This window comes from Ambystoma mexicanum, chromosome 6q, assembly GCF_040938575.1.
Source record: "Ambystoma mexicanum isolate Mex_15411 chromosome 6q, UKY_AmexF1_1, whole genome shotgun sequence".
In the NCBI taxonomy this organism is placed as follows: domain Eukaryota; kingdom Metazoa; phylum Chordata; class Amphibia; order Caudata; family Ambystomatidae; genus Ambystoma; species Ambystoma mexicanum.
The window spans coordinates 961,750,658-962,327,373 of record NC_090937.1 but is presented as its reverse complement, the minus strand read 5'-3'; positions in this window follow the sequence as shown (position 1 = coordinate 962,327,373).

Here is a 576,716-nt window from a genome sequence, read left to right as displayed (position 1 = left end):
AAAAAATATATATTCCATTGTTATAGATTGGCCTTTCAGATCTAAGCAGGGGGCACGTGCTAAATCCCCACTCATTCCCTTTGTTCTCATTTTCCCTTTATATCTTGCTTTATTGCTCTGCCCTTCCCCTTTCCTTGCTCCCTTTCTGGATTCTCTCAATGCAGGGAGATATTTTAATCAAAACGAAGGTTGAACTTGAGCATATCTGTATATGCATCCGTCGCCGAGCCTTTAATCCAGCATTTTCTCAACCTGGAATGCGCATGAGGTAATTTACTATTGTTAATTGAAAATCCTGACTGTTCTAAACCATCACTTTTATGATTCTGTGTATTAAAGTCTTTAATTAAAAACCATTCATCAGGAAATTGCTGTCCTGACCAAAAAGATTTCCATTCAGAAATGTACACATCTTTCTCTGCCTTGCCCGTGCCCGGGGTGCGCAGAAACCGGCCGATAATATTAATGTGCAGAAACAACTCGACGTCCTCGCGGCCCATCATGATTAACAAGTGGCCACGTTCGGGCACGTGCCAATCAAATCCTTAAAGCAGCCGCCTTCATGCGCAGGGAGAAGGGTCGTCGTTTGCATAGGGAGCACATATGACCAAGGACACTCCCGCATGGATTCCCATTGTTGGCTCAGCGGGAGGGGACGTGTCATTATCCGTGCTCATTGTCCCGCATAAACGGCTGGGATGCGCGGTGCCGGGCTTTTGCATTCCAAATAGGACGGGGTGCTTGATGTAGGCACAGGGCGTTGATTTTCAGTCAGCACACCCCATACGTGTGTACGAGACGAGGCAAAGAAATGAGCAGATGTACGCGGCCGATAGCTAAAGCGCAGCGGGAGCGCCATGAAGGTGATCTCCAAGTCTTCCAAGGAGTGGGAGCGCGCAAGGTCACCTTGCCTTTCAACTCGCAGAGCCCCCGTACACGCGTATTGTGTTCCATTATCTCCAGTCCATGTTACACACGAATTTTGACCTTCTCCTTTCATCGTGTTATCTTTTTGCCATGTTAATGTCTGCGTAATATCACACTGACAGGTGCGCAGCCGGACTCTCCTGTTACACAGGGAATCGTAGGTCATGTGACAAACTCACTCAAGAAACACTGAAGCATTTCTGTGAGCAGAGAGGGGAGCAGCACCCTGTATGGAGAAAAAAAAAACATCGCTGTTTTTTAATTCAAAAGCTTTACATTTTAATTCAACTTCACGTTATAGGCCTACATGGCAGAACACTGCGGTATAACCTATCGTTTTTCGGTTACAGTAACCTGTGACTGAGGGAGGTTGACAAGCAATCACGTGACCTTGTTTGACGAATCCATTATGTTATTTTCACCCATAGTCTGTTGTACGCTCATGCAAAGAAAGGACTTTTTCATTAAAAGTACAATGGACCGGTCATTAACATTTTTTAATATCGGCAGATAGACGATGCATGATTTCCTGCGTACAAGACTTCTTTATCTGAGCGACCGCAGTAGGTGGTACATTTATTACCCTCTCTCCCGCAAACACCAAGATGTCAAAAAAGAAACTAAATGCACCTCTCCATCTTGAAGCACTAAAAACATACTATGCTGCCCATGCTAAAAGTTTTGGACATAGCCAACATATCATGCATGCACTGTCCTGCAGCAGTCACCCAGTGCCATCCCCAATATGATGTTGAGTGCATGGGGGCATACTGTTCGGTACTTAAGCTTACACATGCTTGTACGGCCTTTGTGGTCAAAGTATTGGTAGCTTAGAGGTCTGAGCTTGCCCTCTGGAAAGGGAGAAGACGAGAAGCTGAGCTGAAATTGCACCTTCAGTGCCATTTTTAATGGCCTAAAACATCTGTAGTTAAAACCAAATGCTAATAATTAACTTTACCTTTTATTTAAGCAACTATCCTCCCAGCTTCAGAACCAAAGGGTCTGTTGTCTGTGTGCTTGGGAGTTTCAGGTTGTCTGTTACAGAAGCAAACATTTCTTCTCCTAGTTGTGAACCCGTTAGTGACCCGAGGCCGATTTTCTTTCTATTAATATGTGTTTTTTCTGTTAATGAACAATAATGAACAATAGCACACCTGTTTGGAGCAACTTTGTCTCTTATCATCTGATTAGTTTATGGCTAATAATGCAGAGAACCAAACACTGGACTGAATACTGGTTGATTACAATCCATCGTACTGTAAAAAAAAAATAGAATAAAAGAAAACGCATTCAAGTCATTAGCCCTGAGACGTGGGGGCATTACTGAGTCAGTTAATGCCCCAGGCCTTTCATTAAGGCCCTCGCGATGATAAATGGAACCCCAAATAATTTCCCTAAATGAAAATGATGCCAGACAAGCTGTTTTTTTAGGGGCAGAGTGGACAGCAGCCAACAAGAAACATGGAGATTGCCTCATCTTGAAGTGGAGAGGTGCCAAAACAATGCACCACTTTATTCATACATTTTGCGCATCAGTTATTTGCTTCCATGAGAGGCAACACACAACAAATGACACAGAGTTGCCAAATGTGAACAGTGTACAGAAAGCAAAAGCAAATTGGAGTCAGTTGCAAAACAGGAAAACGTTTTAATTTCACCAATAACAAAGCTCTAGCATTCACCTGTAATACTATAAATAAAAAAATGTTAGGATGCGTTTAAAATGTAGAACTTCAGTGCACCATCGTTTTCATATTTATTGACAGTGGCTAAATTGCAAAATGATTCTAATATGAACCTTTTAAGCACAAAATAATGAAGCCATTGAAATGTTATTTGAATATAATGGATTTACATGTCGACAATACAATAGAAGTTAACACACTTTTCATGAACATAGGATTAATAAAGAAATTGACATTTCCTTGACAGTGATTGTTTTGTTGACTACTTGTTCAACTCACCAAAAAGCTGCTTGAACTTCACTTCAGCCCTGCTTGCAGATTCCATTGGGGGTAGCGTTTGTTCCCATGAGATTGGGCCTGGGCTTCTTGGAGTGAAAAGATTCATGACTGGTTGTCAAGAGAACACATTAAGCAGGAGCTTAAGCAGGAGCAGGAGCTTAAGCAGGAGCTCCGGTTCGTAGCAGGAGCAGCTTGATCGTCACCCACCCGAAGCAAATGCCACAAGGAGGTATGATGCCCACTACCTCAATATTCAATATTGGCCATTCTTAGCGCTGTAACGTGCGGTAGCCACACAAATTTCCTTGTGCATGCGTGCCTCCCTCACTGAAGCAGCAGCCCAGCACACAACGCCTGCTAACCAGAATCTGGTTAATTTGCCTACTCTGCGCCATTGAAACACACGAGGTGTTTCACTTTCAAAGATGGCTGCCCGTGAACCAACCTGATGTGCCGCCCCCCCCCATCACAGCAGAGGATAGCCTCGTGCTGATTGGACCGTGCACAAACTAAGCAGGCCTATTGGAAGCCGGCAGGCATAGCCGGCCCTTCCTGGAAAGGCCCTGAGGGTAAGGCCAGCAACTGTCCAGAGACTGTCCCGAGCTGACCAGAGCACAGGGCCATACCCCTGCTCAAATTCCCCGAGACTGTAAGTAGCCTATGACAGCCTATATTTACTGCACTTGCAAAGCTACAATGCACAAACTCAACTTAGTTGCCCCATTACTTTAAGGCCAATACTGTGTGCCATTCAGTGAAAGCCTCTATCTCACAGCCTGACTCCTGATGCACCCTCAACTGTACACTCTGCATTCTGCTGTACATGTACTTTTACACTTTATTCATTCCTCATTGCCAATTCGAATCTAGGTGATCTATTGCTTGGGTACCTTGAACTACTGCCTTTCTGGCTCCTACTACAAACACTACCGTGGAATCTGTTTAGCCCCCACAGTATAGCACCTGTTTCCTATGCATCCGAGACTACCAAAATTGCTAGACTCACGTTGCCACATATGACAATCGCCAAGAGCTCTACACTACAGAACCCTAATGTTTGCACATGCGCTTTAAGCCCTACTGTGAATTCTGTATCTAGGTGAACCCTGTTTGCACATGCGTTTTAAGCCCTACTGTGAATTCTGTATCTAGGTGAACCCTGTTTGCACATGCATTTTAAGCCCTACTGTGAATTCTGTATCTAGGTGAACCCTGTTTGCACATGCGTTTTAAGCCCTACTGTGAATTCTGTATCTAGGTGAACCCTGTTTGCACATGCGTTTCAAGCCCTACTGTGAATTCTGTATCTAGGTGAACCCTGATTGCACATGCGTTTTTAGCCCTAGTGTGAATTCTGTATCTGGGTGAACCCTGTTTGCACATGCGTTTTTAGCCCTAGTGTGAACTTTGAATCTAGGCGAACCCTTTTGACTAATCGCCCATGTACCCGCTATTACTCACCCCTGCCTATTACAGTTACTGACTTGCAAGTGCCTGTATCTGTCCACTAGCCTCCAGCCCACCTACTCTTGCCTGAGCCTGACTGCTTATGATGAATAACCACTTGGCATCAGAGGTCAATACCGCCTGATAGCACCCTGCCTTAGACTATCCCAATTGCCACCTTTCAGCCTACTATCTGTCCTCATTCTGAACATAAATTCCTTTCCTACCACTAGCCCTCACATCCCTCCTAAGTGCCAGACCACCTACCTTAGGAATACACCCTGCTATAACTAACTAGCATGCCTCCCCTGCCCAGTAGTTGGCTTGCCTGCTCCCTGCTCCTCCTAATCATCATAGTACTGTCCAACATGTCGTCTCAATATCCAACTACCATGTGTGCGACCTTGCCCAACTCCAATTCAACTAACAGCTCACCGCTAATGATAATTGAGGCACCTCTAGTGCTACCGACTAGCGTCCCCTTCCCCACTATTGACAGGAACACAAGACTCAGAGATAGACTAGCCAAAATCCATGAGCCACTCGCTCGTTCCATGCCCACCACAAAGAGACCTAGACCCACTCCCTCCAGCCCAAACAATCTCAAACTTAAATTAGCTCTGAACCACCATAATAAATCTCTACTCTATCCCACTAACCAGAGAAGCACTAAATCCACACAGAAATTGTCGGCCTATACTACCACTACACCTATTGTGAGCCCCCAAATCAAGGGAGCTCTAATCAACGCCAGATCACCAGTAGCTCATGCAACCGAAATTGCAGACCTAATTATCAATGAAGACCTGGACCTCCTTGCTATCACAGAGACCTGGCTCCATCCGGCAGCAGGCCCCATGCTTATGTGAGCAGTCCCTGATAATTACACCATCCTGAGACAAGACCGACCTAACGCTAGAGAAGGTGGTGTTGCCATCATTCATAAATGTAGCCTTCCTATAAGAATAGCTACCACCATTAGTGTCCTATCATGCAAACTACTCTCAGTCAAAGTTCCCATTACCAATGCCCAAACCCTCAACATCCATGTGATCTATCGCCCTCCAGGCCCATTAGGCACATTCGATGAGGATCTTAACACTATCCTATCCACTAACCTAAAAAACGCCACACAGGTGCTCGCCCTTGGAGACTTTAACATGGGTTTCAACGACCCTGAAGACCAAGCCGCCATTACCACGCTTAACACACTCACCGAACTAGGATTTACTCAAAGAAGCCTGAAACCCACCCATGACAAGGGCAGAATACTTGACTGGGTGGCTGACTACAACTGCTTAGCTAACATCACTGACATCTCACCACTAGCCTGGACCGACCACCACCTAGTATCGTTCTCGCTGTCCACCACTAGACCTCCTCCTATGCAGTCCAGTAGGGCCCCACCCACACTCACGAGAAACAAAAAGAGCATCACGGTGGAGAGACATATCCCCAACCTACTCCCCACACTCAACACACTCCCTGACAACCTGGATCCTGAGACCCTGGTTGAGGAATACAATAAAATTATGTCTACTTCCCTGGACTTAATCGCCCCTCTCAAACTCAGGCCAAGCAAGCCCAAAACACACTTGAACAAATGGTACACACCATTCCTCAAAACCTAAGACAGCAAAAAAGAAATTGTGAAACCACCTGGAAAAGATACCCATCAGTAGCTAATAAAATCAAATTCACCAAACTAGCGGCCCTGTATAAAAAAGAAATCCTCCTAGCAAAACGTACCTCCTTTGACTCCCGTATCTCCCAAGCCAGTTCAAACATGAAAGAACTATTCTCTATTCTGAAAGAAGTAGAAACCCCCATAGCACCACCAGACACTTGCATTAAAGACAAGAACTGGTGCACTGAAATCCAAAATGCCTTAGCCAACAAAATCGCTACTCTACAAAATAAAATCTCTTGTAAAAAAGCATCTTTGAACAACCCTGTCTTGTCCAAACCACCCGAGAAGCAGACTACAAGCGAATATACCTGATTCAATTTCACCAAAGTGACCATACTCGAAGTTAAAAAAACTATCTTGTCCTTGCAGCCCTCTAACTGCCAGGGAGACCTGTGCCCAGCACAGCTCATAAAATACGCTGCCCGTGACCTCTCCCCATTTATCACAAAGCTAATCAATGCCTCCTTCACCACTGGATCTATCCCAACCAATCTAAAACAATCCTGGGTATTACCATTACTCAAAAAACCTACACTTGACCCAGCTACCCCTACTAATTACAGACCCATAACAACTGTACCATTCCTCCTAAAAATCCTGGACAAGGTCACCTATGTTCAAATACAGAAGCACTTGGAAGAACACCATCTGCTAGGAGCCAGACAATCAGGCTTCCGACCCCAACATGGGACTGAGACAGCTCTCATTGACCTTAAAACACAGATTGATCTGCTCAGAGACAATGGCTAAGCAGCCTTACTCCTCCTCCTCGACCTCTCTGCAGCATTTGACCTGGTCGACCACTCCGTCCTATGCACTCACCTACACACGGCCGGCCACTTCTCCCCCGAGGCCATTACATGGATTAGATCTTTCCTCGATGGCAGAACCATCAGGGTTTTCTCGCCTACTGATGCTGCAGACCCCATACCCATCACCTGTGGCGTACCTCAGGGCTCTTGAGTCTCCCCTACACTGTATAACATATTTACCAAGCCCCTTTTCGATGATCTGGATCATCTCGGTATCACCTACACTAATTTTGCTGATGATACCCAGATCCTCCTTCCGCTTTCTGGAGATTATGGAAAGGATTTGGCCTTGGTGAATAGGGTTTATATCATCATCCAGGCATGGATGACCACTCATGGACTATGCCTTAATGATGATAAGACTGAACTCATCACCTTGGGTACCACTGCAAGCCTAAAGAAACTAAGCCCAGCCTACTCATCCTTCATGATCGATGGCAACATTATCAGAGTGGGACACGAAGTCAAAACTTTGGGCTTCTACCTGGATTCCAACTTCTCCTTTAACAGACAGGTGAACTCACTAGCCTCCTCCACGGCGTAGACGTGTAAATTGATCCGTGCAGCCAAACCCTTTCTATCCGATAGCAGCTGCCTGACCCTGGCCAGAGCCCTCATACTATCCCGCTTAGACTACTGTAACGCGCTTTATCTTGGGTCCTCCAAAGCCACCACCAACAAATTACAAATCCTCCAGAATAATGCACCCAGAGCAGCCCTGGGCATCTCCAGAAGAGACCACATCACAGTACACAGTCAACAGAACAACTGGACCCCTATCACAGACAAAATCTCCCTAAAAACTGCTTCACTCACCCACAAGTCCCTCAATAACACGGCCCCTATCTACCTGATCGACATATTTTACAGACCGACATCCTTGCGACCAACAAGGACAGCATACAGAGGCTGCCTCTCCGTACCTAACTACAAACGCTCTACCATAGGAGGTAACAGCTTCCCAGTGAAAGTGGCTAAACTGTGGAACTCCCTACCACCCACTCTTAGAATGGACTTACCCTACCAAAACTTCCATTCCAAGATGATGTCTTGGCTGAAGGCAGCCATTGTATAACCATACTGAGCCATGATCTGCTTCTCCCTCGTGCCACTTGGATATACCATACACACAATTGGTAACTGTATATATGTATATACTCCTTGCTTTTCTTTTATTATTGTGTATATGCCATGTATATATTTTATTGTCTGCAACTAAGCTTTGCAAATTCCTGTATCTGCTGCGCCTTGTTACCCTAGGGTATTCTGGCGCATTACAAATAATAAACAAACAAACATTAAGTCCACCAGAAAGATGTACCATCTGAATTAGGCCTCTCCAACAAAAGACTAGCTTATGGATAAATATTTGAAAATATATCCTTTGTTAAACCATATTCGCAGAAATACTGCCTGATTATAAACATTGGCCTAAGCCGTTTCGCATTTGTATTAAAAACCTATGCTTAAATAGATCTCGACAGAATTGACTTTGCCGCCAGTTTGGAAAACATCAGTCATTTTGATTCTGACTTTTGCTTTCTGTTCAGAAATGATTAACCATGTTTTCAGCTGCCAGAGCAGCTGACCTTTGAGCCTATATCAACACTAGAGCTGCCAAGAGCAGACTATTTGTTCTGTGCAAAGAGACCTTGTAGTCAGAATGAACTCTCATTCAAAGTGTTATCTATGTCTACAGACTCATCCTCCCTCAAACAGTGACATACAATGCAAAGTAACTAATGCTGTGAGTTTTGGAAGAAATCCTTTGTCCTTTGGGCATTTCTTGGAGCAGGACTTATCCTAAAGCTCAAGAAACAACGAAAGATCTGCACAGCTGAAAAGAACAAAGTTTGCCAGTATCTTTAAGGAACCTTGGAGCCACAGTGAACCTCAATTCAAAGTGTTGTCTGCACCAATAGCATCAGCCATATACAATCATCAGAACTTAATGGTAGACAAATTAAAACTAGGGGCCTTAGCAATAAACTTTTGAATTTGTTTCTTGAAACTAGGATCAACCTAAACTGGAGAAACAACATCATCATTGAATCTTCACGGATAGGACAACATGTCAAAAGTTTATACTAATATTGTTATATGTGTTATGTGAACTGGGCACACACCCATATGTGTAACTTATTAGTTTAGAGAAGGGCTGAGCTATGACCAGGACTGTGTATAAATACTGCATGCTTTGAGATGACCAATACTCACTCCCCTCACAGTGTCTGCTGGTACACACTGCGAGGCACTTGGGAGCCAGATAGCTATCTGCTTTGATATTTGAATCGGTACAGAATAAAGGTATATTCATAACTTTGACTTAATGACTGGCGGATGCAATTTTTGGTTGTACTAAGCCTTGATATTCCTTGCTGATCTATCACCTTAATATTACTCAAAAATTAGATTTGTGGTGTCCGTGATGATAACTGTCAGGCCCGTTGTCTTCAGGCCTATCTTCAAACAGATTTTATTGCAATCAATGTGTCACACATTACATTATTGAAGGCAGTGATGTTTACTAGACAGAGCTTAATGGAAACTCCATACAAAAGAACCTGGCAGGCACCCTGATCACCATTTGACTAATGGCTGTACAGAAAGACCACTAAAACCATATTGCATAATTTATAATGAAAAACATAAGGTTCTTCAATTCACAGAAAAATTACATATTTCACATCAAAACCAAAATGCATTAAAAACAGGATCCCCTTAGGTTTCACAAGCGCAACACAAACAAGCCGAAGTGTGTGTTGCAATCTAAGCAGTCTAAATGATGATAAAGTATTAGAACTTGATGAAAAATTATTGCTCAAATTACTCCAGTGCTGAGACATGTGTCTAGGCTAGGGGATTATAGAAATCCATGTTTTATCAATTTGGTGTGTTGCCACAGAAAAACGTAAAGAAAAAACAATTTAGAATTAAAGTGAATTGGCCATCATTTTTTCAGACATATCAACGCTAAATGGAGATTGAGGAGACTGTTAGGGTGGCATTGTTGACATTTTGATAAGCTAATTGAAGAACTTGACCAATCAAATTGTGGCATAAGCATGGGAATAATGTGGATTAAAAAGAAAACAGCTGGTAGACAGACTGCAGGGGGCCTCATTACGTGTTTGGAGGAAGCCATGCCCTTAACAAGGGCATGTCTACCATCAAACTCGGGTCTGTGTCCCACAAAAGGGGACTTACTGGGCCATTCCGACCTTGGAGGGCCCAGTCATTCTCATGTGTGGGACCCGGACCCAGTACGTCCCCATTCCCATTTGAGCCCCCATATGGTTCAATGGGAATGGGGAGGATGGTAGCAGCGGTATCATTAATAATGGTACCGCTGCTACCATCCTGGGCTGCTCGCGGGTGCTGCTCTGCACAACTGGTCTGACCAGGTGTCCAGAGCGGCACCCGCGAGCAAACTCAGAATGTTGCGGCGAGGTAACAACGGCGCCGTTGTTGCCTTACCGCAACACTCCTAATGAGGCTCAGGGACTCTGGAATTAAAAGCTGCAGGAAAGAATAACACCCATTCCTATTGGAGTAGTGCTGAATATGGATATTATTTAGAGATTGCAAGAACATTTCCATGATGGAATTGGAACCTACTTAACCTGAGGCAAACCTGCTTTCCTAAAAAGGGAAGATGGACCTAAGAGAGACCTGCTGACTGGGAATGCCCAGGGAACACTGGAGGGTAATTCTGACTCTGCACCTCAAAAGCAATATTTCAAAGTGAGTATGAAAACACCCCTGCAATCATTATGCTAAGTTTCTGGAGTGGTAGGGAATTGAGAGGGCATTTCCACTAGGGGCGCTCATTCTAAATAGAAAACCTTTGTATTTTTGTGGCAAATGCAACATTTCTTCCTATTATATTGAAACCCAGACAGATTTAAGTGCATGTAGAAATTGTAACATGTCTGCGCACAATGCTCAGGTGTTGACAAACCCATACTCAGAGAAAGAGAATAGGATATAGATTTTGATTATTGCGCATTGAGTGGGCAACCTGATGTAATGCCCCTTAATATACAATCCACACCACAATTCTGGGGACAAGAAACAGGCACATTCTGAAATCAATATTTTGTTTTATGAAAATATAAATCAATTCTAGATTCATACAGGGGCAGTCACCACAATCACTGACTGTTTGTTGTCAAAAAACAAAATTGACCGACCTGCATTATCTCACTATTTCTCACCCATAAGCATTCATTTACCCAATCAACTCTGTATGCACATTGAGGTCTGAACATTATAATTGTAACTTCTCTGCTTATTGGTCATTGGGTTTAAACGTGCCACATAGCAATCAACACCACAGATGGGTTCTAACAGTAACAGGATTCATCAAAACATTTTAGTTTCTCTCATATGCTACTAGCATCTTTAAACTGCATATAAAGTTTTATTAGCACATAATACACATTAGTTTTTCTTTCCCCAATTATTACCAACAAATGCTGTTACAACAGAACTGCTGCATGCCATCCCCATCTTCCATGTAAACTTGGTGCTGAAGTTTTCTAGTATGTGTGTCACACTTAAAATATGCTCATGGGGAAGCAGAGTCACTGATTTAGAACACACAGAATTTCAGCTCACATACCCTACCTTGGAGAATGGTTTTCAGATTGTCTTGAACCCATAAGTACCCATCCTCTTTCATCCTCTTTCATTTCACATATGAATCTCACTGCACAATGTTAGACTGAGTGGTTTCTAGGGATTTACATTTGCACCAGGTTCATGGAAGTAGAAAGAACACAATTAAACATGCTCTCCTTTCTGATTCCTTATTAAATAGCTATGGCCTTCTCAGAACACACACGATCAAGAAAAACCTTAACTAAGCCATGCTATGGATGTCGCCATATCACAGTCCAATGTTACCTACTTCTTTGAAAACAATTTTGGTACAATTTAATGAGCTTATGATTTTTGAGTGGTGAGCGGAATGCACTGAAGGGCCATCTATATCACTGTGCCCAGAACTTGGAAATGGATTTCAAGTTGGATTGTAATCCCACTTAATTTTACATGCATTGACACTGCACAGTTTATTTTCCATTTAAGTAATTTTCCATTTTCATAACACCTTTCCAAACCACCTGCTTTGTGGAACTTAGAAGGAAAATACTTGTAGAGATCATATATATAATTTTTTTCTCCGGAAATCTCATACTCACTTTGAGTTGATGCTTGCAGTTTTAGGAGAAGCCTACATCATTGAGAAGGGAAATCTCCTAGTCAGTATGGCCCCTCCTGATATGCTTGTGTAAAGTTAGCACTGTTTCAGATTCCCTTCTCTGCTGGTTCCCTTGTGGGCAGGAAGATTCCTGGTCCAGGGGTTGTGTCCGGTCTGAAGACCTTATATTGGTCCCACTCAGTTTCATCCATGCATAATCCTATTCAAAGGTGGCATTTTTTCCTGCATCTTTTTTTCCATGTCAGAATCCTATCCACTCTGTGCTCACAAAGCTTTTAAACTTTCAAATAGTCCCAATGTTAAGTCATAATGATAACCCACTTTATTTCCTTTGGCCTGCCTCATAGTCAAGAAGTATATAAAGGGCGCCTGGCAAAGTCCTGATTCGCCCAAAGGGGTTACTGTATACAAAATGCTAGAAATCAGGGTGAGAGATCCATAAACAGCTATCTGATTTGGATGCTTTTTTATTTTGCCTCCAAAATGGTTTTGCACAGATAAAAAAATTAAATATTTACATAACTTTCGATAAGCACGAAATTGTACGGACAGACATTATTTAACACAGGAAATACAGGTGAGTATCGACCTCTCTCTCGAGGTGCAATTTCCAAAGTGATGCACAAGTATACAATACAGGTAAGTAAGAACATAGAAGTCTTTCACAGTGCGCCCCAAGACTACGTTAGGTCCGGGGATCTAAACAAGATGGTGTACACAACACTATCTATAAGCACGTAAACACAGGGTTGTGTAAATATATATTTTTTTTATCTGTGCAAAACCGTTTTGGAGGCAAAATAAAAAAGCATCCAAATCAGATAGCTGCCTCATAGTCAGACAATCCTATTGAATACCCGCCCCCCCAATCTGTGTTGGATAATTATAATTTCTATATTTGTAACCAATAAAACCTGGGGGCCCCACATCTGCTTTTAAGAGTTTAAATGCTAAATCATTTTTCGTTCATAATTTCCAGAAGAAACCTGCCATTTGGATGAAAGATAGATTTCTGATATCTGTCCTAGCAGACACATGCCTGCACATGCAACATTAATGTGTCCGATGAATGTGAATAGGTTGGTGTCAAATTGAAAAGGAGACTCTTATCCTCGAAAGACCCCTGGTCCCATATTCGTACCTGGAATGGTCCCAAAGTTATGAGCCAAACACATTGCAATATTTGACATGCAATTGCATGTCCATTTTATATGGTGCATGGTTTTCTGTAGATTCCCTGCCTTCTTTTCTTTTCTAGGGTAATACAACTCATGATGCTATCAGGCCTCTCAGCCAATGATTAATTTGGGTCCTGTGCAAGTCCCTTAGTTCTCATTACTTTAGAACAACCTTGTGGTCTATTTAATTGAAGGCATGGCCAAAAGGCGGAGACTGTAAATGCAATAATGAATTCTTTGAAGTCCAGACAAAGCCCTGATTTCCTGGTCACTTCATATTTCACTCTGGGCCTCATGACGACCCAGGCGGTAAGTTACCGCCTGGGTCGTACCCTTACCACCATGGTGTAAACATAGTTTATGGTGTAAACTATGTTTACACCATGGTGGATGGCGGATTTACCGCCCCATTCCAAGGTGAGTGGGGCGGTAAATCCCCATTTCCCATTTTACCCTTCCCCATTCCCATTTTTGGCCCATAGGGCATAATGGGAGTGGGGAAGGCGCTAATTATGCCACCGTAAATTACGGTGGCGTAATTAGCACCATGGTCCCTTAGCGCCATGGATTTTAACGCCTGCAAAAAGCAGGCGTTAAAATCACCATGGCGCTAAGGGACCTTGTAATCAGGCGTTAAGGGTCGGCGCCGTTTACGGCGCCGTTAACCCCTTAACGCCTGACTCGTAATGAGGCCCTCTGTGTGTTAGAACCCCCCCGCAACATCACAGCGACTGCTTCCTACCACTATCCTGACATGGCAGCTGGGAGCCTGGAGGAACTGCATTACCCGGCTTGCCCCGACACTGCCACGTCATGTCGGTAGGATGATGCGGAAGCAGGATGGCACGTCGACCTTCCGCGTTCCACAGTAGTACCGATAGATGGAATAAATGGCCAGGAACGGGCAGCATGGTGTGATACAATAGATTAGTAGCTGCCCAAAGTTCTGTTACTCTGGGTATTTGCCTGCTCTTTTTGAACCCCTCTTCTACTCCTCCTTTGCTCACATTTGTTCTTGCCCTGTCGTTTGTCGTTCTGGCCTTCTTTGCTTGCTCTTATGTCTGGCTTCTTGGGTTGGATTGTGACTGGTACTTGTTGTTGTGATACTTGGATTATCTTCACATTCTCTGGATTGTGAATTGTTGTAACCTGACTACTGCGAGAGTGGACCTGGTCAATGCTCACCTTGTAGGTCTTCAATCCCGTCCATTAGCTGCACAACCATGCTGGCAAGTCAGGTCCCTAGGTTGTAGTGTGTGATATTAGCCTTTGATTTAGAAATCTCTAAATATGTTTTCTAATGTTCTCATTTTCTGCGGCATCTCCTGCTTGTCTGAGCTATGGACACAGTATTCAGGGAGGACTACCTTTTACAAATAGGTTTGCCATCTACCTATTATATGCCCTATGTGGTGTGCCTGTGATCTCTTATGTTCTTTCTTTGCCTTTCTTGGACACTTGTTTAACACCACCCTCATTGTTGTTGATCGTGTACTGCTCACACATTTTTGACTTACTCTATGGTTATCCTGTTATAAAACAGGGTTCCTTCAGTGGGACAGAAGGTTGTGGATTGGGCAATCCTTGCAGATGCATGTTAAATCTGCAGATTTGGCACTGAAAACCATTAATGTATTTTTTGTTGGTATTTTAGTAGGTAATTATAAGAACATCTTGTCCTTAAATGGACTAGCAAAGGTGGGGGCTTCTCATTACTTGGAAGGCCTGTTCACAAGGCTATTTGTTCTGAGCATTTAACGGGTTCTTCATGAATAAAGCACTCATTAAATCTTTCACCCTAAAAGGCCCAGGCTAGTCGCATGAGAGCCTTAACCTCTGGCGCATGCAAAATTGTCTGGAAGGCTGAATTGGGGTGAGCCCCTCAGTGATTTCACTGGAACACTATTCCACATTGCCCCAAGCCAACTCAGTGGGCCTCATTACAACCCTGGCGTTGGACCATGGTGCTATTAGCACCATGGTCCATGCCGGATTCCACCATGGTGGATGGAGGATTTACCGCCCCATTCCAAGGTTGGCGGGGCGGTAAATCCCCATTCACCATGGCCCCTTCCCCATTCCCTTTTTTGGCCCATAGGGCTCAATGGGAATGGGGAAGGCGCTAATTACGGCACCGTAAATTACGGTGCCGTAATTAGCACCAGGGTCCCTTAGCGGGTTGGACTTTAACGCCTGCAAAAAGCAGGCGTTAAAGTGTGAATCTGGCGTTAAGGGTTTAACGGCGCCACAGCCTTTTACGGCGCCGTTAACCCCTTAACGCCAGGGTTGTAATGATTCCCATTGCATCATATGTTCCTAAAAGCCTACTTACTTCTATTGTGATGACAACATGTAAACAAATTCAAAGAACCATACTTCATTTACAGAACTGGGTATTTGTAATTCTAAATACATCTTCAATTGGCAATTTAAATAAAACAGATTTCCTCTGATAGATTGAAATCTGCGTTTAGAAAATTTCTTCCATGTACAGTAGATAGGTGATTCTTGTAAAAACATGGCAACATCCTTTAAAATCATAAGATTTACTTGCCTTTTCTCACTTTAAAGTTTATTTCTGTAACACAGGTTGTGTACACCCATAAACTGTATTACATTTCGCTCACATTCTGGCCTTGGTATTTCTCGATATGCAGTTCCCCGACAGGTAGGGGAAGGAAGCAGAGTATGTTGAAATGTAATGCTTCTTTTAGACTCCACATGTCTTCATTAGTATGATTACATACATTTTGTGGTCAATTCAAATTTCTTCAAGCCCAAATCTTTGGATGAAACATACTCAACAGCCAATATGGTTCTTGGGATGGTTTAGTTTGTGGTGAAACTCACACCATGTATCGGATGCTGTCTCTCAAGCAAGCAAATGACTGGTGAAAATGTTAATGAATAATACAATGCAATCTTTTGGCACCTCAAGCTTTACATTGAGGCAGTCGCCATGTCTTGTATCACGTGCTGTCCATTAAAGAAGGCAGCACCTATTCACTTGCATGGCACAATATTTTTCCCAACAGTTGAATCATGTATCACACTTGAAGATGCAGTGCAACGTTTCTGTGCCTCTCACTTTAGTTGATTGTTTTTAGGTTCGTTTTATGGTGACAGTTTGTTAGTGTGAATTAAACTGTGATTTTTCATTGTACTTAAAATTGACGGAGATTACATTTAAATAAATGCAAACATGCTTTATCTGGCCTGAGTAGGCTGTGTAAAACAGGGAACACTTCCCAGCACTGGCAGTGTAGCATTGTATAAGTAATATTTTAAAAGAATCATAAACAATTTCAAAGACATAGGGCCTCATTACCACCCAGGCGGTAAGTTACCGCCTGGGCCGTGACTTTACCACCATGGCGTAAACTACATTTACGCCATGGTGGTTGGCGGACTTACCGCCCCATTCTGACCTTGGCGGGGCGGTAAGTCCCCAATCCCCATTTACCCTTCCCCATTCCCATTTTTGCCCCATAGGGCATAATGGGAGTGGGGAAGGCGTTAATTACGCCACCGTAAATTACGGTGGCGTAATTAACTCCATGGTCCCTTAGCGCCATGGATTTTAACACCTGCTAAAAGCAGGTGTTAAGTCCGCCATGGCGCTAAGGGACCTCGTACTCAGGCGGTAAGGGTCGGCGCTGTTTACGCCGCCGTAAAACCCTTACCGCCTGAGTCGTAATGAGGCCCATAGACCACATTGGGCTGCGTTTCAAAGGCCTGGCATCATAGTCCAATAAAGAAATGCCTGATAGTTTGTGATCTGTTAAAACCATAGGAATCGGTAGGTGAAAAGGATTTAGCCATCCTAATGCCATTTCCATGGAAAATACTCCCAATTTAAAAATACCCTCTCCTCACTCTCGACGTTTCACAGTCATTTGCTTTGTGAAGTGTTAGGGGTACTTTGTATTAGAAAATCACAAAACCATGTTCCTATTTTGGGTGAACGGACTGTCACCCTGTGTATTCGAAATGGATAGTATTGCTTTTCACACGCAAACCTGCAGAATTCTCATCCAATTAATTTAAGCTTGTATTTAAATCACATACACAAATATTAGACATTCATAACCCCACATTCACAACGGGTCAAAGTGATGTAAATTTATCTATATAAAGGTCGGTTCACTATGCAAACCTTCTTTGGTACTGGAGATGATATATTGTGGCCTGGTTATTTATTAACGGACGTTGATTTGATAAAAGGTGAACTGAAAATAGCTTCATACTGGTCTGATAAGTGCCATTATGAACATAGAATTCTGCCTAGAGGTGGCCCGGTATTATTTAAGCAATAAGCCCCGAGCCGCAGAGCATTACATGACTCGGTGATGCCCTCGTGGCAAGTGGCTTATTGCTATTAGTACCCCAGTCCATAAGGCCGGGGGACTAATAGCATTCTTTTTCTGTTCCGAAACGGTGCAGTGTTTCGCAACAGAAAAAGAAAAAAAAAAGTAAAAAAAATGGCCACCGGGGAAGGGAAAACGAGTCCATTTTCCCTTTCCATGGTGGCCATCGGGAGTGGACGCGCGGGGGACAGAAGTGTTCCCAGCTCATTCACTCTTGCAAACAGAGCAAAAAAATGTAAGTGGGGTTGGGATGCATGGGAGCGAATTGTTTGGGGGATGAAAGGGTAGAAAACACTTACCTGAATCCTGGGCGGGGGAGGATGGCAGCCTCCAGCCGTGTGGTGGCTCGGAGCAAGGATTCCCGTGTTCTGAGCCTCCTCATTGGCTGAGGAGCTGCCACATGCCTGGGATGTGAAGGAAGGTTAAGCTTTGAGGAATTCTGCGTTGGGTAAAGACCCGGCAAGAGCCAATCAGATTGCGTATAACAATCAGATTTTCTCTTGCTGGGTAGTAATTAGAATGAGAATTTAGGAAACTAGTATTAAAGGTTCTGATGTGTGACTGAATGTGTGTATTATATTCAGTGGGATTGTCGCAGGCAGGTTAAGTTAAAGTGGGTAAATACGTCCATGTAATGTATATTGGATGTTTTCTGGTGATGTCCATTGCATAAAGTAAGGGGACCATTGTTGTAACACTGTAAACCAGCCTCTTCTTTGTCCCAGAATTGTGGCGTGAGACTGTATAGTATGGGTTGATAGATCAGTGGTGCCTACTTAGTGAGGAGACCACAAATGAACTCAGTGGTATTCAGATGTTTTATGCTGCCCCCCTTGAGTAAAAATATGTTTTCCACACCCCTTTTCCCCAGATGCCATATCTGCTACATTGTCTATTAAAAGCAGTCAATGTATTTTCTTTATGAAGAGCCTCGTGCCCCTTCCTCCGCCAGACATCCTTTGCCTCCCTCACGGGGGCCAAACCTACAGTTTGAAGACCACTTCATTAACCAATATATCTTACAACTGTGATGACTGTTAATGCTGTATTGGTGAGCACAGTCCGTGGACCATTGTCACAGACATCGGAGGGCTGGAAGAAAAGGAAGGCTGGGATACATGTCATGCTTATGAGTTTTTAATGTTGTGGGGTTTCTTGGACTATACACTTGATATCGAAGGAGGGCACATTTGCCAGTGGCCTCTGTGCTTCTACTTGACACTTGACCTGTGCAGCCAGCTCCTCTGGCCGCTTTTGTGTAGTCCCTAACAGACACACATTGGTTGTTAGGAGCAATGACACTAATGGCTGCAGCTGATTGTCATTGTACCTTGCAGGCTGCAAGTTACAGTGACAATCCTCTGCATCCAGAACAAGACAGGGGCAGCTCTGCAGGTTCTAGGAATTTTAGCTGGAACCCTAAAGTCCTTATTTATTATTTAAAGGACTTTCCTGCACTTCCTCGACCACAGCTTCATCGAAAATATTGCAGGTAGGCTCTGACACATGATCATTCCAGTCAGTCTCTAAGACTTGCTCCTTTCCCAACACAACTGTCTAATGTGTCATCTTATGGAACAATCATTGTGCCTCATTTTATCTCAACAATTTTGTAGGCATATCTTTCTGGCTCCTGCCTCCCCACTCCTCCCTCCATAGCATCACCCAGTGGCAATGTCTCCTCCAAAAAAATGTACAGTGGGTACAGCCATGGTATTGACACTAAAGGAAACAAACATTCATCATGTTCATGTGATGGACACTCACAAATGGGAAGAGAATAACACAAAGAACTGTACCCTCATGTCAAACCCTTCCTATGCCAATAGAAAATGAGTAACACCTTCACAATTCAAAGGACAGAGCACACAGTACTGTAGCTCGGTATCAAACTATTGAAACAACAAAAGAACATGGATGTTACCCACGTATGGGATGAAACCTCCCAGTGCTGAAACATTCTTGCCCTCTGCTGGGATAGTTTTGTTCGCCTGTCGAGGTGTTTTCTTGTACACTGCAGGCTCATCACACCCTGACATCATGTGTCTGTTACGGAAAATGATCTGTTTGTTTGGCAAGTTACATCGGTTGAAGAACCGTTAGTCTCCATGTAGGGATTGCAGCAGCTCAGGACCTGGTATATGAATCGCTGAGACTTGAACCAGAATTAACTGTGACACTTGGAAGCTCTCTCGTGTTTGTAAGTGCTCTATGGACCACTAACACATCAGCAGAAGTTACATTACGTGCATTTCTTACTTTCTTCTGTTTCAATTGACACCCTCCTAAGAGTCGTATGTGAATGAGTGGGACAGTGGAGCTTATGGTGGGCAGTGATTTTAAAGAAGTTCTATGGTCCTCCATCCAGTCATAGGGAGTTCAAAGTGTAAAAAACCTGGGGTAAGCCTACCATCACTCCTTGATTCTCGGGATTGCGCCCAAATTCTGTTTTTCAATGACAATAAATAGAATATACTGCACAATATGGGAATACATGGAAATATATTGTATACAGACTTATAGTCAAACTAGCAATAGCCAGGTATTGACCAGAATAAATCAACTATATTGAGGCAGATGCGCATTATATGGTGATACGAATTGTGTTATTTCCTGTCATCTGGCACAGGAAAAATCAGGTGAGGATCTCTAACAATAAAGGGGTGGAATTCTGCACTATAAATGTATGTTGACACATGGGAATTTCACAGGTGTTTTTAAAATCTAGAATTTGGCACGCATTGAAGTACACCATTGTTGGTGAAATCACAATAGCTTGAAGTACTCCACTAATTGGTCTCTCCCCATGTCCTGTTAGATAGACGCTACAACGCAATGTTCTGGAGACGGCATATGCTATATATAGTATGGATTATTGTACTTCTACTAGACCCGGGACATACAATCAATGTTAATAGATACACCTTGCACGCCATGCTGCACCATGACTTTCAAATTAAAATAGTGTCATGTCCACTTGAATAGGTCCACCATGGGGGTGCCCTTGCATGGCTTTCACCCTAAAATCCGCCAGCACATGGTCAAAGATCGTGGCCCTCAAGGTCAGGAGAAAGATCACAGATTGGGGGGAAACACACAGCCTTCTTGATAAAGATGACAAGCACTGTACCCTTTGCCCAACCCTTGAAATCCAGGATGCGTGCAATTAACAACCCACCCTGCACTCTACACAACATGCCACATATGAGTTGTGTCTGCCTCTGCAGCCTCTGGTAAATTAGAAGAAAAAGGAGCAAACAATTGTGAAAGAAGGATGCAAGATTAAATTAAGTGAAAAAGGATAGACAGAAAGTCAAGATGAGAGAGTAAGCCGTGAAAACGGGAAACCAATGGGAGGTAGAGAGAAAGGAGGGATAGAACTGGAGAAGAAGAGACAGGAAGATGGACAGCTGAAAAAGGAGAGAGAACTAAATGCAAACGTGAAGAAGAATAGGAGGGAGAGAGAAGAAACGTGAATGAGAAATACAGCTTGGAATCAGAGAGAAGGCAAAGGCAATTAGATCAAGAGACAGGCAAGATGAAAGAGTTGTAAAGGAAGAGATGACAGAGAGGTGATGGGTCAAGAGAGACAATGAAGCAGAAAGGGCACTGTAGTGAGCTAAGAAAAACAGGAGAGCTTAGAAAAACGGTAAGATGATAGTGAGGCAAGATGCAGACTGGGAGTATGAGAGGTGATAACATGTTACAGGAGTGAAAGAAAGGGGAGTGACAGAACGAGAGCAAGATAGTAGCTACTGGGACTAGGGGCGATACGAGAAGAGAGAATGGTAGGAATAGAAAAGTGACCAAGGGGAAAAGAGATAGGAGGCAGAACAGGCATTGTGATAATGGGTGTGAGAGAAGACTAAGAATAGTTGGGGGTGTATAAAAGGAAGATAGGGAGAGGGCAAAAACATGTAAGTGGAGTGAAAAGGAGCGATAAATTGCATAAAGGATACAGAGGAGGTACAAAAAAGGCGAGGAGGTAAGAGAAAGGGGGACAAAACAGATGTGGGAGAGTGAAAGAGCAAAAGCATGGGAGGGAGAGTGAAGATTGAATGAATAATGGGGAGAGCAGGGGACATTGAGTGTAGAAGAGGGATACAGATAAGACGACAGTAACAATAATGGATCCTAAACGAAATTAATAATATAATATTGAGAGCGAATCTGTGACTGCAGACATTTCTATCATTAATGAACTTCCCTTTGAAGATGTCAGGTTACTCATCCTGCTCCCAACCTCCCACATAACCATCCATCTCCAATCTAGCTTATGTGGAATCAATCAGTCGTCTCAGACCCAACTTCCTCTTGAAAACAAACCATGTAGCTCCCATTGACTTAAATGGGAACACCCTAGAACATCTTACTTGACTCCCTTTTGGAGACTCAATATTTTGAGAGGGATGACACTCCAATAATATGTATTTTGTTTCATTAAGCACCGCTCAACCACCTTCTGAAAAGAGGCATGTCTCAGGTGATTCAATTGTGTCGTGGGCCATATCACCCTTTGATCACCATCCTATCTGCAGTGGCCTCTACTGAGAAGACTGAATTTCAAAATATTTTCCAAAGTGGAAGTCAGTTTTAAAATGATCAAATGCCAGTGCTTTAGAGGAACAAGAGTCAATTCATGAGTTCCAAAAGGATAGATAATAAATATGTCAAAGAAAATCATTAAATATAAAATTAGTGAACACACGTGGGAGTGTGTAACAGACAACGAGGCGATGTTGCATGTGATATATGGAAACATATATTTATTTTATGATTGAGACAACAGGAGATAAGATTGCCCGAAATGCAAGCTTTAGAGTGGCTGTGAAGAAGCACGCAAACAGCATTTGTGGTCTGCAAATGTAGGAAACATGTGTTGGCCAATCCTAACAGTAATTTCATGAGAACATTTGGTAAAAGAAAAGAAAGTTTTTTGTGTTTAAATTAAGTATTGTTCATGCTGAGACAAATAAGTAACAAAGATTTGTAATCCGGAAACGCATTTGGTTCTTTGGAAGCTGTTGATAAAGAGATACTTGTCAAATGTGTGAACATTGTTTATGAAAAATGACTTTGGCCTGTAGTGAAATATTGTGCTACTACTGAATAGGAGATTGCTCTGGTTTTATGCATGGCGAAATAGTGATACATGAATCGCCCTCAAATTATCTCAAAATACGTGTTGTGTGCTGTTGTTGTCTGTTAGCTAAATAAAGCTCTGTTGGGTTGACAATAGATAATCCAAATTGAATACAAACAGTCAAAGCTGCAGGTACAGCTGTCGGAAGGACAGGAACTATATGTAGCAGGGAAAAGAGAGACCATTGGCATTATTCCCTACTCTTGACTCTTCAACACAACATCCCCATCAGATCATCTCCCAGAAAGAAAATCTCAATCTCCTGCATCAGACCACTTCTAACGAATCCCGGTCTCACCCAGACTACTACAGGTCTATTGACAATAGGCATGTCCTCACAGAAGTTACTGAGCGAGCAGCTGACTCGCCACCACTTTATTTCCGAATGATGCTGAAGCAGGATTCTGTCGATATCGCGGCAGAAAATCAGCATTTTATGCGGTCTCATGAATCAGCAGACATTGGTAGTGCATCAAGCACCATCCTGCTGGACTTCTTAGCCTTCTCTGAAACAGCTGACCATACAATCCACAACAGACATCTGACCTAGATGTTGGTCCAAGTTCGAGCTTGTTTCTAGTCTCATCGTTTTTCAGATATAGTAGAAACAATGGGGGTCATTACGAGTTTGGAGGTAGCCATGGTGCTATTAGCGCCATGGCTGCCTCCAAACTCGTGTCCGGGTCCTGGTTCTCGGAATGGGGACTTACCGGGTCATTCCATCCCTGGAGGACCCAGTAAATCCACATTCTGAAAACCATTCCCCATTCCCATTCGAGCCCCCATAGGGCTCAATGGGAATGGGGAAGGAGCTAAAAACGGGCCCGCAAATAGCGAGCCTGTTATTAGCTCCCTGGACCCTTAGCGGCTCCCGCTAAGGGCGGCTGGTAAAACCAGCCGGCCTTAGCGGGACCTGCTAAGGGACCTCGGAATGCAGCGGTAGGGGGTTAACGGCACCGACATCCTTACCGGTGCCATTAACCACCTATTCGTACTCGTAATGACCCCCAATGTCTCCTCGAAGCTTCCTGACTTGCACTGGTGATCTCCAGGGATCCACAAGCTCAGCATTCCTTCTCAGTATCATCTACTACTTATCAAGTATTTGGAATTCACTGGATACAACTACTCCAAGGACACACACATTAGCCTACTAAGCATTTCTCCAGCCTCAGATGCTGGCAGCCTTTGGAGATCCTGGAGAGTGGCTGCGAGGATTAAGTTCAAAACCCTCTGCATTGTCCACAAGGCCTTCTGGGGCCTGGGGCCTAAATACCTTCAACTCTCTCTTCCTAAATATCTTCCTTCCCGAGCCCTACGCTCATCCGTCTCCAACTCCCTCAGGGTCAGCCGCTTCTCGAAGCAACGAGCTGGGGGTAGTTCTCTCTCCGCGGCAGGGGCCTCCCTCTGGAACAGCCTTCCTGCCTCCCTGAAACTTGAGGAGAACCATCTCCGGTTCCGAAAGCACCTCAAAACCTTCCTCTTCACTTCTGCTTTCTCTCTCCCTCTCCCCTGCTAAATTCTTCACCTAAACTGCACTGATTCTGCAACTGGGCCACTCTCACCGACCTCGGTCCTGGGCCCAGTCACTCTTCACTTGCACTGCCTCCCTGGCAACCCCTGAACTGCGGGACTGTCTCTGTATCCCTACAGTCCCCCCCCCCCCCAGCACTTGTCTGCACTTACCTTGTACTTGCCACCAGCTGGCCCTATTTATTTATTATTTTATTTCTATTCTACTTATTTGTACTGCACTCCCCCTCCTTCCCCCTTTCCCTTGCACTTTTTCCCTTCCCCCTACCCCTGCACTTGCGCGGTGTGAATGACACCTGGCCTAGTAGGATCATTGTCTGTCTTCCCTTTGTTCCCCCCTCCCTGCCTCGTCGCGCCTTGAAACACTTGTGTATAGGCGCGTTACACATGCCATATCATATCATATCATATCCTTACTTGATATTGGATCCTTTCTGTTCCGTCAGAAATGGGCCCTCATTTGTACAGACTCTGTGTGGCTGTATAACTTGGACAAACCACCCATAAAAAAAAATCAAAGCAACAAAGCACCCGGGTGTCATCCTAGACGCAGATCACTCCTTAGCATTTTGCAGCTGGTATTATAATCAATTACATATATGAAATTGCAGTTTCTCTATAAGCAAATACATTTTGCACATACACAGAAAGGATAAGTACCAGCAGTAATACAGCTCAGATATATTAGTCTTGCTGCTAATGCCATTTAGGGGGCGCAAAATGTAACTGAGAATACATCATGTATTGCAATACTGCCCCAAATCAACTCAGCCATAACATCTTACTTTCCTCTGATAAATGTCAGGAGGCACATTTTTCCCATTCTTGATGTTGCCTCATGCAGTTCTGTTGGCGACTGGCTGCAATTACATGGAATGTTTCGCTAACTGGAATGCTATGAAACACTCAAAATAAGAGGTTAGCATTAACTACGAGGAGCACAACTCCTTTCCTAGCTAGGCCAGCATGCCCTAGATTAGTGACAGGAATGCAACAGTTTAAGGACACCTCGGTCCTTGTCGCATTACAGCTACTAAGGACAATCTACAATGACAGACACAGCAGTAGCAGATGTGCAGTATGTAAATGTCAATTATCCGAACAGATGATATTTTGCAGTAAAAGCATACTGCGAAGTCAGCAGAATACCAGCAAAGTCATCAAATGTACTTGTTAAATTCAAAGGCTTCTCAGTTTAGCAAGCATTAGTCATAATACCCTCGACATGCACAATTACTTAGCCTTCAGACTAAATTCTCTAAACCTAAATAACTTAAAAATCTACATCAAAACCATTGCACTCTTTCTCCCAAAGGTTACAGAAAGGGACTTTGCAACAAACGTCAAGACTACACATTTACAACTCCCTAAACCCACGTCACCAATTTTTTGTCTCAACTGTTGCAACCCAGAAAGAGTTAGTTCTCTGTAAACAGGTGACCACATTATGAGGTGACCTGGTTGCACCACAATGCATTACAGGCCACCGCTGGAACTTTGGTTATAGCCTTCTTCATGCCTCCCCAGCAGCTTGACGTATTCTCTTCTACCTGGCATTTTACAAAGGCATGTATGCCAGAGGGAGCTCCCAACACTGCGGGTCAAACACACCTTGTGTTGGGAGTTATAAAGGTAATTGCAGAAGCAATTTAGGTGTTCAATTACAGAACAGATATAGCACACCATCCCATATGTGCAATCCTGTACTAATGGAGCCTATACACCCAACGTGAGACTTGAATAGCTGAACCCAATAGTGTTAGGCCAGACAGATGTTCAACATGCTGTAGCCACTGGAAATAAATCAACAGGGGAAGGGAAAGCTGTGAAAAGGGCAAAAGGGCACAGCAGACTCCTGCAGTCCGCTCGTTGGTTTGCAGTAAACTTCAGAGAACCCTGGCAGAGGAGTGTTTAATAATGTATAAGTGGTAAACCAGATATAATTAAAAAGACAGCAATCTCATCAAACATCTTAGATGTCAATCTTTGTGCTCGTCTTCTTTTCCATTTCATTTGTTTCTATTGACTGCCGATTAAATATTGTTTCTTAACTACAAAAATGTGAATCTACTACTCCAACTTAATGGATTCCCACCTGACTCATGAAGGATTTCTCAGTCACAGTCAGAGCTAAATATGTTGTCAAGAACTTGAAAGGGATTATGGGACAGAAGTGTAGAACGTGGTATCCAGTTTTCATAATTAAATGTAGTCAATTGCAACCCTTGTCTAAGGCACACCGATTTGAAATAGGAGCATGGTGCATTCCCAAGCATAACCAAAATCTTTTTTTAAATTCCTCGATATTAAGTTAAGATTGCCTATGAAGTTCCTTGCGGTCTTGTTCTTTCAGGTCTTGGAGATCCCTTCATATTCCTTTCACCAGATTAAGATCCAGTTCTAGGGTCACATCAAAGTTCTTGGCTGCTAATAAATAGAGTTGTGATCCAGTGAAGTTATTTGTTATGGATGAATTTGGTTTGACTACTTTCATGATCTCTTGGCAGAATTTGATGTCATTGACCACCAAGCCCTTTTCAATGTTCTATCCACTCACGTGGACCTTGAAGTAATGGTTCTGCCTTGGATCAAATCGGCATTGTCAAACAATTGTCAACCAATTTTCAGTTAGGACAAATTTCAACCTATAAAACACGATCCATCCTATACCCTTAAACTTTATATGAAGCTGTCAAACAACTTATTCAAGTAGAGGGTGTCTTCCAACACAAATAATTTCTTTCACCAAATACAATCCAAGTCGTATGTAGGCTGAAGTTCGGATTGCCCTTCATTGAGCTATGTCAGGGGGGCGAAATCAAAAACACAATAATCCATGTGTCTTCCTATATTTTGCCAACTTACTTCTGTAACAGATATTGGGCCTCATTACGACCCTGGCGCTAATGGATTAACGGCGCCGTAAAAGGCTGAGGCGCCGTTAACCCATTAGCGCCTTACTACGAGGTCCCTTTGCGGGACCCAACCTTAACGGCTGCTCTACACCAGCCGTTAAAGTAGGGACCCGCAAAGGGACCTTGGTGCTAAGTACGGTACCGTAATTTGCAGTACCGTACTTAGCACCTTCCCCAGTCCCATTGAGCCCTATAGGGCGAAAATGGGAATGGGGAAGGGCCATGGTTCAATGGGGAATTACCGCCCGCCAACCTTGGAATGGGGTTGTAATTCCCCATTGAACCATGGCGGATCCGTTACAACACCGGCACCAACCAAGGTGCTAATAGCGCCATGGTTTAGCGCCGGTGTTGTAATGAGGGCCATTGTTTCAAACGGGATGGCAATTCCAATCTTTTCTGTTGAGGAGATCTTCTAGTCTGTGCTCTTAGATTGCACCACAGGGACCTGCAGTTACTTCTAAAAATATCCACTGCCAGCTCACACATCACAATGTTTGTAAAATTGCATGTCTCCTTCATCAGAATTAGTATCAGCTGTGGGTTGAAGATGGCAGGGATAATGCTGAAATATCCTCTGCAATCTTCAGATATTCAGCACATGCATCACTTAACTGCCGGAGTTGGTGGGGGCTACAATGATATATTATGGGAATTCAGGATGTACATACATGCCCTTAGCACTTAATGGGGTAATAGCATATCCAGTATTATTCTGTACATAAGTGCACTATACAGCATTGCATTCAAGTTTTCAAATATCTAATTGGTGCAATTGGCAAAACACATATACAGACCTTGTGGGCAGAAACACCATGCCCAATAATGGTTATTTTGTCTGTTAAAATGCCCATGCATCGCCCAGGAGCAGGAGAATCTTTCCACTTACCTCCGGTAAAGCCACAGACCAGTGGAGCCCAGTAATTCAACAATGCTGGCAAAATAGGCACAGCTCAGCCCCTGCTCCAAAAGTAGGTGAAAGGTAGCCCTTCTGTAGAAATGTAGTGAGAAGCGAGAAACATGTGCCCGCAGAAATGCAACTTACCTTCTGAGTTGCGGACCAGGACATTTAGCTGGCATCATCATTAACCTCACATAACCAGTCACAATTTTCCAATGCTAGTCTAAAAACACACACAAAATGTCAATGCTGATATGAACATTTAGAAATCCACTGAAACATGTTGTTTTTAATTGGGAAGAAACATAAATGGACTCTCAGGTCACCCTGCCTTATACATTTTCAAAGATGTGTTCACATCCTTTCAAACCTAAGTGCGCAATGTAGGTTTGGACTCAAGTTTCCAAACATACAAACGGCTAGACTTGTGATCACACTCTTTTGTGCCTTTACTGGAGGTAAGACACATGCTTCTGCTGGTCCTGGGAGATGTATAGCTTGATATGCGCATGGGTGAATGGGTGAATGTGGTAGGCAGTGAAAAAGTCGAAAACATTATGTCGAAAGACATAGGGCCTCATTACACGGATGGCGGTAAGGGTTTACCGGTACCAGTATTTTACCGGTACCGGTAAATCCTTACCGCCTTACTACGAGGTCACTTTGCGGGTTGGGGAATTTAACGCCTGCTTTTTGCAGGCGGTAAAAACCAACCCGCAAAGGGACCAAGGAGATAATTACGGTACCGCAATTTGCGGTACCGTAATTAGCGCTTCCCCATTCCCATAGAGCCCTATGGGGCAAAAATGGGAATGGGGAAGGGCAATGGTGGAAGGGGGAATTACCGCCCCGCCAACCTTGGAATAGGGCGGTAATTCCCCTTTCCACCAAGGCGGTGCCGGTATTTTACTGGCATGAACCATGGTGCTAATAACGCCATGGTTGACCGCTGTAATGAGGCCCATAATGTAAAAAAAAAATCAAATGTTTTATTTTTTTATTTACATGTTTTTTTTGGGTTCCGCGAACCCCCAATTTCGAACAAAAAGCAATTAAAAATAGACATTCGAATTATTTTTTTTCAAATTATTTTTTTCGACATTATGACTTTCGACATAATGTCATTCGAATTCATCACTATAAACCGGCGGATGTACAGATACAAGTCACACTCGTGGGCATAGTGTGTCCACCCATTGAGCCTGCATACGCTTTGTGCGAATTGCAGCCTTTTGTAATATTACCCTGTGATAATGAACGATGCACTCTTGAAAAATGCAAAAGATTGCACGATTGCATGCTATACTCAAACGCCTCAACTTTTGTAATGTAATTACTTTGAGTGGAGCAGCAGTTGTAGTCCCCATGTATGGGCAGTAGTTACATACATATATAATTCTGCAATAAACACTTCAGTCAGGATCACTAAAACGTGTGCGACCAGATCACTTGCCCTGTCGACATACTTCATGGGAAGAAAGAAGTGTTAAATGACTATTTATCAAGTGCTCAATGTACAGCTCCATTTTGCGATAGTGTACGTTTGGCTTTGATGACACAGTTGCAGACCATGATTGATAACATACGACTTATCAGAATTAGAAGACTTTCTTTTAAATAAAATGCCCCTAGAGCCCGGCAACCTTCCAGAAATGAAGATAGCATACATTCTTTTCATAGATCTCAAGCATACCATGCAGAAGTGCCTTTTATCTGTCTTGTATTTTTAGTAGGATATGCATGGAATTATACAGAAAAGCAGCAGAGCACTTTACACAGTATTCATAGTTATAGGGGTATAACAACAAACGTTGCATGCACTATCGAGCGAGCATTTACATTTGTGATCTTTCAGTAGGGGATTGATTAATTGTATTATGCAGTGAGGACAGTCATCATTTACGTTATATATCCAAAACTCAAAAAGCTATGGTGGGATAAAAAGGCATGGCAAAATCTCTGCCTCATGACAAGTGAAAGCAGAATTAGTTATTTCAGCCAAATCATAATCAGCACAATGCCAGCCAGCCAGAAGCCTGACCTCCAGTTCAGAGCCAGATGGAGAATACATTGTGAGCATGCAAATAATTTCAAATTCCAAGACTACGCTCGGTCCGGCGGTAACCGTGCTGGTAAAACTGGCAGGTAGCTGCCGGACCCATAATGAATTACCGGCGCCTGACTTCCCGGTGCCAACGGGCTAATCGAAAGTCGGGTGGCCGGGAAGTCAGGCACCAGTAATTTTGTTAGTCCCCATTCCCATGCATGGGAATGGGGACACAGAAGCACAGGCACCGTTAACAATGGTGCCGGTGCTCCCATGAGAACTCTGCGAGCGAGTGCAGTCCCTTCTGGCAGGTCTGACCCTGGTGGGAGCGACAGCACCCACCCGCAGAGTTGTACTGTGCCGGTCCGGAAACACCAGTGCTGCTGTTGTTTCCGGAACGGCGCAGTTGTAATGAGGCCCAATGGGCCTCATTACGAGGTTGGAGGTAGCCATTCCCTTAATAAGGGCATACCTACCACCAAACCTGGGTCTGGGTTCCCTGAATGGGGAAATACCGGGCCATTCCGACCTTAGAGGGCCCGGTATTTCCCCATTCAGGGAACCTAGACCCGGTCCATCCCCATTCCCATTTGAGTCCCCATAAGGCTCAATGGGAATGGGGAGCATGCGAACAACGGGCCCGTTAATGACGGGCCCGTTGTTAGCATGCTGGGCTGCTCCTGGGACCCGCTAAGGACGTCTGGTAAAACCAGGCATCCTGAGCGGGTCCCGCAAGCGTACCTCGCAATGGGGCAGTAAGGGGTTAACGGCTCCAGCACCATTACCGGTGCCATGAACCCCTTACCGCCCTGCTCGTATTTAGGCCTAATGACTTTCAGTGCAGTATACTCAGAATTCTTGTGGGTGGAGCATCGAGGCAAGTTGAACAAACACCAGCAAAACATGTATTTTTTTATTATTATTTATTTATTGTATATGGTTATCTCTTATCAATAGAACATATCATATAAAATCATGTTCAAATCATTAATACAATAATTTATACATCATAGAAAATTACATTCTTCATGAACATTAAAAAAAACTATTATTCTAATACAATTCATTTCTTGATAAGATATAATTAAGTCCTTAAAGATAAAAAGAGATACAAAATGTACCATAATTCACTCATAAAATGTATTTCACTCCTCTTCATCATATTTATTTATTTATAATGCGCTGAAATATCACTCTTAGGCATAGAAGCATGAGGACTGACAAACAACGAAAATACGAGAAGCAAAAAATCAGAATACAGAATCACCAGGGGTAACAAAAGAGAGTTCACTCAAAAAGAAGGGTCTTGAGTCTGCGTTTAAAGGAGGATAATGTACTGCATATTCTCAAATATGTGGCAGGGTATTCCACAGCCAAGAAGCTGCCACAGAAAATCATCCATCCTGGATCTGTGATAGCTTGGCTGTAGGTACTTCCAGCAGTCCTGTATTGTTAGACCATAGTGCTGCTCGCCTAACCGGCAGCTGTGCTAGTTGTTTTTTCAGATTCACAGGACTTTCCCCATTGACACAGTGTCCTGAATAGAATCCGTTTTGAAGGGGAAGCCATTGAAGTGACTGTCTAACCTCAGAGATGTGATCAGTTCTCCAATGACCAGTAACGCTGGAACTTCATTATTTTGGACCACCTGCAGCCGGTTGATCTCTACCTTGCCAATACCCTGCAAAAGACTAGCGCAGTAGTCCAAGCGAGAGTTGATATTTGCACGTGCAAGTGTGGCACTATCAGCTGCATCCAAAAAGGGCCACATTTGCACCAGTATAATTTCAGATGTCTCAATAAACCCACTGTAATAATAATTCTTTAATGTGATATAGATTGAAAATAAATTCAAACTTTACACATAATACAAATTGCATACATTAATATATATACTCATTAAAGGAAACAAATCAACAAATATCATATACAGAAGAAAATATGTATTGAAACAAAAAAAATTCTTTGAAGTATTTACAACCTAAAAGAAAACAAAAATACTCAGGTAAAAAACAATTGTGTATAGCTTATTATCTTTGCCTACACATTAGCACAGTCTTAGGCACATACACAAGAGTTAGACATCTCTGCAAGAGACACCATGCCTCAGAGTCAAATGAAAATGCAATAGATGTAAAACCTCTGCCTAGTCAGAGTGTCACATGCAATCTTTAACCCGCCATATTGAGATGTTTCAGATCAAGGAGCCCAGGTCTTTTTCAATCTGCTGCCACACATTATACAATGCAATGAACAAATGCATGTTGCAGGTGTTAGTGCAATAAAGCCAGAATGAAGTTTCACAAATGGTTAGAGGATCATGTACAAATTCCCCAAGATATTTGGAGATTGAAAGACCCAGTGTCGAACACTCAGTCAACAAGTCCTTGGCTGTCTCCAAACATTCAGGAGATTTGCATAGGCGACAAACTCGCTCATTGGCAGGGATCTTTTCCCTGGCTCCTACGTTATACAAGGTGGGTAATTGCTCCAGACGGAACAAAATAATGAAACGTCTGAGCCTTTTAGTGGGGCAGAGATACAAATATGCTTTTGGTTTCATAAAATTATAAAATCTATATTTTACGAAATGAAAGGTCTTTAGGCTGCTCAGATGTGGAACATTCTCTAACCAGTCCCATAGGTCCACCTTTTTACAAAGCGCTTTTAGGACATCCTTGGAGACAGTTAGCCCTCTGTGCGTCCAGCCTATGTCTATGAGAAATTTAGTCATGTCTTTCTGGAGGGGAGAAGTGGTGTATTTTTTGCTCACTTCTTGATGGATCACGGCCAATAATGGTTCGGAAGAGCTGCTCTTCATTTTGAGATGAAATCCTGCCCTCCTTTTGAGTACCAATGCTTTGAGTGAGGGAAGGCCCAATTCAAGCCTAATCAGGGCCACTGGGACACTCAGAGGTAATCCCAGTATCCAGTGCCACAATTTACCCTCCATCACTTGCAGCCAGGCCAAATCGAAAGAGAGAAGAGACTCAAGACCATAGGTAATCATGGGTGCAAACACTTGGATGTATAAGTGTCTTGTCCCCCACAAGGTAAAGCCGCCCTGTTTCTTAGTGAACGAATATATTAATGCTGTTACTTGCATCGTCCTGGTTATACGTCCTTGCCTGCACAGGGGATAGTCGCCCAACGGCTCAATTTCCACTCCAAGATACCGATATGATGGAGCATAAAGTATATGGTTATTATGTACCAACAGATCGACTCGGGATGCTCTTTTCCTAGTGAATCTGAGTACCTTTGTCTTGTCTAGGTTAACAGTCAAGCCATTGGTTTTAGCGTAATCCCATAGGGTGACAGCAGAGCGCCTAAGTACAGCTATGGTATTGTCAAATACGACCAGGTCGTCTGCATATGCTAAGACAGTGCATGGTGCCTCACCAATTTTTGGAGGGCAGTTGTTAGCCTCGGCAAGTGCTGCAGGGATGTCATATACATATAGATTGTAAATGAGGGGTGCACTTACACATTCTTGCTTTACCCCCCTATTCTGGATCACCTGTCTAGTCATACTGCCCTCCTGGTTTAATCTGAGGCACGCAGAGGTATTATGGTGCAACTGTCTTATATAGTATAGGAGACCTGGCGGGCAACCCATAGTTTCCAGCTTAGTCCATAACCTTGCTCTAGGGATGGAATCAAAGGCAGCCTTGAAATCAATATATAGAGTGTAAAGTGGGGGCAGCCCCTTGCTAAGCACCCGTGTGGAAAGCATATCTATCACCCAAACATTATGAGAGGTGGGAAAATCTTGCCGGAAACCACATTGGAATCTGCTGAGTATATTGGTCTGCTCTACCCACTTCTGCAGCTCACTAAGCAGTAATGCAGCAAAGAGTTTTCCAGTGATGTCAAGCATAGAAAGGAGCCTGTAGGGTCTATACATCTACCCTTTTTGAACACAGGGACGAGAATAGCCGTTTGCCAGGAACGGGGAATAGTCCCCTGAGCTAAGATCTTTCTAAAGAGACTAGAGAAGAGGTGTGCCCAAAATGCAGAGTAGTTCTTAATTACTGCATTGGCCAGCCCATTAGGGCCAGGGGCTCTAGAGGCCTTAAGGGTGGCTATTTTGTTGTGAATGGCCTCTGCTGAAACATCAAAAGGCGGGGGAAAGGGAGCCTTCACTTCAGATATACTAGGAGCCTCAGCCTCTCCAGAATTACGACCTAATAGAAATTTTACCCATACTTCCTCGCCAATAGGGTTGGCTAGTGGGCCATTGACCTTCTCTCTATTCTCATTTAAGAGTAGCCATATACTACAAGAATTTCTGGAGCAGATGGTTTGTACGAGCCTTTGATATCTGTTGTTCCTCTCTGATATTTTTATGCTCTTAATGCAGGCTCTTTATCTGTATTTGGCTTTTCTAACTTTCTCATAGTAGGCGGCTCCCACTAAGTTCATGTTCTTGAAACCCTGAATCTCTGCTCTTAGCCCTCTCTTGGCATCTCGGATTCCCTTATTATAGGGGAGTATTGTGCCCCCAAGCTTTAACATGTGCCTCGTTTTTATAGTGGCATGTAAGCCAGAGAATCCCAGAATCCAGTCTTCTATATCATTAACAGTCATAAGATCGAAGTGAGGAAGACCCCGAAAAGCGGCGGGTTTGAGAGCTTCGGTAGCCGCTCTTATGTTCTTCTCCGACCAGACTATTCTAGATCCTGAGAAATTGGTTTGAATACTACCAATATTCGAATGAGAGGTGGAGTGGGAAGGGAGGCGGAGTGAGCAAAGAAGCAACGCGTGGTCGCTCCATTTATTGGGAGTTACACTCATATCAGCAACTCTGGACTGCATCTCGGGGCACATAAATATGTAGTCCAGCGTGCTGAACCATATGCCATTAGTCCAAGTGTGTTTCCCAGGCCAATCACCCAGTGTACGACCAGTAATCATGGTAAGATCCCATGAGTCGAACAGTTGCAGCCAGCCTAACCCTTCAACCTCCCTTCTTCCATGTGTCATCAGGCATCTTGCACTGAGGTCGGTATTAGGAGATACAAGGAGGTCGCCTGTCATGTGGCAATTAAAATCCCCCTTAACCACTACCGCAATGTTACCAGGCCTCAGTGACCAAGAAGACAATAGATCCTGAATTGCTTCTTGTAATGGTTCTCTTATCACAGCACCAGGGGGGTTGTAGAGGTTAACCAATAGGAATCTACATAGACCACTTTCATTCAGATAATCGTCTACCGCCAAAAGATAGTCATCAGCTTTACACTGTATCTTTTGTGAGATGACCGTATTAACCACCCCTGTAAGTAAACCCCTAAAAGGGCGACCCTTGTCACCCGTTTTAGCAAGTGACTGATATATAACAAAACCATCAAGCAATAGAGGGTCCAATGACCATGTTTCTTGGAGACGGATGCAACTGTGTTTGGACAATAAGTCTACTGAGCCCTCTGGCCTCAAAAGATGTACAAAGCCTCGACAGTTCCAGGAAATTAGACAAAAACATTAATGGTTCTGTAGAACTCGCGGGAGGGCTTCCAGAAGTGATTTGAGAGCTTGTTGTATTTCAACCAACGCAGAGTTTTCCACTGCCACAGACTTGGGCTCATTGGCTGGAGGATCAGGTGTATCAATGATCTCAGGTTCGTCATGTGGATCCCTCTCCTGCGGATCTACGTTAATATCAATGTCGACTGCTCTCAATTCTTCTTTGGAATTTCTGATCAATTTCGCAGAGGCCAAAAAAGTGCAATGTATGGCAGAGACATGGGAATTAGGCACCTGCAGGGGTTCGATGAACAAGAAATCGTCAGATTTCAAAACTCGAAGTTGAGGAATGTAATGAAGTCTGGTTAAGAACTCAGAACATGACAGCCAGGGATTTTTTCCACTAGGATAGAGATTCTTAATAAAGCAAATACAGTTCACATTACAATCCTCCTCTAAGCTTTTTTGTCTGTGCCGTATAGGCTCTGGTGGTTCTCCTGCTGCCCCCATCCCTAGGGGTTCCTCAGGATATAAAGGAGTACTGAAATCAAGGTCTTGCTCAGAATCCACCAGCGAGGCTTCTTCTAGGTCCACCACAGTGGACTTCTCTCCCGGTACTAGCCAGTCTGAGAAAGGACCCTTTGTCATTGCCGCTCGACTCGCCGTTCGCGCAAGTCTTTTCCTGGCTTTTTTTGAGCGAGTTTCTGGGGCAGTCCGTGGGCCAGCGTTGGAAGTGGGGCACTCATTGTAAATTTCTTATTTTTAAGTGCCCTCTTAGCCAATCTGCGTTGTTTCTGTGTAGGGGGAGCCCGAGGACTTTGTGCTAGCTCCTGATCTTCTACACACACTGCTGGTACATCCCCCTCTTGGGTACTCCCGTTAGGTGTAGAATACTCAGCAGCTTCCTCGGGAGTAATTTCCTGCTCTTCCGTCTCTTCCACTATGTGCGCAGCGTCAGATAGGTTCACTTCCGCATCGTCTCGAGGGAAATCCTTAAGATCTAGCACCATGGTGATGGTGTTAGTATTTGTCAAAATGCGCCCTGACATTTCCAGAAGTATTTTAAGCGCAAATTGAAGGGAGGCCACCGACGATTGAAGCTCAGCTATCGCAGTTGAACTAGGATGCAAACTATTATCATCCTCGGCCTCATTTTCAGGTCAATCCTCCATGGAAGCCATCGCTAGATTTGGAGAAGCAGACAGGCGACCGCTGCTACCCTCGGTATTATGCACCCCCGAAGTAGTGCTCATGTTTTCCTTCGGGGATGTTAAGCTGCTAGATACCCTCTGAGAAATCTGTGGCGACATTCCTCTCTGTATGTTTAAGCAAAGGTCAAGCAGTGAATTATTGTCTATATCGTCAAAGTTCATGGTATTTAAAGAAATACTACCACTTAGGCCTGGGGCAGCCGTTTTCTCATTAATGGTAGAGTTTATTTCAGGGGGAGGATTCATGGCAAAGAAATCTGTGATAGCTCCTTGCGCCACCGGTATAGAGTTTTTTGCGTTCTTCTTACAATTGTTCCCTTTCTTGTTATTCTCCTTACATTCCTTCAGAGGTTGGGCCTTGATTTTCCGTAAGTTATAGATTGAATGGGGAGCTCTTTTTCCCCGCTGCATAACTGCAGAATGGCTACACTAGCCGTTGGAAGTTCCTTTATCTAGATCCTGCCTCACTGGCAAATGTGATAATCAGCACAGTAATTGGAGAGGAGAAGAAGTTGGTCCCAATAATCGCTCCCACGGCGGTTCTTCACACTAGGACGTCCTGATATTACATACACAGTGTTTACGTTCTATCAGCCCGGATCAAAGGCAAAAGCCCACAGTCTCTGGGCCGTAACACACTGTTCCGGTTCTCTACCGGTGCCCCCTGAGTGCGAAGGTGTGCTGGAGACGCTGTGGTATGATGGAATACGACCCTGGGTAAGTTCCTAGGTTGGACAATCGCCTAAGCGGTTACTGACACATCGGAGGGGCCGCCTCCAGATCCACAGCCAGAGACACAGGCAGTATATGCGGTACCCCACCCACAATACCCCGAAACCTGTGCCTCCAGTCCCAGCCTCTCGGGACCCCTCCTCCTCCCCACACTCCCCTTCTTCCGGTAGCCCGGACCCCAGGGGGAGCAAATGCCAGGGAATGCAGGCCAAGCTAAACCTGCCATCTGTACTTGGAGTCTGCACTCCAAGCCCCCACTCCTAGCGGACGCTCCTGTGCAACCCCACCTGTCCACCAGGGAGTATCCTCTCCCGGCAGGTTCCACGGGCAGATCAGCGGCCCTGTAGAGTGAGCTGATAAGATGCAGGGTACAGGATGCAAGGGGCTAGTGTGGAGGGCCGCCGAGCAGAATGCGGGTGCAATGCAGGAACACCATACTGGGTGCAATGTGCAGGGAGCCTCTGTTCAATGTTCGGGGAATGCTCCTCTGCCTCCTAGCTTCCTTGCTTCCCAGCTACCCCGCTTGCGCGTTCCTCGCTCGCTCGCCAAACACCAGACAGAGGATCAGAGGAAAGCACCTCCGTACGTGATCCTACGTGATCCGACGTGTCAAGCCACACCTCGCTCTTCCGATGCAATCAGAGGCCGCTACCGACACGAATCTGGATCTGGAACCCACGGTTGCTAATGCCACTGAAGTTCAATGTCCAACAAGAAGTCTATTCCAGAAAACATCAACGTTTCCATATGCCGGATCGCATTTTTAAAAAAAATGTTAATAATAGATCATTCTCTGGGCCAAGAGTGCTGAACATTCGAATATTATGTGTTTTAATATTTCCACTGTTTTAGAATCCATCAAAAACCTACAATGTGCATTTACTGGTAAAATCAGCTTCTAACGTATAAGTGTTAATCTGTTTTTTACAATATTAAACCTAAAACGCATATCTGATTGGGTATTGTTTTATTTCCCCATATAACCTAGCGCTTATGTTCTAATATCAAATGTGATAGCGACCTTTACAGAAGCATGCTCTCAATGGTGGCTAACCAGTCTTATACCTAAAACATAGACTTCACTCTCATAGGCCCCTTAGGATTGTCTCAAATAGGGAATCTACTTGGAGTTTTAAGATGTTCCTGTATAGTGACAAAGATTACCAACGTTTCCTTATTGTCAATGATTTAAGGCCCAGTTCATACCTTATTGCCAGTTGCGGTACACATCGGGGCAACCTAAGGACTCTGTGTCATATTAAGGATGTGCTTGCCTACAGGGCCTTGTGTACTTCTGCCTGCATTATCTCTGTCCCGTACATAATTTTAGGGACTACCTTTCCTTCATACAATTTGATTAAGGGATGCAAAGAAAGCCTACAATATTTCAGGTTCACCCTGGACATATGATCTGCTAAAATAATAGCTTTTTTGTTTTTAGAAAAAACTTGGTATTTTTGTTCATAGGTCTATACCAAATAAGGAATCCCCCATTAGTCAAGCTAGCTACTTTATCAAGTATCTTACCTTTTAAAGAATATATAGGGGTATGTTTCCCTCTTTGCTAACCCTTCATGGACACTTAGTATCTTGGATTTGTTGCCATTTATTTGGAGGCCATTTTCAACTGCATATTCAGCAAAGCAATGGAACATTCTTTGTAGACATACCCCTGCATAATCAATCAGTAGAAAGTCATACGCATATGCCAGATACATATGTCGTGTTTCCGTCATTTTCGTCGGAATGAAACTGGCTTTATTCAAATATTCATCCAGGTCAGACACATACAAATTAAAAAGACAAGGGGCTTTTATGTACCCCTGTTTAAGCCCAGGTGTGGTACATATACTTTTTGTTAAGGAACCATGGGCATTGTGGCGTACCTGGATCTTCGTACTTGCATATATTTTATAATAAGTGACAATAGACCTCTTGGCATTCCCCACTTAGCTAATTTGGATCATAACCTATCTCCATCGACCAGGTCAAATGCCAAAGACAAATCTAATGAGGCAATATCTATTGCTGTGTATTTATGACCCTTCATCATTTCATAGAGACTTTTCAAAACAAACCCATTAAGAGAGGTTCCCATTTGCTTCCTGAAACCTGCCTGGAACATGCTCGGTCTGCCAACACTTCCTTTCCATGCTGTTAGGTGAATCAAGACTGTGGATGCAGAAATCTTGCTATCAGAATTGCAAGGAAGGCATGGTATCAAACAGTAAGACAGACACAAGTGATCACAGTTCAAGGGTGTTTATAGAACTTCAATTGGGTTTGATAAATGCCTATCTAATCCTAAATCTAAAAATGGGCGCAAGCTACAACCATCAAATAATAATAACGCAGTCCTAGTCGGGTCTGTGAAAATATAAGGGCCTATACCAATAAACCTATTGCCAATCCTTACTTCTACATACAAATAGTGTGGCTAACAATGTTATGCAAAAGAAAGGTGTTCAAGAAATTATATGTCAGCATATCCAAGCCGTTGGTTATCCTTCCCCATGTTTTCAGCACAGGAAAAGGCAGCACACTTGAGCTTAGCACAATCTCTGGCTTCCCTAGCGCGAGGATGCAGTTCAAAACCTCAACCTCAGGCCCTTTGCCATTCAAAGTCTCTTATTTCAGAGGGCATGATTCAACGCGAAAAAACAAAAGTTCCTTTCTTCTTAGGATTTCACATATGCAACTTCTTGGGTGATTCGCTGTTTAGCCCAGGTCCCCCTCTGCTGAGCTCAGACCTACTTTAACACAAAACCTTCAATTGGTCTCCTTCCGCCGGGGTCAGACCAAATGTATCTACTTTTCCAAACTTTCAATACTTCATCAAAATCGAAGACTTTTGACTGTGAGCAGGGTTTTCCTTGATCCGTCGCAGGACTACTTCGATTCACAATTACTTGTTCTCTTCTTGATATAACCTTTTTCTCACCTTCACTTTTGCCACTTCTCAGCTGGGTACCTTACAGATACCTTCCATTGAGCACCCAAGCGGTGCTGGACCACTCTGTCAAAGGTATTGTATCTTGCTTTTAATGTTCAATCACTCATTAGCAGTTCAACTTTACTTGCATCTCTTATCAAAGGAGTTTTAACAATGTTCTTTCCAGCGCTCGCCATACAACGTTGCTGCTTGCCACCTTGGCTTCAACACAGACCGGTCTTGTATCAGTCTCCCCAACTCACTGGCTGTGTTGATTTCACTGACACGGCTTTGTTCTTGGAGCCAAGGACAGTAGCACGGTGGCTGGCACTTCTCCACACCAGGATTATTGACGCAGGAGGTCCCCGGGTATCTCTGACACACAATGCAGGATTCTTAAGCCTGGTTTCCTGGTCTTACGCTTTCTATGCTCAAGGTTTTTGTAAAGTAACGGTTCCTTGTCAAAAAGGAAAAGGGAACTTCCCTCCTTGCGATCCCCTTCTGTTTTGACGTCTTTCTTCTCTCGTTCAGCTGCTGTCTCGAAACTGCAGTTTCCTTGTGTGCTTTGCCTCACCCAGAGTGTGCTCTCATGCTCTGCCTTGTATCCTTGTGGGGAAGCTTACTGGAGGTCAGGTGTGTGTGATGGTCAGGCAATTGCCTGTCCTTGCCTGACCATTGTATTGGGACACGTCAGGTATACTGCTCGGGTGTTAGTTTGTTTGCTCTCATAATGGGCTGACTGTGTGAAAGTGTTTGTGTTATAAAGGGGGGGATAGAGTTCCTAAATATCCTACCTGGTAGGATGGGGTAAAGGTGTTATATGGAAGGGGATACCGCATCCCACTATCCAATGGCCCACTCCCACTCCCTGAAGACCCCTCACCCAGGCGATCCTCCCGCCCTGGTCCACCCACAGGAACTGAATCCAAAAGCAATGGCCATGTCCTGGCCACCTAGATGACAGATCCCCGGGGACAAGTGGGTGAGACACCTTCTGGTTTATGACACCAACCATCACCGCAATTTGGTGATAATTTAGAGGATCTGAACATAGCACCTTTTCAAATTGGAGCAATATACAAGGTCTCCCATGATTCTGGTAGTACTCTGGATTTTAAAATATCATTAAAATATAATTTAAAGATTGTGAGCCAAATCTCTGGTGAGGGTTTGAATAGACTATTTGCCAATCTATTCAGGTCCGGTGCTCTAGAACAACTTGCTTTCCTAATTATGTCACTAATCCAAGCCTAGTAGTGAAATATTGTAAGAGATCATGTGGGACATCACTCTTGTTTTCAATACCACCATGTACCACACACACTTTTTTTTCTAATACAAATATCCGAACGTAATCCCCGAGGTAATCTCATATATAGGGATTGCTTTGATTAAATCCAGTTATAAAATCAATGAGTTTATTATAGACCATAAATGTACATCTTGTTTATTAATCATAATGTGTAGCACTGCTTCTGCATCCCTTTGCAGTAATGTACTCTTGTAGGTCTTTATCGAGTTTCTATAGGTGTGTCTACATGTTTTATTTTCACAACCAGGATTTCCTGATCATGTACTCCATATTGCAGCTCTTAAGGTCTTCTTTTTTCACTTATGTCAGTATCAAATGTATGTCTGTTCAAATATTTTCTACCAATCTAGTCAAAAATATTTAATTGAAAAAAGAAAGCCCAACCGTACTAAAAGTCTTCACATTCCACTCATGAGTAGTGTCAGACCATATATCATTTAAGCACACATTCACCAGAGTCATACTCCTAACATTGCAGGAAAAGCGATTTTCTGCCGGTTTATTGTGCCTTACAATAGTGTGTTTTTTCCGGAATCCTTGTCACTATGGCAAATTCAGTCGTTATGATACTATGATCAGTTAAATCGGTCTGGACCATCCTGAATGAAGAAAATAAATTGAGGAAAAATTCAAATACGAATATATAGCCCAACAAGGAGGAATGACAGCGCCTATACCATGATGCATGCCAAGGGATGTCACCAATTATGTTCCCATTCAGCATGAGTAGACCAATTGATTTCATATGATTAACCCAGGCCATACCTCTAGATTTTATTTTACTCTTCCTATTCATTTGGACTTCTTTCACTTCAGACTCCTCATCAATACACAAGGAATTAAGATTACCAGCCAGAATAATGTGTCCTTCCGGCCTTCCAAGTAGCTACTCCTCTACAAATGTTACAATACTTGTCAAAAAGAGATAGAGCGGGGATATCCCTTTATGTCAATACATATTTATCATCAGTACATTTAAATCCAACTATCCTTTTATTCTGCGTAGTTCCACAGCTAAGGCCCATCTCATAATGTTCTGTTGTATTTTGTTAAATAGCCCACATTACTTTTTAATTGCAACCAACTGATGGGCGACCTTTAGCTTATTTGGAAGCTGCCTGAAAACCGTTCTCATAACTGTCCACCAGGGGTTTATCGGTTAACCATGTTTCCTGGAATAGAACAATGTCACATGCACACAATATCAATCCCAAGTCTTCACTTGTTTGTAGGTGACAGTGACCCCTAGTATTCCATGAAATAATTTTCAAATCTTTTTTTACTAATGTAAGAGGATTCAATTCAGCACTACAGCCAAGTTAACGCCTAGTCTAGAATACTGAATGAAAACCCTTATTGATATATCTTTAGGTCCAGTTCATGCGTTCTGGATGACTACCCTTGTATAACACCCCTCTCTTGGGATCCCCCTGACCCCACTGAGCCAAGAAGTAGTTCTGTTTTGCAAGTTTAAAAGGTTTTATTTGATAATTTAAAATAGATATATATATCACGCTTTATAATAAATTAATAATTGAATAGCACACTTAATCTGATATGATAAAGATGAACAACGGAGAACCTGGCACCAGCACACCCCTTATAATCACTAATGAGTTGAGATGAAATGGACAAGGTAGCACACTGGTAAATAGGTACAGAAGTACAATGTGGTAGAGGATGCTTTATGTAAGCTCAGGTGGATGCAATATTCAATGAATGCAGTACAGAAAATACGCAATATGATTTCAACCAAACAATGGAATCACTTTTCTCTGGCTATTCACTCCCCCCCTCTTTATGCAATGCAAGGAAATGGGAGGAAAGCACACAGTTCTCAGAAATGCAATCAATGTAATCAGTTCAATCCAGCAAGCTTACAGAAAACAGATAGGAGTTTTGAAAACACAGGCAATGCTTGGATATGTGCTGGCAATGAATGAGAAATATGCTAAATTTGCTTTTAATTCCCTTATAGAGGTTCAGGGTGAGTGGTATCTAGTTAATATTAGTCCAGGCTCACACTAGCAATGATGCAGGGATAGTTAGCAGGTTAAACGAATTTCTGGCCAATGGAAAGCAAACAGCAGCAGTTTTTACATGTGAAGAAATTGCAAATCGCGGTAAAATTCGCGGATGCGCCGAGCGCTATTACAAAGGAACCGCAAGGACTATCTCTACCGTTTTGGGGTCCTAGAAAAGCCTGGGATCTCAGCTTCCAAATGAAAGTTATTGCAAGTCTCTAGCCCAAACGGTTGCGGAGATATGAGTAATTTAGTAAAGGTCGTTTTTGGTTTTGTAAATTTTAAACGCACACTTTTTCAAAATGACAAGTGACAAATTTTTGCAGCTAGAATGACAGGTGACAGCTAGGAGGCAGTTCTACTTAGGTTAAATAGATTGAATTAGATGAATTTAAACTAAGAGATGTGTTCTGAGTTTTGCTAAGTACTCACAAGAGATTTTGAACAGGAAAGCGACTTGGTCACGGACTTCAGTCTGGTCAGGTCTTTCCGGGTTCTGCTCACAGCGCCTGGCCTCTGGAACTGCTCACAGGGGTCTGGTCTCTGCTAGGCACCGGTTCTTTGGGTCTCTCTGCTCTGGATAGATTGAAGTCTCTAGTTTGGCTTTCTGGAGTTTGATGGAGGTAAGTATGGATTTTTCCGGCAGAGCTTTCAGCGGCAGATGAAAAATGAATCCCCTATGTGTCCTGACTCTCTGCTTTTATCTGTTTCTTGAGAATGGGTGTGTGTGTTACATCACTAGACTCGCCCCTCTCAATCGTCATTGGTCCAGCTTTCATCCCTTACTTGATTGGGGGAATGAAATGAAGTGTCATCATGATGAGGTCTGTTTATGATACAGAGAACCCACCCCTGTCAACTTTACACACAATCTATATCTGACCTAAAAACATATTTGCACAGGTACACATTTGTTTAAAATTACATATACATGGTGTGGCTGAATTTAGCCATGTCTATGTCCAAATCTGCTCATTCTCGGAGCTTGCATTCAAAGAGTGTACATAATTGACTTTTTAACTGCTTTTCCAATTTCCGACATGGACCCAACTTTACATACATGTGTGCAGGGGGTAGGGACATTAACTGATGAAGTTTCAGATTTTTAACATGCACACATTTAGAGTAATATCCACTTTTCCGCTAAAACCCCCCTGAACATACCACCGGTTCCTACCACGTCTTAAACTGTGGGCAGAAAAATCACAAGAATTATGGTATCATTTATAAAATTTTCACATGTCCGCTCTATGAGTTATTCATCTTTTTAAAGTTATGTTCTGGCTCCAAAGGGGTGTGGTTTACCCTCAGCACAAGGTTGAATTTCTGGTTCTTTCCAGTTCTGCCAAGCCAGCTTGCTCTCACAGGCAGTGCTCCTCCCAGCTCCTGCCAAGAGGAAGCTACAATTTACGACTGCGGTAATAAAAACCTTTGCCTGAGTGAAGAGGGCTTTGTTCACCCTCTTGCAGAGCACAGATAATTCAATTATCAGATAGATGGCATATCCTTAGCCTGGGCAGCAAAAGGAAGGTTGGCCTGGGAACACAGTGGTGACTCAAGTTTCACTGCTGATGGGATCCGTTGCTAGGCAAAATCAAGTTCCTTAAGCCAGACCTTCAGCTAACTTTTTGTTGCTTTTAAAATAACTTGTAATTTTACACATGCAGCTAGAATGCTGATTCTAAGTGCAAAACTATGACATTTCAACAGTTACAAAGGCATGTGACACCAAACATAGGTCACTCATTTAATTTAACATTTTCGATTTTGGTGGTTTTAAATCCAGTTGCAGTTAGGCTTAAGCTGCTGACTCCATAGCATTTTTGTTATAAGCATTGTTTTTGGGCTCTTCATTTCCCAGATTTTGTAGGCACACAAAACTCCATTCTGCCAAATGTCTGCTGGTGTTCAGTGAATATTTTGCACATGTTGCAAGGTTTGAAATAGGCATTTTGCTTGCCTTCAGAAAAACACACAGAGTGGTTTTAAAACGCCGGCTTTTGGATAGTGGTGAGTACTGGTACTGCACCCATTTTTGGGATTTAAGAAATGAATTCCCCACAATTCTAGGTTGCATTTGGCAATCAGCATTGCCATTCCCAATGGTTTCAGACTACTGTGCGGGTAGTCCAATGGTGGTTTTAAAGCGCTTTGAAGCTAACCGGCGCTACTGTTTTTCCTTTGGCAACCCATTTCCCTCATGGCAACCCGGCCTTTCATTCTCGCACTGGTGGGTGGCAAGTGAGGCAACCATTTTGGTGGGCGCACAAACTGCGCAGCTTTCCTGGATTTCGGCGCACATGTGGGTTTTCTGCCATCTTGAATTTCCTAAGCCCACAGCACCAAATGTTGTAGCAGGATAGCTTAAACGTGGGTCAGGACACCCAACAAGTCCCCCCCACGCGACTGCACTTTGAATTTGAGTCGATGGGGAGTCGCGTGCACAAGGGTTTTGACCCATGCACCGGTCTGTCCGCATAATCTTCTTCCTCTTCTGTAGATGACACAGTTCAGCGTTTTCTTCTCCATCCGGTACTGATCGATCGGTTCTCCTCGCCGGTCCTGATGGGAAGATTGGGCGGTACCCCGGGCCCGTTGCGTCTCTGCTCCCGGTCTCCGGATCGTTCTTCTTGGTCATCCTTCATGGTTTCATCTCTCCTAGGATGATAAAGCAAAAGCGGCAATATCTACTCATAGACGTTTTTCCACCACTGTTGAGGTAGTGGGGCAGCATATGCATTTTATCATAACAAAACATTACATTCTTATTTTAATAAAAACAGTATGACTAAGAGACAGTTTCATACAATCACAATATTTTAGAGACTAGATGTGGTATGTTTTATGATTGGAACTGAATTAGTCTGAGACAGTACCCGCTAGGATTCCAGAGGATTCCTCCAGTTGTTGCAGAGTGTGCCTGGGATGGCAACATTTCAACTGGTTTATGTGGACCCACTTGTCTTCCCCCTCTGCCGAACCGCCTTTGGGGATGCGGATCTTGTAGGCCACAGGGGAGATCTTATCGACGATCTCAAAGGGTCCCTTCCATGTAGGCAAAAATTTGCGCTGCTTGGCCTGGTTCCTTTGGAAGTTGTATAGATAGACCCGGTCTCCCACCTGATATTCCTTCCTGGAAGTTTTCAGGTCATAATGGGTCTTCATGCTATCAGCCGATCTTTCTAGATTCCGCTGAGCATAAGCAAAAGCATGTTGAAGGTGTTTCCTTAAATTCTCTACATACTCATGAGTAGTGGAGGCATTTATCAGTGTCTGCTCTTGGGTCCTATAGAGCAAATGCTGAGGAAGCACCATCTTGCGCCCAGTCATCAACTCAAATGGTGACATTTTGGTTGCAGATGAAGGGGTAGATCTGATAGCCATTAGGACCAGAGGTAATCGGATATCCCAACTTGGCCCAGAATCTGCCACAAACTTCTTTAATATGCTCACAATTGTCCGGTTATATCTCTCTACTGCCCCAGAAGAAGCTGGTCTATAAGCAATATGCAACTTCCTTTTGACCCCCAGTATCTCCCACATCTTTGTCATTACTTCACTGGTGAAGTGGCTACCTCTGTCTGACTCAATCCTTTGAGGTAGACCAAAACGGGAAAAGATGTGGTTAATCATCAAGGCCGCTGCAGTTTCTGCCTTGCAATTTGGGGCTGGGAGACATTCCACCCACTTGGTAAACAAGCATGTCACAGTCAACATGTACTTATTCCCCCTAGCCGAGCGAATCACAGGGCCTACAAAGTCGATTTGTAAATCTGACCATGGCAGTGTCATTCCCCTCTTTTGTAAAGGCGCCCGGTGTGTGAGGGATGTCGGCTGAAATTGTGCACACACAAGACAACCCTTCAAATATTGGTTGAGGTCCTGGCCCATGTGTGGCCAGTATGCAACCTCTCTTAAGATTTCCAATGTTGTATGAAACCCCCTATGACCGGCAGTGGCCGCATCATGGGCGTGACTTAACATCAGGCTTCGGAATGAGGTAGGAACCACCCACTGATCGTGGCCAGCTTTGGATTTCCTTACCAACAAACCGTCTTGGATCCGGAACATTCTTGGACATTTCATCAACACTCTTAGGTCCTCTTTCCCAATGTAATCGGTATCCGTCAGGGGAAAGTTCTCAGGGTCCTCCAGGTGCTGGTAAAATTTACCAATAATTGGATCCCCCTTTTGAGCTGTAATCAATTCAGCATCAGGGGTCTCCTTACTCCATTGTGCAATTGAAAGGTCGTTGTGAGCATTTGTCTGGGACCTAGTGATGGCAGTGACCTGGATTTCCCCCAACAGGGACTCAATCTCAATTAGATCCCCTTGGATGGCTCCGGTTTTGGCCAGCTGATCAGCTAAGTCGTTTCCAGTTTTGTCTGGTCCCTCTACTTTGGAATGACCCTTGATCTTTTTCCAATAGATGGTCATCTCATTCGAGGTGACCAGATCATCAATGTTTTGGATCAACTTCCCATGTTTCAAGGGTTTGTTGTTAGCACATAACATGCCTCTGGTTTTCCAATTAACCAGGTGCTCCACAAACCCATTCCGTACATAATCCGAATCTGTGATTATGACCAGTTCGTGGAGTCGATGCTGGACAGCAGTGAGGATGGCCTGATGCACAGCCATCAATTCTGCCACCTGACTACTTCGGGGACCAATTTTGAATCCGGCGGAGGGTTCTGGGGACTCATTCACCCATGCATTCCCTACGCCAGCCACCAGTTCTTTCTCCCCATTGTTGTCAACATGGTAAGAGCATCCATCCACATAGACAGTGGGCATTCCCTCACACTTGTCTTCTTCAAAGACTTTGTGTGGGGAATTAAGGTATGCCTCCATGTTGTCCTTTATTTTTAGACTTTCGTCCTCGAGACAGTTTTCTCTGGCACAATCATGCAAGTCAGCCAGACCTTGCGCGAGGGGACTCTTCTTGTTTTGGCCATATCTGACCTCCACAGGAAAGCCTTGCATTGACAGAATCCAGGAAGTAATTCGGGAATTACTCACATTTCCGGCCCGGATTCTGTCACTTTGGAGATATTGCAGAGGCTGGTGTGGAGTCTCCACTATGATGTGTTCCCCCTGGATAAACGGGCGGTAATTCTTCAATGCCCACACCGTTGCCAGGAGTGCCTTCTCACAATCGTTGAATTTTTCCTCCACAGAGGATAAAGTTTTGCTCGCATAGGAGATTACTTTATTGACCTTGTCATGCTTTTGGTATAATACTGCCGTCAAGCACGTATTAGAGAACCCTGTCTCCAGGAAGAACTCCTTGTTTCTGACAGGGTAAGCTAGGCAAGGCGCTTGTGAGAGGCTTCTCTTGAGTTGTTTTACTGCCTCGGCTTGTTCTGGACCCCATTCCCACTTGACCCCCCCCTTCAGGAGATGAATCAGGGGTCTGGTGATCTCTGCATAGCCCTCAATGAACTTTCTGCTGTAATTAGTCAGTCCAAGGAGGCTCCTTAGTTCCCGCAGAGTTGTGGGGTCTTTCAGTTTCTGAAGTGCTTCCACTTTCTTTTCCTGGGGACAGAGGCCCTGAGGAGTAATCTCATGCCCCAAGAAATTAACACGGGTTCTACACCACTGTGCTTTCTGAAAGGAAAGTTTTGCTCCGGCGGCCCTCAACTGTGTCAGAACATAACGGATCTCCGCTATGTGTTCCTCCACAGATGAACTTTTGATGAGGACATCATCTACATAAGCCAGGTTACCCCTCGCACCCAGGTCGGGCATGGCCTTATGTAGGAAAATATTGAACTCATTACCGGAGTTAAGGTATCCGAAGGGAGTCCGGGTCCATGTGTACTGCTGGCCCCCAAAGGTAAAAGCCAGCTTGTATTGGTCCTCCCTACTGACAGGCACGGTCCAGTATCCATTGGTCAGGTCTATTGCAGTGAATACCTGTGACCCCTGAATCTGGGCCAGCCCTTGGTCAATGTAGGGAAGAGGCCATCGGGAAGTGTGGACCCGTTTGTTGAGCTCCCTGAGGTCAGCGCAGAGTCTCCACTGGCCGTTTGGCTTCAATATTCCCAGCACCGGATTATTGAAGGTGCTGTGGACTGGACGGATTATTCCCCGGGACTCAAGGTTCTTAATTATTTCAGTAAGGGACTCCATTGATGCGAGAGGCAAGCGATATTGCTTCACAAACACTGGAGTCATGCCAGGGTCCGTGGGGATTGTTGTGGTGTGGATGTCGGTGCGACCACAGTCATATGAGTCTACCGCAAAGAGATCTTGGAAATCCAAGAAAACTTGTTTCAACCTTTGCTTTTGTTCCAGAGTCACACAGGCATCAGCTAGGTTGACTCTCTCTTCCACCATTTGCCTGAAGCCTGGAAAGACTTCTGGTTTGGCTATCTCCGCGGCCTCCTCCAGCTGGGTGGAGAAGTCCCTGGTCAGAGTGCTGATTTGGACCGGAGGCTTCAGGTGGGAAAGGCAGCCCTCATGGACCTGGAAAATCACCTCATCCCTCCTGAAGTCACAGGTCACATCTTCCTTACCATAGGGGCAGGAAGTGTACACCAGGAAGTTCCCCCCATGCCGGGTAAAAATCCTGTCTGGTGTTGCGTTGTCATCACTGTCACTGTCAAAACAGTCCTTGGGGATGGGTCCTAACAGTTCATTTACAAGATCAATGGAGAAATGTCGGTCATCAACCGCCATTCCAATAATGGTGCCTGCGGCTAGAGTAATACTCTTTAAGTCGCTGTTATCCACCTCTATTAGAATGGGGTCATGTTCTATGTTGACTAACGGAGTCGGGTTTACCCCCAACCCTTGCTGTTGGAGAGAAGCATTTAGATGTATGTAAGCATCAGGGTTTTTCAACTCTTGTCCCCTTTTAACTTTCACTTCCAGGGAGAATTGTCGGGTCCTTTCTGGGATGGTGACTTCCTCTTTAACCTGAATTTCAACTGCATAAGGTAGCAATTGAGCTGACCTAAATGCTTTTTCTGGATCATCAAAGCCCATGGGATTATCCGCTAATCGGGACCAAGCTTTGAAGTTTATTAGGTCCAAACTAGTGGCAAAGCGATTGAGAATGTCACTGCCTAAGTAAAAGGCGGCAGTGACGTCTCGCACGACCCAACAGTTATGGACTATGCTCTTGTTGCCAATGGAGATTTTGAGCATACACCTGCTTGGCAGGAGATGTTTGGAGTCAGGTGCTTCCAGGTCCATTTCCCATTTGTCTATCAGTTTGAAGGTGGGAATGGCTGGATCTTTTGGGAGTTGGCGGAACATGGCTTCGCTGATGAAGCTCTTACCGTTGTTCACACACACTCGAGCGAGAACAGAGTCCTTCCCATCATTTAACTGAACAGGGATGAACAACTGCTCTCCAATTTGCTGAATATCAGCCAGGCTTTGAGCTGATTTCACATCTTTCTGGACTATAGGAGTGGGGTTTTCTGATTGTGGATTGGTATAGAATTTCAAAGTGTTTCCTTCCAGCGTGGAATACCACTTTAGACTGGAAGGAAGGTTGATTTTCAGAAATAGAGAGGACCCCCCATCACCAGTCTGTTGTCCTACTGCTATGACTGTCACGTCTGGAATTTGGTGGTTCTGGAAGTGAAATTCTACTTGGTCAGATTTTTGTTCAACCATGTGGCAGGTGCCGTTTAAACTAATATGGTTGACACTCTGTTTTAATTTTATTGGTCGGCTAGTCTGGGTCCAGAGGACCTTGTTTACGCAATCTATTAGGGGTGACAACCTTCTCAGGAGGTCATTCCCTAGTAAACAAGGGGTGCCCTCTGGGGTCACAACTATGACCGGGTGTTTCAACTTGTGTCGCCCGATCTTAAAGTCCAAGTCTGCAGTCCCCTCAACGGGAATTTCCTTCCCGTCAAAGTTCTGCAGTTGTCCAGGAAGAGAGGTGAGAGGAATTTGGTAATTCCCTCCCCTTCCTGCATTCAGTTCGTCAAAGGCCCTTCTTGACAGAAGGGTAGCTTGAGATCCAGTGTCCACCAGTGCTGAGATTGTACCCTGCCCCTGTACTTGTACCGGGGCATAATATCTTCCCTCCTTCTCCTCAAGGGGGCACAGATAATGTACATTTTTGGACAACTGGTGGGCTAATTTTCTGGTTTTGGACATCGCTAGCGAGGAGATTTGGGCAGAATTCTGTGGAGAGTCTTGGGAATCTGAAAGAAAAAATTTGCAACTGGAGATCAGAGCCATTGTGGGTTCCCCTGGCTCCGTTTCTGGGCCGCCCCCCCCTTTTTGGAGGCAGTCGCCAGGATGGGTTTGAACCAGGGGATTTTCTTGCTGTTGGTTCTGGGATGAGATGGTGGGCGGCGGTAGCTCAGTCTCCACATCTCCCCAGTCTGGATTTGCATCCCTAGGGACCCATTTTTCTTTGGGAGGAGTTCCCCCCTCTCTGAAGGAGAAGATCCTTTTCCCAGGATCCTCTGAGGATCCCTCTCCCTCAAATTGGAAGATCTGTACCTCCTCCTCAAACTGAGTCTGTTTGGGTCTTTTGTTTCTCCTACCCCCCCTCTGCTCCTTAGGAGGCAGACTTTCAGGGGCAAGAGATTTTGTTTCCGGTTCCTGGGTTTCCAGGGGCTGTTTACAAGTGAGGAAGGAAGCTTCCTCCAAGGCTTTACACCCCCCTTCCCTTTGTGCCTCCTCCCTGGGAACCGGTGATTTATCGGGGTGCTGCCCCCGTCATTGTTCTGGAGCACCAGGTCCAGAGTTGGGTGCGTTCTGCGCCGGCATGCTGATCTGAGGGTTCTGCTGTGCCCTCAGTATATGACCCATATCCCGCGCCATGTTTTGAACCTGGCGCTCTAACTGGGAAACCCGCTCAGGCTGATACGGGGCCCTGTTTTCTCCCCTGGGCTGATCCCGGGAAGGGTAGCTGTCCCTCCTCTGGTAGTACCCCTGGTTGGGAAGATTTTGGTACCCCTCCACCCTTGGCCTCCCCTCTCCCGGATTCAGTGGTCTGGGCTCAGGGAATTGAGGAAAGAAGGATGGATGATTTTGGGGTTGGAAGTCGGGTGGATATCTGGGGAAAAAGTTCTGCCCAGGGTTTGGTAAATTTCTGCCCTCCTGTGGGAAGTTTGGAGGGAAGTTCCCTGGGTTAGGTGCTTGTCTGGATCCCCCCCCTTGGGCTGGAGGAGTCCACACATAACCCAGGATGGGTCGATTACCTTTGTAGCGAGGACTTACATAGTCAGGAGAGCGAGGGACCCCATTTGTGGGGCTGCCTCCCTGGCTCCCTGTCTGCGACTGGCCCGAGGACCTTCTGGGCCTAGCATTATTAGGTGCAGGTAGGTTTTTAGGCCCCCCCATCTCCAAATCCAAAACGGGGGTGACCTTTACCTCTGCCACCTTGGCAGCAGCAGGGGTGCTGTTGGCTTTGGGGTTTTTCTGGGCATTGCTTTTATTTTCTATGGGCTTCTGCACCTCATAGATGCGGGTAGCCTGTTCAATGACCCAGTCTAAAGATCTTTTCTCGTGAAAATCCCTCACGAGCTGGGTCATGATATATTTGGGCAAGGCATGGAAAAACGTGTTTATAAATTCACGGCTATCCGTGCGCACCCTTCTTGTGGTCTGTGCAAAAGCCCGCTTTAACTCCTGCACAAATTCTTGTGGGGCCTGATCCTCCCCACATTGCAAATTGTAGGCTGCCTTGCGAGCCTCTTGAGGATTTCTGTGAACAGAAAAATGTTTCAGGATGGCCGCCTTATAGGTGGACCATCTTAAATGATTTTGGTCCTCCAGCCCCGCAAAGAAACTGGAGTATTCCGGGGAGAAGGTCCACTTTACATATTGAATGCAGCTTTGGCTGTCCTTCAAATGGAAAGTCTCCATCATTTGTTCAAACAACTCTAAGTGCTCCCAAACAGAATACTTAGCGTTCTTATGGTAAGGCGTGATGACGCTCCTGATCGCCTTAATCTGCTTTAAGGGGTCCTTGAGCAAGGCCCTTTTTGCCTTATTGGCCTTTTTGGTTCGGGTAACCCTTGTCCATTCTTCGTCGGACTCAGAGGCACTGCTCCCAGAGGTTCCCGTCTGTTCTTCCAGGTTTTCCCGGATTCTGCGAGCCTGGGAATGGCTGGCAGAATGTGGGGACCTGGTCTCCTGTGTCCTGCGCAGTTCAGAGGAGTCTTCAGATTCCTCCTTGCTGCCAGGATTTGATGGGTACCCCCTCCACTGACCTAACTGGGCAGAGGTTTTCAGGATGCCCTTAATGGGCCTACTCTCCTGGGGTTCCCCACTGAACTGTATTGTACTTGGGTGCCCATACCCGGATGCCCACCCCTCCATTCCTGGATGGTACTGGCCTATGAGCCCCATACTCTTAGCTGGATAGTAATCTGCCATCCCTGTGGCCCTGTGCTCATGTGCGCCAGGGGACACGGGGGTGGTAGAGTCCAGGGACTGGGGAAGATGAAGGCCCCTGGTGTTAGGGCTCCTGCGGTTATGCTCAGGAGTTTCTCTTTCCCAGCGGACCTCATCTCTATCCGCCCCTGCTCCCTGTTGCAATGCAAGAGCCTGCATTTGTGCTTTCAGTTCCTCTGTTAAGGCCTTACTCGACTCTATCAGTCTCTCCTGCATCGCTACCTGTTGCTGGAGCCTATCATTGTGTTGACAGAGGGCCTCATTCTCCCTCTGTGCTTCCTGGTTGGTCCTGGAGAACTGGGCCAGTCTTTGCTGCAGGAGGTTTACCTCCTGGGCAATGTCCCTATTGGCCTGCTCCTTTCTTGCTAGAGCATCTTCCACCCTTCTGGTGTGCTCTACCAAGTTCTGGTTTTCTTTTTGGAGGTCACCCAGCCCCTGGTGGGCCAGGTGATTTTCTTCCATTTTCCTTTTTAAATGGCAGACTTCCTGGCCTAAGGCGTCTCTTTCCTGACTAAGAGCCTGCATTTGTGCCGCCAGGTCGTCCCTTTGCCGTTGAAGGGCACCAGCTTTTTGGCGCTCCTCATCAAACTCTGCCTGGGCATCCAGGTCTTTCAAGATCAGCTTGTTGCTCTCTACCTTCACTCTATCTAGATGACTTTGCAGGGTGGCTACCTGCTCCGTGCATGCCCTGTTAAAGTCTAATTGTTGCTCCAGCTTTTTCTGGCTCTGCAGTAAGGAGTCCAAACTGTCTTGGTGCTCCTTCTGTAGGGCCAGAAATCTGGTATCCTGTTCTGACTTTTCCTTTTGCAGCACATCCATATCCTCCTTTATTTTAGTGATGTACCGTCTGCTGTCATTTTCTGACTCCTGGCTCCTCTGCAGCCTCTGCTCAGAAGAGTCCAGATCAGATTGGGCCTTCTGTAATGCCATCTGTTGCCTATTTGCCAGATTTTGGCTTTCCGCACATCTATCCTGCATGTCTCCAACGTATAGGTACAGGTATGCTGCTATCCTGGCAATCTTATTGTGTTCCTCTTTGGCTTTAGGAGCCATATATAGTTCACTCAGGGCCACATGTAAGGGACCCTGATCTCTATATATATCTGACCCTGTTTCAGTGACCTGTTGTGTGATGGCCTGCAACCAGACTGTTTGGTCCTGGTGAGTCCATTCACCTCTCACAAATAGTTTGTGTAAGAAGTGCTCTCTGGCTATTTTCATATCTACCAAGGTCGTCATTCTAGAGATTGGTCTCTGTCCTGACTTACGGAAGTTAGTATTTTAGTTTTGCAGAACAGAACTTTTCTTGGAGTGTCCCTTTTGAGGAATGCTTCACAGCGTAATGCAGCGTGGTGATCCGACTGGATGTATGTATCCCGTCAGTTAGCACACTGTATTAAGCTGCACAAGTGGTATTCTAACCCAGAATCCCGGATACGAGCCCCCACTTTGTAAGAGGATTCAATTCAGCACTACAGCCAAGTTAACGCCTAGTCTAGAATACTGAATGAAAACCCTTATTGATATATCTTTAGGTCCAGTTCATGCGTTCTGGATGACTACCCTTGTATAACACCCCTCTCTTGGGATCCCCCTGACCCCACTGAGCCAAGAAGTAGTTCTGTTTTGCAAGTTTAAAAGGTTTTATTTGATAATTTAAAATAGATATATATATCACGCTTTATAATAAATTAATAATTGAATAGCACACTTAATCTGATATGATAAAGATGAACAACGGAGAACCTGGCACCAGCACACCCCTTATAATCACTAATGAGTTGAGATGAAATGGACAAGGTAGCACACTGGTAAATAGGTACAGAAGTACAATGTGGTAGAGGATGCTTTATGTAAGCTCAGGTGGATGCAATATTCAATGAATGCAGTACAGAAAATACGCAATATGATTTCAACCAAACAATGGAATCACTTTTCTCTGGCTATTCACTCCCCCCCTCTTTATGCAATGCAAGGAAATGGGAGGAAAGCACACAGTTCTCAGAAATGCAATCAATGTAATCAGTTCAATCCAGCAAGCTTACAGAAAACAGATAGGAGTTTTGAAAACACAGGCAATGCTTGGATATGTGCTGGCAATGAATGAGAAATATGCTAAATTTGCTTTTAATTCCCTTATAGAGGTTCAGGGTGAGTGGTATCTAGTTAATATTAGTCCAGGCTCACACTAGCAATGATGCAGGGATAGTTAGCAGGTTAAACGAATTTCTGGCCAATGGAAAGCAAACAGCAGCAGTTTTTACATGTGAAGAAATTGCAAATCGCGGTAAAATTCGCGGATGCGCCGAGCGCTATTACAAAGGAACCGCAAGGACTATCTCTACCGTTTTGGGGTCCTAGAAAAGCCTGGGATCTCAGCTTCCAAATGAAAGTTATTGCAAGTCTCTAGCCCAAACGGTTGCGGAGATATGAGTAATTTAGTAAAGGTCGTTTTTGGTTTTGTAAATTTTAAACGCACACTTTTTCAAAATGACAAGTGACAAATTTTTGCAGCTAGAATGACAGGTGACAGCTAGGAGGCAGTTCTACTTAGGTTAAATAGATTGAATTAGATGAATTTAAACTAAGAGATGTGTTCTGAGTTTTGCTAAGTACTCACAAGAGATTTTGAACAGGAAAGCGACTTGGTCACGGACTTCAGTCTGGTCAGGTCTTTCCGGGTTCTGCTCACAGCGCCTGGCCTCTGGAACTGCTCACAGGGGTCTGGTCTCTGCTAGGCACCGGTTCTTTGGGTCTCTCTGCTCTGGATAGATTGAAGTCTCTAGTTTGGCTTTCTGGAGTTTGATGGAGGTAAGTATGGATTTTTCCGGCAGAGCTTTCAGCGGCAGATGAAAAATGAATCCCCTATGTGTCCTGACTCTCTGCTTTTATCTGTTTCTTGAGAATGGGTGTGTGTGTTACATCACTAGACTCGCCCCTCTCAATCGTCATTGGTCCAGCTTTCATCCCTTACTTGATTGGGGGAATGAAATGAAGTGTCATCATGATGAGGTCTGTTTATGATACAGAGAACCCACCCCTGTCAACTTTACACACAATCTATATCTGACCTAAAAACATATTTGCACAGGTACACATTTGTTTAAAATTACATATACATGGTGTGGCTGAATTTAGCCATGTCTATGTCCAAATCTGCTCATTCTCGGAGCTTGCATTCAAAGAGTGTACATAATTGACTTTTTAACTGCTTTTCCAATTTCCGACATGGACCCAACTTTACATACATGTGTGCAGGGGGTAGGGACATTAACTGATGAAGTTTCAGATTTTTAACATGCACACATTTAGAGTAATATCCACTTTTCCGCTAAAACCCCCCTGAACATACCACCGGTTCCTACCACGTCTTAAACTGTGGGCAGAAAAATCACAAGAATTATGGTATCATTTATAAAATTTTCACATGTCCGCTCTATGAGTTATTCATCTTTTTAAAGTTATGTTCTGGCTCCAAAGGGGTGTGGTTTACCCTCAGCACAAGGTTGAATTTCTGGTTCTTTCCAGTTCTGCCAAGCCAGCTTGCTCTCACAGGCAGTGCTCCTCCCAGCTCCTGCCAAGAGGAAGCTACAATTTACGACTGCGGTAATAAAAACCTTTGCCTGAGTGAAGAGGGCTTTGTTCACCCTCTTGCAGAGCACAGATAATTCAATTATCAGATAGATGGCATATCCTTAGCCTGGGCAGCAAAAGGAAGGTTGGCCTGGGAACACAGTGGTGACTCAAGTTTCACTGCTGATGGGATCCGTTGCTAGGCAAAATCAAGTTCCTTAAGCCAGACCTTCAGCTAACTTTTTGTTGCTTTTAAAATAACTTGTAATTTTACACATGCAGCTAGAATGCTGATTCTAAGTGCAAAACTATGACATTTCAACAGTTACAAAGGCATGTGACACCAAACATAGGTCACTCATTTAATTTAACATTTTCGATTTTGGTGGTTTTAAATCCAGTTGCAGTTAGGCTTAAGCTGCTGACTCCATAGCATTTTTGTTATAAGCATTGTTTTTGGGCTCTTCATTTCCCAGATTTTGTAGGCACACAAAACTCCATTCTGCCAAATGTCTGCTGGTGTTCAGTGAATATTTTGCACATGTTGCAAGGTTTGAAATAGGCATTTTGCTTGCCTTCAGAAAAACACACAGAGTGGTTTTAAAACGCCGGCTTTTGGATAGTGGTGAGTACTGGTACTGCACCCATTTTTGGGATTTAAGAAATGAATTCCCCACAATTCTAGGTTGCATTTGGCAATCAGCATTGCCATTCCCAATGGTTTCAGACTACTGTGCGGGTAGTCCAATGGTGGTTTTAAAGCGCTTTGAAGCTAACCGGCGCTACTGTTTTTCCTTTGGCAACCCATTTCCCTCATGGCAACCCGGCCTTTCATTCTCGCACTGGTGGGTGGCAAGTGAGGCAACCATTTTGGTGGGCGCACAAACTGCGCAGCTTTCCTGGATTTCGGCGCACATGTGGGTTTTCTGCCATCTTGAATTTCCTAAGCCCACAGCACCAAATGTTGTAGCAGGATAGCTTAAACGTGGGTCAGGACACCCAACACTAAAGACATTCTTGGAGGGCTTTGAAAATCTATCTTGTGATGACGCCAATGCTTTGGCTAACCAGGACCAATCTAGATTACCCTTACTCATCACATTGGCGACTGGAATTATTGCTACTTCCCTCGAAAGTGAGTCTGCTGACAGTAACTTTAAAGCCTTTCAAGTCAGACTCCATATACTGGGCTTCACTCCCACATGAACTTAACTGCTCATTGCCTATATACAGAAATATATCAAAACCCAGTTTCCTTAGTGGGCCAGCTTCCTTAAAGATGAGTTCATACACATCTCTGGAGCTAACAAATTTAAATCACAAAAGTGAGTTACGTGATCTATAAATGCTACACATTCAATATCGCATGACACTATGGCTCGCAAGTTAGGAATTTCATGAACAGGCCCAATACGAATGACTGATTAAGAATTAGTGGGTCGTCCTGCAGAAACAATGGCCCTCATTCTGAGTTTGGAAGTAAGGGAAAAATAATGCTGGTAAAGGATTACCGGCATTGCTTACCACTATGGGCTATTCCGACCAACCACACCGCTATTAACGTCATTGTAAAATACGATGCCGTAAATAGCAGTATGGGCACGCGCACGCGACACACCATGCCGGCATTAGCGGTATGCCGAAAACCAGAGATAATCACAAGTGAGGCGGACATGCAAATAACGGCCTCCTGAAGGCTGAAAAGGTGCATACCGGCATGGTGTAAATACCAGCATCGCCGACCAGGCGTAAAGAACCCTGAGCAGGGTTTCCAAGTGCCACAGGTGCACAAAAGCAGCAGAAGTGGAGGCAATGGAGTCAGGGCCAGTACAAAAGGAGCACACCCACACACCACACTCCCTCCCACACCAAGATGATACCCATAGTAGTAGCATTATACTAGAGCTGGAGGCCCTGCTTGCAATGCCTCAACAACAACAACAACAGCCGTCACCACAGAGGAGATGCAGGAGGAGAAGGAGGGTGAGACAGGCCCAGCATGCCCCAGCAGTGCAGCCCCCCTTACCACCCCTGGCAGCCCCCAATCCCTTGCATCAGAGCCAGACAATTCAACCTAACCCCCGTGCAGATCCACACCCTGTACTGGCTAGACCGGGACACCATCGCCGCCATAGTGGACCTGATACACGACAACATAGTGAGCCTCATAGAAATACGCACTGCCATCCCCCTCTACTGAACGTAGTGTCTGTGCTCCACTTCCTTGCCACAGGCACCTACCAGCACACATTGGGGCACATGCATGGCATATCACAACCCTTATTTTCCCGGATACTGAACCAAGTGCTGGATGCCCTCCTCAAGCACACCAGGGACTACATATCCCTACCACAGACTCCCCAGGAGATATTCGATACAAAAGTTGCCTTCCATGCACTGGCAGGCATGCCAAATTGTGTAGGTGCCCTCGACTGCACCCACGTAGAGTTGGTGGTCCTGCATAGCATGGAGGTGGTGTATCGCAACCGCAAGCAATACCACTCCATCAATCTGCAGATGGTATGCAACGCCAGCAAGATCATCACATATTGCTGTGCCAGATATCCCGGATAAACTCATGACTCTTTGTTTCTGAAGAACTCAACGCTACCACGCTACATGGAGCGACATGCTGGACGACGTGCCTGGCTGCTTGGTGAGTTGCCTGAATGGTCCATGGCAGTGCATCGGGGTTGTGGGGTGGGTGGCTGCATACTCCACCTGGGTGGGAATGGGGGGGATGCATACTACACCTGGGTGGGAATGTTGACATCAGTGCATGATGTGCACATCACCAAACACTGTACCCTAAAGCAATTCAAATGGTACATGACAACCAAATTCCATAGTGATGAAGTAGGCCGACACCTACCACTCCATGACTAACAGGTAACCAGCCCACATCTCACAACACATGCACCACTCATCAGCAAATTTACTCCAATACTGCTGTATGCATATATGATGCACGTGCAACAAGATGTCAGTGCAAACCGTGAACCATGTTGAAGATGCAACCCACACCATAAATCCATTGCACAGGACACATAGCGGGACCTGAAATGGGGTCAATGCATCCAGGGACATGTGCATGTGGGCACAAATTACCTGCAGCCATGTGAGAATAGTACAGTTATCCAACATGAATGTGCAAACATTTACCTACATTCCCCTCTCTTGCAGGTGATGGTGGCTATCCCTTGAAGTCGTGGCTCCTGACCCCTGTCCGACATCCACAGAACAGGCACGAGGAGGACTACAATCATTCCCATACCCGTACACGTGTGGTAATCGAGCAGACCTTTGGCCTGGTGAAGGCACAATTTCACTGCCTCAGTCGGTCGGGTGGGGCACTCCTCTACAGCCATGAGAAGGTGGCCAAGATCACCATGGCATGTGTAATGCTGCACAATATGTGCATTCGCCGGAACGTCCCCCTGCCCCCTGACATGGAATGCTACCACCTGATGATGATGAAGGGGAGGAGGAAGATATGGCAAGACCTCATCACGGTGCCGATGCACAGGAGGGACGTGCTGTGCAGCAGTCAGTGATCGCACAATATTTCTGACACACAAGTCAGCAGAGGGTGACATAATGTTAGGGCATAGGGCATTGGGTGTGGGGATACATGTACACTATGCACTGTGCTAGAATAAATGACACATGCGCAATGATGAATGTCCACTCTGGTTATTTTTTTGTAACACAACCGGTGTATTGAAAGTGAAAATATGAACATGAATAACAAACCCTCCACTAACCTCACCTCCTCACCCTCCCCCACAACTCCCCCACACACCCTACCCCCCTCCCCTCCCACCACAACTCCCCCACACACACTCATCCCCCTCCCCCTCCCACCACAACTCCCCCACACACCCTCACGCCCCTCCCGCTCCCAGCACAACAACCCCACACTAGTCCCATAGGGTACAGGTAGCCCGGATGAGGCTGCCAGTACAGTTACTCTGTGCTCCCGGAGCCAGGGGGAGGCATGTCCCGTCGACGCTGCGCACGGAGCGACCGATGGAGCGGGCTGGTCTGAGTTGAGTTGCTTGTGTATGGTGTGTCCTCATGCTGAGGCTGTTAGTGGGTAGGAGCAGCCTCCAAAGCATCCGCTATGCGACCGAGCACCTCGCAAAGGCGGTTTGTGTTTTAGGTTATGGTCTGGCCTAGTGCCCTCAAATCCGCACGTCACTCCTCCCTGGCCTGCCGATTGTTCTGCACAAACTCCAATATTAGGGCAGAGAGCTGGTCAGCCCGCTGTGCTGCTGCGGCTGAACCAGTGGCCCTGCTGGGGATCGGGTTGCCATGTCCTGCGGGCGCATCCTCCACGGGACTGTATACGGGACTGCCATGTCCCTGAGTCTGTTCTTGCCCAGACTTCTCTGGTGTATTATTATTACCAGAGTCACTGAAGGATACCTGGGTGGTTGACAAATCTGCAGGGGTGTGGACTACTTCCACAGGTTCATTCTCAATAGTGCCCCAGATGTCACTGGGGCTGTCCTCAACTGTGAGAGGGGCTGTGGCTGCCGCCTCCCCAGCCACACTGGACTCCTCCGACCGTGGTGTTGGGCAGGTGTCTGAAGGCAATGCAGGGAGGGCTGGGGGTGGAGTTGGTGCACCCGCCACGGGCCTTTCTGGTGGTATATGTACCAGTGGTGGCTTCCTCACTGGGACACGGCGGCCCCTGCCTTTTGCCCCTGGAAGTGGAGGGACGGTTGCTGTCCTGATCCTCACTGTCATGCTCACTGCCTGTGGGGATGAAAGAGAGGGACGGCATGAGTGATGTTTGGATAGCCAGCACACATACATTGGTACGATTGCACAGCCACACAATTGTGGGTAATCAGCATTTGTGTAGGGAACGGCACATCATTCCATACATGGGTGGTAAATGCAGGCATATGTCGGTGTCACTCAGGTTGGCCAGGTACTGTGCTGTCTAACATGCACACTGTTCACATCAAGGACCCTGTGTGTCTCATGGAATTTGCAACTTTGTGTGGTTTGTGTCATGTACGTTACAGCCCTGCACCAGGCACTGGCTTGGGTCTCACTTGCTTCGGCATAATTTACAGGGGGTGTGTGTGTGGCCGACCATGGCGTCAATCTCTGGCCAGACGTTAGCAGTGAATTTCATCACATTTGCCTCAACAGTATTTACTTTGGACACTCACCTCCATCAGCGGATGACGAGGTGCCACACTCCATTTCTCCGACCCCTTCAATGGTTTCTGGCCCTATCATGCTCGCACATGTCTCCTCCCACGGTGAGAGCTTTATTGGAGAACTTGGTCCTCCTCCGGTCTCCAAGGCCTGGGTTCAGTTTGCAGAAAGGATGCTCCGCACCCTCAGCCGCAGGTCATCCCACCTTTTGCAGCAATCCTTTACCGTGCAGGGTGTGTTGCCCACTGCGCTCACCTTCTGGCATACTAGTGCCCAGATTTCTTTTTTTTTCAACACTGCCTCTCTCCTCATGTTGCTGCTAAACACAGTCCCAGCATGCTGTAGGGTGTCTATGAGCATTTGAAGCTCATCTGGGTTGAACCGCTCCTTTCGGAGGCGGGCAGATCCCTTCTTTGGTGCTTTGGGCATTCCTGGGTGATTGTAGGAACTTTCTGGTCGATCACCAGTGTGCCAGGGGTCCTGTGTGGTGAGGCTAGCAATGGATTGTGTTTTTAAAGATGGCCGCCGTGCTCCTTCCCGTTCCTGTGTGATGACGCTATTTCTGGTTCTGCTTTTTAACGGTGACCGTAAATAGCGGTGACCGTTAATTACGGTGACCGCTATTTGCGGGCACCGCTGATGCCGTGTTGGACTATGGCGGTAGTGTTGTCTACGGTGTGATTCATGCTGGTAGGGGGTTTTTACGGGCCCTTTTGCAGCATGGCGCTAGGTCCCTTACCAGCATGGCACAAAGCTTGTGGCCGCGAACTCATAATAGTCTGCTTTTAGCGGGCTGCTGCCAGCTCGGACACGCTATTTGTGCCATGCTGATAAGGGACGGTACTTACCTCCAAACTCTGAATGAGGGCCAATGTCTCTGTTAACAGTTTGTATCTGTTTAGATTTGAGTTTTTGTGATTTTCTACAGTGTTCGGCAAATGAGAATTGCGCTCTGGTCTATCCTCTTCCTGAAAGCTGGTATCTACATCTCCCTTAAAGTTGTTGTTGCTTTGTTTGATGTTACCTTCAAGATGCTATAAGTCTAATTTATCGTTTCTTTTCCTTCAGTGTTGCTTCCTTCCTTATAATTCCATCACCTTCCTTCCTCTACTGGACACATCAGGTCTTTTACAAGCCTCTCGCTCACGTTAGAAGTCACATTTAATGAGACCACACACTATTTTTGCTAGAGGGCCCAGCCTCTCCCACTCAAGTTGTTTGTGAAGCTTACTTGCTTTTTTAGATCTATTTCATATCAGGATGCCAGGACACCTGATGTATTACATAGTTTTGTTGACTAGTGTAAAGGGGAGACAGAATCATCTATATGCTCTGTCAAAATATTAGGTTTAGTTCCTCAGGTTCTACTTCTAGAATGGTTTTAAGAAAATATGTATGTAATCGCTCCTTTCCCACTAGACTCTGGCACAATATTTTTATTATTGTCCTTTCACTTACTTCCTGTTTTATTTCCTGTCTCATGGGATTCCACATTATTAGAAGTATTTCTGTTAATCACAGGGTCCGGAGATGTGGACTGCATTTCCATCATATGTTTATTTATACGACATAGACACTTCCTTTAACATTTATTCTTCATTTTAGTTTTTCATTTTCATTCCATTTTGAGCATTTTAGCAAACACTAAGACTATTTTCAGCTGGCTGCAGATTGATTGATTTGATTCCTCAATTCTGCAATCTTGTGACTCATTTTCCTGTGTGGTATTAAAACCTTGCTCCATAACAGATGAGACTTCCAAGATAGTAACAAGAGTCTCCATATTCGTGAGCCCATTGCTTTTTTGAAAAACTTTTATTTTAGTTTAAACTATATACACAGTACCTCACAGTAAACAAAACACATAATACACAATTCAAAACGATTTTACAATAGAGGCCAATTTTATCCCCCTCCCCTTCCTCAGAGTTCACATTTGCAATCAAATTATTCAGTATAACGAAAGGAACTTCCCACAAAATTTTTCAAACAATACATCTTTTTTCTCTTTGCGATAAAGTACCTTCTCAATCTCTGACAAATCATGCATTCCATTAAACCACATAGCAATATTTACAGGTTATGCTTTCTTCCAACCCCTCAAAATCGTTCTTTTTACTACCATTGCACGCCTGAAGATTCATTTTTTCTGACATGTAGACAGTTCATCTAACATGAAATCACTACCCAATATCAATATTTCGAAATCGTATTTGAGCCTTTTGTCTATATTTTTTTCAGACATTATCAAACTCCAACCAAAAACCTCTTACACTTGTGCAATCCCATAACATATGTTCTAAAGTCCCACATTCCTGAACACAGGCCAAACACTCTGAATTGTCACTCATTTGTCTCCTCTCTAAACGTTCTGGTGTCCAATAGACATGATTCAAGATCTTAATTTGACACAATCTCTCTATTAATCCCAATGAGCATAATTTAACATTTTCACACGTACAAGACCACTCACTTTCATCAATCTCATATCCAATTCTCCTACTCCACTCCTCTCTCAGTAAATAATTTCCCTTGTAAGCGTTTACAATCATTCCATAAACTTTGCTGGCTAACTCCTTCTCTCCTGGCTTCAGAGTTTTATTGAACAATTCCAGATGTAATCCTTCTTTCATTTCAAGTTCACCAATTGCTTTCCTAGTCTGTTCCACTGAAATTTGGAATATTATAGGCGGATTGGATTTCTTTACCTGTCTTCCATCTTCCATCTTTAGAAAGGTCTCCAAGCCATTTTATACCACAAAAGAACCACTCATGCCAGAAAATTACCTTTTCCTCTATTTTGATTGACATATTCATCCAAATAGAAGCCCCTGGATCACTCAAAGCATCAAGACCAAGGGCACTATTCAATTTCTCCCATGTGTTCTTCAAGTACTTAGTTATCGTATCTTCCATGCCCTTTCTGGACTCAGAAGACACAGTTGTCAACATTGCTCTTGGTGTGAATTGACTGTGTAAACTGGTTTCTGCAAGCACCCAATTATCTGGTTTTGGTTCTAAAAATTCAACATGGAATTGTGATACAAAAGCCAAATGATACGTCATAAAGTTTGGAACACCCAAACCACCTTTCGACAAGGGTAATTGCAATTTGCTCAATTTCAGGCGTGGTGGCTTTTGATCCCAAAGGAAGTTCTGAATAATCCTATCCAGTTTGTTCCAATACTTTTTCCCAATTTCAGTGGAATCATGCCTAAAACATAATTTATTTTTGGGGTCGAGACCATTTTCAAGGCATTTACCTTCCTCCAAAGAGATAGGTGAAGCTGCCTCCACCTCTCAATGTCCAGTTTGAAGGCAGAACAAATCATGTTCATATTCTCTGCAATGAAGTATTTCATCTCTGGCATTATACAAATACCCAAATATAATATCCTGTTATCACACCATTTAAACCCTAACTGAGTGACCACATTCTTATTGTAGATGTGTGCCAGTGGTAAAATATCTGATTTGGTCAAGTTTATTTTATAACCTGAACAATGGGTAAAAGATTCCAAAATATTTATAACTTTTGGAAGAGACTGTTTTAGATTGCTTAGGACAAGCAGTAAATCGTCTGCATATAACCCAATTTTTTGCTGCAACCCCCAACAACTCACCCTTGGATGTCCATGTCTGAACGCAGGGCTATAACCAATGGTTCAATCACCATTGCAAATAACAAGGGCGATAGCGGGTATCCCTGTCTTGTGCCACGTTCCAAATTGAAAGGTTTTGACCGCTGCTTATTTGTGTTAACATCAGCAGTTGGACTGGTGTAAAGCAGTTTGACCCAGGATATAAATTTGACTCTGAACCCCATACTCTCTAAGATCTGAAATTGAAATTCCCAATTAACTCTGTCAAATGCTTTCTCGGCGACCAATGATAGGACCGCCGAATCCTCCTGACAGTCTGCCGCTTTCGATATGGTATGTAATAACTTCCTGATATTACTAGAAGTTTTACTCCCTTTCACAAACTCTGATTGATCTTGATGTATTAACCTCGGTAAATATGACTCCAATCTCATTGCTAGTATTTTTGCCAGGATCTTATTATCCACATTAATGAAACTTAGTGGCCTATAACTAGATGACAAATTTGTGTCCTTATCTTTTTTTAGCAGTATTAAAATCATGGCATGCCTTGTGGTACCTGCAGCAAACCCTTAGCTGGTGAAGTGAAAAACATATTTAACAAAAGGTTTAAGACAGAATTGGGGAGAACTTTATAAAATTCCACCAGCAAACCATCTGGATCAGGGGACTTTCCTGAGTTCAGCTTAGTAATTGCCTTCCTTATTTCATCCAGTGTTATGTACCTTTCCAGAACTCTAGCTTCATCCATTAAAATCTTTGGAATATCTATTTTTTTAGGAATTCCTCATCTGCCCCATTCACATTTGCCTCATTTTTGTATAAATCCAAATAGAACAATCTACAAACCTCATTTGTTTCCCTTGGTTTAAAAGAGATCTTACCATCTTTACCTTAGATTGAATTGATAGTACGTTCTGATTCTCTCTTTCTTAAACTAAAAGCTAACCACTTATCACATTTTTCCCCCTTCTCAAAAAATGTACATTTTTTTATTAAAGTTTCTTTTCTCCATATGCTCTAGCAATAATGTCTTTAATTCCTTTTTTAACTTCAATTGCTCTTGAATCAAACCATTGCATGCTGGATGCAGCAACAATTCCTTATTAATCTCTTTAATACCATATTCAAGTTTCTGTCTTTTCTGCACAGATATCTTTTTTTGTCCACTCGCCATCCCAATCAGAATTCCTCTCATCATACACTTAAAAGCCTCCCACACCATACATGCCCCAACCTCACCAGTACAATTCTCTACTACAAAAAATTCTGCTTCTTCCAAAAGCTTGTCCATTATTTCCTTATTGTCTAACAAAGTAGTATTCAAGCGCCAAGTATATTGCTTTTGCACAGTAGAGTCTCACTTCAGCCTTGTTATTACATTTGCATGGTCTGTCAATAGAATGTTTCCAATTTCACTTGTCACGTAACATTCCGACATCTTCCCGCTTGTGAACAGCATATCTAATCTTGAGTATACTGCATGTACCCCAGAGTAAAAACTATATTGTCTAAGTAAGGGACTCTCTGTCCTCCACATGTCACTCAGGTTATGTTCAAAAGATCTCCTAGAGCAATCGTTTGCAAATTTGCCCGGTCTCATTACACTTTTATCCAAAAATTGATTCAAAACTGTGTTGAAATCTCCATGCAATATAATATTCCAGCATTTTATATTCTGTATGACTTGGCCAATACTCCTAAAGAAAGTGCCATTATCAACTGAAGGAGCATATATATTGCACAAAATTATCTCTGTCCCCTGAATATTAACCAACAACGCAATCATTCTCCCATCCTTATCACTCACTTCTTTCAAAACTTTCATTGGAACAGTCTTCCTAATGAATATTGCAACTCCTCTTGATCTTGTATTGAATGATGACCCAAACACTCTTCCAATCCAACCCTTCTTCAGTTTATCTAGTTCTCCCTGTATGAGGTGCGTCTCTTGAATGAAACAGACATCACTCTTCAAATCATTTAAATATGTCATTATGTTTCTCCGTTTTGGAATGTTGTTCAATCCATTCACATTCCATGTGACCACATGAAGGTCATTATCCATTTTAGATTCTGAACTCAACCTATACACATACACTGAACCTATCCTGACTAGATAATATTCAAATGTGAACTCTGACCCACACATTTTTAAATAGATACAAAGCACAAGGAGCAACCTAAAAAATGAACTAATTTTACACATGTTCAACTGTCCAGTCCTGGACACCCCCCTTTATTATGTAACTCAAATCTCTATTAAATAGCTTCTATATCGGTTCTATTAATTAACCTGTCAAACTGTTTCAAATTATAATTTCCCTATTCCCAAGACCCTCAAACAACATATTGATTCCTGATCCAGTGAATCAGTCAATGTCAATTTCACCCCTTCAACATTTACAAATATGACACTGCATCCAAATATCCCCCATAAGCTAATTGTTAAAGTTACATAACAAACAGCTAAATATCATAATTAAAAATCAAGAGTATTAAAACTCAAAGTCACCATACTTTCGGTGCACTCTCACCTCCTTCGTGAGCCCATTGCTATCGGCTTGCAATCACTGACAGTATCTTTTTGATATTAGGCCATACCATTTTGTGTTTTAATCACTTGCTTATCTATTAGACTTGCTTCATGGGCAGATCTACCGGGTGAGAAATGAGGTGCAATTGCATTTAACTGCGAGCAGGTGTGTTGCTATGTCTGGAAAAGATCTGGGGCTATGCTAATGTCGGGTCTATCAAGACTATGGGTTGGCTAGCCTTTTGGTTGTAGCCCCTGAGCTTCAATCCGGGGGTACAACCAAAAGACCCAGGGCTATAGCCTCCTCAGCTCCCCCAAGCAACACCTCTGTCTGAGAGGCATGCTCTGTGTTGTATACGTTTGATGTGGCACAAATGAAGCCCTCTATGTAATTTATGTTTGAGAGTAATTCGACTAGTGTTGATGCCTGCTCTTTGAAGTCATGGAGCCTCATCACGAGTTTAGCAGTAGCCCTTAAATGCGGTGGTAACGCTATTACCGCTGCATTTAAGAATCTTACCACTAATGAGCCTGGCAGCATTTACCCCCAGCTCTATGCTTGGGGTAAATGCACCAATTTAAAGCCCATTTTAGGTGCAATTCGCACATGCTAATTGCGCCAAAATGCCACATTGGGTCCAATGAACCCTATGGGAATTGGGGAATACCCATTGCCCCCAACCTTTGATCTGGCGCTAATAGCGCCGGACCAGGTGGCGGTAACACTATTAGCCCAGGTGGTATCCCATGGTAATACTGCCGGGATACCGCCCCACTTGTGATGAGGACCATGATGTTAAAGCAAAATTGAGGGCATAAAACACAGGTTCCGCATCCTGGAGCTCCGGTGTCAGGAGAGTTATGTTGAAAGAAAGATACCCTCCGTCTAGACTGCGGAATGTAAGCGATATCTGTGGGAATGGGTCGGAAGAGACCGTCATCCTATGTTGCTCCAATGGGTCTGCCGAGTAGAAGAGCTGATTGCTGATGTTTGCCTCTGCAATATTAGGATCTGCAGTGCTGGTCATTGGGCCGGCTCTCGTCGGATCTGAAATCCGGCACTAGATGTGTAGCCAGATCTCGGGATCCGGCCTGAGTCAGTCGCCCCAAACCTCTGCTCTGGCTGGGGAGAAGCGGGGGAAAAAGCGCCCGCGAGCAAACTGTAATTTCCTCTGATGATCCCATGCAAGAGGTCACAAGAGGAAGTTACAGTCCTCATCCACGACCAGGTTTATTTATTTATTTATGCAATGTTTGTCGGATTCATGGACACAGATTATTTATTTATTTATGCAATGTCTGGCGGATATCTGTATCTGACAAACAGTGCATTAATAAATAAATATACAGGTATCTGACAAACATTGCATACATAAATACCCCTATTAAAACAATCACACACGATGCAGCCACGCAACTGCTTTCAGAGGGGAAAACGTTGCTTATGGCGAACAGAAATCACCCTGTTTGAATAGTACCCAAGTGGACGTTTTTAAAAAAAAATAAAATGGGATGCAAATTGCGCATTTTAAAGAATATTTACTCAGCAACACTGGTCAAAACTATTATCCTAGTCAAGTAACTCATCGCCAATGCCATGGAAGTGGTTTAAAGTGGAATTGATATATAGTTTGGAAAAGAAGCAGCATAAAAGAAATTGTGCCGTTTTTGGTGGGATCCCCCACCAATTTTTTTCCATTTCCCCCACTGAGGATCTCTGTGTTCCAAGAAGCTCTCCCCCTCCAGTCCAAGACCAACACTGTTCTTGTGGACGGTGATCATGAGAGATTCCTCTTGCAACACCTCCCCCCCAATCCCCACTCCATATAACCCCACCCCCCTCACTTTGTCCATTCAAATCGCTTTGTGAATTTCATTTGTGTCTCTGGGACGTGTTTTCATTAAATGGAGCGCCTCAAAGTTATGACCGTCGGCCTCTGAAAGCACCAAGGGAACACCCAGCGACTTACACTCCCCTGCACTTTGAACGTGTGGCGGTGAGAGGATTGGGAAGCATGAGGACATTACGCCTCCCAATCTCTCATTAACTTGTTCCATTTCTGCTAACTCTTGCCTCAAGCGACTTCGCAGTGCATTAACGTACATGTTATAAAATACGCAGTGTCCTCATTTAATTACCTCGTGCACAATTATTTTATAACAATATACCGAGCATACACAAGTAAGCTAAATGTACAAGGCTCTCACAATTCTTATGAATTCCGAGATCTGTTTTCTCGGCAACCTGGCGGTTACTTTTTTTGTGAGCACATGGCACTGATGCAAAGTCAAGTTTATACTTTCACAGAGTCAGACATCCGTATTCCAGACATACGTATTCAAGCTTCTTTTTGTTTGGAAACAGTGGTAGAAGTGTATCAGTAAAGTAGTGGAGCCGTAAACCCTGTAGGGGACAGAGTAGGCAGGAATGGAGCAACGTGCAACACATTTTTCAAGGGTTGTAACCATGCTGGTTGAAAGCCAATTGAGTTGAAACAGATCTAATGCTAACTGGATCTTCTATTGCATGTTGAAGTTGAGAAGGGTGAAAAAGGTAGTGTAACTGTTAACAGTAAAAAATGTTTTAAAAAAGCAGTTGAACCCCCGCTCCCGACCGTTCCCGCTCACTTCGACCACTGTTTGGAAATGTTTGTACTTTCGCAGAGTCAGACATCTGTATTCTAGCTACTTTTTGTTTGGAAGGTGTAACTCATCACTGACTTTCTTTGCTCCAGCAACATTATGGTGGGCTTAAAAAAGGCTTGAAAAGAAATGCTTCCACCTGAGATGTGAAAGCAGGTTCAGCCATTTCATCCAAGTGGCACACATCACAGTGCTACCCGGTAACCATCACTGGAAGTTCACCTCCAGTTCAGAGCCAGATAAGTAATGCATTGTGGGTATGCAAAATTGCTCAAATGGCTAGAATTTTCTCCAGAAAAAAACATCCGTCTATAGGGAAAGCTATTTAATACATAGCATTGTTCAATCCAAGACAGACAGCACTCAAGGATGCTGACAGCTTCATACACGTGTCATTGCTTATTGTGCTGGCATTTGCTGAACATGCCCCAATGGTACAAACACAATTATTCAGGATATGCTGTCATAATGAACCCCTCCACATCATCTAAAATATAATGACACTCACAATGTAGTACTACTAGACTGCTCACACAGTCAGCTTCTACTTGGTTTATTCCACCCCCTCTTTCAGGTCCACCCCTACCTCATATTCCAATAACAGATCCTGGCATTCACTGTCCTTGTATTTTCATGCTTAAAACTACATCAGCTCTTTATGCCGGTCTATACTCAGAGCGCTAAAATGTATCTGCCAGAGCGCTATCTGTGATCTACTGAACATACCTGCTCCACTCTAAATGTACTGCACTGGCTCCCAATCGACCAAAATATCAATGGCAAGGCCCATTAATCATTCACAGGGCAAACTATAACACTGGGCCTGAACTCGTCCAACTGTACCCACACATAGCCTAGGACTCTTATCAGAAGACACTACCGCCAGGCCCCACTGTACATATCTAACAGTGACTGCACATGCAAAGCTCCACCCAAAAATGTTCTTTCACGCAAAGGACAACCTCACCGACCAATCCTAGATGTTACTTACTCCCACCTGACTAGATGACCACTCAGAATGAATACTCTACTAATCACCCAATAACCTGCTCACATGTCCTGCCCCCCCCCTGCCCCGGAACCTCTCGGCATACCATTCAAAACCTATGTATCTAGAAAATATATTCGTACACCCCCAACACTATCTATGTTCCCCAGTTCTACATACCACTCACCTCCTTGGACTACTTACTGGCTCGCTCAACTAACAGCTTTGACCTCTGCTCAAAGGCAGAATACTCAGGGAACAGCATTGCTTACACTAACACAAATAGTCCAGTGCCGTCTGCACCCTACTTTTCCCCTTACCTTGCATTGGAAACGACCCACAGCTTCTTTTTCCAAACCATACTAGACGTCACCACCCATCAAACACATGTAACACCACCAAACTACATCCAGCTATATGCCCCCCATGTGATCCACTTCAGAGAGCCCCCCTCTAACACATTCTCCGCTTTACTGCATCCAAACAACCATTCCACAAAACCAAGGAAACACAAAAGAACATACCATTCAAAACCTCAGTGTGAAGAACAGCTTTTACTGCCAACAGCATCTCCTGGAAAGTGCTAGGACCCCTGACACTTAAAACATTCAATGTCAAGTATAACAATATTCACCCCACTGCTACTCCTTTGAATCTTGGCCACTTTCACACCCTCAGCACCTCAGCTCTCAAACAGATTATATCGCTCATGAGTCATCTCCTCTATGCCTCACAGCATGACCTCGAAATCTACATCACGGTGCTTCTCAAGATCTACTATGACCTGGTGTCAAGCGACGATTACAGTTATGCCCAAAAAAGATAAGCCGCTGGAAGAGTGCGCATCTTGGAGGCCCATATCATTCCTCAATATGGATTCTTAAATCCTGCCAACCAGAGTGCTTGTGATTTTTCCGCCACTAATCCACCCAGACCAGAATCAGTTTTTACCCAAAAGTGCAAAGCACATGAACATCAGGTGACTTCATATGCCTTGAACATGGCTGACAGTAGCCCTGAACCACTAGCACTAGTGGCTATAGATTTTGAAAAAGCCTTTGATAAGATCTATTGGGGCTTTCTCTGGTAGACTGCGGTACACACAGGCCTCGAACCAAACTTTCTTACATGGGTGAAGCAGTAATACGCTAGCCAGAGTGTGGCAGTTCAGGTTAATGGGGTATTGTCTGAACATTTCCCGTTGGAAAGAGGCACACGCCAGAGCTAACCCTTCTCCCTGGCCCCATTTATCCTGGCCATGGAACCATTGGCAATCTGGCTGAGAGGGGACTCTCTTATTAAGGTTTTGCATGGCCGTCGCATCAGGAAGATTGTCTCTCCTTATATGCAGATGATCTGCAACCTGCACACCTGCACTGCCTCCCTGGTAACCCCCACACTTGGGGACTGTTTTCTGTATCCCTACAGTCCCCTACCAGCACTTGACACCTGATGTCTGCACTTACTCTTGCACTTGCCACTATCTGACCACACTTTTTACTTATTGTTTTATTTATTCTATTTATTTTTACTGTTGATCTCATGTACTGCACTGCCCCCTCCCTCCCACACTTTTGCCTTTCCCCATTCCCCTCCATCTGCGTGATCTCAATGTCACCTGGCCTAGTAAGATCGTTGTCTCTGTCTTCACTCTGTTCCCCCTCTCTTGCCTCGTCGCGCCTTGAAACACTTGTGTATAGGTGCGTTATATATGCCATATCATATCATATGTTGGAGAACCACAGAAATCGATCTCGAGGACAGAGGAAATCGTGGTGATCTATAAAAGACACAGTGGCCTTGGGGGTCAAAGTTGGTCCTGCTCCCGGTAAAGTGCAGACAAGCAGCAATTCCGGATTGTGACACCTTTCGGATAGTGTCACAGTCTTTTAAATACCTGGGGGTTCAAGTAGGACTGGAGCCTGTCACATTTCCTGAGCAGAACCTGCAACCAGTGATCGCAAGGATTTTGACAGATTCACGATTTTGGTCGGCCCTCCCTTTATCCATGCGGGGTAGAACTGCAATGTTCAAGATAATGGCACTGTCTAGATTCCTTTATATTTTGCTTTATAGCAGATCGATAATTTGTGTGGTAGATGTTGTGGAGGCACTCTCAACCAAGGATGGCCTTGCGAAACGCATGCAACTCGATGTGGGACGGTGTGATAAGGCTCCCAGAATTTAAGAAATATTATTGGGCTTCACAACTGGCAGTGGCAAATGGGTGGCTGCATGGAGACAGGCACAGTCCACATATTGGGCTGGAATGTGCTACTATGACTTACCACGACCTATGGAGACGCTTCATGGGTGGGCGACCAGGGCTCTCAATATCGCAAGTGGTGAGGATTTGGGATAAGGCCAAGAAGGAAATGGAATGGGATCAGAACACTACAAGTTCCGTTATGGCATAACCTCGATCTGTCTGATCTGGCAAAACTATCTTTTTCCTCTCAATGGTATGGCAAAGGGATTCAGGTGATTGCAGATATATGGGTTGAGGGTCATGTCGGATCATTTCAGAAGATGAGACAGAACTCTCAGATAACAATGCAGAACCTTTACCAGTATGTCCAGTTTTGGTATGCCATGTGAGCACAATTCCATGTGAATATGAACTACCCAGCGCAGTTCCATCTGGAAGCGAATGCAACTGCTGATCCTGCGGCCGGGCAGGCCATCTACACATTATACCAAACACTGCAGCTTTACTAGGCAGCCTCTGATGAGCCTTAAAGCCAGGTGAGAAACAGACAATGGCCCCCTAGAAGCAGAGGCGTGGAAAGACACCCACATGACACCCGTGAAGTGGCTATACCATCCAAATTTAGATTGGTGCAATTAAAGGTCCTGTACAGAATCTATCACTTGAGGGAAGCTCTGTCTAATTGTGGCTGCACAGACGGCCCTATCTGCCACCGCTGTCGTACGGAATAGGGGTCGTTTTACCATATTATTTGGGCATGTTTACATGGCATAGGATCGTGGAGAAGGTGTCGGATGTAATGTCAGAACCAGTCCCATTGGTGTCAAAATGTCTATTGCTAGGGGGGATGCAGCCTATTCAAGGTATGAAAAATGATTAATCTCAAATGCCCTTATAATTGCGAAACAGAATATTGCCATCTTTTGGGGTCCGAAGGAAACCCCTTAAGTGTCCAGGTGGGTCTTGGATATGGACAGTTACATGGCCATGGAGGAAAGAGTGTACAGAGACATGGGTGGTAAAATCTGGACTGCGGTTTGACCGTGTTACTGTTGCAATGAGCGATCTCTATGACATACTACTTTGTGTAATGTGCCATTGTACATGTTCTAATCTTATTGCTGGTGGAACCTGCCTTAGTCCCCTGCATATGAACACCTTATTATGTTGCTATGTTAAGTTGTGATATTGTCCAGATTGGCTGTTTATTTTATTTTTTTAAAACCAATAAAAATTGTTTTTATTAAAAAAAGAAAAGACCTACTATGACCACACTCCCACAGTTACCTCTGTACCTTTAGGTTCACATAAATCCCTCCTGCAGTACACACTCTCTTTCACAGCAAACACACCACCTTATCAACTGCACAAGACACCCTCACCAAGCCCCACCATCAAACACCACCAGCTCTCATCTAAAGAGATCACACTCCCATATCGTAACCCCCAGATTCTTCTTGCCCACAACACAGTTTCCATCCTCCTCACACCTCTTCCACCTTTCTCATGGAGCCCATGTGCCACTTAAAGTCAAAACCTCACTATTAAGAATATCAATTCTTGCCTCCAACATCTACATCTCTCAGGAACCACAATGAAGTACCTCATGAACAAGGATGCTCAACAACATCCATCTACCTCATCAACCAATACAACCAACAGCTCTGACTTCCTCCCCCACAGAATAACATGATATGCAATCATGCTTAACACTCTTTCACAGCAGCTGTTCTCTCAGCACCTCGGACCTCTTAATATCACAACCCATCTTTACTTTGTTGGGACAGGTTTCAAGAACCAGACCCCTCACATCAACCCCCTTAGCGACACGCATAACCAACCAAGTAATTTCTGCAAACAAATAGGTTCTGAAGGAAGCTCGTAGATCACACCATGCATAGGACACTCCCATGCCACACTAGTCTGTCACTCCTCCAGACAACTCTTTACTTCAAGCCAAGCAGCTGTGAAAATGATGTCTTTTGCATTTTGTAAATGCTGCCTGACATAATATGCCCTCTTGTCTTCCACGTGCATGCCAAATCATGTCTGTCTCCTCATTCCATGAATGATACGATATGATAGTTTATTTATATAGTGCCTATACACGATGTGTTCCAAAGCGCTTCACAGCAAGGAAGAGGACAAGAGAAGGGCCTCATTACGACCCATGCGGAATGGGTTTAACGGCACCGGTAAAGGTGCCGGCGCCATTCAACCCATTCTGCCCTATTACGAGGTTCCCTCGTGGGACCCGCTCTAGACATCTGGTCAGACCAGATGTCCTTTGTGGGTCTTGCGAGGGAACTAGCATGCTAACAACGGGCCTGTTTGTTAGCATGCTCCCCATTCCCATTGAGCCCCATGGGGGTTCAAATGGGAATGGGCATGGCTACCTCCAAACTCGTAATGAGGCCCAAAGACATTGTTATATGGCCATGAACAACAAGAATGTGAAATTAACTATCGTACTCGGCCTGGCGACATTTCAGTGCAAGTTCTAAAATACAGATAAGGAAGGATGGTGATGGGAGGGGCGAAGGAAACAGACAGGCATCTACTGACTAGGCCTGACAACATTTACGATAGTGCTGGAGGAGGGGGGGTGGAAAGAGTAAGGGAAGGGGGAGAAGACAGACAGTTGTTGCTATCATGCTGGTCCGGGGCAATTCAGATAGAATAAGTGCATAGAAAAAAGAAGGGAGGGGTGGAGGGAGCAGAGAATAGAAACAGTGAAAGGGGAAAGCAGAGTGGAGAGAGAAAAACTGTTGCAGAGGTCAAGACACAATGTTACAGATGAGATATATAAGCAAGGATTCAAGATGGTGATGGACACAACATGAAACCGGGTCACCATGCGTACGAGTTGTGAAGGCAAAGCAAAGGTACAAAGTGTCCAGAAGTCAAATGTCTAGAGACGAATCCAAGCATTTGCAACAGTTTGGTGAAGGCTGAACTGATGGTGAGCCAAGACAACATCTGCAGCAGTAATGAGGTGCATAAAAGAGGGGGGATTCAGAGGGGTGGAGAAAGAAGAGAGCAGGAAGCAGTGGGAGGTGAGGGGGCATAGTAGACACAGGAGGAGGGGGTGGGGGGGGCTCAGAAAATCACTGGGGTTGAGGGAGGGATGGGGGCTCACAGGGCATAACGGGGACAAGGGAGGGAAGCGGGGTTACACAAGACATCACAGGGGACGAGGGAGGGAAGGGGTTTCACAGGACATAATGGGGGAAAGGGAGGGAAGGGGGTAAACAAGACATCAGGGGTGATGACGGAGAGAAGGGGCCACGCAAGACATAAAGGGGGACACAGGAGGGGTGGGAAGGTAAAAACACATCAAGGGGGACAAGAGAGGGTACGGGGGATAACAAAAAATCATAGGGGACGAGGGAGGAGTGGAGGGGCTAACAAAACATCAAGGGGATGAGGGAGGGGTTGGGGTAACAAAACATAACAGGAGATGAGGAAGGGGTGGGGGGCTAACAAAACATCAAGGGGGACAAGGGAGGGGAGGGGGGCAAATAAAACATCTCAGGGGAGGCATGACAGGGGTGGGGGGATAACAACGTGGGAGGGGTGGGGGTAAAAAAACATCACTGGGGAAGAGGGAGTGGTTGGGGCTAACAAAACAAAACAGGGGATGCAGGAGAGGTGGGGGATAACACAACATCAAGAGGGACAAGAGAGGGTACGGGGGATAACAAAAAATCATAGGGGACGAGGTAGGAGTGGAGGGGCTAACAAAACATCAAGGGGATGAGGGAGGGGTTGGGGTAACAAAACATAACAGGAGATGCGGAAGGGGTGGGGGATAACAAAACAGCAAGGGGGAAGCGGGAGGGGTGGGGGGCTTACAAAACATCACCAGGGAAGAGGGAGGGTTGGAGGCTAACAAAATATCACGGGGATGCAGGAGGTGTGGGGGCAGACAAGACATAACAGGGAATGAGGGAGGGGTGGGGAGCTAACAAAACATTACTGGGGAAGACGGAGGGGTGGGGGGCTAACAAAACATCACAAGGGACACGGGAGGGTTGGGGGGCACACAAGACATAAGAGGGGAGGAGGGAGGGGTAGGAGCTAACAAAACATCACCGGGGAAGAAGGAGGGGTGGGGGCTAACAAAACATCACGAGGAATGCAGAAGGGGTGGGGGGGCTAACAAAACATCACAGGGGACGCGGCAGGGGTGGGGCACATGTACGACCATGGAACAAGGTTAGGGGGACATCACAATCTAGAAACAAGCAGGAAACAAACAGGGGCCTTAGAAGGTGGGCCTTGGGGTGGGGGGCCGGCATTCATCTGACAGCGTTCCGATTGGCCGTGATAGGCAATCCGAGAGCCAACCATGCAACAGCATCAGCTGTTGTAGGGAGGATGTTGCAGGCCCCTATCTTGTAAGTTGGTGAGCCCAAGACAAAGGAATGGCCGGGCCGCAAGAGCGGAAGAAGTCCAGGCAGCGCACTCACTGTGCTGGATGGAAAAAGCAGGTCGATTTGTGCAGTGTGCTCACTGCTGTGCAATGAAGCCCGCGTCATCATTCGGCGGGTAGCAAGCTCCAAGTGGAGCCTGCCCAGTTCCAAGAGTAGGCAGCAGTCCCAGGTGATCAGCACAGCCTGACGCTGTGAAGGCAGGTCTAAGTGAGGAAGACAGAGCAGGTCAGACGCAGAATACAAGAGGAAAACAAACACAGGCCTGAGAAGATGGGCCTTGGGGGGAGGGAACGGCATTCACCTGCCGGTGTTGAGATTGGCCGTGATAGGCGATCCGAGAGCCAATCACGCAACAGCATCAGCTGTTGTAGGGAGGATGTTGCGGGCCACCATCGTGCAAGGTGGTGAGCCCAAGACAAAGGAATGGTCAGGCAGCAAGAGCGGAAGAAGTCCAGGCCACGCTCTCGACATGCCGGATAAAAAAGCAGGTAGATTTGTGCAGTGCGCGCACTGCTGTGCAATGAAGCCGGTGCTATCATCCGGCAGGCAGCGAGCTCCAAGTGGAGCCTGCCCAGTTCCAAGAGTAGGCAGCAGTCCCAGGTGATCAGCACAGCATCGCGCTGTGAAGGTAGGTCCAAATGAGGAGAATGCATGCTTAAGGTCAAAGACACACCCGATTATTCAATATATATTTGAAGTCATGAAAAGAAAGAGAAGTCTTACCAATCAGGAGGGCGAATGTAGCTTTTGTGATGGTCATTGCAAAGGATATTTTGGTGTAAAATGAAGCATGGAATGTGATGTCAGGGTAATTACAAATTTGACATTATTTGCAGTACAGTTGCATCTTCAAAACCAATCCTAATTCAAGATTTGTGTTTATTGTATATATATATATATATAAGTATTTAATTGTTCTTTTATAACGCACTTAACACCAGAGATGGTTTCTAAGTGCGAGAACAGGATTCGAACCTGTGTTGTTTTGCTTCCAAGACAAACTCGTTTCCCCTGAGCTACTCCCTACCCATTGTTCAACTATATGCTTTGATGTAAAACCTCAATGATATATTTCATGTATGGAAACATATGGGTAAAAGAGGATGCTTTCTGGGCCTGTTCTACCACAGTAAAATGGCAATCATTAATCCATGTTTTCCAAATGTTACACTTCCCACACTAGGGGGGTACTGAATAGCATATTTAACATTTGGCCGTATACAAAATAGTTTGTCAAGTTATGTTATTTGATATTTTTACAGCGCTTACTGCCATTGATTTGGCCTCAAAGTGCTGTGGTGGATGAATACCCTTCGGAAGACCGTGGTCGGAACAAACATGTAAAGGACAATAGCTGTACAAGGCGTGCAAATGTTTATCACCAAATTGGTGATAAGCAGGGATGACTATGATAAAGTAATATTTCATGCAGTGCATAATGCCAAGGCAAGAGCGGAATGTTTTGTCATTGACTATGTAACAGCTGACCCCCATTTTTCGTGGGACTATGAGTTGCAACACACAGGTAGGAGAGGGTGAGGACATAAGCCTGTCAAACCACTAGGGCAACTGTCTACAGTTCAAGGCACTGCTGTTAATTGTGTGCAGGAAACCTGCCTTGATTGCTAACATTCATTTGATGTGCAGTTTACATGCAGAATGGTGAGATAGGACAGATATACCACCCTTAGTGAGTTCTTTTATCTGTTCCATCTTTGTAGAGTTGAGATACTGAGTTGACTTCGGGCGTGGTGGAGATAATGCATAGTCATCTTTGGAAATCCAGCTCGTCGTCGGTTGCATTGGTGCTCTGCTGCAGTGCCAAGACGTCCATGGAGACACCACTCGCTTATTCCCTTGATCACTAGCCTATCTGACTCCCCTTAGAGTTAGATTCCCAGCTTGGGAGAGTGCTGACCCCCTAGTCCATATTGCTAGGTGCTGTGGGTAGGCTGACGGATGGGTTGTGTCATTTGTGTAAGAGGGGATGAAGATGGGCCATTAGAGATAGTGGGCATAGGTACTGACAATGCTGTCTGTCCAGTTAGTCAGGTGGCTTAAATTACATGTGCATGGATGCAGGTGGGAAGATCCAGTTGTTGAGTGTTCTCCTGATGCCAAAGTGGTCCACTATGAGGCAGATGGATACAGGGAGAGAGTTCCAAATTGTGGGTGCTTGTACTAAGAAGGAGGTGCCTCGGTACGAGTTGATTTGGGGTCTGGGATTACCAGTATAAGAGCTGTGCCGGATCTGAGGTTTCCGTTTGGTATGTAGAAAGTGAATTTTTGCTGCAGGTATTCTGGTCCTCCTTTGCAGAAGGCTGGATGCATGATACACATCGCCTTGAAGGAAGCTCACTGACTGACCCGGAGCCATTGGGTGACTTAGAGGGCAGGATTGAAGTGTTTTCTAGGGCCTGAGCTAAAAAGAGTCTTGCAGCAGCATTTTGCACGCATTGGAGTTTTCTTAGCTGCGAGGTGGGAGCTCCTAAGTATAGTGTGTTGTCATAATCTAGGCATGAAAAGATGATAGCAGAAATAGCAGTGTGGCAAAATCATGCATTGACGGATCCCTATGTGTAGGAAACCGTTTTTTACCACTGAGTTGATGTGATGAGACAGAGTCAGGTCTGAGTCCATAATGCAACCAATATTTTGTACTGTCTTGGCAGTCAGAAGGTGGGCCTAGATAGGAGGCCATGGGGTGGGTTGGGGTCACAAGTGCAGTTTTCACACATAGCATGTTCTCAGTTTTGTCTAGCTTGAATAGAAGGTGATTGGTCATCATCCAGCGTTCGATTTCGGAGAGGCAGGATGCGAGATCGGGAGCGATAGTGGAAGGCCTACTTGGGATTTTGATGATGAGTTGAGTGTCATTGGTGCAGTTGTAGCAAGATAAACCATGAGCTCCAATGAGGGCAGGAAGCTTGCTCAGGTAGAGGTTAAATACAAGATAGAGGCACCTTGTGGTACCCTGTGGAGAACTGGCTGGGGAGAGGAGGAGAATGGAGGCACATAAAGGATTTGTTATCTGTTTGACAGGATGGAGGATATGCATTTTAGAGCTAAGTCCCTGATGCCTAGAGTGTGTAGCCTCTCGGTTAGGGTGAAGTGGTCTATGGTATTGACTGCTACCGAGAGGATGAGCAGGATTAGGACACTGCATCCATCTGAGTGTGTGTGTCTATTTAGACCATCACAGATGGAAACAAGCAGGATTCCATTCCTTTAAATGGTCTGAAGCCTGATTGAGCATCATCTAGTATCTTGTTGGGTTCTGAGAAGAGGCACAGTTGTGAGTAAACCACTCTGTCCACTAATGTGGCTATAAACCAGTCATTTGAGATGAGTCTGTAGTTGAAAATGACAAGAGGGTCTAGGGAAGCCTTTTTAAGGAAGGAGGAGCTTGATGAAAGAGATTTTGAATTCTGCTGGGAAGATGCCAGAAGTCAGTAAAGAGTTGCTGATACACAGGTGGATGTCAAGAAATCTTTTAGCAGGGTGGGGGGTGTCAGAGGTCTCTTGGTAGCTTTATGGACAGTTAAGTGATAGTAGTTTGAGGAATTCTGGGTGTGAGAGCAGAGAGAAGGAGGAGAAGCGTGGAAATGCCAGTGGAGTTTCCGTGACCCGGGAGAGGTTTGAGTTTTTAGATAGGACAGTTGTGTGTCTCTCTAGAGCGTTGTTGTGGAAGAGGTCTGAGAGAGAGTGATAAGCATTGATAAGTATTGAACCAAAGCCAAATATGAAGCCGAATAGTTGTTTTATTAAATAAATCATGTTCTAAGATTGAAAAATACACTTTACAAAAACCCAAATGAAAGCACTTATTTAATTTAAGTGGACAAACAGCCATATGCCTATGGCTTTTTTATGCAAATTAAACTGCATATTCATATTAAATACAGCAATTCTAAAACAGGAAATTAATTACAACATCTGCATTATTAATATGATTTTTGTAGCGACACATTAATCTCATGTCATTAGAGCGCAGTAGTATGTATAGTATATGGATCATCTCCTATCATTATCAGGTTCCATATCTTAGTTTTATTTTCTTCAGGCATGTGTGGAAAGATGTTCATTCTCAATACAGGAGTTCCTATGCATGATAACATCAGATGTGTAAGCGCTGTGCACAACTGACAGCATCTGTCACTTGCAGGAACTTTATTTCGAGTACCCAGGATATCAGGTTTGAGCAATCTGCTGAATTTAAAATATTAGAGAATCTCCTTTAGTGTTCAGGTTTGGATAATCCTTCACGTATTTGGGAATAGTAAAAATAGCAGGTATGTATGATAGATATTCCCCTGAAGAGGATTTGGTTGCTAGGGCAACGTTATTCTGTTCATATGCAAGTTGAGCAATTTGCAATACAATATTAGATGTCTTTTCCATTTTGATCCAGATGTTAATCTTAAAAAAGTTAGCCCAATGTGCTGCTTCTTGGTTTAAATATGCACATTATTATGCCATCTTAAGACTATATTAGAGGTTGGAGGGGTATCTTCATAATGTTTGTATCTGAATGATCTAAAAGCAGTTTGTCATTGTGTAATGGTGTATTTTAACAAATTCAATTGATCTTTCCAAGTCGTCTTATTGTCAATAAAGATGCCTATTTGAAGTGTGTTCCTATTTTGCATTTATTTCTCTTTATTTTGATCAGCAGCTCCTCTATTTATGGACACAAACCTGAAAATAAGAGATGAATAAAAAACAGGGACCATATAATAAGGTAGAATGCTGCATGGGCAAAAACAGTGCCACCAGCACTACTCAGAATGGCAGGCTTCAAGAATGCAACGTGCTAGGTTTCAATAAACAAAGTGTATACTACAATGTGCAGCTCCCATTGCAAATCACACAGATTACAATCTCTTGGAGTGTCAAGGTAACATGGCCGATACTAAATTTCAAACCTTCCTTCCACCTCTCACAGAAATGTCACAATGATTTCAGTTCACACATTAAGGACACACTCCAGGGTACATGTGAGGTGATGCACTTCATCTCCTTATTATTTTTACAGAGGGTATTTCCTCCACCATACTCCAAACAAGGGAGAGGATTCTCCCAGAGAGGCCAATAGGATGATCATGTGTCAGAAGGTCTGACAAGTGACTGAATCTGGCCAATCCCGGCAAGCTTTAAGAAATCACTTGCCTGTGGGGCTGCTGGTCAATTCCCCAAATCTCAATCCACGGCCACTTACCTGCCTTCCTACCACACAAAATGATGCAAGTCTCTATTGTGTTTTCTTTATCCCCCACACTCTGCAACCCTCACAACAGCAGTAGATCCACAAAACCTCTAATTTCTCACACCTTTCATGTTTGGACAGATTCGGCAATCTCTGGAAAAATGTTGCAGGTCAATGAGCAAGTTCTCCTAAGAGGCTAAAGTGGTTTGGGAAATATTGGATGCATCTTGAGCTGTCTGACATGTAATTGATTTGCTCCCAGCCCTATTGTCCTAGAAGAGATAGGCCACCTGTTGGGAAGTCTTCTAATTTCCAAAAATCCTCTGCTCCTACCAATTTCATCAACAGAGCACAGCTCTTTGACTATGTATGATGCACAGTCCTCACACCTATTTCTCTATACTCCCTCTGGCAGACAGGCCCACAGGGAAACTGGAGAGATTTCCCAACATGAAATCCCTCTGAGATACCTCTTAGTTGGGGGCATGTCACTCTGCCAGACATAACCGACTACACCACCTCTACTTCTCTCCATCACCCATTAACAATTAAAATTTCAACACAGGCCTATCTCATAGGGGCAAACCAAGCTTACCTCTGACTGAACTCTAACCACTGCTATTCTCAAATACACAAACATATGTACCTTATGCTTAAATTTAAGCAGAAAAGTTTTCAGACAATGTTTAATTCCTTTTACAATCTGCACTCCATATGTTCTTTTCTAAGATGTTACATTGCATTGCGTTAAGAATGCAAATTATTCGGCTTGGGGTCAAATAGCAAAACATTAGTCAGATGGAGCCAATTAACCTTTTTTTGCAGAATTCGTCTGAATACTTGCTCAAAGTTGAATTTCAGTACATCCACTAATGGTTTATTAAGAGGTCACCCTCAACACAGGAAGCTACTTCCCGCCCCAATCTAGGTGTCACACAATAAACAGTTTAATGTCAGTTCTTTATTCAGCCCTATTTCTGAGCCATCTAATACCGCTTGGATCCTTCCCCCTGAGCTACCAAAGAGCCAAGAACCAGGCCAGTGCACAGGAAAGATAGTTGTATTTATTTGAATACTAAATAAGGGAAATCGCACCAAAACTACACATGTGATCTTCTTTGTAGTTCACAATTAAACTTCTTTTTACATAAATAAATCACACAAGTTGATTGGGAAAACACAAATCACAGAACTTTACTTTATCACCAATTTCAATTCTAGAAATAATTCAAAAAAGGGAGCAGGCGCTCCTCTCCAGAAAGAACATGGCATGATAACCTGTTCTGAGATGAGAGTTTGCAGCACACGCTTTTTGCTCACTGTGAAATAACCAAAACTAATCAATGAACGAAATCAATTTACACATGCAGTGCTATGTAATTTTGATTTTGCTGCATGCTTAAAAAGCTAGTTGTTGGGTTTACAAATGTTTAGGAATGCATATGGCAATTATTATTTCACCCACACTTTTGCTCTGAATTAAACCCAGGATGATTTGGGATGATTGTGGAATTTGGGATGTTAGACCCTCCTTCACTTAAAGGCCTGTGTTGGGGAAGCTGAACAGAAATATTGGGATGATTTTAGGAATTCTGGATCTCAGATCCCCTCCACTTAAAGACCTGTGTTGGGGAAGCTGGGGATTACCCAATTAACTTACAGTCTATAGTTTTCAACGCACACTGGGAATGAGCTTTGTTAATTTTCGAATTTTAACAACATTACCTTGTGTTGTTCTGCCAAGGGGAATTAATTACATTAATATTTTTAGTTAAATAGGTTAAGGTTCTGCACAGTCCCCCCACCCCACCCACTATAATGGGAAAGGATTTAAGGCAAACAGACTCCCCCACCTTTGCTCTCAATTGGCTCAATTCTACTCACATTGAATGCTGTTGTTTAAAGTTCAGGAAAGCCAGCTGCATTTCAGGACACTCTTGGTGGCCAGGGAAGGGGTCTGATCACTTCCCCCCCCGAGAAATAGACAGCTTCCCCTAGATACAATTTCAGCAATCTCCTCTGGTTTTTCCTTTGCGTCTGTCAGATGGTAATTTTCAGCGGCTCTGTCCTTTCTCCCATAGTGCATCCACTTTATGCAAGAATTCCTGCATCCATGACTGGACAGTCACCCTTCTCTCTCGTCCTAAATCCAGCCTCTCTCTAAGGATTGGTTTAGGAGTCTGGAGCAGACATATGGCAATTCCCATTTGAAATCTCCTTTTGTTTTCATGTCAACCTTTGGCAACAATCTAGTTATGTGTCAAAAATGTTGTGAGATACTAGTAACTTCCATACATATTTTCCGATTCAGCTAATAATGGGGAATTTAATAAAAACAACAACCAGGTATACACCATGTTGCACTGCCGTTTGTCAATTTTTCACCATTTTTTACAAAAAGCTTAACAGTTAAGACCATGTAATTTACTCCGCAGATTCCTAATTTTACTCTCCACCAGCTCGCCAGTTCGCAAATTCGGGACATGCACACCGCAGCCAGTAACACCTTTTAGCTGCCCATTACAATTCTCTAAGTCGCAGGTGGATGAATTTTATTTAAACAAAATCACCTGGAAATTATCTAAAATAATGACACAATAATAAAGGCAGTACGGCTTATAGTTGGTGAGAAAAATGTCTAAATGATAACATTCCTTTTGTATTATAGGAAATCTTCATGTTATGCAAATTGTAGTTCTCTGGTCTTCACGTCCAATTTGCATAGACATGCATAATAGCCCAGCAGTTAAGATTCTACCAGAGGCAGAACTGTTCAAAGGTCATGGGATGGGCTTTAATGTAGTGCCCAGTAGGTTCTCAGAACCATTTCACAAGTAAGATAATTGTTTGGGCAAAGCTTTGAGAACCCTTGCCCACTTTACCCATAGGATAAGTATCGAGTAGGGCCTAAAGTACCCCCTCATCTTGAGTTCGAATCACATGAGGCATTTACAGCCTGGGCTACCTTTGCTTGCTATAAATAGCCCACATGTGTACCATGCAGTACTTTATATGTACCCCAATGCCGTGGATATCCCATGCAAGCCCCCTCATATTACAAAAGTATTTTTTTTTAATATGGTATTGAAACAGTCCATGTTTTTAGCATTCCCACCATACTCTTCATGAAGCCCTACTTTTTTTGGAAAACATTTTTTAAATCTAGAAACATGTCTTCGGACTGCTAGAACTTCTACATTTTAGGGGAGAGCCTGCATCTGGGGTTGGCATTCTTCCCCTATTCCTAGGCTGTAACGCAGGGCAGACTGCACTGTGGTGCCAGGCGGACATGGTAGAGAGGGTTGCCAAGGAGGCAGAGTGTAATGGTGGGTCAGGGCCGAAAGACAGAGGTGAGGAGGAAAGGGGTGCTGACAGCAGAGGGATTGGGGGATCTCCCACACACACACACACTGAAGGGGATGGAGATGTCAGGGCTGAAGCCGGCCGAGGGCGGTTTCTGGGCAATCACACCTATTTTAAAGAAGCCATTGTGGGTAAGACAAGTGGGAAAAATGCAAGTAGGATCCGGGGCAGCCCTGGCACACAGGGTGCATTGTGTGAAAAGCAGGCCCAGCAAATCAGGACTTCAGGGAAAGTGGGTGATGGAAAAATAATATATTAAATCAATTTTTGTTGGGGGGAAGGGGTTGCCGGCACATTTATGCGTCATCTGGTTTTTGCGTATGCCTACTTATAAGCATGGAAAACGATAGTACATAACGACCGCCTGACCTATCCAGTCAGTTGGTAACCCCCATTTATCTTACTGCTCAGCCTTGACTTCACCTAAAGCATCACACTTGATTGTCCAGCAAATATCTCCCTTGCGTCTATGCCTGCCATTTTGAAGTCCCTCCTCTTAAGAAGTGTCCCTTCATTCGTAAAGCATGAAGCTCAATGTTGCCTTTTTATTTTTTTATTTTTTTTGTCAATGCTCCTGGAGATACAGCCGCCAGAAGGACTCACAACATTTAGCAGGAGTCCTTTGCAGTGGTGTGGACAGTGACATCGTTGCCCTTTCCTGCCCAGGTCAAATGCAAGGACACTTGATATCATAGGTAAAGGTAACAGCATAGTACAGAACGCCCATTCCCCTCTGCGGCTTCTGCATTCAATGAGATGCAGCGCCATCGGTAACATGCTACATGGCCACCTGTTCGCTCCTCCCCACATACCTCAGCTGATTTTATGGTCCTACCTATCCCTGTGTATTCCCATTTCATTTCCATTAGCACCGGCCTGGAAGCCCTCCGATCACCTTCTGCGGAATGCAGGCTGAATCGCCTAGTTTAAAGTCTGTGCCTCAAGCTGATGGCTGGCTGCGTCCCCTCGATTTCTGCTGTTTCCCCTTGACCAATGGTCTCTCCCTGCCACCTGCACTACCCCCTTCTTCTCGGGTGGCCTTGACCAGCATTTTATGCAGTACCCCAAGCTATTATGCAAGTCTATGCAAAAAGGACGAGCAGACTCGTCCTTGGCGTTTAAGGGGATACAGGTGATGTACGCCTGCACATCTCATTTAGGGATGTATTCTAAGCCTCTAGGTTCCATCATCCCAGTTCTGTTTCCTGAAGGATAAAGCCAAAGAATCCAGTAAAGCGACCACACAGCACCCACATCATATACATCCCTCCGTACAGATCACACAAGAGCTCATTGAAGTAGTCCTGTGTAAGGCAGACAATACTCTCTCAGAAACCTCTCTCCTGCCTTAACTATGATGAACATGCTTTCAGTGGTACTCTGCATTTGGGAGGAACCAGAGCACAAACATATTATTTGTCATCGCCAAAATATGCTCCTCCACCTGTTTTGGAACAGTCTGAACTCCAGAAACACCTGCAAGAGGCAAGAGCTCAATGGAAGGCCAATAAACCCGAACCCTAGACATCATGGGTAGGGCCACATTTAGCACAACATTGCACACTTCTACAGACACTGGCTACATGACCACACCTCTGACACTTAAAACTCCTCAACAGTGTGGCACTTACTTTGCCACCGGAAACCCTTCATAACCAAGCCGCAGATACCTTGTTGCCGTCATAGTTTAAAATGTCACCCATATTCTGGTAGACTGCACTACACCCCTGGTCAGTTCTTTGACCCAATCGCCTTACTTCTGCAACATTGTCACGCTTACGTTCCAAAATGAAGAATAACAAATATATACCAACTAGCCGACCATATGGCACCCCTTTACCTCTTTTCATATTAACTGTTGGCTCAGAACACACCACAGGGATATCCACCAACTTTCGCAAATAATGTAACTTTTCCTTTTGCAGCAGACCACACGTTTTCTCCTTCAATCTTACATTTGAACCAAGAAAACTGTAAACCCTCACTTGGATAGAATCTGCGATTTCAATTAGGTTCACATTTCTAAAATCCTGACTGTCCACAGCACTTGCCATGATCACCAAAAGATCTAGCAGAGTCAATTTCACAGTAGGGTCAATATTACTCACAGCTTTCCCAGGAAACGCCTCTATATCTTGAGCTGCATCTCTGTGGAGAGGCAGTGCCTCCCCATGCTCCAATACTGCATTTCTCAAGGGCACCGCAATCTCATGTCAACCCTCCAACGGAGACCTGACCCTAGCATTATTCTGTCTCCCACACTTTGTATTAAAGGAACTATGTTCCACTCAGAGTCATAGGCACTAGTCCTGAGGAGCACCTGCATTTACACAGTTCTCAGAAGTTCCACTGACCTCACAGTGTGTAACCAACCAGTAGTCCCCCCTCATTCTACCCATGTTCTGTGAAAGCAACATACTCTCCTTGATGAGGGATAGCCACTTGGCACTCTGCCCCACCACACCCTGGACCACTCAGCTGGCTACCTCCATTCACCGAGCCCCACCGGCCCCTCTCTGCCTCTAGCACCTGCCCATCATCTCTCCAAAGGCCCCTCTTCACAAGTTCAGCCCTGATGCTGCTTCCTAGAACCTGTTCTGTGTCCTCACCATTGCCCCCTCAGACAGGCTCCAACTTCATGCACCATCTCCTTCCCTCCTCCTACCTTTTGGGACCCAAAACTTTCCTGGGCCACCCTCATTATGCCTGGCTGCCTCTTTTCTCAACATTACAGCCACATGTCATTCCAGACATGGACGAGGAAGAGGGATTCTCCTTGGAGCTCCATGTTACTTCTCCATGGCGGCCATGTATCTATGTTCTACACTGGCACTGTGTGGCCCATGTTTTTTAAAATGTCTTCATTGCTTTTAGCAACCTAGGGGTTTGACCCAGGGTGCCATGTCCATAAGGCCTATATCACGTGTTAGCGACTTGCTGCCCTATTAACTCGGTGCTTTGGCCATTATGACATGGTACATCCCTCGGAACAGTATATCATGGCTTAAGCAAATTGACACGGTCACACCAGCAGGATGCCAGATAAAATACCCCAATAGCCTCCTTCAGCTGCAGGACTCTTCACTGCAACCTGATCCCTAGGATGTCAGTTCTCTGAAAGATTACCCTGCACCTGATTGCTTTGACTACTCATCCTCCCTAGTTTATGCCAATAACTCTCTGCTGTGATTCAGATGACAGACCATTGTACCATATGCAAATAGGCACGCCTTCCCTTACCAAATTTGAATGCTACATTTAGTATTTAACTTGTCTTTTTACAGTATTCAAAGACTATAGCTAGTCTGTTTTAGTATTCCATAGTATTTGTTTTAAGCAGCATACTATATGAAGACTATTCAGCGTGCTGAATACTAGTCGATTACTATTACAATACTAAACAAATTCTTGTTTCAAGTCTTTTAGTCTTCATTTAGTATTGAATAATAAATTACCAATATTGACCACTACTGAGAAGATGAAAATCAGATCTTCCATTTTCGGTGAGGGTTACCTCAGCGATGGCGTTCATAAATGTATTGCAGATCACATGACATAGGCCTGATCCACGTGGCACTGCACTGGTCATCTCTCCCCACTTGCAACGCATGCCATTTTCCAGCGCATGCATATATTCTCTAGATGTGCTACAGTTTGCAAAGCCCAGAAAACAACATCCAATTGGCTTGTGTGTCTGGAAATTCAGAGTAGCATGATGGATCTAAAACAAATAAATAAATAAACCCTTTTACTTGTGTATTCTCAAATCAATCTAAATGCAAGAATTACTTATGAAGAAATTCGCAACTAATGACAGCCAGCTTTCCTCCTCACGAGCCAGAACAGCTTAATGGGATTGCACAGGTCCAGACCATTTGCTGCAGCAATGGCTGCTATCCCGCTTGCTGGGGTGATGGCTCTTTAAATGGGTTAAGTGAGTAGGTTCATGCTGCCTGACGGGCGAGCTTATCTTTACCACCTGTGAGAATGCGCTGAGAGAGAGGGCTCAGGTGATGTTGAGCAAGAGTAATGGGCTGGGTTTGCATTTGCTCCACGCCTAATGCGACCTCTGATAAGGCATTGATTTCTTCCTAATGAGGTATGGGGTTTAAGTTGAACACATTAGTATAAAGCTGTTAAGTGCCTGATAATCCTGAATAGCAAATGGCGAAATATAATAAATGCTGACATTTAGAAGCCTCTTAGCGGCAATCCAATTCCTGTGCACTGGAGGCGAGGCGTTCTAATGCCCACCCCTGCCCGCTGCACAAACATCCTGCCACTTACTGTGAAGGGAGCACCCTACTGTGATCCCAGTCAAGTCCAGGTGTGGGTTCTCAGGAGGCGGGCGGGAGGATACCTGCCGTGTGTATGCTGGCCTGCAGGGGTGTTCCTAGGTCTGGAAAAGACCCGAGCTATGCTAATGCTGGGACAGTCGGGACTGGGGGCTAGCTAGCCTTTTGGTTGTTGGTCCTGAGATTCTATCCGGGGCTACAGCCAAAAGACCAAAGGCTATAGCCCACTTAGCCCCCCCCCCACCCTAGCAACGCCTTTGCCGGCCTGAGTCAATCAGAACTGGCATGCCCAGCACACTGCTTAAAGTAAGTGGTATTCTGACAGAAATGTGCATTCCATCCTTATAATCTCTCACTGAGGTCATAACGACGGAAATAGCCCGTCGTGTTCCCAGGAGCTCTCAAGTTCGAGAAAGCCACCAAGGACTATTTTTGATTGGAATTCTTTAAAAGTGTACTTTGCCTAAATTTTGAACGTCCCAAAGAGAAACAAAAAACAGGACTGCGTGTCCTTCTCACACATGACCACAGGAAACCTAATTGCAGGACTACCTAACACAATCGGAGAAAATGGTCTTTTGATCAGGTTGACATTTTTATCCAGGATCCAGAGCAGAGCCAACAATGCAGGATTTGCAATACATTGAAAACTGTTTCTAGATTACCCATAAGACATTGCAAGGTATTAGTGTGCTGTTGACCACAATGTCCTCCCACTGATCCAATCAGAAAAGCTGAGAAATCCGGTGAATGTACCAGCCTGCTTGAAGGTGAATGTGTCTGCTTTTTTGTTCTCTTTGAGACTAACATTTTTCTTTGCTTTTCTCACACTCAACATGTAAAACTGCTTTCGGTTTGAAAATAATATATACAATGCAAGTGCACAGTGGGCACGGCATCTCAATGAAATGAATGCAGCGTCCCGCAGTGATGACATCACTATTTCAGAAGCCGTGTGGGAACATGCCCGCTGCTGTGATTAATTTGCATTAAGTGTGGCGAAGCATCACGATTTGCAATATATTGGGAGTTTTGGAAGTGTAAATCAAACTCCTCAAAGGAACGTGTGCAAGCCGTTCGCAGACAAATTAGGTGAAAATAGGTGTTATGCATCGAGCCTCTTTGTTCACACACAACTAGGGGTGCACCAAATAACATTTTAATTCGGCTGAATATTGAAAGGGTGGCAGAGTGCTCAGAAAACTTGACCAACACACTTTATAAAAGCCTTTCCTCCCATGTCTCTTTAACTCCTCTTACACAATCCTCATTACGACCCTGGCGCTAAGCGTAAAACGATGGCGGTAAACGATTACCGCCATCGTTTTCCGCTAGGGCCGATTACGACCCCTGACCGTTAACTACGATGCCATTAGCGGCACGCGACCTCCCACACCGTAACTAGCGCCATGGCGGTAAGGTACGCGAATGCCGACCCAAGCGGACATGCACCTTACGCCATCACCCAGCCCGTAAAGTACCTTACCGCCATGGCGCTAACAACGCCATCGCGAATCAACCGCAAAGGGACAAGTCAAGTGAATGCAGCTGCCACAGGTGCACAGAAACAGCACAGGTGAAGGCAATACAGACACAGGAAGCACAAAAAGAGCACACCCCACCCCTGCCCACACCCAGTCACACACCACAATGCTACCGATAGGACGAGCAATGTTGGGGCTGGAGGACCTGATAGCAATGTGAGTGCTACAACAGCAACTACAACAACAACAACAACATCTACAACAACAACAACAACAACTACAACAACAACAACAGGCTGCACAGAGGAGACGCAGGAGGAGAAGGAGGGCAAGGCAGGCCCAGCATGCCCCACCAGCACAGCCAGTGCTACCACGCAGGCAGCCCCCAATCCCACGCGTCAGACCCAACCCATTCAACCTCACCGCTGAGCAGATCCACACCCTGTATCGACTGGACCGGGACACCATCACCACCATCGTGGACATGATACACAACGACATCGCCAGCATGATTGAAACACCCACCGCCACCCCCCCCCTACTGAAGGTAGTGTCCGTGCTCCACTTCCTGGCCACAGGCACCTACCAGCACACAGTAGGGCACTTGCATGGCATATCACAACCATTGGTTTCGCGTACACTGACGCAAGTGCTGGATGCACTCCTCAAGCACACAGATGACCACATCTCACTACCACGGACTGCCCAGGAGATTGCCAACACCAAAGTGGGTTTCCAGGCACTAGCTGGCATACCTGGTTGCATTGGTGCCATCGACTGCACCCATGTGGAATTGACGGTCCCACGTGCCCAGGAGGTACCGTACCGGAACCGCAAACAATTTCACTCAATCAACGTGCAAATGGTCTGTGACTCCAACCGTATCTTCACACATTGTTGTGCCCGATTCCCCGGATCAACCCATGATTCATTGGTCCTGAGGAACTCAACATTACCACGCTACATGGAGCAACAGGCAGGGCCCAGAACCTGGCTACTCGGTGAGTCCAATGTCATGGGCATTGAAATGTGAAGTGGGTGTGTAATTGACATACCAATGCAGGGGGGGGAATGATGCATACTCCAACTGGCGGGAAGGGGGGGGGGGAATGATGCATGCTCCATCTGGCTGCGACTAGCATTAGCCACAACACACCCTGAGGCAGCACTCACGTCACCTGACACCTGCATACATGAGGCCTGACCTAAGAAGACCTGACATGTCAATGAAGGTGTCACCCAACCCTGACACAACCACCTACAAGTGCATTGACCATACCGTGACCACATACACTCCAAAGAAATGTACGTCCATGCACGTCACCAACAGCTCCTACTGAAAGGCCTGTTCCCCATGACTGTGCCCAAAGGAGGCACATGATGGACTGGAAGAACAATGCACCAAAACACAGACAGCAAGGCCCACAGACTGTCCCCTTGGGCAACAGTCTTGTTCACTGGGGTAATGATGAGCCAGACTGCATTCCCGCTATCATGTGAATGCAACCCTCACGGGACACGTGCCAGGTCACCTACAGAAACAGCCTGAACGGACACAGTGGATCGGCACTCACAAGGCACATGTCACCCCTGCATACCTCGTGCCTTGGAATTCAGAAGCGGCACATGTGAGACATGTGGCACACTCTGTGAAAGTCGATTATAGAGGTATATCCAATAGACGCTCCATAAAGTTGCACCTAGAAATGTACCCAATAGCCTCTAGATAACTGAATTTAGAAGTGTGCCCAATAGCCTCTCTATGGAAAATAGTATTTAGAAAACCGCCCATTAGCCTCTCGTGGGAAAATGATTTTTGTAGTTTGCCCGGTACCCTCTCTGGGAAAAGTTGCATTAATAAATGTGCACATTGAAAGAGCATATAACCCATCAAATCACACCACCACGCTTACTCTCTCCTTTACATCACCACTCAACTAGAACACAGAGATACTATGACACCATTCGGTATAACTGTTCCCATACTAACATCGCTTAGTCCACATCAATCTATGTAAACACTGCTGGTTTCACACCCCCAGCCAGGCGTTTTCCTCAGGCCTAACGCAGCCACATCCGTCCTGGATAAATCCTGCCTGAACGAACACATTATCCTGATCTCTCAACCACCACATCTGCCGCTAAGAAGCAGCTATTACACAAGTACCGCACGAGCTGCACACATACCCGGTGCTCACACGCACCTTTTGACTCTCCCTACTCTCTCTACTGATCTGAACTTCGGTTCCCAAGGACGTTCAACCTACCAGCGCCTTCAGACCATACCAATGGTATATAAGGCGCTATATAAGTGCAAAATAACAATAACAATAACAATATAGCGGTTGCACGGTGTGAAACCAGTAGCACAGAAGAAACTGCTGCAGAATCAATGTTCAATGCAATTCATGGTGGCATTTCATGTACATCACTCAAGCTCATCCCTGACGCATACATTCTTGCCCACATACAGGTGATGCAGGCTATCCCCTGAAGAGGTGGCTCCTTACACCAGTCCGAAACCCACAGAACCAGCATGAGGAGGACTTCAACCGTGCCCATTCCCGTACTCGTGTAGTGATCGAGCAAGCTTTTGGCCTACTGAAGGCACGTTTCCGCTGCATCAGCAGGTCTGGCGGGGCACTCCTGTACCGGCATGAGAAGGTTGCAATGGTCGTCATGGCATGTGTCATGCTACACAATATGTGCGTCAGAAGAAATGTGCCCCTGCCCCCTGACGTAGAATTGCTACCACCTGACGATGAGGATGATGAGGGTGGGGATGGGGCACCACCTCAAGGAGGCAGCGATGCACAGGAGGGGCGTGTCATGCGTCAGACTCTCATTGACCAATGCTTCTAGCACACACAGCGTATGCGTGTCACATGGAGACGGCACTCGGCGCACTGTGTGTGTGTGGGACATGCACACTGTGGACTCTACAACAATGTAGCACATGGACGCAATAAAGATGTCAACACATTTGGTTTGTGGTAATGATAAATGTGTATTGCAACAGTGAAATCTTGTGACACACCCCCTCCCCCTCCCACCTCCCCCCTGCACACCCCAACACACCCCCTCCCCCTCCCACCTCCCCCCTGAACACCCCAACAATGGTGCAGTAGTGTCCGTGCTACAAGGTGCGGAGTAGTCCTGCTGAACAGGCAAGTCAAGGATGTGTATCCCCTCCCATGGCCCCTGGGGCATCCCTGGCCGTGCTGCGGAGAGTGCGCCCAGATCTACGGACGGGGCTGCTCTGTGCTGAGCTGGTGGTTGATGAGGCTCCACGCCCCACATCCGGTCGCATGTCCCTGATGGTGTGCACAAGTTCACTGAGTTCATTGCGCACAGACGCTAGCTCAGTGCATATACTCCTTGTGGAGTTCTCTATGGCAGCTGTGACACGGTCAGCTGACCGCTCCATGGCATCCCTTGGCCCACCACACTGTGCCACATGTGCATTGAGGAGGTCAGTCAGTTGTTGCTGCCGTGTTGCAATGTCCTGTAGTGCCTGCTGGTTCTGCTGGCCTATGGCCAGTGCCATTTGCATCTCCGGTGCGATGCCCACCTCAGGCTGGGGGGATGGGGTGGCTGGCCATTCGTCGGAGTCGGACTGCCCCTGTGTGGCATCCGCCTGCAGGGGGCTTAGGGAAATTGCGGGGGAATGTGGATGGGCAGTGGGCCCTTCAACATCAATGTCCTCAATGCTGGCTGGCCCGCTGTCAGAGTCTGCCGCTATGGCTGCACTCTCCCCAAGGGTGCTGCTTGCGGCAGAGGCTGTCCCCTCAGTGGCCACAACTAGTGGCATGTCTGCTGCTGCTGCTGTGTCTGTGTCAGCAGTAGTGGGGGCTGGCACTTGCCTGTCCTCTACCCCAGGCAGGGTTGGTGGCTGCCTGTGGGTTCCCTTCCGGACGGCTGGGGTGGATGCCTGCGGGCTGGCCATTCTGGAGGAACAGGATGCGGTGTTGCCCTCTTCCTGGGGCTCTGTGTCGGAATCTGTGGTGGAGCAAAGGAGGGATGTGTTATTGATGGGTCCGCGGACATTGGACGTGCATTAGGGGATGACATCTATACAGTCGGTGCATGCAGCGCATTTCATACAGGTTTGGTGGCTTTTGTGTGGAGGTAGCATGGTGCTATATGTGTTCCAGCAGTTAGGGTGTGCATGCTGCTTGTTTGCAGGGTGGTGTTGGGATGTGTCTGTGCACGTTCACCTGTCGATGTGTTGCATGTGCACTATGGGGCAACTGGGTACTTCGCACAGTGGGGCTTTGTTGAGTGTGGCATGCATAGCTCTGGCCACCTACCTGCGTCTCCTGGGGTCGGCACTCCTCTCTCCATGGCTCCGACACCTTCAATGCTCTCCATCCCTATGGTGGATGCGCATATTTCCTCCCACGCCTGGAGCTTGATAGGTGATTCTGAGTATCCGCCAGTTGACATGGCTAGGTTGCGGTTAGCCGAAATGATGCTACGGACACGGAGCCTCAGATCATCCCAGCGCTTGCGGCACTGCTGGGCTGTGCGGGGTGCGGCCCCCACTGCACTCACTCTCTGTGCCACTAGGGCCCATATCGCCTTCTTCTTCATGATAGCCGCCCTTGTCATCTGTGTCGAGAATACGACTTACGCATTCTCTTGCAGGGTCTCTGCCAGCATGTTAAGTTCCTCCTTGGTGAAGCGGTCTTGGCGCTGCCTGTCACATGCCTTTTTTACAACTTTGGGCATGTTGGATGTGGTTTTGGGGTGGGTGATGGGTGTGGATGGTTATGGGGGCCGGATGAGGTATGGTAGTGTAGGATGGCGATGGATTGTGTTTTTAAAGATGGCCGCCATGCCATTTCCCGTTCCTGCGCGATGGCGCTATTTCCGCTTCCGCCTATTTACGGTGACCGCTAACTGCGGTGACCGCTAAGTACGGTGACCGCTATGGTGTGCGTGGCGGTAGTGCTCCATGGACGGTGTGCGATGGCGGTAAGGGCCGTTTTTGGCCCATTAGCGCCATGGCGTACTTTACATTACCGCCATGGCGTAAAGCACGTGCCCGATGGGTCGGAATTAGGTGCTATTTACGTCTTCGCTACTCGGCGTTAACGTAATTTACGCCATGGCGGTAATTTACGGAACTTACCGCCAGGGTCGTAATGAGGCCCAATCTATACAATCAAATTGTTGAATTGGCGGTCTTCAATTTCTGGCCTTCGTACCTCACGGTGGGGGTCTTAAAGGGAGGGGGCTAGTTGAACCCAGTTACTACTACTGTGCCTGAGCAGGCTGCATTGCGTCAAGAGAAGTACTTTAGCACGAGACACCCACATGGGTGCAATGGCTGCTTACCCACAACGCTCTGCTCTGTGGCTCTGAACTTGTCTGGGAGCCGTTAAAACCAAGATCGCCAAATCATCGTGAAAACAGTTCGCTTGCACTTTTCCTCCTCCTTAACATTCGAGACAAATAGCCAATGCATAGTAACTTGCACAACACTCACGTGCACTGTATACGCTCGTCACCAGCCTCCCCTCGGCATCACTGAAATAAAAAAAAAGACATTTGGATGTAATTTGTATTTCACTGCATAGAAGTCTGTAATCAATTACATTTTGTTTTTATGTAACCGGCAACTAAGGCCCCGGGAGGCACCCCAGTGTAACGTAATACGCTCATTGCATCATCACGCCCGACACCTGCAAGCAATCACATGATCCATATTAAAAGGTGGTTATGAACATGGCGGCCTTGCATGGCTTTACTCTAAATGGGGAGTTGCTGTAAAAAAAAAAATAAAAAAAAATCATGAACTTTTACATGTTGTCCCCCACTTTCCTTTCTGCTTAACTTCACTTTTAATGAACCCGCTCGAAATCTCTGGGCACCACAATATACATTGTCCTTTCAAACATGCGAAATATTTTCCTTTGCAGATGCAAAATGGTGGTGTTTGCTGGGTATTTGCAGCAGCATTCTGCCTGCATTAGTAGGGCTGCAGGGTCACGACGGTGCTAGCCCATTCCTTTTCACTAATGAGACGTGCATTTCCTTTCTATCAAATTTGGGCAGGAGTGGCGCACCTACGGGTATCCAGCATGGTACATGCAGGGCAACAAGCAGGCCTTGATGTTCAGGATGACCAAAACGATTCTTATTATCAGTGGCACTGGTAAATGAGCCGGGACTAATCAAGGGGACATGGGCTAACGGTGGGGATGGGAGGGTCGCCTGCCCGCTCATTAGGCCACATCCCCTTGACAAACCCTGCCGCAATTGGCAACAGACACCCCGCCAGACAATCTTTTGTTGAGATCAGCACTGCACCCTCTCCAGTGCTGATCTTGCAGTTATTTGCCAAAGGCTTGCCTGGCAGGGGACAGCGCCTCGCCTTTTCAGCCTTAGTGATGGCACTGCCCCGCAGGGGAGGGGCAGGTTCACCATTCGTGCTGAATACTGGAGGCTGCTGAAATCCAAGGCCTTTTTTTCCTAAAGCCTGAAACTTACCTGAATCACAGGAGCTTCAGGCTTTAGAAAAAAAATCCTCTGCTTGCAGCAGCCTCTCCCTTCTTCCATAATTGTGCCGCTGGCCCACGGGCATCACTTGCTTGAAGGGATGCCTCGCAGGTGCGGTGCCACCATTCAGGATTAAAGGATTTTTTTTTTTCCTGAAGCCTGAAACTCTCGCACACATGAGCGAGTGCTTCAGGCTTTAGAAAAAAAAAGGTTTGGACTGTAGCGGCCAGGGCTGCCAGGGGAGATTAGTGAGCTCCAGCAGGGGCCTGCCTCTCATGAGATTTCTGAGCATGCAGGGGCTCAGCCCACTTAAAGCCCTGATTATTATTCACGTTCAATCAAATAAAAGCAGGGAACATGCCACAGGTGTAACCTTGTACCACTATATCTTCTTTTCTTTAATTCAAACAATATTGATGGCAGAGCAGGTGTCAATTACGGATCGTTTTTGTATTTTCAAAGTTAGAAATTGTTCATGTGATAACATTTTAATTGTGCAGCTGCACCTTTCACTTAAATGAATACAAAGTGTGCATTCGGCTAACTGGTAATTTAATTGAGGAGCACAGACAGGTGCTCAGGATACTGTCGTCTGAAGCCTCCACGATCAGGCACAAAAAGCTCAAATATCAACTTTCGTTTTTTTGTTTGGCTCTGTCTGAAAAACTTACACGGACTGAGGTTTAGCGTCATTTCATATACTTATGTTCATTTTGGTTGTGCATGTGCACATACATTCTCTAATTATACCCGATGGAAACTGCAATTTTGCTACCATATCAGAAAGGTGTTTGATAAATATTAATTAGGTGTGTGGAAATAACTGCATGTGATTTGTGTTTCGCACCTTCTCACACTCTAACTGTTGTAATAAAAAAAGTCCTGAAGAGTGATGCAAGAATAAAACATTATTTTGCTTGGAGAGAATCCCACTGCTACAATACACAATGTGTAAATAAATAGAGTATACACATATATATGTGTGTATATATATATATATATATATATATATATATATATATATATATATATATATATATATATATTCAATGAAAAAAAACTTTGTTAAAGGGACGTTATGGTTAAGTTGCACTACTAAAAACCGATGCAATTCACTAAAAAAACTGTGATGTCATCTTTGCTGTCCTGGGTGTTAGTCTTAGCAGTGCATGGTGGTGGTGCAAGTTATGGTTGCTTAGCTTACCATAACTGGCAAATTTCAGAGGTTTCGCGGTTTTACTTGGAACCATAACGTTCCTTCAACAAAGTTTTTTTTAGTGAATTGCATAGGTTTTTAGTAGCGCAACTTAACCATAACGTCCCTTTAACAAAGTTGTTTCTCATTGAATTTCACAGGAATTTATTAGGGCAACTTAACCATAATGTCCATTTAACAAAGTTTTTTTTACTGAATTTCACAGGTTTTTATTAGGGCAACTTAACCATAATGTCCCTTTAACAAAGTTTTTTTTACTGAATTTCACAGGTTTTTATTAGGGCAACTTAACCATAATGTCCATTTAACAAAGTTTTTTTTACTGAATTTCACAGGTTTTTATTAGGGCAACTTAACCATAATGTCCCTTTAACAAAGTTTTTTTTTACTGAAGTTCACAGGTTTTTAGTAGTGCAACTTAACCATAACATCCTTTTACACAGATGAAGACCATTAGCACTCTAGGTTCCCAAAGCGGGAACCCGGGGTGCTAAAAAAAGATTTTTCTTCCCAAACCGGTATGCCTGCGGCGTTCTGGTGTAGGAAGGAAAATCTTTTACCAAGATGGGCACCATGGAAAGGGAAGGCGGGGTTCCATACAGGGCCCCTCTTCACTTCACAACACGGGTGCGCTGTCTTCGTAGCTATGTGTTTTCTACAGCGCGTGTGCGTGTTCAGATGAAGCGCGTGTGAGCTCGGATTCATCTAATTTCTGCGTGTTTTTCTTCAAAGCGTGTGCGTGTTTGTATAAGGCGCATGTGAGCTCGTGTCCGTGGTCTTTGCAGCTACGTGTTTTCTACAACAGGTGTGCGTGCTCTTCGCAGCTACGTGTTTTGTACAGCGTGTGTGCATGTTCAGATGAGGCACGTAGGAGGAAATGCGTGTGCGTGGTCTTTGCAGCTACTTGTTATCTAGAGCGTGTGCATGGTCTTCACAGCTACGTGTTATCTACAGCGCGTGTGTGTGGTCTTTGCAGCTACGTGTTATCTGCAGCGCGTGTGCGTGGTCTTCGCAACTATGTGTTATCTACATCGCATGTGTGCAGTCTTTTCAGCTACGTGTTTTCTACAGCAAATGTGCGTGGTTTTCACTGCTACATGTTTTCTAAAGCATGTGTGCACGCTCTTTGCAGCCATGTGTTTTCTACAGCGCGTGTGCGTGTTCAGATGAGGTGTGTGTGAGCTCGGATTCATCTCGTTTCTGCGTATTTTTCTTCAACGCGTGTGCCCGGTTTTTGCAACTACTTGTTATCTAGAGTGTGTGCATGGTCTTCACAGCTACGTGTTATCTACAGCGCGTGTGTGTGGTCTTTGCAGCTACGTGTTATCTGCAGCGCGTGTGCGTGGTCTTTGCAACAATGTGTTATCTACATCGCATGTGTGCAGTCTTTTCAGCTACGAGTTTTCTACAGCAAATGTGCGCGGTTTTCACTGCTACATGTTTTCTAAAGCATGTGTGCGCGCTCTTCGCAGCTATGTGTTTTCTACAGCGCGTGTGCATGTTCAGATGAGGCGTGTGTGAGCTTGGATTCATCTAATTTCTACATGTTTTTCTTCAACGCGTGTGCGTGGTCTTCATAGCTACATGTTATCTATAGTGCGTTTGCATGGTCTTCGCAGCTACGTGTTATCTGCAGCGCGTGTGCATGGTGTCCGCAGCTACATGTTTTCTACAGCACGTTTGCGTGGTATTCGCAGATACGTGTTTTCTGCAACGCGTGTGCATGGTCTTTGCAGCTATGCGTTATCTACAGTGCATGTGTGCAGTTTTCGCAGATACATGGTTTCTACAACACGTGTGTGCGGTTTTCCCTGCTATGTGTTTCCCATTAAGTCCTGTGCTCGGTCATCATTTCTGCATGTTTTCTTCAACGCGTGCCCGTACGTGTTTTGTATAGCGCGTGTCCGTGTTCGGATGAGGTGCACGTGCAAGTTTGAGAAATAAAGTGTGTGCGTATTTAGAGTGGCGCAGTGTATGTCAAGAGCGGGTGAAGTAGTTGTGCGCGTGCGCTTTACTGCGTGAGCGTGGTGTACACCGCTACGTGCTTCCTTCGTGTTTGGATGTTTTTAAGTTCACACGTTTTTTTGCTTCTGGCAGCCATCTTCCATCCCATCCTCATCACCCTTCACCTCCCCAAACATTATTTCATAAGTGTGCTAAGTGTAATGTTGTGTTTTTTGTTATGTTTGCCACGATGTCCGTGGACACTTGCAGAGAATCCAAGGTGGCGGGCGTCTCTAAAAATCTGACGCACTTCATGCTGCACCCCAGCCAATCGGAGAGCATGTCCGCGGACATCACGCAAACTCCTTGGCCAATCCGTGTCCTGTCCGCGGAGCGAAGAGGGAAGTGTGATCGCGGAGCGGACAGAGATATCACTAATTTGTGTGCCTTACGTTATGGTTATTTTAAAAAAAGTACTGGATGGATTTTCACCAAATTTACAAAAGCATGCTTTCGGGAACAAGCCGCTGCTCCTGCATCAAATTTGGTGAAAATCCGTCCAGCGGTTTGGGCTGCAGGCATGAGAAAAGTATTTTCCCCTATGTCTATGGGAAAAACTGAAGTTTTGGGACCCCCCCTATAACTTTGCCCCCCCAGACCAAACCTCACCAAACTTTGCAATAAAATTCAGAGTGGCCCAAATACTTTTATTGCAAAGTTTGGTGAGGATTCGTCCAGGGGGAGCGAAGTTATAAGCCGCCCGAAAAGTACTCTCCCTACGGAAACAGCAACTTAACATAAATACACGGCCACTACCGTGGCCTTGTAATATATATATATATATATATATATATATATATATATCATTTTCACTTGTAGCCCACCTATTTCTTGGGATGTACATATGTGCCTGGGATTCTTCTTGCATCCGTGCTTGACAATCAACACCAAAAAGCTCTATATAAACACACACTGAGCCTCATTACGATGTGGGTGGGCGGTAAGTGATTACCAGCACTGGTAAGGGCACCAGTCAGTGCCAGTAATCCCTTACCGCCCTACTGTGGGTTCCCTTTGTGGGTCATTCCTTAACGCCTGGTTTTACTGAGGATTTAATGTCTTTCCGCAAACTGCTGAAAACCTGGCTCTTCCCCTAAAACCAGCCGGTACCAAAACTAACCAAACAGACTAACAGCATCTCTTTGACACCAATCCAACAAACTACCTGATGCGAGAAATTAACAGCTAATAACCCCGACTATAAACTAGAAGGACAAACAGAATTAAATGAGTAAGGAATAAATCATAGGGACACAGTAAAGAGATTTAAACAGCTGAAATGGACATAATCCATGAGGAGCGAACAAAGTGAATGGCGTGGATGAAATAGTTAGAATGGATGAAGCGTGCTGAACAGATGAAGAACAGATGACTATATTGATCAAATGAGTATGAAAATCGAATGAGTATGTAGATCGGATGAGTGTATAGAATGGATGAACATGTTAAGCAGATGAGTGTGCAGAGCGGTTGCGTGTGTAGAGCGGACGAGCGTGTAGAGCGGATGAGTGCATAAATACAGAGAAGCAAGTAGAACGCATGAGTATGTATAACAGATGAATGTACAGAACAGATGAGCGTAAACTAGAAGAGTATGTACAGTGGACAAATATGTAGAGCGGATGAGTACGTAGAGCGGACAAGTACGTAGAGCGGACGAGAAGGTAGAGCGGACGAGTAAGTAGAGAGGATGAGTATGTAGAGTGGATGAGTATATAGAGCGGTTGAGTGTGGATAGCAGATGAGTACAGAAGTGCGGGGAGTGTGTGGCTCGCTGGAGCAGATTAATGTGCAGACCTGACGAACGTATAGAGCGAATGAGTGTATAAAGCGGATGAGTGTGCAGAGCGGAAGAGTGTACAGAGTGGAGGAGTGTACAGAGCGGAGGAGTGTACAGAGTGGAGGAGTGTACAGAACAGATGAATATATAGAACAGGATTACTAAGTATTAGCAAATGACTTTATAGGGCTGATGAGCGCATATTGCTGTTGAATGTGTGGAAAGCACAAGTGCCTAGAGCGGATGAGTGCCTAGAGCAGATGAGTGCCTAGAGCGGATGAGTGCGGGGAGCAGATGAGTTGAATGCATGGGAAGCACGAACGCATATAGCGGATGAGTACATAGAGCAGATGAGTGAGGGGAGCGGATGAGTACGGGAAGCAGATGAGTGAGGCAAGCGGATGACTGAGGGGAGCGGTTGAGGGCTGGGAGCGGGCGAGCGCATATAGGGGACGAGTGCGTAGAGGGGACGAGTGCATAGAGGGGACGAGTGTATAGAGGGGATGAGTGCATAGAGGGGACGAGTGCGTAGGGGGGACGAGTGCGTAAAACAGGTGAATGCATAGTGCATGTGAGGGCATAAAACAAACAAGTGCCTAGAGTGAAAGAGTGCCTAGAGCGGAGTGAACGAGTGCCTAGGAAGAAATTCAGGGCCTTTGGAGGAAAGACTGGATGATGACCTCCTTCACATGCCCCTATGCAATGATTCCCTGCCTACCGCAGAGAGGTAAGACATGCCATTTTGTTGTTCTTTTTCAAGCGCACCTATGTGGAAAATAACAATAGTAACCTTTTCAAAAATATATATTCTTGGAGTCCTGCTGTGGAGAGGCATTAGAGTGCAAGGGGGCTGAGTGGGGGTAAGGGGTGCTCTTCAGGTTCCAGTGCTGCTGGTTCAAACCTACAAAAGTGACTCATGAATATTCACAGGTCTCTACAATTTTGGTTCACTTGTCATGGATTTAAAGACACGGCACATTCCAGACCAGGACTCTTTCCACTGGCCAGGGATATGGAACTCAACAAAAACACTTTCAAGTTTATTAATTTCAGATTAAGCTTTGAGAAGGCAGCCAACCCGTCTCACACCCCCCTTGGCGTACACCCCGTGTGTCGCAATGGACCATGAACCAGGTCCGTGTGTGATAATGAGTATTTATTTATTTTTAAATTACAGACAGGTGCTCAGGATACTGTCGTCTGAAGCCTCCACGATCAGGCACAGAAAGCTCAAATATCAATTTTCGTTTTCTTTGTTTTGTGCTGGCTGAAAAACGTACACAGATTGAGGTTTTGCGTTATTTCATATACTTAGTTCATTTTGGTTGTGCATGTGCATATAAGTTCTCTACTTTTACCAGATGGAAACTGCAATTTTGGTACCATATCAGAAAGGTGTTTGATAAATATTCATTAGGTGTGTGGAAATAACTGCATGTGATTCGTGTTTCGCACCTTCTCAACTGTCTACTTAAAAAAAAAAGTCCTGAAGTGTAAAGTAAGAATAGAACATTATTTTGCTTGGAGAGCATGCTACTGCTACAACACACAATGTGTAAATAAAAATAGAATATACACATATATTATTATCACTTGTAGCCCACCTATTTCTTGCGATGTACATATGTACCCGGGATTCTTCTTGCATCGGTGCTTGATAATCAACACCAAAAAGCTCTATATGTACACACACTGTGTTCTCTATAGCCATGAATAATATAGAAACACTTGAGAACTTTACATGGGTGGGTCTCCTCTAAAGCTGTGAGGTCAAATCTGCTGATTGAACAAACCACCCACATTTGGGGTGATTTGACATACTGCAGCCATGTCTACATTGTCCAGAGATTCATCCAGAAAAGTTCAAAGTAATCCAAGGGAAGAAATTGAGAGCCTTGCCAGGAAAGACTGGATGCTGACCTCCTTCACATGCCCCTGTGTAATGATTTCGTGCCTACCGCAGAGAGGTAAGACATGCCATATTGTTTTTCTTTTTCTAGCGCACCTATGTTGAAAATAACAACAGTAACCTTTTCAAAAATATATATTCTTGGGGTCCTGCTTTGGAGCGGCCATGGGGTCCAGGGGGAGGGGGGCTGAGTGGAGGGTAGGGGTGCTCTTAAGGTTCCAGTAGGCTGGTTCAAACCTACAAAAGTGACTCATGAATATTCACAGGTCTCTTCAGTTCTGGTTTACTTGTCATGGATTTAAAGATACGGCACACTCCAGACCAGGGTCTTTCCATTGGCCAGGGATGTAGCGCACAATAAAACTCTTTCAAGTGTATTCATTTCAGATTCAGTTTTGAGAAGGCAGCCGACTAAACTCACACCCCCCTTGACATACACCCTGTGTCACAATGGATCATGAACCAGGCCAGTGTGTGATAATGAGTATTTCATTGTTTTTAAATTCAAATGAAAAATCAAACATATTCAATATAGGGCAGCAATCACCAATAAGGTGATAATTACACAGCAAAACGATAGAATGCACTTCATTTGACTTTCTAACATCAGACACATCAATGCAAAAATGAATGAAATGTGATCACTTTTGGGTAATACTTTTAAATGGCACAACTGTCATGCATTCCCCCCTGCAACACGCCCTCAACCCTCTGTTAACCAAGCTTTGTGTGGGTGGAGAGGAGTAGCAAGGAGTCAGGTATAATAGGCAAAAATCAGATTTCAAATCCAACCTACCACCCCGGATTGAAAACCCTTCAAAAATGAGCAAAATGGCTTTCGGAATTACTGAATAGTTATTTTACATGTGCGGTTGAATGGATAAGACAGGAACTACAAGGCAAGGTACTGAAAAACATGCATACAGGTAAGAACATTGACTTTGGGAAGGAAACAGTGCAGCAAAAATCACACGTGGCAGAATTGCAATTTCTTAGTTTTCACAGGTTTAAAACAAGTAAACAGTTTAAGAAATGAGCTAAACAGTCAAAATCAGAAATCGGTTTTATTGATGAGGTACAAAGGCACATAACAGGGATGATAATGAAGTGAAAGGATAACTCTTCCTGGGTGACAGTGTGGGATTCTTTATGGGAAAGGAAAATTGGATTTTAAAAGGGAAACACTTTCATGGGCAAACTCGGTTTTATTATCAAAATTATTTGTTCTACTGCAACAATATTTTAGTGGCTTGATTATTAAAGAAAGACATGGTACACAAGGAGGTTAATTTGCAAGGTTAACCTATTCACGCCGTGTTTATCTCTATGGGAAATTCATTAATATATTCAAAATAGTACTAAGGACTTACGCAAAGAACTGAAATGATTGGAAAAGAATTACGCTAACACATGGAGACTAACATGGATTCTTCTATGGAAACGATACACAAAGGATTCTGACAATAGAAGAAGTCACTAGGGTACTTATAGGATTTCTTATAGGGTTGGACAGAATGCAAGTTAATAGGACGTGTGTGCAGCTTTTTGATTCTAGGGAGGGTGATACTTTCAAAATGCACTTGAGTTGGGTTGTTTGGACAGCTAACAGGGTCTCTGGACAGTGGGACAAAGATCTGGTCACTGCACAGCAGCTGGGCTCTCCTTAAAGGGAACAGCGGGACAACTGGGGTCTGGTCACAGTGGAAAACGGGGTGCATCAGCTGGGCAAGGAGACGTCTGGTTACTGGATTCTCCCACAGGGGTCAGCAGCCTTTCCCCCTTTCTCCCTGAATTAATGGGATTTGTGTAGGGTTTAGTTCTGGATAGTGGTTCTGCCTGGATAGGAAATTCTGCCTGGATCAGCTACCTCTGGCCTGGCCCTGGAGGCTGGAGTCTTACAGGGTGAATGTGGAATCTTGAATGTCTGGGTCTCTGGATTTTGGATGTCCTGAATTTTGAATGCCTTGACTCTCTCTATGCTTCCTCTTTTTATAAGCAGGATGACATCAGAGGATTTTTACTATTTGGCCAGAAATAACCTGGACGTACCTCTAAAATGGGATAGGTCGGGCTGTGGATGTTGCCACCTACCTCCAAGCTGATTGGACTGAAGGAAGCGACTTAAGTGTATGCATTTTATGACCCCTTTTGTTCCACAAGCCACATTTTTCACAAAAGGAGTTATGGAATACAACTGCATATTTTCAATAGTCACCCTTATACAAATCAGATAGTCAAATCCCATATTTCACAAGGAATATGCCTGTTCAAATGCCAAGTCTGTGCGATATTGCTTTGCCCTTCTAGCACTCTTTCGCTATTTCTATGGAAACCATTTTATCAAACTTCCTACATTATACATAAGCCAAACAGTGTTGGGCATATTTCCATCAAGGTTCATAACTTTACATTGTACGCTTCTCCCAGAAATGCCTTTTTACTGTCGTTCACACCCACCACATGTCAGGGAAACCCACATGGTCTTATTTTAATGGTGCAAAAATTACATTGAAGCTGTCATAATTTCACATTACTGTTTCTTTAGATTACTGCAATAAATGTCTTAATATAAAAAGTTCTTTCAAGTCTTACAGATGGCATTTGTCACTGTAGGGTGGTCCTTCACATCTCCACAGCCAGTCTGCCCCCTCTGTATCAGTTCTGAACAGCAGGGTTACCATAGTGCCCTTTGAGTCTCACAGATGAAGCTGAAGAGAGGTGTCAAAAGGAATTTACACTTCTCTGTGAAAGTGCTGCTTCCCCTTGGTCCATTATCCCTTGCTGGGGAAACGCCAGCCTGTGTGGCGAGGTTGCACATTTTGACACTTTAGCCCTTTCATGGGTTGTGGAGGGGATTCTTTTCCAAAGAAGGTTTGGTACCTTTCAACAGAGACAACTTTATGGGAGCCCAAAAGGGGCACTTGCCCCACCTTGGAGGGGACCCCACAAGGCTGCCTACTCTAAATAAATCAGTTCACATTGTTTATCCGACTTAAATAGCACATTTCAGGATATTTAAAGGCTTGTTGCTGAGACTCCAATCCTGTTGCCGGACTGTCGTTGAAAACAAATTCTGCTTTGATCAATTAATCATGTATTCCTTTGTGTTCACTGTGATATTCATAGTTTGTGTGTTCGCTAAGACACAATTCTTGTACCATTCTCAACTTTCTGTTGTGATTATATTGATCATGTGCAGTAGCCAAAGTTCAAATGCGTATTGATAAATGTGAGTGCTTCAATAGTTCCGAATATAGCTTAGTGTGTTAAGCACTCATTGCAGAGGTCTGTGCTCATATGCAAGATTACAGTAACAAATCACAGCAACGTCAACTCAGCATTTCCATATAGTGGTTGCTGTAAAAGCAAACAAAGCATCAAGATTGTGAAGGTCTATAAGTTGGTTTGTTCAGATGGGGTTTTGTAAAACCTAGGCAGCAACCACAAATGATGAACATAAAGTGTTAGTTTTGAGAGGTGATAAGGTATCCTTATTTAAAAATGTGGAACCAAATTGTTCATGCTTGTATCCTGGCTATGCCAGCACACGGTACAGTGATCTTGGACAAATAATTTATATCACTGACATTAGTGTGGTGTCTTCTGTGAAAATGAATGCCTTTCCAAATGCTGCTGGCATTGTTTAGCCCATTGCCTGATCATTATTATTAGATCACTTGTGTGGAAGGGCTTCTAGACAGAGGCGAGAGGACCAGATATTAAAGGTGTGTCTGCTCATTTATGAATAACAATTTCACAAGCCTGTGTGTTCTGTGAATTTAAAACATTAAAATAGAAAAGAGAAACCCAGAGAAAAGTATTTTAAGATCATGTCAATACTTTCCTTGTTGATTGAGACAATGAAGCAACAATCATGACCATTTTGCATGATACGCTTCTATATCATTTTGTTTTTCAAAGTTGACATGTTGGGTTATACAATTTGTCTACTTTTAAGTCAATTCTATACAATGTGATTATTTTAGCTCATTGTGCTGAAAAAGAAAGTGGTGAATTGCAGAAATTGCAGAGTGAGTAAAAATCCCAGATTCATATCTTAACTAATGTGTGATCCTAGGCATCCCATTCAATCTTGCATTGCCTAACCTATCAAAATTGACAGTCTCTTAAAGCTTTCAAAATTGTCAGCATTTATAGTTATTTCATTCTCATAGTTTCACTGGCTTTAGTGCTGCTTCCTCTTTAAAAATAGTAGGTATTGACATACTGCACATCAAATCCATGTGTTTCTTTGCTATATAATGGTAATTCTGCTGCTTGAAAATCATGTCCCTTTTATAATCTCAATCTGTCTGGATAAAGACACCTCTCTGGTAGCTTCTAATCTCCATCCACTATCTACTATATGGTATGTGTAGCTTACTCCTTGCATCCAATTTGTCTCCTGTAGCCATGCCTGAGCACTTTGCATTCTGTGAGGCAGTTAATCTGAGACGTGTGTCTATTCTGGATTATGTGCACATTTTTCATATGATCTGTCCTGCATTTATACTATGGCAGGTATACCTTCCTCTTGACAGCTATTGATGAAAAGCGTACTGTACTTATGTTAGACCATACGTACCGTCATGATGGACTGCTAATGTTGGCCTTGAAATACTACTTGTTTATCATTCTGATTACAGACAGCATGAAGAAGGTAAGAGGACTGAAAGGTACCCTTGCCTATTTTGGACGCTGCAGGGCAGCTTATCAACCTATCTGTTGCCATCACAATGTTGGGGGCACAACCAGGTACTCTGGACCCCTTCATTTCTTGGGTTCAGGGAGGGGGTCCTAAAGGTGCCTGTGCCTCAGGCCCCAAAAGTGCTCAAGATGGCCCTGCCTTTGAACTGCCTGCCTAAGCCAACATATTCTGCTGGTTTCAAACACACTTATTTTTCTTTTCCTTCTTTTACAGAAACCAAGTCTTTTGGTAAATAAATATAATATACACTTAAATCACCCCATTTCCACACATAAAATACTGTTTCTGTGCGAGTATTTGGGATGATTTCATATATTAGCTTTCAAAGTGTCATTTCACTGATTTTCCAAAAACAAATTTACACATGTTCATTTTACATGTGGATTTCACAAGATGTGGTTTATTTGGCATACATTTTCTGAAAGGCCTTGACAGATCAGATCAGTTTCAGAGCACAGACAGATGCTGGAAATAGTTTTCTTTGTAATTGACGCATATCCAGGGAGAAAGAGCTTTCTTTTGAAGTGCTCTGCGTGGGTTAATTTGTTGCAAAAGTGAACGCTGGCCGTGTGGACTGAAATACATTTCCCTGTTCTTCACAGATTTTACTTGATAAACAATGCTGTTCTGGGCAGGAAAGCTTTATTTGATTATGTTAAATTTAAATATATGGACAGGACTGTGTTGAATTAGAATAAAACTGTGTGAGGTTTGCAATGAAAGTAGCAACAGTGCGATGCCATTTTAAATGCAGGTCCTTTCTGGGTGCAGCCTTGAGTTTTCATGGTGACAGCACAGCAGCGCAGAGCCAGTCTGCATTTAATTTATTTTCTTTGGATTGACATGAAGAAAACACAGTGCAGCCATTCTTGGGGGGCTATGTTCAATCTCGCCCCATATGTGCTCAGCCAACACAGCACAGCCATTATTCTTATAACTGCTGAAAATGCAGTTTTGTGATGCAAGCGAATGTGCTCAGCAAACACAGTGCAGCCATTATTTTTGTAACTGCTAAAATGCAGTATTGTGATGCAGGGATTTCTGTTGGGCTGGTAAATGCACCCCACACGCTGCACTGTTAATATGTGCAGGTCACTTTTGGTTACATTTGCCATCCTTCGTTTATGGGAGAGGAAGTCAATTTCTGAGAACTCTCGGTATTAGAGTGAATGTGATATTTATCTATACATTTATATTAATACAGTCTACAGAGTAACAATTGTTCAAAATCAAACTAAAAGCCTTCCTCCTCGCCTCATATTTTCCCTCTTAAGCTACCTCTCATCTGCCTGCTAGCTAACATGTTTCCCTAGCTTCTAACTTGCCTCTTTCTCTCATTTCCTCTGCCTCCACTGTAGCACTTCACCCATCAGTGTCAAATCACGAGCACAGCTAAACCTACCACGTACCTGCACTTAAAAATGTCCAATGTTCATTGACCTTAATCTATGTATGTTCACTTATGTATTGCTCACTGTGGCTGTCTCAATTACTGCACTCCACAACCTGCTCACAATGTCCCTCAAACTCACCCCTTTGCAGGAAGCTCACTGCTTCCCATCAAATACGACTTCTTATATATTGTGCATTCTTTAGCGATCAAAAGAGCATTTTTCCTCCTGTATATAAATAAGTAAATGATTGCTGTTATGATATCAATGTTTACATTACTATGTTTGCATTTAATGGACGTTATTTAGCTATTCTGTTTGAAATTGTACGAACAAAACTGTATGTATAAATAGCCATATTTGGCTGTATTATACTAATAATAACAATCAATGTTTAAATACGAACAGCAACACAATTTAAAATCATAATATCAAAAACCCATCAAAGGTGACACATTGTTGACTCCTCAAAGCCCTCAGTCATCACCTATTAATATAAACCTTAATGGTGTAGCAAAGCCTCAGCTGCACTCTACATTTAAGTGAGTTAAGGAATTGACTTCTGTGGTTGAAAAGAATGACAGTACAGAGGGAACACCCGATATGAAGTTCACAGGTAAACCTATCACTGTATAAACAGTCATCTGTTGATGTCTATGATCAAATATGGATGCCAAAAGAAACCTGGGTAGATATGTGATATATTTATATGAATATGTGAGCCTTAAATAAAAATATTATTCATTGTCTATATGTTGTATACAAATTGTGGGTTGCAGCAGTGGGATGCTCCGTGAGAACCAGAATATATTCTTAGATTACTGTGTAAATAACTTTTTTCATCAGGAAATGTTATTCAGTCAAACATTTCAGTCAGCCAAACACATATTACATGATTAAATGCATACTGTTGGAGATATTTATATGAAAACCATTGATGCAGGGAATTCCTTCCCTCCACAATCAAAAGCACCATATCGATATTCCTTTCTGTTTATTCCTGTCTGGGATTCATATAGTACCATCTAGATCCTCATCCCCGTGCCACAGATAAGTCAAGAATCAGGCCTGTGTATAGAACGAATACATGTGTATTGCAGTAATTGGAAATGTATATTTGTACAAAATCACAAATCACTCCACCTCATTATGTGGCCCAAATGCTTTTCCTTCCTATCAATCACTTTTACACCAATTGAAAACACTAGTGGGTTCAGTGTAATACAGATCACAAAATCTTTATCCCCACAACATGCACAGTCAAGACAGTTTTTCTGGGCTTCACTTTTAATAGCATGTGGCACCTTGAAACATTAAAAAACCATAAGCTTGGCACTCTATTTTATATGAAGATTAATTTAAATAATATGCATCACTTTCCTATTAGTAAAATACAAATTCACACATGCAGCACTCTGTCCTTTTATTCTCCCTGCACATGTGTAAATGCTTTACAGTATTGTTTAACTTACAATTTGTGACTGGTGCTGCATTCTTAGCAATGCTGGCAGTGTTATAGCACAATAAAGGCTTCAAAACAAACACTTTTTATTTATGTTTGGAAAACGTTCATCCTTCACCACTATGCATTGCACAATCTCCCTTCCCTCAGGAGCCACTTTCTCAATTTAAGTAGAAGGTATGCTTTTATGTCAGTGACTCCACTTTGTTTAACTTTGGGAAGACACTATTCTGTACCAGCATACAAACCCAGGTATTCAGTTGATCATTTGGAACCCCTCTGCTTTAAGGCAGGGTTCAGGACAATGGGGATCAGTAGAGAATAATATTTTTAATGCACCCTTCCCTTTAGGGAATTTTTGTATTTGCAGAAATAAATAGGAGTACCTAATTACTTTACTGATGATATTTTTATCCACACTGGAATCTATGTTGTTAGTTTTGAATTTCAACAAAATCACCCTGTGTAATTTGGCTATGTGAGAATTAATTAAATTATTATTTAATACAAATGCTAAGAATTTATTTTAACCAGCCACCCAATCCAAAAAGAGAAAATTAAATCACACAGATCCCCAAAAGACTTGGTTTGGTTGGAAAAGTTAACGTCCATAAATATATCTGGGTTTGCGCTCTGGAACAAGGACATCAAGGCTCAGGTCATCTCTCAGGTACAGGACAGAGACCATCAGAATACAACATCACTCATGGATTTTCTATAGGCTCAATCCTCTATTGTGCCTCTCCTTGATCATAGATCCCAGCCTCTGTACCCGCTCCTGGTTTCCTCCATCAGTCTTATCAGCAGTTCAAACCCACGCAATTTCAGGCAGTCTCTGCAATTTCCATTGTGTTTCCCCTTGTCAATCTTTCACCACTCTGACAAAAATGTCTAAATGATGACATGCCAGCTCATTGATCATTAGTTTTGATTAAACAACTATCCTCCATCCCCTAATTCAAGGCTGACCTCTTTTCTTTGATGCCCTTTCAGTTTACAAGCTTAAATTCAGGAGGGGCAAGTCCTCCCACTTGAAATTAACTTTGCTATGCATTTCAATGTTGCTCTTAAAACTACAATCTAATGACATTTTGTAATTTATAGTTGAGCATAACTGCCCATGTCGGGCGTAATGGAACATATCTCGTCTCTGCACGATGTTGTAGGTTCAAATGCATTTTTTTTGTGAATTCCGCAAAGATAAAAGTCAGTTTCACAAATGTTTACACATTTCTTTACTTCCATAAGCTGCTATATTCCAAAATGTCTGCATCATGATATTCTCTAGGAATCTACCATCACATTTCAGATTATAACTTTAGGTTGAATTTTGAAGGGAGGAATCTCAGCAGATTGAGCTATTCATAGGTTTTTACAATGAAATGTGGGTTATTTTTCTGTGATGTCATACCTCAAAAAAATTGACAAATATGATCCTAAATGTAACTCTATGGCAAAATAATTACATGCATATAATGATTATAATCAAACAGCACAACTCTCTTCCTATGAGCCATATGCAGGCCTGGACTCTGGCCTTGTTGCCGCAAGCCTGCAATAAAGTCCATCAACTTTATTTCAAAAGCTGAGCTAATGCATGATCTGTTTGCTTATCTTGAAAACCAGATACGATTGCCCCATCTCCATGTTCATGGTGTGAAAACAGAAACAAAATATCGAGGCTGAGTACCCCAAAAGGAAATACACCGAACATGGGTTACAAAGGAAAATACAAAGTACTTTATTCTCTACTGAATTCAGTTACAAAAACAGTGCAAAGTCAGATAGCTATCGGCCCTCAGTACAACACAATGAACTCCAGCGTGTTCAGTGAAAGACGCTGTACATTAGAAGGCATTCGCCTTTTATACATTTTGTGGGCACTATGTCCAGCCCCACTTCGGGTTAATATTCCACTTTATACATCACCAATCCTAGGATTCGTTGCCGAATCCCAAATAACCGCATCTAACTGGTTTGTTTTTATTACATGTAACAATAAGCATATGCATTAACTGTGTATTCTAAAGTTTTGCATTGCAGGTCTTCTTAAACATTAATACAATGTAGTAAAACAGATGTTCTTCGTACAATATGTAAATACATTATCATAATATATACTCATGGATTGGTTTCATTGTGCGAGTGGTCGTTTTACACATAGGTCAACGTAGGACGAGGTCTCAGTTCATGACCTCAACAAGTAGCCTGCAGGCAGATTACACATTAGCGATGTACAGAGGTCAAGACGGCCATGTTGTATTTTGCAATGACATCGTCCACCATTTTAGCTCACAGGGTGACTTTTCCACACAAATCCTAAGATGGTGGTTTGACCTAAAATGGCGACCTACATGGATTAAATGTCGGGACCTTGCAACGCCGATTTTCTCGCAAGCGACTTTCAAGCAGCTTGGCATAAGCCAAAATTAAATATATTTTCCATAATAGGAGGCACGATATATTTTCTATTCCGATAAACCCTCCTTTTGGCCTATGCCAAGTGCTAAAAACTCCTTTGGGTCTCCTTGCGAATAATTCCTTGCATCAGTATCCATATACCCTAAATCTTTATCTGAAATATCTATTGCCATTAGGTCCTTTACTAAAACCTCTTTTAACACATATTCTTTGGAAGTCTTATCTGAGGCATACACCTTATGTCCTATTGAATCTATTGCTTGTGCGCAACATCCCCCTAGCATCAAACACATACCAGACAGACACTGAATACAGCAACAAAGGAACAACATAATTCCTAAAATAGTTAATAAGACTGAAAGTACCTTCCAACCCCAAGATCGCAAGAAGTCCCAGAACCAAGCGCTGGGAACCCAATTTCACTCGGGAACGTGCACTTTGGAACTAAGAATGTGCAGATTCTGTATTGCCTTGAAGATAGTTGGGGAGGAATCCGGTACGAAAACACAGCAAGCGGACCCCACTAATTTGCATACTCCACCACGCTCAGCTAAAATGACATCTAATGCCATACGATTTTGGAGTGCTACTAATCGTATTGCTTTCTGCTCTAATGTCATAGTGTAGAGTATATCCGTGGTCTGGTTGATGGTTCTCTCCAGTACTCTCGCTAGTCTCCTGATAACCTCTGAATTCGCTATCTGCCCCCAAAATGGCACAATTGATTTTGCTATATCTCCCAAAACTTGTGCTGGGGTGTCACAATTCTCGTCCCGTCGTGGACAAGCTTTTTAAATTCCTACAGTACTTGCTATGAACACCCCAGGTAACAGGATCCCTAAATAAAAGGTTGCCTGCCAATCCCTGGGCAACCATGGAAACGCTACATTACCGCAAACAATATAGACAGGTTCGCCTACATACAAAGGTCTGTCTTCCCCAGTCAAATTTTCAACGTTGGCACAATATTTAAAAATTCCCATTGACCGAGTGCCATTCCTCTGTATGCAGAAAGAAAGTGAATCGGGGCTATGGTTAACAGTGTAAGAAGGAGGCATGGCATCCTTATTGCCTATCAGAGCCATTTTAACCCTTTAAGTGCCAAGGACGAGGTATCTCGTCCTTGGAAGTGCACACGCAGTGCCAAGGACGAGATAGCTCGTCCTTTTCGGCACCTTGTTTTGAGCGATCCCTGCAAAATCGCTCAAAACTGTAATCCAACCCCCGGGCTATGTGAGGGGGAGGTCCCCCCTCACTGCCATGGGGCTGGATTACCTTCAGTTTCACGTCGGCGTGAAACGGAAAGTAATTCCACCGCAGCAGCCATTTTCGGCTGCTGCGTTGGAGAGAGAAGGTGAGTGCCCTTCTTGTTACGCCTCGATCTCCGGCTGTATTTCAAGCCGGAGATCGAGGCGGGTATCATTGGAAAGGGGAGATCTTCCCCTTTCCAACGATACCCATTGTGTGGCTTTGCTGCCCGCGTGACTCCGGGAACGGTGCATGTGCTGGGATCCTCAACAGCAGCCTGGAGCAGATGATTTAATCGCTATATGGTAAGATCCTCCTGCACGCGACTACAAACATTATCCTTCTTTTGTGTACCCACTGGGGGTAGCTACTTGGGGCACCTTGCACCTAGATATGCTAGCACACGTCCCCGTACCATAGCCGGCTGGTGTCACTGGAATGTTCCACCACGTATCCTGTATTGCTGACACTTGTGCTGGACTCACAAGCAGCCTTCTACCCCTCAAGTATCTCTACGATTGGTGCCCTATACCCGAAGCAGACGGCGAAGGTGAGGAACACACTGCATAGCCTTGCATGGTGAGCAGGGGATCCCCCCGGACCCAGAATGAGACACCAGCCTCCACTCACTGCTCTCCCGGGACACGCCGCTGTGAGACACCCCAAAGGCCATGCTACAGCACAATAGGACAAGGTGATATACCCGAGGACCCCTGGTGCATGGGGAGCGCCCTGACTGGTCTGCTGCACATTTCCTAGGAGTGCTGGGCCAACATGACCCGTGGGATCCGCTCCCCTGGGCTCTGTCTCTGCACGACGCAGTGGGGTGGTTGTGGTAGAAACCAGCCCTGCAGAAGAGTTATTGCAGGTAACACAAAACAAATTGGATTCAGACTACCTCTGGCGACAGTGACACTATAAAACTCTGATTGACTAAATAACAGGGGTCTGGTGGTCAGTTTAGTCAGAGCCAAGATTTAGGCACTAAGGAAGCCTGCAACCTGGAGAGCGAGCCGCACTTGACAATCATACACCCCCACGCAATCAACAGTGCAGTGACTCTGGTTGGTGGGAATTGCCAAGGAGAACCCGTACTTCATAGTGCACTATATATTCACCTATCTCGCCCGGCACGCCAATCCCTCTATGGGCAGGATCGGAGTCTCTACTGTGACAAATCAACCTGTGAAGGACAGCACCATGGTTAACCCCAAGAACCAAGCCAGGATGGACCAATTTGCATGCCCTGATCAACCCCAATTTCCGCCATCATCCTCCCCAAGCCAATAGAGATCCCAGATAGACGTTGCTGCCCTGAATCAAACTAGCCTTAAAGAGCAGCACAGACAATTTGGGGGCAAAGATAGATGCTTTGACATGCAAAGTGGACGTCTCCGCTATACAGATCAACAAATTGTGCGGATGCATGGCAGAAGCTCAACAGCATATAAGAGAGGGCGAGGATAAAGTGACTGTTCTACAATGAGAAATGGTGGAATTACAACAAATGTAAAAAAGTAGTAGCTAAAAACGAGGACCTGGAAGGTCGATCCAGGTGAAATAATGTACAGATTCTTGGCATTTCTGAATCAACCGATATTGACAATAAGTTTGTGGAGACTCTACTGGTGGAGATCCTGGGCAACCTCCCGCTCACTCCGATGTTCATGGTGGAGAGGGTCCATCGGTTGCTGGCTGCGAAACCCACTCTGGGTGCCCCGGTGCGCCCGGACATAGCCAAGATCTTCAGCTACAGAGACCGAGACATCATCCTTCGCATTGCCAGAGAAAAAGGGGATCTGCTTTGGGGCCTCTCCACTATCTGTTCCCAGAATTCAGCCTTGGGGTGCAGGACCAGTGCAAAACATTTCAAACAGCCAAAATCACCTACCGCAAAAAAGGAATTAAATACGCAATGTTATACCCTGCCAAACTTTGACTACAACATAATGGATCTACTGATTTCTTCACCTCTCCGGAGGCCGCAGAATGCTTTGCCTCAAACCTTCCCAAACCTGGTGGCTCCCCAGTCGCTCTCCACACCATCCTTGAGCAACCACGGTGTCGGGATGGCTTCCTCTTCGTACTCCAAACTATGGCCCGATAGCGGCTCCAGAGTGCTTTGATCGGGGCCCAGAGGTGGTGCAATATGGCCTCTGCCATTAGAGCGCACTAGCTCCCCTTAGCGCACCATTACCCACAGGCACTGCAGGACTGTTCTATTGATTGGAAGGGAGTAGTTATGAATAGGGCGGAGGTATGGGAGCCAGTAGGTTATTGTTTCTGGTGTGGGTGGGATCAGGGTGAGGGTTCACAGCACGCGCTGATTTCATTAATGTTAATGGTTATTAAGGTATTTAGAAGGTTTTTGGGGAATCATGCAACTCACAAGGGTATAGTATATGCTGCTGAATTAGACATTATAACACATATACACACTGCTCGAATAACCACATCATATGCTAAGGCTGTGCATGTAACATGGCTATGCTTACAATAGGGGACAAGCTGGGGGCAACACTATCAATTCTGTATTGGAATTTAAGGGAACTTACTAATCAAAAGAAACTATGACTGACAGTAAATTACAGCAGGTACCATGGGGCAAACATATTGTGTCTACAAGAGTCGCACCTTACCTGTGGTGCTCCTCTCCCCAAACTAATGGGTTGGGGTATTCATAGATATGATTCAACCTATACCTTGTACTCTAGAGGAGTGGCTACCTATATACATGGGACCCTACAATATAGATTGCACGAGCAGATCAAGGGCACAGAAGGACGGTACATAATACTTGCTGAGGTGCTATAGCACACAAAACTCCTCCATATTAACGCCCCCAATTTGGACTTCCCCAAGTTCTTTCACGTGTGCACCAAGCACATTCATAGGTTCCCAGGCTATGAGACCGTGTGGGTGGGCAATTTTAATGTAGCCCTTATGCTAGAATTGGATAGGTCCGCAATGGCACAACTAACCCTCCCGTAAGCTGTTGGGGCATGGTCATCTATTGCCCAATATCACAACCCACATGACGTATGGCGTAACATACACCCAGATGACAGGGAGTACACGTTATTCTCCGGGGCACACAGTAGTTCATCCAGGATCAATTATATAATGGCCACCACCCCTGTTCTGAGATGTTATTGAGGCGACCATTCTCCCCCGAACCCTATCCGATCACTCACCAGTATTAGTCTGCATCACAGCTACCACACGCCCCCCTAGTCTACTCCGGTGGCAATTCAGAGCTGCCGCCCTAGAGGACGTGGCATTCAGATCTGAGATAGACCAGGACATTCAGACTTACTTCCAGGCTAATGAAAGGTCAATACCCGATCAAGGTATAATATGGGAAGCCTTTAAAGTTTATATAAGGGGTTGCTGCATCTCAAAAGAGGGTGGGTATTGAAAGCCTTGTAGAGGTTGATGCAGGTATTGGAGGATAACATTTGAGTGGGATAACATTTGAGTGGGGGAGAACAGACAGGGTACCTCGGACACGGCCAAGCTCTGCCGTGAGCTACAGGCACACAGGGAAGAACTCTTGAAGCTGGGAGTCAGTGAAGAGAGATTCATTGGAGACGGTGAGGGTGATCGGCTGAGTAAAATCCTGGCCTGGGCCATTAGAAAGGAACAGCAGTCTACCAATATAGTAGAGGTTGAAAACCAGAACATGGTCCTTATTAAAGACCTACAGGGTATCAATAAAGAATTTAGGGAATAGTATAATCAATTATATAGATCACACCCTAACCCTGGGCATGATGAGTTGACACAATACCTTGATAAGGTTGTGTTAGGATGGTTGGACCAGGACCAAGGAGGTTCTCTCAATAACCCATTACTGAAGAAGAGATTCACAATGCAATAAAGTAACTTCCTAATGGTAAGGCCCCTGGACTAGATGGATTAACTGCAGAATTCTATAAGGCATATTCAGATCAGGTGATTCCTCACTTGATGGCCATGTATGAAAGTGCATTGTCCAGTGGCACCCTTCCAGAATCCACTAGATCTTCCTTAGTAACAGTGCTTCTGAAACCCAAAATAAACCCTTGACAACTCTCTTCATACAGGCCGTTATCACTAATCAACACGGACAATAAAATTCTATGAAAGATACTCACAGACTGCATAATCCCACATATGCCAGGTTTGGTCGTTTCAGACCAAGCAGGATTCATCCCTGGTCGATCCACTCAAAATAATTTACGACACCTGTTCACCCTTATGCATAATGTTGATCCTGAGGTGCCGATGGTGATTGCCGCTCTAGATGCCGAAAAGGCATTCGACTCTGTTGAGTGGACTTTTCTCTTTGAAGTACTTTGGCATTCCGGTTTCAGGTTAACATACATCAGCTGGGTTAAATTACTGTACACAGCCCCCAGAGCATCTATATACACGAACGGCATAACGTCGACGCACATATTTCCATTGCATGGCACCCGCCAGGGTTGCCTCTTCTCCCCGGGTCCTGTTTTCCCTTGCGATGGTGCCCCTGGCTTGCCACGTATGGGAAATGCATGCACAACAAGGAATTTGTGTAGACACGCACCTGTCCACCATTTCTCTATACGCTGAAGACATCCTGCTTTACGTGAAGCACCCGCGTCAAAACTTAACCCAGACAACGCAAGAAGTGGTTAGAATTGCAAAATTCTCCGGGCTCAGGATTAATTGGATTAAGTCTGTGGTCCTTCCCTTGACCCCAGCAGTACAGCAGGCAAATGTGGGCAACAATTTCCGATGGTGTCTCCAGGGGATACGGTATCTAGGCATAAGAGTCTCCACCACACGCGACAATCTGTACAGAGACAACTATACAACACCATTGGGATTTTAGAACACATATTAGAAGCTTGGATATTACTCCCTATCTTGCAGGCTGCCAGCAAAGCGCTAGCAAAGATGGTGATACTCCCTAAATTGCTGTATATCTTCAATAATGTATCAATATGGCCCGCCGCCTGCTACTTGACCTGCATTAGGAAACTGATGGCAAGACTGTTTTGGGCTGGTAGACACCCCAGGATAGCCAATGACATGCTAAAACACCCATGTGAACACGGCGGCCTCGAGTACCCTGATATGTGCCTATATTACCTTACGGCCCAAGTCAAATATATAGCTGGATGGAACCCCCCCTAGCCTACCCTCCACAATTCCAGCTGGCAAAAGCAGTTGCCTATCCAGGCGCCCTAATAGGTTTGATTTGGGGCAATAGAGTTGCGACCCCGAGACGTGAAGTTCCACCCATAGCTGTTACCTGCAGAGCCTGGGACCGGATAAACCAGCTAATTGGGACCAACCCCTACTACCTACCTGGGCTACCAATATACAATGTAATAGGAATCCCGCTTACACAAGAAAGATCCTTCAGAGATATTTTTCAAACATTGCGTGTACAGACACTAGGTGATCTGGTACAAGATGGTTGTTTTGTGCTCTGGGAAGAGCTAAGATCTAGGGGGAACCTAATGTCGTGGCCTTGCTTCATTATTACAGACTGGGGGATTTTGAGGAACAAATGGGCCGATTTTCCCTAAGCCTCACCCCCACAGCCGAACCAAAGCTATATTATCAAACCTTCATCCACCAGTAAACTAGTTTCTACCATATATAGATTAATCAGAAGTGGGAGAAGGGTACAGAAACCAACATACAAAACCACATGGGAAGCATCAGTAGGGGAACCACTGAGTGAAGATCAATGGAAACTGGTCAGTATGCAAACTCGGTATATATCTTTAAATTGTGGGTACAGCTTGATCATTTACAAATTCGTCCATCAGGTTTATTACTCCCCTCTCAACCTTAGTAGGTTCCTCCCCGATAGGCCCTCTACCTGTAAGCGATGTGGTGCAGAACTAGCAGACCTTTACCATGTTGCTTGGCACTGCCCCTCCATTAGAACATTTTGGGTAAATATTGAAGAGGCAATGCCTGAAATGCTATCCCAGCCGAGGCAATACTCACCGAAACTCTGGCTACTGGCTTTGATTGAAGGAGGTATGCGTACCGAAAAGAAACTTTTAGGCATGGACTCAGCACCAGCCAGGTACCTGGTGGCAAGAACCTGGGGGAAGGCCAACGCCCCCACATTTACAAAGTGGTTAGTGAGTATGAACCTTTGTGAACAAAGGGAAACCAGGTATGTCTCAACTCTTCCAGCCACCAGCCGCCCATTTGACCATTGGTCACCCTTCAGACAATAGCAATCTGATGCTGACCAGCTAACACGGCCCCCTGGACCTACCCCAGGACAATGATGTTGGGTCAAACGTATGATGATCCCAGCAGTGACCGTAAGGCGTAATGGAACATCGTATGGAGACGGTTGAATTCCCTCTTTGTGTAATAGCTGCAAACTTAATATACAAAGGCATGTACTTGTCGGTACCTTTGTGAGTTGGGAGGGAAAGGAGGAGTGGTTATGGGGCAATGTTGGCACTGTTTTTTTTCTTGTTAATTGTAAAACAATAAAGAAAGTTTAAACGAAAATGTTTATTTTTACCTTCTGGTAAATACATTTCACATAATTCTGACAATGGAGATTCGCTTTCCCATGTGTTTATTGTTCTAACCTGCACAATGCACACCTTTCTCCATGGAATCTTTCTTTTGGGAAAAGTGCACTCTGGGGCCTCAGTCACTTGTATTCAGAAGTAAGCATTTAGTTTTGGACTTGGTCAAATGCATGCAGGGCCCATTTACTTCTCTGGAAAAGAAATGCTGCCTTTTCTGTGTGGCAGTCATCTCTGTGCGTTTTTAATGCTCTGCTTTTTAGGCCCAATATAGCCCAACACAGTTTCCTTTTTGTCTGTGGCATGAACCCTAAAGTCGGTTGCAACAAGAATTTCATAATATTTCTGTAGTAGGGCAACTCAGAAGAAAATGCATCAGGTCCTCTTCAGCCGTCTGGTCACTTGGACAAAGGGCAGTAAAGAGACCCATCTGGAAGTAAAATTAACAAGTAGCAGGATGCCCAGTCTCATCTTGATGTAGGCAATCTTGTCAAAAAAAGGTTCCATCCAGTCCAGATAAGATTTGATCCAATCACTGGGCTTTACTTCAAGTTAGTGACTAAGATTATTGCTGTTCTGAAAGGCCTTAAGAATTGGGAAGTTAATCAATCCCTGTACACATTCTTGAGGACTAGTTTGGTAGATAATGTAAGTAGCTTGGCAGCATCCCAGAGGGAAGGAATAAGCCAAGAGTTTAATGTACCTCATCCAAGTTATCCTGTGTTCCCGGATGAGCCAAGAAGTCATAGGAAGACCGTCATGCAGAAGAACATATTTCAGCCCATTACAGCTGTGCTCTCTGTCTTGCTGCATATCTAGCACCCATTACACCCAGCTTAATTGTCAATGGGATGTCTGGAGAGCTCTATGGTAAAGATAAGAGGAACCAAAGACTCTGGTTCTCAATGTGTTCCATTTGGAATAGTTCCCCGTTGCAATGGTATCACTTGGACTGGATGGCACAGTCTCCAAAGTTCAATCAGGAATTACTGATGGCTGGAAAGTATGAAGGAATTTTCAGTTACTGCTGCTACAACTTGCCAGTGCTGCTACTACAGACTTAGAAATAGTCTAAAATCTCATTGTTTTCACCTGACATGTGCATCTCTAGATTTAAGTATTTCCTGTTGTGGCAGGCCATCCATTTCAATGGTTCCCCAAGGTAATAATGAACTCCTTTAAATGACACGGTATGGAAGCGTTGTAGATGCTTTTACAACCCAGCAGGGGACTTGGATATTCAAATCGCATCACCTGGAAAAACTAAAAGGCCTAATTTTCCACCACCCAAACAGAGCTCTTCAACATCAAGATTATTAACTTTCAGAATAATAGAGTTATTGTAAAATAATAATAGCAGGGTGCTATAATGTACTGCTGTTGAACACCCACCTGGACAGTAAATGTCCTCATGCAGTCCCTCCAGTGCCAAACCTAACCTAAGCAAAATAATGATTGCTGTATCAACTCCTGGCAGTTAGCCGGGGAGCAACTCAGCAAGTCTGCTTCCATGATAATGGCTAAGAACCAGAACCATGGCAAAAAATAGCGTCAGATCCATCATACTTCAGGGGAGAGCAGCTACTTGACATCTGACGACACCTGCGAAAGGTATCACTTGTTGCAATAATCTCCCTCTCATCTATCTGGACCACAGGAGTTATCACTATCCAAGCAAATGTCAATGCAATCACCAATGAATGGGTAGACCTTCAGTCAGAATTATATTATCCAATAGCACCCAAACAATGAAACTATCTTTCCCAGTGAATGACAGAGAAAATCATTTTGGCAAGATGTGCTGTTTCATGATCGCCCACCTCAGTTGGATCAAAGGGGTTTGTTTTTATCTTGTGATGTCTGTATGCCACCAGTTATGGTTATCCAATGGGTGCACTAACACCTATAAAATATGTGTATGTTGCTCTCCTTATTAACCTATGCCGTCCCACGTTAGGTTTTTGGGGATGTAACTGCATTTTGCAATGCCACTAATGAACAAAACCAGCTGACAACCGCCTAGACACTGATAGTGGAGAATGTGTTTCTGTTCATGCTGCAACCCCTGTCATTTGAATGCATAATAAAGACAGTTGCACTTTGCTCTATGACTGGGTCTTCCATTCTTGGTGCATGGGATTTCCAGGGCACATTTCCTCTTGCCTGTACATCGGGAGGCTGCTAATAGTACCCTGACCACTTTTACAGGACCTTTCTCCTTGCTTGAGCGATCATAGCTTCTGCAACATTCTCTTTGTTCTGATAGTAGTTGCATGGCAAATGGGTCTATGATTGCAAGAGTTTCAACAACCTCTCTTCAATTAACACTTAAACGCACATAAGAAAGGCGAGTGAGTGTGGCAGCCACCATCACTAATATTTAATAATTTGTATAGAAGCAGGACCTTCTGCATGGTGGCCTCCCCACGTACCAATAGGTCAAATCACAATTGAAAATTGTTTGTCTGCTGTACAAAGTGGGGCCTTGCGCTTAGCCAAAGACTTTCTAATTGAGTTCAATGCATTAGCAACTTATCTTACATCACTGTTATTACAGTTCATGCAAGCATTTGTTTCTCTTAGAGCATGCTATCTCCAGGATTTGCATGTGAAAAGAAAGCACATGTTACATAGAGTTCAATGTTCCTGTGAACAGAACAAGTGCAATTCTAGCCACTTAGTGTAACATGAAGAAACACATATCACAAAAACACCTGATTTGCTAAGATAAAACACTACCACCTACTCTACTGCATCCCGAAATTCTTAATAGTGTTGTCCGAAAACAAATTACCTTGCCAATCAAGCTATATAGGTTCTTACATTTTTCATTCATGTTCCCATTCAGCGCCAGTTCCGTTTTGCATAATCATTATGACTCATATTTTAGCTAAGTAGGTTTAACAGGTACTGTGAGATGCATGAGGAGGCAATCAAAGCTTTCATGAACATGTAGGGGACGGAGAGGGATTTATTGCTCACCACATATGAGGCTTTCACATATAGTTTGATTATAGTTCGGTAGTGATTGTTCACATGCTTCTTTTATAACTAAAGATAAACTGCGAGTACACCAACATTGTTAATGTGACAAATTGACTTATGCCCTGCAGGAATAAAGGGAAGAGTAGAGTCTAAAGAGCCCATTCACCCTGACACAAACCTAATCATAAAGGTACGTCCTTTGCCTTTTGTGAAAACCTGGGCTGAGAAAAGGCTATACTCTCAAGCGGGATGTGAATGTGAAATAGTAGCATTCAAGGTGGCATAGCTTGGAACACCTGACAAATTTCAGGTGTTTTGCTGCAGTAAAATAGGCACCTTGGTGTCACTTCAACTGGTTGTTTTCACTGAATTTTAAGGGTTGTCTTATGCTATATCTCCCATCATCTGTAATTCTGTTTTTATTTTTAATTCTGACATCATAACTGATGTCATATCATTTGTTATCAATATGCATTCTTCAGCCACACAACATGGGGCTTATCAAGTATTTTTATTGGTCACTGGATAAGAATGGATTACTATTGGCGTACTGGGTTGAGAAAGAGATAGGTGTGGGCAATGCAACAACTTATTATTAGGGTTCTTTGACAAGGAAAAGGTGTGTGGGGAAATGACATAGATTACCATTGGAATACTGGGATGAGGAAGAGGGATGTGTGGTAGTGACATGGATTTTTATTGGGGTAATGGGACGTGGAAGAGGGATGTGGGGTAATGACATGGATAAATAATGGATACCGGGATGAAGAAGATGGATGTGGTTGCATGGCTATTGATTACTATTGTATTTTTGTATTGTTTATTTATTTATATGGCACTCCAAACCCTCAGGTATCTGGGCGCAGTACAAATTACATAGGTTGCAGCATTTAGAGATTGAATCATTTTACATCATATGTACATCATATACAGTTTCTTGGTATACATTATTTATAGTTTCGTAGTGCACAGATACACACAGGAATATGACAGTTATAGTGTACAGTGTGCGGACAGAAAATGACTGTAATGCAATAAAGAGAATAACACCAAGGCATCATTTCAATATGGCGTAGATGTTATATGTATGTTGGATGCTATGCGACTGGGTAGAGTAATCCTGTGAGGGTGTCTTGTTTCAGTGGTGAAGGGAGTGCAACCATAGTGGGCACTATTCTTAAAGGTAGGAAAGGAAGGTATGGCTCTTAAGGAGTCAAGGGTAGAGTTCCATAATTGGGCAGCCATGACTGGAAAACTGGTCCCTCCTGCTTTTTTGAGTTTAAATTCAGGGATTCTGAGACTGTTAGTTTGCGCCTTTCGGATGGGGCGTTCTGAGGTATGTCTAGTGATTTAAACTTTATTCTATATTTTATGGCGTGGGAGATATGATGAGTTTTCGGGATGCCTAAGGCAGTTCTCAAGGCATTATTTTGGAGTATTTGCAGTTTATTGGTGTTATGTTTACTGGTACTCAGATAGAGGGCATTACTATAGTCCAGCTTTGACAGGATGAGGGCACGTGTAATCATAATGCAGCTTTCAGTGCAAAGGAATGGTTTGCATGCATGGATCAATTTGCACGTGTAGCTGGTGGCAGAGGCTGTGGCCTTAACTTGTTTATTGAGGTTCAGTGCGGAATCCAGGTAAAAACCTACGGATTTTACCTCCTTGGCAACTTTGATGTTTATTCCATCAATGATGGAGGAATTATATTAGGGAGAGAATTTGTTAGTTGACTCAATTAGTAAGAGCTCAGTCTTATCATCATTGAGGCACAGGCCATGGGTGGCCATCCAGGTTTATTCGATTACGTAGATTTTGTTGATCAAGGCTACATCTGTGTCATAGTCCCCTTGGATGGGGATGAGAATCTGGGTGTCATCAGCATAGTTGCTTTATGAGACAACCAGACTATCGAGTATATCGAAGAGCGACTTAGTTAATATATTATACATGGTTGGAGAGACACAAGATCCCTGTGGTACTCCACAGGTGATTGGTTCTGGATCCGCTGCAGAGGAGGGTGAAAACACTCTCATGGATCTGTTATCTAGGAATTAATTGATCCACGTGGTGTCTTCCTTCGATAAATGGACGGCTAATTTAAGATGGTTGCACAGAACTGTATGGTCAACCAAATCTAAAGCGGCGGATAGGTCCAGAAGGAGAAGAATGGCAGCATCTCCTTTGTCCTTTGGCTCATCCATTTGGTTCTTTAGGTCGATGAGGGTGGTCGCTGTCCCATGTCTTTGTCTGAATCCCGATTGATGGGTGCCTAGTAAGTTGTTAGTCTCCAGATAAGATTGAATCTGAAGGTATGCAACATTATCAAGGATGTTTAGGAGAAACAATACAGTTGTAATTAGCCTATAGTTTGTAGGAACGCTTGGGTCTAGATTTGGCTTTTGTAAGAGGGGTAGTAACCAGGCATCTTTCAGATTTGTGGGAAATGAACAGATGCTGGGCAGGTGTCCCAGAGGTGTCTGGAGGGTTTAAGTGAGGTGATGATATTATCCACCTCTGGTATTGAGATAGGTTTGATTTTAAATTGATTACAGGTTTTAGTTTGTTTGGTGGCGACTTATTGAAGTATGGTTTCTTGTGTCACTAATACATTCTTATGTAGCGTTGTTTTTTTTGGCTGCAATTTTCTCTTGGAGCATGGTTATTTTGTTGCAAAGGGCATTTTGGATGTCCGTACAGAAAGTTTTATTTTTGATGCACATGTAATAAGGAGCGGTAGGAGATTCTAATTCTCTTAGGATAGAGAACAGTTCCCTTGTGCTCAAGTTACCTTTTTTAATTCTTTCGTTAAATGTGTCTTTTATTCATTTAAATGATTTCATTGTTATACCTGTCTGCAAGAGAGGTAACATTTTTCTTATTCTGTTCAGACGGGTTGTTTTTCCATCTAGCTTCGGCATGTCTTTTCTCATTGCATTAGGCTTTCAGGCTAGCAGTAAACCAGGAGTTCAAGTGAGCTCTAGGTTTCTCTTTACTAAGTTTAAGCGGGGCAATTGAGTCGATAGCTAGGTTGATAGTACTGTTATAAAAGTCAACAAGTGCCGTAGGGTCTGAGGTGAGGTTAGCTGAGTTAGTGATAGGTTGGATGAGGGGCAAGAGGTAATTGACTGCTATATTCTGTTTATGTCTTGTTAATGCTGGTAGGGCCATCATCTTGGCTGAATTGTTTTGTGGGATGTCTTGTATGGTGAACAAAATCAAGTAGTGATCTGTCTAGGCGCAAGGTTCAGTTATGGTTATGGAGGTTTTAATAATACTATTAATTTGACATTTATATAGCGTACGGACCCTCAGGCATCTGAGCGCTGCTTATTATTACCCACAAAGTGTGGTGCTCATTTATCAACCTCAGAAAGATGAAAGGCTGAGTTTGGCCCTGCTGGGAATTGAACAGATGTCAAAGTGAGCGCTCTACTTGCTGTGCTATTGGAAAGACAGTTTGCAGTTGATATCTGCAATGCAGTCCAAAGTGCGACCTTTTGTGTGCATAGGTGCATTACTCCTGAGCGTAAGGCCTGCTTCCGTGATTGCGTTTGCTAAAATAGTTGCATTGGCATTGTTTGGATCGTTAAGCCTAAATTGAAGTCCCTGAGTATTATAGTTTGAGACCCAGGTTTAGTATTAGTATTAAGAATGGCCGTTATGTCTTCTTCAAATGTCCTGATAGAGCCAGGGGGTCCATAAACAAGGCGCATAGTAATGGTACGTGGGGCTGATAGTGGTGATTTAACTGACAGGAGTTCAGCAGAGAGTAGTGGCATGTGCTGAGTAACTCTCAGGCCCAAATTAGATTTGGAGATGAAGGTGATGCCCACCCCCCTTTGGAGGTTTCTCTATATAACCTGAGGATGGTGTAGTTCTCAGGGACAGCTAGAGAAAGGGCCGGTCCAGCTGCTCTGTGGAGCTAAGTCTCTGTGACTGCGAAGAAATCTAACTATTGGCCATGACAATGTCAGCGATGTCAGTAGCATGGGCTGCTAAGGAGCTGGCATTAATAAGTGCTCCTTTAATTTAGTGTGTTTTCCTAACCATGTTCTTGTCTGAGCAGTTGAGGTGGGGGGATGGGGTGCCAGGCTCAGCATTCGGATTAGGTGTAGCGTTCATTATGCGCGGCTTGAGGGGAGTCTTGGTGTTCCATATGGTGAAGGTGGAGGAAAAATGAGTGAGTCTAGAGCCTAATCTGAGATTTCTCAAACATGTGGTACAGGGATGGTTGGGTTTCGGTCTACTTGCGAAACACTGTACCGATTAGGCTGGCTTTATTATGTCAGGTAAGGGTTTGATAGCTTCTGAGACCAAAGGTGTTTGATCCTGTGTGGGAAAGAGAGGTGGCAGAAAGTAAGTGGGCCTGGTTTGGTTGGAGTGCAGTCGAAGTTTTCTAATCAAGGAAGACCTGAGGTTCATGTTAGCAGTAGTTTTAATTCCACCCTGAAGTGGGAAGAGTAATGCAGAAATGTGCTCCCTAGGAATAGGATGAGATAGAGTACTTATAAGGAAGAGTAACAGTATGTTGGCAACAGCCTTTACAAAAGCATAATTCATGACTGTAGGTCACAAGCGAAGAGAGAGCCAATTCGGTATTGATGTAAGTTTCTTAGTATGTGGGGATACTATTGATTAAATTGGCAATCTAGCCCAATGAAAGATGTGGACACTCAGGATGGCTAGCCTAGTAGAATGCCTAGTGTGGTGAGCGTCCGGTTTGTATGCTACTGAGAACGTTCTGCTCAAGGCATGGTACAGTGAGAAACATGAGAAACATGGGGCACGAGTACAGTTATATGGCTATGAGGCATAGCAACTATACAACGAAAGATATGTTTCCTAGTTCAATCACAGTAGGTCTATGGGAGGTGCTTGTGTTAAAGTAGGAATGAGCAAGTGCTCGCCAAGTTAATAAGTACTATTAGGTTGCTTCAATGCAAGATAGTGTGAATAGACATAGACAGCAGAATGGTCAATATTATACATAAAATGGCAAAGGCATGTAAGTAAAAAGACATGCGTATCGAGACATGTTCGAGTACAAAGCACAGATCTTACAGGCACAGTCTATGATAGTCTGATAATGTTTAGGAAGGGGGAAAAGAAGGAGCTTTGGAAGGTTGTTGTTGGAAGTCTTGCATGCAGATGTGCTGCTGTTGCCCTTCCGACCCGGACAGGCACAGACAGGCCCTTAGGAGCGGCCGTTGGAGGCAGGACGGCTTCCGCCTGACAGTTCTGGTGATTGGCTCTAGAGCAGATGGGCAGCCAATCATCAAACAGTAGGCTGCAACATGGTGAAGGCCACTACAATGGCACGGTGAGGGAGACGGCTATCTTAGAAGGTGTGGGTTTTTTAATTTGCCTTTGCTACGATTACGCCGTATCACAATGAGTCCATAATCCAGCTAAGAATCTGGGAATAGTCCTGCTGCAGCCCGATAAGATATTGCTTAGGGCACACAGCACACACTAAACGCTGTAGGTGGCAAAATTAAACAAAATGGATCGCCAAAATAATTACCAGCAGTATAGCCGGATGTCTCACAGAGATGAAGGGGGTCCTTTCAATCCAGCGCCGATGCGCAGATCCCAAGGGGAGAGGGTTCCTGCCCTCTTCCACTCCACAGATGCAGGAAATTAGGCTTGATGGCACACACAGCACCTTAGGAGGGGCCCTTTAGAGGCAGGCCGGCTTCTTCCTGATGGTTCAGGCAATTGGCTCTAGAGCAGATGGGTAGCCAATCATCAAACAATAGGGTGCAATGTGTTGAAGGCCACTACAATGGCACACTGAGGGAGACAGCCATCTTAGAAGGTGCAGGTTTTTTAATATGCCTTTGCTAGGATTATGCTGTATCACAATGAGTCCATAATGCAGCTAAGAATCTCGGAATAGTGCTGCAGTAGGCAGATGAGATATTTCTCAAGGCACACTGCGCACACTAAACGCTGTAGGTGGTGAAATTAAACAAAACGGATCACAGAAGTAAATTACCAGCAGTATAGTTGGCTGGCTCACAGAGATGAAGAGGGTCCTTTCAATCCAGCGCCAATGTGCAGATCCTGAGGGGAAAGGGCTCCTGCCCTCTTCCACTCCACAGATGCAGGAAATGGAGTACTATTGTGGTACTGATGTGAGGAAGAAGGATGGATTTGGATTTCCATTGGGTACTGGGATTAGGAAGGGAGATGTGGGGGTGATGAAATGTATTGCCACTGGGTACTGGGGCGAGGAAGAAGAATGTGGGGGCAATGATACAGACTACTATTGGGGAACTGGAATGAAGAAAGGGGATGTTGCAGTAATAACATGATTACTATTCAGTACTAGGAGGAGAACATTTGATGTTGTTATGACATAGCTTGCTATTGACTGGGAAGAGGGATGTGGAGGTAACGACATGAATTACCGTTGGATACTATAACACAGAAGAGGGATGTGGGGGTAATGACATGGATTACTATTTGGGTACTGGGATGAGGAAGAGGGATGTGGGAGTACTGGCATGAATTACTATCGGGGTACTGGGGTGAAGAAGAGGGATTTGGGGGTAATGGCATAGATTTCTGCTGGGATACTGTAGTGAGGAAGGGGGATGTTGGGGTAAAATCATGATTACTATTGAGTACTGGGACGAGGAAGAGGGTTGTTATTGTAATCACATGAATTGTTGTTGACTAGGAAGGGGGAAATGTAGGTAATGACTTGGATTACCATTTGATACACTGATGAGGAAGAGCGCTCTGGGGGCAATGACATGTATTACTGCATGGGTACTGGGACAAGGAAGAGGGATGTTGGGGTAATGGATTTCTATTGGGATATTGGGACATGGAAGAGGGATGTGGGGTTAATGGTCTGGATTACAATTGGGGTACTGGGATGAGGAAGAGGGTGGTGGGGGTATTATGGATTACTTTTCGATACTTGGACGAGGAAGAGATATGTGGTGGTAATAATATATATTACAATTGGGGTATTAGGATGGGGTAGGAAGAGGTGCAGTAATGTAAATATCTTCACAGTTGACTTCAGGAAAGAATCGAGATCTTCACTGTTAAATCACATGTCAAGCTGGTCCAATCAAAACAAAGGCTACTGAAAACTTGCATCGGCACCATTCGATCTTTTGCTGCACACTTTTTATTTAATACTAGTGCACAGGCTCATGTACACGGACCAAAGTGCAGGTTTTCATTGACACAATAGGACCACTATCCTAAACCAACAGCTCCCTCTAACGGTGACAACAAGGAAAGCTGTGCAAATTGTCATTGTCTCTATATAGCCTAAGGCAACAGCTCCCTCTAGGGATGACAACAGGCAAAGCTACTGCATCAGACAAAACATACAGGGACAAACATGCATCTGGCCTTTTATTATATTGTTAGATAGAATAGAGAATTGTTGGCATCTGTCCCCCAGTATACATGTAGGTGCAACACATTTCTTTCCACAATTCAGTACAATGACAAACTATGAGGCGTTTCACAATGGCTGACTATGGAGGGTAGCACAATTCAACTCAGAGGTCAACTATGTCAGCAAAGTTTACAGAGTAGTAGTAGTGTAAGACTGAATGGGTTAATGGAGCACAGTAATGGTTGTGCTTCCCACTCGTATTCCCTTACGATGGCTAGTGGCAGGGCATGGTAGCATTCAGCACAAATTAGCCACGGTGTGGAACCTAATGACTGACTATGCTGGGGGATATAACGAAGCTACAGCAACAGTTCAGGTGTGAAGTATCTAATTTAAGCTCCATCTAGAGTATAGCTATTTTACATACTTAGACTGATTGCCAAAATGGCTACCCATACACAATTAGGCTTGATAACAGGTAATACGAGTAGTGAGGGGTTTCTGTAGTAGACTAATGGCTGTACTTCTCACCCACACCACACTTACCTTATTGTTGCTGTAGGTTGTCTGTGTCAGGCGTCCCAAGCAAACCTGAGCTAGCACGGAATGGAGCTGCTTCTGCAGGAGCTGCCCTTTGCCTCCGGCCCTTAGCTGAGAGCTGCCCGGGCAAGGTTGCCCTGGGAGGGCAGGTGAAGAAGGGTGTTTCCTGGTCATGTGACTGAGTGAAAGCATGCTGGGGTCTATGGATTACTCACTGCAAGCCAGGGAAGCTACTGGCAGTAGACAGGCACCCCAGCAGAAAAAAAGGATTTCTAAATTCCACGTAAAACACAGAAACAACCCCCCCCCCAAAAGACATCAAACAGGCTGGAAGCATCTGACCACGTGCTTGCTGTACAGGATGCCTACGGATTACTAACTGCAAGCCAAGGAAAACTACTTACAATGGATAGGCACCCCTGACTCCCTCAGCCAAGTGCTATCAACATGGGAGGAAAAAGGAACAGAAACAAACAAAGGACTACACCCCCTAAGGCAGTCCTCTCTAGAAGTTGAACCAGCAGAAAAATAGCGATTTGTAAAATCCACTTAAAACACAGATAAAACCCTCCAAAAAGAATCCATACAGGATGGAAACTTACTACCAGGTGCTTGCTGTACAGGATGCCTATGCATTACTAACTGTAAATCCGTGAAACTACTGACAATAGTCAGGCAGCCCAGAAGAATAAACGATTTGTAAATTCCACTTACAACACAGATATAAAAAAGACCCCAAACAGGCTGGAAACATCTTACCAGGTGCTTGCTGTACAGGATGTGTATCTTTAATAATTTAAACTGTACACATTTCTGCATCAGTCACTCAACCAAATATGCTTCTTTACCACATAAGGGACCTGTGATTAAACAATGATCTCTTCCACTGGTACCTTAATGTGCTGCACCATTTTACTGCGACTGAGTTCATGACATGTAAGCTATGCCAAGGTCATGTCTGCAGGTGCATTTACTCCCCGAGCTATCCTACAGGCATTATAAACTTAAACCAGCAGGAATTTATAGGGGCACTTCAGTAGATACAATACACCACTGAGTCATCAGTTGAAATTTTAACTTTGAACTCTGTTACTGAAGAAAATCTTATGCATTTTAAAGCTATTATTTTAAGCTCGATCTAAAGAACCTCCACAACAGCCACACTGCAACGCCATCGGATATTTCTTTCAGTTGACAGTGCATGCAAGAGTGCAGAGAAAGCATTCTAGATGAGCAACACCATGCTACCAACCCTATAGAAACAAGCTATTTTGAAGCCTCTCCTCCACATCCCAGGGGTGCTCTGCTAGAGAAGGATGTGCCTTTTCAGACATAAAATCATGGATCCTCCAATGAAAAAAAAACAACATTTCTAATATACCACTGCCCAGTGCCATGCACAGAATGCAAGACCCATGAAAGTTCTTCCTGGGAGAGGAAGCTGCACGTCGGCTGCATGTACCACATGTGCAATCACACTGGAATAGCTGATGAGCACATCTGGCCTACATATTACACAAAGACCTATGTACCATGTGCTCAATTCACATCATCTATTGTGGCACGAAACTTATTTACATAGGCCACACATCCTAAATTAGACTCCATAGGCATTAGCCATACATAAGTAACATCAGGGGAATTTGAGGGACTCTACTGTTTCCATCCCAATTACAGAGCTGGTGCTCTCCATGCACGTTGCTCGTATTGGAATGCGTCCTGCTTGCTCTTGCCCCCTCCCATGCATAGCACAATCTGGTCTTTGTGTCGCAAGACTCATTGTGTATTTGGTTTTGTTTTTTTAAGCCATCCCTCCATGTGTTCAAAGTGGCCTGGGGTCCAAGGACCTGTTCTATCCTGGGGGACCTTTTAAAAATCAGTATGCTTTTTGAGGGAATGATAGGGGTTTAAGTGGTATTAGCCAGTTTTGATACTCTGGACAGGATGCAGATGGGGAGGACTCTCTGTCGCCACCCCCACCTCTCTGCCAGACTATTCCCATCGATTACAGGGGCACTTATGGCAGTGCCCATGAAAGAGAAGGGCTGAAAATATGGCGCAGCAGAGAAAACAGCTGAAAATCGAGGAAGGACCGAGAAGGCTGTCTGGCCTGGTGTCAATGCTTGGCAAAGCCAAGAACTGGTTATCTATTCAAGGTGATACAAGGAACATGATAAGCGAGGCAAGCTCTTGTTAAGGTGTGAGGAAAGAGACTATGAGTGCCACATTTTTTTCATTCAATATCATTAAATGAGAAGAAGGAGCTAAAACAAGGGCTCCTGTCACATGGGGTTGACGGAAATAGAACACGGGAAAGCAACACCGAGACTTGTAGATAAGAACATGCTTGCACTCCCTTCTATTTTCAGGAGCAGTGATACTTTGCAAGGCCAAGTTCAAAGACAATTCAAATGGCAGAAGGTATGAGTGATGATGAATGATCAGCTAATTGGGTGGGGAGGCATGCCCAAGTCCACCCACCAGCAACTGGGGTACCAGCTTGAGTGCTGCTAGCGAGTTGATGTAACGCTCACCTGATTCCCACGGAGGCGCAGGTCTGGCTTCGAGTGCTGATGCTTCTTCAATGGTGAAGCGCAGGACTCTGAAGATGGACAGGAAGGGCCCTCTGCTCTGGCTTCTCCGGCTCGCAGGAATATTCCCCTGTGCGTGAAAAGGGAGTATTACCTACTGACTGGGTTATGCTCAAGCCTCCCACTCTCTTCCAACCCTCCACGCTACCCTTCCACGATTCCCCGTGAAGTCTCACCTTAGGGTCAGGATGGATGAGCTCTCCATCCTGCTTCTGATGCAGGGGCGCGTTGAAACCCAGTTACTTCACTGAATTGAGGATTGATGGGAGTTCAGGTAAGCTTGACTATTCAGGTAAGGCTCTGTAAAAGTTCTGTTGCAAGTTCAAAAGTCCAAGCTTAATAATAATGTTCATTGTCTTATTGCAGCAAGCGCTAATGCTTATGTCTTTTTTCCCCTTATGGGCCGGGGTTCGGAATGCCAGAGATATGGCGCTGACCCGAAGTGAAACGTGCAGTTCCAGTTCCAGTAAATGGCAGGTAAGTTCTGGATGAGCGCTCGGGAACTGTCTTTGCATACGCTCATTCAATGTCTTTGTCTTTTTTCCCCATAGGGGCTGGGGTCCGGAAAATGCCTGGAAGCGGCAAGACCCGAAATGAAATTGGAATGACCCACCTGTAAGTCTTATTCCCTTCCTTCTCTCACCTTTTGTTCTTGTCTTTTTCTCTAGGCTCTGGGAAGTGGCTGTGTATCCGGATGATCGCTGCTGAAGATGGAGGCACCCAGGAAAGGTGAGTGAAATGCAGCGCTGCAGCGATCGTAACGAAATGCTTTTAAAAATGATGTCTTCCTTTTCAGGATCGTCGGTGTGATGTCTCAGTGGTGCAGATTTAGCTGGTAAGGTCTCTTGTCTCCCTTTGCAGGTGACCCAGGATGCTGACAGGCGTGGCTGAAGTCCAGATGCAGGAGCTGACACGGTGAGCGTCCAGCTGCGAGGAGCAGAACAACTCGAAGCGTGAGTTGCTGATCGGGTGCAGTTTAAATAGCTTTGGAAGAAGTTCCAAGTGTGTATCCTTCCTCCGATCATGTATGTATCCTTCCCCGACCACACCCGGGTGGAAAGTAGTCCAACAGGTAAAGTAGTTCCATTGAGGCCTCAAGAGGGCCTGGATGTGGCAGCATGGTCTGCATCAGGTAAGTGCACATTAAAACACTTGAACACATGTCTAGCTTTATGAGCCTGGCGCCTACGGCGCCAGGACAGAGGTCCAACATGAGCCGCTGGCACTCCCCTGGGGGAAATGATGCCTGCCTCTGGAGTTGCTGGGTCGGACCTGGCTCCTTGGAGGTAGGCATCATGACAGTTGAATATTCCAGAAGGGTACATGCGTGCCAAACAATAATAGAGGGACATATATTGAAGAGCCCTATAGTTTGAGAGCCAATGTGTGTTGTGTATCTATCAAATATTGAGGATGACTTGCACAAGGGATGGGCAAAAGTTGGCCATCTGACTATGGAGACCCAATTCAAATCCAATCCCCTACAGAAAGTATACTTAAATGTTCCCCATAGGCCAACCACAATTTTAAATACATTTTCTTAGTTTGCCATATAGTATGACATCATGTATGACGAGTTTTCGCTATAAAAGTGTTATTTTTTATGTGAAGCATTGAGATTATGCTGTGAGACGTCTGTTGATGTCCGTTGTACTCCCTGTTTTAGATAATTGAGAATAAAGCAGTTTACTTTTGCCAACTTCCTGAGTCATTCTTATTATTGGTGTAAGCGTTATTCTGCATCCCCATCCATCTAATGATGTGCTACCTCATTTAAATGTGCCTAAAGGTTCAGCACTTTGTGCCCAACTTGTACCTTATTTGGTGAAAATCCATTCATCAGTTTTCACTGTGCACGAAAGCAAATAATTTGTCATTTCTCTAAGGAAAAATCAATGCAAAAAGTGAGAAACACACCCTTTTATGACCTTTTGCAATTTTTGACCTTTTACACAGATTTGCACAAAATGTTCCAATTTTGGGGGGCTGGGCCAGGCATCTTGTTTATAGCATTTCATGCTGATCCATACTACGGCTCAAAAGTTATTATACATGGAATACTCGCATTTCCTTTGGCTGAAGACTTTCACCTTATCTTCAGAGAGAATGGCTGGGACAATAGCTCAGGACCAACATGCTTGTTTTGGAAGCAAGACACCACTGAGCAGCCGCGGTTTGAAAGCTGGTTCTGCGATTAGAGGCCGGAATCCAGCGTGACATGCAATATAAGAATCTGATTTAATTTTCATAATTTTTATATATTTATATATATCTATTCAGTGACCAGACTTTAGTTGAAGCTTTATTAAGGTGAAACAACCTGTTTGAGAACTTTGGCAGACACTCTGGTATATGTATTAACTGTGCCAAATAATCTGTTATCTCATTGCATGAAAGTAACCTTGAGCGGCCCTCTGGTCTGATTGGCCATGAATTGCAGTGGTGCTCTGATACTTTCGCTATTTGGGGGTCAACATATATGATGATATCCAAGATACGCATAATAATAACACAGAGCGAGCACTCACTTCGCGGGATGGCTCAATCGAATTTTGGAATACTCACTCGCTTTCATCGCTAGGCAAGGTAACCATAATGAAATCGATAACCCTGCTGCGCTTCCTGTATTACTTTGCCAACATCCCATATTGGAAACCATCACAGTTTTTGGCTGTTTTGAACACCAAACATACTAGATTGTTATAGGGACATAAGAGACGCAGCATTGCCCTGTGGACACTATGTAGACCCATGACTGGGGGCGTATTAAGGATGCCTGACTTAGAAATACTATATGGCTGCACAGCTACACTATGTTCCCATGTGGCTTTCTGATGATGTGAATTCTGAAATAAAGCATCTGCATGGCTTGATTGCTCCACTCACGATGAAGATGGCACAATGGTTGAATTGGATGGCAAAATCGTTTTCCTGATTATAATGGGTACTCACATTTGGAAATGCCAAATTGTGATTCGGAAACTTGTGCAACCCAGAGATGCTCTGAGCATGGGGGTGGAGGGGACAATCTACAACCTTGGGAAAAAACGTACGTTTGCAATGGGAATCACAGGGCTTAGCAACAGGGGGACTTGTTCACAGAGGTATCGCTTGTGCCATTCAGGGACTTGGGGAGTCACCAGGAGATCCTTGTGGGAGAGTTCCATACTTATTTCACGTTAACGGCAAATGCCAGGTGATACTGGTTGGGACCATGGGAAGAGCCACAACAGGGCCCAATATTGGATGCACTATATGATTGTAGTGATGGGGGAAAGAGGGTATAAACTATACATGAGACAATACTAGAGAAAGCTTCCCAGACAGAGCTGAAGAATATTATTATTGTTATTATTATTATTATGGTATTATTGAGAACTGACCTAGCTTTGAGTAACAACGGAGCACTTCACAGAGGTATACAACAATACAGATACATAACAGAGCACCTTAGAGAGACATACACCAGTACAGATGCATAACGGAGTGTTTTTCAGCAGTAACATAACAGATATACAGTGGGGGGAATATAGGGGGCACAGAGGAGGAGTACAGCTAAACCAGGTGGCAGGGAGGAGAGGGACGGGCGTCATCTAGTGAGTCAGGTGGCGCGAGGGGTGATGTGATGGCCTAGGTGTTGAGAAGGAGGAGGTTGGGGGGAACTGTGAGGAAGCATCACATGGTGGTAGGGGATACAGTGATGAGGAAGAGTGGTGTGTTGGTAGTGGGGGCTGTGAAGTGGAACAGTAAGTTGGTGGTATTGGGTTCTGTGATGAAGAAGAGTGACATGATGTTAGTGAGGGACTGTGATGAGGTAGAGGTAGATGATGGTAGTGGGGGATGTGAAGAAGAAGAGTGGCATGGTTGTAGTGGGGGATGTGAAGAAGAAGAGTGACATTGTGGTAGTGTGGCACTGTGATGATGAAAAGTGACATAGTGGTATTGGGGGACTCTGATGAGGAAGAGTGAGGTAGTGGTAGTGGGGGACTGATGAGGACTAGTGAACTGGTGGAAGTGGGATACTGTGATGAGGATGAGGGACATGATGATAGTGGAGGACCCTGTTGAGGAAATGTGATGTGGTGTAGTGGGCTACTGTGACTAGGAAGAATGAGGTAAGGAAGTGGTGGACTGTGATGAGGAAGAGGAATGTGAGGCTAAGTGTAAGATTACCATTGTGTTATACCGGGGACCTCTGCCAAAAGTAATCCTGGGGAAGAAAAGGTAATAAAGAAACAGACCATACACCAATCAAGAAGTAAAACAAATGTATTGAACTCAAACAGCTGAGAAGCATGGTTCAGACAGCCCTGTGAAACTGATCTGAATGTAATTACCTCTCGACGTCGACGCCGCCCAATGCAGCTACACATTTTATACAAAAATGGCAAAATGATCATACAACATTTTTGTTACATTTTTAAGGCAGGTCACAGGAGATGATTGGTAGAACTACGTCAGTACACTATAAGAATATTTACATTATGTGACCATGGGGGTCATTACGAGTTTGGAGGTAGCCATGGTGCTATTAGCACCATGTCTGCCTCCAAAGTCGTGTCTGGGTTCCCTGAATGGGGACTTACCGGGTCATTCCAACCTTGGAAGACCCCGTAAGTCCCCATTAAAAAAAAACATCCCCATTCCCATTTGAGCCCCCATAGGGCTCAATGGGAACGGGGAGGGAGCTAATAACGGGCCTGTTAACAACAAGCCCGTTATTACCTCCCTGGTCCCTTAACGGCTCCCGCTAAGGACGGCTGGTTTTACCAGCAGGCCTTAGTGGGACCCGCTAAGGGACCTCGGAATGCGGAGGTAAGGGGTTAACGGCACCGGCATCCTTACTTGTGCTGTTAACCCCTTACTGCCAGCCTTGTAATGAGGTCCCATGATTGGATAAACAATTTATTGGCCAAAATTACATTAACACCCCTTGTGACGTCACAAACCTTCCAACACCACTCCACAATTATGTAATTGTGCTGATTTATCAAAAACACTTGTTTGCCATTTAGTTGGCATTGCCCAATATATAAATGGATTACTTGCTGCATACTGATTGGACATAGCATCCTGAGATGGCAAGGGGTGAGATATTCACACCAAGTCTGACCAATGATGATCCCCATGGAAATCAGCGTGCACACTTCACAATGTTGAACCCTAGGGACACTGAAACCTCTCTCTGCTGATTGGCTCCCTGTTGCACGCCCCATTAACCCTACCCCATTGATCTGGCTCCTCAGCTCCCTTCTCACGCCTTGATGCCAAATGTAGTCTGAAATACCGCACTGTGTCTGGGTTTTAATTACCCGTATTTGTTTTACATCTCTCCGCCAATTCTCCTCATGCACCCAGGTGGCTAGCTCTTTGGCATTGAAAGTATGACTTAAAGTGACTATGATGGACTACGTTTTCCTGGGAAACTAGTCTTGCAACATTTCTGTGCACTGTTTCTGCTGAGTATTCAAATAAGCACACTGCTGTCACCATAGCCTGCAGCCCTTTATTATGAGCTTTGTGCGACAATGCTTTCCTAACGTGGGCCTACAGGAAACTGTCTTCTCTACTGTTCACATATTGCACGAATGCCCCCTATCACATTACCCCCTAAGGCACACTGCACCCCCTCTGTGTGAACTATCCCACTGCTACAATGAATCACCCACCCTTCACTGTGTTCCCCCATGGGACTTCTTGTGCTGTGCCTGCTCCTGGGTCTCCCTATGCAAGCTTTTCCGCGTTTAATGGCGTCCCTTCTCCCAATATCAACACCCACATAACTCACAATGTCTCCAAACCACTTGCACATTTGATACGTATGCCCCCCCTTGGCAGCGTTGAACCTAGACCTTTACAACATTTTACTGGGACGAGGAAGAGGGATGTAGGGGTTCAGGTTGGATTACTTATGGGGTACTGTGATGAAGAAGATGGGGTGCAATACTGTAGATATCTTCCCCACTGACGTCACGCATGAATCGAGAACTTTAGTGTTAAGGCATGTGATGAGAGGTAGGTTAAGAGGGTAAATCGGAGGAGAAGAAATTGTCACATTTTCCTTGAAAATGACCAGTTAGCTTAGGAAGTGCTGGTTCTCAAGGGGGATATCCCCATCTCGACCACAGGAAGCATCTAGCACCCTATTTCTAAAGCAACATGCTGCACAGGTTATGCCATAGACACTGGCAGACGCCTCTGTCTGCAACTACAAATATTTATATAAGTGAGTTTGTTAGTGCAGTTAGCATTTCATCTCATAGCACTCCTTGTAAGTATGTTACCTTTCTCCCACATGTGAGACACAGTAACCAGTCCCTGAGGATCTGTCATCCAGGTGGCCAAGCCACAGCCATCGCTATTGGATCCAGTTCCTGGGGTGGACCAGAGAGGGAGGATCACCTGGATGGGGGATCCTCGAGGAGTGGAAATGGGACATGGATGGGTGAGACGTGGATCCCCCTACCTTTAACACCTTAAAACCAACACCCACTGACACGTGAAGGTAGCAGACCAAGAGATTTGAATACAAGCCCGAGTGAACGCGACAGAGGGAGGCTGATTTCCGAGAGGGGTCTGAGCAAAGAAGAGGGGTAACCAGGGTTGAAGAATCATCGCCCTTAGTGCAACCCGAGAGGAACTTTTGTTTGTTAGGTTGACTCTATCAGGCCCTCCGAAGCAAGAGAGTTAACCACCGAAGGTGCTGATACCACTAGGAACTGTTTATAGATCTGAGCCCAGAAAGGGGGGGGGGGTTACCCAACATCCATTTAAAAAGGAACTTTGATTTGTTATTTTGAATATATCAGGTCCTCGAAGGAAACAGACTTGGCCATTGACGCTCCTGATAGCTGAGAACGAAACTGTTGTCTTGTGCTGGGAAACTCGAGAGTGTGCTATGCTCTCTTTCTTTCTCTCGTGTAGAACCACCAACCTTATGCTACCACCAACCTTATCCTACACTCCTTTTGGTATTTAGTACTAAGGAATGCCAAAAGGCATTTTCTCTTAGTATAGGCCCTTTCATTTGACAAGACACCACTAGGACTGCCTTATTTTTCATTTGATGTTGCAGCTTGCTCCCATCGTAGCTTTAGGTTTAGATTCAGCATTTTTCTAACCTGCATATCTAGTTTAATAAACACCCTTTAACTGTGATCACTTGTGTCTTTCTTTGCTGTTCCTTAGACACCTTTACGCACTTCCGACCATAAATGGGCACTGTCAATCGCTAATGTTTTACCTTCAATATTGTGAATGTCATGAGCAAAACAAAGCAATAATGAAACAGAATTGACATGTCAATATGTCATTTTAGCATAGGATTTTCGACAACTGAATATGGACTCAAATTAATGCACTGACGGATAATATGAACTACAATATTTTATTATAAAAACAACAACAAAACAGTCACTCAGCTTACTCCTTAAATGGCACAATACAATAAATCTTAATCCCTTTTTTCACAGCATATTATTCACAATGCACATTTCATTCTGAGCAGGTGCTGAGAATGCAACATCTCTTCATAATATCAACACTCAATAACTGCTCCTTTAATCAGGGCCCCATTGAGAAAGGCACAATCTCCTGGAAATGCAGAGATCAGACCATAGTACATTCAAAACCCCAGCATGTCTGCAAAATGCTGTTTGCTACTGTTGGGATTCAAGTTCAAGTTCCATGTCCTACCAAACGATCTAGATTGAGGAAAATATAATAGTGTGGAAGGAAAATGCTTGTGCGCATCTATACGGGTCGGAGCACTCAACGTGGGTCTAAAAAATGTGATACTAAAGAAAAAAGGTAAAATATAGTGTATAACAATGTAAACATAGGACTGGGTCCCCTTTGTGAAAACTACTGAGGTGCCGCCATATTTAAAATGAGACCTAGTCTGCCACAGACCATGCTGAAAGTAGCAGCATAACATGGCAATGAGTTCAGAATCACTTCACTATCCCAAGCGCCAGCAGGGAAAACAAACGTAGTGGCCTCTGGGCCTGATAGGTAAAATATGATTGTCTTGTGTTGCAGGCCTGCAAAACCAGAAATAAATGTGAATGGCCGAGCATGGGCAGGGCTGCGCCCATCCCGAAGGACAAACCAATGGGAGCCAGGGCAGAACTTTGAAGCTGCCAAAGACTTGGTCTAGATTTAGGGCACTAGTTCCCCCAGAATACTGACTGCCCCTTCTGAACTTGTAGTGGAGCAGGTGGACACATTAGCCTTGTCTCCCGCAACTCACTGCTCTCATACTGGAACAATAGGAGAAGGGACTATATGGAACTCAATGCATTATGCATATAGCACATCGAGTATACGAGAGACAATGGGGGTAATTCATAGAATTTGGCGCACAAGTGTGCATGCGGCAGTCTGCGCCAGCCGCGTGCGCCAAAACCCATTTCAACGCACAGCGTATTCATGGATTTCAACATCCATAACCAGCCATGGCGCAGAGCGGCGCAGCGACCCTGCAGCAATGCCTGTAACACCCCTAACCCCGCCCCATGCGCCAAAAAACATTGCACAAATCCCTACATGGCGCAAAGGCCAGTGGACCAGCATACAGCCACCCAACCATGAAAACGCGTGGAAAACTCCACGTGCACCCCTCGGAATACACGTACCCCGCTCGCACTAGCGAAAATGCATGTAAACCTCCACGCTCACCCCTCGGAATATGCATACCCCGCTCGCGCTATCGAAAACGCGTGTAAAAGTCCACGCGCACCCCTCAGAACACACGTACTCCGCTCGCGCCAGCGAAAATGTGTGGAAAAGTCCACGTGAACCCCCAGAATACATGTATCCTGCTTGCGCTATCGAAAACACATGTAAAAGTCCACGCACACCCCTCAAAATACACATACCCTGCCCGCGCTATCAAAAACACATGTAAAAGTCCACGCGCACCCCTCGGAATACACGTACCTCACTCGCGCCAGAGAAAACGTGTGGAAAAGACCATGTGCACCCAAGAATACACGTACTGCATCCCACGAAGAGCACATACAGAGCAATGGAAACCCACTTGGGACCTTCAACCCGTGGCGAGGGAAACTCCCACGCGTGTTGTTTCACAGACACGCTTACGCACTAAGGGTCTTTCCTTGAATTACACGCTGACATGCTGTTTTTTCACGTGCCAAATTGCTCCGTATCAAGCTGGTCACGCGACAACACACGGAAGACCAAGCTCCTGCCCAGAAAGCCGAATTACTGCCCAACCTGAGCCCCGAGCAGCATCCCATGAGCCATCTGCTGCTGCCTGCATGCCTGCTGCCACTGTGCCCTGCCATTTGATGCCTGCACATCTGCCATCTGCAGGGGTCCAGTTGCAGTGACCACCCCTGCTGGAACAGAAGACTCCCGACTGAAATACCATCACTCCACAGTACAGCCCCAGGACCCAGTTGCCCACCCACACCTGCCTCGGGGGTTGCCATGTCCGACACAACACCTTCCGGCACCAGTGGCAACCCCCAGCCAGAGAGGCAGAGGGCTACCAGCTTTAGTGAAAAGGAAGTTGGTATCCTGGTGCAGCAAGTTCTGGGGCATTATGATGCCCTCTTCACACCATCGCGTGCCAACAAGGAAGGACGGAAGAGGATCTGGAAGGACATAGTGGGTGCCATCAACGCAGAGGGGGTGGCACCCCGCAACATCAAACACGTCCAGAAGCGCTGGGAGGACTACAAGTCCAGGACCCTCAAGAAGGCCTGCGCCTCTTGGAAGCAGCGGATGCAGTGGGGCTCCGGGGCCAGTTTACCACCCAGCAGATGAGGGTCCTGGAGCGCATTCGCCCAGTGCTTCACCACCAGATCCTCAGGAGGCAGGCCCATCTGGAGTCGAGCGGTAAGTGCGGCAAATGGCCATGCACTCACGTTGAAAAAAGGGCATGTTGCAGTGTGCTGGTAGTTAGCTACTTGGCTGCATGTGTGACATGGGTTATGTTTGGATGTGTTTGTGCGGGGACATGATGGTGCCGCATGTGAGTCCAGTCAGGCGTGACCCACAAGGATGGTGCCAGGCGTGACCCACAAGGATGGTGCATGTGTTACAATGCATCATGCCGAGCAGCATGCGGAACGCACACATGTATGCATGCCTGTGTCTGACTTTGAGTCCAAAATCATTTTTTCTGACATTAATCCATATCGCCAATATATTGAGAGCTGGAGGCGCTATATAGACGACATAATCTTCATCTGGCACGGCACCTCACAGGGACTTGACTCCTTTCTTCTCTGGTTGAACTCTTGCCACCGGACGATTAAATTTACTCATGATATGAGCAATATCGAAATCCCTTTTCTTGATTTACTCATTCAACATAAAGCCAACCAACTGGTCTGTTCTCTTTTTACCAAGCCCACAGATGGTAATACATTACTGCATTACGACAGCTACCACCCACGCACCCTGAAAGAAAATTTACCCTATTCACAGTTTCTACGCATTAGACAGAAGTGTACATCCATAGCAGATTATGTCCAACATGCTACTAACCTGACCACTAAGTTCCGCCAGCGAGGGTACCCCAAAAAATTGATTACCAATTCCAATAAACGAGCAAGATTCACCCCTCGGGACACCCTGCTACTACCTAAAAATGTGGAGCCACAGGTCAAACTAGTATGTGCCCTTACCTATAGTCCCCATTCCTTTCTCATCAAAAAAGCAATTAAGAAGCATTGGTCAGTGGCACAATTAGCTTTACCAGCTAAACCATTGCCGATCTTCGCCATGAAGAGACAAAAGAATCTCAAGGACCAACTAGTCCATGCCTCCTCTTTACTAAAATCTTCTAGATCCACTACGACCAGTTGGGACCTTCGCCCACTGACGGGTAACTTTCCCTGCGGGTCCTGCTCTATTTGTAAATTTGCGATGAAGACAAAAACAGTCCTGGTGCATGGCAAACTTTGGGAACTGAGACACTATTCAAATTGCAAGACTGCCTGGGCTATCTATTGCATTGAATGCCCTTGTGGGCTTAAATATATTAGAAAATCTACCCGGCCAGTACACACTAGAATCACGGAGCACCGCTCCAGGATTCGATGTAAGTCAATTAACTCACCACTAGTGAGCCATTACATGGAATACGGCCACTCTACAGAGGATCTGCGCTGGTGCGTGATTGATGTTGTCAAAAACTCTTCCAACCCCTCTCAAACTCTGTCCACAAAGGAGGCTTGTTGGATTTTCCAATTGGACACCATTTCCAATGGTCTTAATGAGCTATCTCCGCTTTGGTACTAAGGCAATATTTATTTAATTAATATTTTAACTAGACCTCTTCAAAAAAACTTTTTTACAATTTTTTCATAATTTTTGCATTCATGCATTTCTATATGTTTCTTTTTACCAATGTTTATTATTGGTTGGTTTTCAATTTTCTTTCATGCGGTTTAGAATTTGGTTGAATTAACACTCCATATGCTTTGGTGTGTGCTGCCCCTTTTCGCTTTTTAATGTTTTTTTTCCCTAGGATTAGTACCCTTTGCATATAGTACATAACGCCTGGCTTCCCTAAAGTTTCAGCAAGCCTGCAATGTTAGTGTTAGTCCCTTGTCTATGTCCGGTCATTCATTCATAGGATCATTACCCTTTGCATATAGTAAATAATGCCTGGCTTCACTAACGTCTCAGCAAGCCTGCAATGTTAGTGTTAGTCCCTTGTTTGTGTCCGGTCATTCATGGAAGGGCTCCATTTTGCTTTCCATTCACTTTGTTAGTCCAAGTCCCCTTTCTTTGTCTGCCTTTTTCATTCAGTGTTACCAATTCACTTTGTTAGTCCCAGTCCTCTTTCTTTGTCTACCTTTTCCATTCAGTGTTACATGCCTTCCAGTTGAGTGCTACTACACCCCACTGGCTGCCTTTTTCTTCACTATGAAGAATAGCGGATACATGCAGCATTTTCCAGAAGCAAGCCGCAGCTTTCTTTAGAAGCAAGTCATTTGCTGCTTCTACGTGGTAGAAGTCAACAGTAAGTTCCACTTTACTTACTTTTCTCACTAAGCCATGACTGACCCACGCGCTGGGCGTTTTATTTACACTGCCTAACTCACATGTTGGGCTTGTCATTTTTTACTATTATGCAGCACTGCCATACTCATCAACCCATAGCCTTATACCACCAGCCCCAGGCTAGGAGTTTTCGTGTCCTGCGCAAAATACGAAGCGCTCCATGGGCATCCACATATTCATATGGTGAGTTTTTGTTACCTCTACCATACCGGCACACCAGCCGTATTAAATTACCGCTGTACATAAACTATCGCCACCTTTATGTCTTTGTTCTCCTCCTCTTTCACTTTAGGTGAAAATTCCAGATTCAGTTAGTTTTCTAATTGCTAAACCCAAATAATGTGCTGAATGCACGACATCTTGCATGGTGAGCACATGATGTGCCCTCTGAGGTACGTTCCGCCATGTTTTGATTTATGTGCCTTTCTTTTGCACAGCATTTTTTGTATTCTATCACACACATTTTTCACTATATGATCACATCTTTCACTTATTTTTCTCACGAGGTGACTTAGTTTTTGGGCACGCTCTTTACACTTTAAGGGCGCCTTTCTGGTAACCTTCAAGTTTTCTGTCTGGGGGGACTGCCAACTTGGTTCTCGGGCACTGAGGCCTGATGCCTGCACCATATATTGGTATATTCTCTAGTTCTCTTCCCATTTAAAGTTAAACCTTTTGAGTTTACAAAATGTCCCCTGTTACTACCTTTTCAGGAGGACCCCCTACATTAAGGCTGTCTGTATTAAGGCTGAATGTGAAGATCCCAGTACCTGAGGAAGGTGGTTGCTACCCATCAATATACCACCGAAACGCCAACTAGTCCTATGTAATGGTCACAGGAACTACATTCTCCTGCGGTTTGGCATCATGGACATACACGCTTTATAGCGGTAGGCGTAGTACACCCCCTTTCAGCCTGTGACAACACAGCAGATAAATGACTGTTTGGGTGACATTGTATATATCAAAAAAAATGTTCAGCCAAAATTGGGCTTAACACACAGCACTGTGCGACATTGTTTACATGGTTAGACAAAATTAGGCTTAGCAAATAATATTCTGTGTGATATATATATATATATATATATTTTTTTTTTGTTGTAGCCATAATCAGGCTCTGGTTGGCGCATGTACTGTGCCATTTTCACTAAATTGTTTAATCTGAGCCTTTAGACAAGTAAGGGTCAGCTAGGGATAGTTTAAGTTTTATTAGCTATCTCTGAAAACTCTTATGATTTAAAATGTATTCACTGTTTTGCTAACACCAAATCATTTTTTGTAAGTTCCCATATATTGGGTTCCCATGTTTATTTCCTAGTGGGGTTGTACCCCTACTTCTGTGAACCTTTGCATAAATTCTGCTCGCATTGATTGTATGGACTAAATAGTCCTGTTTTTTTCTCTTTGTAAATAGCATTGCTTTTGTATGTTTTTCATGTTGTATGTACTTATTAAATTGATACATTGTCTTGTTACAAACTAACAATTAAAGCAAGTTTATAATTTTTTTATGCCAATGTATTTTTTCCCCTTTTTTCTCATAAATGTTACTTTGACTGGTGAGAGACCAGTAAATTAAAATATTGAATTTGATTTAATCTATTGTTTAGGCTACCAGGAGAATAATACTGTCAGCTCCACAAATGATATTTTTTGACTTTGTATGTCCAGGCACACTCTTGTGTTTATAGATGTCTGTTTGCTCCATTTGAGTGCCTGTACGTTTTGGAGTCCCTCTTTTGTTTATATTGTGTCTGTACTTTGACATGTTTGGGGTGTGAGAGATGTGTGCTGCTGTCATGGACATGCATGATGTACATGTCCGTGTCTCTGAGTAGTGTGTGCGCCATGGATGCATGACACATGCCCGTGATGATGTGTTCATTCACTGATACAGCCTAGTCACCCTTGTATCGACTGTGTCTGGGGGTATACCGGGCGAAAAGCATGACCCTCCAGTGATGTGTGTGCATGTGACCAGCATGTCCCATGGTGCATGTGAGAATCACCATTGGATGCAACTACGGTGCCTTGGACATGGATGCCAATATATGTTGCATGTGCCATGCCTGTTCCTGCATGTGTGTTGCCTGCACTGACCCATGTGTTGAGGAGGGACATGATGGAAGTGACATTTGACAGTGCCACTCATGTGCTATTGCTTTGTGACTAGGGGACTATAGTTCAGTACCCTGATGCTTGTGTTCAATGTCTCCCTTTACACAGCGGCGAGTGAAGAAGAGGGTGGAGATGGCGCTGTAGAGGAAAGTGGCAGGGATGCCTCCATGGCAGGCGACGCTAGTCCCAGTCACCCTCCCAGGAAATTCCATCATCCGGGGAGCGAGGGGACTGGTGCCATGTCTGCCACTATGGCTGCAGCGGAACGGGTGGATGAGCCCCACAGGGGCTTGCAACGGCGGAAGACGGTGCAGAACCATCCAGGTTGGTGGTGGGTATAGAGGAGGAGGAGGCCACTACAGAGCCACACTTGGGGCCTGGTGGGGTGGTACCACTGGTGAAAGTGGTGCAGTCCAGGGGCAGGGGCAGGAGACAGCACAGGTTGCCACGGAGGTACCTGTGCATGTCTCTGTCCCTGTCACTGTGACTGCATCACCATGCACTAGCAGGGATGCCCTGTCCCAGGCCCGTCCACAGGTAGGGGGGAGATCCACGTCATCTGGCACTCCTCTACCTGCGGACGAGTGGACCCATGACCGGATGGAGTCTGTCCTGATTGGTGTCACGTTGCGCACACGTGACATTTGTGATGATGTGTGTGCCTCCTGGGGAGATCACGCACGTCATCACGAAGAGCTGTGTGCCAACGTGGCCCATTTGGGAGGGTCCATGGTTAGGGGTTTCCTCCATGTGTCGGCCAGTCTTGCGGCCCTCTCCTCCTCTGTGCACACCATACGCCAGTCGTTCTCCATGCCATATTCTGACCCAGATGCCACCAGGGCCCCCTGTGGATCTGTCTCAACCAACACAGTCAGTCTGGTGGAGATCCCATCACTGCCACAGTCGTAGGTCCAGCCGGAGTGGACACCCCACCAACTGGATCCCAGTGGATGGGGGATGTGCCGGCATCATCAGGAGGGGCATGTGCATGACGGCGCCGGTGGTTTCCATCATCCTGGATGCCGTCATGGTGGCAGAGGCAGTTGTGTCGGAGGCAGCGGCAGGCTCAGGGTGGAAAGGCATCATGGCTCGGGTCATCAACATCGCAGGGGCAGGCATCGGCCAGAGGGCAGGAGGACTCTGGATTGGGAGTGTCTTCCGTGTGGCAGCGGTTGGGCCAGAAAATAGATGCGGAGCGGCAGCGGGCAGAGGAGGCACGGCTCACTATGGTCAGGGTGGAGAACTCCATGCGCAGGGCATTGAGGCAGGCTGAGTGCCTCGAGGCAACTGGGAGGGAGTTGGAGGACACCATAGCTGCATCCCTGCGAGACCTCGGGACCAGGGAAGAAGCCTGCCTCCGGGACGTTGAAGAGGAGTTCGATGATGCCCTGGCCCAGTCCATAAAAGAGTGAGCTGTAGGACTTGCCCGCCGCCATTGCACATAGTTCATTAGTGTTAAGTTTCCTTTGTTTTGTATTTTATTTTGGAGTTAGTGGACATTGCTCCACTTCATGTATAAAGTTTTTTCTTCATAGGACTTTTTTTTAGGTTTCATTTGCTTTGGGGATCATGCACCCTTTGGACTTGTACATATTTTCTTTTTCAATTTACCCATGGATCAATGGTTTTCTTTTATTTGGATTATTTATTTCTTATTGACATTGGCAATGGACCAATTTGTTTTATTCAACATGACGTTCATTGTCTTTTTCATTGGATTACCATTTTTTTTTGGGTTATATCTGTCATTGTATATTGATTTTCAATTTTGATGTCGTCTATGTTAGTTCGTTAAGTTTTTAATACATTTTTGCTAACTTCATGATTGGTGTTGTATTCTATTATTGGTTTTGTGCATGTCTCAATGAACATTGCCTCAGTCATGTGTTGCCACTGTGTGGCTCCATTGTGCACTTATGCATGGGCATGGTGGTTCTTTTAAGACTGTCATGGCATGGGTAATTTGGGAGTGGGCACAGTGGATGGTTGCGTGCTTGTACTCGGGGGCAGGGTGGGATTGTGGATCCCTGCCTCCCTGCCTCTGTGCTCCAGAGCACCGTCTCCGCCCTCTTCATCAGTCAATGCTGCAGACAGGGAGACACAGAGCACAGGCATCAGGGCACTGTACAATGGTCATCAAACTCCCCAACACTCATATCATTTGAACCACACACATGCAGAATTTGACAGGAATCGTGCAGCAGGCAGCAACATCCATACGCACACACCAGCAACATGCGGAGTGCCGAACACATGCACACACGCCAACAGACAGACATGCATCTGTACATCTCCACTACCTGTCACAGTGCAATCATCGGCAACTATGTCACATCTGCCATTCGGGTTCATACATGTCTGTGTCGCATGCATCCATGTCATATCACTGTCACACACATGCAACCTAGATATGCACATGTATGCTGTGCACATACATGAAGATGGAACCAGCATCCATGTGTCACACCCCAACCATGCCGTAGTACATACACGGAAATGCAAACATGTGCGCATCTCCACATGCAGCTGTGCATCATGCTTTCAAACACATACACCATTGATGTGCATCACACATGACAGGACTCACATGCAGCACGGTCATGTCCCTGCACATACACATCCATACGTGGGCCTTTTCAGACATATATCCAAGCTGCGAACTCGTGGCACACCTTAACATGCACTGCGTCCAATAAGTACGCATGGACACTTACCGCTCAACTCCGGACTGCTCTGCCTCTCGAGGATCTGGCAGTGAAGCACTGGGTTAATGCGTTCCAGGATCCTCATGTTGTCGGTGGTAAGGTGGACCCGGTGCCTCACTGCATGCGCTGCCTCCAAGAGGCACCAGGCCTTCCTGAGGGTCCTGGACCTGAAGTCCTCACAGCACTCCAGACATGTTGTATGTCGCGGACTGCCACCCCCTCCACGTTTATGGCAGCCACGATGTCCTTCCAGATCCCCTCATGTCCATCCTTGTCAGCGCATCTTCTTCCGTAGAGGGCATCATAATGCCCCAGGACTTGCTCCACCAGGATACCAACTTCTGCGGCACTGAAGCTGGTAGCCCTCTGCCTCTTTGGCTGGGTGTTGCCAGTGGTGTCTTATAGTGTTTTCCCCGACATGGCAACCCCCGAGGGAGGCAACTGGTTTCTGGGGCTCGGCTGTGGTGTGTTGGAACTTCAGTCGGGAGTCTTCTGTTCCAGCAGGGGTGGTCACAGCAACTGGAACCCTGCAGATGGCTGACTTTCAGGCACCAAATGGCAGGGCACGTGGCCAGCAGGCAGGCAGGCAGCAGCAGATGACAGGTGGGAGTCTGCTCAGGGCAATGGGGGGCAGGTAAATGGCCTTCTGGGAAGGAGCATGGTCTTCCGTGTGTTGTCGCGTGGCCAGCTTCATACAGAGTGCTTTGGCACATTAAAAAACAGCACTTCAGCGTGTAATTCGAGGAAAGGCCCTTAGCGCATAATCGTGTATGTGACGTGAAACGCACGGGCGTTTCCCTCGTCACGGGTGCATGGTGATTCGGCACATGCAAAAAAATCACGTCCGTGTGTGGAGGCGTAAGTGACGTTACGCGCACGGGTGTTGCCTTCACATGGGTTAAAGGTGAGCGCGGGCCAGCAAAACACTGTACGTGCTGTTCGTGGAGCTCAGGGTCACCTTTGACTCAACACGTCACCTTTACACTCACATTTGTGACGTATCTTGAGATGGATTAACTTCTTGCTCCACCTCCTCAAGGGTGCTGTGCATTTCCTAACATCCTCCTACATGCCCACAGTCTGTCAAGCTCTGCTTTACTCAAGGTTGGGGTACTGTGACAGTCTCTTTCAATATTCAACCTGCCTCCACACTCCACCCTCGACCACTAATCCAATACAGGACTGCAAGACTTGTCCTTGGCCTCAAGCCCTGGGATCCTATCTTTCCAGCTCTGTGACCCCTTCATTGGATACCAGTGGATGCAAGAATGTTACCTCAGACCCTCTGAATTTTGCACAAGATTTCTTTGGGACTGGGTAGAAAATACCTTCAACAATCCCTCTACCTATTTCTCCCATCTTGAGTCATTTGCTCCTCTACCCCACACTCCCTCAAAGTCAGTTGTTAATTGAATAAATAAGGTAGGAGCATATCTGTGTGTACAGCTGGCAGCTCACTTTTGAACAGCCAACTGGCCACGTTGAATCTTGAGGCGAAATATATCTGCTTCTGGAAGCACCTCAACACCTTCCTACTTGCTCATGCATTAGCCCCTCTTCTACCCAGCTGAACAGTTTCCTCTGTTGGCACTGTGCCCCTGCACACACTTTGTCCATCGGATCAGGTACCTGCTCACCCTGCCTCCCTGCTGCACTGCCTACAGGCCCATCCCATATCAATGGGTCCAGTGCGTGTCCCCATACAGTCCAGCACTCTTTGTCTGCACTCATCAGATTTGCCCTGTCCAAATCATCTTGCACCTGCCACTTGCTGGCTGCACTACCACGTTTTGAATAGACATTCTATCATTGGACTTCATTTTCCTTCTTTGGTCTCCTCTGTTTGGCACGTTCCGCTTCTCCCCCTTCCTGGGTCTTCAACCCTTTATCACTTCTCCATGCACTAGCGTGTTCTGAATGTCACTGTACCCAGTATGATAGTTGTTTTGAATTCCTTTTCTCCCTTGTTCCCCTTCCTTTGCTTGTTTGCGCTCTGAGCCACTTGCGAATGAGTGCAGGCTTCATGAGATGTCACATAATGGCATACGTATCCTTTGTCCTTGGTGCAGTGTGGCTCACTCTGAGTGTGCTGATGGCAGTGGCTCCCCAGGCACATATGTCCAGGATCATGTTACATGTGTATTCCATGTATGCCCCTAGGTGTCCTTGACCAGCTGCTCATTGTTGTATTTGTCCAGGATGATCCAAGTGTCATCTAATTAGGACAGCCATGTCATGCTCACTGTAGGTCTGTGTGTCATCACGCACAACTTTAGGCTTTGCACGTCTGTATCATGGCCATGGCTCCCCATGTTACAGGCCCACGACCACTTTTCAACTGGTGTTGTCTTCTACATGCATGGATGTACTATGCATGGTTCAGCACCTCTCCTCCATCATGTCCACTTCTCATCAGCTGTCGTGACATTTCAATGATGGAATGCAATAAACGCACGCCTACACTGTCTGGCAATGCACAGTTCTGCGTGGAACATGTCATAGTCATGCAGTGCCTCCCTTCTATTGGCCAGAGGGCGGGTGTTTCACATAAACCATGCTACATGGTGCATGCCATTTGCACATGATGGCTGCAATTGCCGTTACACTGCCATAATGTTTGAATATTGTCATCACTATGTACGTCTTGATGTTGTAAGTTGAGAGGCTATACATGCACTGCAACGCACACACCCACTCCTGTGCCAAGTTAAGCCCTTCAATGTGCAATCATGATGGTGCTGTGTGATGTTGACCTTTTCAGTCTAGAAAAATGGATACCTCTACTGTGTGTCCGCAAACGTATGTTGATGGCCGTGGGCCAACCGTCTCATGCACGATATGACAGAACATAGGTTTTCGAGTTTGCCAATGAACGGCCATTTTGATGTAGCAAGAATCGCCATTTTGTTTTCTAACCATTGCTCATTGCTTTCTGTTCTTATTGCTTCGCAGTACAATTTCCGCTTACACTGCTCGACTGTAAAACATTGTTGTCCGCACGTAAAAGGACAAGGCCGCAGGGCCGCGAGGATAACAAGAGTTCGTTGAAACACAACGTAGGCAGCGCCAGGAAGAATGCTCGGCTCCCTCCCGAATGTAGCCTTGAAGCAGAGCTGTAGGGCATTTGATCATTTCGCAGCTGCCAGCCAGTCTCGTTATTTGGTAGAATATGTTAGAATAATGCAGCTAAAGGCTTGAATTATGCTTTTCTTATGGCCCCCCCTTTGCTGAGCCCCATTAGAGCGTGTCGGCTCCCAGGACACGATTAGCACCTCATAGATAGCAAGGTCTGGAATGCAACTCAACTCTCCCCCCGTATGTAGCTCGCTTCCAAGAACAGAAGCGCTGTGTTCTGTTCAACAACTGAAAGATGCCTCCGCACTCAAATTGCAAATTGTTACTGAAAAATAGATGTTTGAAATTGTCATAGTTGTCTAAAATGTCTATCATCACACCAAGTTCAAAGAAACCCAATAAAGGGGGGTGTTAAACATGTCATAGCTGATTGTTTGATATGCATTTTGTATATATGTAACTGATGTACGTAATTCACTCTCTTGCGTCCCTCGAGGTCTAGAGATACACGTCGCGGGGCGTGAGACCGAGTTGGCCAACTGAGACTTTTGCTTTGCAATAAACCCTAGCTTTGGGAATACAACATCGTGTCTGGCGTATCTATTGTGTCTGGTGACTGGCCTTGTTTCCATAGACCTTACGGACCCCTAGTGGCCCCTTTCAAGATGGTGCCCAAATAGGGACCCTCCCCCACTTGTTTCATCGCATAACATTGTAATTGAGTAAGGTGGAGCACAGCGAGGGCGGGACGATCGAGCCGGGATGAAGAGGTGTTCGGGCGCCCTGTAGAAGTGATGAGAAACTCCTTTGCAGATCTGCACACATCTGATCCCTGATCGACGTGCCTGGCTAGAGAACAAGGAGGCGAGGGTCCCGAAATGAGGCGGAAGCCAAGAAACGCAGACACAACGTCATTTGGTGCGTCAGTATACGGACGACTTGATTTATCAGGTGAGTCATTCCCCGATTCAAAGTAATCCTGATATTGGTTGAGAGTTGACTTTGCAAAATCAAACCCCCTAGGTAAGGTTGATTAACCAGGGGGAAGGTTGAAACATGCCTGGGGTATTGTCCACCCTAGCGGGGTTTTTCCGCTGTGGTAGACAATCTTTGGAAGATGGCCAAATTGTACCACCTGGGGGAACGCCGGCGTATGAGATGTATGTGAAGTATGGAGTGGGTGCGATAATATTCTGTGAGACCTGGCATAGGCAAACCAGAAAGCAACAAGACCATCAGTGGCCGATTAATGGTAGTTTTAAGATGGCGAGAATAGATACCTTGGAAAGGGTGTTGATAAGAAAGAAAGCGCGTCCTGCAGCATTTGAGACTATTAAAGACTGGAGAAGAGAAGCAATGCTCCGATTTAGAAGTAGAGCGAAGCATGCACGCAGGCATAAATCGAAAGGTGAAGTAGCAGAAGAGAAAGAAGAGGAGGAGTGGACTGAGAGTTTAAGAAGGGCAGGTAGGCGTGACCAGTTGAATATAGAAAAAATATATACCCACAACGAGAGTTACACATAGCAGATGAATTGATAGAAAACCTATTGACCCATACAAAACAAGGCCCAAGATCAGAAGTGAGGCCAGACACGTCAGTAACTATTGCCCAAACCACGCCCATAGCCCAAGCTCTCCCTCCAGTAGCTCAAGCCCTCCCACAGCCACAGATCGCGCATGTAACACTTCCTATTAGCCAACCAGGACCACAACAGACAATCCCTATTCCCATTGTCCCATCCGCACCTCCCGCCTTAGACACAGACTCGGTACCGTCTGTTCCTCCCGGGGTTGAAGTTGAAACCACAGGGGCAAGCGGCGGGACTGAACAACGGGGATGCACGAGGGTAACTCGCAGCGCGATCAGCAAAGAAAGGAAGGTGGAATTGCAGCAACAGGCAGAGATGTATATAGACGGGAATGATGGGACGGCAGCATTGACCTCGATGTATGACTTCCGAAGAAGCAACGAAAGACAGGTAGTGTTGGAATGCATGGGTGAATATTTAGTGGAGAAATGGAAACAATTAATTGGGAAATTCCCACCGCAGCGATTGTTAGATTTGAATGCATTAGCACGCTGTAGGGAGAGGGATGAAGAAGTGAGAGAACATGTATATGGACTTTTCGAACTTAAAAATGTATTAGATAATGATTATGCCGAAATGTTTACTACACCTGGGTACAGGATTAGGGATATCGGGAGACATAGGAAGGAAACTGTAGAGCCGTACATACAACGACAACATTCAATGTCATCGGTACAGAGGGGCGACAAGTTAAAAGTATGTATACGAGAAGTGTTTAGATGGATGTCGGATCCCAGTATCCCCACAATGGAGATATTTGATGAATATTCCATGCCCATGAAAAGAAAAGCACTGCAGTCGATGGCTGAACATTTATTAGACAAAGATATAAAAAAACGATAAGGCCAGCCCACCCGTAATAATGGCAGTATATAGATGAGCACTAGAGCGAGTGACAGGAGAAACAGCCCTATCGCTAGATCTGGGAATATTGTTACACTTGAGAGAAGGGGGAGGGACAGTGAGTGGGGCATTTCCAATGGGAGAGGTCCCACCTACCGTTGTGCCCAGAGTAGAGGTTCCCGCAGCGGGCAATGTAGCGGCGCAGGTAACACCAGCCCATTATACCGCCCAATATGTGCATGTCCCCTTTTCCAGACAGGAGGTGAACAACATAAAGCAGACGATTCCTGATATAAGAAAGAATCCTGCAAGGTTTTACAAGGAAGTAGAGTCCTGCCTGCAATCATCCGTGCTTACCATGGGTGACATAGACCTAATATTCCCAGTGATCCTGCCAGCAGACATATGGAAACAAATAAGAAAGGTGGATGACGCAACGATCTTTGGCGGCACATGGGTGGACTTGATAATAGAAGACAGGAATAAAGCGGTTGGAGGAACACCGGGACCGAACCTGGTAGCACTACCAGCATGTACAGTGCAGAAATTAAAAGAAATTGTCCCAGAGAAAAGAATTTAATGGGGCAAATTGACTGCATGTGTACAAGGCAAGGATGAGTCAGCTACAGATTATTTGAACAGATTTGAAGAAGTATTCACAGACTTCAGTGGGCAGGATGTGGGCTTGGAAGCGGGAAAAAGGTTATTTGTTGACAAATATGTGAGGGGGTTAAAACTTCCAATCCAGGATCTAATAATGACATCAGAGAGTGCATGGCAAGCAAAAACGCTGGGCGAAGTATTGCACATGGCCCAATATTATGAGCACAGAGTGACTGCGGCGAAAGAAAAAGAGGAAAAGGATAGGGTAAATCTGAAAACACGGGTACTACTGCAGCAAGTAGTAGGACACAATAGAGGGAGAGGGAATGCACAAGGAAGAAGTAATTTGAGTATGCATGGGGGTACAGTGGGACCAAATCAGTGTGCGTATTTTAAGGAAGAAGGACATTGGTGAGCGCAATGTCCGCATCTGCAGAATAGAAATGGGTCTGGTCAGAGGAGACAGCATAGAGGACACCCAGGAGCGAATGGACCAAATAGGAATAGTATGCAGCAGCACCACAATAACGGGGGTAATCAAAACCAAGGCCAAAACCAAAATGCCCCTAACCAGAGCCAGGGACAGCAAAACCAACAGTATGGAAACCAGAGTGGGGGAAATAGAGGAAAGAGTGGGAACGTTTTCTCTACACCGCCAGTAACAGCAATGATTACACATCAGATAATGTGTTATTTCCCCAATAGGACAGCACAGGACAGCACAGGACAGGGGTCGGAACCAGTGTCTATTCCCGTGAATCAGAGAGGACCCTACGTAGAAATGAGAGTCGGGAATGAGGAGCACCGCTTTCTTGTAGACACAGGAGCGCAGAAATGTTCAATAGACCACCACTTGGTTCCGGATATACCACTGTCAGGGCAAAAGAATGTTTCCGTAGGGTTCGCAGGTACACCAGTCATAAACCCAGTGTCCAAAGCAGTCCCAGTCACTATAGGACCATTTACTGAACATTGTCCTTTCCTCTTAACAGACAATTGTGGGGAGAACTTGTTGGGATTAAATTTGTTGAAAAAATTAGGTTCCGTTATACATTGCACGGCAGACGGGGTGTTCCTAACGATTTGGCCACACGATGCACCTGTGTCACAATTCATGTCCGAAACTTTACCAGGAGAACTAACTAAAGTGCCAACCTGTATATGGGTAATGCATGACTACGATGTAGGATGCTTGAAAATAGAGCCAGTAAAGATTATTTTGAAAGAAGGTGTTACCCTACCGCGAATTCCCCAATATAGAATTTCGGCTGAAGGTGAGAAAGGATTGAAGAGTATTGTTACAGATTTGGTGAAATTAGGGGTAATTGAAGAAATTTAAATATAATCGAAAGGAGGTTGCCTATTTAGGCTACCTACTTTCGAAAGAAGGGAGAAGGCTAACACCAGACCGCATAGAAAGTATTTCTTGTATGCCTATTCCAAAGACACAAAAAGGAGTCAGAGCCATAATAGGCATGGCTTCACATTGCCGACAATGGATTGGTAATTTTGCGTTAATTGTGAAACCGATGGTGAATTTGACTAAAAAAGATGCGGTTATGCCGTTACAGTGGGATGAGGAACGTCAGAAAGCATTTGATCAATTGAAAACTGCATTATGCTCGGCTCCAGTTTTGGGCACGCCAAATTATGAGAAGGTTTTTAGACTGTTTGTGTGTGAAAGTGAAGGATGTGCATTGGCGGTTTTGACACAGGAACAAGGTGGAAGAAATAGGCCATGCGGCTATTTTTGTTCTGCGCTGGACCCTGTAGCGCGCACTATCATGATGTTTGCGATCTGTCGCTGCGGCTGCTGCGTCAGTGAAACAAACGGAAGGGATGGTATTGGGGCACACTTTAATTCTGATGGTGCCACATGCCATAGACGTTCTATTGAATAGGACACAGACGCAACACCTCACCTCTGCTAGACTGACAAGATATGAGTTTATCTTGTTCGCGCCCCATATCCAAATTAAGAGGTGTAGCGCTTTGAATCCTGTAGAATTAATGCCACTAACCATAAAAGAAATTGGGGAGAATGAATCACCCCACCACGATTGCTTAATGGTCACTGAGGAAGAAACCAAGGGGAGGGTTGATTTAAGTGATACCCCACAGAAAGAGCCAGATGGAGAGTTATTTTGTGACGGCTCATGTTTTAAATTACCAGATGGCACGACAACTGCTGCTTATGCTATCACTACCCTAGAGAGCGTTGTAGAAAGCAAAAGAATCCCCTACAACTTGGCACAAGCCGCAGAGATAATAGGGTTAACCAGAGCCTGCGAGATTTCTGAAAATTTGAATGTGAATATATATACTGATAGCCACTATGCTTTTGGGGTGGTTCATAACTTTGGTCGACTCTGGGCTGAGAGAGGGTTTTTGACATCACATGGTGCCTGAATTCAACATGGCCCTTTGATTGTATGATGACTGTCTGCACTCACGCTTCCAAAACGCCTAGCAATAGTGAAATGCGAGCCACACAAAAAGGTAACATGCAAAGTAGGAGAGGAAAACGCGTTTGCAGACAGAATTGCGAAACAAACTGCCACTGATTTAAATACCAAAATGATGACGGTTCAGACTGAGGAAGTACCCTGTATAATAGAAAATGGAGTTGCCACTGTCAAAGAAATGCAGGCTGAAGCTACGGCCGATGAAATACAAGGGTGGGCAGAGGGCTCTGATGAGTTAGATCTGGAAGGTTGTTGGGTGGACAAGGGAACTAGAAACTGGATGTTGCCAAATTCCTATGTGACTGCAATGGTCACAATGGCCCACAGCCTTACCCACATCTGTGGAAAAAAATAATACAGCACCTATCTACAGTATGGCAAACATAAAAAAGAATGAAGAGAGGTTGGTGCAGAACTGTATCATGTGTTTGCAACATAATGTAGGAAAGGGAACAATGACTCCAATAGGCAGTTTTGGCCATTTATGCCATTTGAGGTGATCCATTTTGATTTCATAGAGATGGAGGGATGCCAAAATTTAAAATACGTCTTAGTGGTGATCTGTGCATTCAGTAAGTGGGTGGAGGCATATCCCTTGAAGGACTGCACAGCAATGAGCACGGCAAAAGTAATGCTTAAGGAATACTTTTCCAGATTTGGCTTGCCCCGTGTCTTATGGTCAGATAATGGACCACATTTTGTGGGCGCAGTGGTGTTACAGATATGTGCGGGTCTTCAGATTGATAAGAGATTCCATAGTTCAAGGCAACCGAGTTCAGCCGGTCTTGTGGAGAGGCACAACGGGATTCTTAAATAAAAAATCAGTAAGATATTCACAGGAAGCAAGTTGAGTTGGGTGGATGCATTACCAATAGCACTATTATGCATGCGTACTTCTGTACAGGCTAAAACTGGGCTCTCCCCGTACGAGATCGTAAAGGGGAGGCCGGCAAATGTATGGTGCGCACCACAGCCAAAACGACTTAGTGAGGTAGAACATCCAGTGCTTAGTACTTATTGTGGCCTTTTAATGCAGAAATTGTGTTTGATTCATCAGCAGGTGCAGGAGGCATTACCAGTGATATACACCGGTTCGGGGCATGGGATGAAGCCAGGAGACGGTGCTGCTAAAGAATTTTGAAAGAAAGTCATTGTTAGCACCCAGGTGGCGCAAGCCCTATCAAGTACTCTTGGCAACGCAGACGGCGATACGGGTGGATGGGAGGAAGTCGTGGATCCATGCCACCCATGCCAAAAAGATTCCAACTTCACTGAAAGACTTGCCTGATCCAGATGACCGGAAAGAGACAGCGGTCCCAGAAACGGAAGAAACTGTTGCCAGTAGGCAGCCACCAAATCTGCCAAAACGAGAAGTGAAACTCGAAACAAAGCCTGAGATGATTGTCAAAGAGGGGGAAGGGCAAAGAGTGCCCCAACGTTGCCCAGCAGAATCGACATCACTGTTGGCCGACACGAAATCTGCCTTGCAAATACCAGTAGGAACAAACCGTGTATCCCTTTGGCGCCCACCAGCACTTGCCAGCACACCAAAGACTGAATTTGCATCATTGGTGCGGCGCACACCAGCACCTGCAGTAGCGCCACAGGCTGACTTTGAGCCTGAATCTGGAAGTGCACCGGCACTGTTCACGGATCACACGATACCAGGAGTGAGGCCATACAACTTGCGGCCTCAAAAGACAAAGTGATCCACAGTTCTTTGGTGTTTATATCAACCTCTGGTTCAGCTCATGGCGGAGAAGGAACTAGAGGTGTAGAGGAGAGAAGCGTGAGAATTGTGCAAGTCGGACAATTCAAGACTCGCGGCTCCTCGGTGCGATCATAAAAAGTACATGTGTCAGGAACCAGAGCAGACAAGCTGGGCGCACATGGTACTAAGGCAATAAGATAACTGAACAAAGGTCCTCTGAGCAGTATGAGAAAGGACAAGTGATCTTGCCTAAAAACAAATAAACAAATCCAGGCTATAAAGGACTGGCAGAACTGAACTGTGACAATTCAGTTGAACTTATTGCCATCAGAGCAAGCGCAACGAAGAGAGATATCCACAACGAACTGTAATAGGGAAGAAGAAGGACGATGAGAAACATGTCGGGACCGGCTCCAGCCTCCTCCTGCACCACTGCTGAGAATGAGTCAATTATAAAGTCTGTAAGCTTATGAAAAACGCATGGTAAAACTAATTGTATGCTGGCAATGACAATAATTATGTGCTTTATGAGCGTGGTAGCACCGATAACGACAGCCTTAATATTATGGTATGTGGAATCGATACACCCGTTAGAAATGTTTTTACCAATACTTAATATATCCACTACTGAAAGCCAGGTTCAGGTGATTACTTATACCCTGCCCCCAATGGAAGAAAGACACAGGGAAGGTTTCGGGAATAACACGTTGTTATTAATCATGAACATGACACATGCAATTCTGAAGAAAACAAATTGCTGGGTATGTGCCCATTTACCACAGCATGCTGGGAAAGGAATAGGTTGGTATGTACAGCCATTACCATTAAGTTCTGCATGTAGTGCATCTTTAGGTGCAATGTTCTATGGGAAATGGAATGAGAGTAGTATGTGTAAATTAGAGAGAACCAACATGAATAAGTTTGAGGAAGTAATAATAAAACCTGTGGGTTGTTCCATATTCCATAAAGCACAAGTAATGGCCCCAGAGCCCACGAGAAGTACACGAAAGATAACACGACAAAATAGACAAGATAGATTGTCCCCACCAGAAAAAACATCTGTAATGAAGTTTCTTGTAAGAACAGAAGGGGACAAAGATGCAATCCCCCCATCTTACATGGTGAATTATAGCCCAAAAACTGTCCCTTTTTGTCTAAAAAAGAAAGGCTCTTTTTCAGTCGGAACATATACTGGGTGCATGAATACAGTGGTATTGAAATGGGAAATAGAACCAGTATATGTGGGAGATCCAGTTTATTTTATATGTGGAGAGAAAGCATATCCTTGGTTGCCCAGAAACTGGGGAGGTACATGTTACCTAGGTGTACTGTTCCCAGTAGTATTCATCTTAGAAACAGCAGACATGGCCAGACTATCCCGAACTAGAGTCAAAAGGACTGACAAGGGTGTTTTGATAGCAACTGATGCAGCAAAATCATTAATTCCAGGCTTAGGGCAGATAGTGAACTCCTATAACATAAGGCAGCTGTCCAGAATACTAAAAAATACCATAAACACAGTGACAGATATACTATTTAATATGACATTGGAAGAAAGAGGAATCAGGTTAATGACACTGCAAATAGAATGGCTCTCGATGTAATCCTGGTTGATCGTGGGGGAATTTGCAAAATAGTGGGATCAGAGTGTTGTGTTTATGTCGATGACTATTCCCCTACGATCTTTGAAGTGATAAAAAAAATGCATGTCCTAAGCTCCGAACTCCCTACTGAAGAAGGAAGCTGGGGGATAGGGTCTTGGTTTTGGGGAATACTGCGTTCTTGGGGATGGAAGTTGATTTCGATATTAGTAGTGGTGTTTGGAATATTCCTAACGTGCTGTTGTTGCATACATTGCCTTCCAATAGTTTGCGCTGAGGTAACTGAGGGATGTACGGAGTGATGTATGCATATGATCACAAAGAAAAAACAACCTCATGGTCGAGCTGACCAAGACACAAATGAGATGAAAACAGTAAAAGAGATGATGGCAATAGATATTGATGAAGACGATGATGTTTACGATAGCATGAAACATTCAGACATAAGTACTTCAGACTCATCATAACTAGAGGAGGTTTCAATAAATAGATGAGACGTTTGGCATACGGCCAAAGGAGGGTTTGTCAGTCTAGAAAAATGGATACCTCTACTGCGTGACCGCAAACGTATGTTGATGGCCGTGGGCCAACCGTCTCATACACGATATGACACAATATAGGTTTTCGAGTTTGCCAATGAACGGCCATTTTGATGTAACAAGATTCGCCATTTTGTTTTCGAACCATTGCTCATTGCTTTCTGTTCTTATTGCTTCGCAGTACATTTTCCACTTACACTGCTCGACTGTAAAACATTGTTGTCCACACGTAAAAGGACAAGGCCGCAGGGCCACGAGGATAACAAGAGTTTGTTGAAACACAACGTAGGTGCGCCAGAAAGAATGCCCTGCTCCCTCCCAAATGTAGCCTTGAAGCAGAGCTGCAGGGCATTTAATCATTTTGCAGCTGCCAGCCAGTCTCGTTATATGGTAGAATATGTTAGAATAATGCAGCTAAAGGCTTGAATTATGCTTTTCTTATGGCCCCCTTTGCTGAGCCCCGTTAGAGCGTGTCGGCTCCCAGGACACAAATAGCACCTCATAGATAGCAAGGTCTGGAATGCAACTCTCCCCCCGTATGTAGCTCGCTTCCAAGAACAGAAGCGCTGTGTTCTGTTCAACAACTGAAAGATGCCTCCGCACTCACAAATTGCAAATTGTTACTAAAATAGATGTTTGAAGGTGTCATAGTTGTCGGGAATGTCTATCATCACACCAAGTTCAAAGAAACACAATAAAGGGGGGTGTTAAACATGTCATAGCTGATTGCTTGATATGCATTTTGTATATATGTAACTGATGTACGTAATTCACTCTCTTGCGTCCCTCGAGGTCTAGAGATACACGTCGCAGGGCTTGAGACCGAGTTGGCCAACTGAGACTTGCTTTGCAATAAACCCTAGATTTTGGAATAGAACCTCGTGTCTGGCGTATCTATTGTGTGTGGTGACTCGCCTTCTTTCCATAGACGTTAGGGACCCCTAGGGGCCCCTTTCAACCTGACATGTATCTACCCATGTCCCTCCTCTCACAGTGTGGAAATGCACTAGTGTAGGTGCCTCCTATGACACATGTACTGTGCATAGTTGATTGTAGTTGAGTGCTGCACATGAACATGCATGTTACATGTATCATTGTGTGCTTGGTTACATTTCTAGCTGTGTCTATTTATGTGTTTACACATGCTTATGCTAGGTGCCGACTATTTGTTCCCATCTCTCATTTTGGCATTGGATATATGCCTTCTAGAGGTTGTGTGCGATGCAGGTGATCTGCAACATGCAATACATGTGTTGTATTCACATTTTGCACATATCCTTTTTCTGCTTTTGGGATGGCCCTGCATTGCAATGCCACTGGATGCATGTTGGAGTTTGAGTTGCCTGTGACATGGCTGTTTTATTATTTGGCTGTCAATGTTGTGAACTGTATGTGTGTGGTGTGTGCTACTGACATGCGTGTTCTTGTTTCTTTTCTTTATGTTGCAGGTGATGACGCACTGGCGGCAGAGGATGAAGATGTCATCCCAGACACGGTGGTCAGTTCACACGACCAACCAGGCACCAGTGGTGGTCGTGGGGTGGCAGCCCACGAGAACCCACAAATGCTCCAGGCCATCGTGTCCATAGCTGACTCTGAGTCAGGCTCTGATGTATCCTCTGACCACTATGTTGAGCCGGATCTGCATCAGGACGTGTCATCGCCGGTAAGTGATCCTGTGTTGGATGGTCTTCTGTCTGCAACACCTGCAGTAGGGGGCTAGGCAGGGTTGTAATATCTGCCTGTGGTGGTTACGGGTGCACAGTCACACTCGACACCAGTTGGCCATGTTCCTGGGGCATCATGTCGACAGAGGGATGCAGTTCTGCAGCCACGGGCAGCACCAACCCGGCAAGGACCACGGCTCCTTGGGCCCAGCAGGTTTGGTGTACGGAAACGGGGTGGCCGTGTGCCACCGCGGTCAACTGAGTGGGAATGTTCTATGATGCCCATTGCACAGCAACAAGGGGGAGCAGTTGAGATGATTGCTCAAGGTAAGGAAGGTGTTGCCCATTCCATCCTCCCGTCTGTAAGGCAAATGGTGCTCCATCAGCGGGATACGGAGTCCATGTGCTGCTCACTCAGGTTGGGCATGGCGGTGTATGACAGGGCACGCCGGGCTGCAATGGTGGCTCTGTGTGAAACACTTAATGCTCAAGCAGAGGCACACCATGAGGCCCTGAGGGTCGAACAACAAGCCCTCCGATCTACTCTAGCTGACCTCATGATGGATGAGAGTAGGCGGACAGAAGAGAAGATGGTACAGCTTGAAAGAACCATCTCAGCTGAACTCCATACAACCCGGGAGTCACACCGTTTGTCATTTGAGGCCATGCAAGCACAACTCCACCTCACACGTCAGTCCCTGCAGGAGGAAGCACATGTAACACGTGAGGTAATGCATGCTGACCTCAGTCTCATTGCCCGCCAGGACCTGGCTTACCAGGCCGGCATACTTGCTGCCATTGAGGGGCAAGGCACGGCTACGCGTGGTGAGTAAACTGCACCACATCCACCTTCTAATTCAGATCCAGAGGGTGATGATGACAACCTCCCACATAGGTCAGGCTGTGCAGGCGCTGTGCCAGTGAGTTTTTTTTTACCTCGACATCTATACATGTGGGTGTTGAGGTGCACCCTGTACCACCCCCTCCTGGCTGCCCCCCAACCCCTGTGTCATATATGGCCATTTATGATTATTTATTTTCTGCAAATTTATGATTTTTTTCCAGCAGTTTTTTTCTACTTTTTTTGGGAATTTTTCATCCAAATTGTATGCTTTTTGGTAAGTATGTTATATTTTTATTTTCATTTTTCCTTTTATTTATTTTTTACTTTAGTTTGTTGTTCTTTTTCAATGATTTCACTTTGCTTTTAATTTGTTATGTTTTTTTCAGTTTTTCTTCAATTTTATAGATTTTGCTTTTCTTTCTTTCATTACTCTTTTCATTTTTTTTATTTCAATTGATTATTTGATTTAATTATTTTTTTCTTTAGAATTCTTTTGTTTCTATTTTATTTTGTCTATTCTGCATACATGTGACAGTGTGATGCTTTGTGGCATTGAAAGGCATCCACTGTGTGTTCCAGCTGGGCCCATTTAGGCTTGTCTTGTGTATTTGTTTTGCTTGGGGTCCTGAGACATATGCTACTCATGCTTCCCTTTTCCATGGGCTCGCAAGGATGGCTTGGTGTAACAGCATATCACACATGGGCATTGGGCTTCCATCATATCTGTGGCCAGCCTGCAGTTCTACTTGTGTGTACACCCCTAATGGGTATTCCAGATGGTTCTCCAATGCATGTCTGCACTTCACTTTGGTGAGTATTATTCTGACTGTGCACTGTCTATGTTGATGCACTTCTTGCTGTAGCTGGTACCATGCACCCTTTAGCTGCATACAACACACTGATGGTGGGAGGGGTCCATGTGCTGAGAATGTTGAATTGGGACAGTTTCCCCACAGTGATTTTGATATGCCACATGGAGGCTGCACGCTGAGTTACCCCTGTCACCACGCATTTCAACAACCACCCATTCCTTGCTAGCACCACTTTGGCCATTTCCCAGCCTTGGCTGGTGTTTGGATGTGACATCTGAGTTATGACTACATTGTTCATGATTTAAATTTCCTGTTTGTGTCCTGGATCTGCTCCCTCCTCCCACTGTTTGTACTTGGCCCTTGTGACAATCCGGCCAACCAGGATGCTTGAGCCTGCCACCATAACCAAAGTCCCACAAAGGTGGTCCTATCTAGACCTGTCAACATGCCTTCTCAGTCACGTGAATGCCCCCCTGTCTTTCCTGTCCCTATCAGTGTCCCTCTGTCTCCCCCCCTTCATCATCACATCCCCTACTCTCCTGCACCGTCAGGTTTCCCTCTGCCCCCTGTGTGTGCACTCTTTTGCCATCTTCCCCATTAGTCATTTAGAGCTTGCCCCTCTGCTCCCTTCTCTCCTCACTCTCCCTCTCCACCACCCTTTAGCCTCCTCCTTGTACTCTGGCTGTCATTTTCAACCACTACCCCAATTGCCATCGGACATGGTGATACATAGGCGCTTGTTCTTTGCAGACATTTGCCCTTCTGCCTCCATTCTTCCACACCCCACCTTCGACATTTTAAGTATAGTTTTGCCAGTTAATTTGATCATTAGTCCCTCCACCACTGATTACAGGTCATCTCTTCCCCCTTTCCCTTCTGTCTTTCTTCTCCCCTCCTCAGCACTATCTTGATTCTTTGTAGACCTACCACAGTTTGTCACTTGTTCTGTTACTGTCCTCACCTCTTCCCTCCTCTTCCCTCACTCACCTCTTTATGTGACTCCTGCACTGCGACTATTGCCGTCAGGCATAGGAATGTTGATGCTAGTTATGTCATCCAACATTCCCTCCCTAGACTCTCCCTTATTGTTCCAGGCACTTGTAATATATACTTTGCTCTTCCAGTTCATTATCACACTGTGGACTGTTTGAAGGACATGTAGGAATGTACTGTTCTTCTCCCTTGTTCCCTCCCTCATTGATGTACTTTGATGAACTTTGTGTGTAGGTCATATAATGGATTTCTATGATTCAGTAATGGGTCACTGTCTGCCATTGCCGATGTGGGGGACTCTGTACATGATATGTTCTGCTGGTCAATGGCTGATGCAATGTAGTGCTCTATTTTGAGGTGTCAGGGGATGGGTGTGGTTTGACACACAAGGGGGTCCTTGGTGCTATGTTCACATGTGCTGTGAATGGGACACTGGCACTCACTTCATTTCACATGCATGTATTCTAGGCATGCCCATACGGACAAATACACTTAGGCAACACCCCCCCCCAACTACATTGACACCATGCAAATGTGTGCACCAAGATTGCCTTCTCAAGCATGCTGTGTCATGACAATCCATGTTCACTTCCGAGTCATTGATCATGTACATGCATGACAGAGTACTATTTGGTTGAATGCCATTTTTTGAAATGATGCAGAAGGGTTTTCACCAATGCAATGCACACTCGCTGTGCTGTGCAGTGTGCAGTGTGCAGTGTTTGATATGGCAATTTGCAATTGTCCAATGTGCATGGCAACAGGTATTCTGACTTTTGTTGGTTGCACCACTGGTGGCATGCATTTGTGCCACCCTTTTCAGGGTGGGAGGTTTTGGTCACTCCTTTCTTCCGATTCCATGTCAGGTATAATTGTCTGGTGCGTAGTAACATTTCTCACGTGGCACTTCATGAATAGTGTGTCATGTGGTGTGCATATGGTTGGGTGTTTTGCCGTTGCATACCATGGAATGGTGTGCCAGTCGGGGTTCAGGAGTGCTGGGAGGGTTTGGGTGGCATACCAGTATTTTCATGCCCTGTTTAGCAAGGGCTGGGGTGGGGCGAAATGCCGTGCATGTGTTCCCTTTGGTCACATGGGATTGGTTGTGTTTAATTAGCTAGGGATGCACACAATGTGGCACTTCCGTGGACACATTCTCAGGGTGGTAAGGTAGTTACAGTTAACTGTCCTTTTCTCATCATCGATTGTGACCTGGTATGTGCCAGGCCTGTGTGCACTCTGCAGGGGTTGGAGTTTAGGTGCAAATGTGGCCACAAGCTGGGTACGAGCTGCCTCGCCACATGCCCTTTCCCCTTCAATGCGCAGCGGCCGTGCGTGTGGTTGGGGATGTGGGGGCACCACCATGTCCACCGGTACGACATACCGTGTTGCAACGTTGTGCAGGACACATGCTGCCACAATGATCCTGCACACTACTGGGGGTGCATATAGTAGCTGTCCACCAGAGCGGTCAAGGGGGCGGAAGCGTGACTTGAGCACTCCGAATGTGCGCTCCAATATGGCCCTGGTTGCAATATGAGCTGCGTTGTATCTTACCTGGGGTGGTATGGTGGGGTTCCATATGGGCGTCATCATGTAGGTGCTCAGAGGGTAGGCACTGTCCCCTGGTAAGGTGATAATAGTTGTCATTAGTTGGGCTGGAGTATTTGTCTGTGTGTGACATGTATGCATGTGCACAGGCATTTGTACTCACCTAGGATCCATGTGTCGCCATGCTTCCCAGCTTCCAGGGCCCGGCTCAGGGTGGACATTCTGAATATGAAACTATCATGGGTGGACCCGGGATAGTTTGCATAGACAGAGGTGATTATTCCATGGGCATCACATACAACCTGTATGTTGATGGAATGTCATTGCTTGCGGTTTTGATAGATGTGCTCAGTGGTCCTAGGTGGACATAGGGCCACATGGGTGCAATCTATGGCACCAAGCACTTTGGGGTAGTGTGCCACCCTGTAGAAGTCCAGAACCACAGCCTGCCTTTCTGCAGGTGTTCTGGGCATGTATATGTGCCAGCGGACTGAGGGGCGCGCACTGATGATTGCCAAAACCTGGTGTAGGCAACGTGAATGCGTGGCCTGTGAGACACCCCCCACTATGGCAGTTTCCGCTGAAATGGCCCAGTGGCCAAATAATGCAGTAAATTGAGCACCTTCTCCAAGGGGCTCAATGCTTGGGAGCACAGGGTGGGTGATGTGAGTTCATCCTCCTACTCCCTGACCAGCTCTAGGATGATACGAGGTGGAAACCGATACCTGCCATAGACCTGGTCATCAGGCATCCCAAAAAGGCTGGTCCTGGGCAAAACAAATGTGGGGCCTGGCTATTCTCCTCGTCCTGTGGTGTCCCACGATCACTGCTGCGAGGAACGGGACATTCATCGTAGCTGTAGATGCTTGTTTGTTGTTTGCGCGCACTTTTATGCTGCGTGAGGGCGCTTCCGCCTGCTTTCGTGTGGCTGACGTAATTGTGCGTGTGCGTGTGTTTTGACGTGCGTGGGTTTTCCCTATTCTATTCCATGAATACGTGCATTTTGCGTGCGTGTGGGCGTTCCGTGTACTTCCCAGTGGTACTTCCCCAGTTACACCCTTATTTTCACATGTTGTTCCCCATTCTGTGTGTTCTGCCTCTTGTTCCGCCCCCTTTTTGATGTGTGCGCTGACGTTGTGTGCTTTCACTGTGCGCACGGCGTTCGGGATGTGGTAGTGACGTGTGCGCCCGTTTGCGCCACTAGCAGGTTTGGCACACATCCCGGAAAATACACGCGCAGGGCCTTCCATGTATTGCACGCTTGCCATTCGCACACATGTGCCGTTTTTTTCACGCTTGCACCAGCTTGAGCCACTGATTTCGGTGCACATTTATTCCATGAATTACCCCCATATGCACTCAGACAACTGTATCAAATTTATCCTCATACTGAAGAAGGGGAAGGAAGTCGTGTGGTGGTATGTCTAAATGCACCACTGGATATCATGTAGGGCAGAGTGATGTCAAATAGAAGCTATACAAGGACATACTGAAATTATATTAAAATACTGAAGAGAAACAATGTAACTGAAGTGTTAAGAGAAACATTTACGAAATGATAAAGTAATCATATATACAAAAAAGAATGAAGTAACTTGTTGACCAATAAGTGTAAATATGCAGAAATGCAAGGTAGATGAGACAAAAAGAAGCTGGCTTTAGAGGAAAACATAATGTGGCAAGAACGGCCATGATAGGGAAATGGACATCGGCTCATGCAAAGATTCAATTCAGCAATCTTAGAAGTAGAACAGGGTTGCAGAGTCACGAGACGGTGGAGAATTAGCTTTGTGTGCAAAATGAAGAGAAGTCTATGTTGGCCTGGGATTAAGGATGTTATTTCAAGGAATAGCTGCAAAGCACAAAGGGAGGCAAACGGATAAACCATGGGCATGAGTTATATTTCTCTTAGATTACAGAAGAAGAAAACATTTGCAAGAGCCAAAGTATTGGACAATTAACAATGATTAAGGCTCCTACAAGATGTAGTGAGCAAGTCTCTAGAGATTCTACAAGTCAATCCCTCGCCTCAATAGGTTTTAGAGTTTGCCATGTAGGATGACATCATAAATGATGCATATTGGGTTATAAAACCTCTGTGTAATTAGGTTTGTGTGTGAGTGTGCATGCATCGGTTTGATGGCTGCCAGTTGACCCAACTTTATTAAATTGAGAATAACGTAGTACTTTGCCATATTCTTTGAGTCTGTCTGGTTATTTGCTCTGAGATCTTTATTGGTGATCACATCTAGCACAAGGGAAGATTCAAGGTGCTAGAGCACATTTTGCTTCAGTGCAGATGGTTCAGGTCTAATTGACCTAGGCCCAGATCCAGACCTCCGGATGCTCGACTGCTCCCACAATTAGCCATAGAACCTCAAAGCTTCCTCTGGAGAATGGTGCACAACGAAATACGTGTCAGAAGATATGGTTGGCAGGTCCCCCTTTGACGAAATTCCTGTCCGGTCCCTGAAGGTGCACCGTGGCCAGAAGGCAAACTGGTTGGTTGAGGGAGAGTCAATGCCGAGGGAATGAAGCTGAGCCACAGATGGAAGAAGAACATTGAAGGTGGCATAAAAAGGGACTGTGTTGTAAATAATACATATAAATGTGACAGGATTTTGGTGGATTATAAAGAAGAGAAGTACCTTGATTCCTGGTTCCAAGGGGATGGAAGGATATGCACTAAAATACTCAAAATAGGATGTTAAGGATTCCTGAGGCAAGGCCAACAAGAAAGTGCGTATCAAGCTCCAAGATGGAGTAAAAATGAGATGAGAGGCATTTACTAGAGATGGTAAAGGAAAGCAGACGCAGAAAATTTAAAAACGTGAACATGAGTGGGGTTATGACTATGTCAGTAAAAAGCTTTTGTTGTATTTGAACTAATAGATATAAAACAATAGTACAAAATTAAGGTGATTGTTAGATTTTTTTTAATCAATCAGGAGGCTAAAAATCAAAGGAAACAAGTAAAAAAAGAAGTGACTGATCAATGATGATCAAAATCAATGATAAAACGAGATACTAAAACTGATAGAAACTGCAAACGAAGGAACAAAAAGAACATTGTTGCATAGATTTTAAAAGTGGTTATAAAAACATATATACATAGTTGCTTTCTCAGATAAATAAGCACTGATTGATGGCGCCCGCCCAAATTAAACAATGTGGTATATTTGATAGAACAACGAAAATAATAAAAGGTCAGAGGTTAATAGACAGTCAAGATCAACTCGTCATCATGGGATACATTCCTCATTTACACTTATGCATAACATTGCCAAAATACCCAGCTAAGAAAAGGAAGCATCGTTTGGAGTGGGTTTGTGGCACGACTATTAAGACACTTACGCCATGGCCTCAGGAGGGTTCATTGTCAAAAACAATAGTACGACATAGGACCGCATATTTGAATGCCACATATAAGGGAAAGAAGTTACAGAAAAGGTTGGCTATTTTAGAGTTATGGAAAATGTATCAGAGCGAGAAAGAAGAACCAGCTGAGGAGGAGAGGATGCTTAATCAGCAGAAAGGGGAGGTTGTAGCACCTTCGACTACCCTTTCCCCTCCTAAAAGTAAGAGCGTAGATACAGAGGAGAAGGGATTTTATCCCTTAAAGGAATTGAAAACAGCGGTGGGGAACATTAATCCGACATATGAGGCCCCTGCTTATAACAGTGAGGACACAGTGGAACAGAGTAAAAACAGATAACGCAAATATATCTCAAAACACAATGAAAGTAAACAGCGTGATGAGAGGAAGGAAAGGTAAGACAGACAGATAGAGATAGAGGAGGAAGCAAAGAAACAGAAAGATATAAAGGGCAAAGCTAACGGAATGAAAATAGTACAGAATTAATGCAAGGGAGGACAAATATTACTCAAGCTGAATGATAGGGTCATTGATGGGGTTCAAGAAAGAGAAGAGAGAGAAGAGCCGGAAAAGAAAGAAAAGGAAGAACAGAGGGCTTTTAAAGAAGAGATAGAAAGAGAATGCAAGCAAAGGGAAAAACTAAGAAGGAAAGAAAAGGAGAGGTTAGAAGAGAAGAGACAAGAAGAGGTAGCAGGGCAAAGAATGAAAGAACGTAGGTAGCAGAAAAGGTGAGAATTAGATGAATTAAGGAATTCACTTGACCGAAACTAAAAAGATCGATTTAGAATGACCACTCTGTGACCTGATAGAGTGGTCATTCTAAATTGAACTATCAGCCCCTGCCACACACGAGTGCGCACAGGGGATGACTGGTCAGTTTATGTGTGTGTGTGTCGGTGCAAGTGTTTGTCTGCATGAGTGTTTGCGTGTACGGATGTGTGTAGACTTGGTGTGTTTTATGCTGGGAAGGGTGGTGGGTGGGAAAGGAGGGCAGGGGGTGATAGCCCTTCTGTTTTACATAACCAGTGGGAGAGGGTGAGGGTGCGGAAGGGATCACCTTGGTGGTGGAGGGGCCAGATCATGTCATGTTGCTGCATTTTAAAGCTGACACAAAAAAAGTTAGAAATAATCAGTCTTTTTTGTGTTCACTTTAAAATACAGTAATATCACAGAACTGAATTAAGAGAGATAAGGAGAGGGGAAGAAGAAAATAAGAGAAGAAGGGGACTCAAAAATGACAAAATAGCATATATTTGTCAAAGAGGCTTAATGCCAATCGAAACACAAAAATAACTTGAGGAAGAAAGAGGGTCACAAAAGCCCCGTAGGGAGCTGCAAGGGGCACCAAAAATTGGAACATGGGCTGATGTGCGAGATACAGTAGGCGTAGAGAAACGACTTGTGGATTTATGTAGGCAAATTAGGGATAAAGAAGGGCATACAACACAAGAGAATATAGAAGGATATCTATCAAGGGAAACAGGAGGAAGGCCAGGTTGTGTCATGACAGATAAGCACAGAACGATGTCTTCATGTAGACTGGATCTTGATGACGCAAAAAAGATAATAGTGATACAAGCTGGGGCATAATGATGTCAGATGAAGAAAGGGAAGAAAACGAGAGAGCGTGAAGGGAGGGTGCCTGAGGATTTTAAAAAGAATTGAGTGAAGAAAAATGGGTTAAAGGTCAGATTTTGAGACCGGCATCCTTGTTTCCAGACCGGCAAACTTATAATGAGGCCCCATGTCACTTACATTTAAGACATTCCAGAGAAATGGTGCATTGAGATGTGTGAACCATGGGAAAAAACAGTGGCATTATTTTACACATTATTTGTCACGGATTGCCCGAGCTAGTGCAACAGCAGATGAATAAACAGGTGGGAATGGTAGCAAAGCCATGACCAGAAATACAATTGACGATCGTGCACCATTGTCGATTGATGCAGGACAAAAATAAGAAAGACAAGAGTAGAAAGCAGGAGGACGCAAAGTTAGTCCAGAAAAGGTTGTTGCAAATAGCCATAGAGGGAGTGATAATGACGAGTAATGAAGGTGGGGTGACACAGGAGATGCAATCAGTGCAGCAAAACAACATAGTGTATCCAACAGATCAGAGTAAGTATATTGTTTGACCAAGCGGAAGAGGAAATGGGCATAGAGGAGGAGGACAAGGGGGATTGCAAAACCCTCATGTAAGCGAAGGATTTAATGGTAGAAAGCCACAACAATGTTGGAATTGCGGAAGAATAGGACACATAGCCAGAACGTGTAGAAGCAGAGGAGGAATGCAACAAGCTCCAAGAGGGAGGATGGGCCATGTTCTTCAAATGCGGAAGATCACACGTAAGGTGCAAGCAACATTACAAATGCAATCGCCATAAGGACAATCACAGCAAGAACCCATGCTGACACAACCGGTATAAACTCAGCAAGCACAGACACACCAGGCTATGGTGCCACAATGGAATATGACTAGAGGAGCTCAGCAAGCACCTGCACCTAATTGGGGAGTGTGACTGTGGTAGGAGGACATCCTTTCACAGGTACAGGAATTAACTTATATCCACAACAGTACAGCCCACAGAGTGACCTGATGTGTTCAGTGCTATCTGTGACACCAGACCCCCATGACGAACCAAGGGTCAAGGTGATAATAGCAGGCAAGACATTTACAATTCTTAGGGGCACTGGAGCAACTTGTTCCTGTGTCCATGAGGGAAAATATCCATCTAAGGTATTGCAATGAATGTCCAGGGATTCTCTGGGGAGATGAGTTTAGTTCCTTTTACAGACAAATGACCAATCTCTATAGGGGAATATGACATGTCAATGCCATTATTATATTCGAGGCAAAGGCCTGTTAATATTTTGGGGCCTGACTTAATGTCAAAACATAACATGATGATATCTTTTACTCCTCAACGCTGCCTTACTGGAACAGTAAGAGAAGTAAGAGAAGGGCCCTATGTGGGTCTCCATGTGTTATGCCTATACTGCATTGAGTGCACAAGAGACGATATGCACTCAAACAACTGTATCAAATGTATCCTTGTTCCGAAGGAGAGGAATGATGTTGTGTGGCTGGATGTCAGCACGCACAACTAGATATCATGTAGTGGTGAGTGAAATCTCACAAGGGCAGAGTGATGTCATAAAGAAGCAATACGAGAACATACTGAAATGATATGAAAATACTGAAGAGCGCCAATGTAACTGAAGTGATAAGAGAAACATGTACAAAACGATAAAGTAATCCAGTTAGCCACTTGGCACATGAGTGAACAACGGGCCACCCCACCCTGCAGCACTGTGCCATCCACTGAAAATAAGGTTATACAGACAGGCCCGAAGGTATGATGCCATCACAAGCCCTTCCACCTAGTCTACGGTCACATGGACACACACCCATGGCAGATGTGGCAGACTGCAATGTTCAGACAAGTTAATTGAGTGGGTCATCATTACATGTCCAGGAGTCCCTCTCTCACCCTGAGTGTTTTGCAATGTCCACAATGCACACTGCTAGTTTCACATCCAATAGTGAAAACTGGGAATTTGGCATAATGTGACACACATTACAGCAACGCTCAAGGGTTACTAGCCTTTTTGATTAAGCTGACCCCCAGTCAGTGTTATGCCACTAGCAGACACTGTCATAGTGTTAGTGGCTCCAAGCAGGAACCGGGATGTGTCATCATAGGTGGCCCAGACTAATGGCCCCACATCAATCTGTTGCTTCAGCCAGTCCTTCAGCCAGGCCCAACTGAACTTGTAGCTGGGCGTGGCTTCTCAGCAGGAGTGGGATAGGGTACTACCATGCAGTGCCACTTAAGGTGGAGTGCTATCTCAGGGATTTTGGAGAATGGGGGTGGATTCTGTGAAGGAGGCCATTGCAAGCCAGCCCACAGTGTCAGGTGGGGCATCATAGAGGGTGGTCAGGCTGCCCCCCTGGCCCGGAGACATGTCTATTTGCAGTCCACCATGGAGGTTTGTGCGGCAGTGACCAACTTCCATGATGCCTCCACCCAGACCGCGCCCCCACCGGGGGCCGATAACGCCATCTGAAATGAAGTGCTGCCCCTTCATACAGGCATTGTCAGGTGGACAGCCGCTATTTGGGATGCTGTTCAGGTTTTGAGCAGAGATCTTGTACAACATCACAAGTAGGTATCTGTCTTCCTGGCACAGTTGACGACTGCACTCCTCTCGGGTGGTCTCTGTAGACTGACCAATGCAATGGCCCCCTCTACCACTTGCTCCTCTGTGGCCCAGTTGCCATGCACTGCCTCCTCCATGCCACCTCCCACCATGGCTCCCTATTCACCAGTCCCACCACCACCCTGTCTGGATGCGCCCATGTCACTGGCTGAGGCGGAAGTCCCTACATCGGCAGTAGAGGTGGTTTCTGAGCCAGTCCAGGAGCCCACACAAAAACAGGTAATGAAGTTCTAGCAGGCGCTTGAGGGCAGTGCAGTTGCCGTACTCTCCCGACAACCACTGAGTCCAGACATAGGGCACTCACTCCCAGGCAGCAGCAGATGGTGGCTGTGTGAAGGCGCATTCGGCAGGGCATTGCCACCCAGAGGAGACAAAGTGGCATCTCGGTGCTTGAACATAGGCAGAGCATCAGGATCCATCTGGAGACCCGGGTGCCAGCCAGGGTGTGGTATACAAGGCAGTAGGCATGGGATGCAGCCATTCGGAGGACCAGGACTGAGGCAGATGAGCGATGGGCATGGGGGCACGCAGCCATCATGGCGAGTCCTGCAGGGCAGCAGAGTAGGCAGGGGCAGACTTTTTGGACACCCTGCAAGCCCTCCAGGAACATACGGAATCCCACCTACACAAGGAGGAAGTTGTGGTGGAGTCGGCCTTGGTGGGTGCTCTGGCCAACCACCCATCCGACTAGCCCGCTGCCATTGTACATAGTTTACTAATGTTAGGTTTCATTTTTTACTTTAATTTTATTTCATCCGTGGGCATTTCTGCCTTCCCATTTTTTAAGTGTACATAGTTTTAATGCAAGTTTTAATGTTGTTCATACCAAATTTGTTGCAGTCTCTTTGTCCATGTGCACATTTACTTTTTCCATGTCCTCAGAGTGCATGGGTACAATGGCAGTCATGTCGGTTGGCACCTGAATATGTGTGTCAGGTTGTTGCTGTGATATCTGCTGTGGGACATGTGTGCATGCTCCTTGTGTGTGATGGATGTGGCTTCCGTGCTCGATGTACATGGGTGGGCTCCTGTAGATGGGCGGAGGTGCTGTGCTTTGGGATATCATATTTTTGACAGGTTTGTCATGCCATGTGTCACTTGCCTACTTGTGTGCTTTGAAATTCATGCAGGTTGTTATTTTCGGTACATGGTGTGGATGTGTGTTTGCTAGTGTTATGGCATGGTTGGGTTTGTGCTCCATTGGTAAATGTGTTCATATGTGTTTGTTTATGTGTGTTTTGTCAGTCCTTGACATTGTGACATTCTTTTGATTGACTTGGACATATGCACATGCATTTCACTTGTAGGAATGGGGCCATCAGATGGCTTGAGGTGGACATAGCTGTTTATCTTTTCCCATTCCTTGTGCAGGCTCACTGTGTGTTTAGTGTTGGTGTGTTGGTATTGTTGTAGTTAGGTTTTTTGGTGTGTGTGTAATGGTGCACCTACAGGGTTAGTTGTGTTGATGTGTGAGATATATGGTGTATGCGTTTTGGCTCTCTCATTGTGGGTATATACTCACTTGTTCATGTGTCTTGCTACATGTTCCACTATATTTATTTTTGTGTTGATTCTGGTGACGGATAATTCACCTCTGCACATTGGCTACTGAAGCTATAATTTATTGTATGTTGCATTAATTTCAGGTCCACTGATGTTTTGGTGTTCCTTTGGCACTTGCTTGTCAATGTGGAAGTGTCAACACTTCTTTCACTGTTATGGGTATGTTCACTGTGTTTTATTGGGCTACAATCATCATGTATGCACTCAATGGGAGATTGCTGTATCCCTCAAAAGGTACGGTAACCCACCCACCCACGTCTTGAGTCAGTCAATAACTGCTCTCATATCATGCATTACCTCTGTCACTACCTGCTCTGGTTCAGTCTAGCTGCAACAATTTGTTTTCTCCCTAAGTCGCACACTCTCTGATATGCTTCCCATCACCCCGACACAGGCCTGTTCTGTTTTGGTCACTGGCATGGACTTTGCCACCCCTACTTACCTGCCTACTTTTACACAGGCTGAAATGCACCTAGTCATTCTTCATGATTAGGCCCATTCTGTGATTCGTTGGAATTCTGTTCTCCAAGGGCATCAACTTGCATCAACATGCAGTAATGTGAGGCCATTGCAATGGCATAAAGACACCATACATATGCCACGTTGCATTGCATTACCATGTCACAGGTACATTGAGTAGTGACTCTGTAGGTGGTGCAACGGTGTGCTATCCTGTTGATGTGCAGATGAGTGTGGTCCGCCAGGGAGTAATAGAAGATTCTCCAGGCTGGATATAACAGCAGTGCTCCCAGTTGGCCGTGTTGGAGGATGATGTGTGGCAGGTACACTTTATGGCAGAGGCAGGTCAGATGAGATGAGGAAAGATGAAGATCCACATTGGGCTGGTATGGGGGCAGATTAGGAAGGGACTGCTTAGGGGTTGTGATGGAGGTCAGTGTGGTGGTAGGTGGTATCAGGACTTGGTGGGGCTTACCTGGGGGTTGTGGCAGAGGTCAGGGGGTTGAAGGGATGGAGGTGTATTAACTTGGGGGGTACTTTGGAGTTGTGGTGGAGGTCCATGTTGTGGTGGGTGGTTTCAGGACTTAAGTGGGCTGCTTGGGGATTGTGGCAGAGGTCAGTGGGGGTATTGGGGGTGTCAGGACTTAAGGGGTATGCCTGGGGGTTGTGGCAGAGGTCAGTGGGGGTGGTGGGTGGTGTCAGGACTTCAGGGGCTGCTTGGGGGTTGTGGCATAGGTCAGTGGGGGTGTGTGTCAGGACTTGGGGGGGCTTTCTGGAGGAAGTGGCAGAAGTCAGTGGGGTGGTAGGGAGTGGGTGAATTAGCAGGGGACTTCCTGGGGATTGTCGCAGAGGTCAGTGGGGGTGGTGGGTGGTGTCAGCACTTGAAGGTGCTGCCTAGGGTCTGTGGTAGAGATCAGTGATGGGTAGTGGGTGGTGTCAAGACTTGAGGGGGCTGCCTGGGGGTTGTGGTGGTGGTAAGTGGGGTTGGTGGGTGGTGTCAGGACCTGAGGGGGCTGCTTGGGGCAGTGACGGAGGTCAGTGGGGGTGCCGGGTGGTGTCAGGACTTGAGGGAGCTGCCTAGAGGTTGCTGTAGAGGTCAGTGGAGGTGGAGGTGGTGTCAGGACTTGAAGGGGCTGCCTGCGGTTGTGGCAGAGGTCAGTCGGGGTGGTGAGTGGTATCAGGACTTGAGGGGGCTGCCTGGGGGGTTTGGTAGAGGTCATTGGGGGTGGTGGGTGGTGTCATGACTTGATGGGGTTGCCTGGGGGTTGTGCCGGAGCTCAGTGGGGTAGTGGGTGGTGCCAGCAATTCAGGGAGCTGCCTTGGGGTCAGATGGAGGTCAGGGGGTGTTGGCAGCGTGTTTATTATCTGTGGGCTGCCCAGGGGTTGTGGCAGATGTCAGTGTGGGTGGATCAGGACTTGAGAGGGATGCCTGGGGGTTAAGGCAGAGGTCAGGGGAGTGAGAGGAGGGGTGTGTACTAGCAGGGGCCTGCGTGGGGGTTGTGGCGGAGGTCAGTGGGGATGGTGGGTGGTTCAGTACTTAAGGGGGCTGTGACTTAGGGTTGTAAGCCAGCAGTTTAGTTACCTTGAAACTATGGATGATGGCACACAGCTTTGCTGGGTGCTGCTTTGAGTCATGGGTTAACGGTCGCATTTTTGCAGGGAGGAGGGTTCTTTGAGTTATGGGTTGACGGTCTGCAGTTTAGCTGGGGTGCTGCTTTGAGTTACAGGTTGAAGGTCCGCAGTTTCGCACAGGTGCTGCCTTGAGTTGTGGGGGGAAGGCATACAGTTTCACCGGGGTGCTGCCTTGAGTTGCGAGGGATGGCACTACTTTTGCCGGGGTGCTGCTTTGATTTCCGGTTGACCGTCTGCAGTTTTACCAGGGTTCTACCTTAAGTTTCATGAGGACGGCACACAGTTTCACCAGGGTGCTGCCTTGAGTTACGGGTTAACAGTCTGAAGTTTCACCAGGGTGCTGCTGAGAGATAATAATAATAATAATAATAATAATAATTAGGCTTTTATATAGCGCTACAAACCCTCAGGTATCCGAGCGCTGCTTATTATTACCCACGGTGTGTGGTGCTCATTTATCGACCTCGGAAGGATGAAAGGCTGAGTTTGGCCCCGCCGGGATTCGAACCTGCGTTAACAGGCTCTGCACGGGTGTCAAAGCGAGCGCTCTACTCGCTGTGCCACTTGACTGGGGGACGTGTGGGAAAGGCATGGTATTACAAGTATTGTATCACGCTCTGAAGATCCCTCCCGTACTTCTTCCAAGTCCTTCTTCTCCCAAGGTTTCCGAGGTTCCTCACTGAGACATGGTTCACAGCCAGCTCTTTCACTAGCTTTGACACACTCCTGCCTGATGGTTACATGATCCTCTCCGTGCCCAGGCCTAACCGTGCTGGGGGCGGTGTTGTCCTTATCTTCCCTGAGTGGATTCCTGCCACTGTCATTCCTACGCAGACCTACTCCTCTTTTGAATGTCTTGTCTGCCAACTCTCTCTCTCTCCCAGCCATTCACTTACCGTGGCTACTATCTATCGGCCACCTGGTCAAATTTCCTCCTTCCTCTCTGAGTGGGCTGACCTCTCCTCCTCACTCCTGTCCGCTACCACTCAACTCCTCTTTCTTGGTGACTTCAACATCCACCTCGATGCCTCCTGTCCCCCCACTGGACTCTTTCGTGACCTCTGCCACTCTCTCTCACTCTCTATTCTCCCGTCTGGGCCTACTCATTCTGCAGGGCACACCCTTGATGCTCTGATCTCTTCTGACCTTCCCCTCTCCGTCCCTCTCTCCATTCCTCTCTCCTGGAGTGCTCACTTTCTCCTATCCTCCCACCTCACCCTCCCTACCCCTCAGGCAAAGCCACCCTCATTATCGCCACCAACCTTCTCGGCCATCCGACCCATGAAGCGCGTGTCAGTTGAGGCTTTCGCTGCCACCTTCTCGCCCCCCCCCTTTGGCTGACTCCCACCCTGACACAGCCCTCTCCATGCTCCACTCTGCTATATCGGATACTCTTGATATCCTTGCCCCTGTCATGAGAATCCGCCTGAAGCCCAAAGCCAAATGTAACTCCTGGTATGACTCGGATCTCGTCACCCTTAAACTGCAGGGTGGCAGAGTGGAAATGGCATGCTTCGTATACATCCTCTGACAAACTGGCCTGCCGCCTGCTCCAAAAGCAATACCGTCTCTCCGTTCTCATCAAGAAGAGAGCCCTTATCCAAGCCTGCATCTCTGCGGCATATAACAACTCGGCTGAACTCTTTAAAATCTGCAAGGAGCTTGCCAACCCTGCTGCAGTCTCTACCTCTCCTGTCCCCTCCCAGGCCCTCTGCACGGCCCTAGCCTCTCACTTCATCTCTAAAACTCAGGACATCCTGTCCTCCCTCCTATCACCTCCCTCCCTCTCTTCCTGGCCCTTCTGCAGCCACCCCTTCTCCCTCCTTCTCTGCCTTTCCCCTTTTTTCTGCTGACGAGGTTTCCAGACAAGTCCAATCTATGAAAGTCTTGTCTAAACAGGTTCACCCCTGTTCCTCCAAAACTATCGAGGACCACATCGACTCCCTGGCTCCCGCCCTGGCTGACTTTTGCAACCACTCCTTCGCCTCTGGAGTCTTCCCATCCCCCCTCAATCACTCCCTTGTGCACCCTCTTCTTAAGAAACCCTCTTCCGACCCCTCCTGCACGGCTAACTATCGCCCAATCTCCATCACTCCCTTCCTGGGCAAGCTCCTGGAGAAACTGGCCATCTCCCAGCTTAACCTCCATGCAGAATCTTTTGGTAGCCTTCATGACCATCAGTCTGGCTTCAGAGCTGCCAGAAGCACGGAAACTGCTCTCCTGAACATCCGTGAAGACTTGCTCTCCAACCTTGACTCTAACACTCCTTGTGTTCTCATTTTGCTCGATCTCTCTTCTGCCTTTGATACTGTCAACCATGCCATCCTGCTCAACCGTCTCGGTGATAACCTGGGTATCACTGGTCAGGCTCTGGCATGGCTGACTTCTTTCCTTTCCAATCGACCCTCCCTGGTCCAACTTGGGTCCTTCCTCTCTGACGTCTTCTTCTCCACCTGTGGTGTTCCCCAGGGATCTAATATCTCTCCCTGGCTTTTCAACCAGTATCTGTCACTCCTTGCCCACTGCATCGCCGCCCTCTGCCCCAACTTTCAGTTCTATGCGGACGATACCCAGCTCATTTTCAGGCTACCCCCGGCCTCCTCCTCTCATTCCCTCCTCTCTGACTGTCTGTCTGCTATCCAGGAATGGTGTGCCGCCAATGACCTCTGCCTTAATGCCAGTAAGACTGAGATTCTACTCATCGGCACACCCACTCCATCCTTCGCTGCAGCTCTCTGGCCGGCCTCTCTTGGCCCACTTCCTGCTCCTACCTGCAAGGCTAAAAACCTCGGGGTCATCTTCGACTCTACACTCTCCTTCTCTCCTCACATATCTGACGTCTCTAAGAAGTCACACTACCAGCTGCACCTCCTCAGAGGTATTCTTCCCTTCCTCTCCTTCCCCCAGAGGCTCACTGTCTCCCGAGCCCTGGTTCTCTCGAAGCTGGACTACTGTAACAGCCTCTATCTTAATCTGCCTGCCTCCACTCTCCGCCCTCTGCAACTCATCCAGAACAGAACTGCGAGACTTGTCCTTGGCCTCAAGCCTGGGGACCGTATCTCTCCAGGACTGAAATCTCTACACTGGCTCCCAGTGGCTGCAGTGATTAAGTTCAAAACCCTCTGCATTGTCCACAAGGCCTTCTGGGGCCTGGGGCCAAAATACCTTCAACTCTCTCTTCCTAAATATCTTCCTTCCCGAGCCCTTCGCTCATCCGTCTCCAACTCCCTCAGGGTCAGCCGCTTCTCAAAGCAATGAGCTGGGGGTAGATCTCCCTCCGCGGCACGGGCCTCCCTCTGGAACAGCCTTGCTTCCTCCCTGAAACTTGAGGAGAACCATCTCCGGTTCCGGAAGCACCTCAAAACCTTCCTCTTTGCTTCTGCTTTCTCTGTCCCTCTCCCCTGCTAAATTCTACACTGAAATTGCACTGAATCTGCAACTGGGCCACTCTCACCGACCTCGGTCCTGGGCCCAGCCACTTTCCACTTGCACTGCCTCCCTGGCATCCCCTGCACTGCGGCACTGTCTCTAAATCCCTACAGCCCCCCCTTCCCAGCACTTGTCTGCACTTACCTTGCACTTGCCACCAGCTAGCCCTATTTATTTATTTATTTTTATTCTACTTTTTATTCTACTTACTTGTACTGCACTTCCCCCTCCCCTTCCTCTTGCACTTTTCCCTTCCCTTACCCCTGCACTTGCGCAGTCTGAATGATACCTGGCCTAGTAACATCGTTGTCTGTCTTCCCCTTGTTCCCCCCTCCCTGCCTCGTCGCGCCTTGAAACACTTGTGTACAGGCGCGTTACAAATGCCATATCGTATCATATCTTGTTTTCCTTCTTCTGATGCAAATAAGGGCGAGCTTAGTCGGAATCCACCTTTGCCTGAAATAGACTCAGGCCCAGTGGGACCACGACGGGCAAGCCCCCAGAATAATAGGGAAAAAGCCTTCTCGGCAGAAAGAACCCTGAAGATGGAGTTAGCAGCTACAGTTGGATGGAATCCTTGTTCACAAAGAGCGTGCAGTACTGGTATTGCAGACAGGAACTGAGTACCACAGTTCCAATACCCAATGTTCACAAATAAGTATGCGCAATTAAGTTCCTCCAACACACATGGGGAGTCCTGTTGCAAGAGAAATTCAAGTGGACCCTAAGAAGTTTGGAGAAGTAACTTGCGCCAACAAAAGTAGTAAAATTGAATTTAAAGTTGACCCCCAGCATAGATAAACACGCAAAGAATGGAAAAAGTATACCAAGAGAGAAAAGTCTCACTGTAAGCTCATCTAGAAGGTATAGACCGGAGCTTCACAGCGAGAAAGAATAACAGAACGGACAGAATCAGAAACTGCAGAATGAACCGAGTGGTGAGAGAGGAGACGTGTTACAGCAAGAGTGCTGTAAACACTACAGAGTGAACGCCGCAAGTGCGTTGCAACAGGTAACAGAAAGAATAGTTAAAAAGCCGTCCGAAGCTAGATGCAGGGGCAAAAACACCAAAGAATGCTGAGATGGCAAAAGACGTGAACAAAGGCAGAAAGAAAGAATAAGCAGGCCCTCTAAGATAGAAAGCGTGGAAACAGAAGGACACAAGACAAAACCAGCAAAACTAAAGAAAGAACACAGAATAATAAACAGTCACACAGGGAAGCGGTCTGGAGACCCGAGCTAAATTAGGCAATGTAAGGCAAGAAAAAGGCTAGGGTAGAGAGCAGAAACTCGAACACAGAGATATTCTGCAGCATCTTCCTAAGAGTAACGGATACAACGCAAGGAACAAATGGCTCTGCCCACCCTTATAGAGGTAGCGGCCATCTTGGGAGAAGACTAGACTGCTGAATGAGATACTGAACCTAAATGTATTTCCATCATTTCTAGCACTTCCAGGGCCAGCGCATGACACACTGACATAATGGATACAATTTGTAAAACCTTTATTGAAAATGCAGGGTTGGAGAAATTCCTATTTTGCCCTATAACAAAGATGGGAGTAGTCTCGACCATCAAACGATAATGAAAATAGTCGTAGCGAAGTCCGTCAAATCAAAATGGCCTATGCTAACAAAACCTAATGCCTACCCCATCTCCTGTACAAAAGTGCTAAAAGGAGAAATGTATGCAAAAGGAAAAATCAGTGTTCAAATGATAACATGGCTCAACAAGCCCTCTTCCCCACCCACGTTAGGCCTCACAGAGGAAGCCATTCCTTGTAGGCAGGATGATACACTCTGGCTTGGTTTCCAACACAGTACACAGTTCAAAACCGTGTTTTGAGACTCGTTTGGCCTTCCACGTTAAAGTTTCTTTCTCTGATTAATTTAAATTTTCAACCAAAATGTTCACAAAGGTCCCGCTCTGCCAGGCTCGGACCTCTCACGATAAAGTTCAACACAAAATTGCAAGGGGGACACCCTTCCCCAAGCTTAGTAAACTTCGGATCTTCCTCAATCGGAATTAGACCCCTTTTGTATGTCGAAGTCTTTCAAATGTGCGTGGCTTTCATACTGACCACCGCAGGATGACTTTGACTCAATGATCACTATTTTACTTTCACTCTTGCTGTTTATTTGCCTTTTTTCTTCAAACAATGTACCTTTCACAGAGACTTTTGAATGGACTACTTCCTTTCACCGGACCACTCTGTTACTTAGTATCGCTGATCTTGCAGCTGCATTTTACTTTAAAATTCATTTATGGGTCTGCCTTTCTTCGCGTCTCATCCACATGTGTGCAGCCTTCACTTGTGATATGATGTAGCTACTTGATTCACTTCAACACACACCCGTCTTTCAGGTTGCTTGCCAACTCACCGGCTGTGTACTTCTTTCTTGTTTTGCGGTTTCCAATTTTCAAGTCAAGGTTAGTACCACAAGCTTGGCCTCACCTCCCCAACTCTGCTGTTTACCTGGGAAGGTCACTTGTGCCCTTGAAACACAATGCAATCTTCACTTTTGGGATCTGTCCTTCTCCACGTCTCTTTCGTGGTCTGTCAGAGTGTGGGATGTATTGACCCACTCTGCTATACTATGCAGCCTCACTCTGTTATCTATGGTGCGAGAAACAGCAAAATGGTGCCAATACCCTTTGTGCGTGCCGAAACCTTCAAAACTGCATTTCAGCACACATAAAGAAGGCTACACAACCTGCCCCCCATGGTGCATGTGCGGTGGAACAGAGCACAAGCTGCAGAAAAAGTGCCAGTGGGCTCCATGACAAGTAAACATGGGATACTGAGGGAGCAGCAGCGCTTTGCAGTTAAACTCCAAAATTCGCCTGTAAATGACATTTACTTTGCTGCTGAAACTCCAGAATGCCTGTAAAAAACACTGTCCAACACGCAAAATCTTGGTTGGCGCTAAAATCCATTTAATCTAATGAAGCACTGTGAATGTACAATGTCCTGAAATGTTAAAAGCAAAACTTTTACTCAGCAAAACTGGATTGCCTGTGAATGACAGTTCCTGTCAAAAATCTGTGTGCAGTCACACTGGGCTACCTGTGAGTGACAGTGCCTGTCAAATGGGCTCTGATGATTAAACATAAAAGTTGTCTAAAACTAAAGATCTGCCGGATTAGCAAATATAAAAGGACTGTTGCTGAAAGGAACACTGATCTCAGTTGTTTTGATCCCACAGGTTTAAGTCTAAGAATGTAATTTATCTATGTCATCTGATACCACACGTTTGTGTTGTGCTGATTTTTAAGTCAAGAAATTAAAAATGTAGCTTAGGCTGGCTGGGCCTGCAAAAAGTTGAAAACGCAGGTTCCCATTTAAGTGGAGGGCATTCCTCTCAGTAGATGCTCACTGACATATGATAACTGTGGGGTAGGACAGACTTTTATCTGCTGCCTGGACTGAACAATGGGAGATTCTCCAGGCCAGGAAACGGACGTGTGAAAAGGTCATAAAATAGGCTTGCTGAAGGAAATCCCAAAAAAGTGGGGGCTACTCCTTGACTCTAGAGACAGACAGAAGGCGGACCATTTGCTTCTAAGAATCTATAATGAACAATTTTTAGAGACTTATAACTTGCTATCAGATATGGTGAAAAATATAAAAAGGGCAAATTTGTTACTTTTAATTTTGGCCCTACATTTCAAAACATGATGGAACAGTGTAGCATATTATGAACAGGAATGGCAATATATGTGGTTTTAGGGGAACTGTATTTATGCTAGAATTGGTAAACTTTGCACACACATTCCTATGGTGAACATGCATATTTGTGTAAATTCGAAGAAAGTTTGGAAAATGTTTTCATGGAGAAATGGACAACATGCTGCAAAAAGGCGAAACAAGGTCTCATAGCTGTGGGATTTTGAGGAACAAATACTCCATAAAATATGAATCCTTGTATGTGATTTTCATGGAGGTTACAAATGTATAAATATGTATTTAGGACAAAATTCGATTTTGATACTAGTGGCTAGGGGAGGTTTCTAAGGATTGTAAAAACCAAACCATAAATTTGACATCATCTGCCCTTGATCCAATCACTTGCATGCAAGGCGAGATGAGGCTCTGATCCAATCCCTGTTCACAGGGGCAAGCTTAGTTAAGCCGGCCCATACACCCATTTTTGTGATGTCATTTGAAAGGATAATTAGAAACATCTGACAACACAGAGAGACACTCTCTTCTGATTCCAGCGAAGCACTTTGTTCCAGCATTCAACTTCCTGCCTTTAACATCCTTCCAGATGCCAAGGACTAAGCTAAGAAGTAGCTGAACCATATCCTTACAACCCATTGAAGTGCTGTGGTGTGGGGAAGCATCCAGAAACTATCTGATTTGCTGTCTTTCAATGTTAGACCTGATTCATAGACCAGAATCTTGACGGGCCTAAAATCTTAAATCCCAGTGGATTGTGAGTATTAATAGGATGCTAGAGAGCTATTGTCTACCTTGCATTATCTTGCCCCACCTATATTTCTGAACTATCCTGACTTTCATAACCAGTAACAGTGTCAATCTTATTCTGTCTATTTGCTAAATCGTCATTTCTATAGTCATTTCTATTTTGTGTAATTCTGATTCATAATCCCACTTCGAGCGTGTGGATTGGTTCCGCTGGGGAAGGCACTGGGGATCTGTTACTGAAGTCATGAATCAGCTCAGAGCTTACTGTGTCCCATCTTGGTTGTCTAGCCTGCATGCTCTAATCTTGAGTAAGAGCATAACCCATATTTTCTGATTTCAAACTGAAGTTCTTGTCAAAACTTGTGTCTTTATTTCCGAAAAAGACCTCTCACTAAAATGTCCATAACTCCCAGTTTTCATGATAGAAACAAAATCACTTCCTACTGATACCTAACATCCTTAGCTAGCTCCACAACCCAAAACCACATTGCAAAACAGTGCGGTTGACCCGTTTTAATCAAAAATCGCATAGTAAAGGTTTGTCGCGATTTTCCATTTAGCAAAAGTTTTACATGTGTGAATTACCTTTAAATTATTTCCCACCATGCCTTTGAGATTTCAAATGTTTTCTTTTGGTTAAATAATTGCTTGTGATTGCTTGCATCTGTTCAAAGAGGCTCCCGTAGAATTTTATAATAAATTAAGCATTTTTGACCCCATTTTGTGTTTTTGCTCAGCCTATTTCTAAGCCATACTCACAGCTGAAAGGTCAAATCTGTTTTTCTCTTGTGTTTAAAGGGGGAAGGTGGGAGTTATATTCTGTTTGATTTGTTTTATCCCGAGTACCTGCTCTCTCCTCACATCTATTTTAAATTATCCATTGGTGGGTTGAGGGGTGTTGCAGGGGGAACCTCTAACCTTAGCGCTATCTGTTCAAAACCAACCTAAAAGTATTCTTTTCTCTGCTGCATTCTTTTTGTGTTAATTACCTGATTCCCAGTGCATTAAATAGATTATTTAGTGTTCTATCACCCCATTGGTGCTTGTTGTTACCTATTAAAATATATTGTGATTTTTTTAATAAATATTTACCTTTGCAAACTAGCCTGATTCCTGGTTCAGTGTGACCGGGGGGGTTGGAGGGTATCAGGAGAAGGGTGTGATATGAGTGATATATCGTTCGGAATATTGAATTTATAGATAAAAATAAATAAGAGTTTCATTTGCGCACTACATGCTGGGCGAGATTTGGGTGTGTGCCTGATTGAAATCCCTTTACAGCTGGCAACGACCTCCAGTACGGAAGCCTTGGGGTTTTCGGCCCACTGCTCTTGTCCCTTGGTCCATTGCTCTGCTCCAGTAGGTGTACCTTTGTCCCGGAAGTTCAGCTTGTTCTTGTGTTCCACCTTGCTCAGAGTGTGTCTTTAGGTGTTGCCTTTTATTCGTATGAGGAGAGCTAACTGGTATCATGTGTACGCACTTAGGGTAAAGTGCCTGACTTTGCCTGACCCAATTAAGGGGACATGTCCAGTATGATGTGAGAGAGAGTTAGTCTGGTTATTCTCAGTCACTGTCTTCTTTGGCTCAGAGATTGTCTAAAAAGGGGGGTGAGTTGGGACTTCGGAAAATCCAAAATAATAGGATGGGGTAGATGAACAAAAGATGGGGGGAATACCGCATCTCTCCATCAGCTATCTCATCCCCACTCCCTGAAGACCCGCCACCCAGGTGATCCTTCCGCACTGGTCCACCCCCAGGATCTGGATCAAAAGGCGATAGCCGTGCACTGGCCACCTGAGAGAGAGATTCCCGTAAACTTGCAGGTGAGACACCCTCTGCTTTCTCACAGACGGCACACAGATTCACCATACACCTTGAGTTATGAGGTGATGGTTTACAGTTTCACTAGAGTGCTGGATGGTGGGGCAATGGTAGGTGCAAAGGGTGTTAGTTTCCGCTGATTTTTGTTTTTGTGTGGGCGTGTTGTGGGCGTTCCGGACGCAACTCGATTTCCTTTATGCCTCGGGTTGCTTTGTGCTTTTGAATCCATGAATACACAGAACGTACAAATAAACTCATACGTGCAAGTAGGCACAAATTAATTTATGGTACAAAGTAGGACTTTGCACTTTTTCTATGAATCGGCCCCTTAGTCCACTAGTAGCACTGACTTAGTACTTTTTTAGAAATTAGGCTCATTTAGTGCAGTGCAATGATTACTTTTGCAGTGCAGAGTCCCTTTGCTCCGCTTTAAACATTTTGTAAAGTTGTCCCTTAGCGCTTTCACTGTGTGACAGCTCCTCCCACTATAACCAGATGTGTCCTTTTTTGTGATGCACAACATTCAGAAATATCACCTTTTTAGCAAGACATTATTCTGCAGGAAAGCTGCATCACACAAGGCAGTATTTCCCACATAAAGGTTTGGCAGCTGCTACTCTGTAGCGTTGGGTTTGTGACAGTTGACACCCATTAAAATCTGTCTGTGAATGGATGTTATTACTGCAGTGGTGTGGCTCTAAGTGGCAGGTCAATGCTTTGAATATTAACAGGTTCAATTAGCTATTTCGTGAACATTCTGAAAATGCGTCACCATAGTCGCTGTTAGAGTCACTCAAAGTGTATACTGATATGCTGTGATATTTATAATGCGCTTAATACCCAGAGGTTTCTAAGCGCGGACCCGGGGACCCAACCTGTGATGCTCTGTGTCGTCTTGCTTCCAAGCTTGTGTGGCTGCTATATTACGACTTTCGTTGTTATGTAATGGTGATAAAAATCATAATACAATCATTTATAATTATTACATTCAAGTGATATGTGTTATTGTTATTTTAACGAGTATTCAGATTACTATAACTATTACTTAGTGGTTATTGGCAATACTAATAATACCAGTTAAATATAAATAACAATAAAATACAAACAAAGTAACTGAGGTATGCCAGGAAATGGAAGCGCTTGAGCATATAGATCATAAACAGACTACTTGATATAGTACTACGACTAGCTGCAGCCCTGTGGTGAAAAAGGTAAGCACCTCAGTACCTACTAACACAGAGAAAAGACAGTAATAGTTCCACAAATGAAAGCGCAGCCAGTAATCTAGCAGTTCAAGACTTTAAATGATAGAATTCAAAGTTGCAAGATCCTTAATAAAGCTGCTCATAAAGGTCTCGAATGTATAATTTAATATTTAATAATGTCCACATTCAAGGAGTCAGAGTTCTGTGCCAACACGTGTTTCGACCTCCACAGGTCTTTCTCAAGGCAAAGCTCTGCTCATTATACGTGATAAAAAACATTTAGACATATACATTAACCATAATGCATATCGCAAAACCCCCAAACAAGGAAAAGGTGAAGTATTACTGGACAGAAAGAAAATGAATTCAAAATAACAAGTGGAAAATACAATGAAATGCACACAGAAAAAATCATCCATAGAATATACATTACCAAAGGCAGATAAACGACAAATAAACAGGAATCACATCACCAACGGTACATGTAGAGAAAAGAAAAATGACAGGCGAGAACTTATACTCAAAAAACAACACTTTAGAACAATAATGTTATGATTAGGGTTAGCATAGAAACTGTTAGTATGAATCACATCGGTCACCACCAAAAGTCCAATTTAAAACAGTAATATATTTTAGGGTAAGCATGAGAACTATTAGTTTGAAGCACATCGGTCACCACTCGAAGTCCAGTATCTCCAAAAGTCGTAACTATTACCACGCCCGCAAGCGAAAAGAATCCAGCACTCAAATACAGATCGTGTAGCAACTGTACTTTCTACATGGGCAGCAAAACGTGGCTTTGAGGTACTCGTCAATTTTTATTATGAGTTATTTTTTGATTTAGCAGATTGTTCTTCAATGGCTATTTCTAGGAGACTAATCTTTCATCATATCACATATAGGATGCCATTTCTGAAGTGGAAATATACCAGAGTATATTTAGAAGCAATTAGTATATGAGAAGAACCGACAATTGGGGTAATTGACCCTTTGTTTCATACACCTGAGGCACTGCATGTCCTCCAGACTAATGTGACACATAAATTAAGTGCATTCTACGAGTATTCACTAGGTTATTCTTAGCCTTCACACGTTGAGTGCTGGATTCTTTTTGCTTGCGGGCGTGGTGATAGTCACGACTTTTGGAGGTACTGGACTTCGGGTGGTGACTAATGTGCTTCAAACTAATAGTTCTCATGCTTACCCTAAAATATATTACTGTTTTAAATTGGACTTTTGGTGGTGACCGATGTGATTCATACTAACAGTTTCTATGCTAACCCTAATCATAACATTATTGTTCTAAAGTGTTGTTTTTTGAGTATAAGTTCTCGCCTGTCATTTTTCTTTTCTCTACATGTACCGTTGGTGATGTGATTCCTGTTTATTTGTCGTTTATCTGGCTTTGGTAATGTATATTCTATGGATGATTTTTTCTGTGTGCATTTCATTGTATTTTCCACTTGTTATTTTGAATTAATTTTCTTTCTGTCCTGTAATACTTCGCCTTTTCCTTGTTTGGGGGTTTTGCGATATGCATTATGGTTAATGTATATGTCTAAATGTTTTTTATCACGTATAATGAGCGGAGCTTTGCCTTGAGAAAGACCTGTGGAGGTCGAAACACGTGTTGGCACAGAACTCTGACTCCTTGAATTTTGACATTATTAAATATTAAATTATACATTTGAGACCTTTATGAGCAGCTTTATTAAGGATCTTGCAACTTTGAATTCTATCATTTAAAGTCTTGAACTGCTAGATAAATAACAATAACACTGTTGTTATTATTGAACCTGTCATTAGTATTAGAAATACACGTGCGAGCTTCACTTTGGCCGCCCATTACAGTTAAATGATCACTGTGCAGTGAAAAGCAAATACGCCTTGAACGCATTTATTATCTGCGTCAATGTTGCTTTCCTGTGGCTTGAAGGCGCGCGGACACTGGCCCGCCCCTTCCTGGAGATTGCTGTCCCTGATTGTAAATGTGACATCCCGTGCTCCGGGCTAATGTGCGCCTTTTGATTCATGCATCCCCCGCGCAAATACATCTCTGTTTAGTAGGGAAGATTGATTCTCCCAGGCGCTACTGTTATTTCTTCCAGATTCCAGAAAAGAAAACGTTCCTAATTGATGTCATCTCAGGTGGCTCCGACTTCAGAAAGGAACACAGATCATCAATAAAGCGGCATATTATTTGCAGCGGGCGCCTGCTTTTAGCGCTTCTGTTGCGGCCCCAACTCTGCATCGTGTAATTTCGGGTCTCCTTTCGTGATGTGCCTACCCTTCCTACCTGCCACATTCCTCCCATGCGGGCGCGGGCCTGATTGCCCTAACCTGCCCCTGAAGAGCAGCCCCCCTCCCCCCCTAGAGACAGCCTGAATCAATCCGGAAAGTGGAGATGGACAAAGGTACCCACAAGTAATTTGGTTGGTCAGCACACTGCCGCGCTTGCCAGCTTGTGGCTGCTGAGAGGCTGACCAGCCCCCGTAGGGGGCGCTAGAGGGACAGCCTACATAGTGGTCTGTCTCCTCTGGCCACCCCCTTCCGGGGATTGGTCTAGCCTCTACTCTTTCTCCTTCTAGTCGGAGGAGGCGTCCCCAGGGACCTGGCTTCCGGTCGGGTTTTACTGGGGACCCAGTACATATGGGCTCTTGCAGGCGTTCGTGCTTTCAGCCTGGTTGAACGAGGTTGGGTGTTTTAATGCGCTGCCGGTCACGGTATCGTCCGAGGCACCTTTAGACATGCAGCATTTCCATTTTGGTTTGCCTTGATTTTGTTTCACTGCACAGCCCCAGTGGCTCAAATGGTAGGTGCTCGGTCTCCCAATGCTGGAGACCTGAGTTCTAACACAATGTAAATGTCCGGTATGTCCTGGGGATTTAAAAAACAAAAACATAAATGTTTTGCAAAATGTGGCACTGCCTTTCCCAGTAGTGCATCTGCCGAGCGGCTTGTTTCTCGCCCACTGGCGTTTTTCACCGTTTGGGGGCACCTAATTTGGGGAGTGCACGGTCTCAGGGCCAGCAGGGAGTGGTACGGCCGCCGTGCTGACACAGTATATTGGGGAGTAGGCTCATTGTGTTTGCCGATACATTAGAGGGGCCGAGGCTCGTACACCCGGGCCCACCCGGATGGGAGGCCCGGGGCCATGAGCTGGGAGGTGGGGGGTTTGTGCTAACTCCGGTGGAGCAGTGCCTTTTGGCGCTGCCCCACTTAGCATGCATATGGTGGGGTCGGGCTGCTGGGTCCCTTAACAATGGGAACCCAGACAGCGCGTCGCCAAGACAGGAGGGTGAGGTGAGAGGGGCAGGTGACAACCGGCAGTCGCTGCCCCCTGTCACCTTGCCCTCCATACTTCAAAGGCCCCCCTTCCCATCCTGCGGATGCTGAGCGGGGGCCTTTTGAAGTTCAAAGAAAGGGCCGCCTTGCCCCTATGCCGAATTTTGCCTTTATCTGTTGGGGGCAAGGTGGCCCTTCTCATCCTTCCTCCCCATCAGCCACGAACAGCAGCAGGACGGCTGCAGGTCTAAAAAACCATCCCTCCCACCCTGCAAATAACTGTAAGGTAAAGCTATGGCGAGGGCCAGGTAGAAGATGGAACACAATCATATAATTAGGGGAGGCTAAAACGCCTCACTTCAAAAAATAAACAAAAAAATTCAACTCCAAGAAGGGCCTTCTTAAAATACCAGGGGGTCTTTTTGTCTATTAGTTAATATTCCAGGAAAATACAGTTATAGAAGACCCAGGCGCTCAGAATCCACCAGAGAACATCAATACAGGTGGGAGCCCTAGGGGTATAACAAAAGTGAAAAGGAGAGAGGAACTTGAGCAGAAACATGTACTAGTAAGCCTCAAGTATCCACCTCCATGCATGCAGAAGAGGGGGTCTCACAACAAGTGGATCCGGAGCAGGGTAAGTTCCTAGTAAGGCTCTGGAACCCACCCCCTCACAATTTTGTTTATGCAAGATAAGCGCACTGGGGTACGCAAGTGGATCGTGGGCGGGGGAAGTTCCCAGCTAAGCCCTTAGAACCCACCCCAGCAGCGAAATAGTACAACACAAGCACTGAAGGGGTCTCACAACACAACTGGTCCGGGAGCAGGGAACATGCTAGTAAGGCTCTCCTTTTGAACCCATTCCAGCTGTAAAAACAGGCAGCCTTAAGCGCTGAGGGGGTCTCACAACGCAAGTGGATCAGGAGCAGGGTAAAAACCTAGTAAGGCTCTTTGAACCCACCCCGGCTGTAAAAACAAGCAGCTTCAAGCGCTGAGGGGGTTTCATAATGCAGGTGGATCGGGAGCTGGGTAAAAACCCAGTAAGGCTCTTTGAACCCAACCCTGCTGTAAAAACAAGCAGCGCTAAGCGCTGAGGGGGTCTCACAAGGCAAGTGGATTGGGAGCAGGGTAATAAACCTAGTAAGGCTCTTTGAACCCACCCCGGCGGTAAAAACAAGCAGCTTTAAGCGCTGAGGGGGTTTCACAATGCAAGTGGATCGGGAGCTGGGTAAAAACCCAGTGAGGCTCTTTGAACCCACCCCGGCTGTAAAAACAAGCAGCTTTAAGCGCTGAGGGGTCTCACAATGCAAGTGGAGCGGGAGCAGGGAAACAACCCAGTAAGGCTCGTTGAACCCATCCCGGCAGTAAAAACAAGCAGCGCTAAGTGCTGAGGGGGTCTCACAATGCAAGTGGATTGGGAGCTGGGAAAAAACCCAGTAAGGCTCTTTGAACCCACCCCGGCTGTAAAACAAGCAGCCTAATGCGCAGAAGGGGTCTCGTAGCACAAGTGGATCTGGAGCAGGGAAGACCCTAGTAAGGCTCCTAGAACCCGCCCCCGAGGAAACAACTAGCCCGCGAACGGAGCGTGGGGGCTTCAAAAACTCAAGTGGATCATGTGTGGAGAAAGTGCCAAATTCATCTCCAGAGAGTGGACCAAGAGGCTAAAACGCCTCCATCCGTGGAAAAGTACAAAACACATGACCAAAAAATCAAAATGGCTCCAAGAACACATCCCGCGGAGGATCAGGTGAAAGGCTTCACAACGCGGGGTTTTGTTCTATCAAGAAATACGGATCAAGAGCCATAACTTCAGCGAAAATCACCCTGTGAGCAAGAGAGGGCGCAAGTGCTAAACCTGGTCAGGTTGGACATCAGTAAAAGGCACACAAGCGCACACCTCCCCACCTCACTTGGAAAGGACAAGAGAAAGCAGGGTGAACCTGCTCCAAAGACAAGCAATTATGAACATGTCACAGCTCACACGCTGTGGCCAAATAATTGTCACAAGCTTTCATATGAATGGCGGCGGGGATCAGCCTCGAGCGGGCCCCTAATTGGGATTAGGGCCCCCCGCTCACCTGTTCCCTCTGTCCCCAAAATATAGTATTGTTATCCTTATGTGATGTTATGGCTGGTTTTTCTTTTGCACCATAGCTGGTAATAAAATAAAGCTTGTGGCCAAAGTTTTTTCCACCTAACATCCTGGTCGTCAGTCTCCACATTCCTGCAAATTGACATTCTGTATTGCCTGTCTTGTAACACTTGTCATCCATCCGTGTCACCCGCATGCCACTCCCCAGCACAAAAACACTTCCAGGCTTATTACGTTTAATTTAACTGCATCGTGCGTGGTGTGCGCCCCGGAGACAGGCTACTGATGTTTCTGGTATCGGTAAACCACTAACCAAAGCGCCCTTAGTGACTCAGTGCCCTAGTATTAAATAAGCACTACACAAGGTTCCGCACACTATTGCACGTCTCCAATTGATCTTTCATTGGCAATTTGTAGAGCTGTGCGCACCCGCAAAATGTTCCACACCCTCGCACATTCAAAACGTATACTGCATGCCTCCGACTGTTGTGGGGGGGGGGTGTTGTGCGAGGAACCATTTTGGTGCCTCGGCTGGTGGCCGGTACCGCGTGGGGCCTTCTTTGATGACTGTAATGTAGCCGTTGTGCCACAGATGTCTGTTACTTACGTTAATATGCAGGCACGCTTTGCATTCTGGGATATGTAGTTTTTGTATAAGCCTCAGGATTGTGGGCCTAGAGCACCCAGCAAGTAATGCTTTTAACTCAAGCCAATCAAGTGGCACAGCGAGTAGAGCGCTCGTTTTGACATCGGTGCAGAGCCTGCTGACGCAGGTTCGAATCGTAGCGCTGTATAAATGCCAAATTATTATTATTTGCAGGGTTAGCTGCTTGCCGTCCAGGTCCCACAGCAGCTGGTGAACTCCGACGGTGAACGAGCATGTTCTATTTTAATGCACGGCATATATTCCTGGGGTTTGCTGGTGCGGTACCACGAGGGGAATGGTTGTGGCACTTTCGCAGCATTTCATAAGGAGAGGGGGGCACGTTTTGATAAGGAAGCTAGCTCCCGTTCACATTGTAGTGCTTCATCAGTCGGTGTGGCTCGAACTGGTATCACCGTAGGGCGGCTACTTAAAGGTGGGGGTTGAAGCCTGCAAAGTTTGAAAAGATTTATTCGTCAGACGTAGTGGCGTAGAGCTTAATGAGCTAGGCCCGAAAACAAGAGGTCTTGAGTTCGATTCCTCTGTAGTACGACGCTGATGTTAACGTGCTTTGCCGCGTTGGGATTTGGGTTAGAAGATGATTACATGTACTGAATTTGTGTTTTTGCATGGCACACTTTTGGGCGGTAGAAAATGCTTGATGAGGTACGATAAGGGGCAACCACGCGCGCCACACTTTTGTTTCTTTTGTTTGAAAAACAATTTTTTGAATTAGGCAAGGGGACATGCACCGTGCATCGGTATATTTCAACCACTTTCCCCTCGTACATGCGGCTTGTGGGGCCTCAGCCGGGAAGAAGGTGCGGGGCCACAGCTTGTGTTGGGGTGAATTACGATCGTATGGTTAAATTGTCTTTTTGGCACGGGGCTCACTCAATGGGCCTTTGCCACGCACGTTCTTCTTTATGGTTCAATGCAGGCACCAATTTTTAAGAAAACATTGGCCATTCCAGCGTGTTGTTCGTGGCCTCTGTGCCATGCGTTTCTGTGCATAGTTTGATGCTTTGTGTTAAGGACAGGTTTTCTTGTTTTGAACGAGGGTGTGGCGCGGTTGCTTAGTTGGTTAAAGCACCTGTCTAATAAACGGGGGATCCTGAGTTCGATCTCAGCAGCGCCTGCTCTTTAGCTCGAGTGGGTCATGAGCGTGTGCCGCAGCGGTCATTTCGGCATATAGTGTGTATAATGAATAGGTCGTACGCGCAACACAATTTTCTTTTATTATGACACAATAGTTCAGCCGGTCAAGTGGCACAGTGAGTAAAGCGCTCTTTAACATCAGTGCGGAGCTTGCTAAAACAGGTTTGAATCCCTGCAGGGCCCAACTCAGCCTTTCACCCTTCCGAGGTCAATAAATGAGCACCACACACCGTGGGTAATAATAAGCAGCGCTATAAAATGCAAAATTATTATTACATTTTTCAGAATGGTTGTATTTACGGGGCATCACAGACTGATGGTTTATGACCCTGGCTGAACAGGCTCCCACTAATGACAAGGCTATTAAAGTACAGCGCGCAATTAAGGTATATGGGTTTCTGTATGTTCGTTGAGCCACACAGCAAGTGACACTGTGCCTCTTTCTGGGTCTGCCATGGGCGTGTTTTTAAGGTTCTGTTCAAGGTTGAAGATCAGATAACTTTTTGTGGGATAATACTGTTGCAGGCCTAAAAGGCTGAAATACGTTTCAGGGACTAAAAACCGGCCCCGTATGTCATGGCTGCCTTGCTATGGGCTTACAATTTTACTTTGGTGATTTGGGACGACGGGGCACACGTTTGTTTTCTGGTAGATAAGGAACAAAAATTGGAAGTATGCCATTGACAAGACATGGCAATTTTACATCCTAAGCACGTAGGGCTGGGGTCTGAAGTGTGGCTTTCCGCGGGCAACATACTACAGTTATGCGGGCAATGTCCAATATTTCAGCGTAATTTCCTTGTACGGTCAGGATTAGGGAGGTATTGCTAACTATGTCCCCCCCAACCTCCACCCCTACCCCCCCAGACAAGGTAACAAGGTAATGGCCTTCTTTCGGGCGGGCATAAGTTTACCCTGTTGCCGCTGTGGTTCCCCAGTCTCCTTGTAATGCTTCATTGATCGGTGTGGCTTTAACTGGTATTACTGTAGGGTGGCTACTTAAAGGACGCCGCATGGGCATGGGTGTGGCACGTTTGCTTACCTTTCCTTCCTTTGTTTTTACTTGCTGCCAGAGCCTCGGCTTTCAAAAGAGATGGAAGTGGATTTTGGAATGTAAAGTCGGCCTTTTCATCCTTCCTAGGTCATAAAAATGGGCACCACACACTGGTCAATGAGAGTTTCAGGGCCACTTGGTGCAGCACCGAGGTTCACAACCTTGTCCGGCATTTGCTGTCAATTTGTTTTGTATATGGTCATGAGGCGATGGTTCTGTTAGGTTGAAAGGGACCAGGCAGCAGCTCTGTCGCCTAGGACACCATTTTAGGGCAGCATCCTCTTAAGGGTCTTTGTAAATTCAATGGGTTTTCGATTTCAATTTGGCTGGCCGCCGAGCTGCCAGTTGTTAGGGCTGAGCAATGTCGTTAAGGCAGGCTGGTCGCCTTATTTGTCAGCTGGTGGGAATAGACAGAGATGGTATTAGGGGTTCATGAAGGGAGTTGCATACCGTAGTTGACACACTACTTGCCGAACAAATTTATGATTTGAAAAGTGTTTTGGGCACTGCAGAGCAGTGGTAATTTCTGCACGGCTTTGAATCATACAGCCCGGGCTGCTGGCATGCTTTATCTACTGACAGGGACCCAGTAGTCACAACATGCCAGGTGGTCAGTAGGTTAATGTGCAATGCTGGTTAGCTGCAGATGTTTGCATGCTTCCTGCACCATAGGTCCGCAGCATCTTTTGGGAGGTGTGATGTCCCTTGGGCGCTGGCGGTGCCGCAAGTGGCCAATATGGCACCAGCTTCAGGTATTCAGCTAACTTTTTATCTTTTTCTGCCTAATTGGAGCACAGGTTGCACCCATGCAGTGCAGTCCTTAGCGAGGGTGTTTTATACAAAACGGGGGGATTTTTCAACAGGTTAGGGTAGGGTCGGTGAAACACAGCATTAATATAGGTTGTTATGACGGGTGACCCATGTAGGAAGTGGGGGTATTAACTGGTAATAACTGCTTGTGATTATGTATTATCATAGGGAACAGAGACAATTGAGGATGTCAAGGAACACCTTGGTCTAGCCCCAGGAGTATGGGCAGGAACGTGGCAGAATGAGACCGACAGGTTGGTAAGTTGTGGAACACTCCCACAAGGTACATGCCGCGGTAAGACTTGATAGTGGCATACGTTCCCTGATAATGGGACATTCTGGTTTATGTGCAGGTTACGGTCTGGCCATTAACACGGCTCTCAGGGACCTTGAAAGGTTCGGTGAGCTGTGGAACTTGGTAAGCCTGTGGGACTCCCACAAAATTTATGGCTATGGTAAGACTTGGATGGGGCATTCATGCACTTATATTACAGACAATGATAAGTAAAGTGTGGTGAAGTACAACCTGAATGTCCTGCCGGCAACATAGCACTATGACCACGTAAGGTGGACAAGCTGGTGACACTGCCACAAGGTACATGCAAACGGTAACACCGGAGGATGGCACAGGCGCACCTATCGTGCCCGCACGGATCTCCAGAGGCAACCGAGTGAAATCAGGTTAAAGGGGTGGGCCCAGTATGGCTCCAGTCAGAGCGCCCCCCCCCCAAGTATGGGGGGTTCATAACAAAGTGATCTTTGGACTCAGAAGTGGAGCATGGGCACTTCTGTGGCCCACACTGATCTCCAAGTGTCACCTAGGCGGAATGTTGGTACAACTTTAGGAAACAGCAGTCTCGGGACTGGTTGCCATGGAAGTTGGGATAAATTAGAGGAAAGGTTTAAGGTATGAGTAAAGGTGGTAGGGCAGAGTTAGAACAAAAGGAGCAAAGGTATGGGGGCATTGTGGGCAGCGAAAGCCACCCCCAAAGCGTGGCAGAGTATCGGGGCGGTCCTAGCCAATGAGGGACGTTCACGCTGCAGCTTCGGCGGCAGCGGCTCAGGATTGGCCGGGCTCGAGCCAAATCCTTCGACAGGCACTGACTTCCTTAGGGCTCTAGGCCAGCAACCTCCTTATCAGTGCCCATAAGTGTCCTACTGGTAGTAACCAGTGTTCTCCTGGTAGTAACCAGAAGCGTTGTCAGCTTGTGCCAGTGACATATATGGGACAGTGTCCTACTGGTAGTAACCAGTGCTCTCCTGGGAGTAACCAGAAGCGTTGTCAGCTTGTGGCAGTGGCATATATGGGACAGTGTCCTACTGGTAGTAACCAGTGTTCTCCTGGGAATAACCAGAAGCGTTGTCAGCTTGTGCCAGTGGCAAAACATGGTGACACGGTTCACCCTTGCCTGACTGTATGTAATATGTGGCTGGGACCGTCCCAAGTTTATTGTTTGCTCCAAATAAACCTGTGACCTTCTATATTCCAAAAAACCTTACAACAGTTGTCTGTGGTTATTTCATCATATGTGTATGTTATACTGGCTACAGGAGGTGGGGGTGTCCAATGGGCTATGCGCACTGTACTTTCCCCTCTCCTTGATCCCTCTGCTGCAGTCAACTTGAATTCAAAGCAGCCCGCAGCGTGCAACCAATACAGAGGTCCGGCGGGCGCTCTTCCCAGCATCATTGCTCACAGCAAATAACATTGTCTCACCTCGTGGCTCGCATGATTCCACGCAGCACCCGTCATCCGTCAGCAAAACAACCAACTTCACTAGCCCATTCCTTCATGGCCAGTGCTTTTAAGTAGGGTGAGGAAATGCGAGGGGGCGTGGGCATTTGGGGGCGTAGCTTCCATGATGGGCGTAGCCCGAAAAGTACACAAACCATAGGAAGGTATGCAAACACATATATACATGTACGTAAGCATTTATATATGTGTATGCGTACCTTACTATGGTTTGTGTACTTCTCAAGCCAACTTTTATAAACATAAACATGTTACATATTCCTATGTTTATAAAAGATGGCTCACGAAGTACACACACCAGAGCTTACATTTATGTTTGTTTGCGTACCTTACTACATACCTGCGTACATTTGAAAATCAAAAACCCTGAGATGTATGGCCCGCCCACAGCCACACAAGACTCCGCCCCTTTGCACACGGCTCTGCACAGACGCCCACATGTCAACATTTGCAGTTTGTACTTCAGAGTGGAATGCAATACATTTCATTAAATTGGCTGTTCATAACCACCGAAATTGCATAGGACGAATGGCATATGCCTTCCATCAAATCAATACACACACAGAACTAAGAGAGGATATTTTCCTCAAATAGTATTTTTGAAAACGTTAAAATGTGTGCATGTTTTAAACTCTAAGCACCAATACAAAAATAAGAAACACGGAATACCGCACGGAAGTGCACAAACTATAGTAAGTTACGCACACAAATATACACATGTTGTAAGCATTTATATATGTGGATGCGGATTTACTATGGTGTGTGTACTTCTCAAGCCATCTTTTATAAACATAAAAATAGGTTATATATTTCTATGTTTATTAAAGATGGTTTGAGAAGTACACAAACTATAGTAAGACACACACACGAATATATAAATGCTTACATGTATATATTTGTTTGCGTACCTTACTATGGTTTGTGTACTTCAAGGTGGCGTAAAAGTACACAAATCCTAATAAGTTACGCACACAAATGTATACATGCTTATATTTATGTATAGGACACAAACCAATGCTGACCCAAATCATAACTTTATGCATGCGATTCTCAATAAGTCAAGCTGTGACATTCCAGCTTTACTGGGGACAGGGGTGGCACTGACCAGCAGCAAGCACAAGTGTCACTTTGTTGCTGAAAACAATAGCTCAGCCAATTAAGCGCTTGCCCATACACCTGCTTTCAGAACGAAGGGCACATATTTGTATCCTATCAGAGCCGACTCAGCCCTTCATTCGTCCGAGGTCAATACATTGCAAACCATTTCAGTGGTCAATATTAGAATCTATTTGCACAGTCCTTAGGAGCAGGAGGAATCTGTCATGAAGCACTACATACACATATATAATTTGATCTCAGTGGTGAGTAGAACAAACAGTATTAATTAGGTGTGAAAGTGGATTTAAAATGACCGCATCATACACATTTGCTAAAATCTGCTGGCAGAAGCCCTTTGCGATGCCACATTTGCCCAATCCGTACGCGCCCATCTGTTTGCTGAAAACACTTTAGGAATGTGAAACACGAGTGGCTATTTTAACAACATTTGCTCATCCCTGCTGCCCGGCGCAGTGCCCTCTCCGACCCTCTAGATATACTTGTTCCTTCTGGAAATTCCATCTGTCTCTTTCGGCATCAGGTAAAGGTAGCAACGCTGGACTTGTAGCCGAATTTTCACGGTTTCAGGATCTGGCAAAAAATATTTCACTGGATCTCAAATCCGAAAAAAAAACCAGTTACAGCATTCAACTGCTTTAGTATGCCGTGACTTTAAACCGTGCCGAAGCCGGGATTCAAGCCCACGTTGTTAGGAACAGGGGGCGAGATATTTCAAAGTCTCAACAGCAGGTCTTGGAAATCAGTTATTAGGATTATACACTGCAAGAAATATATAAATACAGCTTTTTAATTTTAAAAGGTGTGCACCTTTTATACTTTGCCAGCAACATTATATTTGTCAGGTGTTCATTATTAATTATTCTGCTGAGAGGCAAATGTTTTTTAGGGAGTGAGGGTGTTGATAACAAACCAACCATCCCAACCGAGCTGGTGAGATCCCACAGTAATCATTTCCAGCACTGAAAGGTAGCCACATGTGTTAGCAGGCCCAGCGCTGTCCATAACTTCAATTTGTGATGAACAACGTTTTGTTCTATATCAATGTCCTCAGAAACAGTAAATGAAAGATACACAGGCCCATTTCTCCTGTCAACTACATCCCAAGCAATAACTAACTTGCTTACCCAATGCCATCACTAGCAAAAACTAACTAGCTCACCCAATCAAATCATAAGCAGTAACTAGCTTACCCAATGACATCACAAGCAGTAACTAACTTGCTCACCCAATCAAATCATAAGCAGTAACTAGCTTACCCAATGACATCACAAGCAGTAACTAACTAGCTCACCCAATCAAATCATAAGCAGTAACTAGCTTACCCAATGACATCACAAGCAGTAACTAACTAGCTCACCCAATGTCATCACAAGCATTAACGTCTATGGAAATAACTCACATCGTTCTCACACAATAATATTTAAGGAGCTTGGCACATCTTCAAACCAAAGGACATTATTTGGGAATCTTCTACATAAGCACCCCGGGAGGTCACTTCAATCAGGTTTTTTTCAATGCTGACTAATTATACCGGTATATCCCTGTGCTCCGATCAAACTGTTGGCTGCTCCCTCTTACACAAACCATAGTAAGGTACGCACACAAATATATAAATGTAAACATTTATATATTTGTGTGCGTACCACACTATGGTTTGTGTCCTTTTCAAGCCATCTTTTATGAACATAGAATTCTTAACACATGTCTGTGTTTATAAAAGATGGCTTGAAAAGTACACAATTCAAGCCATATTTTATAAGACTTTGCCAACAAACAAAGACGCCTCGGGCTCAGTGATCTGCGCGCTGCAGAGCAGACTAGATCCCTGAGCCCGAGGCAACTTTTGACTCAGAACCTGGCAGCTCCACGATATAATCTGAGCAGATTAGAACACAGACCCCCCAAATTTGCCGATGGTCAAAGATACCTCAGTGACCTGGGGAGGGGAATCAAAGGGATCGTAACTTCCTCTCATGACACCTGGCACGAGAGGAGCAATAGGAAGTTACAGTGACTAAAAGAAGTTCCAGCCATCCGCAGCATTGCTGAAACTGCAACTTCCAGTTTGAGCGATGCTGTGGCTGAGGCAGCGGGATAATGTGTCCTGCCGTGGCATGATGGGACCGGGGGACTCGGCAGGGCCCTGGCTTAGCCCCACATATATGTAGACTGTCGGGGCCCAGCCCAACTGCCCCAGCTGGCCTGGCCAACGCAGACCACTTAAATCACTGCTCGTGGCCCTTAGGAGATCAGGTACTGGTCGAGGTGTTTCCAGAACGGTAATACACAAAGGGATAGCAAAGTCCTTTGCAAATGTGTTCATAATGAGATGGATCGGCAGACATTTGCACTGGCACAAGTTAGATGGCCAGGGGCATCATCGATTTGCACCTGCTCCTTTAAGCCTGATTTACAAAGCCTAATGGCAGAGTAAACCTGAAGGTCCCCAGAAGAGCATCTGTGAAATGCTGATGTGCAGAGGCAATTCACAAAGATCTGCACTGGAGCACACTAGGAGGTGTCTGCAGTCATCTCAGATTTGGGCCTGCTACATTAAGCCTGATTCATAAAACTTATAACTGGAGCAACGCTGCAGACGCCTGGGAAATCGTTAGGACTGTTGGGTGTCCTGAACTGCGTTTGAGCTATCATGCTGCAACAATTGGTGCTGTGGGCTTAGAAAATCCAAGATGGGCAAAAAGCCCACATGTGCGCCAGAATCCAGGAGAACCACGCAGTTTGTGCGCACACCAAGATGGTCACCCAAGGTGACACCCATTTTTGCCTATGTTGTTAGCACAGAAGGGCACAGAGCCTAAAACCATTGTTAAAGGGGCAATGCTGATTGCCAAAAGCAACCCATAACTGTTGGGAATTTGTTTTCTTCAGGTCAAACATGGCTAATTTATGGGCACAAAATTATTTTACTGCAGAACTACACCAATGCCATTTGTTGAACCTGGACAATATACTTCCATGTAATATCTCTTGTTTGAAATGCTTGAATTCAAGACTGATCCAAAAAAAATGCATGCAGTACCCGCTTTTGACTGAGGGCGGCGCTAGCGGTCTAAACTCTGACAGGGAAACTGCATGTCAGGAGTTGCAGGAGAGGCCTTTAAATCAAAGGCTGGGAGTTAATTAAAATCTTAACCACATGCTGTTCCCAGAAGACAATCTGATTTAATTAACAGGCCAAAGGCTGGGAAACCTCTCACCTCCAGAGATTCACACCAGGAGTCAGAATCTCACATGACCTCTTGATTGATAGAAGGCAGACTGGCTGGCAGCCTCCTGGAGACCACACAATAGGCTCTTGCACTTGAATAAAATATGCTGATGTTGACTGTTGACTGTACACAAAGAGCTCCCAGCAGAAGACACATGTGATCACTGACACACCCAAGTCTTGGAGGCGGACTCCAACACTTTGAGAACTGAATTGAAAGCAAAATATATATTTTACAGAAACACTGATAACTCTTTGTAATCAAATGACAGGAATGTATAACTTTGAGAGCCTTAATTTAAAAAATGTACCTTCGATTCAAGCCCAAACTCCAATTTGTGTGATGTTCTGGGGCAAAACCCTGCTTTTTATGGATACTACAGTCTCTGTGTTTAAGCTAGAGACATGGGAATTTACTGGAGTATGTATGGACAGGCCGTGTATATGTGTATAATTTTTAATGAAAAACCAATATTGCAAAACCAGTTAAAAAAACGCAAAATGTTGCCGTTTCTGAATGCAAGCTCTTAGAAACATCAGAGTTTGAACAGAGTATACCTCATGTGATACGTGATGGGTGCATGTAATTTCAAACCACTGTGTATCTATGAAATATGTCTTTAGGTCAAATATAGATTTGTGGGCAAACTGACCAGGGGAGGATCCTCTGACCCATAAAACCTACAGCATCACTCTGACTCACATTTCCTTCCCCCAATCATGGGAGAGGGGAGAATTGGGCCAATGACAAGTAGAAAGGGGCAGGCTTAGCTAGGCCGAGGCACACACCCACTTTCAAAACACATAAAAAGAGACTGCTGGGACAGGTAGAGACATTCAATTCCATTTGCTGCGGAGCATGCTGACCGACGACTTCACATCCAGAGATCTCCAGAACCTGTAGCAGTACCCAGAAAGCAGAGCAGTATCCAGAATCCAGAGAGGCTAGACCAGCAGAGCAGAGCTGACCCAGACCGCTGTTCGCAGAACCAGAGAGCTGACCCAGATCACTGTGAAGTGCCGAGACCAGAACCGGAGGCCAGCCAAAACCTGACCAGATCCGTGGCGAGGCCTATTTCAAAAATATATTGTGAGTACCTAGCAGAACTGTGCAGAACCAATCTCTTAGTTAAAATAATCTAATCCAAACTATTTTAATCTAACCAGAACTGCCTCCTAGAAGTTGTCACTTGTTATTTTGCAAAGCTGTCACCTGTCATTTTCTAGCTGCAAGCTGTAACCTGTCGCTTTGAACTTTTAAAATTTAAAATCCGAAAAACAACCTTCACAAAATCGTTCATAACTCCATAACCGTTTGGGCTAGGAACTTGGTTTAACTTTCCTCTGAAAGCTTAGAATCTTACCTTTCAAACAAGCCTAGAACCGACTTCCTACGCCTTATTTCTCCGCAATCACGATTCACGCATTCGCGAATTTTGCCACGATTTGCGATTTGGACCGATTTCTTTACTGTAAAAATCAGCAGCTTTTGCCTGAACTGCTCAAATTTCGTTTGCCTCTTAAGAACCATCCCTGAATCATTGCTAGAGTGAGCCTGAACTCATATTAACTAGATACCACTCACCCTGAACCTCCTGAAGGGAATTAAAAACATTTTCAGCATATTTCTCACTGCATTGTCACCATATTCAAAGCATTTTGCCTGTGTTTCAAAACTCCTATTGTTGTATAAGCTGCTGAGGGGTAATTGAACTGAATTCTATTTGATTGCATTTCTAAGAACTGTGTGCTCTCCTCTTCATTTCCTTACATTGCATAAGGGGGGGGGGGGGGGTGGATTGCCAGAGAAAAGTGATTACATTGTTTTGTTGAAATCATATTGAGTATTTTCTGTATTGCATTTTCATTCAACATTGCATCCATCTGAAACTAGATAAAGCATTCTCTACCACCTTATTCTTCTGTTCCTATTCCCAAGCGTGCTACCTCATCTTTTATACTACTCCTGGGTAATCAAATCAGTTTATTAGTAGAAACTTACCCATTGTTGTTAACTGCTCATGTTCTGAAGTGTGATCTTAATTATTAATTTATTATAAAGTGTGATATATATATATTGTTTACATTCTCAAATAAACCGTTTAAACTTGCAAAACAGAACTACTTCTTGGCTCAGTGGGGTCAGGGGGGTTCCATGAGAGGGGTGTTATATAGGGGTAGTCATCCAGAACTCATGAACTGGACATAAAGATATATCAATAAGGGTTTCCATTCAGTATCCCAGACTAGGCATTGACTTAGCTGTAGTGCTGGATTGAATCCTCTTACAGGACGCTCATAGGCAAAAGCAATCTCAAAGACATGCTCGTGTTCTTCTCAGAGTTGAGAATTAAGTTTAAACAAAGCAGCTGCACATTTGAGATGCACACAGACATCTTCTTATTTTCTCCAATGGAAAACTTTGGACATCATCCCGTGTGCTATTATAAGTGAATTGTGTCACATTGAGCTTGTAGCAGCAACACTGTGTTCAGGAGGAGAGGAATTCACTGATGTGCCCATAGGTCAGTGCTCACCCTCTAGAACTTGTAAGACAAGATAGCTGCACCATGTGAGGACAGGGGGTGCAGGATTCATTTACTCCAACACGACTCAATAATGTGGACTCAGTAAGTTGGCAAAGGGAAGTCCTTTTAATGACAGAGAAACAAATGGAAATCAGCAGCATTGTGATCACCTGTCTCGCTCCGACTTCCCCGAACTTCTGTTGAACAGCAATTCTTATAGGCAATATTCGTCATCATTGACGTCTAACTCTATAAAAACTTGACATGCAATATAATTGGTTAGGAAAGGTAACCTAAGTATAGGTGCTATATCTGTATATGATAATAGGGCATGCAAATTAGATAATTCTTATCTGGTGGGCGTCTACACCCATCCCACTACACCACACGTGATTTATGTCACTACAAGTATGACGTCTTATTGGTTCTACCATCTATAGGACTCCAGATAAAATGGTCCATTATGATTGGGCATAAATCCCCATTTTAATTAGCAGCATGCAGAATGGACACCCATGTGCCTGGTGTCCCAAGTTTCACCCTGCCTCCCTTCCATCAATCAATATCTTAGGGCTATGTGTCAATTAGTTGGCTGGGTATGGCCTCAAAACTGTAGCCTCTTATCAGGAAAAGTTATGGCATCCTCAGGTCCTGGATGACATCGGGCGGTGGTACTTCTTCGCGCCTGGCTGGTCACGTGTTAGTTCACCATGAATCTGCTTCAGTTTCCAGCTTTTAGTGCATTTAATTCTGTTTCAGCCTCACCACCTGCATGGGGCCCCCTTATCTTGACCTTCATGAGGCAGGCCGGTATGCTCTGAAGTTTGAGTCTTGTTAGCTGACGCTCTCCTCCCTTTCTCTGGTTGACCTCGATTTCCTAGGCATGAGCCGCTCTTTGTTGAGTTTCGATTCTGCTCCTTCTCTTGCCTTTGGCTGGGTTACGAAACTTGGCGTGTCAGGCCTCTGGCAGCCTGGGTACATTTCTGCTTTTACAAAATGGAGTCGCACTTGTATAATGTGCCTTATTGAGCTAGATATATGGTTGGCGCTTGCCGACTAATCTTCTACTAAGCATTGCAAGCAGTATCGTTTCTTTTGCCTCTTGCGTTCCAAGCCTATTTACACACGTTTGACAGGTCGGTTGCTCCCATCTTGTCTCGTAGCAACGTCTCCTCATGTTTTAACATCGTCTCTTCACTGTATCCATTACATCTATTTTCGTAGTTACTCGCACTGGCGTGCTATCTTCGATAGCTGCTTTTGGTCATTCACGAGTCTGTTCAGGCCCTTAAGTCATTTCCACTGGCCTTCCATTAGGGCTCTTTGGGTCTCTTCATGGACCGTCTGTAGGTACTCTTTGTTTCGTATCAGCGGCTGGTACGGCTGTCTGATAGGGTACTGTGCTGCCCAGGGTTGTCTGGTTATGGGCGCTTCAACAGGTATGGATCTTCTGATGTATACTGGGCAGAGTCCCAGTGCAGCTCTTTGTTGGTTCATTTGCTCTTCATACGTCACATACCTTGGCGAGTACGCTCCTGGTACCTCGAAATAAGGGGAAGGGGTGCAGGCCATGTCTGGGACCTCCTCTACAACCGTATCATTAGTTTCTGAATTATCTTTAACAGCTGGGTTGTGATGTCATAAAAACATAATCTGCAAGGTAACAGGTTCACTGTAACCAAGAACCAATGTAAAAACACTGTATCATACCATGCACAACGTAACCAAACAATATCTCCTGGTTATCCTCATGTAACCAAGTAAGCATTGCCGTAAAAGTGCCAAGATGCCCCAGGGCCGATTTGTGCGCTATAGAAATGTACTAAATAAATAAATAAATAAACAAATATATAAATAAAGGAAAGTGCAGAACTCCAACAATCAGCACCAAGTTAATCATGGAAGATGGTACTTGTCCAGAGGCTCCATTGTTTGGGCCAAGGGAGGCGGTAACCTCTGGTAAGATAAGAGATGAAAGATAAGGGTGAATTACAGGGAAGGGCGAGAGCTTGAAAACAGTGATGGAAAAAGGCAGAAAAGAAACCACATGAAACAGTCAATATTTCAAAAGTCAAATAGACCGCTGTGCAAATGATAAGAGACTAAATGCAGAACAAATAGGGGAAAAAGGAGTAGAATACTGGTAAAGAAAAGGAAAGAAATGATGCGAGAAGGATAGTGCAGCAACAATAAAGGTGCAGAAAATAAAAATAAATGGTGGCAATACATACTGCAGCGACCAATTAATGGAATGGGAAAGACAACAGTGGAAAGCGATGAAAAGATAATATGGAGCAAACAGTGTTGCAAAGAGGAAGAATGCAGGAAAACAAGAGAAACAAGCATCGCCAAAGCCAAGGGCTTTAGTGTAGGCATTTTGCAGACACTGCCATAACAAAGCCTGGGCATAAAATGGCAACGGCTGGAAAATGGTGTGATTACCTGGGCATTTGTCGGCGGGGCCAGGCAAATGCCTATCGATTTACGCATAAGCCAAAGCTGTTGTCTTTGCCAATGGACTTTCGGTGCAAGGAAAAGATCTAAATAAAGTGGATAAAGGCACACTTGGTTAAGACTTTTTTTATTATAGCACTAGCACATTTACAACTGCAATTAATCCTTTGAACTCTCAGCAGATTCCTTAGAAATAACAAGGGTAGAACAAAGTCTGATATTACTGATTGTTAGCGCTAGCTCAAAGAGAGCCCTGGAGTATGTGTTTTGTCTGGGGAGGGCCAGGTAATGTGTGGAACGGCCATAGGAATGGTGCTGGGCTCCGTGGGCAGTCAATATGTGTGAGAAACCAAACAATACCCAAAGGCTGTGTTCATCCTCACAGGCCATTGCTCTTCCAGCTGTATTCCAATGCAATAGGTTTGGTTTATAGGTGGCACATTAGTGCCTCCAAATATCCACAATTAAAAAGAGCCAACAAAGAACCTACACTGTAGAAAATGAGAAAAGGAAAAGAAAATGACGGATATAATCTCGTGGTGACATGCACATGTTGGGAATAACGCACACTGAAATGTACTTCACATTGATATAAAACCCTCGCATATTTCTGTAATCTAAGGAAGGCACCCAGATTGCTGGCATGTGCCTCCATATTCTAATAGACCGGTTCAGTTTTTCACCCCCCCAATCAGGTCCTCCCCAGCCCTGCCATTTTCAGCGCCTGTCTCTAGTCTCACCTTCTTTCCACTATTTGTTACTAAGAATTGTAGCTACCTTTTCCTACAATTTTCCTGTAATCGTTTATGTTGTCATCATTGCATACATTTGTACTGTTATCTTCGATTAACACCCTGCAGGGGGCGCCAGCCAATCAGGAGGCTAGGAACGTGGGCTGTACTTTATGGTACAAGCCCGCGTTCTGAGCTGCCTGTGCATCCAGCGCTCCCTTCACCATTGCACCCATGTAGTTTCCCACACGGGTGTTAATGGTTTAGAAAAAAAAAAGAAAAAAGACAAAACCTACCTTTCTTGCACGGCCTTCTGCGGGCAGTGCTGCTGTCCTCGCAGTCCGTTTTCCATGTTGATGACATGCAAGTCATCAACATGGAAAATTAACTGATGCTTTCAGCAGCACTGCGCCACCCGGTCAGGGCTGCGCAGTAAAGGTACGTTTCTTTTTTTGCATTCAATAACAAAAAAAACATTAGCACCCGTGTAGGCAACTACACTGCGCTTATGGCGATATGCCCCTCTGTGGTGGGTCGACCCTGTAGGTAATGGCCCGCTCTCTCGTTAAGGGACCCTACTGCGCTGGCGGGCCGTTAGCTAAAGGGTCGGCCTACCACCTCGGCCATATTGCCTCAATAAAATACAAATATAAGCATATGACGTAATTGAAGCGGGAATTCGATCATTGGTAATTTCAAGAACAGATACCATTGAGTAGGTTGGTTTCTATTAAAGAGCATTTTTAAGGTCCTCATTTTAAATTAAATAATGGAAAACGATTTATTATTTTAATTTAATCTCATTTGAAATTTAAGTCCTCCTCTTACTGCACGAAATTGTCCATTTGTTTCTGTGAACCTCCCAAAAATGTCCTTAGTTCTTTTATTTTAAAATAATACCTTCTTCCAAGGACATTGAAAAGGATTTACTCCAGTCCAAAGCTGTGAGCGGCATGGAGGGCCAAGAATGTATGGAGCATTGTCTGTGGGAATCTTTCTTTTTATTACACAAGGGAAGAGATGGGGGTCATTCGGCTACCGTGGGAGTCAGCCACTGGGACCTGAGCAGTATCAATCTTCCGCTGCTTTTTCTCCCCGGGGTTTAAGTGAGCAGGGATTTGTGCGCTTGAAGAAGCCTTACCTGTTGCAGTTGGCAGCTGGCCCGGAAGGTCCTGGACCTGCTGTTCTGTCCAAGAAGTAATTTCATTTTTTAAGTCTGCACCAGCTTTAAATAAAATTTGTTTGTAACTACAGTTACCACCTTTTTTGAAAACTAAAGTTTCTTCAGTTCTTCTGGTATACTTCACATTCATTTTTGAAGAATGATATCATAAAACAAGACAATGTTGTATTCAGTGAACTCTGACACCATTAGTACATAATTAAAAAGGAAATATGCTTCATTTGGAATTGGCATATGTGCGTAGTCAAATCAGTTTGAGCCGTAGAAGTGTGCAGGCGGGGAGGGAGCAGAGTTTCAGCGGGCATCGGGATAATTTGTGTTGCGAAACTGGAAGTATATTGGAATTGTGCAGACTGGGAATGTACAGGAGGTGGAGCGAGCCCTTGGGCTTTCAGGACCTTGATGCAACCGGCCCTTTTACCGGTAAGATCAAACTCTCCCACCCTGTGAGAAACCTGAGAGTATCCACACATCTACTCCCCTTGGATTGTTTTCTCAGGTGGCCAGGGAAAAGCCATCACTTTTGGATCCTGACACTGGGGGTGGACAAGAGAGGGAGGCACACCTGAGTGTAAGGTCCTTGGAGATTGAGGAGAGGATATTCATAGACAAGACATTGTATCCCCATTTCCCTATTTAATACCAGCCTAACCCCACCCCCCGTCCTTTATGGGCTTTTGTCCACACCCACTATCCTTTGCATTGCCTCCTGGCATACCGTGTACTTAAGAGCTGTAACTCTAACCCCTACAGCCCCCCTCCCTACTTGCACTTACCCAGAGCCGCATTGCCCTGGCTGCACTTAATCAAAGTCTTGTCCTGATTGCATTTCTACTCTCCTCTTCCTTGCACTTTCCCCTCTCTTTCCCCCTGCGCTGCTCGTTGTCGCACATGCATAAACTGAATAACACAAGACCTAGTAGGATTGTTTGTCTTGTCCACCCTATGTCTTACCTCCCTTGTCTTGTGGTGCCTAGAAACGCATGTGTACAGGTGCGTTATTGAATGTGTAAAACAATATAAATATCTAGGGGTGACCATTGATTACACACTAACCTGTAGAGTAACATTTCTCTTGACCTTGTTATACCCCAAGCAAAAGGAGGACAATTGGTCCAACAGGGTGCAGTGCCGGAATTACAAAAAAATAGAAAGGACTCACTTAGAGCAATGCATGATCGAAATCAGGATTGAACACAAGGAAGATGATGCTTGTGACACCATAATGACAAGTGTGTCCTACCATGTTAAGAAGTTGATGGACTTGAAGGTGCCATTATTTCCTAAATTAATCAGACCCAACAGTAACCACCAAAAGTGTTTTAATTCCAAACTCACAGTGAAGAAGAAGGAAAACAAGAGATGATAAAACAGATGGCTAAAGAACCCCTCAGTAAATAATCAGGAATATTGGAGGGAAAGTAAGAAATCCTACAAAAGGAGCATCAGAGAGGCAAAGAAAAACAATTTTAACGAGCAAATCTCGTCTGCTGCTAATGTGACCAGCAAACTGTTTGACATCCTGCAATCGATCGAAAAGACCTTAGCACTTGCGCCGACATTCGTACCTTCCCAGGATGAGTGTGATAAGGGTCAGGCAGCTTTTTCCAACAAGATCCTAAGAGCTGGGGAGTTGATAATGAGGGCACAAACCAAGAAGGCCAAATTTGATCAGCGCATTGAAACAAATGCCAAAAGTATGGAAGCATTCAGTTTTAAGGAGATCACTACGGAAGATCTGTTAAAATTGTTATCCTCAATGAAGCCCACTTCGTGTTTGGAGAACATATTGCCCCCCCAGAATAATCTTGGAGAATGCTGATATTTTGGCTTTTCTACTCACGAAAATAGTCAACGCCTCTTTTCGTGATGAAGTAGTGCCTAACTGCATAAAAAAGGTAACTATTACCCCACCGGTGAAGAAGCCTAACCTTGACCAAAGAGACCCTCGCAACCTAAGGACGATAACCAACTGTAATTGTATCCTGAAGGTCATGGACAAAGTAGCCAGAGCACAACTACAGGCATATGTGAAGGCCAATGAGATACTCCATCAACAACAACCTGGCTTCCGTGCAGCTCACGGTACGGAGAAGGCCATGCTCGATCTTCAGACTCAAATGTTGAGCATAATACATAAGGGAAATACTGGTTTACTCATGCTCCTTAATCTAAGTGCCGCCTTTGACCTCTTGGATCATGATTTACTTTAGAAAGCACTGGAGAAACTATCTAACTGTACCAAGTAGGCAACTAGCTGGATAACCTCATTCCTAACAGATATTAAATCAAAAGTGCATTGGGGAGACAAATCTTCTTACGAAAATTATATTTTCTGTGGCGTTCCGCAAGGAGCAAGCATATCACTGCTGCTATTCAATCTGTACCTGTGATTCCTGTGCCTAGTCCTGGATAACATCAATGCCTATTTCACCAACTATGCTGACGATACTCAGCTGGTGGTGGAGTTAAGCGGGGACTATCTATGTGAAGGATAGCGACACAGTAACAACATTATACAATGTAATTGAATACTGGATGGATCAAAATGGAATGTGCTTGAATGGCAAGAAAACTGAGTTGATCGTTTCGGGTCTGATTAAGCCAGGACTAAACAAACCCCTCAATATGAGTCCTTCCTTATCAAATACACTCACATCCAGGTAGTGGGTAAGGAAAAAACATTGGCGATGATGCTGGAAGCCTCCATGAGAGCTGATGCCCAAGCACTATACGTAAGTAAAAATTGCTCCTACTACCTTAGGCTGCTGAGTGCTATCAAACCCTTCTTGAGCTAAGAAAATTGCGCTACTATAGCAAGAGCAACCATACCTTCGCGCTTGGATTATGGAAATGAACTAATGTTAGGTGCAAACAAACAGTGCATCGCCAAATATCAACAAATCCAGAATAATGCAATTGGGATAGACAAACAAAAATCCAAGTCCAAGCACATCAGCAGTGCCAGAGGGAGTTGCACTGGTTGAAAGTGGAAGATAAGAGTAAAATTCAATGCTTTGACTTTGGTCCACAAATGTCTTTAAGAGAAAGCTGGAGCTTATCTGAAATCTATGATCAACCGCTACGTACCAGGGCGAGCATTAAGATCATCAGCCTTGGGCACTATTGCGGTTGCACCACACAAGCGATCCATTGGACTGGGCAAATCTTTCTTGATAGCCGTGGCAGCTAAATGGAATAAACTACCATTAAACCTGAGACTTCAGTCCAAATACCTATTATTTCGAGAAAAAAATGAAAACCTACTTGTTTAAGTAAATCCAACTTGTTAGTTAGCTAGGCAGTCAGTTGTTTCCTGTTTGGTCTTACCAAGTGTCCTGTGTAAGTGTCTCGAGTTCTGTCCATATCAAAGTCTAGTGTCTTTCCATTGCGGCCAGCTGCTCACAAGCTTTTGGGGCATTACAAATAAGAAAATAATAATAAATAAAATAATAACCTGGAAATGCCACTGGATTGAAACCTAAAACAAATGCATGAGACTTATCCATGCCCTAAGTGCTTTTATTGATCGGCAAGGTGAGATTTCAATCCAAACAGTTATGTTGTTATATACTGCAAATATCATCCCTGTTCTCATGTATGGTGTTGAAATGTGGGGTCATGATTTAACATCGGAAATTAAGGGTTTTGAAGTTGTAAGGAAACTATTTCGAATACCAAAGAATTTGCCAGTTGAATATCTTAGACTTCAATATAAAAGGTACCATGGTGATATACATATCTAGAGTTACTTTATGGTATGAAAAACTACTGATGCTAGATAATCATACCATCATAGTGAGCTACCCAAAAGCATATGCATCGATTGAAGCGTACATTCACATGTGTACCATTGCTAAAATCAGGAAGACCCATGATAGCTGGCTCACAGTTCTCATGAGGGATAGTAGTACGAATCACCTTTAGCCATGCAAAGGTGGCTGATACTGATATTGGCCTCCCATAACTACGAAGCAGACCTTGTAAAATTAGCAAAAAATGTGATTAGTAGTCAATTCATAGCTTATATAATGCAGCATGTCTCAATGCCAAACTACATAATGGCGTTCCCAAGTAGTTGGATGGTCAGGCAATATCTGCTGATAAAATGTAATATTTGTCCTGCATTAGAAAATATGGGAGCGAACTTACACATAAAGAGAACAGATTGATTGAGTAGATTATGCGGTACCAACATAATAGAGTCTGCAGAGCATCTCCTAGTTGAGTGCGAAAGCTTGAATACTCTGCGAGCCAAATGGATCAAATCCTACAATAACAAATGTGACAGCACTATGTGTGGGATGTTTTAACCCACTTTTGCTCTGCTATGCTGTGCTGCTGTGTTATGATGGTGCCAGAAAATAGCAAAATAGCCGCAAAACCCTTGTACGCACCAAAACCGAAATCGCGATTTGCAATGCACAAAAAGATGGCTGCCCAATATGCCACGCATGTTGTCAGTGGTGGAACAGAGCTCTCACTCCTGAAATGTGTCACTGGGCTCCACAACAAGTGAAAATGGAGTACAGAAGGAAAAAGCAGTGCTTTGCTAAATGAAACCCCAAAATCATGCTTAAAATCCCTTTTTCTTTGTTGCTGTAACTGCAGAATGCCGGTACAGAACACCCTCAAACATCCAAAATTCTTACTGGGTGGTATAATTCACTTAGTTTAAGAAATCATTGTGAACTTGCAAGGTCCTGAAAAGCTGAAAGCATAAAGAGATTTCCACAGCAAAAGTGGCCTGTCTGTGGATCTGTCAAAAATGTGGGTGCAGTGTCCTGGGCCGCCTGAATGACAGCTGTCAGGAGCCTGTCTGATTAAACTTTAAACATGTATAAACTGAAATCAAATGTTTGCAATCTAAGAGGCCTGTTACTGAGAGTAACCCATATTGTAATTGTTTTGATCCCATGGTTTAAAATCTAGAATAAGTATTCTAGCTGTGATTTAATACAACAAGTTTGTTTTAAGCTAAGGAAACATTCAACAGAAGGAACAGTTAAAGTAAACCTGGCTGAAGCTACCAAACTGGAATAACAGGTGGTCTCACAGAAGGAAGGTCTTTCCCCCCAGCAGGAAATCACACAAAAGCTCTAATTATGGGGTTGTGAAAGAATCTGGTCTACAGATGAACAATGATTATGGGGTTGGGAAAGAATCTGGTCTAGAGAGGAACAATGACCAACTGCAAAAGAAATTTGAGTTGTGAAGACATTCGTAAATGCCTCTGCCAGGAGCAAACAGGGAGGAGAATGCTACTGGACTGCAGGGAGACAGAAAGAGGCGGACCCAAACAACCATCTGTGGCTGAACATTAACAAAGAACACATTTTAAATAGTCAGGTAACTTACTGTTTAGAATTGTGAAAAATATAAAAGTAACAGATTTTTTAATCTAAATTTTGGCTGCACGTTTCAAGAGGCGACAAAATCGTGTGACATGTTCTGGAAAGAAACGGCGAGCAATGTGATTTTATGCAAAATGTATTTCCGCTAGAATTATGAAACTTTATACACTTATGCCCACGTTAAACGCGCACACTTGTAGAAATTGCTTAAAAATTGGGCATTGTGTTCCTGATGCAAAGGGCAAAATTCTGTGAAAAGCGGGGACAAGATCCCACAGCTACGGTGTTTTGAGGAGTAGCTGCTATGGAAAATATGTAATCTGTATATGTGATTGTTATAAAGGTTGCACATGTGTAAATATGTATTGTGCCAAAAGTCGATTTTGTGTTCCAGGGGCTAGGGGTGGATTCTCAGCTTCATAAAATCACACCATAAAAGTGACACTCTGTTTCTCTCCTCCTATCAAGGCAGAGAGTAGACTCTAACCCAATCACTTGTCAAGAGGGGCAAGCTTAGGCTAAACCAGCCCACACACCCCCTTTATGACATCTGTTCATAGCATAAATAGAGACAGTTCACCACTCGAAAACAGAGACAGATTCACTCACTATCCGGATGCTGGCGCAGCACCCTGCAGCTGAACTCTGCAGCTTCATTGCTCCAGACTCCAGAAACTTGACAAACCAGAAAGGGCCTATTGCATAGCTGAACCATTCTCAGCTAGGCCTCAAATTCCAGAACCAGAACCCCAGAAACCTAAGGGGAAGCATCATTTAAAGCCGGGCTGTGTTGTACTGTTTGCCTGCTAAAAATAAATATCATCAAAACCTAGAAGGGCAGATCCAGTCCAATCATATGCCTTGCTGTGGCCAGAGTGCATTGCAGATCCAGTCCAGTCCTAGGCCGTTCCGTGACCAGAGAAACCTTACTGACGCTGCCCAGTCCTATGAGCCCAGCTGTCTGTCTTAAACCAGATCCAATCCCCTGACCAGAATCCTGATGGTTCCATTTAAAAACATATCCAGTGAGTATCTATAGGAAGAATTGTGTCACTGGCGTATGTATTTTGCATAGTCAATCCCTATCTTAAACCCATCCTTTCTTGTATTCAGAACCTGTATTGTTAGGAGTATTTTTGAGTTGTCTGAACTCTCTATCCAAACCATCCTATCTTCCTCCACTACTGGTATTGCTAAAACTATCTGTGCGCTGATCTTTTCTCATCTGAAGAAGGCGAGTTTCCTCTGCAGGCAGTCATTCTTATCAAGTGACTGTGTTCCTGTGTGGTATTTGTTTTTTCATAGTCATCCTCTATTGTAAGAAACCCTTTTGTCATTTTAAAAGCGCATTCTTGTTTTCCATTCTTGCGCCTACCTTGAAAAAACGACTTCTACTAAAACATCTATAACTCCCTCAGTATTTATGCTAGAATCAAAAACCTTTGCTTGTAGCTAACATCCACAGCTCTAAATCGCATATAACACCGCATTCCAAATCAATACGGTTCACCCGTTATCGCAAATATTGTGCAGTGAAAAGTTTGACGCAAATTTTCATTTTGGGAAATTCTTACATGTGTAAAACAGATTTTGATTGCTTCTGACATGAATTTTAAGATTTCAAATTGTTTCTTGGTATTAAATCATTGCTTGTGGTTGTGTGCAACTATCCAAAGCAGCTCCCATAAGAATTTAGTAAAAATGTCAGCAATTTTGTCCATATTTGGTGTTTTTGCCCAGTCCATTCTAAGGATAACTTTAAAAGCCATTCTGACAGCTTTACAGTCAATTCTGTTTTCTCTTTTGTTTGAAAGGGGGAAAGTGGGGTTGATATTCTGTTTGAATTCTGCCATTCCTGAATACCTGCTCTCTCCTCCTATCTCTTTACATTGACTATTGGGGGGTTGAGGGGTGTGCAGGGGGAACATCTAACCACACTGCTATCAGATTTGAACCAACTCAAAGGTATTATTTCTGTGCTGAATTGTTTTGCTCACTATTTACTCCTTGTGTATTAAAGAGATTATTCAGTGTTACCCCACCCTATTGGTGATTGTTGTGTACCTATTAAAACCTATTGTGATACAATACCTGCTATCTCCTCCTATCTCTTTACATTGACTATTGGGGGGTTGAGGGGTGTGCAGGGGGAACATCTAACCACACTGCTATCAGATCTGAACCAACTCAAAGGTATTATTTCTGTGCTGAATTGTTTTGCTCATTATTTACTCCTCGTGTATTAAAGAGATTATTCAGTGTTACCCCACCCTATTGGTGATTGTTGTGTACCTATTAAAACCTATTGTGATACAATTTGAAATACATAAATAAATATTTACCTTTGCAAACCATCCTGATTCCTGGTTCAGTGTGACCGGGGGGTTCCAGGAGAAGGGCGTGATATGAGTGGTATATCATTCAGAATAAAGAACTTTTAGACAAAAATAAATAAGGATTTTAGCTGTGCATTACACGCTAGGCATTGACTTGGGTGTGTGCCGGATTCAAATCACTTACAGCTGACAGTAGAAATGTGGTGTAAACTAATGGAAGGGAATGATATAAACTATATCTATTTTAAGGTGAATTGTTTTATGAAGTGTATAGATATTTTAAATGAATTATCACGCAATGTGTTTTAACTTTTAATTGATTAATTATTTTTATAGTGGAAAGTACGATCTAGGCTGGGAACGAGTGGCGGTTATACTTTAATGATAACTTGTTCTGGCTGTTAAGGTGCAACGTCACTTGCTTTTATTTTGTCAGTCCTGTTGTATGGTATTGGCTGATGACTTTTTAATGATGTATTGTTAAGTAATGTTGCACATATACAAAGCCGATTTGGCAAAAACTATATTAATAAACAAACAAACATATCATATCATATCATATAATTGTAACAGCTTTCCCCACATTTTCCATCATTAAACACACTATGGTAATGGGACGAGGGAGAGGCAACTCCAAGTGTTGAACACTTGTAGGTCATTTCACCACTCTAGCACTGAGACGAGGAAGAGGCCTGCAAAGTATTGTAAAGACCACCACCTGTGGCCACTTAGAAAGTCCAATGGAAATAGAAATGCAGGCTTTTCAGGTGGAAGAGTTTGTCATCGCACAGCAGGCTGCAACATGCAGCCAGCTGGAGCTGGAAGCTGGTGAGCCGTAGGGTCTGGAGCGTGAGTCGCGAGAACGGGAAGAAGTGTCAGGCGAGGACCAGCGACGCTGGGGCCGAGGTAGGCTCAGAGAAGATTGGGAAGTCCTTTACACCCTCCGTGTCAGCAGGAGCTTTGGGGCACCAAAGAACTCTGGTTGTCGTGGACCTTAGGGATAGCACGCAGCACTCTCCCCCAAGCTCTGCAAGAGAGGAGCGGAGGCCGTGGAAGCAGGAAAGATACTGCAGAGGAGGGGACAAATCCAGCGGGAGCTGATATCTGAAGCCGATGAGTATGGATGGGAGACATTCAGACCGGGGCACTCCGAAAAACAGCAATAAGCTGTTCTTGAAAGTCGAACATTGTGAAAAGCAAGTTAAGTACTTTTAAATGTTGAAGCAAGTACTATAATCTTGAAAAAGAAGTAAAGATAGGTTTAAGGTTGAAACAGATAACCTTGTGAATACCGACCAAACTGAAAGCATTATTGAATACCATAAAGAAATACAGCAACATGAAAGTATTATTGAAATGAGCATTTGTGAATGCTGCAAAGAGATAAAGCAAATAATGAGAATGTTTGTAATGAAACAAAAGCAATGTGTTTACAAGTGACAAATACCACAGAGCAAGAGGATTGAAATACAAGTGTTGGCAAAACAAATAAGATCCCGAGAAGAGTGTGAGAAGAGAAGTTCCAAGTGGTCAAGGTACTGGAGGTTGAATGAAAACCTGTATTGGCAAGGGCCAGAGAAGTTCCACGGCATAACCAAGTGAATGGTGAATCAAGCTAACCACGATACAGGGTTGGAAGAGGATAATTCTGATACAAGAAGTACTTTTCACTGTCAAGGGAAAGTAGTGTAAAATAGTAAAATAGTGTACAATTGCTGCAAAAGATGATGAAGATGGGTATTGGTTGTGTGACTTGTGATGGGTGGACTGTGTGGTCCGATAACTGTGCCTAGACCGAGGGATCCCCTGCATGAAAAGCACGTAAAAAAAGACTTTGCAGAACTGTTTTAAACTTGGGAAAGGGAACCCTATGAGGTTTGTGAACCGTCGAACTTGAAAGGGGAGCTGAAGAGTAAGCCTGGAGCTGGAAGAAGCTCTGAACTTTGTTTGGAACACTGTTTCTTTATTGCTGACATCCCTACAAATTGATTAGCTTTAGTTGTGATGGCAAGTATAGGTTTTGGGCAGAGACAGACTTTTAAGTTGAACTCTTTGACTCAGACTGCCCTTACTTTCTTTAGTTAGGGAAATCCAACTTTAGCATAAGGCAAGTAAGGCACGTTTAAATTAAAATAAATACGTTGTTTGAACTTTGAACCTGTTGTCTCTGTGTTGCTTCATGATGGCTTCACAACCCACTCATTGGGCTATACTAAGGCTCTGTCCTCTTTCACTTACGTAAAGTTAGGAAGTGTAACAGAGGTTGAGTATATAAAGGCTATGGCTATCAACCCTCTTCTCCGTTTCCGACAACTTTTTGTATTCCAATCATTAGCCCCAGAAAGTAGTAGAAGTATACTGGTTCCCTCAGGATTGCTGGCCAAAGCACACACAGCTCAAGATCATGGCCCACAAACCTCTTAGACACTAAACGACTGAGCACTTTCCTGTGCCTTTCAGAGCACATTATGAACCAGTGCTTATCCCAAATTAGAAGACGTAGTACTCTCTGCTCGAATCAGAACTCCTGGCACTGCAAAGACACACAGGAGGGTAAGGGGACCACTCCAAATGAGGTGGCTGTTATGATATGGCCGCCTAATTCCAAATTCTCAGCAGGGCACCCATAGCCTTGGGCCACAAGTATGTGTGCTAATAAATGAAAATGTAGGGGTTCTGTAGCTGCAAAAGTGTTTGGGTTGAGTCAAATGAGACAAACCCATCCTGAAGCCCGATTCTGACATCCCTTCAGGTTCACCAGCTCATGTTCTCAAGAAACTTAAGCGTCCGCTTCCACAAGTATAAACAGGCACCGACTCAAGAGTGTGAGGCAGAAGAGAGAAAGGGGCAGAGAAAGAAAAAAGCTGGAGGAAAGAGGGAAGATAGGAGAGCAGGGACATTATTTGAGGGTTGCAGCCATGATCACAGTGGTCCCAGGTGCGACCCCTGTGGTCTCCCTTGCGACCACTGCCCAGGTACTGAAATTATTTTCTTTTAAAACAGTCCGTGATTTTTTGAAGGAACCTTGACCTTTAGTGCAGGCGAAACATTGTTTCTCTCACACACCGCGAGTAGAGCTGGTGTGTCCATGTTACTGTCATTGCTGGAGAGCCCTCACGCTGTCCTTTCCTAAACGGAAGCCATCAAGTGAATAGCGTGATGCTTAGTCGCTTGCCAAGGATTCAACCATCGTTTCCTGTGGAGTTCCCATCATGTGTCAGGTACTGCTGTTATAGGAAAGCTACTGCCATCAACTGACTCTGTTGCCAGTGATTGCTGTCTAATGCCCAGCAACTCCGCCATAATGGGCGGCTGAGATGAGGAGAAAGAAGGGTAAAAACAGAGCTGGGTCATGAAAGAACTGAAGGGAATAAAGACATGTGCCGCTGGGTAGAGCGGGTACAGTTGAGGGGTGAGAAGAGAGCAGGGGCGAAAGCAGAAGAGTGGAGTTGGGCATGACTGATCCGTGGAATTCGTAGTGGGATAACATCTACAGGGTTTATGTGACAGCAGGCGTTTGGTTGAAAGACAGAGAGAAGGCACATCTGTGAAGGAGATTGAGGAATTAAGGTCAAGGGTGAGTCGAGCTGGGTGAATGAGTGGGGTTTGCTGTCCGAAGGAAAGCTGGGTGAAGGAGTGGGATTGGCAGTCTGAATGAACTGTCCGTGATGCAGATGGGTACGCCCAGTAAACGAGGGGCACTGGCATGGAAGTTGAGAGAGTATTGTGCAAAAGTTGAGGGTGGAACAAATAATGGGGCAGTGCTTGTGTACCCATCTGTTGAGTTGGGTGTATGCCAGCCCACAAGCTGAAGCTATGGGTTCAGAGCACATTCTCCCATAAAATGGGACTGAAGGGGGAGAAGGCAATAAGGATTTGGAAGTGGGCGCATATCATGAGGGGGTGGGGGTACACATCATTCATGACTGTGCTTGCAATTCTTGGTAACCGTTTTGATGAGTGGATGGCAATGTGCTGCTGTATAGGGTAGACTGATTGGAGTATTTCTTTGTGGTGTTTCTTTGTTTAGTAGGCATGTATTCATGGTTTGCAGGCATAGTTAGGCGTTACAGTTGTCAAGTGATATTCAACTGCGTATTCCAGTAGGACTCTTTGCTAATACCAGATTTAAAAAATAAACAGCAACTCATGGTGAAATCCCTTGAAATTACAGTTCATTTGCTGCAGGCTGGTAGTTGTCTGGCTCAGTACCACTCGTGCCAGAGGTCACTCAACACACTTGTCTCGTTCGCAAAACAGGTGTTTTAAATATCTGATAATTGTGCAAAGTAAAACGTGCACATCAAAAATACATGCAGTCACTCTTTGATCCCCTGCATTCATAATAACTTGCTTTGAGTGCTATTAACAGTTTCTATTACCCTTCATGAAATATCTTCACCTCCATTCAGAACATGTTAGGCAGTTGGTGGACTCCTGGATTAGAACATTGCAATTAAGACCGCCTGACCGCCAGCATCACGCTTGCTCGCCTGCTTTTAAGTACACATGGTGTTTATTCTTGCATTCGCTGTCAAGGACCTTCGTATTGGCTATAGAAATAGAATATTGTTTGTCTCAATGTTCCCAAATTCTCCTTGGCCTACACATTAGTATGCTAACTTTACGAACACCCAGTGAAAGCTCACATAATACCAGTGTTTTTTAACATAGTGTGCTACAAGAGCAACACTACAAAATGGTGTTATTAAAAGTTTTTGCGAATATCACGCATGCGCACCCTCGTGTGCTGGAGGTATGTTTCTGAGTGCGTTTAGTAGCGATCTACAGGTAACCGTTTTGAATGCTGACTTCATGGTGGATAAAGCAAGTATCAATGTGCAGGGCAGTAACTCATTTTGTGCCTTCTATAAATGCATCTGAACACGGAACCACTAAACAGCGCACAGATAATTTATTTCACTTTTCATTCAGAGGGAAATGGTGTTCAAGTGATGTTGCCGCGAGTAAGCGAAGAGAAAGATGACTTTGTGTCATGCAGTATAGGAATGTTTATTATTATTATTATGTATGGAGTGGCACTATATGAAACTACAAAGGCCCCCTTTTTGATGAATAATGTTCACTGAGTACTAAATCACGTTCAGGAGTTTGCAGTTTTGAAAGAAAAGACAGTGATTTTCCCAGGATCATACACTTTAACTGGCAAAGCTGGGAGTTGAACAAAGCCTGCTATTTCGTCTCTAGGCCGCCTTGTTTCCAGGTCTATTTGCACAGCAAGCTGGATTTGTTTTGCGACAGTTTGACGTTTCATAGAACTCACTTGCAAAGTAATGGTCATTGACTTTTCTAGGCACATGCTTTGACTTTCCCTTGTCAGCATTTTCGTTAGAGTCTTTGTCCTGATCTTTAGGATGAGGCAACAGCCTCACACTGCTATCCGAGAAATCCCTAAAGAAGACACCTCTTGCCCTAGGGGTATCTGCTGCCTTGGATTGGTAGGTATTGGTAGGTGGCTTGTCTGGATTCACCCATGATGATGCATACATAAATACCCAGAGTTACCCCTTAGCTCTTTATCAGGCTCTGGCACTCAACATGACCCTGATGAGAAATGACATTGATTAGTGGTTGCAAATGCATCTGATGAGTACACATGGGCATACCTTCTTTCCCGTAACCCGGTTTGCCACATTTGAAAAAGACTTCTTTATTTTCGGGAGATGGACTCACAACTCCCACCAAGGTCCAGGCTAGAGCCCCCAGATGGCTGTACTCCAGATAATACTTTCAGGGTTGGCTCTTCTATTTGTTGGGCCATTGTTCTTAGCAGGCCTTCAATGCTAGCCTGACTTATTAACCTGGCTTGCCTCCTACTCTGGCCTAACTGGCCCAGCCACTGTCATCCCTCTCCAGGCTATTGTTTCGCCTTTTGGTTTAGCACATTCAGCTTATGTTTCCCACATCTACAGCATGGCCCCAAGGCATTGAGGCAGACCCCCTTTCCTGCTGCATTCCCCTCTTTATAAGGAAGATGTGAAATAGCTGGAGTAACTCCACCCAGAGCCCATGCATCACATTTGCTGGTTCAAAGTTTCCATGATGCATGAAATATTCATAGCTGATGTTTAGTCTTGGCACAGTAAGAGGTGCAGAGATTAACCAACTGTTAATTTGATGTGGTGCCATTTGCTCTGTTAGCCACAGTCTACCAATCTTAATTGCAGAACCATTTTGTATGAATTTAGGAACCTTTAATGTGACTCACCCACTGACTGATATTTGATTAATAATGAGTGTGGCCTGTGTGGTCGTTTTATATCTGTGTTTTGCATGAATTTGTTGTTTACCACACCATACCGTTTTTATGTTGAGGTTTTTTGTTGTGGGTTTCTAACCCAAAATTGCTAAGGATGGAAGGCTTGATTAACTGAGCTGTAATCCCAGGGCACGTCTTCATTCCTTTATTCCATGCCAGAACCTGGTGCCCGGTTCCCCTCTGTAAATGGCAACATTTTCACTTAAAGAAGTCTGAAAAATCCCAGGATTTAAAATAAAAGACCCGAGTAACAGACACACGTCACAGCACCATCTAGTAGCCATCTCTGGAAGTTCAGCTGAATTTCAGAGCAAACACTGAGTTTGCAAATTAACTAAATAGCTTGCAATAATAATATCTTTAATGTGATTTAGTTTAAATAATACACTTTCCACATATACATCATCATAATATACAACCTAAAATAAACAATACAATACAATATAAGAAAAGAAAAGTTTTCCAAAACAATATATAAAAATCTTCAAATAAAACAATACAATATAATTACACTCAGATATAAATCATTCATTGTCTCTTATATTATCATCAATTTGAGATACACATACTATTCTTCCTTATCCCATGATCATAGCAAATTATATTGCAGGGTCTAGCCTCCTTGACAATGACTCCATTTCCATATATAACCAGGGCCTAGCCAAAAACTAGCTTTCCTCATATAGATATGTCCAGCTTGTCTTCCACTCTTAACCAAATAGTGTATAATGCGGTTAACAAGTGCATACTATTGGTATTAACACAATAGTTCCAAAACAACATGTTCCCTATGGTCTCCAAATTATGCACATACTTTCCCAAATGTATTTTTATATCGTCAATCATTACCTGGCATTCTGTAAGAACATGCTTAGCTGTCTCGGGAAATTCCTGGTTCTTACAAAGACGACAATAGCAGTGTTCTCTCGGTATCTTATCTATCACACCCGTAGTCATCTTTATGGGGAGGTATTCTATTCTCAGTAATAATATGAACCTCCTGAGTCTATGGGACGGGCATATCATCAAATATTTCTGTGGTTTCTTGAATATGTATAACCTGTTTTGCACAAAGTTATACCTTTTTAGTTTACGAAGATGTTCGTAGTTCTCAAGCCAGTCCCATAGCTCTACCCGTCTCCCCATACAAGACTGCATAGCCTCCGTGTAGGTCCCTTCTCGATGTTTCCAACAAATATCACTAAGCAACTGTTCCATTTGATTTTTGAATTCGCTAATGGTGCTTTCTTCATTATTATTCAGGGCAAATGTCATTAGTAAGGCATTGCCCATACCATTCACCATTTTTAAATAAAACCCTGCTCTCTTCTTCAGTATCTGTGCTTTTAACGATATTAATCCCAGCTCTAGTCTTAGCAGAGACATAGGGATACATGCCGGAAGTCCCAATATCTTCCTCCAGAATTTTCCCTCTATGATTTGTAACCAGTTTAAATCCATATTAATCGGGGATTCCAGGCCATATACCATCATGGGCGCTAGTACTTGTATATAGAGGTGACGAGATCCCCATAAGGTAAAGCCTCCCTGTTTGGTTGTAAAGCTTTTAAATAGGGCAGTAATTTGTGCTGCTCTTATTTTTCGATTACGTTTACATATGTAGTAATCACCTCTGGGTTCAAATTCTATCCCGAGATATTTATATTCCGGGACATAGGAGATTTCAACACTATCCATGCGAAGCAAGACACATGCAGATCTCTTACTTGTAAACCTCATCACGTGTGTTTTCTCAACATTGATAGTGAGCCCATTTTGTTCAGAATATTCCCAGAGGGCTGTAGCTGATCGACGTAAGCCACTAATTGTGTGATCAAAAATCACCAAATCGTCAGCATATGCAAGTACCAAACAGGGGGTTTTACCAATACTGGGAGGGCAGTTCTTTGCCAGGACTATAGTCGCAGGGATGTCATGTACATATAAGTTATATACTAGGGGGCAGTCACGCATCCCTGTTTAACGCCTCTATTCTGTGTAACTTCTTCCGACATGTGGCCTCCCTGATCTAATTTTAGTTTCACCTTGGTGTTCTGATGTAGCAGCCTAAGATAGTATAGCAAATCATCTGGGCAGCGGAGTTTTTGTAAGTTCAACCAAAGTTTTTCTCGGGGAATGGAGTCAAATGCTGCTTTGAAATCTATATATAGTGCATAAAGGGGAGGTTGTCCACTTTGTAGAGCTCTAGTGCACATATAAACCATAACCAAAAGGTTATGGGTAGTAGAGTAGTCTTGCCTAAAGCCACATTGGAATTTACATAAGATGTTAGCCCGATCAACCCATTGCTGAAGTTTTTTCAATAAAAGTAAAGCAAATATTTTACTTGTACTATCCATCATGGACAGTAATCTATAATTATTGGGATCCATTTGATTGCCTTTTTTATATATAGGTATTAAGATGGCCGATTGCCAAGAGCTCGGGACTTTTCCTACCCTCAAAATCTTCGAGAACAATATGTTCATTAGGGTGGCCCAAAAGTCCGGATTGCTCTTTATTACGATGTTGGCCAGCCCATTTGGTCCAGGTGCCCTGGAGGATTTCAGTGATTTAATCATGGAAAGAATGGAATCGTAGGAGATATCCATCGTGGGATCAGTTGGTATGTTGCCCATTGGAATGATCTCCTCGTTTCTAAACACTACATTACGATTCACCAGAAACCTGGTCCATTCATCACTGGAAAAAGGGTTAGTCTTGTTCCCTCTGGCTTCATTAAGAAGTGCCCATATGCTACGAGTTTTGCGAGAGCAGATAGTCTGCACTAACCTTTGCCGGGAATAATTTCTGTCAGAGCTTCTTTTTGCCTTAATAATTACCCTGTATCTATTCTTTAATTTCTTAGAAATAGTATTATATTTGTCCCAGGTTGTGCTAGTTTTCTTAGCTCTTCTTAATTCCGCCCTCAATGTTCTTTTAGCATGACAGATGAATCTATCATAGATGGGAAATTTTTCCTCTTCACTGAACATAGATCTAACCAAAGTAGAAGCATATTTGTCAGAGAACAGGTGAATCCAATTCTCAACTCCATCAATGGACATCTTCTTAAATTCTTCCAGACTGGGGTAACAGTTTTTATATAGGGCTTCATCAGCACGTAACACATTCTTATCAGACCATCGAATACACGTCCCTGCATGATTGATTTTTAAGTCCCCTATAGTACACAATTGAGTATGGGCTTCAGAGATATCAAACGAACATGCCAAGATAGCATGGTCGCTACAATTGTTTGGCATTACTATCATATCATCCACCAGAAGCATCATACTAGGTGATACACAAATATAATCCAGGGTACTGCTCACAGATCCATTTTTCCATGTTTGTCTACCAGGATGATCGCTTTTAGTACGTCCATTTACCATCTCAAATTCCCAATTACGAAAAAAGTGCACCCAGTCTAGACCTTCACCCTCTACTTTATGATGCTCCATTACACATTTTGATTGCAGCTTTTGATTAGCCGTTCTCCATTCTCCCCCTGACATGTGGGTGTTAAAATCTCCAACTACACAGACATCAGCATTCCCTTCAATAGTTAACCAACTGGCCAATAACTCATGTAGCGCTTCCTGTAGGGACTCTCTGAACGCGGCCCCCGGTGGATTATATAAGCACACAACCAAGAGTTTCTCAATAGGCTTCTTATCTTTATATACTATCTCAATAGCCACCATTTGATCGTCTTGCCTCCCATCAATCCTCATCGACCAAAACCTATTGGATACCCCAATCCATAGCCCCACAAAGGGCCGTCCCCTTTCGCCTCGTTTGGCATATACCTGGTGTCCCTTATAACCGTCCAAAAATGAGGAGTTCATTGCTAAAGTTTCTTGTAAACAGATACAGTTATAGCAAGATAATTGAGCAATTGGCCTCGCATTATTTAAGAGATGGGCAAAGCCCCTGCAGTTCCATAATTTTCAATGGCTGGTTTCAACCTTAGATAAAGCCTCCGTCAGCCATTTCAATACAAATTGTATCTCAATCTTATCCATCTTTTTTCCAATTTGCAAATTAGGACAAGCGTTTACAAGACTGTCTGTTGCAGTTTCCGACTCTGAACAGCAGGGCTCATTATATTTCAATTCAGCATCTATCTTGATATCTACCGTTTTCAACTCTTTTTTGTATGTCCTTAATAATTGGGCAGTAGATATGAATTTGCAATGCAGGGCTGACACCTTAGAATATGATCCTGACAAGCGCTCAAGAAATTGAAAATCTTCGGATTGCAAAACTCTCAATTGAGGAACAGAAAACAGTCTCTTCAAAAATTCAGAACGAGAGAGCAAAGCGCTTTTATCAGTTTGATATGAATTTTTGATGATGCAAGTACGATTTCCACAAACTGCATCATTCTCTTTTATAGTATCTGATGCAATAAGAACTGAGTTGTGGGGACTACCATATTCACTCGCTATCTTAAACGGCTTCTCTGAGATATCGTCGTCTTCAGGTATGGTCTCAATCATTGAATTCTCAAGTTCCGCTGCCCCCTCTGGGACTTCTGCGTTCTCTGCAATCAGCCAGCTCGTTAAACAGCCATTTCCTAAAGCCCTTCGTTTCTTCGCCCGAGCAGCTCTTTTTTTTGCTTTTTTACAGCGATGGATGGACTTCCCCATCGCTGATGGGGAAGGCCCATGGCTACTAGATCTAGCCCCACCAGATACTTGCTTAGCCATCCTACGCTGCTTGCGAGTAGGTGGTGTATTTGGTGTATTTGGATGTGCTATTATAGCAATGTTAGAATCAGGGAGTTGTTGTTCATGCATCTCATTTGCTATTAAGATAGCTTCAGATAAATTACCATCCGCCTCTTCAGCCAAATTCCGTCTTCGCTCATTGACACTAATCAATGTGTTTGTATTTGCCAATATGCGCCCCGACATCTGCAGTAATATCTTTAGTGCAAACTGATGGGATGCCACAGAAGCTTGTAATTCGGCAATTTCTGGTGTACCCGGGTAATTATTGCTAGCTTTGTCTGTTTCCCTAACCGAGGATGTATCAATGACTAGATTATGTGATGTAGATAGTCTCTCCAATGTCCCAACTTGGTGGGATATTTTACCGCAGTCTTTAGCCTGACTCTCCATCATAGAAAGATCAATATTCTCCGAGGGGACTACTGTCTGAGGGGTCATACCTAATTATTGTCGATATCTTCGAAATTCAGCGAGCTACCCAGATTAGAAGTATTGATCACTGATTCCATGGGTGTCTCCAGGGCAGTAGAATTGATTTCAGTTGGTATATTTAAGGGAAAAAAAAACATAATCTTTCCTTGGTCTGCAGGAATTACCTTCTTAACTTTATTCCTCTTGCTTTTAGATTCTTCTATTATAGGCACCATGACTGGTTCCTGTTGCTTTTTCCTTAGATTGTATTTGGATATAGCAGATTTTTTAGGGGGAGCCATCCGCTCTGATCTATATACGCTGTCTAAAGCCAACGAGGCTAAATTTCAGGATCAATGGGAAAATCCCCACCGTCTCCTATTAAATCGGTATTTTAGATCAGAAATATATCTCCAACGTCCAACATCAAAACTGTATTTAGTATTTATAGGGAGAAGGTCATAGAAGGTGAAAGTGACAATGGCAACAAGTGAGCGTGGTGTGCCCAAATTTATTATTATCAGGCTAGCCACCCCAGCCACAGAGATCAGAGATAGCAGCAAAAAGCAGTTAAGGAGGCACCCAATTCGCCCACCAGCACCACCTGCTCCCGGGTCAACCCAGAAGCACCCCCTGTGATCGCGGTGGGAGTGCACCAGAAATCGTCTCAATGAGCCCCCAATAATTAATAGCCAGATTCACCAGCGGCTCCTTATAGTTAACACCGCTCACCGGCGGCCACCGGGCACCTTCACAGCACACAGTGCACTGTCGCTCCTTCGCTACCCACTCACCAATAACCACAGCGAGACTGCATAGCGCGACTGCGGGGCTTTGCCGCAGCAGGCCTTGCTTACAAGATCGAGGACCAGCAGGGTCACCTCTCACAGGCACTAAGCCGCTCGTGACCGCGCCGCACCAACAGGTGCTACATACTGCCAGCAGCAAGACCTGGATCAATAGGCCGCTTCTTCTCCCTCGAACTCTCAGCGGTCACCCGCTCCTGCTCCACGCCGAGCCACGGCACACCCTATATGTCCCGCAACGGGATCTCTCGGCTCTACTCCAGGCATCACACAGCCCGCATCCGCGTCCGAGTCGAGGTATCAGAGTAAAGGACCTTGCCTCAAGCCGCACCTCACGTGAGACGTGGAACGTACTGTACGACTCCTAAGAGAGGCCGCTTCCGAAGCTTGCAATGTATTATAGGAGCAGTGATATGATCTACATAGCCAACCTGATGCAGTGTATTCACCCTTTTTCTTCTTCTTATTTCCTAGAAGGCATGCTGCTTTGCATCTTTTTTTTCCTTAGGTGCATGTTGCTTTAGTTTAAGTGTAATTGCACACCCTGACCATGCGTTGCCATTTTCTTCTATTCCAAGTTTCTGCATCCTGTGGCACAGGACTGCGAGCAGGACGGCCGGAGCACCAACTCCAAGCAGGAGCAGCATGTATTGCCTTGTCCGGAACCTCGAGGTGACCATAACTGCCAGCAAGCCAAGGTAAGTGCAAATGCTTACATTCACAGTCATTTGGAAATTTGGGCCTATAAACACTGATATTAATGCTACATATGGTGATTCATTCTTGTATGAAATGTATGTCATATTACAGTGATATCGTAACCATATTTTGCTTAGTCTACTGATGAACAATGCAATGTGATGCCACTTCCTGTTTTGTCAAGGGGTGAAAGGTTGTGCGCCATCAATTTCTATGATGTCACTTGGGGGTGGGGTCAAATTACACCACTTCCTGCAATGTCATCATCGTTCAAGGGTCATGTGATGTCACTTCCTCTACCCCAAGCATTTTGGTGAAATGATGTCCCTGGGTGAGAGAGGGAGATGATGAGGAGTACCAAGAGGGAAATGTATATACAATGATTAAGGAGAGCAAGGTATTAGAGCAGGGAAAGATCAGATGTAGGAAGGCAGTCAGTTGAGGAGATGAGAAGTGCCCAGATGAAGAGAAGATCATCAGTGGTTGCGGAGAGGAGATCGACAGGGGGACAGGGAGTACCCAAATAACAAGCCGACATTGGCAAATTCATGAAGGCCGAGAGAGGGAGAAGCAAGAGAGAAAGAGAGAGACACACATCTGAGATGGAAGACACAGCCAGTGATATCGTCTCTAAAGAAAGTGGAAGGCTGGCAGGCTCTGACAGTTTGAAGCCTGTTTACCCTGGGGCTGAGACCTATTGAGGGCCCTACCAAAACAATCTTCAATGTTTGAATCCTGCACCATCCCACCAGTAAACCTAACAGGTGACCACTCTACACGAAATGTTATCTTGTACCTGCAGGCACCTGTATGAGGTGAGACACTATATCACATGGGAACCTGGATCCAGAAGAGGGCACGCGTGTGTTAACTTTAGGGCCACAGCGTGTGCAGAAGAGGACATGCTGTGGCTCAAAATCCTGACCTCATTGGATTGGAGCTGTAGGAGCTGCAGGGGAGCAAAGAAATGGTAAATGAAAACAAAAAATAAATTTTGGTTGGTGTTTTTATGAGAATGTGTGTGCGAACATTGTGAACCTGGGTTACAGGTCAATTTGGCACACAATTAATTAATGTCAACTGTGACAAAGTTCCATGTTTTAAACTGGGTGATGAGATTGGGGTTACCATGGGGACATTGGGCCACCATCTGCCTCAAGAGGAAGAGCCTGGGGGAAGCAGATACAAGCTCCTCTCTGATTTCCAGTCCATCACAAGCCTAAAGAAAGCCACACATCGAATAAACTGTATGGCTCCCTGAGACAGGGTAATTCGGAACCCCTCAAGGGAGCTAGGGACACTGGACATAGTAGTGCAAAGAACCAAAGTTCATCAGAGATAGACCATTTATTAGTGAAAAAGGGCAAGCTAACCCTGTCAGGGAGACCTCGTCATGGGCACAGAAAGCTATTTATTTAGCTCTTACTAAAACGCCGCGATACCCTCCACAACAACGTCACTGGAGAGAATCTGTCCCATCAATCTGCTGCTACAGTGTGCATGGTTCATTTTCTCGACCTTTTATGCAGTTTGATAGACTCAGAGCTGGAAAAAGATGCCTTTAGCCTAGAAGACAATGGAATGCCTCTACCACAACACACAGCTGCTCTACCCCATGAGACACAAACCTGCATCCAAAACTGTGTACAGGAAATTGTCAGGGGGTCACAACTCGGCGACAAAGACAATGGCCACAAGATTGTCGTGGGGCACAGGCAAGCCAAGCACTAGAGGTTTAGGAGTTTGGGAGAATATTTGTTTTTGTTTTGCTTTATTCTAGTCACATCATTATTCTGTCTTCAACCCATTCAAAAATTCCATGCACAAGCCACATTAACCTTTTCTTTTAGCTAATATCCATGGACTCTATCATGTGGAGTGATTATGTTTCGTTTAATCACATTTTCCTATTTATCAATAGCTCCTGAGTTCATTGATACTATGCAATTAGACCGTGAACGTTATTAAAATGAGTTTTGTATGAGGTTCTCTTCTGTGTTCACGGCATGTGGACTGTAATGGACTGTGGAGTTTAAGATGGAAACATGGAAAAGTGCAGCCATGTGAAGAAAGAAAAGATGGTGATTCTGGTCCTCATTCAGTAGGAGCTTTCTAGGAAGTGCTGTTCAGGTGATTTATCTGTAAGAGACAACTGCATTGATGCCCGAGTTGTCTACTCCTCTTTATGAAGTGGAAAGTGTAGGAGACCTCCTCCCTAATTGTAGTTGTTGAGTTTCATTTCTGGAAGGTTCTTGGGTGGTTTCAATGATTGTGTCATGAGGGTTTGGCCTATAAAGGTAGTTGTCTGGTGGCTGGTGAGGATGTTGCAGGTTTATTCTGGTAAAGTTAAAAAGATTTGATTGTGATTACATTGCAAGAAAATAATGTTGTCTCTGACTCTGCTGGTATCTAAGAATAATTTTGTGAGTTTGAATTCTCCAGCAGTGTGTGAAGTAGCGAGAGTCAGGTCTTGCTGCCTTGGAAACAGTTTAAGTAGAAATTGGGTTTTATCTGTGGAATTGTCAAGTTATGACTGCCAAATGCACATTCACACCTGCACACCTGAAGAATGAAGGACCACAGACGCTAGATGGGACCCACATTCCAGCATACCTGCCTGCAGGACATCAGAACCAAAGCAACATTGACAAGCAAGTTTGCTGACTGCCGTTATGAGATGGGATCACATAACTTGAACCAGTAAACGCTGACCATAGCCCTGACTCGCCCAGATACCTATATCCATGTTCCCTCTTTCCAGGATAGTGACGGTATTGGCCAAACACTGGGATCACGTTTCTCAAAAGGCCCTGTAGCCTGACTCAGGTATAAGCCCCCCATCCCAAAGCCCAGCATTTGTCTAGTTCCTACGAGAGGGAGAAGACAGCAGGACACCCAGAGAAGATTTAACAGTACTCGTTTTGGTCTGCTCCAAGATGTATCCAACGCGGAAAGCAAGGGGGCACAACCTTAGTGTATCTCTACATATTTCTGAATGGTAAAACCAACTCTTCAGTGAAACTGCAGTGGTTTGTGATGAAGTTCCATATTTCTGGCTGGTTCACAGGACCGGGGTCACCATCGATGCCAGGTGCCACTACCTGCTGTATAATATAGGTCTCAGAGGATGCCCCAAGCTCCCAGGTCCACCACCTGCCTGTACGAAAGCCACCCATCCAATACACTATATAGTACCCTGAGATAGGGTCTGACAGCACAATACAAAAAGAGGGGAACCCCTGAACAAGGGACACTTGCAGTAGGAACAAGGGACCCTGAGGTTCAGCAGATGAGGACCATCTCGTTAATGCAAAGAGGTTGCTAACCATTGTCCTAGGGAAGGATAGACATTACTGTGCTCTGGTGTCTGCCCCTAACCCATCTCTTCTACTCTTCCTCAGCCCCCGTGCTGCCCCTCGTCATTTTCGTTCTTTTGCTTTGCTGGCCCCTACATTCTGGAATTCCCTTCCTCTCTGCTACACTCTAGATCTTGCTTTCCTCTCTTTAAAACTCGACTCAACACTTATCTTCTCTGTCACTGACCTGTTGGTTTAATGTGTGGGAACAAAAGACAACAGCCTCTAGATAAATATGTCAAGTCCTAGCCCCTTTAACAGCGCCTCTGGGGAGAATCTGGTGCACCTTGTGAAACATTACATAGACATGTTATGCATTTACACAAATTCTATATCTGAGACAATCATCAGACAATATAAAGGATAAAGGTTCTACACTCCACGTGGGTACAGTAACCACAGGACACAAGCCAGCATAGAAGACTATACCAAAGACCTTGGTGGCAGACCACAACTCTGCATCAGAAACTCTGCTGAGAAGATTGTGAGTGGGGCACAGATCGATACCCCATACTTGTGGTGGCAAATGGTTGCAACAGGACCTGAATGGGAAGCATTGAGCACATGGTTTCCTTAGACTTCAAAATGATGACATTCAACATGAGTTCTATCTGCGAATTGTCAACTGGCACCCGCCAAGCACACTGCACATGGCAATGAGCGTGAAGACTAAAATCCCATAGATACTAGAAGAGACCAGCATCCCAGGAAATCTTCTGGCAAGATCAGGAGCCACAGTTGTGGCATGCGGCTAAACAAATGCAGGTTTGACAAGCAAGGCAGCAGACTGCCCTTGGTCTGAAACCCTCATTTCCACTGAGAATATTTACTCCAAACAGCTGAACAGATGCATTTGATTTTGCAATGGATATTCCCGTGCTCGACTCCAGGACACAGCTGAGTGTGATTTGGGAAGGACATGCCCCATGGGGAGCCTTTGTTGGAATCAGACGTCTTGACATTGTACACTGTATGTGGTTATTAGCAGATGGAGGTGGAGTGAGAAAGAGGTGGTGATCTATAACAGTGAGGAGGTGTTAGAGGTGAGTGAGGAAGAGGGCAAATAGGAGGACAGAAGAGTAAGTGAAGCACGTTGCAGAAGAACTATTGGAGCAGGTGGAAGAGGAGGAGGGGAGAGAAGAGATAGAGAAAGAGCAGATGTGGTTGTTGAAGAGTGAGTGTTTGGAGCACAAGGAGCAATGGCACTGAAGAGAAAAGAGCGCATGATGGAGGAAATAAGAGAGGAAGCTGTGGAAGGAGTAGCCAGGGGATGGAAGCCGAGAAGGAGGTTGAAGAGGGCCCAGTCATTGTGGGGCACCAAGGAGGAGTTAAGTGAAGACATAGCCATGGAGAAGGGAAAGTGCAAAGGAGGTCAGGAGAAGGAAGAAATACCCACACCAACAGGCACCCAACTTGTAGGGTATCTACATCCTCTTCCGATGGCACCTGCGGGGCATGAACCTTGCCATTCACAAGCCAAGAGAGGTCTGCTGCTCCATCATAAAAGCTTGGAGCCTTGGCTCCTGAGTCAGGAGTCACTTGATGACCAGCTTGTGGAATTCGCTACCAAGGACGACGATATACTTACTGAAGCAACAAAGAAGCAACCACTCAGTCAAGCCACGAAATAAGTGGTAAGACACTTATGCACCAGGCATTTGTGACAAAGGGAGGCTAAATGTAGTCTTATGGACTTTCTTCCTTAAGCAAGTTGAAATTGCTCATTGCTTGGTTCTTAAAACACCACCCACTCTTACTGTCAGCGCACCCTAAACTCTTGACACATTTACTATGTAGAATAATTCTCTTCAACTACACTTTATGTGTGTGTGGACACAATGTAGACTTTAGTTTGCCTAGCATTGGGTATCACTCATAAACCCCAATCTTTGTCTGGTTATCTCTGTTCAGATTAATTCATTGCACTTACATTCAAAATTAACCTCAGTAATATACGTTTTAAACAATGCTATGCCCTTTTCAGGCCTTCTTTAGAATGAGACTGAATCTGTTGGTCACCAGCATACTGCAGGCCATGCCTCTGAATAATTTTGCCCAGTGATCTCAAATATACAATGAACAATAAAGGACAGATGACCTATGCCAGATATACATCATATTTATTTATTTATTTATTTATTTATTTATTTATTTTTAGCAAGTATTTAACGCACAGACCCAGGGGTATCATAGCATTTGTTCAGAAGAAACAGTAAGGCATCAAGTAGCAGCAAGAACATGGTGAACATTATTTATATTTGTCAAAAATTCAGGTTTTCCCAAGACTCTTGAAGGCTGGGTAGGAGGGTTAATTTCTGATGTTAGGAGGTAAAGAGCTCCAGTGGGTAGGGGCTGAGACGGAGAAGCCAACACCTCCTGCTCTGGCTTGTTTGAATCGAGAAGTGAACAGCGAGATATTGTTAGATGAGCAAAGAGTGCACTTACTGTCTCTTTATGAAGCTGTTGTTCAGGTAAAGCTGGGCTTCTTTGTAGATGCAACGGTGAGTGATAGACAAGGTTTTAATGGGCAGCCAATGGGCTTCACTACATGTTACAGTTATGTGGTCAGAGTGACGAAGCCCCAGTGTTGCGTGCAGAGCTTTATTTTGGAGTAGTTGAAGCTTGCCAAGGTTAGATGCCAATGTGCCCTTAAGGCAAGCCTTACAGTAATTTGTTGAGTATAATGGCTATTGCGAGTGTAAGGCAGTTGCTTTTGCGTGGAATTGTCTACTCAAGGCAATGAGTTTAGAGGAGTAGGTTGTGGATAAAGCAAGGGCATAAATGTGCTTAGTCATTGATGTCTCCAGGTAGACCCCTAAAGTTATGTCCTGCTTAAGGACCGTTATTGCAGTGCCATCAATGAGAAAGAAAGATAGTTGTGTCAAGGTTTTTGAGGCAGTGGGGTGAAGCTACAATGAGAAGCTCTGTTTTGTCATCATTGAGGCAGAGGTTATGCCTGGCCATGCAATTGCAAATGAAGCTGTACACGCTATTTATGGTAGCAGTGTCTTTAGGGCATTTGCCTGTGATAGAGATAAGGATTTGGGTGTCATCAGCAAAGTTGGTATAGCTAATACCAAGCAAATGAAGTATGCCGAAGATGTTTGGTGTAAGTGTTGTATAGGCTGGGTGGCAGGCAGCAGGAGCCTTGGGGGACACTGATGGGAACTGGGATGGGGTCAGCTGCAGAGTTTACAATAAATACTCTTGAGGTATGTTCACTAAGGAATGATTTGATCCAGGTGACAGCATCTATAGAGAAATGGAAGTGATATCTAAGGTGCTGGCATAGAATGTCATGGTCCACAAGGTCAAATGTTGCTGAGTCACAGATACTGTCAAGCTGCATTTTGAGGTCAAGTAGGGCTGTTTCTGTGTTGTGTTTGGGGTAGAAGCTGACTGTCTAGATCCTAGGAGATGGGGGTGTTTAAGAAATTGTTGTACTTGGGATCAGGCAATGTGGTCTAGAATTTTAAGCAAGATTGGAACAGTGGTGATGGGACAGTAATTGGTAGGCAGGGAAGGGTCAAGGAATCGTTCTTGCAATTGGAGGGCTTTAAAGTCTGGATAGTATCTAAAACCGTTTCCTGGGTTATTTGGGAGAAGGATAATGAGGATGGCAAGGTGGGAATAGGGGAGTCCTAGGGGCTCCAGGGTGGCCAGAAGTAGGAATTTAGTGACTAGTTGTATTTTCTTAGCATAGATTGTATTCCGTTGCAGGCCAATTTTATTGACAAGGGCGTCTTGGATAGTGGCACACCATACTTTGTCAGACCTAGAATGGGTGTTTGAGGAGACAGGGTTTTCAGTTCTCTTAAAATAGAGATTCATTCAACGTTAGCACTGCATTTGAAATTCTGGTGTTTGTTTGTTTGTTTGTTTTTTTTATTCACTTATAATGCGCACCAAACCCGAAGGTAGCCGGGCGCAGCAGTACAGAAAAATGCGAAGCTTAGGTTGCAGGGTGGGGTCATGGGATACATACACTGTATAAATACAAAATACAAATTATAGAATGCAAAATATCACAGGAAGGCAGCAGTTGCGGTTTACATGCCGAATGGATACAAAATATGATAAGATAATCTATGTACAAGAGAGTGGGACCATAAAGATCATGATGAAATGTATGTTCTAGGGTAGGGTGAAGGATAAGTGGGCGCCAATAGGCTATTCATTAGCAGTCCTTAGCAGATTGATGTAGTTAGTTCTGAATTTAGGGAAGGGCTGTGCCTTGCGTAGAGGATTAGGCAATGAATTCCATAATTGAGCTGCTTGCACCGGGAAGCTACTATCCCCCGCCTTAGATAACCTGAATCTGGGAATGATGAGGCTATTGGCATTTGCAGTTCTGGCAGGGCGCGAGTGATTTCTTTTTGTGAGTTTATTGCAGAGATAGCTTGGTGCTGCATTGTTCAAGGCTTTGTGAACCAGGGATGCTACTTTGAGGTGGATTTTGTTTTGGGAGGATAACCAGTTGTTTTGACACCTGATGTTTGAAATATGTGATCTTTTGGGTACACCAAGGGCGGCTCGTAGGGCATTGTTTTGAAGAATTTGAAGTCGGTGGGTAATGGATTTGTTTGCTCCGATGTAGAGGGCATTACAATAGTCAAGCCTCGAAAGGATTAATGCTCTCGCTAGGATAAGGCAGTTGTTATCGGAGAGAAAATGCTTGCCTGCTCTAATGAGCTTGCATGTGTAGGCGGTGGCAGATGCCAATGACTTCACCTGCTTATCAAAAGAGAGGGTGGCATCCAGATAGAAGCCAAGTGTCTTCACATCTTTGGAAACCTTGATAATGTTCCCGTCAATTTCAAATGAGGTATAATCCTGACTAAGTTTCTTCATGTTAGAATGTGTCCCTAGGATGAGCAACTCTGTTTTGTCATCGTTCAGGCATAGACCGTGGGTTGCCATCCATGCCTGGACGATGATATACACCCTGTTCACCAAGGCCAAATCCTTGTTGTAGTCCCCGGAAAGTGGGAGGAGAATCTGGGTATCATCTGCATAGTTGGTGTAGGTGATACCAAGATGGTCCAGATCATCAAAAAGGGGCTTAGTGAATATGTTGTAGAGAGTCGGGGAGACGCATGAGCCCTGAGGGACTCCACATCGGATGGGGATTGGGTCCGCCGCTGCCGAAGGGGAGAACACCCTCATGGTCCTATCACTGAGGAAGGATTCAATCCAAGATATGGCCTCCTTGGAAAAATGTGCGGCAGAGTCTAAATGGCTGCAAAGTACTCCATGGTCTACAAGGTCGAATGCTGCCGAGAGGTCCAGCAACAAGAGGAGAGCCATTTTACCTTTATCTCTTATTTCATCTATTTGTGCCTTTAGGTCGATCAGGGCAGTCTCTGTACCATGTTGTGGACGGAATCCTGATTGGCGCTCTCCTAAGAGTTTATGTTGTTCCAGGAAACTTTGGATTTGATTGTAGGCGATCTTATCCAGGATTTTGAGCAGGAAGGGGACAGTTGTAATGGGGCGGTAGTTTGTGGGTATACGAGGGTCTAGCGTTTGCTTTTTAAGCAATGGTAGTACCCAGGATTGTTTTAAATTGGTGGGTACCGTGCCGGACGTGAATGAAGAGTTGACAAGTTTGGCAATAAACGGGGAAAGATCTCTAGCTGCGTCTTTTATAAGCTGGGCAGGGCAAGAATCACCCTGGCAGTTAGACGGCTTAAGAGAGAGGATGACTTTCTCCACCTCGAGAATCGATGTTTTGGAAAACATGAACCGTGTGACTGTGTCCTGGGTCTTTGGGGTAGGGTCTGTAGTGAGGTTGTTAGGCTTGGAATGATGAGTAAGGGAGGCTTTCTTTTTAGTTATTTTCGTTTGGAGTAGAGAGATTTTATTGGATAAGGCTAGCTGAATGTTGGAGCACCAAGTTTTGTCTTTGGTGCATGTATCCGGGATGGGTGACTCTAGTTCTTTGAGGATGGTGAATAGTTCCCTCATGCTTGAATTGGCGTTGGAGATCCGCTTATTAAAGGAGTTCTGTTTGGCCAGATGGATTTCTTTTTTATATTGGGAGGAGATTTCTGTTAGTTTCATTTTATGGTCTACTGAAGGGGTGAGCCTCCATGCTGTTTCGCAGCTCCTCTTAAGTAGTTGCAAATCCTTTAGTTTGGGGGTAAACCATTTATTTAGGTGAGATTTGGGTTTACTTTTTCTGAGTTTCAAGGGTGCGATGTTATCAAGGGTAGTTAGCATGATTTTGTTGTACACGTTGACTAGTGTTTCTGGGTCTAGATGATCTGCTAGTCCGTTAAGTGTAGGTAGAATGGCCGGGATTACTTTATCTCTGGTGATGCTCTTTTTGTTTCTTGTTGGGCAAGGCGGGGCCATGATGGAGGCTGGTGGAGGTGGTCTGGAGGTAGATAGTTCAAATGACAGGAAGAAATGGTCTGTCCAAGGTTGAGGGATAATAGCTTTGATATTGGCAGTGCAATTATAGTCTACTAGCCAATCAAGGATTCTTCCCTTATTATGTGTAGGTTCAAGAGTTTTTTGCGTCATGCCCAGATTAGAGAGGGCATTGGCAATGATGGTGGCATTTTTATCTGAAGGGTCATTGAAGCCCAGATTGAAATCCCCTAGGACAAGTAGTTGTGAAGAGGTTTTGAGGTTGTTGGAGAGTGAATTATGGAGATCCTCCTCGAAGGTCCCTAAGGGAGCAGGAGGTCTGTAGATGAGGTGGATCGTCAAAGTTTGGGAGCTAGCTAGTGGAAGTTTGATAGTAAGTGATTCACATGAGTCATAGGAGCTTACGGTATGCAGTAATACAATTCCAGCAAAAATATTGCCTTTACACAAAATCACAGCAAAAATGCTGTGGTTTGACCCGGTAAAGGTGTACCATATTATACCATTTAAGCGGAGTGGGGGTGGGGAATGGTGGTTGCGGGGGTGTCCCCCACTCCCCTTAAATGGTATAATGGATTGCGGTTGCAGAACCATGGACATTTTGCTACAATGTTTTGTGTACCACACATGGAACCAAAGCTTACTTTGTGGGAGATACCCTCTTTCTTGTATGATTTTGGTGGCATTGGAAAGGTTTGTGCAGTTAACATGGGCAGGGATTTTCCTGCAGAGATGTTCTAATGCTTTCTTACTTCTGCAGAGGGCAACAAGCTCATCTGCGAACCAGATACTAGCAGGCTTGTGGGGTTTGAGAATTTTAGATTTGAAAGGGGAATGAAGCTCTATAGTGTGTTTGCGGCTCTGCTGGTAGCGTTCTGCGAGGCCTTCTGAATCTTTGATTCTTGGGCTAGGGGAGGTGAGCATCATCAGGAGGTTGGGCCTGAAAATGTCATGCTTAAGATTCCTGGTGTTTCTGACCAAAATGGGGTTGAGTAAAGGTGGAGGGGTCGGGATGTATTTGACTTGAAGGAAGTCAAATTCTATTAGGTAATGATCCAACAAGGTTACTGGGCTGATGAGAGAGATGTTAATATTGGTGTTGGTGGTCTCGCTCCAGTCTAGTAAACATCCTTTGGTGTAAGTAGGGAAGGAAACAGGATGAATGAAATTCATGTCCGTGAGTGTGCTAGTGTAGCTGCTTTAGGGTTAGTAGGATCATTGAAGTCCAGATTGAAGTCACCTCATATAATGCATTTAGTAGTTGTTTTGATGAAGGGTGTGATCAAGAGGGGGATGCCAGACTCTGGGTTACTGAAGGAGTTGGGTTGGCAGTAGAGTGAAAGGATATTGTATGTGATCTGAGGATTTATCGAGAGTTTGAGGAGCAATGTTTCATAACCCAGGATGGGAGGAGTAGGGGTGCTTCTGATGAGAAGGGAGGATTTCGTAATGAGGGTGATGCCACCTCCTTAGGTATTACTGTGGTCAGCCCTAAAAATCATAGAGTTAGGTGGAATGGCTAGCGAAAGCAGTGGGCCAGGTGCACTGTGGAGCCAGGATTCTGTGGTGGCAAGCAAATCTAGGTGGTGGTCAACAATGAGGTCATGGATCTTGACTCTGTGTGCTCCAATGAAGCGTGCATTATAAGTGCACAATTAAGGAATACTTCCTGGTCAACTGGTGGAAGGGGTGCTCTACTGCCTTTAGGAGGGGTGACCATATTAAGGGTGGCGGAGAGATCAGGGGGACTAGTTCGGGAGGTGAGCCATGATCTCCTAAACTGTCCCACAATAGGGCATGTGAGATCTGATGGCGATGATCTTGCAGTTCAAGTTCGGGTAGGTAGTTTCAGTAGCCTTTAAATACCAAACTAAAGGGCGGGAGAGGCTTGGAGTGTTTTTGAGTCATAGGACAAATGTTACGTGGGTAGTGGCGACATACTTAAGTGGAGGTGGGGGTGAGAGGTGTCCTCAGGAGTAAGCTGGCCACTCTGTTTGCAACAAATTCCTGTTTGTATGCTGCAAAGGTGCTGCTGAGTTTGGCAAGGAAGGTGGCAGGTCTGGTAGGATATGGGAGTATGTATGGGGAGGAAGTGGAGATTCACCAGATGATGTAAGAAGTGCATGATTCTGCCACTGGGTGTTAATTTGAGGTGGAGTGGGCAATGATGGCAGCAGAAATGGAGTAGGGTTGGGTAGTGTGAGGTGGCGGTGAGAGGTGTGCAGGGCAATGGGAGTGTAAGAGACCCTTGCTGAGTATTGGTTCTAAGAGCAGAACTGATTTTAACTCAGTCTCAGCTGAGGGGGATCTGCTGTCCACGGTAGAGGTATTGCAGGAGGCAGGAATGGGGTGGGTGGAGGGAGATGGTCACTCAGAGTCTCAGTGGGGATGGGCATCCTAAGTTGTGGGGTGTCATAGCTGAATTTCTGAACGTGGACCAATGAAGTTGATTCCAGTACCATACGAGGGTGAAACCACATAGGAGGGAACCCAGGGTAGGACTAGTTAATAGTATTGACTGCTGGATGAAACCTGAGATCAGTAGCAAGGGTCTTACCTCGAGGGAGAGTTGCAGAGACTCCCTGGGAGCCTGGACTAATCAGACATCCGTCAAAGTTGCCGGGAGGCTTGTTCAAGGAAGGGATCAAGTTGTGCTTAGGGATCGAGGTGCAGATCGGTGCACCAGCCAGGCTGAGACAGGGCCAGACAGGGATCATTGGCCTTGTCTGCAAGCCTTTGCTCACAGCTGGCTCCGCTGGAGGCAGAGCATGGAGGCAGGTAAAATGTACTGGCTGGGCCAATCAGTTTCTCCGTTGCTGGGGGCTTGGCCATAGCCTGCAACTCAGCCCTGATATACAGATCCTTTGGGTTGGCCGATGGCATTGGCCATCATTAAAGCACTGATGTAAGCAGGAGGCTCGCAGTGCATCCTTGCACTCTGTGACTTTGGGTAGGTATCTTCTGCTGCGGGTGCTGATACAGAGGCTCCAGTGATGATAGGAGCTCCTTGTGGGTAAATCCGGGGCCAGGCAGGGATCAGTGGCCTTGTCTGCAGGCCTTTGCTTGCAGCCAGCTCCGCCTGCCAGCAGAACATAGAGACAGGTAACATAGACTTTAGAAACACATGGCCACCTGTTGGGCCCTGCACTGCAGGACATGGACTATTTCATTATGAAGATTTACTTGATTTCTTCAGGTCCCCAAAGATAAATCAACAACTTACCAGAACAGCACCCACACATGAAATATATCCCCTTCCAATGGCCATCAGGATATTCCATCACACAGAGTTGTGGGGATTCTTTCTTGACTGGCTCAAAAGGCAGGTTGTGAGATATCAAAGATGTCAGCCTCTTCCAAATGTTTTTCAAGCTGGGTGAATGCTACTCTCTCCCTACTCTTCTTTGAGCTGACAAAATTGAGGACTGATAATAACTTGTAAATATATAATCCATTATGTATATTGGTGCGAACCAAGAATATGTATGAGAATAATCGTTGCAACCGCACCATTGAGCTCACATTCTGCTTTGGAGAGTCAACTTTTTCTGTATCTTTACAAGGACAACATATGCAAGGGAGGGGCTCTATTTTATTTTCCACCCTGCTCCAATAATTTCCTAGATCAAGATTGCATTGCATCTCATTCTTAAATATTGTGGCTATTTCCTCACACATGGAAATGTATTAATGAATTTTTGACTAATTACAAACTGTGAAAAACGTGTAGATATTCCCTAGCATTAGTCAGTTTTTAAGTATTCTAGGTCGTAATAAATCTTGTTACATGGTCCAATATTCAATTCTTCCTAAAGTACAGGACCAGATCATCCAAAATCAGGAGTAAGCGGAGGGCATGCTTGCTCCAAAAGAGTTGAATAGCTTGCCCAATTGAAAAAAAGTATTATATTAAGTTCTGTACTCATAATTTTAATATGGACCTTCAGGGCCTGTTCCGAACGTGACATCCCCCTAAGATACTCCTGCATTTGTTCTGTCATAGTTGCTCATGCAATGCCTAGTGCTCTTTTGCAGCATAAGCTTTCTAGTATTTTACACCAAAGGTTCTCATTGAAGGCCCAGAGTTTATCACCATGGTGGGCTGTAAGCATCTGTCTCAGAGTAAATTGCCAATGGACTTTATCAAATCGATGTAAGGCAGGCATGCACTCAGTATTTTTATTACGTACTTGTGACTTGTGTTCAGTCCGGGATTGTAAGTTATTTATAATTAGACAGAAATAGTTATAGCTCTTGCCAATGTCTGTCGGGTACACGTCCATTATCCATGTAAAACCAGAGAGGTTCTTTATTAAGTGAAACATAATTACTTTTATCTTTGAATGATTACTCTTTATCTCATTGATTTTCAGAAAGCTGCACAGGCCCTCTGGAGACATATGGTCAATGACGTCTGTGTTTTCAAACCAGTGGACATGGCAGGTGGCCAGGTTGGTGGGAAAGGTGCACTTTTGGGCAAAGGCAATTGATAGATCTGCCAAATTAAGGTCAAACAAGTACAACGCTAAATGGCGTCCTGTTTAAGGCCTTTAAAAGTTCAACATCATCAGTCAAATTGTCAAATTCATCTAGCCCAACCTAACCACTAGTGTCCTCATGTAAATCAAACAGAAATTTTAGAAAGCTCCTAAGAAACCCACAAAATATTAACTTTTCCCAAATGTTAGTATGGGTAAGGGGATAATGTTGTTGAAGGCAGCAGAATAGTCAATGAAGGCTGCATACCGTAATTCTACTTACTCTTTCCTTGTAGAACTATCAGCAATGCCGTCATTTACGATAAGCGACTGACCAGCTCTAAGACTTGTTTGAAAACTCAGCAACTCTACTTTCTGTTTCAGAGAATGAAGACAGTTCACAAAATGTATCCAGACTGTGTAAGGAGAATGCTTACAAACATGTAATCAATAACAGTAAATCCTGTGATATAAAGAACAAAAGAATCATAATTTTGAGAAAAAAAAATATATATCCCCATTAATTCCTTCATGTATCTATTGGTGAGCTTTGGAAGAACCAAAGAACAGTTCCCTTACCCTGCCACCACCAAGAAGGATCTGCCCTGTTATATAGGGTTCACAGATAGAGGACAAGAACAGTACACTTGTACTTTACATGTTGCTTGTATTTCGATGCCTCTGGAGAATGCTAACTAAGGCGTCAACTAATGGTAGTAATGTAATGTAGATGTTTAAAGATGTGAAACCTTGACCTTTCATATTAAACAACCAAGAGCGGGTCAATGCGTTTGTCCCACAATGATAGCCTCAGATAGGTATCAGGTAATATTATCCCCATATATATGGTCGCCGTAAATAATATCGCCGGGAAAAGGCTGTGGCAATATTATATGGGTGACCATATATATGGGGACAGGGGCAAAACAAATTTTAAAAAAAAATAAAAAATAAAAATAAAAAATTAAAATTGGGGTTGCGGGGTGTCCCCCGCATGTTCCATGCAATAATGTCACCACAAGAAACGGCAATTTTTCGGCAAGATTTTTGCATGGTGAGATTTTTGTGGCAACATTATTACATGGAACCCTCAGGGAGCGCATGTCAATTGGCAAAAGCGAAATGTGTGCCTCAGTAAATCAAAGAAAAAGCAAATGCGTCTTGCACCTTTATTGACATGAAAAATGGCAGAAATCCAGAGCCATTTGTCATTTTATATTTAGATGGAAGCAAATAGGGGGCAAAATCCAGGGGCAGCGTTATTTTATTAATTTATTTTGGGGTTTGTATAGAGATCTACTCACACAGTGACAACCTTACAGTGCTAATGGGGGTTGGAAAATCACAGGTGGTATACAGTGGTGTAATAAGAGCTGAAAAGGGCCCCTGAGAAAATGCATTGATAGAGCTTTGAAATTCCTGACAACTGAGACATACACAGTGCTTGGGTTGATCTCGGTGAAGCCACCCTGAGAAAAAATGGGCTGCATGGTTGCCTGTTGCATCCCTGGTGGTAGGGTGAAATCAGATAGCCTCTGCTTCCCTCTTGGTATATAATGGAAGAGCAGACAATGACAGCCCACTCATGAAGATGCATCTTCAGAGCCTGCCTTCGGCTACTGACTACTACAAATGATATAATCAGTGATGGAACAATGTCAAGGTTGGCAAGTAGTAGAAAGTGTATGTCCATGTCCAGAAGGGTTATTTTACAGAAAAGAAGATTCTTCACACCCTTTCTGACTTTGAGGTAGTCAGGCTCAGCTTGCATGTGTGGCAGGAAAATATTGCATAGGAAAGGAACTTAATAATATAAAGTTCTGCCTCCACATATCCTGGATATCATGCAGTGATTTTTGAATGTGTTCAGATTTAGAGATCATACGTGTCTAGATGGCTGATAGTGGTGGGGAATCCTGGAAAGGTATCAACAGGAAGAGCCCTGGAGAGTGTTATCTCCAAGGTGCTAATGTGTGGTCTTTCTTTTATTTGCAGCCCGTATGAGGCCTTTGGAGCTCGTGAGATGAAGTCTCAATGTCCAAATACTAGACTGGCAGCAAAACATATTTTCTTAGCGAGACCCATGTTGCATCAGTGTGGTCTATAGGTGATAACTGCAATGATTACGGTAATCTTAGGGAGGATCTGCATCAAGGGAAAGATCAATGAAGATGAAACCATTTTTTCTGACAGCAAGGGTGAGGTAGAACATTACTCTCATGTTGTAAACCCTTTCTGTGGATATTGTGGGTGACATCGTGGGTGTGGGCTAGCGGGAAGGTAGTGGGGGGATGGTGGCTAATCCTAGAAGCAAGTTAGCAAATATTGGCCATTGAGACTCAGTCAGTTTTACTGAATTCAGATTTGTACTTTATCCAGTTTAAAATAAAGTGTCCTCAATGAAACAGATGAAAGTATATGTTGTATACTTGGCATTTTTGGACTAGTGGCATGATGAAGATATTGAAGAGGACCATCAAGAGAACTGATCCTTGTTGACCACTGAATTTGTTATTAGCAGGCCTGGGGAAATGGGGGTCCAGATTGAGTTGATGATTGTGGTATTAGAGAATGGAGACAACCCAGGTGAAGGCCATGTATCCACATTCCATGCACAATGGAAGGTGCTCCAACAACACCTCATAATCAATGATGCAGAATGCTGCGGAGAGCATTCAAGAAGTGATAATGTGCCACTCTTCCCTTTGCTATTGACAGGCAGCGAGGCATGTTCTCTTATGTTTAATATGCTGTTAGTAACACAACAAGGTCTGAACTGGTAATCAAGCTGTTCAAGAGCTGATGTGCCTACTGATGGGAAGAAGGTTTTTGCTCAGCATCATTTCCAATATTCAATGACTTTAGAGATGGATGAGAGGTTGGGTTTGAGGTGGTAGTTTGCGAGAATACCTGCATCCACTGTTGGTGTGGTGATGGTCTGTCAAGGATTCAGAAATGCTCATTGGTGCAGGGGAGTCATTAAAAAAGGATGTGATAATGGGTGAGAGGACACGAGGGCTGATGCTCATGGATTGTGCTTCACATATGTCTGTGGAAGGAGACTATATTCTATAGGCATTCAGGTGATATTGAATATTGAATTTCAGATCAAATCATAGGGGTGATGTTTAGAATTGATACTTGATGAATCAGCTGTATGGCCCTTAAGGGTCAATCTTGTTTTTCAAGAATGCCATCAGGTTGCCATAGAAGGCAGAGCTAGAAGCAGGTGAGTGGTCATCGATTTTGGTCCTGCTAGTTCTGTTTACAGTAGGTGCAGAAGAGCTCTTTGGCAGAGTTACCAACATCCCTGATGCATTTCCGATAGTTTTTCTAATGTGCTTGTTTGCAGGTGGCATTGTAGCTGTTTTAAATAATTCTGCAATAAGTAAGGTCATTGAGACATTGCGATAGGGATCATCAACATTCCAATAACATTCCAATACACATCTCTTGTGTTTGATAAGTCTAAGGACACAAAAAGAACTGTTAATACATTTTTAGTGCTAGGTTTGTTTGTTTGTTTGTTTGTTTGTTTGTTTATTTTATTTATATAGCGCTCCAGACCTGGAGGTAGAAGGGCGCTTAAGGAAGCGGTTACAAAGAGGGATATATACATTTCCATAATACAACCAAGTGGGATATATACATTTCCATAATACAACAATTTATACAATTTACAAGCATGATTAAAACAGTCGGCCAAATTCTTAGATATTTACGACAGGAAGTAAGTGCTACATTTTGTTCAGTAGCCAATCAATAACATGTTTCCTAAAAATCTGAAAGGACTCAATAGATTTAATGTTGAGTGGTAGGGTGTTCCAGAGTTGGGAGGCAAGCACTGAGAAGCTGGTACCACCTGCTCTTTTTAAGGTAAATCTAGGCACTGTTAGGCATAGGGTATTGGAGGATGTGGTGGTTCTGGTGGCCGATTTCAATGTAAATTTATTGGTGAGATACGGCGGGGCTACGTGGTTTATGGTCTTGTAAGTAAGGCAGTTGATTTTCAAGTCCACGTTTTGTTTTATGGAGAGCCATTTGCATGACTTTCTGACTGCGGAGATGTGCTCTCGCCTGGGGATGTTGAGTGCTGCACGTAGTGCATTGTTTTGGAGCACCTGAAGTTTGTTGATTATAGATTGGTTGGCGCCTAGACAGGCTATTGCAATAGTCCAGTTTGGACTGTATGAGGGCCCTGGCGAGTGTGAGGCATCTATTGGGGGATAGGAAGGGTCTACTGGCCCTGATCAGCTTGCCCGTGTAGGCAGTGGCTCAGGCAGTCATATTGATTTGTTTGGAGAGATTGGTGTTAGCATCAAGGTAAAAGCCAACGGTTTTTACGATTTTAACAATGGGGAGGGTTTCGACATTGATGATGATGTTGTTGTAGCTGGGGCTCAGTTTTGAAAAGTTACTGGGAGACCGGCAAAGAGAAGCTCTGTCCTCTCATCGTTCAGGCATAGGCCGTGTGTATCCATCCATGCCTGGATGATGGAGAAGATTTTGTTAATCCGGTTGACATCTGCGTTGTAGTTGCCTGAGATGGTAAGGAGTATCTGGGTGTTGTCTGCATAGTTGGTGTAGGTGACACCCAAACGGTCCAGTTTGTTGAATAGTGGCTTTGTAAATATGTTATACAAAGTGGGGGAGACACAGGAGCCCTGTAGAACTCCGCATGTGAAGGGGATAGGGTCTGCTGCTGCTATTGTGGAGAAAACCCTCATAGTTCTGTTCACCAGAAAGGATTGTATCCAAGTGGTGGAGGAGGAGGAGAAATGCCCTGCGTTAGATAGGTGGCTGCATAGTATTTCGTGATCAACTAAATTTGAATGCTGATGAGAGCTCTAAGAGGAGTAGGATGGCGGTATTACCTTTGTATTTGATTTCATCAATCTGACTTTTGAGGTCAACAAGGGCAGTTTCTGTTCCATGTTGAGGTCCAAAGCCAGATTGACATATACCAAGCAGTTGGTTGGATTCCAGGTACTCTTGAATTTGGAGGTAAGCGACTCTGTCCAGGATTTTTAACAGGAATGGGACAGTGGTGATGGGTCTATAATTGGTGGGTATGGCTGGGTCTAGTGATTGTTTTTTTAAGGGTGGGAGAACCCAGGTTTGTTTAAGGTTATTGGGGACTGAGTTGTTGGTGAAGGATAGGTTAATTAGTTTGGTGATAAAAGGGGATAGATCTCTGGCTGCGTCTTTTATGATCTGGGCGGGACAGCTGTCCCCTTTGCAGTTGGATGGTTTTAAGGAGATGATGATTTTTTGAACTTCTAACATAGTTACCTTTTTAAATGTGAAGTCTGCATTGGCTTCGATAGGTGTTGGTGAGCTTGGACTGGTAGATTTGCTGCTAGAGAGTTGTTGGAGCTTGTCCTCAATTTTAGTTTGGACTCCTGTGATTTTATTATGGAGGGCGTTTTGGATGCTGGTGCACCAGGGTTTGTCTTTCGTGCAGGTATCTAGAGGTGGATTGGGATTTTCAAGTTCCTTTAGTATTTTAAAAAGTTCTTTGGTACATGAGCCTGCCTGATCTATCCGGATGTTATAGGCATCTTTTTTAGTGTGAATTATCTCCCTTTTTTACAGTGAAGATATTTTTTTAAGATTGGGTTTATTTTCAATAATAATAATAATAATAATAATAATTTGGCATTTATATAGCGCTACGAACCCTCAGGTATCTGAGCGCTGCTTATTATTACCCACGGTGTGTGGTTTTGTTTTCCATAGGAGTTCTAGCTTGGCTTTCTTTTTTCTGAGTAGTTTAAGTTCAGGGGTGTACCAAGAGTTCAGATGAGCTCTTGGTTTACCTTTGCGTAGTTTCAGTGGGGCGATGGTATCAATGGCATTGGCCATGGATTCGTTGAAGGTGTTGATCATAAGGTTTAGATTAGCATTGGCTGGTAGTGCGTTTAGGGTGGGTAGGACCAGGGGTAATAAGGCTTTGGCCGTAATGTTACGTTTATTTCTGGTCGGACAAGCTGGTGCCATTAAGGCACTTTTTTGATGCTACATGTTTGATGTTAACTTCAATAGGGATGAGGTAGTGATCCGTCTATGCGAGAGGTTGGGGGGCCTTACAGGTGGTATTGCAGTTGAGGACCGCTACCCAATCGATGGTTCTGCCTTTCTGGTGAGTGGGTGAGACACTAAGTTGAGCAAAGCCGTGATCAGTTAGGGCGTTGGCTAGTGATATAGCTGGGGCATCATTGGGGTCATTGTAACCGAGGTTGAAGTCTCCGGAGATAATAGTTTGTGCTAGGGGCTTGCAATTTTCAGCAATGAGCGAGGTGATATCTTCTTCGAAGACTCCTGTGGGCTCTGGGGGTCTGTATATAAGGTGAAAGGAGATCGTACTTTTGGGAGCGTTTTGTAGCTTGACTGTGAGTAGCTCGCAGGATTTGAGTGATAAGGAGGAGACTGATCTACAGTCTAGTGATGATTTAGATATGATCGCTATGCCTCCTCCCCTAGCATTAGGTCTATCCGCTCTCAGGATCGAATAGTTGTCAGGGATACCTAGCGATAGATAGAGTCCTGACGCTTCATGTAGCCAGGTTTCAGTTAAGGCGAGGAAGTCAAGCTCATTGGTTAGAATGATGTCTGCGATTTCTGTGGGGTGAGCGGCAAGGGATCTGACATTAAGTAAGGCACCTTTTAGTGAGGGTGGTTCGGGTTTGTTGGGGTCCTCAGGTTTCTTGTTCGTTTAGTTGTAGAATGTGGCAGAGATCCTGCTAGCAGTGAGGGGGATCCTACTGCCTAGTCTAATGTTGCGGACTGCAAGGTTGGGGTTAACTGAGCATATAGGTTCTGGAGGCTTAGGTGAGGTGAACTTGGTGTTGCATTTGGTGTAGTTGAGCTTAGTGGCAGGAGGGGGCCTGCCTGGATCGCTAGGTCCGAGGTGATCGGGAGTTGTGTTAAGGATGGTGTTGGCTGGGTGGCCGTTGTCTTTGGAGGTGGTATGGTGGGGGTGGTAGCTAGGTGGGAAGGGAGTCAGGGAAGATAGGAAAGGCGTTGGGCAGGGGATAGGGTAGTGTCTTGGACATCCAAGTTTGGCTAGGACATCCTTGAAGGCTACAAAACTGTTGCCGCTGCAAGGTACATTGTCCTGCATGATGCAAAAGGGGAACATGGTGAGAGTGAGCCAGGTGTTGCATTGGCTGAACGTGTTAGTAGTATCTAAGACCTCAAATGTTGAAGCTCTTTTGGAGATTGTCTAGTTGAAATTAAGCTAAGCTAAGGGTGTGAGCGGGGATAGGCATATGTGATTTGTGTTGGCTATGGCAGGCAATGGCACAATGAATTGAGTTAGATAGGCTATTGATGACCTAATCAGGAAGTATATGGAGGAACCAAAGTCTGGGCAATTAAGCTCCTTACATGATAAGGCTTCTGATTATATGAAGGATACCCCACTGTTAGGAACCTCCCCATCATCTCTATGCACTTTAACCACGCATCCTCCAAGTAATTATCTTCTTCTCCCAGAATGACTCCTCCGTGATTAGAACAAAGGCACACCTCTTACTATCTTCTATTCCGCCAGCTCTGGCCACCATTCTAAAAGAGGCACTTCAGTTATGGGTCTGTGTGAATCAGAACTGTAGGGTTGTTTGTGGGTAAATGCCACCCACAGTGGTGTCCTCTGCATCTGAACGCCGACAAAATAATCCATTGCCGATCCATGCCCGTTTCAAGGTGGAGTGTCTTTGTCATGGCATGTACCATCATACAATATAATTTTGCCATGGAGTTTGCTGAGAGGGTGGCCTGTTTAGAAGGCAACCCTTTCTGAGATTGAATAGGACATATGAGTTACTTAATCAAAATCAAAAAAGTCAGGGCTTCTACAGCCTTGGCAGATGACAATTCCTCACAGACCACGTTAGGGAAAAGGGACTGGGGTTAAGGGGGCTATGTAAAGTTTTTCCTGTATGTAACACCTGCCAGGTGGGAGAGACAGGCCAGATTGGCCAAGGAAAGTTGACCAATCATAAGACAAGCAGATGGTTAAAAGCAACTCCAGGAAACAATAGGTTGTGGGTTGTTCAGGTGTGTCCAGATGAGGTGAAGTTAGTATAAACCAGCAGGAGGAAAGACTGTGTAGTGGAGTGTGTAGGGGATTTTTAGTAGCGGGTGAGGCACTGGTTATTGAGTCCAAGAGGTACAGACAGCACTGTGAGTGCCAGAAAGAGTGATGAGTGAATGTGAAGTGCTTGTGTGAGTGAAAGGAGAGTGTTTGCATGGAAGGTGGGTTTAGTAGAAGTAGTTGTGTGGAGGACCAATCAATCATGCGGAGGAGAGAGCAGTAGTTTGGAGGGGGAGAAGTAGGTTGAAGAAGGGAGCAGTAGTTCAGAAGAAGGCATGTCATGGAGAGAGAGAGTAGTAACTTCAAAGGGTGCAGGTGATGCTTCGAAAGTGTGAAAGACATTGGAGGGACAGAAGAAGATGTAGAAAGTAAGAAAAGAAGAGAGGGGTGAAATTGAAGGAAGGAGTAAGGGGAACCTCAGGAGAGTATTGCATGGGCATGATAGGAAGGATAATGAAACAGGTAGAGTGTCTGAAAGAAACAATCCAATACCCATTTATTTAGATCACTAGCCACTGGATAGTATAGGGTCAGTCTAGGTCGACCACCCTGAGGGTGGTTAGACAGATAAGACAGTCTGCCTTCAGGTCTTCACCTCCAGTAAAAGCTATTATATAGACAGTATGAGTCAATAATCAGTGTATAAATATATATATATATATATTTTAACCTGGGAAATAAATAGGAGCACCCTGGTTAGGGAGGAATGGTGCTTTCTATATGAGAGAGCGAGACAGAGAGAGAGAGAGGGACAGCCCTAGGGCCCTGCAAAAGGCCATGAAAAACCTTGAATTGTTGCTGACACATAGTATTACTTGGTCCCCCTGTGACACACTTCGAGTTGCAAACAAATCCCAGATCTGCTCAGATATTGATGTATTATTTACACTTTGTAATACAATCATTTAAAATAGCAAGGAGACGACTTCTTAAATGTATTGGTCACATGAGCGTTTTTTTCTATGTGCAACTGTAGAAACATCTCCCCTGCTGTCACCTACAATTGTGTTATTACGCGCCAGCCCTGCCTCAGTTCCATATCACTAGGTTTGACAGAAGGATATATAGTCCCAACTGCCATTCAGAGCACCAGAGATTCTTATATAGCAGACTGACTACAGCAAAACACATTCATCTCCTCTCCTGAAGCTTCCAGTCACCAAAGTTGCTTGGGCCCGGCAGAGTTCTCCCCACGAAGAATGAGGGAAACTCTTTGCTATCCTATTATTTATTTTTCAATTACTATTTTACTTTCACTTAAAGTTGTGTTAGTCACGTGTGTCTAGTGTCCTTTGAGCAGTCCTTCTTGATAGAGATACCAGTTATGAGCTTAATACAGCAGGAATACGCAGCATTACAACCTTAAACATCAGATGTTATATAGATGTTGCTACTTCATTTTCCAAGTTAAAATATTCCTGCAAGAAGATATGATCATTAAGAATGCCATATAGGTATTGAGGCATGCAACGTGATGATGCGAGAAGTTAGTAAACTAGCGCATCAATGGTGAATTGCGATTAGGGATTTGATTTATCCAGATAATATCTGTAATGAATATCAAGCCAATATGTATTTATAAAATCTGCCTTGAGAAAGTCTGAATGGTCGAAAAACGTGTCAGCAGTGGAAGTTCATAGATAATGTTTTTCTAGTAGTCATTCGTGTCTGTACAGCTAGCCCAATGTTCCTCCTCGCACATCACACCTTTGCAGTTTAGTGGAAGGCACGGTTTCACTCCACACACCAGCACACACATAGAACACAAACATCTTTGCACATCCCCTCGGTCATAAGAATGAAGCTACTTTTAACGATAAACATTTGAACTGTAGCTTCCCACATAAATCTTTATCGCCTTATTCACAATCCATAGTATTCCTGTGCTGCACCCATACACACTCCCTTTAGACTTGACTACCAGGGTCTTGGACACCGCCGCATAACTTTAATGGCTGAAATGCACACACTCATACTATCTCCTCTTAAATATTCCCACATTTTGGACTGCGGCCCCTCCTAGAGCATTCAACCGAGAGCGCTTTGGGACCAGAATTATAGTAACAGGCGCTATAACAAATGACAAATTGAATGAATTAATGTATTAGTAACAGAAGCACGATTAATAGAGTACAAAATTCATAGTATCCTATACTCTATGGTGTCAATGTATGCGCAGCAATACACAGTTCTAAACAAATATTTGTGAGATGTTATCGCATTTGCAGTGTGCCATATCCTTGTGAACGAGAGCAGCTATTAATAGCAAATTTGGAGTGCTTTCAATGGATGTACCTTACAATAACCTAGGACGAAAAGATCGAATTGCAAAAAGCCGAGGCCCACTGTGACGCATTTTGCAATTCGATCTTGTCATTTCTTTTCTAAAGAAAGGAAATCAAAGAGGTTGATTTCATGTTTGTTTGCATCCTGGGTGGGGTCAGATGGTGTTGACCACTACGTAGGGATGGGAATAGGATTAATCCATCTATCAATGTGGATAGAGTGTTAAGAAATATCACTCAAGCACGTTGACCTAATGATTACTGTTTAGAATCATATGTCCATATTTAATGTGTTAAAAAATAAGAGGGAATAGCCATAACATTTACAGTTGAGTATGTGTATGATATGTTTTAGAATTGTGATATTGTGTACTATTTTTTAGGTGGTGTAACTCACCCTACTCTTTGTTAATGGGAACAAGGAAACGCTCCATATTGGTCCTGACGAAGGTTGCGTTAATAAGTGGTCGAAGATTGTTGACGTCCTGAAAGACAACCAAAACACGTGTAGACAGATATATCAGTGTGACTAGGGGCACACAGATAGAACCATCAGATCACTTGGTGGAGGACTTTTTTCATAGTGCAAGAAGAATTTGTGACCGACTAGTAGTGGGTCAGAAAAATATATGTTATTGGTTTGTTATAGAAATGAATAGTGAATGAATGGTAGGAGTGGATCAGTATGAGTTGAATATGAAGATATTTGTTTGTTTAAATGTTTTAAAAAAGGTATTTTATATTTTGATATGAGAACACAAGATTTTGAATTCAATATTTGGTATTTATTGGTATATGTAAAAAGATAAATGGGTTGCGTTGACTATTTCCTGTCCCAGCTGTCCAATTTCTGTTGATTGCTAATTCTCTGCATTATTTACATTCCAACCGTCATCACCTCCCCAGTGAAATGAAGGGGAAGATATGAAAAGATGAATTTGAACATTGAGTTTTTGTGAGAGTCACTCACCCCAGAGGGCAGACCAGAGGGTAGAGTACATGGAGATACTAGAGCGGCTTCACAATGCTAAAAGCCCATTATCATCAGAATGAAGAAATGTCAAGGCAACTACCTATAGTCATGGGTGCCAGGCAGTGGTGTGTGCTAGGTCCCTACTCTAGTTAGTCTGTTCCCAAATGATTAAGAGGAGTAACCGGTTGGCAAGCAACTGAATGTGCATAGGGTATGAGGCCAGGTCTTTCCACTCCTGCTACTTCCAGACAATGCCTTGCTACTCACTCACTCACACACTCACTCACTTTTTGTAATGACTTCATTTCAATGAAGCTGGTTATCAACAAGAGCAAAACAAAAGTCAGTGGTCTTCAGCCCAGCTAAAAGGCCCAGGAGGAGCTTTTGTGAATGTGGTAGATGATAAGCGGAAGTACCTCACTTTGGTTACTTGGGCAACTGCTTCCACAATAAAACAGGATGGGAGCCCCAGCTGAAAATGAGTAGGAATACCTTTCTGGCATGTTATTGCGCTTTAGTAGGAGGTCGGGTGGCAATTCTCCTGCCTGCACAAGCCCTTGATCGCCATCAACAGGAGCCTGTCCCTGTTGCTATAAATGGCTTTGATGTCTAGGACTATGCACCATGTGACAGAAACTGACAATTCCTTGCTTAGAATTTGATTTTCATTTTCAAAGTGATCTCTGTTAAAGGGAACTATAACCGGAAACCTAGACCAGGGTCTGTACTATCACATATTGGATAAGGCTATCGGGTAACCTGGAGGCTGGAGTATACCAAGTGCCATTGAAAGATATCTTAGGCTTGGATGCATGCATGAAGATCCCATGGCTCGCATCGGTGAACAATCTTTGTATCCATTGGGCTTTGGAACCCTGCGGGACTCTCCAACTATAATTACTAGAGATTGATTTACTAGGGAAGTTCAGGAGAGATTTTGGGATGTGTGACCGGAGGCAATGTTTGGTAAGGTGGACAAAGGCCCCATGGTTTCCTTATACTTCAAGCATAAGGATATCTGTGGATGATAGCTTATGTGGCCTTAAGTGTACAAAAGAAGGCCAGCAAGCTTGCTATGCAGATTGGGATATTTCTCTGTGAGCTTTGCCTTGATTCATGTCATAGGATACTTTGGGCCGGCCTCTGTGAATGTGATAATAAAACCACTGTGACCATGGTACACTTTTTACTATTATGTCCATGTTATCAATGATGAAGGTACATGGGTCTCTTTAGGTCAAACAGTATAACCATGTGTAAGGTGACCATGGAATACTATGCATCTGCTAAAGATGAGAGGGGGAATTAAGCAGGTTCGTGCTACCTTAGGAGCACCCTTGCTCCCTTTTTCTTTGAATCCCTTCCACATACACAGGGAAAGATGTGGGAAAATTATGTGGGAATTGGTTTATGGAGTTTGTAATTTTTATTGCATGTATCTTTGTATGGTTATGTCTTATTTTATACATTGTAATCTACCCATTATAACTTTATCATATATTTCTAATATGTTTTGCGTTATATTGTAATGGCTTTTGCTACACAAAAAAGTGATCATGGTGATGGGAGTAAGAAAGGGGAACCACGAGAGAAAAAGAGTCGGAGAGTGACACAGATGAAGAAGTATACATAGAGGGGAAAAGAAGAAATGATAGATGAATTGATACAGAAAGTGGGCCAGAGAGAGGAAGATTGTGACTGACTGCGAGCCAGTGTCTTGGATGGTTAGGGTAGGATGGAGACGCACCATTACACAGGAGAAGGACAGCGACAAAGCAGAACAATGATAACAGAAACAATCTAAGGTATACAGAATAATTATGATGAAGGACTGTGATGAAGGAGAAGGACTTGACAAAGAGAGGTATTGTGACAAAAGACTGGAGAAAGTGGAAGGACTGCAATAAAGGAGAAGGACTATGAAAGAGGAGATGTATTGTGATGAGGGAAGGGGAGCAGTTCACTTTTTCCCACAGACATGTATCAGCAGTAATGGATTTTTACATCAAATTTAAAAACTATATGGAGGTCACAGGGGTGTACCCATGGAATGGGACAAAGTGGAGCCGAAAAAGGGGGTTTGCACAAATATACCTGTGAAATATTGACCCACAATCTGAAAGGAAGACAGCGTCTCAGGAGAAGGACATGCGATTAAAGGGAAGGACTGAGACAACGGTTTGGAATGCATGAGGCAAAAGACTGATGAAGGAGAAGGCCTGTGATGAAAGGCCAAAAAAGATGGATCGTGATGAGAACGCAGGAGGAGTGTGACCAACTGAGATGAAAGAAGTAGACAGTGAAGTACAACTGTGACAAAGGAGAAGCACTATTATGAATGACTGTCACAGAAGTATGATGATAAAGTAGGATGGTGACAAAACAGAAGGATTGTGAAAAAGGAGAGCCTATGTGGAAGAAATGTGGCAAAGGAAAAGGACTATGGAGATGGTGGAATCTGAAGGATGGTGATGGAAAAGCACTGTGATGAGGATGGACTGTGATGTAGAACAGCTGTGTTGTAGAAGGTAATATATGATGATTGTGAAAGTATGTATTCAAGTAATTTGAATAAGGATAAGGACTTGTCAAAGGATAAGGGCAAACAAAGATGAAGGGCTATGATTGAAGGAGGAGCACTGTGATGAAGGACTGTGATAAAGGAGAAGCACTGTGAGGAAGGGCTGTGATGAAGTAGAACTGTGACAAAGGACTAGCACTGTAGGTGGTTGCCCAGGGTAATCCAGTTGTGGACCCCTTTCTCACTGTGCTTTGAGAGGAACAGCTTCACCTCACGGATGAGGCCCAACAAGGCCGCCGAAACATTTGTCTGGGGTTGCTGTTGGTACTCTTGTTCAGAGGAGAATTGCCTAGCATTTCAGTGCTGGACTGCCCTTGCAGGTGGGACCAGCCATTTATCCAAATGGATATTTCTCCTTTGTGAAAGGTACAGTGAGTTAACATGTGGTTGTTGACCCTCCTTAGTGAGAACCTACCCATGGAACAAGTTATTTGGCCATGTTCATTCTCAGTAGAGGGATTCCCAGACTTTTTGCATATATAATTAGGGACTTGGGGTTTCACCATAAGTAACCCGGGGTAATCCAGATGTGTACCCCTTGCTCACAGTGCTTAGAGAGGCACAGTGGCATATCAATGATGGGGTCCAACAAGGCCAAAACATGTGTCAGGGGTTGCTGTTGTTACTCTTTTTTTAGAGGAGAATTGACCAGCATTTCGGTGCTGGAGTACCCTGGTGGGTGGGACCAGACTGATATGCGAATGGCTATTTGTCCTCTGTGAAAGGTACAGTGATCATATGTGTAACTAGCTGTCCTCGGCCACACGTTGCTTTGGCTCAGTCTGGCGGTTCTCCAAGTTGAGGCAGTTTAATTTTCCCAGCAGCGCAACACATTCCTTTTGTTTCTCCATTAAATTTCAGAGCCTTGCAATAAGGACACATTTCAGTCATGGTGCTGATGAGAACATGCTTGCTCAAACTATAATCATCAGCTGGGTTGTACCGGAATGCAAGGTGATTGTAGTCACGTGATTGCTGAGCACAGATTCGTGTTTGACACTGATCTGCTGTTTCTCTCTGACATCTTTTAGCCACTCCCAGCCTGTCACGTTCATTCTGTTGAGAATGAAGCAGATCTGAAGCTGCAGAACGCGAACGACGTGCTCGCAACCGTGCATCCTAAAGTCTGGCTGCACGTCGCTCTGCTGCTTCCTCGCACATATTTGCGCCATTCTAAATCGGAAACATTGAAATGGAATAGTAAAATAGCATGTGTTGCTTTTACGTCCAACAGATGTCGCTGTTTTGCAGTGAAATGTTCAGTTTAGCGTGTGTTGCTTTTACGTCCAACAGATGGCGCTGTTTTTCAGAAAAATCAGGTGTGACATCTATGTATAGTTGGCATATAAAAACATGCACCTATTCTAATGCAATGTTGTGTCAAAATTTCAAAGCAATCGGTGAAGAACTTTCGGAGATTTGAGATTTTGAATAAACAAACATTTACATTTTTATTTATATATAGATAGATAGATAGATAGATAGATAGATAGATAGATAGATAGATAGATAGATAGATAGATAGATAGATAGAAGACCATTCTCAGTGGAAACCTATCCATTGAACAGGGTATTTGGCCATGATCGTTCTGAAGTAAGACTATGATGAAAAACGCGACAATGGGGAAGGACGTACACCAAGAAGCTTTAGTGACTAAGGAGAAGGAAGGACTGTGGTGAAGGACATGGCCAGTTTGTCAACATGCATTCTCTTCTCTCTCTTTTCGGCATCATTGTTTTGGCCACAAGGTTATTCCTTACATGTGCCAAAACCAAAACCGACCAGTCAAAATGCAAATACTACTCTTGGATCCCTGCACACCAGGAAGCTAAAAAGAAAATTGAGAATTACGTTTGCCTACACCAATCTGAAGGCCCCTATACACAGCAATTCAGAAAATGTTGGAAAAATTTGGCTTTGGCAACTTCCAACTAAAACTGCATAGTAGTATACGTTTATTGAAGTTACTCCATGTTTATGTCTGCTATCTTTCAGGAGCACACAGGTCTTTTGTGACTACAGTTTTTTATGTTAGATATGTTACAAGGTTTTCATACTCTACCAGTCGCCATTTTAGGCTTCACCAAGGAGTGGCAAAATCTGGCCTGGAACGCTAGCGAGCCATCATACGGAATAGCCCAATAAAGCTGTTCTGGTCATCTCTGCAATATCAAGGTGTTTTCATTTTGTTACCTTTTTAATTAAAAAAATTGAACAACCTGCACTATTCCCATGGCTAGCACCGTACACCAATCTGATGTAGGAGGCCACGTGGCTCCCTTCAATTAAACACACACCAGGCATGCGGTGCTCATTTTATTCCTTTGTTCAATACATATGGGTCTAAAAGGTACATTTAAACAAATAATGCCATGCTTTGAAGATCATGGTTGTCTTGGGCCATTTATAAAATGTATGCCAGTAAGGCCTGGATGATTGATTCATATTTTATTTCTATCGCGCTTGTACACAAGTGTTTCAGAGCGCGACAAGGCAAGGGAGGGGATTAGGGGAGAACAAAACAGCTATCTTACTAGGCCCAGTGACATTGAGAACGCGCAAGTGCATGGGAGAGGGGGAGGGGAAAAGTACATGGACCTAGGAAGTCATAAGCAAATGCACTGTCAGTGGCTTGTACCGAAAGAAACATGTCCAACCAAGATGCTCTAATATGCGCTCAATGTGGGATTTGCCAACACGCGCCCATCAAAATGAAAGGCATTTAATAAACATTCCACATGTGTGACACTGTAAAAAAAAAAAAAAAAAACTCCAGTGAGAAGGCAGCCTGTTGACATTACCTCAAGCCATTCGTGCTAGCTCCACTGCCCCAGAAAATACGAGTGACCTGCGCGTCCACTGAAACGTGTTCACGTGCTGTGCAGCAGCTCTCGCTGTGCTTGGAATGGCAGCATACACTGTTTCCCGCGTAAATATGATGCGCCACCTCCAACCATATTCTACAGCAAATAACATCAACCAGCTCGCAGGAAGCCTGCTTCCTGAAAGCGGCTGCATCATAGTTACAAGGACAGGCTGCCACGTGTGAAGGAAACACGACCAAAATTACATTGCGTCACAGCAGACATAATCCAAATGTTCAAACCTCAAACTTTGGCTTGTGCATGCTTTTTTCTCCTTGTATTTATTTATTTATTGGATATTTGCAACACACCTATGGTTTTTCTCAGTTTACTAATATCATTACAGTGCTTTCACCACTCACCAACGTGCTTTTTAGCATTTTTTATTTTAATTTACCAATAAAATGGACAAAAGCAATATAGTAAAAATGTAAACAGTAGACTCAGTGCTGGTGAGCAATAGGAAAAGCAGGTTATATTAGGTAGGACAGATATGACGCCGGGGTATAAGAGAAAGAAAAAAAATTAAGATACAGAACATATCATATGTTGTAAAATCATGCACATAGCCAATACAGTAGGTACAGTATGATCCAAATTGAAGAGCAACAGTGCAAGTAAAGTTACATGGATGAGAACGTATCAGGAAGCACATCTCAAAAGCATATCAGCTGTATAGATCTGGGAATAGCCCCATATCTCCGTGAATGTATCAGTGTCTCCAGACTGCTTGAAAATGGCCCTCTCATGTATGGAAACGGCCAAGAACTCCTCCACCCAATCAGTGATACAGAAGGAATTGGATGATTTCCAAGCACATAGGATCATCCTCTTTGCAAGCATGCAAGTCCAGAGCAACCGGATTTTCTTACACAATGGCAGATCTACTAATGAAGACACATCCCAAGAATTAAAAGGGAAGCCTTCCTTGGAAGAGTACAGTCCAGCACCAGACTCAGGCTCTCACAGACCCCTTCCCAAAAGTCTCTGGTCTTGCTGCAAAACCAAAGTTAGTGTCTCAATGTACCCCTTGCCTGCTTACACTTCCAGCATTGGTCACTCTTTGATAGGTGTCTCACCTTAACGAAATGAAAGAAGATGTAGCATTACCTTTCAGATTCATTAAAATCATGTCTCGCCACACCTTTTCTAGGGAGTTACAGAACACTGAATTAAATTAAAAGAAGCCAACATAAATGTAAAATCCACATTATTTGGGAGCCTGTTCAGTAGATCACTGCTGCTCATACAAAAGAAGTTACTTGTACATTTAATGCTGAAAATGGCAGGAGCTGTCAGCGTCTTATTATACATGCACTTCTTTGTATGACAGATAGCAGAAACTTGAACTGCTCTGCATTATCCTTTACTTTGCATGGGGTCCGAACATGGCTTTAAACCCGAACAGTATTTTCAGCGTGGCAATGTGGGACCCTGGCATCAAGCTCATATATCAGACTAGAAATGCTTTAACAGTGGGCGGTTGAAATTTGTGAAATGTAAGGGACATACAATTCATAGTAACAAACACATAGATCTGAGGAACAGCGTGAAGTTTAACATGCACTGGAACAATTCCTTCCCAAACTTCTTTTTTAAGATAGTCATTGATATTGACAAATGCTTACACATGTTTCGCTCAGTCGTGCTTGTCATGGCCATGTTGATCTATTGCAGTTTTCATGGAGTAAGTTGTTTCTGGTATATTGTGGTGCCACCATTGTCAATGCTTTCTTGAAACATGGTGAATCAAGTATTAGGCAGCTGAAGGACAAATTCTGATGGGATGTGATAACAAATGCCAAAGCCTGGTTGAGGGCATGTATGAGAATCTGCTCACCTCACTCATCGAGATGACAGTGAAGATATTTTGTTAAAATATGTTGTTGTTTTGTAAAGTGGCAACTAACAAAACTGTTTCAAGGTGCTGATGGGAGGCTAGATGGAGGGGATAGCACATGTGCAGAGTTAACCTGCGGAGCAGGGGAGAAGTGCAGTTACGCAATCACAGTAAGTTAAAGAGGAGAGGACATTCCTTATTAACAATATCTAAAAATATAGCACAACTTAATCCAAGACAGTGTACCACAATTACATTTAAGTATGCATGGAGTGTTATTTAAGAAGGGAAAGGGAGGAATGGGTAGAGGTGAGTGTAGATAGTATTCCCCATACAGTACAAGCACAGAACATGTCTCATTCACAACATCCAGAAGGTAACAGGGGGAAATTAGTGAAGACCGCAGTACAGTCTATTTGCTTAGCCTGAACTGAAACCCTGCCGAATGATTCTATTCCACAGGGCAAGTACAAAGCCAGAGTGCCAGGTGCCGGCTTCTGGCTATGGAATGGGTCGGCACAATTATTGTGCCACTCCCTGCAGTTCAGGGATTGGACTTTATAAGCACAAACATCTTCAAGGCCAATATAAATCGCACATAATGACATTCATTTTAGGTAGTTCATTTCAGATTTTGGGATAATTTACTTCATATAATTTCCCACCATGGAATAGATTCTTAAATCTAGGAGTCATCTGGGGGTTAGTACTGTGGCTTTAAGGTTCTTTTAAGGTTGGTATGGATTGAGATGGAACAAGATGCATTTTAGCCCCTTTTTCATGGAGACAGCAATGTCAGACAGAGCACTTTTAGGGGGTGCAATGCTTAATTGGTCACCGACAGAGGGCCTACATCCTGGGGTTGGACAAACCCCACACTTTGAGAGCTGGTATCAACCTGGCTGAGCTGTATTGGATGAGAATGTGCTGATGTATTTATTTAGTTCTCTTTAGACATTGTTACAGTAACCTTATATAGAGACGACCAAGGTTCTGCTTAGGTCTACATTCTGAGCCAACTCCAAATGCAGGGTAATCATACATTGATTTTAAGTCCACATTGCGGGAGATCCTGTCTATCTGGGGAGTCAAATACATGCCATTCTGGAAAGTGATGCCTATGGTTTTCACAGTTTTAGTAATGGAAGGAAGGGTGCTAGGGATACAGGCCAATTGAAGGAGGTAATTGAGGGAAAGGGTGAGTAGAAAAAGAGGATTTCCGTTTTGCTCTGATTTAGAATGAGATTAACAGCTGTCCTCCATGCCTGGGCTGCTTGGAGACGGCGGTAAAGGTATTGTGGGGTGAGCAATTCTTGTTCAAGTTTGATGCAGTTTGCACGTCATTTTTATAAATTAGAAATGAGAACTGATTAAGCAGAAGGATTAATGGTTTGATGTAACTATCAAACAGCAAACAGATATAGTTGACCAACGAGGGACCCCTATATTGGAAAGAATGGGATGAGATCTGAATTTGCCAATCCTTAGTAGAGTGGTAAATCCGTAGAGTAATGTGTCGAACCGTCTAGGAACTAGCCCTTCAATACCCATGGTAGAATGAAGTACCTAAATGAACAGGGCATGGTCGACCATTCCAAAGGCAGTTGACAGATCCGGGAGGATAAGGACTGGTGAGAGGTTCTTGTCATGGAATTCCAGGATTATTTGCTCATGAAAATATTAGTAGATTCAGTGCTCCGAAGCACATGCAGCCTGGTTGTTGTGATGTAATATCTTGTTTCACTGTGATCTGTCAATTGTGAGGATGTAATCTTCTCCAGAACTGGACCCATGAATGGAACACTGTATTCCATATTTTGCAGTTGGTTTACCCGTTTTGGGGGTTTAGAGACAGTTTATTAAGGAGATTGTTGTTGGAGGCTTCTTTGGGAGAATGGGCCTTTGTGAGTGGTCTCATTGGAGCATTGTAGATAATGGATACATAGGTCGAATGAGCAGATGGACGCTTTCAGCAAGGGGAAGCAGGAGACTTCTTGTTCCCCTAAATCTTCCATGGTCTTAACAAGTTTGGCAATGTGAATAGGGGAGAATGAATTAAGGCTTTTGGGGTTAGGTTGGCACCTGATGGTTGCCTGCATCTGATGGAATTTGTTTGCAAAGTCCTAAACTAGGTTACCTGTGAGGGTGCAATATGGGGGAAGAGTAGTTGAATACTGAAAAGGTGTGTTAGCTCTCTCAACATTTTGAATATTTCTAAGGAGCTGTTCAGAGCTGAAAACACACAACCGTGAATAATGGGTATCTTTTTCCTTTCCATGGCAAAGTACTCTCTAGATTGCAATCTGAAGGCAAGTTTTTCCTCCATGGATTGGGATTCTCTCCATTCCTTTTCTAGTTTTCTAGTGATTCTCTTCTTTTTGTGAAGGGTTGATTTTTTCTTAGTGAGTACGGTCAGGGTATGTAGAGTATATAATATTTTATGGTTGAAATACTCCACTAAGGTGTTAGGATCGAAAGCAGGTGTTTGGTAAATAGAGACGGGCTTAAAGGTCTGGTGGATGTTAAACTGGTTGACTCTTTTCATGGGTCTTAAGTGGCCAGAGAGGGTCTCTGCTTGGCTTCAAAGTTTGGTTTTGGGATGGTGTAGCCAGGCGCCAAGGACATGTTTGTGGTTGGACCACGGTACTGAGATAGGAGTTGCTGGTGCCGAAAGGGATGTTGTAAGACATCATGATATCCAGAAAATGTCTGCCCACACATGTGGGAATTACCCAGTTATCCAAGTATAGATTGTTCATGTCAGATAACTCTTGAAAAGGATCAGCCAAATTATATATTCCATTAGAGAATCTGTACCCATGTCCATGAACTGAGGAATGATGGCTGTCCCCAAGTCACAGCATTAGAATGAGACGCTCCATGCCACAACAGCATGTATGTGCATGTGCTTACTAAATCAAACTCAAAGAGATCTACAAACCAGCTGTTACTTTCTACCAAATGTACATGAAACCAGACACTCATCACACCAGCACTGCATTCCGTGGCCCGATGGTAGTCAATCTGGCACCCCTCACCACTGTGCACATGATCGTTTTGACTCCCAAAGCTCTCACTATAGAGAAACACAATTCTGCACTTCCAGTGAATGAGGCCGCTGACCAAGAGTAACCAAAACTCATTTACCAAATAGTACTGTATTGTGTGCGATGGTGATGCTTCACTGGGAACACATTTCTCTGGCCAAAGTATTCAACTGTTCTTATAACTTTGGAAAGGGTGCTCTTTCGATTGTGTCTATTAATTATATGCCTATCCTCTAGCTAATTTCTGACGTTGTCTCTCGCCTGATTACTGGCACTCCTCTTCATTCTATGTTGTTAAAAGGGAGGGACGCCAGGGACAACTATTTTTAAAATGTGAATTGTTCATTTGGTTGAAAATCTTCCAGGGTATTGTGTATCGTATTTTGTAGAAGATTCTAAAAAATTCTGAAAAATACCAATGTTGTATTTATTTGCAATTACTCATTTATATAATGCCCACGCCAAAGCACTGCACAAAGAATGAATGACAGATTAGACAATAGAAACATTTAAAATAAACAGTAATCAATACATACAAATTATGGTGAAGGAGACAGAAGATGCATTTTGAGATGAGGCTGGAATACAGAAAGAGAAAGGGAAGGATTTCCAATGATTGGGCTGAAAGAGTGAGAAAGAGCGAGAGCCGGACTGAGCACTGGGGTCTTAGGACTAACAAGGAGAAATTGTGTTTGAGAACATAAAGAGCAAGAAGGGCTGTATATTGAGACTAGAGATGATAAATAGGGAGGGGAAAGGCCATGAATGCATATGATAATAATACAAAGAAATTAAGGGGGATACAGGAGTCAAAAGAGAACCAATGAAGTGACAAAACAGAAAAAGGAAATTGAAGTGCTAAGGCCAAAGAGAATACGAATAGCAGATTTAATGGTAAGGCATAAGGGAGGGCATAATTACGGCTCCCGGCTATATGGTAATTATTTTTCAGTTGTTTGTGTGTGTATTTATTCATCTTTATTTTTTGCCAATTTTTCTGAACTTATTTACATTTAATATGTGTCCTAAAAAAGGATTACTTGACAACTGTATTTTTCTAAATTTATTCGAATGAAAAATGCATTTATTAAAACACACATATAAACAGCCACACAGAACACAAATTGCACTGGGTTATTCAAAATCATTGTCAGGTCAATGTTTACCGTAGTAACAAATGGTTGCTTCCGCAATTGCTGCTGACCTAGGATACATGTTGTCAGAAATTGGAAGAACATTAGTGCTGTTTTACATGCGATGTTTACACTCTCGATGCTGCCAGTCTGCGATGTGATTGGCTGGCATGCAATCACATCGCAGACTGATCATGATCATGCATGATCAACAGTGCAGGGAACCAGAAGAAAGACTTGCTTTTCTGTTATTTTTTCCATTTTTATAAAAAAATACTTACCTAAAGCAGATTGATTTCTGTCTGTATTTATGTGTGCACATCAGTGAAAATGGAGAACAGGATGCCTTAACCATAATCAAGACGAGAAAGGACAAGAGATGAAATAAGTAATTTAGTAACATAAGAGGAGAAAGAGCAAACCACAGGCTGAAGAGTACCTTGGTGTTCATCCCGTGTGCCTTAGAATTCCATCTTGTATTAATCTTTTCCTTGAGATAGACCTTTTGGAGAATATTGATATATTTTAAGTGTGTATGAACTTGTACGAATTGTGTTTAAGAAATGTGTAAGACCACAAGACACTTAATAAATAATAAATAAAATGAAACATACAAATAAGGCGACCGAGGACCTCTTTTCATTGAACCCCCTCTACTGCTGTAACAAACTGATGGTGCAGTCTGGAGGAACGCAGCTATATAGTACGTTGGATTTTGAAAACAAATAAATAAATGGCATCCAGCACCTGCTATGCAATAGTCATCATTTCAGCTACATAGAATATTAGTGAATCAGAGGAGCTTTCATTAGAACACACAGTTTAGTAGCAGTTTGAAAGTGCAAAACGCTGTGCTGAACCATACCTACTACCCCTTTTCCTATTCATAGAGTTCCCTGGAGGAGTTCAACACCATCCACCTTAGGGGAATTAGGATACATGAATACATGCATACCTACACATATATATAGATCATAACTCAAATCTTTCTTGCATATTTCACGGGTCACATATAGACTTAATAAATCACAGAGACTTGGGGAGAGTTTCAAGTGATTTCATTGTTTTGTTCGGTTATCAATCAAAGTTTTATGTAAGGAGGTTTTCAGAAGGTTCGACAATGCAATACAGGCTCTTTAATGTAGCACAGTGGGCTGGAAAATGGGCTTCGGGAAGTGGTGCTAGGGATGCCAATTTCTCGCTCATCTTCTGTAGAATTCCCACCTCATCCATAACCCCCGGTTAGTGCCACAAAACCCTATCTCCCATTGTTACGGTCTGGTTCTAGAGGTGTCTATCTAAAAGATGGCTGTCCGAATTCCTTTAGGGGCTTCCTGACTGTCCCTACTTCATCCTGGAAATAATTGTTCTAACAGGGATTGGAGTCATGCCGTCGCTGACTCCACTCACGCCCACTGTCGCCTTATCCTTTATACCCCATCTACTTCTTCTTCCTTAACAGCATCCACACCTACCTTCTGTCCCTCCAATGTTTCACTCCTCCTGTCTCCTGACTCAACCCTTTGGGATTAACTCTTCTCTCACTTCTACACATCTCACACTGTACAACTCCTCCTCCTCCTACCAATCCTACTTTTCCTCCTCCTCCTCCTCCTGCTTTCTTCCTCCTTCCACTCCCCCTACTACTGCTACTGCTACACTCCTTTCACTACTACTACTCACCTCTTATCAGTACTACACTCCTCTTACCATTACTATTCTCCATCACTGCTACTACTCCTCCCCACTGCTACTACTCTCCTCCCTACTGCTGTTACTCTCGTCCCACTACCACTGCTCCTTCTCATACTGCACAATTACGTTTACCACTCCACCCACTCTCTCTACCACACGCTTCTTTCAGTCTCACAGCCACTTCAGATACTCCTTACACTAACTAGCTGAACTGCACTGGCTCCACAAACACGCTCAGTCACAAAGTAGTATGTTTACACTAACCAAACCAATACTTCGCCTACTCCAACAATAGTCTTCACGCTGTACTGCTTCCTCCTTCCTTCTGCCTGCTTCTGGCCTCTTGTTCTGACTCCCCCTGCTCCTACCTCACCCCCTGCTTTCTCTTTTCGGTTTGCATATCCCTTCCCTGTCCTCATTGTGCACTCCACCTCCCGCTTCCAAATAGAGCCTGTGTTCCCCTTCTTCCTAGGGATTGGTCCTCTTTCTCCGTCCAATGCTTCCCTGCCTTTTCCCCCAAGGGATGATCATGTGCAAGGGAAAAGCATAACGCAGGAGTGAAGCCCTGCCACTTCAGCGTGTTGCAGAACTGCCATGGTGACCCAAACGGGCTAGAGTCCAAGGTCGCATAGGGGGATCCACTTCTGCAGGCCTTACAGGTAAGTCTCTGAGATAGCAATGCCCATACGTCCTGTCCTTATCCCTGGTGGTCTAGGGCTGACCCAACGTCTCTGGTGGCATACTACTGAGGGCGTGTTAGTGAACTGCTGTGAGTTGCCTGAATGCATATGTCCTGCGGCACCTCTCTCTTCTTTCTGGCCTCCTCTTGTGGTTGCCATGGGATGCTGGGTTTGCTGCATCATGGAGGGTTCTTTCTCTTTTTGAGCATCTCAGGCTCAAATAATGTGGCGCAGCGGTGGGGCGCAATTTGGTCTCTTGCATTCATCAGGTTGTCTTCTGTCAGTGCTCTTCAAGGATCAGAAAAAAAACAGGGAGCATAATTTGGAAAGAGTCATGGTGTGAGACAAAGGCATACTACTATAAAGCATGCAGGTACAACGGAAGGTGTCAAAACAATGTTTCTCCCAACTGCCACCTTCTCCCTCAGATCCAAGTCTGACTCTGGATTGTTTGTGGCAGACATTTCCCTCCTCCTCTTGGCACGTCCAGGGTACTGATCCTGTCACACACCCCTGATGACATGTTTGCTCTCATTGTTGATCGCTGCTGTGATCTCATATATGTGCACATGGGCTGAGCAAATAGGAGTTGGCTTATGAGTTAAGATTGCTGTCACTTTCCACACCCACCAAATTTCATGGGTTTTGTTGCTATAAATTGGCTTACCTTAACTGCTTATTAACAATAGATTTTTCTGTGAATGTCAAGGGTTTTGTTATTTATTTAAAGTATTTATTTTGATTTATTACATTTGATTATAAGCCCAAACCCGGCGGTATCATGGCGTAGGTTACAAGGTTCCTGTAAAGCTTTCTGGTTGCAAGGGAGGAAGATGTCAGGTGATAATAATGACAGTTACATGGTAGTTACAGAACAAGTATAAATTACAACAGCGCAGTTCAGCAACATGTGGTGATAAACAGGGTTAATGAGGGCAAGTTAGAATGTGTTGAATAGCCAGGTTTTTAGCAGTTTCTTAAAGTGAGTGTGGGAAGGCTGATTACTTATGTTCGACGGGAGAGAATTCCATATTCTAGGAGCTGCTGCGGGGAAGCTGGAAGCTCCTGTTCTTGAGTTATTGAAATGGGAGATGAGTAGGTGGGTGCTAGAGTTAGATCTGAGAGATCTAGCTGATGTTTTGCGAGTGCTGCATTGACTAAGGTGGGGGGGCGTTTCGAGAGATGCATTTCTGTGCGGTAGTTAGTGTTTTGTGTCATATTCTAGCTTGTATAAGTAGCCGTGTACCTCAATCCTAGTTTGTGAGATGTGGGACCTTTTTTCTAATTCCAACTGCTGCTCTTAGTGCTTTATTTTGCAATAATTGCAATTTGGCTACATTTTTCTTAATGGTACCTTGCAAGAGTATGTTGCAATAGTCTAATTTAGACAGAATAAGGGCTCTTTATAGGGTTTTGTGTCTGACCCAGGGACACCTACTGCCGATGGGTCTTTGTCTCTTTCTGGGTTCTTCAGTCTGTACCGGTATCTAGGGTTGCTCCCGGCATCTTTTTCCCTCTCTGGCCCTTAGGAGTCCTGCGCTCCAGCTTGTGCAACGTTGTTGCAGTATTGTCCCCACCCGGGTAGTTCTGTTCCTGTGTTTAGAATCCTTTCTGTGCTCGTCAGCATGGCTGTGTTTTCCGCCTCAGGGGTATGGCTCCCCTTCCGAGGTTGCTTCCTCCTCACCTTAGGCTTTCTCTGCTGCCGCCGTCTGGACTCTCAGTAGCACCCTCTGGAAGGTATTCTCCGCCAGTACCTCATCAACCGTCATCTTGTTCGCACTGCACACACTTCTGGGGCACCGGCTGCTCACGATCCTTTTCACCTCGCCTCAGTGTCGCAGTACAGTCGTGGGACTGCCACTGCTCCTCCTCTTGTGCCTTGTTCGTTTTCAGGAGATCAGCCACTGCATGTGGCAGCCCGACAGCACGATCACCAGCCTACAGAGTGCGTAATCCCCTGCAGCTTCCTACGACCCTTCTTCAGTGCAACTGTAGTCGGGTTCGCCGTTTGTTCTCATGCACCCACCATCTTGTTTTCTTTTCTTCCTCGCTGGATACAAACTTGCCAGCGCCACGCCACTAAGAAGGCCTTTGTATAAGGATCCCAGCTTTCTCCTGTGCATGCACTGTCATTTCGCCCATCTGGCATATCTTTTCAGCAAACAAATGCTCGTCGTGAGTATAGCTTCTACACCGGATCGTTACGGGTCAATAGGAGCTCTTTCGGAGACACGTCCTACTCCATGGCTTCCTAGCCATGCCCCCCCCGCTCTTGCTAGGGTGATGCAGTTCTGTGTAGTGAGAAATTGGCGACTAAGAGCAATGAGTTTAGCTGTGTACACGGTGGATGAGGCGAGTGAGTTGACATGTTTACTCATGGTGAGACTACAGTCTAAGTATACACCTAAAGTTTTGACTTGGTTAGAAATAGGGATAGAAGTACCATCTATAACAATAGATGTTTAGTCCTGGTGTAACTTTTTCAATCGGGATGGAGAGTTTACAGTGAGGATCTTGGTATTTTCGCCATTGAGGCATACACTGTTTGTTGCCATTCAATTTTGGATGAGAAAGTAGATTTTATTAATGAGAATAAAATCCTGTTCTTGATTGCCAGTGATTGGGATGAGTATCTAAGTATCATCCGCAAAGTTGGTATAGATTACTCTGATGTCATCTAATGCTTCAAAAAGAAGATTTTTGTAGGCATTGTAGATAGGGGGGGAGAGGCATGATCCTTGCAGTACGTCTAGAGGTACTGGTATAGGGTTGGCCGCCTCCTCGCTGATGGCTACTCTGGACGTGCATTCTGATAGGAATGATTTAACTCATGTGGTGCCATCGATAGAGAAGTGAAAGTTTTGTGATAATGCTAGACATAATTTGTCATGGTCACTAAGTCGAATTCGGCAGACAGGTCGAGTAATAGTGGGATGCATAGGTTCCCTGAGTCTCTGATGGCATCCATCTGATTTCTTTCAGTCAAGTAATGCTGTCTCTGTATTATATTTGGGTCGAAAACCAGATTGTCTATCGCCTAGCAGGTGATTGTTTTTAAATGTGTTTGTACTTGGGTATATGCTATTTTGTTGATTATTTTGAGAAGGAAGGTACTGTGGTGATGGGTCTGTTGTTAGTGGGAATAGTAGGATCCAGAGTGTTTTTTTTTTAGTAATGGCGTGACCCAGGCTTCTTTAATGTCGGGGGGGATGGAGTTGGTGCTGAAGGACGAGTTTATGAATTTGGTGATAATGGGTGCTAGAGTGGGGGCGCAGGCACTCCTCATACTTTGAGTCAGCCAGCGGTGTAGGAGGAGGAGAGAACATGGAGGTGAAAGCCTCAACCGACACACGCTTCATGGGTCGAATGACTGAGAAGGTGGGTGGCAGTGTGGGTTTGGCTCTGCCTGAGGGGTAGAGAAAGAGAAATGAGAGAGAAAAACGAGAGGAGAGGAGAATGTGGTCTCTCCTGGAGAGAGGAGTGGTGAGTGGGTTAGAGAGGAGGAGGTCTGAGGAGATCACAACATCCAGAGTGTGCCCTGCAGAGAGAGTTGGGCCAGAGGGAAGAATAGAGAGAGATAGAGTCACAGAGGTTGTGAAAGAGTCCAGAGGAGGGACAGGAAGCATCCAGGTGGATGCTGAGGTCTCCAAGTAGGAGGAGTTGAGTGATCGAGGCCAGGAGGGAAGAGGAGACATCCGCCCACTCAGAGAGGAAGGAGATTATCTGACCAGGTGGCCGGTAAATAGTAGCCACAGTGAGAGAATGGCCAGGAGAGAGAGAGCGCCTGAAGGCAAGGCATTTAAAGGAGCCGTAGGGCTGCATAGGAATGATAGAGGCAGGAATCCACTCCGGGAAGATGAAAGCTACACCCCCACCACACCGGCTGGGTCTGAACACGGAGAGGAAATTGTAGCATTCAGGGAGGAGAGTGTCAAAACTTGTGACAGAGTTGGCTGTGAACCATGTCTCGATGAGACCAAGAACATCAAGGTCAAGTTCTTCCAGAAGATGGAAGATATGAGAGGACTGTTTGACAGCTGAGCAAGAGTTGACAGTGGCAAGATGGAGAAGGATGCCAACCTTGAAAGACCACCATAGAGGGGTACATATCTGAGGTACTCCCTGTAGAAGTGCAGAAGGAGCCCAAGGGCGGGCAGAAGAGGAAGGAGGAGAGGGCAAGGTAGCCAAGTAAAAGGATGAATGCACCAGAGAGGTAGCAGAAAGCGGAGGCAAGGGAGCCGAAGAAGGTAGAGAAGGGATAGCAGGAGAGGAAAGGAAATTGACAAGGCATGGGAAGCATCTATCAAAGAGCAGGAGGTTGGCCTGAGGACCTTGGACCAAGACGGTGCCATTCAGGTAAATATTAATGATGACTTTAGAGGAGTGGAAGACGGACAGGAGGGCCCCCCACTAGGTGCCACCATTAATGGGAGAGGAAGAAAAAGGAGAGATTACAGAGAACATATGAGGAATTCATAGGTCTGGCGAAGGAACGACAAAGAGGATGTCGGTGAGGGTCTGTCTGTAGGAAGCACGTGTATAGGTATCAGCAATAGGGAGGCCTGGGTCGGAGACCAGAATATCTTTTTTGAACTTCTTCCTACCAGACCTAGTGAGAAGAGCAGGATAGTCAATAGAAAAGCAGATAGAGAAGATTGAAGAAAAAAAAGGCCCCAAAGAGGATGCAGAGGTGGGGGAAAGAAGAGAGACAAAGAGGTGGGGAGGCGAGGAGAGGAAAAACAGAAAGGGGTAAACACTGGGGGAGGACACAAGGAGGGTGCAAGCAGATGAGACAGAATCAGACAAGAACAAGTAATAAATCATATGCTGTCTAGATGAAGGGTTCAAGGGGACAAATAGAAGAGTAATCAAATGTAAGTGAAAAACAAACCACTTAACAGAGTAAGAGTGAGGGCACCTAAAGGAAAAGGGACAAAGCAGAGGAACAACCAGGCAGAGCAGAGGCTGGAATGCGAAGATCAAGGGACCCTAAGGAGAAGTGTGAGAAAACATACAGAAGTAGACAGTGCTGTATATGACTAGGATGAGGGCACCTGGAAGAGAAGGACACAGCAAGGAAGAACCAGGCAAAGCTAGGACTAGTTAAATGACCAGTGATCAAAGGAAACCTAAAGAGAAGAATGAGAGAAACATCTGTATTTTTTGGAAAATACTTAGTACATCAATGCCCCATGTGGGATACATACCACTTTTTGGCCAAGGGTTTCCCCTCTTTTCCTACAAATTAAAACAAGCATTGGCAATGCCCACAGTTTGGGATGTTGTGCAGGCATGGAAAGGCACTTGTCAGGCAATGCAGTAGTGGTATTAACTGGCCATTGATGGTAGCAGGCAAAAAAAGGCGCAGGTACCGGAGCATGTCATAGCAGTGCCTGGAAAATGCCTAATACGTATAGACAAGCCAAAACCGTTGGCTCTGCCAATGCTTGTTTGTAGCAGACTTCAATAAAGGGTACACATAGTGCTTATTAATCGAGTGGCTGAGGCCAGACCTGTTTCAACTAAACTGCCTCTTAACTAAAGTTCTTTCACTAAATTAATATATATATACAACAGGATGAGAGTGCGAGCGGTATAGAAATAGTATTTTATATACCACTCGAATCCTTGTTTTAATCACTTATTACCCAAGCCGCACTCATCCTTGTCATGATCCATCATTACCCATACATTCCCTTTCCGCTTCACAATCCATCATTCTCATCATGCTCCCGCCTTACACTTGTAACCCTCATCCTCATTGCAGCCCCTCATTACCCTGGCAACCCTCATCGTCCCTCATCGTCCCTCATTACTCTCACTACCCTCATTATCATCACCATCCCTCATTACCCCCACATTCCTAATCCTTGTCATGCTCCCTCATCACCCCACATCCCCCATCCTCATTACAGTCCCTTTTAGCCCCTCCAACACCATCCTAGCCATGGTTCATGATGAACCCTGCTACCATTATCCTATATACAGAACACCACTGCCTCCATAACCCTCCTCATGGTCTCTCATTAACCCACATACCTCATTCTGGTCACAGTCCCTCACTCTGGCGTCCCTCATCCTACTTACAGTCCATCATTAACCCGACAACCCTCATCCTTCTCAAAGTCCCTCATTGCTCCTGCAAACTTCACTTTCATCACAGCCCCTCATAAGTGATGTCATCAGTGAGCTATGGGTGGTTTCTGTGTTAAGGTGGCGTAGTTTCCAAAACATGCCATATTTCAAGGGTTGTGCACCATGAGAGCATCGCAGAAACTTAAGTGCGGAGTCATCGCACTATAGTTGGGTATCAAGGGCCATAGGAAACCCGAAAATTGAATTGCTTATAACCTTTCATTTTTATCAAACATTTAGCTGATACTTTGCAAACAAGGTTTGTCACGAGCACCCCTAGACTGAAAATTATGGGAAAGATTCGAAAGAATTGAAAAGGTTATAAAGAAAGCAAAAAAACACAGTTTTTGGCCAACTCCCATTCATTTCCCCACATAGAAAAAATCCAGATTTCTGCGCAGTGTACAGCAAAAACTGCTGGACGGAATTGGACAAGGTATGAAACAACTTGGGCATGAAGCGTTGACTCTATTTCTGGGAGGGATCTGGGGTTATATCGTCCAGAAGTTGTTAAAATATTTGACGGAGAAAGGGGTGCCACGTTCTCTGAAAATTATAGATATACATGTGTCCCATAATGCATCAGCCAGGGATTTCAGAAATAAAAAATTGTCCCATTCTTTTTTGCTCGATGCAAGTGATTACAACAGTAACAATTGGGGAAATGCGTAAACAGAACGTGGAAAAAAAGCTATTTGGAAGAGGAAAGAGGATTAAATGACATCAGGCTAGAGGTGGGACAGTGGAAAGAGGACAACATGTGAAATTGCAGAGTTGGAGTTGGCCTGGGGAGTCAGTTGAAATGTGCACATTTGTTGCATTTTTGGGGCAATACCCCAATTACCGCAGTAATTATCAAGGTAAAGAAAACCGGGGAAAAAAATAAAAGGGGGTACATCTGTTGTGATCACATTTACTAAGCAGGGGGAAATGGGTCTTTGTGCCAGTGGCCCTGGTCAATGGGACCCAAAAAAACAAGCAACAAGCTATGGCCACTGTCCACGGGCAAACACTGTGGCTCGTTGACGCCAAGGAAACGTATAGGTGGATTATGGACAATGGTGGTTAGACGGCCCCAAAGAAATCTATAGGTGGAACATGTACAGTGGCAACAGCCAAACGACATGGCTAGTGGGCCCCAACGAAATCTATAGGTGGATGGTGTGGCCACTGTCCATGCCTGAAGGCCATGGCTAGTGGGCCCTAAAGAGATCCTATTGGTGAAACATGTACAGTGGCCATGGCCATCATATATGACACCCCTCAGTGATGTCATATGATGTAATTAGTGATGTCACCAGTGATGTAAGTAGTGGTGTAATCTCTAATGCCATCATTGTGGCCGTAAGGTGTGCAACAAGGGGCAAGTACTTAAGGAGGCTTTGCCTCGATTGTCTGCCAAAATTCAAAGGTTTTGCTACATTACATTTTCTTTAACTAAGGATTTTTTCAATAATTTGAAAGGTTGTGTTGCAATGTATTTGAAAGGTTGTGTTGCAATGTATTGTTCATATTAACAGTTTTTTCAGTACATGTAATACATGCATGCATTACAGAGACGTCAAAGAGTGTTTTATGTTGGTGCCATTCGTCAAATCCACACAAAACCTTGTGACAATAATAAAGACCTAACCTTGAATATGTTTGCTGTGTTTGACATAGTTTCGTCACTGTCAAAGTTGTAGGGTGGTCAGGGTAGGCGAAGAACAGTTTTTGGGAGGCTTATAACTTTGGTGACGAGTTCATGAATTTGCACGAATCCTGTCAAAAACAACATACACCTGACTTAGAATGATTTTTTAAAGTTTGTTCTGGTTTTATCAACGGGGGGAGTGGTAGAGGGGTCAGTGTTGGTGAAGAGCAGTTTTTTGTGTGGCTTATCATTTTGGCACTGTTTGAAAAACCACAAAAATCTTCGCAAAAACAATATAGCGCTAACTTTGAATTTTCTTGCAAAGTTTGGTGCGGTTACGTCAAGGGTGGAAAAAGTTGTAGGGGGGGTTCAAATATTTTTGAAATCTCCATAAGACTTCCAGGGAACCCACATTTTGCTTGTGGCTGCAGCCCGAACTGCAGGATGAATATGAACCAAACCTGCGCAAGGATGTTTGGTCAGGTCCAGAAAGCGTGCATTTGCTCATTTTGTGTTAATTCGTCCAGTGTTTTATTTTTTCAAAAGTCCCAAAATGTAGGTGCAAAAAAAAGAGATATATCTTTGGGGCCTGAGACTGACCCTTATTATTTGAGTTTTATTCTTTTCTGGACAGGTGTAAAGCATAATTGGAGTAATAAAATGTCTTCTTTGCATAGAGACTCATGTTAGAACAGAGTATCTAATCATAGCCAATATTCAATCAATATAGAGTAACTCTGATGTGTAAGAACAACATTTTTAAATGCAAACTATAACCAAGTCTTGCACCTGAATCCACCTATACATGCAGAAACACGCTTTTTAAATGTTGCATCTCTCTTTCATGCACGTGTCATCTGCTGTACCAGTGATAACACTCATGATGCCATAAGTGATGTCATATGTGATGTCATATGTGATATCATCAGTGATGAGATTTGTGATATCATCAGTGTGCTTAGGGGCTACAGAATGGGGGGCTCATAATTAAGGTGGCATAGCTTCCAGCTCCCATCGAATTTCAGGGGTTTTGTGGCATTAAAGAGCACATTAATGTCACACCCCCGAACATTTTTTCACTGAATAATGTCTTACTAATACATCAAATTCAAATTGTTTATATAGCGTTGCACATTGAATTTTATCCATTGATAAGTACTAAAATAAATGCTCTACACATAATCAATGATACTTCTGTATCAGTGTATTGTTCCATGTCATGTTTAAATTATTGTTAAGTGTAATGAAATAAAATATCTATCAAACGAGGTGAACAAAGATATTCTAACTTATATAATCAATAATGACATTTATGATGTAATTATTGATCTCATCAATGATGCCATCTATGATGTCATTAGTGACTCTATCAGTGATGTCATGTATGATTTAATTAGTGGAATTGCCAGTGTTGTCATCTGTGATATCATCATTGTGGTCATACACAGCGCAACAGGGGGAGTATAGTTAAGGTGAACTTCATTGTAAGGCGAGTGCTGAACCCTTCACCCCCTGCCCAGTAGATGTAGGCACTGCAGACGTTAATCCTTTTTTTTTCTAACTCCTTATTCCCATCATTTCACAGTCATCATTTCCAATAACATAAATTGCTGTGAGCATGAACATGTGAGAATAGCAATATCTATAAATGTAATACCTTTTGAAAGTTTAGTTTCTGACTGTCAGTAAATAAAACCACCTGGCCTCGATATGGCAGTGAACAAAAAAGAAGGGGCTAGTCATCAGTGATGTCATCAATGATATTTGTGATGTCATCTTTGATGTCCTGGGTGTTAGTATTAGCAGCGCACGGTGGTGGCACGAGTTATGGTTCCTTAGTTTACCATAATTGGCAAATTTCAGGGCTTATTTGATTTTACTTGTTACCATAACGTCCTTTTAACAACAATTTTTTACTGAATTTCATAGGTTTTGTGAAGAGGTAGCAAAATTAGAGGGGGGTTCCAAAATATTGTAAAGGCTTATAAATGTGGTGCCATTTGACAAATCTACACAAAGGTTTGCAAAAAGATTATAGATCTAGATATAGATGTTTTCGTAAAGTCTGAATGGATTTTGTCAAGTTGGGGCTAGGTTATATGACAATTGTATGTGCAAACATTGGACACTTTTGAAAAAATAAAACATGGGTGGATTTCCAGCAAACTTGCATAAGGAGCATTGGCAAGTACCTACAGCATGGTTTTGCAAATGTGCCAGTGTTTTATTATTTGAAAAGTGTCATAATGTAGCTACAAAAAATAGCGATATACCTTGAGTGACCGAGGGGTAGCCTGTTGCCATGGGCAGTAGCCAGATTGTCCGGGTCATGGAATAAGGTCATGATCCGAACAATCTGGCTACTGGCCATGACCACACGGGAAAAAACATAGGAATAAAGTGGTCATGTCCACCTGGGACTGGCTTTGTGGTAAAGTTATTCGAAGTTAGGATAGATCTGAAAGGGAAGAAAAATATGCTCATGGTAATATGGTCATAGGGTTCTCTTTTTGCCTTCTGCAGGCTGCCATAGAAAGTGAAGAGGGGCCCTGTATGGAACCCTCGCCTTCCCTTTCCATGGGGGCCATCTTGGAAAAGGATTTTCCAGGCGTCCCATTGTAGGAAGAAAAATCCTTTTTTTTAGCACCCCGGGTTCCTGCTTTGGGAACCTAGGATGCTAATGGCCTTGATCCCCCATTTCAGGGGCTGGAATGGGAGGATAATGGTCCAGAGACCTCGTTCTCCACCCTTGCTTCTCTTGGGCTGATGACTTGGGCTGCTGGTCCAGTATCCACCGTTCCAGTCCCTGGAACGGAGGATGAACGCCACAATATTCCCATTAGCATAACACAAAATGCCAATGGAAATGTTGGAAAATCTTATTGAGTCTATGTACTTTACTGAGAAATATAAAGTAGATGGAGTCTATACATGTTTTTTTTAGTTCTATTTTTTTAACTGTGAAAGGTGGTTCCTAAAGGAATATGTCTTTTGTTGTTTTTGGATGTATTATTTTTGGCCGGAGAGCTGAGAACGAAAGGTGGTGAGGGAAATGAGGGAAGAGGAACCAAACAGTAATATGGAGGGGTAGGTTTACAAGGGAAAATGTTGTGCGTGTGTTATTTCTAAGGTAGGGAGCATGTTTCTCATGCTCCTTGATTACAGCAGTGTTGGTGGCTCTTGTGGAGGAAGGATGGCATTAGCTGATGCCATTTTAAGATAAATAGCAGTTTTGCTAAAAGTATGTTGTACTGTGTACTAGATTGTTAATGGATAATGAGTGGGGATAGGTCTTGGAGCTGTGCAAGGGAAATTTTGAAGTTGAAAGTTCCTAGATCAGTAGAAAATGCAGTTTGAACTGTCCGCGAAGCAGATATCTTATTGTGAAGTGCGGACGGGTTCTCGGGCACGTCATCATGCCGCACGCCAGCGCATGGTCATGTGGCACTGTCCGTAAGGTCCGCTATGAAGTCAGATGTTCGTAGACGTCTATGGATGCAAAACTAGTTGAAATAGTTGCAAAAAGTATAGGGAGGTGTTAAAAATGATTCTGGAAGGTGGGAAATGGCAGAGTTTTAAGGTGACACTTTGTAAATTGGACACAAACATTGCTATATTGGGTATGATATTAGTAAGTTGTAGTAAAATAGCATGAACTGGTAAAAACCTATGAAATTCACTGAAAAACTTTGTTAAAGGAGCATTATGGTTAAGTTGGACTAATAAAAACCTATGAAATTCAATAAAAAAACTTTGTTAAAGGGACATTATGGTTAAGTTGCACTAATAAAAACCTTTGAAATTTACTGAAAAAACTTTGTTAAAGGGATGTTATGGTTATTTTGGACTAATAAAAACCTATGAATTTCAAAGAAAAAACTTTGTTAAAGGGACATTATGGTTTCAAGTAAAATCGAAAAACCCCAGAAATTCTCCAGTTATGTTAAGCTAAACAACCATAACTCGCACCACCACCGTGCACTGCTAAGAGTAACACCCAGGACATCAAAGATGACATCACAAATGTCATTGATGACATCACTGATGACATCACATATCTGGGCCACTTGTTTTTGTTTATTGACATATATTGGCCAGGTGATTTTGTTCACTGGCAGTCAGAATAATATAATTGAAAAAGGTGCTATATATCTAGACATTAACCTTGTCATATGTTCTTTGAATCCTTAGGGTTTGGTCTCAGCTCATGGTGCACATACATGGGGAAATGAGCAGGCCTCAATCACACAATTCATTTGTATACATGAAGATAAACTTTAATGTCATTAACATTTTCTGAGGATGCTGTTTCTTTCTTCCTTACTTTAGCTTCCCTGTATGTGCCTCTGACTTGTATGCATTGTGGTTCTTCATATATATTGTTTGTACCAGCACAAGTGCTGTAAGTCTTGAATTGTTAGCAAGTTGTTACATGTTTAACATTACTCAAAACTCTGATAAGGTAGCTTTCATTATTGTACTATCCAAAGTTCCAAGATTATAAATAGTGTACTTCAGCGGTGCATGCTGTAGTCATTGCCTATGTTTATATATGATTAGGTTTCTGTATTAACGACAACACTCCAATACAATGATATTAGATGAGTACATTCTTTAATAGATTAAGTAGTTTGTGATAGATATCCCGATCATCCCTGACATCTTGTTACCAACAATATAAACACATCTTTTCATCAAAATGTATTTCGCATGTGATGTCATCTTTGATGTCCTGGGTGTAAGTCTTAGCAGTGCATGGTGGTGGCACGAGTTATGGTTGTTTTGCTTCCATAACTGGGGAATTTCTGGGGTTTTTCAATTTTACTTGAAACCATAACATCCCTTTAACAAAGTTTTTTTCTTCGAATTTCATAGGTTTTTATTAGTCCAACATAACCATAACGTCCCTTTAACAAAGTTTTTTCAGTGAATATATATATATATATATATATATATATATATATATATATATATATATATATATATATATATATTTTTTAAGGAGCAGAGGGGCACCGATATATCTATGTCAAGTTTTTAAAAACTACTGGATGGATTTACCGCAAATCAGTCAAGGAAATGAAGTCAATGCTTTGTGCCCAAATTGTTTCTTATTTGGTTCAAATCTGGCAAGTGATTTCCAGGCTACAACGGTTCAAAAGCTGCACTTATTCTAGATTGCAAAATGAATGGAGTACAATGAAAACGGCATTGTTATGTTTCTTAATATATTTTTCACTATTTAACACATTGTTCCCAAGATTTCCAAGTTTGGGGGCCTTGACAACCTTCTTGCTTTGAATATTTAGTCTAAATCCTTCCAGCAAGTCAAATGTTATTAGCCTTGCACAGCATCTCTGCTCAAAGCACAAATGCCGAAATAAATGTTTTAAGGAGCAGGGGGCACACCCTTCTCTGTTGAATATTTTCAAAAATTGTGGATGAATTTAAAAATGTCATGGAAATTAAGTCAATGCTTTGTGCCCAAGTTGTCCCTTATTTGTTCCAAATCTGCACAGCGGTTTTCTCGCTATGGTTGTTCACAAATTGCATCCTTTCATTGCAGGCAAATGAATGGTCCAAAAATAGTTGTGTTTTGTTTTCTTGATAGCTTTTTGATGTCTAGCGTATTGTTCCCAAAATGCTCAGTTCAGGGAGGCCCATGAAAAACTTTCAGTTTAGAAAATGTTATCCAAATCCATCGAATTTTGGGAAATAATTTCTGCTTTTCCCTTTCTGAATGCCTCTCAGTCTCTCTGATGCATAATGGGACACATATATAGCTATAATTTTGGGCGAAGGGGCACTACCTTCCGCATCAAATAGTCAAAAAATGACTGGATGGAATAACAACAGACCCCTCCCAGAAATCGTGTCAACGCTTCGTGCTCAAGTTGTTTCTTATTTGGTCATATTCGTCGAGTGGTTTTTGCCCTGCGCTGCACAGAAATGCATACTTTTTCACTAAGGCAAAATTAATGGAAGTAGACCGAAAGAAAACCTTTTGTTTGCAAAATTTCAGCCATATCTGTCATGCAAGTCAAAATGATTTGCAATTCAATTGTAGGGATTCCTATGGAACGTAATACTCACCTTATCTATTAATATATATATAGTCCCCTCTGCGTAGTGAAAGGGTTAAAGTGGATGATGACAAATATAAAGTCTGCAGATCCCTGACAATCATCTCGCACACCTGCAGAGAAATCGATCAATCAGTGGGTCTTTTAAGTTATGCTAAATAATTGCCCAAAGTGAAAACATTCTGATGAAAATCTGAATTTCACAGTAACACTAAATGTTAAAAGCGCTATCTAAAACACCTTCTCGAGAAGCAGCATTGACGTTTGCATAGAGAGCTTTGGAATTCCTAGAGACATGTTCAGACCATTCATAAGGATAGAAAATAGAGGAGTCGCGAAGGAAAGTTCATCAATTAATTAAGCAAAGTGCATATTGACTTTGCAGCAATAACGTGTAAAAATGAGTAGATTGCAGCAGGGAAAAGGGGAGGATGCAACACTTGTCAGTGTCCTGAAGGGGCCATTTATTCTGCTAAGCTTCCAGATCACATATTCTTTAAGACTAATTAGTCCTTGATAAGATTGACATTTCAATATGGATGTTTACTAAATGCAAAAACAAATAGCCCCGGGAATTTCTCAACTCGCCTCACTGTGTGCAGCACATGACGCAGATTTCTGCCGCGCCAGTCTTAATGCCATGCACACACGTAGCAGCCACAGCTGTCCCTTATTGCATTTTTGCAGTCTCTCCCTCCCTCCCTGTCTGAAATCATATACCCTTCTGAGAACATAATAATCTCTTCATTTTTTAATGATTATCTTTATGAAAGCTGGTTCTTATGGCAGGTCCCAGAGGCCTACCCTGCATTAGCCGTAACTCCCTTATTATTAGATATTAAAATAAATCACATATTTTTCTGCAGCGAACAATGTAACTAAGTATTCCACGTTGAATACAGAGAAAAACAAATGAATCCTTGCACGAGGCACTGGGCACTCACTGCCCATCATTTCTCACTCAGGATGTCATTGTTCCAGCTGCCTCTTCTGCCTCAGTATTTCCTCTTCTCTTTCTAACACTTCTTATAATGGCATTTCAAATCGAGCATCCGTTACATTCCCAACACAAGCACACGCGCACACATGTTCATTCACACAACATGTACACGCTCATTCACACATGCCATTCACAAACACACTCATACATCATACACTCACTCATGCACTCAATAATCGTAATGAATTAAAATGTTAAAATCTTACCTGCAGGTAGCTTTGGTCCGAATCTGCTCCACCGCGGCCTCCAGTATCCCTCCTGGCTTCCACGAAGCACATACAGCAGCTAGGAAGCAAAGCTAACTTCCTTGTTACTGCACATGCATGCAGGAGCCTGCGCACTTCTGATGCGGCGCCCATTCTGTTTGTAGGTGCGGGGAGGCGGAGGAGTGCCCATTTACACATACAAACGTGGAGTTCCCTAGCCTGCATCACCAATAGGCCATGTAAGGCTTGGGAAGCAAAACGCCCCAGCCTTGCATGGTCCAATGAACATGCTCCTGGGGAACTAAACTGTCAAAGGGAAAACAAGTTTCCCTTTGACAGCGTAAGGCAGCCCATGAGCACTCCCTTAGTTGCAACAAGCAGCTGAGGGAGCACTCTGTTTCCACCGAGCTGGCGTGGCTTCGCCTTAATGGCCAAGAATTCCGGCGGGGTGGCGCCCCCTCACCCATTATGGACAGGCCTCCCTTGCCCATTAACATAGGGTAGAAGGCATTGCACTTATATTAATGCTGGACCAAGTGAAAAGGTATTGGTATGAGCCATTTTGATTTGTATTTTAGAATACACCTAGGGACTGCTGAAGTGGTTGGAAAAGCATGCCATTCACAGGAAACAACTGTCCTTCTAAATGAACCCCCTCCAAATCTATGGTACAAAGAGGGAACCTACATTAGTTTTGTGTACAGTACATCTGTGACGTATATTGTAGCTTAATGCACTGTAGCTAAAAAGGCTTACTCTATATAGGTTTGCTGGATAACTATTTGAGGTATGCTATTGGTCTTTAAATATGTTATGAAATAAAATGAAAGTTTGTAACCTTACCACTGTGTGCACCATATGGTACACCCCAATAATAATTGTTAATATCAAGTATACCAGCACATATCCCTCCCTATAGCAGATCACAGGAGCATAGTCAGCACATTAAGCAACAGTGGGCTGTACTCTGGTGATATTAATGATCCCAGCAACAATTTGTAGTTCTATATATTAGTACTGAACAGGGCATTTTTGTAACGTTCACCTGCCCTGTCATGCAGTACAATGTGCAGCTGTCAAATGGCCTCAGGCCAAAAGTCACCACATCCTGGATGTGGTTATCATGCTTATGGATGTGGGAGCGGCTCTCACACAATGGATGTGGGAGCGGCTCTCACACAATGAATGTGTGCCATGACAAGTGACTATACATAAACAGACATTAGCTCTTTGATAAAATTTTACAATTGGGCTCAAACTCACAATGCATACCGGGTAGACATAAATTGTCCTTGGCAAAGGTGTGCATCTACACTTTTTCAAGAGACAACAGGGCTGAGGGCACAGCACTTCAGGTACAGTGTGCATTGGTGATCTGTTGTTTGTTGTATTGTAACATGCACACTTCAGCATGAACTGTTTGATACATGTCTCAAGAGGAGATTGTGACTATTAACACTGAGGTTAAAGGAGAAATCACAGTGACTTCTGTGAGAAGAATCAGGTCAGCATCCCACCTCCTCCTCCTAATTCAGTCCTAAGTCCTAAGGTTTTTAGCAAAGTTCTAATTGACTTAGTTAGGCCCCTCAGCCCACTGGGATGAGGCACCTCCTCTTTACTCTTCTTTAAAGGAGGCATACTCACACAACACATCCTGATATTTCCTTTGACTCATAGGATTGACCAAAACAGCAGACCTCTGCTTGGTTGGCACCTGCTACAACTGTGGACTCTGCAGTGTTCCTTCTTTATGGGCATTGGGGGAATAGTGTAGCTATCATGTTGTCCAGGGGGGCTTTGATGGACTGCTGGATACTAAGGAAAACACTAACCGAGATGGTTCCCCTATCAAGGCAAAGAGGAATCCTGCCTATGATTCTGACACGGACCCCAAGGGAAATATTTGGATAGAAACCAGTGACGAGGGATATTGACCATGATCAAAAAGAATCCGAACCTCCCAGAGTATGGTGCACAAGAATATCCTTCCATTTCTAGGCATAAGCAGTACCCATCCATTCAACCGGTGGACAAGGATGAGATGCTAAGAAAATGAATCAGAAAATGGGCTCCATTTAGGCCTATGTCTCTGATATATATGCTGGTGGGATTCTAGGAGAGGTTCTAGAGTACTGTAGAGGGTGACTCATTCTGACTAAAGCTTGATTGGATAGCCTTCTGTCGCACGAGAGGAAGCAGCAGTCAATGACAATATGGATAAAATGGTGAAAACTGCAGTCAAGCAGCATTTGGGGAGTATTTCCCAATTTCTCCTATGCAGTGTGCATATCTGAGTCCCCTATGGTTTATTTCTTAACTCATTTGCTTGCCATTTAATCTGGGGCAGAGACAGCAAACATTTTGGAGCCTGGAAAGCAACAGGCCAAATTAATGTCTGACCTTAGTTGGTGGTTCTGCTATCTTGGCAAGAAGGCACGCTCATTTGGGATTCTCATGCAGGTTTCACCAAAACCTCTGCGATTCCCATTCTAGTATGGATTCCGCTTGGTGAAAAACGATCTTCCAAAGTACACACATTTTTCCGTGCACCACAGCACAGTCAGCCTCTCAGTGATAAACCCATGAATTCACACTCACTGTGCATACGAACATTCGTCTGCATCTCTCTGTGACCCAGGGGAATACCCTAAAAGAGCAGTATACCATTGTAAACGTCAGGGGGATTCCACCAGAAGGCTTGGAAATACATGTAGAAATCCTGACCATGGTGAGGTAGGGGTTGTGGGTAGACCAGTTCTTCAGTTCTTTACGGTGCTTGAGCACTCTGTCTCAGAGAAATGGGAAAAGAAAATAGCTGCCAGTGGATATCATTTGGTATTCACCATTTTTTCCTCCCAGTGGTATTGTTCAGTGACACTGACAGAGAAACAAATTCAAACAGAAAGCTTTGCTACATGAGTTTTAACTACTGTGGACAAGAGTGTGATCTCCTTTTCCTCATAGTTCCACAGAAGCAGTGCATACAGTAACCTTTCTGGTGCCAAATGCATTGGGAGTGGTTTCAACTGGACCTCAGCCTCAAAGTGCTAAACAGGTATATCACATCAATACTTCAAAATGTTGCAGAGGGTAAATTGTCACGTAGCCAAAGGCGACAGTTATTTAGCATCATTAGATTTGGCCAAAACATATATTTATGTTCTGAATCATCCTTCTTGCCACAAGGAGTCTGTTCCGATGGCGAGGAACATCAAGGAGGATCTTCAATGGTGGGTGTGAAAGGGCAATTTAAAGAAGAGCATGACCTTTTCAGAACCTATCATAGGCTGGTAACAACAGATTCATGTCCCTATTGTTGTTGAGCAGTCGCTGGCTCCAACATGATTCAGGGACTATGGTCTCCTTCTGAAAGGGCCAATTGATCAAACTGGAAATCCACTAAAATAATGTTTCAGGTTTCTTCAGAAACAGCCAGTTCTAAGCAGAACGAACAATCCAATGATCATATCCTCTACCAACAAGCAGGGGTGTTCTTGCTCTAGTCCCCTTTCAGGATTGGCACGCAGCTTTACCTCAGGGCCCATGGTGAATGGCCCCTGAATTTGGCATTGCAATTCCCTTCAAGTTTGGATGTAGCTCAGCACACACTCTAGTTATCTTCTTTCTCAGAGTCCCCAGGTTTGGAATGCTTTTAGAATGTTTGCTTCCAGTTTTCTCTAGAGTACCCTTGACTTCTTCCAAAATATGTTCCTCCTGCAAGACTTCTCTTCAGCAGTCTCTCCATGTGTGAAGTGAGCACGGGTAGGCATATATGCCTCCTTTGGAGTGGCTCTCCATTTGAATTGCCTAGTCTCCCTGGATGGGGGCATGGCTTCTAATCTCACCCTGGATATTGTATTCCTCATTGGTATTTAAATTCTCAAAGTTGATTGGTTATTCTCATGCTAGGCTCTAATATCTCGCATTATAATACAGTCTCTGTATTGGATAATTGTTCACTGGTCTTTAGGGCTGTTTACATCAGCCTTTAAAGCTTTAAAAGACGTTTGTGACTTGCAGCACCATTTTGTAATTCTCACTGATGTGGAGAGACGTTCTGTGTTACTCTACAGTTCTTCTGCAGTTCCTCCACTTAGCTCTGACTCTGCAAATGTTGGTCACCTCAGTACTCCTAGACTGCATGGAATCATCCACTTGCTTGAATCGTAAGATGTTCTTCTATTTGTCTGTGACTCATACGTTTTGGGAGTTCACAGGACAGCTGCTCTTTGTCCATTGTTGGTTGTTTGTCCAGCCCCTGGTCTATCGCTGTGTATTATAATGCTCCTTGTGAGATATAGTCCTGTAGATCATACATCTACCGTGGGACATACATTGAGGCATCACTGCATCTCTGAGATGATATTAAGCAAGTGGGATTCCTCCTCATCAACACTATGGCAGGCACATTCTATAGGTTCCTGACCAGCCGAGTCCTTGCTGATTTGCTACCCCCACATGCAAAGATGGGGGGGTGTTCATACAATTCATCACAGCTAGCATTTATTGTACAGCAGTGGTCTGGTAACTCCAAGAAAAGTAGGGCTATATTTGAGCATAACAAACTGCTGCAGGAGGAGATACTGGAGATGTGTAGGGAAAGATACTGGAGATGTTGGGATACTGTGCATGAGGGGTAGTAAGTGGGACATGACATTATATTCAGAGGAGGCAATAAACTGAATACAAAAATACAGACAGCAAATGGAAATGCATATTAAGCATATTTTAAAATGATTCACTTCAGGGTGAATAGGTCATCTGTCAAGTTTGCACTGAGAACTGGATGGACCCCAGTTGGCCCATGAGACTGGGGGTCTCCAAACAGCCCTTTAAGTTGAGCAGCAGCACCCTCGAGATGGATGGGGATGCAGATTCGTACACGTGCATCAAATAATAATGACAACTCAATAGTTTGGCAAAGGGAGTCATCGTTGACAAGTAATCTTAAAAACCTAACATGCAACTTGATTGGTTATAGGAAGGTAACTTTAACATATAAAAAAAGAGAGGTGAGGCGGTCACTCCAATTCCTGGCCAATATACTACCTGAAAAAAGAAAAAGAATAAATGGGTTAAATCCCAAAGTGTCCAATTCACTGGGTTAGATCCCAATTGTTGCAATAATATTCACAGGGTTAGATCCCAATTGTTGCAAAAATATTCACAGGGTTAGATGCCTTATGCTGCATTGGTACTGCTGTTCTCCTCCTTCAAATATTCACAGGGCTGGATCCCTTATGCTGCATTTGGGCTGCTGCTCTCCTCCTCCTAGCGCTTTCGTGTCCCAACACTCTTCAGAGAAGCTGTGTTGCCTTTCACTTCAGGTGAATCCAATTAAATTGCTAATGCAGTCTCTAAGAACTATGGGAGCTGTAGTGAAATCACCTGAATTGTATAAATGGATTCACTTCATTGACCATAATTCCTAGATACTGCAACTCCAATTATATTGATTTCACCTGAATTGAATGGCAACTCAGCGTCACTCCGATCTCTCATGACATCACCAGTCATCTTCTTTTAGTATCTTCTTGGCTTGTTCAGGTATTCCATTCTAACAACCGTCCTTTTGTCGTGTCTATAGATATGGATTTCTCAGTGGGTACCTTATTGTCCAGGTTTGCTTAGGTGTCAGTACTTCAGTGGGTACTGTTATTCTGATAGGCACTGGGCAGAGCCCAACTGCGGTTCTCTGCTGGTTTATCTGTACTCCATACATCACATATTTTGGCGTGAAAATTCCTGGCACTTTGAAGGGGGTGGTTGGAGTGCAGATGATGCCTGGCACTTCCTCTTCAACTGTATACATATATTAACCCAAATTAACCAACTAACACTTTTCCATTAACTGATAATTTACCTTTAACAAAGCAGTGCAAAATGCTTCAGATGAAATGTTAAAAGTAATGTGTTGTTTTACACTAGAATTATAACGTGCATGCAGTTTGTTAGCTGTGATTTCAGTACACAAGCTGCAAAGGAAAATATGCAAGTGCAGAAGGCGCTTTTGTGTGCTGCAGGAAACAATTTATACAAACATCCTTGGGAGGGGGTTCTCTGAGGGAAGAAATGCCAAACAGCTCAGGTGATGTGCATGCGTCAGGAAAAATCAGATTTAGGAAGATTGACAGGGTTAGACTATGAATTCTGGAGACAAAAGGGGTGAAGGGGGTTCTGCCGACAGATGACCGAGTGACTGGCTGGGATCGTGCAGTGCAGAGAGGCAAGATTCTCAAAGGCAGCAGACAAAGAAGACAAGCTGTAGCCAGAGAGAGGTTGTGGCCGTCTATCTGGATTGCCTGAGTGCGGGAGTTGCAATACCGCTGCATGCTGGCAGGACAACAAAGGAGGGTTGCCTGTGATAACACCGCAGAAACCTTGCTCATATTTGATGTGAGTATATCAGTGATAAGTGAGGCGCATGTGTGCGAATGTATTCTGAGACAGACAGGGAAGTTTTATTTTTATGTAAAAGATTTTAGCACATTTGTCATTTGGAGAAATTGCATTTTATAATTAGCGTGGTTCTTGCCAAATATTCACAACCAAAGTTCGAAGTGGGTGAAACTCACATTGTGTCATAGAGCTGAGTTCATATTGAAATTTCTCTCTTGCTGCTTATTTTTAATGAATTATATTCACATGACCATTTGTATTGCTATTCAATGTTGTTGTTTTATAATCAATAAGTTCATTTATAAATGCATGTCTTGATACATTATTCATGGTGCTCAGGTTGTGTCATTTGATTTACTGTGGGTTTTATAGATAGACAGATTGTGTGAGTGCGGTGTCTCGGCTGTGCATGCTGACAGCTGAGCAGATCTGTCAAAAACAGTATTACAGCCTCGTAAATAAGTTGCTGGAGAGACAGTTAGCTCTGACAACATTTCAAGTGTGTAAGGCCCAGAAGCCAGTAGTTAGAGTTGAACCCAAGTAGAATACAGGTACCAGAGGGAAGTATTATCACATCATAGAGGGTATCATAAGAATAACGTAACACCACTATACTACCATCAGAAAATATCACAAGATTATGTAATAGAAATCTGACAAAATCCCTAATACTGTCTAACAGCCATCCAACACTGGATATCTCTATGCTGCCTCCTGCTAAATTCTTCAAAGATGGAAATCAACTTTTGTCTGCCTTCAATGCCAACCCTACTCTCTCATTTCCCATCTCATGGTTGCTAACCTTGAGGCTCTTTTAGACATTGACCCAAAATTCTCCCAGTTCAACACAGCCACGTCTAATGAAGCCAGTGTCAACCTTCTGAACAATAGAAAAATAGGGCCAAACCTCATGCAAAATATAACTAAAACCATTATATCAATTCCTGCGTTCAGCAAAAAGTACTATTGGATGAGCCAACTTCTTGGTCTATCATGCTACGCTTCTGCTTCCCTCCACAAAGTCCACAACGTTATGCTACTTATCTGTTTCAAACTACCCAGGCCTCTGTCTGCCATCACTGTGCTGGTTGGCTCTCAATGTAAAACTGTTCTCTCTTTAAATTCATGCTACTCATCAATAAAACATGCATAGTCTTGCCCCCAATACCTTTCTGAATTCTTCTCACTGGGTTCTCCCTCTTCAACTCACCAGTACTTGACACTTTCCCACATTTTAATGAAATAAAATCCCAAACTTTATTTCAGAAAAATAAAATTTGCCATAAAAGCAATGCCAAACATAAGAAATTGGACGCTTAAAAACAATGTAGAAAACATATACATCAAAGTTAAGAATTTCAAGAACGCAATAAGATCAATAAGTTATATTTCAAACCGTAAAACCATCAGTTTTGTCAGCAACACTTTTTGCCATTATTTTAAAAACATGCACTAAATACTGTTTCACAAGGCAACAAACTAATGTGTATTATCCCTGGCTAAAGACATTAGGGTCATATGGCGAAGAGTAGCGGGCGAAGAGACATATTACACAGAGTCTTATATGTAGGACAAAATATCATAAAGTTCATAGTATCCTCTAAAACGTCTAGCTCACCAGGACATACACCGTCAGCAAAAGTCACTTTTTTCCACTTTGTTGTAACTGCTTTCATAGAAAGTAGGCCAAACCTGAATTTCATGATTATAGAGCAAGAATATTGGTTCCTGATTCATGCTAGATTACAGTTTGCTAAGGACCTTGGACTTCCAAGCTCACAGGTTTCTGTAAGTGAGTTATGATGATCAAATTAGAGCTTCATCAGAGGGGCTTGGTCTATAAGAGTGGGGACAGTGAACCAAGAGACTAAGCCCATATTTATTAGCTCGCTCTTTACATATGAAAGCTATTCTACTCCCATCCCAATGTCACTCTTAAGTAAGTCAGTTAGCAGGCATGTGTGTCGATGGCAGGGCACACTGTTGTGTTTTTTCTCTAGTATGAGTTTTTGAAAAGTCTAGTCATTCCTCATGATTAACTTGTGGCCAAAGACATCAAAATGTAGATGACAGAATCCAAGTACATGCCAAAAGCAGCAGCACACATTGTTTTGCACATTGCAGTCTGGTTCCTTCCAATGTTGTCAGGCCCAAGCTGCCTGGCAATTAGATGTGGCTAATGTTGGCCAGCGATGGCCAGCAATGTCAAAAATTGTGCTCTTTATGTCCAGGAACTACCATTTCCTAGACGTGAAAGTTCCTGGTTTTCCTTTGATTTAGGTCTTCGTCGTGGATAGGGTCCTTTTAGGCCGACCCCATCATGAGGTCATTGTAAAAGGTCTTGGCAACGGTTTTGGAGGGCTATGTTGAGCCGCTCAATCTTGTTGGGTTACAGCGCAGCCTCTATGATCTGTACAAATGGTTACACTGATAATATCCTGCATTATAATGCAGTAAGGAATTGTAGATCTACAGTGAGCTGCATCTTGTAGCACATGGTGCTTTAGATTATAGAAGTGATGGTGGCATTGTCCTATGATGCACTTGCAGGCTCAACCCTTGTTTGCCATTGGAACTGTTGTTGGGTCTCTGACTCAAACATCAGCTGCTGTGTTGGGTGCCAGAGTTCTTCTCCTGGTAGTAGTATAACAGCCTGGACTGGGGTGGCAAGCAAGAGAAGAGGTGGCTATATATAATTCATTTTAGCTGATTCCACTGAGAAAAAATATATGAACACTGAACCTGGCCTCACACTGGATGGTAGCAAATCGGTCTCCACTAAAGTGCAAAGCAGAACTTTGCCTTCAGAAGCTCTTGGAGGGACTTGAAGGGCTCTTATCAAGTACTAGCTGGGGTACCCGGTGTTGCCCGTGTCCTGATAGAGTGGTGTCTCATGTGCCCTGGAGGATGTTGCTCTTGTCCTCATTTCAGCAAGTCTTGCTTCTGTTTGCTCTGGCAACTCATTTGCCCTGGAGAAAGTTGCTCTTGACCTCTGGTCGGAAAGCCATGCTGCTGTTTGTTGTTGTGTTCCAGAAGCTCTTGATATTGATTTTCGCTTTGCATTAGATGGAGCTTTTTCAAGTGATGTACATTTTTTGTGAGGCATGTTTCAGTCACTCAATGGCTTCAACACATTTGAGAAAATGTCCAAGAAAGATTGATTGTGCTCTCTTCTTGTGAATGAACTTAAGTAAACTGTAACCTTGCCATTTCCCATATTTGGAGTGGCATGGCCCTTTAAAAATACTTAAATAAACACTTTCAAATTGTATACCGTAGTAATAAATGTCAAAGGAATAACCAACACATCAAATATTTAGCTGAATTGTGTGAGCATCAGTAAATTAAGTCTACAGAGTGATTTTTTTGCATCCAAACATAGACTACAATCTTGCCCAAGACAAATGAGGAATCCATGTAAAATATGGTAGCAGTGGTTTTAACGGTGTGGATTTGTGTAGCCGGATAAACATACAGACACAGATACATTCAGCTTTATACATAAAGATTCCACACTCCAGCATCTGCTTATGCCTCTTCTTCCATAAATCAGTTGGAGCATACCATTGATATTTATGGAGAACTGTGCTGGGGCTAAGGGTCCCAAACCTCAATCACAAACGTGTATCGATTGAACCATTTTGGTAGTATGTAATCGGTGGCTGTTGCCAAATTCAACTAACACAGGCTTCTTCTTTGTTAAACCTTCAACATGTTAAGATTGCAGACATCCCAATACCTTAGCAAGAAATGATCCTACAACACCCTACTTCTAGATATCCCAGGCTGAGGAGAAATTACCATATTTGGCCACATATGTTGATCCCCACACACATTAATAGAAATAATTACCAGCTGCAGGATCAAATTACAAACTTTTAGTAAGGGTGTCCTGTTATTGCACAATGTGACTCCAGCGTGCTGTGCTCACTGACCAGGTGGGACCATCACAGCCAGCAAGGTGAAGTTATTCATTTGGTGAGAAATGATACCTCCTGCACTCTGAAACCTTGTATTCCTGAGGAATTGCATACATGGCTGGCTCTAGAATTCAGATCCTCACAGGTTTAACCTAATGCCCCCAGTGTTACACCAATGGCACTGCACACCTGTCAAGCTCTAGGGATTGCCAATCATCAAGGCTAAGTTTACAATCATGATAACATTCTGAATGACCCACTGGGCATGGCTTTATCTAATTCGATACCTTTACTGAATTATTTCCCTAGCAAACCCCCGACCACTGTTGATTTTAAGTTTAGTGTTTAAGACAAGGTTAATACTTGCCGATGGCATTCTGGCATTTATGCACTTTAAGTTTTTATAGTTAGTGGCCTTAATTTAAATACAATATCCAGATTGATTTCCTCTATTTTTAGTGTATTGTTTTACAGGTATTGTTTAACGTGTGTGTGTGCGTGCGTGTGTGTTTTTTTGTATTTATATTTATATGACGGTATCCAAGTACTGAAGAAAGTCCAAACATACAATACATTTAGAGAAGAAGAAGAGCAAACAATACATATAAAATACAGTGCAGGCCTGTATTAAAAAGTTAATAAGGTAACACACAAGAAAAACATAAAATATGTGCTGAAATGGGCATATAGGAAGGTGTATACTACAAACAGAATTTATAACAGTCATCTTGGAAAGAAATATATGAAGGAGTGTAGTTTTCCAGAGAAAGGCCCTCATTACAACCCTGGCGTTAAGGGGTTAACTGCGCCGTAAAAGGTGGCGGCGCCGTTAACCCCTTAACGCCTGATTACGAGGGCCCTTTGCGGGGTGGAGATTTTAACGCCTGCTTTTTGCAGGCGTTAAAAACCAACCCGCAAAGGGACCAGGGAGCTAAGTACGGTGACGCAATTTGCGGCACCGTACTTAGTGCCTTCCCCATTCCCATTGAGCCCTATGGGACAAAAATGGGACTGGGGAAGGGCCATGGCGGCATGGGGAATTACCGCCCCGCCAACCTCGGAATGGGGCGGTAATTCCCCATGCCGCCATGGCGGAGTCGGTAAGTTACCGGCATGGACCATGGTGCTATTAGAACCATGGTCCAACGCCAGGGTCGTAATGAGGGCCAAAGTCAGGTAAATGGCCTCTCCTAAATATGTTTCCTTTTTATTGACTTCAGGTCGTGTTTCATGTTAACAGATAAACCATGTTTACTTCTTAAACACGCAATTTTGATATTGATGTTTTATTTATATCGTGCTCATACACATGTGTTTCAGAGCACGACGAGGCAAGGGAGGGGAGCAAGGGAGGACAAAAACAACGATCTTACTAGGCCCAGTGACATTGAGAATGCACAAGTGCATGCGAGAGGAGAAAAGGGAAAATGGAAGGGAGGAGGCGAGAGGTGGAAATTGCTGAACAAAGGAATACAGATAAATAAATAGATAAATAAATACATAAATAGTAAAACGCAATAGACAGTGATAGTGCAGCCAGCAAATGGCAAGTGCTATGTATAAGGCAAAAGACATGGTGTGTCTGATAAGTGCAGAAATGGGGGACTGTATGGTTACAGATACAGACCCCAGTGCACGGGATCACCAGGAGGCAGTGCAGGTGGGTGGCAGGGTGAGCAGGTACCTGGGCCCGGAGTCAGAGGGTAAGCCAGGTGCATGGTGTCAAGACAGAGCAGACCAGCAGGGCAGAGGAGGAGCGAAGGCAAAAGAAAAGAGGAAGGACTTGAGGTGCTTCCGGAACCGGAAATGGTTCTCCTCAAGTTTCAGAGTGGCAGGGAGGCTGTTCCAGAGGGAGGCCCCAGCCAAAGACTAAGATCTACCCCCAGCTCGTTTCTGTGAGAAACGACTGACCCTGAGGGAGTTAGAGGTAGAGGAGCAAAGTGCTCGGGGGGGAGGTATTTACGGAGGGACAGCTGAAGGTGTTTTGGTCCCAGGCCCCAGAAAGCCTTGTGGACAATGCAAAGGGTTTTGAATTTAATCCTTGCAGCCACTGGGAGCCAATGGAGAGATTTCAGGGCAGGAGACATATGATCCCAGGGCTGGAGGCCAAGGACAACTCTTGCAGTCCTGTTCTGGATGGGTTGAAGAGGACGTAGAACCAGGTACATTTAGAAAGAGGCTGTTACAATAATCAAGCCTAGAGAGGACCAGGGCTCGAGGGACAGTGACCTTCTGGGGGAAGGCAAGAAAGGGCAGAATACCTCTGAGGAGGTGCAGTAGGGAGTTTGGTTATTTTGAGACATCAGAGATGTGGGCACAGAAGGAGAGTGTGGAATCAAAGATGATCCCGAGGTTCTTAGCCTCACAGGTTGGAATAGGAGGAGGGCCGAGGGAGGCCAGCCAGAGAGAGACGGGAAATGAGGTAGAAGGTGTGCCGATGTGGAGAATCTCTGTCTTGCTGGCATTCAGGCAGAGATCATTGGCAGCACACCAATCCTGAATGGCAGATAGGCAGCCAGAGATGAGAGAATGAGAGGAGGTGGCTGAGGGGAGCCTGAAAATGAAAAGAACATTTGACTTCTTAACTTACTCTGTAGCGCGCTGCTCCATGTACTTGCGTTTTACAGTCATTCCTGAGCTTGCACCTCAGAAACTACCCACACATCTTTAGCTTCAGTATTCACAAGGTAAGGCTTCTAAAGGCTCCTTTCAATGAATTCTATATTTTAAAAAATCTACCTGAGCACAAATTAAACCAGATGTTATTCACAACTTTAATCCACCATGGGGTCGAAATGGTCAACAAATGCTGGCATCAATAAATGCTGGGTAGACATGGGTGAGAGCGCCTCCAGTGAGAAATAAAAAGGCCCACAAACCTGTTACACAGGATGTTGGACGTTTACAAGGTCCTGCAATCATATTTTACCTCTGTGCCATTCCAGAATGGAGGCATTTATGTTCATATCAGTGTTGTGCCAACAAGGGCTGCCTAGTATGGAGATGCCTGGCAATCCTTTGAGTGAGAGTACCAATGGCAATCTCAGCCTGGTGCTCTGCCTTGTTGGACATCATCAGTGAGGTGTCGCTGAGGTGCAGTCTCTCTAGGTAAAGAGAGAAAGGGGTCCATGTGTGGATTACCACCCACAGTAACTTAATTTGAAACCCCAAGTCTTTAAACAGAGCCCCTCTAGTGAGAAAGGACATGGGCAGAGTATGATGACATACTGTTTGGTTCCCTCTAGTATTTCCCAAAAAAGTAGAACAGTTCCTTAATTCTGTTAGGAGTGTGAGACTCTCCAGGAACAATGAGACCTTCTAGAAATGGATGTCAAATTTAAGGAAGTCATAAAAACAAGTACATTCTTGCACTTGGGTAAAGACCAAGTATTGGGTGGCTTGTCCAATGACTTTCTCAACACTTATCAAAATGAGCCTGCTCCATTACTCTCTGAAGCCTTTTAAAAATACCCAAAAAGCAGACTTTCCAAGCACCATGAAGGCACTAACGTTATGACTAAGAACCCAAAGACTTTTCTAATTCACCTCCTCATTCGTTTTTAAACTGCAACTGCAAGATTCTGACCAAACCGTTGACAGAAGGAACATGTGATCATATCTATAATTCACAGATAAAAGTCTGTTTTTTTTACAAGTCAAATTATCTATCGCACACACATATGAAGGTCCTCGAAAGCTCAATGCGGCAGGTCAGGCGTTTTAATCCAAGTGGTTGCTGGTGTTCATTTCCATGTACAGCTGAACCTTAACGGCCTGTTGCTTACCCACATATCTTAATTGTATTATGTATTTTTTTCTTTTTTGCTCACTTTTTAAATAATTGTCTTTCACAGCGTGCCTTGGTTTGGGTCTTCTCTTCTTTGTTGCCAGTGTATTGTTCTTGCAGGGTTTCAGGACTAGGAGTGTCCTTCCCGGGATCTCTGTTGTTCCGTACTTGTTACCAGGCCCCATCTGACACAAATGTCTGCACTGAGAGATGTTTGGAAATGTGCTTACACCATTGCAGAAGGCGAGGCTTTATCCGCCCATGAGCTCCGTTGTAAATTGCTTTCTACAGTTGGGTCTGCAAGCATTGTTACTTCCACTGGTATTTTAATTGTATTAATTAATTTCCAGTTGTGGTCACGCTTTTTACATGTTCTTTACTTTTATGGAAATGCACGGGCTTTTCTGTTTTTTAATAGCGGTTTATTTTCCTTGTAGGGCCATTGGCCCAGGATTGGCTGAGCTCAGCTAACCGGAGTAGCTGTGCTCCCAGCCTGCATTCAAACTGAGACCTGCATGCCCTTTGGAGGGGTGCTACAGGTGCATGTAGTTGACAGAGGTGGCCCAGTGGCAAGCCTGTGTGTTCTCCTCTATGCCAGGGCCATTGAAGGATTCCCGAATGCTGCTACATGGGGGCCAGTTACCTAGGAAACATATAGTACCATGTTATTATGCTCCACGGGAGTTAATTGCTGGTAACTTTTCTTCTTTAGTTAATCTTAATCTGACCCCTGTTCTGTTTGTAGCGTTCACCACTAATTTGGCTCCTCATTTGATGCTAGGGGACCAAATTGTGCCATCTCTAATACCCGACCCAATAGTTCATCACCACTATCAATGGGCATATGACCATCCATTTTCTCAAAGTGACCTGAGCTAAAATAGAGGTCCTCAAAGTTGGGGTGCTAACAAACTCTGTACTGTTTCCTATTGGTCCCCTCTCTTTAGGTAATGAAAAACTCCTTAGAAAAATATAAGGAACTCTCAATTAAAGCTATGGTGAGCTATTGTTCTCCCATTTTAAGGTTCTATGAAAGATGTTTCTTTTCCTATTGGCACCTGCTTCAGTCTCCACCTGCTTGGATCCATACCCCAAGGAGCTTTTCACAGATGGGCGGTAGAAAACTCAAAGTACATGAGGATACTTTCACATTTGCTGTTCATTCAATTTTTAAGAAACCGACCTCCGAGATTGAGGATATTAGCTAATTTCAAGTTTCTCTCCTTCTTTGGTTGATGGTAAACAACAGAGATATAAATCATTTGCTTTAAATGTGGGTGAGAGTTATTAATAAGCCGAATCCCAGGTTGTTGACAGTTTTCTACGTCCAAAATTATTAGTAAGCCATTTCAGAGAATACCCTTTGTGTTGCGTGAAAGAGAGCAATCACACTCTCTTGATCCCACACGCATGTCAAGATTTTGTGTCAGTCATTATGAACTTGGCCATAGATACGGCTATACCTATATTGCACGGTGCTGTAAACTTATCCAGGATGAAAGACATTGCTTGGACCATTGCACAATTTATATTGTTAGAAGGACCATCGGATCTGTAGCTGGTGAATAAGTGCTATATTGTTATTAAAGTAATTTCTGACGCTAAATCTTGGTTATTTTATTTGCTAAAGACATTTGAAATGTCTTTATGATCACTCCATTTTGTTGGTATGAAGCATTCAATGACACTGTGATGCCTGCCACATCAATTGTGAAATATACTGATTGCTGTTACTTGTTCCTGGTAATAGCTTAGAGTGATTTATATCTTATTGGATTTTGAGGGTGCTATTATAAAAATGTTTTCATTTAAAAGCATTTTGATATGTTTTTGGGATGTTCACTATATTTCATGGGATGACGAAAAAGGATTTTACAGGCATTGAGCACTTGCCAAGTGTGTATGGTGACCATCTTATCGTAGCTACATATATCCATGGTTTCACGCTTTCACTACGATTTCCCTTGTATGTGGGAGACTCTTTAATAGATTGGACATGCGTGGTAAATTATACAGTCATCTGAGAGTGTTTTCATTCTGATTACATTATTACAAAATATAAAATATGTTCTACAAATTCAGATGTCCATTTTCATGTGCTCTGAAATAGAGTTAAAGGTATGTTGTGCTATGGATTAACCTTCAGACATCTTTATAAGTTATTAGAGTAAACCCACACTACTATGTGAGCCAATGCAAACACAAATAAAACAAATAAACAAACAGAAGTGTGTACATGTCCAGACAATCTGTGTATTTTTGAGAATATGGCCTTCATCTCACTGGAAAAGGTGGCCTACTTACCTATCATGGATTATGGCCGGATCAAGGAGGCCTGGCTTCACTCTAATGGGAGCAACCTGAGACCAATATGACTAGCAAGTGTGTAATGTATAAATGAGTAGACATGGGGCCTCATTACGACCTTGGCGGAGGACCATGGCGCTATTAGCACCATGGTCCATGCAGCTAAGCTCCCAACTCCGCCATGGTGGATGGCGGACTTACCGCCCCATTCCGACCTTGGCGGGGCGGTAAGTCCCCAATCCCCATTTACCCTTCCCCATTCCCATTTTTGCCCCATAGGGCATAATGGGAGTGGGGAAGGCGTTAATTACGCCACCGTAAATTACGGTGGCGTAATTAACTCCATGGTCCCTTAGCGCCATGGATTTTAACACCTGCTAAAAGCAGGTGTTAAATCCGCCATGGCGCTAAGGGATCTCGTACTCAGGCGGTAAGGGTCGGCGCTGTTTACGCTGCCGTAAACCCCTTACCGCCTGGGTCGTAATGAGGCCCATGGTGTCATAATAGATCCACTGGCAGCAAAGCAAAGCCTCTTAATGTGGGCCAAGAAAAACAAATCTAGAGTAAACGAGTGAGTCAATGGTTGGTGATTCGGAGTGGATATCCATCCTACTTTCTGTGCACCCTTGGAATGCTCCTTAAATGTTAGAGCTTAAATATAGTGCTTGGATAGGACCTGATAAAGTGCAAGATGATATCTTCAAGAACAATGATCCAATACTCCTGCTGTCTGCTCTATAAGACACACATGGATTTTATTTTGTTGATGGTTTGTAATGTGTTTCTTTCTCTTCAAAGCAATTTCAGAATCCATTGAAACTGCTAGGGAAGGTTTATCTAGTACAGACCTCTGTGCTGCAGTTCACTTAAGACAATTATGCCACACAGGGCATCAGTGGCAGTCACAAGGTAAGAATTGAGTCTTATGTGGAATTTCAGGAAGATTTCTCTAAACCTGAAATGATTGGGTTGGTGTCCCAGAGGCTGCGACCTGGTTATTAAAGTCCTCTCCAGCTGGCCCACTTATATTAAGCCAGATGAACTAGTTGACAGAGGGTCATCATAGCTCTTTTGGTGGCTTGCATGGAGGAACGTCTTTGGAATGGCATCCCATGGGCCAGTTAGTCAGTTTCTTAGTGTGGGTTCCTTGATAGTGAGCCATTTCAAAAGCTGTTCTTTACTTGATAGCAACCCATTGAAAAGCTATTCCGGTGGTCGAAGGGGTTGAGTTGGAAATGATGCAGGCAGACTTATTATGTGTGCTACAGAGGTTGCTCTGTTTTTCCCAGGGCTACAATAAAGATGTTATTTCTGTGGTTAATGCGAGATGTTGCCATAGCAAGGACCCATGCTTTCCAGTCTGTTGTTGGCAGAGGTGGAGTCTGGGTGCTGGCATGCTAGAATGGCACAAGATGTCACAAAAGTAAGCAATGACATTTGGCTTCAATGTGGGATTTTACATAAATCTCTAGAGGAGTTTTCTATGACTCAAAATGTGCAGACTAAAATGGCTCAACTCATGGCCTAGTTATATTTTCCTTTGCAATTAATCAAAGAGACATTGCAAAATAAAGGTGCTAGTCTCTTACAAGCCCAACAATCACTCGCACAGCTAGAAGATAAATCACAACAGAGCCACATTTTTTAATTAAAACAAGAAAACTTCTTTGATCAACTTCAAAATGAGGTAAACACCTACCTACAGGCCAGGGCAGAGGGAGAAATGGAATTTGCTGCACTGCAGGACACACATAAAACCACCTTCAATGGAAATTGAATGATAAGAATATTCACTATAGGGCGTTGTTTGAGGAAAGCATGGCTTTTAAACAGTCCATAAAGGAGCTTAAACAAGAAAACAGTCAGCTAATTATAAAAGGGGTTGACCCCCTAAACAACTTTGATCAGATGCACCATGATTGAAATATTCTGAAACAACAGAAAAGGCAACCCATTTAGGAAAAGATACCTCTTGAACCAGGATAACAGTGTCCTATTACAAAACATGAATATTTTGAAAATGGATGTAGAAATTGATCAACCTGATTCTCTGGGGCCGACTGGAATCAGGGAAGGAAATATAGAGCTTATGGAGCATTTGAGAAAAGCAGAAGCTGACCTTTCACTGGAAGCACATGCTAGGGATACTTTAGAGAGAGAACTGGTCAGTTTAAAAGAAACACACCCTGAAAATGGACGCATAAAATAAGACTTTCAGAGAGAATATGAAATCCTTCAAGACAAAGTACTGAAAATAAAGGTGTCTCAGGGTAGTGTGCTTGAAGCCAGCCAGGCCTCAGTGTCAGAGTTAAAAAGCCCAATTCTCTGAATACAAGCAGGAAATCCTGGCTGAAAGAAACACCAGTGAAAATGAAATAATGAAATGCAAAAATATAAACATGCATTGAGACACCCTAATCAATCAAGGTATGGGATAGGGCCCTATGCCAAAGTAGAGATGAATCTCCCATCAAGGACTTATGCCCGTTACCTATAAACTCCCAGGCACAGACTTGAACTGACCTCATCCATACCACTTATAGAGTATGGGGAAACAAAAAGCAGGGGGCATTGCCTGTTCCTAGCAACTTGATCAGGAAGACCAGTCCTTATCTGACATTGATGAATATTCACCTCTACCAAACAGAAAGGAAGGTGGCTGAACCAGTGTGTCATGGGAGACCAAAAATAGTCCTGTGAGTACTTCCGATCGTGAAAATTCATATGACGAGAAAATCAGAGAGTCTGATATACAGAAAATTATATTGCAAAGACAACACCTAGCCAGCTTTGCTGAAAGTGAAAAGCTAAACCTTCAACCTAGGAAGGGCATTTTAAAAACCTCCACATATTCAGGTGTGTGTTTGTGGATTCCACACCCTACCTGGAAGGAGGGGATGTACACATTGGCAACAGTCTGAAGAAGAGACTGTGTTGTAGCCTGTGCCAAAAAGTGAAGGCAGGGAAAGTGACTCTGAGAGCTCACAGTGGCACAGTCAAAAGGAGTCCAGATCCCATGATTCTGAAAGAAATTGCCAATCTCTGAGAGATAGAGAGCCCCTAGAAGATGGGAACTGGAGTTCAAATGGCAGCACTGATTCAGAGGGTGAATGGACTCAGGTTCAGAGGCGAAAAAGAAATAAACCACATAGAAAGGATTTTGTTAAAGACCCAACTGGGCAGATTAAGGTCATAAAGAGCTTCATGACCCTATACCACAAGTTATCGGTGTGGGAACATTTAGAACTCTAAGAACAAATGATGTCATCATTTGAAATGAAACATTATGTGAATTGCATGAAGTTTGTGAAAGGGACATTTTTCCTGGACATTTCCCTAGAACACTTCTCCACTTACAGGCACCCACAAGAGGCACATAAGGCTGCATATAATTCACAATGTGGGGAAAATTAGGCACCTAGAGAGTTTGCACAAGAATTAAAACGTGCATGTGCGCAGACTTCCAGGTGGTTGAATATGAATAGCAGGGAATTGTACATTAAATGAATAATTACCCAACTAGTTCACAATTTCCATGAGTGCAAGACACTGGATTGGATAATAGTGAAAGCCACAAGGATAAATGAAGTCCAGAAACCCACTGACAATAAAATCAACCCTAAAACAACAAAGCCATCTGCCACACCTGCTGCTGTGAAGGTGGCAGAGCGTAAAACTACCCCTCACTTGGACTTTGAGGGAGGCATGGTATCACATGTAGACACTGGCCCTCATTGCGACCCTGGCTGAGAACCATGGTGCAATTTGCACCATGGTCCATGGCGCTAAGCTGCCGACTCCGCCATGGTGGTTGGCGGACTTACCGCCCCATTCCGACCTTGGCGGGGCGGTAAGTCCCCAATCCCCATTTACCCTTCCCCATTCCCATTTTTGCCCCATAGGGTATAATGGGAGTGGGGAAGGCGTTAATTACGCCACCGTAAATTACGGTGGCGTAATTAACAACAAGTCCCGTAGCGCCATGGATTTTTCCGCCTGCAAAAAGCAGGCGTAAAAATCACCATGGCGCTACGGGAACTCGTACTCAGGCGGAAAGGTGCGCCATGGTTTACGCCGGCGTAAACCCCTTTCCGCCAGGGTCGTAATGAGGGCCACTGACAGAAGAGCTGCAAGTTTCAAAACCTTTATTGATGGTTTAAAAGGGGTTGGAAAACTACATTGCCCTGTAACTAAGATAGATAGGAGTATTCTCGATCAACACACAAAACGAAAATACAGTCATAGTCAGTCATTAGTCAAAATAAAATGGCCTATACTAATAAACCTAATGCCTGCCCTCTTTCTAATACAATAAATGTATAAAGGGAATGTGTAATGCAAAAAGGAAAATCAGTGTTCAAAAGAAATGTCAATATTACTGAATAAACTCCCTTCCCCACGTTTTGTATCACAGGGTGAGGCGGCACACTTGGACCTTGCAACACACTCTGTCTTTGGACAAAAGGATGCAGTTTGTTTCATGGACCAGGGTGCACTTGGCCCACCACAACAAGTCACTAATTTATCCGCTGGAACTCTCAGCTTACTCTCACTCCAGCCAAGGTGACCTTTAAGCTTGTAGTACAGTTCAAGTTGAAGTTAGTTTCCTTCTGGTTACCGCAATTAAGTAAAGGTTTCCATCCGCCGGGCTCAAACCTCTCAATCACAATTTGTGGGGGTTTCTTTCCCCAAGCTTCAATCACACTTTTATAGGCTTCCCTCTGTCGGGCTCAAGCCTCCTTTCACTTTCTTTCTGCTATCGAAGACTTTTGAAACTGCAAGGCTTTTTCTCTTACCTCAGTATGACCACTTAGACCTTCTTTCCTCAAATATCACTTTTTCTCTCCTACACCAGGGCCTCTTGGTAAATGTAGCTTTGAGAACAATACTTATTTTAAAGTTCAAAGATATTGCTCACATCCAGGTTTCACTCTACCGGGATCAAACCTAACAGTTCAAAGACATCTCTCACATCCAGGGTTCCCTCTGCCGGGATCAAACCTAACAGTTCAAATCTTGCATCCCAGTATCTTTCTCATCCTGCCACTTCTACGGCATCAGACATTTCACAGAGACTTTCGATCGGTACACCCCCTTTTGGCGTGGCTGTTTCGCCGCGGGCCGGTTCGACGCGGGCAGTTGGCCACAGCGGCCAGTTCGCAGCGCCCAGTTCGCTGTGCCCATTTCGGCGCGGGTGCCTTTCTGGTGCCGCCGATTTGGCGCGAGGGACGTTTGGACGTGGCTGACATTGCAGCCACATCTAAACTCCCTCACGCCAAATTTAAAAGCATAATTAGTTTCAAATGCAGCACGTTGACAGGAACTGTGCCTGACAACGTGTTGCATTTGAAAATAATTTTGGGTCAAGTGACTGGCGTGAAGTGTAGTATTTATTATTGTGAATTGCCCAAATGCTTTATTATTATTATTTTTTTATTAGACTGTTCAATTATATGAGTTAAATATGCAACTTTTGCTGCCCCAGGCACAAGGCCAGTTTGGTCTTGTGGTTAACTTCCAAGCCTCACAATCTTGCAGGCCATGGTTCGTAGCTGGGCTTAAGCTTTTCATTTTATTCTATTTAAAAAAAAAAAATGTGATATTTTGCAAATAGAATAAAATTAAAAGCTTTAGCCCAGCCACGAACCATGGCCTGCAAGATTGTGAGGCTTGGAACTTATCCACAAGACCAAACTGGACTTCTGCCTGGGGCTGCAAAAGTTACATATTGAACAGTCTAATAAAAAAAAATAATAATAAAGCATTTGGGCAATTCACAATAAAAAAAGAACCCTCTGCCCACTACCACCCCTCTCCTCCCACCACCTGCCCACTACCACCTCCCACCACCTGTCAGCTACCACCTCTCCTCCACCCCCTGCCCAATACCACCTCCCACCACCTGCCAGCTACCACCTCGCTCCTCCACCCCCTGACCAGTACCACCTCCCCCCTCCAACTCCCTGCCCACTACCACCTCCCCCCTCCCACCACCTGCCAGCTACCACCTCGCTCCTCCACCACCTCCCCACTACCACCTCCCCCCTCCCACCCCCTGCCCACTACCACCTCCCCCCTCCCACCACCTGCCCACTACCACCTCCCCCTCCCACCACCTGCCAGCTACCATCTCTAACCCCCTGCCAGCTACCACCTCTCTCCTCCACCCCCTGCCCACTACCACCTCCTAGCTAGCACCTCGAAGGTAGTGGCCTTGCGTTAAGTTCTCTACCCCAGAGTCTTGCAGGCCATGGTTTGTGGATAAACAGAACCTTTCGTTAATTCCCGCTTTTAAATAAAAATAATGTGATATTTTGCAAATAGAATAAAATTAAAAGCTTTAGCCCAGCCACGAACCATGGCCTGCAAGATTGTGAGGCTTTGAACTTAACCACAAGACCAAACTGGCCTTGTACTAGGGTAGCAAAAGTTTGATATTTAAGTCCCATGATTGAACAATTGATAAAGAAAAAAAATAACAAAGTATTCGGGCAATTCACAATAAAAAATACTCTAAAGCATGTGCTTTAAAATAAATACTGTAAAAAAAATACTGTAACCCCCTCCCCGCGCCAAAACATCATTTGCGCAAATCACATAAAAAAATACTGTAACCCCCACCCCGCGTCAAAACATCCCCGCGGCCAAACGTCGCAAAATGGGCGCGCCCAATTGGCTCCAGCGCTGAATCGGTCGCGGCGAATCGGCCCGCGCCGAACTGGCCGCGCCTAATTGTCCTACTCTGACTTTCGATGGGGCAATCTTCTTTCGTTGGGGCCATCTTTTACTTTGTATCTTTAGTTTACAGTTCTTTACAATGCTTTGCTTTCGCTCAAGTCTTATCGGCACATGCACAACCTTAATTCGTCAAATACTGTTGCCATCAAGTTTCATTTAACACAGACCAGACTTTCATTGCTTTCATAAACTCACCAACTAAGTTAATTCTTTTTCATCTTCTGCGGCTTTGATCAAGTCAAGGTCAAGGCTGATACCAGAACTGCTGCAGTATCTCCCCAACTCTGCTGTTCACCCGGGAGGGTGGCTGGTATCATTGAAACAAAAAGAAGTTTGTCTCTTCTCTCTGGCTGGGTTTCCTTGCATAACCATCAAAGCCCTTCAGAGGAAACCATCTCTCACTGGGGTGTCTAAGGTTTCTCCATACCTCAGTTCAATCCCAGAGCCTGTCACTCTGTTCTGCCTGGTTCGCTGTCACCCTGGAAGAACTGCTCATTCTCATGCATTGCCTTGCTCAGAGTGCGTCTCAGTGTTCTACCTTTTAACCATGTGGGGAGTGCTAATAGGTACCAGGTGTATATACTTAAGATAAAGTGTCTGATCCTGCCTGATCATATTAATAATTAGTGGGACATGTCCAGTGTATTGCATGGGTGGCATTCTTTTTAGCCTCAGAACTCCTTTAACTCAGCTCAGTGTTTGTGTAGGAAAGGGGGGGTCTGGGAAGTTGGAATATCCTATACAATAGGATGTGACAGGGGTATTTGGAATGGGATACCATGTTACGTCATCAGGCGTTCCTCCCTCTCTCCCCAAGGAACTCTCACCAGTTAATCCTCCCGCACTTGTCCACCCTGAGAGTTTGGATCCAATGGCGATGGCTGTGCACTGGCCACCTGAGTAAGGGACCCACAGGGACGAGGCAGTGAAACACCCACTGGTTTTCCACAGGTCCTTGAAACAGAAGGGCCTAAAAATACTCCTCCGGCTGATAAGCAGAATGAGAGGCAGAGGAGACCATGTGCCCAAGTCCAATCAAATGGTAGCCAGGTAGGGTATCAGCAGAATTACCCCTCTGACCCTGCCACCTACCTAACTCCTCGATACAAGGGTACAAGATCAGTCCCAGGGAAAGTGTACACTCTTCCAGCGCAAAGGGGGGGGGGGAATCCAGATAAGAACTTCCCCAGGAATCTTCACTCCTTATTTCCCTCAGGAAAGAAGTACCACTCCACCTCCAAACCTGAATTATACCCAAAAACAATCCTCCTCCTTCTCGCTGAATCCAGGACAATAGATCCCTGAACCAAGGAGAAGGCAGAACCAGGACTGAAAATTATGGGGGACATTTCCAATACCCAGGCTACTTAGCTATGGGGACAGTTACGCTTTTAGGGAGCCACAGAGGTATGAGCAGGGGCCTGCTACAACCCTGAAAAAATTATACAACTGGAGCAACACGTCCAATAAATGACCCAAGACATGGGGGGCACATTCTGAGGGCAACCTAACCATGATTCCCAGAAACCCCCAACATGATGGCTTGGGGTGAAATGACTAAGGAAAGGCGTGACAAGATGAGGGTGGGACCCTGGTCGAATGGAGATGCCAAGCTTTTGATGAAGCTTCCTTTCTTACCAGAACAGAACTCCTGGAAACTGATCAGCCTGATAGTGACTCTTCTACTACCGGGAAGCTAGAACCCAAAGAAAAGATGGTAAGTAGGAGAGGTCAAAGGAAAACTCACTTTGTGGAGAATGAAAACAAGATCATTCCCTTTGAAAGAGAAGAATTCCCAGAGTATCCAGGTAAAGAAATATTTTCCTTCAGTAATTGGGGAATGCCTCCGAAAGACAAATTGATCCCAAGAGATCCTGAGTCAGACAGGGTAGGTATGGAGACCGACCTAGATCAAGAAGTTCCTAGATATCAACCATGTGATCCAGATCATGCAAAAACCAAAGAGGTAGCCTCCCCACAAACAGGTTCAGAGAACTGTCTTCAAATACCCATGCACAACCATGAATCTGGGGAGAAAGAGGATCTCCCTACTACACACACAATTTCAAAATGTAATTTCCTTCCTACAGATTCCCGATCTCTGACATGGAAAATCACTCAAGATCAAACTGTGAGTGACAGAGTTCAATATTAAGAAAATGACTGCCAAGCTGCCATATAACTCACACTTTCTTTGTACTCTTGAGGAAAATCTAGACAGATGTTATGCTCCGGTCAAGGTAGAGTGTCAGTGTGAATTATTGACTGTTGTAGATACTAATCCCAACCTACTCTCCTGTCCACAAAGGCTTTTCACCATCTGAATTTAGGAAGGGGGAGAGTCACCAGATTCCCTAATAACTCTTCTCCGACAACTGAAAAATTTCGATGGGAATGATATTTCTGTCGAAGGGACTGCGGATCTAGAAATAAAAGTTTGGCGACCATGTTGAAAACACCCAGTTATCGTGACTCCAGAGGGCACTCCTTGTTTACTGGGGAACAATTTATTTTGGAGGCAATTACCTCTGATCGACTGCATGAACCTGGTCCTGTGGACCCAGACGAACCAACCTATCAAACTAAAGAGAAGTACACATTATGTCAGTCTGAATGGCACCTGCCATCTTATTGACCAGTGTATCGATCAATTGGAATTTCACTTTCAGTACAATCAAGTCCCAAAAATCACCATCTCTTCTGTAGGAGAATCAACTGATGATGGGGACTCTTCTCAACTCTTGAAAATCAACCTTTCTTCCAGTTGAAAGTGGCATTCCACACTGGAAAGGAACACTGAATCACTTGAAAGAGGAAGATAAACAAACAGCCCAAAGTCTGACTGACATTCAGCTAAAAATGAAGGGTAGGAGCCAGTACTCACTAGAGTATGCCTGAATAATGGAAAACGCCTAATCTGTGAAGGATTATTGAGGAAACTCCAAAAAGATAAACCATTCTCACATTTAGATTGATACATAGGAAGTGGGTCTGGAAACACAACATTCCAAGAATGTCCTGCCTAGCATGTGTATACTAAACATTTCCATTGGCAACAAAGTTTTAGAACACAATTGTCGGGTCATTAGAGATGTCCCTTTTGAGTTTTCGATTTGGATACTGTCATTCTAAATTGATTTACAATTAGTCTAGATTAGATCAACAACAAAGTATGGTAACAACTGGGGGGTAAACCCACAGACTTTGACAACTCTGACAGAGCATTTCAGTCAGCTAAATTGCTGCCTTATGCAGTTGATGATCAGATGGTTAGAAGAGGTCACCATCCAAGGTCAGGTACAACAGTTCACCATTCCCCTCAAAATTAAGTGAGGACAGAACCTCAAATAGAAGGATGCCTTTAGAAAAGTGAACTCTTACCTCCAAAAGCAATGTTTCAATTTATATCCAACCATTTCAGTGGATCTAGAACACGCCACCACTCGAATATTGGTGCATAAAAGTAACCCTCAAAGTATCACTTCGGTGCGCGGACACCTCTATTGGAATGGCTGTTGATGTCCAACACTATTCTGTTGATTTAGGTAATGAAATAATTGGGCCAATTCCTCACTACTGTTTCGACATCACTGATGACATTCCTCGAGAACTGATCTTTATCCGACATGGGAGGGAATTTCTTGGTGTATTCTTTGTGTCATAATGGGGTGGAACAGGTAACCTCTTACATCAGGAAGGACGAGGTTCTAATTGGAGTCAACAGCAACTACCTCTAATCCAAGGAACCTCATGTCCAGGTAAACATTATCAAATGAGATCTCTCCACATAACTGGAGGATATCACTGAAATTGCCACGCCTGAAGTATTTCCAGGTTTCAGGCAGATGGACGAGGAATGGATCAATCTTGCTGATACCTGTGAGACTGAGGAACGAAGATAGAAGCTGAAACAGGTGGTCCTCGATTTCAGGAGATCTTCTCAGTATATTCATATGACGATGGACGTACATATATACATTCAACCACCATACTCACAGACCCAGAGATGGCTGCAGTATTTTTTAAACAATACCGTTACCTTTGGCATCCATGGAGTCACTCACAGATATTATTATGAATTTGGAATCCCATGGGATAACTCGTCCAATTCACAGTACCTTCAACAACCCGGTACTGGAAATACTAAATCCCTATGGACAATGGAGACTATGTGCAGACCTAACAGAGTTAAACAAACAGGTCCACATGTCAAGTTGGCCACTTCCCTACATTGATCAAAGGCTGGCACACAGTTTACACAGCCATTGATTTGATCAACAGTCACTGAACGGTACCCGTGAGTAGGGAAGACCAATACAAACATGCCTTTAACTTTGGGGGGCAGCAGTACACGTAGACCTGTACACCCTTTTGGTACACAAAATCCAGAATTTTATTTTATTTTTTACATTTGTAGAGCGCACTACAGCCCAAGGGCGCCAAGGTGCTTTAAAACGGAGCGTAAGAAGGCTTATTTAAGGGAACAAGAAGCCACCCAACAAGTGGTCTTAGAAATACAGGTTACATACAAGTCGGTACATAAATTAGCGAAGATAACATACAGATCATTTAAGATGTACACGTGGGGCCTGCAGGTTTACACGAAGAGCTTGGTTTTGATGGCCTTACGAAAGGCACCATGGGATTCAATTTGCCTAAGGTATGGTGGTAGGGCGTTCCAATGGGTGGCAGCCATGGTGGGGAAGCTGGTGCCTCCAGCACATCCTTTGTTAGTTTTGGGAACAGTAATCATGTTAGCATATGCTGTTCTGGCTGGCCTGATGATGCAGGGTTTGGAGATCCTTTGGACAAGGTAAGGTGGGGCCATGTCATGGAGGCACTTGTACATCAGGGCAAGGGTTTTGAAGATGATTCTTTCCTTGACTGGGAGCCAGTGGACTTGTCTTCTGAGACCAGAGATATGGTCCCTGCGTGAGATGCCGGTGGTGGCCCTAAGGGCATTGTTTTGAACCAATTGTAGTTTAGCAAGGTTTTTTCCTGATGTTCCTATGAGTAAGGCATTGCAGTAATCAAACCTTGAGCCAATTATTGCCCTGGCGATAGTGAGGCAGTTCTGTTTGGAGAGTTAGGGCCTCATAGCATTGAGCAATTTAGAGTGGTAGGCTGAGGAGGATGCTATGGCATTGACCTGCCTGTCCATAGTCAGGTTTGGATCCAGGTAGACACCGAGGGTTTTGACTGTTTGAGAGACTAAGATGAGGATGTTGTCAATGGTGAAGAAACTGTATTGCTTGTCCAGCCTGCCCAAGGTGGACGGGGATCCAGTAAGCAGAAATTCGGTTTTCTCAGTATTGAGGCATAACCAGTTTTTTGCCATCCAGGATTGGATTGTGGCATATATAGAGTTAAGGGTGTCAAGGTCAGACATGTAAATACCCGAATGGGGGATGAGCACCTGAGTGTCATCAGCACAGTTGCTATATGAGATGCCCAGGGCGTACAGGATTTTGAAGAGGGGCCGCATGAAGAGATTGTAGAGGGTGGGGGCAATGCAGGACCCCTGTTGGATGCCACACTGGATGAGGCTGGGATTGGCAGAGCTGTGTCGGAAAAAACCTTCATTACTCTTTCCTGCAGAAAGGAGGTTATCCATTTACAGGCCCTGGGGGAGAAATTGGCTGCGGTGGCGAGATGGTGGCAAAGGGTTTTATGGTCAAGAAGGTCAAAGGCAGCAGATAGGTCCAGAAGGAGAAGTAGTGTCGGTGTGCCTGCATCTCTAAGACCATCCATCTTATTTTTGAGGTCAAGGAGGGCCGTTCCGGTACCATGTCGCGGCCAGAAGCCGGATTGACGAAGCCCAAGTAGGTGGTTGTCCTCCAGGAACTTTTGCACTTGCAGGTAAGCTGCCTGGTCCAAAATGTTTAGTAAGAATGGGACAGTGGTGATAGGTCGTTAATTCCCTGGGGCCGATGGGTCTAGGGCAGATTTCTTACGGAGTGGTCGGGCCCACGCTTCCTTAAATCCAGCTGGGATGTGGTCAGACTGGAAAGAGGCGTTGATGAAGGCGGTGATAAAAGGTGCAAGGGGGGTTGCACAGTCCTTGATGACCTGTGCAGGGCAGGCATCCCCTTTGCAGTTAGACGGTTTGATTGACCTAAGGAGGGCAATGACTTCAGATTCAGTCATGTCCTTAAATTCAATTGGTGTCAGTGGCTGGTGAAGGTGAGCTGTGGCTCTTTGCTATGATATTGATAAGAGCCCTTTGGTGGGCCAGGATCTTGGAGTGCAAGGTGTCCAGTTTCTCGAGCATGGGCGATTGAATTTTGTTGTACCAAGCCTCGTCTTTAACAAGAGTGGGAGGAGGGGAGGTGGGGGTCTCAAGCTCTCTGAAAATGGCAAAAATGTCTTTAGTAGTCGATTTGGCATTAGCTATCCTTGTGTTGAAAGATAGGGCTTTGGCCTTGATAATGGCTGTCTTATATTCAGTAGACAGGACCTTGAAAGGAGCTTTAGTAGAGTCTTTGGGGTTGTTCTTCCAAGAAGTATGTGCAGCTCTCTTCTTTGAGCAAAACTGTAGGAGCTCGTGGGTAAACCAGATGTTAGCATGTTTAACTTTCTATGCTTTTTTGAGGGTGAGTGGAGCTACAATGTCTATGGCTTGAGTGATGCTCTTTTTAAAGTCATTAGCAAGTACAGTGGGGTCATTGCTAAAGGCCGGGGGGGAGCAGTGCAGGCACCAGAAGGTGTTGAGTGAGGTTTTCCCTAGTGAGCAATTTGGAACTTCTCGAGAGTGCGTCAGGAAGAGGAGCACCTGACATGGGGTGTCCTTTGGAGGTGTTAATGTCAAATTTAATGCAGTGGTGGTCAGACCAGGGAATGGGAGCGATCTCTTTGACATTTAGTGAGCAGTTGTGGTGGGAGACCCAATCTAATTTACGGTCTTTGGCATGGGTGGGGTGGTAATCGCCTGGGAGAATCCAAGAGTGGAGAGGGCCTTGTGTAATGCAGTGGTGTTGGGATCACTGGGGTTGTTTAGGCCAAGGTTGAGGTCTCCTAGGAGGATGAATTTAGAGGTCTTCTTTAGGTTGTCCGAAAGTGAGTGGATTAGGGCTTCTTGGAAGTCTGAGCTGGGCCCCGGAGGGTGGTAGACAATGTGGAAGGCAATATGGCAGTTAGGTGAGAGATTGAGCTTGAGCAGAAGGTAATCACAGCTCGAGCCCAAGTCCCTTTGGACTCTCCTGATCGAGAGTGTCTCCCTTTCAATGGCAGCAACTCCACAACCTCTATGGGAGGTACGATCCTGTCTATAGATGGAGAATCCCTCAGGAATGGCAAGGGATAGGGCAGGGCCTGATGCTTCATTTAGCCAGGTTTCACTAAGGAAGAGGATATCCAATTTGTTTTTGCCAATGAGGTTGTGCACGTCCAGGGCATGTGCTGGTAAGGACCGGGTGTTGACTAGGGCACATAGAAGTGGAGAGTCAGTAATGTGCCGAGTATCACAGATATTGGTGATGCTATGCAATGTAGGCACGGAAGCAGTACAGAGTGCATTCACATTTAAGGCAGCAGTGGCAAGGGTGCAGTCACATTTAAGGCAGCAGTGTCACAGGGTGCAGTCACATTGGAGGCAGCAGTGGCACAGGGTGCAAACATATTTAAGGCAGCAGTGTCACAGGGTGCAGTCACATTTGAGGCAGCAGTGGCACAGGGTGAAGTCACATTTGAGGCAGCAGTGTCACAGGGTGCAGTCACATTTGAGGCAGCAGAGTCACAGGGTGCAGTCACATTTAAGGCAGCAGTGTCACAGGGTGCAATCACATTTAAGGCAGCAGTGTCACAGGGTGCAATCATATTTAAGGCAGCAGTGTCACACGGTGCAGTCACATTTGAGGCAGCAGTGGCATAGGGTGCAGTCACATTTAAGAAAGCAGTGTCACAGGGTGCAGTCACATTTGAAGCAGCAGTAGCACAGGTTGCAGTCACATTTGAGGCAACAGTGGCACAGGGTGCAGTCACATTTAAGGCAGCAGTGTCACAGGGTGCAATCACATTTAAGGCAGTGTTATGCATGGCACACCATATGTCTGGCATGACAGTGCATGGGTTGCAGCCATGGGTGGTAGTGCAAGGAGGATGCGAAGTGAGAGGGACATGTGATGTTTTAGATGGTCTGGGGCGGTGCCTCCAGGCTCGGGTCCAGCCGCGTGTGTCATTAGGAGGTAGGGCAGGTGTGAACGGAAGCTTAGCAGGCACTGAGTGCGGCCAGGGATGCACTCACAAGCTCGGCGGACTCCTGACTCGTGATGGGCGGTGGGCAGAAAGAGGCTTGCACGTGACGTGTGCATGAGTGCCCGCAGCTTCACTAGTCAGGTTAGCGAGGTGAGCCAGGGAGGTGGTGAGAGGGGGGAGGAGTTGTGGAGTTGGCCGGATACTGAGGGAGGAAGTGCGGTGGATCCTAGCCCCATGGCGGGATGAACTGGCATTGAGAGTTGGGCAGGACATTGACGATGGGAGGGTGGGTATACGGGAGCATAACCTCATATTCCTGAGCTCAATGCCGCTCACAATAGATGGCTTAGGGTTGCAACTAGAGCCTTGACTCTTACCTTGAGGGAGATTTCCTGTGGCCATGGTTGACGCTGTTGAGCAGCAGAGAGCCGCAGAGAGTGTGCTCGGCCTTAGCTCCTGGCCTTCGTTCTCCTGCGGCTTTGCCTGTCTATGCGCCTTCCATCAGATAAAGGGGCAAGGGGAGGGCCGAGGCATGGTGGTGCGCCAATCACGGGTGGCGTTGGCAGGTTGTTGAGGGGTTGCCATGGGAGCAGGTGCGGCGGCCATCTTAGGATTCCCGATCTCGGCTCCATGGCCCTCATGGTTGCTGGTGGGGGCAGTGCATCAACATGAAATGAGTTCAATATCTTCCTGCATAAGGCCATGCCCGATTTGGGCAAACGGGAAAACCTGGCCTATGTAGATGATCAAGAGCTCAACTGTGGAAGAACATATTGCAAATATTCGTTATGTCCTGGCCCAGTTGAATAAGGCCAGAGCAAAACTGTCCTTTCAGAAGGCACAGTGGTGTAAGACCAAAGTGAAATTTCTAGGGCACGAACACACTGCTAACGGTGTGTCACCCACCAGGCACAGAAAGTGGAAGCCTTATTGAAATTAAAAGACCGTACTACTCTTCAAGAATTGAGAAGCCTTCTTGAACTCACTAGTCATAGTTGAATGTTCATTGGAGACTATGTAGGGGTCACTCAACCATTGGTCTATGTATTAAAGGCCAGGGTCAAGTGGGAGTGGGATCTAGAACAATCTGAGGCAGTTAAACAACTGAAAAGCCTTTCTCAAGCTCTGTGTTTGGCTTACCCCATTAAGCATAAGGAGGCGGGGCTTTCAAATATCTGCTTCACAGCAGTATTGTACCAAAAGCACGACAAGGTCAACATAGTTATACCTTACGTGAGCAAAACATTGTCCTATGTGGAGGGAAAATTCAATGACTGCAAAAAGGCACTCCTGGCAGCAGTATGGGCATTGAAAAACTACCACCTGTTCATCCATGGGAGCACATAATCATAGAGACTCCTCACCAGCCCTTGCAGTACTTCCAAAGTGACAGGAAACAGGTGGGGAATGTAAGTAATTCCAGAACAACTTCCTGGATCCTGTCCAAGGCCAGATATGGAAAAAACAAGAAGAGTCCTCCAGTGCAAGGATTGTCTGACTTGCAGGATTGTGCTCAAGAAAACTGCATCGAGGAAGAAAGTCTAGTAACCAAAGACAATATGGATGCATTCCTAACCTCCACACACAAGGTCTATGAAGAAGACACTTGCCAGGTGATACCCACAGTTTATGTGGAAGGGTGCTCCCACCATGCTGGCGATAATGGGGGAAAAGAGCTAGTGGCTGGCATTGGGAATACCCTGGAAGCCTCTGCTGGTTACAAAATAGAACCACAAAGTAGCCAGGTGGAAGATTTGATGATCGTACATCCAGATAAGACTGGGAATGATCTAGCGGACAGTTGGCTAAAACTGGGGCCCTGCAGGGGCATTTCATAAATATAGAATCCAAGCAGGGTGAAATCAAAGTCACAGCCATAGCCAGGTCTCAAACTTGGGCCAACAGTAAACTCTCAACTGCTCAGTGGAGTAATGATTCCGTGAATGCAGATTTCATCACTGCACAAATCGAGGACCCTGTTAATGGAAATTTCTTTCGACACATTGAGGACCCCGTGAATTTTTCTCAAACAGAATCAGAGAATACTGGTAAAGAGGACCTCTGGGTGTTGATGCCCTTTTCCCAATTCTTTGGAATCCAAGACAGTTTATTGCTACAGTGATCCCTATCTTGATGTGACCAATGGGTGGTAACTACCTCATTCCGGAACCTGATGTTGAATCACGCCCATGACATGGCCACTGCTGGTCATAGGGGTTTTCACACGACATTGGAAATCTTGTGAGATGTTGCATACTGGCCACACATGGGTCAGGACCTTAATATGTATATAAAGGCGTATCTCGGTTGTGCACAATTTAATCCAAATTCTCCCACACACAGAGCTCCCCAACATAAAATGGGAATGACAATACCTAGGTCAGATCTGCAAGTCGATTTCATAGTGTCAATGAGTTGCTCCTCTAGAGGAAACAAGTACATGTTAAGTGGAACATGCGTGTTTACAAAGTGGGTAGAATGTCTTCATGCCTCGAATTGTAAGGCGGAGACAGGTGCCCAGCTAATGATCAACCACTTCATTTTGTGTTTCAGCCTTTCGCAAAGAATTGCGTCGGACCAAGGAATTAATTTTACAGGTGAGGTGATGACCAACATGTGGGAGATACTAGGGTTAAAGAGAAAATTCCACTTTGCGTACCGCCAAGCAAAGAGTGGAGGGGTTGAGAGATATAAATCGGCAATTGTAAGCATAACTGAAGAAATTGTGGAAGACTCTGCACCCAAGTTGGGACATGTAATTACTTCTTGTCCTGATGGCCAGTAGTCTACACGATCTTCTGCAACTAAAAGTTCTACATTTGAGTTTATGAATGGATGAAAAATTGTGCTAACTCAGCTCCTGCTCTCTAGAATTCAGGAGTAATACTATTCAATGCTTCCACTACTCATGAGTACTTTGAGAACCTAACGAAGCACCTCCAGCGCACTTTTGCTTATGCTCAGAGCAACTTAGAGGGATTGGCTGAAGGAATGAAATTGTACTACGACCTAAACACCATGAAAAAGGAGTACAAGGTAGGTGACCAGGTTTACCTGTACAATTTCCATAGAAAGCAGACCAAGGAACTGACATTTCTTCAGTGTTCATTTGCTAGTTTGAAAATGTGGTCAAAATATCACCTGTTGCATTAAAGATCTGCATCCCAAAAGGAGAACAGACAGAACAGAAATGGGTCCATATCAATCAGTTAAAAAGCATGAAGAGTGATTAAGGAGCCCACTGATGTTAGAGCTGAGGAATCATCTGAGGAATGAAAGGTAAGATCAGAACCACAGATGGAAACTAAAATATATAACAGGTGAGTAATGAAATTTAAATGATAATTTACGAATCATGATTGTCAGTGAATATTGTCTGTGATTGAAAAGTAATGTCTTGTTCTTAAATGTTATCCGGGGAAATCAGGATCAAACAAAAAATTTTAACAAATGTTTTTACTCCTCTCTTTAGATTCATACTGCTTTCCCTTCCAGCCTGGGGACTGGAAGAAGAGGAGTCCTGGGTGGACCCCTTTCACCCAGGAGAGGAACTAAGGAAATAAAATAGAACAAAAGAGGGGGAGTCCTTTCCATACGCCTGGAATGCAAAATCAGGAGGTGGAGACCAGATCACCCACTCCCAGAGGAAGAACTCCACACTTCCCTGCTATTTCACAGGAGTGAAATCATAAAAAAAGCAGGGGGGAATATGTGGGGTAGATTCCACTCCAAGACAAAAGTGAACTGCCCTTGGCCACATTGGGCCTAAAAGTGTGCATTGAACACTGCATTCTGTAGGTAGAGAAAACACCAGCAATTCATTTCCATAATGCAAAACAGGAAATTGCTGTTTCCTTTTATGAAACAGAGAGACCATGGAAATGTGTATATTCTGCAGCTTGAGACCAGGAACATGGAAAATGAAACTACACTGCAGAAGTAAATTTAAAGGCATATATTCAAGAAATTGATGGCTTATCAAAACTGTTTTAAAAGAAACTGTGAGAGTGGCGTGGTTAGCAGCACAGACGATGCACCTGCTGCACTAATGGCTTCCACATGAAGCCCAGAAATAATGAAGCATGTGTTGGCTCTGACGTTCGTTTGTGGTCCTTAGCGGGTGTGTGGCAGCACCTGCTGCACAAACGGAGCGAGTGACAAAGCCTGACAATAGCTGGCAGCTGAGTTAAATACAGTGGTAGCTCCATCATGTCCACGTCATAGCTCCAAAAAAATGGTGGCCGCCTAATACGGAGGCCCAGTGCACAGCTCAGTTGCTCCCACCCCAAGCCCATTGTTCCTGGCACGTGGACCATGAATGCCAGGGAGAGGGCTCCCTGGGCAGTGAGACCGGTAGAGCCCCGACAGCCTTGACGGCCTATGTAGCAAGAAGCAAACTCTCTGCTCGCTGCAACCAACAGAATCACAGCAGCAGAGCTGCATGACAACACCTAACTTTGTCCTGCCTAGGCCCTGATCAGGAGGAGGTAGAGGTGTCTGGGGAAGCTACATAACTATCAGCCTGAGCCTGGGGTCAGATTGCATACACTCCAACAGGTGAGGTGCAACAGGAAAACACATTTCGAGTGAGCTGCTGAACGCCGTCTGTGTGGCGCTTAGTGGGGGAGTAAGACTGGGAGCCCCCAGGGAGCACTTCTATGTTAACGCTGCTCAGGAGGAGAAGTAGCCCATAACTCCTGGTGCATGATGAAAGAGACAGCCTCCCATACGGCACTCCATAATACTTACCCTGCTGGCCTACCCTAAAAGCCCACCAGGTGCTATCGGAACTGCATATCAACTATGGCAAAGAAGGGTAAACCCCCAAAAAATGTAGACATTGCAGCACTGCTAAAGCCTACAGACCAGGGTAAGAACCTGGAAATAGGGAGGACCCAGCCCACTTCTCTGCTTCATCCCGGCGGACAACTGGCCACGAAAAAGGACATATAATCCAAAAATGTCCTAAATGAAATTGGAGTTCCACAATTGTATGACAGAGATCTAATAAAAGGTGAACAGACTGGACCAACCAGTGATTGAGATGGAGCAGAGGTTGGGTGAGGTGGAAGACCAAACAACAGACCAGGCAGCAACAGTATCAGAATAACACCATAAGATTCAAACTCTGGAGGGTAGGAGCGATACCATGGAGTACATGCAGGAAGACATGGAAAATAGAGGCCTCAGAAACAACCTGCCGGTCAGAGGGGATCTCTCATCTTTTTTGGATCAAGACCTGAACAAATATATCGGGGACCTCTTCCAAACTTTCCTCCAACATGTGGACATGTCTATAATGCTCCTAGACTGCACCCAAAGTGTGTGCACCTACAGATGATCAGCCTCGGACCTTCCACCAGACTTGATCGCAAGGATCCACTTCTTGTCAAAGTCAAAGAAGAAATCCAAGCAGTGAGCTGAACACGTGGGCAGTTAACCTTCCAGGGGGCATCACTACAAATCTTCCAGTACCTTACAACAGTCATGGTACAGCAGAGGAAGTTTCTCAGACCGCTAACCACCCTTCTGCAGGATCAGAAGGGCAATACCATTGGTTCTTCATGCCACTCTACAGTTTGTCCTAGATGATACTATTTGCACCATAATTGTGTTGGAGGAAGCAGAGGGTATCTGCCAGACACCCCCCACATACAGGTGGATGTTCCCCCTCCAATCCCCTTACATCACTGAAGAGAGACGCTCCCCTGCCAAAACACAACACCTGGGCGAAAGTAGCCAGAGGACAGAAACCCAAAATTTCCTTGCTGTAATCCTGAATAACTTCCGGCTGATCATTAGCAAAAGTACTTTGGCACATGACCACCCTGCAGCTGAGCCATCACAACCCATCAATGAAGATTATCTGGGTACGTATTAGACGTGGGTAAGTTCACAAACAGAATCCAACAGGGCTCTATGTCCAATTATATTGTTGTTCTACTGTTACAGTTTACCAGTTGGAGTTATAAGTTAAAAACCCTGTTGCTAAATGGAGTTGGGGCAGTGACAAAACTATATGGTAGATGAAATCTACCTGGTTCCCCCTTCCAACAGCAGAATTGATCTCTTTTCTGATGCCTCCACCCAACCAGAAGCTGAATTTCATATGGCTCAATATTCAGGGCCTAATTGCTCCTGCTACGTGCAGATTCACGTGTCAACGCCTGCAGGACCTCAACATCTCGATGGTATTTTTTCAGAAGACTCACCTTCCTGCACCTGATTGTGTCCACCTCCGAAACAGACACTTTCCAACTAAATATCTGGCCTCCAGTGGGTCAAAGAATGGTGGCACCGCAATTCTTTTGGCAAGAGGTGTCTCGTTTGCAGAACTAGAGACGTTGTACAGCTCAGAGGGCCGTTACACAGGGGTCAAAGGTATGTTATTTGGCCAACTATAAACATTGATCTCGGTTTAAGCCCCCAATGATTGGCAAGAAGCCTTTCTCCTAGAACTGCAATCTAAGCTTCTTCCCTTTCTCGAAGGTCAGGTGATCATCTGCGGAAACTTTAATGGCATTCCGGACCCCCTGATAGACAAAACACACCCACCCACATCAAAAGACTTCAAAATTGGTATGGGTCTCCTTCACATATTTAAAGCTCTGTGAGGTGGATGATACTTGGACAGTGTTACACCCGGGAGAGAATGATTTCTCCTTCTTTTCACCTGTGCATCAAACTTCCCCCCGAATAGACTTGCTCCTGGCATCCCCCCAACTCATGTCCTATGTCGATGAGGTAATCATAAAACCAAGGATATTATCTAATCACGTGCCAGTCCTCTTGACATCCCGATTTCATGACTCAAATCCTCTGCCTAGACCTCAATGGTACCTTTATGGGCCAATCCTGAATGGCATTTCGGTAAGGGATGCAATCACCAAAGCTATTCGGGCCTACTTTCAAGAGAACCCCACGGAACTTACCGCACCTGCAACTACATGGGACCCAATGAAGGCTGTGCCTATGCTGCAGCCTATCGGAAGCGCAGGCTGGAGGTCCAAACCCGGCTAGAAAGGGAAATATTAGAAGCAGAAGGGAAACATAAAAAGGGGTGGTCTCCAAAAGCCCATCGCTCCCTGCAGGTTGCCCAAAACAAATTGGAATCCCACTATGCCAGAAGAAACTACCCATTCCCTACTTCAAACCAAACAAGGATATTATGCAAAAAATAACAAAGCTAATAAATTCTGGGTTAAAAAATTTGCAAAAATAAAACTGTGAAATATAATAGTAGGCATGGGGGACCCGCAGGGTAGTATCCAACATGCAGAAGAGGCCAAACTACAGCTAGCAGCAGCCCACCTAACCGAAACCATGACAGCGTCTCCTCACAATCCAGCTGAACAAACACGATATATATCGAAGGCACCTCCCTCCCACACCTCACACAGATAGACAGAGAAGCCCTGGACTCCCCGATCACCAGTGAGGAAGTGGACTCAGTGATCAAATCATTTAAACAAGGGCTTCTGACCCCGACAGGGTATCAACTAGATTCTTAAAGCTCTTTAGCCCTCAACTACTAGCCTCTCTTAGGCACCTCTTTAACTCCTTTGGTCAATCTGGCTCCACAAGCCCTTCAATACAGATCTCCTCGACTATCCTTCTGTTGAAACCCCATAAAGACCCTAGGTATTGTGCATCATATCGGCCTATCTCTTTACTCAGTATATCTATTCTAAAGTGGTGGCTAACCTCTTAGCTTTGGTCCTACCTAAAAGGATTGACTCCGACCAAACTGGCTTTATATTGTGCAGAACGACAGGGGATAACATTCAGTGAACCTTGAACTTGGTGGAGGTAGCATCCTCGGACCATCGCAAAGTGACGCTATTGGCTTTGGACACAACCAAGGCCTCCAACAGAGTTGATTGGTCCTTCCTGCAATTAACCCTCGAGGCCTTTCAGTTTGGCCCACTCTTTTGCAAGATGGTCCTAGACAATTACAGCTCACCAAAAACTGTTCCACGGGGTAACCATAGACAATTGGTGCCCATACGGCTAAACTGTGGGACCAGGCAGGGGTTCCCTCTATCCCCCTTATTCTTCCCCCTAGTAATGGAGCCCTTAGCCCAGCAAATTCGGAACAACTATGCCATCGAAGTGGTCCAGGTAGGACATAATCACCATGAGCTCTCACTTTATGGGGATATGTGCTGCTCACCTTAACAAATAATCAGTCCTCTCTTCAACATTCCCTTCTGGAACTACATAGGTTTGGCAGGGTTGCAGGGTTCACTATTAATTATCATAAATCGTCAGGCTTGGGGGTGGGCCTGAACTCAGAAGAAATAGTTGCCCTCTGACCCTCCTGCCCTATTCACTGGAATGAGAAATCTATAGATTACTTAGGGGTGCACATTCAAGCTCTCCTGGGAGAGGTATATGTAGCAAACCCCTCCCCCTCTTTAAAGAACTGGAGACCAACCTTAAAAGGTGGGCTACCCAAGAGATCTCGCTAATGGGGCGGATTGCGGCCTGTAAAATGAACCTAAGCATGTGGTTTCTGTACTTCTGCTCCACTCTTCCCGTGGTAGTCCCACCACCCTGCCCCCTCCTTCACCTACAACAGAAAATGTTACAGTTTATATGAAGGGGTAAGAAAGCCAGGATCCCTAAAAGGGTAATTGTGGAATCGCGCATTTAAATGGGTTGGGGTTCCTAATTTATGCAAATATTATGTAGCTGCAAAACTGGAATGCCTCCAGGTGTGGCTATTCCCGGTAGATCACCCGAAATGGGTGGATATTGAACAGTCAAGACTGATGTGTTGGTAGGGAAGGGGATATTTACCTTTGTACTGTTGATTGAATGACTTGTGCCAAATGGTACTGTACTGCTCACCCCATGACTGCAACCGAAGAAAATAAAGTTGCTAAAAAACGAATTTAATAAAGAAACTGTGAGAATGAAGATGGAAAAAATAAATATATTTTGGATTTCAAGACCTTGGTACAAGTCCCATGAAGAAAAGGTTAGCATTTAAACACCTCATTATTTTGCTGTTCATAGGAACTGAATGAAGAGCTGTGCTGAGCTTAGAGATTTTTCCACAGCAAACCAAAAGGCCCAGCCCTGCATCTGCTCTTTAGCTGAAATAACATCTCCTTCAAGCTCGCACAGCCAGACAGGGTGTGTGGTTTGTGCTGGAATAAGGGGTTGATGAAGTTAACAGATGACCACTTAGATAAACAGAAGAATAAGCTAATGGAAGAAAAACCTTTAAAAAACATGGATTAAAATGTGATTCCTGGTGAAGTTCAGGACCTGACTGAGAAGTGACAGGTTACTAAGAGAATGCAACATGATGCTTATGGTTGGAGTTAGACCCATCTGGCAAATACGAAAAAGATCACTTCTGCAGGCCTTTGACTTCACAGGAATGATAAGAGATTTGCAGCAGGCCAAACTAACAAAGAAGTAAATGGCATGAATTGCATGTGATGTTCTTAATGAAATATAATGTGAAATTCAAGTTAAGAGTTATGCAGATGCTTTGAAATTACTGTAGGTGCTATGGGGAAATCATGATTGTTGATTATCTTTTTTTTTTTATTTTTTATTTTTTTATTGCATCAATTAGTTACCAAAGGAAACTTTAAATGAATTGTGAAGGTAAGAAAAAAAGAATTAAAAAAAAGAAAGAATAAACACAATTACATCAATTATATATATAGGGGAGAAACAGTATAGCTCAAGTAAAATAACTAAATGTCGAGAATTGTAAAAATTTCTCTCATAAAGTTCAACAAAGCCAAGGTCATAGATACTTTTTCCCCCCTTCTCAGGATTAGCCACCTGTCCTGCAAGGTTAAAGTACTTAAATTTGAAAGGTGCGTCCCCAACCATTTCTCTCTGGGCTTAGTTAAGGGAACACAGTTCATCACTAGATGCTGTAAGGTTTCAGCCTCTTGCCCACAACCTCGACACAGCAAACTGGGTTTTTCCTCTTTTTTGTTTCTTCTCCCTAGAACTTCTCTTGTGTGGAAGAGGTTTAGTCTGAATTTTAAGAACCGCTGCCTTTCCGTATTTGAGGGAAATTTATCCAAGTACGGGTGAACGGTGCCTCTGCAATAGTGCTCGTCCATACCTTGGGTTATTGATGGCAAAACACTAAGCCTGTCCAGGGTGGCTATCCAGTCCCAATCCAAGAGTTTCCTCTTTACCATGAGCGGATTTGACATAAGATTGTCTAGTTTTAGTGCTATTGTATTCAGGATTTCTGAACAGATTATTTGCCACTTGGTTAGGACCGGAATCAGTTTTCTTTTGATTGCTTCATTAATTGCCACAAATCCACTTCTTTCCGGGGGGTGCAGACATTTGCCAAGGATTGTCAAGGATTTCCAGACCGTAGATATATAAAGGGAGGATAGGCCCAGTTCCTTACGCACACTTTCCATTGGAATTGATGTCGGTAAGCCCAATACTCTTTTCCAGAATAGGCCCCCCAACAGTTTCCAAACGTCTGAATTGATGAAGAAGTTCGCCTCCGCTGCGTAAGTGAGAATTGGCACAACTTTCAGTTTATAGAAATCTATCAGAGGACGAAGGGAAAAAGAACAGTATCGTCGCTTGATTAACAAAGTTCATAACTTTACTTCTAAGCCTGCTGATACCTGGACCATCTTGGATGCTGTTGTTTAAGGTTACTCCAAGGTGTATCATGGACGGGACCACTGGTACTTCTTCCCCGGATAGGTACCACCTTAGATTTTTCATGCCGATGATAGGTCCTAGCCTCAAGATCTTTGATTTTTTCGTATTTATACGGAGGCCGTTTCCTTGTGTGTATAACTCGAGTGCCTTTAGTTGCCGCTGAAGTCCGACGGCCATCTGGTCTAGCAACAGAAGATCGTCTGCAAATAACAGCCTTCCCACGGCGGTCTCTGCGATTTTTGGGGGGAAACACCTCACTGCTTCGAAAGCTTCCTGCATATCGGATATAAAAAGGCAAAAAACAGCAGGAGCCAAACGACAGCCCTGTTTCAGACCATTCATGGCCACCACATTGTTTGAGAGGTTGCCCTGTCTGTCCAACCTTACTTTGAGGGTTGTCCCCGTGTGTAGTGCTTCCAGAGGTTCTCTCAGGTTGGTCGGACATCCCCATTTCCTCAATTTATGCCATAGCATTCCACGGTCAACAGAATCGAATGCCTGTTCCAAGTCTATTAACGCGATATAGATGTTCTTGTATTTCTTGTCCTTGACCATACATTTGATTATATTTATGAGTAGCACATTTAAGGATGTTCCAATGCCCTTTCGAAAGCCTGATTGCCAAGGGTCCAAATGGTCTGCCAACCGACTCCAATCATTTAGATGCTTCAAAATTAGTGCTGCAAATATTTTGCCGACGACATCCAAAAGGGCAATCGGTCTGTAGTTTGTGGGCACGGACCTGTCTCCCTTCTTAAAGATCGGCACAATTATGGACGTCGTCCAAGATTTAGGTAACTTTTTTAGTCTTGTTATGTTCTTGTACAAAACCAACATGAACAAAGCCCATTTTTCCGGGTCCCTTTTGAGGATGTCGTTAGTAAGTCCATCTGGTCCTGCGGCCCTCGAAGAATTGGACTGTTTAATGAGGTCTAGAATATCTTGTTTTCCAAATTTGAAGTCCCAAGGCTCATTCGATGGTAAGAATGAGGCAGGACCACAGATTTTCCCCGTAGAGTAAAGGTTCCGAAAGTGAGTTTCCCAAACTTCTGAGGCTATTGGATTTACCATTTTTGAGTCAGAAGGGATGTTTATTTCATTGATTAACTTCCAAATACCAGTGATGTTTTTAGTAGATAGTAGGTGAAGCATCTTCTCACTGTCTTGTTGCATTATTTGATGTTTGTGTTGCTTAAGCCAATTCCTGTAGGTATTTCTAGCTTTAGTATACAGGACTAAGTCAGCTGGTGCACTGGTTTTAACATATAACCTCCTGGCTTTTTTTACCAATTTTTTTTTTGTCACTACTTGATGATCATAGTAGTGCTGCTTGCATTGGTGAATTTCCTTGGCGACTACTTTTGGGCGAAAGATCTTCAGTGTTTCAGCATATTCTGTCAAATTGGGACCTTGGTCCTTGATTAAGGAATCCAGCACCAGGGCCATCTCTTTTCTTCCCATACGTAGTCTATTGCCCCCAGGAGTTAACTCAAGAAACTGTTTTGGTAGATGTTTGCCTGGTGCAGACGGGAACTTATTCCAGGCCTCAGATTTGAGTTTCAGGCTGTTGTGATCACTCTGGATCGTGGGGATCACTTCCAACGATATTAATTTGCCAAAGAGGTTTTCTGATGAAAAATATAGTCCAATGTGCTTGTTTGGGCACCCCGTTTCCATGTAGGGGTAGCCGGTTTGTCGCCCGCCAAGTTCCCGTTTACCATGTGTATGTTCCTGGCTATTAGTTCCTTCTCCATGACCACGCCTCTCGTTATATTTTTTGAGGCGTTCAAAGGCAGGAACTCCATTTTCCTCTGCTTCTTGTCGTAACATTCCATGTTCAAGTCACCACATAGCAGAATTTCGAGTGACGGGCATTCAATCCTGGCGTCGTCTATGGCTTCCAGTAGAACTTCCATGAGGTTGTCCTCATCTCGGGCTATCGGGCCCCAGTATACGTTGCATATGAGCAACTGCCAGTCTGGAATAAGTAAATCTGGTTCTGACATGGATGAAATCCTAGTGAGTTGGATCCAAGGGTTTCTGTTTAGAGAAGAGAGCACTTTTATGCCACTAGTGCGCTTTACCCCCAACAGTAAACCCGAACTCGGTCTACCTTTCAAGCCCTTTATTGCGGGGTTTAAATATAGCTCGAACCTGTCCAGAAGAGGTAGATCACACAACCAGGTTTCTTGCAAGCAAAATAGGTCGTAGGAGGACAGGTGTGTTGCTGAATTGCCAAGTAAATGCACATAACCCCTTGTATTCCAACTCATGATCTTTATCCCTTTTGATTTGGAGTTGGAGTGGGCACTCGTAGATAGGTGTTGGCGTTATGACTTAGCAGATAGAGCCCCTGCCAGCCAACTCCAGTCGTCTTGACTGTTCACCAAGTTTAGTCCTGCTTTTTCTGATTGAATATGCACTTGGTCTCCTCTACCATCAACCTCTCGGGTCCCTCTACCACTATTTCCTACTTTCATCAGTTGTTCCTTATTGGGTTTGGTAGTGGTACTTCGGTGGTTATGTAGTAGATATTTCGGGTCCTTTGTAACTACAAGGTCGGATCTGTTTTCCTCCTCCAACTCCCTAAGCACAAATCCACATAAGTTAAGTTTTGGGCCCAGCTCTAAGAGTGAGTTTTTAGTGTTTTGATCACTTGTGTGAAGAATCACACTGTCGTGTCGCTGTTCATTATGGAATTCGATCCAGTCTAAATCCCTCGATTTTAATTTCTCAGGATGATCCAGGGATTGTAAGAGCCTCATAACGTTAGCCCGATTCATAATTAAGTTGTCTTCGTAACCTAGAGTTCTTTCCAGTAGTATTCTATAGTGTTCCTTAGCATTTTTTGCCCCCGGTCCTTTGTGGGCATTCTGATTGTTAGGCCCACATGCCGGCTTTTTCTCAGTCGTTTCTGCCCATGACACTGTTATTTTAATTTCCTTTGTCGCGTCAGGGCTGACTCCTTTATTACTGGTAGTTTCCAGGGATCTCTGGACAAGAAAGTTCCTTCTGTCTTCCAGTGTTGTGTAAACCAAGGCATTAGATGTATGTATGTCTGCCCTTTCTTTTTCTGTGGGGCTGGCTGATTTTTCTCTACCGGAATGCACTCTGGTTTTCCACTTGAGTTTTTTGTCGAAGTCCGAATTCGGAATCGACAACGTGGGCATTGAGGGCTTTTTGAAGGACACTAGCCGCACCACCCTGTCTTTGATCATCTGAACCTTCGTCTCCCCTTTAGAGTCGACTTATTTTATCTTGCTATATATTTCCGGGTCTTCGTCCTCGGTACCACTTTCCTTTCCGGAGGTGTTCGATCCCGACTCCCCCTCCCATGAGGTGTTTATGTCTGAGTAAACAGATAAGTCCATGAGAGAAATGTCCATGTTGTCATTTGTCAACGTGATGTCCAGTGGGCGAGGGGACTCATCAGGACTCACTTTTGGGCGGGCAGCAGAAGCAGTTTCTGTTTTTTTTACTGGTCTCTCATGAATTGGCGGTTTGCAGGGAAGTGCCAAGTTCCTTGGAAGGGATAGACCAGTGGCAATTTTAGATCTCAATATGGGTTTCCTTATAGGCAAAGGTCTCTGTCCTATAGGTTTATCCGTTGATATAACCATTTTCCCATAGTTTTTGTCGCCTTTCTTGTTTACTTTAAGTAAACCTTCCTTCAATGGGGATAAACCTGATTTTGGTTTCCTAAATAAGTCAAACAATTTGATGTTGCTAGTTGGCACTGGGGCTTCGAGCTGATCCCATGTATCCTGGGGCAGAGTATTAGTTGCAATGGAAGACGCTGAACATCCTTCTTTCGGTGCTCGCCTACCCTCCTTCGTTGCTGGGCTAATTGCCCGCACAGAAGGGTCTGTGTTGGTAGAACTGTCCTTGTATTTAGTAGTGGAAAATTCCTCAAGAGTACTCTTTGTAGGCAAAACCACCTGCTGGTTTTAAGTCTGCTCTAGGGATGACAGAACACTCTCCAGGCCACCTACACTCCCTAACCGAAGACTTGTCCTTTCCGATCTTCTTATTTCTTTTTCTTTTATGATAGGCTCGATGATGCTTTTCAAAATGTCTGTCGTGTGTTCGTCATTTTTTTCAAGTTTCGACTGAATTGCAGAGACGAAACCTTCTATAAAAATCATTTTAGAAAACATCATTGCAATTGTTGTCGTATGGTCCCGAAGCTGATCATTTTGCAACTATATAAGTTTCATAAAGGCGGCCATTACAAGAGCAAAAGCTGTGATCATTCCAGGATCGATTTGGGGATCCTTTTTAGAAGGGGCATCTCCTTGGGTTGATTCCAAGATGGACAAGAGATCCTCGTCTGTGGGAGAGGGTTGTCTTCTTTGCCGTTTGCTTGGAAACGGCGCTTGCTGAGGGAATACTCCTTTGTGGAATCTTTGTGGGGGTCCCTGAGGTAGAATTTTGTTGACTGAGGCAAAAGGCCCCCCCCATTTATTTGGTGATGACCCCTTTCGCTCAGGGATAAATGTGTATGACCCTGAAGTGATCATTTGATGGGATCTAGGCCGTGGCGTAGAGGGATCCACAAGACACTCTCGAGTAGTCACCCTGTTTTGCTGGTTCGTACTTGAGTAGTTTGTGTGGAAATCGGTGTTCAGTAAGGAAATCCCGAAGGGTTTCCAGCCGTTATCCGTTTTTTTTGCTGGGGGCTGATCTCTTTTGTTCCCATTTAAAGAACCGAAGACAAAGGGGTTCACAACAGGAGATGCGGTTGGCCTTAGAGAACCTGTCTCATCATCATAAGTTGCGCCACAATCATTTGGGGAGGAGAGAGTAGAATTTAAGGGAATCGAATTGGGGGAGACCTCCCGCACTGTGTCCTTAGGGGACGGTCCTGTTTGTGGTTCCGTGCTCTGACCCATATCGTCAGTAGCCACCGTGCTATTAAAAAGTCCACGATTTTCAATTTCTATGGGTAGCACTGATATATCTGAGATCTTGGAAGACTGTTGGGGCTGTAAGTGAAGCTGTGTGAGGGAGCCTTCCCCTTCTCCTGAACTTGATCCTTTCACCACCTCCTCAGCCGTTTCCAGATTTATTTGTAAAATATTTTCAAATGAGGCAGTACTGCATGTAATGGCGACCTCGGGGTAGCAACCCGCCCCTGTCCTGTGTGGCGAGGGCTTTGTGACCAGGGAGTCAACCATTGTAAGCAGTTAGTCAGTAAGACCTGGCCAAATTTACTAGGATTTCGGAGGTACCAGGTTTATATACAAGTCTTTCAGAATGAAAAATCTCGAAATGACCTTGCTGCCTTCGTGTCTCCCTGCCGCAGACTGCACTTAGACGCACTTCCCGACTGTGTGTAGCACCACCAGCGCCTAACAGCCGCACAACAGCCACCGCCCTCTACACCTTCCGAGCTCAACGCTGCAAGGGTGAAAGCGGGTGTGTTTTGTTTCCGCTTCTTGTCAAGTGACTCCTCACGTGACCACCAAGAGAGCTCCGCCCCTCCTGTGACCGGAGCTACGAGCTGCGAGCGGGGAGTACAGCTGATGATGAGTGATGATGAGTTTCTGTAAGCAAAAGTCCTCTGTGCTGTTGATTATCTTAGGAACCATAAGTCGTAAAATAATGAGACCAACATCATAAAAACACACATGAACGGACCTGTTCAATTAAACCATTCCCGTAAGAATTTGACCTTGGGAACGAAGGTTATGAACTGAAATGGGATGATAGCTTCCCAGAAGAAGTCACGAAGCAGAGATTCAGGGAGATGATATGTATAGAAAATGTCATGTTGATAACTGTTATAATTTTTGAATAAATCATGAAACTCTTTCATTTGAACCTGCAACACCATGCTGAAAAGAGACACTTTTCATTACATCTGGAATGATTAGGCCATTTTAGAAACATATAGTCAAGAATTTCACCACATAATTGTTTAAGTGCAAAAGCTGAAATGTGTGAAAATGCTTCCCAGATGGGTGGAGTCCGAAATTCACAGGGATGATGCCTTGTAACTTCACAAACCAATCATTGCAATGGGAATAACAATAGAGGTCCAATCCAACTCAAGAGCCAATAAGCTGGCGCATCTTAATTTTAATAATTTGGGGTGTGATTATTGGTTCATAAGGGGATACACAATGGAAATAGGGGGAAGGCTGGCTGAAGTCAAATGAGTTGGAATGGGTGACCAGCTTGCTGGAGGAAACCAGAGAAGGACTAAAAAGCTGGGATTCATACAGGAAGAGGCAGATCAAGGGAATTGATGCTGGCGGCTACCCATGACTTAGGCCATTTGGCCAGATAACTCTCCTTTTCCCATGGGAGGATCCTGAGGCTGTGTCATTTCATGGCACAAAAGCCAGAGATAGTCTATTAATAAACTTGTCCAACCAAACCAAATCTTGTGGGGGTCTGTCTGATTTAATATTTTCCCTTATTGATTGCATGGGCAGGCTAAATAAATCCTTAGGGCCTAATTCACAGAAGCTTTTTATAATGGCAAAGCCCATTGGAAAATGCTCTGTGAATTTGGCCCTTAGTATTTTTTTACTAAATAAGAATTTAATTAACTCCCCAATAGCTAAATAACATGTGAAATATTAAAAGAATATTGAGGCTTAACACCACATAATAAAAATACGCCAGTCACGAGTATTAAGGTACAAGTACACTTTATTTGAGCAGAACAGCTGTCTGGCTCTCAACACCCCGCAATGTGTGCAAACAGACACCATGAGATGAGAGAGTGCTGGACGTTTCAAAAACATGAGTATTTATACATTTCTCTCACAATCCCGGACACATCGTCCAGCCCCTCTTCGTGTAACACATTTACCTAGGGTACATAGCCTTTCCACATAACAAATGCATATTTAAACATTCTTTGAATAGTTTGTTGTTTTCTGTTAAACACTTCATATGTTTTGCAAACATTGGACACAAAGGTAACAGTCCTCATTTCATTTGCTTATATTTGTCTACCATTTGTTCTTAAGTTTCAAGTCAGCTTAGTTTCAAGGAGCGAAAACAAAGATTTCTGCAAAAGCACATGTTCAGCTATTCATTATTCTGTTTCGCTATTTGAACGGGGAAGACACTGTTGTTACAGATGGCATTTAAATTACTGATTAGCACGGCTCTTAGTTTAGCTCCAAGGTTAACTTAGTGCAGGACAAACAATCCACATTAGCAGCTTCAGCATGCTTATCTACGTTGACACAGTACAAAGTTAATTTTGCTCTGCCGGAGCCGAAAACACAATTTCTAAAATGGGACACAAAGCAGTTAATTTGAGTTAATCAAAATGGTAGATAACTTAAAATCGCGGTGTAGGCAGCCTATTCCAGGTTCATTAAAATGTAATTTACAGTACGATGCGAATGTGCTTAGGCCAATGCTCACTATCAGACGGTACTCATGCAAAATATACTTTTACACATGAGGTGGTTTTGTTGAAATTCGAAATCAACAATATTGCTTCCATGCGAATACAAATATGGTCTATTAAAGTAATTGGGCACTCCTGTTTCTCATTGCGAACCCCAGCATTCCATAAAGGAAAGGGGTGCACTTGTCATAACGAAATTCTTAACTCTTCATGATACCTCAGAACCTGCCTTAAAGCAGATGGGTGCTGAAGGTAAATAGAATCATATCTGGATTTTTGTGCTGGAGCAGATAAGTGTCTTGCTAAAATTAAATAAAGTGAAGTCCCTGATTGAAAAGCTTACTCTCTACTGAGAGTGGGAAAGTAACTCCTGATAGAAGAGAGACTCTTCAAGGCATTGTGGTGAAGGAAGAAGGGTTCTATATAGTACAGGGCCTGTGGTAGCTGCCCTGTAGTTATGGTTAAGTTGCTCAACCCATAGGAAGAACACTTTTTGGGCGGCTTATAGATTTGCCCCCCTGAACGAATCCCCATGAAACTTTGCAAAAAGAGTATATGGCCCAGTCATATTTGTTCTGCAATGTTTGGTGATGTTTCATGAAGGGGGGAATAGTTATAGGGAGGGTCCTAAAATGTGTGGTTTGTCCCATAGATGCAATGGAAAAAAAATGTGCTCACGCCTACAGCCCAAACTGCTGGACACATTTTCATCAAATTTGCGGCATGAGCAGCAGCCTGGTTCTGAAAGTGTGCTTTTGTAAATTTGGTGTAAATCCGTCCAGTAGTTTTTTATTAAAAAGGCCAAAAAGTAGGTTAACAAAAATAATGATATCTGGTTCAGTTTGCTGACTTACTTCCGGCTTCGGTCCACGGACCGGCATTCAATTGTCCTGGAGGGCGACATGATGTCTGCCGGCATAAGGCGTAAGGCGTGCCCACTGTTTGGTCATTAAAAACCGTGAGGTGTGTCCAATTTTGTTAAACTCCTGGCATGTCGGATTGTGTGAACATAGCGGTAAAAACATATTAAAAAACACAACATTGCACTTGTCGAACTAATGAAACAACTCTGGGGAGGTGAGGGGTGATGAGGATGAGACAGGATATGGCCTTAAAAAGCCCAAAAATCAGATGCCTTTTCAACTCTGACGCCTGTGAACAGTCCTGATGTCCAGGCAGTCCTGTGATGTTAGCGAACACCTGGGATGTTCGGGGGTATCTATGCCTATTTCTGCATTACAGGGTTGGTGAAAAGCAGTTTTTTGATGGCTTATAACTTTGGCACCACTTAATGAAACTGTATGAAATGTTTGAATTTCATCATAGACCTGTCTCTAAATGGTTCTTCAAAGTACGGTGCTGTTTTGCAAACAGGGAAAAAAATTAGATGGGAGTCCCAAAATATTTTAGAGCTTATAAATCTGGTGCCATTCCATGAATCTGGACAAAAATCAGCAAAACGATTTTAGAGCTAGATATTAATGTTTTTGCAAAGGTTTGTGGAATTTGTTCAAGAGGTGGCCAATTTAGAGTATGGTCTCAACATTCTTAAATGGCTTATAACTTTGTTGCTGTTTGATGAATGTGGAGAAAGGTTTTCAGAAAGATTATAGACCCAACCTTGAATGTTTGTGCAAAGTCTTAATGGATTTTGTCAGGTGGGGGCTAAGTTATATGACTATTTTATGTACATACAGTTTGACACTTTAAAAAACATAAAACATAGGCAGATTTGCAGTAAACTCGTGCAAGGATCATTGGCAAGGACCTGAAAGCATGGTTTTGCAAATGTGTCTCCGTTTTATTTTTTGAAAAGTGTCATAATGTAGGTACAAAAAAGTGATGTACCTTTGGTGACTTATGTATAGCCTGTGGCCATGGGCAGTGGCCAGATTGTACGGGTCATGGCCTTGCTTTTGGGGAACACAGCATGGCCAAAGCCCATGCCCCATGGATTTGGAGACTGGCCATGGCTGCAAGTCATGAGCACTGGCCATTGGTTATATAATTATTGTATAGTGGACACTGAGCTAGGATGCAGGGTAGGTGCAGTGAATAAGTGGTTTGGTTGGTCTGGGGTTATTGTTGAGCCTTATGGCGTAGGCAATTGAATGATGATTTGCATCCCCAGCATGTGTTTCTGATAACAACAGATATAAGTATGTGTTGCAAAAAATATGTTTCTTAAAGGAGGTTTATAGTTTAATATATATGAAAAGCTGAATTATTAATAACTTATATAAAGTGATGGAACACCAAGTAAAATGTTCACTCATAAAAACCTATTAAAATTTACAGAAAAAACTTTGTTAAGGGGATGTTACAGGTAAAATGCATCCCATCCTTGGGACTCCTCTGCTTCAGTAGTTAGCCAGTGGTGTCCCACCTTGACTTTTCCCTCCTGGTTCCTCATGAGCATTTGGCCATCCATACTGCCCCTTCAATGTATGCACTTCTCTCACTGCACAATGCATATGTGCATTTATAGGAGCACTGTGTACAATGTATTAATGGAAATGCAGATGCAAAAGATTTGTAGAATATTGTTGAGTGGCAGTTGGTGAGTGGAAGCTTAATATGGTCATGGGGCTATATGTACAGTTTTTGGACGTGATTGGTGGATGGATGTGTGACTGAAAGCAGGCATTGAGGGAGTGTTACACATATAAAATTAAAAAGGGTAGAAGAGCTACCCTGTGTGATGGTGTGCATGTGCCATCCGGGTATTTTAATGATCCATGGCCTAGAAAATGGACTGTGGAGACAGCAGATAGTTAGAAAGGTCCATCGATTATGGTGATTGTATGCTAGACAAAAATACTTGGGACAGAACATTGTTTCTGTCCTTTTATATTTTTCTCTTGTATACAATTGTCCATTATTCCCATTTGCATAACACAAAATGCTAATGGAAATGTTGGAGAATCGGTATCAGCTAATATTATCCCCACCAAAAATATTGCTGTATATAAGGAATTCGGGAACGGCCATAGACGATAGTTTTATTGAGGATATATTTGGGGTTTTTGGTAGTGGGGGGTGCCCCCGCTTCCTTTAAAATAATATGGGGGTTGCAGGCGTGTCCCCCACAGGTGCCTTAATATTGGTGCAAAAATATGGCAATATTTTTGTATGGCAATATTTTTGTGGGAATATTAACACATGGAACCAGAGAATATTATTGAGTCTGTAGAGGAGGAGCCAAGTACCCCCGCCTAAACCAAATCACCTATATTGCCTAAATGTTGGGAGCCCGGATGTGAAAATCACATACATATATATATATATATATATAAATATATATATATATATATTTATATATATATATATATATATATGCATAAAGAGTAAAGGATGGATGTTTCCACTATGTGTTATAACAGAGTTGGGCTAAAAAAGAAAGTCCTCTTCCCAGTGTGTCACAGTAAGAAAGCACATGAATTAAAAGTGAATCTTGAAAAGGCCAGGCTGGATAAGCCATGAAGCCAAGCCAAGAAGCCAAGGTCTTATCAGGCTGGAGTGAGTGGACAATTGGATACAAAATCGTGCAAAAGTACAAGCTCCTGTTCAGAAGACATGAACAAAACAAGGAAGAAGTCAGAGGTCTGTTAAAAATTTGAAAGACAGTGAAAGCTCGAAATCATGGTCAACAGTCACGGTGAAGGATGAAGATGGATGAGCAAGATGCTGACACCTACGCATGAGGGCAGAGCGTGCCTTCTGTCCCTTGATTCTCCACAGTACAGAATAAACTCAAGGCCGAGCTTCAAAGCCTAATTGACTACGCTGACCACTGAGGTGATGATAGATTGATATGCTAATTGGTGGGATGTTGGGATATGACGAGCTCACCAGCATCTGGAAGTCCAATCTGCGTGCTGCTAGGCGTAGGTGGAAAAGTACTGACAAAGGTTAGAGTGCCAACCAATTGTAGGGTACTGCGTAATTAAGGGTCCTATAGTTTGTGTAACCAAAGGGACATTGTGTATTTAGTGACGTTCATAGTGGCCATTTTGAAGGGAGGGCTTAGTTGCCTCACCTGATGTTCAGAAACCTATCACTTTTCTTCACTGTTCCATATCAGTATAGAACATATACTTAGAGGTTTACTAAGAGCCTATCACAGTTGCCACTAGGTTTTTGTAGTTTGCCACATAGGATGACGTTGGTAGTGACGTAGGTCAATGTCGATGATGACGGGTTTTTGATATATAAACTCAGTTTTTTATGAAACTACTTGAGTAAGAGGATCGAGCAAATTCGTTGATGTTCATTATGCTCCCTGTTTTAGACAATTGAAAATAAAACAGTTATCCTTTTTGCAAACTAACTGGGTCATTTTGATTATTGATGTATGAAAAAAATCTGCAGCCCCATCCATCTCCAGGGTAATTACTACTCATCTTAAAGAGCCGAGGTTATTCAGTTCAAGTCTAACTACTTTACTGAGAAATGTCAAGTAGATGAAGTCTATAAGATTATTGTTTTTAGTTCTATTTTTTTAACTGTGAAAGGTGGTTCCTAAAGGAGCCTTTTTTTTTTTTTTTTTTTATTTTTTGTATTTTATGTGTTACAGGAGAGGTCAGAAAGTAAGGTGGGGAGGGAAATAAGGGAAGGGGTATCAACCACAAACAGAGGGGCAGGTGGACAGCGGAAGATGTTGTGTGTGTGTGTTACATCTAAGGTAGGGGGCAGTGCTTCTCATGCTCCTCAATTACAGCTTTAAAAGCACTTTGAAATTGCTTCTTCCAGCATATACAAAGTACTGTTGTCTCCGAAAGAAATGGATCAACAGCCTCTTGTATCGCTTTCAAGGTAGCTGGTGGGATTTTGTGACCCACAGAAGTAGTCTGTGTGGTTACAGTATTGGTTGAGGAAGATGAGGTGGAGGAAGACAGCCTTCTACTTCTTAAGAAAGGAATAACCTTTCTGAGGGCATTGCTGTGGTTGGATTTGGTGTGCAGGTGCATGGAGGTGGTACCATAGGAGTACTTTCCAGGTAATACAACGTTGCACTCAGTGCATTTCACTTTGCTAGCGTTAGCCTTTTGTAAATTCCCAACAGTGGTAAATAACTGCCACACCCATGTTTCTTTCTGGGTACTAGAGGTAGGCACTCCCTCTACCTCATCTTCTTGGTCCTCTTTATTGTTTTTTTAAGAACTACACTTCTTTTGTTGTGTCCAGCTGGTGGTGGTGGTGGCTCTTGGGGAGGAGGGATGGCAATAGCTGATGCCATTTTAAAGATAAATAGCAGTTTTGCTAATAGTCTTCCAAGTATGTGCTATGTGCTTGATTGTTAATGGATAATAAGTAAGAATAGATGTAGGAGCTGTGCAAGGGTAAATTCTTAGCTTCAAAGTTCCTAGATTAGCTGAAAATGCAGTTTCAAACTGTTTGTGAAGCAGGGACCCATTTGCGAAGTGTGGACGCCTTCGCGAACATGTCTTCATGCCGCACATGAGGGCGTGGTCACATGACACTGTTCGGAAAGTCTGCAATTACGTCAGACGTCCGCAAACGTCGACGAACACAAAAACAGTGGAAAAAGTTGCAAAAAGTGTATGTGGGTAATGACAGAGTTTTAAGGCAAAACTTTGTCAACTGGACAAAAATTGTGCTAATTGGGGTAAGTATGATATTAGTACATTGTGGGAAATCAGCGTGCACTGGAAAAAGCCATGCAATTCAATGAAAAAACTTTGTTAAAGGGATGTTATGGTTAAATGTTAAACCGAAAAACCCAGAAATTTGCCAGTTATGGTAAGCTAAGCAACCATAACTCGTGCCACCACTGTGCACTGCTAAGAATAACACCCAGGACATAAAAGATGATAGCAAAAATGTCATTGATGGCATCACTGATGACATCACATAACTGGGCCACTTGCTTGGGGGAGTGCAAGTAGTTTGCTCTATTTGTTTAGACAGTTTTAAGATCTGCTTTGGGTCGACTTATATTTGATCACTTCTTTTACTGATTTGGGTGGCAATATTTATAGAATGAAAACGACAATGTAACCTTATATTTTATCACCAGTCTTATTTTTTAGCATTATTTCATTTCATTCCTGCTGTCCCATTTTGGCAGTAACTCGGCAGATAAGCATCTGCTGTGGGTAACTTACTTTTCAAATTGTTGCCACTTAACGATAGCTATAGTGTTGCCACACGTTCTGCTTTGTGGCCCTACTTGTTTTCCTGAAATTATTAGTTTGGAACATCCCACAATGATTATATCCCAAACACTTCTAAATCAAGTTTGGATTCAACAGGCAGCTGATTTAATACTCTTTGGCTTGCCGATCAATAGTAAACATTTGACCATGAGCAAATGTGCACAAGTTGCAGAATATTGTACTGTGTTCTGTTGCTTTGCAGATCAATTAGTACAAGCAGCACTTGTCTAGAATTTCACACCGATTATCCATTGGCACAAATGAACTAAACATATGCTTGACCATGCTTGGCATTGGTGTGTACAGGCAGTTTCCAACAGGCCCATATGTTGAGTTGTCTAGAGATGACGCATTTTAAGAATATCAGGCTAACATCAGGTAGTTTCGTCGCTCATGTTGGTTTATATCTACATTTAATAAATCCGGAATTTAATAACATTTGAAAACTCTGATTAAACCACCGTTTATCGTATCTTATTTTATATATTTGCTACCCTATGTCTAAGGTAGTAATAGTCCACATCGTCTTAGCTAAACTATTACAAGTAATACTCGTCCGTATAAATGTCCAAGAGGCCGTTATTTATTTAAATTCCCAATGAAATTGGCAGTTTAAACTTTTGTTTGAAAGATCACTTATATTTTTTGGGACGAAATTCGCCGCAGAAAGCAGAACGTAAACCAGGCTGTTTCTTCCACAGACCTCGTACAAAAAAAGTGAGCTTCCCTGTGAGAATCCTGACAGGCCCTTAACTATAAATACACCACAACAGGAGCAGCAAGCCTACTGAGGCATGTTAGAGAGCCTGTTAGCCAAAGCGCCTTTGCATAACAAGAATTCTTCATGTGAATGTTACCACAGCGTGTACATTTCAATTCGCTGCTTAAAAGCTGACATTTGTGATTGATTTGGGCACCGTGCCAATGCTTAATTTACTCTCGGTGTGTGTTTCCGCCTCTGTCCTGATTGCCTCTTCTCTCCCGAGACAGAAAGTCGTAGTTAACCATTTGGGAGGAAGATGGAGGTGGTTTTGTTTAACTGCAGTCGCTTAACTCTACAAAGTGTGACTGGACAATACGAAATGGCGCTCCACAAAAAATGAGCAGTGACATCTATTATACCGTTAACAAAACGGCTTGAACTTGAGAAACGCAATTGTAAAACCACATTCCACTACTCACAAATCCCTTTAACAAAGTTTTGTCATTGAATTTCATGGGTTTTTAATAGTCCAACTTAACCATAACATCCCTTTAACAAAGAAGTTTCAGTGAATTTCATGGGTTTTTACCAGTGCATGCTATTTTCCTACAACTTACTAATATCATACTTACCCAGTATAGAAATATGTGTGTCCAATTTACAAAGTGTCACCTTAAAACTCTGCCATTTCCCACCTTCTAGAATCATTTTTAACACTTCTATACACTTTTTGCAACTATTTCAACTAGTTTTGCATCCGTAGACTCTACGAACATGTAACTTCAATGCGGCCCTTCCGGACAGTGCCACATGACCATACGCTGGCACGCAGCATGATGACGTGTCCGAGAACCATCCGCATTTCACAATAAGATCCGTGCTTCACGGGCAGTTCCAAACTGCATTTTCTACTGATCTAGGAACTTTCAACTTCAAAATGTCCATTGCACAGCTCGAACACCTATTCCTACTCATTATCCATTAACAATCTAGTACACAGTAGATACTTTTAGCAAAACTGCTATTTATCTTAAAATGGCATCAGCTAATGCCATCCTTCCTCCACAAGAGCCACCACCACTGCTGTAATCAAGGATCAGGAGAAACACTGCCCGTAGTGCACAACATTTTCCCCTGTCCACCTACACCCTATTAGTGTTTGGTGCCTCTTCCCTCATTTCCCTCCCCACCTTTCGTTCTTAGCTCTCCTGCCAACAACAAAAATAAATACACCCAAAAACAATAAAAGACATGTTCCTTTAGGAACCACCTTTCACAGTTAAAAAATAGAACAAAAAAAAACATATAGACTCCATCTACTTTATATTTCTCAGTAAAGTACATAGACTCAATAAGATTTTCCAACATTTCCATTTGTATTTTGTGTTATGCTATTGGGAATATTGTGGCATTCATCCTCCGTTCCAGGGACTGGAACAGTGGATACCGGCCCAGCAGCCCAAGTTATCAGCCGAAGCGAAGCGGGGGTGGATAACAAGGTCTCTGGACCATTATCCCCCCATTCCAGCCCCTGAAAGTGGTAATCTGGGGTGATAAAAAAAAAGATTTTTCTTCCTATACCGGAACGCCTCCCGTGTCCCAGTGTAGGAAGAAAAATCCTCTTCCAAGATGGCCACCATGGATAGGGAGGGTTCCATACAGGGCCCCTCTTCGCTTTCCATGGCAGCCTGCAGAAGGCAAAAAGAGAACTCTATGACCATATTACCACAAGCACATTTTTCTTCCTTTTCAAATCTATCCCAATTTCGAATAACTGTACCACAAAGCCAGTCCCAGGTGGACATGGCCAATTTTACCCCATGTTTTGTCCCTCATGGTCATGGACAGTAGCCAGATTGTGCGGATTATGACCTTATTCCATGACCCGCACAATCTGGCCACTGGCCATGGCCACAGGCTACACCTCAGTCACCAAAGGTATATCACTATTTTTTGTACCTACATTATGACACTTGTTAAAAAATAAAACACAGGCACATTTGCAAAACCATGCTTTCAGGTCCTTCTCAATGCTCCTTACACAAGTTTGCTGGAAATCCACCCATGTTTTATTTTTTTCAAAAGTGTCAAATATATGCACATACAATCGTCATATAACCTAGCCCCCACATTACAAAATTCATTCAGACTTTACGAAAACATTTGTATCTAGATCTATAATCATTTTGCAAACCTTTGTATAGATTTGTCAAAAGGTACCACATTTATAAGCCTTTACAATATTTTGGGACTCCCCTCTAATTCTGCCCCCTATTGATAAAATCCCACCAAACTTTGCAAAAACATTTATATCTAGATCTATTATCAGTTTGCCTAATTACTTGTAGATTCATCAAATTGCACCTCATTTATAAGCCTTTACATTATTTTGACACCCCCCCTCTAATTTTGCCCCCTCGTGACAGAATCCCACCAAGCCATCCAAGAATTGCTTTCCACCAACCCTGTAATGCAGAGGTGTCCGCGAACTTCACAAGACTGTTCGCGAGCATCCGAACTGTTTGCGGACTTTCGCAGCGAAAACCACCAATTGTTTTGCTTCTTGCAGCCTATCTCATCCCATCCTGATCATCCCTCACCTCCCCTGAGATTATTTGATAAATTCGAAAAGTGCATTGTTGCGTTTTTTAATATGTTTTTACCACGATGTCCGCAGACACAGATCGCTGTCATCGAATCCAAGATGGTGGGCATTTCCGAAAATCTGACACACTTCACGCTTTTCAGCATTCAATCATCAGGTGCGTCTGATGTCTGCGGCACCACATTGCCCTGCAAACCAATCGGTGTCCTGTCCGCGAAGCGACCAGGGAAGTGTGTCTGTGGAGCGGACATAGATATCACACATTTTTTTAGACCTACTTTTTGGTCATTTAAAAAAAATGACTGGACGGATTTTCACCAAATTTACAAAAGCACGCTTTTGGGACCAAGCTGCTGCTCCTACCGCAAATTTGGTGAAAATCCATCCAGTGGTTTGGGCTGTAGGCGCGACAGACATTTTTTCTCCATTCAGTCTATGGGAAAAAAATACATTTTGGGACCCCCCCATGACTTTTTCACCCCTTGACTAAACCTCACCAATCGTCAGAGTGGGCCATATACTTTTTTTGCAAAGTTTGGTGAGGATACGTCCAGGGGGAGCAAAGTTATAAGCTGCCCAAAAAGTGCTCTCTCCAACTCTCACAGGGTCACGCGCTTCTGCAAAAAAACATTTGTTGCTAGATGTGCTTTTTCATCTGCGACCTCCCTCTGCAACAGGCTCCGTGCCTCCCTGACATTTGAGGGCAAACAACGCCGGTTCGGAAGCACCTCAAAATCTTTCTCTTTGCGTCTGCTGTTTCTGCTCATCTCTCCTGCTAACTGCACGACGTAAACTTAATCTGCACTACTTACCTGACGACTCTGTGATGTTGGACCCATGTCACCTTCCCCTGCCAGGCAAACCCCTACACTGGCTTTCTAGTAAACCCTGTACTTGAGGACTGTTTCCTGTATGCCTAACAGTGCATCCACCACCTTGTGTGTACACTTATATGTCTGCTTGGCACAATTGGCCCGTATTTTTGCTTATTGTCATTTCTTCTTCTTCCCATGTACTGTACCTTCCCCTCCCTAAGTCACACCTGTCCTACTAGATTCTTTGTCTCTGTCTCCCCTCTGTTTGCCCTCCTTTGCCTTTGGGGGTGGGTTGGGGTGGTAAATGTAAAACAGGATAAGGAGTTGGGTCTGTAGTACTGTCTCAGAAAAGAAAAGGTTTTTTGGAGATTTTCTTGTCCAGTTTTTATTATGCACATGCTTGCTTACACATTCTTTTTTTGTTTTTTTATGTCTTTAGAGGTGTTTCTGTTCCCTTCTCCTCCTCCTCACATTTGTACGGACTGAAAGTCAACGCTTCTCTTACAGCTCTATAGGATTGTATTCAATGCTGTGTGCATACTGGCAAACAAAACAGCATTGCCAATGGAGGTCAAACAAATTCCATTTCCTTGGACCCACTGGAAATCTTGCTCCTTAATGCTGTCATAGTCGGTGCTGAACATCCCAGCACTGCACATAAAGGCACACATGCTTCTGTTTATAAAACACCTCCCGACCTCTAGCTGTGGGCAAATGACACCCTAGTGTGCAACACATGCAATCACCTAAACCATGTGCTCAGGAACGAATAGCACCTCACTTTGGTTGTTCCACCAAGTGTACAATGCTCTCTGCACCCATTATTCAAAGGTCACCATCGTCGGCGAGAAACAGATGCAACTCTACATGGCTGCAGTATGGTGTGCTGGCTGTCATCAAAAGATAGGCTCTTGGGTGCATAACCAATGGCCTAAGGCCCTTGGCCATGTACCCAATACTGTAGGCCTTACCTACAGCCAGCACAACACAATAGCCTCATGAAAGGGAACATTTCCCACATACCACAATCCACAAATGTAACATATGATAGGTGGTGCAAAGAGCAACTCTTGACAACCGCAAATAGCGCCATGTGGCTCCCTAATGTTCAAGGCATAATGGGTACCCTATGGTACCGGACGCATATGAGGTCACTTGTGCTGTTCACCCACGTCGACAAGGTCCTGCACAACCATTTTTGTGACGTCACCACCATCGGAGACATGCATACTTAAAAGTGCATGTCTGTGTTATGGTTGTGTGCTATGAAGCAGGCCTAGCCTCTTCGGTCACTGGCCTACGGTCTACAGGCTTTTGCCATACACCCAACAGTATAGCACTTGGCCACATTCAGCTCAACATAACAGAGTTATGCAGGTGAACAAGTGGCCAGGTACAAGCATGTAACCCCTAGCCACTTCTAAGCATCCTGTACTTCACCACCTCTCCCAAAGGACACACTGGAGAAGTCGTCGCTCCATCAGGTCCAGGCATATACTACACAGTGTAAGAATTGCAACCAATACCCACAACCATAAAAGCAACCTTTTAGCACACGCAACACACCGTACTGCAGTGTACGTTGCAAGTTTCATATGTTCTCCATTTTTCTACCGTTCTGCCATTGCTCTATCATCACTGCCCACTGGGCCTCAGCACACACTGCACACCCTAGTACAACCTACGTTTTACTTCTCATGTCATATGTAATGCAGGCCCCATCTGCAAATGCACCTGCCAACTTTCACCCTGGACACATCTTTACATACATGGCTCAGTTACATTGTGTTGTCTGTGCAGAAGGGTATGTGAGTGGCTGTGTACATTTTCCATATTGCAAATATCTAATGCTGATGACTTCCTTTCAAGGCGCAATATGCTAAAACATTTCCACAAGGAAGTGTTTTATAAGGGCCTACCCATGGCAAATGCACATGGTGACATGTGGCTCCCTATTGTGCAAAGGGGCAATGATGTGCAACATCTGGTAATGAACACATAGGCGCTCACTTGTGCTGTTCCACCAAGTGCACAAAGTCCTCTGCAACCATTGTGTGCTACTCACCAACTCCAAATGCATGTACATTAACAACTGCATCACTGCATTGTATTGTGGAGGCTATGGCTAGGTTGTTGGGTGCATGGCTTACGGCCTTCGGCCATGCACCCAACAGTCTAGGCCTAGTCCACACTCACCACAACATAACGGAGCATTCAGGCGAGAAGGTACACATGTACCATGAATCACAAAGGCAACAAACGCACCAGCAATTGCACCCAACCGCCACACCATAAAGCAGGGACACAAGAACACATGTTCCACTTACCGTAATGCAGAAACATCTTGCTGTGTTTGGCACTGCTACCCACTTCCAATCACAAAGCATTATAAGCATGCCAACCAAACAAGACAATCTTCACAACATTGAGCCTGCTCTCACCACTCTAGAACATGCATAGAACCAATGGTGCGTACTGCACTGCAACACTTACTAATCTGCGCAATAGACACTACGCAAGCACATAGAAAAAACATTTGCACCAGGACATCTTCCATATGTACACTATTCCGTTAATACACCCATTGGACACACTGCACGACTGGTGACTGCACCATCTCCATTCATACACCGACAACTGTAGGTTGAACTACCAATCACCACACACATGCAACCACCATTGTGTGCACTGAAGCCAAGTCGTACACAATAAGCAACACTGTGGCACCTACGTTCAACCAGTGGATATACCTTTTCAACCAGTGCACATAATTATCTGTGGTAGGGCTGCAACCATACATCCAACGGGCTAGGGACTTAACTCACACATCACACCATAGTACACACAATGTTTACATCCTCATGTGTCGTGGAATGCAGTCCCGTTCTGCACATGTGCCTGCCACCACTCATGACAGAAAGACATTTCCGCTGTAGCTTGCATGCCATAACGCAGGCTGCCTACAATGACCACACAAGATAGATGCCTGTTGAGGTATCAGCGCTTTGGCGGTGCATGCACAGATAGCACAGATAGCACTAGCAGACCTCTGTCTTGTTGTATAATGATACATATCACGTGAAGCTCTTCTCACTCCCACATCCTTTCCATCCCTTCTTCCCACCACCATATGCCGTACGCTATGTTTTTCAGATCCTTTTCCCGCCGCAATGTCCTCGATACAATATACTGCCGTCATGGAACACTTTTCGCACATCCCGTCACTGCACACTGCAGTTCAAGCAAAGTTTTGACATTGCTGCGAACAGGGAAATGGGACGCTGCAGCGGAGCCAGATATGACTAATTTTAGTATGCAAACTGCTACGTACAAGAGACCCAGCCATGCACACAATAGCTTAGAGCCTTGCTACACACACTGCAACACTATCCTCTGATACACCATGGCAGCGTTTCCCAAAACCTTTGACGCATAGCACCCTTCCCTCCAGCCAACCACCGGCCGCGTCCACTGTTCTCCGACAGCATGGCATGCCGCAACCCAATGAGACTTTGGTCCGCGGAGTGAACAGGGAAATGGGTCTGCGCATTCATTTTTTGGGACGTACATTTCAGTATTTTTAAAAGTAATTACTGGTTGAATTTCCACCAAACACACAAAAGCACACTTTCTGACCCAAGTTCCTGCTCCTGCCGCATATTTGGTGAAAATCCATCAAGCAGTTCGACCTTTAGATGTGCCCAAAGTTTTTCCCCATTCAGTCTATGGGAAAAAAAAATGTGGGCCCCCCCCCTATGACTTTGCCCCCCGCCCACGCACGAAACCTCACCAAACCTGGCGAAATGATTCAGAGCCGGCCATATACTTTTTTGCAAAGTTTGGTGAGGATTCCTCCAGGCGGAGCGAAGTTGTAAGCCGGCGAGAAAGTGGTCTTCCTATGGGTTTAGCAACTTAACCATAACTACATGTCTGCTACCACGGGCTGTGTAACATGTGTGTGTATATATATATCAAGCGCTCAGTGTAGCGCAAAACGTGTTGTCTGCAGGCTGCTACACCTCGGCGTCCTGCTGTTGTTTTGTTTCTATGTGCTGTTTATGTATTGTGCATTGTTTTTGCATGATGCATCTTTTAAACTTTTTGTAAACATTAAAGACACTAGTAATTCTATACTGTGTCCGGTGTGTTTTGTCCAACCTTTTTTGAAACATGACATTTGTGCATGTGCCTGCGGGAGTGCGGTTTGCCTTTTCCTCCTTTTTTTGAATATATATAATACACATATTTATAGAACCTTGATTGGACATTGCTTTATTTTGGACTGGCGTCATTTGGTTTGCTTCTCTTTCACATTCACACCCCTATTAATAGTATGGCCTGCCCTCGGTCCACGTTACCACACATGCCGAAGGAGGTATATCTCTTACATGAACCTGTTTCACCTATATGATTGAGATCACACTTGGTTTGAGAAAGTGTGAGGTCAGAATAGGCATTTTCGTTACTACTCATCCTTGCACTCCTGTGGAGCAAAAGTCATTTAGTCACAGGGCCAGCGGCTAAAGTCATGGTTCCATGATGGTTCAAAGTGCTATTGGTCTCACCCAGCTACACATTTCAATAGTTTGCAACGCTACTGTAAAATGATGCATTTGTTTTGTATTACAGTCCACAAAGTGATGAGAACATGGTTCTAACGATTGTATTATCACGTCAACAGTCCATTGCCATTTGCTGCTTTCCTCAATTTGCCGAATGCATGAGAGGAGGTCTCACCCTAGAATGCAACCAAAGAATAATGACTTTCATTCTTTTCTGCTTTCAAAAAATAATTACAACCAGAAAATTACGGAATGCTCAGAATATTTCTGAGAATGTTACAAATCATGACCTTGATGCACTTGATTTGGCAGGGAGCAGAAGACACAGGGTGTTACTTGCTTTTACAATGCTTTGTTGAAGTGCAGGAGAGCTTTATCTTGATCAGAGCACAATCTGTAGCGTTAAAATCAGCTCAGGCAAATCACAAATTGTGAAAAGCAATACAAATGGGGTTCTTCTTTAAATCAAAAGAATGGGGACTTTATGCATGCATGTGAAGCATGCAGAGCTGTTAATTTCATGAGAAAGAAAACACTTGCACATTTCAATGAAAGATACAATGTTGTAAAACAGATGTAAGAAACAGGGATGTGGTAAGAGGAAAACTACAACAGACAATTCTTAACTATCATTCACATTCCAGTGTTGATATCTTTCCAATGATTTTTCCGGTGAATGTACGCATAAGAACAGCTGTGCACTGTGACCAGAGTTCTTGGTGGATGCTGTGGTGCAGCAACGCTCTGTGTAGCATGATTATTGCACCTAAAACCTGGATGACTGAATGCTGATGGGGACTGAAGCCCACATTATTTTTTATTTTATTTAGTGGATATTTATGAAGCGCCCATTATTTTTTATTATTATTTATTTATTTGACTTATATTCAGGAAAAAGCCTGTAATTTTGTCAAAGAGTGTGGCACAGTTTTGTCCTGCAATTTGTTCCTCTTGGTTTCATCGAAAATGATTTCCTCGAGAATGGCTTTTCACAGATCCGACTTGTTAGAGCGCTTGTGGGAGACCTCCGAAGTCATCTGACTAATGGTCCCCTAGCCATGCTCTGCTTCAGTGGGTTCCGTGGGCAGGGCCTCGTTTTTCTGTTTGAAAGCCATTTCGAGTAAATTTGTCATGGCCATTGTCCACCTAGTGGCTTCACCGGCGATGAGTCTGTTCCACAAAGTTTCTTCTTGAATCATCCAATGATTCGTGATCAGCGGTGATAGGTAGGTGATTCTATTCTGTTTCGTGCAGGGGCAGTTTAGAATTAAGTGTCTGATCGTTTCCACAGTGTCTGAGTTTTTACATAGTCGACATACTTGGTTTTCCACCATATTTCGAATGGCGAGCATTTGTTTAGTTTGTAGTAAATTTAGTCTTGCTTTCATAAACAAATATCTTTTTTTCTTGTCCGGGAATTTGCTCACGTATTTCATTGGAACCTTTGGTTTGTTGAACGTTGGTGGGAGATGTTGTAATAGTTTGTTTTCTGTTGCTGCCTCTATTGTTTTAATCCAATCCCTTTCTTCGAGTTTCCGTTTGATTTTATCTGGATTTTCTTTTAGGTCTGTTTCCGTGCACAGTATTTCAGACAACCTTTCCTTTCTAAATTCTGCCCACTTCTTGAATAAGATGCAGTTTCCATTGTCAAGTTCTTCTTTAATCAATGCGTAGATTGGCAGGGAGTCGGCAAGGATGATTTTTCTGAATAGTCTCATTGCGCTGACGTCGACTATCGAGGCCAAGGATATTAACCCAAGCTCCCTTCTGATAGCCGTTATTGCGGTTGATTTGGGAAGCCCCAGAACGGTTCTCCAAACCATGCCTTCTATTTTGTTCCAGATGTTCTCCGGGATACACAGTGATGCTTCCGTTCCACATGTCAGCGAGGGCACCAATTTCATTTTATAGAAATGTATTGCCGGGGTTAGCGTAAATTTACCAAATTTCTTATCCAACGTTCTCATTTGCGCTGTCAGTCTCTTCGCTTTATCCCAGAGCACTACTTGCATTGCTTTATCTGTTGGTGTGTTATCTAGTTCAAATCCCAGGTATCTGATGTTGTTTACTTTTTCGATTTTTGTATCGTCTAAGAACCATGACTCCATTGTTGTAGTAGTTTTCCGTTGTTTCTCAAGTGTCATCATTTTTGTTTTATTTTTGTTTATCTCCAAGTGATTTTCCTCTAAGTATTTTGTCAGATTTGTCAATTTCCGCTGCAGGCCCACTTTAGTCTGGTCAATCAGAATCACGTCGTCTGCGTATAGGAGACGAGGAATTGTGGTTTTTCCTAATTTAGGTGGAAACGTTCTGATCTTGTTTTCTGAGTACTGCAGGTCCCCCAGAAAGTCGATAAAGAGTGCGGTAGCAAGTTGGCAACCCTTTTTTACACCCCTTTCAACTTGTATTTCTTCTGATAAGGTTCCCTGTTGGTTAAGCTTTACTCTCACTGTTGTGTTTGAGTGGAGCGCAATTAGTGGGTTGAGTAATGATCTGGGGCATTTCCAGGCTTCCAATTTTTTCCATAGCATGTTTCTGTCCACTTTATCGAATGCTTTTGACAGATCTACAAACGCTAAGTAGATTTTTGGCGCCCCTTCTTTGACTTTTGCTTTAAAGATGTTTATTATCAAGATGTTAATTGCTATTGTTCCATTTTTTTGGAAGCCCGTTTGCAAGATGTCTTTGCACTCTGCCGATTTTTCCCATATCCTCAGATGGTCCAAGATGAGAGAGGAAAAGATCTTTCCTAGGATATCTAGCAACGCGATCGGTCTGTAGTTCATGGGGTCCTCCCGGCAGCCCCTTTTATAGATCGGGACGATGATTGCTTTAGACCAAGACTCCGGAATTTCGTGGGTTTGTTCACAAATGCTAAATATCATTCCAATTAGTTCTGACCATTCCTTCGGGAATTGCTTTAGCATTATATTTGTGAGTCCATCGAGACCTGGTGCTCTAGATGTTTTGAGGTTTCTTATTTTTGCTTCAATGTCTTCTGCGTTCGATGTCGTCACCCATGTTGTGTTTTTTGTTATTTCCAGGGGCTCTACCGATATCTGGGGTTTGTCAAACTCTCTCGATAGGTATTCCATCCATTTTTCTTCTGAGACTGCATTTGTCGGTGCTAGATTGGATGCCCAATTGCTCTCTTTGATTAGGGACCAGAAGTCACTTGATTTATTGGTTGATAATTTTCTCATCATTTCTTCTGCGTCCAACTGGTATTGTGTTGCTTTAGATTGTTTTCGCCAGGTTGTATATCTTTTATTTTCACATTTCCAATTTGCCCAGTCTTGTTCAGCTTTTGATTTCCTTGCCTTCCTTTTTAGTTGTCGGCCTAATTTCCTTTGTTCAACCAGCTCTTTGTTGTATGCATGGCTGGGTTGAGAGGCCCCTGGGTTTCTAGTTCCTATTGGTTTTTGGTAGGGTGCAAGGAGAGGAAGGTAGTTTGGTTTCTCGCTTAATTTAGAACGATGGTTTGCTGTTACTTTTTCTTCCCAAGCTGATTTTATTTGTTGGATATTGGCTTCCGTTATTCGTAACCGAGTTTGTTGAACGTTAGTTTCAACCCTGGTTTTGTATACAAGTTTCGTTGGTCTCCGACCGCCCCACGTACACGTGAGTAAGTTATGGTCACTGTTGGTCGTTTTTACAACTTTAAAGCTGACTATGTTTGCTGCCAAGGCGGACGAGGTGAAAATGTAATCTAAGGTTGCTTTTGATGCTCCCCTTTCCGAAGTAGGTAAATTCTGTTGACTTGGAAACAAAGGCGCTATATTTTGTAGGTTTCTGTAGCTGATTACTTCCAACCAGGCTTTTCCACGTTCCAGTGTTGAGGTCTTCCACGTTCTCTCGGTTACTTTATTACAGTTGGCGTTGAAGTCGCCGCATATCATAATCTCAATTTCGTCAAACTCTTCATAAAGCTGATCAATGGTTGCACTCATTGAGGAACAGAAGACTTTCGCTGGCGTACGCTGCGGGTTCCAATAGCAATTTATGATTGCCAAGGTGTTCCTTTTGGCCCTCATGCTTTTCCCCGTGGCTGGGGACCATGTGGACAGGGTCACCAGCATTTCGTATGATTCTCTCCATTTCTTTGGTGGGTCTAGACCTAGGCCGTTTTTGATGGCTGTTAACAGGCCAGATGATGGTCTTCCTAAAGGAACCCTAGTTGCAGCAGAGATTTCCAGACAAAATCCATCCAGCATTGGTTTCTCCAGTAACCGCGTCTCTTGCGGACATAGAATATCAAAGGCCCCCAGATTCACGTCTCCAGGCGTTGTTAAGTGGTTATGTCCTCTGGTGTTCCAGGATCCTACAATATACTGGTCTTTGTCAGGCCGTTTCTTAGAGGGCGTCGCTGCATTCTCTCCCTCAAGGCTCGGCCCTTTTTGTTGCTATTTGACAGCTTTCTTTGACCAGGTAGATGTGAGCCAGTCCCACGGGCCTCTCATTGGACGAGTGTCCTTTGTTTTGTCAGCTGAATTCCTCTCTGGTGTTTCTACACTGTCAAACCTGTTTGATTTTGATGATTCAACCTTTTTCCCACTGTTTCTGTTTGATCTCGTTTCGTACGGTCGCTTGGTATATTCCGAGGCCCTTCGTGGGTGCGAGCTTGGTCTCTCGCACTTCAAGGTTCCTTCCAGGTCAAACGGTGCTGGTCTTCGGCTGTGTTTCAGGTCGTCTCGAGAAATCTCATCCTCCTTCCTTCTATTCCACCGATTCTGACAATACCGTTTTTCTGTTATGGAATGGTAATGTATTCTGTGTTTGTTGACTGTTGTTGTTTTTTGGACTTGCTCCTCCTGCTGCGGCTTTGTTAGTTCGGTCAGCCGAAATCCCATCGAAGAAAGGTCTTCGAACACCGATTTGTCCATGTGAGTGGTACTCTCAGCTTTTACGTGTAAGTAAGATTTCGCAATCTTGCCCTTATGGTATGGTTCGACCAATACCAGGTCTTTTGTTCTCACGCCCTTGAGAGTCTTAGATTTTTTCAAGATCTGCAAGATGGTTGGCCGGTTTAGGATTAGATTGATTTTTTTGAGGTCTTGTTGCTCTAGCTTAAATAGGCGAGTTGCGCCCTTTTCTGCTGGTTCCGTTTTCTCCGTTACTCTTGTGGGCATTTGTTTTCTCGGGCTGCTTCTACTTCTTGAGGTTTGGCTCTGCGGCGTGTATTTGTTGTCCTTCTGAGTTTTACTGGTTTGCACGTTGGCTACTCCTTTGTTGGATGAGTTCTCTCTATCTTTTACTACTTCCCATTTATCCTCTTCATCGCTCAGAGCTCTTATTTCTTCTGTGTTGCTTTTTTCTTCCCTCCTTATTTTGATTACCGGCAAGGCGGTAGCCACCTGTAATCTACTGGCTGTTTGAGTTTGTTCCTCATGCAATGAGGCGTTCATCAACGACGAGTCCAACAAAAAATCTTCTGCCGTCCTCGGTGACCTCTGAGCGGGGGACTTTGACGGGGACAGACTCATCTGTCTTCACCTCTGCTTTTTGTTTTAAGGTTGGCACCCGAGGTCCCAGTTGCACAATGCTATCCCAGGAAAGTGTGCGTGGTGCACTCGATGTTGCTAATTTGTTTTTGATCAATGGCTGATTTGCCGTGTTCTTTTCTGTATTGGCCACCTGCGTATTTAGTCCTATACACAGGTTCTGTGGTTTGACTGTCGCGTGCTTACCCGCTGCTAAATCTTAGGTTACTACGGAGCCGATGTTTTGTTTCTCCAAGTGTTCTATTTTTCTTTCCAGAATCTCGATTTTGTTTTCCCAGAGCGTTTCCTGAATACCTTTTTGTGCTTCTACTGCTGTTATGTAACTTTTCACATGTGACAGTTTTGCTATCATGTTGGTAAGGATTACTGTGTTGTCCTGCATCTCTTCTTTTAGTGCTTCATATAGTTTACAGAAGGGCGCTAAGACAATGGACATTGCCGACACAATTGTTACCATATCAGGATTCTTGTTTGAAGAGTCTTTGTGAATTGCCATGGCAATGTCGCTTAGCCGGCGATTTTTTGATGATAATTGGGCTTTTTCCGTCCTTTTTGATGTGCCTGGGGTTTGTAGGCCTGGGTAGTCTGGAACTATTGTCCTGGTCTATTAGCTGTCGATCCATCCTGGTATCACTCGGAGTGCGTGTCGGCTCTTCGTTCCTTGTTATTAATTCCGCCGTGTTTTGCAGACCCTTAGTCAGGTGCGGTTTCGTCCATGTTAACCGCTGATCTTTATCATTCATTTCTTCGAGTGGTCTTTGTGTTGCCTTCGAAAACGGGCGTGAGGTACGGTTTTCTTTTGTCATCACTGCCTCACCCCCCTTGTTGACTTCCGAGGATGGTTGTGGCTTGTTATTTTGTTCCGAGCTGGCCTTATCAGGGTCCCATGTGGGTTTCGTGTGCATTGACTCTATGTCTCTGATCTGAGGTTGGTTCTCCCCCTAGATCGTAGTCTGCGTTTCATTAGCTCTCTCGTTGCTGTTTTTTGCATTTTCTAAGGATTTCAGTTGAGGTTCTGGCCTCACGGTCTTTGAGGGGTTTTCATCTGTTTTTCTTAGGTTCGACCCTGACGTCGAGTCTTGCATCACTTCCAGCATCTCTGCATCTGATACCTCTGAGTCCACTGTCAGTTTTCGTTTGTGTTGCTGGGTGAAGAACGCTTTTAAAGGGCAGGATAATGCAGGTAAGGATAGCTTAGTGGTAGAAAGTCTTTTTTTTTGGATGGTCTTTCTTTCCTCTATGATTCTGTAATTTACGTCTTTCGTATTTTTTTTTGTTTATTTGCGGTACAGGTATCTTCCTAGGGGTTTGGTTTTTCTTGGATTTCACTTTTTTCTTTCTTTGTTGAGTTCGACCTGTCTTTGTTTGCTCGTCTTCTGTTTCCTTGGTAGAGTCCTCCTGTTCACTTAGACTAGGCGATTTTTCTGATGTATAGCACTCTACGTAGACTTCGTCACTCTCCCTATCTGGGGGTGATTCACCGGAGTTAATCTCAATAGGTCTCTTATTGATATTTGTTGAAGAACGGCCCGGTTGTGTCGATTTTGATCCATTGGGCTTGATGTTCTGGTCAGTGTCCTGAACTGTATTTGAAGAATGTATCATTGCTTTGATGATAGAAGACGTCTGCATAGTATCCGTTTTGGGTTCTAAGTCCAAAGGTGCGGATGATAAATTTGCTTTTCTTTGATCCATAGTAGTCTGATTTTGAAGGTTGCTTGCCTGTAGTGGTTCCGCATGTTGGCTGCAGTGGTTATGTAGTCCTTGCAACACCGGGGGATTAGATCCCAGTGAGATCTTCCTTTTGCTAGTTGAGGTTAGGCCTCTCTCGTCTTGGGTGCTGAGACTTTTTACGGCTCCCTTTTGTCTCGGGACCCTGTGTTCCACTGGTCTCTTCAACATCTCCAGTTCCTCGAATCCGGGCTCTGATTGTTTTGCGCCACTTTCCCGCGGGACTGTCCCGCACGCGGTTACACCGACTCCGTCCTCCCCCACACACCGACCCCCCCCTCCCGCCCCGCAGTCAGGGCCCCGTGAAGCCTGTTTGTAAAAGTTTCTGCTGTGTTTTTAGTAGAGGCTTACCTCTGGGGTTTCTTGGCTTTGTTGGATGTACGTCCTCTGATGTCTTACAGGCGGCAGCCGTCAATGCCTTTTCTTTGGTGGTCCGAATTAACGGCAACAGTTCTTCCACCTCTGGCGTTTCCGGTTGGCCCCCTGATACCCCTGATACCGGGGCTGTTCCGGAGGTTTCTGTAATCACTAAGAGCAGCCGCACTTCTGTCTCCATTGCCCGCTTGCTACGCGTCTGCAGCGGACTGCTGCAGACTGGCTCCACCTCGGCTCACCGCTCCGCGGTGTACTGGCTGTGATAAGGACTTCCTTGCACAACGATGTGGTCGGTATGCACGACTGCTGCAGACTGGCTCCACCTCGGCTCACAACTCCGCTCACCGCTCCGCGGTGTACTGGCTGTGATAAGGACTTCCTTGCACAACGATGTGGTCGGTATGCACGACTGCTGCAGACTGGCTCCACCTCGGCTCACAACTCCGCTCACCGCTCCGCGGTGTACTGGCTGTGATAAGGACTTCCTTGCACAACGATGTGGTCGGTATGCACGACTGCTGCAGACTGGCTCCACCTCGGCTCACAACTCCGCTCACCGCTCCGCAGTGTACTGGCTGTGATAAGGACTTCCTTGCATAACGATGTGGTCGGAAGCGCCTATACAGCACAAGGTGTTTCAAGGTGCATCAAGACAAGGGAGAGGGGGGCAGGGAAGAAATAAAAAACAATAACGTTCCTACTAGAGCTTGAGACATTCTGATCATGCAAGTGCAGTAACATTAATGCAGGGGAGGGAGAAGGGGAAGTGTACATTTGGAAGGAACAGGGAAGAAAGACAAAAACAATAACGTTCCTACTAGGTCAAGAGACAATTCGGAGCATGCAAGTGCAGTAACAAGAATGCAGGGGAGAGGGAGAGGAAGGGAAATGTAAGAGGGGATTGACAGGGGAAAGAGACAAACAATATTGTTCCTACTATGTCAGGAGACAATACAGAGCATGCAAGTGCAGTAAAAAGAGGGGAGGGGTATGGGGGAAGAGCAGGATGGAGAGGAATGATTAAAGTTCATGAGAGAGGGTAAATAAAGTGCAAGTGAACAGGTCCAAACACAGCATAAGGCTGGAGATGAAGAAGCGACATTGGAATGGGTGCACAATTTGGGAAAACTTCACCCTATGGTACAGGGGGCTACATCAAGTATGCAGATACAAGTAGGTAAAAATGCTGCAACAATGGAAAGCCACACTTTATGGTGCAGAGGGCTACATCGCACATGCAGGTGCTGGTAGGTAAGGTGCACATTATGACTGCCTCACCTCATGGTGAGGGGGCTACATCAACAAAGCAGGAACAATTGGGTAACAGGTAGGTTAAGTACCAAGTGTAGTACAGGGTTGAGAAAGCCTCATCACATGGTGATAAGGGCAACAACAATAGGCTGGTACAATGGATAGTTCAGCGCAGGCAGAGAGTGCCAACTGGAGACATCAGGCCGGTTGAGTACAAAAATGCTGCGCAGGGCTACGAGTGTCAATCCAGTGGTCACAAGTAGGTCAATACAAAGTTCAGCACAGGGCTCCAAATGTCAATCCGGTAGTCAATCTAGGCCAGATAAAAAGTTCAGCGCAAGGCTGCAAATGGCAATACCGTGGTTAAGATGATTAAGGAACAGAGTGCAGGAGGTACAGAGAGGAAAAGTAGCAGTAACATCTTGAGTGCTTAGATTGGAAAGGCCGCACCACGTGGTGCGTGGGGCAGGCAAGCCCGAGAAATAGGTGTAGCACGAAGATAAGTGGACACAACCAGCAGAGCCTTACTATGTGGTGGAGGGGGGATGCGTTGATGACAAAACTAGTGCACGAGGGAAAGAAGAGATGCTCAATGGTAGACATGTGTTTGGAAACGGGGAAATGAGGGCTCACAATGGGCCACCACATGACCTTACCATACCACTAAAGCAGCTTGTGGGATGTGGGCCAAACCATGTCACCTACTGACACCAGCATATGCACGGGTTTCCCCATTTCGATACTACCAAAGTAATATGTGTTGAGAATTGACCATAGACATGCAGGTCTCCAACATAGTTAAAGATACTTTGATGGAGTAAAGAAATTTAATTTTTAAATTTAAGGAAGGAAGGAAGATCAATCATTGCAATATGGGCAATATGGGCATATAATATTTTCTTAAGAATAAAACACACCTTCAACACACCTTCAACATCTCGCCCGTACAAAAGTTGTAATATCCATGCAGGAATTGAAACAATGGGATAACGTAGTATGCAGGCCAAAAACCCACTGAATTGGTGAGGTTTCAATAGAAATAGGAGTGCATAAGTTAGGGCATGAAGAAAGAAAACAATTATTGATTGTTAACTTGGAAATCTTTGATGGGAGTGCTGCATTTCCCTACATAAGAAATCTGTGGCCACACTGGAAATAAGACGGTGAACCTTTGGGGTATGCTGCCACGTGCAGCAGTGTGTAATGAAATGTTTATGGAACATCTGCTTTCTTTTTCAGAGGTACATATGTGACAGATACTTGGCACTGATCTAATGCCCCCACTGCATCCGCCCCACCCAACAATATGGAACAATAACCAGGTTGTTTTAATCAAAATATGTTTGATTTATTTCAAGTAATAGATCAGTGAAATGCAGGTTGTACCCTAACGCAGAATGCCAGGGAAGCTTTGTCAAAATATGAAAAGTTAATTCCAATTACAATGATCACAAATACTCTGGAGCCTGCCTGTGTTTGTTGCAATAACTTTTATTAAACTTACATTCACTTAAACATCCATATATAGAAAACACATATGAATGACTAGACAGGACAATATACTCAGGTATTTTGTTACCTAATTCACATCCGAATACTGCTTTTCTCCATCCATGGCCACACAACATGACATTAATGTTTAAAAAAAAAAAATCAAACAACTTACAGTAGATAATTATGTCTACTTTGAACTCTCCCTCACTTAAACCAACTAGTTCTCAGAACACAGTTTAAAACAAAACATCTTTCTGCAGTTATCATTAAAATATGTTTCTCCACTATCCAATTTGATTAAAAATAAATATATTGTACACTATATGAGACAAATTATTGGATTTTAGCTAGGACATAGCCACCACTTGACTGCATCATGTATTAAGTTGAATTTGTTGTAAATAATGATAAAGGTTTATGTTTCTCAACATTCTTGTTGCTCTTGGACTACTGGGACAGGGGGAACTAACTCTCTCACTATATTCACGGCACCACAGTTACTCTCACAACGCTCCAGATCAAATTATTCCTGAAGAAAGAGATTGCATTTGCTTTGTTTACTATGGCAGCCACCAATCAGAGAATTTGTTATTCTGCATTTTAATTTGAAAGCTTCCAGAGATCCCAAATTGCAGTAGAAAAGCCCTATGATGTCATGTTACCAAGGTATTCAATGTGAATTAAGAATCACAAAGCTCATACACTTTTTACTAAATTCCTTTTTTTTTAATACTAATATAGCTTTTAAACAGGGATCTCAAAATATGTTTAAATGTTTACAGGAATCTAATTAATTCTTAGGAAAAATTTCAAAATAATATTGGGTCCTATGAACTCACTTTTGTGTTGGTCTTTCAAAGGCCCAGGAGAGGTAGGGACACTGACTGGGTTTGGGCATCTCTGGCAAGTAATCGCGCCTTCCAGTCTGTATCTCTATTCCAAAATCCTTCTCAAGTAATCTGTTCCTGCTTGGGGAAAAGGCCTCTGCATTCAGTCCAATCTGGAAAAGGCCCTTTTAATAAGATTTCCTGAGCAGCTACTTCCAGTAAATATCCAAACTGCTTCTATCCTGCTAGAATAGCAGGCAATAATACGCATGATCTGCATGCTCTTTCAGCCACCTGAGGCCCTTCCCCGTCTGGCGCCATCTTCTTTTTTTAAATGTGGGTAGACGGGGAGCTCCTATTGCCTCCCCACCACCCTCACCCCTCCAAATACAACTAAAACCCTTCAAACACCCCTCCATTACTCTCCCCTCCCCACTTACCTGCTGGACTGAAGTTTTGTGCACCGGTCCCGCGGTTGCTCCCATCTCCCGGATGCTCCTCAGGAGAATCACCAGAGAAAAAAAAAGAAACCATTCGCTCCCCGGATAACCGGTCCTAGTGTTGCTTCCATCTCCCAGCTGCCGGAACAGACATGGAAAAGGGACTTACTCCCCTTTCCCTTTGGAGGCAACCATCTTGTTTTTTTTTGTTTTTTCTCAGCAGAATCACCAGAGAAAAAAAAAGAAACCATTTGCTCCCTGGATAAACCACAGGGTGCAAATGGCTTTCATCCTTGCTGTTGGGAGCAGACATGGCCTGTAACGGCCCCCAGCCCTCACCAAGGCTATTGCTTCACTCTAGCCTGCCTTGGCTCATGCTGGGTGGCTGTTAAAGGCCATGTCTGCCCCCCACAGCAGGAGTGAAATCCATATTTTACAATTTCTTTATGGTATGCATTGGATTCATGATTTTTTTCTGCTGAATCCGGATTTGTAGTTGTAGTTTCAGTAAAGAAAATGGTGCAGAAATTATAACTGATAATGTATTTCCAAGTGCCACCTGTCCTGCACCATTTAAAGTCAATTTCATGCTGTACGTTAAGCTACATTGCATCTGTGTGTGACTTCACCATTATCAGTAGAAATCAACTGCTGCTTATACAAATTTAATTTAACTTGACCAAAGCACAGATTGGCAATCTCATCTTCATTGGTGAGGCCGAAAGGAAAAGAAATTGACTTTCTTAAAATTAATGCTTTTCAATTAACCCCTCTAGGCATTAGATTGTTTTAAATAAACGTTATGGTTTTAAGAGACATCCAATAATCAGTGGACTGGTTGTCTTTCCAGGTAGCTGACAAATATAAGGCCATAGTTTTTTGTTGGATTCCCAATACAATGCTTACATATGATGTTATTTTTGAAGTTTAAGACTGTGGCGTATTGAGTGGCTAAACACAGCTGGTACAACCAAAGCATCATTGATAATATGTGTTGAACATTGAGCATGGACATGCCTCTCTCTAACATAGTTAAAGCCACTTGGATGAAGTAAAGGAATGTCATTTTTAAATTTAAGGAAGGAAGATCAATTATTGCAATATAGGCCTATGTTTTCTTAAGAATACAACAAGCCTTCAACATCTCACCCATGGGAGGGTATCAAATGCCTCAAAAATTTCAATGTGCATGCAGGAACTGAGACAATGGGAATAACGCAGCACACAGTCCAAAAACCCACTAAATTGGTAATTCTTCATTAGAGATAGGAGTGCATGTGTTAGGGCAAGAAGAAAGAATACAATGCATGATTATTAGCTTGGATCTCTTTGATGGGCCTGGAGATTCTCACAATTCTGAAAACTACTAATGGTTGTTTCTGCATGAACACATGGTTTCAGGTGAACTAAGCTCAGTGCTTATACATTTAATATTTTACATATGACCCTCATTACAACCCCGGTGCTAAACCATGGCGCTATTAGCACCATGGTTGGTGCCGGTGTTGTAACGAGTCCGCCATGATGGAATGGGAAAATACTGCCCCATTTCAAGGTTGGCGGGGCGGTATTTCCCCATTTCACCATGGCCCTTCCCCATTCCCATTTTCGCCCCATAGGGCTCAATGGGACTGGGGAAGGCGCTAAGTACGGTACCGCAAATTGCGGTACCGTAATTAGCACCGAGGTCCCTTTGCGGCACCCTACTTTAACGACTGGTAAAACCAGCCTTTAAGGTCGGGTCCCGCAAAGGGACCTCGTAATCAGGCGTTAAGGGTTTAACGGCGCAGACACCTTATACGGCGCGATTAAACCCTTAACGCCAGGGTCGTAATGACCCCCTATATATTTATCAAGCAGAATTAACGTTCTGTCAAAGAAATATTTTCAATCTATGAAGCAATGTTTACTTATAATTGTAATCTAAAAATATGTGGGTCAATCAACATATACTACAATTATGCTTTGATTTATAATGAATATTCTAACCTTATGAACAACATGGAGTAAGCGTAAGTGACTTGTCCTCCATTAAGCATTATTAAAATCAAACGTCTTTATTTCCATTAAACCCTACAATTATTAAAGTGCCTTTTAGCAGTTTCAGCCTTAAAGTAATAATCTTCAAAAGATGCAGCTTTATTTTTAGGCATAAGACTTGGTGAAAGATCGACATACGAATAGGTATGTATCAGACCTTTGATTACATTTAGGGAGCCAGGAAGTCTATTCTGCTGACTTTGCCAGTGCCTTCACACACTCCAATAGACTGTATTGTAGGCCAACATGTGGCCTCCTTGACTTTGCAAATATGGATGCATTCTCAAAATGAAGTCTGAGGGGAAGATATTTTGTACGGTGCCACAACTCAAGCTTTCACAAAGAATAGGCATTAATAGAATACATGATGCAAGCTTGAAGGACCATGTTTGAAATAACAATTACCCCCTTCACTGGTGGTTTTATAAGGATGGACTCTAGCAGTCTGTTATGTCACATACACATTTTCATCAAGGTCTGTAAGGAGTCTAGCCACATGGTCTCAAGAAAACTCACAAAACTGATTGATGGGTTTTTATGAACAACTCTCTTGGGTCGGTACTTTTTCGTGGGTTTGGCTGCTGAGAAAGGTAACTAAAGGGTTATTCTAGTTATTCTAGAGTAACCTTCAGTCCCCCCATGTGCTCCCTACTCACAAGCATCTCTAATATCCAAGTATGGCTTGAACACTAAGGATCAACAACCCCTATTATCTAGAGTAGCCTCTCCACCATAATAGTGCCCAAAGGCCAGGACCTTATCTTATTATTCTTTCTAAGGATTCCTAAGGGGAACCATACTCTAGTGTTTCCCAAATAATGGACTGCATAAATTAATAGTTCCTGTATTCCCTCAGATACTCTCCCATTCAGTATCTCCCTCTGCCCTTCCTTGCATTCTTCACCCTGATCTTATGCCTCCGGAGTCTCGGCTTCCTCTTCTCATTCTAATCTCTCTGGTCTGCCTTCCCTCCTGCTCTCGCACCTTCTCCTATCACCTGCTACTCCCTCTGGGCTTGCCTCTCCTACAAAGCCTTCTTCCTCTCTCTCCCATCCTGTCCATCTCTCTATTTCTCTCTCTCTTTCTCTCTCTCTCTCTCTCTCTCTCTCTCTCTCTCTCTCTCTCTCTTTCTCACTCTCTCTCTCTCTCTTTCTCTCTCTCTCTCTCTCTCTCGCTATCGCTCGCCTCCCAACACTTTACTCCTTTATCCATCTGGTCTGTTCACACTGTTATTCCACCTACTTCTATCACCTATTACCACCTACTGTTAACCTTTCATTTTCCACCCTCCACTTCATTACTCTGCTCATTCTTTCAATCTCAAACTTCCATGCGACTCTCACCCTCTCTCTCTCTCTCCACCTACTCTCACAGACTCTCTTCCTATGTAGCCACACTCTTACACTCCCTCTCCTCCACTACCATTCACTATCAGAAGCACAGCTGCACTTTTTCCACTAAGTACCATTATCTCTAATACACAATACCTCACCTATATTCCTACTCAACTGCTCCACAGACACCTCAGTCCCCTATTCTCACTTCCGTCCTTCTCCTGGTCTCTCGATCAACCTCCACACCACCTGTCCTCACCTGAGCACCCCACACACTCTGCATCGCCCACAGGCATTTCATAACCATGTCTTTCTGGTGTTTCTCTTCCTCCATCCCAAACTGGCTATGCTTTTCACCAGGCCCAATCTGTGGCTGTCCTTTCCCCTAGAGGTTGGTCACTGCATGGAAAAGGTACAAAAACTCCTTAGTTCAATTCCTTTTTTGTTCACAACATTTTTTACAGTCTTTGTCAGGGTCGTCTTTGGATGTGTGGTCTGCATTCCGTTGATTTCAGGCAGCGATTAGCTCTGCCTTTATTCTGTATCAGGCTTATAGTGTCCTTCTGGAGGTTGTCAGTTGTATTCTTGCATCCACTGGAATTGCTCCGTCTGGCAATGGTTCATGGTCTTGGTGGCTACGATGAATCTAGTGAGATCATCACTAAAGCCCTGGTATGGGCCTCCTCTCATGTTGCCAGAAAAAGGCAGTCGCTACCTCATCCTGACCCTTGGGGGGCTATTATGAGGGATGATCACATGGGAGGGCACTCAAATATGGGGAAATTGGTGACATCTTTACCTCCTGATCCCCCTATTCTTCCTAAAGCATTGATAGCTTATTGTAAAATAGAAGAAAACAATGTTTCTGCAGTACAATCCACTATGGACTGTGAAAATTGCTGTTAAGCAGAATGTGCGGTCTAGTTGTTACAGGCCAAGACACATGAGTGGGACATTTAAACTCAGGATTTTGTGTTTCACCTGAAGGAAAGAGAAGGGGAAGAAGTTGATGAGCAGATGCCATCTGAGATGCTGGGAATGCCGTAGAAAGAAGAGGGGGAAGAACGCCAGCTGATCCTGACTTGAGGGGTGAAGGCAAGCAGCAGTGCATAATACATGGAGTGGGAAGCAGCGTGTGGAAAAGAAGCACAACTGAGAGTGAGAAGTGCTCCCAACTAAGCATATGGCGTTCTGGTGTGCGACAATCTGCACAAGATTGTTGGAGCTGTCAGAGCTGCAGGGAAGAACCGCACCACCCACAAAGATATGCAGGAGCTGAAGACAGCCAGGCAAAAAGCAGGAGGTCCGCTGCTGTACATTAACTTGAGAAGGAGACCCCGTAGAAAACTGATGAGTTGGCTGGATGCTAACGCTGACCTCGCAGTACTCCGAAAGAGAAAACTGCTAAACAATTACAGTGTTGAATGCCGAACAAGTAAAGAGACATTAAAGTGGCAAGGACATCATTTTCCCTACAGAGGATACCAACCGGGGGGAAACCCATAACCGCATTGCCAACAGCCAATAGGCTGCAAAAAAACATTGGGGAAAAAGTCTCCTATCTTGAGTTTCCAGTTTGGGGAAAACTGGAACCCACATTGCCAAGAGCCAAGACACTATTAGAAGAGGCAGTCATTATTCAGTCCACCTTACAAGAAATACTGGTCTGGGGAATCTTGGAACAAGCATTGCCACTAAGATTGTTTGTAGTTGTGGGAGTTTTCTTCCTGGCAGGCGAGTACACCAGGACAGGGAACATAGTAATTAGCTCTGGCAGGCGTGTTTACCAGGAAAGAAGTTCTAGCAGCATTTTGTCAAACTGTTGCCTCATAAAAAGTAGTTGCTGTGCTCTCCTGACAAAAGTATGTTATTTGAAGAAATGTCTATCAGCCTTTGTGAAAAACTGTTGCATTATCAAAAGTAGTTGTGGTGCTCTATTGACAAAAGTGTTTCATTTGAAGAAGGTGTGATATGCTGATAATTGTTTGGGATTCTGTAAAGAACAATCATTTTGGTTTATGAAGCTGTGTTTTGGAGAGAGAGAGATGTTTGCCTCATTAAGAAAGACACTGTTGAAACCAACAGTTGGTTTGGGATTTGTGAACAAACATTGGTGAAAGAGACATTTGCTTTACAAACTGTTTATGTTTATTGAGTTTATATAGCGCTTTAAGCCAAATCGCTTTGCAGCATAACAACAGGTACAAAAGTGAGAGAAGCATATTTACAAACATGAAACAAGTCATTAGAACAATTTACAGGAGGGGAGAGTGGGGGAAGTGGAGCAGAGAGGGGTTAGGTAATGAAGGTTACAATGTATGTTTTGAGTTCAGTGGAGTGGGAGAAAGGGGGAACGGTGTGGAGAAGGGAAGGGGGAGTGATCTGGTGTCCTCAATGCCCCTACGTGGTTTCAGAGACAATTTGAGGTCATAGGGAAAGTGGAAAAGACATAGTAGATGAAAAATACTTTGAAGAGAATCGTGTTGAATCAGAACTTTGTTCAAGGTGGCCCTGAATTGATCCAGGGCAAGGGAGTTGGACCCTGGTCACAAAGAGTACTTTTTGAAACCTTTAAGTTTAAATTGGTAAATGATTTTGTTGATCTGAGAACAGCCGAATATCACTTTTAAAATGTTGTTTCATATATTAGTATGAGGATCAGAAACATTTTAGACAGCAGGTCTTTTAGCTTTAGTTTGCTAAGCAGGGACATCCTTGTTAGTTTAGGGAAAGATAGGCGTTCATCTCACCCTTTGTATTTAATAAAATGACAAAACTTGAGGAATCTATACTTGCATGTCGGTCTTGTATTTCTGACTGCTCCCATATATTTGTGAAGAAACAGAGAGAAATCAGGGCAGATGAAAGGGTGCTTGGTGGATGATCATAAGTGAAACTGGTCAACACATTTAAGGCACAGTCAGAGGGGGTTTCAGGCACCCTCCCCTCCCAATCACCACACCTCAACTCTGGGATAGTGAAGGCTCTGGAATTCACCCTGGCAAGACTCTTACCCCAGGATGGGAGGAGTCACTGTTCCCCCTGACAGGGTAAAGCCCCTGACACTGTCACAACCTTAAGGCTGATCCTTATAAACACAATGCTGAGAAGCAGCCCAAAATTATTGTTGCAACTTTAACAATAGCTTCTTTTATAACTACACAAATGGCTGGCAGCTATACTGCAAAGAAGCCCAAGGATCCAATATATTCTTACTCCCTGGCACTTTACTGGCTTCCAGTGATCAGGTTTTTGTGATTCTGATTTTATTATTAACATAAAAAACTGCAAATCACTCTCTCTCCGTCCATTTCTAAAAAAATGACCATTCAAGAGATTGCTATTGTTTCATTAGGATGGATGGCATTTTAGTGCAAATAACCATCTTGAATCAGTATTTTTTCACTATGGTTATGTTGAACAACATTTTCTGAAATGTCGGGTAAATACTGTAAATGCTACGGTGACACGTGTGCTATTTTGGCTACATAAACTACACGGAAGAATCTCTTGCCCTAAATAGAATCTGCCTAGCTATGCAAGCTTGGATGGCAGCCAACGGCCTCTGTTTGAATGATGAAAAAACAGGGATTCTGATGGTCAGGCCTCCACCAGTCATCAACAATCTCAGCCCCCCAATATGCAAACTTCAGTATAGATGGGCTCTTGATACCTGTCTCAACATCGGTTAAGACCCTAAGCATTTACCTTGTCTCTTCACTTTCCCTGCCACGCAGGTCAATACCATCAATACCACTGCCACCTACACAACAACGATTATCAATGCCGCCAGACCATTGCTAGCCCCAGTCAATTGCCTCACCATTGCTAGAGCCGTTATCGGAATCAGGTTTGATTATTGCAATGCCCTCTTTTGCCGGTACACCTTCACACAACATTCACAGACTACAAGTGATCAAGAAAAATGCTATCAGAGTAGCCCTCAACATCGCTAAAATAGAGCACATATCAGAGGCAAGAAGAAACGCAAACTGGCGGTCAAGAAAAGAATCATCTTCAAAACATTATCGATCACACACCGATGACTAGCCAACTCTGCCCAGCCTTACCTAACTCAAGGTTTTGTGAAAGTTCAGTCCAACAGGCCTGTCAGGAGGGCTTACATCCACAGACTTATCGTGCCCAAATATAAGCAAGCCAAAGGTGGAGGGGCCAGCTTCCCTTCCGTTGCTGATTCTCAATAGAATGCTCTCCCTCCACACCTAAGAGTGGAACAATCTTACTGGTCCTTCAGAAAGGCACTGAAAACAAACTTGGTGTTACAAACTTCCTCCGACACTATGATAAGTAGAGTCACGTATCTTTATTCAGAGACCCCGCAGCCTCTTGCCACAGCTCCCTCAGCTCCAACGGCCACCGTGGAATGTTGATTACCAAACACGCATCAACATTCCACCAGTGTGCCTATGCACGAGCCCGTGCATATTACAACATATCCTCTTCCCTTGGATGAAACTGTTAATATCAATTTGAACAATGGAACATAAACAAAATATTACATGACTTGTCATCAATACAACTTCCATCTAGATACAGACAAAGTAAGATGGGTGCAATTAAATGTACTTTTACTTTTAACAAATGTAATCTCTAAATCTTATGGGAGGCCCACATCTCCTACTCACACGACCCCTGTGTTGTCCTTCATCATGTTGTTGATCAATATCATTCTGACATCCCACATCTACCTCTGGACCCACAGGAATTGGAATTGGAACAATCTCTTCCTGTTCAATCCTTATTCTTTGTGAATCCACAGGATCCTAATCCAGTACTGTTTCTTGCGATTCTACATTAGATGCCACACCTGGCTTAACCATACTTTTGCAACCCTTGACCACCACCCTTCTCTTGCTCCACACAGAGCCATCCTCCAAGTGCACATGCCCCTTTCCAACCTTAACAACTCTCCTTGAAGGCATGAAAGAGCTGTAACCTTTGTGAACCATCCTAGGATTCTTTATGTAAACTTTATCCCCAGGCTTAACATTCAACTCCTTCCTAGCCTTTTGTGAAGACATTGTGTTCTGCTGGCGCTCCAAAACACTACGATGAATAGCTCGCAAATCCATATTACATGGCCCACCACCCCCCATGGCCAAAGTTCTCAACGTTGTACCTGCCTTCCTACCCCTCATGAGTTCAAAAGGAGATCTTCCCGTAAGCATGGTAGGGGTTCTCCGATATGCAGCCAGATATTGTGTCAACACTTCCTGCCAATCCAAACCATTGGCCAAAGCCAATTGTATTGCTGACTTAATGGTAGCGTTTGCTCTCTCTACTAATCCATTCGCAGAAGGATTATATAAAGCTGTCCTACAATGAGAAATGGCATGCTGCTCCAAAAATTCTCGCATTGTACTAGAGGTGAACTGCACCCCATTATCAGTAACTAAAGTTTCAGGTAATCCTTCACGATCAAATACTTTCCTCAAAAAATCAATAACAGAATTTGTTGTAATACTAGAACATGCCGCCACCTCAATCCACCTGGACGTATAGTCCACCAATACCAACATATATCTGAACTCATGCTCTAAACAGTAAAATGGACCCATGATATCCAAAGCCACTTTCGACCATACCTGCTCTGGAACCTCTACAGGATGTGTAGGCTGTGGGTGCAGTACTTTGCTCTTATCGCTGACAGAACATGCCATACAATCTTTCACTACTGGCTCAACATCCTTGTCCATAGACGGCCACCAGTACTCCTCTCTCAGTCTCCTTTTGGTTAACGATCGGCCCAAATGACCAACATGTGCCAATTCCACTATTCTTTCCCTCAAGCTTACAGGAGGTATTAACCTAGATCCCCTAGACACACCCCAGGGACCCTCGGCTAATTCATCAATAACCTGAACATAAGCTTTCCCTTCCAACCTGTCCTTAACAGTGTGCCACCCCTTAAGCAGACCTTCCCTAATCCACTTCAACTCAAGATCCGTCTCAGACTCCCGATCCCACACCGACTTCTCCACAGCTGAGGTCACCAAAGCAACCTGACACTCCTGCGAATCATCCTCTTGTACTATTCCTGCCTCACTATTACCCTGTGCCACTGGCAAGCGGGACAAACAGTCCGCAACAACATTCAACCTTCCTGGAAAATACTGCAAGGAAAAATTGTAATCCTGAAACTGTACTGACCACTTTGCAATCCTCGGGGACACTGCCAAAACTCCCTTGGTAGAAAATACCTGCACCAACGGTTTATGGTCCGTTCTGACAATATAAGGTATGCCCCATAAAAATGTCCTGAAGTGTTTTGAAGCCCATAAGATTGCCAAAGTCTCTCTCTCAATAACAGAGTACCTTGTTTCCACCTCTCTCAAGGTTCTCGAAGCAAAAGCCACTGGTACCCATTCACCATTTATCCATTGCTCTAGTACTGCCCCCAGACCTACCTCACTTGCATCCACCGTCAAAGCAGTTTTATTTTTTAGGTCAAATGACTTCAATGAAGGAGCATTCTCCACTTCCTTCTTGACCAACTCAAATTCTGCCGCACACTCCGCAGACCATACAAACCTTACACATTTCCTCATGAGAGCTCTCATGGCCACCGTTTTTTCAGCATAATTTGACACAAATTTAACATAGTACTCCGCCAGACCCAGAAAAGCCCTTAGCTGATCCTTATTGCCTGGAGCTGGCGTATCCCTCAACACTTGTACTAACTCCTTTTTTGGGCTCACCCCTCGTGAACTCAATGTGTGTCCCAAATATGTGACCTCCTGCACACCCACCTGACACTTAGTCAACTTTACCGTCAATCCTCTCTCTTTAAGAATCTGCATGACCTTCCTTACCCTGACATCATGTTGCTCCTTGCTGCTGCCCCAAACTAAAATGTCATCTTGAAAATAGCTGACACCCTTCACACCCCCAAACAACTGCTGCATCAACCGCTGAAACACAGCCGAAGCCGAAGCCAGGCCAAAAGGCATGCGACAAAACCTGAAAGCCCCAAACGGAGTCACAAATGATGTAAGGGGTCTAGAATCCACATGCAAGTCAATTTGATGGTACGCCGTTGACAAATCAAATGTTGAAAAGTATTTAGCTTCTCCCAGAGTCAACAACAACTCATTGATATTTGGCAAAGGATGCCGATCCACCCATATGCTGGAATTTAGTTCCCGGAGGTCTACACACATTCTGATGCTGCCATCACTCTTCTTAACTAAATCCACAGGAAACAACCACTCTGAACACTCAATAGGCTCAATTATTCCTGCTGACTGTAACTTAGTCAATTCTGCTTTGAATGCCTCCCTGGCTGCAACTGGCACTCCCCTCACTTTATGAACTCTCGGAATCGCACCCTTCTTCAAGACAATGCGATGTGTAAAACCTTTAAGCATGCCAAGGGTGTCTGAAAATACCTCCGGAAACTCACTCATGAGCACTGTGGGAGTAACCGTTATGTCATTCTCTTCCCCTCCCTTCATGACACTTAGAACTGGTTCCTTTTCACCTGGATGTATTTGTATTTTTAGTGCAGCCTGCTCATCCCAACCAAGTACACTTGTGCCCTTTGAAGCCACATACAATTTACCCGCAGTTTGCCTCCCCTTGAAAGAGAAATTCGACCAATTATAACCAAGCAGGTCAATGGAATGCTGCCCATAAGCATATGGTCTGATGTCCGGAGGCAACAGAGTAGACATCTCTTTACCCAGCACTTCATGATAGACTTCCGGAGACACCAGAGTGTAAGGTGACCCCGAATCCACCAACATATCCACAGGATGCTGGTCCACCAATACCGACACCCATGGACCCTTCCGCCCACCTCCCTCAACATGTAAAATGACACTCTGATTAGAGCCACCTCCCAATGCCCCTTCTAGTCCCATGGTAGTATCTTCTGTAGCTACACTAGCAACCACCTGCCCCTTACACATGCGTGCAAAATGACCCACACGTTTACATTTCCTGCATTCAACATTGTTAGCAGGACAGGATTTCGAGTCCACATTGTGACTCGACCAGCCACAATTTTTGCATGACTCCTTAGCCTTGGATGCTCTATTACCTTGTGCCACAACTTTATCCCCTGCTTTTTTGCTCCTTGACACCACAGCATGTACCATCTCCCTACTCCCGTCCCTTTCAGTAACCACTTGTACACTCGCCTTTGAGGCTTCAATTGCTCTGGCAATCTCCAAAACCTTATCCAGAGAAGGATTGTTCTCAATCCACAACCTCTCTCTAATTTTTTGATTTGACGTCTTCATCATAATCTGATCCCTTATATGTTCCTCTCCATTCCCCGGGAACCCACACGTAGCCATGAGTGCACGTAAGGCTGTAACATATGAATCTATGCTTTCCAATGAACCTTGTGCCCTAGAGAAAAATTTATACCGCTCTAAAACCACATTAACTCTTTTCCCAAAACGTATTTGCAATTTTTTCAAAGCAGTCTCATAGGCACTTACCACCATTTCCCCTTCACCTCCCCCTTGAACCATCACATTCTCTCCAGGCAAATGACGAAAAACCCTCAACCCCTCAGTACCAATGCAATTCAGTAAAGCAGCCTCCTTTTCATCATCATTGAACTTTGCCCCACCTGCAGCCCTCAAATACACCTTAAAAGCATCTACCCACTGCTCCCAAGGAGCAACCGGCTCTCCGGGATTCGGCAAAAAAGCAGGTGGAGGCCTAGAAGCTGTATGCAACATATTTGAATGTACTCGCCTGTTCCTTATGTCCCCAATAATAACTTGCCGACCTTTGTGCAATGCTGAAAACTCTTAGTTCCCTAGCAGCAGACCATTACCTCACTGTTACTTTGTACACCTGCCCCCAAAATACATACAATATAGTATTTGTCACTTGTGGATGACAACCCAACCAATGCAAAAGCAGATAGATATCTCCCACTGTTGCCTTGGGCACGTGCACCCACACGTAAATGCAGTACAGCCAGGTTCTGGCACTGGGTGAGTCTCAACTGCTGCCTTGAGCACGTGCACCCCCACGTAATTGCAGTACAACCAAGTTCTGGCACCGGGTGAGTCTCAACTGCTGATACCAAACACCTTGGCAGCCAACCTAGCCCAAGCAAATCCACTAATCTCCAGTTGGCAGCACTCCAAGCAGTTTGTATGCCCCAACCTTACCGCCAACCGCCTTTAGGAGTAATTTGCCGCCTTTAGAAGTAATTCGCCGCCCTTTCCACTTGCCTGAGTTGTGTTATGCTGCTGCCCTGCCTTCTCACCCAATTTGCAGCTATCAACGCCACCGCAGCCCCTCCTCCTTCCTTAAGGCAACCCAGTCCACGGAGACAGCCTTGAATAAGGACGCTGTCAGAGGCGGGGCAGCGGCCAGCCACGTGATTGCCAAGCGCCACCTCATCCACGAAGAACAGCGTTGAATACGGACGCTGCCGAAAGGCGGGGCCAGCTGCCGACACTCTGCTCTTTGCGCAGATGCTATCGTGCGCCCGCCTCCATGCAGCCCAACGGCCCGGCCACTCTTGCTGGCAGCCCCAACTTGATCCAAGCAGCCGAGGACTCCTTAGAGAATGGAGCCCTCCCTCCTCTGTCGCTATCACCGGCGACTGAAACTCCAACTGTTGACCCGCGAACTCCCTGGGTCTTCCGCTGCCAACCGCGAACCGACCACAAACCAGCCTACGCGGTACCCCGATTGAGCAACGAGGCAGCTCCTCCGCTACCCCGACTGGGCATCCGGACCGCTCCTCCCTGCTCACGGCGAGCCGGCGTGGACTGGCCCGCAATGGTACCCCGACTGGGCACCCGGACCGCACCTCTGCCACCCCAACCGGGCACCCGAACAGCTCCTCCCTGCACACGGCGAGCCGGCGCGGCTTTGCCCACAGCAGTACCCCGACTGGGCACCCGGACTGCTCCTCCACTTCACCTCCCAAACGGACACCCACACCCGCCAGGGGGGGTCCCTTTCTCTCCCGGTTCGTCCTCGCCAACCACCGGGGATGGGCTCGAAGCCCAGACAGCTGCTCCACGCACACGTGGGACGGGGTCTCGCACAATCCTCGTCGCCAATGTTACAAACTTCCTCCGACACTATGATAAGTAGAGTCACGTATCTTTATTCAGAGACCCCGCAGCCTCTTGCCACAGCTCCCTCAGCTCCAGCGGCCACCGTGGAATGTTGATTACCAAACACGCATCAACATTCCACCAGTGTGCCTATGCACGAGCCCGTGCATATTACAACACTTGGCTCTTTACCTAGAGCCTTCTTATACTGTATGCTGTCTCTGTTCCTCTTTTTGTCCACTTCCCTTCCCTGCTACTTCTTCTCCCCCTTCCTCTCCACAAATAAAGTATAGATGGTTGTAACCACGCCTTGATGCCCGAAGGCTTTATGTGCTTAATACACATATAAATAAATGACTAAATACATACATTATTTTGCTGTCGCAAAGCAGGACAAGCGTGATCTTGATGTTTTTGAGTCAATTAAATATTTAGCTAACGTGTCTGCCATATTTCCATATCAATGTGGAGAACAGTGAATGTGATTGTGAATGAGGATTAGATTGTTTTTTGAAAAATTGAGCACAGTACCAGCAAGGCAGACCACATGATGACTCAGCTATGCAAGTACGGCAGTTGAAGAGGAGGAGAAAGGCATTGAGAACCGAGAGGGTGACAAGGAGAGAAGCAACCTTGCCCATTCCAAACCAAGCCCGCAAAGCCTCTGTGGAAGGAATCATAAGACCACAAATAATAGCCAGCGTGTGTTGCAGCAGTTGTCAATGGTACACAGGGCCCTCCTCCACTGATAACCAAGCCAAGGGGAGACACTGGCACTGTGGTACCACCCACGGTGGCCACCCACGAGACAAGAAAAGCCAAGAGGTTCATCACAGCCAGTGAGTAGAAGGGAGAGCCGATAAGAAACCAAACTGAGTTGAACAAAGGTAGCAAACGGCTAATTGAACAAAAGTACAAAGAACTGTTAATATGAAACTACCATTACCAGAAGGCCTTGGGAACGGGATGAGAAAGGAGTCAAAGTGGTCATACAAGGGTCTAGCAAACTCCTCCGTACAGTCAAAAGTCTTTGACTGGCAGAAAGCTACGGGAAGTGAATCCCGATCATAAGAAAGTAGAAGAAATTGTGTGTAATTGGCAAGATAGAACACTATGGAAGGATGCCAATGGAAAGGGACAAACTCTAAAGTTTGATAAACATTGGGTTGACACGAGTGAACCCGGCAGAGGGAAGTCCACAGTGAGCTGCAAAAAAACACATTGAGACTCGTGAATGTAAGGAAAGCCATAGTGAACCCGACGAAGGGAGTCTGACGTTCAAGAGGGGTCTGTGCCCATAAGAGGTGGATACAGGGGTGAAAAGTCATCACCATTTAAAAGGGAACTTTGTTTTTTTATTTGGAATATGTCAGGTCCTCGAAGGAAAGAGACTATTAAGAGAAAAGAGACTTGACCGACGATGGTCCAAATAGCTAAGAATGGAAATGTCATCTTCGGCTGGAAAAGCTCGAGAGTGTGCTGTGCTCAGGAGTCCCACCTTGACCCATGTTCAAAATGTGGGGAAGGGAGACTCCTGGTTTCCCCATCCTGACTTATCATTTGTGAACACTTCTTTTCTTTCTTGTGAATCCTATCCCACACTCTTTCATATTGTCATGATGCCTACCCCCAGGCATCCGGACCAAGCCCATCAGCCCCGGGAGCAGGCATCTAGACATTTAGTAAAACCTCAGTAGCCCCGGCTAGGGGCTATCTGGGTTCAGTATTGGCACCTTAGGCGCCAGGCTCATAGTAGGAATCAGTCCTGACGCCTAAGGCGCCAGGCTCATAGTCATTACTTACCTCAGGCAGACCATGCTGCAAATGACTCCAATCCAACATGAAGCCTGAAAGAGACTATTTTTCTACAGGGACTATTTTTTACTCGGGTGTGGTTCTAGGGACTTCTTACCTGGGACTACTTTTGAGGCTATTTAAACCACACCTGACCAGCAACACACGCTTCGTGTTATTCTGCATCCAGCAGCGTAACACTCACCGTGCCTGCAGCCTGCATCCAGTCTTCTGCCACGCCCGCCTTGAATCCGGAGCTCCTTAAACAAAGAGGAAAGAAAGGGACAAGGTTAGAAAACAAACTTATTTCTGTTCCCCACCTGATTCTGGATCCATCTTGTGTCCGGACATGGAAAGAACATCATTTCTGGACGCGCCGCACCTCCAGCTGCAGTGGCGCGCCATACTCACCTGTCTTCACAGCATCCTTCGAGTCGGCGCTGCCTCCATCATTTCTTTGCCGAACTTCGGCACCTAGGAGACAAAAGAAAACCACAAGGTGAGCCGAGGGAACCAACAAATATAATTGTTACCACCATAGACTTACCTGATTTACCACCGGAGGCATACTTTTGTGACTCTCCATATTTTCACATGCTGCATCTGTAAAGAAAGACAAAACAACACGTTTTCCTCGTGCAGCATTTACCGGACAGCGCTGGGTAATACAGACTCTTACCTGAGCGCCACCAGCTGCCGCAAGAGCATCTTTTCACGAGCCAGCTGCAAGACAAGAAAGGAAGGGGGGAACAAGAGTGAACATCGGACATATTGAACTATATGAACTTAATACTTACTGGTCCTCACCAGGAACCTCAGAGTCAATACTCTCCGGAACTCTCCCGAGCCTTCAAACCAGTGAAGTAACTGGAATCGACGCGCCCCTGCATATCCACGCAGGATGGAGAGCTCATCTTTCAAGAATATAAGGTGAGATTGCTGTGAGGGCATTTCGGAGGTGATTAGTTGGGGAGGACTGTGGGGGTGCCATCACTTGAATCCACAAGTGGCTAAATCCATTTCAACACTTGCAGGAGAATATTTCTACGGGTTAAGCAGACAAGATTAGGAGGGCAGATCCAGTCAGTCATCGCTGCACTATGCATCACGTGGGTGGAGACCGCAGCTGTCCGGGTCCGACCGACGCTCCTGTGGGAGCCAGGTGAGCGTAACAGAACGCGAAGCCTATCTACAAATCCCCACCCGGGCATTATGGAAACCTCAGAAACCGACCAACTAGCCCTATTGTTAGGGGAACTTAGGGCAGAAGTGCACTCCGCGCGCCAAGAGACTAATGCCCTCAGGAGAGAACTGATTGTGTCAAAGGAGCGCACTGATGATCTTGCTAGACAATTACTGCAAAACCAAGCTGGGCAAACCCCATTACCTGGACTCGGGGGAATCCAACTCCTGTTTCATCGAGCAATCCTGTGCAAATGGTTCTACCAGGGAGCATTCCTTTAGCTCCACCTGAATGTTTTGCTGCGGACCCAAAAAAGTTTGCCGTGTTTATGAACCAATGCCGCTTGCACTTTTTATGCAGACCTGGAGCTTTTCCGAACGACCAAACCAAAGTAGCCTTTGTACTATCATATCTTCGTGGCAGCGCAGCAGATTGGTCAATTCCATTTGTTAACCAGGATGACCCTCTTCTTCAGGATTTTCAAGGTTTTCAATTGAGCATGGAAAGACTATTTGCCAGACATTCACAGGGACAGGCCCTGGATAACGAACTTTTATCATTACGACAAGGTAATCAGGATCTACTAACCTATATCACCACTTTCAATAGGTTAGTGGTGGAAACTGGATGGCCAGAGGTAAAACGAATTACATTTTTTCATTGTGGACTTCGGAGTGAACTCAAAGACTTTTTGGCCCAAGTTGTGAACCCACCTCAGGATTGTGCAGAATATATAGACTTAGTGGTTCAGTTAGACCACCGACTTCAGAATAGAAAGGCTGATCGAGCTAGGTTCGAGAATCGGGTATTGGTTAAACCCAATGTTACCCTCAAAGGAACAGATGTATCAGAACCGATGCAGATCGGGGGGGTCAAGGGACCCTTAACCCAAAAGGAAAGAGAAAGAAGACGGCAAATGCAATTGTGTCTGTACTGTGGGATTGCCCTATAAAAACATTTAAAAAAGTAGTTGGAGTTGCTGATAAAAATCAAACAGAGCCTGATTCTGGAAACGACCACGCCCGACAAGCGTAGAGGTCTGCTTGCCGAGCTTGAAGAAGGATACTCAGACCTCGCACTTCATCATGCCAATGGTCCTTATAGATCCAAGGCAGCCATCACGTATGCACGCAGTGAGGGGATACATTGATAGCGGGGTCATAGGAAACTATGTGGACCACGAGTTGGCTTCTAGGATGAATCTATCTCTCTGCAAAAGGACCACTTCGGATGTCATCACCACAGTTGATGGAACTGAAATTGCCTCTGGGCCTGTAACTCATTCCACCGCAGAGATGACACTATTGGGTCAGGATGGGCATCGAGAGACTATTATGTTTGATTTAATCAAAGCCCCGCAGTTCCAAATAATACTGGGGATACCTTGGTTGGAAACACATAAACCTTGTATTGATTGGCGAGAGAAGAGAATAACCTTCCCGGATTGTGCACATACTTGTTACTCGAAAAAACCCTTGAACCAAGGCCTGGCCACAGTCGCTACTCGTGCCGTTACCTCAGGAATATCAAGAATTCCAGGATGTTTTTCAAAAGGAACAGGCAAACACCCTACCACCTCACAGATCATACGATTGTCAAATCGATCTCATACCCGGTGCACAACCTCCATGTAGTAGGATCTACACCCTTACGGAACCCGAAAACCTTCACCTACGACAATACTTGGACCAATACCTTGCTAATGGCTTCATTCGTCCATCCAAGTCCCCTGTATCTTCAGCTTTGTTCTCCGTGCCTAAAAAGGAAGGTGACTTCAGAACGTGCATAGACTACCGCGCATTAAATCAGATCACAGTTAAGAACCGATACCCATTGCCTCTGATCCCCGAATTACTAGTCCAAGTAAAGGACGCTTGCATCTACACTAAATTAGATCTCCGAGGGGCATACCATCTGGTACGTGTAAAGAAAGGTGACGAATGGAAGACTGCTTTTCGCACTAACTACGGGTTATTCGAATACTAGGTGATGCCCTTCGGGTTGTGCAATGCACCAGCAGCCTTCCAGTATTTTATGAACGATGTCCTTCGTGAACTCATTGACGTCTGTGTTGTTGCATACATAGACGATATTCTAGTGTACTCCTCTTCAGAATCAGACCATGTGAAGCTCGTTTGTGCAGTCCTTGAGAAACTACGCCAGCACAAGTTTATTTTTCATGCTACGGAAGTTGAATTCCTTGGATTTATCCTGACTCCAAAAGGAGTCCGAATGGACTCTCGAAAGATGGACGCAATCCTCAAGTGGCCATCACCCAGTTCAGTTAAAGGGGTACAAAGCATGCTCGGATTTGCTAATTTCTACCGCAGATTCCTTCCGGATTTCTCACATGTTGTACACCCTATCACAGCACTTTTGCGAAAAAACAAACACTTCTTGTGGACCGAAGAATCTGAAAAGGCCTTCCAAGAGCTGAAAGCGGAATTCACGTCTGCACCTGTCTTAAAGCTTCCACGCCCCGAACTCCCATACATAGTTGAAACTGATGCATCCAGTTTAGCCATGTGAGCTGTCCTGTCCCAGAAGGATCCTGAAACCGGTCAACTTCACCCAGTAGCATTTTGGTCCAGAATGTTCTCGGCACCCGAGTTAAACTATGCGGTTACCGATAAAGAATTATCAGCCATCAAATCCGCCTTCAAGGCTTTGCGGCATTAACTTCTCGGTGCCAGGCATACCATTACGGTAATCACCGATCACCAGAACTTGCAGTATTTAAAAACAGCCAAGGCCCAATCGACGCGTCAACTACAATGAGCATTGTTCTTTGCCGAGTTCGATTTCGTGATCACTTATCGACCAGGTTGTAAAAACGGCAAGGCAGATGCCTTATCCCGAATACGGATGGGAGAAGCATATGCGAACCCGGAAACCGGTGCCTATAATTTCAGAACAAAGAATTCTTGGCATAACCACTCTACAGACACTAGAGGATATTCAAGTAAAGATCCAACAACTCTTTGATCCAACAGGCCTGCAGGACTGGGTGAAGAAAGGCCCGGACTACTCAGTCATCAATGACCTACCTTATTATCAAGGGCGACTATTTCTACCACACAAGGAACTAGTCATCTCCAATTATCATGACACCCTGATGGAAGGACACCCAGGTATTGCAAAAACTGAAGCTAAAATTAAGAGACAATTCTGGTGGCCCACCTGGTGAAAAGACGTAAAGTCATTTGTAATGTCTTGTGGCATTTGCGCCCAAAACAAAAGTCAGAAGAAAAAACCAGCTGGCCTCTTACAACCTTTGGATATTCCACCTACACCATGGCACACCTTATCGTTAGACTTTATTACAGATCTACCTCCATGTAATGGATTTAACACCATTCTAGTTATTGTGGATCTTTTTTCCAAGATGGCCCACTTTATTCCTCTAAAGGGATTACCTTCTGCTTCAATTCTGTCCAAGGAGTTCCTCGAAAACATTGTTCGAATACACGGATTTCCTTCCGTATTGGTCTCTGACCGAGGTAGTCAATTCATTTAATATTTTTGGAAGAAATGTTGTCAACTGGCGCAAATCGACGTGAGATTATCAACAAGTCAACATCCCCAGACCGATGGTCAGACGGAGAGGACCACCCAGACCCTTGAACAGTACCTACGTTGCATGCTACACCAGACCGAAAGTAATTGGAAAGATATTTTATGGATTTCCGAGAATGCATACAATAACTCTGTACATTCAGGAACCGGACAAAGCGCCTTTTATACCATATATGGACATCACCCTCGAACCTCAGAACTAGATTTGCCTCAGCATTTAGAAATGCCTGCAGTTAGTCATTTGCATTCTTCTATTACACAAGCCTTCAAAGAGGCAACAGAACATTTGAAACAAGCAAAAGAGAAATATAAGAAAAATGCTGATCAACATAGAAGTGAAACTCCACAATACCAGATTGGGGATCAAGTTTGGCTGGCTACAAAACACATACCTCTGAAGGGAACTCGGACATTTAACCCTAGATATTTGGGACCTTACACTATTAAGGCCATTATCAACCCGGCAGCCATCAAATTGGAATTACCCTCTAATATGCGCATTCATTCTGTCTTTCATGTTTCACTTTTAAAACCAGTTCAACCAGGAACAAGATTAACCAAACCACCCAACTCCATCTTGATAGATGGAGAACCTGAATTCGAGGTAAACAATATCCTGGACTCCAAGATGGCTAAATCAAAACTTTTTTATTTAATCAATTGGAAGGGCTACGGACCACAAGAAAGGTCATGGGAACCTAGTGACCACGTCCATGCACCTCGGTTGGTAAAAAGATTCCATCGGAACTTCCCAGACAAACCAGGGCCCAGGGGAAGAACAACTTTAGGAGGGGCCTTGGGGGGGGAGTGCTGTCATGATACCCACCCCCAGGCATCCGGACCAAGCCCATCAGCCCCGGGAGCAGGCATCTAGACATTTAGTAAAACCTCAGCAGCCACGGCTAGGGGCTATCTGGGTTCAGTCCTGGCACCTTAGGCCCCAGGCTCATAGTAGGAATCAGTCCTGGCGCCTAAAGCGCCAGGCTCATAGTCATTACTTACCTCAGGCAGACCATGCTGCAAATGACTCCAATCCAACATGAAGCCTGACGAGGACTATTTTTCTACAGGGAATATTTTTTACTCGGGTGTGGTTCTAGGGACTTCTTACCTGGGACTACTTTTGAGGCTATTTAAACCACACCCGACCAGCAACACACGCTTTGCGTTATTCTGCATCCAGCAGCGTAACACTCACCGTGCCTGCAGCCTGCATCCAGTCTTCTGCCACGCCTGCCTCGAATCCGGAGCTCCTAAAACAAAGAGGAAAGAAAGGGACAAGGTTGGAAAACAAACTTATTTCTATTCCACACCTGATTCTGGATCCATCTTGTCTCCGGGCCTGTAAAGAACATCATTTCTGCACGCTCCGCACCTCCAGCTGCAGCGCCGTGCCATACATAACAGTCTTCACAGCATCCTTCGGGTCGGCGCTGCCTCCATCATTTCTTCGCTGAACTTCGGCACAAGGAGAGAAAAGAAAACCACAAGGTGAGCCGAGGGAACCAACAAATATAATTCTTACCACCATAGACTTACCTGATTTACCACCGGAGGCATCCTTTTGTGACTCTCCATATTTTCACGTGCTGCATCTGTAAAGAGAGAAAAACAACACGTTTTCCTCGTGCAACATTTACCGGACAGCCCCGGGTAATACAGACTCTTACCTGAGCGCCACCAGCTGCCGCAAGAGCATCTTTTCACGAGCCAGCTGCAAGACAAGAAAGGAAGGAGGGAACAAGAGTGAACATCGGACATATTGAACTCTATGAACTTAATACTTACTGGTCCTCACCAGGAACCTCAGAGTCAATACTCTCCGGAACGCTCCCGAGCCTTCAAACCAGTGAAGTAACTGGAATCAATGCGCCCCTGCATATCCACGCAGGATGGAGAGCTCATCTTTCAAGAATATAAGGTGAGATTGCTGTGAGGGCATTTCGGAGGTGATTAGTTGGGGAGGACTGTGGGGGTGCCATCACTTGAATCCACAAGTGGCTAAATCCATCTCTCCACTTGCAGGAGAATATTTCTACGGGTTAAGCAGATAAGATTAGGAGGGCAGATCCAGTCCGTCATCGCTGCACTACGCATCACATGGGTGGAGACCGCAGCTGTCCGGGTCCGTCCAACGCCCCTGTGGGAGCCAGGTGAGCGTAACACATATTTAGTAGTAGACTAGTAATAGGTTTATTTAGTTTATTTGACAAGACGCCACTAGGACTGCCTTATTCTTCATTTGATGGTCATAGTTTGCTCCCATCTTATCTTTAGGTTTAGATTAGGCATTATTCCAACCTGCACATCCTTGAACTGTGATCACTTGTGTCTGTCTTTACTGTTGCCACCATGAGTTCCTTACATGTGTGAGAAATTAGGTAATGATGGGATGTTTGTTGATTGTTACAAGGATTTGAGTATTTTCCATATAAGAGTAAAACATTGATGATAATTAATTGATGCTTCTCACCATAGTTTAAAGATAGCTATTGGACATTTTTCTGGAAAAATCCACACAATGAGCAAACTCTGTAAGGGATCTACTGGCAGACGCATCAGGAGGTACCTGGAATGCAACTCCTCCCAGCAACACTGTAACAACTTTGCAATACTGTTTAACACAATGGATGCAGAACATCAAGTAGAGCAGAGGGAGAGCGTCTCAGCCATGCAATGGATTGCAAGAACATTTATGAAAAGAGTTCTGGTCATTTGTCTTGCATCATCCCTTAGGGAAAAGACACAGAGCACAAACGGTTGCCATCCACATGTCAATCTCATAACATAATAACAAGCATTGTATTCTTGGTATTAGAGCCGGTATGTGCATATCAGCTCTAATCTGATTCAAGTCTTTATAAACAATGGAGGTTTTCGAAACAGTGCAGATGATTCAAACTCTTTATTGCTGAACATTCTAACTCTGATTTAAAGCACGTGGATACGTATGAATGCGTGTTGGATCAGCCCTGTTCAAACCTTGCCACGTGTTTGTTTTTTCATTTAATTTATTTTATACTGATTTAAGATTTGTTTCCCAAGTGCTATGATTCTGATAGTAACCATTTTTCAGACCATATCAATGTATCAATTAGAATTTGATTTCACCCAATATGTGTCTCTGCTTCAAGCTAATCAATTCTAATCACAAACAAGACAAATTGTGTATTTTCAAGCTCAGTTTGAATAATCTAGCAATTGTCATGATAGGATTCAACTGATTCAAACCAGTATTTTAATACCTTAAATGGCTCACCTCTACCAAATAAGAATATACACACATACTCTGAGACTTTTCCTGCTCCCTGACAGGCCTGCTTTTTCTTTAATGTGCAATGGGTGCAAGCACTATTTTGGAATGTCTTCCTCTTTAGCCGAGCTATTATGCTCCTAATTTTTGGCTTAACCACCTGATTTGGAAGCATATTCAACTGTTTGAACTGTAAGTTCATATTTATGTTCCTACATTAATTGATTTCAGCACAGCATCCCTCCTGCAGGGGAAAATGTTTCATTATGTCCCTTCTACCTGGACACCAAAGGGCAGTTTCATACTTTTGGATTAGCTAATTTATGCTAAAGATAAGCTATCTGGATACAGTGATGTGGCAAACCAGAAGAAGAAGTCGGACTAGGACTTAGCATGTACAGTGAGATTTTTTTTTAATAGTAACAAAATACCTATCCAACCCTATCGCTATGAGGGTAATTGCCTTCCTAATAAACTAAACTAAGGGCGCTTGTCAAATGTCCAAAACAAGATAGTCCTCAGTCCAGAATCGTCTTGCTAACTGGCCCTACTATTTTAGAAAAAAGTGACAACACAATAGGCCAGAGCACTAGCCTTTCCCTCGGGTTTTGCTTGGTCAAACTACGTGGGATCCTCCCAAATAATGTTCTTCAAATGGTCAAAGTTTGTAAATTTTTTACAATACGGTTCTCCATCCTCTTTTCGGATTCTGAAGGACAAGTCTGGAATTTCCACACATATCCAATCCTTTCCGTTCTTTAAAGAGAAAAATGATTTTCCTAGTGTGGTTCCACCACTTTTATTCTTGTCTTTGATAGTGTACTTGGTTTTGGCTTAAGTAGTGCAACCCTGCACGTTCTCTTTGTTCCCAGTCTTTCCCAATACTATTTCTAGGGCTCCTATAAGCCCCCTGGTATCCAGGTGTGCTTTTTTCAGCGAGGTTTATCTGGGGTGTCTGACCATATCCTGTGGTCAGTTTTCTCTGGTTCCCAATACTCTTTTGGCTTGTCCAGTCTCGTAAATCAATGTCACTTGATTTTCTAGGGCTTCCTGAGGCCCTGTGCCCCTCTGATATGCTTAATTCAGCAGGATCTAGATTGGATGCTTGCCCGTGTCTAGCGTTTCAGTTTCTTGGGCTCCTGTAAACCTTATGGCATCCCCAGCATTGTGTATCAATATAACTTGGTTTTCTAGGGCTCCCCAAAACCCTCTGGCGCTCTTTTATGCTTAATTCAGCAGGGTATTCATTGGGTGCCTGCCTGTGTCCAGCATCCAGATGTTTCCGACGCTGCAACCCTCTAGACCTCTCCAGCACTCAGGGATACACCGTTCAGCCCTTTCCCCAGAGTTACCTTCTCAGAAGCGTTAGCTTCCCTTTCTCTGCCTGGCTTGGCAGTTGTTCCACTTCTAATTCCGAAGTCAGTGATTCTATCGCTACACTGTGGTCTGGCCTCAGCAACAGTTAACTGGCTTCCAGCCGACCACAGCTTCAGTGTGGTCACACCACCTGGCAAGACGGTCCTTCCACTGCCACTTCTTGTTCTCTGCTTTGACTTTGTTGCAGCCTTCAGGTGTCTCTCTTGTGACCAGCTCAGCTCGTCCTCCATGCTACCGCTGGCTCTGTGGTCTAGCGCGGTTCTGCCTCTCCAGGACGTCTTCCTGTCAGAGGCTTGCCTCTGCGTAGGAGTCTTTCTCCTCCACTCAATGTTCTTCGTCTTTTTATGTTTGCCATAACAAACTAAAGGGGTGTGTCTTTCCATTTTGACTGTTGAGCTCAGGGGGAATCCAGCATTACCTGAACCCAAAGGGATTGAAGCAATGTCACTATTTGTTGAATCCAAAGCAGAAGTAACATTAGTCTTTTCGATTTCCATATAGGCAGTCAATGTATTCTTGATAGGGAGTTCCTCATAAGAATGGAAGTACTTGTCCACTAGAGGGGAATCACTTTCATCTCCCTAGCCTCAAAGGGGGTGGCTCCCCTCTGGGGAGAAGGAACAAATAGTCCAGATTCATCACACAAGCCTTTCCATTTAGCAACACCCTTCCCTAGGATGTTTACTTTTTTTCCAGTAGGGGGAGTTCAAGAGTTGAAATGCACTATTTGTTAAGGATTCCAATCAGGTGTCACACACTGGACCAGGGCACTTGGTCTTAGCCTGGGATGTGGTGCTCAATAGGAATGCATTTTCTTTAATTTCAATGAATTCAAATTGAGCCGGTACCCGACCCGTCTCATACCCCCTTTTACAAATACCCCGAGTCACAATGGACCATGAACCAGGCCGGTTGGTGGAAATACAATATTTATTTATTTTTAGAATTCACAAAAATCACGCAAATTTGAATATTGGGTAGAAATCACCAATGGGGTGATAGTGACATTGGAAATGGAAGTAGTGCACTTGGTTAACCTTCTAGTAGAACATATCCAAAGCACAAGTGAATAGGAGCACGTTTTGAATTAGGATGGATAGCACCCAAGGTAAGGTTTCCCCATTCAATGTTCCCTCAACCCACAAATAATCGACAACTGAGTGGATAGAAAGAATCAGCAGGTAGTCAGGGATAAGAGGCAGCAAACAGAATCAAAATCTGGATTTTAAACCCTTTGCAAAGGCCTAAAATGACACTTGGATTTTGATTAATAATTAAGTATATGTGTGCTGAGATAATGATATGCATATGTTTTATTACATTATTAGGGGTGTTATATCGCTATCAACCATAAGGTAAGGTATCACAAAAGAATACAGTTCACATAACAGATTGAAATTGAAAACGCAGTGCAGCTGAATTCACACATAGAAAAGTTGCATTTTTCTAGTTTGCAGTTTTAAATGCCAAAATGTTTTTTTCAAAAAACAGGTGAAAAAGACTGAATCGGAATGCGGTTTTTCAGTAGGGTGATAGATGCACTACACAGGGACAATACAGAAGTGAAAGGAGGGCTATAGTTGGTGAATTGAGAAAGATTTGGAAGGTAGAATGAGGTTTGTTTTTAGGAAAATAGAGCAATCAAAAAGAGAAAATCGTTTATTTAAAAATGAAAGGCAAATTTTGCTTAAACTAAATTATCTAGACTATATTGTTAAAGAAAGCCACGGTACTTTCAAAGATTGGTTTGCGATGTCAACCTTTTCCCGCCGAGTTCTGGTCTATGTGGGAATTAATTTAAATTACTCCAAATATTACTAATGTGTTACAAGATAAGGTGAAGGAAAGAATTGTGCTAATACTAGAAACAGGAACAGGGTGCACAGAGAATTGGAACAGTCTATACAGGTTATCAGGGTATGGATAGGGTTGCTTAGAGAGTCAAACAAAGACAAAAATCAAGATGGGGTAGACTATGTGTTATGGGATGGGGGATACTCACAGTCTGCTCTTAAATATGGGATTAGGCAGTCAACCGGGTTTTTGACTCCAGGGCTCGGGTCACCAGGAATCGGCGGACTCTCCTATCAGAACAACAACTGGGCCTGTCTGGTCACCAGATAATCGGGACAGCTGGATGGCATGGTTGCAGCGGGCATGCAGTTAGTGGGCAAAAAGCCAGGCTGGTCTCAGGATGCTTCCCAAAAGAATACCATAACTTTTCCCTTTGGTTATTGGGATTTTTAGTGGGTTTTTCTGGATTCAGGCCTTACTGGGATGGTTAGCAATGCTTTGGCCTTGCTGGGATAGGATCAGCTATGCTTTGACTTTGCAGTGGAATCTGGAATCTGGCAAGATGAAGGTAGAAGATCAGGAACGCGGGTGCAGGAAATTCAGGAAAGAGTGCGTGTCCAGAGTTCTGTCAGTCACCCTTTTTATAGAGCATGGGGACATCATAGATTTATATGGTAGGGCAGGCTTAGCTCAGCACACCTATAACCAACTGGATTGGTCAGGGATGATAGTTACTGCCTTCCTCTCAGCTGGTTGGGTTTCAAGGGCATGATGTCAGATTTATGATGTGAGTTTTGAAATGTCCAGAACCTCTCACAGTTACTTTAGCTAAAATCCAGTTTTGCCATAAATGGCACATTTGTACAGTTGTGGCCTTTTAACAAATTACATAGCAGGTTACATATTTTATGCAGAACATACCAGTCCAACTCTACAATTTGTAAGACATTGTTTCACCCTTCTAATACATTTTAGTCATTTTTAGTGTGAAGTATTTGGCCTACAATTTTATAAATTTACACGTGTGTATGGATTATCATCAGGCATTTCAGTATTGAATTTTACATTGGCATCATGTACACTTTCCTCGGAATACCCAATTCTCTGCCATTTCTGTTCCCACGGTGGCAGTGAAGGCTACAACGTCTTAAATTAAAACCCACAAAATTACATGAAAACTGTTAACTTTTTACATTCCTGCAAATTTCTGTTGCAAAAATAACCGTCTTCAAAATTTCTTAATAAAATAGTCTTTTGAAACAAATGGGCATCGTTTGTCCTTCATTGGGACCATTTTATTTCTCTTTAGCTACAACCAACTGTCAATTCAGTGTGGGGAGGGGGTTTCCCAGTTTGATTGAAGGTTTATGGGCCCCTTCACAGGTTGGTGTCCCAGAAGTTCCATTGTAAGAGGCCTCAGCCCAGACAAAAGTCTGCCAATGTAGCAATTATCACTTGTGTGTTCGAGCATCTACTGTGAGAGGCCTTCTGTTGCTGGAAACCCCCAAGCAGAAACCTGTTTGGGGATGATTTCCCCCATGTAGCCAATGCAATTTAATTCCTTATTTTTTTATTTTTATAAATCAGAATAAAACCTGTTGAATAAGGTGTCCCATACATGTTTCACAGCACAAACCCCTTCATATTGCTAGATAATGGCAGGGCCTTATCCAACATACACTTTAAAAAAATATATTTTTCTTTATTTGCAAAAGTACATTAAACATGTGGGGACTGCTGACATCTTCCTTGCAAATTCGTTTTTTCTCTTCCATCTGAATTCCCACATTGTTTTGAGGCCAGAGTTAGTTTCTTGTATGCAACACTTTGTGTGATATAGATGCACTGAAATTGACATAGGCCCAGAGATCCAGGGTGTTTTTAACACATTGACCATTGCCATTTTGTAGCCCAAAAGTAATTGTGTCCCGTGTAGCTGAAGGAAAGCTTCTTTTGATTTCTTCAGATCTGAACAACAGCCTGTCACTCAGGGATACTGCTCTTGTCTGCTGGAGCACAATGTGAATGTGGGTGGGCATGGCAGTGTCTCATTGATAAATGTATTGTGATGAGGAACAGAGGAAAAGGAGCATCAGAGCAGCATCATTTTTAAATGTAAATATTTCCCTTTGGGCTTGCAGCAAAGCAGCGCTGCTTTTTAACTCCCCTTCTTTTGTACATGTAAGAACACACTGGCAGGCTTTCTCAGTGTGCCCCCTTGCTCCATCTTGCCCAATATGTGCTTGGCAAGATGGTGCAGCCATCTTTTTGTAGTTGCAAAATGCAGTTACCCATAAGGGAGTGATACCCACAGGAGCCAGGGCAGCCATTTTGATGCTTCTGCTGAAGTGCAGCTCCGTTATGGATGGGAGTACTGCTGAGTGGGTAAATAGATCCCACAAATTACATGATGTAGTCCTATCAGCTGATGCAAGGAACTGAACTTAGAACATCTCAAGAGAGTTAGTGGGTGAATAGTATTTGATCCCCTGTCTCACTCTTCATTCCACATAACTCATTTCTTTGAAGGGTTGAAGTGTGCACCAGTAGCCGTGCTCCATATATGTTTACAATTTGTGCCCCAACACCCGAAGTTATCTTGGTAGCTCTAGATCACATTCGTAAAACTACCATTCTTCCTGTAGTTAAGATTCCAAGACAAGTTTGCTTGTGCATGGCAAGACCCCACTCCAAAATATGAGCCTCCCTGAAGCTTTACTGACTCTTTGCTAGCTGTTACTCTACATTACTGATACATTCTAATTTAGAGGCAAGAATGTTGAATGACTAGTTGGATGAGCACCCTTCCTGGTTGTCATATCTTGAGCAGTTGTGTTGGCAAAAGTTCAAGGTATGGTCAATGCATAGGTCTGTCAAAAGGCCCTTCTCTGCAACTCCATGAAGACATTTGCCAATTAATGTCAACTGCTGTACGGGATATATAAAATAGCAACTCTTTTACCAACTATATATTTTGCTCCGTAGCATCTCCAAATACCAGATTATATTGTGCTTATCCGAGTTGCTGCTTATTGTTTTTGGGCGCATTGCATGTGTCACCCACTTCAGCTTCCTAAACTAATTCTGCCTTTGATCTTGGAATACGTGTGTGTCAAAAAAGCACTGCATGTTTTAAGTCCAGCCAGCAGTCACTGAAAAGCTCTTACACTCATAAAGAAAACAGAAGGTATTTCAATGATCTAACTTATCTAAATAAAAGTTATCTTATAATTTCTTAATTAATCACTGCTACTCAAGCATGGTACAAGGTTTTGACCCAAGATCTTGCCTCAGGGAATTCTCTTTAAAGATACTTTGACATTGCAAGAAACACTTCTAAAACTAGCCATCAATTTCTGTTCCAATTTCCTTACTGTAGTCCAAGCACACCTTTTAAATTTAATCCTACCTCCACTCATGCCAAAAGCTTCTTGAGTGGCTACATGATGGGCATCTCACTGCAACAACTTTCTGTTAGCTGGCAACAGAGCATGATTCACTCTTATGTGCACCCTGGTCTTTGCTGTGTGTTAATAAAACAAAATGTGCATGACTTTGAAGTGGCACATGGGAGCAATGGGTTGTTGCTCTGTTCCATCACATCTGACTCGGAACTTTCCATGCTGCCTCAAACTACTCAATGCAAGCAACATCTGCCTTCTTTCAATATATGCATGAAGTGCATCTAAAAGCAGCAACTCACCATGATTCCCCGTGTAATCAAACTCTGATATCCAATCCGCTCATCACAAATTAACTGACATCACCTGTATCATCAGCTCTGAAGTACACAGCTGTTAGAGGATGGGGATTCCTTGTACAATGCTTGATTACACGTAGATGCCTGTGGAGTCAATGCACTACTGCTAGGTCTTTTCCAGGCCATCCAGAGCAGCCGTTCCTGTATCAGAAAGGAGCTGACACAGTTAGGGACCCAAACTCAGTTTGTAAGGATTGCCCACTGATTGCGCCATTGATTTTGTTAACTAGTGTTTTTTAGTCTTCCTAAATCCCATGATAGTGAAGCTATGTTTTTGTGAAAGGACTTTGATTCCAAAGAAAAAGTTATAATGTTCTGTTTTAAATGACAATTGCAATGAAGAATGGAAGGTAAGACTGCATTACGGACTAAAGCAGCTTCTGCAAAATGGTATTCCTTCCCCCAATCCACAACCCCCAGCAACACAACAACAGCACAACTAGGGGAGTGGCTTGCTTTCCCATGAGAAAAAGAGTGAACATTTAAAGCTGGGCCATAAAAGCTGATGGGCCTCATTACGAGTCAGGCGTTAAGGGTTTACGCCGTCGTTAACCCTTAACGCCTGATTCCAATTTTAACGGCTGCTTTTAGCAGGCGTTAAAATCCATGGCGCTAAACCGCCTTGGTGCTAATTACGGCACCGTAATTTACGGTGCCGTAATTAGCGCCTTCCCCACTCCCATTATGCCCTATGGGGCAAATATGGGAATGGGGAAGGGTAAATGGGAAATGGGGATTTACCGCCCCACTCACCTTGGAATGGGGCGGTAAATCCGCCATCCACCATGGTGTAAACATAGTTTACACCATGGTGGTAAAGTTGGTGTACTTACCGCCTGGGTCGTAATGACCTCCGATGACTGCTTGCTGTTGATTCCCAGGAAGCCAGGGCCCTGCAGAGCAAAACCAAAGGGTGCATCTTCCATCTGCCACAGGCTCTGTGCTATAGACCTTAAATATACAAGAAATACCCTTCTGCAGGGGTACCCTCTCAACTAATCTAATCCTTCAATCAGATAAGCCTCTATTGATAGAAAATTCACACCTGGGAAAACCTAGAATCCATTACAAGAGGCAGATGCTGGAATTACTCAATGGGGAGCAACTGTCTCATGGATGGCCTTTAACTGCCAGCTCTCTACCTCAAGTTACTTTTACCTTGGTGACCAGCCTTCTGTTTGTAACAAATGCCTGAGTCCTGAGCTTAAAGGATCTAACAGTATATGAGACCATTAGGCTGTTCTAGCCAGAAACTGAAGATGTCATTTGATATTGTATAAAGTGGAAGAGAGAAAAAAAATGCCTTTTGAATTCCACATTTGGATTCACTTCATCACTTATAACTTTTGAATGTAAGGCCCTAGAGACCTCAATTATTTAAAAGAATGTTCTGTTTGAAAGGCTCTAATGAATGGATATAAACATGTTTATCATATATGTTAATTATTTAAATTAGGTGAATATGGATAAAAACAGCAGGCAGTGGTGCTTCATATATCCTAGCATCCGTACCGAAGACCATGTTATTCTGAAATGGAAATGGAATATGTGTGTAAAAGTATTAGAGTGAAAAAGACTAAAATATATTGCACACACATCCCATGTTGTACCTAGAACAGACTAGCATCATTTAATTTGCCCGGGTGAAAGTAATCTGTTTTCCTGTGTGGAATATGCCGTTTTAGAAGGTTACAATTGTTCAATGTCCAAGGGCCTCATTACAACCCAGGCGGTAAGTTCCCTACTTTACCACCATGGTGTAAACTCTGTTTACACCATGGTGGATGGCGGATTTACCGCCCCATTCCAAGGTGAGTGGGGCGGTAAATCCCCATTCCCCATTTACCCTTCCCCATTCCCATTTTTGCCCCATAGGGCGTAATGGGAGTGGGGAAGGCGCTAATTACGGCACCGTAAATTACGGTGGCGTAATTAGCACCAAGGCGGGTTAGCGCCTTGCATTTTAACGCCTGCTAAAAGCAGGCGTTAAAATGGTAATCAGGCGTTAATGGTTAACGGCGCCGACGGCGCCGTTAAACCCTTAACGCCTGGGTTGTAATGAGGCCCCAAATCTCCAAGATGACATCACATCAAATGGGAGGGAAACTGTGTTTAGAAATCTCCCCCATTGGACTGCCCTATTCATTAATATGCCCAGTGACAATGGAGGGATTGGTTTAGTGTGATGTCAGTTTTGGATCACTGTCCAATCACATACACTGACCAATTTGATTAGAGAAATTATACACACCTCTGAAGGGAATGGTTTCTTCTCTATACAAGTTCAAACCCATATATTCTGGGACATATACTCACTCACTGGTGGAGGGGAAGAGGGAGAGAAAGAAGCATTGCTAATAACAGAAAGGAGAATGGAATAGATTGCTTAGTTTATGGACCTAATATGGATCAACACAAGCACACTGTAAGGGAGGCCTGCCTGGAGTTAAGTCGTATGCCTTCTTCAGTGGGAAAGACAGCAGCCCAGCCCAAATACAGAAAGAAGGCAACTAGACAGTGTAGGGAAGCTTACATCAACTTGCCGATGCCCACCTATTCCAGAGAAGAGGAATTCAACCAGTCCTTAAGGGTGTGAGACAGCCAAAATAAATTCCTATGGGAGTATAATGCTAAGGGGAAATATAATTCTGAGAAGAAAAATACTATAACGAGGAATAGATAAAATCCAGGTGCCTTTCATTTATAAGCACTGTGGGTTGGGAGTATATAAATTGGCTGTACACCCTGGGAAGATACCCTCCCTAAGGTTAGAGGCAAGTGGGACCTCAAAAATAGAGTCTGCACCCAAAAGGGTCCCATATTAGTGAGGAACTCCCATCCCACCTCATTAAACAACCCACCAATATCAAGCTTGTTGCAAGACAACAGGAAGAATCTTCATGCATCTGCTATTGTGATGTTTTTAGATGAAGATAATTACCTACCTGATACTGAGATGAAGAAGACCCATAGAGTTATAAAGAACAAGCACATGTTAGGTACTGTGATGAAGAAACCCAAAGGAGTCATAACAAGTATGACTCAGACATTGAGAAAGGACTTCCACGAGAGGCAGCATCATAAAAATGGGAGGAGAGCAAGACTATCAGAGCGAAATTGGGGAGTGTCAGATGAGCTGTGTGAGGGACGCTGGTGAACATGGGGAAAACTACTTCCCAAGCTGGGCAGGAGCACAGAGAACAGACATCCGAGTTGCCCTATTCGACGAGCAAGCTAGAGAGAGCTTGCAAATCTTACTCTAGTACGAGGAGGTGTATACAAGGCAGCTTTAGGGGCCAGGCTGGAGAAAGAGAGAAGAAACTTCTACCAATGCCGATACCACTCGCCTAGAAGCACAATGGAAGGTGCTGGAAGAGAAATCTTAACCAAGTGCAAGAGGCATCCTGACAAGGAGGAGAGAAAAGGGAGAAGGAAAATGATGACCCAGTGAAGCAGCCCCATTACAAGGAAGGCAATGGGGAAAGCGGGAGACCTGGGTAGAGAGGCGTTTATAACAATTGGCATATTCATAATCATCACAGTGAGAAAAACGAACATAACAATTGGAGTAGTCACACTCGTCCCAGTGGGATACACGTTTTCATGGAGAGTGAGAGACATACCGGGGCAACATATACTAGTGCCATTGAGATACACATAGAGAAGGAGAGTGGAGATAATGACTGGACTCATCATACTCCTCGCAGTAAGATACAGTCTGAGAAACGGAGTACAAATCATTACTGGGCTCATTGTACTCGTCCCAGTAAGAGCACAAGTAACCCAGAGAGTGAGAATCATTACGGGGCTCATCATACTTATCTCAGTAAGAGAGCAAGTGACCAAGAGAGTAAAAATCATTACAGGGGCCATCCTACTCATCCAATTGAGAGAGTGAAAAGTGAAGAGACTGTGAATCATTACTGGAGTCATCCAATTCATCCCACTGAGAGTGTAAACATGCAAGAGACTGTGAATAATCAATGGGGTCTTCCTATTCGTCCAAGTGAGAGAGGAAAAAGTCAAGAGACTGAGAACTTTTACTGGGTTCACTATACTTGTCCCAGTGAAAAAACAATAATAAGAGTGAACATAGTCACTGGCTACATCATACGCAATCCAGTGTAAAGCAAGGTGATCAGAGGATTAGAATTGGTACAAGAGACTGTGAATCATCTCTGGGCTCAGCATACTCAGCTAAGTGAGAGACTAAATCCTACGAAGAGTGAGAATCTTTACTGGGTTCATCATACTTGTCCCATTGAAAGGCCAAGTAATAAGAAGAGTGGACATACTCACTGACTACACCATACAAAATACAGTGAAAAGGCCAGGTAATCAGAGGATTAAAATGAGTAGTGATCAGAAGAGTGTTTATAATCCTCAAGCCATAGGTTTGAAGTCAGAGAGAGAATTTTAACTACACTTAAGAAGGAAAGAGTGAAATGCCCTTCCAATATTGGAGCATCCATACAGCAGAACGTGAAAAGCTAAAAGAAAGGGAATCAAGGGACAGGGGAAAGTCCCTTAAGTGAATTGAATGAACTGATACAAGAGATATCCAAGAACTATCTCGAGATTCTATATTGAAAGAGACTGGCTGAGAGAGCACCCCAGGAGTAGGGAGTGATTCTCCTGTACGTCAGTTATTTAGTATTAGTTGTGGGGTTAGCACAGATTAGTTTTGGACAGAGGACAGACCTTTTGCTTTGGACTTCTGAACTGATCATGAGCACCCTAGTTAGTTGTGTAAGGTAGGGAAACCCATAGTTTAGGGAAAGATATGCTTTGCTTATTTTGATACAAGTTTACTAAGAATGGCAGCTTCTAGTCTGCCTCCTCCTTCTGACACTCCACAGCACCTCAGGAGTCCGAAGCGCACAGGTTTTTTTTGCACACGAAGTGGGGTGATGGGTGCACTCTTGTTCGCAGCATATTCAGCCTCCTATAGTCTAGGTGGTGTTCTGCCCCAAGCACTTTTTCACTAATCAAGGAGGGAGAGTGGGTTCCTGGCTGCCTTTATGAACTACATCTACCCGAGGGATGAAAGCGCTTGGAGGAAAACACCACCTGGACAGTAAGAGGCTGAATTTTCTGGGGACGTCCAGATGCCAGAAGCATACGTTCAGAAAACGCTTGCACTACAGTAAAACATGTTTTACAACACCGTTCTCAGACACACTCCTACATATTCGACATAGCCCCTCATGAGTTGCCAGTTCTTCCCATGCTCCAATAATTCTCCAGGTTGGTAATAGGTAACTTTTCAGTCTCATATAATCTCAGGCTTGCAATACTCAGGTAAAACAGGTTTGGAGCAACCACGAGTATTCTGAAGTGCTATATTTAGTGAACAGTTAACTATGAGGCTGTCAATATGAGGCTGTACCTAAATTATGATAGCTAGATCTGGTCATATGAGTTGGTAGATGGAATGTGGGAGTGCACTTTCTCATATGGGTCTATACCTAGGCATTTGGGACTCCCATTGAACATATGAAGATATGCATGGATAGATGAGCCTACACCTGGCATATGATGGCCGTACCTGGCATGTCATGGCTGTACCTGATGATGACGTTATGCCTAATGTATGAGTTCTACCCGGGTATATAAGCACAATATCTGCATAGGAGTGTGTGATTGGTGTATACATGCATTTAATTTAGTGGTAGCCAGCAATTGGAGGCGCTACCCCATGCCAACCTTTGCAAAGGCACTGATCCTGCTATCCCTGATCACAGAGAAAGGCCAGCTGTACATCAAAGCCATTCGATCATTGTATCTATCAGGGATGTACAATTGACTTCCACGTTTCTTTGTTAACTTGTCATGATGATTGACTTAGTTGAATTGACGATTCTCAAAATCATCGCTTGGGATCTTACTTCCGAAGATCCGTTGTTGAATGGTGCAAATCTTGCAGTGGACGCTGGCCTGGGCTGTCATGCAGGAGCAGAGTTCAAATGAAAAGGTTCAACAGCAGCTGCATGGCTAACAGCTGGCTGCTGTCTGCTCAGTAGGAGAGCTTTACTTTTCCTTGATGGGAAACGCATCTACGTCAGAAGGGCTGAGGACATTTCGAACAACTCTGCTGGCTTTGTGAATCCCAGCCTTTTTGTAGGCTATTTGAAATGTGTACCTGTGTCCTCATGTGCAAGGGGATCCTTATGTTTAGAATGCATTGTTTTTTTTTAGTACATCATCACAATGCTCACATGTAGCCGGAAAACGCTGTAAACATCTGTTTTAAAGGTCTGGACATAGTGTGTCAATGAGTGAGTGTTATGGGCTGACATTTTCTAAGACTACTAAAATGCCAGCTTTTTGCACTGACCACCCTCCTTTTCTCACATTTAAAGTGACAGTCAAATTTGCAATGATCCGTGTCCCCATTCCTCGGATGTTGCTTCTCCTTATCAGTGCCTTATTAGGACTGTTTCTGTATCTCTGGGCGAAGGCCAGCTACAGGTCAAAAGTCCGAGGACATCTGAGCACAGCTTTCTTGGTCCGCAGCTTTTTCCTGCTACTTCCGTGAATGTTTCGTTTCTCCATTGGCCGAGCTATGAAGACGGCCTCTGCATTTCCAAAGGGCCTTCATGTCATCTCTCTGCTGCGAACATGTCCTCATTTATGACATGAGGGGAGTGAGGGCACTTATAGAGTGGAGTGCCACCGCAGGTCAGAGGTGAGGGAAGGCACGGGAGAGAGGCTGAGAAGCAGGCGATGGGTTGGGCAGAGATAAGAGAGTGTTGTAGTGGTGAGAAGGTCAAGAATGGCGCGCTACTGATATCAGCATGACACAGAGGAGTGGGCTGCTGTGGGTAAGAGAAGCAAAGTGAGAATGAAGAGGTGCATGAGAGCAGGGCAGGACTGAGAGGACAAAAGACAGAGGTATGTAGGAGCTGCAAGAGGTGTGACCAGGGAGAAGGGCGGCTATAAGAGTAGGTCGGGACAGAGAAGGCAATGGAGGAGATGAGAGAAGAACAGAAATTGAGGCTGTGATGCAGAAGGAGGTAAGGATCAAAAAGGCAAGGAATGGGGAACGGCAGTCAGTGAGTGGGCATTAAAGAGATGCAGGAGCTGAACAGGGAAGGATAAGGGACGAGTGTGGGATGTATTAGGTGACATAGAAATGCATGCTAGGAAGTTGTACACAATGGTTGCTGTTGGTAGTGAGGCGTAATTTCAAGTTCTGCTAGATGCAGAAAATTATTGAAAGTTTCCGAAGGGGAGAATGAAGGGCTGTGGAGTTGAGGGTGAGAAAAGGGTAGCAGGAAACACGAAGGCTGCTGGATTTGACAGAATGAGATAAAAGGGAATTCTATAAGAAGTGAGGGGTCAAACTTGGGACTAACCGAGGCAAACGTGGAATAGATAAGGATAAGCTACAGCAGGTGAGGGAGGGATGAAGTCAGGAACTGTTGGAGAAAGGAGTAAAGCATGCTGTGGGACGATCAGCTGAGGGAAGGGAAAGGCGGAGATACACGATGGATTTGTGTAGAATTATGGGAGCCTGCAGCAGTTGATGAATGTGGTATGAAGGTCAGGAGATGCATTAGACCAGGGTTGACCAACCCCAGGCCTTGAGGGCCGGAATCCTGACAGGTTATCAGGATATCCTGCATTAATATTCATGAGAAACAAATGTGCATGCATTTATAATTATTATATACAAATTTATCTCATGAATATTAATGCAGGGTATCCTGAAAACCCGATATGGATCCGGACCACAAGGCCTGGAGTTTGCCAACCCTGCATTAGACGATCTTCAAGAGGTGATAGAAGATCAGGCAGAAGCAACAATCGCAGGGTGGAGACCTGCAGGAAAAGGTGGAGCTATCTGGGAAAATAGGCAGATGAAAGTAGAGAAGAAAGAGAACTTAAGGAGGAGAGGGAGATGGACACCCAAGAACGGAAACTGTAGGTGGACATGTGGGAAATTAAGGCCTAAGAAATGGCTTTATGATTGAAGTCAGAGCTGCTGAAGGGCATGGATGGATCAGGGGATGGTGAAAACAATGAATATCTTAGCTAATCCCAGACCCGCAGTCAGACGTGAAAGTGAGATTCAACCAATTAACGCATGGGTGCCTTCTTGCATGTCCTGAGCCGCTACTCGGGAATCCAGGTGTGATGTGTCCTTTAGTACCGTGGCAATGAGGTGTGCAGCTAAGGCACTTCCAATGTATCATGTGATCTGTTTGACTGTGAACGAGTACTCCTGAATCCGTCAGCTTTGATCTTTGGCTATTGGAGTAATTGCACCTAACATTTGACGTTTCAATGCTTAAGCGGAAGGGATGTGTGATTGCTAATTGCGTGAGGTCTACACATGGGATATCTAGTATATGTATTCTCATCCATTTTTCAACTGTTCATTTTCACTTAGTCTCAAAATCCTTCTTGGCCAATTACATATGTATATAGTTCAATAATGAATGTGGCTGAATATTGATCCTGGTGCTCTAACTCTATCCCAGCACCGGGGAAATTATATCTGTGACCGCCCAATGAGCATGTTTTACATATGCCCCACACAGAATTGAAACTGTAGTGTTTGGGGTAATGTTTTTCAGTGAAATGCTCGGTATGCACCCACTACAGAGAGATGTGTTTTATATTGTCTATTTCAGCGGTATTTTGAGGTTTTACATCAGTATTATAGTTACTTAGGAAACATTATTGATTTGACTGATGTGACTTCTGTGATGGTTTAACGTTTAACTGTTTTCTAATATAACTTCTTATGATGTCAACAGGTCAAAGGTTGTATGTCACTTCCCTTTATATAATTGCGGTCAAATGTCATGTGATGTCACTTCCGCTACCCCATGCATTTTGGTGAATTGACACACCTGGGTATATGATGTCTGCCCCTGTTTGTATGGCAGTGGATGAGCCATATAATGAATATGGCTGAGCATACCAGGAAGCACTTCATATACGATGGCAGTATCAGGGCAAATCATGATGGATATGTCACTGTACTGGGCATATCAACTGTCCTTCAAACACCAATGTAGTCAAGAATACCCGTACAGACTTTCCAAAGCCACGTAACACCGCCTAGCCATTAGTCATACCCAACTTGGATCATTACCGGATGACCTCATCAACATCACCTTGGCTTCTCTGAAGATAGTACTGTGCACAGCTGGAAGGCATTTCAAAAGGACTCCAAATATCTGACCATATCAAAAGCTCCATTAGGGACTGACATTGACTATCCCCTGACGCCCCCATCAACTTCAAAACCTGTCCCCACGTCGCAGCCAAGTCACCACCCTTCATGGAGCAAACACTCATTATCCTTGGTGGTCAATGCAATATCATAAGACCCCAAGACAGAGCCAGGCTAGAAATGAACATCTGGAAAAAGTAGAACAACGAACCGTATGTCATGTTAATCCACACGTATTGGGTGTCACAACTGCCCTGGGGCTTTTCTGAACTTCTCTTAAATGTAGCATTATATTCATGTTATGTATGCATAACACAGTTGTTTGGAGAATAGGAACTTCATCCAAGACTTCCTAAAGACCAGTGAAGAAAACAGTTTTATAAGGCTGCGGCCTGTGCCGTGAACCTGCTCCCACCCGGCCTATATTCTTTTTGTATTGCTTCAGCTGTAACATGTCTGCAGATTAGTTCCATAATGGGATAAGAGTGCTGCTCTACTTCACTGAGGTTAATCTGGCCTGAACCTTAGAAAGCCCTGTGCATCAGGCATATTTAATGGGTATGCACTGATGCACAGGTAACCTATTGAAGGGCTAATTTTGAAGATTATTTTAGGTTCCATTGTAGTAGTGTTCCACCAACAGTGTTCATCAAGCGCTGCAAGCAGGAGGCTCTGCAGAGAGGGAACCCCCAATATATGCATGTGCATATTGTATCCATGAGATTACCAATATTGTGTGACTTGCAGCTTATATCGAAAGGTCAACAGCAGGAAATATTTTTGAGCAAATCGAGTTTAAAACAGCTAAAGCCTCAGTCACTGCTGGGATATGTGTCCAGATTTAGTTTAGCTTTCACCCCTACTGCCAGGTTTCTGAATTGTGCTGGTGGTCTTTGACATGGCCCCTGGTATGGGTTACTACTACTATACATGTTTTCATTGCAAGCCCTCCACTTATCAACAGCCAGGAGGCATCTGGTAAACTATATTTTAGAGTCTGCTGATGCAGGATGTAATTTAACATGCAGTTGCTTATCATCTGCATAGTTCTAATATTGCATATCAAAAGATACCAATATATGTATAAGGGGACGGATGCACATATTCAAATATAGTGCTATTAATGGTGAACCCTTAGGGACTTCACAGGTAATCCTAGTAAAATAAAGTATGACTGATAGGGGACTAGCGAGTGGTGTATGAGAACAGCCCAGACCCATTTCTCAGCTAGATGATGTACTTCTAATACCTGTTCCAATCATGACAGGGAATATGGTGATCGACTGTGTCAAAGGCTGCCAATATGTCCAACAAAACCCTGAAAAGGGGGCATTTAGTGCAAGATGCATGTGCTTTGTTCTTTATAATTCAAATCGAGAACCCTAGGGAACATCAATAAATTAGGGCTTTTCTCCTGAAACATGCCATCTCTGGAGGCCTTGAGTGTTGTGAGGGTGAAACAGAGTTCTTGAAAATGATTCAGGCCTTACTGTCCCAGCATTCCAAAAGCAACAGCATTCATGGAAAACTCAAGCCTTTATAATAATCAACACAAATTCAACATTCTAAAAAAATGTCATGAAATATGGTCTATGAACTCATAGTGCGTCAGAGATAGTGTCCAACATTTTAGATTCAAAGCAGTCCGAGAATGCATGACCTGTATTGCAAAGAACACATTCCCATGATATCAGAGTTTGTAAATTATTTTGTTTCAAACTGTGTGTCTGAGAATGGCTTCACCTTTTGTTTTCAGGGGTAGATGAGTTTCACGAAAGTTAAATCAAACAAGGTCAATGCCTCTACTAAAATATCTGTGCCAATTGCCTAGAATAGTAATTCATGTGTTTTCCTATGTAGAGATGTTCGCGTGATTATGAAAAATAAGATGGATATTATATTTGGAGGAATAAACCTTAGTGAGACAACAGCTGACAATGATGTTTCTTTCGGTAGGGAATCTGCATGTATTCATTGATTTGCGATATTGTGGGTTACTTTAAATAAAACAAACTATTCAGATTATAACAGCCTGCTTCTTGTCTCAGATTGTGGGGGTAGGTTGTTCTGGTGGGGGTTTTGATCAGTGCCATTTCTCTGTCATTTATCAACAAAACGAACACTGCATTTACATGATGTATCGCAAGATAGTGTGAGCAAGCATTTATTTCATGAGATTGTGGTGCAACACCATCTGTTCCCTCTTGCCTTTGCGGGGTGGCATGCTGTGTGTGTCCGATGTTGTAGTATGTGTTGAGGAAAGTAGCCTATGGAATGATTCAACTAGACCCTAAGTATTGGCTCGCTAAAAATTTGATATTTCCGTGCTGGAAATTGAGGCCACCATCTGACCTTTGCAATAGGCCTGGCATTGTGTTTGCTAGAAAAATTGTACTTCGTCACCATTCTGCAATAGAGATACAATGAACGATAACTGAGGTAATTTGGTAGTAATAATTCAGTCTTTTGGTTTGCTCAAAGATGGGATATCAATTGAAAACCATTCCATAACATCTGTAATCTTAGTGGTATATAATTCAGCATTAGATACAACACAAACAAACCAGCTTTGCAGTACAAGCAACATCAGAGAAATGGTAATAACAAATGCTACACAAAAGCGAAAAACAATTCTTCTGCAATTTTTCGCTACGAGCTGGAACAATGGCCCAACACAAATGAGGACTGCCTCTCCACTGCTGCAATTCAAAACCGAACTGAACATGTGTCCCTTTAGGCAACACCTTTTTACAGATAACATATCACACATAAAAAAGCCCTTCCCTACACAACCTGATTTCACCTCTCGTCAACTGAAACTTCCCTGAAAATATGTGCATGATCTAGAATCTTCCATAACCCGCAGTTTCCTTCTGCATGAATGTGCAGTAACCTTTGTTGTGCTCCATTTCTCAACAGCTAGCTTCAAGCTTAACACACATGAATATAAAATTGCAAACATAAATATAAACCCTGATGATAGAGTCAAGGAGGCATGTTATCGAACACTAAAACAGACACAAGTGACCACAGTTCAAGTGTGTTTATTGAACTTCAACAACTGTTTGATAAACACCTATTTAATACTAAATCTACAGATGGGAGCAAGCTACAACCATCAAATAATAATAATGCAGTCATAGAGGAGTTTTGTCAAAATAAAGGGCCAGTACTAAAAATAAACTATTGCCAATCCTTACCTTTAAGTAGAAATAGTGTGGGGTAGTATTTATGAAAGAGAAGACATGTTCGCAAAAATAATATGTCAGGATGTTCAGGCCGTTGGCCTCCCTTCCCCACGTTTTCAGCATGGGACAAGGAGGTTCACTCGAGCATAGCGCACTCTCTTACTTCTTCGGCATGAGGATACAGTTCCATTACCAGCATCAGGGTCTTCTGTGTCCAAGTCTATTTACTTATCTAAGTCTCTAGATTCAGAGGGCCTGATGCACCAAAACAAACAAACAGTTCCTTTCCTCTTACAAGCACTCAATTCTGATAATTCAATCTTCACCCTGGATCCCTCTCAGCTGGGCTCAGATCCCTTTTATACAATGATCGTTACTTTGGATCCCCCTCTTCTGGCCTAAGATTCCTTATTCCAATGTTCAGAGAATTTCTTTATTGGATGACTCCCGGTTCACCCCGGATCCCCCACAGCTGGGCTCAGATCCTTCCTCTTACAAAATTAGTCTCCGTCAGCTGGGCTGGGACCAATTTCAGTTTGTATTAACTATCGAAGACTTTCGAATGCGCACAGGGTTTAGCTTGACCCGTTGCAGGATCACTACGATTTCACAATTCCTTTTTACATTTGCCACCTCTCAGTTGGATACCCAACAGAGACCTTCGAATGAGCACCCATGTGGCGCTGGACCACTCTCTATACTGTATATATCTTGGTTTCAAAAGTTCAGTCACTTCTTTGATGTTCAATTATATTCGTGTCTCTTGTCACATACGATTCACACACTGTTCGCTTCAGATTACTCCATAAAGTGTTGCTGCTTGCAACCTTGGTTCTAACACAGACTGGTCTACTATCACGCCTCACTGGCTATGCTGAATTTTACTGATGCTGCTTTGTTGCTGGAGTCACGGACAGTACTATGGCGGCAAACGTTCCTCCACACCTTTGCACACCTTTGCTATCAATGCGGGAGAGCCCCGGTACCTCCGACACACATTGCAGGTTTCCTCAGCTTTAATTCCAGGTCTTATGTTTCTTATTCTCGAAGGCTTATGAAAGTAATGGTTTTCCTCTGAAGAGGTCAAGGGCACTTCCCTCCTTGTAACCCTCTCTGGTCTCGCCGTGTTTCTCCTCATATTAAACTGCCATCTTGGAACTGCTGCTTCCTTGTGTGCTTTGCCTTGCTCAAAGTGTGCTTTCGTGCTCCACCTTTTATCCATGTGGAAAGTCTGATGGAAGTCAGGTGTGTGTAATGATCAGTAATTGCCTGACTCTGCATGACCATTGTATCGGGACATGTCAGGTATACGGCTCGAGTGTTAGTCCATTTTCTCTCACAGTGAGCTTTCCGTGAGAAAGTGTTCGGGTTGGGATAGGTGGGGTGTTGAGTTCCTAAGTATACAACCTGGTAGGATGGGGAAAAGGTGCTACAGGGAAGAGGATACCGCATCTCACTATCCAGTGTCTCACACCCATTTCCCGAAGATCCTCCCGCACTGGCCCACCCCCAGGAACTGGATCCAAAAGCGATGGCCGTGTCCTGGCCACCTGGATGACAGATTGCCGGGGACACACAGGTGAGACACCTTCAGGTTTCTCACACTCCACCTGGTATTTGATCGAATTAGCTATGCATATTAAGATGTACTTTTGCATATGCTTGGTGCAAACCTGCTTGCTAGACAGCTAATTGAATGAAATGGGGAGGACTGGGGCATATGAGGGAGAAGCTAACATATGATGGCTGTACAACCAAAATAATGTGTTGTTGTTCTTGGGCACCTGAGGCTCTACTTGGTTTAGCGTCACTGGTTTTGTCCTCTACCAGCTGACACAATTCCTTGGCAGCAGATTGGTCCATCCCCCCCCGCCCTGTCCACTGCTTGGTTGTGAAGCACCTGGAGGATCCTTTATATTCCTTCTTCTTTTAAAGCCTTTAATGTTCCAGCTGGTCAATATCATCAAAACATTTAACCTAGAGATTAAGATATGCACACATTACTCTCATTTCATGGTGTAAGCCAGGGAAGATAAGATTCATTAAATTGGCAAGTCTTTGTCCATTCTCATACACTATTAAATCCATAACCAAGATCCAACTTATTTCCCAAATTGCATCAAAATCTATGGGCTGCAAAGTTTCAAAAGACCATCGGGTGCTTCACAGGTTGTTGCATACAGTTTCATAAAGTGATGAACTAGGGGTTTGTTCACCTGCTGTGGGGCAAGATGAGACATTAAAGGCAAGTCAGGCCAATTTATTTTTAACTCTATCAGCAACGTCAAGCCAGTACAGTGACTGAAGAGCTTCCGAGATGTGATCCCGCAGATGGAGACTCTGGATGTGTCTGATGGCCGCATTCTGGACCCGCTGCAGTTTATCAATACAACAAGAGGGGAGGTTGGCATATAAAGTGTTTGTATAGTCTGAGGGGAAGTTCACTCTAGCTCCAAAAATAAATGGGGCTTACGGTGTAAGGTCAATAGGGGCATCACTTTCTCTAATAATTTTATTTGAAAACCTATTACAAACCACAGTGCTGATCTGCGGTTTGATTGACTTTGCAGAATTTAAAGTGATTCATTTTTACGTTAGGCCTTAATCACAGCAAGTGACCAAACAACGAGTCACCAGGATGTTCTGGGGTAATTTCCGCTTCCCATCACTGAATAGGAAACTTTGGTTTTGGACCCCTTAAATTCCAGATGGATTTTCTTGTCTGGTTTTGCATATTAAGAGGGTCCCAAAGAGATGGAAAATCCCCCTCTCTCCCAGAGACCTCTACAAACAATTGAGTGTCATCAGCATATGTGTGTATCATGACTTGAAAAGATTTGAAATTTTTAAAAAACTGCATTTAATACACGTTGAAAAGAACCGGGGAGAGAGAGGAACCCTGAAGCACCCCGTGGATCAGATGAAAGCAGCCATATGGACACATTAGTCCTCATTACGGCCCAGGCAGTAGAGGGTTAATGGCGCCGGTAGAGCTGCCGGTGCCGTTAACCCTCTACCGCCTCATTACGAGGTCTGCTTGTGGGTCCCGCTAAGGATGTCTGGTAAAACCAGGCGTCCTTAGCGGGACCCGCTAGCAGACCAGGATGCTAACAACGGGCCGGTCATTAACGGGCCCGTTGTTAGCATCATCCCCCTTCCCATTGAGCCCTGTGGGGTCTCAAATGGGAATGGGGATGTACTGGGTCCGGGTCCCGGGAAAGGGAATTACCGGGCCCTCCATGGTCAGAATGGCCCGGTAATTCCCCATTCCAGGAACCCGGATCCGGTACCTGGTATGGGGGTAGCCATGCCGCTAATAGCAACATGGCTACCTCCATACTCGTAACGAGGCCCCTATATCAGTTATAAAGGATATGAACCAATCATAGGTGGGATTAGGGGTGTTGAAAGTGGTTGATAGGTTGTCAAGAAAAGCAGCGTGGTTGTCCCGGAATCCCAGAATGAAGGTCCATGTTCCATGAGCTGTACGAAAGCCAGACTGAATGGGAGAGAGAAATTGATGTTGGTCCAAATAGGATTGAACAGCAAGAAATGGCCGTGGCTCTCATGAACAGGTTTTTTTTTAGTGCTCTGGGGGACCCAGAGCTGTAACAGTCTGAAGATGGGTCACTACTGCATTCTCCATACATCTGGACACCACGGCTAGATTAGTGATAGGTATACGATTGGCTAGTACTGATGGGTTCAGTGAAGGTTTCTTCAACACAAGGGACATAATGCCATAATTCTGAGGCCAGGGAATCACACTTTCTGAAATACTCAGGTTGATCAGGAGTTCAGTATGTCTAGGGATTGGCAAGGTTATTATTCAGGCTAGACAGAGTATGAATTTTGTTGGTGGCAGTTCAATTTTGCCCGAACAAAATGTTTTTACTTCCCATGTAAAAATATTGTTTTAAATGTTGAATGTAAATCATTTTATTTTCATTTGTTTTACGTTTAAGGCAATGATCGTCAGTCCTTTAATAGCCTGCTTAAGCTTTTTATATACTAAATTGAACCAGAGGCCAGCATCTATTTTAGACCATCAATTTCCTCTTGGATACCATATTCACATTCCTCGTATTGCTGAAATACTTTGTCACAATGTGTTAGCAAAGATGTAGATGCCAAGGCAGAGGCGGTAAAGGCATGAATCACTGGTCTAAAGCTGGTTTCTGGGACCAACACCTTACATCTAAAAAAGGTGACTTACTTCGGTTTAGGGAGAGCAGGAGTAACTGCTGGTAGAGAAAGGAAAAAAAGAAACAAAGAAAGGATGAGGCCAAACCACTTGAGAGCATATACACTAATTGTAGGAAGATGACATCAAGGGCATGACCGCTTGCATGAGTTGGGTGACAGATGACAGAGAATTGACCTAAGGCGCTTGCAGAATCCAGAAAGTTGCCTGCAGGTCACTGGGGTCATCAATCCACAAATTAAAACTGCACAAAATTGTGAGGTGGGAAAAGTGTAGGCGAATGTCAGTCAACAGATCAAGAAACTATTTTCCATTTTTTGGTGCCATGGCCTGATGGTCAGTAAATAATCGACCAGCCAACTTTTAACTCCCATCTTTGGGCATAGACGTTAACAACTTTCATAGGAACAACAATTAATCTAATCCAGTCACCATAGATGACAGCCACTCCACCCCTAAAACATTTGGGGCAATTACTATGAGAATAATGGATCCTTTTTGGACTAGACTGGTCATGATGGGCCTTGATGCATTCATAGGCCAGGTATCAGTAGTCCACAATATGTCAAAATAACTGTCAGTTATGATATTCTGTCTTATGTTTTACAACTAGCCTGGATTAATGAGCCCACAAATAAATAGATCTTGTTTGCCTTCCTCCTTGGATCCCAGAAACCGATGGCGGTATGGGCAGAGGGGCGCATAAGATGTTTGTACACTAAGGTTAGATAAAACTGTGGTTGAGATGGGATAAGGCTCCCACAAGGAGCAAAACAGGGAGTGGACAATAGCCTTTGTAAATGTCGATTTGTAGGGCCAGAGCAGCAAATAAACACTGTGCACTTCCCGTGTGAAATGTCTAGTGTTTTCACATAAGGGCTAATTTTTCAAGGTCCTGTGTAATTTGGCAGTGGGGACCAGTTTATTTTATTTATTTATTTTAATTTTTATAAAGCGCCACTCACCCGTGGGTCTCATGGGGCACACAGAAGAGACAAACAGAACATAGGATCAGAAGTACAGTAAAGAAAGCCATGGGTCTAGGTTAAAGCATTATGCTGTGTTGAAGAGATGTGTCTTGATATTTCTTTCTTAAAATCTTTGAAAGTATTTATCTTTCTCAGGTCAAGAGGGAGTGTATTCCATGCCTGAGGAGCCTGAACATCGAATGGGGTACCCCTAAACCCTCTCAGTTTGAATTTAGGTTGCTGGAGGCTGGCCTTGTCTACCGAGTGGAGTAAGTGGCCGGGTTGGTATACCTTGGTGCGTTTGCATAGATATGCAGGTGCTTGACGGTTCAGTCATTTATGGCTCAGTGTCAGGGCCTTGTGAGTAATCCGATATTTTACCAGGAACCAGTGAAGCTCCCTCCTTGCTTGGGTGATGTGATCACGTCTGGCTAGATGTTTAGTAGCCCGGACTGCCCCATTTTGAATCAGCTGGAGTGCTTCTAGGTTTGCCTGGGAAGTGCCCAGAAATAAACTATTACAGTAGTCTAGGCATGAGTTACCAACTGCTGAGGCAAGGAGGGCCATGTTATCAAGCGACAGGATCAGGCGAATGTGACTTAGTAGTTTATTAATGTAGCCACAAGATGCTCGTAAGAGGGCTATGTGGAGCTTCATGGATAGTTCAGAGTCAAACATGACCACTAAGGTCTTAACACGTTTAGCAACTGGGATAGTAGATCCTGCTATGCTAAAGTTCTCATAGTCTGAAGACATTTTTTTTGCCGATGACATGTGGCAATTATCATAAGCTCTGTTTTGTCTTTATTCAAGACTAATGCATTGGTTGCCATCCAGGCCTGGATGGCACCATAGACCATATTGATGGTTTCAGTGTCTTGCATGTAGATGCCTGACAACTTAAATACCACCTGGGTGTTGTCGCATAGTTAGCATATTGCACACTCAGGTTGTCGAGGTGTGTTAGGAAAGGAAGGATGTAAATGTTAAAAAAGGGTTGGCAAAATGCATGCCCCCTGTGGAACCCCACAAGTGATGGCCGTCAGGAGTAGAAGCTGCATTATCCCCGGCAACTCTAGCCTTGGGTGGTCCAAAGAAGGACGTGATCCACCGAGCCGCAGCTTTTGAGCAGCCTGCCACATCCTGCAGCCAATTGACCAGAAGGGAGTGATCCACAAGGTCAAAGGCCATGGAGAGGTTGAGCAACATCAGTAGGGAGGGGATGCCCATCGTCCACTATAAGAAAGAGATTGGATTTCAGGTCGATAAGAGCTGTCTCCGTACCATGTCTGGCTCGAAAGCCAGACTGGTTGGTGCCAACAATGTTGTGTTCCTCAATGTGGCCCTAGAGTTGTAGTGCTGCTGCACAATCCAACGCTTTCAACAGAAAGGGGACGTTTGTGATAGGGCAATAATTCCCAGTTTTAAAGGGGTCAAGGCTGCTTTTTTGGAGAAGTGGTGTGATCCATTCCTCCTTCAGAAATTGGAATATCAGGCCTTCGGCAAAGGATAGATTCACACGCTTGGTGACCAAAGGAACTAGAATACCTGAGTTACATCGACACTTTAAAGTACATGGGTCCCCGTCACTGAATTTTCCTGATTTGCACAGAAGGGTGCAAACGTTGAGGGTAAAAATTCAGTGTAATGCCTGTACGCCACCCTTTTGCACTCAGCTGTGCAAATGAAGTAAACGTTGCCTGCCATGGATGCATGGCAGGCAGCAGTTACAATGGATTCCTATGGAGCCTGCCTGCTTTTTGACAGTGAAAGCAGGCAAACTCCATATGAATACACAGAAATTGCGGCGGCATGATTTTCATGCTGGCGCAAATACTCTCGTATTTGTAGGACAGAGAAGAAGGGGGAGATAGAAACGTGAGTTACATTCCACCCCTCTTCTCCGCTATAGGAATGCACAAAAATGAGACGTGACATGAATTAATGGGGTATAAGACTTACGCAAACATTTTTCACCCTTCATTTACATTACGGGATCATTGAAAATGAGATCCATAGAGTTTCTGTACATGCACAATATTGGCAGATAGGAGAACGATATCAGAGAGAGAGCGATTTTGCTAGATCCCAGGCTCTTCATGCATGCCTTCTGGTAGACTTAAGGACAGTTTAGGAATTCTGCGCTGCCAGGTATACTGCAGGAGATGCTGGAAGATTGACTCTATGCCCCCACACATCTCGCTGTGGTACTTGTGATTTCAGAAATTGTAACGCACACCATGCGCTTCCACCATGTCGAAGTGGTCGTACTACCTGATCTCTACTTCAGGCAGGTGAGCCCATGCCCTTTCAGAGTGGGCAAACCCCAAAGATGAAGAAGTAGGCATGCCCTGTTGAAGATCATGGCTGTGTGACCCTACCTATACTGTCTGGCTCTACATTAGGGCACACTGCCTGTCAGAAATCCAGGGTGACCAGAGGTTGTAGTTTACACATACACACACCTGAGTGGTGGAGCAGTTTTTGGGACCTTTCCTACCTGCCAACAATGTCCGCACCCAACTATATCTTTGGTGGTCTATATTTTCTCCATCCATCGAGTGCCTGTTTGGACCCACAAATTGATTGCTAATTGGAGCAAGCGCCAGACCCCAGTACATAGGCCATAGGTGTCAATTTTGATGGGACATGGCCACTGTGCCACTATTCAAGTATTGGAGCACGCCCACATTCAGTAGCACAAAAGGAGCCTCTTCAGGCATATCAAAGTGCCCCCGCCTCTGTGCTTAAAATTGGGGAACCACAATTTTCCAAATGGCCGCACAAATCCTACCCTGTCGTGCTCTACAAACGCACCGCACACGATGCTCGCGTATCAGATTTTTGAGGGTAAAAGTCCTCAATTCCATCTATGCGGTGAGCGATTGCACATGTGCAGTTTCCACATGCAGCATTTCATGGTTATCCTTTTTAGGGTCCGCGACCAAAAGACAGACTAAAAAATGATAAGCGGCTCACAGAAGCCCTCAGGAGGTGGCCTCATTCGTCTCACGCTGCAGGGAGACATTTTTCCAAGCTCTCTGGCTACAGATCGCATGATATTTATTTATTCAGCTGGTTTCAGAGAGTTGGGCAATATCTCCAGACACACATGTCTTTGACTCGCTTAATAAAATGTATACTCAAAGGTATAGTGGTAGCATTTGATCTGGAAAGAGGACTTTCAAAATCTCAGCATGGTATGACATACATTACAATACCAAATTAAAAGGAAATTGTACGAGGAAGGAAAGCAACGCATCTTAACATCGCCATGCCCGTTCTCGTTGCTGTGAGGAGGTCAGCAACCGTGTCACCTTTTCCACAGCACATTAGCTTAAACGGTTTTATATTTTCAGCCCATTGTATGCAAAGACCACACTGTGCGAATGTGATTATCCACATCAGATGAGAGCTCCCGAGCCCCCGCCGCCCCCCGACGTTCATATAACAAGAGTTTAATGTTTTGCAGCGTGTTATTTTTGTTCAAGGCTATTAATAGCACTTTAAGTCATGAGCGTCAAATAATTTTCTTGAAGGAAAGACGGATGAATATTTTATGGTTGCAGCTTTTTAGGAACATCCCATCGCTCCAATCTAAAACGCGCCTTTCAACAGCCGTGTCAATCAGAGGTCTTTAACAGATGTAAAATGCACCGCGTCTCCTTGTCATTGAAAAATGCTCGGTTCGCGAGGTGCATCTAAAATATTCATCGTGTAGACAAAAGTCTGCGTGCGCGTGATAGGAAATTGCTGATCCCCACAGTCAGGTCTGAGGGCCGCATTTCTTTTTCTCGTGAGTTCCTTGTCAGTGGGCATCGTGCCTCTTAACTCTGCAAAGTGCAGAGAGGTTACTCCTCAATATTACTGCCACCGAACCCATCTTAATTGGGATACGAACCTCAGGATTGACGGATTCGGTTCTCTTGCTGTATTATCTCCTATACAGTTGTTGATAATGCCATATTGCTGTCAGACGGAGCCAGGTCTCCTTCTGTCTGTTTCTTGTATTGCTGTACCTCAGTTCTCGCGGTACCATGACCACTACGTGACCTGTGACCTCCTGCGTCGAATCCTGCTTGCCGTTTCATCACTTGATTTGTCTTCCCTGTCCCTTTGGAATCTATTAACTTCTATGTTGTTTTTGAAAACCGCTCCGCGTTTTGGGCAGAGGGAGAAGGTTGCAGTGGTGAAAAGGTGGTGAAATGCAACGACATTATTTTAACTGTCTGTCTGCATGGGGTCAGTGGGAGTCTTAGAAGGGGTTCAAAGCAGAATTGGCATTTATGCTGTACGCTGGAAAGATGTCAAACTAGTGTGGCCAGGAAGAGACTAGGCTTTCGTTTTAAGGCAGAATTGTGCAGATAGTTTGAAAAGGAGAAATGTCCATAATGTAGATAGCTGGTGGCAGAGACAGCTTTTCTTTAATGTGGGGCGTTGGGGGGCTGGCACAGAGGGGAGAGTGTAGAGGGGTCCCCAGTGACAACTTTAAAGGGTGTTTGACCACTCAAAGCCACATAGAAGTTTTCACAAACACCAGAAAAAGGTTTATTTTAAGTACTCGCATGCACTTGTCTGCATTCCCTTGGATCACCATCATCATGCATGCATGGGTAACCTCAATGAGTCCGGTCAACATATATGCCGGGAACACCTTCATATGCCCAGGTTCAGCCTTTTACGTTCCCAATGTATGCACATCTTATGCCAGGGACATCGTCATTTCATTAAAATCTTAAGCAATAAGCCCCGAGTTGGGGAGGGGGGTGGGGTTATTACCACTTCAGATAATGCCCCAGGGCACATTTTTAACCAGTGCCTTAAGTGGCATGGGAAAATGAACCGGGGCTCATCAAGCGGGCATGGCCTAAAGGTGGGGGGTCGCCTGCCGGCTTGTTAGACCATGCCTCCTTGACGAGCCCCGGCTTAATGAGCCACAGGCACCTCGCCAGGCAGCCCCTTGTAGAGATAAGCACCCTCTCCCCCGTGCTGATCTCTGCATTTATTACTTAAAGAAATGTCTTGTGTGGGACAGCAGCCACTTGTTTTCAGCCTTAATGGTAGTGCTGCCCATCGCCAGGCGCTCCGTGTCATGCTGATGTAAATGCTATCACATTTGTAAGGCATAGAGGATGGGGGGCGGAAACGGACATTCTGTTCTGTGCATGCGTGAGGAATTACCATCTGGCAAGGGTGTACAAGCCTTAACATTTTTGATCAATTAATAGAATTATGTGAGTAATTTCATCTCTGAAAGAGAAATCTGCTGATCAGTCTCCCCTTTCATAAGTTCCATGCCAAAAGCATAGTCTAGTCTGTACCTGCACCTTGCTTCATCAGTACCCTGATATGCATCATGTGACGATTCACAAAATCTCGTCACTTGTCCCTGGGGGCAACCCTTCCCTGTGAGGCAATGCAGGTGATACCACTACTTAATAGTCCCCCTAGGGATGGTAGGAAATGGGAACTCACAGGGAGATACTCTCCTCCTGGGGATGAGGACTCCCGTTCCACGAAGGAACTAACCCCTTTCCCTTGGTACCAAGTCCTTTTCCGAAATCACTGATAACACAACTGTCTTGTTATGGTAATGTCTCCTCAGTTTTTGATTCACCACTGAATGTAACCCAGATGAAGAAGAGAAAAAAAGAGGCCTGCAGAGTAATACCAGGTTGCCTGGCTACACCACTGAGAAGAGCTAGCTCCATAAAGATCAGCCATAAAGATTTCAGCAAAAACAGTAAAAAAGGACTATGACTTTATGCTGGGAAGGATCCAGCTACAGGAAATAAAGAGTGAGAAAGGACAGGCAAATGGATAAAGCAGCTGGGGTGAAGCCAGCCCCCCCTGGGAAGTTCAAACCTGGGAACAAAACACAAAGCTGCAAGTATTCTGATCCCAGTGGCAGGGACATGCAGGAACAGTCGGTAGAGCTCTATGTTGGAGGCCAAGCTCCTGACCAGTGAAAGAAGAGTGGAGAAGAAGTCAGCAGTGGAATGACCTCAGGGAGGTGGACCATGTGGTCCTACAACTTCGCTGGAGCCGTTTGCCCCAAGCCTCAGCTGAGCCGCAAGGACGAAGCACGGAGCGGAGTGAAGGAAACAGAAAATGCAGAAGCAACGTGAGTCAGCCCAGCACCCCAGGTAGAACCGGTGATGCTGTTCCAACACGCTACATGTAATGGCAATAGTGGGAGACCCGGGAAGGGGTTTGGGTAGCTCAAGAATCACAAAAGCCTCATGAGTAATCTCCCTCGTCACAGTAGTAACACCCAGAGGATTGCAAACCAAGCAAGCCTCAGGAGTATTCGCCCTCATGATACTAGTGACATCCAGAGAATTGCGAACCTAACAAGTCTCAGGAGTAATCTCTCTCATCACATTAGTGACACTCAGAGAACCAGGAGCCAAGAAGTCTTCGGAATAATCTTCGAAGTAATCTTACCAAAGAAGTACAGAGAGCGGAAGTTGCCTCAGGAGTAATCTTCCTCGTCACAGTACAAATACCCAGAGAATTAAGAGTTAAGAAAGCCTTGGGAGTAATCTCCCTCATCATAGTAGTGATATCCCGAGACTCAATAGACAAGAGTGCATAGGGAGGAATCTCCCTCATCACAGTAGTAATCTAGTTAAGATTAAAGAGAACCCGAGACAATAAGAGCTTTCTGAAAATAATCTTCAGAATGCCAGAGGATAGGGAAGAAATATTGGCATTGTAAAGAATGCTTTCAGAATCCCTTGGCAAGACGTGAAGAGACATTTGAGTACTACTGCTAAAGAATATCCACAGACAGCACTCAAGGCAGTGCGAGGTGGGTCAAAAGAAGGCAGTTATTCTCCTGAACATATAAACTTTGTTGAATCAGAAGCTAGTGAAAACGATTGTTGGAAAAGAGATAAAGACTGAGTCAGTTCACCCTGAGAACGGAGTCATTTTCCAGTTCCATTTTCATTTGGAGGTTGAACCCTTTTTTAAACTAGTGGTAGGGTTAGAGTAGGTCTTTGGACAGAGGACAGACACTTTTCATTCAGACAAACATCCTAACGACGGGCTCCCGAGTTGATATTTGTTTGGGTAGAGATTACCCTTTAGAGATAAGGAGAGGTAGGACCTTTTCTATATTTCTAAGGATAAAACTTGTTGAAACATGCCACCTGTCTGTCCGACTCCTTATTACAACTGTTATGTTATGTTACTCACCACAATTACCTGCTCTACCAGTGGCACAGAGCAGGTTCAGAGCACACAAGAACTCATTTGACAGCTGCATTGACAGCCACGTTTCTGCAAAAAGCACAGGGCAACCAACCATCCACTTCCCTAGGAAAGGGCATATGTGATGGCATTTGGAGCTGAGAGATGGTCAGGCTCATTGATTATCATTAAAGGGGTTCTGTTTCAGTCAAAGTGGGGTTGGAGTGGGGATTTCCAGTATATATATTTGGGCTTATTGACAAGGATTTGCACTGGGCCAAGGCTTTACATCCCCATAAGCATCTCAGATCACAAAGATAAAATGGAAGTAACACTGGAGCCCATGAGCCCCCTTGCCTCCTGTACTCATAGTCCATATGCTCCCTTTATTCATAATCCATATACCAGTTATTCCCTGATTTATAATCCTTGAGTCCCATGATTCCTCCACTCTTATTCAATGAGTTTCTATGCCTCCTCTACTTATAGTCCAGGAGACTTGATGCTTCCTCTGATCATAGTCCATATTTATTTTATTTTCTGTTATTGGTCATTTGTAAGGTGCTTATACATCAAGAAATTGTATGTCAAAGCGCCCACAGAGCAAAGGGAAGGGAATACGGAACAAGGGAGCAGCGGAAAAATGTATTACCATAACTGGGATGAGCAAAACATAGAAGCGGTCCTACTATGCATTGTGAACATTTGGATCATGAAAGTGCAGAGAGCGAGAAGGGAAAGGAGAAGGGGGTAAGTGCTAGAGGTTCCACAGAGGGGTGAAGTGCCAGAGAGCCAGCTGCAAAGGCAACAGGTAAGTGCCAGGCAGTGACCACTAGATGGATGAGGGGTCACAAGCCCATAAAATAAGTGCAGGCCTGTGAGACAACACAGGCTAAGTGGTGCCCAAAGGCAAGTTCAGGGGGGGGGGGGTGTTACGGGTGATCGGACAAGAGAGCAGGCCACCAATCACACTAACTGAGGGGTTTAACACGGGAGGGAGAGAGGAAAGGAGGAGGAGAAGAGGAAAGTCTTGAGGTGCTTGCAGAACTTGAGGAGATCCAGCTCAAGATAGAGAGAAAGAGGGAGGCTGTTCCAGAGGAGTGAGCCAGCCGAGGAAACACAATGGCCACCCGCTTTCGGTTTAGGGAAGCACTTGACAAGCAGAGAGTTGGAGCGGGAGGATTAAAGGGAAATTGAAGGAGAGTGTTTGGTGAGAGCGAGTTGCAGAGCTTGGCCCCCGGCTCCAGACAGCCTTATGGATGATGCAGAGCGATTTGAATGTGATCCTTGCGGTTAAATGTGATTTTAACAAATTTAAGTATAAAGAATGCATTTCTTTTAATGAATCCAAAACAACGAAAACATTATTCTTGCAGCCCTATTCTGGAGTAGCTGGAGAAGGCAATAGTCCAGCCTGGAGAGTACCAGAGCTTTGGAAACATTACATTTCTGGGAAAAAGGGAAGAAAGGGAGGGTGCCCCTGAAGAGCTACAGTTGGAAATGGGCCTTCTTGGCAAAGTCCAAGATGTGAGGAATCAAAGAGAGGGAGGAGTCGAAGATAACTCAGAGGTTTCTGGTATCAGAGGAAAGAGAGGGGGGAGATCCCCTCAAGGACGGCCAGAGTGAAGGGAGAAAAGAGGGAACAGTAGTCCCAATAGCAACAATCTCAATGTTGTTGGCATTGAGACAGAAATCGTTGTTGGTACACCAAGACTGGATGGCAGACAAGCAATTAGGAATGACATAGGAAGTCCAAAGAGATGCAGATGGGAGTCTGAAAAAGAGTTGGATCTCATCTGCATAACACTGGCAGTGCGGGGAGAAAGTGGACATAAGCTGATCAAGAGGGGCGAGATAGAAGTTAAAGAGCCAAGGCGAAAGGATGGAGCCCTGGGGAATGCCACAAGTGGAGATAGAGGGGTGAGGAGAAAGAACCCAGGATAATGTGGGAGGGATGGTCAGTGATAAAGTAGGTCAGGCAGTCCAGTACCTGCTCCTAGATACTAAGGGTTTTATGGAGCTGTTTTATGAGGATGTAGTGGTTAACCGTGTCAAAAGCAGAGGAGAGATCGAGTAGAATGAGAACAGCAGGCGAGTTGAAGTCAAGAGATGCAAGCAATTCTTTATCGGTGTTCAGCGGAGCAGTTTCTGTTCCTCTGGATGCTCGGAATCCAGAGTGATGGTCATGCAGGCAACCAACAAGCTCAGTGTGCTGGGTCAGTTGGGGGAAGACCAACTTCTACAGAGGTTTCCCAAGGAAGGGAGTGAGAGAGATGGGTCAGTACTTAGCCGGTCATCGAGGGTTGGCAGTAGGCTTTTTCAGGAGGGTGCACACAATGGAGTGCTTGAGGGAAGAGGGGATAGACCCAGTGGCAAGAGAGTGATTATAGAAGTGTAGAGGAGCAACTGCATGCCTCTGCAGGAAACCCTGCCCCCCTTCCTCCCATATGTTGGAGACCTGAAATCGTGCCGTGTTTGACACCAGCAGCTGTGCCAATACCGCAACGTGTGTTAAAAAGGAGATACCCGTTGAGACAACCCTATTAAATGTATCCTCAAAGTGATGACAACCTGAGGGAGGCACTGCCTGAAAGAATATGAGAAAGAGCAAAGAAAAGAAGTTAGTGACATCACAAAAGAGTATGTTCGACAACTCGAGATACTGAGTGAAGACAATGCATAGATCCTGAAGAGACTAATGATGAAGTAAGGAATCAAGTGAACTTTCAATATATGAAAAAGTAGAATACACGTGGACTAAGTGCTTCAGAAAATCAACCGTTCAATAATTGTACAGATGCTGAAACGCAAGGTATACTAAGTCATCATAGAAACTGGCTATACAGAGTAAATAGAGGGCAGGCAAAGCTGCTGTTATATAGAAGCTGGACATCGGTGTCATGAATTTAGTAAAACAGTATGCATGAAGCAGGAAGAGAACGCTGTTTTGCAGCAAGAATAAGCAGAATCATCAAGCTGCAGGACAAGGTTGTCTGGCCTGAAGTCAAGACTGAAGCAGCCAAGATCAGCTATCTATTCTGGAAATGGGCAAACGTGCAAAGGATGAATCATCCCTTCTGAAGGTGCAAAGACAGAACACCAAGAGTGCCAAATTTAATTCATTTAGAGCATTTAAACCTGCAAAACGGACCAAATCATGGTCTCCTGTCACATGAGCCAAGGATGAAAATAGAGTTCAAACTTGGAGTCCCAGAACATGATAGTGAGTGCTCTCACTCCAATGTATTCTAAAGACAAGGATACTTTGCAAGGCCAAGTTCAAAGACAATCTTCATGGTAGGAGGCATGGGCGATGAGAGATGCTGGGCTAATTGGGTGGGGAGGTAGTGTCATGCCCCATCTCCTTGCACCTGGGTCTGAGCTTATGTGCTGCTAAGTGAACCGAATGTTCCAGACATGGCACAAACATGCCAACCAATTATAGTGGTCCATATAACGAAGCACCTCATAGTTTGAAAGCCAACGATAAACTGTGTATTTAAGGTTTCTGAAGATTACATGTTTTAGAGGTGGGCATATTTTGTCCACCTGATAATGGGCAGCCAATCACAATCCTAATTCCTATAGAAAGTATACTTAGATGTTCCCCTTAAACCAATCCCGACCCTTGGTAGGTTTTCATTATTCCCACGTAGTATGATGTTGTCTCTGAAGTATTTTTGATATAAAGTCTATGTTTTGTGAAAGTTTCGCAGAGAGTACCTGAGCTTATGTCCGTTGATGTTCGTTGCAAACTCCCTGTTTTAGATAATTGCTAATGAAACCGTGCTTTGCCATCTGCCTGAGTTGGTTCTGTTATTTGGACTTGAGGTTATTCTGTGTGATCCCATCCATTACATATGCACATTCATAACGGGCCCTAAGCTCAGAAATCCATAAGTGCAGGGGCAAGGAAGCCGATGTTGTCCTTGATAGTTCTGGAAGGACAGGGGGAGACCTGTTTGGCGGAGACCTTCGTAGAGCTGACAACTCAAGCGACCACATCCAATGTGATGGGAGAGAAGGAGGAAAGAGTGGGTGGGGGAGGAGGAGGGGTTGAGGGTGGCAGGGGGAGGGTAGAAGGAGGAAGAAAGTGAACTCAGAATGTCATGAGTTTTAGCAGTGAAGTGGGTGGCCAGTGCAGTGCAGCGGGCATGGGAGGGTAGAGGTGAGGTAGAGACTGCAGATGGATTGCCATATGTCAATATGCTCCTTCTCATGTATTCTGTGCATTCCCTGCTCCCTCTTCCTGATAGATTATGAATCCATGTCATCCCTCCCCTTATAGTCTGAGCCTCTTTTCTCCTTCCACTCCTAGTCCATCAGGCCATTTTCCCCCTCCACTAACAGATCACCAATTCATGTGCTCCCTCCATTCATAGTCCATGAGTCTCTGTGCTTCCTCTACATATAGTTCTTGAGTCCCCATATGTTATCCATGCTTTCATTAGTTATGAGTTCCATAATCCTTGCATATCCATGTTTCTTCCCTCTAGCGTCTATGCATCCCCCTCCTCTTATCATTGTTGAGTTCTCAATGCCTCCTCCACTCATAGTCCAAAATTCATTAGTCTCCATGCTCCCTCCTCATATGGTCCCATAACATAAAGAGATGGGCCCATATATTTTCAAGAGACTAGGGACCTACCGGGATTCGAAACACAACAAAACAGACATTAGTCCAACTTGTCTACATTGCCTTAGATGAAATACACAACAAATCCTTCTTACACATGTTCAAGACAATGCCCTGTGTTCAATTTTGAATGATCTAAAAATATCTTTAAGAGATTATGCTGCCACTACCTCATTTCCAAACAATACAGTAATAAATGCATACATATATTTTGCATATACACCTGTTTATATATTCAATACATCATAATAAGCCATTTGTTTTTCTTTCTCATGCTGTCTCTTTAGTACATCAGCAACAACACCCAACATGTTTCAGGCAACAGGCAGCACTCCTGGGTTTTACTCAGGGGTATGCACTGGCTATAGAGTGATCAGCAGGTTGCTGTGTGCACAAGGGACACAGAGGAAAGTAGATTAGGTTTGTATATAAGGACAGCAACATGGTGGTCTGGGCACCACTTTTGTTAAATTACGTCAGGTCAAGATTATACGGTTGATTCTTGACGTGTTCATCTCTTGAATTGCCATGCCTTCTTAATTTGGTGCTGACCTGTAGGCAACACAGACCACTGAACACATTTTTGGACTTGTAAGAAAAAGTGTATGTAAGAGGAGCAGTACTCTTACAGTGCATATTTCTTTTACTGTGTGAAAAGTCTAAACCTAAGAGATTTATTCTCTGATGTCCATGGAAATATATTAGTGCAGTATGATTCCACATTCTTTTTCCACATAAAATTCCAGAAGGACCCATACTCCTCCCATAATCAATGCGTCCACATGCTCCCTCCCTTCATAGGTTCATAGGCTTTGTCCACATGCTCCATGTGTCTCCATGATTCCTCCACTCATCAAAGTTAGCCCACAGGTCAAACCATGTAGTTGTGTTGTTTTTGGAACCAGACTCGAATATATGCAAACACAATTCTGATACTCTCCCCAGAAATTATAAGAACATTTGCAAAAGTCATAATATTAGGCAGAAGTTGGGCAGGACATGACATTTCAAGGACAAGCTCCTTTCCCAGTAGTAGGTCAAAAGACCTTTTTCATTTTCCTGAAAGGAAAAAGGCTGATTCAGAAAGACTGCTCCGTGACCGCATGGAGCGGCCTTTCTAAATCAAACTGTCACGCCCCTGCATCACACGAGTGTGCGCAGGGGCTGACAGGCTCTGTGAGCTCCAGCAGACTCGTCGCGTGAGCGAGAGGTAAGTCTTGGACTGTATGTGTGTATGCGTGTATGTGTCTGTGTGTGTGTGTGTGTGTGTGTGTGTGTGGGGTAGAGTGTGTGTTTAGAGACGGGAAGGGGGTTATGGGTGGGGAAATGGGGGTTCAGGGAGGTTAAACTTCACTGATTAATGAGAGAATGAGCGGGAGAGGGTAGGGGTGAGGAAGGAGAGGGGCCAGTATGTAATAATTCCACATTTTAAATCCCTGCATTGTGCCAGGTATCCCGATGTGTGACCGCCGTTTAATCTTCCTGTTGCGTAGACCTCTGTTGGGATGGGGGTGCGGATGATGGAGCATGGTGCCTGGAGCGCTAGAGCAGCGCAGTCATCTTTTCGCTGAAAACTCCTTTGAATCCTGGAGGGGGCCTCCAGCTTCTACCCAGTGCTTCCACATCTCAGAACACGTGGAGCACTCTACCCTCAGCGGACCTACTACTTGCAGCCCACAGGCTTGCAGGCTCTTTTACAGGGGGGGTGCACAAAGGGTGCTGACTGCCCTTCTACACTACACTCCTAACTCCTACCAACAGCATTAACTGCACTCCCCTTTGGGCTGTACACAGGGAAGAACTACTCATTCTGCTGCACTCCTGTGCACCTCGACCATCACAACTACTGACCTCTGCCTATACTTCACGGATCTAGGTTGTGTGCCAATTCATCAGAATACAGCACAGAATAGCGCATGTGAGTTGGGCATCCCCCTGCCTTCCTGGCGGTGGAAGCAGAAAAGCCCCCCCCCCCCTGGGATCTTGGAGGTGGATTGAGGCAAGCCACATTACAAATGGACTGGCGAGACTGGTGGCGCCCTCAGTAAGAATTCCACTGCCGCTGACCACGAAGACCCTGAACACACCTGACCCCGATACTCAATCTACCCCTACTGTGCACTCACGTGACAGACCATTACGCTATTTGGTGCTGTGAGGCATTACTGGTGAACAATGCCACCCCTGGCAACTTGAAACTGGATGGCGCAAAACCACTTGATCACTCTAAATGGTTAGAGGACACTGTGAGAAACCTGAGGCGTTTCTCCTAGGTTATTCCAGGTGATCTTTTGTTCAGGTGGCCAGTGGAGGGCCATCCCTCTTAGATCTCAACACAGGGGGTGAATGGGTGAGGGAGGATCACCTGGGCAGGGGGTCCTTGGAGACTGCAAGACGCATTATCAAATTTTTTTCTATGCACCCATACCCGATATCCCAGCAGTCTTTATGGGATGTTGTTAACAACATCCCATCCCCCCACCACGTTGCCTTATGTAAAAGATGGCGAAAACAACTGGGGAACTCCAAATTACATCTAAAACCCAAAATGAATTGTACCTCTCCATTACACTGCAACTGCCATAATCCCATTCCCCAACTCTCCAATTGAAATCCACACAGGCTGGGACGAGGAAGAGTAACATGGGAGTCATGAGGTTTACCCGTAGGAATCCATGAGCAATGGATTCTTATGGGCAGTCTCCATATTGTCCCGATAACGAGGTCAGGCAGAGTCAGGCAGGGAAGGACAATTATTCACACCTCACTCCAATTAACTCTAGCTGGACGTGTAAAATCAGCAGCCAGGAACAGCATTGTGATTGAGTCAAGGATGCTGAAAGGTACTGGAGAGCAGGTGACAGCCTGGGATACCTGGAGGTGAAGGAGAACACCCACCCAAACACTGGCCCTTCTACCAGAGAGGAGATTGCAGTGTGGAGGAGGAAACTGTGCCTCCAGATGGCAAGCCCACGGGCAACTGGGGTTGCCTGGAGATACCAACAGTTAAAATCCTCCCCTGGGCCAGGCAGGTGAACTCAGGTCTCTAATGGGCAAACGAAGAGACCCTGACCTCCTACAGATATCCCATGTTGGCTTAAGCAGCTTCCAAAGACAGAAAGTGCCATTTTGGGGAGCAACGAAGTGGGAGCAAAGTCGTCCCTAATGCATTCTGGGACTAGAAGTCCCAAAACCTTGTTTGTGTTAAAAATTCTGACTTTTTGACAAGGGGTCCGAGCCCGGCAGATGGAGAACCTTGAAGAACTACAAGAAGGTTCTGAGCCTGACCGAGGGAGGCCCAATCATGAAACTATAAGACGCAATCAAAACCTTCAAGACCAGCTGCAGAGCGCTCCAGCACTATGTGGGTACTCGTGTGTAAGACTCTGGCTGATCCCCCTTTCTTTTGCATAGAAACTACAAGGACCAAAAGGCCATGCGAGAGCTAAAGGCGAGACCCGCTGCAGAGGGATCCAGCACCAAGTGGTTGCTTACTCGAGAGAATCTGGTCAAACCTGTGTTTGTTGAAAACTACTAATACCAGAAGGCCTTGGGGAAGGTCGTATAGTTACGGTCAAAGTGGTCATACAGGGGTCATGAAACTTCCTCTGTACCAAAGTCTTTGACCGACATGTGATTGTGAAAGGTACGATTGATAAAGTCGGCAACAGGGAGCCCGGTGGAGGGATGCTAACGAGAAGGGGCAGAGTCTAAAGACCTATAGGGAACTGTTTCATAAAGGTTGAAAGGACAGAACCCAGCACGCTGATGGAAAGGGATGAAGCCTGAAGGCCCTATGAACAGTGTGTAGGAAGAATGGAACCCTACTGAGGGGTGTTTGCAGTGAAATGTTTTGCAAAAGTGGCCACAGTGAACCCAGCAGAGGGAGGCCGACATAAAGGGCTGAAACCTGTCATACTGTTTAAACGGATATTAAGATTTGGCAAACATGAAGGATTGCAAGTCAAGGGGAAAGGAAGTGTCCCCCTTGACAATGAGGATCCAAGCCCGGCAGAGGGAGATCCAGGGGTGAAAAGTCATCACCCAAAGTTCTTTGGAAAGGAACTTTGTACTTGTTTTATTGAATTCGATTCGTAAGTGGTTTACACCCAGAAGAGGGGGATACAAGGGCGAAGCCATCACCCAAAGTATATGTGGAGCAGAACTGTTTGTTTGTTTGTTTGTCGAATACACCAGGTTCTCGAAGGTCCTAATACGGATAGAAACTCATTGTGGGTTTGCGCCGGGAAGAGGGGGACCAAGCAGTGATGGCATCACCCACCGAACATTTGAGAGGAACATTTGTTTTGTTGTTTTTGAAACCCATCAGGTCCCTGGAGGCAGGAGACTTTTGTTGAAAGGGACAGCAGCTTCCTACTCAACAAAAGCCCATGGAAATGCCATCCAGCATACATCCACCTTCAAGTTACAGGGGCTAGAAGCCTATGGCAAGCCCCCCAGCCAGCCCAATAGGCAGTCGTCCACCCACCACCTTGCCCTCAATTATACCACTCGTCAGTACACCACACTTGCAGGCCACTCCCCCACATGTAACCTTCGGCTCTGCAGAAAGGCACACACCATGAGTTCAGGACCCACCATCATATCCTTCACCTGCATTGCTGCTCCGATTACCACAGAGGAAGGACATAAGCAACTAAGTGGCAGGACCCGCCACATCAGTAGCTTCTATACCCAATCATGTCCTGACATAAAGTTCAGGCTCACTAGCTACACACACATCACCAAGAGAGATCTGTTTCAACAGCAGGCCATCCCTCACCTTCCTACCCACTGCCCATCACCACAAAGGAAAGAATAAGTGACTAATCAGAAGTTGCTTTGCCCAACCATATCCCAGAAGAAACTCCAGGGTCTTTAACCGCACACTCATCTCCAAGAAGGCTCTGTTTCAACAGCAGCACCATTCACCATTCCATACGCACCCTAGCTTTCCCTCACCAGTGCTTTCAGTGTCACATAACACAGCACAATCCCACAGCAACCATCCATAGATGTGTCCAAAATGCTCCTCCCCATACCAATGGCACCCTTATCAATCCAAGGTCTCTCCCTGCCCATGCACTTGGCATTCATTACCTCATCATCTCCCTTAATCTTAACATTCTATGCATCACTGAATCCTGGCCACAAGCAGCCTCTGGCCCGGCCCTGTCCCTCGTCATCCTCCCTGGATTCACTATCCTGAGAACCGATAGACAAGACTCCAAGAGAATACATGTCCAAAATGGAAGGTAACTGTGAACTCCTATCTGCTAAATTCACCATCTCCCACATCTGCACTATCCTTATCAATATTACTTACAGATCGCCTGGACTATCTAACACATTTGATGAAGCCGTATTACACTTACTTAATGCCAACCTCAAGCCCTCCTCCAAAATCCTCCTCCTGGGTGACCTTAATCTGGGCCTAAATGACCTCTCGCACCACAATGCCTCATTCCTAGCTAACTCTCTAAGTGCCCTTGACTTCACTCAATGCGTCAATGCCCTCACACAAATCAAAGGCCGCACCCTTGACTGGCTAACGTAATTTGCACTGGATTGCCGGATGCACTGGCTGACATCTACCTAGAAAACTCTAGCAACAACTGCAGACATTGTTGCCCCACTAGCCACCTGCAAAGCCAAATCTCTGACACACATCAATTCATGGTTCTCTAATGATCTTCAAGAACTGAAAGCCAAGAAACGCCAGGCAGAACACACATGGAAAAAATCCCCTTCTGAAGCCCACAAAACCCTATTCAAATTGGCTGCAAGACATGGAAATCAGCCATCATTCATGCTAAAGCAACCTCATACAACCATATAATTTCCAATGTTAACTCCATTTCCAAAGAGCTCTTCACCATCCTCAAAGAGCTAGAATTCCCCACCCGCTTACCCCAGCCATCACTAAAGATGAAACATGGTGTGCAAACATCCAACAGGCCCTCAATAAAATCACTGCCTCCCTGCCCCCCAAATACAACACTCCTCCCTCCCACCTCATTCCAGTTTCACCAAGTATCGGAAACAGAGGTGGATGCCATCCTCAAGAACCTCAAGCCCTCGAAATGCAAAGGGGACACCTTCCCAGTCCCCATCATTAATTACTGTGCTGAAGCACTCACCCCATTTATCACCAGTTTCATCACTGCCTCCCTCACCTCAAGTGCGGCCCCTGCCTCCCTCAAGGAAGCCTGGGTTCTCCCTCTGTTAAAGAAACCTATACTAGACCCAACAATCCCTAGTAACTAACACCCCATCGACACAGTTCCCTTCCTGCTGAAAATCTTAGATAAAGCTGCCTACACCCAAATCTAACATTTTCTGGAGCGCAACCACATCCTAGGTCTATGCCAATCAGGACTCCAACCAGGTCACAGAACATAATCAACCCTATTAGACCTCAGAAATGAATTTGATGAAATTAAGGATGATGGCAAGCCCGCCGTCTTCCTCCTATTAGACCTATCCACTGCTTTCGACCTAGTGGATCACAAAATGCTCTGCCATTACCTCACTTCAGCTGCCAACTTCTCTCCTGAAGCCACATCCCGGATGGCCTCCTTCCAGTATTGCAGATCTATCAGAGTTTTCTCTGATGTTGCCTGTGCTCCACCATCCCCACTATCTTACAGGGTGCCTCAAGGATCCTGTGTGTCCCCAACACTGTACAACATTTTCACTAAGCCCCTCTGTGACCTCCTGGACTCCATTGCTATTTCCTATACAAACTATGCCGATGACACTCAAATTCTCCTACCACTCGCAGGCAACCACACCAAAGACTCTCGCACCATAAACAGAATCTACCTTACAATCCAAGCTTGGATGGCTGCCAACAGCCTCTCTCTCAATTATGAGAAGAAAGAAATCTTACTAGTTGGGCCCTCATCAGTAGTCAACAATCTTGACCCCCAATATACCAAGTTCAGCATTGACGGATTGCAAATACCTGTCTCAAATTCAGTGAAAACACTAGGAGTTTACCTGGAGTCTACACTCTCCCTGACACGACAGGCCAACGCTATCAAATATCAGCAAACTACACACCAAAGCTTATTACTGCAGGCTAACCATTCCTTACCCCAAATAGCTGCCTCACAATTGCTAAAGCCATTATCAGGGCTAGATTGGATTACAGCAACGCCCTCTTCGCAGGAATCTCGGCATACAACATCCACAAGCTCCAAGTGATACAAAACAATGCCATACGTGGGGCTCTCAACATAGCTAAAAGAAAGAACAAAACCAAGGCTAGAAGGAACATCCACTGGCTGCCAGTCAAGGAAAGAATTATATTTAAAATGCTGTCTATCACCCACAAATCCATATCCAACTCTGCCCTACCTTACTTTGTACAAAGATTCCGAAAAGCCCAATCCACCAGACCCTTCAGAAAGGCTTACACCCACAGACTGATCCCACCCAAATATAAAAGAGCAATGAGTGGATATGCTAGTTTCCCACTTGTGGCAGCCAACCAATGGAATGCCCTCCAATCTCACCTAAGAGAAGAACCCTCCTACTGGACCTTCAGAAAGGCTCTGAAAACCTAGCTATTCCCTCATCACCTGGACTTTGACTGGCTACCACCCTAGCCATACGTACCTGACTTTCTACTACTTTGAGTGTAATTGGTTGTAACAGCACTGAGATGCTCGAGAGTTTTGTGCACTTTATAAATGTAAAATAAATAAAATAAATAAATAAATCCAACAAAAACTGTATTTTTTGTGTTTGGGCTTTAAAATGAAGAAATACGACATATAACCCCTTTCCCTCCCTGCCTTTTGTAATAAAAAAAGCTGTTTGTGAGCGTGAAATGTCCTTCCTGACTCTATGTGTGAGGGCAGTTTACATCTGTAGTGACAGTTCACACAATGTGCAGATAATACGCTCTAACCAATCCATTCTATCTCTGAGTAGTACGGCTCCTGTCCCAAACCTTCACTCTTCCCCCATATGCATGTCATAAAATTAGATAAATATGCCATACCTGCTTAAAAATACATGTTTCATTTGATAAATACAGAACCATTGGCAAGGGACAATTCAGCCTGCTCTGATGGACACACTGACGACCCTCATGCAATAGCTTCAGCCTTAATGTGGGATGAATAATAACACCACTTTGGAAAGAAAGACTCTTTTCTTTTTTGCAGTGTAACAGCCCATCCTAGAGTTTTCTGCCATTGTGTATTGCTTACTCATGAGCAGTGCTTTCAAATGTGCTCTGGCAGTGGTCAGTTCCTAGTAAGGCTTGAGAGAGACCATGAATTTGGGATTGCAATGCTATTGGATTGTCCATTCAACAACCACACTCCACTTTCTTTCAATGTTGCATTGTTTCACATCACCTATATGCAGCTGTGGCTGCCCCATTAAAGCAAGGGATGGTGCAGCCTGGTTAACTGGGGCTCGTTATGGGACCCACACTACACTTGTTATCCTGCTCCTCATCTAGTTGATCTCACAATGGAAAAGTCCTATATCATTTCAGCAGAATTCCCAAAAAGAAGTTATTGAACTGCCTCAAGACCAGGCGATGGGGCTGTGGGGATATGATACAGAGTGGATTTGTTTATGGCTTGTGAGTGTGTTCGCTACGTGAGAGGAGTTTTGAGACCTATTGGAGACCCTCAGGGATTCTGGCCCCGGCTTCATCATGTGTCTAATGATTGGCAAATAACATTTTCTGCACACCAGGCATAGCACTGGTGGGCAAAGATTCCAATTGACCACAGATCAAGTTAGATTGAGGTTTGAGGTGGCTCTCAGCCTGCCAGCCAACATGCTAAGGAAAGTGAAATGAGCACCTGGGGTGTGACTAATTGACTTTTGCAATGCAGGAGTACAAGGGTGAGTAGCGGTTAAAATGCCCACTCAACCCTCACACTTCTATAAATCAAGAGCTGACACAATCATGAAGGTAAAACAGGCACATTCAAGAGACATACCTCCTTCGCCTTTTGTGGGCACGTGGGCCAAGGATAGGCTATACTGTTAAGAGGGGTGTGAGCAGGGATCAGTAGTAACCCAAACAGCACAGTAAAGCAGTCCAAATTAAAGTAATGTCAGGTCAAGTTTATAGAAAAATGTATACTTTAATGTGGCACACCACTGACAATGCTAACTAACCAGAAAACACTGTAAAAATGCACCCCTGTGGAAGAAAGACAGAATATACACAGATAGAATAGACACAGTGCTCTGTGTGGTGAGACAAGAAAAAAAAAGACAATCAAAAGACCACAATCTTCAAAGGGATATTTGCTTGAGTTGCAAAAAGGGATTCAAATTACATATCCAGTGTCTAGGTCCCAAAGAAACAAGGAGCAAGTTAGCAGTCAATAGTACCTTCTTTGCAGTTCTTGGTTCGGCAGTGACGAGCCAAGCTTCTTGGCACTGTCCGATTATTGGGAGAAAGCAAAAGGCAGCAACAGAGAGTCCTGTTAGTTCAAATGTGTTGAACAGTTCTTCAAACATGCTCAAAGCAATTCAATGGTGAAAACGCATGGGGGAGGCTGGCACAACACTGCACGGGTACGTAAACACTATTTGGTCCTAGGTACTGCTGTGGCTGGCAGAGAGGCAGGCCCTGTACCAGCAGTAGAACAACCCCAATCGTCCATGGGGGTGGTTAGGGGACAGAGCTCTCCTCTGCATTGGAATGCCTGCTTTCGTCTCACAACTGGAGGACTCTGGAAAGCAATGGTCTACCAGCAGGGTCCAACAAAATCTTCTTTCAGGATGGGAGTCCAAAGGATGATTCAAGATGATTCAAATAAGTGGTGTGGGACCCCTTCTTTTAAATCTGAAAGCCCACAGGCGATTGGATTGAAGTTAGCCTGCTTTAGGGGTCCATTCCCTGGCTTTGAAATGAGTGGACTTTACCCTTCTGACCTCAACCCGAAAGTGATTTGTGCTACAGAAACATAAAGTGGAGGGCCCAGAAAAGATAAAGAGAGGCAGCGAGAACCAAACCAAAATGGTAGACTTCTCTCCAGACTGTACAGCTATATACCTGGCTACACTTATCCTGCCCCTTCCCTTCTATATAGAAATGAAGGACTTTAGAAATGCAGCCCCCTGTTGTGAGGCCTGTCTCTTTGTAAATGGGTGTGCCCCTTGATTCCTGTTCCCAGACCAGCATTCCTTGGAGTGGCTATCCCTTGAGATGTTTGTTACCTGCCTTTAGAAAGAGAGGCAATCCCACCAGGCTACATTTCTGCCTGAAGAACAGGGTCTAGCCTGTCTAGTGGGAATACACATAACCCCTCCACAGCTGAACTGGGCCCACAGGGCTGACACATGTGGAATATCAATTTAATGTGGCTGCAATAATTCGGACATCCATACCCTTGCAGAGGAGGAGCCAAATGCCTCTTACAGAAGTTCTGCCCCCATCTTGCCCATATGCTGGGAACCGGAAATTGTGACAAGCAAAGCACCAATAATGATGCCTGTAACACGAAAAGCCTTTGAGAAAATTTATCCATTAAGAAAACCATTCTTCATGTATCCTCAAAGAGCTGACGGCCTCTTAGGAGAGCTCCCGGAAGAAGTGTAAAGATGAATGAATGAGGATGAAGTGGGAGAATGGAAGACCAGGCTCCCGTCCTTCACCTCTCGCGCTTGGCCTAAAGGGTCACGACCCAGGCACCCGCCACGAGAAGAGTTTGCCCATCTACCAGACGACCAAAAACCCTGGTACAGGAACATACGGATGTGTCCATCTGGCTGCCCAGCAGCCCGCCCTGGCCATGCCGACACCTGCGGCGCGGATCAACTAGACTAAAACCTACACGTTGTTAGAGATGCCATGACGACCTAGCCAACGGTCAGCACACCTGTACAAATATACACACTGGACACTCCCGCACCAATCTACACGAAGAATATACTCAGTGCTATGACGTAGGCGACAGACATACTCACGGACGTGCATCTTTATTATTTTCAACATAGGCTTTCAAAATGCAGAAACGCAAGACGCATCATGAACTCATCTAAAAGAGCTTGCTTACGCTTCTCCTAAAACCAGGTGCCACAATGAGAAATATAATGAAGACACGATACTGGTCTTAAGACAATATGGTACTGTAACCTAAAGCGCCTTTGCACCAAACGGTTCCACCTATACACCAGGCCTAAGTAGGCCGCAAGCAAGAGCTTCCATGGACGTTAAAAGAACAAGAGTCAGGTTGCTGATCCTGCAGAATGAGCCCGGCGAAAGCAAACAGCCAAGGTCGCAATGTTGCAAACCCACATTCCGAAAGCAGACCATCAAGGGCACGATGTTGCAACCTCGCACGCCGCCCACCAGAGTTAAAGTCACACCTGCAAATTAAACCAGGCACACAGTGGAAAAACAATATTAATTGTGCAGAATTCTGCTTCAAACACGGTCCCACCTCACGTGACCAAGCCGAACCTGACAGGATGCCAAGCCCAGGTGGAAGAAGGCGTCTGGATCCCTCGTTACAAGACATAGGCATTTACAATTAAAGGCTCAATGGACATCTGCGACAGTGGGAGTAGTCGGTCTTCCAGCTATGAATAAGTCCTCACATTGTCTGCACGTACTCATAGTGAAACATTGTTGCAAATGACAGGTACACCGAGAGCTGGGAACGGCGATGGTCCCAGGCTGGGAAGCTCGCGGGCGCACCAATCAGAACATGGGGTTCCTATCACTGACGCCATTAACATTAACCAATCATCAGGGGTCTTCATGTAACAATTCTCATGTATCTAATTGTAGGGACAACCCAGATATATCACCTGACTAACCCTTGTCCACTAATATTGTTCTCTATACGTATGCTACACTAACCCTACCACTCGAGCAACCAATTAAGAGTGGCGATAGGTTTTTTGCTAACTTTCCAAGGTGACGCAAGTAGCGTGTCATACTAAGGTAAAAAGGGCCTGCGAGCCCTACGATTGTGTGTGTGTCAGGACGGACGCGTACGATCCTTGACCCATCCCTGCCATTTTTGTCTAATAAACAGCAGAGTCACCTTGCTTCTTGCGTGTGTCTCATACTCTATCTCATCTGGGATATACGGGAGGAGTTGGGGCCTCCCTGCCCGGAGGTCTGCGGACGGCCCAGCCGACCCTGGCAGAATTTCCCCCCCGACAAGTTGGAGGCACTGCTGAGATCTGTTTAAGATCCGCCTTTTTATTTTTACCTTTTCCAGGCACTCCCGTTGCCCCCTTCTGAGGACTATAGGACCATCGTGGAGCTGCAAGAAGACCGGACAGCGCAATCCGGATATTGGCCCTCGGGAGCCGGTTGAGAAGTATCCCGCCCGCGGTTGGCGAGTGTCCAGACGTGGTCCAGACGAGGGGAGGTGACGAGCCGCGTGGAGGGGTGCACGCAGTTGAGTGGCCCCGCATCAAGAGAACTTGGTGAGCATGCCACGCACAACAAGCAATGTGAAATTGTGAGGGAGGGGGGAGGAATTAAATATGGGAGGGGAGGTGTTGCACAGGTGCGCGGCGAAGGTTTGACAATTTAGTATTGGCAATGGAATGAATGGTAGTGGAACGAGTGCGAGAGCAGTCGGCTACGTCACGCGAGAGAGGGGGGCGGAGCACGAAAACATCACGTGCGGCTGCTCGTAGAAACTGATTGGCCTAGGTAGCGACTACGTGTAAGGGTGGGTGTGTGTGGTTTCCTACGATTTGGCATTTACTGATCAATGAGTAGATGAGGATCCCTATTGTTCGAGCAAGAAACTCGATAGGTAGATGACGTTTCCCTGTAGGCGGTAGCTAGTTAGTTGCCCAATACGGAAGATAATTGGCTGGTTAAGCCCTCCGGTTGAGGGGCGTATCACACGCGAGGCGACGCAGCAGTCCGATTATATTATTGATTTGATTACCTTGTTCCAGGAGTGACAGGAAGACAGCTGTAGGGTTAACGGGGGTAGATTGCAAGTGTATTTTGAACTTAAAGAATATATGAAGAACTTACCAGTAGCTCGAAGAGATCGGTGACGTCACCAGTAGGGCTTTCATAGGATATCGCGAGCACAAGGCATCTTCGTTTTGAGAGTGGTGGGGAAGAGAAGTGTGGTAAGGGAGTGTAAACGGAGATAAACGGTAAATGAGTTGATCGGGGAAAGGCGAAAAGGGGGACGTGGCTGCGCACGGAGAACGCCGGCCACGGCAAGTGTAGAAGGGGGAGGAGCACGCGAAAATAGGACGACTGTATAAGAACGTCATAAGGGGTACGCAGCCGCAGGGGGCTACGTGCGCCTCGGCCGCAGGGGGCCGTAAGGGTGTTGTATAAAGAAAGAAAGACAGAAGAAAATATACAAATGTAAAATACCATATTTTTTATAATTTTCCTTAGCGGATTATCGTAAGTCCCCAAACTTACGGGGCCAGGTAACGATATAAGGTTGTATATTGTAAACTACTAGTGAGATAAACTGCTACCAGATAGGGGAAGGGTAACAAGTGGAGCGCTACTATGTCATACGGGACAGGATCGGGAGGGTGGGGGAACACCCTCACTACCCCACTACAACACATATGCACAACACTGCCACCCCATAGGGAGAAACTGATTAAGTATAGCATAGAATGGACCCAGGGGACGGATAACAAAATGCTAACACCGTGGCCGCCTAATGGTAGCTTCGATCCATATGCCCAACATTCACTGCTAAACCATCTGCACAATACATACAAGGGGAAGAAGTTGGCAAACCATGTGGAGGTGTTTAACTTATGGAGGATGTTGCAAGGGTCCCGACCAGGACCAAATGGAATGTTCACTATGGGGGAAATACCGGAAGAGAAAAAGATTAAGGAGGAAGGAGAGGATGGGAAAAAGGGGAGTGAAGACCCAAAGAACACGGGGAACGGACGAGAGGGAGGAGAAAAGAATAATACATCAGATGACATAAAAAAGGAACCGAGCAACGAGATACCCATAGCAAAGGGAGTGAAAACAGAGGGAGGGGGGTTGTACCCTTTAAGAGAATTAGGAGAAATAGAAAGAGGACAGTTAAGGGCGGCTGAGGGATACTCGAACCCGGCATACAGCCCTCCACCATATGTGGCTCATAGGACGATGCCAGCAGGGGAGGGGAGGACTGGAGAAGACCAGACTGTGGAAATAGGAAATGATGAGTGGGTAGCTGCACAGATATTATTAAAATTACGAGGTTCATTAACAGGAGAAGAGAAGGAGGTAGTAAAGAAAACAGATGAGGATAATGCCAGGGAGAGTGAAATGAGGGGGGAAGAGCTATTACGACAAAAGGAAGAGATTTTAGAGGAACGACTAGCAAAGCTAAGGGATGAGCAGAATGAATTGATCAAACAGCTTGAGAGGGAGGAGAGAGAGAGAGCGAGGAAAAGGAAAGAAGGTAAGAACGAATTGGAAAAAATAAGGGAATGGAATGAGGAGCAAAGGAGAGAAGCTGAAAGGGTAAAAGCAGCAGCAGAAAGGGTATCAAGAGTAGTGTTGCGAGAGAAGAAAAGGGAAGAAGAAGAAAAAGAAAAAGAAATGGCAATGTGGAAGAGGAGGTTACTATCAGAAACAACTAAGAAATATGAAGAAGGGAGGGTGATAGAGAGTATAGTAGAAAGAGAAAGGGTGAAATGGGAAAGGAAGAAAGAGGATGAAAGAATATTGGAACAGATGAGTAGTGAAGTGATGGAGGAATTAAAAAGGAAAAGGGAGGAAAATAGTAGGGAGATGGAGGAGAGAAATGAAGGAGAAAGAGAAGATAGGAGAAGGGAGAGTGGAGCATGGGGGGATGTATATAGAAACACAGAAGTAGCAACAACATCAGCACAAAGGGGAGCGGTTGATAAAGGAGAAAAAGGAGAACTGGACCTAATAGACTTACAAACAGTAACGATCAAGGGGAAAAAGACAGAGTGGGGGGTGCCGTTTATGGCTGACTTTTGTAGTGAGGAAGAAGAAGGAGTGGAGAAGGAAGGAAGAAACAGTGAAAGGGAAAGCTTAGATAAACTATACATCACCCGGACCAACATAGACTCACCATGGATCAGTAGGAGAAAGGATGAGCTGGAAAGAAGTGAGGAGGGAGAGCAAGGAATAGCGGAAAGACAGACACTTGAGGCCGCACCATCCCCATCCCCATCACGCCCTCCCCCATCGCACCCTACATGCTCAACCACCTCACGCTCGTTACGCAAAATAAAACTCGCGCCCTTCACAGACGAACTGACACCCTATGCATGTCGGCTTAGAGACCTCCCTAGTCGCAGGCAGGACAGACGAATACACATGCCCACATTAAATACAGGAAATGATGGAAGAAGGGGAAAAGATGGAGAAGAAAGAGTTACGAGCAGGGGTAATAAGGACGAAATTGAAGATCTAGAAGAAAGGGAAGAGGAGGAAGGGTGTGAGGACTCGATATTATGGAACACAAAGGGTGAAACGAGACATAACTTAATGCCACTTTTGGAGAGAGGAGGGTTTAGACCACAGTATGTCCCTTGGAAGCATACAGATAAAGAAACTATAAAATGCAGGCTCCCATCATTAAGTGGAGGTGCGGGTAAGTGGATATATGAAATGGAAAAACACACAGCAGGACAGAAACTGGCAGTAGGAGATGTAAAGGGCCTTTTAATATCAATATTAGGGGATAGAGCGGATGACATTTGGAAGAGAGCGGGATTCCATGGGGTAACAATAACAAACACATCGCATGATGGGGCACCATTCGCAAACTGCAGACATGCACTATGGCAGGCACTGAGGGTACATTACCCAGACACATCAGACATAGGAGCAATTACCTCCGCAAGATGCGTGAGAATGAAGATCCTGTTGATTATATCCAGGAGATCCAAGAGAAGTGGCGCATGGAAACTAGAGAGCAATGGGATAAAACACCAGCAATATTCTATCATATACTAGTACAAGGGCTCCCAGAAGGAGTTCAGAAACAACTAAAGAAAGTAGTGGGAATGGAAGCAAAACCATGGCCAGAAATACAACTGACTATAGTGCATCATTGCAGGACATGGCAAGGAAAAATGAAACAAAAGGAAGAGGACAGGAAAACGGAAGAGGCTAAACTAGTACAGAAAAAACTTACTAAATACACAATGGAAGGGGCACTAATAACTACGCCCACAACAATGACCCAAAGCCCCACACAAGTAGTGGCTGCACAAGATTCCGCCCAAATACCACCTTCACAGACTGTAACACAACAGGCGCCGCCACTGCAACCATACACAACTAACATGGGAGGAGGACACCCAATGCAAGGAGCTGGGTATTATAATTATAACAGGGGGAGAGGAGGATTTATGAGAGGGAGAGGATACGGATATAACACCCAACAGCAGGTGGGAGGACTTAGAAATTCCTACCCCACAGGGCAACCAGTATACCAGGACAACACAGGGAGCTTTCCATGGCAGAGTAGGGATCCACCGGTGTTTTGGAGTTGTGGACTATTAGGACACATGTCACGCACGTGTAGAGTTAGACCAGGAACACCATCATGGAGTGAACAGGGACAACCAAGGCCCTCACAGGAACAGCAGGGCCTACAGCAACAGCAGACGTTGCAACAGGGAAATGAACAACAACAACAAATAACACAACAACAGCCACAGACATATTCACTGCCACAACAACAGGTAGCGATGACACAACAACCCCAAGCACAACAAACTCAACTGGGTAGGGTGACGGTCTTGGGACACAACCCTTACACAGGAAATGGCCAATCGTTGTACCCTCAATAGGACAGCCCACAGACGGCCTTGGTGTGTCCCATCCTGTCAGTAACACCTAATAGTGCGGAGGAGCCACGCATAGAGGTAACGATAGGTGACAAAAAATTATCATTCCTTGTTGACACCGGGGCGACCCGGTCTTGCATAAGGGAAGGTAAATTTAAGATGTCAGGCGAAGCCATGAACACCCAAGGATTCTCTGGGGCTAGAGGGTTGGTTCCCTTTACTGATAACATTCCCTTATCTATTGGAGATTATGATCTGTCAGTTCCACTTCTATATTATTGTGCCTCACCAGTAAATATACTGGGGAGAGACATAATGAACAGGTTGAATATGACGATCTCCTTTACTGAGGACGGCATAATTTGCTCTACTCCAGGGATTAACATGCTCACAGCACGACAGATTATGCAAGCATACTGCGGACAGACAGCGATTAGGGCGGAGCCAGTAGATGGCGAACTATTCCAGTATGGAACAGATATGGCATTTGCATGGATGCCAGGGATAGAAGGGAAAATATGGAGTAGGCCAGCAGCCTATCTGTTCAGACCAAAAACACCTGTTAATGAACCAGAAGGAAAGGTGGTTCTAATGGACATTGAGAGCATTATTGCAACAGCTGATTACATTGCTGTACATGCCCAAGACAGACAAGGAAGAGCATGGAGGGCAGTGATGGCACTAGCAGAAGGATGTAGGCTGACCCAGGTGTCAGAAGAGGAGCTGTTCTCAGAAGAAAAGGAGGAAGGTGAAATGGTGTTCATGATGAGTGTAGAAATATGGCTAAGAGTGGCTTACAAACAAGTAGCACAGAAAATTGCAATGGCACTTGAGGCACCCACATGCACCCCAGTCCCCTTCTTTAAGGAGGATATGTCAAAGGTACCTAAATCATTGTGGACTACTAGCCCCTATGACGTGGGGTGCATAAAAAGCATAGGGGGAGTAAGGATAAAATTGAAAAAAGGTGCAATACTCCCCAGAGTGAAACAGTACCCACTATCAAAAGAGGCAGATGAGGGCATATATGAAACCATTACGGCCCTTATAAACAATGGCATATTGGTCCCCTCAGAATCACCATGTAACACAGCTGTGTACCCAGTGCGCAAGGCTAAAGGGGGGTCTTGGCGCTTCATACAGGATCTCAGGCCCTTGAACAACATAGTAGAAGCAGAATATCCCGTAGCAGCAAACCCGGCCACAATATTGTGTGGCATTCCAGCAGAAGCATCACGATTTACAGTGATCGACCTTAAAAATGCTTTTTTCTCAATACCATTGCACCCAGACTCACAAGATCTGACGAGCTTCACTTACAGAAACACAAAGTGGAAGCATACCAGATTGCCACAAGGGTATTGCGAATCACCCTCAATTTTCAATAGAGTAATACAGATGGATTTGGGTAACATTGAAGTGGAAAGCACAGTGTTGCAGTATGTGGATGACATAATAATTTGCAGTACAAACGAAAGAAAATGCAGAGAGGACTCCTTAAAGATGTTGACAATATTGGCTGAAAAAGGTTACAAGGTAGACATGGAAAAGATACAGTACTGTCAAGAACAGGTACTTTACATTGGTCAATTTATATCCCAACATGGAAGAAAGATTGCACCACAAAGAGCACAGGCCATTTCAAGCACTCCAATGCCACAAACTGTGAGGGAACTGCAGCAATTCCTGGGGCTGTGCAACTACTGTAGAGCATGGGTATTTGATTACAGTTCGTACATAGGACCCCTGCTTGAGGCGTTAAGGGAAGCTAATAAAGGGGAGAAAAAGTTGGGGTGGACGATGGAAATGAAAGAGGCTTTTGATGAATTGAAAGACGCGATATCAACTGCTCCAGTACTGGCATCCCCAGACTATGAGCGACAATTTTTTATATTTTCACATTGCGACTCAGCAGTAATGAAAGCAGTGTTGGCTCAAAAAACAAGCATGGGCTACAAACCAGTAGCATTTTACAGCGGTCATTTAGATCCTGTGATGTTAGGTCACTTCCCTTGCGAACAAGGTCTCGCTGCAGCTGCTTTTGCAGTGGAAAAAGCATCAGCAATCACCATGGGGTGCCCAACTACACTGTTTGTGGAACATGCACTATTTGCAATATTGAATAAACCTAAGTCCACCCTAACCACGCAGAGGGCATCAGGTTATGAGATCATTTTATCCAGAGCTGAACTATCAATTGTTAGATGTAGCACGGACAACCCTGCAAGGTTCCTAGCAGAAGTAATTGAGGAGGGAGATTATGCCCATGACTGTACGCAAATAACTGAAATGTACTCATGTACTAGAAAGGTTGAAGAAAACGCACTAAAGGGAGGTGAGCTTTTGTTTATTGATGGGTCATCAACTATCGATCAAAGGGATGGTATAAGGAGAACTGGGGCAGCAGTGGTAAAAATGATGGAGGTACCGGTGTGTGTGGCTATGAAATGTGTACAATTACCACAGCATTACTCCGCTCAAGCAGCGGAATTAGTTGCACTGATCTTGGCGTTGAAGGAAAGCTTTGACAAACGAGTGACCATATACTCTGACAGCGCATATGTTACATCCACTGTCCACTCAGGGCTGTCGAAATGGAGAAGAAGAGGGTTTAGGAGAGCTGATGGCACTCCAGTGCAACATGCCCTCTTATTGGCTGAACTAATTGAAGTAATAAATGACCCCCAAGAATTAGCCCTAGTAAAATGCACCGCACACACCAATGGTGAAGACCACGTCTCGAAGGGGAATGCAGCAGCAGACGCACATGCGAAGTATGCTGCATACTTTGGTGAGATATGGAACCCCCCAGAGTCACAGAGAGGGAGAGGGAGGGGAATGGCTAAGGAGATGTTGATAAGAGAAGGGTACACCCATCTCCCAGCCACGCAGATTATGGAGCTACAAGCGGCTGCACCAATGGCCGAAAAAGAAATATGGGTAAAAAGAGGATGCACAATGTCACCAACCGACGCACTATGGCGCCAAGGTGGCACTGGAAAGGTTGTAATACCATTGGCACTTTTGAACACCGCCCTGAGCCAACTACATCATCCAGCCCACACAGGCAAGGAAGTAATTGCAGCACGAATTAGAGAAGATTGGTTCTGCCCCGAGTTAAATTCTCATGTGTCAAATTTTATCAGCAATTGTCTCACATGTCAACAGTTTACGGCCGGCCATACCCTAAAGGTGATAAGAGGTACTATACCCCGGCCAGAGGGACCTTTCCGGCATCTCCATATTGACTATGTTGATATGATCAACATATGTCAAGGAAATAGGTATATGATTGTAGTAGTAGGCCCATTCTCTAGGTGGATTGAAGCAGGGCCCTGTTCACACCCAGATGCATTTAGAGCAGCTAAATTCCTAGTGAGGGAGGTCTTCCCCAGGTGGGGAGTGTGCGAGGTGTTAAGGTCAGACAATGGCCCACATTTCGCAAACGAAATGTTCCAGCACATCACATCCTTGCTGAACATAAAGCATAAATTTGCATGTGCATACCACCCACAGGCCAACGGTGTATGTGAACGCCTGAATGGCCTATTAAACGAGGCAATTGCAAAGATACAGCAAACAACAAAGAAGAGTTGGTTATATTGCCTTCCATTAGCCCTATTTGAGCTAAGGAATAGACCAGGGTCCGACCACCACCTCACCCCTCACGAGGTGGTTACCGGACGTCAAATGCGCCTTCCCCTAACGCCAACATCAAGAGCATTTACCGACCACGAAAGTACAGCGAGTGTTCTTGGTGATGAAATGTACCAATATGTGTCTTCTTTGATTACTAGTGTAGTGTTTATGTCTCAACAGCTCGAGCGCACACGGGGCGGGTCTAACAGCAATCAACAAGAAGACGCGGATAAAGAATTGGAAAAGGAAAGACTGTGTAAAATTGCTAAAGGTGACCACGTACTACTTCGCAATTTCAACAGAAAATGGAATAGTCCACATTTACTGGCCCCCATCTGGTAGAGGAAGTATCAACAAGAGCAGTAAAGCTACAGGACAAGCGTGCCTGGAACCACCTACACGATGTAAAGATCTACAAACTCCAGACCCGCCCCAGCGCCACCGACAGGTCCATTGGGAGAACAGCAACAACATCACCAACGGAAGAAGAGAGTTCTACCACAGCCAACGACCCAAGTGTTCCCATACCCTGTCACTCCCCAGATTCCCTAGAGACAATAACTGAAGAAGAAAGGGGTGATCCCCATACTGCCCACCCCATGGTCACACGCTCAAAGAGTAAAGATACTTCCGCCAGTTGAGCCCAAACCCCCTGCCCATTGACCGCTACCCCCACTGCAGTAATAACTGAACTGAAGAACATTGCCTTGCACACGTACACATGTAAACACGTGAATGCTCTCTTTTCTTTTCTCTCGCACATGCAGGAACTGCGTATTATTGTATTGCTAAGAAAATAGATAACTAACAAATTCACTGCCCAGGAGTAGATGGTACCCTCAGACGATAACTACCCAGAAGAATTGTCACACCAATTTGTATATGAAATAAAAAGGCCAACGTACCTGAAAAGGAGAAGGGTACGTGTCTACTACACAGCATTCCTCTTGGCCATAGAATATTCAATGCCCCACCTCCACCCATACTTGCCTGTCCTAAGAGATAGATCGCTTAGAGTAGCGTGGGAACAGCTCTTCGCCTGGGCACTGAATGACTATTTGATAGGGAGAGCTTAAAGAAAAAACAACTAACATTTAATAACCAGCATATTGAGAATTTTCAGGCGGGCAACTTTAACGTCGCAAGAATACGCTGCCAGGACTGCAGCAAGGTAAGAGCAAAATGCCGGTGAAATTAGCATATGTAATAAAAATAATAGGGATTTTGACGATCACCGGGTTCTTGGCTGCCTCTGTATGGCAGTACAGCTATGCTATTCATCTTATTGCTGCACCCAAACCTAATACACACCCATCCCCAGCTGCAACAGGTGTTACGTCAGGTGATACTAGTAAAATTGCACACAAGCAAAATAGAGTTCAACGCAGCACATACTCAGATAATAAAGGTATTGATAATTATATACAAGATTCAGCACACGTCTCAAACAACATATGGTACCAACACATGACCCGCATTGGTAAGCAGACAACAGAGGACAGGTGCTACGTTTGCTCATTAATACCATACGCCATGAGCGCTTCTCGAACATTCGTTGCCACAGAAATAGATGAAAAGACAGCACGATGCATAATATACTTGGCACTGTTCCAAACGAAAGGAAGATTCCAAGGGACAGTGGTGCATATGGTGTGGAAAACACGAGACTCATACCCATATGAAAACAACTTCCTCAAGACTTATTTGAGTTACCACAAGAGCAGTCTACATGCTGAAGCATTCAAATACATAACAAGTGGTCCTGCAAAAGGGGAAACAAAGAAAGTAACACTGCAGTATTTACCATGTGATTGGTACGCCACTGAAGTTCCTGGTAAACCAGGATGTTGGGAGAGGCCACTGGTGACGATAAGGGGGAAGGTGTACCTGGTCAACAATTGGGAGATAGGAGTGATTGGCAGCAACATGGTAACAAAAGAAACTATCTCAACTATCGAGGCACACAACCACAGATGTTGGACGACGTGGATCAAGTACGTACCCATGCTCACGTGGATAGAGATGGATGAAGACCCAATAACAATACTGCCGCTGACTGCGCCTAAAGTATGCTACCAACATAAAGGAGAGGTGGACGTAGGGTACAACACCAACTGTGCAAGCGTGATGGAGTTACCTGAGGGGGGAGCAGGAACAGCAGTAATAATGGACCATTATTGGGCCTGTGGAGAAAAGGCATACCATACACTGCCTCCCCTGTGGAATGGTGTGTGCACAATGGTGCACGTCAATGTACCATCACTAGTGGTACCCCAGAAGCATGTGAATGTGGCGAACTTTCCCAAAATGGATGAAGGGGACAAGAGAAAGAAGAGATCTGCACCACCTCAGGAGGAGCAAGAGAACAGGACCAACAGCAATGATACTGTCCTAAATAGAAGGAAAAGACAAGGAGAACCTCTGACAGGAAATTACCTGTGGGGAAGGTCGGAAACGGCACTCACTTCAATCCCACCAGAACACAGAATATTCAGCAGAGCAGCAATGTTCTTCTCCTCAATAATCCATCCGGGACTGCAGGCTTACGCAAGCGCAAAATGGCTCCAGATAACTAGATGGGAACTAATGATGACCATCAATTCTACAGTAAATGGATTTAACGCAATAAAAGAGGAGCTGCGAGCTATAAGGATGGTAGCACTCCAGAACAGATATGTATTGGACCTCCTCACAGCCATGGAAGGAGGAGTTTGCGCAGAGATAGGACAATCATGCTGCACATTCATTCCTGCCAACGATGCTGACAATGGTACACTGACAGAAGCAGTTTCACAATTGGCCCAGATGCACTCCAAAATGATGGATGAAAGTAAAGGTGTGACAAAGGATGAGAGCTGGTTTTCACTATTATGGTCATGGATGCCATCTTGGCTGTCAGATGGACTGAAAATTATAGTTGGTTGTACTATTTTGGCTGGAGCTACACTGATCATAATAAGATTTTGGAAGGCCCGGAAAGCACGCACCACTGACGAGTTGCTTGAAATGGTCGGTATGCACCCCTTGATGCCAGCAGATGACGGCCAACACACAGGCATAATCATACAAGAGAGAGAGAAGTTACGCAACCAGATCATCACCAACCATCTGGACCCACCATCGGTGAAGATCGAGAACCCAAGAAACCCCAGGAGCTACATAGGGAAATGGGTATACTGTACTCCTGGAGGAACCTGTGAATATATGTATTGGTCATTTGAAGATCATGTGAACCACTATGGACATTTAGGAGGAATAACTAAGATATTGAGAGTAAGAGGAGATAATGAAAAGGATATGTTTGTGGTCGAAAAGTCGACCAGAGGGGGGACTGAAGTGGGATAATGGAAGACCAGGCTCCCGTCCTTCACCTCTCGCGCTTGGCCTAAAGGGTCACGACCCAGGCACCCGGCACGAGAAGAGTTTGCCCATCTACCAGACGACCAAATACCCTGGTACAGGAACATATGGATGTGTCCATCTGCCTGCCCAGCAGCCCACCCTGGCCATGCCGACACCCGCGGCGCGGATCAACTAGACTAAAACCTACACGTCATTAGAGATGCCATGACGACCTAGCCAACGGTTAGCACACCTGTACAAATATACACACTGGACACTCCCGCACCAATCTACACGAAGAATATACTCAGTGCTATGACGTAGGCGACAGACATACTCACGGACGTGCATCTTTATTATTTTCCACATAGGCTTTCAAAATGCAGAAACGCAAGACGCATCATGAACTCATCTAAAAGAGCTTGCTTACGCTTCTCCTAAAACCAGGTGCCACAATGAGAAATATAATAAAGACACGATACTGGTCATAAGACAATATGGTACTGTAACCTAAAGCGCCTGTGCACCAAACGGTTCCACCTATACACCAGGCCTAAGTAGGCCGCAAGCAAGAGCTTCCATGGACGTTAAAAGAACAAGAGTCAGGTTGCTGATCCTGCAGAATGAGCCCGGCGAAAGCAAACAGCCAAGGTCGCAATGTTGCAAACCCACATTCCGAAAGCAGACCATCAAGGGCACGATGTTGCAACCTCGCACGCCGCACACCGGAGTTAAAGTCACACCTGCAAATTAAACCAGGCACACAGTGGAAAAACAATATTAATTGTGCAGAATTCTGCTTCAAACACGGTCCCACCTCACGTGACCAAGCCGAACCTGACAGGATGCCAAGCCCAGGTGGAAGAAGGCGTCTGGATCCCTCGTTACAAGACATAGGCATTTACAATTAAAGGCTCAATGGACATCTGCGACAGTGGGAGTAGTCGGTCTTCCAGCTATGAATAAGTCCTCACATTGTCTGCACGTACTCATAGTGAAACATTGTTGCAAATGACAGGTACACCGAGAGCTGGGAACGGCGATGGTCCCAGGCTGGGAAGCTCGCGGGCGCACCAATCAGAACATGGGGTTCCTATCACTGACGCCATTAACATTAACCAATCATCAGGGGTCTTCATGTAACAATTCTCATGTATCTAATTGTAGGGACAACCCAGATATATCACCTGACTAACCCTTGTCCACTAATATTGTTCTCTATACGTATGCTATACTAACCCTACCACTCGAGCAACCAATTAAGAGTGGCGATAGGTTTTTTGCTAACTTTCCAAGGTGACGCAAGTAGCGTGTCATACTAAGGTAAAAAGGGCCTGCGAGCCCTACGATTGTGTGTGTGTCAGGACGGACGCGTACGATCCTTGACCCATCCCTGCCGTTTTTGTCTAATAAACAGCAGAGTCACCTTGCTTCTTGCGTGTGTCTCATACTCTATCTCATCTGGGATATACGGGAGGAGTTGGGGCCTCCCTGCCCGGAGGTCTGCGGACGGCCCGGCCAACCCTGGCAGAATTTCCCCCCCGACAAGGATATTGGTGACGTCGCATAAAGCAAAGATGGTGTGCCAAGAGGAGATGCCAAGAGAGAAGGTGAATAGAATTTATAGAATCTGATGCCGAAGTAAAGAATCGAGTAACATTCCACATGCGGAATGAAGATGGCACATGCAAAGAGCCCTGCAGAAAATGCAAGCCGTTTTATAATTTTACAGATGCTGAAACGCAAGTAGACTAAGTAATCATGAAGGTTGGCTATATGTAGTGAGTAGACTGCAGGTGATATGATAGGTTATTTATAACGCGCTTAATACCCAGAGATTTCTATGCGCAGACCCAGGGATCAAACCTGTGTTGCTCTGTGTCATCTTGCTTCCAAGGCGAGCATGTTGCCACTGAGATATCCTCCCGAGGTGGTGCCGCCAATATATGTGTGTATAAAATCTGGATGTTCCATGTCGGATTTCAGTAAACCAGGACCTCATTAGTAAAAGGGCTGAAAGTGTGGCGCAGCAGAGAAAAGCAGCTGAAGATGGAGGAAGAATCGAGAAGGTTTGTCTGGCCTATTGTCAAGGGTTGAGGCTGCCAAGAAACTGGTTATCTATTCAAGAAGATGTAAAGGACGTGAGAAGTGAGGCAAGCTCCTGTTGAGGGGCAATGGAAAAACACTATGAGTGCCAAGTTTTATTCACTTAATAGTATTAAATGCGAGGAAGGAGCTAAAACACTGTCTCCTGTCACATTGGGTAGATGGAGATAGACTTTGGGCAAGCCGAATCGAGACTTGAAGATAAGAGCATGCTCACACTCCCTTCTATTCTCAGGAGCAGTGATACTTTGCAAGGCTGAGTTCAAAAACAATTTGAAAGGCACACTTCAGGAGTGATGATGGATGATGGGCTAATTGAGTGAGGAGGCATGATCGTGTCCACCCACCAGCACCTGGGGTACCAGTTTGTGTGCTGCTAGCAAGTGGAATATTCCACTTAAGTTAAAAGCAGAATTGGAGGTATGTTAAAAGGACATGCAGACAAAATATAGAGATCCCGACACTCAATTGTCTCAAAGCAAGAAACAGTTTGAGACTAGTGAGCAAGAATTAAAACACTTGAAAGCATTGGTAGATCATATTAGACAAGATAAAGATGAAGTTGTTTTGGAAATGCAGGTTTTACAAAAAGAACATTTTGAGAAAGAAAGTGATCTTCAAAATGCTGAACAAGAAATGGTTAAAATGTTTCAAGAAAGAGACAAGAGGAACAAAGAATTCAATGAATGCCAAATGCAAATGGGCAGTATGCAAGAGGTAATTAATAAGATGGGTGATGAAAACAATTATTTGCGAAAGGAGGCAGATAGGCTCCATAAAAAGTGCAAGGATTTGGAACAGCAAATATGCATTTCCAGGTCCCAGGACAGATGACAGGGCACCACATTGTATGGAATTGAGGTGAATTCTATTTCTACACAGAGAACTAGTGCCCCAGTGGCTGGGCCGGTGACTGAATTTGGTTGCAGCGCTCTTGGGAGACTTAACACACCCAATGGGGGCTGCCACCAATCCCATACACCTGGAACCAGGGTTGAATCACAAAGTAGTGCAATTCCATGCATAGCAACGAGTAGCCCCATAGCAACATTGAAATCAATCAAGGCTCTGATCAAACCATATAAAAAGGAGGGGAGTGCTGTATAGAGGACCACTTAGAAGCGGTGCATGATATATTTAAAGCCCTCCAGATACCTAAGGAACAATACAGGCAATACTTTCACTTAACTCTGGATGCTCCCACAGCCAGTATCATTAGAGGGTTAAATGAACAGCAGAACATGACATGGGCAGAGTTTGAAAAAGAGACTAGACGTCATTGTTCTCCTTTACAATCGTTACAACAGGCAAATAAAGTTGCATACAAGATTACGGCTGTGCCAAATACGTCCCCTCGCCAATTGCTGCAAGACTTAAAAAGAGCTTTTTTTCACTTTGATGTATCTTTTGACCCCAATTCCTATGAGTTCAAAACTGTCTACTTCTACGGGCTACAGAAAGACATCATATCACAGTTAGTCCGTGAATTTGACCATATAGGAACAAAGGAGAAGGCGTCCTACCACATTAATTTATATTAAACAATCCCTGCATTCCTTATTTACTGCAGAGATAAGCTCCATTCTGACATACTAAGTATCAACAAGTTTGTGAACTCATAATTAGACGAGAAATAAATACACATAGAATGATGAAATTGACTTTTAGGCTGCTTAATTCAACTAAAATGTCAAAGAAAAGGAATGGAATGAATTCAATCAACCATAACATTTAATAGTTTTATATGAACAACACATGCCCACTTATTTTGCAAACATAATCAAATAGGAGCAAAGCAAAAAATAGATTGGAAACATAATTCAATTAGTTGCCATTCCGATTTGCAATAACATAACATGAAAACTAAACAATTACTCCATGAATTGTCATTAAAGAAAAAACGTGAAATCGTGGGTGATAAACCAAGATAGGTTTTTTACAGATACACATATAACAAAATATTCTGCGGGAGGTAACCAAGTCTATGGCCCTTTACGTCTAGATGTTAATCAAACAAGAAAAAAGGGACAGACTGTTGAAATCCAGGTGGTAAGTGGTCCCAGGACGTTTCGGCGGCGAGCGCCTTTTTCAAGGGTAATGACCCAGTCTCCCTATGGGGAAAAATGATATGTAAAAAATATCAATGTCGTGTTGTGCAGCAAAACTGATCTTAGTATCTCATATAAACAGTATATTTTTTTTTAAAAAACAATTATATTAAAAAGGCAGGGGTGCAAAAAGTACAGTGCCCCACCAACACCAAAATGTGTTCCAACCCAAAACTGACCTGCGTGGGATGAAATTGAAGGTAAGGATTCAGGTTCCTTTATTATGAGGATGAAATGAGGACTATGTAGCCAGTATAAATATGGCTTGTATTGTCTTCATGTGCAATACCTAATTGTAGAAAGGGGATAAAGACCATAAAAATATGGTAAATACTAGTGCTGAGAAAGACCAAAGCTAAAGACCAGGCGCTTTGGTTAGCGCTTCTTTTGGGGAAGCAAGGCCTTAGAGACTAACGGCAAAAACCTCAAATGAAATTACCTGATAGTGAAGACGTAATTCATAAGGCAGGCTCTGTACAAGGGGTGCTCTTATAAATCTTCAGCAGAGCGTTAATAAATTCATATATTGGAAGTGGCGAACAATCGTAATGTGACCCCGGCGTGAAGGAGGAGTTCTGTGCAAGAAAGAAGAAGATACACATGTACCAGTGGCCTAAGATTATAAAAAGACCAAATGCCTCGTTAGATTCAATGGTGTTTGAAAATGAGCTATATGCACCGGAAACGGTCACCGCGCATGTGCATGGAACAGGCAGATAGTCGCGCGCATGCGTCACAGAAAAGCGTGTTGAGCTCTGCGCATGCGTAGAGTAGATGGTCATGATGTATCCAAAGGAAATATGTTGGACACCGCGGTGGCCATGGAGACTACAAAAACGTCACTGTTATCGAACCGTGTCGTGACGAGAGGCATTATTTGAGATATTCAGCTAATTATTAAAAACGTGTATGACACGGAAAACGGTCATGCACATGCGGGCACAGGGAAGCACTAATACTAGTCCCATAGATGTTAGAAAACTATGTAAATATAAATGTCTTAATATTGCATGGTAAATATCTGGAAGGTGATCGTGCAGAGTGACAGTAGATCAGTCCTTAAATGATTCAGAGGAGCTGGTATGACTGATAAATAAGTTTCCACACGTTGGGGGGCTCCAAGAGAGAGTCACAATGAGGAGGTCTGATACTCAGCTAAATGTCATAGGTGCCATTTCATTTAGGCCCCTGGTGGTGGTTTGTAATTTAAAAATGTAAAGTCCCTTGGATGGATTGTACACAAAAGTACAAAACTATATGAGGTGCTATATTGTCACAGTAGAAAGAATGATAAATGAAAGACACTAGACCAAAATCTAAAGAATCCTCAACAACAGTGATCGAGATCAGGTCAGCCAAAATGTCACTTGAGTCTGCTCAAAGTCCAGGTAAAAACAATGTGACACATGAACAAAGGGGTAATCAACAGAGGTTGTCGCTCCCTGCACCAATGTTTCAATCACATGATCCTAGTAATAGGGAGAGATATATTAGCCCTAGGTACTTAGGAGACAGATCCCGAGCAGGATATCGGCCTGATATGTCAGGTATGAAAAATAATCAGAGAAAGTCAGGATCAAAGAAATAATGGTACCTACCAGACATTGGGGACACAAAGCAGATTTGATCCTAATACCATGATATATGGTAAACAAGATAGACCCCGATATGTGGATCGATTTACTGAAAATGGGAACCAGCATAGGGGACAATGCTCACAAAATGAGAGAGAGGACATGAGGCAGAGTATGAATTATGCCCCACGTCAATACAATGAATCACCACCACCAGGGGACTACAACCAAAGGATGGGTGCACCCCGCTCACCTCCACATATGAGTTCAGAAACAATCCCAATAGAAATCATTCTCCTGAGAGATATCAGAATAGGTTCAATCAGGGGGAAAACAACCAATATCGACCTAGGCCGCAGAGAGACGATTCTAGAGAGATGGAAATATTCCAGTGTCTCGAGGCCCAAGTGAAAATGTTGGCTGAACAAATAGGAAAGCTATGTATGGCACAAAAACAGTCATCAAAGGAGGGGGCAGAAGGCAATGACCGGGTGGTTTCCGATAATAAGACACTAAATATTAATGATACATGTAATACCAAAATGACAGATTTCCCTGATTTGGTTTTGCATAATGACTCTGAGATGGTTAATGATTTAAAAACAAAATGATTTAAAAACAAAAATATTGCAAACGAACATGTGAGAGAAATTGCAAATACATCTAAAAAAGAAGTTCGATTTAACCTAGAGTTCAATCAAACATTGGAGATTTGCACAAATGGAAAAGGAAAACATGAGACTCCAAAAGAACAAAGGGACAGATTTAAGAAAGACAACTCATGCATGGGGAATACTAGTGAACAGGGAGTAAGTGGGGATGCTAGAACGCTTTCCCTGGACAATCAAAACACTAACCAAACACAGGCAGAAAGAATAAATACTCAAAAGGAGGGTACAGATCAGTCACCTGAAAAGTTCTTTGAGCCACAGATTTTTGAGGAAATTAAAAAGACTGGTAGCATGCAACATTACCACAAATGCACAGAATTAGAAAATGACAAATTATCAAGTGATGTTTCTACACATATTCAGTTGGAGGATTGTAGTGTGAACTCTGATGATCCCCGGATTGAAGGGCGAATAGTGGCCACACTCCAAAATATCTCTGAATATGGGGAAATGAGCAACGTTTCTCACACAGAAATGGACAGAAAGGAGGGAAAAATATCTTTCCATTTACCAATGTGCTTAGCCAAAAGTGGAAAAGGTCTGAGAAAGGTGAGTCCTGAAATCAGTAAGAATTCACACTTTTTGTGTGTGTTAGAGGAAATTGAAGACCAGTATTATGCTCCCATTACAGTGGATGAAAAATGCAATACTTTTGCCATGATTGCACCAGCGCACAGGCCACAATTATGTCCAAAGAATTGGTAAAAAGTATCAATGAAGGAAGATCCCCGCAGAACCAGATCACAGTGAGGCAGAGTGAAAGCCCAGTGCATAACTTTAACAGTAAGGAGGTGCCTATCGCGGCTGTCACCGAGTTTGACATAAAGATAAGAAAACACAGAATGAAAGAGGAAGTATTGATCACATCTATTTATGAAATTCCATTCCTAATGGGAACAGATTGCTTGAAAAGATTGTCTCCTCTCATAGATGGGGTGAATGGAGTACTATGGTCCTTAACCAAAAAATGATTAAGATCTAAGAAAATAAAATCACAAAACAACAGTATAAATGAATGCCACACTGTTGCCAAAACAAATGATGCAGTGGAGGTATACTTCCAGAATAGCTCTGTACCTAGCGTCACTGTCATTTTGATGTGTCAGGATAAAATGCAAAAGGAAAAAGAAAAACAATCTGTGCAGATTTATTTGGATCCCAGGAAGAAACGGTAAACTGAAATAGATGAGCACACACTGCGCTTCTATTTAAAAGAGAAGAAATGCAAACAGAATACTATTCCTAAAACAGATACAGAGAAACACATTACCACCCTTGCTGAAATACACAGGGAAGATGAGTAGCCATGGGTTCACATTGGTATAAATGACCATTCTAATATGATAAAAGCCACTTTGGCGCTTGAACAGGAAAGGAGCTTTACTAATGTGAAATTACTGCAGAAAATAATGGAGAAGGAGGAGATCCCAAAATTTAGATTTAAAAACCAATATGTTTCTGGTTTGGACAATCTAGACTTTGAAAACGGAATTGCAGGAAGATGCATGCTGAAGATTAATATTGGGCAGAAAACCATCTACCATAACGTGTGGATAGTGAGTGGAACACAAAATGATTTTTACATGGGCAATGATATCATCCACAGAATGTATATGGTGTTAGATTTCCTTAATCAAAAAATATGGTCCCAGCTAGATGGGCCTGCACCTGAATTTGAAGACAAGAGAAAGGCTTATCATTGCACACAACTGGTCCCATATGCAATTGAATTACAGGTGAGGAAGGATACTACTGTTCCTGTATTCACCAAGCAGGTTGCAATAACGCTAAAGTGCAAGAATGGACAGCAAATGAAAGATTCTGATGCATTTGTGTGCTTGAAAGAATCCATAAAACAGCAAGGCCTGGATTATAAATTCACTCCATTGATAGATATTGGAGAAGGATTGTCAAAATTATGGTGAATAATAAAGGGTGTCAGTATGTTCATTTAGAAGAGAATTGTTCATTAGGAATGGCAATACAAAAATCACATTATACTGCAGATTGCAATAACATGGTAATTGGAAATATCCCTGAGAGATATGTAGATGCAGAGGGTGTGTTGCCAGAATATCTGGATTCTCAGCCCAAAGGGATCTTTAAAGTTCAATCTGTGTATCCTTATGATTCAAATGAGACAGTGTGCTGTCACCAAGAGAATTGTATAGTATTTGACTTAAATGAAAATGAAACAGAAAATCAGCACATTGTAGTGGAAGCTGGTATGTCAAAATATTTAAAAGTGGCAGCTTTACAGAGAGACACTTCCACACAGTTGGAAGAAAGCACAGAGATTCCTCCACTGGAGGTTTTCCCAGAATTTTCAAAATGGTAGAGGAGCAGATTTTGTTAGCAGATGCATGTGATAGCGAGGAGGATGAAAATGAATTTAGAAAAATATTTATGGAATTTAAAGATGTTTTGCTAAAGATGCATATGATTGCGGCCTAACTAATTTACATGTTGCCACATTACCGGAGCAGTGTGGTAGAAATCCAGTATTTGTGCACCAATATAGATTACCACTGGTATGTTTAGAGTCATTGGCAGAAATAATTAAAAACTTGGAGTCTCAGGGAATTATCAGGCCCATTCATAGGACATCCAACACTCCTATTTTGGGTGTGTTAAAACCAAATGGTCAATGGTGTCTGTGTGTAGACTTGAAAGAGTTAAATAAAAGAGTGCCAGGGTCCAGATGGCCACTGCCATTCATTGATCAAGGCCTTCCTCAGGTGCATGGCTCAAAGGTATTTACTACCTTAAATCTCACATCTGGATGTTGGTGTGTGCCACTGGCAGAGGATATTCGGAATTTATTTTCATTTTCATTTGAAAAAACACAATATGTATGGGCTAGAACACCATTCGGGTACGTCAATAGTGGGAGCGAATTTGGCATATTTTTGAGAAAGGCTATGCCTGATGCAGTGGAACGAGGAACTGTAGTTTATGTGGATAATGTCCTGATAAAAAATGTAAGCTTAACAAGCATTTTGATGAAATTAGACATGTTATTGGCCAATTGCAAAAGGTGGGCGCCAAAGTATCTTTACAGAAAGCACAATGGTACAAGAAAAAGGTACATTTCCTAGGCCATGAAGTAACTGAAGATGGACTAAACCCACAGAAGAAAAAGGTAGAAGCCATACAGAAATTGAAAGATCCTAGAAATGTGAAAGGTTTAAAAAGTTTATTAGGAATGATGGGATCTAACAGGAAATGTATTGAAAATGTTGCTGAAATTACTCAACCATTAACTAAACTATTGAAGCTGAATACGCCCTGGAAATGGGAAAAAGAGCAATCTGAGGCAGTTGCTAAATTAAAGGAATGTCTCATAAAGGCACCATGTTTAGCATACCCTATAAAAAACAGGGACTTCTCTATAGAAATAGGTTTCACTGAACATTGTATGTCAGCAGTGTTATCTCAAAAACAAGATTTGAATCACAAAACCATTGCTTATGCAAGTAAGGCATGTTCTCAAGTTGAAGTAAAATTCAGTGAATGTGAAAAGGCCCTTTTGAGCACTGTGTGGGCGCTACAGCATTTCCGCCCCATTGTTCAAGGAGAAAAGGTGATCATTGAGACAAATCATCAACCATTGCAGTTTTTACAAAGTAAAAGGATTAGGTCAGGCAAACTAGCACAGTCCAGAATTACTTCATGGACATTGGCATTGCAAAGCTTTCCTGTGGAAGTGAGGTATGGCCAAAATAAAAAAAGACCAGTTTTTCAAGGATTAGCGTATTTGCATGACTGTGCAGCTGAGTCTGTAACAGATGAAGTAGAGGTGGAATCTAGTTTGCAGGAGTTTGAACAATCATCACACAATGCTTTTGATGAAAAGGCATGCAAGAATTTGCCAACTGTATATGTTGACGGTTGTGCTTTTCACATTGAAAATGACAGTAATAAACAATTGGTATCAGGAATTGGAAATGTCTTGTTGAAATGTGAAGGCATTCCCAGTATAGGGATGAGAATTGGGGCTAGGAGTAGTCAGGTAGCAGAATTGGCAGCCATTTATAAAGCAATTACTACTGCAGTTGATAATAAATTCAGTGAAATTGTCCTGGTGACTGATTCTGATTATGCATTGTGGAATATTTGCCTGGCTGGAAAGCAAGAGGCATGATTACGTACAATAAAAAGCCCCTCAAATATGGAAAAATGATGCAGGCCATAGACAAATAAGTGTCAGAGAATGATTTAACAATATATTGGAGGACAATTTGTGGAGATTTAAAAACTCCAGGAGAAGATAAGGAGGGAAATGATAAAGCAGATCATTTAGCCAAAATTGGGGCTGTGATGGGAGAATTGCTACCTATTGAATACTTAATTGGTGAAATAACGATTGATGCAATTACATGCTCTAAGGCTCCATAAGAGGAAGGACAACCAGTAGTACAATGGAGTTATGATACACCAGATCAAGATCTGATTAAGGCACAAAAAGAGGATCCAATATTGGGGATCTATTGTAATCATTTAATGGACCCCAAACAAAATCCTTTAACTGAAAATGACTGTACGGGAAAAGAAGAGTTGAGGGTGCTATAAAATTAATCAGACTACAGGATGGACTCATGATTAGGGAATCCATAACAGGACAAATACAGTGGGTGGTACCCCTTTCATTTAGAGGGCTAATGCTACACCATGCACATGATGCAATAACTGCAGGACAAAGAGGTTCACCAAAAAAACATTAGAGATACTGAAAGATTATGCTTACTGATCACATATGTCCCAAGATGTGGAATTATATACTATGGGATGTCTAGTATGTGCCCAATTTAAACTAGAGCCCCACTGATGAAAAGAGGCTTAACCCTTCCATGGTCAGATTTGCAAATAGACTATGTAGGGTCTGTAAAAAGGTCGAGCAGGGGGAACCATTATATTTTGAGCGTGGTTTGTTTGATGTCAAAATGGATAGAGTGTATTCCTGCACCAGATTGTAGTGCGCAAACCGCAGCTACATTACTGGTAAATCATATATTTTCAAGATTTGGGCTACCACAAAGAATAGAATCAGATAGGGAAAGTCATTTTACAAGTGCTTTAATGAGTAAGGTGTGGCAGATACTGGGGGTGAAAAGATAATTGCATATTGCATACAGACACACCTCTTCTGGGAATATTGAACGTTGCAACAGGTCTGTTGTGGAGATATTAAAGAAGTTTGTAGCAGAGGCAAGTTCCAGCTGGGATTTACGTTTACCCATGGTTTTGATGGCAATCAGATCAACTCCTGCCAAAGCAACAGGTATCAGCCCTCATGAGGTATTAACAGGAAGGAAAATGGTACTACCACAACATGTATTTTACAGGACACATGGACAGACACTTGTAAGCACATCTACAGTTCACAAATATGTGGAAGAACTGGGGAAGCATTTACAACATGCATTTGTTTTGTGCAACGAAATTTGGAAAGGGCTGCTGACAGTGCAAAATCATATTAGGATAGAAAGACATCTGTGAGAGAGTATAATGTAGGGGATCAGCTATATAAATTTCATTTTGGAAAAGGTAAACATAAGAATTCTAAGTTTCTGGTGGCCTGGCAGGGGCCTTTTCAAATTGTAGATAAGGTGTCTCCAGTAGAATACAAAATATTGAAGACAGAAGGTGAAACGGTAACAGAGCAGTTTGTTCGTGTTAACCAAACTAAGCCCTGTCATCCCAAACATGAAGTCAAGAGACTTGAGCACGTAGAAACAGCTTAAGTACCCTGAAGACATGGAAGGGAAGACACAGTGACTGTGTTCATAGTACTCCACATCATGAAAAAAATATACATAGTTATGTACATTATTAGAAAGATAAAGGTAGAAAATACCATAGGTGGTAAACATTGAAAAAAGGGGCTGAAGCAGATTCATTTATTATGATATAATGTTGAAATATTTTAATGTATAATGGTGTTTCATGTATATGTTTATTTTCCCTCTAACATGTGCTTAGTTTCAGGAGGAAGTGTACTGTTTTGGAAATTTATTTTTAGTAGGAAGGGTGACATTGATATTATGCTATGTACTTAATCTGTCTCTTTTCTGTTTAATTTAGAATGACTAACTAATATTTTGAGGTTGGAGGACGCAGGACCGGATAACACGGGAGATGATGAAGTCCTGGGGTCCGCTGGAAGAAATTCAAAAAAAGCTCCAATCGGGGGCGAAGACCAAGTCTATAAAACGGCTGTCATTGATGATGGCGCCAGCGACATGGATAACATTCTTAATGATTGCAGGAAATCTCAAGACTATGTAAGCACAGGTTATCATAGAGCCCGGACCAGCATCTGGCATTGTGGTGGAAGAAGCGCCTGGGTTTATCATGGGCAATAGAAGGATGATATTTCAGAACATATATATATATACCCATGAATCCTGATAGTTTGATGGAAAACACTTTAACAAAACTGGGATTGTTACCGATCAGACTAAAGAGTGGCTAGAATTAAGAAAAGAGGATGCTAAGCAGACAATGAGAGATATGTTAATGCAATTAGAAAAGACATTTGTGAATTCAGCGTATATAAAGAAAAGGATGGGAATGAGAGGAGCAGCAATGCTTGTGGTCTCCTTGGTAATGTCTATTATTGGAGCTGTAACAGGTACTACAATGTCAACAGCCAATGCCATTTCAGTAGGGACATTGAGTGCTAAAGCCCAACTGTTGACTTACGATCTGGAATTGATCCAAAAGACCTTGGATGGAATTAGAGGTGGATTGGATGAACAAGTGAAATGTATCAACAAAACTGCAGTAATACTAAATGAACAGGCTGAAAATGTACAGCATAGCACTAAACTAATAATTAAGTATGACCAAATATTGAATGAAATCTTGAATGTAATAAATCCTGTTGATAGATTGTTGACAAATTATATGAGGGAAGTCCAAACTGCAATTTCCTAATTAATTCAAAGACATATAACATTATATTTGGAATTTGGAAAGAATGGGAATTGGATTTTTGTTGTGCATCCCATATATAGCTCCTGAACTTATTTATCAAACTAAGTGGGCAAATAACGTGGGATTTTGGCAAGAAGGCAAATATATAAAAATTAAGACTCCAGAGGTGGTGGCATTTCAGTCATGGGAGCCTGAGGTTTACTTGATCCCGAACCTGGAAACATGTATAAAATTTAAAGAACAAAATTACATGTGTCCAGGTAAACCATTTGTTCCTGATACTACAGATGCTATTTGTGGTTTGAAATCTGATCCAGGTGTATCAGGAGGATGGGAAGTGGTCATTAGCAATTTGGGTGGTGAGGAGTTAGCACAAGCGAAAATGGTCAAACATAAATGGTTGGTCAGCACCTTTATGAAGAAGATGACAATTACGCATCTAAATCATGGAACATTTGTTGTCAAGCAATTGAAATATAATGTATTTTACTTGCAGGTTCCAAAGGATACAGTTGTTTCGATTGGGGGTTTAACATTATTCCATATTACAAATGATATTTGGGAAAGCCAAGTAGAAAATATTGAGTTTTTTCAAAGGGATACATTCCCAATAGACCCGGATGTAGAATTTTTATTGAATCATAAAGAAAAGCATACTATTAAGATGAATCTGAGAAAGAACAATATTACAGTTAGTAGCCTGGGTGTAATGGAAGTGGAAGTGTTTAATTGGGGAACCTGGGTGGAACGCACTATGGTGGGTTTAGCCGTAGTAGTGTTAGTGATGGGAGGATGGTTAATCATTGTGTCCATAAAGATGAAGATGTTGCTTATGATGTTGGCAACAATAGGGAATGAAAGATATCCGAATGCACATACATTTTAAAAAAAAGAGAAGCACATTTTGGGTTTCCTCCAATTGTGGATTTGAGTATTGCCAAATTGTCGGAAAAGGAGGGAAGATGTAGGAATATATATAGCGCTTTATAAGAATATATAGCACTTTACTAAATGTTATGGCTTGTTTTCTTTGTTGTTGCCAGCAGTAATGTGGCACACACATATAGTTATTTTTGTGTTGCCAATATAACCTGTGAATATGTTGTTGGTGGCATGCAAGGTACAGAATTCATAACACAGCAAAAGCTCAATGTGAAACTGCAGAGAATAAAGTGCACCATTTTTTTTCTTGAATACCTCATACATAATCCTTAACATTATAATGTAGGGCCTCATTACGAGTCCGGCGGTAACCGAGGTGGTAAAACTGCCTGGTTACTGCCAGACTCGTATTACCCTTCCGCCTCCGTGTCTCCCAGAAATACCAGGGCATTACGAGCCTGGTGTCCCGGGAATTCCGGAGGCGGAATTTGGTAAATCCCCATTCCCATTGGGAATGGGGAAGTGGAAACACCGGCACCATCTCGTGATGGTACTGGTGTTTCCACGCCCGCCTGCAGGCAGGCAGTGTTAAACCCACCAGGTCAGACATGGCGGGAACATCTCCTCCCGCCTGCAGGAGTTGGGATCGGGTGGTCCGGAATTAACAGTGGCGGCGGGTTTACCACCACTGTCAATTCCGGACCGCCCGACCTGTAATGAGGCCCATAGTCTCATGTGCAAAATGAGGTGAAAATACATATTTTGGAACTTCTATTTAAATGTGCACTGGCATTTATTTCTCATCTCTTTCTGTGTTGGGTTACAGAAAGCAGAAAGTATGTATGGAAGGAAATAAAATTGTGACAGTTGTCCTTGCACTGTGAGCAAGGATCATATTGTGTAGAAGTGAAGGGTGGTTCTGAAAACATGCTTTCAACCTGATTGGAGGAAAGTGTCTGCAGACCCATCACATAGACAAGATACGGAGGTCCCGAGTTCTGCTAATGGGAAAACTTACAGAGAGAGAGCAGTTTGTGTTGACTGGGCTCTGAAGACAGAAGTTCATGGTGTCACTGAGAGCTGGCTTGAGAGGTTCTCGCCGTGCATCCCAGACACCTAAGATTATGGGAGAAATTCGTACTGACTGGGCCTGTCTTTCTGAGACGAGCGAAGCAAGGTCGAGTGGGGGAGATTCAAAGAAACACTTTTGGTAAGGAGATAAGTTAAGTGAGGTCACTGTGTGCGGTCGCATGGATGACTGAATTATAATACAGGATAGGAAATCCCCTGCATTTTACTTTGTCATGTTCAGAATGTTAAATTAACTAATGTTTTAAAAGGCTTGCTTGCTCTGTTTCTTTTTTATTACAGATGATGGTGCAATGTTGATGGTAAGAACTGATGATTGTACATTGTATTTGTATATAATATAATGAGAACATAAAAACAAATGAGTGATGTCATTTTTTGCACCTGTGAGTTTATATGAATCCACAGGTGAGATTCATTTCTCTTCAGTAGTGCATTTGTAAATTTGAACCTGCTGGTAAAATAACAACCCAGAATAAGCTGATAATATTCAGTGATAAAGCAGATTTGTGTGTGTGTGTGCCTTCCTTGCATGTTGTTTGGAAGGAATATAATATAAAGATTGCTGGACGTCCATGAGCCAGTGATGCCTAAGGGCGCATAGATCGCTGGTGTAGATAAGCCAGTGATACCAGCAACAAACTGTAGGTGGCGCTCTATATAACATTTTTGCGTTTCCATCATATGCATAGGTCCTAGGCTCTCTATAGATCACTGGGAGGTACTCTAATAGAAAGGAAGGTTTTGTTTATGATGGGGTTATAATATAGGGAAGAAAAATATATGCTCACCGCAAATAATATACCACCAGATTCCCCAATATAATATAACAGGGTATGGTTACTAAAATGATATGAGGCCAAACCCAATCTAAACGCGAGGCTGATTTACCACCAAACTACCGCTCATATTTAGACAGTAAAAAAATACCACCAAACCCCAAATTTACCCCAATAAGACAAAATACCCTACAGGAGGAGCCAAGTACCTCCACCTCAGCAACCTCACCTATATTGCCTATATGTTGGGAGCCCGGATGTGAAAATCATGCAATACCAGTGAAACTTCCGCTACCTAGGAGAATCCTAGAGGCAAGGTTCCCATTGAGAAAACCATACCTGCATACAACAAAATATGTTGGTCGTTTGAATGAAATCCCGAAAGAAGCAGAGCAAATGAATGGTCAGGACGAATGGTGACAACACACAGAGCTGAGCTGATGTACATAGAAGAGATGCAGAGACTATAGAATGCAGGTATTCTATATGGCATTAAGAGAGTATCAAAGATAAGTGACATCTTGGGATCAAGATGTAGAAGCTTATGCCATAAAATTTATGAAGATATCAAGTCAGTTTACCACGTGTACAGATGCAAAAGAAGCACAAGCAGACAAAGTATTCTTGAGGCTAGCTTTATAGTGAATAGATTGTGGCATGCACCAATATGTACATATATGCACATAAGGAGTAAATGATGGATGTTTCCACTACATGTCATAGCAGAGTTGGACTAAAAAAGAAAGGCCTCTTCTCAGTGTGTCACAGTAAGAAAACACTTGAATTAAAAGTGAATCTCGAAAAGGCGAGGCTGGATGAACCATGAAGCCAAGCCAAGAAGCCAAGGTTTTATCAGGCTGAAGTTAACTAGCATTGGATACAAAATTGTTTGAAAGAACAGCTCCTGTTCAAAAGACACAGACAAACAAGGAAGACGCCAGAGGTCTATTAAAAATAGTATTTTAAAGACAATGAAAGCTCGATTTCACGGCCTTCAGTCACATGGAAGGATGAAGTTGGATGAGCAAGATGTTCACACCTACGCATGAGGGCAGAGCGTGCCTTCACTCCCCTGATTCTCCACAGTACAGAACCAACTCAAGGCCGAGCTTCAAAGCCTATTTGACTAAGCTGATCACTGAGGTGATGATATATTGATATGCTAATTGGTGGGAAGCTGGGTTAAGACAAGCTCACCAGCACTTTGAAGTCCAATCTGCTTGCTGCTAGACGTAGGTGGAAAAGTACTGACAAATGTTAGAGTGCCAACCAATTGTAGGGGACCGCGTAATTAAGGGTCTTATGGTTTGTGTAGCCAATGGGACGTTGTGTATTTAATGACGTACATATAGGCCATTTCGAGGGAAGGGCTTAGTTGCCTCACCTGATGTTAAGAAACCTATGACTTTTCTTCACTATCCCATACCAGTATAGAACATATACTTAGAGGTTCATTCAGAGCCTATCACAGTTGCTATTAGGTTTTTGTAGTTTGCCACGTAGGATGACATTGATAGTGACGTAGGTCAATGTCAGTGATGATGAGTTTTTGATATATAAGTTCAGTTTTTTATGAAACTCGTTGAGTAAGAGGATCAAGCCAATTTGTTGATGTTTGTTGCACTCCCTGTTTTAGACAATTGAAAATAAAACAGATATCCTTCTTACCAACTAACTGAGTCGTTTTGATTATTGATCTTTGAGTAACTTCTGCATCCCAATCCATCTCCAGGGTAATTGTTACTCATCTTGAAAGGGTTGAGGTTATTCAGTTCAGGATGCAAAGACAAAGGGAAGAAGAAGAAGAAGAAAGAGTGAACAAAAGAAGGGAGGACAAAAGGCAAGAGGAGGAAAGAGTTAGATGGGATGCGAGAAAGTAGAGAGCTAGAGGAAGAAATGGAGCCAAAAAGAAGACAGAGGGAGAGCAATATTAATCACATTCAGAAAGAGTTAATGGAACCGAGTACAGTGATATCATAGGGAAATATAGAGGAGTTCCTCCCGACGTCAAGGGAGTAATATCAGGGCCGTCTAGTGTAGCCTAGAAGAAAATGTTGACATAGGGAGCATCGGAGATAGGATCGATAAGGCCTATCAAAACTTAAGGGAAGGGAGTAAATTGGGAAGCCGAGGGAAGGGAGATCCCTGGTCTTCCATCACAAAGCGAAGAAAGAGATCTGTTCAGTCTCAAACATTGCACCTTGTCTTTTGGCAGACTGACTTTAAATAAGGGTGAAGGGGATGAAAGCCGTACCAGCTGGGGAATAGATATGTCAGACAAATAGAGGGAAACCTTCCATGGGGATGAGGGAGGAAGTGCATGTGGCCCCGATGGATGTCCGCAGACAGATAAGGAATTAAGATGGTCTGATCTAGAGCAACCTAAAGATAGGATGCCAGATCCTATATCGTATCCAGAGTGTCCTAAAGGACGTTCACATATCAAGAAGGGAGAGTCATCACCATATGTGAGCATGCTGAGGTCATTGCCAGGTAGCAGGTGATCAGGAACCATTGTACTCACTATGGACAGGCAAACGATGGGAGCCGATTGTGGATTTGGGTTCACGCAGTTCCCTTTATTGGAAAAAGGAGGGACCAGAACACAGTATATTTCATGGCCACAAATGGATAAAGATAACTTAAGATGTAAACTTCCCAGTTTAACTCTGGTGTACAGGAAAATTGATCCATGAGCTAGATAAAATGACAGAGGAAAATACTTTAGCAATAGGGGACATTAAGTGTCTCTTAGCAGCCATTCTTGGAGAAAGGACTGATGAAAATTGGACGAGAGAGGTTATTCAAGTGTCATGGCACAGAACACAGCGCACAATGGAATGCCATTTAACGATTGTAGAGCAAATGTCTGGAGAGAGCTTAGGGTGCAGTATCCTGACATGTCAAACATGGGTGCAATTGTGCCACGTAAGATGAAAGAAGATGAAGATCTGATTGCTTACATTCAAAGTATTCAGGAACGGTGGACACTTGAAACACGGGAACCATGGGGAAAGACAGTGGCAGTATTTTACCACATTTTATGTCAGGGATTGCCAGAACAGGTACAGGGACAGCTCAAGAAACTAGTGGGAATGGAAGCAAAGCCATGGGCAGAAATACAGTTGACCATAGTGCATCACTGTCGGCTGTTGAAATGAGAGAAATAGGAAGAGGGAAGATGCCAGAAAAATTGAGGAAGCCAAGTTTGTTCTGAAGAAATTGTCAAAATATGCCATAGAAGGAGCAGTCTTGACAAGAGGAGAAGGATTGGGAATGCAGGTGAATAATCAGTGTCAAATGGATCAAGAGGGGAATGGGTTTATGTCACGAGGCAGAGGAATAGTCTACAGAGGAACGGGCGGTTTTCAGAATATAACAAATTATCATCAGAATGCACAAGGAGGATTTAACCAAGGGGGACAAATCAGAAGAGCTCCTCCTATATGTTGGACATTTGGGATGACAGTGCACATTGCACGCATGTGTGGAAGCCAAGAGTATGTACAGAATGGCCAATTCCAAGAGGGGGGTGTCATGTACTGCACAGGTTGGTGCATATGGGATCGCTGGTGCTCTCGCCCCCATTGAGTTGTCCCGTCACGTTCTTTCCTGCACTGCATCTGCGGTCTAGTCTTTTCCAGTATGGCTGCCACCGGGAGGTTCATAATCCACGCCCTCCTGGCGGTCGGCGCGTTGCAACCGGATGGCTAGGTCTTTGCTTTGGGTCCACATGCTGTTTTTCCCCTTTGCTGCTCTGCTGAGCCTTACCTGTTTCTGTTCACTTGCCGCGTCTTGCCACCGCTCCCTGCTTGTTAGCACTTCCCACTGGTTCAGATCCTTATGCGACCACACTGAAGCACAGTTTCCCGCTCTCTCTTCCTTCCTTTGCTTCTCCCTTTCTCTGGCTCCTCTCCCATGCTCCCGCTCTCCCTGTGTGGTTCTCTTCCCTGCTGTAGGGGTCTGCTCCATTTCTCTTCTCACCTCTGTGTTTCACAAACTCACAGGCCACCTCGGCTCGGATACCTTCTCTCTCAGTGCCCTGCTGAGCATGCTCTCATTCCACCTGGGATGCTGTTTTGTTCCTAGTCTCCTTTCCTTCACCATCAGACCTGTAATCCACTCTCTGCTTTGGGGGGCCTGTTCTTCAAAGTCTTCTATCCACGGTATTGTCGAATACAAGCTACTATGATACCAGATACCCGCAAATAACACACTAAGCCTCCAAAGGAGCAAGGGTTTTGTTTGATATTCTTGGCTTTTCCCCTATCTGGCTGTCTCGGGAGCGAGGCCAGTGTCCTGCTTGCCAATCAAGCAACCATTGTGGCGTGTTCCCGAGGCAGACCCTACCTACATAAAAAAAGGCTATCTAACCCGGGGTAAGAAGAAGACAGCACAACAAGACTCCAGTGCATTAGGTGAGGAGGTAGGGGGAATTCTTGTACTCGGAAGTTGAGACCTGCAAGTTTGAAAGGGGGACAGCTTAACCTCGAGCAAATAGCTCACAAACTAGGGACTGGTTCGCCCAAGATCAGCCACTGTATGAAGCACAAGTGCCCCAAATACAACAGGCATTGCAACCACAGCAAGCCCCATTGAATCTCCCACAAGCACAGTCGCATCACGCACCCATGCATATACAGCAGAATGCAAACACGGGACCGTTATTGACACCTAGAGTAGGGGGTGTCAATGTGATAGGAGGGAGTCCTTTCACGGGTACGGGAATATGCATGTATCCACAATAGGACATCTCACAGGGCAACTTGATGTGTTCAGTACTATCAGTGACACCAGACCGCAAGAGGAGCCAAGGGTTGATGTGACCATGACCATAGGAGGCACCTTTCTTTTTTAGTAGACACTGGGGCTACTGGTTCATGTATACGAGAGGGAAAATACACAATGTCGGGAAATGCCATGAATGATCAAGGATTTTCTGGAGCTACGAGTCGAAATCCTTTCACTGACGAATGACCAATCTCTATAGGAGAGAATGACATGTCTGTTCCATTATTGTTTTCAAGGCAGACACCAGTTAACATTCTAGGATGAGATTTAATGACAAAGCTTAACATGATGATTTATTTTACTGATGAAGGCATAGTGTGTTCTACTTCAGGGATACATTATATGAATGTGGGTTAATTTATATTGGCATTTACAGGGCCAATGGCTCTGCGAGGAATGCCACTATAGCCAGAAGATTTTCTCTATGGGGTACACATTCTGTTGACGTGGCTACCCGTCTTAGTGGGAAAGATTATAAGAATACCTGATGAATTCTTGTTCAGGCCGAAGATACCTATGGACGAAGAGGGGAGACACTCTATTCCCCTAAAGTTAAATGCAGCCATAGTGCGTGGGGAAATGGCCATGCTCAAAGGAACAGATGACGAGGGCAGGCCATGGAGAACAGTGATTGCCATTGGGGAAGGGTATAGACTGACTGACGTCACTGACAAAAACATGTTTAGAGATGATCCATCTGGGAAACCGAAAGCTCACTTGAACACTTGGTACACCCCTGAGCTCAAACTACTCAGACAACAAAAAAGCAAACTCGAAACACTATGGGAAACAGCTCCTTCATTAGTAAATAGAACTAATCGTACTAATATTACCACTCTCCACAAAAATGAGATCACACGCGCTAAAAAAGAATCTCTCAATTCCAGGATAACTCAGGCAGGCTCTAGCACGAGAGAGCTTTTTAACATCTTAAAGGAATTAGAAAACCCAAATCCTCCGACAGATACCTGTACTAAGGATAAACTCTGGTGCACAGGTATCCATAATGCCCTCGCCAACAAAATTACAGAGCTCCAAACCAAAATTGAAAACAAATGACAACAACTTACCCATGGCTCAACTTCTAGCCCTACCTTACCCTCGCCTACTGCCATCAGTTCAGGCTTCACATTCAAAAAGGTAACCATACCAGAAGTACAAAAAATGATAGCCTCCTTGAAACATTCGAACTGTAAGGGGGACAGCTGCCCCGCTCAGATCATAAAAGATGCGGCTAGGGATCTATCCCCTTTCATTACCAAACTAATAAACCTGTCATTTACCAGCATCACTGTCCCAAGCAATTTGAAACAATCATGGGTTCTACCATTGTTAAAAAACAAAACTCTCGACCCATCTATACCTACCAATTATAGACCTATTACCACCGTATCGTTCTCACTAAAAATTTGTGATAGAGTGGCCTATGTACAAATTCATGACTACCTTGAGACAAACCAATTATTGGTAATTCGTCAGTCTGGCTTTCGTCCTCAACAAAGAACAGAAACGGCCCTTGTTGACCTCGAAAGCCAGATCGATGAACTCAAAGATAAAGGTAGGGCTGCCATCCTTCTTCTCCTAGACCTCTCTGCTGCCTTTGACTTGGTTGACCATAAAATCCTGTGCAGCCACTTGTCATCGGCAGCACACTTCTCCCACTCTCTGGTCACATGGATCCAATCCTTCCTCAATAACAGGACCATGCGCATCTTCTCACCCTTAGCAGCGGCCGACCTGATTCCCATTACCTGTGGTGTCCCACAAGGTTCTTGTGTCTCGCCTACTTTGTATAATATATTTACAAAGCCTCTATTCGACAAGCTGGACCATCTGGGTGTTACCTACACCAACAGATGACACCCAGAAACTCCTAACTCTATCCGGCAACTACAACTCTGATGCTAGCAGGATCAATGAAGTCTTTTCCATCATTCAGGGCCTCTGCCTGAATGATGACAAGACTGAACTGCTCCTTGTCGGCTCACCTAACACCACCCTGAAACTCAGCCCCAGTTATACCAGCTTCATCATTGATGGAAACACCATTCCTATCACGAAAAGTGTAAAAATCCTTGGTTTCTATCTAGACAATAACACTAACCTTTCCAAACAAATCAATATGACCGCCTCAGCCACTACTTACACAGGTAAGCTGATTAGGGCTTGTAGACCCCTGTTATCCACCAATAATTGGCTCACATTAGCCAGAGCACTTATACAGTCCAAACTGGACTACTGTAACAGCCTTTATGTAGGCGCAAATAAATCTGTAATCAATAAATTGCAGGTTCTCCAAAACAATGCACTCCGAGCTGCTCTCACTATTCCTAGGAGAGAACATGTCTCGGCTACTAGAATTTCATATAAATGGCTCTCCATCCAACAAAAAATTGATCTAAAAACCATTTGCCTCACCTACAAAGCCCTCAATCACCTAGCCCCACATTATCTAACCAATAAATTCACCTTGAAACCGGCTACTAGAATCACTAGATCCACCAACTCACTATAACTGATGGTGCCCAAATACACCCTTAAAAGAGCCGGCGGAACCAGCTTCCCGGTTCTAGCCGCCCAACTTTGGAACACTATTCCACTGGACATCAAATCTATCCCCTCCTTTCAACCTTTCAGAACCAAGGTCATCACATGGCTACTAAATAAATAACCGACACGACTGTAGGCCCCTCGGGAGACTTCATTCCTACACTAGCACTCCCCTACCATCACCCTGCATTTGCCGTTACTAGCCTCTATAGCTCCCGCACCTCTCTGTACCTGTTATTTAAATGCTTAACGACCTCTCACACTGCCTGTTTGCTATCTGCATTAACTGTATTCTTGTACATTGTATAAATGTTGCACAACTGATCCATTGTATTCACCTATGCCTGTAACTAGTTGCTTGAACGCCCACATACCCCTGGGTCTGGAGCACTATACAAATAAATAAACAAACAAACAAACAAACAACCATCAGATGATGAAGTTGTATATGAGATGAGTATTACATATTGAATCAGAATAGAGAAAAGAGAGATCCCACAGGGAATGGTAATAGTACAGCAGCGTCCAGCATTTTTTGATGAAGACTTGGAAAAAGTACCAAACTCTTAATGAACTACAGGCCCCTATGACATAAACCTATTGAAGGGGGTAGGTGAGGTTAGAATAAAGTTGCAACTAGGAGCGATTTTACCTCGAGCAAGACAGTACCCAATGTCTCGAGAGCCAGATGAAGGTATTTTTAAGACTATTTCAACCCTGATGGAGCAAGGTATCTTAGTGATATTAGAGTCACAGTGCAATATCGCGGTGTATCCTATCAAGAAATCAAAAGGGGGGTTGTGGATATTTATACATGACATGAGACCGATTAAACAGATTGTGGAAGCAGAGTTTCCTTTAGTTCCTAATCAGTGACAATATTATGCAGTATCCCAGCAGAAGCACAATATTTTACAGTGATTGACTTGAAAAATGTGTTTTTCTCAATCACGTTGCATAAGGACTCACAAGACCTTACGTCATTTACATTTTGCCAAACTAAACTGAAAAGTACTTGTTTGCCCCAAGGGTACTACGAGTCTCCATCAATATTTAATAGGGTCCTCCAGGTGGACCTAGGCAATATTGATTTGAAAAGCATTGTGATACAGTATGTTGATGATATTTTGGTTTGTAGCACAATGGAAGATGAGCACAGTCAAGACTTGATTCCGTTAATGACTATCCTGGCAGTCAAGGGACATAAGGTAGACAAAGAAAAGTTGCAATATTGTCAAGAAGAAGTGTTGTATATAGGCCAGTTGATCTCATCTGAGGGGTAGAGGGTTACACCTGAAAGAGCTGAGGCGATTATGAAAACAGCAAAATCGCACACAGTAAAACACATGTAACAGTTTTTGGGATTATGTAACTACGTTAGAGCATGGCTGTTTGATTATAGTTCGTACACAAGACCCCTTTTGCATGCTCTAAAGAAAGCACAAGTGAATAAATAAAATATAGAATGGACGAGGAAATGGAGAAAGGGTTTGAAGAGTTGAAGAAAGCTATTTGTGCTGCTCCAGTTTTTGGAATTCCCAATTCCCAGTTATTTTTATTTTCGCACACAAATGGGACAGTCATGAGAGCAGTGCTTACACAGAGGACTACATTGGGGTACAAACCTATGGCATAGTATAGTGAGATTCTGGATCCAGTTATGAAAGGCAACTTTCATTGCGAACAGTCACTGGCAGCAGCCACAATTGCAATTGAGATGTCTACCAGTATTGTGATGGGGTGTTCTATGACACTGTCTGTGGAGCATGCTTTGTTTCCCATTATGGAAAAAACCTAAGGGTACAGTGACCTCGCAGAGAGTGTTACGCTCACCTGGTCTCTGCAGGGAAATTGGGGCACAGTTGCAGCCCTCCCTGGAATGTAATTACCCTTGTTCGGCTTCTCCCTCTGTGGGTTGCGGTAAGTGGTAGCACTGTTCCTGCATAAATATGAGAGTAGGTGAGTTTGCCAATCTGTGACTGCTTCCCCTTTCAAACCCTTCTTCCCAAAGCGTGGTTTGTGTGAGCATGCACCGACCCATAGAAGCTCACCTGGTAAATATTAATGATGAGTTATCCGTCCTGCTTCTTCTGGCAGAGGCGCTTGTACAACGACACCAAGTTCCTTCACTGGCCCCTTGCACGTGGTAGTCCAGTCCAGCTGCGACTATGCCACTTTGTGTTGGTAAGTGTCTTTGTTCTTTCCCTTGTCTCGTCTAGCGTGTTGTTCTTCGGCTTCTTTCTTGAAGTGTTTGTATTTTTCATTCCAATCTTGTTTCAAAAACAGTCATCCGCTCATTGAATAATGTCTTTCTTCTGCTTTCTTCCGAATAGATGAAGTTGCGGCCAAGCGGCAGCTTCGGAGCCTGAGACGAAGCCGGATGGAAGAGGAATGAATCCGCAATGATCTGACAATAGGTAAGTGGTGGTAAGTGGTGGTTTAAGGATGAGCGCGAGGTCCGATGGTAGCGCAACCTCAAACTGAATGTTTTTTAAATGTCTAACCTTGTCTTTCGTCTTCCTTGCAGGAGTCTTCATGGATGAGGAATGCGTCGTGCTGCGATGTTGAGGTCAAGATTCTGCGTTCCGGAAGTTATGAAGATGGAATAATGATGCCGGGTTCAGCGAAGATGCGTGCAGATGAGAGCAGGTCCCCAAAGGTAAGTGTGAAGGCAGGAAGCTGGAGAAGAGGTAAGTCTGCACCCATGCAGCGGTGATCGTTATGCTGCATGCGAGTGCAGAGTAACGCGAAGCGCCGGCCTCAGGATTGGAGCAGCTTCAATAGCTGAGCTCATGGGACAGGCCCACCAGGCCTGGCTTGCCTGCCACACCTTGCCACTCCCTGAGTCAGCACGTGCAAGGCAGCCCAGAGAAGCAGCCACACCCAATGTAATACGCGTGGAGCTGCTCCTAAAGTAAAGTACATGGAAAGTTCCAATAATAAAAGCACTCTTGCGCCCAAATGAAGTGTTCCTGTTCATTGTTGTTCATGAACCTGGCACCAAAGGCGCCAGGACTGTGTGTCCATCACGGCCCCCTGTGTGGTTTTTGTGACATTTGCCCCGTGACCATGACAGAGAGCTTCTGCAGATGATGTGTTTAGATCGATTCCAGCAATCAAAATAGTCAGGTATAAAATAGTTAACCCTACCACATTTGTAGCCAAGCCTGTGGTAGAGGGATGATTGCGTGAACTACAAAGAATTCTATGACGACATCCTGCGGGTAAAGGAAAATGCGTTAGCAGGGGGGGATTCTCTTTTTTGATGTTTCTTTGGGAATTGATAAAACTATTGGGGAAAGGCATTCTGACTCTGATGTAGTGAGACACAGAGCAAATGGTGAATTTGAGGTGGTAGCAAGTGGAAGACTACGTCTCACTTTTCAGGGCAAGCAGCAGAAATGGTAGCACTTATTGTCACGCTCAAAAATTATGCAGGGCAGGAAGTGACGGTGTACAGTGACTCCACCTATGTGACGTCAACCATGCACGTAGGGCTATCATGTTGGAAAAGGAGGGGCTACCTCCAAGTAGATGGTACACAGCTGTATTGGACAGGTTTATTAAGGCACTACAACTCCCAGTAGCCATAGCAATAGTTAAATGTGCAGCACATAGTACGCAAACTGACTTTATCTCTCACAGGAACAAAGCCGCAGACATAGAGGCCAAAAGGGTTGCATATTCACAAGATATTTCAAGTTTTGATACTCCAGATGTAAAAGAGAAAGTAGTCACAAACATGATAACACATGATGAGTTCAATCATTTGTCAAGAATACAGTTGATGGAAGTTCAAAGCAGTGTACCACAGGAAGAGCAGGAATTGTGGAAACAAAGGGGGTGTTCCTTATCACCCACAGAAGCATTATGGAGATAGGACAGCACTGGAAAGCCAGTGATGCCAGTAGCATTGTTAAGGGTAGCACTTCAACAGCTGCACTACCCTGCACATGTAACTAGGGAAACTTCAAAACTAAAATTTACACTGAATAAGGGATGGCTGTATTGCCTGCCCCTTGCATTATATGCATTAAGCAATCATCCTGGGTCAGACCACCACCTCACACCCCATGAGCTACTGACATGTAGGAGAATGAGAACGCCTTTGTCCCCTCCATTGAGGAGTGGAAGTGATGCCTAGAAGACTGCAGAAATGTTAGGAAATTAGTTACGTGCTTATTTGACATGTATGACCGCTATAATCTCTGTCATTTCAGATCAACTCAAACGCCAGGGGGATCAGTCTCAAAACACAGATGAAGATGATCCAGCAACCAGAACTTCAGAACTATTACCTGTACCGAGTCTTTTTCCTGGTGATGCAGTTTTAATCCAGAATTTCACGGGAAAGTGGCATGAGCCACAATTTTCCGGCCCGCACATCGTGGAAAATGTTACTCCATCAGCAGTAAAAGCCCAGGGAAGAAGAGCTTGGATACATCTTAATGATGCAAAACTCTATGTTGATGAGGCTGCAGCACCACTGACTATTGACTGACACTGACACTGACTATCCATTCAGAAGCAAGACAAGAAGAAGTTCAGCATGTGCAGACCCAATCGATGACGAGGAAGAAGGAAGCTAAGGTTGCTGATTAAATAAATGCAAGTGTGCATTTGGACTGTGGCTCACCCCGGACACTCTTTATAGATATTATGGCAGAGGTGCAAACTCAGTTCTTGAGTCACAGGAATTTCTTTATTGAACTTTAGAAAGTATTGACGTGTTATAAATATGCCAAACCTAGAGTTTGAATTCGACGTGAGCAGTTTCCAGACTCGTTCCTCGCAAAGTTTCTGTTTAGTTAATCCAATGGTCCTGACAGATGACAATGCCGATAGGCTCCTTCTCACTGTTTTCATTTTCATTCTTTGAACTTATCCTGCTCCTGATGGCCGCAGTGTTGACATACACACTTTCCTGCATGATCCTAAAAATTGCCTTGCAATCAGGAGGCTTCTTATGGCGATAGTTGAATAGATACTGCAGTTACTCGACCATTTAACAGAGTTGCCTGATTAAAAAAGTTTTTTTCCTTCCTTAAAACATTATACAGTCACAATGAGGAACGTTGAAAGTAGTGTAGTTTTGGAAAGTGAGCAAACCCAATGACGTGTGGAGAATCATAATTGGTGGGGATTAATGTATTGGTGCATAATACATGTATGCTCAGCATTTATTGTTGTTTTCTTCATTCTTTTGGTCCATACTGTTTATTTCATTAATTCAAGCAAGGTTTATTCTTCCCACTGCAGTGACTAACAGAGAATTATCTATTACCGAGAGACCAGGATCATTTGTGATTTTCCCCACACCAGTAGCTCATGTAAGGTTGCCTATTGCTAAAGCGAATATTCCCATGATCTCCACTATAGGAAGGACCATTACTGATACGCATCTGGAGTATTATGCTAGCACTCATTTTGTGAAAAGGAGACACAGGAGAAGCACAGAGGAAGGTGATATTGGGATAAACACATACTTAAATAGTACAGCACATCTGGGTAATCACATGTGGTAATAACACATGAAAAAGGTGGGAGGGATCCCATCTAAAGAGAGTTGCTACGTTTGTGCTCTCATGCCTTATGCCATGAATGCAGCCCAAACTTTCATTCCCAATGAAATGGCAGATGTCTTGTTCACCTTGCAGCATGCATGACAAGAGGCCAGTTTCAAGGGAATTGGGCCACTTTACGATGGAAATCGAGATGGTCGTTCCCATTCCAGGATGATTATATCAAGACTCCATCTTGATGTTGAACCCATTGCTAGAGCATATGTATCCAAAGAGGGTTCGGGTCCACGTGTACTGCTTCCCCCCGAAGGTAAAGGCAAGCTTGTTCTGGTCTTCTCCACTCACGGGTACTGTCCAAACCATTGGTCAGGTCAGTTGCACACCTTTGACCCTTGGATCTGGGCCAGTCCCTGATCAATGTAGGGAAGGCGCATCTTGACATGTGGACCCATTTTTTCAACTCCTGCAGGTCCGCACAGAGTCTCCATTGGCCATTTGGTTTGATGATCCCCAGTACTGGGTTGTTAAAGGTACTGTGGATCGGACGAATCATCCCACTGAATTCTAAATTCTTAATAATCTCCCTCAGTGACTCCATGTATGCGAGAGGTAACCGGTATTGTTTCACAAATATTGGAGCAATCTCGGGGTCCGTTGGAATGGTGATTGAATGAATAGATGTGCGTCCACAGTCATACAAGTCCACTGAAAAGATATCTTGGAATTCCGGAAGACCTGTTTTAGCTTTTGTCTTTGCTTCTCAGTCTCAGAGGCATCAGCAATATTGTTCCTTTCCTCGACCATCTGCTTGAAACCTGGAAAGAACTTGGACTTGGCAATTTCAGCAGTATTCTTTATTTGGGTGGATAGATCTCTTTTCATGGTGTTGACCTTTACAGGGGATTCAAGGTAGTGGTCTTTGACTCTGAACACTACCTCGCCCCTTTTAATGTCAAAAAAAGTCACCTCATCGACATCGTAGGGACAGGAAGAGTACACCAGGAAAAAAAACAGTCATTTGAGATTCGTCCGATGATTTCATTACCTAAATCAATAGGTATACTGTTTGACATCAACCGTCATTCCAATAAAGATGTCTGCACCCAAAGTGATATTCGAGGGTCGCTGCTATCCACCAATATTTGAATGATGTTGTGTTCTAGGTCTACTAGAGGTGTCAGATTTAAATATAAACCTTGTTGTTGGAGATGGGAATTCAGATTTATTTATGTGTCCTGATGTTTGAGGTTCTGTCCTCGCTTAATTTTGAGGGGAAGTGTACATTGTTGCACCTGTCCTGGAATAGTAACCTCTTCTCGCACTTGAACTTCAACCACATAAGGCAGCAATTGAGCCGACCGGAATGCTTTTTCAATGTTGTCAAAGTCCATGGGGTTACTCCATGTTAAGGACCAGGATTTATTATAAATAGTGTCCAAATTGATTGGAAATCAGTTGAGAATGTCACTTCCCAGACAAAAGGCGGAAGGGTAATCTCTCACGACCCAACAATTATGGTCTATACTTTTGTTTCCAATGGACATTTTTAGCATACACCTGGTAGGCAGGAGATGGTTGGAATTTATTTGGGGTTTCCAGACCTACTTCCCATTTATCAATCAATTTAAATGTGGGAATGGTCTGATCATTTGGGAGTTTCCTGAATAATTCTTTGCTGTTGAAGCTCCTTCCATTTTTCAGGCATACTCTGGCAAGTACTAGTTCCTCCCCCTCATTTACCTCAATGGGGAAAAACAATAGTTTGCCCGTTTTCTGACTCCTTGCTTGGTTTCATTGGACTCAAGGTTTCTTCTGATTTTTGACAGTGTCAAATTTTAGGGTGTCCCCTTGCAGTGTGGATTGCCACTTAAAACTGGGCGGAAGGTTGATATTCAAGAATGGAGAAGGGTTCTCAGCACCAGTTTGTTCTCCTGCACATATGTCTGTCATGTCTCGGCCCTGGTTATATTTTAAATGGAACTCTACATTCTCAGAGTGTTGATCAATTACGTGACAGGTACCATTCAGGCTTACATAATTAATACTCATTTTTAATTTGATAGGGCAGTTAGTCTGAGTCCAGGGACCTTGTTTACACAGTCCTTAGGAGATTGTTCCCCTGTAAACAAGGTGTGCCTTCTGGAGTCACAACGATCACTGGATGTTTCAGCTGGTGCGGTCCAAATTTTATGCCCAAATTCGCAATCACTTCTGCGGAAATTTTATTCCTGTCAAAATTCTGGAGTTGTCTGGGAAGTGGTGCGAGTAGAAATTAGTAGCCCTCCCCCCGTCCTGAGTTTAGTTGGTCAAGGGCCCTTTTTGACAGGAGGGTGGCTTAAGATCCAGTATCCACCTGAGCTGATAATTCACACTGACCTTGCACCTTAACCAGTGCATAAAATCGGCCTTCTTTCTCCTCCAAGGTGCAAAGAAAGTGTGAGTTATTTGACAGCCTGGTGGTTATTTTCTCAATATTAAAATGTGTCAGAGTTCGGGAATCTGTAAAAAAGACTTTGCAACTCGCAATAGGAGTTGTTAGCGAATCATCCTTTTCCCCAGCTCTTTGGCTGTCCCCCGTTACCTGGCAACAGTTCTCAGAACCTGTTTGGAGAAAGGACACGCCCTCTGTTTCACTTCTGTATGGCTCACATGTTTGCGAATGAATAATTTCTGGTTCTGGGTCAGTCTCCATACTTACCCTGTCCCACTCCGGGTCTTTTGAGACCCATTTTCCTTTGGGTGGGATCCCCTGAAGGCCTGCTTACCTGAATCCTCCAGGGATTCTTCTCTTTCAAATAATCCGGAGTTCCTCCACAAAGTGGGTTCTTCTTTGGCCTCTCCTACTTACCCTTTGCTCTTTGGGTTCTAACATTTTGGGGGTAGAACAAACTCTTTGAGGCTGAGAGATTTTAAGGGATTCTGTTTGGGTGACAAAGGAAGCTTCCTTGTGGGCTTGGCATCTCCCCTCCACCTGGGCCGCCTCCTCGGGAACCTGTGATTTGTCAGAGGATTCCTCCTGTCATTTCCCCCCAGGGCATCAGAACTGGGTGCTGGGGAATTCTGGGAAGCAGGGTTAGGTTGAGAGTTGTACTGAGCCCTCGGCATGCACCCCAGATCATTGGTCAGTTGCTGGACCTTTCGCTCCAGTTGCAATACCATGTCTGAGTGGTAGTGAGGTCTCAAGTCATACATCTGCTGCTCCTGAAAGGGGAACAGTCCCTTCTCCTGGAGTAGCTCGGGTGTTGGAAAATCCCTCCATAATTTTCCATCCTCAATATCCCTTCTCCCAGGTTCAGGGATCTATTGTCCTGGAACAGGGGAGAGAGAGGAGGATTGTTTTGAAGTCCTGGTTTGGTGGATATCTGGGGAAAAAGTTCAGATTGGGAGGTGGAGTGATACTTCTCTCCTGAGGGAAGTTTGGAGGGAAGTTTCCCTGGCAGTACTTACCTGATTAGTTTCCCTCCTTGGGCCGGGGAAGTGTATAAATACCCCAGGATTGGTTTAGTACCCTTGTGCCTAGGACTTATATAGGTGGCAGGGGCAGAGACATCATTGTTCTGGGCCCCTGCCTGACTACCATTCGATCGGGCCAGAATGGGGATCCCTTCTGCTTTCTGTTTTGCTTGCTGGCAGGAGGGTTACTTTTAGGCCCCCCTGTCTCAAGATCCAATGGAGGGGTTGTTTTTACCTGTGCCACCTTTGCAGCAGCATGGGTGTTAGATGGTTTGGGGATTTTTATAGTATTTTTACTCTCGGCTGGCATTTGGACCTCATAAATCTTGGTGGCCTGTTCAATCACCCAATCCAGGGTCCTATGCTTGTGAAAGTCACGTGCCAACTGAGTCTTTATGTATTTGGGAAGAGCATGGAAATATATAGTTATGAATTCCCTTCTATTGGTGTTCACACGCCGGGACGTCTGAGCAAATACGTGCTTTTCGCTCCTGCAAAAACTCCCTAGGCACATGATCTTCCCCACAATGCAAGTTATATGCATCCTTGCGGGCCTCTTGTGGGTTTGTGTCTCGAAACACTTGTGTATAGGCGCGTTATAAATACCATATCATATCATATCATTCCTATGGGAGGAAAAATGTTTCAGTATAGCCGCCTTATAAGGGGACCATTTATGATGATCCTGGTCCTCCAGTCCTGCAATGAGACTGGAGCACTAAGGCGAGAATGTCCATTTAACAAATGCTATACAATTCACATCATTCCTGATCTGGAAGGATGTCATCATCTGCTCATAAAGTTCCAGGTGCTTCCACACTGAATACTTGGCATTCTTGTGGTACGGAGACAGGAAGCTCTTTATGGCCTTGATTTGTCTTATTAGGCCTTTCACAAAACCCTTGCTCTGCTTCGCTGTCTTTTTCTTCCTATGTCCATTCATTTTCTGACTCAGAACTGCTAGTGGTACTCCTGTCCCTGTCTTCTAGACACTCCCAATCTCTATGAGACTGAGAATATCTCCCAGAAGCACAGGGTCTGGACTCCTCTAGGCTGGATCAAAGTGAACTTTCCCTGGAGTTCCTTTCAGGCCAAGGATAGAACCCAGTTTCATCATCCCTCCTACCAGAATGCCCTTCCTAGACAGAGGATCTGGATTTTATCCTTCAGGGAAGCGGGCAAGGTGGTCTCTTTGCATTCACATCTTCAGCCAATCTAACTCCTTGACTTTCTCCTCATAAGAGTTTTCATGGTCTGAAGTACTTACAGTATTATTCCTTACTTCCCAGGACACACTGACCCAGTCCCCTTCCCTTCTGTGTGATAGAGATGAATACTCATCAATATCAGACAGGGACTTGCCTTCTTGATCAGTTGGACTAGACCTGGGTAAGTCGAACTGTCGATTGTTTCTCTGTTCTGGATAGGTGGCATGCATGAGGTTAGTTCCCATTTGTGCATGAGAGTTTGTAAATGACTCAATTGAGGCCCCTGCTGGGAGTAGCACCACACCTTGAACAGTGGGTCTTGTACCATATCCTGATTGGTCAGGGTGCCTCAGGGCCTGTTTATAATTTCCGATTTCCTTGGTTAGGCTATCACACCTGTGGCTCTCTTTATTTATTTGCTGTTGGTAGTCAGAGAGCTGGCTCTTTAATTCTGACACTGAGGCCTGATTAATCCCATGCACCCTGCTCTAAGCTACCAACTGCTCCTTTGTTTGCTGCACCTCATGCTGTAGTGATTAATTTTCCCTCTGTGAGCCTTGCATGCTGTGTGCATATTCAAGGTGCTTTTCCTTCAGGAGAATAATATCTTTCTCTTGTTCATCCCTACATGTTGTTGCCTCTAATAGTTCAGCTTCTATTTGCCTCACTCGCTCTACAAGTTCATTCCTTTCTTCTCTAATTCTGGTCAGTTCTTAAGCACCTGACTGTCTCTTTTCCACCTCCATTTCCAACTGATTTATCCTTGTTTCAGAGTACTTACCTGCTGATCAAAGTCATTTCGGGAATCAACCCCGTTGATAATTAATTGACTATTTTCAGTTTTCAATTGTTTTATTTCTGATTGGAATGCGATAATGTCCTCCAAAAAAACTCAGTTCTGTGCACACTGGTCATTTGGCTTGTGTTGCATTACACTCAGGTTTTCTACAAACTCTTTTTGTGCAATTTTCATTGCAAAAAACTGTGTTTCACGCATGGCATTCTCTTGCTGCTGCAGTGTTTTTCACTCAGCTTTGAGATTTTGAACAAGATCCTGGGCCTGTGACGGTTCTCCAGCCTGATTCATTCTACTAGCCTCACTATTTTGCCAACGCTCTCCTACTAACAACAAATGAAAACATAACTGAGCAGTTAGCTGAGCCATTAATATCTGTTCATCACAAGCAGTTGTGGTCATATAAAATGCTTCAAGTACTTTGTGCAATATTCAGCCTTCAAGCCAAATACCATTGCTTACTGAGGTAACCTCCCGCACAATTCTGATTTGCCAGCTTCCAGCATTGTCCTCAACCATTCTCCTTTAAGAAATAATTTAGCTAGGTGATGCTCCCTGGCTCACCAATATGTACAGTAGCCATTTTCACAATTTACTTTTTGTACCTTAGTAAAACTTTCTTTATGCAGGGGCAAAAACACCCTGTTCCTGTTTGATTTGCTCACACAAATACATTCTTACAAAATCTTAATTTTTCCAGTACACCTCCCTGGAGCCTAGGGGTCAAGCAGCACTTTAAAAAAAACAAGATGAATAGTCTGTCAAAATGCACTTGTCATGCGTCAGAAATAGGCAGATAATTCCCGGGCGAGCCCCCAATTTGTAACAGTTTATTGAGAAGCCACCCTCAAAACTGGCAGTCCCTTCCCTCCCCACTCAAGTGGGTTTGCAACAAACTGTTTATCAGATTCTTTTTTAGCCCTATCGCAGACACATATCATGCCCCTTGGATCCCTCTCTCCTGATCTAACGATGAGCCAAGAACCAGGCCGGTGTACGGGAAATATATTGGTATTTATTTTAATTAAAAGTAATAGAAAGTAGCCCGAAAATGTGAAAGACCTCTTTATCCATGGTAAAACACAATCAATTTCTCTCAGCGTAAATCACTCACAAACGTGAGATGAAAAGAACACAATCACAATTTTTAACTTGCTGCAAATTTCACTTCAGGAACTAATTACACTGATCAATAACGAAGGCGATTATCATTTAATGTTGTGGTATTTTTATTTTCCTGGAGGCTGAAAAGGCTAGCAGAATGATTTCAAGATTGGTACAAATACATATGGCAATTATAATTTTGCCCACACTTTTGGTTTAAAATAAATGCAGGGTGATTTGGTGGTTTGTTTTTCAGACCCCGACCCCTGGCATTGATCTATTTGGTAAGTCGAACAGAACAATTGGAATGATTTGGGGTATTTTGGATTTCAGTCCCCCCCTCCACTGAATGGCCATTTTGGGGAAGCCCGAGGAAAAGGTTGGATTGATTCAAGAACCCCGATACCTCTCTTCCTTCAAGAAGTTGGGGTCATCTGGACAAGAAGGATTAACCAATTAATTTGTAGTCTATAGTTTTCAGCACACACTGGGAAGTGAGCTTTGATAATTTTGACTTTTAACAAAATTCGCCTGCAGTGTTTTGCCAAATGGAGAATTAATTAAATGAATATTTTTAGTTAAGTAGGCTAAGGATCTACATGGTTTTGCCTCGCCACCCCTCCATGCCCACTATAAAGGGAAAGGATTCAAGGCAAGCAGACTCCCCCACCTTTTGGTTTGTCAGGCCTCAGTTCTACTTACATAGCAAGCCCCTGTTTAAGGTTCAGGAAAGCCAGCTGTATCTCAGGACACTGGAAAGACAGGGAAGGGGTCTGGTCACTCCACGCTCAAAAATGGCCTCCCACTCTCCACCATAGGAGCCAGTCAGCTTTGAGGCCTTTATAGGAATAGACAGCTCCACACAGATGCACTCTCACCAATCTCCTCTGATGTCTCTTTACAGCTGTCAGATGGTACATTTCAGCAGCCTTCCTGATGATCTATCTCTTGTATGGCTGCTCCTGTCCTTTCCCCTGTCCTAATGCAGCCCCCCTTATATAGCAGCAATGATACCACCAATTTTACAATCTTGGGGAAGTATGCTGGAATAATTCATGCCACTATGTTGGGACAGTTACCCTTCTCTTTCCTCCCAAACCCAGCCTCCAAGTCAGGATTGGTTTACGGGTCTGAAGCAACATATGGCAATTCGCATTTCTAATCACCCTTTGTTCTCCTTTTAACTTTTTGGCAAACACTAGTTATGTATCACAACCTCATAATTTTACTAGCAACTGCCATAATAAAAATATTTCTGATTCAGCTAATTGTGGAGAACCACCAAGTCCATACCATATAGCACAGCAATGTAGCGCCTTTTTGCCGTTTCCATAAAAAGCACAACAGTTATGAATATGTAAGTTATTAAGCATATCCCTGATTTCATTTTCCACCCATTCACCAACTCTCACATTTGGAACATGTTCAGATCAGCCAAAAACCTGGTTTAACTGGTCATTGAAGTTGCCTGAGTCCCAGGTAGATGAATTTTATATCCCCAAAATCACCTGGAAATTACATGAAATGGAATCCATCCGCCTTATGATGGTTGAGAAAAAGGCCTAAATTATAACAGTCCTTTTAAATTAATTGTGAATCTTCATGTGAGACAAATGGCCCTCCTCCTGCATTCCAGCCATTTGTTTTCACTGGGTCAGCCTGTGCCCAGAGTTTTTTTTTATCAGTTTCCTTTATGTTGGCAGCTTGCCTTTTGAAGTTTGTGCCCCAATTTTCACACATTTAAGTTATGCTCCAGCCAAGAGTAACTTTTCTTGTAATTAATGCTTTCAGGGTCAGCAGGTCTGGAGAACACTGAATATTGACACCTTTAGCAGTACACTCTATTGTCATCGGTCATTAAATAGGTGATGTGAAAACCAGGCTGGGAGTGAGATATGGAATTCCTTGTGAGGTTTTGCCCACAGCCAGCAAAAGGGTCTGCCTGCGGCTGACATTTTCCATGAAGTCAAAGTGGCTGTTGAAATGTCACTGGAGTTTTGTAGGTGAAACATAATATACATTGCATTTTGTCAACCCGGATATCATGTTTTGTTTTTCTGACATTTTTATCAGAGCAGTGGTATTTTTTCACTTTTATTAAAACAGCTCTTATTTGCACACACCTGTGCAGTCCGTTTTTGTTTTCAATGTTTAAAAATCCTGTTTTCCATGTGACAGGGATCTTTGATTCCTCCTTCATTGTAAATTAAAATGCTGCTTATCCATTGGTAATGACAGGTAGGCCCCTTTCCACATGGCTCTTTAATTTTACTTAAAAAACAAACAAAGGCCTGCTCATTTGTGTTTCAGTGTTTAAATCCGTGCTATTCCTGTTAAAGGAACTTCTGTTTGGGGCATTTAAATGCACCCCAGACACAGGATCTCCAGAGTTATGCATTTTTTGTAATAGGCTGACCTTTTCTAAATGCATCCCATATGCTGCAAAGACTTTGATGTCCCTGCAGGTGTCAAGAGGACATCTGTGACCTATCACTCATTTTCTTTTATTAACATTTTACTTTGCAAACAGGCAATAGTCATAAGAACATGGGGCAAAGTGTCCAAAGCCCCCCCTCCTTCCAGACCTTCATAGCAAATGACAAGTTTATACAGGTATGATATGATATGATATTTTATTTATATCACACTCATACACAGGTGTTTCAAAGTGCGACCAAGAAAAGTGAAGGGACCAATGGAGAAACAAAAACAAACAACCTTACTAAGCCCAGTGACATTAAGAACGCGCCAGTGCATGGAAAAGGAAAAACGAGGAAAGTGCTAGGGAAGGGGAGGAGTGGAGAGTGTGGCACAAGGAGAGAGCAGAATAAATAGTACATGATTACATCTACATGACTGAAAACATACATGAAGATCTGAGGGAATCCAGAAATATTTAAACAGAAGTAAGCGACCACTACATAATGAAAAGATCGTGGAACACTGGAAAAATGGTGAACAATAAACTGGACTCAACAAAAATCGAAATAAACAATGGAAAAAACAAATTAAGAATTGGAAAATAAACAATGGAAGAACTGCCAAAAATAATGCATAATTCAACACTAGATGAACTAGAAAAAATCATCTATGGATGGCTACTTTTACCATACAGATGCCAAAATACATCAAATGGAAAGCAAATAACAAAGAAACACATCCATGCATATAACGAGAAAATAACAATGAAGAAAAGAGAATTGAGAGCAAAAATAGAGATGATAAAGAAACAAAAGCCACTGGAAAAATACAAGGAAATTAAAACAGCAAAACAACAATACAGAAATTGGATAAAGAACAACAAAGCTATGATAATACAAGACGACATAGAGAAGATGCTCCTGACACTGAAGAATAGAAACACAAGACAACTATGGTCGTTACTACACAACCAAACACAAACACAGAACAGTATGGTCACTGATGTACCAGAAGCAAGATGGACGGAATATTTCAAAGAGATCTACGGAAACAATAATGCAATGAAAGTAGAAAATAATACACAACAAAAAGCATGGCAATGGGAATGGGACCATGAAGATCTAGAAAAGACGATAAATACCCTAAACACCTCCAGAGCCCCAGGTCCAGATAGACTTTCCAACACGATAATCAAGCAGAATGCAGCAGTCTGGACAGCGATATGCGAGAGCATCTTCAAGATGATACAAAACACAAAAAAAATTCCAAACACATGGAAACAAGCCGTTATAATACCCATATTCAAGCATGGAGACACAAATGAACCACAAAACTATCAACCTCTGGTGCTCCTAGACCCTTTGGGTAAGATTTTCGCAAAAATACTACTAGGAAAACTGGACAGATGGGCAAATAAAGAAAAGAAATACGCAACAAGACAAACCGGATTCATCAAAACACTGGGCACCAATATCAATCTATTTTTACTAAATATACTGAAACATGAAGCCATAAGAAACAAAATACAAATTTACGCCGCCTTTGTAGATCTACGGCTAGCTTTCGACTCTGTGAGCAGAGACATTCTATGGGAAAAACTGATTGCATGGAAGTGCCCAACTGATATCATCGAACCGATTAAACTCTTATATGAGGGCACCAGTGTGAGAGTCAGACTATCGAGAGACGTCTCACTCACGGAACAAATCAGAACATGGAATGGCCTAAAACAAGGATGCCCATTATCAGCCACTCTATTCCACCTCTACATGGACGACCTTGAAACAAATATCTACACACCACAAATAAACCATCCAAAAATAAACAATACAGCGATACCCTGCATTATGTACGCTGATGACATAGTGCTTCTGGCAAAAACACAGAGAGGACTGCAGATTGCACTAGAAAAACTAGAAACATACATGACAAAGAATAAACTGAAAATAAACACTAAGAAAACGAAAGTCTTGTCTCTAAAGAAAGAAAGTAAGATCAATCGCCAGCTCCCGTCTTTCCATATAGGAACGGAAAAAATGGAAATAGTAAAAACCATAAAATATCTTGCAATATGGATCTCCCAATCATCAACAGAAGAAGAATGGGCTGTGCACCTTAAAGAAAAAACCTTGTCCCTACCCCGGCAAGAGAAAATAATCCATCGAAAGTACGGAAAATTCTCTATGACCCCAGTAGTTACATTCTACAAACAAAAAGTAACGGCCATACTAACATACGGAGCAGAATCCATGATAAACACCAACATCAACATCTGGGACAAACTAGAAGGGTGCTTCTGGAAAAAAGTGCTAAACCTGCCGATATCACTACCCATCACACGAATCCAAGCAGAACTTGCACTTCAATCGCTCAAATCCATCAACTCATGGAAACAACTTGATTTATACAGGAAAATTTGGACCGAAACCAACACCCCACCCCTGGAAATATTCAGAACGGGGAAAAACTGCAACAGAGAACATGCCTTAGAAAAATGGAAAACAGCGACAGAAGAGAAAAGAGAAGAGCAAGATATATCGATGGAAATGTTATTAGAGAGACCGCAAAAAGCAAAAATAAAACTAAAAGAGAATGACTGGATGAAAACTAACAAAGAGAAAAACAAATATCGGCATAATATACATAATCCATTTGATAATAGAAGAATTAACCAACTACCTTCATACTTGCAAATATTTCCATCTTCAAAAATCAGAGATACATTTATGAGACTTCGGTTGAACATCCTCCCGACTCGAGAAATAATGGCAGACAGAAAACAAATCCCCAAAAGCAAAAAATACTGTCGATTTTGCAAGAATCCCAAGATGACTGAGAGTTTACGTCATATAATCATGACATGCCCGGCATTGAATGAAAAAAGACAGCAATCGAGAGAATGGTTCATGAACACCCAAACTGTACTAACACCTGAAGATCACTGGGCGAGGATGATAGCTGGGAATGAAAAATAAACTGGTGTTTGCCCTAATATCATTCTGGAACAATATCATGAACAATAGATGAGTAGGACAACACATATACACGAGGAAAGAAAACAAGAAGTAAGAAAAAGGACAAAGCTCCCATAGCCCTCGCTTCGTAAATTGAGTAAAGATCACAAGAAAAGTAAGATGAAAGGTTTGAATGCAAACCAAACATTTAAAAAAAAAGAAAAAGAAAAATAGTACATGCAATAAATAAATAAATGCAATAAATAAATGAATACAAGCAGCGGTAAGTGCGTGTTTTGTCAGATAGGGTGTGTCTGATAAGTGCTGAAGACGAAAAATAGGGGACTGTATGGCTACAGAATATAGATCCCAGTGCAAGGGGTGGCTCAGAGGCAGTGCAGGAGGTTAAGCAGGTACCTGGGCCCGAAGGAAAAAGGGGTGGCCAGGAGCATGGTGCATGGTGCATAGGGAGAAAAAACAGATTAGCAGAGGAGAAGAGGGGCAAAAGCAGAAGCGAAGAGGAAGGTCTTAATGTGCTTCTGGAACCGGAGATGGTTATCCTCAAGTTTCAAGGCCGCTGGGAGGCAAATCCAAAGGGAAGCCCCCGCCGAAGACAAATATCTACCCCCAGCTCGTTTCTTAGAAAAAAGACTGACAAGAGAGTTAGAAGTAGAGGAGCGAAGGGCTCGAGAGGGGATGAATTTACGGATGGATAGTAGTCGGTATTGTGGACCCAGGCCCTAGAAAGCCTGGTGGACAATACAGAGGGTTTTAAATGTAATTCTTGTATCCACTGGGAGCCAATGAAGGGATTTCAGAGGTGTAGAGATATGATCCCAGGGCTTGAGGTCAAGGACAAATCTCACGGTCCTGTTCTTGATAAGTTGCAAAGGGCGGAGAGCAGAGGCAGGTAGGTTAAGAAAGAGGCTGTTACAGTAGTCCAACGTCAAGAGAACCAGAGCTTGCGAGACAAGGAGCTTCTGCGGGAAGGAGAGGAAAGGCAGAGTATCTCTGAGAAAGTGCCGTAGGAAGTTTGACTTTTTAGAGACATCAGAGATGTGTGCGGAGAAGGAAAGTGTGGACTCAAAGATGACCCTGATATTTTTAGCCTCGCAGATCAGGGTATGTGGGGGGCCAAGGGAGGCCGGCCAGAGAATGAGGGGAAAGGATGGTGAAGGTGTACCAATGAGGAGGATCTCAGTCTTGTTGGCATTTAGACAGAGATCATTGGTTGCACACCAATTTTGGATGGCGATTAGGCAGTTGGAGATGAGAAATGGAGAGGAGGTGTCTGAGGGCAGTCTGAAGATGAGTTGGGTGTCATCAGCATAGCACTGGAGGTTAGAGCAGAACATGGAAATGCAGAAGGCAAGAGTAGCCAGGTATTGTTTGAAAAGCCAGGGCGAGAGGTTAGACCCATGGGGGACACCACAGGTAGATGTCAGATAGAGGAAAGGAAGGCACCAAGTTGTACCTGGAACGGGCGATCAGAAAGTTCAACAATGTCCGAGCATGATCGGTGATGCCAAGGTTGTCATGGAGATGATTGAGCAGGATGGTATGGTTGACCGTGTCGAAGGAAAGATCAAGTAGGATGAGGACAGAGGGAATGTTAGAGTCAAGGTTGGAGAGCAGGTCTTCACAAATGTTTACGGAGAGCAGTTTCCATGCTTCTGGCAGCTCTGAAGCCAGATTGGTGTTCATGGAGAGAGCCAACAGAGTTGGAGTAAAGATTTAGCTACAAGATGGCCAGCTTTTCCAGGAGCTTCCCCAAAAAGGGAGTAATGGAAAGTGGGTAATAATTAGCCGGACAGGAGGGATTGGCTGTAGGTTTCTTGAGGAGGGGATGCACAAGGGAGTGCTTGAGAGGGGAGGGGAAAGATCCAGAGGCAAAAGAATGGTTGCAGAAATTGGCGAGGGCTGGTGCGAGGGTGTAGATGTGGTCCTTAATGGCCTTAGAGGAACAGGGAAGAACCTGTTTTTATGAGGCTTTCATAGATCAGACTTGTCTAGCAACCTCAGCGGGCGAGAAAAAAGGAAAAAAGGAGAAAGAAGGGGGGTTGGAGGGAGGGTCAGCAGGCTGGGAAGGAGAGGGGATAGGAGGAGGGTGGAGGAGAGAGAGGACAGGATGTCCTGAGTTTTAGAGTTAAAGTGAGAGGCAAAGGAGTTGCAAAGAGCCTGAGAGGCGAGAGGAAGGGTAGAGACTGCTGCAGGTTTGGCCAGCTCCTTGTAGATTTTAAAGTTATTGGATGCCGCAGATATGCAAGCTTGAATGTGGCCTCTATTCTTAGATTGGACAGCAAGCAGGTATTGCCTTTGGAGCAGGCAGCAGGTCAGTTTGTCAGAGGATGAGCAGGAAGACCTCCATTTCCTTTCAGCCACCCTACACTTATGTTTAAGTGTAGCAAGGTCAGAGTCATACCATTAATTACACTTGGCTTTGGACTTCAAACAGATCCTCATGACAGGGGCAAGAACGTCAAGAGTAGCAGAAATAGAAGAATAGAGTCGAGATAGGGCTGTGCCAGGGTGTGAGTTAGGCTGAGGTGGAGGAGAGGGGGAGAAGGTGGCAGCAAAAGCCTCAATTGACACACGCTTCATAGGACGGATGTCCAAGAAGGTGGGTGGCAATCTTGGGAAGGCTTAGCTTGGGGGGAGGAGATGGAAAGATGAGAGGAGAGAAGGCAATGATCACTTCAGGAGAGAGGAGTAGTGAGGGGAGTAGAGAGGGGGATGCAGGAGGGGATCAGGACATCCAGAGTGTGACCAGCAGAATGAGTAGGGCCAGAGGTGAGGATAGTGAGGGAGAGTGAGTCACTTAGGTCATGAAAGAGTGCAGATGAGGAACAGGGAGAATCAAGATGGATGCTGAGGTCACCTAGGAGGACGAGTTGAGTGGTTGAGGCCAGGAGGGAGGACGAGAGGTCTGCCCGCTCAGAGAGAAAAGAGGTAGTTTGGCCAGGGGGACGGTAGAGTGTAGCAAAGGTGAGAGAGTTGCTAGGCAAGAGTGAGAGCTTGCAGACAAGGCATTTGAAATAAAGGTAGATTTGTGTGGGGATGATAGATGTAGGAATCCACTAAGAGAAGATCAGGGATATACCCCCTCCAGGCTAGTTTGATCTGGGAGTGGAGAGGATCTTGTAGCCGTTTGGGAGGAGAGTGTCGAAACTCGTGACAGAGCTGACCGTAAACCAAGTCTCGGTAAAACCCAGGTCATCAAGGTCAAGTTCTTCTAGGAGGTGGCAGATGTCAAAGGAGTGTTTGACAGCAGAGCAAGAGCTGAGAGTGGCAAGATGAAGAAGGTTGCCAGCCTTAAAGACTTTCCAGGGAAGAGTACAGATCACAGGTACATCCTGTGGAGGTGTGGAGGGAGCTTGAGATGGAGTAGAGGTGGAAGGAGATGAGGGCGAGGTAGCCAAGGGAGGAGGGTAGGGAACAGCTGGAGATTAAAGGAAGTTGATGAGGCAGGGGAACCATTTATCAAAGAGGAGGAGGTTAGCCTGAGGGCCTTGCACCATGACAGTGCCATTCAGGTAGACATTAATGATGACTCTGGATGAGTCGAAGAAAGCCATGAGGACTTCCCAGCGTGTGCCATCATTAATGGGAGAGGAGGCGATAGGACAGAGCACAGCGATCATTTGAGGGTCCATAGATCAAGCGAAGGAACGAAAAAGAGAATGTCAGGGAGGGTTTGTCTGGCAGATATGCTGGAATAGGTATCAGCGATGAGGAGGCCTGGGTTGGAGACCAAGATGTCCTTTTTGAATATCTTCTTGCCAGACTTAGTGAGGAGGGAGGGATAGTTAATAGAGAAGCAGTTTGAGTAGATAGGAGAAACAGCGCCATGAGCAAGGAAGAAAGAAGGCAGTAGGAGAGAGTAAGGAGAGAGAGTAGGAGAGTAGGAGAGAGTAAGCAAGTACAGTAGTATGGAACAGTCACTGGGCTAGCAGGTACAAATGAGGGCCAATGTAATGAGACAAACTCGCAAATTTGATTTTCAAAACACACCCACAAATTTCAGTTACAGAAACCACCCAAATTTGACTTTCAAAACACACCCACAAATTTCAGTTACAGAAACCAACCACATGTGACTTTCAAAACACACCCACAAATTTCGTTTACAGAAACCACCCAAATGTGACTTTCAAAACACACATAGAATAGCCATAAGGGGAGAATACCACTGCGACAGGCCGACTCTCTTTTCCAGGCAGTCCCAGGCTTTAAGTGTAACCTCCAGGGACTGCACCTCTTAATGTGCTTCTCCCAAATGCCCCATAATAGTCCCCTCACATCGTTGGGCCGTTTTATCGCTTTCTCTAAGAGTGTATGTGGTAGATCACCACCAGATGGCGCATTGACCGTGTTCTATCAGGTAATATAGGGGGAGGTAAGGCACATCTAGACCACTCTGTGAATAGGGGCAACATAATTTGTCGATGATACCCGGGGCAGCCCACTGGCTCACATCAGCTTATTCAACATGCTCCTGAGTCAAACCCAGAAGCTTGCGGGTGGGCACACCAGTACATTATTGAGAATGTATAGCAGTTTAGGTATGATCATCATCTTGGATAGCGAAATCCTAGCCACCTGAGAGATGGGGAGATGTATCCACATTTCTATTTTGTGCTCCAGAGATTCTAGGGCTGATACATAGTTATCTTCATATAGCTTGGTGGAGGATGTGGACACGCAAATGCCAAGGTACTGGATTCCCTGTGGGCACCAGGCAAAGGCACCTCCCATATCCTGTTGGGTCACACAGGTGGTGAGCGGGAGAACCTCAGACTTAGACCAGTTGATCCGTAGGCCCGAGAGTGATCTGAATTCTGTGATTTCCTCAACCACGGGGCTCAGGTTCGTTGTGGGATGTATAATGTAAATTAACATTTCATCCGCATATAGGGAGACTATGGAACTATGTGAATGAATCTGTACTCCTCTATGGGCATGGAATTCACGCAGTGCGCATGCTACAGGTTCGATTGCTAGGGCAAACAATATGGGGGAAAAAGGACAGCCCTGTCTAGTACCGTGATACGGGAATATTGCCCCAGACTGTATCTGGTCGGTGTACACCAGTGCCCTTGGAGCGCTTATATTAGGATTTACCCATTGCACGAAGGTGATGCCCTGACCCGCCCGGCGGCCACCCAACAGAGTCGAATGCTTTTTCGGTGTCCAGGACGGCCACCACCAATGGGATGTCTGAGTTCACGTTTTGCATCAATGTAAATAGTCTCTGTAGGTTGTTTTGCGTTGAACGTCCGGGGATAAACCCTACCTGATCAGGAAGGACCAGACTGGGCATGAATGGGAGAAGTCTTTCCGCCAAGAGCTTCGCTAGAATTTCGTTGTCAGTGTTTATCAGGGAGAAGGGCACTTCTTGGCGTCTTTTTCGGGTTCAAGCAGTACTGTCACCAGTGCCGTCCTGGTGGATTCCAGGAGTGTGCCTGCTGCGCTGGCTGCCTCAAACATACTGCGCAGGTGGGGAATAAGCAGCTCAGAGAAGACCTTGTATAGCTCAGATGTAATACCATCAGCACCCGGGGCCTTACAATTTGGGACGGAACAGATTACTTTAGGAAATTCCTCATCCAAAGAGGGGTCATTTAGCAGTGCACCGTCCTCGGGATCCAGCCATTCCAAGGCCACCCTGTCTAGGTAATGTGTGATGCTATCATGGGCTGCTGTGGTCTGGGTGGTGTCTAACCTTGCACAAAATTACCAGAATGTCTCATTAATGTTCCTGTTGTCCCTAGTGTGGTCCCCTTAATCCATCTCTATTTCAACTATGGGATCTAGTCATCATTCCTGCCTGATAGCCCATGCTAGAGACCTGCTGGGACGATCTCCTTCTTCATACTTTGTGGTTACTACTGGGTGTCCCAGGAAACGTTCCTCTCTGGCCATTAGGTTATGAATGTATTCTCTTTTCCCCCAGCAGGGCCTGCATCTCTGGAGAGTCCTGCTGGGCCTGCTGGGTCTCCAACTATTTGACTTCACCTTCTAGTACCGAAATGGATCTACAAATGCACTTCAGGACTCCCCCCACTTTAGACATGCAGCAGCCCTGAATAAATACTTTAAAGGTTTCCCAAACTACCGTAGGCTCTGGAACAGAGCCTTGGTTTGTCTGGAAGATCTCAATAATGTTCTGGCAAATCTCTTCCCAAACAAATGTTGTTTTCCAGTGATCGAACTCTAAACCTCCATCAGAGCTGTTTAGATGGAATACTGGGGCTTGTGAATTGTACCAAGACTGGGGAGTGATCCCATAGGGAGTGGGGGTGTATCTGTGCTCTATGGGTCACATGGGCCAGTTCTGGAGACATTTGGATGTAATGGATTCTGGAGGAACTACCATGAACCCCAGAGTAGAAAATGAATTCCCGGTCATTGGGGTGGAGAAGTCGCCAAATATCAATGAGGGCATGGTCTGTGGCAATGGACCTCCATTTGTGGGCAGCCCGATTAAGAGTAGTCTACACGGATGTGGATCTGTCCAAATCTAATGAAAGGGCGACATTGAAGTTCCCAGCTCACACCAATTCATAATCCGGGAAAGTGCAGAGGTGGTCTGCGCAGTTCTGGAAGAAGTCCCGGGTGTCAAGGTTGGGGCCATATATATTGATAAAAAGAACAGACCACCCTGCTATCTCTCAGCCAACCAGGATAAAGCACTCCTCTGTGTCCGCTATTGTGTCATGGAGTTTAAACTCCAGGGATCGGCGTATGTATATTGCCACCCCATGGGAGTGTGTGGTGCACGGTGATCCATATCTATGGATGCCCCATCCAGCAAGGGTGGGGAGTTTATGTTCTTTCCCCAAATGGGTCTCCTGAATGCACAGGATATTCACGTTGTGGGGTCTGGCGTAATTCATGATCAAGCTTGCTTTTTTACAAATAGTGAACCCCTGTATGTTCCATGTTAGGAGGGTGATGTCACCGCCGGTGAGATCCCTCCCCGCCTTGGGTGTTCGCCACATTATGTCTGACCTTTGAATCAAATCAGGTGCCACGGTTTCGGAGCCCATGTACCCCAATATTGTAAGCATTACTTGACAAGTTTTGAGCGTGTGGTGTATCCTGTGTCTTTGGAAGGATAAGCCCCACCATTCCCTGCAACTTAACATGATTTGAACAAAAACCTGCCAATTCCTCCTCCCACCCATGCCAGATACTGCAAACTACTGGCCATTTTGTCCTGCTCTCCTCCCTACTCATACTAAAAATTACCCCTGAACAAGTGAACTATGCCACTGGGCACATGGGGTGCTGGTGGCAGCTATGCCTCCTTGTGTCAGGAGGCTCTATACCACATGTGTTACCAATTGTTACGTATACAATGATGGTCTTCTCGAGGATTAGGTGGCATGTGGGCAGCACTGGCTGCTGTGTGCTGTCGGTATATTACTTAGATTTGAGTCCTTTGGCCACTGGGCGTGTTTTAGGAGGATCTTCGAGGAGATGCTCTCGGATTGGGGATATCCACAGAAAACCGTTCAGCTGCTTCAGGTGATGTGAAAAATTACACCCTGCCATCATGGACCACCCTGAGTTTGGCAGGGAACGTCATTGAGTATCGCATATCTTTTTTACTCAGGATGTTTTTTATGTTTTCAAAGGTCTTTGTTTTATCCTGTACTTGCTGGCCAAAATCTGGGAACAGCCGCATGGTCGCAGAGCCCCCCTGCAGGGCTTTCTTTTGCCTCGCCGCCTGTAGCAGAATGTCACGGTCCCTGTAGTTAAAGATTTGTGCTATGATGGCCCTCTCAATAAGCGGTGTGCTTGTTCAACCATTAACAGGTTTGTTACTGGTGGGTTGTTGAGGACTTCCCTAAGTAGTCTTTCCACAAAGAGCTCCATGTTATCTATAGGGGTACTCTCTGCCACCCCCGTGATCCTAATGTTGTTCCTTCTGGAATGTCCTTCAAGGTCATCATTCTTTGCCAAAACTTTTTTAACTGTCTGTTGCAGGGTAGTTACCTCACACTGGAGCTCTGCAATTTTATCCTCCCCAGCCCTGATCCGCTGCTCCACCTCCTACATCCTGCCACACAACTCATCAATTTGAATCACGGAGACGTCAACTTTCAGGTTAGCACATCAATTTTATCTCCAAGATTATCGGTGCTACTCTTTAGTGCTAATAGTGTTTGATTTAGGGCTGAGATATCGAGTTGTGACGGGCCTGGTGTTTCCTCCTGTGGGGGTGGTTCTCGGTCCATCCTAGCAAATTGCTCCATTTTTGATTGTTTTTTTGGGTTGCCCATTCCTAGGTGTTGCGGAACCTCCCAGCCGCCCAAAGTCAACAACCCTGCAGTCCATTATCTCAATCCCAGCACTGTGTTCACCTGGCCGTAGTGTTCTCTGCCGATGGGCTTGTGCATTTTAAGTCAGGTCTTAAGGCACAGTTGGTGAAGGTTGCATCAGATCTTGAGGATACCCGTTTATAGCGCCCGGCTATTTGTTCCTGGACACTGGGGAGCTTTCTATTGCCTTGTTCTGCACTAGCCACGCCGCACGCTGCACTCACTATGCAAATGTACTTGCGACCTGCTGTTGTGATTTGATTGATGCCCCTGTCTCCATATGCTAAAGTGGCTTCAAGCTATTAACTTAAAGTAGCCTGTCTGAAATCTGCTTAACCGTTATCTGCATATCTCTGCACTCTGAATACACTGCCTCACCCTGAACCTAGCTATTTATCTATGCCTCACTTGAATCTAGGTGATTATCCATGTATTCTTGCCAATCTGCCTCATTTCAAATCTAGGTGTTCACCCACGCATCCCTGCCTAACCGCCCATCCTTATGCTAGGAATCTATCACACATATCTAGTATGTGTCTATTCACCACCTACCTGCTGGCCTATATTCTGATCAGCCTCAATAGTGCACCACCTACTAAAATGGCTCCACAACTACCCAACATGCCAGCTTTACCTAAATTTAATAACCAAGCACCTTATTCAGACTCAAATGACACTCAGGTTCTGCCACCTTCCAGTCACCCTCGCATCACTAAAGAAAGGAACCTAGGACTTAGAGCCAGGTTAGCCAAAATCCATGAGCCCCTGGCCCGCTCACTGACTAACACACATAACCGTAGAACGCAACCTTTCCGACCTAACGCCGCCACACAAATCAGTAACCTATTACAAAAACCTTATTCCACACCCTCTCACAACTCCCTCACTTTGGTCACTCCTGAATCCTCACAGGACAAGCGCCATACTACAACCTCAGAAAAGTCAGACTCCACTCCTAACAACATAGTTAGTCCTAAAATCAAGGGAGCTTTGATCAACGCCAGATCACTGGTAGCCCATGCTACAGAAATCGCAGACCTAATACTGGCAGAAGACCTTGACTTCCTCACCATCACCGAAACCTGGTTACACCCAGCAGCAGGCCCTATGCTCATGCTGGCAATCCCAGATAACTATACTATCCTGAGACAAGACCGACCCATCTCGAGAGGAGGCGGTGTCGCCATTATCTATAAGTGCAGTCTTACCATGAGACTAGCCACCCCTATAGATGCCCTCTCCTGCGAAATACTAGCAGTCAAAATACCTCTCACTAACACCCAAACTCTTAACATTTACCTGATCTACCGCCCACCAGGCCCTATTGGTACCTTCGACGAAGACATCAACTCTATTTTATCCAGCAACCTTAAAAGCTCCACTCAAGCACTGACCCTAGGTGACCTTAACTTGGGTTACAATGACCCGGAAGACCATCCTGCCAGCACTATAGCTAATACTCTCACTGAATTAGGCTTTGTGCAAAGATGCACAGTACCAACACACTCGAAAGGCAGAACACTCGACTGGGTGGCCGATCACAACTGCCTAGCGAATATTACAAATATCTCACCTTTAGCCTGGACTGACCACCACTTGATATCATTCGTGCTCTCCACAGATAGGCCATCACCACCGCCTATTATTAAGGTCCCACCTACCCTTACCAGAAACAAGAAAAACATGACAGCAGAAAGACTTATCCCTAATCTACTCCCCACTCTCAACACACTGCCAGACGACCTGGACCCCGAGTCCATGGTCGAAGAATATAACAAGATTATGGCCACCTCGCTGGACCGCATCACCCCACTCAAACTCAGATCCAGTAAACCAAAAACGCACCTCAACAAATGGTACACACCATTCCTCAAAAACCTAAGGCAACAAAAAATAAGTTGCGAGGCCATTTGGAAAAAATCCCCCGCAGCCTCAAACAAACTCAAACTCTCCAAACTAGCTGCACTGTACAAAAAAGAAATCTACCTGGCCAAACGTACGTCATTTGACTCTCGTATATCCCAAGCCAAATCCAACATGAAAGAACTTTTTTCTATCCTCAAAGAAATAGAAACCCCCACAGCACCCCCCGATACTTGCACCAAAGACAAAAGCTGGTGCACTAACATTCAAAACACCCTAGCGAACAAGATTGTGACTCTTCAAAGTAAAATCGCCAGCAAAAGAGCTTCCCTGAATAACACTCTCAATTCAAAAACTCATGACAAACCCATGCCCACCGACCTAGCCCGTTTCCAGTTTGCCAAAGTCAATATTTTGGAAGTGGAAAAAATCATCTTATCTCTGAAACTGTCCAATTGCCAGGGTGACCTGTACCCTGCTCAGCTCATCAAAGATGCTGCCTGGGACCTCTCCCCTTTTATCACAAAACTGATCAATGCCTCCTTTACCACCGGATCTATCCCCACGAATCTAAAACAATCCTGGGTACTCCGGTTATTGAAAAAACCCACCCTCGACCCTGCCACACCCACAAACTATCGACCGATAACAACCGTTCCCTTTCTCCTAAAAATTCTAGACAAGGTTGCTTATGTACAAATACAGAAGCACCTGGAAGAACACAACCTCCTAGGATCTATACAGTCTGGGTTCCGGCCCCAACATGGGACTGAAACCGCTCTCATTGACTTAAAAGCTCAGATCGATTTGCTCAGAGACAATGGGCAAGCTACCTTACTCCTTCTCCTTGACCTATCTGCAGCTTTCGATCTGGTCGATTATTCTGTCCTATGTTCACACCTCCACAGTGCAGCACACTTCTCAACGGAGGCCATCACGTGGATCACATCCTTCCTTAACGGCAGGACCATGAGGGTCTTCTCCCCCACGGCTGCAGCAGACCCCATACCCATCACCTGCGGTGTTCCTCAGGGTTCCTGTGTCTCCCCCACATTATACAACATATTTACCAAGCCCCTTTTCGATGATTTGGATCATCTCGGTATCACCTACACTAATTATGCAGATGATACTCAGATCCTCCTTCCACTTTCTGGAGATTATGGAAAGGATTTGTCCTTGTTAAATAGGGTGTACATCATCATCCAGGCATGGATGGCCAGTCATGGACTATGCCTGAATGATGATAAAACAGAACTCATCATCCTAGGTACCTCACTTAATATAAAGAAGCTCGGCCCAGCATACAATTCCTTCATGATTGATGGAAACAACATCAAAGTCGGACAGGAGGTCAAAACATTGGGATTCTATCTTGACTCCAATTTCTCCTTTAAAAGACAAGTGAGCTCCCTTGCATCCTCCACGGCTTACACCTGCAAATTAATCCGCACAGCTAAACCCTTCCTGTCGGATTCCAGCTGCCTGACACTGGCCAGAGCTCTTATTCTGTCCCGCCTTGACTACTGTAATGCCCTATACCTGGGATCTACTAAGGCTACCACCAGCAAACTGCAAACCCTTCAGAACAATGCGCTAAGAGCAGCTCTGAGCATTTCCAGAAGGGAACACATTACAAACTGTAGCCTACAGAACAATTGGCTAACCACTAAAAATAAAATTCTATTAAAAACGGCATCACTCACAAGTCTCTGAACAATGCCGCCCCAACCTATCTGATCAACAGATTCCACCGACAGTCCTCTTCAAGACCCACCAGAACCGCATACAAAAACTGTCTAACTGTTCCCCTCTTCAAGAGGTCCACCATAGGGGGTAATAGCTTCCCGGTAAAAGCTGCCTTGTTGTGGAACTCCTTGCCTCCAAACCTTAGAATTGACATGCCCTACCAGAATTTCCGCTCACTGGTAATCTCATGGTTGAAAAGCGAGACCCACTAAGACCATGAAGTGCCCAGCACCACCTGTACAAATTGTAACTATATGTGCCTTCCTGCTTACCTGCTTGTCTGCCTTGCCTACCTGTATATAATGGCCTGTAGGCCTACCAATGATTTGTAGATAACACTGGTGTAGCTATTCCTATATTATGTATATTCTTTGTACTGTAACCAAGCTTCGAATATTCTTGTAAAGGCTGCGCCCTGATACCCCCGGGTACACTCGTGCATTATAAATAATAAAAACAAACAAACAAACTAGCCTGGGCAGATGTTCCATTTCAATTCTGCCCCTATGTGTCCTACTCTTGCTCACGTATCTCCCACTGTAATTCTGCCCTTGGGTGTCCGACTGTAATTTTACCACATTGGGATTTGTTGCTTCTAGATGCCCCACTGTATGTGTCCCTTCTTGCCTGGTTGTACCCAGGTGCACCGCCGCAATTCTTCTCCCAGGGGCTTTTTCAATCACTGCTGACATGGTACCCCTGCTGCCTGTTCCAATATTATTTATTTTACATATAAAGCGCTCACACAGCCCTGCAGGCATCGAGGCGCTGTTACAGGAATTGTTAGTTTTTCTTAGTTGTGTAATTGTGTTTTTTCTTTGTCTTAGTTACGTATTTATAGCGCGCTTGTTTCTAAGCGCGGACCCGGGGATCGAACCTGTTGTTGCTTTGTGTCGTCTTGCTTCCAAGACGCGCACGCTGCCGCTGTGCTATCCTCCCGGGATGGTAGACAATATGTCTTCTCCAGTCTTCCTCCAGTCTTCCTTCGCAGTGATTTATAACACGTCATAGCATAATGTCTGCTGCTAGGAGCACCAGTCCATTCCAGGGTGCTTTAGTACATCTCACGATTACCATACCAGAGGTGCACCACTACCACTACTTTGCCACAGCCACTCTGGATGGATGCTCTAAAGGCTCTTCAAGGTCTCCACCGACTGCTCTCCAGACTAACATGGTCACATTCTGTGTTTCAACACACAGTATGCCTACCAACTAAGCAACACACACATGGCAGTTGAATCCTCCCAAAAGACAGACCACAACACTGCTTCACCCAACTCCCATATCACAGTCGAAAGCAATGCTTTCTATCACCATGTAGACAAAGGCCTCCCTTTTGAACACACATGCTTCCATGCTTTTGACACAGAAAACCGGACATGTACTCACAGGCAAAGGCACTTCCTGTCTACAGATATCAACATAAGAGCAAAGCTATTTTCCCTCTGCTCCCACTGGCCTAACCAACCCTTCTCTCTTTTTCAGACCTGCCACTGTGCCTGAAGACCATGCAAAAGGCGGCAGTCAATGTACACATCTCCGTTTCGTGACATAACAATCGAAGACTTTGTTCACGAGCAGCTCAAAGATGCTTCAGGCATCATCCGATTTGCGGCCATTTTAGTCTGTGCAAATCAGATACATTGGTCAGGTGCAAACCTGGAAGCCCACCGGCATCTCCTGATTTTCTGCACGGCGCATCTTTGTGAATTAGGCCCATTGTTACCCAGAATGCTATGGCTAGTGCCAGCCGACATGCTGAGTTCCACATGGCTTGCCTCCGCCTGGACGAAGGCGCTCACGGTCCAAAACCATGTATGTGTCTAAACATTTCTTCTCAATTATTCACTTTTTCAAGCAAAGAAATTGCATTAGGAACTTAATCAAAAACCATTACTTTCGAAAAAGACATCATCACTGCACCGGCTTGTGAAACGTGTTTCGCCGCTATTCTAACGACGGTGGCATTTTAGAATAAATAACATTATGGATGCTAGCAAGCTGCTGCAGAGGAAGCGAGCACGAGGCAAAGCATTACACTAATGCCTGATCTTTTACTAACAGGAATAGCGTTTGGCAGAATGGCAGCCCATCAGGAGCTGGAGTTTTGCCGCTTTCCCACTGCATGTCTTCCCAGCTCTGCTGTTTAAAAGCCTATTACTTTCACATGTGGCTTTAATCTAACACCCCATCAAAAAGAGAAACGGTGCAAGCGAACCACTGGAGCAACTCCTTGTTAGAAATGCATCATCTGTGTTGAATTGTAAAGGGAGCCGGCATCGTGGCTACCCGGTGGGTGCTGGCCTCGTATTTCCAATATCTTGCTAGTTAGTGCTGTATCTCTGATGAGAAAGTTGTGTTTTTTTAGCCCTGGGCAAATATTTCTTCTGCGGATTGCTGTTTTGTTCCCTTTGTGGGCAGTTTCTGGAGAGAGTTGAAAGGGACGAAAATGGAGGCAACATCAGCAAGGCTTGCCCAGGGGCAGTCAGGGCACTGCGCTAAAGAGGTCAATTGGATCCGTGCCGCGTGAAATCGGAGGAGGTGTGACTGCACCGAGTTTGGGTCCCAAGCACTGGGGCTCGCTTCATGGAAGGAAGGTGCTTTCTATTTGAGAAATTAACAATTTGCTCACAGATAAATTCGGCGGCGGTGCTAATCAGACGGCCCCTGTAGCGTTCTGGATTGTGCGCCTTTGTCTGGCAGCCACGTGCACACACACGCACATACACACGAGTACATGTAGAAAGGTGTCTTGTTATTTGCCTAATGCAGCATTTTCCAACTGTCGGGTACATCAAAGACTGTGTATGCCTTTGTGCTTTAAAATGTTACCATTGCACCGTGCATAATAACATTTATTGTAAATTAAATTTATTGTATGGTCATTGTATTAATTAAACATGGGAATAATTACAAGGTTTGGTTACAGGACGTGGCTTATGGAATGAATGAATGTTATTTGATTCTGCGCAGCACATCATCATGGCAACATACCACCCCCATCGAGAGAGCAGAAGATGCTCTTTTGATTCCGAGACTATATAATGGGTCACTAGGTTTGAAAGGACCCGTGCCAGAACAAGTCATCCAATGTTGCCCACTTTGGGCCCAACCCAGTTTAGTATGTGTTCATGTTTAAGTCTGCCCTGTTTACACTGCCTATGTTATGAAAATCTGTATTTTCATTGTTATGAAAAAGAAGGAATATGGTGAAGTCACGTGGCGTGACGGCAATGTTCTGCCATCGCGCAGTGTAACATTAATAAAGGGGGCATCCCATAAAATGCCAGTGCGCGCTGGGAGCCGAGACATGAAGATCTGTGTCTGCGTGTTCTTTTCAGGTATGGGTAGGCAAGGCCTACATGCGGGAGACTCGGGGCTACACAGATTGTAACAGTAAGCACATTGTGGCCTTTCTGTTTAGTAATAGAACGTTGATACAAGAGTAAGCCCCTGAAAGTTCAACAGATATTTAACAGAACAGGTAATTGTCTATGAAGACCCTTCAACTTCATTGTAGTGTTCAACTACAAGTACACATTGACATCGACACCCCACCACTGTGCCTCATATTGCGCATGCAGAGGTGCAGTGTGTTTAGGGAGGAAGAAGGCAGAAGCTATACAGAGGATGCTGGCTGATGTTAGAGGGCAGCACTGCGCTGAAGAACGGTCTCTGTTGGCGCAGCACTGCACACAGTAGACCAGCACTGGGCCAGCCTGCTGGGTGTACTGAGTGTTGTGGGGGACTCAGCACTCGCCAACGCCCACGCATACCATGAAACACAGAGCCACCATCATGTTCGACCTATCTTTATTCCTCCTACCTCTTGACTGCCGTTTCCCTTCCCTTGCTCCTCCCCTTCCTCCTGCCTCCCGCTCCCTCCCATAGTCCTGGGCTTCCTTCTTAAAGGGGCTCTGTCCTTTTTCCACTTACAACACCTCCCCCTTGCTTAACATGAGACTTCCCGGGTCACATTTGTTCGATGAGACGTTGGGGCCTCTTTGTGGCCCAGTGGGGCCTGCTTGGTTGCTCGTGGGTCTCTTCCCCGCTCTCTTGTTGCAGTGTTTCATAAGTCTTTGCTCTCTCCTCTTCCTTTCTCTCGATCTCTTCTCCTTTCATTGGTTCCTGCTCTTCAAAGTATAGCTCATGGAGGAGGGAGTCCTTTGGCGTCATTTTGCCATAGTTCTCTGTCATAGTTGTCACCTGCTCTTCAGACATGTAGTCCTTCTTGTGGGTTACTTTGAATGACCTGTAGTGGACGCTGATGAGTGCGTGCTGTAGTGCTGTCCGGTGACTGAGACGGCTGTGTCCTCTCGCGGGACTTGGTATTATGCGAATGGTGTCCAGCACTCTGCGGTCTCCTTGGTTTGGGTCACGTCGTGACTGTCCTTTGGGCTGTTCTGTCTGTGCTGTCCTCCATTGGGAGGCATGGTCTTGGGGTTTGTCTAGGGGGTATTCTTCCACTCTTGTCTGGTACGGTTGCCTTGTACTGCAGTTTTCTGTGACTTCTATTCCCCCCCCCCGTACGATATTTCCAAGGGCACTGTGCGGTTGCGAAGCTCATAGCCCTCATGCAGAACGGGTGGGGTTCGTGTGCCAAGTGCTGGTCCGTAAGGGTCGAGGGGGTGTGCATTCCTGAGACTTCTGGGTGGGCTGGTGTTCACGACCTTGATGTCTTTCCTGATGTCTAACCGTGCTCTAGGTGCACTCGGGTCTCTTGCCTGGGGTGTGGGTTGGCATGTCGAGCTTGTGGGTGGTCTTGTCCTGTACATTCTCTGAAGGTGACCTTCCTGGCCACAGCACCAGCATGTTCGTCCAAAGGCTGGGTATGCTTGTCTGTGGGTGTGTTTCCACCCTCGCCCGTGGCATTGCTCTATGTCTGGGCCTTCTGGCCGGTGTCTTCTCAGTTTCCTCCTTCTCCAGGGTCGAGTGGGCTCAGAGTATTGCGGTCGCTCCTCCGTGAGGGCTGCGATTTCGTCGCGTTCCACTTTCCTTTCAATGGCGTCTGCCTGTGCGTCAACTCTCTCGTACGTTTTTGCCAGATTGAGTATTTTCGCTAGGGTTAGGGGCTTTATGAGAGGTGTTTTCTCAATGTTGACGAGGTGCATCCTTCTATGATCCTTGGTTTTATAGCTTCTTCATCATTGAAGTTGGCGAAGTCGCAGTCTCCTATCTTCTGCTGGAGACGTATGACGAACTCTCCAATGGATTTGTGTGGACGCTGCCTGTGTTGGTTGAATGCAAGGCGTTCGTAGTCTTTGTTGGATCCTACTATGAGTTTGTCGTTGATTGCATCGAGGAGACGTTGGTACGTGATTTTGTCTGTGGCTGGGATTGTCTTGATGATCTCCTTTACCCCTTTTCCTGCCAAGTTCCTAAACATGCTGAGTTTGTTTGGCGGGTCTTTGTTCCCAATTGCTCCTAGAAAGTCTTCAAATTCTTCGACCCATTCCTCCCATCTTGTTCCTCGGTCGTGGTGCGGGATCAAGGCCAATGGGTTGGGCCTTCTCATGATGGTGGCATATGACGTGGGGCCCAAGTCTGCTAGGGCTTGCGCACTTGCATCGGCATCTGCTTGTGCTAGGTCAGCCCTGGTGGCCAGTGTTTAGTTTGGGTATGGAGTCGCTGTGCACTTGTGTGTGGTCTTTGGCGGCAGATCGCTGTGTTTGGTCTTTTGGTTTGTATGGGCGGTGTTGCTTTTACTTTCGCTGTTGTCGGTCCTGCCTGGTATGGGTCTTCTGTGCTGCTGGTACGTGTCAATTCGGGCAGCTTTCCATGTCCGTCTTCTTTTTATTTCCTGTGTGTGTCCTTCTCTTCTGTTGACCTGGGTAGTGTTGGGTCCGCTGTGGTGGTCAGTGGCTGTCCCTCTGTGGGCCTGAGTGTCAGCGCTCCGTAGTCCGCGTACCATGTTCTTATGACCTTTGGGTCACAGTGGCCAAATGGGCGGGGTGGTGGGCGGTCACTTAGTTGCTAGCATTAGTCGGGGCAGTCAGGGTGTTGGCAGGGTGCTGGATGCACCTTTGCGTGCTTATTCTTAGTTATGGGAGTTTCCCATGAGTGCGTTGGTTGGGGTAGCCGAGGGGGTTAACAAAATGCTGGGTGCCCCTTTGTCTGCTGGCTCTGGTTGGTTACTTTTGTTGGCGCTATGGCGCAGTTCTGGGCCATTCTCGGGTCACTTAACTCCTGCACAGCGTGTGTTTGTCCTTGCTGCTGTTTTGAACCTGGTATGTGTACTCGTGGGTTGTGAATGGCTCCACTATAATTTTCGTCCCACTTTCCTTTTTTTTTTTTAAAGGTGTCACGTAATGGGAGACGCGGGGTGTGATTGCGAAACCCCACGCTTGTTTATAATAATGTCGCAGATGGGAGACGCGGGGATGCACTTTCCCCACGTGTCTTTACTATGCTTGCACTTGCCGGAGTACCTTGTGCGTTGGTGAAAGCGTCCTCTGCGATCCGCTCACCTGCAGTCTTCCGTGCGACCAGGATGCAGTGGTCGGTCCTGAAGTGTGGCATCGGGATGCCGCGGCGGTGTTCTCCTCTCTCCTTCTGGCCGGCTGTGAGGGATGCACACACGGGCCACCCGAACAGTGCCTGGGCCCTCTTCTGACAGCTGGGCACACGGGCCCTCCTTTCCGCTTGCCAAGCAGCCGGGCACACGGGCCCTCACAGTGTGTCGGGCACGCCGGCCCTTTTCACTTGCAGGGCACACAGCCCTTTTCCTTGTCACAGGGCGCATGGGCCCCACTGCAGGGCACACAGGCTCACTTTCACCGTTGGGCTCACGGGCCCACTTTCACTGCTGGGCTCACGGGCCCTTCCACACTGCTGGGCTCACGGGCCCTCCTCCACTGCTGGGCTCACGGGCCCTTCCACACCGCTGGGCTCACGGGCCCACTTTCACTGCTGGGCTCACGGGCCCACTTCCACTGCTGGGCTCATGGGCCCACTTTCACTGCTGGGCTCACGGGCCCGCTTTCACTGCTGGGCTCACGGGCCCTTCCACACTACGGGCGCACAGGCCCTCTGTTACTGTGGGCGCGCCGGCCCTCGGTCACTGCGGGCACACAGGCCGCCGGATGCTGGTGGGCATGCAGGTCCTTCTACCTCCCGCATGGGGTGTCACCTGTACCATTTCCTCCACGGCGCGGGACCTTTCCCCTCGTCGCCAGTTGTTGTGGTGGACTCAGCACTCGCCAGCGCCCACGCATACCATGAAACACAGAGCCACCATCATGTTCAAGCTTTCTTTATTCCTCCTACCTCTTGACTGCCGTTTCCCTTCCCTTGCTCCTCCCCTTCCTCCTGCCTCCCGCTCCCTCCCATAGTCCTGGGTTTCCTTCTTAAAGGGGCTATGTCCTTTTTCCATTTACAACACTGAGCTGCACACGACCAACCAAATGAAAATTAGTTGGATCAGAGCATTGCAAATGTGATTAGTACATTTTGTGCATTGCAGGTGAATATCCCTGTTGCGAAAACACCAGCTTCATAATAGATTGGCATATTCCTCAGAGGCAAACATGCCTGAATGCAGGCCCGTTTCTTTCCGGGTGAAGCAGGTGGCTGCTGGGGCGCAATTGCCCCAGGGGGATCAATTGCCCTGTGAGGTGAAATTTCCCAGGTGGAGGGGCGGGGCGCATATGTGCGATTGCCGCGGCAGGTGCGATTGCCCTAGGCGAGTAGTGGCAGCAGGTGCTGCTTCTGCCTCTTCCGACCAGCGTAGTTACGTGGAACTACGTAACGTTACCTGGGTCAGAGGCTCTCTGATCCCAGGCAACCACTTTTTGTAGTTTTGCGCTCATAGCTGGTGGTCGCCTTTGTTTCTCTAGTATGCTGCATGGAAGAGAGGTTTGCATAAACGTTTCAGCATTCAAACGCTAAGTGGAACTGATCAAAGGCAATATGCATGTTTTTAGTGTTACTCCTAAAACTGGACTCGGATTGTAGTATAGTCTAAAGTGAAATTTCCCCCTTGAAGCCTGTAGCAATACAGCATCTGTCGTCTGTTGTCAATATTCATCATGATGTGAGAGTAAATCCAGGGGTTCAGAGGAATGTGAAAAGCTGTCAGAATGATCAGAGAGAGGGGATCCTGCCAGAGCGGAAGGGTAAGGCTGGGGAACTGTGCATGCTGAGAGGGAGAAAGAAGATTTGTGAATGAGAGTCATGCGACAATTGCCATCCTACAACGCTGCTAGAAATTTCTGTAACAATCCATAGGAGGATGTCTGACAAAAAGTCATAAGCAGTGTTAGTGACATAGCGAGTACATGAAGTCGTGGAGCATCAGCTGACCTCTTTTATAAGAGAGTGTGGCCGTGTGGGGAACAAGGGGACTGCTAGAAGGCATCAACCCCGAAGGGAAAGTGTGTTTTGGATTTTGCTTTAGAGGGAATATTTCAATATAGATTGTTTGATTGTTTAAAAGGTGTGCATCTTTTATACTTTGCTGGCAACATTACTAGAAAATGTTCTCTCTGGGGTTATTTTTTGGGCAATGATTAATTTTTTTGAAAGGCTAATGCTCATTTGTCCTTTGCACTTCCTTTTGTCAAAGAAAGGACAAACCAAATAAAAATGTGCAGATTTAACTTTAAGAGGTGTCGTCTTCCTGTATGTATATCAATGAGCTAGCCCCCCCATGTTTTTAGGTCTTGAGCCCACTTGATGTTATTAACACATGAAGTCCGTTGTGTCTCTTGTAGAGTATCCTTTTCTCTCTGTAGCTATAATTCTCTAATGAGGTTTCTGTATTGGGGGCTAGGCATGCTCACACTGAGACTCAGCCCCTCCTCCTCTAGAATCCCCCACAAACAAGAAGCATAAGAGCCCTTGTACGTCATTTGAGTGGCTGATGTTGCAGCCATTTTATACTCACATCCAAAAATGTAAACTGTCCAAATGAGTATGTATGGTTTATGGTTACAAACATTTTAATGTTAGGGTGAGAGTTGTGAACAGTGATGTGAGCACCAACCCATGTGCCTGTTCTGTATTTGGAGATTCACACATACAGCCTTTTTTGTATTACAGACTTGTTTACCAAATATAGAGATCTCTGATCACTGTCATATTCCTGAAATGCTCTGTAATTTAATGTAAAGCAGACAGAACACTCAATGGTGCTATGTGTCCACTTTCCCAATCTTATAGAGATATTTTGAAAGAGTATAATAGGAGTATACCAGACTATCCATCTTGGAATGATAACCTACTATAAGAAAATAATTCATATGGTTAGCCTAGTACTGCCCCAATGCGAAATACAAGTGAGGTGTACGAACGGAACTCCTGCAACACGTGGTCAGTGGGCCCTCAGACAATATGCCAGTACAGACAGTTTGAAACTGCACCATAAACAAACTCATACTAGAAGGAAGCAAAAGTTTTTTGCCTTCATAGGTATTGTGTTTTGATACTGTAAATTCATATAGCTCAAGTCCTATATATGAGTGATCAATTAGGATATTTATGTTTTGCAATGCAATTTTGTAATGTGTTATGGACTATTAACAAAATAGGGGACGATTTAGGATGAGCATGAAATGCGATGTAAAATTTGTAAATGTCTTAGAGAATTTTATTTTTATTTAAGATGCGGGTAGGACTGTGTATGATTTTTGTATACAATTTCTTTTTAGGATGTGGGGATGAGTGTGTATGATAATGTATGTAATATTTTGAAACTTAGTTATGATTTTAAAGATAAACTGGATTTTATCTTTGGTGAATGATCTTAAAACTTATATTATGTCGGTTGTAACTTTTATGATTTTGTAAAGGTTTGTTGTAAACCAAATACAATTTAAAAAAAATGCATTTAGGCAAGGCCTTTCCTAAACCAGGTGACAGGAAAAAAACTTTAATTGGGCGGCAACAGGTGTGTTTTCACATTAGATTTCTTCTGTTAAGTACTTAAATTACAATGTAATGAACCCTGCTTTACTCGCAGAGCAATGATTTATTAATATTGAGTAGGGGCTTTGTCACGCGCCACAGAGGTGTAGTGTCGGAGTGACGTGTGCCAGCCGAATTGGTTCCCAGCCAGAGGAGGGGTGCATTCTAGTCTTACACCCTGGACACCAAGTTGGCTAGAAACTGCCCTACCTGTATTATATAAACAAATGAGAAGTGAGACCTCAGGGGCCCAGCAGGGACAGGCAGGACTTCCAAGGAGAGTAAAGGGACTCCGTGGCTTCAGCCTGGGGCCATGGGGAAGAGGTGGAAAAGAATGGATGGGTTGGAGGGGAACTCCTTGAAAAGACAAAGAATAAATGCCAGTGGTCCACAGAACCGCAGGCATTGGAACCTAGGCCAAACGGGTCAAAGCTCAAGCCAATTACATTCTTACCCGTGCAATGGTCCTGTCATAAAGTGCTGCCAACGTTGTTCTGAAGACTGAAGTGAGACCCTCATGGAACGGCAAACCTCACAGTGGATTTGCCAACAAAATTCCACAATAGAGGCAGTAGCGGAGACAGCTTTTGGTGCGGGGGTGGGGTGTTCGGATAATAGGGTGCCAGAGCACCGGGGGAGAGCCATGGGGGCGGCTGTCCCACTTACCCCCCTCTGGCTCCACCACTGAACGGAGGTCCCTTTGAATTAAAAGCACATGGTTTAACATTTAGTGGGAGCATACTGTTTAGTAAGCATATGGAGATTTAGTAGAAGTTAAAGGGGAACACTTTACTATCGCCGAATGCAATGTACATCTACTAACAAAGAGGACGCAGTCTGCATTAAATGTTTTTACTTTGCAATGTTTTGAGCCTGTGTTGTGGAGGAGTGAACACAGTGCATGCAGCCGTTGAATTAAAGTCACCGCACCCAGAGGAGATAGAGTCCGCAGTCCACAGCCTAAGGGAGTACAGTCCAGAGAGGTTGGGAGCAAGTGCTGTGGAAATAGAAGATGGATTGGAGAACGAATCTCGACTGTGTTGGCGATGCAGACTAGACTCACCTCCCTACTTCGGCCTGCTATTTCCTGACTCATTCTAGCGAGTGCCGGATTGGGGCTGGCTTTTGTTTCTAGAGTCCTGTTGCCATGGCCATTCGCATCTGAAGGTGGAAGCTGAGTCATGGCTGCTTGTGAACATGCTGCCTATTTGGCAACATTATCTGCCACTGTGGTCTTCCCTCAGATGCACCGTCCTTCAACAGGGGATCTGTTAGTGTTGGATTCTGAGGGAATTTGCTTTGCTAGCACCATAACTCCTGGGGTTTCCAGGATGTTAGTGGTCTTGCTGTGAATAAGCCCACATGTGTTAGTACCAGCAGCAGAATGTCGGACCTGGCTCACAGTATGCACTTCCTATGGGTTGCTAGTCTGCCTTTTCACTTGGGCTCTGTATTGGGGCAGTTTTGTCTGGCTGATATTGTCTTTTCCTCTGATGTTATTGCTGTCATTCCTTTGTCATATTTCTTTAGCGCCAGGCATTCATTTAGACCAGTAGCCACTAATCACAAAAAAAGGACTTAATTTAACTAATCCTTTAAATTTGCATAGCGTTCAAAAATAATTGATTAACCTGTTTTCCCTGATCAAGCCACTGATGCAGGAGTATGGCTGCAATGGGAACATTTCCATCCACAATGCAGATCTTGCAGGATTGAAACCCCACACCCTGCAATTCTAACAACAACAACCAAAGCTACATACATACCTGGCTAAACCACTCAAGAAAGAAGCATCATCCACCTACATTATTTTCAAAAACAGAAAACAGTGAGATAAAATGAACATCCCTATGCATGATTATGGGTGTGGAGCTGGGGCACGGCAACACAATGAAAAAGAAAAGCACCTCTAAGGGAGCAGAGAACAGAGACAGCATGCAGCAGGAGATGGAGAGTGAGTAGTGTGGAGTGGTGGAAACATGCCGAGACACTGCCGGAGAGAAGCCTGCTTACAAAAACTTGAGGAGGTTCCACATAGATGGGAAGCCGAGGAAACCACTTGAAGTTCACGTAGATTGAGCAGTGCGACGCTAAGACGAGGAGTGGAGCAAACTGCTGAAATGCGTTTTGACTGAGGCCTGCATGGCCAGGCATGTGGGGAACTCGCTGTGAATTCCTCAAGCTTAAACAAAGCTGGTTAGGTAGGCCAATATAAGTAAGTTGTTTGAATGCCTCAGGGGTGACATATTGATGCATCCGGGGAGTTGCAATCATGTCCATTTAACATCTGCCCACAGCGCAAACATATATGTCGAATGAACGACAAGCGACATTCTGAGCGTGGGAGTTATACTGCCATAGCGTTTTCAATAAGAGAACAAAACTTTGTGAAACCAGGGACACACTGCATTTTGAGATTGTGAGTCCTACTCCCTCAGCGTTTGCCACACATCGAAAAACACAGTGTGAAACCAGTGACACATTTAGCTATGGAAGCTAGAATTATATTAGCTTACCAATGACAACCAAGAAATCAAGACTGTGGGAGGCAAGCAACATTCTGTATTCTGGGAGTTGTTGCCATACACCTACCGTGTTTAGCACATAGAGGGAAAACCTGTGTGAAACGGGTTTTATATTGCTAACAGTTTTTGAGGTATTTGCGACTTTGTATGCTAGTCGCTAGGGTCTTTTAAACATGAGACACAGCTAGGATATGTTTGGGCAACGCACCTTCGAAACTTATGAAACATTTCTGTATTGGCTCCACCAGATGCAAACAAGAGTTTCAAGTTGTCAAACCGGATATTAAATTATGTCTCCTATTGTGAACGATTGTATGTATATTGGCCTATGCCAAGTTGCTTAAAACTGTACACGAATAACTCTCTACGGCAAGGTCTTGATCTTAGAAATTGATGTAGGCCGCCATCTTGAATCAAACCACCATTTTAGGTTCTCTTGCTGTGTAAAAGTCACCCTGTACATCAAAATGGTGGACGATGCCATTCCGAAACAGAATCTGGTCGACATGACCTCTGTACAGCTAATGTATAACTTGCCTGCAAGCCACTTGTTAGGGTCGTGAACTGAGACCTTGTCCTTCTGTTGACCTGCATGTAAATGGATTACCTGTATCAACAGAACTGATCTATGCACATACTGATATAGATATTAGAAGATTGACCTGGCAGAGACCCTAGACCAGTAATACATTAATGGAATGGTTAACCCGCGAAGGGGTTGGACAACAGGCTGGAGAAATGTATAAAAGCCTGAATGTCCCAATGTACAGTCTCTCACTGAATACATCAAACCCCGTTGAAGTTCGTTGTGTTGTACTGAGGGCCGAGAGCTATCCGATCTGTCATTTGACTTTGTCATTGCTTGACCTTAAAATAAAGTACTTTGTATGTTCCTTTGTAACCAGTGTTTGGTGTGTTTCCTTTGGGTTTCCCGGCCTCATATTATTTTTCTCTTTTCACAAAGTAACTCTGATTGACCAACTGTATGACCTTAGCACATCATGGTGTCTTCAAAAACATGCACTCACCTGTGACAAATTTCAGTGCTTAATTTGAGCCAGTGTTTGCCAGTGGCTAACACCGGCACTCTTTCTTCAGCACCAGTGCTCTTTTGAGTCTGCATACTGCAGTTTAGCTGTATAGTACTTCCTTGGTCACGCTTGGGGCCGGCCGCACCGTCTGTTCATTTTAGTTTACTGCTTTTGGATACTTGTACACTGGCATTTAGACAGTGCCCTGACTTTAACATATAAGGAAACAGACATAAGGGTAAAGAGATATGCCCCAGTTTACAATGTATCACCTAGTAGGGGGTTACCTGAGAGCTCAGTCACCAGTTTAGCCACTTCACCATGTCTTCATAGTAGAACATTTCTAGTGAAGGATAGAGTGCTATGCATTCCCCAAAAGGCCGGCATTTAATAAAGGCCACTTGTGCTGGGGCAGGGTCAGTCACATGTTCTCGAAGTTGCTACATCCCTATATGCTTTTGCACATTGTTCAGTCAGTCTCTGCCTGAAAGAGTGATAATCAGTGAGTAAGTGGAATGGGACATGCTTCAACAAAGTTAAATGTGTGCTACTCAGTACATAAGTAAGATAGCTCAGCAGGTGGACCTTTCGCTGCTGTAATCTGCGTGTGATATACAGGTCGCAGAGTCGAATCCCTCAAGGCCAATTTACCCTTTCCTCCGTCTGAGGTCAGTAAAAGAGTACAAACTTTGTTTGGATGATAATTTCATGTTTACAGTGCTTTTGGTGAAAGTGGTATATAAATAACAAATCATCATTAGACATGTTATTATTTGTATATGGCACCTGGCGTATTTACAGTGAGGCTATATTACGTGAATGCAACACGGAAAACATGGGTTAAACTCATAGAATAATTGTATTTCTTCGTAGTTTACATGAAGCAACACAGGTTCTAACATGTTGCAGTGTGATTCCAATATTGTTTTATATATTTAACTGTAATACCTAATTACTGACATCATGTCAACTTCTAAGTTTAAGTGTTCCATTGGGGTGCTAGGAGTTAAATAGTTTTGTCCACAGTTGCAAAATGAAGTGCAATGGGGCCGGGGGATCAGGGTTAGAAAAACATCACCCCAACATAGTTAGCAGACCACATCTCTTTCCAACCATTTCCTTGTTGTACACTGGACTTGTTAACCGGGATCTAATATAAACTGGCCAAGCCATGCTAACCGGACTTAATGAATTAGATAACGCTGGGCCTAATGCAATACATTCATGCTATGTTAACTTTGCATAATATAATTTGGCCATGCTGCTCTATTTGGGCATAATGGATCTGTGCGCTAACTGAGAATAATGGAATTTTGACTATTTGGCTATATTATTGCAGCTCAGTGTAATGGAACCTGGGCTATACTTCCTCAACCCATGTGTGCTCCTTCCCCATCCATCCCACTACTAGCCCATGCCAGCCATTGCTGCAGTGCCAAACATGTGACATGGAGCTGCAGCAGTGTGATGGGCTGGTGGTAGGCAGATCTAGCATTGAGCTGGGCCTCTGGGGCTGGCATTAGTGAGCCAAGATTTCTTGGGCCCTGACACTTATTTATTTTTTACAAATTAAGCAGTGCTGACAATGTTTTAGGCCCAACCCACTGGTCCAGGCTGCAATCAGGTTGGGCATAGCAATCACTGCAATCACTGCAAGTTAGAAACACGGGAGGCTGGTTGAAACATTGTAAATTGAACACCACTGTACATGAGAAAACCTTACTGTGCAGCGAACTTGTGTATACTCTTTTTTTTCTCAAATTGTGTGCCTTTGAATCAAACATTTTGCCATTTCTCAACAGTGGGTTTAGTGTTACTTCACACTGGGTTCCACTTTTTAGACTCGTCATGCTTAACTGTTTGGACACATTAGATTACAAGCAAAACTTTGGGTGAATAACATAGCCCTACTTGAAATGTAAATTCTAAGCGAGAAGAACTGCTTCTAATGTTGCAATCTGTGTCTGTTTGATTTCATGTTGTGGCACTTTAGAGAAATGGCCATAAATGACTACATTCCTTGCATACTTCTGCCTGCAGCCAATGAAGTCTAAAGTGGGAGAATCTCTTTTTCTTTGTTCATTTTGAATCTGATGCCCAGCTCTGTGAGTGATTTTCTTTGTTGCTCATTTATCATGTGACTACCACCTGAGGAGGAAGTGTCTGGGACTTTGAAAGCTAATGGTTCTACCATCCCAGCATAATATTCTCAGTCCAAGAAAACATATCAAAACCTGGATTTTGTTTGATTTTGAAATTGCACTTACACAGTGCCAAACCTTTTCTCTGTGGGAAAGGTAGTGTAAGTAGCAAAACACTTCAAACATTGTGAGCATAAAAGAGGCCTATAACTGCATTTGCAGAAAAATAATTTTAAAAAGCAAAGAATCTATAAGACTTTGTGAGCGTGAGAGCAGCCACACAATGTGTGTTGACACATACAGTAAAGTGCCAGCGTATTTGAAAAACCTTGTGAGATAAATGGATGTTTGACTCTGTTTTCAGTGCAATCTAGTAATAGTACCACTACTTAAAGACATGACAAAAAGAGAGGCCTGATTCTTTGCAGTACAATTGCAAGGGTCTTAAAGAGCTTGCAAGAGAAATAGTTGCTTAATTCTGTATTCTAGGACAAGTAGTACAAATTCAAAGCCTCTAAAAACATTGTGAGAGAAAGAGACTCCCAATACTGCATTCTGGAAAACATATTGAAAATATCAAAACATGCACGAGACATTTTGAAAGATAATGCATAACATGTTGTAGGGTGGGTTTTGACAAGCACGGTTAGGAGAATCAGGATGGATAGAGAAATGTTGGATCTTGGGTATTGGTCCCGTAAACCTGCAGCATTTTGCAACCAAGTAAAATGGACTCTGTGGACTCTGTGTTTAATTGACCTTCTTTCTGACGATTTGCCACACATCCTACCATATTCACAGCTTTCAACTGAAGCAAAGTCTTATTCAAGCTCTCCAGAAACGTATGCCCCCATCCAGAACCCCCAGCCTACACTTCACAGACAAACACAATATTATCATCCAATTCATCATCTTCATAATTGAAACAATCGTGCAAGATATGGACCACACCAATCCTTCAATCCCCTGCCTACACACCCTCATAACAAATGCAAGTGGAATAGGGTTAGTGAGCCTTCAACCATGGAACTCTCCAACATCCCAGTCAACAAAAACAGCACAAGCACAGACACTATGGCTGAAGAATAGCTCACTGATATGAAGCTAACCAGTTTCACACCTCCACCTTTACACTGTTGCCAAATCTCTCCAATTCAAGTGTCAGTCCCAACATAATTTGGGACTGACACCTCAATACCCATAATTTATGAAAACTGGGTGGCCACCTGCTAGCCTCTGTTTGAAAATTAGAACAACCATCAATATTTTAATCTCTAGTAACGCCTTCCTGGCTGGCATCCCAGGCACAATTAAAACCTTGTTCTGTGGTTGTGCACTTGAAATTTGTATTTAAACTTTAATACACAAAGTTGTGGTGTTTTGATCTTGATTATCCTTTATTGAGGAAAGTTGATATTTATCATTATAGTTACAACCGAATGTGGCAAATAGGGAAAGCTTTATCAAGGCCATGACTTTTAAAATTGGTCTTGTTAGTTTTCTATAAAAGGAAAGAAACTAATCATAAACTGACATTGCTACATAGGAACAATTTATATTGAATGCTGAAAGCAAACTATTATCCTAAATGAAATCCATCTGCAAAATGATGGTTGATGTCAATTATATTTATTTTGCTTGGTTAGTAAAATGCATGCATAAACATTTTACACATAGATTGTCCTCTACAGCACATTTTCCTTCATTTATATGTAGGAGAGAGGCATGGAACGTAATTTCAGTTTCCACCTCACTTATCATCTTCCCAAACAAATGAGGCAGCATTTACACAAGCATGGCATTATCATGGTGCGTGTGCTTATGGAATCCTTTGGCTTTTTATAACAGCAAAAACGATGCAGATTCCATAGAAATCCATTGTAAATGCTGCCAGCCATGCGTAAATGGCAGGCTTCATTTAGTCTATTTGCACTGCAAAGTGCAAAAACAAAGGCATGCAAGTGATTATGCCTGCAGTAACAACTTTGTTTTGCACGTTGCAGTGCAAATGACAGACATTTCACAGAGGAAACCGCTTAGCATGCATGAGCAGGCATTTTAAAAAAAATGAGATCCCTTCTGGTTTTTTAAATAGATTGTAAATGTGTTATGTGTTGTGATACATTTTGTATTTGTGATTCAAGTTCTAGCTCTAGTTAAAAGAATAAAGGCAACCCATTCCTGAGGAACAAAATAGGGGTTAAACAGATCAAACTTTGTGCTTAATACAATGATGACAGAAAAGAGTAGCTGACTGGCCAAACGGCAAATGTTAGTCAAAACCATAACATGTTTACAAAAAACAACTGGTATGAACAATACAAAGAACATTTTATCCGGTGTATTTTAATAGATTTCGATGTCAGCCGACACGTGTTTCGACGTGCGTCTTTTTCACTGCAGCAGTTGAATCAAGAATCAAATGTGAGGCGCGGTTTAATTAGAATTCCTGTGAAGTCACAACTTCCTTAATGGCAATAAAATGGATTGAAGATACGATGGCTCATTGCCCGTTTCCTAGTGCCGTATGGATAGTATTCACATTAGCCTGATGGCCGGAATGTAATGCAAGGGTTGAATCCCTGGGTACGAGTGTGGTCGTACTAGCGCACACCTTAGGGACCTACCCATACCAACTGTTTTCTTTGTTCTAATACAATGATCACACCCCCAAACATCCTATCATCTCCAGCACATTTAACACTATCACAATAAAAAAAGGGTGCTCTTCTACACGTTTACACTCCCTCTTCCCACTCCTCCTGATTCTCTGCCCTTATCCACCCCACAGTTTAGGAGGAGGATGTAGACAGAGAACTGGAATGCTAAAAAGCATTCCAGTATTCAAATGTGCACCTCTTGGCATGGCCTTGATATTCATGTGACTATGGTCTGGTAGGTCTAGACTTTGGTTAATCACCATTCCAAGGATTTCTGGCTGCTTAGCTGCACTCCTCGAAAAAAGACACATAGGAAATACATTCAACAGAAAGATAACGTGATCACATTAAGAGAGGGGAGTATTGATGAGCTGATCACATAATAGGATATGATGGCATTAACCATATGATCGTGTAGAAAAAATGCAATATTCTGAAAAGTCAGGAGTTAGTTCTTCATATGATCGAGAGCCTATGCAACTGAAGCAACAGACATCCGGGACATTGACCGTTCTAGAGGACTTCATGAATGGAAAGTCTATCTTAAGACTTACACATGTCTGACACATATACTAAGAAAGAAACTTCTACAAGAACATGAAAGGAAGAAGATGGGAAACACAACATAGGAAAACGGAAACTTATCACAAGCCACACATGAATGAATCATCATAGGCATAGAACTTAGAAAAGAACACTGTGGGTGAAGCATATGTTTACATTTATGAGACTGACAATCATTTCTATGAATCCACAAAACCCTTATTCAACATGTCAGGTTGTCCGACTGTCGGGGAACAAATGCGTGAAATGCTCTGACACACTGAACATATGCATTGTACATGCACTTCTCTCACTGGTAGACTCCAAGAATGGCATAACAGAGCTGGGATACTGGGCACATTAGAAACAGATAAATGCACTTCTGGCTCGGGACAGTTTCCAACGAGAACACCCATGCATCTACCACAAATCTTGCTGCAATTAATTGAGCTGATGCATTGGGCAGAAGCCAAAGTGATCGACCTGCTGGCACTGAATAAATGCACAGCTTAAGTCCGTAGAATCAACATACAGGTGGCAGATGAGTTCAGTACTACTCATAAATACACAAACGTATAAAAGAAAAAAAAACATCACATTCATGCAACACCCAAATCCTCACCACACACTGCAAGAGAAGATTGAATTGAAATAGGTTCATCATAAGTGTGCACTACAAAGGATAATGGACTCCAATGCCAACGTGCACAAACAAACAACCAATGATAGGATTGTTTTTGGAGAGTATACAACCATGAAACATATGCCATAGAATCAGCACAACAATAGAAAGACAAGACTGATTTACTATAGGTCATCTATGTTAAGTTCCAATCCTATGCCAAAAATGTCAAGAACTATGGTGAAAATGCTAATCAAGAAATGTTTATTGAAAACATTTGCTGTCAACAACTTGTAAAACAGAAAGAGTAAAACACGAGGGATGAAATTAATGTATCTTTGTTGAGACATGACATGTTCAATCCAATGATACCCACTGCAAATTAATTTGCAATGTATTTACAATCTTGCTAATGCAAATGCATCTCAGCAAATGAACCATTTTTTCTTGCATTTCATCCTTGTAGTTTTACAATGTTTGTCTTCTTCCATTGCTGTGCTGTAGTGTTTAAAGTGTCTGTGGCATGTGATATCTACCTATCAATAGAGAATTTGTATAGCGCAGCTATCGCCAGTGGCATCATGGTATTACTATGTGTAGCAATAGCATATGATGGTATGTGTTTGTATATGTGGGTATGTAGATTAGTAAAGGAGTTGATACATATTGATTGATTGGTGTGGTAGTGTTCTGTGTTCATATACATTTTTTCAACTTTAGATTTTTTGTAGGTTAATAATATTTGTCTGCTTTTGAATAAACATTGACAATTAGGCATCTTCTGTGGGTATTTTGTGTTTGTTTTATAGTGTAATTTAGTATAGGATGACATTGCTCTTTTTTCTCTTATATTGTAATGTTATCATCATTGCATTCATACCTTATTTTGTTTTATTTTTTGTAGGCTGCATACTGTCCGCTAGTTGTTGAAGTACCATGATGATAAAGGATTGCCCGTGAGGCAAACCCTATGTAATATTACTTTAAAAAATAAGGCCACAAATAGCACAGTAGTTATGTGTGCCTTTTGTTTGACATAAGTTATTTAAATTGAATTTTTATTATATCTGTTATTTGAAATAGAATATGTTTTATTTATTACGAATTGCTGTTGAGTTTCATGAGAAGAGAATCGTTCTCTTTCATTTGCGCAATTAATACCTATTAGTTGGTTGATGTTACTTGTTGGGAGTTGTACATTAATAAAAGCATAATACATTATTTGTGTGAAAACAGTTTTGAAATCTATTGTGACTATGTTTTGTGTCACTTTGGATTTGTAGAATTAAAGGCCACTTTGTTGCAGATGCTGTACAGATACATTTTCATAATGGTTGACTCCTGTATTGGTTATGAATGCAGGTGAGCTGTTTCATAGAACCACTTGCTGTACCCAGCGTTACATACGCTGTTCTAGCATATCTTAAAGGTCATTAATTAAATATCATCACACCTTGTTCTTGAGCAGAGTCGAAAATATGAAGATGTCCATATACTGCCATATCCGCCTCGTTTGGATGGAAATATGAAGTTGTCAATACAATGATTTATCTGCCTCGTTTGGATATAGAGAGCAGACCAAAGGGTAAATCTGGCGGTGTATTTGAAAACAGTATGGACCATTTCCAGGAGGTCATTTAATATTGGCGCCCATCGATGTAAACACCATTGCTGAGTTGTACTCTCATAAATGTTCTCTCTTCGTGTATCCACTGTAAGTAGCTTTCGTAATAGAGTAGGTATCACAGACAGCGGCTTGAGCAAAACCTTTCCATCATGACAGCATTTAGTGTATTTATTCGATGTGTTCAACTCATGTCCCCAATATCTTGCATTGCAGTACCCACAGTTGTAGGACATATTTCCTAGGTAATGCTCTTCCACGTTAATCACAGCTAGTTGATTCTTCGCATATGTACTTCTATTTGATTAGTCCTACAGCGTTTTGCTCTTCTCATTTCAAACCCTTCTTCCCTTTCTACAATTTTCAGTGTATGTCTTTGTCGTCGTAAAGTTTCATTTTGGTCTGAGTCTATTTGATCGCTCCTCTAATGTTTGAGTAACATTTCTTCTATGGTGTCTCAGGGTCCTTTCATACGGTTCAGCCATCATGAAGTCTGATGTGTGTTTAGACTTGATGTTTTTACAATTTTCTTTTGCCAGTTGACATTTGTACGGATTAAACTAAACTTGCACAGAAACGTACGGCAACATAATATGTACAGAAAAATACCTAAGCGCTTTATATATATAGATGCTAATGGCTGGTTGAGTTTTGGATACCCTATTTTATGCCGTGACAATAGTAATTGTTACATGATGCAATTGCTTTTGTTTAGCTATTATTGTATTTTCGAATGCTCTAATTATTTGGGGGATATCAGTTGCAGGTAGATGTGCATATGGAGAGCATAGTCGGTGGTACTCCTTTATGGTATTGGACAGTTCTTTTATAGTGGGAAAGATAAAGCATTTAACATTGTTTAGATGAACATACTCTGTAATGTCACCCAACTATTTCTGTTTGTAAAGGCGTTGGGTTTGATCAATGTCTGTCTAGGAAATGTCTGTTCCAAAATGTTATTCTTGAAATGTATGTATGATTACTGTATAAGCAGGTGCAGTGGGGGATATTTGCTTGGTTACCTTAACTTCCTTGAGTAGCTAGACAGTTGATGAAACATACACACTTAATTCTGTCAAATGTAACTTCTATTGCTCCAATGAACACATTACAGGTATGTTTTTGATAACCTACAATACATCCAATTCGAACATTGACCAATCCCAGTTGTAGATTAACATTTTGGTAGTGTGGGGGGTGTGGCTAGCCAGCCATGTAAGAGGCTGAGAAACTCAGAAGCTTGCGCGGATCCGTCTGCATTTAAATGAAGCCCACCAGCAAAATGCAAGAAAACAATCCCAAAAACCATGACCAGGAATAGGAAGACGGGCGGCACACAAGGCGCGTAATTGCACCCGAAAACGCACACCCAGGATGAAGAACTCGGACTAAGGGAAGTTGCGTGATTCTCACAGAGGACCACCAAAATGGCCACCCTGGAACAAAGGGCTTAACCTGCCTGTAGCCTTGAAGAGAGGAGCGGAGTGCCATCACACAGACGGCACAGCGAGGAGGGGGGCACAGACCGTCAGAGGAGAAGCGCGGTCCATGGCATCTGCATGGAGCTTTACTGAGCCCCTGAAAAGACCGGCTCATAGACACTGTGAAGGGGGAATACGGCAAAGGAAGAACACACCCCGTCGAGGCACACAACACTGCGGCAAGTCGTGAGGTGGAGGAGGCCCCCCCGCAGACACGACACCCCCCCACAACAAGGAGAAAGCAAAGCGGAGGAAGCGGACACTATCCGCTGTGGGAAAGAGGAATTGCCGCACAAGCTGACCGAGAGCAGCTCTGGAGAATGAGGAGGAGCTCCTGATGATCGCACCCAACTGCCAAGGGGCAGACACAGCAAGGGCCAAAGACAGTGGGGTCCGCAAGGGTGGATGAGCCCCACAGCCCACAAGGAGTAGAGCCAACATGGGAAGCACACCCAAGAGGCACCTGCCCGCCCAAAAAATAGTATAAAAAAAAAAAGAAATAAAGGAAGTGGGAACTAATAGGAGACACACAGGGGTAACAAAGGGGATATCCCCCCACGGAGAGCCATATCAGGGTCATACCCTGTGAAAACGTGGATGGGCACAAGACAGCCGGCATTATGAGGGGAGCCTGCCGGATGTAGGGGCGGGCCCCTGCCCCAACGCATGGTATGAAATCAAGTGGAACAACATACTCCCCAGCACCGCTCCATCCACACTGAAAGCCGCAGAAATACGGGCACGGCGGAGGACCCAGGACTCACTTGTGTGTAAGATACTGTGGCTGACATAGGGGTGGAAAAGAGGAACACCACTAACAGAAGCCACCACCCCTGGGGCGTAAGCATCACAGAACAGGGGTCCAGCACAAAAGCCCCTCAGAGCAGGCGCCGCAGCAGTGAGCCAACAATATCAGCTGGTGGGGCACTGGACCCCAGAAAAAATGGGAGAACACAGCAGGAGACCCGCGGCCAACATGCCACAAACGACAGAAAACACAACCCCAGGGACGCTGGGGGGGATAGCCGAGGCGCCATCGGTGACCAAAGAAAGGCCTAAAACAGTGAAGCATCAACAGAGGGCAGACACCCAGTGCTGTGATAGGAAGATCGCCCACCCCGGGCGGAGGGTGAAATATCCTGTTGGGGCTGAATCTGAAAAGTCAGCGAGTGGAAACCTGCGCTCCTCGAATAGAGGGCCAACACTCCATCGCTCATAGGAATGGTGTTCAAACTCCCCAAATCAAAAGGGAAGCAGCCCACCATAGAGGAATACACCAGAACACCACAATCAACAGAGGCAGCCAGACATAAGGAGTGAAATCCACAGACAGACACAGAACCAGCAAGCAATGAAAAACACATTCTGGAGGCGATATCTGACCTAAAGGCCACATAGGAGACCAAACTTGAAGCAGCCATGGCAAACCTCAAGACGTCACTCGAATTCAAGATTGCCGCAGTACAGGTGGATCTCACCCTCCTGCGACAGGACATATGAGCGATTGCAGAACACACAAGCGTGCTGGAGGAAGAGGTTCAATCAAACACTGCCACCTGCAACGCCACTGAGGTCCACACATTGTGCCAACAAGTAATTGCTAGGGTAAAAACGGGAGCTATAATCTCAGACAAATGGCATATTAGCAGAGGCACGAGGCAGGGCTGTCCATGGTCCCTGATGCTGTACATCCTAGCTTTAGAACCACTGGCGATCTGCCTGAGACAGCAGTATGAAGAAATAGGGGTCCACACTAGGAGGGACCGCACCTGATTTCATTGTATGCAGACGATATACTGTTATACCTGCAGTCCCCCGAGGAAAACTTGCAATATGTCCTGGAAGTGATGGAGAGCTACGCGACCCTTTCGGGCAACCCTAAAAAATTGTGCCTTTTCCCCCTGTGGAGGTACAGAGGAGAACCTACCTACCTTGCAGATAGCCTGGCAGGCCAAAACATTCAGATACCTGGGGATCAACATATGTCATACGGCCAAAGACGAGCACAAATATAACACGGAAACAGCAGTAGAAGGAATCAAGAACAGCATGGGGTTCTGAGCGAAGATCCCCCTAGCAATGATGGGGAGGGCTGTCCTGCTTAAGATGGTGGTCCTGCCCAGGTTACTTCACTTTTTTGCTAATATGCCACTGAGTTTGCCCAAGCGCTTCTTTAGCAAACTCCAGAGCCTATGTAGAGGTTTCCTATGGCACAATTCCAGAAACAGAGTGGCCCTATGGAAATTACAGTACACACATGACATAGGGGGCATAAACCTGCCGAACTTCGAGATATACCACCTGGCAGGGCAGCTACAATACGTTGCTAAGTGGCTGGCGGAAGATAAAACAGCAGAATCCAGACTTCTGAGGCGGGAAAGTGACCCTTTCTTTCTAAGAGAATTGATATGGTTACCCAAACCAAAGCTACAGGAATGACCGAGATTGCTGGAACTGGGCTGGAATACATGGCACAAAGCATGCCGTGCCATTGGTGGCGCTATGCGGGGCGAATGAGCAATTAAGGAAAGGAATCCGCAAGCACTGGGAGCCGGTGGGCCTGGCGACGTTGGGCGATATATGGCAAGATGCGAAGGCACTTGACTTCCAGTCATTAATGGAAGACACTGGAATACATTCGGGGCAATACATCTCAAACACACTAGAATAGTCAAACGTGTAAAGGAAAGGTGGTCTGAAATGACAATAGCAGAAGAACCTGACACGCCATAGAAACGATGTATGATATCTCAGAGGGAGGGCATGAAATATCCCGTATTTATGAACTGATGATGTCCAAAGTGGGCAAGGAGCTGCATCAATTGAGACTGGATTGGAAGCAGGAAGCGGGAGAGTCTATGCAAGACAAGCAATGGGACAAGACCCAGAGATATCATAACAAGGTGTCTAGGAATGCAAGGCTGCAGCAGGTTCAGTTATATGTCACCCATAGAGCTGTCAAGGGTTTTGACCCATGTTGAATTATTAGACGGGGTAGATGTGGGGATGAGCTGTCGCCGCCCATCATTCTATCCCAGAACAAAACTAAATCAATAGACTGGGTGGAAGTGGGGATGAGCTGTCGCCGCCCATCATTCCATCCCAGAACCAAGAAAACCGCACGGTTGTGCACACACCAAAATGGTTGTCTAACCTGCCACCCACCAGTGCCAGCATTATGGACCGGAAGCGCAAGGGGTGAAAGGTGGTGTCAAAGGAAAAATAACAGGCCTGTTAGCTTAAAAGCGCTTTAAAATCACATTTGTTTCCCTGAATGCAAGCTCAAAATGCCTATTTTAAACATCACAAGATATTCAAAAATCTCAATGAACACCAGCAGACATTTGGCAGAATGTATTCTTGTGTGCATACAAAATCTGGGAAGATGAAGAGCCCAAAACAATGTTCATAACAAAACTGGCTGAGGTGTGGATGTCAGCAGCTTAAGTGAAATTGGACTAAAACCACTAAAATCAAAATGTTTAAATTAAATGAGTGACCTACTTCTGAGTGTCACATAGTTTGCAGCTGTTAAATGTCATGGTTTTGAACTTAGAATCAGCATTCTAGCTGCATGTGTAAAAATTGTAACTTTGATTTAAACTGGGAACAAACAGGATATTTAGCTGAAGCTTGGCTTAAAGAGATTGAATTCTGCTTGACAACTACCCCCGACAGGAGTTGAACTGGCTCAACAACTCTTTCCAGGCCTGGCTGCATCCTGCTGCCCCCACCAAAAGGAGATCACACCTCCCTGATTGAATTAAGGGAGGGGTACCTGCAGACTGCAGGAAGTTGAACAAATCCCTGTCCTGGGCTCAGGCAAATGTTATATTGGGGGGGTCGTAAAATGGCTTCCTCTTGGGAGAAACTGGGAGGGGCAGTGCCTGTGAGAGCCAGCTGAGCTTGGGGGAAGTGGATAAACCAGTTATTCCACCATGTGATGTGGGAAGCCACACCCCTTTTTGACCAGGGCATAATTTTAAAAAGATAGATAACTCATAGTGCGGACTGGTCAAAATTATATAAATAATATCATTAATCTTGGGATTTTTCCGTGCACATTTTAAAAGGCATTAGGACTCTGTACCATGTTCTGAGGCAGAACCCCGCTATTTATTGATATTGCAGACACTGTGTTTAAGCTAGACAAATGAAAATTTACTGGAATGTGTGCAGAAGGGGGGTGTACAGTTGTGTCAAATCTGGAAAGGTTTAAAGGTCGTTATCTGGATGAAAAGGGGCAGAATTCTGTCAAAAGTGGACACAACATCGTATAAAGACAGGGATCGGATGGTTTGGTACTACGGAAAATATGTTAACTGGACCTATAATATTAGAAAAATGGTACATAGATAAATGTGTGTTTGGATCAAATATAGAATTCTGTGCAATTTGACAGGGGAAGGATCCTCGGACCATAAAACCTACAGCATCACTCTGACTCACATTTCCTTCCCCCAATCAAGGGAGAGAGGAGGAATTGGCCAATGATAAGTGAGAGGGGCAGGTTTATTTATGACCAACGCACACACCCACTTACATAAAAAGGACCACTGAAAGACAGGCAGGACATTCACTTTCCACTTTCTTGCGGGACGCTTTGCCACGAGATTCCAGACTTCAAATCCATCAACCTCCAGAGACCAGAGATCCAGAGAGACCAGAGATCCAGAGAGACCAGAACTGTGCAGTGCTGAGAGCAGAACCAGAGACCAGACCGCTGTGAAGAACCGCTAGCAGAAGTCCAGCCAATCCTGACCCGATCGGTGATGAAGCCATTCCTGTCCAAAAGATAGTGTGAGTACTCTAGGACTGTGCCAGACTAATCTCTTAGTTTAAAATAATCTAATTAAAACTATTTTAACCTATTTATAACTACCTCATAGGAATCATGTCTGTCATTCTGTCCTTTTTAAAGCTGACAACTGTCACCTGTCATTTTGAACTTTTAAATTTCAAATCCGAAAAACTACCTTCACAAAATCGTCCGTATCTCCGGAACCGTTTGTGCTAGGAGTGAAATTTATCTTAAAGTGAAGATTCTAGGCTTTCCAACGAACCTAGAACCGACCTGCTACTCCTTATAGGGCCTCTGTAATTACGCTCAACGCACACGATTAAATTTGCCGTGATTTAACATTTTGCACAATTTCAGCCACGTGTAAAAATCAGCAGCTCCTTGCTTTCCTTTGCTAAAATTCGTTTTAACCTGCTAGTTACTCAAAGAGCATTGCTAAAGTGAGCCTGAACTAATATAAACTAGATATCACCCACCCTGAACCTCTAGAGGGAATTAAAAGCCTTTTTAGCACATTTCTCACTTCATTGTCATCACATTCAAAGCATTTTGGGCCTGTGTTTTACAATCATACCTGTTTTTCTCTAAGCTTGCTAGGGGGGAACTGCGTTTCGTATTGCATTTTGTTGGGATTCTTGAAGACTGTGTGCTCTCCTTCCATTTCTTACATTGCATAGGAGGGGGGAGAATTACCAGAGAAAAAGTGATTATATTATCTTTTGCTATAATCATATCCAGTTATTTTCTGTACTGCATTTCATTCATCATTGCATTGTCCTTGAAGCCATAAAGACATTCTCTACCACCTTATTTTTCTTTTCCTATTCATAAGTAACCAAGAACTGTGCTGCTGTAGGATTACCTATTGCTGATTACTGCTCATATTCACAAGTGTGCTATTCATTATCAATGTATTTATAGAAGTGTGATATATATATATATATATATATATTGTTCAATTTTTCAAATAAACCTTTTAAATTTGCAAAACAAATCTACTTCTTGGCTCAGTGGGGTCAGGGGGATTCTCAGAGAGGGGTGTTATACAAGGGTTCATCATCCAGATTATAACTTGCCATAAAAATATATAAATAAGGGCTTCCCTTGGGCATCCCAGACAAGGTACTGACTTAGTGGGATTGCTTGATTGGAGTCACTTACAAAGTGGGGGCTCGTAGCTGGGATATTCTTGATTAGGTTTACCACTTGTGCAGTTTAATACAGTGTGTCAACTGACTGGATACACATATCCGGTTAGATCACCACGCTGTTTTACACTGTGAAAGCACTCCTCAAAGGAACGCTCTAAGGAAACGGTCTGTTTTGCAAAATAAAATACAAACTTCTGTAAGTCAGGAAGGAACTCAAATTCCAGAATGACGACCTTGGTAGATATGAAGATAGCTAGGGAGCACCTCTTACATAAACTGTTTGTGAGAGGTGAATGGTCTGAACAGGACTAAAATGTATGGTTGCAGGCGATCACACAACAGGTCACTACAACTGGGTCAGATATGTGGAGAGATCAGGGTCCCTTACATGTGGCCCTGAGTGAATTATATATGGCTTCTAAGGCCAAAGATGAACACAATAAGATTGCCAGGATAGCGGCATATTTGTATCTATATATGGGAGCTATACAGGACAAATGTGCTGAAGGCCAAGATCTGGCAAATAGGCAACAGATGGCGTTAGAAAAGGCCCAATCTGACCTGGTCAATTCTGAGCAGAGGCTGCAGAGGAGCCAGGAGTCAGAAAATGAGAGTAGACAGCACATCATTAAAATGAAGAAGGATATGGGTATCCTGCAACAGGAAAAGGCTGACCAGGATACCAGAATTCTGGCTTTGCAGAAGGAGCACCAAGACAGTTTGGACTCCTTACTGCAGAGCCAGAAAAAGCTGGAGCAACAGATAGATTTCAACAGGGCATGCACAAAGCAGGTAGCCAACCTGCAAGGCCAATTGGATAGAGAAAAAGAGGAGAGCAATAAACTGATTCTGAAAGACCTGGACACCCAGACAGAATTTCAGGAAGAGCGCCAGAAAGCTGGTGCCTTTCAAAGGCAGAGGGATGACCTGGCGGCACAGATGCAGGCTCTTAGTCAGGAAAGGGACACCTTAGGCCAGGAAGTCTGCAAACTAAAAGAAAAAAATGAAGAAAATCACCTGGGCCTTCAGGAGCTGGGTGACCTCCAAAAAGAGCATCATGACTTGCTAGAACACACCAGGAGGGTGGAAGATGCTCTGGCAAGAAAGGAGCAGGCCAGTAGGGATGGGACTCAGGAGGTAACCCTCCTGCAGCAGAGACTGGCCCAATACACCAGGACCAATCAGGAGGCACAGAGAGAAAATGAGGCTCTCTGTCAGCACAATGATAGGCTCCAGCAACAGGTAGCCATGCAGGAGAGACTGATAGAGTCTAGTAAGGCCTTAACTGAGGAACTGAAAGCGCAGGCTCTTGCATTGCAACAGGGAGCAGGGACTGATAGAGATGAGGTTCGCTGAGAAAGGGAAACGCGTGAGCATAACCTCAGGAGCCCGGGTACCAGAGGCCTTCATCTCTCCCAGTCCCTGGACTCTGCCACCCCCATGTCCCCAGGCGCGCATGAGCACAGGGCCACAGGAATGGCATATTACTATCCAGTCAAAAGTATGGGGCTCATAGGCCAGTACCACCCAGGAATGGAGGGGCGGGCATCCGGGTATGGGCACCCAAGCACAGTGCAATTTAGTGGGGAACCCCAGGAGAGAAGGCCCATTAAGGGCATCCTGAAAACCTCTGTCCAGTTAGGTCAGTGGGGGGGGGTACCCATCAAATCCTGGCAGCAAGGAGGGATCTGAAGACTCCTCTGAGCGTTACAGGACACAGGAGACCAGGTCCCCACATTCTGCCAGCCATTCCCAAGGTCACAGAATCTGGGAAAACCTGGAAGATCAGACGGGCACCTCTGGGAGCAGTGCTTCGGAGTCAGAGAATGAATGGACCAGGGTAACCCGAACCAAAAAGGCCAATAAGGCAAAAAGGGCCTTGCTTAAGGACCCATTGAAACAAATAAAGGCAATAAGGAGTGTCATCACGCCTTATCATAAGAACCCCAAGTATTCTGTTTGGGAACACTATGAGCAAATGATGGAGACTTTCCATTTGAAGGACAGCAGTAGCTGCATCCAGTACGTCAAATGGACATTCTCCCCAGAATACTCCAGTTTCTTTGCAGGGCTGGAGGACCAAAACCATTCAAGATGGTCCGCATATAGGGCGGCCATCTTGAAACATTTTTCTGTTCATAGAAATCCTCAAGAGGCTTGCAAGGCAGCCTACAATTTGCAATGTGGGGAGGATCAGGCCCCACAAGAATTTGTGCAAGAATTGAAGCGTACCTTTGCGCAGACCACCAGAAGGGTGCGCACGGACAGCAGAGAATTTGTCAATACTTTTTTCCATGCCTTGCCCAAATACATCATGACCCAGCTAGTGAGAGATTTTCACGAGAAGAGGTCACTAGACTGGGTCATTGAACAGGCTACCCGGATCTATGAGGTGCAGAAGCCCATAGAAAATAAAAGTAATGTGCAGAAAAAGCCCAAAACCAACAGCACCCCTGCTGCTGCCAAGGTAGCGGAGGTAAAGGTTGCCCCCGTTTTAGATTTGGAGATTGGGGGTCCTAAAAACCTGCCTGCACCAAATAATTCACAGCCCAGAAGGCCCTCGGGCCAGTCACAGACAGGGGGTCGAGGAGGTAGTCCCACAAATGGGGTCCCCCGCTCCCCTGATTATGTAAGTCCCCGCTACAAGGGAAACCGAACCATCCTGGGTTATGTGTGGACTCCTCCAGCCCCAGGGGGGGGGGTCCAGCCAAGCACCTAACCCAGGGAACGTCCCTCATAACTTCCCTCAGGAGGGCAGAAATTCACCAAATCCTGGGCAGAACTTTTTTTCCCAGGTATCCACCCAATTTCCAGCCCCAAAATCATCCATCCTTCTTTCCCCAATTCCCTGAGCCCAGACAACCTAATCCGGGAGAGGGGAGGCCAAGGGTGGAGGGGTACCCAAATCTTCCCAATCCGGGGTATTACCAGAGAAGGGATAGCTACCCTTCCCGGGATCAGCCCAGGGGAGAAAATAGAGCCCCGTATTAGCCTGAACTGGTTTCACAACTTGAGCGCCAGGTCCAAAATATGGCACGGGATGTGGGTTACATACTGAGGGCTCAACAGAACCCTCAGATGAGCATGCCACCGCAGAATGCCCCAAACTCTGGGCCTGGTGCTCCAGAACAATGACGGGGGCAGCACCCCGATAACCCACCGGTTCCCAGGGAGGAGGCACAAGGGGAAGGGGGGTGTAAAGCCTTGGAGGAAGCTTCCTTCCCAACTTGTAAACAGCCCCTGGAATACCAGGAACCCGGAAACAAAATCTCCTACCCCTGAAAGTCTGCCACCCAAAGAGCAAAGAGGAGGTAGGAGAAACAAATGACCCAAACAGACCCATTTTGTGGAGGAGGTACAGGTCCTCCAATTTGAGGGCGAGGGATCCTCAGAGGTCGCTGGGAAAAGGATCTTCTCCTTCAGAGATGGGGGAACTCCTCCCAAGGAAAAATGGGTCCCAAGAGATTCCAATTCAGACTGGGTAGATGTGGAGATTGAGCTGTCGCCGCCCATCATCCTACCCCAGAACAAACAAAACCAAAAACCCCTGGTTCAAACCCATCCTGGTGACTGCCTCCCAAAAGGCAGGGGCGGCCCAGAACCGGAACCAGGGGAACCTAAAACCGAATCAACAGACTGGGTAGATGTTGGGATTGAGCTGTCGCCGCCCATCATTCTATCCCAGAACCAACAATACCAGAATCCCATGGGTCAAACCCATTTTGATGACTGCCTCCAAAAATGGGGGGCGGCCCAGAACCCAAAACCATTTCCAGTTGCCAACCTTTTCTTTCAGATTCCCCAGGCTCTCCACAGAATTCTGCCCAATCTCTAGCAATGTCCAAAACCAGAAAATTAGCCCACCAGTTGTCCAAAAATGTGCATTATCTGTGCCCCCTTGAGGAGAAGGAGGGAAGATACTATGCCCCAGTACAAGTACAGGGGCAGGGTACAATTTTGGCACTGGTGGACACTGGATCCCAAGCTACCCTTCTGTCCAAAAGGGCCTTTGATGAACTAAATGCAGGAAGGGGGGAGAATTACCATATTCCTCTCACCTCTCTTCCTGGTCAATTGCAGAACTTTGACAGGAAGGAAATCCCTGTCGAGGGGACTGCAGATTTGGACATCAAAATTGGGCGACACAAGGTGAAACACCCGGTCATAGTAGTGACTCCAGAAGGCACCCCTTATTTACTAGGGAACAACCTCCTGAGAAGGTTGTCACCCCTAATAGATTGTGTAAACAAGGTCCTCTGGACCCAGACTAGCCGACCAATAAAATTAAAACAGAGTGTCAACTATGTTAGTTTAAATGGCACCTGCCACATGGTTGAACATAAATCTGACCAAGTAGAATTTCACTTCCAGAACAACCAAATTCCAGACGTGACAGTAATAGCAGTAGGACAACAGACTGGTGATGGGGAGGTCCTCTCTATTTCTGAAAATCAACCTTCCTTCCAGTTTAAGGTGGTATTCCACACTGGAAGGAAACACTCTGAAATTCTTTACCAATCCACAATCAGAAACTCCCACTCCTATAGTCCAGGAAGGTGTGAAATCAGCTCAGAGCCTGGCTGATATTCAGCAAATTGGAGAGCAGTTGTTCATCCCTGTTCAGTTAAATGATGGGAAGGACTCTGTTCTCGCTCGAGTGTGTGTGAACAACGGTAAGAGATCCATCAGCGAAGCCATGTTCCGCCAACTCCAAAAAGATCCAGCCATTCCCACATTCAAACTGATAGACAAATGGGAAATGGATCTGGAAACCCCAATTCCAAACATCTCCTGCCAAGCAGGTGTATGCTCAAAATCTCCATTGGTAACAAGAGTATAGTCCATAATTGTTGGGTTGTGCAAGCGTCACTGCCGCCTTTTACTTAGGCAGTGACATTCTCAATCGCTTCGCCATTAGTTTGGACCTAATAAACTTCAAAGCTTGGTCCCGATTAGCGGATAATCCCATGGGCTTTGATGATCCAGAAAAAAGCATTTAGGTCAGCTCAATTGCTACCTTATGCAGTGAAATTCAGATTAAAGAGGAAGTCACCATCCTGGAAAGGACCTGACAATTCTCCCTGGAAGTGAAAGTTAAAAGAGGACAAAAATTGAAAAACCCTGATGCTTATATTCATCTAAATGCTTCTCTCCAACAACAGGGGTTAGGGGTAAACCCAACACCATTAGTCAACATAGAACATGACACCATTCCAATAGAGATGGATAACAGCGATTTACAGAGTATTACTCTAGCCGCAGGCACCATCATTGGAATGGTGGATGATGACCGACATTTCTCCATTGATTTAGGAAATGAACTGTTAGGACCGATCCCCAAGGACTGTTTTGACAGTGACAGGGAGGACAATACAACACCAGACAGAATTTTCACCCAGCATGGGGGGAACTTCCTGGTGTACACTTCTTGCCCTTATGGTAAGGAAGACGTGACTTGTGACTTCAGAGGGGATGAGGTGATTTTCCAGGTCCATGAGGGCTGCCTTTGCCACCTGAAGCCTCCAGTCCAAATCCGCACTATGACCAGGGACTTCTCCACCTAGCTGGAAGAGGCCGCTGAGATAGCCAAACCAGAAGTCTTTCCAGGCTTCAGGCAGATGGTGGAAGAGAGAGTCAACCTAGCTGATGCATGTGTGACTCTGGAACAGAAGCAAAAGTTGAAACAAGTTTTCTTGGATTTCCAAGATCTCTTTGCAGTAGACTCATATGACTGTGGTCGCACCGACATCCACACAACAACAATTCCCACGGACCCTGGAATGACTCCAGTGTTTGTGAAGCAATATTGTTTGCCTCTCGCATACATGGAGTCCCTTACTGAAATAATTAAGAACCTTGAGTCCCGGGGAATAATCCGTCCAGTACACAGCACCTTCAATAATCCGGTGCTGGGAATATTGAAGCCAAACGGCCAGTGGAGACTCTGTGCCGACCTTAGGGAGCTCAACAAATGGGTCCATACTTCCCGATGGCCTCTACCCTACATTGACCAAGGGCTGGCCCAGATTAAGGGGTCACAGGTATTCACTGCAATAGACCTGACCAATGGATACTGGACCGTGCCTGTCAGTAGGGAGGACCAATACAAACTGGCTTTTACCTTTGGGGGCCAGCAGTACACATGGACCCGGACTCCCTTTGGATACCTCAACTCCGGCAATTAATTCAACATTTTCCTACATAAGGCCATGCCCGACCTGGATGCGAGGGGTTAACCTGGCTTATGTATATGATGTCCTCATCAAAAGGTCATCTGTGCAAGAACACATAGCGGGGATCCGTTATGTTCTGACACAGTTGAGGGCCGCCGGAGCAAAACTTTCCTTTCAGAAAGCACAGTGGTGTAGAACCCGTGTTAATTTCTTGGGGCATGAGATTACTCCTCAGGGTCTCTGTCCCCAGGAAAAGAAAGTGGAAGCACTTCAGAAACTGAAGGATCCCACAACTCTGTGGGAACTAAGGAGCCTCCTTGAACTGACTAATTACAGCAGAAAGTTCATTGTAGGCTACGCAGAGATCACTAGACCTGTGATTCATCTCTTGAAGGGGGGGTCAAGTGGGAATGGGGTCCAGAACAATCCGAGGCAGTAAGACAACTCAAGAGAAGCCTCTCACAAGCGCCTTGCCTAGCTTACCCTGTCAGAAACAAGGGGTTCTTCCTGGAGACAGGGTTCTCTAATACGTGCTTGACGGCAGTATTATACCAAAAGCATGACAAGGTCAATAAAGTAATCTCTTATGCGAGCAAAACTTTATCCTCTGTGGAGGAAAAATTCAACGATTGTGAGAAGGCACTCCTGGCAACGGTGTTGGCATTGAAGAATTACCGCCCGTCCATCCAGGGGGAACATATCATAGTGGAGACTCCACACCAGCTTCTGCAATATCTCCAAAGTGACAGAATCCGGGCTGGAAATGTGAGTAAATCCCGAATTACTTCCTGGATTCTGTCAATGCAAGGCTTTCCTGTGGAGGTCAGATGTGGCCAAAACAAGAAGAGTCCCCTCGCGCAAGGTCTGGCTGACTTGCATGATTGTGCCAGAGAAAACTGTCTCGAGGACGAAAGTCTAAAAATCAAGGACAACATGGAGGCATACCTTAATTCCCCACACAAAGTCTATGAAGAAGACAAGTGCAAGGGAATGCCCACTGTCTATGTGGATGGATGCTCTTACCATGTTGACAACAACGGGGAAAAAGAACTCGTGGCCGGCGTAGGGAATGCATGGGTGAATGAGTCCCCAGAACCCTCCGCTGGATACAAAATTGGTCCCCGAAGTAGTCAGGTGGCAGAATTGATGGCTGTGCATCAAGCCATCCTCACTGCTGTCCAACATCAACTCCACGAACTGGTCATAATCACAGATTCGGATTATGTACGGAACGGGTTCGTGGAGCACCTGGTTAACTGGAAAACCAGAGGCATGCTATGTGCTAATAACAAACCCTTGAAACATGGGAAGTTAATTGAAAACATTGATGATCTGGTCACCTCGAATGGGATGACCCTCTAGTGGAAGAAGATCAAGGGTCATTCCAAAGTAGAGGGACCAGACAAACTGGAAATTACTTAGCTGATCAGCTGGCCAAAACCGGGGCCATCCAATGCGTCTAATAGAAATATAGTCCCTGTTGGGGGAAATCCAGGTCACTGCTATCACTAGGTCCCAGACAAATGCTCACAATGATCTTTCAACTGCACAATGGAGTAAGGAGACACCTGGTGCTGATTTGATTACAGCTCAGATTACAGCTCAGAAGAGGATCCAATAATTGTTAAGTTTTACCAACACATTGAGGACCCTGAGAACTTTCCCCTGACGGATACCGATTACATTGGGAAAGAGGACCTAAGAGTGTTGATGAAATGTCCAAAAAGGTTCCAAATCCAACACGGTTTGATGGTAAGGAAATCCCAAGCTGGCCATGATCAGTGGGTGGTCCCTACCTCATTCTGAAGCCTGACGTTAAGTCACGCCCATGATGCGGCCACCGCCGGTCATAGGGGATTTCACACAACACTGGAAATCTTAAGAGAGGTTGCGTACTGGCCACATATGGGGCAGGACCTCGACCAATACTTGAAGGGGTGTCTTGTGTGTGCATAATTTCAGCCATCATCCCTCACACACCGGGCGCCTCTCCAAAAGAGGTGGATGACACTGCCATGGTCAGATTTGCAAATCGACTTTGTAGGCCCTGTAATTCGCTCGTCTAGAGGAAACAAGTACATGTTGACCATCACATGCTTGTTTACCAAGTGGGTGGAATGTCTCCTGGCCCCAAACTGCAAGGCAGCAAACGTTGATAAATGCCTCCACAACTCATGAGTATGTGGAGAATTTAAGTAAACACCTCCAACATGCTTTTGCCTATGCTCAGCGGAATCTAGAAGGATCAGCTGATAGCATGAAGACACATTACGACCTGAAAACCACCAGGAAAGTGTACAAGGTGGGAGACCGGGTCTATCTATACAATTTCCAAAGGAACCAGGCCAAACAGCGGAAATATTTGCCTACATGGAAGGGACCGTTTGAAATTATAGACAAAATCTCACCTGTTGCATACAAGATCCGCATCCCCAAAGGCAGTTTGGCAGAAGGGGAAGACGAGTGGGTCCATATTAATCAGCTAAAGTGTTGCCATCCCAGGCACACTCTGCAACAACTGGATGAATTCTCTGGAATCCCAGAGGGAGCTGCTCCAGAGTAATTCAGTTCCAAACCTAAAATATCCCACATATAGGGCCTCATTACACGGATGGCGGTAAGGATTTACCGGTACCGGTAAAATACTGGTACTGGTAAATTCTTACCGCCTTACTACGAGGTCCCTTTGCGGGTTGGGGGATTTAACGCCTGCTTTTTGCAGGCGTTAAAAACCAACCCGCAAAGGGACCCAGGGAGCTAATTACGGTACCGCAATTTGCGGTACCGTAATTAGCGCCTTCCCCATTCCCATTATGCCCTATGGGGCAAAAATGGGAATGGCGAAGGGCAATGGTGGAAGGGGGAATTACCGCCCCGCCAACCTTGCAATGGGGCGGTAATGCCCCTTTTTTGCCAAGGCAGTGCCGGTATTTTACCGGCATGAACCATGGCGCTAATAGCGCCATGGTTCTCCGCCATCCGTGTAATGAGGCCCATAGTCTCTAAGATCTTATGACTCCTGTAAGCAACTGTCTCTGAATTATATTGTGTTTTTCAAAATAAGAATGCTATGTCTATTGAAGTATAAAATGTATATGTCGTCCCACTATATCAATAGTGGGGGAGAAATGTCTATGAATAGGTATTGCCGCTTTCCTTTGTCGTCCTAGGAGAAAGTAAACCTGGAGACTGGCCAAGGAGAACGATCCAGGGACCGGAAGCAAAGATCTAAGGGGCCCGGTGTACCGTCCAATATTCCCATCAGGACAGGCGAGGAGAACCGATCAATCCAACCGGATGGAGGAAAAGATGCTGAACTGTGCCACCTACGGAATTGGAAGAAGATGATGCGGACATACCAGCATGTGGATCAAAACATTCTTTTCACCCGACTCCCCCTCGACTCAAATTCAAAGTGCAGTCGGGTGGGAGGGTTTGTCAAGGGTTTTGACCCCTGTTGAATTATTAGACGGGGTAGATGTGGGGATGAGCTGTCGCCGCCCATCATTCTATCCAAGAACAAAACTGAATCAATAGACTGGGTGGATGTGGGGATGAGCTGTCGACGCCCATCATTCCATCCCAGAACCAGGAAAACCGCGCGGTTGTGCGCACACCAAAATGGTTGTCTAACCTGCCACCCACCAGTGCCAGCATGATGGACCGGAAGCGCCAGGGGTGAAAGGTGGTGTCAAAGGAAAAATAACAGGCCTGTTAGCTTAAAAGAACTTTAAAATCACCTTTGTTTCCCTGAATGCAAGCTCAAAATTCCTATTTTAAACATCACAAGATATTCAAAAATCTCAATGAACACGAGCAGACATTTGGCAGAATGTATTCTTGTGTACATACAAAATCTGGGAAGATGAAGAGCCCAAAACAATGTTTATAACAAAACTGGCTGAGGTGTGGATGTCAGCAGCTTAAGTGAAATTGGACTAAAACCACTAAAATCGAAATGTTTAAATTAAATGAGTGACCTACTTTTGAGTGTCACATAGTCTGCAACTGTTAAATGTCATGGTTTTGAACTTAGAATCAGCATTCTAGCTGCATGTGTAAAAATTGTAAGTTTGATTTAAACTGGGAACAAACAGGACATTTAGCTGAAGCTTGGCTTAAAGAAAGTGAATTCTGCCTGACAACTACCCCCGACAGGAGTTGAACTGGCTGAACAACTCTTCCCAGGCCTGGCTACATCCTGCTGACCCCACCAAAAGGAGATCACACCTCTCTGATTGAATTAAGGGAGGGGTACCTGCAGACTGCAGGAAGTTGAACAAAGCCCTGTCCTGGGCTCAGGCAAATGTTATATTGGGGGGGTCGTAAAATGGCTTCCTCTTGGGAGAATCTGGGAGGGGCAGTACCTGTGAGAGCCAGCTGAGCTTGGGGGAAGTGGATAAACCAGTTATTCCACCATGTGATGTGGGAAGCCACACCCCTTTTAGACCAGGGCATAATTTTAAAAAGATAGATAACTCATAGTGCGGACTGGTCAAAATTATATAAATAAGATCATTATTCTTGGGATTTTTCCGTGCACATTGTAAAAGGCGTTAGGACTCTGTACCATGTTCTGAGGCAGAACCCCGCTATTTATTGATATTGCAGACAATGTGTTTAAGCTAGACAAATTAAAATTTACTGGAATGTGTGTAGAAGGGAGGTGTACAGTTGTGTCAAATCTGGAAAGGTTTAAAGGTCGTTATCTGGATGAAAAGGGGCAGAATTCTGTCAAAAGTGGACACGACATCGTACAAAGACAGGGATCGGATGGTTTGGTACTACAGAAAATATGTTAACTGGACCTATAATATTAGACAAATGGTACATAGATAAATGTGTGTTTGGATCAAATATAGATTTGTGTTCAATTTGACAGGGGAAGGATCCTCGGACCATAAAACTTACAGCATCACTCTGACTCTCATTTCCTTCCCCCAATCAAGGGAGAGAGGAGGAATTGGCCAATGATAAGTGAGAGGGGCAGGTTTAGTTATGACCAACGCACACACCCAATTTCTAAAGACATAAAAAGGACCACTGAAAGACAGGCACGACATTCACTTTCCACTTTCTTGCAGGACGCTTTGCCGGGAGACTCCAGACTTCAAATCCATCAACCTCCAGAGACCAGAGATCCACAGAGACCAGAGATCCAGAGAGACCAGAGATCCAGAGACACCAGAACTCTGCAGTGCTGAGAGATGAACCAGAGACCAGACCGCCGTGAAGAACCGCTAGCAGAAGTCCAGCCAATCCTGACCGATCGGTGATGAAGCCATTCCTGTCCAAAAGATAGTGTGAGTACTCTAGGACTGTGCCAGACTAATCTCTTAGTTTAAAATAATCTAATTAAAACTATTTTAACCTATTTAGAACTACCTCATAGGAATTGTGTGTGTCATTCTGTCCTTTTTAAAGCTGAAAACGGTCACCTGTCATTTTGAACTTTTAAATTTCAAATCTGAAAAACTACCTTCACAAAATCTTCCGTATCTCCGGAACTGTTTGTGCTAGGAGCGACATTTAACTCCTTATAGGGCCTCTGTAATTACGCTCGACGCACGCGATTAAATTTGCCGCGATTTGACATTTTGCACAATTTCAGCCACGTGTAAAAATCAGCAGCTCCTTGCTTTCCTTTGCTAAAATTCGTTTTAACCTGCTAGTTACCCATAGAGCATTGCTAAAGTGAGCCTGATATATAAACTAGATATCACCCACCCTGAACCTCTAGAGGGAATTAAAAGCCTTTTAGCACATTTCTCACTTCATTGTCATCACATTCAAAGCATTTTGGGCCTGTGTTTTAAAATCATACCTGTTTTTCTCTAAGCTTGCTAGGGGGGAACTGCGTTTCGTATTGCATTTTGTTGGGATTCTTGAAGACTGTGTGCTCTCCTTCCATTTCTTACATTGCATAGGAGGGGGGAGAATTACCAGAGAAAAAGTGATTATATTATCTTTTGCTAAAATCATATCCAGTTATTTTCTGTACTGCATTTCATTCATCATTGCATTGTCCTTGAAGCCATAAAGACATTCTCTACCACCTTATTTTTCTTTTCCTATTCATAAGTAACCAAGAACTGTGCTGCTGTAGGATTACCTATTGCTGATTACTGCTCATATTCACAAGTGTGCTATTCATTATCAATGTATTTATAGAAGTATGATATATATATATATATATATTGTTCAATTTTTCAAATAAACCTTTTAAATTTGCAAAACAAATCTACTTCTTGGCTCAGTGGGGTCAGGGGGATTCTCAGAGAGGGGTGTTATACAAGGGTTCATCATCCAGATTATAACTTGCCATAAAAATATATAAATAAGGGCTTCCCTTGGGCATCCCAGACAAGGTACTGACTTAGTGGGATTGCTTGATTGGAGTCACTTACAAAGTGGGGGCTCGTAGCTGGGATATTCTTGATTAGGTTTACCACTTGTGCAGTTTAATACAGTGTGTCAACTGACTGGATACACATATCCGGTTAGATCACCACGCTGTTTTACACTGTGAAAGCACTCCTCAAAGGAACGCTCTAAGGAAACGGTCTGTTTTGCAAAATAAAATACAAACTTCTGTAAGTCAGGAAGGAACTCAAATTCCAGAATGACGACCTTGGTAGATATGAAGATAGCTAGGGAGCACCTCTTACATAAACTGTTTGTGAGAGGTGAATGGTCTGAACAGGACTAAAATGTATGGTTGCAGGCGATCACACAACAGGTCACTACAACTGGGTCAGATATGTGGAGAGATCAGGGTCCCTTACATGTGGCCCTGAGTGAATTATATATGGCTTCTAAGGCCAAAGATGAACACAATAAGATTGCCAGGATAGCGGCATATTTGTATCTATATATGGGAGCTATACAGGACAAATGTGCTGAAGGCCAAGATCTGGCAAATAGGCAACAGATGGCGTTAGAAAAGGCCCAATCTGACCTGGTCAATTCTGAGCAGAGGCTGCAGAGGAGCCAGGAGTCAGAAAATGAGAGTAGACAGCACATCATTAAAATGAAGAAGGATTTGGGTATCCTGCAACAGGAAAAGGCTGACCAGGATACCAGAATTCTGGCTTTGCAGAAGGAGCACCAAGACAGTTTGGACTCCTTACTGCAGAGCCAGAAAAAGCTGGAGCAACAGATAGATTTCAACAGGGCATGCACAAAGCAGGTAGCCAACCTGCAAGGCCAATTGGATAGAGAAAAAGAGGAGAGCAATAAACTGATTCTGAAAGACCTGGACACCCAGACAGAATTTCAGGAAGAGCGCCAGAAAGCTGGTGCCTTTCAAAGGCAGAGGGACGACCTGGCGGCACAGATGCAGGCTCTTAGTCAGGAAAGGGACACCTTAGGCCAGGAAGTCTGCAAACTAAAAGAAAAAAATGAAGAAAATCACCTGGGCCTTCAGGAGCTGGGTGACCTCCAAAAAGAGCATCATGACTTGCTAGAACACACCAGGAGGGTGGAAGATGCTCTGGCAAGAAAGGAGCAGGCCAGTAGGGATGGGACTCAGGAGGTAACCCTCCTGCAGCAGAGACTGGCCCAATACACCAGGACCAATCAGGAGGCACAGAGAGAAAATGAGGCTCTCTGTCAGCACAATGATAGGCTCCAGCAACAGGTAGCCATGCAGGAGAGACTGATAGAGTCTAGTAAGGCCTTAACTGAGAAACTGAAAGCGCAGGCTCTTGCATTGCAACAGGGAGCAGGGACTGATAGAGATGAGGTTCGCTGAGAAAGGGAAACACGTGAGCATAACCTCAGGAGCCCGGGTACCAGAGGCCTTCATCTCTCCCAGTCCCTGGACTCTGCCACCCCCATGTCCCCAGGCGCGCATGAGCACAGGGCCACAGGAATGGCATATTACTATCCAGTCAAAAGTATGGGGCTCATAGGCCAGTACCACCCAGGAATGGAGGGGCGGGCATCCGGGTATGGGCACCCAAGCACAGTGCAATTTAGTGGGGAACCCCAGGAGAGAAGGCCCATTAAGGGCATCCTGAAAACCTCTGTCCAGTTAGGTCAGTGGAGGGGGTACCCATCAAATCCTGGCAGCAAGGAGGGATCTGAAGACTCCTCTGAGCGTTACAGGACACAGGAGACCAGGTCCCCACATTCTGCCAGCCATTCCCAAGGTCACAGAATCTGGGAAAACCTGGAAGATCAGACGGGCACCTCTGGGAGCAGTGCTTCGGAGTCAGAGAATGAATGGACCAGGGTAACCCGAACCAAAAAGGCCAATAAGGCAAAAAGGGCCTTGCTTAAGGACCCATTGAAACAAATAAAGGCAATAAGGAGTGTCATCACGCCTTATCATAAGAACCCCAAGTATTCTGTTTGGGAACACTATGAGCAAATGATGGAGACTTTCCATTTGAAGGACAGCAGTAGCTGCATCCAGTACGTCAAATGGACATTCTCCCCAGAATACTCCAGTTTCTTTGCAGGGCTGGAGGACCAAAACCATTCAAGATGGTCCGCATATAGGGCGGCCATCTTGAAACATTTTTCTGTTCATAGAAATCCTCAAGAGGCTTGCAAGGCAGCCTACAATTTGCAATGTGGGGAGGATCAGGCCCCACAAGAATTTGTGCAAGAATTGAAGCGTACCTTTGCGCAGACCACCAGAAGGGTGCGCACGGACAGCAGAGAATTTGTCAATACTTTTTTCCATGCCTTGCCCAAATACATCATGACCCAGCTAGTGAGAGATTTTCACGAGAAGAGGTCACTAGACTGGGTCATTGAATAGGCTACCCGGATCTATGAGGTGCAGAAGCCCATAGAAAATAAAAGTAATGTGCAGAAAAAGCCCAAAACCAACAGCACCCCTGCTGCTGCCAAGGTAGCGGAGGTTAAGGTTGCCCCCGTTTTAGATTTGGAGATTGGGGGTCCTAAAAACCTGCCTGCACCAAATAATTCACAGCCCAGAAGTCCCTCGGGCCAGTCACAGACAGGGGGTCGAGGAGGTAGTCCCACAAATGGGGTCCCCCGCTCCCCTGATTATGTAAGTCCCCGCTACAAGGGAAACCGAACCATCCTGGGTTATGTGTGGACTCCTCCAGCCCAAGGGGGGGGGGTCCAGCCAAGCACCTAACCCAGGGAACGTCCCTCATAACTTCCCTCAGGAGGGCAGAAATTCACCAAATCCTGGGCAGAACTAGAGCCCCGTATTAGCCTGAGCGGGTTTCACAACTTGAGCGCCAGGTCCAAAATATGGCACGGGATGTGGGTTACATACTGAGGGCTCAACAGAACCCTCAGATGAGCATGCCACCGCAGAATGCCCCAAACTCTGGGCCTGGTGCTCCAGAACAATGACGGGGGCAGCACCCCGATAACCCACCGGTTCCCAGGGAGGAGGCACAAGGGGAAGGGGGGTGTAAAGCCTTGGAGGAAGCTTCCTTCCCAACTTGTAAACAGCCCCTGGAATACCAGGAACCCGGAAACAAAATCTCCTACCCCTGAAAGTCTGCCACCCAAAGAGCAAAGAGGAGGTAGGAGAAACAAATGACCCAAACAGACCCATTTTGTGGAGGAGGTACAGGTCCTCCAATTTGAGGGCGAGGGATCCTCAGAGGTCGCTGGGAAAAGGATCTTCTCCTTCAGAGATGGGGGAACTCCTCCCAAGGAAAAATGGGTCCCAAGAGATTCCAATTCAGACTGGGTAGATGTGGAGATTGAGCTGTCGCCGCCCATCATCCTACCCCAGAACAAACAAAACCAAAAACCCCTGGTTCAAACCCATCCTGGTGACTGCCTCCCAAAAGGCAGGGGCGGCCCAGAACCGGAACCAGGGGAACCTAAAACCGAATCAACAGACTGGGTAGATGTTGGGATTGAGCTGTCGCCGCCCATCATTCTATCCCAGAACCAACAATACCAGAATCCCATGGGTCAAACCCATTTTGATGACTGCCTCCAAAAATGGGGGGCGGCCCAGAACCCAAAACCATTTCCAGTTGCCAACCTTTTCTTTCAGATTCCCCAGGCTCTCCACAGAATTCTGCCCAATCTCTAGCAATGTCCAAAACCAGAAAATTAGCCCACCAGTTGTCCAAAAATGTGCATTATCTGTGCCCCCTTGAGGAGAAGGAGGGAAGATACTATGCCCCAGTACAAGTACAAGGGCAGGGTACAATTTTGGCACTGGTGGACACTGGATCCCAAGCTACCCTTCTGTCCAAAAAGGCCTTTGATGAACTAAATGCAGGAAGGGGGGAGAATTACCATATTCCTCTCACCTCTCTTCCTGGTCAATTGCAGAACTTTGACAGGAAGGAAATCCCTGTCGAGGGGACTGCAGATTTGGACATCAAAATTGGGCGACACAAGGTGAAACACCCGGTCATAGTAGTGACTCCAGAAGGCACCCCTTGTTTACTAGGGAACAACCTCCTGAGAAGGTTGTCACCCCTAATAGATTGTGTAAACAAGGTCCTCTGGACCCAGACTAGCCAACCAATAAAATTAAAACAGAGTGTCAACTATGTTAGTTTAAATGGCACCTGCCACATGGTTGAACATAAATCTGACCAAGTAGAATTTCACTTCCAGAACAACCAAATTCCAGACGTGACAGTAATAGCAGTAGGAAAACAGACTGGTGATGGGGAGGTCCTCTCTATTTCTGAAAATCAACCTTCCTTCCAGTTTAAGGTGGTATTCCACACTGGAAGGAAACACTCTGAAATTCTTTACCAATCCACAATCAGAAACTCCCACTCCTATAGTCCAGGAAGATGTGAAATCAGCTCAGAGCCTGGCTGATATTCAGCAAATTGGAGAGCAGTTGTTCATCCCTGTTCAGTTAAATGATGGGAAGGACTCTGTTCTCGCTCGAGTGTGTGTGAACAACGGTAAGAGATCCATCAGCGAAGCCATGTTACGCCAACTCCAAAAAGATCCAGCCATTCCCACATTCAAACTGATAGACAAATGGGAAATGGATCTGGAAACCCCAATTCCAAACATCTCCTGCCAAGCAGGTGTATGCTCAAAATCTCCATTGGCAACAAGAGCGTAGTCCATAATTGTTGGGTTGTGCAAGCGTCACTGCCGCCTTTTACTTAGGCAGTGACATTCTCAATCGCTTCGCCATTAGTTTGGACCTAATAAACTTCAAAGCTTGGTCCCGATTAGCGGATAATCCCATGGGCTTTGATGATCCAGAAAAAAGCATTTAGGTCAGCTCAATTGCTACCTTATGCAGTTGAAATTCATATGACCTTATGCAGTAGACTCATATGACTGTGGTCGCACCGACATCCACACAACAACAATTCCCACGGACCCTGGAATGACTCCAGTGTTTGTGAAGCAATATTGTTTGCCTCTCGCATCCATGGAGTCCCTTACTGAAATAATTAAGAACCTTGAGTCCCGGGGAATAATCCGTCCAGTACACAGCACCTTCAATAATCCGGTGCTGGGAATATTGAAGCCAAACGGCCAGTGGAGACTCTGTGCTGACCTTAGGGAGCTCAACAAATGGGTCCATACTTCCCGATGGCCTCTACCCTACATTGACCAAGGGCTGGCCCAGATTAAGGGGTCACAGGTATTCACTGCAATAGACCTGACCAATGGATACTGGACCGTGCCTGTCAGTAGGGAGGACCAATACAAACTGGCTTTTACCTTTGGGGGCCAGCAGTACACATGGACCCGGACTCCCTCTGGATACCTCAACTCCGGCAATTAATTCAACATTTTCCTACATAAGGCCATGCCCGACCTGGATGCGAGGGGTTAACCTGGCTTATGTATATGATGTCCTCATCAAAAGGTCATCTGTGCAAGAACACATAGCGGAGATCCATTATGTTCTGACACAGTTGAGGGCCGCCGGAGCAAAACTTTCCTTTCAGAAAGCACAGTGGTGTAGAACCCGTGTTAATTTCTTGGGGCATGAGATTACTCCTCAGGGTCTCTGTCCCCAGGAAAAGAAAGTGGAAGCACTTCAGAAACTGAAGGATCCCACAACTCTGTGGGAACTAAGGAGCCTCCTTGAACTGACTAATTACAGCAGAAAGTTCATTGTAGGCTACGCAGAGATCACTAGACCTGTGATTCATCTCTTGAAGGGGGGGTCAAGTGGGAATGGGGTCCAGAACAATCCGAGGCAGTAAGACAACTCAAGAGAAGCCTCTCACAAGCGCCTTGCCTAGCTTACCCTGTCAGAAACAAGGGGTTCTTCCTGGAGACAGGGTTCTCTAATACGTGCTTGACGGCAGTATTATACCAAAAGCATGACAAGGTCAATAAAGTAATCTCTTATGCGAGCAAAACTTTATCTTCTGTGGAGGAAAAATTCAACGATTGTGAGAAGGCACTCCTGGCAACGGTGTTGGCATTGAAGAATTACCGCCCGTCCATCCAGGGGGAACATATCATAGTGGAGACTCCACACCAGCTTCTGCAATATCTCCAAAGTGACAGAATCCGGGCTGGAAATGTGAGTAATTCCCGAATTACTTCCTGGATTCTGTCAATGCAAGGCTTTCCTGTGGAGGTCAGATGTGGCCAAAACAAGAAGAGTCCCCTCGCGCAAGGTCTGGCTGACTTGCATGATTGTGCCAGAGAAAACTGTCTCGAGGACGAAAGTCTAAAAATCAAGGACAACATGGAGGCATACCTTAATTCCCCACACAAAGTCTATGAAGAAGACAAGTGCAAGGGAATGCCCACTGTCTATGTGGATGGATGCTCTTACCATGTTGACAACAACGGGGAAAAAGAACTCGTGGCCGGCGTAGGGAATGCATGGGTGAATGAGTCCCCAGAACCCTCCGCTGGATACAAAATTGGTCCCTGAAGTAGTCAGGTGGCAGAATTGATGGCTGTGCATCAAGCCATCCTCACTGCTGTCCAACATCAACTCCACGAACTGGTCATAATCACAGATTCGGATTATGTACGGAACGGGTTCGTGGAGCACCTGGTTAACTGGAAAACCAGAGGCATGCTATGTGCTAATAACAAACCCTTGAAACATGGGAAGTTAATTGAAAACATTGATGATCTGGTCACCTCGAATGGGATGACCCTCTACTGGAAGAAGATCAAGGGTCATTCCAAAGTAGAGGGACCAGACAAACTGGAAATTACTTAGCTGATCAGCTGGCCAAAACCGGGGCCATCCAATGCGATCTAATAGAAATATAGTCCCTGTTGGGGGAAATCCAGGTCACTGCTATCACTAGGTCCCAGACAAATGCTCACAATGATCTTTCAACTGCACAATGGAGTAAGGAGACCCCTGGTGCTGATTTGATTACAGCTCAGATTACAGCTCAGAAGGGGATCCAATAATTGTTAAGTTTTACCAACACATTGAGGACCCTGAGAACTTTCCCCTGACGGATACCGATTACATTGGGAAAGAGGACCTAAGAGTGTTGATGAAATGTCCAAAAAGGTTCCAAATCCAACACGGTTTGATGGTAAGGAAATCCCAAGCTGGCCATGATCAGTGGGTGGTCCCTACCTCATTCTGAAGCCTGACGTTAAGTCACGCCCATGATGCGGCCACCGCCGGTCATAGGGGATTTCACACAACACTGGAAATCTTAAGAGAGGTTGCGTACTGGCCACATATGGGGCAGGACCTCGACCAATACTTGAAGGGGTGTCTTGTGTGTGCATAATTTCAGCCATCATCCCTCACACACCGGGCGCCTCTCCAAAAGAGGTGGATGACACTGCCATGGTCAGATTTGCAAATCGACTTTGTAGGCCCTGTAATTCGCTCGTCTAGAGGAAACAAGTACATGTTGACCATCACATGCTTGTTTACCAAGTGGGTGGAATGTCTCCTGGCCCCAAACTGCAAGGCAGCAAACGTTGATAAATGCCTCCACAACTCATGAGTATGTGGAGAATTTAAGTAAACACCTCCAACATGCTTTTGCCTATGCTCAGCGGAATCTAGAAGGATCAGCTGATAGCATGAAGACACATTACGACCTGAAAACCACCAGGAAAGTGTACAAGGTGGGAGACCGGGTCTATCTATACAATTTCCAAAGGAACCAGGCCAAACAGCGGAAATATTTGCCTACATGGAAGGGACCGTTTGAAATTATAGACAAAATCTCCCCTGTTGCATACAAGATCCGCATCCCCAAAGGCAGTTTGGCAGAAGGGGAAGACGAGTGGGTCCATATTAATCAGCTAAAGTGTTGCCATCCCAGGCACACTCTGCAACAACTGGATGAATTCTCTGGAATCCCAGAGGGAGCTGCTCCAGAGTAATTCAGTTCCAAACCTAAAATATCCCACATATAGGGCCTCATTACACGGATGGCAGAAAGGATTTACCGGTACCGGTAAAATACCGGTACTGGTAAATCCTTACCGCCTTACTACGAGGTCCCTTTGCGGGTTGGGGGATTTAACGCCTGCTTTTTGCAGGCGTTAAAAACCAACCCGCAAAGGGACCCAGGGAGCTAATTACGGTACCGCAATTTGCGGTACCGTAATTAGCGCCTTCCCCATTCCCATTATGCCCTATGGGGCAAAAATGGGAATGGGGAAGGGCAATGGTGGAAGGGGGAATTACCGCCCCGCCAACCTTGCAATGGGGCGGTAATGCCCCTTTTTTGCCAAGGCGGTGCCGGTATTTTACCGGCATGAACCATGGCGCTAATAGCGCCATGGTTCTCCGCCATCCGTGTAATGAGGCCCATAGTCTCTAAGATCTTATGACTCCTGTAAGCAACTGTCTCTGAATTATATTGTGTTTTTCAAAATAAGAATGCTATGTCTATTGAAGTATAAAATGTATATGTCGTCCCACTATATCAATAGTGGGGGAGAAATGTCTATGAATAGGTATTGCCGCTTTCCTTTGTCGTCCTAGGAGAAAGTAAACCTGGAGACTGGCCAAGGAGAACGATCCAGGGACCGGAAGCAAAGATCCAAAGGGCCCGGTGTACCGTCCAATATTCCCATCAGGACAGGCGAGGAGAACCGATCAATCCAACCGGATGGAGGAAAAGATGCTGAACTGTGCCACCTACGGAATTGGAAGAAGATGATGCGGACATACCAGCATGTGGATCAAAACATTCTTTTCACCCGACTCCCCCTCGACTCAAATTCAAAGTGCAGTTGGGTGGGAGGGTTTGTCAAGGGTTTTGACCCCTGTTGAATTATTAGACGGGGTAGATGTGGGGATGAGCTGTCGCCGCCCATCATTCTATCCAAGAACAAAACTGAATCAATAGACTGGGTGGATGTGGGGATGAGCTGTCGACGCCCATCATTCCATCCCAGAACCAGGAAAACCGCGCTGTTGTGCGCACACCAAAATGGTTGTCTAACCTGCCACCCACCAGTGCCAGCATGATGGACCGGAAGCGCCAGGGGTGAAAGGTGGTGTCAAAGGAAAAATAACAGGCCTGTTAGCTTAAAAGAACTTTAAAATCACCTTTGTTTCCCTGAATGCAAGCTCAAAATTCCTATTTTAAACATCACAAGATATTCAAAAATCTCAATGAACACGAGCAGACATTTGGCAGAATGTATTCTTGTGTACATACAAAATCTGGGAAGATGAAGAGCCCAAAACAATGTTTATAACAAAACTGGCTGAGGTGTGGATGTCAGCAGCTTAAGTGAAATTGGACTAAAACCACTAAAATCGAAATGTTTAAATTAAATGAGTGACCTACTTTTGAGTGTCACATAGTCTGCAACTGTTAAATGTCATGGTTTTGAACTTAGAATCAGCATTCTAGCTGCATGTGTAAACATTGTAAGTTTGATTTAAACTGGGAACAAACAGGACATTTAGCTGAAGCTTGGCTTAAAGAAAGTGAATTCTGCCTGACAACTACCCCCGACAGGAGTTGAACTGGCTGAACAACTCTTCCCAGGCCTGGCTACATCCTGCTGCCCCCACCAAAAGGAGATCACACCTCTCTGATTGAATTAAGGGAGGGGTACCTGCAGACTGCAGGAAGTTGAACAAAGCCCTGTCCTGGGCTCAGGCAAATGTTATATTGGGGGGGTCGTAAAATGGCTTCCTCTTGGGAGAATCTGGGAGGGGCAGTGACTGTGAGAGCCAGCTGAGCTTGGGGGAAGTGGATAAACCAGTTATTCCACCATGTGATGTGGGAAGCCACATCCCTTTTAGACCAGGGCATAATTTTAAAAAGATAGATAACTCATAGTGCGGACTGGTCAAAATTATATAAATAAGATCATTATTCTTGGGATTTTTCCGTGCACATTGTAAAAGGCGTTAGGACTCTGTACCATGTTCTGAGGCAGAACCCCGCTATTTATTGATATTGCAGACACTGTGTTTAAGCTAGACAAATTAAAATTTACTGGAATGTGTGTAGAAGGGAGGTGTACAGTTGTGTCAAATCTGGAAAGGTTTAAATGTCGTTATCTGGATGAAAAGGGGCAGAATTCTGTCAAAAGTGGACACGACATCGTACAAAGACAGGGATCGGATGGTTTGGTACTACAGAAAATATGTTAACTGGACCTATAATATTAGAAAAATGGTACATAGATAAATGTGTGTTTGGATCAAATATAGATTTGTGTTCAATTTGACAGGGGAAGGATCCTCGGACCATAAAACCTACAGCATCACTCTGACTCACATTTCCTTCCCCCAATCAAGGGAGAGAGGAGGAATTGGCCAATGATAAGTGAGAGGGGCAGGTTTAGTTATGACCAACGCACACACCCAATTTCTAAAGACATAAAAAGGACCACTGAAAGACAGGCACGACATTCACTTTCCACTTTCTTGCAGGACGCTTTGCCGGGAGACTCCAGACTTCAAATCCATCAACCTCCAGAGACCAGAGATCCACAGAGACCAGAGATCCAGAGAGACCAGAGATCCAGAGACACCAGAACTCTGCAGTGCTGAGAGATGAACCAGAGACCAGACCACCGTGAAGAACCGCTAGCAGAAGTCCAGCCAATCCTGACCGATCGGTGATGAAGCCATTCCTGTCCAAAAGATAGTGTGAGTACTCTAGGACTGTGCCAGACTAATCTCTTAGTTTAAAATAATCTAATTAAAACTATTTTAACCTATTTAGAACTACCTCATAGGAATTGTGTGTGTCATTCTGTCCTTTTTAAAGCTGAAAACGGTCACCTGTCATTTTGAACTTTTAAATTTCAAATCTGAAAAACTACCTTCACAAAATCTTCCGTATCTCCGGAACTGTTTGTGCTAGGAGCGACATTTAACTCCTTATAGGGCCTCTGTAATTACGCTCGACGCACGCGATTAAATTTGCCGCGATTTGACATTTTGCACAATTTCAGCCACGTGTAAAAATCAGCAGCTCCTTGCTTTCCTTTGCTAAAATTCGTTTTAACCTGCTAGTTACCCATAGAGCATTGCTAAAGTGAGCCTGATATATAAACTAGATATCACCCACCCTGAACCTCTAGAGGGAATTAAAAGCCTTTTAGCACATTTCTCACTTCATTGTCATCACATTCAAAGCATTTTGGGCCTGTGTTTTAAAATCATACCTGTTTTTCTGTAAGCTTGCTAGGGGGGAACTGCGTTTCGTATTGCATTTTGTTGGGATTCTTGAAGACTGTGTGCTCTCCTTCCATTTCTTACATTGCATAGGAGGGGGGAGAATTACCAGAGAAAAAGTGATTATATTATCTTTTGCTAAAATCATATCCAGTTATTTTCTGTACTGCATTTCATTCATCATTGCATTGTCCTTGAAGCCATAAAGACATTCTCTACCACCTTATTTTTCTTTTCCTATTCATAAGTAACCAAGAACTGTGCTGCTGTAGGATTACCTATTGCTGATTACTGCTCATATTCACAAGTGTGCTATTCATTATCAATGTATTTATAGAAGTGTGATATATATATATATATATATATTGTTCAATTTTTCAAATAAACCTTTTAAATTTGCAAAACAAATCTACTTCTTGGCTCAGTGGGGTCATGGGGATTCTCAGAGAGGGGTGTTATACAAGGGTTCATCATCCAGATTATAACTTGCCATAAAAATATATAAATAAGGGCTTCCCTTGGGCATCCCAGACAAGGTACTGACTTAGTGGGATTGCTTGATTGGAGTCACTTACAAAGTGGGGGCTCGTAGCTGGGATATTCTTGATTAGGTTTACCACTTGTGCAGTTTAATACAGTGTGTCAACTGACTGGATACACATATCCGGTTAGATCACCACGCTGTTTTACACTGTGAAAGCACTCCTCAAAGGAACGCTCTAAGGAAACGGTCTGTTTTGCAAAATAAAATACAAACTTCTGTAAGTCAGGAAGGAACTCAAATTCCAGAATGACGACCTTGGTAGATATGAAGATAGCTAGGGAGCACCTCTTACATAAACTGTTTGTGAGAGGTGAATGGTCTGAACAGGACTAAAATGTATGGTTGCAGGCGATCACACAACAGGTCACTACAACTGGGTCAGATATGTGGAGAGATCAGGGTCCCTTACATGTGGCCCTGAGTGAATTATATATGGCTTCTAAGGCCAAAGATGAACACAATAAGATTGCCAGGATAGCGGCATATTTGTATCTATATATGGGAGCTATACAGGACAAATGTGCTGAAGGCCAAGATCTGGCAAATAGGCAACAGATGGCGTTAGAAAAGGCCCAATCTGACCTGGTCAATTCTGAGCAGAGGCTGAAGAGGAGCCAGGAGTCAGAAAATGAGAGTAGACAGCACATCATTAAAATGAAGAAGGATATGGGTATCCTGCAACAGGAAAAGGCTGACCAGGATACCAGAATTCTGGCTTTGCAGAAGGAGCACCAAGACAGTTTGGACTCCTTACTGCAGAGCCAGAAAAAGCTGGAGCAACAGATAGATTTCAACAGGGCATGCACAAAGCAGGTAGCCAACCTGCAAGGCCAATTGGATAGAGAAAAAGAGGAGAGCAATAAACTGATTCTGAAAGACCTGGACACCGAGACAGAATTTCAGGAAGAGCGTCAGAAAGCTGGTGCCTTTCAAAGGCAGAGGGACGACCTGGCGGCACAGATGCAGGCTCTTAGTCAGGAAAGGGACACCTTAGGCCAGGAAGTCTGCAAACTAAAAGAAAAAAATGAAGAAAATCACCTGGGCCTTCAGGAGCTGGGTGACCTCCAAAAAGAGCATCATGACTTGCTAGAACACACCAGGAGGGTGGAAGATGCTCTGGCAAGAAAGGAGCAGGCCAGTAGGGATGGGACTCAGGAGGTAACCCTCCTGCAGCAGAGACTGGCCCAATACACCAGGACCAATCAGGAGGCACAGAGAGAAAATGAGGCTCTCTGTCAGCACAATGATAGGCTCCAGCAACAGGTAGCCATGCAGGAGAGACTGATAGAGTCTAGTAAGGCCTTAACTGAGGAACTGAAAGCGCAGGCTCTTGCATTGCAACAGGGAGCAGGGACTGATAGAGATGAGGTTCGCTGAGAAAGGGAAACACGTGAGCATAACCTCAGGAGCCCGGGTACCAGAGGCCTTCATCTCTCCCAGTCCCTGGACTCTGCCACCCCCATGTCCCCAGGCGCGCATGAGCACAGGGCCACAGGAATGGCATATTACTATCCAGTCAAAAGTATGGGGCTCATAGGCCAGTACCACCCAGGAATGGAGGGGCGGGCATCCGGGTATGGGCACCCAAGCACAGTGCAATTTAGTGGGGAACCCCAGGAGAGAAGGCCCATTAAGGGCATCCTGAAAACCTCTGTCCAGTTAGGTCAGTGGAGGGGGTACCCATCAAATCCTGGCAGCAAGGAGGGATCTGAAGACTCCTCTGAGCGTTACAGGACACAGGAGACCAGGTCCCCACATTCTGCCAGCCATTCCCAAGGTCACAGAATCTGGGAAAACCTGGAAGATCAGACGGGCACCTCTGGGAGCAGTGCTTCGGAGTCAGAGAATGAATGGACCAGGGTAACCCGAACCAAAAAGGCCAATAAGGCAAAAAGGGCCTTGCTTAAGGACCCATTGAAACAAATAAAGGCAATAAGGAGTGTCATCACGCCTTATCATAAGAACCCCAAGTATTCTGTTTGGGAACACTATGAGCAAATGATGGAGACTTTCCATTTGAAGGACAGCAGTAGCTGCATCCAGTACGTCAAATGGACATTCTCCCCAGAATACTCCAGTTTCTTTGCAGGGCTGGAGGACCAAAACCATTCAAGATGGTCCGCATATAGGGCGGCCATCTTGAAACATTTTTCTGTTCATAGAAATCCTCAAGAGGCTTGCAAGGCAGCCTACAATTTGCAATGTGGGGAGGATCAGGCCCCACAAGAATTTGTGCAAGAATTGAAGCGTACCTTTGCGCAGACCACCAGAAGGGTGCGCACGGACAGCAGAGAATTTGTCAATACTTTTTTCCATGCCTTGCCCAAATACATCATGACCCAGCTAGTGAGAGATTTTCACGAGAAGAGGTCACTAGACTGGGTCATTGAATAGGCTACCCGGATCTATGAGGTGCAGAAGCCCATAGAAAATAAAAGTAATGTGCAGAAAAAGCCCAAAACCAACAGCACCCCTGCTGCTGCCAAGGTAGCGGAGGTAAAGGTTGCCCCCGTTTTAGATTTGGAGATTGGGGGTCCTAAAAACCTGCCTGCACCAAATAATTCACAGCCCAGAAGTCCCTCGGGCCAGTCACAGACAGGGGGTCGAGGAGGTAGTCCCACAAATGGGGTCCCCCGCTCCCCTGATTATGTAAGTCCCTGCTACAAGGGAAACCGAACCATCCTGGGTTATGTGTGGACTCCTCCAGCCCAAGGGGGGGGGGGTCCAGCCAAGCACCTAACCCAGGGAACGTCCCTCATAACTTCCCTCAGGAGGGCAGAAATTCACCAAATCCTGGGCAGAACTAGAGCCCCGTATTAGCCTGAGCGGGTTTCACAACTTGAGCGCCAGGTCCAAAATATGGCACGGGATGTGGGTTACATACTGAGGGCTCAACAGAACCCTCAGATGAGCATGCCACCGCAGAATGCCCCAAACTCTGGGCCTGGTGCTCCAGAACAATGACGGGGGCAGCACCCCGATAACCCACCGGTTCCCAGGGAGGAGGCACAAGGGGAAGGGGGGTGTAAAGCCTTGGAGGAAGCTTCCTTCCCAACTTGTAAACAGCCCCTGGAATACCAGGAACCCGGAAACAAAATCTCCTACCCCTGAAAGTCTGCCACCCAAAGAGCAAAGAGGAGGTAGGAGAAACAAATGACCCAAACAGACCCATTTTGTGGAGGAGGTACAGGTCCTCCAATTTGAGGGCGAGGGATCCTCAGAGGTCGCTGGGAAAAGGATCTTCTCCTTCAGAGATGGGGGAACTCCTCCCAAGGAAAAATGGGTCCCAAGAGATTCCAATTCAGACTGGGTAGATGTGGAGATTGAGCTGTCGCCGCCCATCATCCTACCCCAGAACAAACAAAACCAAAAACCCCTGGTTCAAACCCATCCTGGTGACTGCCTCCCAAAAGGCAGGGGCGGCCCAGAACCGGAACCAGGGGAACCTAAAACCGAATCAACAGACTGGGTAGATGTTGGGATTGAGCTGTCGCCGCCCATCATTCTATCCCAGAACCAACAATACCAGAATCCCATGGGTCAAACCCATTTTGATGACTGCCTCCAAAAATGGGGGGCGGCCCAGAACCCAAAACCATTTCCAGTTGCCAACCTTTTCTTTCAGATTCCCCAGGCTCTCCACAGAATTCTGCCCAATCTCTAGCAATGTCCAAAACCAGAAAATTAGCCCACCAGTTGTCCAAAAATGTGCATTATCTGTGCCCCCTTGAGGAGAAGGAGGGAAGATACTATGCCCCAGTACAAGTACAGGGGCAGGGTACAATTTTGGCACTGGTGGACACTGGATCCCAAGCTACCCTTCTGTCCAAAAGGGCCTTTGATGAACTAAATGCAGGAAGGGGGGAGAATTACCATATTCCTCTCACCTCTCTTCCTGGTCAATTGCAGAACTTTGACAGGAAGGAAATCCCTGTCGAGGGGACTGCAGATTTGGACATCAAAATTGGGTGACACAAGGTGAAACACCCGGTCATAGTAGTGACTCCAGAAGGCACCCCTTATTTACTAGGGAACAACCTCCTGAGAAGGTTGTCACCCCTAATAGATTGTGTAAACAAGGTCCTCTGGACCCAGACTAGCCAACCAATAAAATTAAAACAGAGTGTCAACTATGTTAGTTTAAATGGCACCTGCCACATGGTTGAACATAAATCTGACCAAGTAGAATTTCACTTCCAGAACAACCAAATTCCAGACGTGACAGTAATAGCAGTAGGACAACAGACTGGTGATGGGGAGGTCCTCTCTATTTCTGAAAATCAACCTTCCTTCCAGTTTAAGGTGGTATTCCACACTGGAAGGAAACACTCTGAAATTCTTTACCAATCCACAATCAGAAACTCCCACTCCTATAGTCCAGGAAGATGTGAAATCAGCTCAGAGCCTGGCTGATATTCAGCAAATTGGAGAGCAGTTGTTCATCCCTGTTCAGTTAAATGATGGGAAGGACTCTGTTCTCGCTCGAGTGTGTGTGAACAACGGTAAGAGATCCATCAGCGAAGCCATGTTCCGCCAACTCCAAAAAGATCCAGCCATTCCCACATTCAAACTGATAGACAAATGGGAAATGGATCTGGAAACCCCAATTCCAAACATCTCCTGCCAAGCAGGTGTATGCTCAAAATCTCCATTGGCAACAAGAGCGTAGTCCATAATTGTTGGGTTGTGCAAGCGTCACTGCCGCCTTTTACTTAGGCAGTGACATTCTCAATCGCTTCGCCATTAGTTTGGACCTAATAAACTTCAAAGCTTGGTCCCGATTAGCGGATAATCCCATGGGCTTTGATGATCCAGAAAAAAGCATTTAGGTCAGCTCAATTGCTACCTTATGCAGTTGAAATTCAGATTAAAGAGGAAGTCACCATCCTGGAAAGGACCTGACAATTCTCCCTGGAAGTGAAAGTTAAAAGAGGACAAAAATTGAAAAACCCTGATGCTTATATTCATCTAAATGCTTCTCTCCAACAACAGGGGTTAGGGGTAAACCCAACACCATTAGTCAACATAGAACATGACACCATTCCAATAGAGATGGATAACAGCGATTTACAGAGTATTACTCTAGCCGCAGGCACCATCATTGGAATGGTGGATGATGACCGACATTTCTCCATTGATTTAGGAAATGAACTGTTAGGACCGATCCCCAAGGACTGTTTTGACAGTGACAGGGAGGACAATACAACACCAGACAGAATTTTCACCCAGCATGGGGGGAACTTCCTGGTGTACACTTCTTGCCCTTATGGTAAGGAAGACGTGACTTGTGACTTCAGAGGGGATGAGGTGATTTTCCAGGTCCATGAGGGCTGCCTTTGCCACCTGAAGCCTCCAGTCCAAATCCGCACTCTGACCAGGGACTTCTCCACCTAGCTGGAAGAGGCCGCTGAGATAGCCAAACCAGAAGTCTTTCCAGGCTTCAGGCAGATGGTGGAAGAGAGAGTCAACCTAGCTGATGCATGTGTGACTCTGGAACAGAAGCAAAAGTTGAAACAAGTTTTCTTGGATTTCCAAGATCTCTTTGCAGTAGACTCATATGACTGTGGTCGCACCGACATCCACACAACAACAATTCCCACGGACCCTGGAATGACTCCAGTGTTTGTGAAGCAATATTGTTTGCCTCTCGCATCCATGGAGTCCCTTACTGAAATAATTAAGAACCTTGAGTCCCGGGGAATAATCCGTCCAGTACACAGCACCTTCAATAATCCGGTGCTGGGAATATTGAAGCCAAACGGCCAGTGGAGACTCTGTGCTGACCTTAGGGAGCTCAACAAATGGGTCCATACTTCCCGATGGCCTCTACCCTACATTGACCAAGGGCTGGCCCAGATTAAGGGGTCACAGGTATTCACTGCAATAGACCTGACCAATGGATACTGGACCGTGCCTGTCAGTAGGGAGGACCAATACAAACTGGCTTTTACCTTTGGGGGCCAGCAGTACACATGGACCCGGACTCCCTCTGGATACCTCAACTCCGGCAATTAATTCAACATTTTCCTACATAAGGCCATGCCCGACCTGGATGCGAGGGGTTAACCTGGCTTATGTATATGATGTCCTCATCAAAAGGTCATCTGTGCAAGAACACATAGCGGAGATCCGTTATGTTCTGACACAGTTGAGGGCCGCCGGAGCAAAACTTTCCTTTCAGAAAGCACAGTGGTGTAGAACCCGTGTTAATTTCTTGGGGCATGAGATTACTCCTCAGGGTCTCTGTCCCCAGGAAAAGAAAGTGGAAGCACTTCAGAAACTGAAGGATCCCACAACTCTGTGGGAACTAAGGAGCCTCCTTGAACTGACTAATTACAGCAGAAAGTTCATTGTAGGCTACGCAGAGATCACTAGACCTGTGATTCATCTCTTGAAGGGGGGGTCAAGTGGGAATGGGGTCCAGAACAATCCGAGGCAGTAAGACAACTCAAGAGAAGCCTCTCACAAGCGCCTTGCCTAGCTTACCCTGTCAGAAACAAGGGGTTCTTCCTGGAGACAGGGTTCTCTAATACGTGCTTGACGGCAGTATTATACCAAAAGCATGACAAGGTCAATAAAGTAATCTCTTATGCGAGCAAAACTTTATCTTCTGTGGAGGAAAAATTCAACGATTGTGAGAAGGCACTCCTGGCAACGGTGTTGGCATTGAAGAATTACCGCCCGTCCATCCAGGGGGAACATATCATAGTGGAGACTCCACACCAGCTTCTGCAATATCTCCAAAGTGACAGAATCCGGGCTGGAAATGTGAGTAATTCCCGAATTACTTCCTGGATTCTGTCAATGCAAGGCTTTCCTGTGGAGGTCAGATGTGGCCAAAACAAGAAGAGTCCCCTCGCGCAAGGTCTGGCTGACTTGCATGATTGTGCCAGAGAAAACTGTCTCGAGGACGAAAGTCTAAAAATCAAGGACAACATGGAGGCATACCTTAATTCCCCACACAAAGTCTATGAAGAAGACAAGTGCAAGGGAATGCCCACTGTCTATGTGGATGGATGCTCTTACCATGTTGACAACAACGGGGAAAAAGAACTCGTGGCCGGCGTAGGGAATGCATGGGTGAATGAGTCCCCAGAACCCTCCGCTGGATACAAAATTGGTCCCCGAAGTAGTCAGGTGGCAGAATTGATGGCTGTGCATCAAGCCATCCTCACTGCTGTCCAACATCAACTCCACGAACTGGTCATAATCACAGATTCGGATTATGTACGGAACGGGTTCGTGGAGCACCTGGTTAACTGGAAAACCAGAGGCATGCTATGTGCTAATAACAAACCCTTGAAACATGGGAAGTTAATTGAAAACATTGATGATCTGGTCACCTCGAATGGGATGACCCTCTACTGGAAGAAGATCAAGGGTCATTCCAAAGTAGAGGGACCAGACAAACTGGAAATTACTTAGCTGATCAGCTGGCCAAAACCGGGGCCATCCAATGCGATCTAATAGAAATATAGTCCCTGTTGGGGGAAATCCAGGTCACTGCTATCACTAGGTCCCAGACAAATGCTCACAATGATCTTTCAACTGCACAATGGAGTAAGGAGACCCCTGGTGCTGATTTGATTACAGCTCAGATTACAGCTCAGAAGGGGATCCAATAATTGTTAAGTTTTACCAACACATTGAGGACCCTGAGAACTTTCCCCTGACGGATACCGATTACATTGGGAAAGAGGACCTAAGAGTGTTGATGAAATGTCCAAAAAGGTTCCAAATCCAACACGGTTTGATGGTAAGGAAATCCCAAGCTGGCCATGATCAGTGGGTGGTCCCTACCTCATTCTGAAGCCTGACGTTAAGTCACGCCCATGATGCGGCCACCGCCGGTCATAGGGGATTTCACACAACACTGGAAATCTTAAGAGAGGTTGCGTACTGGCCACATATGGGGCAGGACCTCGACCAATACTTGAAGGGGTGTCTTGTGTGTGCATAATTTCAGCCATCATCCCTCACACACCGGGCGCCTCTCCAAAAGAGGTGGATGACACTGCCATGGTCAGATTTGCAAATCGACTTTGTAGGCCCTGTAATTCGCTCGTATAGAGGAAACAAGTACATGTTGACCATCACATGCTTGTTTACCAAGTGGGTGGAATGTCTCCTGGCCCCAAACTGCAAGGCAGCAAACGTTGATAAATGCCTCCACAACTCATGAGTATGTGGAGAATTTAAGTAAACACCTCCAACATGCTTTTGCCTATGCTCAGCGGAATCTAGAAGGATCAGCTGATAGCATGAAGACACATTACGACCTGAAAACCACCAGGAAAGTGTACAAGGTGGGAGACCGGGTCTATCTATACAATTTCCAAAGGAACCAGGCCAAACAGCGGAAATATTTGCCTACATGGAAGGGACCGTTTGAAATTATAGACAAAATCTCCCCTGTTGCATACAAGATCCGCATCCCCAAAGGCAGTTTGGCAGAAGGGGAAGACGAGTGGGTCCATATTAATCAGCTAAAGTGTTGCCATCCCAGGCACACTCTGCAACAACTGGATGAATTCTCTGGAATCCCAGAGGGAGCTGCTCCAGAGTAATTCAGTTCCAAACCTAAAATATCCCACATATAGGGCCTCATTACACGGATGGCGGTAAGGATTTACCGGTACCGGTAAAATACCGGTACTGGTAAATCCTTACCGCCTTACTACGAGGTCCCTTTGCGGGTTGGGGGATTTAACGCCTGCTTTTTGCAGGCGTTAAAAACCAACCCGCAAAGGGACCCAGGGAGCTAATTACGGTACCGCAATTTGCGGTACCGTAATTAGCGCCTTCCCCATTCCCATTATGCCCTATGGGGCAAAAATGGGAATGGGGAAGGGCAATGGTGGAACGGGGAATTACCGCCCCGCCAACCTTGCAATGGGGCGGTAATGCCCCTTTTTTGCCAAGGCGGTGCCGGTATTTTACCGGCATGAACCATGGCGCTAATAGCGCCATGGTTCTCCGCCATCCGTGTAATGAGGCCCATAGTCTCTAAGATCTTATGACTCCTGTAAGCAACTGTCTCTGAATTATATTGTGTTTTTCAAAATAAGAATGCTATGTCTATTGAAGTATAAAATGTATATGTCGTCCCACTATATGAATAGTGGGGGAGAAATGTCTATGAATAGGTATTGCCGCTTTCCTTTGTCGTCCTAGGAGAAAGTAAACCTGGAGACTGGCCAAGGAGAACGATCCAGGGACCGGAAGCAAAGATCCAAGGGGCCCGGTGTACCGTCCAATATTCCCATCAGGACAGGCGAGGAGAACCGATCAATCCAACCGGATGGAGGAAAAGATGCTGAACTGTGCCACCTACGGAATTGGAAGAAGATGATGCGGACATACCAGCATGTGGATCAAAACATTCTTTTCACCCGACTCCCCCTCGACTCAAATTCAAAGTGCAGTCGGGTGGGAGGGTTTGTCAAGGGTTTTGACCCCTGTTGAATTATTAGACGGGGTAGATGTGGGGATGAGCTGTCGCCGCCCATCATTCTATCCAAGAACAAAACTGAATCAATAGACTGGGTGGATGTGGGGATGAGCTGTCGACGCCCATCATTCCATCCCAGAACCAGGAAAACCGCGCGGTTGTGCGCACACCAAAATGGTTGTCTAACCTGCCACCCACCAGTGCCAGCATGATGGACCGGAAGCGCCAGGGGTGAAAGGTGGTGTCAAAGGAAAAATAACAGGCCTGTTAGCTTAAAAGAACTTTAAAATCACCTTTGTTTCCCTGAATGCAAGCTCACAATTCCTATTTTAAACATCACAAGATATTCAAAAATCTCAATGAACACGAGCAGACATTTGGCAGAATGTATTCTTGTGTACATACAAAATCTGGGAAGATGAAGAGCCCAAAACAATGTTTATAACAAAACTGGCTGAGGTGTGGATGTCAGCAGCTTAAGTGAAATTGGACTAAAACCACTAAAATCGAAATGTTTAAATTAAATGAGTGACCTACTTTTGAGTGTCACATAGTTTGCAACTGTTAAATGTCATGGTTTTGAACTTAGAATCAGCATTCTAGCTGCATGTGTAAAAATTGTAAATTTGATTTAAACTGGGAACAAACAGGACATTTAGCTGAAGCTTGGCTTAAAGAAAGTGAATTCTGCCTGACAACTACCCCCGACAGGAGTTGAACTGGCTGAACAACTCTTCCCAGGCCTGGCTACATCCTGCTGCCCCCACCAAAAGGAGATCACACCTCTCTGATTGAATTAAGGGAGGGGTACCTGCAGACTGCAGGAAGTTGAACAAAGCCCTGTCCTGGGCTCAGGCAAATGTTATATTGGGGGGGTCGTAAAATGGCTTCCTCTTGGGAGAATCTGGGAGGGGCAGTGCCTGTGAGAGCCAGCTGAGCTTGGGGGAAGTGGATAAACCAGTTATTCCACCATGTGATGTGGGAAGCCACATCCCTTTTAGACCAGGGCATAATTTTAAAAAGATAGATAACTCATAGTGCGGACTGGTCAAAATTATATAAATAAGATCATTATTCTTGGGATTTTTCCGTGCACATTGTAAAAGGCGTTAGGACTCTGTACCATGTTCTGAGGCAGAACCCCGCTATTTATTGATATTGCAGACACTGTGTTTAAGCTAGACAAATTAAAATTTACTGGAATGTGTGTAGAAGGGAGGTGTACAGTTGTGTCAAATCTGGAAAGGTTTAAATGTCGTTATCTGGATGAAAAGGGGCAGAATTCTGTCAAAAGTGGACACGACATCGTACAAAGACAGGGATCGGATGGTTTGGTACTACAGAAAATATGTTAACTGGACCTATAATATTAGAAAAATGGTACATAGATAAATGTGTGTTTGGATCAAATATAGATTTGTGTTCAATTTGACAGGGGAAGGATCCTCGGACCATAAAACCTACAGCATCGCTCTGACTCACATTTCCCTCCCCCAATCAAGGGAGAGAGGAGGAATTGGCCAATGATAAGTGAGAGGGGCAGGTTTAGTTATGACCAACGCAACCACCCAATTTCTAAAGACATAAAAAGGACCACTGAAAGACAGGCACGACATTCACTTTCCACTTTCTTGCAGGACGCTTTGCCGGGAGACTCCAGACTTCAAATCCATCAACCTCCAGAGACCAGAGATCCACAGAGACCAGAGATCCAGAGAGACCAGAGATCCAGAGACACCAGAACTCTGCAGTGCTGAGAGAGGAACCAGAGACCAGACCGCCGTGAAGAACCGCTAGCAGAAGTCCAGCCAATCCTGACCGATCGGTGATGAAGCCATTCCTGTCCAAAAGATAGTGTGAGTACTCTAGGACTGTGCCAGACTAATCTCTTAGTTTAAAATAATCTAATTAAAACTATTTTAACCTATTTAGAACTACCTCATAGGAATTGTGTGTGTCATTCTGTCCTTTTTAAAGCTGAAAACGGTCACCTGTCATTTTGAACTTTTAAATTTCAAATCTGAAAAACTACCTTCACAAAATCTTCCGTATCTCCGGAACTGTTTGTGCTAGGAGCGACATTTAACTCCTTATAGGGCCTCTGTAATTACGCTCGACGCACGCGATTAAATTTGCCGCGATTTGACATTTTGCACAATTTCAGCCACGTGTAAAAATCAGCAGCTCCTTGCTTTCCTTTGCTAAAATTCGTTTTAACCTGCTAGTTACCCATAGAGCATTGCTAAAGTGAGCCTGATATATAAACTAGATATCACCCACCCTGAACCTCTAGAGGGAATTAAAAGCCTTTTAGCACATTTCTCACTTCATTGTCATCACATTCAAAGCATTTTGGGCCTGTGTTTTAAAATCATACCTGTTTTTCTGTAAGCTTGCTAGGGGGGAACTGCGTTTCGTATTGCATTTTGTTGGGATTCTTGAAGACTGTGTGCTCTCCTTCCATTTCTTACATTGCATAGGAGGGAGGGTGAATTACCAGAGAAAAAGTGATTATATTATCTTTTGCTAAAATCATATCTGGTTATTTTCTGTACTGCATTTCATTCATCATTGCATTGTCCTTGAAGCCATAAAGGCATTCTCTACCACCTTATTTTTCTTTTCCTATTCATAAGTGCCCAAGAACTGTGCTACTGTAGGATTACCTATTGCTGATTACTGCTCATATTCACAAGTGTGCTATCCATTATCAATTTATTTATAGAAGTGTGATATATATATATTGTTTAATTTTTCAAATAAATCTTTTAAATTTGCAAAACAAATCTACTTCTTGGCTCAGGGGGGCCAGGGGGATTCTCAGAGAGGGGTGTTATACAAGGGTTCATCATCCAGATTATACCTTGCCATAAAAATATATAAATAAGGGCTTCCCTTGGGCATCCCAGACAAGGCACTGACTTAGTGGGATTGCTTGATTGGAGTCACCTACAGTGCGTACATGACCTCCTGTAAGATTGCCAAATTTGGGAGCACAGAAGCACAAAAATGTTCCAAGTGCGGGGAGGAGGATACTGGGATGACCCACATGTCCTGGGCGTGTCCGGAGGTGAGCTGTGTTTGTCTGATAAGGGAATCAAGCTAGATGTGGAATCTGTGTGGGCATGCATGATGGGGGGATTCAGCAGACCTTACAAACTGAGACACGTATACAAACCCAAGGACCTGGCCTACATTCTGGCCAAGAAGAAGATAGCCATGAGCTGGAAAGCAGACCATAGACCCAGACTAGAGGTATGGTGGAACAACCTCCTGAAATCGGCAGATGCTGAGACAGCAGCATGGTATGAGGCAGTCAACAAAGCGGAGGAGACTGAAATGGGACCTCTGATAGCATCAAGACAAATGGTAGCTACATTGTCGGGCCCACCCAGGCCCATACCAGTGAATGTGATATGTCAGAAAATGTGGAAGGGCACGAACCCCATGAGAAGGGAAGTTTGAAGGATATAGATGGAAGCTCGAGTTAAAGGGGGGGAAGGAGGAAGACAATTATAAAGAACACCCAAATGTATGCTAAAATAATGGTGCTGGAACATGTCGGTTGTGATGGTTTTGTTTTGGTTGTTGTAAAAACTAATAAAAATAATTAAGAAAAAACATTTTGGTAGTGTATTGTTCTAGATTTCACATAAACATTTCATGTGCTAGCAAATTCAGCTGTTCTTTTTAATGTACATTCCATTTCTTCTAAGCGTTTGCTTATGCATTTATTCTGCTAGTGTGAGAAACCTGACAGTGTTCTCCCACCTACTCCCCTGGGATTCTCTAGCCAGGTGGCCATGGAAGGGCCATCACTTTTGGATCCTGATCCTGGGGGTGGACACGTGAGGGAGGATCACTTGAGTGGAGGGTCACAGGGGATTGTGGGGAGAAGATCTGAGGGTGAGACATGGTATTCCCCCTTTTCCCATTCTACCACAAAACTCATTCTTCCAACTTCCACCCCCCCCATTTCCAACAAATACTGGCATGAGGAAGAGGCAACTGGGAGTAGTGAAGATTTCCTATAAGAATAACATGGGGAGTGTAAGGGAAACCAGCTGTAGAAAGAACTTAAGTTGTCCCTTTCCCCAGCAGGATCTAGGCCCCAGAGGAGAACAGCATGCCAAGACGCTGGCCCTACGTTGGTGAGGGGCTGCAGCGTGGTTAGGGAGTTGTGTCTCCAGGGAGTCGGAGTAAAGCAACCTGCAGGCTTCTCTTGGTGGTTGGAACATTGCTTGTTCCCTTGGAACCTGTGCTGGCCCCAAGGGAATCTGAGGGGCAGGTGGTGAGACCCTGACCTCAGGCCTGCACAACCAGAAGGGACCGCTTGTCAATGCACTGCTGCACGGGAGAGTCTTGTGAGAGAGAGAAAGAAAGAGAGAGAGAGAGAGAGAGAGAGAGAGACTCTGTAGCATGCCGCTGACTGAAGTGGAGTGGGTGAAAAGAAGTCATAAAGTGCAACAGCGGAAAAGAGGAAAGAAATTAAAATAAACTAGTAAAGCAATATAGAATGGAAGAAAAGTGACAAGATACAGAGACAATAAGAGAAAGCAAGAAAACCATAAGGTGCAAGCGGCACAAAGTGGAAGACCTGTAATAAAGAGGGTGTGATGGATGCAAAATGAGCGAGAAGGGTGCAAGCGACCCTGCAGAGTGGAAAGTGTGCAAGTGTGCATGGGAAAGATGGAAACGGTGCCAGTGGGCTGGAAAAGATAACAAGAGTGGAAGTGTGCACAAAAGCAGTTACAGAAGGTGCCAGTTGGCACAAGAAAGAAGACAGGAAAGCAGAGAGGAACAAGAAGGGGGTGCAGAAAGTCCCTGAAGGCAAAAGGTAAAGAGAAGAAAGAGAAGGAAATTAAAGAGAGGGGTTAAAGCTCGGAGTGGTCGTGCTTAGGAAGAGCAAAGAACTTGGCATGTTCGAACGTCTCTGATGCTATCCCTTGAAAGTACTGTATATGAAACAAAACTACATCCTGACAAGCTGAGTTTGTGTTTTGAACATGAACGAGGCCTAAGCTTGGGAAAGGGAATCCTAAGAGGCCTATCAAAGTGGAATTTGGATTATTTTGTGTTACTGAAGGAATTGAAGCATGCAGAAAGGAACCCAGAGAGGCTTAACGAAGAACTGTTTTTTTGGTTATATTTTGAACTTGGAAGGACTAAAGCGTGGGGGCGGGAACCACAGGGCATTAAAGACATTGACATTGTTTGAAGCAATTTTGAATTTTGTTCTGAATTGTCATCTCTGAACATTCAATCACATGTCATTCATATGTGTCCCACCCTACTGTACCATGTTTCTAACAGGGTGCTAATGCTGTGATACCCTTGGGTTTGGGTGTTGTCACAAATGGAAAAGGTCCAATGATCTGTCCCTTTTTGATTGAACTCATTCATTTTCAAGCTAGCCATCCTACACCTGGTGAGAAGACCACCTGAGACCAGTACTAGTTTTCCTTTTTTTGTTGAACCGCCACTTTTTTGCATTTGAAAGACTTCCTAACACATTTTTGTTAAAGTGTGAGGTCAAGCATAGGTTTAGACACAGACAGATTTTATTTTGTACTCTCAGACATTGACGATCTTAGAAACATCAGTTACGGGAACCATCCCTTTAGTGTTAGGGCCTGTTAAGCATTACAAAACCCAGGAACTTTTAGTAAATAAAGGTTTTTAAAACCAATATCTTTAAGTCTGTGTCTCTCTTGATACCATGCTTGTCTCACAAAAGTTATCCATGCTTTGCTATGTGGTCAGCAGTTTTCAGTGCAATGGTGGGTCGATGTTTCTGTATCATTTCACTATTGGATGTTTTGCATTCGGCTAGATTTGCTAATAAACATCCTTGATTAGTCCTATTTAATAGTACATTTCCTTTTTCTTTGAACTTTCCTGCTCTACTAGGTTTTGGTGTACTGCCATATAGACCACCCTCGCATTTACAATGTTTTGAGTTAGGTCAATGTATTGGAACTAGCTCCACAACTTCACATTGTCCATGCTGCCCATTGCTGTGGCACTACCCTTTGTAGTGATCATTTTATAAGTACCGGTTGGTGATTTATGTGTGTTTGCTGGGGTAGATCCACTGATACACTGACATGGATTCCTCTAATCATTTGTCTGTCATCACAATGTCGGATTTCTTGGAATCTTAAGAATATGAAAGCCTGCACAATGCCTGAAACTATTCTGACCTCACCTGAAGTATTATGAGTACTTTCACGCTTTTAATATAAAGCCAACTTCCTGAGATGCTTCAGAATCCAGTTCTGCTTCTCTTATGGATGTGACAATGATTGTGCAGGCTGGGGAGGTAACCAAGGTAACTATTTAACTCTGGTGAGGAGAGACTAACATATGTATAAATGTGCGTAGGATTGAGGGAGTGAAGAGAACGTGGACATAACTGAGCAGCTTGTATTCTCCAGGGAAACATACGCAGTATAAATTTAATGAAGTTGTGTGGAATGTGGTAACAAAAGTGGTTCAGGAGCTTTAACAGCAATCAGCTATTTTTGAAATTCTTTAAGCTAATCATCATACTAGTAACACGTTATGTAAGCTCTTTTATTGACATGATGGCAAACATTCTGACTTCCGCAGCAGTATAACAGCCAATGTTGCATACACTATTTTATTCTACTGCAAATTAGACTTATAAAGACAGGGAGGGGCCACTATTGCTTGGGATAATGTATTTCTATAACAGATCGCCCTTGAGTGGACATTATCCCTCGATAGTAGTAATCCTTCCCCTGGTATGTAAGACTTAAATATATGTGCACATTGAGAGGGGCAATAACACCCAAGTAGTATAGGTGCGAATAAAAATGGTAACCCAATCCAAGAAATCCCAAAAAAGAGAGGGGAATAAAAGCAGCAGGGGACCAAAGAGGAAAGATTGAACCTGAATCTGTAGTGTTACATAGTTTAAGGAGATGGGTCGATTTGATGCACCTGAGTGCCCTTGAGAGTTCTCAAATACTGTTTTGCTATAAGAAATGCACACCACTGTTCGTAGTGTATATTTCATCACTCTTGACGTTGTAAATTGTGTATTAAAGTAGGTGATGTGTCATTGAGTATCATCTCTGTGTGAATTGTGGATGATCTGAATTCAAGTGTTCTTAGGCCCCTTATCCATATTTTGATGTGCGAAGAATCGTAACATGTAACAGACTTATTTTCCTGTCTGACCAGTAGATTTCAAGTTTGTAAAACAAAACAGCTGCATGCGTTCCACTGAAAAGGCAAGTTGGTATCCTCCCAGTTGACAGTGAAAGTTAGTGTTACTCCTAAGTGACAAAGTAACCTAATACCATTCGCTTTGAAAGTGAAACTCACTCTTTTTCAATCAGCTACGCATATCAAGGTTTTCCTGGATGTGGTTTTTTTTAAAAAAAATCTGGATGTGGTTCTTAATTGCACCCTGAGTTCTTAAGCCCAGACATGATAGTCTCTGCCTGGGACGGTTTAGAGGCTTGGCACAGGCTTAGTGAGCTTTTCCCCTCTGGCATACTTATCTCAACTCGGTGTGCATCTGGCAGCTTCTTGATTGTCAATTTTGGAAATCAGAATGTGGTCGCAGCTGAGTTACCAATGGGCATCTGTCTAAATCAGTATAATATATCTTAAGGCACAGGCACTAATCAGTGCATGCGTTAGATGTTTGTACTTAAAAGCAATGGACCTAACGTACGATTCTTGGTGAAACACTGAGAGTGTGCACAACTCAATGGGATGGCTCCGAGCCTCCATTTTACAGTACATTTCTGTCTAGGCCAAACTAATAGGTGAGCCATAATCATTTCATACATGTTTACTTGTACTCTCCCTACAGAGAAGCTACTCTCAAAATCCACAACTTGTATCTCACTCGCACAACCTCCTTCGTTTACATAATTCTTCTTGTAACATTGCAGTTCTGAGAAGATGAAGCAAAATTGTCATCCTTTGCTTATCATGAACACACCGGGTGACATATGCATCTAGGAGAGAGGAGTAAATGATTCAAGTGGAGAGTAAAGATGGGAGAAATGCATAGCAAAAAGGAGCGGTGACTGTGTATGATATCCCTCCATTTCTTCTCGTATGACTAACCTAAAGAATACTACTAAACCATTGGGATCTCAATGTTGTTCCTCACACACCACCATTCTTTAATCATGCCATCAGTGCCAGTTCTTAAGATGGTGCTCTGAAGCATGCACCCAATTGTGTGGCTTCTTCATAAAACTTAGAAAACATACATCGATAATTGCATGGCCAGCGCTGTCACCTCCACCAGTGTTCCTTAATAACGTTCCTCTACTCTATGAGGAGAGTCCTTGGACCCTACTCTTCCATTTGACTGCCGTCCTCAGATTCTAGCATTGAAGAGAAGCACCAACTGTATGTATTTCAGAAAGTGAGAGACAACAAATAGTTTGAATGTGTGAAGAGGCTCTAGTGGGGTGAAGGGAGAAGGGGCAAGGGAGAACAGGGTGGGCAAACATGAACCTTCTTCAACAGGCACAATATCCAGCTATACATTTTTCAAAGAATCACAGTTTTTACCTTTTTTGTTTAATACATTGCCATTTCACAACTTTCTTTCATTTTTTCTGATTTAAAATATCCTTTATTAGTATCCCCTCTTCAACAGGTTGTTGTCAACGTTTTAATTAAAGTAGTCACCCCAACAGCCCACTGGAAGTGGGCTCCCCCCCTCTTATCTTACCAAATTGGAGCACTTCCTGATACATACAAGCTTTCTGGCCACAACAATATCACAGGCAAAATTACTACGACACCTGTGAGGTTTATCAAATGCACACTCTGAAATATAAGTATGGAGAATCCATTTAGCAACCCACAAATGCAGACAACCCCAACTCCTTGCACCTTATCCATTGATGCTGACGTCCCCCTGATTATCCTGAATTCAAACTTCAGTGGAGGAGGATGGTGTTCCCTACAACAGGAAGGTATGATAGCTGGCCTTAACCACCTGCCAATGGACAAAGAAGAAGCCGTCCTTCACTGGCCTGAATCTCTCAAGGAGATAAAGAGTTTTGGAGATTTTCAGAGGGAGGATGCCCTATGTAGGTAACACAACACTGTTGGCGAACATCCAAGCAAAATAACTCTTAGTCATCAGGAGATTATGGCAATGGAATGTGAACTGAGAGTAACTCCTGCTCAAAGCTGTGGAAGATGGCTACACCCTTAAGTTAGTTTGTGATAGGACAGGCCATACAAGGAGCACCTCTGGCTTAATGGCAACAAAAGGCTCACAACAAAATACGGTCCCAAACACCGCATTCTGTCTAGCCAGTGAAGGTGGCACTAAAATAGCACTTTGAAGGACAAAAACCTCATGCCAGATTCATACAATGATCCCAGGAAGGCTACGATGACTTGGAAGAAGTATTTGGGAGATATGATACTAAATGGGAAGCTTCCTTCAGACTTGGCCAAGGCTTTCTGAAATCCTTTATTGCTGCCTACTGGCTACAAGGGGAATTCGATTTTAGGCAAAAAGAAAAAAACAAACACCACCTTCCAAACACATTCTAGTGCTTAGCATAAGACATTTACCTATTCTGAAGTGCTACACCTCTGTAAGACTGCCCACTTTATTAACAGATCACGAAAGGAAGCCATGCTC